Source organism: Typopeltis vanoorti, chromosome 10 (genome assembly GCF_054136105.1).
Source record: "Typopeltis vanoorti isolate ZY-2024b chromosome 10, IOZ_Tvanoo_1.0, whole genome shotgun sequence".
NCBI lineage: Eukaryota > Metazoa > Arthropoda > Arachnida > Uropygi > Thelyphonidae > Typopeltis > Typopeltis vanoorti.
The window spans coordinates 48,737,091-49,202,107 of record NC_143558.1 but is presented as its reverse complement, the minus strand read 5'-3'; the positions used below and the strand labels follow the sequence as shown (position 1 = coordinate 49,202,107).

At 36.2% G+C, this 465,017-nt stretch overlaps 2 protein-coding genes across 3 annotated transcripts; one reads left to right on the top strand and one right to left on the bottom strand.

Annotated features, from left to right (window-relative positions):
* Positions 1-64,515: 64,515 nt before the first annotated feature.
* Positions 64,516-82,461, top strand: LOC150102407 (uncharacterized). Of its 2 annotated transcripts, XM_090399341.1 has the most exons (3): positions 64,516-64,709; positions 77,264-77,317; positions 81,072-82,461. In XM_090399341.1, the coding sequence occupies exon 3, from the start codon at positions 81,080-81,082 to the stop codon at positions 81,851-81,853; it is 774 nt and encodes a 257-aa protein (XP_090255467.1). In that variant the 5' UTR covers positions 64,516-64,709; positions 77,264-77,317; positions 81,072-81,079; the 3' UTR covers positions 81,854-82,461. The 2 variants fall into 2 exon arrangements, with proteins under 2 accessions (XP_090255467.1, XP_090255465.1); XM_090399339.1 differs by lacking the exon at positions 77,264-77,317.
* Positions 82,462-106,932: 24,471 nt separating this feature from the next.
* On the bottom strand, positions 106,933-464,334 carry LOC150102406 (uncharacterized). Its single transcript, XM_090399570.1, has 21 exons — positions 463,016-464,334; positions 423,483-423,658; positions 407,370-407,493; positions 395,757-395,818; positions 381,101-381,437; positions 361,194-361,697; positions 352,101-352,194; positions 334,640-334,778; positions 327,895-327,982; positions 317,635-317,696; positions 291,644-291,723; positions 275,282-275,411; positions 248,163-248,235; positions 221,054-221,127; positions 202,560-202,619; positions 190,509-190,629; positions 169,504-169,596; positions 163,888-163,939; positions 132,681-132,830; positions 121,452-121,533; positions 106,933-109,873 (listed from the first exon to the last, which is right to left on the bottom strand). The coding sequence occupies exons 1-21, from the start codon at positions 464,238-464,240 to the stop codon at positions 109,817-109,819; spliced, it is 3,783 nt and encodes a 1,260-aa protein (XP_090255696.1). The 5' UTR covers positions 464,241-464,334; the 3' UTR covers positions 106,933-109,816.
* Positions 464,335-465,017: the final 683 nt, after the last annotated feature.

The following is a 465,017-nucleotide window of genomic DNA, read 5'->3' as shown; positions in this document are numbered from 1 at the left end:
TCGGACTTCCCTGACCAAGGACTAAAGTGGAATGAAAGAACCTACCGAGGTAAGGTTTAGTCACTTTAGTTTGAGCGATATAGAAATTTGCTTCAATACCAAAGCGAAAAAACCATACACGTGCCATAATGGAATGGCCAAAAATTCGACACGGAATGGCCAGGTTTTCTAAACTTGTACACACACACAGATGAACCAGAAGACATCGAAGATGAAGAGATCACAGAAACAAACAACATGACCCCCCCCCACCCGAGAACTTAAAGCAGACAAACGCCACAGAAGAACACACAGGCAACAGACGCAGAACCACGACGACCACATGGAAGACACCGCACCCTTACAAACAGTCCCGAAAAAGAAGGAAAAGATCCTCCCCCGGTTATCCTCAGAGGTTTAACAAAAATGATGGACAACAACAAACTACAATATCACACCTTCGCACTAAGCAGCGAAAAAAATCTTAAAGTTGTACTCAGAGAAGTCACAGAAGGCATCACCTCTGAGGAGATTGGAGCAGACCTCACCCAACACAGCCTGACGCCTATCAAGGTCAGCAGGATGACCAGATCAGACAAGTGAACAATGCCACTAATCTTAGTGGAAGTCCCCAACACGCAGAAACAAATCCATGAAATAACCGCCGGCTGCGGTCTCAGAATAACCCCAGAACCACTAAGAAAGAGAGCATCAGCAGGGCAGTGCCATCGCTGCCAAAAGTTTGGCCATGCCCAAAAACTCTACAAAGCTGACTACAGATGCCTCAAATGTGGCGAAAAACACCCAACTATTACCTGTTCGAAACCAAGAACCACACCAGCCAGATGTGACAACTGCGGTGGACCCCATCCTGCCAACTACAAAGGATGCATTGATCATCCGAAAAACCGTGGGGCAGGACGACCCCCCCCCCAATCACCTGCTCCGATTATCACCCAAAGATCACAGATTAAGACTAATAAAAGTATGAATCAAAGAAACATAAACCAAAAAAGTCAGGAAAGACCGCATTTCCCCACCAAAACCTACGCAGAAGCAGCTCGACCCAAGAATGCAGTACATACCACTCAGAAAAGCCCCAACATAACAGCAATTCTGACCTCCTCATTAGCCACTATGCTGCAAGAATTTAGCCAAACAAACCCATCGTCATCCTCAACGAAGAGATTCCTTCAAGGAACCCACTCCATACTAGCAGCCCTCAATGAGCAAAACTAAAATACAACCAAACTCACTCCTGATAACTGCCTGGAATGCCAATGGCATCACCAAGAAGACACTAGAGCTACAAGAGTTCGCACTCAGAAGAAACCCCGACATTATGCTGATTAGCGAGACCCACCTGAGACCTGCTAACAACCCAAAAATAAGGGAGTACACCATGTACCGAACAGACAGACTAGGTACCAGAGGGGAGAGGCCCAGCCATCTACACCAAGCCCTACCTCAACCACAATACTATACCCAACACACCAACCACCTACCTGGAGATTACAGGAGTAGAAGTACACACCAAAAATGCAGGAAGTATCAATATATATGCAGCTTACAACCCACCAAGCAAACACCTATTAATATCAGATCTGGATTCCATCCTAGGCTCCACAGACACCATCCTTTTGGCAGGAGATCTGAATGCGAAGCACACTGCCTGGTACAGCTCCACAGTTAATACAAGTGGCCACACTCTACACAACTACACAGCAGCCAACTCAGCTACAGTTGTGGAACCTGTCAGGGCTACCCATCACAGCTCAATCGGCAAATCAGACGTGCTAGACATCATTGCTTTAAAAAATATCAAATATCAGTACCAGCTGGAAACAGTAAATGAGTTTTCATCAGATCATAATCCCCTAGTACCCAAACTAGGTACACTACATCAATTCTCCCCCCTACACTCATTCTTAGCATGGGACAAACTATCCCAAATCCTACCAGAGCATGTCGGCCCAGTGCTTATCATACTTAAAAAAGAAGAGATAGACACTGCAGTAAAAAGCTTAACAGACCAAATCAAGAAAGCAATTGCTGCAGTCACCAGAACTACACTCATCCATTCAACCAGCAGAATCCCAGAGGAGATTACAAACTTAATCAAGTCCAAAAATAAAGCCAGGAAGAGGTACCATGACACTAGGGCCCCACAAGACAAAACTATTCTAAACAACTTAAACAGAAAAGTAAGAGATGCACTGCAAAATCATAGAAACCAGGAATGGGAAAAGAAGTTAACATTCCTAAACCCAGCTGATCATACTCTATGGAAATTTTTGAAGCTCCTCCATAGAAAAAATCAACCCTTATCCCCCATGCAGACCAAGCACGGAATAACACACTTGGATAGAGATAAAGCTGAGGCACTGGCTGACAGTTTGGAGGAGCAATGCAGACCTGCGTATAAAAACCTGAATATTAGTCATATATATAATATTCATATGCGGGTCAGGCATACTTTAAAGCAAACAGAAAACTGCCCAGGCCACATCACTCCTACCACCCCCAACAGAAATATATAACATCATCAAGCACTCGAATTCAAAAAAAGCCCCTGGACCAGATGGAATCACCAATAAAATCATAAAAATTCTTCATAGAAAGGCTATAATCCATATAGTCAACATAACAAATACAACAATCAGACTACAACATTTTCCCATAGTCTGGAAAATTGCTGATATAACACCTATATAAAAGCCTGGAAATAACTCACAACTTCCCCAAAGTTACAGGCCCATCAGTCTACTATCCAGCCTTGGCAAAATCGCAGATAGCGTTATCCTCTTCCAGACTACAAGACGCCACAGGGAAACTTAAAATCATCCCTAATGAGCAATTTGATTTCCGAAAGGAGCACAGTACCACTCAACAAATACACTGCCTGGTAGAACACATCACAGGCGGCTTTAATTGGAACCAAGCACACTGCAGCCGTATTTTTGGATCTAGCAAAGGCATTCGACAAAGTATAGCGCACCAGGGCCTACTCTACAAGCTTATAAAAGCGAACATACCCATAAACATCATAAGACTGATCAAATCCTATCTCTCAGACAGATACATGCAAATAAAAATCAATGGAATTATATCATCCAGAAGAAAAATTCTGGCAGGTGTACCCCAAGGCTCTCTTCTGGGCCACCCCTACTCTTCTCAATCTATGTAGCTGATATACCACAAAACCCAAGACCAACCATCACTGCCTTATATGCCGATGATACGGCAATATTGTCCAGATCTCTCAGCCCCAAGCTGGTAACCAAAACACTACAGGATAGCATCTCCAATCTTGCAAAGTGGTTCTCACGTTGGAGAATTCAGGTCAATCCACAGAAAAGCTCAGCTATGATTTTCTCCAGAAGAAAAGTACTCATCAGTGAGAACATCCAACTTTATGGGAAAAAGATTCCATGGCAAGCAGTAACCACGTATCTGGGAGTTAGATTGCACAAAAGACTTAGATTCAACAATCACATTAAACTCATCTGCAGCTAGACAGCCAGAGCCATAGCACAGCTATACCCCATGATCAACCGCAGAAGTAAACTTCACACACGAAATAAACTAGTAATATACAAGATGGTATTACGCCCTGTAATCACGTATGCCTCCCCAGCGTGAAGCCACACCTCACAGTCTGATATCCTAAAACTCCAGAGAATACAAAATAAATGCCTTCGGATGATGTTGGATGCACCGTTGTTCGTCAGAAACGCACAGATCCATCGGGAGACTAAAATTCCATACATAGACACCCGCCTCTACTAACACATGACCTAGCAGAGAAGTATTTCACCAGAGCAATCGTTCATCCTAACCCACTGATCAGTCAAGCTTCAGAATACGATGAGACAGTCTACAATAAGCACAAAAGACCGAAAACACTTCTGCTCCCAGCTGATAGCAACTAACTACACTGCCCACAAAGGTAGAGCATAAAGCTCAAAACTACCCCATTCACTTGTACACCAACCCAGACAAAGTGGAATATAAAAGAATATTTGCTTCGCCCATGCAGTCAGTAGCGTTGAGCTTGACTTGTGACTTAAACTGGTGTGATGGAGAACCAAGCCCTTGGCTTTTACTCCCTTTGTCTTGTGTGTCTGTCTCTTAAAGGAGGCGGCAGGGTAGTTATTGAGCAAGTGCTCGCCCTATTCGGGCTGTGTGGTTTATAGTTAGCTTTGGAATAGCAGGATTGTTTTGGGGCGTTTGTGTTTCAGTGTATCATGTTCATTATAATCTGCTGCTGTCCTTATTAATTGGTTCGGGTGGGTGGCTGCTTGTGTGAAGTAACTTGTGGCCGTTTGTTGGAGGAATTTGAGGATTGTCGGTATATTTGCTTCTCGATGCAGTTGTGTGTTTCGTATGAACCATGGGGCGTCAAATGATATTCGTAGACATTTGTTTTGTATTATTTGGAGTTTTTTGATGTTGTAAGGTGCTGTGTGACTCCACGCGGGTGATCCGCATGTTATTATGGGTCTTATTATTGACTTGTAGATGAGTAGTTTGTTGTCTATGCTTAAGCAGATGCGTCTGTTGATTAGTGCGTATGTTTGGGCTATGAGTGTGTTTGCTTTGGCGCATATGTGTGCAATGTGGGTATTGAAGTGTAGTTTTTTCAAGTTGAATTCCTAGGTATTTCGTTGTTGTTACCCATGCAATTGTTTTGTTGAATATGTTTACTGAGTTGTGGGGGGGATTTTTTTCTTCTTGTGAACAGTATTGCTGCGCTTTTGTCTCCGTTTACGTCAATCCTCCATTTTTTGAACCAGAGTTCGAGTTCTTTTGCTGCGGTTTGTAGTCGTTTTATATTAGTTTTGGGCATAGTGATCTGGTTAAAATGGCTGTGTCGTCTGCGTAGTAGGCAGAAAAAGTTGTCTTGTTCTGTGGGATATCAACCATGTAGATGGCAAATAGTAGGGGGGTTAAGTAGTGAGCCTTGTGGGACTCCTGCTGTGACTTTGCGTTCAGTGGATATTATTCCTTGTATTTTTACTCGGAATTTTCTGTTTTTTAAGTATGAGCTGGTCAGGAGGACTAGATGTATTGGTACTTTTACTGTTAGTAGTTTATGTAGGAGACCGATGTGCCATACTTTGTCGAAAGCTTTGGCTATGCCGAGAAAAATGGCACCGGTTTGTTGTTTCCAATTGAAACCGTGTGTGATGTATTCTGCGATTCTTTGTACTTGTTGTACCGTGTTGTGGTGTGGTCTGAACCCGAATTGTTCGTCTGGGATGATGTTGTTCTTGGCGGTTATTTCTTGTAGTCTGGTCAGGATTACTTTTTCGGATATTTTTCCGAGGCAGGAGAGGAGACTGATGGGTGGGTAATTTTGTGGGAATTTCGGGTTTTTTCCTGGTTTGGGGATAAGGATTACGTCTGCAGTCTTCCAACGGTTTGGGAAATAGCTGAGCCTGAGCATCGCGTTTGTGATGGCAACTATGTGCATGAGTGCTTTGTGTGGTAGATGTTTAATTATTTTGTTCGTGATTTTGTCTGGACCTGGCGCTTTTTTATTTTTAAGGTGTTTAATTATTTCGCGTATTTCTTTTGGAGATGTTGGGCGGATATTCGGTTGCTGGTTGTGGTGCCTTAGTGTATGCCTCATCTGTCGGTGTATTTTTGTAATAATTAATATTAACATTTCTGGCTAGATGGGTGAAGCAAAATTGCTTTTCATATTCCCCTTTGTCTTATAATGGAAGAACTTTGAATGGAGTGTTTGTGAGCTATATGCTCGCCCATTGAGGGCAGTGAAGTTAGTTGTGTTCAGCTGAACTTAAAACAGATTTTGGTCTTTATATTTGTTGATTTCTTCTTCATTATATTCCGAGGCTTCCTTGATTAACGGGTTTGGATGGTTACTTGTCTTGGTAAAGAACTTCTCAGCTAGATTTATGAGAAAGGAAGAGATATAAGGGATATTAACTTCTCTATGGATCTGGGTGTTTCTTATGAACCAAGGGGCATCCAGAATCATCCTCAGGCACTTATTCTGTAATCTCTGAAGTTTTAGAATGCTTGAATTTGCGGTGTGGCTCCATGCTGGCGATGCGTAAGTGATAACCGGTAGAATTACCATCTTGTAAATTGTTAATTTTGTTTGCGTGTCCAGTTTACTTTGTCTGTTGATCATAGGGTAGAGCTGAGCTAAGACGTTGGATGTCTTTGAGGTAACTAATATATTTGCTGAATAGGAGTTTATTATCAAGAATCACTCCAAGATATTTAACTTCAGTCTGCCATGGAATCTTACTCCCAATAAATAAATATCCTCCATGGTATGGATTTTCTTTCTAGTAAACAATATAGCTGAGCTTTTCTGGGGGTTAACTTGGATCCTCCAGTCTGCCATCCACTTTTCTAAAGTGTCATGCTAGTTTGTAGTCTTTTAGTTGCCAGTTTTGGGCTCAGTGATCTTGCCATCAGTGCAGTATCATCTGCATATAATGCAGTGAATGTCGTTCTTGGGTTCAGAGGGATGGCTGCTACATAGATTGAAAACAGGAGAGGTGCCAGAAGAGATCCTTGAGGTACGCCTGCCGAGATCCTGCGTCTGGTCGAAACCGTTTCGCCTACCCTGACATGCATATATCTGTCTTTTAGGTAAGAATGTATTACCTTTATTAACCTGACTGGAAAATTAAATTTTATCAGTTTGTAGAGAAGACCTTAATGCCATACTTTATCAAACGCCTTCTCTGCATCGATGAAGATGGCAGCTGTATTGAGTTTCCAGTTGAAACCTTTAGTAATGATTTCTACCAGCCGGTGCACTTGTTGAGCTGTACTATGGGCCCTACGGAATGCGAACTGTTCATTAGGCAAAATTCCTAACTTATCTGTTTCTGCTTGGAATCTTGAGAGGATCACTTTCTCTATCACCTTTCCGAGGCTGGATAATAGGCTTATGGGTCTGTAGCTTTCGAGAAGGTGAGCATTTTTTCCCGACTTCTTCAGTGGTATGATTGTGGATGTTTTCCATGTAGTAGGGAAATGCCGGAATCTAAAGATGGCATTTGTAATGCTGACGAGATGGACTATGGCCTTTCTTGGAAGTAGTTTTACTATTCTGTTAGTTATGCCATCCGGTCCTGGAGCTTTTTTAATGTTTAGATGGGAGATGATATTTATCATTTCTGTTGGATTTGTAGGAGTGATATGTTCGGAGTTACCTGTGTTCTGTCTTAAGGTTGTCCTAACATGACGATGTATCTTGTACATAAGGTTGATATTTAAATTTGTATACGATGGGTTCCACTGAGATTGTAGGTTATCTACTAGTGCTTTGGGTTTCTCTTCATCTTTGTGAACTGTCCCTTTCTTGGTTTGTATAGTGGGTATGAGTTGCTTTTTGGTGCGGATTGCTCTTAAGAATTTCCATACAGAATGATCTTCAGTGTTGATGTTACCCAATTTGGTTTCCCATTGATGGTTTCTGTGCTTTTGAAGAGCTTCTCGGACCAGCCTGTTTAGATTGTTCAATACTTTTTTTTATCTTGTGGAGCTCTTGTATTGTGGTATCTCTTCCTGGCTCTATTTTTGCTCTGATTTGATCCATGATTTCTTCAGGGATATGGTCGGTTGGGTTGAAGACAGTGGATTGAGTGACTGATTCAATTGCTTTCTGAATTTGTATGGTTTTTTGTTTATTGCTGTGTCAATCTCTTCCTTTTTACTGATATTGGGCACCGGACCAATATGATCGGGAAGAACCTTGACTAACTTGTCCCATGGTATGAATGTGTGCAGAGGAGAGAATTGATCTGATGAACCTAGATTAAGCACTCTGGGACTGTGGTCAGAAGATAATTCGTTGACTGATTCCAATTTGAATTGGTATCTTAAATTTTTAAAGATGACAATGACCAGCACATCCGAGCCACCTGAAGGGCTGAAATGGGTGGGCTCAGTGGGGCCGGCTAATACAACAGAGTTGAGCATTGCATAGTTGTAAAATGTGTGGCCTTTGGTGTTAGTTGATGAGCTGTTCCAAGATGTGTGTTTTGAGTTGAAATCTCCTGCTATTATTATGGAGTCATTTGGACCAAGTATGGAGTCCAGATCTGTTGTCAGCAGAGGAATGCTTGAAGGGTTATAAGCAGCATAGATCTTGAGACTCCCAGCATTGAAGGTATGTACCTCCACACCAGTCACCTCCAGGTTTACTGTTTTGGGCTTGTCTATTGTATTATGATTCGAATAACTCTTTATATGGCTGTGCCTCCACCTCTTGTGCCAATTCTGTCATTTCGGTACATAGTGTATCCACTGATTTTTGTGTTATTAGCTGGTCTTAGGTGTATTTCACTAATCAAGATGATATCAGCACTGAAACGAGTTGAAAATTCTTGAAGTTCCAAAATCTTGTTCATCAATCCATTTGCATTCCATGCTATTATCTTAAGAGCTTTTGGTTTGAATTTATTATTCATGATAGGTGGCTGTTATAACGTTTTGAGTGCTTTGCAGGAATCTCTTTCTGGAAGATGTTGAGGGGCATGTCTTGCTGAATTCTTGCAGCATAGTGGCAAGTGAGTATGTTAAAACGGATGTTATGTTGGAGCTTTCTAGCTTGAGAGATGCAGGAAGCTTAATTCTTGCAGCCTCAGCATATGTTTTGGTCATGGTTGTTCCTTCTTGTGAGGTAGAAGACAAGGAGTTTCGGACTGGAAGATGATTTGTTTGGTTGCTTAAAACATTGTTAAGTGGCGGAGCAAGATTGACTTTTGTTGGTCGTCGATTTTTTGGATTGGAAAGGCATCCCTTGTAGTTGGCGGGGTGAGGTCCTCTGCAGTTTGCACAGGATGCTGGAGTTGTGCGATGTTTGGTGCAAGAGATGGTCTGGTGTCCCTCGCCGCACTTCAAGCACCTGAAGGCTGCCTTACATAATTTTTGGGCATGACCAAACCTTTGGCAACTATGACACTGACCTGCAGATGCTCTTTTCCTGAGAGGCTCAGTTGAAATTTTGAGACCACATACCACAGTCAGTTCATAGATCTGCTTTTGTGTGTTGTTTATTTCCACCAGCAGCAAAGGCATTGGTCTTTTATCTGATCTGAGCATTCTGCTCACTTTAACTAGGGACAGGCCCTGTCTGGAGAAATCAGTGGACACATCTTCAGGAGTGATACCTTCAGCAATCCCACGTAGAACAACCTTCAGGTTCTTTTCGCTGGGTAAAGTGAAGGTGTGATATGGGACGTTAGCATTGTCCATAAATCTGGTCATCTGTCTGTAATCCGAGACAGTAGTGGGTTGTATTTCAACTCCCTCATCTGAGTTTTTAGCCCATAAGAATGAGATGTTTTGTTCTCTTAGGGCTGATGAGACAGGGATCCATTTTTTCTTATCCCTTAATATTACTGGTGGTATCTTTTCTTTATGACTATTCCCTGTTGTTTTGGGTTCTTCCACATTGGTGGAGATTTTCCTCTTCTTTTTAACCAATTGGAACTCTGTATTTGTTTCCAAGGTATGATAATTGCTGTCTTGTGATGTAGCATCTTGCATACTTGGGGAGTGTGCTAAATCTGATTGCGTCAGAGTTATGGGCTCTTCACTCATGTCAGCCATATTATCCTCTGAGACTGCTGTGGGGGGAATGTTTTAAAGAGTTTGACTTTTCCTAGCCAATTATCACTCAGCAGCTTTCCTAGTCTGAGGAATTTGAAGTATACTTCCTCGAATTTGGCCTCATTCAGCAGTTTTGCCATGACTATAATTTGGAAATGTGTTAAGACACGGATGGAAAAAGAATAGAGATTGCTCAGGTGTTCCGAGCAGGTAAAGATAATCCTGTGGACTTTTGAGGGTCCACTAGCAAATCCTGTAGACACACTAAGGTGTCTACCAGCAATAAGATGTCACGATATGAAATACAACAATGGCGATATTAGGGGCAGTAGGCTTAGCGTATCGCCCTTGTAAATTCAATTGACTTACCTGGATGAACCAGTAAGGAAAATAAAGTGCCTGTTTATAGTAGCAAGCAATTAACTGATATTACTAATGAATATGCATAAATCTCTAAAACATATCAGTCAAATTCATTCACAGTTCACCATCAATAATACACGACACAAAGCACTAACACGCGAGCCGCCATCTTGCAATCATCTCAGATCATTTTTGTGATAAATGTTAGGTCTATGTTCTTGTAGTTGGGGCTAAATTGTAGCTCTAGGCTGTCCGCGAAAGCTTCCGCTTTTTAGTCATCGCGGTACACCGTACTGCGTTCCCCATGAATTGGTGGTACGTAGCTTGACGTGCTGCGAAGGCCTTTGAGGAGTTTCCATAGTGCTTGGTCATTTGGTTGTATAGATCGGAGTGTGTTTTCCCATTGTTGGTTGCGGAAATCTTTGATTGCATAGCGGACTAGTTGAGTGGCTTTGTTGAGTTCTTGTGGCGGTAGTGTTTTGTGATATTGTCTGCGTATTTTGTTTTTTTGCCGAATGAGTTTTCGGATGTCTTCTGGGAGTTGGTTTGGTTTCGTGCTGGATGTAATCGCGGTTACTGCTGCTAGGCTTAGCGTTATTTGTTTTTCTAGGTTGGAGACTGCAGTTTCGATATTTTGTTTCGTGGAGATGATAGGTATGGGTCCTATAGTGTCCTTGATTTTTGTGGGTAGTTGTGTCCAGTTTGTGGTGGTAGGGTTTGTTGTTGTTTCGTCTGGTGTAGCACCCAGCTGGAGTAGGACTGGGTTATGGTCTGAGCTTAGATCGTTTATTGTTTAGCTGGTATTGATGGTTCACGTTTTTCAGGATAACGATGTCTAATACGTCTGGTCGCCCGATCGTGCGGGAGTGTGTTGGTTCGATCGGTCCTGCCACTACAATGTTCCTGTTAGCGATGAAATTGTGTAGGATTTTGCCGCTTTTGTTTGCAATCCTGCTATTTCATGCCAGGTGTTTAGCGTTTAAGTCTCCAGCCATTATTATGGTTTCATTATTGTCTAATAGCTGTGACAGGTCTGTGGTAGATATGTGTTTGTTTGGTGAGTTGTATGTGGCGTAAATTTTGAGACTGTTTGTGTTGGCTAGGTGAACTTGCAGTCCTGTGACTTCTAGGGTTGTGAGCTTGGGGGATTTTATTTCGTTAAATCTGAGTTGTTTTCTGATGAAGATAGCTGTTCCTCCACCTCTAGCTGTTGTTCTGTCGGTTCTGAATAGTTGGTAGTTTCTTAGTTTTGGGTTGTCTGATGGGCGTAGGTGAGTTTCGTTTATTAGTATAATGTCTGTGTCATGCGTTGTATGAATTCTCTTAGTTCGTGCATTTTGTTGAGTATGCCGTTTGCGTTCCAATATATTATCTGTAGTGAATTGTTGGTGTTGATTGTGTTCTTCATGAGTGAGGGTAGAGAAGATTACTTGTGCGTTTTTCATGAAGTGTTTTGTTGAGTCTTGGGTGGGGTTTGTCTTACTGAATGCGAGTAGCATTTCGCCTAGGGCGGCAGTTATTTTGGCTGAGTTGGGTGGTTGGTTGGTTGTGGGTGGGGAGTTCTTGGTTTGTCCTTACTATATCGGCATATGTTGTGTTTACGCGGGTAGTCGTGGGAGTTACTGGTTTCGATGTGGGTGGCGTGTGTTTGTTTGTATCTGTTGTGGAGCTTGGATCTCTTGCTTTCCGTGTTGTCACTTCGTTCGTTGGTTAGGTGTTTAGGACATCCCTTATAATTTGCAGGGTGTGGACCGTCACAGTTTGCACATTTTGCTGGAGTTGTACGGAGTTTAGTACAGGAAGCTGTGGGGTGTTTGTCTCCACACTTCAGGCATCTGAACTCTGCCTTGCATCGGCTCTGGGCGTGTCCGTACTTTTGGCATCGGTGGCACTGTCCGGTTGATGCCCTCCTTCGAAGTAGTTCCATTCTGATGATGAGGTCGCACACTGTTCTTATATGTTCTTATAGATTGTATATGTCATGTTTGTCTTTTTCGAACTCTATTAGGATTAGCGGCATCGGGATTTTGTCTCCCCTGCGCATTCTCAAGACTTTTATGGGTGCAAAGCCCTGTCTTGTTAGGTCTGCTTTAACTTCATCTGTTGTGATTGATTCTACTACTCCTCTTATTACAACTTTTAAGTTTTTCTCGCTTTTTAATGCGAACGTATGGTAAGGGATCAATGAGTCGTCTAGTTTTTTAGTGAGGTTTCTGAAGTCTGTTACTGTTTCGGGTTGTATTCGTATTCCCTCTGCTGTATTTCTTGCTGTAGAGAACTTGATCTGGCTGTGTTTCATGATATTTGCTGTCTCCGACCATTTTTCCTTCGATCGGAATATAACTGGAGGGATGCATTCTTTTTTTGTGTTGCTTGATGCGTCCATTGGTGTTTCCTGTTCTACTGTGTCTGTGACCCTTCGTCGTGCCCTAACTGTATGTTATTTCTATTATTGTTTTAGACTACTGTAATGATGATGTCCTAAGATACTTAGGATGAAATATTTACAATTAAATAATTTTCACTGTGGTATACGTGTGTTTCTTTTAATTATGATCGCACCACAGGTTTCGTTAGTATTCCGTCCTCGCATTTCATATCTCGCTCACAGATATTGAAATAACTGTTTGCTATGACGATATTTGTAACTCTGGTATCATCTGAAGCTATGGGCACCAAAGGAATACCGCAATAGTATGGTAATGAGATTGACTCGATGTGTGGTTCATTTCTCCTATCGCTGTGTTAAGGCGAAGCCTTTATCAGGCTAACTACAGAACCGGCAGCATCCCATAAAGATAGGAAGTTCCAGAAAGCCAAGTGATTTTGAGGCGGTAATTATTGCTGGGAGCCGCATCTGTGGCAGGTCAATCAGGGAGATAGCCGCTATCTCGGGCTACCGGAAGTCAACCGTGGGGACGTGATTGTGATATACCAGAGAGAACAGGCGCCGTAGTCCATTCCCTCAATTTAGATTCCCTAGACAACTGACCCTTGGAACTTGAAAGCAGGGAAGTGAAAACGAACGAGCCCTTATCCTAGCAGGTCGGGAGAAACCGAGTGTGGCCGATTGCTCGTGGAGTTACGTTTCTATCAAGAAATAGGCGCGTAAGAGACCTTTGATGTTGGGTGGAAATAGAAAACATTAAGGCCGAGAGGGAAATTTAATGGATGGAAAGATGAAACTCATCTTCGCTGCTACTTGGAGCGAGCATTTATCTTAAAATGTGGTGCGAAGAGGTTAAAGACGTTACCAAAGTAATGGAGTCGAGATTTTGAACTCATATACTGGATTCCGTGAATAATACGCGCGTGGATCTAACTCTTACAAATGAACGAGCGCTTTCACCGTTTCAAAATTAGTAAATGCGTGCTTCATCCCCCCCCCTCAAATCCTAAATGAAATCGTAATGCTCGTATCCCCAAGCTTTGGATTTGGCCGCTTTAAAAATGCGAGAATTCACTCCTCATGTAAATATACGCTTGATTAAATAAAGAATGAGTTTAGAGGAATTGCACCTTCCCCAAATCTAACTTAAAGTGAGTTAACACCGCTCAGTAAGCATACACCATCTACACCGCCTTCTGTGCGAACTGGCAAGAAGTAATCAACAGCTTTGGGAGGTTTTTCTTGTACTTCTGTTGTTCGTGAGAAGCAGCTTATATGTCTCAAGCCAAGGTAACAGCCGGAAATGGAATAACATCTCGTTTCGTTTGTGTCCCAGATGCCTGATTAATGCCAAATGACAACTCTCGCTGATGCACGCGACATGCGACCGTCAGGGGCGTAGCTTTCCGACAGCCGCTCTCAATGTTTGATGCAGTATTATGAGCAACACACCTGCTCTCCTATAGGTTGTTATGTATTTATTTATCCTGGTGTTTCTGTTACCATGGAAATAAGAGTACGCATCACAGTTTTCGCGACTACATGACAATAGCCCACTACGATGAAGACAAGGTGGTTGCTCGAATTGTCTATTTTCTCTTCTAAATAATGCTGGACCTCTGGTTTTACCCTAAGGCCAACTGTTTATCATCTGGAGCCGTATATTTTTCTTGCTCGAGGGTTGTCCAGGTAAAAACAAATTCCAGTTCTAAAAGAGAAAAAAAAAACGCTCTTTGTCACTTTATATCTGACGTCTAGAAGAAAACAAAGAACCCAGCAAATGTTTTTTATTTCTTTTATTTTTCTTTTCTTTTTTTTTTGTTTCACCATAGTTCTCTTATAAGTTTATTCAACCTTAGAAAACACTATTTTGATATAAATAAACCAAGGATGAGGGGGGAGAAATGTCGTGTTCGTTGAGAGCAGTTTTTACTACAGGTTATTAATGAAGATTAGTTTAGCATGAAGAAGTTTGATATTATATGGATCAAGCCTTTTGTAAAGAAAAGAGACTTGTCAGATCACCATGTCTGATTTTCTGTTATATAACAGAAAATCAGACAGACATGGTGATATATACACTGCTTGGAAAGAAGTTAGTGGACACTCCCGTGAACAAGCTGCTTTGCCATGTAATGAGTCGCGTGTTTGTAGACGGTATAAGTTGGAGAAATATAGTATGATGCTCCCAAGTCAGTGCTGTGTCCAGGTGCAATGGCTGCGAGAAGGACTGATTTGAAAGAAGCACTGTTATAAGATGCTATTTTGAAGGCCTATCTGCTACAAATTGTTCACAAATTGGGCCATCCCAGGCAACAATCACTGATACCATACTGAGATGGAAGTGCGGGAGTCAACTGCAAGTGCTACCCGCAGTTACGACCTACCACACTCACTGAACGCGACCGTAGGGTGTTACGAAGGATAATATGTAAAAACCGCCATTCGCTGGCCGAAACGTTGAATGCGGAATTCCGGGTATCGATTGGAACACGAATCTGCACAAAAATATTCAGAAGCGAGGCTCACAAGATAGGTTTCCATGGTAGGACTACAGTATGCAAGCTCTGCCTTACCCTCTACTAAGCAGAGAGACAGGTGTGGCTGATGCCTGGTGAACGTCTGTTATCAGAGTTCATAACCTCAATATGAAATTCGGAGGTTAATGGGTGTGATAGTATGATCCTGTTTTTCTTGGGTTGGTCTCGGATTTCTGTTAGCGATGCCACGAATATTGAACTCCGAGCAGTATCTGAATCTTCTGAACAGTGCAATGCTCCCTCCTTTTTGGCGTTTTTACGGAACTGACCACTCTTTCAGCAAAGTAGTGTCACAAGGCTGCTGCTGTAACTGCGTGGTTTGTGGACATAAATGTCATCACAATTGACTGCTTCCAAAGCGCCCTGATCTCAACTGTATTGAACATCTGTGGGTTGGACTGGAGCGTCGGGTGAGATCAAGGGCCATCCACCCCACAACAGTCCAGGATCTCATTATATGCCTGCAGGATGAATGGTCCAAAATTCCTATTGAGCGCTGTTGTAAGCTTGTGGAAAGTATACCTCGTAGGATTGCTGCGAAAGAAGGTCCTACATCTTATTAAGGTGGGCACCTAGGCTGTTTGTTCCTCATACTATGGTGTCCGTTGACTTTTTTCCAAGCATACGAAGGGGGGGGTGAAAGTTCTGATAAACACCTTGAACAAAAAGTATATTAAAGCAACTAATATAACTACAAATAAGAACATACTAGTAGCAGACTCATGAAGGCAACTTTTGTTCTTTCTTGTGGTTATATCAGCTGCTTTAATGTCATTTTTGTTCTAGGTGTTTATTAGAACTTTCCAGACCCACTCGTGTGTGTGTGGGGGGCTCCCACTCATGAAAGATTGCAAACCTGTAATACATTAATTCCATGGGTAGATTATGGATATTTTTCTATTAACTTGTTAATTAATTTATTTATTTTGTATATTCTTTAATTCATTTCTATCTGGTCCAGAAACTGTTCTAGAGACCAAACATGGAAGCATGGACGATGAAAATCATCCTCCACCTGAAGTCATTCACAAACAAACCTTCATGCCGGGATTCGAATCAACAAGCTGTTGGAGAGTTAATAGAATGCTAGTTCGCCATGTTTGTTTCCTTTAAGAATCCGGTTAGAATCTTCTCTTCCTTTTTCATGAGCACTATATATATTTCTGTTTGTCAGTACATGCCGTCTCAGACGACGACGATTTCGTTCCTGAGAGGCTCTCTTAGGATCACAGTTACGACCCTTAAACAAACAATGTGGGCTATTTTCACACAGATCTAAACATCCAGGATTTTCCCAAAATGTGAGATATCTCCAGGGTGTTAGCTCTGCTGTTTTCAAAATCATGGCTCAAGCCACACGGGCACCCACAATAAGCACTTTATCGAACTCCGAAAAATCTTTTGTTTTTCCCATTGTGCTCAACGTCATTGACGATTACTGACCAGCAGCGTTCTTAAATATTGCTTAGAACACATCGTGACGCACGCATTTTGCATACAAGCTGCGTAAGTGACGTTTACGTATATCTGCTTAAAAGTTTCTAATTCAGTGGTGTGTGTGTGTGTGTGTGTGTGTGTGTGTGTGTGTGTGTGTGTGTGTGTGTGTGTGTGTGTGTGTGTGTGTGTGTGTGTGTGTGTGTGTGCGTGTGTGTTTATATTGGAGTGAAAAATATTCCTTACCAAGAACGCACCTTCAGTTCTTCTCTGTCCTTACTAATACTAAAACTGTTGCTAAGAAGGAAGACGTCTCTGAATGTATTTTACATAAAAGTGTTCATGCCAAATTTCTTAGATATCACTATTTTGGAGGAATCCATAGTTCTGTTACATGCATTTTTGCATTACTGAATTTAGGTAAAATGAATCCTCTAGTTTCTTTTCTTCTCCAAAAGAAGCAGGCAGAACTCTTTAGCCTTAATTTATGTTAAGGCTAATCAGTTGACAGCTGATTCCATCCACAGTGCACACTGTTCATGCAGTCAGAAGATTATAGATTCAAATTCTGGTCCCCTGGGTATGACAAAGGTATACGGCTAGTTTTTTTCTCTCGTAAACTCCTGCATTCAGGTAATCAAAATTGACCTTATAACAGTCCATAACTCTAGCGTCGTTGACGCAAAAAACGCTTATATTCGCTTTATCAAATGAGGTGTTGTTCAGTTTTTCTCAAGCAAATTGTACAATAACTACAATAATAATATTCTTTCATACAGTGTATAATGCTAGCTACCTACTCTTAAAAAAAGGCTGGGGAGTGAATTAATAATAGGCACTACTAATTTACTGCCACCTTTTGGGGATTTTGGGGACACTAATTTACTCCCACTAGTTGGGGATTGAAAAACGGTACGATTATTTGCTATCGATGTGATTTCCACACCCTTTCATTAGAAATAAAATCCAAGGGAGTATTATCAATGTCGTAACAAGTAGAAAATTCTCCCCGGGCACCAAATAAAAATTGCGAAATCCTTGATTCCCAAATTGTGTATAAAAACATTCTTAGAATTATTTTTTCCAATGCACCAGAACACAAAATCTAACTCCAGCTCTAGCTGCATCATAAATTCTACTTATATTGCCTTTCTGATTAACAACAAGACAAATTTCAGTCTCCATTTGTCTAATTCACTCTTCCATTTATCCAGGTTCATAGCGGAAATTAAGCCTCTTAAGAAATAGCAAATTGTTTGATAAAATTAATGCTTGAATTGTATTATCATATAACAATGACCATTAAGTGTGTTATAAAGAAACAATGCTTACTCTGATCCAATATCGTTGTTTTTACTTTAGTAGTCATTGTTACGCGTGCATTCATGTTAAATATTGTCAAAGACTAGAGAATATTATTAAAATAAATGTTAAGCATAAGTTAAATGAGTCGCATTACGCTACAGGTTAAAAGTTCATAATATGTCTTTAAATTTACTGAACCTCATCCTAATGCTATTCGCATTAATCTGTATTTTGTGTTACGTTGTGAGCGAGTCCACCACTGATTTACGTAGAAATTATGATTTTAGAAATGACTTAAATAACACTAATCGGTTTGAAATCTTCAACCCAGGACGTAAAAATGAAAGTTGGGACAATCACTTTCCAGATCCTGGTATCGCAATAAATAACGTGAAACGTTTTGCTCTGATTCAGAACCTAAGAGCAAAAACCAGGAAATATGTAAACATGCCTAAACGCCCATCACTAGCCAAACGAAAGCGGGGTAATTATTGGCCACGTCTTTTCAGACATCGTAAAAATACTGTGAAAAGCAATCACTTACTAGATCCCTATATCACAGTGAATCGTTTTGCTCGGATACAGAACTTAATTGCAAACATCAAGAAATATTTGAAAATGTATAATCTTCTATCAAGAGCCAAAAGAAAACGGACTAATTATCGGCCAAATCTTTTTCAACGACATCTTCAAAATATTTTAAAAAAGGAGCTCAAAAAATATCTCCGAGTGCAAAACACAATCTCCAAACGTGATATTGATGACAATGGAAGTAAATCGACGAGGAGAAATTATATCAGTGCCACGCATCGGGCGCATCGGGATGTACCACAGATGTGGGTTCCTTATACTCTCACTTACTGGATGAAAGTTCTAAATGCTCCACAGGATATAGGAAATCCTTTTATAAGACCGCCGACAAATACAGTATTACTGAAGAACGCTGTTCTGCATGTACCTGACCAGAATCCAAGGCCAGTGAACAACCCTTCATTTGAGTCAGGTTTTGGTACTCCATTTTCACCACCCATTCCTTCTCCCGATAAACTTTGGCATACTTCTGAGATGGAACCTGATTTACAGGTAGCTGATTTTAGTTACGGGAACAAATTGGGAGAATCCAGTTCAACTGTTGTTTCAGACGTTCCAGAGAAATTTCAAGTTGTGGACCAAGACAGATTTAGTGAGACCAAAGATGTTAAAGTTAACGACAAGTTAGAAAAAGCCCCCGAAATAAGATATTCAAGAACACGGCCGAAAACGATCATGCTTTCGCCTATTAAAGAAAACGATAATTATAAAGAATTGAAGAATGAAGACAATGATAAAGAGGAGAGTATCTCAAATCTTATTAGCCCTCTCCTCGTCGTATTCGCAGTATTATTCATAGCGATTTGCGCAGCAATCTTTTGGATATACAGACACTTTGATGAACCACCTACGCATTATTTTAGCCGAGGAAGAAGATTGGGAAACATAATTCTAGATAAAATAAAATCTTTTAAAGAGAAATTGAATGAGTTCCCAACGTTACCCAGTATATACCCATATTCTTTGCTAAGTAGAAAAAAAGCTACAACCAGTGTTAATAGTTACAATCATCAGGTCTCCGAACGTTGTCGTGATATTCATGAAGACTTCAGCTCAGCTGTTAGTCTGTGCCAGAAGGATGTGTATCCTTCGCATTTATCGTCAGAGTCTATCTTAAGACAACCAACGTCTTCTTCCGTGACCTTAGAAAAACAAATCTCCGAAGAATTTCAGATTTTCTCCGTGCATAAAAATCCTCAAGGAAATTCGCATAAAAAACAGTTTAAAAAAATGGCCTTTAATGAAGTTGTTCCGCATACTCCAGAGTCGTCGGAATTGGTCCGCTCATGCAATCCGATTTCGTACATTTTCAATAACGATCTGGATAAAGCTGCCACAGTAATTATGATGAATAACGAAGATACTCACGATGATCATCCGAGAGTTAGAAAAAAATCATTCACGGAAGCGAAAAGACGACGAAGTCTACCACCTGAAGTTTGGAGGCCTTGGGAACGTCTTCCTGACAGACGTGTTGTGGATGAAGAGAATGAAAAACAATTCACACCATCTATAGTAAATGGGTTAGAGGATGCTTCTAAAAGGACAGACATTAATTCACAGAAGGGTACGAAAAAATCACGCACGCAAGCTAAAGGTCCACAACATCAAGAGCCTGAAGTTTGGAGGAATCGGGAACTCCAATTTGATGGACTTGTTTATAATGACGAGGCCAACAGACAATTCAAACAATTTATGGAAAATATGTTAGAGGACGCTTGTAAAAGGATAGACAGTACTTCACAGGAGGTTACGAAAGAATTACCCACGGAAGTTGATTGTGCAGAACGTTTACCGAATGCAGTTTGGACACCTTGGGAACTTCTATCAGAGAGACTTGTTGTGGATGAAGAGGCAGAAACAAAATTCCCACCATTTATTGAAAATATGTTAGAGGATGCTTGTAAAAGGAAAGACATTACTTCACATAAGGTTAAGAAAAAATTACCGACGGAAACTAAAGATCCACAACATCCACCACCTGTAGTTTGGAGGCCTTGGGAATTTCTACCAGAGAGACGTGTTACGGATGAAGAGGTAGAAATAAAATTAACACCATTTATAGAAAATATGTTAGAGGATGCTTGTAAAAGAAAAGACATTACTTTACAGAAGGTTACGAAAAAATTACCGATGGAAACTAAAGATCCACCACCTGCAGTTTCGACTGATTCGGAACGTCTACCTGATAGGCGTGTTCCAGATGAAGAGACAGAAACGCAATCCATACCATTCGTAGTGAATATGTTAGAGGATGCTTGTAAAAGAACAGATATTACTTCAGAGAAAGTTACGAAAAAGTCATCCACGGAAGCTCAAGGTCCACAACCTGAAGTTTTGACGCCTTGGTACCTTCTACCAGATAATGTTTCTGATGAAGAGACCGAAATACAATTCACACCATTATTAAAAACTCTGTTAGCGGATGCTTGTAAAACAACAGATATTACTTCAGAGAACGTTACGAAAAAATCACTTATAGAAGCTAAAGATCCACAGCATCCGCCGCCTGCAGTTTGGACGCCTTCGAAACTTCTACCTGATAGATGTGTTTCTGATGAAGACACTGAAATACAATTAACACCATTTACAAAAGAGGTGTTAGGAAATGGCTGTAAAAGAACAAACATTACTTCAAAGAAGAATACGAAAAAATCACCCACGGAAGCTAAATCTCCACGAAAACCACCTCCTACAGTTTGGACGCCTAGGGATCTTCTACCTCATAGATATGTTTTGGATAAAGAGTCAGAAGTATAATTCACAACAATTATACAAAACCTGTTAGAAACTTCTTGCAGATGGAGAACATTACTTCGCAGAAGGTAACAAAAAAATCACCCACGGAAGCTAAATGTCCACGACAACCACTGCTTGCAGTTTGGACTCCTTGTAAACTTCCTCGGGGATGTGCTTCGGATAAAGAAAGAGAAAAATAATTCGCAACAATTATATAAAATGTGTTAGAGGATGTTTACAGATAGACGGACAACACTTCCCAGAAGGTTAAGAAATACTCACCCACGGAAGCTAAATGTCCACGACGTCCACCGCTTGCACTTTGGACTCCTTGTGAACTTTCTCGAAGATGTGCTTCGGATAAAGAAAGAGAAAAATAATTCGCAACAATTATAGAAAATGTGTTAGAGGATGTTTACAAATGGAAGGACATTATTTCCCTGAAGGTAAGAAAAAATGACCCAATGGAGCTAAATGTCCACGACGTCCACCGCCTGAAGTTTGGTCTCCTTGTGAACTTTACTTCCAAGATGTGTTTCGGATAAATGAAGAGAAAAATAATTCGCAACAATTATAGAAAATGTGTTAGAGGATGTTTACAAATGGACGGACATTATTTCCCTGAAGGTAAGAAAAAATGACCCAATGGAGCTAAATGTCCACGACGTCCACCGCTTGCACTTTGGACTCCTTGTGAACTTTCTCGAAGATGTGCTTCGGATAAAGAAAGAAAAATAATTCGCAACAATTATAGAAAATGTGTTAGAGGATGTTTACAAATGGACGGACATTATTTCCCTGAAGGTAAGAAAAAATGACCCAATGGAGCTAAATGTCCACGACGTCCACCGCCTGAAGTTTGGTCTCCTTGTGAACTTTACTTCCAAGATGTGTTTCGGATAAATGAAGAGAAAAATAATTCGCAACAATTATAGAAAATGTGTTAGAGGATGATTACAAATGGACGGACATTATTTCCCTGAAGGTAAGAAAAAATGACCCAATGGAGCTAAATGTCCACGACGTCCACCGCCTGAAGTTTGGTCTCCTTGTGAACTTTACTTCCAAGATGTGTTTCGAATAAATGAAGAGAAAAATAATTCGCAACAATTATAGAAAATGTGTTAGAGGATGTTTACAAATGGACGGACATTATTTCCCTGAAGGTAAGAAAAAATGACCCAATGGAGCTAAATGTCCACGACGTCCACCGCCTGAAGTTTGGTCTCCTTGTGAACTTTACTTCCAAGATGTGTTTCGGATAAATGAAGAGAAAAATAATTCGCAACAATTATAGAAAATATGTTAGAGGATGTTTACAAATGGACGGACATTATTTCCCTGAAGGTAAGAAAAAATGACCCAATGGAGCTAAATGTCCACGACGTCCACCGCTTGCACTTTGGACTCCTTGTGAACTTTCTCGAAGATGTGCTTCGGATAAAGAAAGAAAAATAATTCGCAACAATTATAGAAAATGTGTTAGAGGATGTTTACAAATGGACGGACATTATTTCCCTGAAGGTAAGAAAAAATGACCCAATGGAGCTAAATGTCCATGACGTCCACCGCCTGAAGTTTGGTCTCCTTGTGAACTTTACTTCCAAGATGTGTTTCGGATAAATGAAGAGAAAAATAATTCGCAACAATTATAGAAAATGTGTTAGAGGATGTTTACAAATGGACGGACATTATTTCCCTGAAGGTAAGAAAAAATGACCCAATGGAGCTAAATGTCCACGACGTCCACCGCCTGAAGTTTGGTCTCCTTGTGAACTTTACTTCCAAGATGTGTTTCGGATAAATGAAGAGAAAAATAATTCGCAACAATTATAGAAAATGTGTTAGAGGATGATTACAAATGGACGGACATTATTTCCCTGAAGGTAAGAAAAAATGACCCAATGGAGCTAAATGTCCACGACGTCCACCGCCTGAAGTTTGGTCTCCTTGTGAACTTTACTTCCAAGATGTGTTTCGAATAAATGAAGAGAAAAATAATTCGCAACAATTATAGAAAATGTGTTAGAGGATGTTTACAAATGGACGGACATTATTTCCCTGAAGGTAAGAAAAAATGACCCAATGGAGCTAAATGTCCACGACGTCCACCGCCTGAAGTTTGGTCTCCTTGTGAACTTTACTTCCAAGATGTGTTTCGGATAAATGAAGAGAAAATAATTCGCAACAATTATAGAAAATGTGTTAGAGGATGATTACAAATGGACGGACATTATTTCCCTGAAGGTAAGAAAAAATGACCCAATGGAGCTAAATGTCCACGACGTCCACCGCTTGCACTTTGGACTCCTTGTGAACTTTCTCGAAGATGTGCTTCGGATAAAGAAAGAAAAATAATTCGCAACAATTATAGAAAATGTGTTAGAGGATGTTTACAAATGGACGGACATTATTTCCCTGAAGGTAAGAAAAAATGACCCAATGGAGCTAAATGTCCACGACGTCCACCGCCTGAAGTTTGGTCTCCTTGTGAACTTTACTTCCAAGATGTGTTTCGGATAAATGAAGAGAAAAATAATTCGCAACAATTATAGAAAATGTGTTAGAGGATGATTACAAATGGACGGACATTATTTCCCTGAAGGTAAGAAAAAATGACCCAATGGAGCTAAATGTCCACGACGTCCACCGCCTGAAGTTTGGTCTCCTTGCGAACTTTACTTCCAAGATGTGTTTCGAATAAATGAAGAGAAAAATAATTCGCAACAATTATAGAAAATGTGTTAGAGGATGTTTACAAATGGACGGACATTATTTCCCTGAAGGTAAGAAAAAATGACCCAATGGAGCTAAATGTCCACGACGTCCACCGCCTGAAGTTTGGTCTCCTTGTGAACTTTACTTCCAAGATGTGTTTCGGATAAATGAAGAGAAAAATAATTCGCAACAATTATAGAAAATATGTTAGAGGATGTTTACAAATGGACGGACATTATTTCCCTGAAGGTAAGAAAAAATGACCCAATGGAGCTAAATGTCCACGACGTCCACCGCTTGCACTTTGGACTCCTTGTGAACTTTCTCGAAGATGTGCTTCGGATAAAGAAAGAAAAATAATTCGCAACAATTATAGAAAATGTGTTAGAGGATGTTTACAAATGGACGGACATTATTTCCCTGAAGGTAAGAAAAAATGACCCAATGGAGCTAAATGTCCATGACGTCCACCGCCTGAAGTTTGGTCTCCTTGTGAACTTTACTTCCAAGATGTGTTTCGGATAAATGAAGAGAAAAATAATTCGCAACAATTATAGAAAATGTGTTAGAGGATGTTTACAAATGGACGGACATTATTTCCCTGAAGGTAAGAAAAAATGACCCAATGGAGCTAAATGTCCACGACGTCCACCGCCTGAAGTTTGGTCTCCTTGTGAACTTTACTTCCAAGATGTGTTTCGGATAAATGAAGAGAAAAATAATTCGCAACAATTATAGAAAATGTGTTAGAGGATGATTACAAATGGACGGACATTATTTCCCTGAAGGTAAGAAAAAATGACCCAATGGAGCTAAATGTCCACGACGTCCACCGCCTGAAGTTTGGTCTCCTTGTGAACTTTACTTCCAAGATGTGTTTCGAATAAATGAAGAGAAAAATAATTCGCAACAATTATAGAAAATGTGTTAGAGGATGTTTACAAATGGACGGACATTATTTCCCTGAAGGTAAGAAAAAATGACCCAATGGAGCTAAATGTCCACGACGTCCACCGCCTGAAGTTTGGTCTCCTTGTGAACTTTACTTCCAAGATGTGTTTCGGATAAATGAAGAGAAAAATAATTCGCAACAATTATAGAAAATGTGTTAGAGGATGATTACAAATGGACGGACATTATTTCCCTGAAGGTAAGAAAAAATGACCCAATGGAGCTAAATGTCCACGACGTCCACCGCTTGCACTTTGGACTCCTTGTGAACTTTCTCGAAGATGTGCTTCGGATAAAGAAAGAAAAATAATTCGCAACAATTATAGAAAATGTGTTAGAGGATGTTTACAAATGGACGGACATTATTTCCCTGAAGGTAAGAAAAAATGACCCAATGGAGCTAAATGACCACGACGTCCACCGCCTGAAGTTTGGTCTCCTTGTGAACTTTACTTCCAAGATGTGTTTCGAATAAATGAAGAGAAAAATAATTCGCAACAATTATAGAAAATGTGTTAGAGGATGTTTACAAATGGACGGACATTATTTCCCTGAAGGTAAGAAAAAATGACCCAATGGAGCTAAATGTCCACGACGTCCACCGCCTGAAGTTTGGTCTCCTTGTGAACTTTACTTCCAAGATGTGTTTCGAATAAATGAAGAGAAAAATAATTCGCAACAATTATAGAAAATGTGTTAGAGGATGTTTACAAATGGACGGACATTATTTCCCTGAAGGGAAGAAAAAATGACCCAATGGAGCTAAATGTCCACGACGTCCACCGCCTGAAGTTTGGTCTCCTTGTGAACTTTACTTCCAAGATGTGTTTCGGATAAATGAAGAGAAAAATAATTCGCAACAATTATAGAAAATGTGTTAGAGGATGATTACAAATGGACGGACATTATTTCCCTGAAGGTAAGAAAAAATGACCCAATGGAGCTAAATGTCCACGACGTCCACCGCCTGAAGTTTGGTCTCCTTGTGAACTTTACTTCCAAGATGTGTTTCGAATAAATGAAGAGAAAAATAATTCGCAACAATTATAGAAAATGTGTTACAGGATGTTTACAAATGGACGGACATTATTTCCCTGAAGGTAAGAAAAAATGACCCAATGGAGCTAAATGTCCACGACGTCCACCGCCTGAAGTTTGGTCTCCTTGTGAACTTTACTTCCAAGATGTGTTTCGGATAAAGGAAGAGAAAAATAATTCGCAACAATTATAGAAAATGTGTTAGAGGATGTTTATAAATGGACGGACATTATTTCCCTGAAGGTAAGAAAAAATGACCCAATGGAGCTAAATGTCCACGACGTTCACCGCTTGCACTTTGGACTCCTTGTGAACTTTCTCGAAGATGTGCTTCGGATAAAGAAAGAGAAAAATAATTCGCAACAATTATAGAAAAGGTGTTAGAGGATGTTTACAAATGGACGGACATTACTTCCCTGAAGGTAAGAAAAAATGACCCAATGGAGCTAAATGTCCACGACGTCCACCGCCTGAAGTTTGTGAACTTTACCTCCAAGATGTGTTTCGGATAAAGAAATCGAAATATAATTCGCAGCAATTATAGAAAATGTGTTACAGGATACTTATAGAAGAACGGACATTACTTCACTGAAGATTAAGAAAAAATTATCCGTGGACGCTAAATGTATACGACATCCACCGCTTGCAGTTTCGACGCCTTCGGAACTTCTACTTAACTGATAAGTTTCACATGAGAACAGACATTCGATTAAAACAATTTTATAGAAAATGTGTTAGAGGATGCTTGTCGGAGGATGGACAGTTCTTCATAGAAGGTTGCTACAGTGTATAACTTAATATCTAAATTCTCCAATTTTAAATAAAGTTCCATGAAAATCACTATAGACTTATTCTTTTTTATTATAATGAGCATTACATTAATAACTTGCTTTATTATATTTTTTACATCTTTCTGTAAGTTGGGCTTTGTAATTTGACAATCGCAAAGTTGACTCCAAGGCCGAATATGACGTCGTTGTGACCATAAGCTATAAGTTAAGAGGTCTCTCTACTAAGTAAATTTTAACTTATCTATACCAAGCAAAGACTGTCTCTTTATAATGTGATGCCCTAACAGTGTTTCCCAACCTTTTTGATGTCGCGGACCCCCTCCCCCCCCGTAGCGAATGTTAATTCACCGCGGCTCCCATAAAATCCAAAGTGATTTTATGGGAGCCGCGGTGAAATTTTTTATATGTGTCATTTATGACAATGCAATAGTGTTATAAATGGAGATATTCGGAAGAACATGAACATATCAATTAGGCCAGGTGTTAACAACTGGTGTGAGCAACATGATAAGATAAAGTTTGATGAAAGTAAATTACCCGCGGATCCCTTTGAATTGCTCTCGGCCCCCCGTGGGTCCGCGGACCACAGTTTGGGAAACATTCCCCTAAACTATAAGTTTAGGGGAATAATTCCCAAAACCCTAAACTTTAAATAGCGTAATTCACAAAACGAAACCTTTTATAACAGATGACCAAATGGTAATGGATGTGAAGCTACTGTAATATCATGGACAGGGAAGTGGCTGACAGACTGACACCAGAAAGTAATATATGGTTGAGTGGAATCTGGGAGAATGATGGCGACTAGTGAAGTAACTCAGGGTTCAATACTAAGGCCAGTACTCTTTAATTTGTATATCAATGATATAGGGAAAGATTTAAGAGGAGGTGTTTAGTTGTTTGCTGAGGCTGCAAAACTGGGGAGGGAGAGCAGTAGTTGATAAAGGTGATGTAGATATCCTGCAGGATGATTTAAATAAATTGACATTGTGGGCAAAGGATAATGACTATCAGTTTAAGGTTATGCACTTCGTGTTGAAAACGTCCCATGTGGTGTATCGTATTGATGGTATTAGATTGCAGAAAATTGATGAGGCTAGAGACTTGGGGATAATGGTGAACAAAGAGTTGATGTTCAGAGAACATATTGGTGGATCGGAATAGTGATTTCATCTTGATAAAGGGATGAAATCCCTACTCCGATCCACAAAATACCACTTTGATTTTATATTCCTTAAGTATTTTTGCTAGTGTTATGGAAATAGAGCTAATATATGGAAGAGTAATGAATCCTCTGTTTTCTTCTGCATTAGAAATTTCTCGGGTCTCATGTCGGTTGAGTAGTGTGGAGATGATGTGCTCATTATAACCATTTTGAAGCAAAGTGTTTCTTAAATGTTGAAGTTCTTTGACTGAGTCATCCTTGTCAGTGATGAGTCAGCGGGCTCTTGCTCCTAGTGTAGAAATAACACCCAATTCTTGCGGTCCATAATGATGGGAAGAGGCATGGAGATATCTGTCAGTATGTGTAGGCTTTCAAAATATAGAGACTTTTAATTTACCGATTCCATAGTTAGTAGAAGGTCCAGAAATGGGAGTGAACGATTAGATTCTAATTCATAGGAAATTTTATGTTAGGATATTGATGTATATATATATATATATATATATATAACATTTAAATATTTTCTAAATATTAAGATTTTATTTTATTTAGAAAATTTTAAATTTCTAAATAAAACATTTCTAAATTTCCTATTACCTAATTTTTTTTTTAAATTGGAGGATCGAACGATGGAGGATTAAAAATAAAGGCGCTGCCTTTATTTTTAATTAAAATAGTTCTTACTCCATGCTTTGTCCTCAAGATAAATCAATATGCTGAAAAACTGCACTCACCTCAGAACTTTCATACCTAAATATAGTATTGCAAAAGACAGTGGAACATCGCCGAAAATTGTGTATTTTTTTTAAAAATTAAATCAGATCAAAAACTACTGATTTTTTCTGTAAGGTCGAAAAGCAAACGAGAGAAGGTGGAAGACTTCGCTACAATCAGGTCACTCTTGCTCATAACTACTACTATGGTATGGTGTTATCTTGGAATGATGCCAAACTTTTTTTTTTTTAGCTTTGATTTTTACATACCTCCTCATAAAGTGCTACTGGTCCCAGCCTTTCATGTTCCACCATGAATTAATAAACTAAAAAGAAAAACACGTCATGCATACATTTTGAGTTTAAAATTTCTGAATAAATTTATTTCTATTTTTATAAGTTCAGCAATTAATTAGCGTAATTAATTACAATGATGGAGTTAATTATTATAAGGTAGGCAGACTACTGTCTGAGATGTGCTAGAATCGTTTATATGACTTTAAGTAAAATGTGAGTTGCATACAGAAAACTGACTAGAAGTACAAATATAATACAGTACTTAAATTAAAAAATTAACAAATATAATACAGTACACTGATTCATTGCCTTAGTTGCTTGGGTCGTAATTATAATCAACACACACCAGGCAGCTTGACTTTACCTCTCACCATCGCAGAAGTTCAATGCTTTCCCAATGTAAGTTGAAATGATATGTCTTTTGTAGAGACTTAAAAGTCCATAAAATTTATGAAAATGATATGAAAAAGGGTATGAGGTAGTGGAAACAGAACAAGAGTGGTGATATCGTAAGTATACGAATATGATCTGAAATGAAAAAGTGTAGTTATTGCTAATAATTTGATGGATAGATTGCACACATAATGTTCAGTATTACGATATGTGAAATAATTCCGATGCGAGACGGGACTTCTATCAATAGGACAGTTTGCACTTGGATATGGTACTGATATGAAGGGATGGATATGGAGAGTAAGGAAAATAAAGAGTTGCTAAGAACGGAAGCTTGAAGAGATTTTGTTTAAATTATATAAAAATGAGTGAATGCAAAAATAAGAATGATTGCCGAGCAGGAGTGATTGGATTTAGAGAATGATCCTCAGCATAATTGCATCATGCACTTTTTACACTGCTATATACTACTGACAGTTGTTTTCTTGGAGGGGGGGGAGATATCTTGTTTTTGACGAATATTGTTCATGTTCATGTTCCTAATGCCAGAAGTATTAGAAACAAAAGAGAGGATTTTTGAGAATGGTCAATTCAAATTACTCAGAGATAACTTGCGTACGAACACCTGGTGTCGTTACACTGGTAGAACAGTAAATAATTTTTATTTTTCGAGAAGACGATTGTTTCGCAAAAAACGAGATGAGTTAAGAGTAACATTTAGGACAGCAGAAAAATTAAGTCCACAAAAGTAGAATTGTAATAAAATGCTGTCATCTTGCCACTACTGGTGCGAGAGGAAGATTAACAGAACAGAATATATAATGTTTTCGATACTTGGAAGAAGGAGAGGAATAACATACGGACGAAAATAAATCATCTCACAAGATATGATCAGAGCTTCCGTAGCTCAGTCAGTATAGACGAAGTTCCTTTGTTCGGAAAGACCTCGGTTCGATTCATGATAGTGATGTGATGAACTAGTCTTTTTCGATGAAGGGTGAGTTAGCCGGTCTCATACAGAGGTAGTGGCTTTTCGTCCCCAAGAACAGACAAACCGTCTCGTGAAACACACGGATTACAGCCAGAAATACCGCCCTTAGGGGATGCAGCAAGGTGTACGACCTGGCTGCAATAACTAGTCGTTAGGACAGGAAAATAAATTAACTCGATTTTATTAGTATTAATATTTGAAATCATGGCCGAAGCGAGTACGGTTATGACGTCATGTTGATAAGGTTATTGCACATCTGTAGGAAACCGGCTAATTCATCGCCAGTTACTCTTTCACTGTAATCGATATGGGAGAATTTAACTATGGCTATACAGACTGGAAGAAGAAAATGCATATACATATTTCTCTCTCTCTCTCTCTCTCTATATATATATATATATATATATATATATATATATAGGAAGCGTTCAAGCATGTGGAGATTCCCTTGGGAAAGCACACACCACCCACGTGGAAATAAACAGCTGGAAATTATATCAAATTATATGGATGCTTGAAGCATGAAGGACCGCAAACGAAAGATATCTGAATGGCACATGGAAAAAAAATCAAAGGATATTTGAAAAGAATAACGGTAAATGGATATGAATACTACTACATCTTTGAGTGAATGACTCTTTCTGTTCTTCATTATAGCAATTGGTTTCATCTTAAGAATACAATAATTTGATTTTCTCTCTATGCCAATCCAACCAATCAACTCTAAACTGCTATTGAGGAACTGTCTGATCATACTTCAAAACAAATGAATTCTACTCTCTGAACTGATTCTAAGATTTTTAGATAGGGCGGACGAAGCTTCGATGGAAACCAGTGAGTTCTGCATTGTTCTACGAGAGAAAACCCGGGGTGGAAACGATTGCACACGCTACGGCTCTTCGCTGTCGATGTGTGTTTACTCCCGTCGAATGGAAGTAAAATGAATATCAAATAGTTCGAGGCCATTCACTCACATGCTGTCAATGTGTTGTCCGTGATGAATGCCACAGAATCGAACAGCGAAGGCTGACTGAGAAATTTTGAAACAGACGTGACAGAACGCAAAAAACAATAAATATTGATGTATCTGGACATGGTAGATCAACCATTTTTTAACTGGTTAAGCTAATGACAGTTTACGCTGTTTCATGTTTCTTCTCGCATGTTTTGTTGGTGCGTCTGAGGTTTTTTTTCCCCCCCAAATTCGTGAAATGCCAAATAAAGTCCATGTATAAAGAATGTACACTACTTTACATTCAACATTATATTCGTGCTAAGCCCACGAACGAGAAAGTATGATATGGACAGATGATAGATTATTAGAAATAATACGTCGTGCATGTTTCCTAGGTCCGAATATATATTATGAAAGAATAGACGTTTTACATTCTCATACTGCGAATTTTATTAGAGCTTTCATGCCATTTAAATATGTACTGGAGCAAAAGTTAACGAAATTGCACATACCGCCCATTGAAGTTAAAGGACTGTCTGATGATCAGATAGTCCTTTAACTGGCCCAGATTTGACGGAAAAGGACTCGGCTCCCGGATCTGTGTTTCTAGCATGTCCCACACATTCTCAACGGTTTCAGATCCCGGATTTGTGGTGGCCTAATCAGTAACCAATTTATTAATAAATAAATTTACATATTAAAAATTGCTTTATTAAAAATATTTCACCCTCACCACGAACACACACCAATGATAAAAGTTTCGTATCTTAGAAATAAAGCGCTCAAGCATACAATTTATCTGTACCAACACTGCTTAAACGAGCAGTATCGGATTTACGTGTTACGTGCAGTGACAAGTGCAAACGAATATCGGCGAGTCCAGCTGCAATGGACGGGCGTGATAATTCTAACACTGCGTTAGATCGTAGTGCATTTGTTTCGTAATCTAAAGCGTTAATCGAACAATTCCAATTATTAACTATTCAATCAATGTCGAAACATAAGCTTCAACCTTTAACATGTTGCGTTGCATTTATATAATGTGTAAGCATTGTTATTGTTATAAAGACAAACAAAATTTATTTATTTTTTTTAAATTTTTTCCTTGGGGCGCTGCAGTGTCGCAGTGCGAATGTACAAGCAGCCATTGGATGTAGTATTTTAACTACCGCTGATTATTTGGCATATTAATTATATTGTAGGAGATTCGGGCAGGAATTCGGACCGAGTCGTTTGCTGTTGAGGGTGTAAATGAAATTGGAGATATTCTACAAGGGAATTTGAATCGGCAGACATTGTAGGCAGAGAATAATGGTTCCTAGTTCAATATTGCAAAGTGAAAAGTTTAGAACATTTTCGAACTGAGGAGAATACAAACTGCATTACATTAATACACGTATTAATACCAGTTTAATCCGTAACTGGAACTGTAGTGCAAAAATTCTGATGAGGCTAGGGATGTGACAATAGATTGGGAAAGAAACTTCAGAGAGAACATTGCAAAATTAGGAAAAATACCACAAAGGATCACCGAAAACAACAAAAAAGTCGTTCAATGTCATATTATTTCCCAAAGGACAGGCAGAATTCTTTTAGTCCTGATCCACTTTTGGAAATGATATTAATAGCTGAACCCATGGCCACTGATGATTTTAGAGCCATCAGGACGAGAGTATGACAACCGTTGCCATCTCCTAATCCTAAACATTGACCCTGTATTGCTGACAATAGCAAGAAATAGTCTGAAACAGTGTGGGCCCCACTACGGTGATCGATTTTTAAGATGGTTTAAAAACCCGAATTTCCATGTAGCTCTTTGGAAATGGCGTTTGCGTCTAAAGCGTTAGGTCATCGAAGAAGTTCTAAGTTCGATTCTAAGCATTATTTTCTTCAGCTGGTTCCTACGTTAGCCGATCTCTCGCATGGGCAAGCTGGTTTTTTCCGTCTCGTTAACTCAAGAAAACGGCCATATAATCTGCACTACGGTGTATTTCAGACATTAATATAATGTATTAGGGTTAATACCTACGAAATGGCGGCAGTTGTCCACCTCTCTTTGCCGGAGGCCATTTATAATTAATGAGCCTTGGGTCAACTATCTCTGATTGGGTACCAGCGAAAACGGAACGTCTTCCCCTTTCTCCAAAAATTAAGTAGGACTAAGGCCTCGTCCATTCCTCTATAGGGAATAACAGGTGTTAGCAGATTAATGTTTTAATTTTTTTTATTTCCGAGAGGGGAAAAACGTTATTGGTTTGTTTCAGAGATCGCCTAACACAGGAACCCGCTGGAAAGAAGTCTTGAAAAAGTTGATATAGTTGGCGATTAGAATCTAACACATAATAGTCTTTCTTCTGGTAATGTATTATGATGATATTAAAAATGTAACAATGACATAGGCATCTACTGAAAAAAATCATTAAATATAAATGGAATAAATAATTCAAAACATATAATAATTTACAGCTAGACGACAAATTATCATCACCTAAGAAAGGTGATGAGAATAAGCTATTTGAAAGGGGGGGGGGGTAAAGAGCTAAAAATCGGAATTGTTGTTTAAATCAATCAATCCTGGTAAGACATTGAATCGTCGGTGGATTGAGAATCCAGGGCTTGGATTTATGCATAAGCCAGATAAGCTACAGCTTAGGGCCTCACATTATACGTGGCCTCCACCTTGGTATGGATAACTTAAAATTGCCCCAGTAGAGGACCTCTTAAAAGTTACAGGTTAGGACCCACAAAAATCTTAAATCCAGTCCTGTGTAAAATAATTTTTGGTTGGAGTATCTTATTCATGGTTGACATAAATAAGATATTAAAATGGAGGACATTATGAATCCAGACAGATATTATGAATCAAAATACGAACCACCGAGGAGAACAACAATTTTCCATGACGTTGAAGACGGAGGACTTGGCCTTCTTAACGTACACCTAAAAACTCTAAGTGCAAGAGCAAAGCTCATAGAGAGAGCCTACTCTGAAAAAAAAACATGGAGCACATACATTATATACTATACACAAAGAATAATGCCAGACAAAATAATCTGTTCTCTTCCGCGCTCGCAGGGCCAAACACCAAAGATGTTCTATGAGATTGCGGAAGGCTACAGATTCATTAACAAGTACATAATAATAAATGAATTCGTAAACATGAAACCCGGAAGAGCGCAAATCAATCTCACGCGAGCTGTAATTCCACCACCTCAGCACCGTGAGATTGAAAGAGGACAAATAAAACTATCCCATGTACTAAAAAAAGTATTCACATTACCCATTAACCCTAAACTTAAAACATTCTTTTACAAAATACACCACGCCTGTCTACCCACAAAACTATGGTGCATAGGGAAAGGCATTCCACTACACCATCCAGCCAAATGCCATTTTTGTCCCCAACCAGAAACACTACACCACATAATGCTCTACTGTCCTCATACGTCCAAAATATGGAACACCGTACAGCCTCATATACAACACAAATTACCTATCACAGAACACACAATCTTCTGGTAACAAGAAGGACACATCAACAACACTACAGCAATAATCATAATATCAGCGATGTATGCTATCTGGACCTACAGATGCGATAAAATTTATGGAAGAGAAGACGGTCCAGATATAATTACAAAGCTGAACGTATATTTAAAAGAAACCATCACAGACACAATACACAGAAAAAAGATTACAAGAAACCAGTGGCGCAAAATACGACTCATATCGGAAGATGTGGATGAACAGATACGTATAAAAGAAATAAAAGACCCACCATGAGAAACAAAATCAAGCCCATCCACCACTATCAAAAAAAAAAAAAAAAAATTAAAAAAAAAAAAAAAAAAATATATATATATATATATATATATATATATATATATATATATATATATAATATATATATATATATATATATGTGTGTGTGTGTGTGTGTGTGTGTGTGTGTAGAAAGTACTTTTAACTTGGGTATAATTATGTTAGATACCAAGCAAATATAAGGGTATAAACGTACACCTAAATGTATATATGTAATAAAAATATTGTGAATATGTAAATAGCAACTTAATTGTATGTAAATACATATAAGTACATGAATAAGTAAATAGCAACATAAGAATGATTAGATGACTATATTTATAAGATATTGCATTAAACAGATATGTGTAGTTTAAGACATATATTGCCAAGATACATGTGTGTTTTCTTGTACAGAGAAACAACCAAAGTATATATGTCAATTGCAAATTATTACAATGTAATATGTTCTATAAAATCTACAGCATATGTTAGACCAATCGGTGTGTAGCGAGAGAGATGATAACAAAATATATGTAATTCTAAATGTATCTCCAAAAACAAGCACTGTTTGTGTCCAGAATAAGCTGTGTATTTGAATTAAGTTGAACTAATAGTATATTAAGCAAATTGCAAAATATGATATAGGATGAAAATATATCTATAACTGATTGTATATATGTATATTTATATATATATGTAGACAAAATCCATGTACATATGTTAACATATACCGTTAAGTTCTGTTAACATATCTGTCTTTTGTAAAATCAGCATGACAGAAATTATGTAATAACAAAAATAATGGCTCAGAAAGTTAAAGGACAGTAGAAAGAAATATAAACAGACAGATGCAGAAATCTAGTGATGGCAGCATTAGACCTAAATGGCCATTAAGCTGTGGGGAGAAGAAAAAGAAGAATGATTAATGCTACTATAATCTGAGAACTATCAACTTCACGTTTCAAGAAAGATACAAGTTATTAGTATCATTTCGAACCGTATGTGCATTTTGAAAACCTTAAAATCTCCATAAACTGACATATAGCTGGTTGAATGGTAGAGCCTCTGCTACTAATCGCTCAGTTAAGTAAGTGTGAGCGCGGTTAGTAGTTGGAAGGGATCCAATCGTTCGATGCTGTTGGCACACTCTCCCTCGATGAGTCTTTGGACTCCGTGGAGGTGTGAAATAATAATAATAATAACAAACAGAGAGAAAATTTTCACTGCGTGGTGGCGCCATCTGTTACCTGGTTGGAAAACTATGAATTATATTTTTTTTGTTGAATAATTTCCTATTTACTTCGACTGACGACTCGGTAGATCCATTGTTCTTGATGCATAGCCGTTCGTAATGTCTTAAGTTCGTGAAATTTAATGTTTAACTCGGAGGCATGAACCTTCTTAAATAAATAAATAGATAAAAAAATTTAATAATAGATTATGTATACTTACCATTGTTTACAAACTAAAGGAAGCAATTAAAAATCAACGTCCACATTTAGATATATTGTATATTTGGAATACTGTTATTGTTTACATTAATATAAGGAAAATAGCGATGACTACTTTGTTGTTAAATATGTTTCTTTTACATTATTGTCACCTTTTTTTAAAAAAAATATTCTGTATCTTTAAACATTTTGTAATAGAAAATTAAAAGTTTCTTTATTGTTAATTTACGTTGATTTCTATTGCATGTAGTGAAATACTGTAGCTCACAAACATAAGCCTATAAGGCGAGCGCAGTGTGTATGCCAGTTGTATTTTCAAAGAAAATTTGTTTGTTTCTTATTATATTTTTAATTGAATAAAAGGGAGAAATATCTGTAATACAAAACCTTATCACTAAGAAGGCACAGTATTGTTCGCATTTTTAACTACAGTACGTAGTTTTGCTTTTTTTAAAAAAACTACGTTATTTTTTTAACACGTAGTATCTTAAATTGGAATTTTTCGAAAACACAAAAATATTCTATAATGTTCAGTCTTCACCCTGTCAATGAACGTTTGAGAATGGCCTAATGCTCACAGATGTAATACCCAAATCATAAAAATAACTGCAATAATCCAAAACCACTGTTTAATAATGAACACGTTTAGTTTTTTTTTTCCTTTATTGATATTCACAGATCACAGTACGACACACATACTCACACTCGTCTTCTCTTTACATATCTCATGATAAACCATATCTTATCTGAAGGTGCTGGAGACGCTACCACGTAAAAGTGAGTCACTTTATTGTTTTTATAAGGTAATTGCGATAAAGTTGAAGAAGAATACATTAATGAATTTAAAATGTCTCGAATTTAGTTCCATCACAAATGCTAAACGCTAAATAAATAAACGAATTACTTTACCAAAAAGTAATTTACTTGTAAAATGGATGTAAAAAAAAAAAAAATAGAAAAAAGGTCAGCCAAAATGAGACCAATGAATGAAGTTTTCCGTTTAGGATATTTCGAAAAAAAAAAAAAAATAGCAAAGTCGCGATCTCCGTGTTTTTTCCTATCGCCCTGCACTTGGCGGATTAATAGGAAAAAAAAAAAACTTAGCACCTCTGCCAGCTTACATCCTGGCTCACGTATTTACATATGAGATTTTTTTTGTTTTGTTTTTATTTTTCAAATCGTCAACCGCCGACAATTTATTCCAGATTTGTTTCAGTGTTTGCAGCATTTTCTTTCCTCCCCACCCCCGTCTTCTTTTTAAATACCGTATACGGTATTCTATTTTGGTTCAGCAGTGTGAAAATTGTCAAGGGCTTTAAACAATGTCAGAAAGAAAAGAAAAGAAAAGAACCATTATTCCAAACTACGTGTCAATCGAAAACAGCTGAATAGTGTGATGTGTATTGTGCTTGAAAAACCTTCAACAGGTCCCCTCCGTTCTAGTACATCTGGACTGAATTTCCCAGATGACCTTCAGTATTGAATGAAGTAAGTCGATTCCAAATTTGGTCTTAAAACGGTTGAATGATGCAAGCTGTGAAGATGTCTATACGTGAGAAGGGTTTTTAGTTCTTTTTTCTTCGTTTTTAAATTGAATCTGCTTTAAATTTAGCTCATTGAATCTTGTTGAAGAACTTCGTCAAATAAAGTTAAATAATATTCAACTTAGAACCGGAGTCACAGCCGATCGGATTTATGGCGCCAATAATTTTGTAACATGAATTCGCTATTGTACTTGGGCTATGCGAATCAACGTCATAACTATTCATATGGGGAATATACAAGGAATAATACATTCTGCATGTATCGGGAGTATGGAATAGTAAAATCGAAACGATTATTTTCTCTATTTCATAATATATTTATTTGTAAGCAAAGACTAAGATTCGGTAACAAGGAAAGTTATCTTTTTAATCAATTCAATTTTGGCGTTCTTTGAAGCATATCCGAGACAATCACGTGACCCATTCTCTCATTCTTAACCATTCAGCGTTCAACGTTACCGACTGGATGGGCGAAGCAAATATGCTTTTATATTCCCCTTTGTCTGGGTTGGTGTACAGATGAATGGGGTAGTTTTGAGCTTTATGCTCTACCTTTGTGGGCAGTGTAGTTAGTTGATATCAGATGGGAGCAGGATTGCTTTTGGTCTTTTGTGCTTGTTGTAGACCGCTTCAACGTATTCTGAAGCTTGACTGATCAGTGGGTTAGAATGAGTGATTGCTCTGGTAAATACTTCTCTGCTAGGTCATGTAGTAGGGGGAGGGGGGTTGGTCTCCCGATGGATTGTGTGTTTCTGACATACCACGGTGCATCCAAGATCACCGGTAGGCATTTATTTTGTATCCTCTGGAGTTTTAGGATATTAGACTGTGAGGTGTGGCTACACGCTGGGGAGGCATACGTGATTACAGGGCGTAAGACCATCTTGCATATTAGTAGTTTATTTTGTGCGGTTGATCATGGGGTATAGCTGTCCTATGGCTCTGGATGTCTTGATGCAGATGAGTTTAATGTGACTGTTGAATCTAAGTCTTTTGTCCAGTCTAACTCCCAGATATGTGGTTTCTGTTTGCCGTGGAATCTTTTTCCCATAAAGTTGGATGTTCTCACTGATGAGTACTTTTCTTCTGGTGAAAAGCATAGCTGAGCTTTTCTGTGGATTGACCTGAATCCTCCAACGTGAGAACCACTTTGCAAGAGTGGAGATGATATCCTGTAGTGTTTTGGTTGACAGCTTGGGGCTGAGAGATCTGGACAATATTGCCGTATCATCGGCATATAAGGCAGTGATGGTTGTTCTTGGGTTTTGTGGGATATCAGCTACATAGATTGAGAAGAGTAGAGGGGGGGGCAGAAGAGTGTCTTGGGGTACACCTGCCAGAATTTTTCTTCTGGATGAAATAATTCCATTGATTTTTATTTGCATGTATCTGTCTGAGAGATAGGATTTGATCAGTCTTATGATGTTTATGGGTTTGTTCGCTTTTATAAGCTTGTAGAGTAGGCCCTGGTGCCAAATGTCTTTGCTAGATCCAAGAATACGGCTGCAGTGTGCTGGCTCCAATTAAAGCCGACTGTGATGTGTTCTACCAGGCGGTGTATTTGTTGAGTGGTACTGTGCTCCTTTCGGAAACCAAATTGCTCATTAGGGATGATTTTAAGTTTCTCTGTCGCATCTTGTAGTCTGAAAAGCATAACTTTCTCTGCTATTTTGCCAAGGCTGGATAGTAGACTGATGGGCCTGTAACTTTGGGGAAGTTGTGAGTTATTTCCAGGCTTTTTTATAGGTGTTATATCGGCAATTTTCCAGGCTATGAGAAAATGTTGTAGTCTGATTGTTGTATTTGTTATGTTGACTATATGGATTATAGCCTTTCTATGAAGAATTTTTATGATTTTATTGGTGATTCCATCTGGTCGTCCTGGGACTTTTTTTGAATTCAATTGCTTGATGATGTTATATATTTCTGTTGGGGTGGTAGGAGTGATGTGGTCTGGGCAGATTTCTGTTTGCTTTAAAGTATGCCTGACCCGCATATGAATATTATATATATGACTAATATTCAGGTTTTCATACGCAGGTCTGCACTGCTCCTCCAGACTGTCAGCCAGTGCCTCAGCTTTATCTCTATCCAAGTGTGTTATTCCGTGCTTGGTCTGCATGGGGGGTAAGGGTTGATTTTTTCTATGGAGGATCTTCAAAAATTTCCATAGAGTATGATCAGCTGGGTTTAGGGATGTTAACTTCTTTTCCCATTCCTGGTTTCTATGATTTTGTAGTGCATCTCTTACTTTTCTGTTTAGGTTGTTTAGGATAGTTTTGTCTTGTGGGGCCCTAGTGTCATGGTACCTCTTCCTGGCTTTATTTTTGGACTTGATTAAGTTTGTAATCTCCTCTGGGATTCTGCTGGTTGAATGAATGAGTGTAGTTCTGGTGACTGAAGCAATTGCTTTCTTGATTTGGTCTGTTAAGCTTTTTACTGCAGTGTCTATCTCTTCTTTTTTAAGTATGATAGGCACTGGGCCGACATGCTCTGGTAGGACTTGGGATAGTTTGTCCCATGCTAAGAATGAGTGTAGGGGGGAGAATTGATGTAGTGTACCTAGTTTGAGTACTAGGGGATTATGATCTGATGAAAATTCATTTACTGTTTCCAGCTGGTACTGATATTTGATATTTTTTAAAGCAATGATGTCTAGCACGTCTGATTTGCCAATTGGGCTGTGATGGGTAGCCCTGACAAGTTCCACAACTGTAGCTGAGTTGGCTGCTGTGTAGTTGTGTAGAGTGTGGCCACTTGTATTAACTGTGGAGCTGTACCAGGCCATGTGCTTCGCATTCAGATCTCCTGCCAAAAGGATGGTGTCTGTGGAGCCTAGGATGGAATCTGATCTGATATTAATAGGTGTTTGCTTGGTGGGTTGTAAGCTGCATATATCTTGATACTTCCTGCATTTTTGGTGTGTACTTCTACTCCTGTAATCTCCAGGTAGGTGGTTGGTGGGTTGGGTATAGTATTGTGGTTGAGGTAGGGCTTGGTGTAGATGGCTGGGCCTCCCCCCTCTGGTACCTAGTCTGTCTGTGCGGTACATGGTGTACCCCCTTATTTTTGGGTTGTTAGCAGGTCTCAGGCGGGTCTCGCTAATCAGCATAATGTCGGTGTTTCTTCTGAGTGGGTGCGAACTCTTGTAGCTCTAATGTCTTGTTGGTGAGGCCATTGGCATTCCAGGCAGTTATCAGGAGTGAGTTTGGTTGTATTTTAGTTTTGCTCATTGAGGGCTGCTAGTATGGGGGTTCCTTGAAGGAATCTCTTCGTTGAGGATGGCGATGGGTTTGTTTGGCTAAATCTAAATTCTTGGCTAACGAGGAGTTCAGAATTGCAGTTATGTTGGAGCTTTTCTGAGTGGTATGTACTGCATTCTTGGGTCGAGCTGCTTCTGCGTAGGTTTTGGTGGGGAAATGCGGTCTTTCCTGACTTTTTTGGTTTATGTTTCTTTGATTCATACTTTTATTAGTCTTAATCTGTGATCTTTGGGTGATAATCGGAGCAGGTGATTGGGGGGGGGGGTCGTCCTGCCCCACGGTTTTTCGGATGATCAATGCATCCTTTGTAGTTGGCAGGATGGGGTCCACTGCAGTTGTCACATCTGGCTGGTGTGGTTCTTGGTTTGGAACAGGTAATAGTTGGATGTTTTTGCCACATTTGAGGCATCTGTACTCAGCTTTGCAGAGTTTTTGGGAATGGCCAAACGTTTGGCAGTGATGGTACTGCCGTTCTGATGCTCTCTTTCTTAGTGGTTCTGGGGTTATTCTGAGACCGCAGACGGCGGTGATTTCATAGATTTGTTTCTGTGTGTTGGGGACTTCCACTAAGACTAGTGGCATTGGTCGCTTGTCTGATCTGGTCCTGCTGGCCTTGATAGGTGTAAGGTCCTGTTGGATGAGGTCTGCCGCGATCTCCTCAGAGGTGATGCCTTCTGTGGCTCCTCTGAGTCCAACTTTAAGATTTTTTTCGCTGCTTAGTGCGAAGGTGTGATATTGTTGTTTGTTGTTGTCCATCATTTTTGTTAAACCTCTGTAGTCTGTTACTGTTGTCGGTTGTATTTTTACCCCTTCGTCTGTGTTTCTGGCCCAGGAGTAGTCAATATTGTGGTCTCTTAGGTTTCGTGCTACTGTGGTCCATTTTTCTTTCTCCCGGAGGATTACCGGGGGGGATCTTTTCCGGGACTTTTTGTGAGACTGCGGCGTCTTCCATATGGTCATTCGTGGTTCTGCGTCTTTTGCTCGTGTGTTCATCTGTGACGTTTGCCTGTTTTAAGTTCTCGGGGGGGGGGGGGAAGTTCGTGTTGTTTCTTTCTGTGATCTCTTCTTCGATGTCTTCTGGTTCACATGTGTGTGTGTACAAGTTTAGGAAGCCTGGCCATTCCGTGTCGAATTTTTTAAGGATTAATTTAAATAGGTCTAGAGCTTGATCTCTGTTTAGGTGCTGTAGTAAGTCTTTAAAGATTTCCATTATGGCGCGTGTACGGTTTTTCCGCTGTGGTTTTGATGCAAATTTCTATATCGCTCAAATTAAAATGACTAAACCTTATCTTGGTAGGTTCTTTCATTACACTTTAGTCCTTGATCAGGGAGGTCCATTGTTGTTCCGATCAGGTTACCAGTATGATTCTTTGCGTTCTCTGCCTGCACTTGTTCACTAGATCACTAATCAACTCTAATTTACCACTAATCAATCAGATCGTCAATCGCCTCACTAAAAAAAAAAATGATGACATTTTTTTCATTCTTAACCAGGACACAGGGACGCGCCAGTAGTGTCCGGCACCTGTGTGCAAAACTTTAGTTACCGCCCCTACCCCCCCTCCAATAAAAAATCACTTAAAAAACGGTTTTTTTTTTTTTTTAAGTATTTCCTCCTCTATGGCGCCTTTACTATCCTGGCGCCTGTGTGCATCGCACACATTGCACATTTGGTCGGCGCGCCCCTGCCAGGACATGTACCGTACAATATTTTTTAAACCTTTTCACTCTTATTTTCAAGAAAGATTGATCATTTGAACTTCACAAAATAGGACTCAAAAACACAACAATAGCAAAAGGATGAGAGATAGACGAACGAAATGAATCTATTCGAAATTGGTAATGAAACATTTTACAATCCGCATCTATTAAAAGGTACTCGTTGATCCTTTCATTAAATGGAATCAGTCACTTTAAAGAAAAATCTACTGGTTTCAGCTTATTTTAGTTGTTACGCGATAGCCATAAAATAATGATATTAAATTATTTTGAGGGCTTTTCAAAGGTTCTGTACATTGTACTCATGTCTTTAAACGAAACTCATTTAACAATAATAATAATAATAATAATAAAACATTTAGAAGCCTTCAAAATAATCCCCATTCTTCCTCATTACTGCCGAACGTTTAGGTGTCTTGTATATTCATGCCATAAATGTTTTTGTTTATGTTTTTGATGTTACAAAAATAGGAACAGATCGAAGTATCAGAGAGAGAGAGAGAGAGAGAGAGAGAGAGAGAGAGAGAGAGAGAGAAGAATGAACCAAAAGAGAGAAAAAAAAGAAATAACAAGTAGTTTTCTATATAGTATTGAATTATTCTTAACTAAGAACTTCGAAGTTCACTATAAAAACCACAATATATCCAGTGGTTAAATTCTAAACGAATAAGCTCCGGGGCCCTTAAAGTAAGGATCATAAATGTGAGGCTATTGCTAGATTGTCGCAACATTTTTTTTAAATTTAGTTAATTTATTTATTCTGGTGGGGTTAAAGCCATCAGGCCTTCTCTTCCGCACCACCAGAAACATTAAATACAAATACAAATACAAAATGACAAATTAATATAACACTTCTAACATATTGAAACATAATTCAATTTAATATTACATTAGGTTATATAAAAGATGAAAAAACAGTACGCCTATTCAACTTGTTACGTAAATGCAGAAAAGGAAAAAAAAATTAAATATAATACTGATGAAATAAATAACTCAAATTACTATTATTATTGCTATTATTACTACGTAACACCTCCAGGGAGTCCAAGGACTCATCGGGGGAGGGTACACTACTCTACTTCGCTAAATACATCTCATTCTCTTCACTGCTACTACTTAATTCTCCAACTACGACAATACCATCAACGCCATCTATCGCCCATCATCACCAACAATAGTATTTTTTGTCTGTAAATTGCGTGTGTTCTGAAGGCTGATTTGTCTGTACGCGGGATGAAAAACAAGAGCTTCCGTGAGAAAAAAACCCGTTACCACCGTATGAGATCAGCTAACTCACCTTCAACTGAAAAAGCCCATGTAAGGATTTCCCCCTCGTCATGACAAAAATCAAACGCAGGTCTTTTCCAATCGAAGAGCGCATTTCCGCTATTCTTCCAATTGCGCTACAGCGGCTTTTTTTTTTTTTATTTAGACTGTAGAAACATTGAACAAGTATTGTCTTATTGATATTTGAATCTACAATGTGTCGCAATGAATTCTCGCCTTTACTTCTAATAACTGTTTCTGCACTTTTGTGAGATTTGGTATCTCTCTGTTCTCAAATTTTCTTTCTGAGCTGATTTGTTGCCATTTTTAGACTCTTCCCCTTTAATACGTATTCATTCATTTCTCCACTCTGATGCTAAGTGAATACCCTGATGAGAAGAGAAGAATTTGCGCCTAGGGTATGTACCTCTGCGCAAGTTATACACCCCAAACTTCCTTGATTACAAACTAACCGATTGTATTTACCTTTGAATGCTATCCACTGGTCGAGTGTCCAGCAAGTCGGCAAATCTTTCCTTTCATTCAACGTGTTAATATTATCGCATTGCAACTGATGGGACTCCTGTGTTTCTGTAGATTCGTCAGAGACTTCTTTCTTTTCAGAAACTGTCATTACAAACTCGTTTTGTATTATCACTGTCATCCGAGCTGTTTTTCCTTTTAAAGAAGGTACCAATTTACTTATCCATAGTCGAAATAGCCTGCATAAACACAAAAATATTACACGACTTTCTTTGTGCTTCTCACAATCACAAGCTTGATAAATACCAGAAAAAGACAAAATATCACTACGAGTCTGTCAAAATTCCGCTACACTACGCTGCAATAATGTTTGCTTGTCAATCTCTGCAAGATAATGCATTACAGGAAGTCCCAAACCTCCTCGTCCCTTTCATCGCGCATTCGTAATCAGGCGACCGTTGATATTGACTTTATATACACATTCAAATCTGTAAACAGTTGTTGAATAATAACACAGTAATGCAGGCATAATGACCGTAAAAGGAGAAAAGTCACAAGACAGAAAAATGTTCTGGATCCGGTGCATAGAAAAGTTCCGGGCCCGGGTTCCGGCTGAATTTAACCACTGAATATATCACAATACAATGGATTATCTTTAACCTGTATTTTAATCCAAGAATGTTAATATGCAATGTTACAACCAGGGGCAGCTCGTGCATAGGCACTGCGGAACTGCAGTACCCCCAATTTTTCTCGATACATAAATATATTTATTAATTTATTTATATTTGCTTGTAATATTTAATTTTATCATCCACAATGCTATACAATTATGCGCAAGCATATGCACGTCATAGTGAGATGCGAGCTATTAGCGCAATGCGGCACTGTCCGTCACCCAGTTCCACTGTTGTTTATATGCAGTTTGCGCCAGTGTTCGTAGTGCTTATCGGGTTTACTCCGTCTCTTTAAATATTTGGACATTATAATTAAAGACAACATTTGTTATAGTGAATCATACTAAACTGTATAATTTTATCGATAATAAATAATAATCGTTTAATTTTTAATTACGGTCATAATTTTTTAATTTAATTTAAAAAATTATTTTTTTAAATTTTTTTAATTTAATTTAAATTTTTTATTATTTTTTTTAAATTTTTACCATAATTTTGATATTTTATCCAAACACGTATACGCTGTACTTAAGTGTGTATGTATATTTCGAAAGTTGCATCAACCCCACGATTTCAAGCTACGAGCCGCTACTGGTTACAACTTTGGGAATAGCACAAGTAAAAACAACGCTGAAAATGAAGAACGCTGATCCTTACTTTTCATATTACAACTTCATAAAGATTATTCTTTAGCTATATTTCTTATCATTCGATAGGAAGTCTATCATTTTATAAAAAACAATCTGAGCTCCCACTGCGATATATATATATATATATATATATATATATATATATATATATATATATATATATATATATTCAGGAATATATATATATATATATATATATATATTCCTGAATATATATATATATATATATATATATATATATATATATATATTCCTGAATATATATATATATATATATATATATATATATATATAATATATATATATATATATATATATATATATATATATATATATATATATATATACAGGGTGTTCGGGATAAATTTGACAGTTTCGTAAGGAAAAAGAAAATCTTCTTTGTATCTATTAAATTTAATGAATTGACAAAAAAAACATTACAGGCAGAGTTAATTACAATACTATCAACAAGATTTACTCAAAATAACCACCATTAGCATCGATCACAGCTTCAATTCTGCTTCGGAACCTCGAACAAGCTGATGCTACAGTCTCCCTGGGAAGGGCCGCAAAAACTGTTTTAATTTTATCCATTAACTGGGCTTTTGTATTACTGGAAGTGCGATTGGTGTCTTTTTCAACTGCGCCCCATACAAAATAATCCATGGGGTTAAGGTCTGGGGAGTTTGGAGGCCAAACATTTGGACTGGTGAAGTCGTAGAAATTTTCAGACAACCATTTTTGACTTTTCCCAGAGGTGTGGCAAGGGGCCGAATCCTGCTGCCATACATACGGCCTACCATTGGCTACCCTTGTTATTCAGGGCTTGACTACAGTTAGCAACTCCACGAACAAAGCCCGAATTCCAATGCCAGGGTTCTTCAACACCTGTTCCTGCAGATTTGCGAGGAATTCTGCTGTACGAACGCAATCAGATCGTCTGCTAGGGATCTTTCTTCTTGCTACATCCTCGTAGTCACCATTGCAAGTCTCTAGTTCATGCCTGATTGTTTTTACTGTATTCAGGGAGCATTGGGCAGCAGTCGTAATATCCTTATTTTGATGGCGGGCACGAATCATCATGATACAAGTTATTCTCTTCCATGATTCAGGTGGGTTCCAGCTATCCATCCTTTCTGACATCTTGTATATGAATGAAGAAGGGTCCAAACTTTTAAATGAAGAGAAGTGTGTGTTAATACATGTAACTTACGGAAAAATATAATTAATTATAAATATGTCAAATTTATCCCGAACACCCTGTATATATATATACAATTACAACTTTAGTTCTCAAAATAAATTATTTATATGTAAAAGTAAAAGGTGTGACAATATTTTTTTTAAAAGAAAAAATTAGAAAATGAACTTTTTATATAAAAAATTAAATAATTGGAAATATAATTTTTTTTACTTTTTTTCTTATTTAAATTACTTTAATGTTGATGAAAGAGGAAGCTGAATTCAAATTTTTAAATTACCTCACATCTTCACTCTTTCATAAACATTGTTATATCACCCTGGTATGTTAGATATTCTATAAAAGTTTGTTGTGTAAATACTCACATGCAAAAATATAAAAGAAAGTCGCAACAGGATTAAACAGATCTTTGTTACACGCGCTAAACTCCGTTCGAAATATTCATCAGTAATTAAAATTAAAAAGTAAAAGTTTATTTAGTTATTTATTTAAGAAAGTTCTGTAAACATATCGCATATTCAGGAATGGAAAGATGGATAATGAACTAGAAGATCATCGAAAAGACCAGCCAGCTCCTTACTATAATAACCTTAACTTAATATACGCATCTACCTCTCTGGCGATATTCGCTTTAACGACAAAATGTCTCTCTTGCCTTGGACTTACATTTCATTAGACCAAGCTATCAGCGAAAAAAACGTACTTTAGAAATTCACGCTGTAATCCGATGTTTTCTTTCTATAACTGTCATGTGTTACTTTTCTGTTATTAGCTTTATGTTTTGTTTCTGCATTTAAGCCACATATGGGCAACCTCGGGCCCGTAGGCCGGATCCGGTCTCTACTTCTTTTGATCCGGCCCTAATCTATTTCAGCGAAGTTTGTCTGATTCATGGTGGGAAAAAACATGGTGTATTCTACTAACTCACATTAAGATGACGTCATATGACTTGAGCAAAACACACTGTTTTCTCCAAACCAAGGTCTCTTTCTCACTTTGACTAGCGGTGTGTGTGTGTGAACGTGTCGGTTCGGTACTTGCATTGGTGTTGTGCTTTGTTCAGTGTCTGCATTGATGTTGTGTTCTGTTCGGTGCTTGCGGTGTAGAAGACAGTTTTGTTTGACAGTTCTGAATGTCGCTTATAAATTTGGGACAATGTCAGGGGTTATTGCGAAAAAAAAAGAAACGTAGATGCAGAGAATCGTCAATTTCAAGACAACTCGACGGAGGATTTTTTTATTCTGAATAAAGGTTTGCCTGTATGTTTGCTGTGCAACGAATCCGTATCAGTCAACAAAGAACACAACTTGAAGAGACACTTTACTTCGAGACATGCGGATCACCTAAAAATTGATGGACAACTACGAAAAGATGAAATACAGAAGTTGATGAAGAACTTGGATACCCAACAGCAAATGTTCAACAAGCAAAGAACGCATCACCACAGCATTGTCAAAGCCAGCTTTGTGGTAAGCGAAAAAATTGCTAAGCATTCTAATTCATTTGGTGAAGGAGAATTTATCAAAGAATGTCTGCTGGATGTTGCAAGTATAATATGTCGTAAATGTCCAAAGACTCATCAAGGAAGGGCAGTGACTTCACAACTCTCCGTTTCCACCACTCAATCTAGCTACAGCGAATCGCTCTACTTTCATCATCTACACCAACTCTCTACTGCTGACCCCTCCACACTAGTATATTTACACAGACATCCATGTTTGTGACATGTTTGACAACCACAAACATCCGTGCCCACGGCGAGATTCGAACTCGCAGCCTTTTGGCCGGAGAGCAGATACGTTAACCACTCGGCCGACCAAGCCATTATTACTTGTAAAAAAATAATCGCGAATATTAACCGAATAAATAAATAAATGATCTAGAAAAATACGATGCACAGTAAAACAGCAAAGCGACAATTACTCCTACTCGAAATATAAAATGAGTCATTAAGAAACAGATTGTATTGTCATTTTAAATTCGGCCTAAAGCAAAGTTACCGACCTAAATGGTCGAGTGGGCAGTATACCCGCTCTCCATCCAACAGGTTGTGGACGTTTTGTGAAAGTCTTACGGAACACTTAATTGCAACAGACGAACATTTTTAATCAATCGTTCATTAAAATCGTGCCTATTGTGATGAAAATATCAATTATCTTCGGGTAAATGATTATTCTTGTTTTCCATTATGATGTAAATACTAAGGAGAGCATAGATTACGTTACAGTTAAATGAATAGCAGATTAACAAGTCAAAAAGAAATAAACTTACCATATGCCTACGTAGCAGTCATTCTTTCCTAGTCACATCCCAAATGTTATGCAATGCAAATTCTGTCCTTGCTTCTGTCTTTCCACAAGGTGACTCATGAAATGATGACACGTGTGTTTATTCTTTCAAATCTGCAAACTTATCAAACATGCTTGAGTAGTGGTATTTTCTGACACCTTATGCTGTCAAACATAATAATATTAAGAAATCAAATAAAAAGAATAAAATAAAACTAAATAAATAAGCGGAATGAAAGACATGTTCAGTGCGTATGCTTTGGATCAACGTGGTGGCAGCACTTGCATTCGACATCGCAGTGGTACCCACTCTGCATCAAACGACGACAATTCTTTCTGTGAGTTTCAATGCCAAGTGGGTGAAGACTTGGTTCTTGTGCTCTTTTCAATCACAGGCCAATTAGTTCCGTGTTCTTTCAGAAAGCAATAACGGTACTAGCTATTGATCTCCAAAAGAATACGAGGGGAGGCTGAAAAGTTCTGATAAACACCTAGAACAAAAATGATATAAAAGCAGCTGATATAACCACAAGAAAGAACATATCGTAAAACCCTTTAACCCCCATGTTTCATCAAATTATAATAATTTGTTCTTTTCTTTTAGGATATATAACAAGAGATGTCAATTCCTTCATGGTGATTTAGATGTTAATATTTCCAAACATGTGTAAAGAAAATTGATTTTCTTATTTCTGTTAATACTGTGCAATCCTCGATTCTCAAATAAAGCACGATTTAAAACTTTCTTTTTCCCTTGACCAGAAAACAGGAGTCTATGTAGCTTGTGGTACTGTTTGCAGTCTCAGCGCTAGAATGCCCGAAGAGAGACTGTTATAATTACACACCACAGGAGCCTTTCTTAAGAGGTTTTTTTTTTTTTTTTTTAATTTAAAAAATTTTTATTTTAGTTCTCGAGTTCCCAAGTTAGTCTTTAATGAAAGCAAACAGGTGTTTGCTTCTCCCGGAAACTGGGATATTTTTAATCCCGAAACTCCGAAAATCATCCGCATAACTCACACTATTTCAGACAACAGCATATCATTTAGGTTTAGGATAATGAGATATTAATTACCATTCATACTCACCGTCTCGAGATCTTAAAAATTATCGGCAACTATGAACTGACAATCGTTAATGACTAAGAGGATGTAGTCTAGCTACCTACCGATTTCCAAAAGTTCCTTACGTCAGAAAGAGTTCTACCTACTTTGCTTGGGGAATAAAAGGCGTTAAAAGATTAATTTATTATAAGCCATGTGATTTTTAAATTAAACCATGATTTATGCTTTATTTCGGAAATGTAAACCCACATAATAAATATCTAATGAAATGAAATATCTAATTCTGAATGAAATGTGTTCGGTTTAGTTACATTTACGACCGAAGTAACTAATGCTTTTAGAGCAGTACATTATGTCAATTAATTGTGTTCTCCAGCTGGTTTACTTATAGGAGATTGTTGATCTGAAAGTGAGTTAGCCCGTGTCATACGAAGGTGGTAGGATTTCCCCTATCGGCAACTTGGGCCAAAAAACAAAACAGATAAACCAGCCAGAAGAACAAATTCTGTCACTTTAGGTGCATTTCGCAAATTGCTAAAGTAGCTTTTAAATTCGTTTTGCTTCGTAATGTCCTCATGCATAATTATCCCTTCGTTCAGGCTGGACAAGTTTTTACAGAAATTCATATTTAGTATGGGTACAAGACGTTGTGGCATCTTAATTTCGTTTCATTCCGGCTATTTTCAAGAGCAGAAATGTATCGAAATTCTATAAAGTAATAAGTCCGCTTTGGTGAAATGGAATTCAATGATAAAAAAATAAATAAAAATAAACTGAGAATTAGAATGTCCTGTTACAATAGGTCCATCCATTCATTCATTCGGTTTTTGTTTCAATAGGACCTCTTTCGTTAGTAAAATTTAGCAGAATATTTTCAATTAATTCTGCTTTGGCTTGATTGAATTTAACCAACTTTGGCTAGCAAGGAAGGATCATCACAGCAAATCACAAAATGGTGTATTTTGAAATGTGAATTATTGCCGAAGCGCCTCAGGCTATGTGGCCAGTGTATTATGCTATAAACTGCGTGTATTCTTCTGGTCAGTTTGTCTGTTTTGAGGACTGAAAACGGGAGTTTCCGGGAGGAAAACCGCTCCACTTTCATAAAAAAGTGGATGCTTTGCCTTCAGTTGAAAAAAAAAAACTTAATAAGGTTCGCCTAAGAGACTAAATTCGAACCCAGGTCTTTCTATCCAACGGACATTTTCGATACCGACTGATCCAAAAGTTCATAGATATTTCTATGGTGGCTATTCATATCAAAACATTACTTTGTTTTGTTTAAGTTTTCCATTAAAATGGACCTGCTAAAACGGTGCTAATAATTTAATTGCATTAAGTTCCATCAAGCCAGAGAGAAAATATTATCATTTCGAATTTATATGATATATAAAATATGTTCTCTTTATATATTACACTATATTATTTTTTTCTTTAAGATGGATGTGACGTCACCTATGTGTTTCATATACTTCCAAGTTTCTTCTAATAGTAATACTGACGGAGCCACATCCTGTTAGAATATGTAAGGTGGCAGTTTTCTAATTTCGGTGCTGCAAACAGTTGAGACACGTTAAAGTATGCATGACGTATCGTGTTTTTTTTTTTTTTTTTTTTTCAGCAAAAAGGCATGCACGAAGCTTTAACTACTGTCTTTTTCAACCTCATGGGTGAGAGGAAATCAAACAAAAGAGAAGAATGGAAGGAAATACTGCTGAGCTACCAGTCATAAGACTGACGCAATAATAGAGGAGAGAGGGTGAGATGATCGGTACCCCTAGTTGAGACAATTCTGTTTATTAACTCTACATGAAATATTGTATAATCGGAAAACCTAACCTAGCTCAGATATCTGAGTTATGGTTTCAGACTGTGCATCATAATTTTTCCGTGTGATATGATCATAAAATGTGCCAAACCACTTTAAGATTATATGGTTAGAGATGGACCCGTATGCAGATCTTTATGGACAGTTTCATGTGCAGTTATAGTTCGTTATTGGCCCGAAGAACAGACTTTCTTGGACTTTGGAAGAAAACATGTATGGGTTGAATATTTTCGTCCGACTTTCCACAGCTTCTTGTGCTTTGAATTTTCAGAATAATCCCAGTTTCCTGAAATTTCTTCATCCTTGCAAACATGTCTCTTCTGGATAGTGGTGCAATCATGATGATACTAGGACTGATGACTTCAATTCAGTCATCCATAGCACGCAATTTCGCATTCTCTTGAGGAAGTATTACATAAACACACATAAACTAAATCAAGTATGTAAACATATATTTGGAAAATTGATTTATAAAATTTTATAAGGACTCAAATTGCTTGCATTTTTATTCCGGCTTGTGTATTAATAAATATATGGAATACTAAATAACCTAATGAGAATATTATAGATTTAGTCCTAAAGCTGATCTTATTCTACCACTGGGCATATATAAAAATACCAATTATGTTTACGCCGTAGAAGTTGATCCAGGGTATTTTAGAAATCAATTTCCTATGAAATTATCAAATAAAAGTTGGAAATACCAGACAAATATGAAATTAAATACATTTTAATATCTTGGCTTTTGAATATAACGATCTGTCACTTTATTTTTTTCTTTCTTTTGGCAAAAGATCAAACACTCCAGACTTGAATGACTTCTTTATTCATTTATTAGCAATGAGTCAGACATCTGTCTTAGTTTCTAATCCACTCATATCGCAAACGATCATATGTTCGAACTTTTTTCACCATGTGTTTACGTCATAACTTCTCTTTGTGTGTGTGTGTGTGTGTGTGAGGAAGTAAAGCTCTCCAAAAGTTGAAAACAAAACAAAACCATGAAGCCTAATAAACAACATATGGAAAGTTATTAGGGTAAGTACAGAGAAAACAAAGGACCCTCAACAGGTGGTATTCAGACACAAAAGTAAAAAGAGTATATCACTGAAATACATCACAAAGCCAGCTACAGCTGGCTTTGTTCAATAACAACTGCAATACTTTCCTTGGTAGCAATAAAGAAATGACTTAAATTGCAACAAAAATAATTTTTCTACAATTACTTCAAAGATACCGCCTTTCATCTTGGCCGCTATTAAGCCGGAAGATGCACCCCCCCCCCCCCACTAAAGCAGTTAAGGACCAATTGGTTTTGGAGAGATACGTTTGATTTCTCTCATTGCAATAGTCAAATGCGAAAATCTCTGACGCTATCCCAGTGATTATAAAAAATGACTTAATCTACACACCATTATCATTATTATTATTATTATTATTATTATATATTCACATAATTGATTCACAGTGAAAACAAGACATCATTTAAACAACAGTTTGACTAGTGATACAGAACAATTCACATTCTACCCAAGAATCTAAGAATGGTCCGTCAGGTTAGCGTTGTAAAATATGGACTGTTCCAAGTAATGCTGTTTTTTGTAGGTCATATGGGGGGGGGTCACTTCGTTAATGTTTAATTGCTGTAAATAGTTGGATAACTTCTTTGAAGTTGCACTAAGTGCGCCGATAACTATTGGGATAACTTTGGTGTGTTTAAGCCACAGCCGGCCAACTTCGATTGCCAGATCTCGATATTTAGTAATTTTTTTCCAGTTCGTTGTTGTTAATGTGTTATCACTGGGTACTGCCATATCGATAATCCAAACTTGTCGATGTTCGAAAATTGTGATGTCAGGTCTATCGTGTTCCAAATGGCGATCAGTTTGTATTCTAAAGTCCCAGAGAATTTTTGCTGTTTCGTTTTCCAATACTGTCTCTATTTTCTGTTGCCACCGGTTATCACAAGTAGGAAAGATATAATTTTTCCACACATGCCAATGAATTATTTTGGCCACTTGATCACGGCGGTATTTGTAATCAGTTTGAGCTATCTTGTTCCATGCACTGATTGGATCTTCTACAGTCTCCTCTTTCTGATCGCATAATCTGCATTTGCTGTTATTATTGATGTTCAAAATTTTTGCTTTGATTGCATTAGCAGCTCAAGAAAGCCTGTTCTTGAGCTGCTAGCATAAATCCTTCTGTTTCTTTTTTAATGTATCCTTATTTATTATCTCTTATATCCGATTTATAATATATGTATCCTTATTATTATTATTATTATTATTATTATTATTATATTAATTTTATTAAAATTCATATCATACGCGGACTTGATAATATAGATTTGCCAGTGCTAATTCGCCTTTTACGGAATTTTTCAGTGTCTATTTAGCACGCTAAAAGCTCTCGTTTGTAAATAGCAAAATATTTCTCATCAAAATAAATTTAAGGAATATTTTATCATAATAACAAACAATAGCTATGCCTATTTTGTGAATTATAATACATATTACACATTTAAAACATAGTGTCTGTGAAAAATGGAAGTAAATTACATTAGTTGACGGATTAACGTGTAGAACATAAATCCGTCAACGGCATCTTGCTGAGTAATCGACACACAACCTTTGAACGTTCACCTTCGATTCTCTCTCTGACATGCATTAAAGCTGCGAGCGAAAATTCATTCGATATTGAGCTGATCAGATATTTATAAGAACATCATAACTTTTCCTAAAAGCGAAGTGTCTTTTAATTAAATTTACAAGTTCTAGCTTTTTCTTACCCATATGATTCCTGAACTTAAATTTTCTATCAACAAAAATACCTAATTCGAATATTTTTCGTGAAATATAACAAGTAAATATATAATAATTTCTTATAATAAATAAATAAATAAATAATAAAATAAAATAAATAATAAAGAAACGTGCCTAAAAACTATTTAATAATTATGATGTTCAAGCAGGTAACTTTAATTACGTTTGGAACTCTATCAGAAAAGTACAAATTTCGATGAAGTTCTGTTAATTGTAAATATAGCAAACACAGGGTCTAGGGGGTATTTGTTTGTTTTTGCTGTTTTTTTTTTTTTTAATGTCATTTCATAAGTTGTGCTACCAGGATCCCTTTTCTTTGCGCTGTTTCTGAACATTCTAATCCATTTGGGACTATTTTATGGTCAGCAGTGTGTGAGTAATCTAATCAGATGCTTGACCTCGTCGGCATAATTTTCTTATTCAGAGAGACCCTCCACGTTCTTCAATGCGAACAAATACCTCGGCCGTTAGAGAACTTTAAGTATCTGCTAAGAACCGTATTTCCTGTCCCCTAAGTTGTCGCAAGTCTTCTTGGCGACTGTAAATAGAGTCATCACTTAGTGGATAGTTAAGAAATCATCAGTAAAGTCACTTGTCAGGAGGAAAAGTCTCAAGCACGCACCACTTCAGTGTCTGTAGTGTTTACCCCACGAGAATCGATATGCTGGTGAAGGTCTTCATCCGGTAATGCGTTTCTTCTTACGCCGAGTCCGAACTGGGACTAAATCAGGAAGCTTTGTGTGTGTTAGCCCACCTCCCTCACCCCCAATAATATAGAAAACTGCATATATCAATGATCTTTTGCGACTTCGTAACAAATAGAAAAATTGTTCAATTTTTAAAATATATGAAAATAAACAATATATGTAAGGTAATTAAATAGAAAAATCAGAAATAATTAAAATTTTATTTTTAAATTAAAATAATAAAATAATGGATTTCAATAAAATATGAGGCAGTTATAAAAAACAACAACAATAGGGAGTGAAAATGGCTTGTGTTTGAAAGGGTGTGTGTGTGATACAATAAACGCGCGAGGACTAAACGTGCGAGCTTGATGCTACGGGTTTCAGATCGCAAAGCAGCCACTTTTGTTTAATGGCTGCTTTGTGATATGAATAAATGTCTGAATAAAAGACGATAAATGTCAAGAATCTGTAGTGATCAGAGGGTACTCTGATTTCTTATTCAAAAATGATTTTACAACCTTAAGAAATTAAATTTTTGTAAATTTAATGTCAGCGTGAGTAAATAAATACTATCTGATTATTCACAAGGCCTTGCAGATAAAGTTGTAGCGGAAATTCAAAATATTTCTTATTATGGAGGTGTTATAATATATATATATATATATAATTATTATTATTATATAACACCCTCCTGTACATATAATGGATGAAGTTGAAGCCTCCGTTTGAACACCATCAACCCTGAGACCTTTGAGTACCATCCTGAACATATCCTGGTTGATACTTTTTTGCAACAGGTACGCAAACAAATCAATGGTGACCATTGTCAACTCACAGGATTGACAATGGTTGCCATAGATACCACCGGCTTCCTTTAATGTTAGACTAATACATCCCTATGCAGAGAAGAGGGATCAGTGAGTTGTATGTATTATACATTATGTTTGTAATTTTTTTAACAAAGAAGAAGGAGCTTTTAGAAGAAGAAATCACCGCTGTCATTTAAGACGCCTCCAGAAAAAAAATTGCCTGGAGAAAAAAGCAAAAGTTTCATGAGGGGATGTGACTTAAATGACACCCACCACACACACACACACACATTCACGTTCTCACGTTTATGCGTGTGTGTGTGTGTGTGTTAAAGTAGGCTCTTAAAGTAGGGTTTCCGGATTATTTAACTCTTAGCCAGCTCGCGGTATTAATGTATATGTATTTAGCAATGATTTCAATATTATTACGCTTCTAAAATAATATAATATAATATACGCTTCCTGTGGAATAAATTTTAGCGAATACTTGGACAGCACCCAATAAGTCAACAATACAAAATAAATAAATAAAAATAAAAGCGATCAACAGTACACGAAAACAATGAACACTATGCACATGTCGAATATGTAATTAATGTGCAAATCTTTTGCACACGAAAAATGTTTTTTTTTTTATTTTCAAATAAAAATTCGGTATAGTGCGAAAGATAAGAAGCAAAAGTAATAAATTACTCGAACAAGGAAAAGATTATCCATAAGAATAGGAAAAGAGCCTTAGATTCCTGGAATTGATAGTATGTATTACGATGTCTTATTCTTCGAATTTTGACTTCTAAGATTTCTCAGGTTGACGAAGTTTAAAAACTTCATGCATTCGAGAAATTTAAAAAAAATATATCCTGGAAAATTATTTAAAAAAATGTACCAGAACAACAGCTGAGCAACCTTCTTGGAAAGTTTATATATAAATACTGAGTATAAAAATGTTCTGCTTGATTTCTAATCAACGAAATTCAGAATGTCCTTGTTCGATTCTTCTCAACCAGCACTTTTATGTTTTCCCATTACCATCGAACTCCAGAGAGAATTAAGAGCAGATAGATTATGCTTGCTTACTTGCAAGGAATATTTCTTTCTTTATTATTTTTAGATATATATTAATAACCTTTTCTCCCTATTTTTATCTACCATTAACATTAAACCACAATACGGGACAATCATATGTATTCTATAGTAGGTAAAGGAAGATCTCCTAAGAGGTGCTTGATGAAATTAATGGATAAATTCGAAGAATTCCATCGATTTATGACAGACCATAGTAACAGCCTATTGCATCCCAATTGCTACTAAAGCTTTCTTCCACATGAGTTTAAATTTTAAAAAAATAAATAAATTTGTAAAATTTTTTAAAAATTTTGTTAGACCGCAATCACACAGAATTGTTTCCCTATACTCAGGCTCTACGTTGCGATCCCGGTGCATATCAAAATATTGAGATTCTCCACCACTGTGTATGTTCTTAGGACTGTTTGTCATGTTTTAGAGAATGAAAATTCCAACTTGAAATATCCGACTTTTCTGAAGAAATGTGAAGTGGTTGGAATTACGACAAAAACAAACTATGAGGATAATGTATTGTCAGCAACTTCATGTCAGATTGAAAAAAAAAAAAAACTTTTCTGAAGGTAAAACGTCATCCATTTCTTGATACTAGCTAAACCACCTTCAACTAGAAATCTCTTATAAAAATTCTTCACATAGACAATTTCTCTAGTATTAAGACTTTTTTTTTTCATTGTTATGTAATAAACATTGCAAGGCCATCCGAATCAGTGAATCAACTTTCAGAGTGGACTTTTAGAAAGTTTTAAATGGGTCGATTGTTCATTTAGTTTTCGCAGTTACCCTTTTTAGCATTACCACTGAGCCTACTAAGCTCTCGTGTGTCCCCGCACTGCAGGGTTTTGCGATAGGGTAGTTAAACAATTGAACTTAATTCAACTTACACAGACCATATTATCACATATCAAGCTAACAACATTAATTATAGAGAAACAGCATTCATTTATAAATGTCAGGACGACGCTGCTGTGGCAACCAATGTATATACTGCAAATTATGTGACTGAAATATTTATTTGGAGATTACTTCGCGTCCCGCCTTCTCGACATAGATCATCGTAACCTAGAGACGCCTCCTCTAAATATGCAATGATTGCATTTAAATGTAAAGCAAAGGGGGGGGGGGGAAATAAGCACAAACTGAATATTGATGTGTGATATGTTTGTTATTTTGTACATATTTTAAATATTTTTTTATTTATGAAGAGAAAACAATACATTTCCAATTATATGCAAATAATTTTATTATAATTTCCTATTAAAAGGATTCTCACTTTTTTTTTTCTGATCCTTGGATCATTTTCGTACTTGTTTTTGTTCTCAAGATGGCGTAATCAGAACTGATGTTGTAAGATCCGATTGCTTTCGTGTCCTAATAGAAAACGGGATGAAAATATTGTACCTTATTATTATTATTATTTTGCAAAATATTCAACTGTAAGATTTAGAAGTGACTCTCCTGGTGTTGCCCCTAAATTCGACATTCTCCAGTCTCTCTCTTATAAGGCATATTTTGATCACGTAGCTCTTTGTTTAGCATAACTAAATTGCTATACTCGACCATTCAATCGCACTGGCTTGGAATCCGCCATTCCCTTTTTAAAAGTGCTCTTTACTAGAGTCCTACCTCACGGAAATCAAAATAATATTTCCTATAGAAAATTATTATTATTATTTATTATTACTATTATTAACAGAGACCTCCAGGCAGTCAGGAGCTGATCGAGGGAGATCATACTATTCGCACCAGCTGTCACACTGTTCTTGAATTCATTTACGCTACTTGCACACATAACATCCAATGGTAATCCATTCCAACTACTCTATGAGAGAAAAACCTAGCCCTACCCCCCCCTTCTTGACATTCATTCTCAACTTCCATGGATGTCCTCACGTCCTTTCCCCACCCTCCATAAAATGAAAAATTCCATCTACTGAAATTTTGTACAACCCCCCCTTTCAGAAGTTTGTAAGTCTCGATCATATCACCCCGTTTTCTCCTATTTGCTTGTATCTGCAGCCTACAAATTCTCAATCTGCATTCATAATCAGTATTCCACAATCCTGATGTTATTTTTTGATACTCTCTCTCTCTCTCTCGCTCTTTTGCACTCACTCCACTGTATCAGAATCACAACAGAAACCAGAAGACTACACCTGTGCAGAGGATTCGAACGAAGGTCTTTCCGAACAAAAGGCATCGTTCGACACCCACTGAGCCCATGTCTTCCACTGGGAAGATCATCCAGTTTACCGAACTTCAATGCAGTTGGAAAAAAAGACAGTTCCATATTCTTTATCGCGCAAACAAAAGAAAAAAATAAAATCATTCTCCACACTTCCACACCTGTGATAATATCCAACATTTCAGGCAAGATAGATTTCGCTTTTCAGATTAATACTTAATATTTATATATATATATACAATATAGCAGCTCAAACCTTGATAGTATTCCCTTACGTTTCAAGCAACGGAAGAGAATACTGTTGTGGAGATCCTGGCCAACCACGGACAGCATCTCTACAATCAAACCTGTAAGATGAGTAAGAATTTTTACTGTTCAAAACAGCATCGAAAAACGTGTTTTTAGTGGACGTATAAGGGGGAATCCAAACGACAATTAAACACCGTTCTTTACTACACGCAGTACTTTAGTTAATCATTGCATTTACTGATTAAATAACAGAATAGAGATATTACAAACCAGTAGGCCGTGGGCTCGAATACCGCTATGGCATAGATATTTGTGAATGCCCTAGGGCAGTGGATGATTGCCTTTGGATGTCCCGGTTTAACATCACAATCCTGTTTAGGACAGAAGTTGCTTGAAAAAAAAAGTTCAACTTTTTTGATGGGAATCACATAAATTTTTTTTTATGTGATTCCCATCCACGGAAAGGTTATTACTAAACCTATAATACATATGTACCGTGGGTGGACTAAGGAATTTTTTGTAAATTTTCGTCAATTTTTTATACATTGTTTTGTATTTTTTTAAATTTATTTTTACACAGTTGGGAGACCAAACATGGAACTTTTTCAGACCACTTCAAGCTTTCAATAAGAGAGATGGTGGTCTCACACCGGGAGATGAAACTCATCTCCTATGGCATCTAATCTCATCTCTCGTTATAGCATTATTCCAGGATCATTTAACTATCAATTACCTCATCCTATGTGCATAATGTGCTACGGGTTTACTACCTTTCGTTGGTGAGACTGATATACAAATATTAGATATATTAAAAGGCTTTGTTATTATTGAAAAAATAAATAAATATCGCATTCAATAGAGAATCGTAGTTATATTTACTTTTAGGTGCGTTTGATAAGTTCTGAGCTATATGATACTGGTCTCTTGATACTGCTAATCTGTATTGTCACAGATGCACAAGGTGAGTGCGTGCGTGTGTATGAGAGAGAGAGAGAGAGATTTCAGTTAATCAATGAACAAGGATTTCGAGCGAGAGACTAAGACAACTACTGCCTTATCGTGGTCCTAAATCCTGATGCATGGTTAAAACCCGGGTGATTTTAACCATGAAAAAAAAAAAAAAAACGTACTTGCTAGTGCAAAAGATCGACACTGGGAAACTTCTAATAAAAAAACCTAAGAAATGTTTCTCTAGGCCACTAGAATTGGATAGCCTAGAGCTATTAAGTAAAATATGCATCCTGAGTGGAACTTTTTTAGCTCTAACTTTCATACATCGATAGGCAGTCGCGCTCTTAACCTTCTTCATTTTCGACAATTGAGACTTTATTTCTACCGAGTATTTATTGGCATAGAGATGACGAGAATAAGGCATACGTCTCCATCTTGTGCTCCTAATCCTACACTTGTATATTATTGTGTGAAATAGTGTGCGGTCATTTTTTTTTTTTTTTAGTTTCGCAGTTAAAAACTCGAGTTTACGGAATAATAAGTGGAATAGATTTTTTTTTATTTGCATTTACGCATAATAATCAGAGGTTAATCATCGTCAACATTCGCTCTTCAGCTCTGTACGGGCCCTAACCTTCTTCAGAAACTTTTGGCAGCCTTCCTTCCTTGTTCATTATCCAGTTTTGCACTCTCAGATCTATAATATTCTGGACCACTCCATCTTCCCGTCTCATCTCAATTACGTCTTCTAATTTTCCTTTTCACTTCTGGTCGGTCACTGAGCACCTTCTCAAATATTCTGTTATTATCCATACGTATAACATGCTCATCATTTTTTCCCCAATCTATTGATAATACATAATAAAATATCAAAATATCTTTCTTCGATATTTTTAACATTATTTTAAAAGTCATTAACAGTGTAAGACAAATTATGGTAAAGTGTGAATGAAAGAGATTGTACAAGTACAGAGATATTATGAAAGGAGATATGCCTCGCTACACATCTGATCGAATGAGAATTCTTTTACCTTTCCTCTTATTTACACCTGTCAATTTTGGGTTATTCTAAGCTTACGAGTTTTCACAACATCCTGAGTCACTGGTGATATTTTGCGTCCTAAGCCCAGTTATGGATCCTTCTAATGATCCTAAATGTCTCCATCTTCAACATGGATGGTAGTTTCCTACTTACACAGATTCTCTATTAAAGGAGTGGATCTTACTTCAGGAGATTGTCACCATGTTTTACCATGTTTGCCATTTTCCTCCTAAACTATCGCAAGCATAACTACAGTATGATTTTAGTAATAATAATAATAATAATAATAATAATACATCAGCCTGAAAGAACATGCAAATGAGCTTTAAAGACATTTGAAACAGAATTTATTCCACCTTAGGAGAAAAAACAAACGTTATTCCCCCTAACTGCATTACGCTTCCAAAACTCCTTTCATAAACGGAATTTGAACCCAATTAAGTGCCTGAGATTAACAAGTTTATAGATCATTTTTAAAAGCGTAATTAAGAATGAACTATTTTACCTATTTTAAAACCAAGATGATAACATTTGCAAGCAAAGAAACTATTTTGTTCCAGGCAGAGCTGGAATACATGCATTCTTATGATGTATTCATAAGTTGACGTTCTTAATTGGCAACTGAAGTATTTTGGAAACGTAGTATTTGATTGATACTGCAAAGTTCCCACTGTAACTGATAAAAGAAAGAGCAAAGCTCTTCAATTCCATAAAAGCCTAAAAAGTAACTGGAAATTCCATCAACCCAAACACCAAAATTCGTCTGTATGAAACCATCAGTCAAACTATATGGTTCGCTCACACATGGAGCATTACTATTCAACGCCCAATTAATATCATCAACAGCTTTGGTAATGATATGCCTTTGATCAAGATTAAGCTATACATGACAAGATCGCATTCCTAACACTGTCATTTTTTTGGGGGAAAAAAGTTAACAAAGACCTCTAAAAAGAAACAAATCTGAAAGTCCACCGAGTTAGTTAGAATACCAACTTATACATTTACCTTCATCATATTCAGCGCCCTTGCATTCCACGAATCAATTAATGGACACAAGAGGAAGAGGAAAGCCAAGAAAACAGTAAGAAAAATTCTTTTTGAACAGAGGCTCGTGCGTTGTGTGACATTTACCAGTTGGTCGATTCCCACGAGTTGCTGTTGTTATATGCATATTTTTGTATATATTTCCTTATTCATAGCCGAATAAACTATGATGAAGATGACTCTAAAGTACTCGATATCTGCTTAAGTACTCTGGTAATGCCTGAACTAAACAGGCTGTGGTTGAGAAATTTGAAGTACATACATACATACATCATTTAAATCACGCCCACACACAACGAAATTTTAAATTTGTTATTGTCTAATTCAGATACGTTACTTGTGGTGGACTTCAGAATAACTCGGATGTTAGAGGGTAGTGATCCGTATTTACTTACATTAGCAAGTATTTTTCAAATACTTTGTACTTGATACGTGAAGTACATTTTTAAGGTACTTAGAGCACCTTTGTTTTATGAGATTAATGTAAAAATATGATGTGTGCAACCACTAAGATGGTGTGTGTATTATTTTAAGTTATTTTATTTTTAAGCACAAGTGTTGACACCAGTTAAAGTTATCACAGTCGCTCTGTTTCTCGAAGCTTTTATCTTCTTGATTTGCCGACAGTAAGTTGTCTTACTACTCTTTGTCATAATCTAAATATTTATTTCCTCTCTCAAGTGCTTCCTACTGGGGTTACAAGAAGCTTCCTCTTTGTTTGGCATTCTGTTCTGGAAAAAGAGAGAGAGATCAGAAGTCAACATTTTTCCTATTCAAGGCCAAACAGATTGTTGACGAACACATTTTCTAACAAACTCCACCTTGATTTTCAAGTCTGGAACTTGCTCTTTATTGTAGGCATGAATACCCGAAAAACAGACCTGTATAACGAATGCCTCCTTTTCAAAGGTGGGCAGTAGATTTGGCGTGAGAGACTTGTGGCGACGGGGGGGTTATGGTCTAGTGGTAGGCACATGGGCGGTCTTCACACCTGGCCACTACCGACGAAGCGGCGACTGAATGGTCTGTCATGAGAGCATAATACATTTTCTCGTCCGTGGTTCCAAGAGGACGGTGGGTGATGCTGACTCCGAGGGGTCAAGAAGCGTCAGACAACAGCATTCCATGAGCGACTCTGTGGCTACCGCACTAACTGTGACACGAGTCAGACATAACACGTGCCAGGCGACGCCACGGGGAGGGAAAATAAAAAAAAAAAAATGCCTTTTACACGATATCAAATCCCCGTTTCTTCAACCACTATATAGACTCTCTGGCGACCGGCTGCACGGTGATTTCGTCACATCAACAACCCAATCCGACCATTCTGTAGCCGTATTGTGTTTAATACGGCGAATCTTAGCGCAATAGTCATCCCCCTATCCTCTCCCCCACTCTTTTCCGGAAGTTGCGGAGCGAACGATACATATAGTATTTACATTGTTGAAAACCGGCTACACATCAACGGACAGATTTCTCCGGCTATTACTTACAACGGTATATCTCTGGGCATACGCTAGCCCACGTGCATTTTCCTGCTCGTCGCAACTTACTTTGGTTGTGTCACAATTCTCAGGACGTAGAAGTTGCAGGTTACCTAAGAGATCATCTTCTTAGTGCACTTGAACAGTAAAAGGTAATTTTGTTTTTACTTTGACTAAGATTCGATAAATGCTCATATTTGAAGAAGTTATAAGTTATAACCAAGTATATCACTCACGTATGCAACAGCTAGTTGTTTCTTGTAGAAAGGCGTAAATTAATTTTTTGCATGCATTTTTACATATAACATGTATGTTTTTGTCATATATGTGTTATCAACCATTGGCTTTCTGTTATATGGAATCTAAAATTGATTAATTTTTGAAGAAAACAAAGAACTGTTTATTGGAATTTTAAATTCCTTGTATCTTATTTACCGACTAAGGAAAATAGCATTTAGAGGATCGCATAATAAATGCAACCATCAACAAAATTGTTCATGTGTAATACGACAAGCTTCTTCAGTTTCCACATGGCATCATTTCATTACAGAAAAAATTAGTGATATTGTATTAATATCTATTATATGAAAAAAAGGCTAGGCCGCTATTTGATTATAATATAAAACTAGGCATACTGATTTTGGTTCCCACATGAGCAACGAACACGATTTATAACTCAGAATCACCCCATTATTTAACATCGTTTCTTAGGATGCCATTCAGGAATAAGCACTTCATGATTTTCTGCTTTTAGTTAGTGTTATCAAATATTTCTTCTTTATTTTTTTGCCGAGCTTATTCAGAGAAGTGTATACATAAACACATATTTATGGGATGAGAATATGATCTTATTAACTTAGCATGTAATTTGTTTGTTAAACATAATATGCCAATACTTCAACGGAGAAGGCCTCAACACTAGAGACATGCATCTTGAATAAAATCTACAAATAAAATCTACAAACGCTACGAACGAGATCGTTTTAAGTTACAAACATTTTTTTTTTACATTTATATTAACATACAAAATATATCAGTGATCGAGTTTAGTGTACCAGAATATTGTCTTATATAGATAAATGTTTTAAAGAGAAAAAAATAAAATATAAAGGGAAAGGAACTTTTGTCTTAACCTACTTATATATTCAACGAAATTTTATTAAGAGCATTATAAAATCCATCTGCGAGATACCAATTATCATTACGTGTATTACATTGTTCTGCAATACCGCAGAGACGACTATTTATACAACCGTGTTAACTTGACCCGTGAGCTCCACAAATTTTCTTACGTTTCGATTATGAAGGCTATAGTAACTTGTTAAACTTTTTACGGGATTCCAAAATTATCTCGAAATATATATAATAATAAAAATAATAATAATAATAATCAGGACATTAGGCTCTAAAGACCAAACACGAAACTTTTTCAAACTATTTCAAATTTTCATTAAGCCAGGTCCTGCTGTACGCGCTCAACAAGTTACATCTTAGCGCGCTTCACATTACAAAAGGCCTCTGCTTTGTATATAAAACTTAAAATTTACTCAACAGAGGAGGCCTCTTAAAAGTTATAGTTTGGGAGCCACAACATCTTAAATCCGCCTGCATTCAATGGGATCATGATCTCACAGCGGACGATGAAACTTATCCAGAATCTAAAGACCTTCACTAACGTCCATATTCAGAGTGGAATTCGAGCGCACACCCTCTTATCTGAAGTGCGGGCACGCTATCCACTAGGCCAGTTTACTAAAGCTTGATAAAATGGATTCAGTTTTAATCAGTAATTCATTTTAAATTAAAAAAAAAAATAAATCCTCTACTTTATTGTATTCCTCAAAGGGTATAAGTCGGATTCCTTAACTTTCTGAGGACTGATGAGCAGCCAATCTCCATCCTTCACGCCTTCACTGATAGTGAGCTCAAGTTTCACCAAATCAAGGCTTTCAAGGAGACAGAAAGAGAGACAGAGAGCACGGAAAACAACTTCCATACTCTCGTGGCATTAAACCCTAGCACTCGTATCATTATCTGTAACAGGGTGAATTCTGTCAATTTTTTTTGAAATGCAGGGTAAAAACTCCGGGGGAAAAACTCTACTTTCCTGTGTCAAAGATCGGTTTACTCAGGAACAGGCCGAAGAAAGGCTTAGAAAAGTTCCTGTAGTCTATTTATTATACTGCAATTTACCAGAGCATCGGACAGGAGGAGCCATTAGTTATATTAGAAGATACAAACGACCAGGTCAGAGGATGGATTCCAGAGAATCCCTCTATTATCAATGCGTGCAAAAAAAAACAACGAAAAAACTTTATATCTTTGGCAAAGTGTTAGTGTCCAGTTTTCAAGATACAGTTCAGATCTTTATGGCATTTGTACCTGTATCTTTCTATCTATCTATCTATATGTATATACAGAAAGGTTCATCATTCTTTTCAAATTCAAATTCAAACTTGTTACACCTTGGGTGTAACAAGTTTTTTACCTTGGGTGTAATATATACGTTAAAGATACCAAGAAATTTTATACTTGGTTTTAATCCTTTTCCCAAGTAAGCAAAACAAAGTTTTGCGCGTGAAATATATTCACGTCTGAGCTGCTTATATATAGAAGCTAATGACTTCATATCACTTGCCTTAGTTAGTATGTATCCCATAATGCAAAGCATACCCTCCCTCCATTCAGGCGGTATAATGCAATTCATAATGAGAAGGGCCACTACCCAGACTGGTTTCGACCTTTACTGAGGTCTCTTCAGTAGGAGTCAGACCCGGGAGAGATATCAAGGTTGCAGTAATGCAGAAGTCATATAATTACATCCAAGGTAAAAAACTTTCTACATCTTTCTCTCATCCAGAGATTTTCATTAAGAAGGTCCAGCACCTTTTGTCAACTTGTATATGAGATATATATGACTTCTGCATTACATCAACTTTGGTATCTCTCCAGGGTCTGGCTCCCACTGAAGAGACTGCAATAAAGGTCGAAACCGGTCTGGGGGTATGGCCCTTCCCTTTATGCATTGCATTATACACGCCTGAAAGGGGGGGGGGTATGCTTTGCATTATGGGATACATACTAACTAAGGCAAGTGATATGAAGTCATTAGCCTCTATATATAAGTAGCTCACACACACACACACACACACACACACACACACACACACACACACACACACACACACACACACACACACACACACACACACACACACACACACACACACACAAACTTTTTAAGTTATGTATATATATGTATGTATTTTTCTTCATCCTTGTGGCTGGTTGAGCAGCATACGCTACAAACCAGGAAGATGATTATGAGCAAGGTGGTTTCCCGTAGCCTTCCTTGCCGTAAGTATATTTATGATTGTCGCTGTCATAAATATATATATATATATATATATATATATATATATTATATATATATATATATATTTGTTATTTCTTTTTCTTATTTTTTTTTGTTTAATTTATTTACGGTATTTCAAGAAAGCATCTTCATCTGAAAGTGTGTTCAATTAGCATATATGTCCTGTCCAACACACACTCTGTCGATCATCGTCCTGCAAGAATTATTTCTTTTAAAAAACGAGGTAGTTTATTAATTTATTTAACTAAATTTGCTTTCAATATAATTTTTAATTAGGACGGCAAAATCAATTAAGTTATAAAAAAAAATAAAAAAAAGAGAGAAAGAACTATTCATGTACTAAAGATTTATTTACGTTCTCGTTCAGAGTCTGATCCTTCATATGTATGTATGTGATCCTTCATGCAGACTCTGAAACATACTTAACATACTTGATTATTCTATACAAAATACAAGAGCTGTGGCTCACACTGTATGTATATATATATATATATATATATATATATATATATATATATATCTAGACACGTGATATCAACGAGAACAGGAATTGTTCTTATGGATATCACTAGGTCCTCTCATTCCCACTGAACACAACTTGACCGCTAAATCTATAGGTGCGTTGAAAAATCCATAGTTTCGAGAGGAAAAATCCTTCCATCCTCCTCATATGAGACCTGCTAACTCATCTTCAGTTGAAAGTCCTTATAAAGTGTTTCGTATCCTGGACAGGATTCAAACGGAGGTCTTTCAGACCAACAAGCACTATCGTTACGAATTCATATAACAGCATTCTCAGGGTGAATAATAATCACCTTCACCTCATAGCATTCTTAGAGCGAATACTAATTCACCCTGAGAATGCTATCCGATTTGGATTGCTTCGTTCACTTTTATTTTTATCGCACAGCATCCTCAGGGTGAATATATATAAGAAAATTTAGAAAGAATACGCAATAAAAACGATGACCAAAAGATGAAAAAAAATATTATAGCCTCACCGAAAAGAATAACATTGTTTTCTGACTATCTGTGCTGCAAGAAAAAAGCATTTAACATCAAGCAAAATGGGGCCTTGATTTCTTCTATTCAGTCTATCATGTGAGCGAATTATTTCGCTTGAGTCTTGGAAAGAACGAGAATAGAAACTTACCCTCATAACGAGGCATCGAATATGTGATCCACTCTATTTTGTGGTGGTCTGCTGACAATCAGTAGACACGCAGTTGTTTTTGGAAAGGAAAACTGTTTGGGGGAAAATTTTTAAACTTTTCGAAGCTTCTGAACTGGTTTATAAGACATCTTGTAGCATAGATGCAATATTACGTGTCAAGGAGATCGCACTCTTATGGCACAGAAACATAATTCTTATATTTTAATTGGTATGTCATAGTTCCTATGTGTGTGTAGAATGTTTACAGGCATCTCTTTTGGATAAACGTTAAGAATGAACTGGTTGCAGAGAAGGCCAAGTTCTTTTTTTTTTTTTTTTTTTTTTCGTTTTGTTTTCTAAAACACGAAGTTCTCTGTTTTTGGCAGCTGAAAAAAATTAACATGGGAATATCGACTTGCATGGATAAGCTTTCTACAAACAAAGTGACAATTCACCTCTTTCTTTCTTTTTTTTTTTTTTTAAATTTTTATTGATTATAGTACCAGAAAAGGGCGTTTGTTCTTTCATGCTTCACAGCGCATTTACACTGGTCGGTTTTTGGTCAAACAAATTCCGTTAAATCATGCTGCACGACCCAAACTGCAAATGACAATTGCATTTCGACGAGCCTTTCTGTTCGACAAAAGTAGAGACATCGTCTAATTTGGAATCATTTCAGTCGATGACGGACATTTGAGAAAAGAAAGAATATCATTGGACATTTGCTCTTCCAATGAACTGTATCATTACCATAACAATGCATTCTAGAACGAACGAAACAAATGTTATGGAAGAAGAACGTAAGATAAATGAAGAATATTCGACAACATTGTAAATAATTTTCAAATAAATAAATTCCCTAATGCCTTTCTATTCCTGAAATTCCTCAATGTTCGGAATTAAAAATTCGTGGTTCTTCCTAGAGGGAGGGGAGACCATGCCTGCGTCAGTCTCAGATTGAATTGTTCGGAAACTAGTCGGGAACAAAAAAGCCAAGAGGAAGTTTCGATGATTGGAATCTAGTGTAAAATGATCTTTCTGCAAATTCACGAAGTCACTTGGACGCTCTGCAGCCATCTGTATCGCGCCCTATAATATCAAAAATGAAAGTAAATTAAAACAAAATAAAAACATAACAGAGTTTGTGAAAATTTTGAACCAAAAAAAATGCGGTACCAGAATTGACGACAACCTTATAGACCAAACTATATTCATTTTAACTTTGTGGAATTATTTCTCTCAAAAATGTTATCTTTAAAAAGCCTGAATGATGTAAAATCTCTCACAAAAGTGATGCTATCTTATTTTAAGCCAAAAAAAAACAAAAAAAAACAATTTAATTCTGGCTTCAAGTATCATGAATTATAGGAATCATCGGCAGTAGTTTTACAGCCCCTAGTGGATAGTGAAACACAATTTTATGATTCTTGTGTTTGATTAGAACACGATTTTAAATTGTAGAATGAGAAAACAAGGCAACAGTTACATAAATTTCAAATAAATAAATAAATTTATGAATATCCGCCCAACACAGAATTAAGATACAAGGATTCTGTTTTTTAATTATCAAATATTTCATCGACAACCTTCAATGGTTACACAAGTATGAGAATTCTGATGTTAAAAACTGTATAATACTAACACTTTTTTTATCCTCCACCTTGAATGTAACCATTTGAAAATAAAATCAAACTCTAAAAAGATTATATAGGGGAAAAAAAACACAAATCCGTTATTATTTTATTAAAATTATCAGACATTTTGTTTCATCCAAATTTCATCCAAATACAATTGAATCGAATGAAAATAATGCGGTATATTTTTTCGCATCTAAATAAACTTTCTGACAAGACAATAGCTTTCGAAATGCAGATCTTGCAATAAGGTGTAAATGTTTATTCTTCAACAAAACACGCAGTTGTTCGATGTACTGCAACATTCGTTCTCCCGCTCAAATATACAATTGAATCGAATGAAATCCCAAGCGAATACAATATAAACGTTTTAAGTCTTTTCGACCTGATCAAACAGTTGCACAAGAATTGAACCAGATGTTCAATTCTTGTGCAACTTAAATCGATGAGTTTAAACCAGACTTCGCTACAAGCACTCTTAGGAATCTTCTTATTGGCCTTGAAATTTCGGAAAAACATCTTCATCGCGCAATGTGCCTTTTGAAGAAGTCATTAAATTTTAGCCTTCGGCATTTAAACTTTCAATATTTGACTGCTGGGGTGGCCGTCGGTCGTATATGACGTCTAGTTCTTACAATCCACATGCCCCTAGGGATTTTCTGTAGCTTAGAACGAACGTGAAAGTTGTAATATTATCCCTTCTCCATCGTGTTCTGAAGTGCGTGGTTTTTTTATTTTTAATATTCAGATACGCAGTTGAAGTCACTTCCTGTTCTTATAGTGCGTAGAAGACTTGAATTTGATTTCTTCTTATTAAGAAAACTTTAACTTGGGGAGAAAAAAAAAAAAAAGACACTTGGAGCAGTTACGCGGCACTTTTTTTAACATGATAATTCATTTGCTATTAGCACTTTTATAAATTGATAAATTTTAGATATAAATCATATCTAGAAAAAGAAGCTACAGAGAACATTATTATAAAAATTCGTATATGGTTAAAAAACAGACATCATGGGAAAAATTGCATACAAAGAAGGCCAATGTAAAAACACCTAAATGTTACTAATATGGATCTAAATCTACCTGGTTGGCCAAGTGGTTAGTATATCCGCTTTTCAACCAGCAGGACTGGTTGGCAAAGTGGTTAGCGTACTACCTCTCCAGCCAAGAGGTCGTGGGTTCGAATCCCACTGCGGGCATGGATGTTTGAAATTGTCTTTAGGTAGGGGATGAATTTCATCACTCTGCTTATTGGGGGCCAGTGGCTAGAGCAAGGTTTCTGGACTATATAAATAAAAATACGAAAAATGAAGAAAAGTTTCATGGGTGGGAGTCACTTCGAAACTTTAAAAACTTAAGGTTTCGAAAAATTTTAGTAGGGAACTAAAATTCTTTCAATTACATCACTTGGTAGCAGTACCTTCCCTCCCTAAAGTTCCCTTATTTAAGTCAATTCAGATCACGTCATCCCCAACATATTGGCATGGCCAATCCAAAATTTATAAAGAAGGCTCATTGATTCATTCTACGAGAACTGATTTTCTTGTCGAAATTATATATCATAGCTAAGCTTTTATAGAATTATATTGCTTTACCTTCCAGTACAAACAGTTTCTGAATTAGAAAGCTTATCAGACGCTCTACGAAGGCTTGGCGAGTTATCTTTACCAATATCCCTGTGAAAGAAGCTTTCAATCTCATCAAAAAGTTCTCTTTGATGCAGCTAAACTTTTCTAAAAGTCTTTATTTATTGATTGATTTTTTATTATGGAAATGCCAAATACAACCTGCTGTCTTCTTTGGAAATGGAATTTGTTTCTACAGCGTTAGACTACCCTAAAAACTATTATATGATATGATGGGTTCCGGTTTAGTTGCCGACTGGAGAAACTTTTTCTAGGTCTTTTTTTTTTTTTTGCGGGGTTGGGGGGTCGGTTCTCGGGTTGGTCGATCTATGGCACAGGCAAGCTGAGTTTTCCCTCAGCTTGCCTGTGCATAAATTTTAATTCATTTTATTTTTGTTTACCAATATGTTTAGAAAAAAATTCGCCTATAAGTTATTACATACATGTAGAGCAGCCAGTTTGTTCCAATGCAAGGCTTTTATTTCTCTAGTAAATCTTAGGGCATCTTTATTACAAAAATTAAACACCAGTGTAGCTTACAGAACAGTCTAAATATTACGATATCCCCAGCCACCGCCCTTCTTTTCAAAAAAAAAAAAAAACCCAAGTAGGTGCAAAATTCATCATACTTGTTACAAGTCTTACATAGGTGAGACCACCAACTTCTATGAATTTATACAAAAAGAACATCATAAATATGTGACTCATAAAAAAAGAGAAGACATCAGATCTGCCCACGTCTTTTCAAGTTAGTATAGCAAGAATAGTTGACAGCTTATATACAACAACAACATAACTTCACTCTTTCAACTTTCCATGTTTTGATGAATTTTTTAACTGGTTTCTTTTTGTGTGAATACTTTTACAACTAGCTAGAATGCTAGTCAATAAAGTAAGATTTTTCTTTTTATAACAGAAATTAATTCAGGTATATTCTATATGTCAGCGCAGTTAGCCTAGTGGCTGTGCTCTTTGCAACCATATGCCTAGGGGAGGATTGTCCTTCCCTACGCATATCTAACCTAATCGAACCTTCCGTCACTGACGGGAAGGTTCGATTCCAGTCAGTGACGTGAGGAGCTGAAGGATCTTCCTCAGCCATAGTCAAGCTAGCGGTCTTGGGCTAGCTTGACTATGGCTGAGGTAATCCTGGGGTTTTTCATTCTGAAAAGCAGGCAAACTGGCCTTGAGAACTCAACACTACAGGACATAGGATACACCGGGGAGTAGGGCTTGACCACCTTATCCTGTGAACGGTTTGAGGTCCGATGATTAATAAACCCTCGACACCGCAAGGTAAAAGGAAGATGAGATAAAAAAAAAATATATATATATATATATATATCAAAGTGAATCAAAATCTGCAATCCGTAAATTTCCATCAAGAAGGTTTTTAAATGAATACGTTTCCTTTTTATAAGTGTCTGGAATATTTTATACAGAATAAAATATAGTCAATAATATTATAATTTTGAAGTATTGTCACTAGTTGTTCTTTTGAAGCTATTGTAGCAATAGTTTAAAATGATTGAAAACATAGCTCGAACCATGTTTCTTTTCATTTCGTTTCAAACTCTAATAATCTTGATGCAAGAGTTTGACATCTTTATCAAGGAATATATTAATATAAAGTGTCAGTCTAGGGCTCACGGTAGCTGTTCAGCATATTTGAATCTAACGTTTCTCTATTAATATATGATATTTAAAAAAACTCATAGTTGTGAAACAAGAAAATCGACAGCAGAACCCACACATTCTTTCAGACAATGATATATTGAGTTAGGGTAAGGATCACGAGATGGTGGCAGTTGTCCGTCATTACTCTCTTGACCAGATGCCGTTTGAAAATCATTGAGAGTTTAGACCAGCTATTTCTGATGGGATAAGGATGGAGGCTTACTTCCCCTCAGTCTCCAAAAGTTAGAGAGGACTAAAAAGCCTCTCTTACTCCCTTATCGGAAATAAAAGGCGTTGGAGAGTTTTTTTTTTTTAATTTTTTTATTTAGGTTGTGAACCAAACTCGGACTGCTTTTTTATACGAGATTCGTGTTCAAGTGCTAAGCGGTAACAACATCATTGAGCTGTAAGATTTTTATCCATTCATTACTTGAGATTTAAAATAGGAAACTAAAATATATCAAACTACAGATGCAATTTTTAATTATATCTTTCTTAGTTTCTAAATAAAGAAAAAGTCGCAATATATTTGAAATATTCAAAATTGAATATTTCAATTATGAGAAGAAAGTGATAAATAGTAGGACAGGAAATCGAAATTCTGCAGGAAGCTAATGAGAAATAATTATCAAGATTTTTATCAGTTCCTGTTTTACTTGACAGATTAGCTTCATATTTTTACCAATAAAATTTATTTCAAAAATTTTCATATGTATTATAAGGCGCATTTAGAAAATATATAAAGTTATTTAGATTAATTTCATCAGTCAGTATGCACATAACATTTTGCTCTGGCTGAATGGAAATGATAGAAATTTAGCAATGTTTGCTACAGTTTAGTTACATCCTTCGTTTTTTTTTTTTTTAAATAAATAAATATTTATTTTGAAAGCTTTAAAAAATGGATCAAATTAGAAAGCTCGAAACCGGTCTGCATAGTGACCTTCTCTTCTAATGTAGAACAGTAATACATCTCCTAAGAGCTGTGTTTTACATTATGGGAAAATATTAAGGACAGTGATCGGATCTTGCTCCACCTTTACTACGAGTTGCCCTGGCATTGCACTACCAGGTGTTGGCTTACGCTTGGACTCGCTGAACTTTATATAGTTTTCTATATTCGGCATGAAACTCTTAGATTAGATTCCCTATCTTTGAGTTTCTTATTCGGCTAAGATATAATGTGGTATTTAATATCCACTTAATTTTGAATAAACCTATTGACATTCTTCTTAAAGAACTGTAGGTTGAAATTGTTGGGAAACATATCATGGGAAAGACTGTTCCAGAGGACAGAATTAAGAGGGAGTAAATGAAGAAGAGGAGAATCAGGTTCAATGAGTTTATAGTTGTATTATAAAGGGATGTTGGACAGCTGCTCTTGTTTTAACAGGCCTAACAGCAAGTGGAGGAATGGTGTCTGCCAATTTACTGGAGAAGCGACCATAAAAGTCTGTAGAAGACAAGCAGAGCTGAAGCATTATAAGACAGGTTGAAATGAGTCTGTGAGGGGAAGGGGTCATCCATGAGCCAAAATGCTCTACTCTGGACAGCATCAAGAATTTTTAAGGAGATTTTAGGTGCGCCACCCCAATTTGTGTACAATATTCTAACAATGGGCGGATTTGGGATTTATATAGGGTCAGCAGCTGGATGGGTGTAAAACAGCTTCTTGAGCGGAAAGGAATGCCTAGTTTTTTTGAGAAGCTGAAGAAGTTATTGATGCGATGTGTTTGTGTCAAGAGAGAGAGAGGTAAATTTCAGTTCAAGGATGCAGAGTTCATCCTGTCTGGTGATGTGTGTATTATTGAGGATGAGGAAAGGTGAGCTGAGATCTCTTATGATTGAGAAAAGGCAGGACTGCGTTTTGGTGGCATTGAAGGTGACAATGTTATCCTTTCCCCACTGAAGGAAATCAGTGTTTAAGACACTGGTTGCAGATGATCGTGATGTAAGGGATGTTTGGGAACTACAAGGGTGATTTTGGGTGGGTGATTTCAACTTAAATCAGGCCTGCTTAGTGGTTATATTAGGATTTTAGATTTGAAACGATATAAAATTTTATGTTACAAATGACCACCGTGTCTTATTCAACGGTATATCATTGTGTTAATACACGTGATTTCTGCATTTAATGACGCTGGCTGCACCGTCGTGTTAAAATATGCCTGAAATCCACAGTGTAATTCAGCAAAGAGGCTGAATTTAGTGTAATAAAATAACAAATCTCAAAGCTCTGAAATTTGTCAGAAGTTTAGAAAAAGTGTATTGAAACGTGCACTTGGTTTGGAAAATGTCTTAAGCTTTTCCAAATCCACAACTCGGAATACTTGTCAAATATATACCCGTCTGAACCAGACGATGGAAACTTCTGATCGTAGCTTCAGTTGGTGGTAAAAACAGCACGCTGGAGCTTATTTCCGGTCGCAGATCTTAAAATATTTGTAGCGGCATTTATTCCAAGAAGTTTCTGAATCTCTTTCCCTTCCCCCTTCTGCCCCTAGTAAATAATTCATAGGATGCTTCGGGTTACCAAAGATTCTCAATAATTTCCTGTTATGTTTTTGTTAAATTTCTGTGCTACATTAGAGTAAGTTACCTTGAAAACTCTATATGTATCGCTTTTCTTGAGTTAACTATTTGTGAATTCAGAGACACAGAGAAAGAGAGGGAGGGAGAGAGAGAGATTTTTTGACTTTTCCATGTTTAAAATACATTATATGTTTGGGTTAAATTGTGCTGCAATGTGGATTAAAAAATCGTCATATCCAACGATGGGATTTCTTAGAATAGCTGACTAAAGATAAACTCAGCGATGACAATACATAATTCAGCAATGTGAGGCCTCTTTTCAAAATAAATAAATTAGGCCTAATACTTTATTTTTCCCAAAAAATTATGTAACATTTAGGTGACTTATTTTTTCTTGTTTGACAAATTTGTCTTCAGCAGAAACGAAAGTTTCTGCAAAGATAACGTAGGTTGCTCCGAAGAAAGCTGATGATGCTTTCTTTCTTTCTTGTTTTCTTTTTTCTTTTTTTATTATTATTTTTAATACCATCAACATCATCATCATTACTATCCAAAAGTATGTTTCCATAAGTCTTGGAATTGGATCGATGAATGTTTAATGGAGAAGCAACTCATTATAATCTGCAACGTATTTTTTTTATTTTTTTATTTTTAGCTCACTTTCTTCATTTGCTGTTACGTTAAAAACATTAATATTTTCACAATATAGATTTTCGTATACCGGGTGCAGTGATAAAGAAACCAGGAGAAGCTCCAGTTTTAGGTACGTCACTAATTCCTCTTCACTCTTTCTTGATGTTAGCGATTCACAAAAATATCACTGGACCTACCGATATACTGCTATTTGTTTACTTTGGTGCCACAATTTAATTAAAACATATTCAAAAACGTTTTACTGGTGGCATTCATGGTGATTGTTATAAACTTCATATTAGGATATTAAATTATTTCCACCCATTCTGCTTGCAATAGACATTTCTTTCAATTTTAGATTAAGAATATTAATGCAAGATTGTTTATTTTGCTGTTTTTTTTCTTTTCTTTCTAACAGGCATATTCTAATTAGCGATTTATACATTAAATCATTTCTACTCTTCGTTGAATGATTTCAGTATTTTAATTTATTAAAAAAATAATTATTTTTTTCTTGTGGTTGTCACTTCCACCTCAAAAATGAATTGATATGTAGCAAATGAATTTTCGTCCTGGGTGAAATAATTGTCCTACTTACCGGAAGTCGGAAGTGGCTTGAAAATGTTCCACAATTCCTAGTCTGTCTACGCTACTAAATATGCCACAGGTTACAAAATTTCTGGGTGGATCAGAATCAACACAAAGATGACAAGAGAGAGAGAGAGAGAGAGAGAGAGAGAGAGAGAGAGAGAGAGAGAGAGAGAGAGAGAGAGAGTTCTATATGAAGATATGGAGTTAACACATTTCTGTATGGTTCAGATCGTGTGCTTGTCTCTGAGATGAGTACATTTAGTATAATTTCTGTTTTTTTTTTTTCATTTAAAATTTATTCTTGTTAGCAAGTTTGAATTAAGTATTTATTATAGAAAGAAAAAGTATGCAACAGCTTTCCTTATGAAAAGAAAATTGCGTAGTAAAACGCTTTAAAACTTTTAGGTTCCCCGCCTTCTTAATCTTAATGTTTTACCTATTTTGTACTCCTTATATTTGTCTATCCCCTCCCCTGACTATTTGAAAGAAAAAGTACCCTTGATGCATAAGTTGGGCTCAATGATACAGAACATGCACACACTTAAGAAAGAATCCACCTCGGATTGTGGTGCGATGGCAGTTGCTTTTGGAAAGCAGGGCACGACTTGTCAACACAGTTTTGACCTAGTTCAAGGTTAAAAGTTGCCAATCGTCAATGAAAGTAAATATCTTTATTATAAACAAGATAACATTCCAACGTTTTTTGTTTTTATTTCTTAAATCTTAAACTTATGATAAAACTAATAGGTCACTTTCCCAGCTTAATTAGACTAAAGATAACTCATAAATTATAAAATCCCCCCCCCCCATTTAAAAAAAAAAAAAAATCCCTGGTCAGTATAATTCAGTGGATATGTACGACACTAAAAGACCCGAGATCAAATGTAGGCGTGATTTATTAGGTTTTCACTATTTGGTTAGGTATTACAAGCTTCATCTGAAGAAAACCGTGCTTGCGTTTTCTTATGATATCCCCGACCCCTTACTACCGCACCCAGATAATGGATCACTATGGGAGACTCGTATGAAATTTCACTCGGACCTATTTGGCGTCTAAATTATATTTGTTTGTTTACACAGTTCTGTTTGTGGTTTCGGATTGACATTTTAACTGCTAAGATAACCTCGTTGAGGTTATTCGTTCAATATACTCCCTCTGTTATGTTCCTATTACTACTGTGTCATGACAACATCCTCAGAGGTATGAGAATAACATAGTTGATTCCTGCAGTAACTGCGTTCCTATTTTACTAACAACAACGTCATAGGAAGGCTGTCATAATAATTGCTATGGAGAGAATCTCCATATTATTAATAGTAATTCATAGTAGTTCTAGTACCTAATAGTAATTATTATTATTACTGAGGTTGATACGACCTAGAATTTTTGCAATGGCAGAACTACAGTATTTTTGCCATTACAGTGGTTACCTTTAAGAGCTAAAAAGTTAATTAAAACAATGGTAATAATATTACTGAAAGCGAATGATTTCAGTAATCTTTTTACTCTTTAAATTTTACCAACAAAAATTTTGAATTTCTGGAATTTACATACTGTAAAATTTATCTTACTTGCATAAATTGGTCCAGTTAAAGATAGTATACATCTATATACTTAAAACATTTATAAATCATTTAATCTTTTGATTTTAGTTATCTTACCCTTTAAATCTCTCGCTCAAAAGTTCAAAATCCAAGCGAAATTTATTTTATTTTCATAATTTGGTTCAGAAAAGACACTATAAACTTCCCTATCTTGTTATCTATAATTCTTAAGAAATGACTTTCGCGTATCACCAATTAAATTTACTTTTGTTTTTCTTAGAATCAAAACAACAACGCATATTCTGAATACCAAACTAAATCTTTCCGGGAATTTCAAATTTTTTCCGCAGCAACAAATAGGCTCTGCAATAAAATGCATTCTTAAGTCAAATACAGAACTGAAATAAAATTACAGTATTTATTTTTTATTGTTTTCGGAGCAGTATATAAATTATATACTGCTCCGAATATATTTTATATTTATATAAATACATAAAATCTTATTTTATATACTTTTATAAAAAATTATATATAAAATTATAATTTAGCGTTAAAAGTTAAAAAGAAGTATCTGAAATTATTTATTTATTATTTTGATACTCCCTCGATTTAAAGGACATATTCGCAGTTGCTTTCAACTGGAATCAAAGATGGATTAAAAAAATAGCAATACTAAAAATATTATTTCTTTTTGAACAAAATAAATGTTCTCTCTGTATATATACGCATATATTGAATACCCAATAGAAACCACTGTTTAATTCAGCATTTAGTTTCACTTGTATTGCTACCTTTTTTTCTCTTCCAACATTCTTATCATTTGTTTCCTTATTTAGGCCATTTACTTCCTGTTCAGAAGAGTAAAAGTTAAAAACAATAAAAACAAGTTTCTGAAATTATTTATTTATTACTTTGATACTTTCAAGAAGTCTCAGAACTCTTCAACCCCATCTATCAACATTAACTAATTATGTAATTCCAAAGGGTGGAATCTCATTTTGAGATTTTGCCATGATACATGCGACTCTATGTAACATTTTATGTAGTAAGAAATAGGCCAAGTATTCAGAGAAAATGTCTTCAGAGAAAACTTTCTTGCTTACGAAACAGACCAATAAATTTGAATTGTTTGAAAAGATTTCAAAAGATCCAGAACCACGCTACATTTACGAAGCTATAGATATCGAAAAGTAGTTCCCCTTTTTGGAGCTAAGCTCTACAGTGAAGTTAGGCAACGCTGGTAATAGTAATAGTGGAATTGTGGATGCATCAGTTATCCAATATATTTAGGACAACTCTGGTGAATCATTATTATATCCAAGTTTCTCGTTATAGACAAAAATACAAAAGTATCTTAGTGAGATTCACTATTATTTTATGTTATTATATTATATTATATTATATTATATTATATTATATTATATTATATTATATTATATTATATTATATTATATTATATTTTTTAAGGAAAGAGTTCCTCAAAGTTAAAGTAATCCGATTCGCATTTTGACTAAATTATATCATTAATCTAAATATCTGAATCTAAACTTCTACTAAATTTTGTTGTAAGCCGATGATTTTTTTTATGATTACCATCATAATTAAGATTCCAAATGAAAGTTATTTGTTTATTTAATACACAGACTCGTGTTAAACATAATATCCTTTATATTTTAACAGTCTTGGTCACTGTTTACTTCACATTTATCTGTCTGTTTAATCGTTCTCTGTTTGTTTTTCTTTTGCAGCCTGAAGAATGGTTAATCGGTTAGGAATGGTCGGAATTATATTTCTGTTATCAGTTGTTATCAAGGCTGAAGAGATAAATACAGTTCCAAGTGATGTCCCTGAAGGAACTATGGATTCTTGGAATTCTAGCATGCACTCCCCCGAAAAACCTGGAGACTTACTTCCCATTATCATACAACACATGATCCCAAAACGAGCGCAAAAGAAACTTCAAAAAGAATCTAGCAAGAAAACCTGGTCGTCTCGGCTAATCACTAGAAAACAACTGCATTTCAATGGATTAGGACGATGGCATAAAGTGAGACGTATACACAAGTGGAAGCAAGAGTTACCAAATTCCGAACATATTCCACGAATGGATACATTACCTCGCAAAGCATCAAAAAAAGTATCCTTACTTTCAAATTCAGATCCCTGGAGATTCAGGCCTGCTATTTTGAAGTCTAACAAACCACCTGTTGTGGTAACGCGAGCAAATCATTTAAAGAAGGATTGGTGTCGAACGGAACCCCTTCGTCAAGAGATATCAGAAAAGGGTTGTCTCCCGCGGACTATACTGAATAGATTTTGCTACGGACAATGCAACTCTTTCTACATTCCCCGCGAAAGTGACAACAAAATGAAAAATTCAGCTGCTTTTGAGTCGTGTGCATTCTGTAAACCTCATATATCTAGATGGATTAGTGTAACACTTCAGTGTCCAGGAGCCATACAACAAATAAAAAAAATTCGAGTACTTCGTGTAATAAACTGTCGATGCATTTCCGAAGTACTCCGTTGAATGTATTAATACATTCATCTGTACAGTGCAGGTTTCCATATCTATATATGACTTTCTACTATGAATAATATTCGCTCTGTCCAAGAAAAGCAAGAACCGGTGTGGCTTCAGAAATGCTGCTGAACAGGAGTTCCAGATAAGGCTAATAATAGCCCCGGTTTTATGAGATGTTTACAGGTATTGAAACCGAAGTTAAGTTTTCTTCCAATCTTAAGAACTAAGATTAGTACTGTATCTAGTTGCTCTCGAGTAATCAAGAAAAGATTATTCTTACGGAAGATATGGTGCCCATAGCTCCTCTAGATTGAATTCAGCATGCTCGGATATAAGGTTTCTCATGTTGGGGGAGATGTGAAGATACCATTAAGTAACAAACTTCTGTTCTTTCAGACGTGGGTGCGAAGTAAACCACTTTCTGGTTTACAATAAAAACACTGCTAAATGATTAATAATTCTGATACCGTCTCTCTCAATGAGTCGGATTAATTTTTAAGCGTAAAAGAAAATCCCTTTACTACTTTTTTAAGATATACACCACTTTAAATATTTATTCTCAGTGATGAGAATAGATCTTGTAATCTAAGTATAATAAAATATTTGTATATAGAGTGTGTGTGATGCATTTATTTTTTTTTTTTAAATAGAAACTTGAAAACCATAAATCACTGGAATTTTGACGTCTCCATTATTTCCACCTTAGTATCACCACCTCTGGGCGGTTCCCACCGATGAGACCTCAATAAAGGTCGAAACCCGTCTGGGTAGTGACCCTTCCCTTAATGCATAGCATCATACATGTCCGCAAGGAGATGTGCTTTGCATTATAGATACTAAAGCAAAGTGATGAGAACTTATGCCACCTTTATTACGAGTTTCTCCAGTCCTGAAAATACTTCAGGAGCAAACTTTGTTTGCTTACATTTGGATAAAGGATAAAACCAAATATATAATTAGCATGGATTTACTAAAGGAAGATCGTGCTTTAGCAACCTGCTTACTTTTTATAATAAAGTGATAAATGCGTTGGATAAGGGTATTGCATATACAGTGGTATATTTAGATTTTGCAAAGGCGTTTGATAAATTGCCACATGACAAGCTGGTAATTAAATTGGAACGGATGGGACTGAACAGTAGATTGGTTCACTGGATTGGAGATTGGTTGTCTGATAGGTATCAGCGAGTTGTCTATGGAGGAGGAGCGATATCCCAGAAAAGGAAAGTTACTAGTGGTATACCTCAAGAGCCTGTTTTGGGTCCATTGCTGTTTAATTTGTATGTAAATGATATCTGGAGATGTCTGAATGGTGATGTGCAGTTGTTTGCAGATGATGCAAAGTTGGGCAGAGCTATCAGGAGTAGTGTGGATGCTGTAGCTTTGCAGGACTTGAATACACTGTCTGAATCGGTAAATAAGTGGGGATGTCAATTTAATGTTTCAAAGTGTAAGGTTTTGAAATTTGGGAATCAGAGATGGGATGTAAAGTACACAATCGGTGCAAATATCTCGGAAGAGGTAGAGGAAATGAGAGATCCGGGAGTGATAGTAGACAAGGACCTAAAATTTCGGGGACAAGTTACTAAAACAGTGAAGACGACGCAGCGGATAATAGGAATGACGGAGGACATTGACTTGTAGAAGTAAGGATGTTATGGTTCCTTTGTATAAGGCTTTGATCAGGCCACATATGGATTACTGTGCACAGATCTGGTCACCTGGTTTTCAAAAAGATGAAATTGCGTTGGAAAAAGTTCAGAGGCGATTGACTAAGGTGGTTTATAGTCTCTGGAATGTAGAGTATGAAGTCAGATTGACAAAATGCAATTTGCAGAAATTGGTTGATAGAAGGAGGAGGGGGGGGGATATGATTGAGACATATAAGCTGTTAAGTGGTTATTACCAGATTAACGTCGGGGAGGTTTTGCACAGAATAGGTGAGGATAGCAGGAGAATAAGAGGTCATGTCTGGAAGCTGTATAAGGGGGTGTGAGCAAGGGAGTGAGGAGCAGGTTTTTTGCATGGAGAGTGGTGAGCGATTGGATTGCTTTGCCCGAGAGTGTGGTGTGTGCAGAGACAGTGAACATATTTAAGGCACAGTATGATAAACTGTGTATATAACAGTGGACCCCCCCCACGATGAGTCTTTGACTCCATTGAGGTTTTTATAATAATAATAATAATAATAATAATAATAATAATAATAATAATAATATTGTGTTCCATTCCAATAGTGCCTTTCGTGTCTTCACAGTCATCATCAGAGCGACACCTCTGCAATGTTCTTCATCCTCAGAGTTTACAGAATATATGACGTATTTGTTTGATGTTAGTCTGATCTCACCGGTTACTTTCCACCTGGTTTCGCTTAATCCAAGTATTTGTATTTTGTATTTATCCATCTTCTTTGCTATTTGATGTGCTTTCATAGATTCATAGATTGTCCTGATATTCTGACATCCTGTTCTCGTGGCAGATTTGGGTGTGAAGATATCTTTTCCATCCCCCTGTTCACTTCTCTAAGAAAGCTTTCACCAGTTCCATCATTTCTTCTGACAATTCTTTAGCAGAACTAATCTGATTTCTTAAAATACTTCAGGTTTCTGTAGCAAGACAATTACTGATGCATTTTGGTTGCTAGTCACAAGTAAAACCCTCTTCCTTTCTCATCCGGGCTTGGGACCTGCAACGGTATGGAGTTAACTTTATTTACAGATACATTCAAATACATTAAAATACAATAATTCGAATACATTCAAATAAAAAAAAATACATATAAAGAATATATTATTTATCTTAAGGGATTATACAACCAACACATCTTAAAAACAATTTATATTATCTTCTTTTTCTGTATCGTTAGTGCCCTTATATGAGTTTCACAAAAGGAAAAGAGATTACATATTAAAAGAGCATGTAACAAAACTATTTACTTAAAAAATTTATTTTCACTTGTTTGTATTCATTCAGTTATTTCACATATATTTGCATTCCACGAAAGATAGAAAATTTATTAGGCATTTTTCTGTTAAAATCATAGACGTGTTTCTTTAAAGTTAAGGGATATTACATCCCATATTGTTTCTTATAAGAAACTCAAAGAGTTTCATGCCAAATATAGAAATTATATAAAGTTCGGCGATTCCAAGCGTAAGCAAATACCTGGATAGGTGCAGCACCTGACCCATTTGGTAGTGCAAGCTGAGGCAACTCATAGTAAGGGTGGAGCAAGCACCGATCACTATTCTTGGTATTTACCCATAATGTAAATTTTATGGGTAAATACCAAGCTCTTAGCTCCTAGGAGCTGTATTACTGTTCTGCATTATGAGAGGTCACTACGCAGACCGGTTTCAATCTTTATTGAGGTCTCATCAGTGAGTACGTAGACCTAGTTAATACCAAGTTTGTAGCGAACAGACCTTGCATCCCCTCTATGAGAATTGCCAAGAAGGTGTCCTAATAAATTACTAATTATATGAAGAGTCAAAGGCTTCAATTCGGCGACATGAACTTATCCCTTAACTTAAATAAGTTCATGTCGCCAAATTGAAGCCTTTGGCTCTTCTTCATATAATTAGTAATTAGTATTTCTTTAAGTTTTTCTAAAATTTTAAGACTGATATTTGAACACTTTTTGTTATTCGCCCATAAACAGAAACGTGTTTGGAAGTATAATGAATTGAAAATGTACTCATTGTGGGAAATTCACACGAACATTTCTACACAATACCCAAGTCACAATATTTTTTTGCACACGGTTGTTAACTTTCGGTCATATAAAGAGAAATAGCCTTAGAAAGAGGGACAATTATTATTATTATTATTATTATTATTATTCCTGATACCTCCAAGGAGTCCGAAGACTCATCATGGGAGGACATCTACAATTCTCTCTACACCTAACCTCTACTACGAATCATCTCCATCAACGCCATCTACCGCCCACTTCCAACACCACCACAACTAGTAATTTTTGTCTGTAAATTGCGTGTGTTCTGATGGGCCGATTTGTATGTATGCGGGATGAAAAACCCGAGTTTCCGGGAGAAAAAACCCTGCTACCTCCATATGAGATCGGCTAACTCACCTTCGATTGAAATCGACCAGATAAAGATTCCTCCCAATAACCTCCTTATCTTTACTTATCAATATCGAAGCAGTCTTTCAACTATTTTATCAACTAATGAATTCTCTATTCACCTTCATCCCCAGATATATAGCATTGTCTATTTCCTAAAATCCACGACTATCGAAGTCACACAGTACGGAAAAATTTTCATGCTGAAATGCATAACCTTACATTTTGCAATATTAAATTGATAACGAATATCCTTTGCCCACACTGTTAAATTAAACAAATTGCTCTTCGATCCTGAAGGATGCCAACATCAAGATTCGTCTATTGCATCGGTTGCTAACCGGATACGCGTGTCCCCGGTCCCCCGGGGGGGGGGTACGTGTTGGGCCGTTCAGGAGTACACGAAAAATAATCAGTAATGGTGGAAAAAAACAAGTAAAGTAAACAAAAGTGTCAATGTTTAAAAACAGCTATCTTAAAAACAAGTACAATTTATAGAAATGGATTTAAAAGGGATACACAAGTGGAAAAAGGTTGGGAACCACTGGCTTATTGCCTTCCTCACTTTTCCATCATAATCAAACAACCGAATATAAAATGTTTTCTGTTGAATTAACTAACAACACTAGAAATCCAAATGTCTCTATCTGGACTGTCTATGTGTGGGGAGGGGGGTTTCTGTGAGTCTAGGATTGTAGATTTGTCTTCTGTCTTGTAAGAAGTTAAACAGAATATAAAATTTAAAATTCTGTATTCATAAAACCCTGATAATCTGTTCTAATTTTCTAATTTCTCGTCGCGACGGGAGGAATCTTTATCTGGTCGATTTCATTCGATGGTGAGTTAGCCGATCTCATACGGAGGTAGCAGGGTTTTTTCTCCCGGAAACTCGGGTTTTTCATCCCGCATACATACAAATCGGCCCTTCAGAACACACGCAATTTACAGACAAAAATTACTAGTTGTGGTGGTGTTGGAGGTGGGCGGTAGATGGCGTTGATTCGTAGTAGAGGTAAGGTGTAGAGACAGTTGAAGATGTCCTCCCACGATGAGTCTTCGGACTCCTTGGAGGTATCAGGAATCATAATAATAATAATAATAATAATAATTTTATCCACCCCCAATGGATAAATGCAGGAGATACAAAGACAAAAGGAAGTGTCTGTAATCCACTCAAGAATGTTGAAAACGGAGTGAGCCAAAAAAAAAAAAATAAATAAAAATAATAAATAAATATTCACGAAGGAAAAACAGACAGTTATTTCCATTGATAATGAAAATTTTAACTTGTCTTGATTCTAAAACATCCTTTATTATTTTACACCAAGAAGATGAATAAAGTTTTGTCAATGATTCTATAAATGCTTTGAAAGGTAACAACAGCTTAAAAGAAGAGATTCATCTTTGATAAGCGTTGTCTAGGTATTGCACTACTTAAAGCGATACGGTTTGTTAAAGATCTCTCTCTCTCTCTCTCTCTCTCTCTCTCTCTCTCTCTCTTACACATGACGAAAATTAAAATAACACAGAAGCTTGCCGGATAAACGTTTCCATATGTTGTAGTAGCAGAAGAACTGTTTGCTTTTGATAAACTCCCGATTATACTGTATCCAGAGCCATCGCTAGGGTCTTTGCAATTTCTATCTAAGCGCCCCTGTAACGATCCAGGCGTGTGTGGTTCTTTTACGATAATAGAAATTTAAATTATTTGAAATTTCTTAAATAAATTTTGACATAACAGCCACACGTTGGTTCACTAAATGTAACGAACTGGGGGTGTTGACTAGGCAGGATAATCGTTAAAAATCCGAATATTCAAAAAATTCTCAAAAGTTAAAGCAAATTTTGATAAAGCCACTTCACTTTAATCGTTGAATATAATGAAACAGGGATTATAGCCTTCTCACCGACCCGAATCGCTAACAAACTTTTAACTTTAATTAAAATGAATTTTAATTAAAGTTAAAATTTATTTGAACTAAAGTTTAAAAAATTCTTGCATTTTACAAGTTACTAAATTCTTAGTAACTTGTAAAATTTTTTTAATAATTTTTATAAGTGGAACTATCTTTTAGGAAAATAAATGAAACTCAAGATAGATGAGAAAATAAGAAAAGAATTCAGAAATAATTAGAACATTTAATATAAGTATTCAAAAAATAACATCTTTACAGAATAACAGAAAATAAAATTAAATTACATAAATATACTTGAAAAAAATTTTTTTATTTAAATTTTAGCGTTTTTGATTTCATATTTACAAAATTAGAAATAATGGTCTTAACGTCTAATTCCGCACATATATCATTTTCAATACAAACTAACAAGCTTTTTTTGGCATACTTGTTCTTAAGTAGGTTTTAATCATTTCAACTTGGAAAAGGAACGTTCATCGCTCGCTACACTAACAGATAAGGTTAATAGTATTCTTAAAGCAATTGAAAAGTTAGGGAAAGATAAATTATTGGACACAGTAAAATTAAGAATATCGAAAGGGTTTTGAATATTTAAATTATCCTTCCGAAATATATCCCGGAAAGCACATAACTCGTCATATAGTTCTATTGCATTTACCTCTTTATTGTCACCGTCCTTCAAGAGAATCTTTAAATCGTCACAATTTTTTCGTAAATCTTCGTTATTAATTTGTAGTAATCGATACAAGAAATTGAAATTATCATAATATGTTTTTAGTTGTTCAAAACATTCTATTAACGAACACATTGCAACGTCTAGAAGTGTATAAAACACATTCACTCTAAATTTATCTTCTGGCGATTGTGGCGTTTCGTCATGATGCTCTTAGTCAAATTGTCGTGTCTTCTTTCGTCGTCGAACTTTCGTACCAGTTTTAAATTCTTGTTCTCCATCCACCTCTTCACTCAGTTCTTTATCCGTTTTTAGAACTTCTTTAAAATTTGTATCTGATCGATATTCTTGTAAGAATATTTTTAAATTTTCGATAGATTGTAAAGCAAGTGTAATGTTCATATTTTGTCTTGAAGCATTTTCTTCACAGGGTTTATTCTGTTAAGTAAATCATGCCAAGTTATATAAGAGAGCAAATAAATGTGTAGCAAATAAATTTTGTCCTTTATTTTAGCACATAATGTTTGCGTTTCATGCTGAGTTTCTTTATTAAAATTTTCATTATTTAAAATTTCAAAAAGTGCATCGTAAATTTCTCCTAATTGATATCATAGAGGGCGGATTGCATTAATTTTACTTTCCCATTGCGTTTCTGATGGCTGTTTCAATGTTAAATGTTTTACGAACTTTAAAAGGATTGCCCAAAGTTTGTAAGAGAATGAAAAGAAATTGCATATTTCTTGAATAATTGCAAAGAAACTAATTGCATCTGCATTCACTTTGGCTGCGTCGTTAATGATTAAATTTAGAGTATGAGCAGCACATGGCACGTAAAAAGCTCTAGGAGTTTTGTTCAAAAGCAAATTTTGGAGCCAATATTTTTTCCCTTTCATATTTGCCCCATTGTCATACCCTTGACCTCGCATGTCTTCAATGAGAATGTTCCATTTTTTCAGTTGTTCCATTATTGTTGCACATAAACCACGTCCTGTGAAATCTGATATATCTGCAAAACCTAAAACGTTTTCCCTGATCTTGACAATTCCATTGTCACAGGAAACAAAGCGAATAATAATGGCCATGTGTTCTGTTTTACTTGCATACGGTGTGCAGTCTAAAATTATGGAATAATATTTAGGTTTTCGAATTGATAATAAAATTGTACCCCTGATTGTGTTACTTAAAGTTTCCAATATTTCATTTTGACCGTCTTTACTCAAATAGTGTACTCTATTGTTTTTGTAGGGCTCTTTCAACATGATTTTCCATAACGGGATCAAACTTCGCGAACAATTCGACTAATTTTAAAAAATTGTCGTTATTCCTTTCATATAATTTATCAGATAATTCGTGAAAAGCTAAATTTTGGCTATCAAGGAATTTTATAATTTCAATCAAGCGTTCTAAAACACTCATCCAATGTTTCTTTTCCATTTCATACACGCTTTGAGTTGGCAATCAATAGTAGTTTTGTTTTTTAAATTTTTATCAAGTTCCTTCCATTTTAAGAAATTTTTCATGTGAGCTAAACTAGTCTCATGTCTATGCAAAGTTGTACTTACATTTCTCCAATCGTTATAACCTTCTACAAGACTACTTGATTCAGTAGGTGTGAAAAGTTTGCAACAAAAGCAGAAAACAGCAAAAGGGATATATTATATTTTTCTTTTGAACAGGCCCCATTTCAATTAAAACAACTCATAGTTTTTCATCAATATTTCCCCATTCACCTGGTTCTTCTAAATTTACAGAGACTAACAATGTGTTAGTTTTGTGGTCAACTACAACTAAATCTTCTCCTAACTGTTTTTCACTTAAATCATGCGTCTTGTTATCTTGTTCAATAGTTGCAATAGTACTTTTATGCGAACTGGACGATGTGCACGGTTCTTCAACTCTGATTTCTGATGTATCGAGTTAGTTACAATCTGCATCAGAATATTTTAATATTTTAACAAATTTTTAAGAGCTCCAGTTTGTTTCTTAATAGCTGCTTCTTTCGCAGCATGACGCTTACGATTTTGTGCACCGGATAACTTTTTTTAAATTTTTGATTCCATTTCTATTTTATACTCACAAGAAATTATTACACAACACGACGCAGAGACGAAATAATAGTCCGCACTGCGCTACTGTCAGTAGCCTACTGAGATGAGTACTATAACACGACACAGAGACGAAATAATGGTCCGCACTGCGCTACTGTCAGTAGCCTACTGAGATGTGTACCCTATGACTGGTTAACTAGCAACAAATGTTTTGTACGAAAATTCGTTTCTGCGCATAAAAACTGTTCACCGTTGCACTTTAGATAGACTGCAGTAGACACAACATTCTGCAAGCAAGCATTTAGCCTGCTCTCGCTGCAAAATTATAAACAGCCAGCTGATCAAAGAGGCAGCAATATACAATTTTTTTTTATTCGATGTATCCGGCCTTATTTATTTTAATATTGATCATTCTAAGAATTTTTTGTTTTTATGATAAAAATTTTGTTTCTTATAAATGAACTTACGAACCGTGTCCCGGCGGCGGCGCTCCCTTCGTAGCTGTGCCCGCATGCTCTGCATGCCCGCTTTCGCCGGCCCTAACTGTACCTTTATTTGCAAATAATCCATAGCACAAGAAATAATAATCAGAATGACATTATTAAACAAGAGATTCGTACCGAAATGATGACTTCGTAGGGATACTGCGTGCATAAGTTATGACCCGTTATAAGCAGCAGGCTAAAATAGTCAGAACTGCTGTACGGAAAGTTAAGTGTGAGCATGAAAAGAATCTGACTCTGAAAGCAAAAGACAACCCACAAGAATTCTATCTTTGTGCTGCAAATAAAAAAAAAATGAATATGAAACAATAACTCTACTGAATGTAGATGGTGTGAAGGTGACAGATGCACAAAAGGTTGTTCAACTAATGAGTGCTCAAATTTCTAAAAGCTATCGACTTGGTATATGCAACATTGCACTCCCTGCTATCTCTTCACCGGATGAAGAAACTCAGGGTCTGAAGCGATATTGACATGGATGTTAAACGAGTGTTTAGCAGAAATGGCTATTCCTTTGACTCAACTATAATTTAAAGCTCAGAACAGGGAGGATTCCATTGCAGAGGAACGAGTATATGGTAGTCCCACTGAACAAAGATGGTGCAAAAATCGATGTATCCAACTATCGACCTATTAGTATATCTGGAGTGGTGGTGAAGATTTTGGAAAAGTTGGTTAGGGTTACCATTCAGCAATTAGTTAACAGAGACTCTCTTTACTTTGCAATAAGCTACATAGGTTTACTAAGGAAAGGTTATGCTTTAGCAACTTCCTCATATTCTATAATAATCTTACCATTGAATTAGACAAGGGAGATGGATACACCATGATACTTTTGTATTCTGCTAAGGCTTTTGACATAATACAGCATGGCAGACTGCTCATAAAATGGAAAATGTGGGATTCGATTATAAACTTGGCTTGGATATCGAAAAGTGGTATATGGGGGGGGGTGATACGAGTGCAAGATTTAAGGTAACCAGTGGTGTATCACAAGGATCATTCTTTGATCCACTATTATTCAATGTGTACATTAATGATATTGGGAAGAATTTGACAAGTGGCGTACAGCTATTTGCCGATTATGCAAAGATAGGCAGTGTAATCAGGAAGGCAACTGATATGCAGTATTTGTGGAATGAGTTCAATAGGCTGGAACCCTGGGGATGGGAAAATGGCTGTCAGTTTAATGTTAGTAAATGGAAAATCACTCACTTCAGTCAGATAAAATATCCAATTCGTTTTATATTGGTGAGATGCAGAAGAGGATGTTAGAAGAAACTGACTAAGCTTGGGATCTTGGTATTTTAGTAGACAGAAAGTTGAAATTGAAGGGATCATATAGCAAAGATCGGAAATATAACTCGGAAGATAATTGCAATGCTGAAACGAACATTCACATGTAAAGATAAGGATGTCATTTTAAACTCTTTACAAGACATTGATAAGATTTCACTTGGACTATTGTTCGCAGGTCTGATGTAGCGGTTTCCGTTTTGATTCTGATACAGTGGAAAGTGCAAAGGAGAGTGTTAAAAACGATATCAGGATTGTGGAATACTAATTATGAAGACAGATTGAGAATTTGTACACTGCAGACATTAGCAAACAGGAGAAGAGGTATGATTGAGATTTACAAACTTCTGAAAGGGTCATACAGGATTTCAACGGATGGAATTTTCCAATTTATGGAGTGTGGAGAAAGGACAGAAGGGCATTCTTAGAAGTTGAGAATGAATGTCACTAAGAAGTGGGGGAGGTAGATTTTTTTCTCATAGGGTGGTGCATGATGGGAATGGATTGCCGCAGTGTGAATGAATTCAAGAACAAGTATCGCCTCCGTAACGCAATTGGAAGAACAACGGTACATTGCACCCTTCGATTGGAATAGGCCTAAGTTCGATTCTCGTCGCGACGGGAGGAATCTTTATCTAGACGATTTCAATCGAAGGTGAGTTAGCCGATCTCATACGGAGGTAGCAGAGTTTTTTCTCACGGAAACTCGGGTTTTTTCATCCCACATACAGACAAATCGGCCCTTCAGAACACACGCAATTTACAGATTAAAAAAAATACTAGTTCTGGTAGTGGTGGAGGCGGGCGATAGACGGCGTTGATGGAGATGATTCGTAGTAGAGGTTCGGTGTAGTGGTTGAGACAGTTGTAGGTGTCCTCCCTACAACTGTCTCAACGTCTCATCGGACACCTCCAAGGAGTCCGATGAGTCTTTGGACTCCTTGGAGGTGTCACGAATAAGTATGATAGCAGGTGCATACAGTATGTAGTCTCTCTCAATTAATTCCTGACTTGGAGGTCTCTTTAATAAAAACAAGTTTTTTGACAATGACAAGGTTTATTATCTTAAAGAATGTGTGTGTGTGTGTGTGTGTACATGGTGAGACATTTTCTGTATAGCACAAAGATTCAGTTAAAAATGCAGAGTTCTTAATTCTATGTAAATATATACATTTTTTTTTTCAGAAGGAAAAAATCAGACAACCCCTTTTTATTCCGTATAGGGAGTAGGCGAGGCCGTTTTAGCCCTAACTTTTGGAGATTGAAAGGGCAGTTCGATCTCGACTGGTAGCCAATCATAGATAGCTGGCCCAAGGCTATCACTATTTAAGCAGCACGCAGTGAAGGTACAGCTCAACAAGTGCCGCCATCTTGTGGTCCCTAACAAAATATTTTTAATGTTTGAAAATAGTGCGAGTTCTGCAGTCGATTTTCTTGAGTTTCCAGGAAAAAAAATCCGCTTGTTTGTGCCAGAGATCGACAAACTCGGGACTGGTCGAAAAAAAAACTTAGTAAAATTTCCTCTACATTTGAACTCGAAGTCTATCTTTGGGCGGTTTAACGAGGAAGAATGCAAACGTCACTTCCACTAAGATACTCAGTAACTTGTGTAGCTCAGTGGTTTCGTAATTTGTTTCAGTACTCGTTAATATTTTTTGACAATGTTTATTATCACACAGAGTATTTACATATATAAAATGAGACATACTTCCAGACAATTTAAGTAGTTTAAAAATGTATAACTATATTTACAAATAATTAAGTAGTACTTTGCATTCAGTATAAAATGCAAAGTACTTAATTTAGTGCAAAATAAGGGCTGCATTGAATACAGCCCTTATGGACGGCCTGGTTGGCCGAGTGGTTAGCATATCTGCTCTCCCACCAAAAGGCCGCGGGTTTGAATCCCGCTGTGGGCATGGATGTCTGTGATTGTCTGCGAAGATACTAGTGCTGGTGGTTGATGACATTGATGTAGACTGTAGATGATGAAGGTAGTTGCGGTTGGTGGAAACGAAGAGTTATAGAGCAGTTAGGTACCCTCCCTCGACGAGTCCTTGGACTCTCTGAAGGTGTTATGTAATAACAATATTCTATTTTGTAATATTCACATTTATGAAAGGATCTTTTATTTTAGTCATTCAAATACTATTGGTTAATGGATATTCTGCTCATGAAATCTTTGACAAACTAGCAATTTTTTTTTTTTGTTGTTGTTCTTGCTGGAACACAGATTTTTAAAGAAATTGGTAACACTTATTTTCGAAAACTCCAATTCCTAGATGCCATGCCGTTATTATTATTACATGACACCTCCAAGGAGTCCAAAGACTACTGTCTACCACTAGTATTTTCAGAGACAATCACAAATATCTATACTCGCAGGATTCAAACTCGCAGCCTATTGGCTGGAGAGAGGATACACTAACCACTCGGAAGTATCCACTATCAAAATAACGCTTTAACGTATCTGAATGTAAAGATGGTAAAACTATCGCGATATTGAAAATATCAACTATGCCTGTTTGCAAGACAATAAAAAAATTCATGTATCCATTTTGAGATCTAGATTATTGTTTGAGTACATTTTGGCCTTGTAAGAGTTCAGAGGTAAGTAAACATTTTGTCCCAGTGGCTCAGTATGGGAAAGTAGTTACATATATTCACCATATTTCAGCAGAGCAACCTTCTTGCAACAAGCTGTTCAAGCACGTAGTGTACATCACAGTGTATTCAGTGGTTCAACTGCTTGTCCACTTGCAGATAAGCTTCTCATCTAGTTGGCCATTGTTGAAGTGCTGTCAATACTAATGCCATCCAGAATGAAATCTACAGAAAAAAAAGTTATATATTCCATCCTTACAATATTCATACTTGATACTCCCAGTAGAATTGTCCACTCAAGTGGCAAATTTCAGTTATGGGTATAGGGGAACACAGTATGAGAAAGACTGATGCTCAAAGAAGTGAATGTGTGTAGACAAAAAGAAATGGGAGGGATGGCTTGGGATGAAAGGAGAACATTTCAATTTGAAGAAGGTTCTGGGATGGGTAAGGAGAACAAAAATGGCTCAAGAAAGATATGGAGAAGTCACAATCTAATAAGTGGTATCAGTGAAACTCGTTATAGATCAAGGAATGAGCTACTACGTTTGTATATGAATGCTAGAAGTATCAGAAACAAGGGAAATGGTTGCATTGATTGAGTTTATTCACCCAAAAGTTGTTGCAATAAGCGAGATATGGCTGGATGAGGATGACATCCTGACAGGAATAGAGGTGGAAGGGTATGATGTTTTTCATGAAGATAGAAAAGGTAAAAAACAACAGAGAAATGCAAGGGGTGATGATGATTTAAGGTCTTAATGGCACAAGGAGTGAAGGTCATACTACACCATAATCAAAGGTTAGAGCAGTACACAAGGTAGGTAAGACAATCAAAAACATTCATGCAATGGAATTCGAACCTGTAATCTATTGATGCAATGGAGAAATAGTGGCAGCAGTAGTTTAGAGGCAGTATGGTGTGAGATGGCAGTGAATAGAGGGAAATACTGAGATGTTGCTACAGACCTGGTAATGTGGAGGGTAGTGACCAGAAATGTATAAGCAAATTAGCCAAGCAAATAGAAAACTGACTTTAATCATAGCAATATAGGCTGGGATGACAAGATAGCAATCAGAAGAAGAGAAAATGAATTTCCCCGAGTTTTTGAGGGACAACTACTTCAGAGAGTATGTAACAGAGGGCACATGAGGATCATGGAGGACCATTATCTCATCAGAGAATGTCATGAATGAGGTGTGAGAGTGACCATGAAGTGATTGCCAACCATGTTAGAAAAGGGTATATGTGGAACTACAAGGCTGGTGATTATGAAAAGTTCAGGAGACAATGCAATTAGAGCATGGAATGAGGAGTTGGGTGGAAAGGAGATCAATGCTGCTTGGGTGCTGTTCAAGAACTATGTAATAGAAGCGATGTCAATGTATTCCAAGGATCAGAAGTTTAAATAAGACAGATATGAAATGGATGAAGAGATTAAGCATGCAATACAGAGAAAGAAGACATTATAGAGACAATATAATGCCTCCAAAAAATAAACAAGGCCTTATCCTTGCTCTGAAGGAGGAGTGGGCCAGTTTGCCTCAAGAACTCCTGAATCACTTGGTGCTAAGCATGATACATTGTGAGAGCTGCATCGCTGCTGTTCGAGATAGGCATATTCCATACTGAAATGTCTCTCTGCATAGTTTTCCCTAAGCACTGTACATTAATTCCTTAACTACTTTTTTTTTTTTGTCAAAATGTATTGCAATTTAATTTGTGTTATAAATTTCACACATTTTCTATGTAATATAATTTAATATGCCGTCAATAAATTTATGTTCACATTTGGCTATAGTCATGAAAATTTTTTCATATAAAGGTAAAAAACAAAGTAGTTTGTCCTTAGGCTTTGGATACCAGTGTGTATATTTATCTATTATGAAAATATAAGCAAATTTGTGAATGTAAGCATTCCAGACTGAATGAGAAGTAAAAGTGATATGTTACATAAGTACATATATTGCCAGAACATTAATTGGACCTTCTATTTGAGTATATAATCCTTTTCTTTTTTTGTGTGTTTTGATTTTTTTTAGTTATGTTTTATGTCATTGAAAGCTTTTACTTTTTTTTTTTCAATGATTGTTTTCTAACCAAAAAAAAAGCAAAACATTACAAAATTTGTGATTTGTGTATTTTGAATGGAGTTTATAAAAAATTCTTATGTAGCCAAAAAAAAAAAAAAAAAACTGGAGAGCTCTTCATAATCAATAAACAATATTGTTTGCCTTTTGCAACTTTAAATATTTTCAAAATGATGAGGAGCTTAAGGAAACATGACTTTCATATAAGTTACCATAGTATCTTTTAAAAATCTTTCAAAATTTAAAATTTCAAAAGGCAAACATTGTCTACTGAGCAATAAACAAATCTTTTAATATCTTTCAATACCAATTTGAAGAGTTTTTTTTTAGCTCTTTACTTATATTCTTAGAATTATGGTAGCTAATTTTTCAAGTGTAAATCCTGTTCAACAAGTTTTGATTTGTGCCATGTTATTAAAAATTGTTTAATATTTCTTCACATGACATTAAAGAAATTAAATCTTACTATGAACATAGATGTTCAGAAATTTTTTTCAAATAAGCAGTTAGCCTTGATGCTTATGGATTAATTTTTAAAAAATATACATCCGTCTAAGGTATGTATGTAATATTTCTGTGTGTGTTTTCCCTCAATCAAGTGGTTGGCCGGGAAGATGATTTCCTATTACTTCCTTGTCAAATAGTATGCCTGTAGATATGTATGTTAATGGAGCCAGTTTTCCTGTTTTAAGAAATAAAAAAAAAAAGAACTGAGTTTCCATGAGAGAAAAACCCCTCTGCATCTGTATAAGCAGCTTTGAGAAAGGTTCTTTGCATCAGACAGGATACGAACTCAGGTCATTCTAACCAAAGGGCTGCTCTGACGAAACCAACTGAGCTATGGAGGCTCATCAGGTAAGATATATTAGCAATAGTCGTTTTGAAGCAGTATAGCATGAGATGGAGGATGATAGAATAAGATATCTGGTTAGCTGTTGCTACAGGATGGAAAATGTGGAGAAGACAATGAAATGAATAAGGCAACTTGGCTTAGTGAGCAAGCAAGGTGGGGGTACAGGATAAATTCCTGACATGTACCCTCAAGGGGGGGGGGGTACAGGATGTGATAGTATTACATGAAAAATTTACATCATTACTAACTTCTTATCTACAATTTTCCTCCAAATCAGTCTGTTACTTGTTAAGACTCCAACATTATCAGATCTTATATTTCTATCTCTTAAGACACTTTGTATCTTATCAATCCACCTATATCTAGGTCTTCCTCTGGGTCGTTTTCATGCCAACCTGGCAGAGAACACTTGTTTTGCTAATCTTTCCTCGCCCATTCTGTTTAAGTGACCGTACCACTTGAGAATTAGCTCTGCTAACACGTTCCTGGATGCTGACAATGTCAAGTTCTTTCCTAATATCCTCGTTTTTAATATGATATTGCCATTGATGCCATCTGTCCACGCCTCTAATCTTTCTCAGGACTCTCATATATGTGGTCTCTAGTCTTTGGTCAAGTGTTTTACTTCTGACCCAGCTCTCAGATCCATAAGTTAAAACTGGTTTGAACCCTGTCTTGTATACAGCTAATTTAGTGTTCCAACTAATTTTTCTCTTATTCCATATGAATTTATTCAACTGACTTCTTACCATACCAGCTTTGTTGATTCTGTTGTCTACTTCCATATTTAATTTACGATCTTCACTAAAAATCCATGCCTAAGTAGTTGAAATGTTTTACTTGTTCCACAGTAAATTAAGGTCCCCCCATTCAAAACACAGTTGACATTTTCAACAATTCTACCTATTGTCTTTGTCTTTTTAATGCTGACCTTCATATCTAATACAACAGTTATTCAATTTAGTGAGGGAATCTTGCAAACTTGTAGCGGATTTATTTAGAAGTATAACATCATCCGCATAAAGCAAAGAGCTGACATTAACATCTCCAATTCTGATATCATGTTTAATACCACTTTCCTTCATAATGTGATCCATATAGATAATGAATAACAGAGGGGATAATATACATCCTTGTCTCACACCAGATTTAACATTAAACCATCTTCCTGTACTTCCTTCAATTCTAACTGCTGACTTACAACTCAAACAAAGACTAATTTCTTCTTCTCGTTTTGAATAGTTCTTCAGCAAGCTTTTCTTCCACAATTCTTCTCAACTGTTTCTCAAGTATACTTGCATAGATCTTACCAGGAACACTCAGTAGGGAAATAACCTCTGTAATTTTTACATTGTTTTATTTCCCTTTTTATATATGGGTACTATATTAGAGCTCTACTCCAATCATTGGGAATTCGTCCCTCTGTCCAGGCTTTCTGAACTATGCAGCACAGCCACTGTAAGACTTTTATACCACCATACTTCAGCATTTCTGGTCAAATATCATCTACTCCTGCTGCCTTTCCACATTTCAAACCTTTAATGGCTTTTTCTACTTCAAGTATGGATATATATTCCTGACTGTATGCCTGTTGAGTGTTTTTTACCACTGTGCTATCACTGCTTGTTGCATTTAGCAATTTTTTGAAGTAATTACTCCATACTTCAAGGATATCTTTTTCTCCAGTTTTCATATCACCCTTATCATCTCTAACTCCTTTTATAGCACTCTTTCCTCCATTTCTAAGCTTCTTCAAGAACCTCCAGAATATCTTACCACCTTCTTGATATTTATTTTCTATGTTCTTGCCAAAGTCCTCCCATGACTTTTGTTTAGATAGTTTTACAGTGTTTAGCTTTCTTGCATTTGTCTCTGTATTCTCTAAGAGCAAAAGCCGACTTATTTGCCAGGAACTTTTGATATGCTTTCTTCTTTTCCTTCACTGCCTCTTTAACTTCCTATGTCCACCATGGAGTTCTGATTTTTCTATCCTTGCAGACTACCTCACCACATGCCTCTCTGGCTGAATCAATCAATATTTTCTTCAAGGCTTTCCACTGAATCTCCAAGATTTGGTTCCTGTTCTCATACTCTTTCATTTTTTCTTCAAATAATCTTTGTGTATTTTAGTCTACAGTTCACATCTGAGAGCTGCTCAACTTTTATTCACTTTAAAACTTTCTTACATGTTATTCTTTTCAATATGAAGTTCAATTTTATCCTGCTCAAGACTAAATAGTGATCACTTCCAATTTCAAATCCTCTGTACACTCTGGTGTCCTGCACCAGGGAGAAAACATCACTATCAACAATAACATTGTCAATGAGACTTTTCTTATTCCTTGCCTCTTCTCTCCATGTGAATTTGTGCACATTTTTATGTTGGAACATGGTGTTAGTAATAACGAGTCCATGTCATGAGCAGAAATCCAACACGTATTTGCCATTATTATTAGCTTTGCTCTTTTCTCCAAATTTTCCCAAAATGTTTTTGTATGTCTCACAATCATTTCCTACTCTGCTATTTAGATCCCCAACAATGACCAACTTTTCCTTTTTGATTTTGTCAGTTGCTTTTTCTAAAGCATCAAAAAATTCCTCCACTTCTACTTTAGTAGAACCTTCTGTGGGACAATAGGCAGAAATAAGTCTCATTGTCCAATTCCTCACTCTGATATTAGCCCACATCACTCTACATGAGACTGCATGCCATTCAAGAAGATTAGCTTCATATTTAGTGTTGAATACAATGGCAGCTACTTCTTTTCCTTGGTTGTCATTGCCTGAATATAACATTTTGTATTTATTGCTCAGAAAGATCTCACCAGTTTTTGTCTTTTTTGTTTCAGTCACCCCTATTATGTCAATCTGGTACTTATCTAATTCCTCAGCTAGCTCCATTTCTTTGTCATTCAGGCTTCTTATATTGATAGTATAGATCTTTAACTCCAGTGATGTTGAGTTGGGGTGTGCTTTCAGATTTGTTCCGGTAACTGACTTTTCGCTGTTCGCCCTGGTTCCCTGGCAAAAACAACGGGGGCCTTGTTTAACCGGGTGATGCCCCAGCCAGAATGAAATTTTGTCATGTTGTACCATCATTTTGTATATTGGTTTAAGCCAACAAGAATACAATTTGGTCGGCTAAATCCCAAATTGCCAGCCCTTTCTCATTCGTTCAGTATCCAGGTAGATACCCAACAAGGTGCACCACGAGAAGGTGATACAGTTATACAGCTTTGACCCTTAAGCACCCCTGGGAGGGGAATCATTATGGTTGATTTTAGTTATGGTAGTATTGATTGAAATGAAGAGATATGTAACAGAAGGTATATGAGGGTTAAGAGTCTTAGATCTAGTTATATCAACACAGGATATGATTGTGAATAGAAGGTCTAATTTTCTGGTTTGTGAGCGTGACCATGAAGTTGTAGCCAGTCATATGAGAACTTCTATGAAGAAGGGATATATATGGAACTACAAGGCAGGAGATTATGAAAGGCTTAGGAGACAACTAGGAGCAATAGTAGGGAAAAATGAGGTGAGTGGAAAGGGAACAGATGCTGCTTGGCCACTGATCAAGAGCTATTTCACAGCAATATCCGAGTATATTCCAAAGTGAAAAGGCTAAATAAGGTAGGAGTAAAACAGGTGAATGAAGAGATTATGCATGAAATCTGGAAGAAGAAACTGTGGAGGCAACACAAAATGAATGTTGGTAATAATCAGTTGCATGAAGAGCATGCCAGGAAGTTAACTGGGTTGATAAAGACAGCAAGTGCAGTATGAAAAGAAATTAGCCAGTCAAGCTCAGAAACATCCTAGTGAGTTCTATTGATATGTGGCAAGTACAAGAAAAAAAAATCACTATGGGAGGACAATGCTAGTTGACAACTGGTAGATTGGTAACCACTGCAGAGAATATAGTTCAAGCATTCAATGAGCATTTTATTAGTGTATTTCATCCTCGTGAAGGTGACATCATGTGAAGCTGGAGTTTAGAGGGTATGGTGGAAGAGGGACTGAGGGTGAATAAATAGGAGGTATATGAGGAATTAAGTAAACTTTATGTTAATAAGTCAGTAGGGCTTGACAATATATTGCCACGTGTCTTGAAAGAATACTCGGGAATTAATGTCACCTTTGCCACACCTGTCTGACATGAGTCGTGAAACAGGACAAGTCAAAAAGGAATGGAAAGTGTGAAAAATTATTTCACTTCACAAGGGGGAGAGAAGGGAATAAGAATGAGGCTACAAATTATAGGGTAATCTTGGTGTCCTGAGTTGTTAGGTGTTAGAGAAATTGTTAAGGGCTAGGATTCAGAAATAGCTAGATAATAGCATTATTCTTTATGATGATAAACATGGGTTTATTAGGGAGGAGGTCATGCTTTAGCAATCTACTTATGTATGATCTACTTAATCTACTTATTCAGTGAATTTTGTAATACAAAATTCACTGAATAAAGGAGATGCATAGTGGTATACTTGAATTTCTAGTAGATAAACTGAAGCAGATGAGATTAGATAACAGACTAGTGAGTTGGATAGCTGATTGGCTCTCAAATAGTTATAAGCAGGTTGTGTATGGAGGAGTCGTATCCCAAAAGAGGAAGGGTGTTAGTGAAATATCAAAGGGATCTGTTTTAGGACTATTATTGTTTAATTTGTAATGTAAAAAGTCTTGTGACAATGACATTGGGACTGGCTTAACTGGAGATATGCAGCTGTTTGCCAATGAAGCAAAGTTGTGAAGAAAGAACTATGAGAAGTAGAGCAGATGTTGTGTCTTTGCAGGAGGGATCTTAATAGATTATGTGAATGGGCAAGTGGGTGGAGCTATCAATTTAATGCTGCAAAGTGCAAGGTTAGAATGTAAAGTATATAATTAATAGGGAAATTTTGAAGGAGGTGGAAGAGATGAGAGATTTGGGGGGGGGGGGTGGATAGAGGCTTGAAGTTTAGGGATCACATTGCTAAAATTATAAGAACATGACAATAATGAGGAGCACATTGACATGCCAGAAGCAAAGAAGTTATGGTTTTATGGTTCCATTGTATAAGGCTTTACTAAGTCGGTATCAGGCCTATTGAACATAACTTGCAGAGCCTTGTGAATAGAGGAAGAAGAGATGATATGATTGAGACATAAGTTACTGATGGGTTGTTACCAGATTAATGTGGTGGAGATTTTTCATGGAGTAGAGGGAGACAAGGGTGGGGTTAGCTGTGTTCTCCTACCAGGATCTTTTCTGACTAGCCATCAGTCATGCTTGTAGCATGTTGAGCACAGTTAAGCCTGGGATGGATTTCCATGGTGGGCTCGCAACCTACAACATGGTCAAAAACCCTGATGGAACTGATATAGATGGCAGTGCCAATGTTTTGGTGAAGTACGGAGGGCCATACCCAGTAAGTCTTAGTATCATGCCTCCACGTGGACCCCCGGAAACATGGTGTCGTAATGAGCCATGGCAAAGTTGATACTAAGCAAAAAGCTGGCAGAAAGCTATAAAGAGCATCTCCCAAGACGTCATGTGGCCAGCTTGGGAGATGTTAGGACTACGACATCTGCTGTTTCATCATTGGTGGACGATTCTGTCAGCCATTGATCTGAATACAGATCAATGGCTGACAGAATCTCTTCCACTTCTGCATTAGCCATCTTAGCTGGCTAATGCAGAAGTGGAAGAGATTGGGGCCTCACCACGTTACTATCCTCAATCCTATAGTCGACCATGGAGAAACAAAAATATTTTACAAGCTATGCTTTGGAAATTGGAACCTCTGCAATGTCCAAAGCTGTAATTAGTTACAGAGAAGAAGACACTGAAACCGTGAGTAAAACAAGCGCTGCAAGTGCACTCCATGATGATGTCAACTTAAATCCGAAAGGAAGGTCGGCATCTGATATTCCTCGTTTGAAAACAAGAAACAGTCTTGAAAATTGGAACACGACAACATTATATAAACTAGGGAATTTTGGCAACCTTATACAGGAAATAAAAAGGTTGATGTGATGGGAATTAGTGAAACAAGATGGCCTAACACAGGAAAACTAGAAAAAGATGGCTTTACATTTGTATATTCTGGTGGAGAGAAGCATGAATATGGAGTGGGTTTCATGATTAAGAAAGACATCTTTAAATGTGTAATGGGGCTGTGGCCCATAAACGAAAGAATAATACTTATTAAATTAGCCGCAAAGCCTTTTAACATCATAATTATCCAGGTTTATGCCCCTATGATGACTCACAATGATGAAGAAATAGATTTTTATAATAACTTAAAAAAATCTATAGCACATGTAAAATCAAATGAGGTACTCATAGTGATGGGTGACTTGAATGCAAAGGTTGGAGAAGGGGAAGAAAATCCAGTTATTGGAAAATTTAGACTAGGCAACAGAAATGAAAGAGGTGAGAGATTGATACAATTCTGCATTCAAAACAATTTGCACATAATGAATACTTTCTTTCAACATCCAAAGCACAGATTATATACTTGGACAAACCAAGATAAATCTATAAGAAACCAAATAGATTTCATAATGATAAATAATAGGTACAAAAATAATATAACCAACATAAAAACATATCCAGGTGCTGATATAGGTCCAGACCATAACTCTGTTGTGTCTACTTTAAAAATTAAACTTAAAAACATTTCTAAAAATTACCATACTGAAAGACTTGACTTCACAGCTCTGAATATACTGACAACATAATGGTGTTTAACTCAGAAATTAGATCATGTAGGATATAAAACAGAAGACAATATACTTTGTAACACAGAGGAAATTAAAAACAGGTGGTCAAATTTTAGAAGTGCAATATATAAGATAGCTAACGAGGTTATTCCAAAAATTAAATACAATTTATGAATGAAAGACGAAAAAAGAAAAGTACACAACAGTATAGAATACTCAGTAAAATCATAAAAAATGAATGCAGGAAGGCTAAAGACAAGTGGCTAAATGAAAAATGTAAAGAAATAGGACAAGAAACACAATAGTAAAGAAATGCATAAGTCAATCCAAGCCCTGACAAATAAAAAGAAAAATTTCAAGCATAATCCTTGTATAAAGGTTCAAAATGGAAAAATCTACTAGAGATACAAGATATCATAAAAAGATGGAAAAGAACTGTTTGACTGATCGCACAGATGCACCAGATATATAAAATATGGATGGTGAACCAATTACATATGAAGAAACAGAATATGCTCTAAGTCAAATGAAAACAGGTAAAACACCAGGCCCTAATCAGATCCCTACTGAATTGTTAAAGAAAGTAAATGAAAACACACTTAATGACTTAAAGATTATTTTTAATAACATCTATGATACAGGATACATCCCTGATGAACTAAGGAAATCCATCTTTGTCACTATTCCCAAAATTCCAAGAATTTTTGAATGTTCAGAATATAGACTAATAAGTTTAACCATGTTACAAAATTACTACTGAGAATAATCCTTGAAAGAATAAAAGGCACTTTGTCAGTAGAAATAGAAGATACTCAATCAGGTTTTCAAAAAGACCAAAGGTACAAGAGAAGGAATCTTCAATTTGAAAACATTATGTGAAAGACGCCTTGACAACCAGAAAAGCATATATCTTTGTTTTATTGATTACACCAAAACATTTGATTCAATATATCATGAGAAATTAATACATATCCTACAGAATAATGGGTTAAAAGGAAAAGATCTATGTATAATTACAAATATATACTGGAATCAAATGGCCTCAATAAGATATAAAAATACATATTCTTGCAACTTTGAAATCAAAAAAGGAGTAAGGCAAGGATGTATCTTATCACCCTTACTGTACAACATATATAGTGAGCAAGTTTTTAAAAATATTTCAGAACCGAATGGTGTAAAAGTCGGAGGTAGGAACTTCAACAACTTCAGGTTTGCAGATGATAAAGTGCATGATTATATCAAAAGAACCAATAAATAAGAAACTAAACATAACTGTTAACAAAAAGAAAATTGAACAGGTTCAGTCTTTTATATATTTGAGACAAATGTTTACAGATAGAGGAAATTCCCTTAAAGAAATAAAAAGAAGAATAGAGATAACAAGAAAAGCCTTTACTGATATGAAAACTGTTCTAACATCCAGAGACATTAATATAGACACAAGAAAAAGATTAATAAAATGCTATATCTGGTCAAGCTTTCTCTACAACAGTGAAACTTGGACTCTAAATAAAGAAGCAGAGAAAAAATTAGAAGCTTTTGAAATGTGGACCATCAGAAGAATGTTGAAAATACCATGGACAGAGAAAATGAAAAACGAAGATGTTTTAAAGAAAGCAAAAATGAAAAGAACATTAATGAAAATAATTAAAGAGTGAAAACTTAAATATTTTGGACATCTAACTAGACAAGAAGGCATTCAGAAATTAATATTAGAAGGAAAATTGGATGGAAAAAGAGGGAGAGGTAGACCCAGGAGAATGTGGTTTGAAGACATTAAGGACTGAACTGGCTTGAATTACCATAAAGGTTCCAGAGAAGCAAAAGAAAGAAAAAGGTTCCGTGACATGGTTGCCAACCTCCTTCTAGGGGATGACACTTGAAGAAGAGGGAGACAAGGGTAGAACAAAAGACCATTCATGGAAATGGTATATGGAGGGTGTGAGCAGGAGAGTGAGAAGCAATGGGGGGGGGGGGTCTGAAAAGTTCTAATAACACCCAGAACAAAAGGTTATTAACTTATGTTCTTATATCCTCATATGTTCTTTCTTGTAGTAATATCAGTTGCTTTAATATCATTTTTGTTCTAGGTGTTTATCTGAACTTTCCAGACCCCCACCCCTTATAATTAGCATCACTGAGAGTGTTGTAACAAGACTATATAAACTGTTGACAGATGCAGATAATTTTTTTCCTTCTTGCATAATTTTGAGAACAAACTTAAAATTTTTTAAAAACAATTCATATACTGATATTTAAGACAGAAGCAAATGGTATATGCAAAACAATAAGACAATGCAATATAGTAAACAAGAATGGTTTTATTTTAACTAAAGCAATTATAGTATAAAGTAATTGCAACTTCCCAAAAAACAAATTTTAAATGCATTCTAAAATTAGAAAGATTTGATTTAAATAACTGTATATCAACAATTTTATCATTCACTGGAAAAGGAATATTTATTCATTCAAAATGTATTAAATTCTATAGCTAAATAATGGAGATGATAAAAATAATACACCTCACTTGATTTGTACTGCAGTTTTCCTTGTAGATAATTTCAATGATTTTTAATGATGGCATGAATTTAAATACATTTTTTTCTATGACATTTATTAAAACTGATTTTTCCTTCATATAGAATAATGAAAGTACCATCTTCTTACACTCTGTATTTTTAAATCAACAAGTGAAATACTGTTCTGAACATATAATAAATGAGGTAGTAGTAGAGTAACCCTTGTTCTTGATTTGAATTTCTTTCCATCAATGAACATTATTCATTGTCTGAAAGATATTTAAGTGGAATGACTCAGATTTGTATAATGATATGAAATATTGTTTGTTCTATGTATAGTGATGGAAGACCATCATATGATAATAATAATATTTAAATAAAACTAAAAAATATCACAATTTAATCTGAGCATATACTAATTAAGATAGAATTTATATAGAAAACAAAACAGAATGCCAATTATGATTCAGATTAATACATTAATATAATGACAAGACCAACTAATCACAAAGTACTTAGTAATGAGAGAAGATAGGCATGTTTCTTTATACAGTATCTGGTTACTGTACTTTATCACAAGTTATAAAGAATGCTATTGCAGAAATTTAGCATCAAATAATAAAATAAGAGAAAGGGTATAAATGTTTTAATAAAATAACTATTATTAGTACTAGTCCTCTTTTCTTTTTTGTGTGAACCTTTACTTATTCACATTATCTGTTATCATAGGCATAGGATTGTTAAAAACAAAATACATATGCTTTATTATATAACAGTTTTTGATGTTTGACATCATTGACATAACCCTAAAATGCAACTAAAAGACTTCAAAGAAATTTTACACATTTCAACTTTATTCTAGATGGAAGAGGCATATTGGCATGCCAGAAGTTCAAAAAATTATTTAACTGCTTAATATTAAGCATTCTTGGAATGCATATAAAAATACTTAATGGCAAGCATTTTTCATTATAATTATATTAAGGTGTTTAAAATAAATAGCTTGTTCATAAGATCAAAAAGTTAGAAATGGATTCTATTCACAATACGGTATGAAAATATACAATACATATATAGAAATAAGTACAAGTGGTGATGGCATTTTCTGAACACACAGTGTGACTAGAAATTTGACATGATGTTCGCAGAACTTTTCTGCACAACCTCTAAGCTCACTAAAAATTTATACAAATAAAATATTAAGTTTACAGAAATTCTACTGCAAGCATCTACTATAATACTAATTACATGAGTTAATAAGAAAAAAAATGTTAGTAAAAAAATTCTTTACACTAACAACAGATGAACATAACAAAAACATTCAATAAATTATATATCAAATCTAAGTTTAGTCTGCTCCCAGTCATTATGCTTCCAGTAAGCAAAAACAGTAACAATCGTAAAAAGCTCACTACTTCTCAATGACTGTGTTCACATGTTTGAGACTTACAACAAGATGAAACTATCTTACTTCTCATGACATAATTATGCCTTGATTTGTTTTGATTGAAATTTTAAGCAGAAAGCAAGCTCTACTCTAAGAAATTTGGCAGACATAAATAAAATGAAGACATTAAGATAAATATCACTTCATTTAAATTTATATATGCTACATATAACTATATATCAAAGTTATTATTCAATGCAAAAAAACATTAAAATATTAAGAAAGAAGAAAATTTCCAGATAAGTAAAAATGTTTGAACATAGTTTTACTTGAAGAATATAATAGTATACAATACCATGAAATCTATGATAGTTTTTCAATGCTAATTGGCATGCAAAGCACAAGCAATTTTATTTTTTGTCATTTAAATAAGATTTAGTTTCACATTATTCATAATTCTCTACTAACATCTGTATTAATACACAAACTATCCAAACAGGAATGGATAAGTACTGGTCTCTATAGTCTTTCTGTCTATAAGAATGGTTTGTTACTGTACTAGCCATAGGACCATTACAGAATTAATTCACCATCTATGAGTTATAAAAAACGATTATGTGATCCACATTTAAAAGTGCAGCATATTGTATATTCATGTATAAAGATAACTAATTTGATTCTAAAATATGAACTATGTTTTAATGGCTGTTTCTTATTTATTCTTTTTTGAAAACCTGCCCCTTTTCTTGAATTTCACTATAATATATTGAAACTACAAAAATTTGTTCTGTGGTTTCAATTTTGTCAAAACCATTACTGCATCATTCAAACTTGTACAGAAGTTATCTATACAAAAAGATGATTACTTACTGATGAAGGTTATTTTGGCTTTTTTCATTTCCTATTTACATAAAAGTCCTCCACACTTTCAAGTAATAGAAAGTTTCTCCTAGCATACAATGCAATGCAGGAAATTGGCTTTTTTTTTAAACCACAAAATATATAAAAATGTACAGGCAAAACAGTTTACCTCTGGTGTTACAAAATGGATTTTTTTTTCTTTTTTTTGTTACAAGTCATTTCTTTTCAGTTACCAATTAAATCATAATAATAATACAGTAAACTGTTATTGCCTATTAAAATTGAAATGTTATGATAATTTCAGTATGCAGTCCATGATGTATCTTATGAGCACACATTACAAAATGCTTATTGGAGATTGCCACTTTCAAGATAATAGCACCTGTTTGGATTAAGGCATACTGATACATTTAGGGCAGGAGGTTATGATTCTGTACTTGCTTCTTTTGAAAGTCTACTTTTCCTTGTCAATTTAGCTTTCTGAAAATAAAAAGAATGAAAATTTAGTAGTAAGCATATCAAATACTTGAAGAAATAAAGTTCCATAATGTTGATATATTGGCAAACCCCTGTAGTGAAGTTCTTTGAATAGCAAATCACTCTTTTTTACTAGGTGTATGTAATGGTTTAATAATATTTTTAAGCCCAACAATGTAAAGAAAGTATTAATTTATGTCAGTTATGCAAATGAAAAATTTAGAATAAGTTACTCTGAATAGTTTTGGCTTAAGGGAACACAACTACCAGTTTGGTCATTTACACAATTAAAAGTTTTTCTATTTCAGCCTTAGGATTGTTACATTCATGGATAATTGCAGTATTACCAGTGTTTCACTTTTTCATTTTATCTTTTCTTTAAACAACTATAACAGCAATGTAAGTTTAGCTTGCAGCCTTATCTCAGTGTTCAATAAGCCATTACCACTATATTTAATTATTTTAGTTGTGGTATCTAATGTGATAAGTTTAGATGTCCCCCCCCACTGGAAGCAACAACATCCTTACTTTATTTTATCAGTCATTATTAACTACAATAAAGTAAAATAATAGTTATAAAGAGTTTATAATTCACAGCAAAACACCAAGACATAAAGAGATGTAACAAGCAAATACGTCATAAACAAACAGTTCGTGAAAACTATGCATTAGTTGATTCAGGGAAGCATCATGTCTCTAAAACCATAATATGAGCAAATGCAATGTTGTATAAATGAGCATTAGTCATAATTGAAAAGCGTTGTATGAGTAGATCATCATAAAGCAAAGCATTGTAAGGTGGGATATTACTATACTAAATTTTCAACAGAATTTGCTCAATAATTTTACAGCAAAAAGCTAGAGTTTAAAAAAAAAAAACAAGTATTCCAGATAAAAGACAAAAGTTTTTCTATTTCAGCCTTAGGATTGTTACATTCATGGATAATTTTAGTATTAGCAGTGTTTCACTTTTTCATTTTATCTTTGCTTTAAACAACTATTTAAATTTAAATAACTTTAAACAACTGCATTATTAACATCAGACTCCAAGGACTCAAAAGATTCACTGTTGGAGGTTAGCACTCACGCCATGAGATCATCAAACCATGTCTTGAACCCATTCATAGTTTCCGCACTAATTACACTCTCTTTATACAGCTTCAAGGGATGACTTCTTGTTCTACCCTTGTCAATCTCTCTCTCTCTGCTCTATGAAAAATCTCCTCCACGTCAATCTGATAACAAAGCAAACAATGTAAGCAAACAAAGTTTATGCATGAAATATCTTCATGATGGCTGATAACCATATTAGTTACATTATTATCCTACAATGCAGAGCAGACTTCCTTTCAGAAGTGTATACTGCTACGCATTATGGGAAGGGTCACTACCAAGACCAGTTTATATCTTCATTGATGTAAAGTGTAGGGTTACTTTTCCAAAAACTCTAAGTGATCTACAAGATCACTAAACCTCACTGATTAACCCAAAAGGATCACTATAAAACTGATCAAACTCTCATCAGTGGCTCTACAACAAAAACCTACCGCCAAGTAGGACTGCTTTACTCCCCAGATTCAAGCCCAAAGACAAACATTATTAAATGTCATCAGTTGGAGTCAGACCTAGAAGAGATACCAAGGTTTCAGCCGGGGCCTGGCCCCGGAACTTTTTTATGACGATGCCCGGAACATTTTTCTGTTTTGTGACTTTTCTCCCTTTACAGTAATTAAGCCTAATTTGAAACAGACAGCAATGGCAGGTTATTAAGACAAGCATATGATTGGTGTGGTATTAGCAAAAGATTGCATGATGGAAAGATAAAAGCAAGCCGACAGTTGAGTTGAAATGCTAACTCTCTTCAACCGAATTCCAATAATATGTGAAACTGCCATAACAATATTCACTATATATATATATATAGTGAATGTTGTGGCAGTTTCACATATATTTCTTAGTTTTAATATGGTTACAAATTTTAACACGTTCGGTTGAATTTTGTTGCCGCTTTATGACGAGCGAACTCACAGACATCTAATTAATAACAATAGTTTTTAGTTACATACTGTGTTTGCCAGTGCAGCATATGGTTTTACTTGAGTCTATACAGCATAGTTTCTGTATGGGGGGGACATGTGATTCATTCATTAGTGTCGTTTTTATCCCAGTTGTCTCTAATTGCACTATTTGTTGAGAAATATATTACATAGAGTGCTTGTACTTTATTCACTGACATAATAAAAGTACTTGTTTTTCTTGCCTCTGCAGTATAGTGGCTATTGGGGAGGGCGTGTTGTTTACCAATGGGAGCAGGTTACTATCGCCCCGATGTCGACATGTTTAAGGCTTTTTTTTCATGTACGAAAATTTTTAATTTCTTTTTTCAAAAAGTAAAATCAGGGGTGCGAGTTATATTTGAGTAAATACAGTATTTCAACTATGGATAAGTACATTGGTACCTTCTTTAAACTGAAAAACAGCTCAGATGACAGCGATAATACAAAACGAGTTTGAAATGACAGTTTGTAATGTGTAGTTTTTGAAGAGAAAGAGGTCTGTAATGAATCCACAGAAACACAGAATTCCCATCAGTTGCAATGCAATAATATTAATATGCTGAACGAAAGGAAAGATTTAGGAACTTGCTGGACACTCGACCAGTGGATCGCATTCAAAGGTAAATATAATTGGTTATTTTGTAGGAACATTTTTCTATTTTGTGACTTTTCTCCCTTTACGGTAATTATGCCTACATCATTGTGTTATTATTCAACAATTGTTTACAGTTTTGAATGTGTATATAAAGTCGATATCAAACAGTTGTCTGATTACGAATGCATGATGAAAGGGATGGGGAGGTTTGAAGCTTCCCTGGATAGCATCCAAAGGTAAATACAATTACAATTGGTAATTTTGTATAGGGCCCTGGAACTTATTCACTTAGAATTTAATCACTGTTCAGAAATCATATATTACTCATATATAAATAGTAAAAAACGTGCATCACCTTATCATTAAAATACTCTAGATCACAGGCAGTTGTAAAAAGTTTTAATGCTTGGTTAGAAATTAAATTAAACTTGCCAAAAAAGTATATTCTTGTTTAATCCTTTATCCAAGTGTAAGTAAACAAAGTCTGCAAGTGAAGTATCTTTATGACTAGTGAAGATACCTCTAATCTAGAGTATTTTAATACTAAGATGATACACTTTTCACTAATTGTATATGAGAAATATACGACCCCTGCATTCATTCAACCTTGATATCTCTTTTCGGTCTGGCTCCCAATGATGAGAATTCAGTACAGGTCAAAACTGGTCACAGTAGTGAACCGTTCCATAATGCATAGCAATATATATTTCTGTAAGGAAGTGTGCTTTGGATTATGGGATAGTAAGACAATTAATGTAAAGTCATCAGCCTATATATACAAATAGCCTAGTTGCAAAGATACTTCTTGCTCAAACTTTGTTTGCTTATACTTACATAAAGGATTAAACAAGAATATAGTTTCTTGGCAAGTTTAAGTTTATATCTAACCAAGTGCAAAAACTTTCTATACAATAATCTAGTTTTAATGATTTTTTCTTAGGAAGTGTAGATTGCTAAGAAAACATTTTGTAATGGAAGAGATGAAGATGGCACAATGAAGTTACTAATCTTCTTAAGGAGCATTAGTTATTGTCAGGTATTTTCGTCTAACCTGATGATATCTTAGGCTCAGTGTTCACCTATGGATTTTTATTTCTTTAACATGTTGCCAGAATGTACTTTCCATGCATATACCTTTTAACATACAACATCAAAATGACTTCTTACATAAATGCTGATCCTTTCATAGGCCAGAAGAGTTTAGAGCAACTGAAGAAATATCATAAGTGTACTGTAAGTTACTGTTTGTTTTCAAGTTTTTCAAAACCAAAAATTATTAACATTTAGCAACTGGTTCTCAAGAAGTGGTAGAAATCAGTCCCATCTTACACTGGTACTGCTATTAATAATGTAAGTATATTCAACTGCAATGAAGATATTTAGAAATATCTTTCTGGATATGCATTTATTTACATTATTATTCACTTCTACTACTCAGAAACTAAGATATCAGCAGATATTGTATTTATGAAGCAATATTGTATCCATCTTTCTACAAAGCCAATTGTATTCTTTCACATCACCTCTTGTTCATATCACTTATTATATTTTTTCCCAGCAACAGTCTCACTGCTTAAGCTTCACATTAGTTTTACTTAGCTACTCATTTTGAAGTACTGTGATTATTACCACAGTACTTCAAAATGAGTGGGCATGGGTATTTGTAAAAGCCTGTTCTGAATGAGCTTGATTAGTTCCTTGAATTTATAAGGCTTGTCTTTTTTTTTTTTTTTTTTAAATTTCTGGAATGCACTGAAAATAATAATAGCTATATATTAATGTTAATAAAGAAATTTTCTGAAACTAAGCTTCATGTTGCTCCTGCATCAAATGCAGGATCTTCATGTTTGCATTAAATAATGCTTTGCTATTTCCATCATCACAGTTATATCTGATTTCTAAACAAAGTAATAATTTAGAGCTAAAGATTATACATACTTAACTGGTTTGGATAGCTCATAAGTGGTTATTGACAGTACAGGTGTGATGTTTTACAAGATTAGATAAGGGATTTCCTTAACACTGTGCCAAATGACACCCTGGTTTCTTTTAAGGATGCTGTGCAAACAAACTGATTAGTTGAACTCCTTTAAGTGAGTTGCACTGTTCCACTGCATTGTTTTTTTTTTCTTGAATTCAAATATCCTAGTGTGTATAAATTACTGTTTTCTGTGGAAAGTTATACATAGGTTGGACTGGCAGAAGTTATGAAATATGACAATATGTACAATGTGGTGGTGTCAGTCACTCACAATGAAAGAGAATTCAGGACTTATTGCATGCCTCTGCAGAAAACTCCAAAATGGAATGATCTGTGGTTTCAATGCCTTATCTTAAAAATGATTTTTTGTCTCAATGCTTTGAGGAATTCTGGTGAAGTAATTCATTTGTATGTCAGCCTGAACAAACACCAGGATTTTATTTGGCAAGATGTTTAACTATTGTTTATCTAGTCTTACACCACATCAGCAACCAACCACCTAATAATTAAAATTATAACAACGGAATTAGCTCACGTAAAATATTATTTATTAGTACAATTTACGTCTGAGTATCACAGGCATCTTCAGTGCATGTATAAAGCTATTAAAAAAAAATAACCAACAATTCCAAAAGGCACCACCTAAGTAGCTAATGTAAGATAACTAAAAAAGGTCAATAAATTTCCTAATTGATTAAAAAAAACAGATAAATAAATAAATTACACACACACACACACACACACAATTAAAAAAAGTTAGGAAAGATTAGCTGATTTATAAAGTACTATCTCCCATAAAGGGGATAGATGTAGACCATCGGATCTGTTTAAGTTAGGAGAGTGAAGTAAAGTTTCACATGTTTCTTTATAAAGCTGTTCCATGAGGAACCGACTTTTGTGAAGGACTCTTATCTTGTTCCAATGAACTCTATGTCTAGTGTTGATGGCATGTTCTGCAAGTCCAGACTGTTCGGGATCAAGGTATTGAATATAAGACTGGTATTCTTCTAGCCGAATAAAAGCAGATCTTCTTGTTTATCCGAAATAAGATAACCCACAAGAGCAAGGAATCTGGTAGACACCTGGATAACTGAGATGTAAAAACTTGTCCTTAAAAATATTTAGTGGTTTTAAAACTTTTGCTACGCGTTTACTAATGCCTTGCAGAACATGCCATCAACACTGGACATTGAGTTCATTGGAACAAGAAAAGAGTCCTTTACAAAAGTCAGTTCCTCATGGAACGGCTTTATAAAGAAACATGTGAAACTTTACTTCACTCTCCTAACTTAAACAGATCCAGCTAATCTTTCCTAACTTTTCTTAATTGTATACATACATATATAATTTATTTATTTAAAATAAGTTAGGAAATTTACCTTTTTTAGTTATCTCACATTAGCTACTTAGGTGGCACCTTTCAGAATTGTCAGTTATTGTTTAATTAGCTTTATACATGTACTGAAGATGCCTGTGATACTCGGGGGAAATTTCTACTAATAAATAATATTTTATGTGAGTTAATTCTGTTTTTATAATTTTAAATAATATGTCTACCAGTGGCATCGTGTGCCCATTTCGGTTGGGTGTGCTCTCATGTGGGGTTATGCAACCCACGCTACAAATTTCACGTCAATTTGACCGTATGCACAGGCTTGCATCTGCAGAAAATTTTGGGGGGAGGAGGAGCAAAACTTGGAGACAAATAATTACATCAACAAATGTCTTTAGCTTTTTTTTTTGATGTAATTATTTGTCGATGTAAACTATAAATACATTATTTTCATTTTGCATCGATTTTAATGATCTTTAATTCTTGGGGAAAAAAAAGGTATTCAGAATTAATAGTTTTTAGCACAGAAAGAAATTATTCATTCAAGATCTAACAAGTCTAAAATGTAAACAAGGAGAAAACTTGTGCTTGGGCAAGAGAGAAAATACACATATATTAACCTTAAGTAAGGCTGTAAAAATGTTGATTTAGAGATGTGAAATTAATCTTGTTTACCCAAGGTCATGAAAGGAATTTTGTATATAAATGTAGTTAAAAAGAGAATACCCTATGTAATGTATGTGAATTAATTGAATGTAAGCAAAAGTAAAGGTCACGTATTAGCCGTCCAGTGTAATTTATGGCCCAAGGCAAAGAGAATCATATGGAAAGCAAAGCTCGATCGCGTTTCTCGGAAGACTCTAAGCACGGAAGATGAGTGCCATGCAGAAAACATAGCAAAAGAGGGCACCAAAAGAGGTGATATAAAAAGGGTTTGCCCTACCCCTCTCTAGAGGCTTTTTTTTGTTCCTGGTTCCTGTTTCTTGGACATTGGCTCTCTCACCTGTCTCCTGAGTGATTCTGGACCGCCCGTAGAAGTTATGAGTCAGTGCCCGTAGTTCCAGAGTCCCGGCTAGCTATCTCTTCATAACAGAGTAGCAGAGCATGACCAAGGACCGGTGATGCTGATGACTGCAAGTGGCAACGGAACAAAACCAGGGCAGCATATCGCCAAATCATTCAGAAAGGCCATATCGTGCGACCATCATAATTGACCAAGTGGACGAAAGCCAGCGGAAGGATCGAGATGTCTAGACAAAGCTGTGGACAGACCAGATAATCATACCAGGGAATGGTAAAGTACAGAATTTATTTTATGTTTACAGTTAAAGAAATGAACGGACACTGTATGAAATTTAGAGTGAGGACATTTGATAGTGAACTTTTAAGTGAATACCATATTTGGCAGTGACCTGTCCCAACTGGAAAGAAATGTCTGAGAAGGAAATTGTATGTGATGACTATGATTAATGTGAGAAATTATTACTTAGAAATAATTGAATGGATTAATTCTAAACTAGCATTTTCTGTATATTAATGAGTGTTTTGTAGAGCAAGTTAGTGTTCACGTTCAAGGGTGTTTAGCTGTGTTACCTAATTTTACTTAGAATGAAATTGAATTAACTATGTGTTTGATGCTTTTATTGTATATGAATTTTAGACCTCACAATAAACATGCTTTGTATTTTATACCTGATATTGGCTTGAAATATGAATTCAAATTACCACTCATAAAACTGAACCTAAGCAGGAGGGATATAGATGTATAGTAGGTATTTATAAGATAAGCCACGACTGCAAACAAAGTTAGATATAGACGAATTGAAGTGGATTGTAGACGTGTATAAGTGCTAGAACTTTCACCTCTGTATATTATTCTGAGAAGGTCTCCTTGGATAAGAGTCTCATCTATCCTAGGATATTGGCTGGCGCAGCGTATCAAATAAATTCATCAATATTTGATCAGGAGAGTCTCAGATAGTAGGAATTAAGGGCTTTGTTCCTAAGATAAAGCCTCTAATAAATAAAGAATACACGTGACTAGTCTAAGAAACGGCCCAAATTATAGATTGAGTAGAATATAGAGAGTGATAGATGCAAATTGAATTGAGTGTTAAGGATAATAGAGAATTAGAAAAGAGTTAATTATAGTATAATAAGGCAAACATAATAGAACTAAAATATAGAGAAGTACGAAGAACAACGATATAACAAAAGTTTTTGTTGGCATATGCTTCCAAAAGAGACAAGCTTCATCGACATTGAACATTTGATGATCATCATAATCACCCTCCTGAATTATGCTTTGAAATTCTTCAGAAAACTTGGCACAGAATGTTTATCAGCACTAGCAGATTCCCCAGTTATTCTTAGGTTATGCAGTCCAGCTCGATTTTTTAAATGGTCAAACCATCCTAAACTTGCAGTAAAGCGTTCACATTCTTCTAGAAATTTGGTTTCTTTCAATTAGGTAAAAATATAGAGAGCTTTTGCTGAATATTCCCTGTATTTAGAGGTTTCTTTTGTTTATAATCCTCAATACAGAGTGATAGAAGATGCTCCATCTTGATAATCAAATGGCTTCTATTTCGGGTGATCTACATGCTTAAAGAAGCAGCAGCAAGCTAATCCGTGTTCTTTATATTCTTTTGCTCTTATTTAATATAGTCCAAACTGTAGACTCACTGCATCCCAGGTCTCGCACAATCATTGTATTACTAGCACCACTTTCGTGTCTCTTAATTATTTCCAGCTTTTACACTTGCTGCAGACTGGTGACAAATTTCGCATAACGTAAAAAAAACGTGTTAACTGATTACTGCACATATCGAATTCGCATTAAGCGAGGTTTTCTTTAGTCTTTGTTTCTGCATGGCAAGGTCTTCAATATCATTATCATAATCCACTGGGGTGCTTTCACAATTTTAGCAACATGATCCTTGAATTTTATTTCTCTGATGATCACAACTTCCACATCTCTCATTTCTTCTGCCTCCTTCAAAATTTCCCATTAATTGTATCCTCTGAATGTACTCACTCTTGCCTACTAAATTAAAAAGCCTCTGAGTATACCAACTCTTGCCTACTAAATTTCAAGACCTTATACTTTGCAACCCTAAACTATCAGCTTCACTCACAGAGACTATCGCAAGCCACTCTATACTCCCATAGTTCTTCCTGACTTTCCATCATCAAACAGCTGTCTCTCTATTAAGTCTATCCCAATGTTATTAACATACAAGTTAAACAACAAATGGCTCCAAAACAGATCCCTGCAGCACAACTCTTGTGACCTTCTTCTTGTAGGATAACATTCCTCAATGGACAATTCAGATACCTATCTGACAGCCAATCACCTATCCAACTGACTAGACTCTTATCCAATTCTAGTTTTTTAAATTTAGTTATTAATTTGTATGGCAACCTGTCAAAGACTTTCAAAATGAAGAGTGGAAACTGATTAGATGTTTCAGAAACTATAATTGTGACACTTTCTGTAATATGCTATTACATGATTCACTCCATCATTGGCATACCAGTTGACCTCACAGAATTGAATTCTGATAAGGAAGAGAAGGTGAGCCAGTCAGCTTGCTCAATTTCCCATTGTGACATCTGTAACCTAATGCATGGCTGCCCATGCAATAAAGTGGATTTCAACGGGAAAATGATTGCTCTCAAATAAGTTGTCATCAGCTAATGGCAGTGAATGTTTGGGTAGGCATATGGAAGAATACGTTGCTTCCTGTAGTTAAGAGGGATAGATTATTGTTGTTGTTGTTGTTGAGCATATGCTCAACAACTCTTCCTCTGTTAGTTCACATGCTACCCCCAGAGTATTGTGCCTGTTCAAATCCATCATTAAAAGTAAAAGAGATGGTAACTGCAACATGACACCATCAAGGTCATCCTGAGAGATATCTGCAACAGGGGTAGGTAGTGCAGCATATTGTTATAAGAGATCCAACTGAGAGTCAGATGGCAACTGCCTCTATGTTTGAATTAAGTGGAACTTGCTGAAAGGGGATATGGTTGTCCACAAAGATGATGAATTCTCCACTGGCAGGTCCATCCCCTGTCCAGTCCTTACAAATGATGGCTACATTTCATAATGCAAGACTATCATGTTTCCTGCAGGCAGAAGCATATTGATTTACTTTTTCAAGACAAAAGAGTCTTGATATCGTCAATGTTTTAATGGAAATCATGACAAATCCATTGTAGAAATGTTTTCGTTCTTTAGTTTTGGTGGTCTTGTTTTCATTGACCTTTGATTTTTCTTTTTAAAGAATTGTGGACAGCCACTGTCCATCATTTTGTGTCAACAGGAAAAATATTCAAGACATCGGAAAACTGGTATACCACTAGGTATATTAACTGTTTTATTTGTGCGCGTGTGTGTGTGTGTGTGTGTGTGAGGGGGGTATTAATGGGTCTGGAGGCACTTCTCTGTGGTAAACATTTCATTTTTTTTTCACTAGTGGATTCTCATGTAGTAGGACATTTTTTGCATGTAATCAGGAGTGAGTCCATATTCTCTTTGATACCCTCTAAATAGATAGCAAGTATATCATACTGTTTAGGGATGTAGTTGGGAGAAGATAGGACTGACATACGTGTTAAGTTACAGTTGCCTTCAGTGTAAGAGGGTTTACCACTAGATGTTGCAGCTTTTGTAGAATATTGCCTCTTCACATCCTGGTAAGTGATGCACTGTCCAGTTTTTATTTTTTGGATCTCCTTTTCATCATTCTACTTCTGGCATGCTCAGGAGTATGCTGGCGGTTTCCTCATAGAAGATTTTGGTGTTTTGCTCTTACAGTAATTGTTTCATTATCTTTACTGCCACAACAAGCAGCTTGAGAATGACTATACTTTTGATATTCCAAGCAGTGCAAAGGGTTCAGGATATAGAGCTTAACTGGACAGATAAGATATTCTGCTTTCTCAGACAATGGTGATTTAGGTAAGTTGAATGTAAGGATGATATTCCTGGTGGGAAACAGGTGATTATCTCTACTTATGAGTATTCTCTTCATGGATCTCACTCCTTGGTCTTTTAATTCAGAGCTGATCTCTTCCTCTGCCACTCACCACGGAGTCACACAGATGCCCACTCTCTGGCAAGCAATGACTGCATTTGGGAGTGGAACAACAGGGTTAATTATATGCTGTACCAGCATCATGGCAAGCTTTAGGACCCTATCTTTGAACAATGGGGAAGAAGACTTACTGTAACACCATTTACATTTGCAGGCAAACCTGCTAGCTAAATGATTCTGACCAGGCTATCTAGGACCACCCTTTTTTGTTGAAACAGAGGGCAAAAGAGTGTAACCAGGATTCCCCCTCCCCCCAGATGTTCACCAGCTGCACCAGACAGCAAATGCGGTGGGTAATGTGCTGGAATCCACTGATGGTGATCCAGGAGACGGGGAAAAAAAAAAAGGGCCAGTACATCACTGGGGTGGCTTTCTCCACCACAAAAATATGCCTCACACAGAGAGGACCATAGAAGCATGTCAAATTCATTAACTTTCATAAAAAGTCACAATTTATTTTTAGGAGATGATGGGGACAACTGTTATCTTAAAATTCTTAAAATATGTACTTACCAAACCCTTCTCCTTAACTGATGTAATGCTACCTTTACTTTCTTTTGCAATATCACTCACTTTTTTTCGTATTTTTTCAAAACTGAAAAAACAAAAACAGCCAAAAAAAAAACTTAACTGTATGATACATGTTAACAAAGAAAATTTCTGAAATATAAATTTCATAGTTAGTCAATATAACCAACCTCAAAGTTAATAACTAAAATTACCAATTAAAATATATTTTAGAAAGAATACATGCATGCCAAAATGCAAGCCTGAATATTCTTGAAAGGTCACCATTTATAACCTTCTGAACAAAATATTTTTAACTATAAAAATGCAGATACAGAACTAATGGTCAGTTCATGAAGCTCAGTGACTTACTGAGGCTCATTAAAAAATGAGGGTCTTGGGCAAGCAGATTTTGCATAATTTGTTGTGCCATTTGAAAGAAGAAAGAATTTATTATTATTATTATTAAAGAGAGACCTCCAGGGAGTAAGGGACTCATCGAGGGAGGCCACATACTACATGCACCAGCTATCATACTTTTTCTTCAATTCATTCACACTGCTTGCACACACAACATCTAATGGCGTTCCATTCCAATCAAGCACCATGAGAGAAAAATGAAGCCCTCAACCCCCCCCCCCCCTTCTTAGCAGCATTCATTCTCAAGGATGCTCTCTTGTCCCTTCCCCACCCTCTATAAAATGAAAAATTCCATGAACTGAAATTCTGTATGACCCTTTCAAAAGTTTTAAGTCTCAATCATATCACCCCTCTTTCTCCTGTTTGCTTAGTGTCTGCAGTCTACAAATTCTCAATTTGTCTTCATAATCAGTATTCCACAATCATGATATCATTTTTAACACTCTCCTTTGCACTCTCTTCACTGTTTCAGAATCACAACAGAAACCAGGAGACCAGACCAGTGCACAAGTGAGGTCTTATCAAGGCCTTGTAAAGAAGCAAAATGACATCCTTATCTATACTTGTGAAAGCTCATTTCAGCACTGCAATTATCTTTTGGGTTGCATTTGCAATCTTTGCTACATGGCCCTGAACTTCAACTTGCTATCTACTAACACTCTAAGATCCCTAGCCTGATTATTTTCTTCTAGCACCAATATAATACTGCAATGGATAACTAATTGTGCCAAAGTGCATGACTTTTCATTTACTGACATCCATTTTCCCATGCCCACAATTCCAGCCCATTCAAATCATTCTGCAAGTACAGAATATCAGCAGCATTCCTAATTACCCTACCTATCTTTGAATCATCAGCAAATAGCTGTATGTCACCTGTCAAATCCTTCCCAATATCATTAATGTACAGATTGAACAAACGTGGACCAAGCACTGATCCTTGTGTGCTTGGTCCACTGTTAAATTAATAACAACATTACACCACTGGTTACCTTAAGACTTGCAAACTCACATTCCCCCATATACCACTTTTTGATATCTGTCAGTCAGCCATCCTCTTAACCACTGCTGTATTATGTCAAAAGCCGTAGCAAAATCAAAAAGTATCATGGTGTACCCATTCCCCTTGTCTGGTTCAATGGTAACATTATTATAAAATGTGAGAAAGTTGCTAAAACAAGACTTTCCCTTAGTAAACCCATGCTGTACATTGCAAAGTAGATTCACTGTCAACCCATTTCTGAACACGAGCCCTAACCAATTTTTGCAAAATTGGTTAGGGGTATCCAATGTATCCAACTATCAACCCATCAGTATCCGGAGATACTGATGGGTTGATAGTTGGATACACCAGTCTTTGCACCACCCTTGTGCAATGGGATTACTATACATTCTTTCCATTCCTGCAGAATCTTCCCTGTTCTGAGACTCAAATTATATAGCCTGGTCAAAGGAATAGCCAGTTCAGCTGACACTCATTTAGCACCTGTGCTGATATCCCATCAGTCCCTATTGCTGAATTCTTATTCAGTTTGTGCAATAGCTCTAATAACTCCTCTTTATACACCTGAGTTTCTTCAGAAGAGGTAGCAGTTAACTCAATGTTGCATACACCAAGTTGATAGTTTTTAGCAAAATGGGCACTTTCTTTCATATTCATTCTTTCTTTTATTTGCAGCATATCGATAGAATTCTTGTGAGTAGTCTTTAGCTTGCAGTCAGTTTATTTTCATATTCAGACTTAGCTTTCCGTACAACAGTTGCGTTCCGTACAACTGTTCTGGCGGCAAAGGTTGGTCGATTAGTAGAGCCTCTGTTACTAATGGCTCAGTTAAGTAAGTTTGAGTGTGGTTAGTAGTTGGAAGGGGTCCAATCGTTCGAAGCTGTTGGTACACTCTCCCTCGACGAGTCTTTGGACTTCCTGGAGGTGTCAAATAATAATAATAATAATTTTCATAATGGGCATCATCCTTATGCACACAGTATTCCTTCCACATCATCCATTTTTTTTACAAATCTCTTGCTTTATAAAATTATACATCCATTTGACTCCTATTCTATTTATTCTTCGAACTTTGGGACACATTCTGATATTGCATCATTTAAGTATTTTTTAGATGCTTCTCATGCGCTGTCATTATTCTCTCTATCCAGCAACCAATACCATTCCGCTGAACTCAGTATACTCCTCAGTTGGTCATAATTTCCTGCTTTGTAGTTCAGCATGTAACCTCTTCTGAATGGAACATTCATAAACTTACTCCTTTCCCAAGTGAGCACCGCATGGTCACTGTCAACAACCGGAGGCAGAATAGTTATGTCTTTGAAACACCTTCTGACACTACAATTAAATCTAACACTCTTTGACCTCAAGTTCCTTGTGTCATATGCTGCTTGAGGAAGTTATCTCCCAACATCTCAATAAATTCAGTTTCATTCTTCTCGTGAGATTTTACTGATACCTAATCAATATTTGGATAATTAAAGTCTCCCATGATGATTACTCTTTTCGCACTGATCTTTTCTATTTGCAATGCATTTCTTCATCACTAGCAACTGATCCAACAGGTCTGTAACAACACCCCACTATGTAATTGATCTTGCTAGATTCCACCTCACACCAGATGGCTTAAAATTCACTGAAATACTGTTACTAGTACTACAATCATCGTTCTGAACACTAACTGAATTCAAGTCATCTTATTTCATTAGCAGCAGCACTTCCTCCTCTCCTATACTTCCTAAAAATACTGTACCCTTTACTCTCAATACCAGTTAGTATGTCTGATTCTGATAGCAAGGTCTCACTAATGCCTCCAATTTGAGGTCCTAACATATTGACCAAGGCAACAAACTCTACCCCTTTGTTTCTGATACTCCTAATATTTTTATATAGACATAATAAGCTACCTGCATGTTCTTTTATATACTCTTATCTGCAGTCTGAATGACACATTTGGACAACTTGCAGATCTCTATTATTCTCTAATGCCTTATACATGTAGACATCTTTGTACGTATTTGATGGGTCTGAACCGGATAAACACAAAGCTGAAATCGTTCTTTCCTCATAATCATTTCCATGACAATGACCATTCTCTTCATTAGCACAATTATATAACACTGTTACTCTTACACTCATATCGTCACCATTCCTCCCATTATAATTTAGTTTCCCTGACTCTGTGTTAGGTCTCACACCAGTTATTAGTTTTTCAAGTCTCCTGATGCCAAACGCATTCAGGTGCAGGCCATCCCTCTTATACAAATCTAGTCTTCCCTCAAACTCACCCCACACATCCAAAAACTTGTATCCATTCCTTCTACACAGCTTATGCATTGAATCGTTTTCCATCATAGCTCTTCTTCTTAATTAATTTTTATCATATCGAGGTAATATATTTACTATTTTCACTTTCTCACTCTTACCTCTTCCAACAACCCTTTCATGTCCTCTCTCATACCGAACTTATCACTAGTTAAGTCATTAACACCTACTACAATTACAATCTTGTTTACTTTTCTTTTCTGAATTGCATATGTTATATTTTTAATTTTTGCTCCTGGAAAACTTGATAGAATTGCAGTACCCAAATAACATCCTTCTTTTTACAAACAACGTTATTTACTGCGTTACTTACTTACTGACTTACCTGATTCCATGCTTTGTTGTTTCTTATTTTGCTGCTTAATTTTCTTTTCCTCTCTATTTTCATCCAAACTCCTCTCTACTTTCAGTAATTCCCATATCGTCTCTCTCTCTCTGATAATCTGATTTAATTTCGCTATTTTTGAAGCTTAATTCATTTTCAATAACTCCTCAATATCTTCAATAACCTTCTTAACAGGGGCATGTCTTCTTGTTCTCAACTTCACTATTCTTCTTAGCATTACGATTGTGTGCTTTTGGCACCATTTTGAACTATATTTATTATAGCAATATCTTAACAAAAAAAGATATTATGAAACACTAATTTTCTAATACATTATGCAAATTATGGAAACAACACTGGACGTTTCGACCTTCACATTAAGGTCATCACTTGGAGTATATACAAAGAAACAAGCTGCTCTATAATCTACATGGCATGCTAAAGTTACTGACCAACTGTTACAACTATTGGCCTGACCTCTGGTAGAAAAAAAAAACCTTACATCAAAGCTAGAGTCCTATTATTATTATCCATTAGGTTACATAATAATAAATAATAATAAAATTGTTACTTATATAAGTATACATATAAATTATAGCCAATTGGTATGGATAGTGGCCAACAAAAGCTGAAAAATAGCTTAAAGTCCTAAAGTCAGGGTTTGCTGGAAACTAAGTAGGCTGAATGTGTGCCATCCAAATTCTTGGGATTTTTATGCCACCATTATTGTTAAGACTGGGACAGTTAATCAAAATTTCACAGGCTTCTTTCAATTTCCGTTCATACCAGGTTTTTGTATGATGTAATGAGCAAGTATCCAATCAATTTGGTGTAGGGTATTAAGAGCGTGATCTGAGAGGCCTGCTTCACCAAAAGTGTTAAATTGAATGTGTTGTTTGTGCTCTTTTTTTTTACACGGATAGGATGCAATAAACTTCATGGTGTGCCAATGGCAAGAGAGGATCCACAGAGGAATTATATTTAACTTTTCTATCTATATTTAATTTTAAAGCTGGTTTCAAAGTGCTATTAAGATTGTAATAGTGTAGGATTATCTTAATTTTTTTGGATAACCCTTAAATATAAGTAATAGTTTTATTTTTATTTATTAATTTTTTTCCTTTTTGTAAACATGTTGTTCTCCAGCTTAATTTACTTTAGTAACCTAATGGATAATAATAATAAGAGGACTCTAGCTTTGATGTAGTAAGGGTTTTGTTTTTTCCACCAGAGGTCAGGCCAATAGCTGTAACGGTTGGTCAATAACTTTAGCATGCCACGTAGATTGTAGTACAGCTTGTTTTTTTGTATATATGTGTATTACAGCTTGTTTCTTTGTATATGTGTGTGTATACTCCAGATGATGACCTTACTGTGAAAGTCTAAATGTAGAGTGTTTATTTTGGTTTGTTTATTAACTATTTTGTTAATTTACAAATTTACTAATTTGTTAGTTAAACTAAAGTTTTACTCCAACACGGTAGTTGGTTCCATAATTTGCATAATGTATTCTGATCACCATGTAAGCATGAAGAAAAGGAAACTAATTTTCTATGGGAAAAACAGAATAAAACCACTACTTTTATGCAAGCTCTAAATTCTGACCAATCACAATGTAGCCTTCAACCCAGATTTATATAGATTAAAAGCATGAAATATTAAGAATATAATGCAATAAAACATTCAATTTTGAATTATGAGTATAAAAATATACAAAAAAGTCCTAAGAACAAAAGAAACTTGCAGTACACATGATATGCAGTGGCATTAATGCAAGTGTACTGGCCATTTGGAAAAATTCATCATCAGATTATTATATTAGAGAAGGAGAAAATTACAAAGTTGCCACAAAACTTTATAAGGTGACCAATAATGTTTAATGCATTTATATATATATATATATATATATATATATATATATATATATATATATATATATATATATTTCTGCATCAACATTTAATCCAAAATGTAATGTTTCATTGTACCATATTCTTGTTATTCATGTTCCTAATCTATATAACTTCATCCTGTCATACATATCTTTGGTCTCCATTTTTTGCATTAATTTCATATACTATTTTTGGTCCCATCTATGTTTGATACTAAAAAATCCTTGAACTAAATTTTGAAGTTTTTGCAAATTGCAATTAAGAAAATTCAAGTAAATTCTTTTTTGGTCTGCATTCTTTATAAAAATAAATTTTAACCAGTAATTTTAACTTATTAGCTTTTGCATGATGGTTATACTGGAGTTGTTCCATGTACACTAAAGTTTGCTAATGCATACTAACATTTCTGAAAATTAATGGTAAAGTAACTATAGATACAATGAATGAAAGCATATTATGCACACACATATATTAATATAAAAGTTTTCAGATAGAATGAACATATCCTTCCTGTCATGTGCACATACATAATTTACATTTATATCTTGAATTTTTCCTGATAGCCTTTTCAAACTTCAGAACATCTTTAAAAATATATGTGTTAATTTGCTAAAATTTAAGTGGATGTCTCAGCATTGTGACATAATAAACCTGCTAAGCAGAATTTTGCAAGGAAAGTTATACTTTTAATTTATTATTAAAGATTATTATTCAGGAACACAATGGAGTAATAATGCTAATGTGTGAGGGCCATCTCAGACAACACAAAGTCTATCATACCATTCCTTCAGCCCATTCACTGGCTGCATGTTCATCACCTTATCAAGCAATGCTTTCTTTGATTCAACCACTCCATGAAAAAATGCCGCTTTTCACTCTCTTACTCACCACTTCCTTTCGCAACTTCCAGGAATAGTCTCATACTTGTTCTTTGAATGAAAAAACCTCCCATAAACAGTTTAAATGTCTCAATCATATCACTTCATCTTCCATCCACCAAATTCTGCTGTTTATGTGCTCTCAATCAATTATCATATCCAACATTATATAGCCCTGATATTTTTGTTACATTTCTCTGTACCCTTTCCAATATTACTTCATCCCCTTCAATTCCTGGTGATGACCATATATGAACACAATAACCCAGATGTGGTAAGACCAGCTTTACACAATGGAATTACCAAATCACCACTCTTTTTTCTCTGCTGGTTACCATACTTAGTATTGCAGCAATCTTCTATTACCTTCACAACACATTCCCTAAACTTCAAATTTCTAGACTATCAATCCAGGATACTCTTTTGCCTCCTCCACTTCCTATAGTACAGTTCTGCCCACTGAGTATGCACTCTTCCACTGGCATTCCAAATTTCAAGACCTTACATTCAATTGTATTAAACTGACACTCATTTATTAGCCCATTTGTCCAGCTTATTCAAATCCTCCTGAAGGGCTACCACATCGGCACTATTACTAATAACCCTTCCAAGTTTCACATCATCTGCAAACAACTCAATATCTCCCTGACCTCCCATAAACAGTTTAAATGTCTCAATCATATCACTTCATCTTCCCTCCACCAAACTCTGCATGTTTATGTGCTCTCAATCAATTATCATATCCAATATTATACAGCCCTGATATTTTTGTTACATTTCTCTGTACCCTTTCCAATATTACTTCATCCCCTTCAATTCCTGGTGATGACCATATATGAACACAATAACCCAGATGTGGTAAGACCAGCTTTACACAATGGAATTACCAAATCACCACTCTTTTTTCTCTGCTGGTTCCATCCTTAGTATTGCAGCAATCTTCTAAGTTACCTTCACAACACATTCCCTAAACTTCAAATTTCTAGACTATCAATCCAGGATACTTTTGTCTCCTCCACTTCCTATAGTACAGTTCTGCCCACTGAGTATGCACTCTTCCACTGGTATTCCAAATTTCAAGACCTTACATTCAATTGTATTAAACTGACACTCATTTATTAGCCCATTTGTCCAACTTATTCAAATCCTCCTGAAGTGCTACCATATCGGCACTATTACTAATAACCCTTCCAAGAATCACATCATCTGCAAACAACTCAATATCTCCCTGAAGTACAGTGACAACATCATTGACAAACAGCAAAACTACTAGTGCTGAGCCCTGTGAAATCTCACTTGTGATCTTCCTTTATTCCTGTATGGAGTAAAGGAAGATCACATGCATGGATTTGGAAATTGAATTGGAAATTGGCTTTCTGAGAGATATCAGAGTGGTGTATGGAGAACAGTGATCATCCTTTATTCTTGGCTTTCTGATATCTCTCAGAAAGCCAATTTCCAATTCAATTCACTAACCTGATATCTAAACTGAATTTGCTAAAACTTAAATATCAATTTTATCATGTGGCACCATGTCAAACTCATATGCTTTTCCTCATCAAATGCTCACATTACTTATTATAAAGGGGAGTAAGCAATTACTGAACAAGAGATTCTCTTAAGAAATCCATGCTGACCCTCACAGATATTACCTTGATCTGTCCCAGTTTGTATACTGTCTTTCATTAATTTTTCCAAAATCTTAACTACAAATGAAATTAGCTACTTATTTTATCTACATTCATACTCCTTAGGCACTTTTCAGTAGCTAGACTCAGTGAACAGCCAGGATAAATGGAGCTGTTAGTTGATTAGAGATATAAATTATATATTTAGTTTAATCCTTTATCCAAGTGCAAGCAAACAAAGTTTGAGCCTAAGGTATCTTCAGGACTGGGGCAATTCGTGGCAAAAGTGGACTAAGTTCTCATCACTTTCCTTAGTGTCCCATAATGAAAAGCACATCTCCTAGCGGACATGTATAATGCTATGCATTGTAGGAAGGGGTCACTATACCCAGATCAGTTTCGACCTTTATTGAGGTCTCTTCAGTGGAAGCCAGACCCAGAGGTGATACCAAGGTTGAAGCAATGCAGAACTCATATTTCCAAATGCCAGTTGCCAAAAGGTGTCACACCTTATTATTAAATTACTCTGGATTAGAGAAAGATGTTTGAAGTTTTTTCCCACTTGGTTAGACTATAAATTATATATTTAGTTTAATCCTTTATCCAAGTGTAAGCAACAACTAACCCTTCCATAATGCATAGCATTATACATGTCCGCAAGGAGATGTGCTTTGCATTATGGGATACTAAGGAAAGCGATGAGAACCTAGTCCACCTTTGCCACGAGTTGTCCCAGACCTGAAGATACTTCAGGCACAAACTTTGTTTGCTTACACTTGGATAAAGGATTAGATATTACCTTGATGGACCCGTGTTTCGCTCAGGATTTCTTCATGAGTGCAGGTCACAAAGATGCCTCCAACGATCTCGATCTTGAGCCTCTCTCTTCCATGTTATACCCATAGATTTCACTAGTGGATCTTCCCATCTTGTAGGTGGTCTTCCTGGTTTTCTCTTTATTCTTGGTTGCCAGTTGAGTATTCTATATGTCCATCTGTTATCCCTGAGGCTGGCTATGTGACCTGCCCATCTCATCTTGCTTTCATATACTGCAGTTACCACATCTTTTATGCCTGATCTCTTTCTTAGTTCCGTGTTTCTAACATGTTCCATTCTGCTGATTTTACAAATCCTGCGTTCTATTGCATGCTGAGTTATTCTGAGAGTCTCTTCTTCTTTTCTTGTCATGTTCCATGTTTCTGATCCATATGTGAGTGATGGTAGAATATTACTATTGAATAGTTTTGCCTTAGGAGAGATGTCAAGATTTGGATCAGTAAGTGTTTCTTTTAGTCTGTTGAATAGCGATGCAGCTTTCTTTCTTTTTGCTAGTTCTTCAGATAAATCATTATTCATTTTTATTGCTTGTCCTAAGTACTTGTATGAGTCAACTTGTTCTATAGGGATGTTATCAATACATAGGTGACTGTCACTTGTGTAGATGTTTTTGATCCATTTTGTTTTTTCTAGATTCATTTCTAAGCCTATCTTACTGCTGTTTGTGTATACTTTTTCACCCATTTCTTCTAGGTCTTTTGGGTTGTGGGATATCAGTACTAGATCATCAGCAAACATAAGAATTTGTAGCTTTTCACCATCTATGCTTATTCCTCTGTTTAGGTCTATTTTTTTCAGAATGTATTCTAAAGTGGTAAATAGATTTGGGGAGATCACATCGCCTTGGCAGACCCCTCTCTTTATATCTATATTTATAGGTTGATCAAATAGCATTATTTGTGTGGTCTGATTCTTGTTAATTTCTTTTATCATGTGGATATAAGTAGGATCCACATTTATTTCCAGTAAGGCACTGATGACTAGAGATAGTTGTTGGAAAAATATAATCAAGTGAAAAAACTTCCAACTATCTCTAATTCAGAATATTTTAATAATAAGGTGTGGCACCTTATGGCTACTTCTATATGAAAATATGACTTCAGCATTACTTCAACCTCTGGGTCTGACTCCCACTCACAAGACCTCAATAAAGGTCTAAACTGGTCTGGGTAGTGAGCCTTCCTATAATGCTTAGCATTATACATACCTGTAAGGATATGTGCTTTGCAAGTGATGTGAAGTTATTAGCTTCTGTATACGAGTTGTCCCAGTCCTGAAAATAGTTCAAGAGCAAACTTGTTTGCTTACACTTGGATAAAGGATTAAACCAAGTATATAATTTCTTGGTATCTTTAATTTATAGTATAACCAAGTGAAATAACTTCCAACAACTATCTAATACAGAATATTTTAATAATAAGGTGTGACACCTTTTGGCTACTCTTATATGAAAATATGACACTGGCATTACTTCAACCTTAGTATCACCTCTGGGTCTGGCTTCCACTGATGAGACCTCAATAAAGGTCGAAACCAGTTTGGGTAGTGACCCTTCTTATAATGCATAGCATTATACATACCCATAAGGATATGTTCTTTGCATCATTGGATACTAAGCCAAGTGATGTGAAGTCATTAGCTTGTATATATGAGTTGCCCAGTCCTGAAAATACTTCAGGCAAAACTTTGTTTGCTTACACTTGGATAAACCAAGTATATAATTTCTTGGTATCTGTAACTACAAATTGTAATTAATATTTTTAGCATCTAGGGATCATTAAATAAAAGTCTTCTGCAGATCTAGCATCATGGAACTACACTGCCACTCATAAAACAGAAAACACTACACATTTAAAAAAATATATATCTTCTGTAGAAAATGTGTTCAAAGATAATCAAATATTAAATTCAAAAAAGAAATACTTACTTCTGCTTATTTCTCTTCTGCATTTCCTTCTTCCAAATATCTTTAAAGTCACTACAAAATGTGATCCATGGAGTAAAAAGCTCCTTTGGCCATTCAGATATATTTCTTGACTTGCTGTTCCAGCTAAAGAATGCTTTGGTATCTAAAAACCTAATTAATTGGGTAAAGATCTGGAGTTAAATTTAGAAAATATGATTCAGTTTTAAAGTCTTGCAGTTTTAAAGAAACCAAAAGTGACTTCTTTAAAATTACTTACAGCAATTGCTTGAATATTTAATTTCCTTTATATACTGAGTATTTACTTTATTTTTTGATTGTGTCTTCTGCTAAAGGCAATTTTTTTAAAGCATATCCCCTTTTACCAAAAGAAAGTTTAATTTTTACATTAGAATACTACTTTTAAATCTAAGTAAACTACTGCACCGCAGCTCAAAGAACAAGGAAAAAAGATAAAATTCATAATTTAAAATACATCTGAATGATCCTGCAACCTGTTATTATTATCCCTACGATTATTACTACTACCCCTCTTCATAACCATATCTATCATACTGAATCAATCAGTATAATTGTATCAATATAATCATATCGAATCAATAGGCAGGTTGTATAAAAAGAATGATTTAGAGCGTTTATGGATCTATGGCCTGAGTTTGGAGGACATAAAGTGAAGTACAAAGTCATGAAAAATAGAGAAATTAGGGCAGATGTAAGTGTGTGTGAAGGCACCCATGAAGTGAATGAGTGTGTCAATGAACAAAAAATCTAGAAGCATCTGGAACAACAGGGAGGAGTTTTTGGCATTGGTTAGTGCAACCTTGCCAAAAGTTAAAGTTATAGGAGTTATCTCATTAATGTTATATAGAGTTATATAACATTAATGAGACTTGGCTAACAGAATATGATGTAATTACAGGGATAAAATGTAATGAATTTAGTATTTCAGGGAAGATTGAAAGGATGCGGGGGGGGTACTGCTGATGACAGCAGATGAATTGCAGCCAACAAGAATAGGAGTCAGTTGGACAGATGGCAGTTCTTTTGAGTCAATATGGTGTGAGATTGAAGCCAATAGCAGAAAATATATAACTGTTTGCAGCAATAGGTCAAAGTGCATGTGGAATAGTCAAGGGGTATCTTGAGGAAGAAATATCATGCTGTATACTCAAGGAGGAGAGTAAATCAGGTAGGAGTTAGATGGATGAGAAATATCATTAAGCAAGAGCTGCAAAAAAAAAAAAAAAAAATGTTGCAGAGGGTGTAAATGAAGAAAGGTGATCAGCTAACTCATGAACAGTACAAAGATCAGGCAAGAATAAATATAAATTAGATAAGAAGAAATTAGCCAAACAGGCAAAAGGAAATCCCAAAAAGTTTTTCGATTATGTGTCAAGAAGGAAGAAGAATGACTATGGAGGGATAACTATAATGAGTGCAGATAGTAGAGAGGTAACAAAGGTAGATGAAATTGTTGAGATACTGAGTGATAATTTTGCAAAGTATATCATACAAGTGCAGATATTATTATGACAACAGGGATTGATGTGAGAACAGAGATTGAAGAATTGGCAGTGCTTAGAATATTGCAGAATCTGAATGCAGATATAGCTGTGGGAATGGATGTAACATGAGCTCACATTTTCAGAGAATGTGCAAGGGAACTGTCAATACCTCTGACTAGGCTGTTTAAGTGTTATCTCTGAATGCAGAGCTAACACTTAAAATTCCCAAGAGAGTGGAAGAAAGGGCAAAATAATTCCCTTGCATAAAAGAAGGACCTAAATTCTGTGGTAGCAGGTTATAGACCAATCGGTATCCAGGCATGATCGTAAAAATACTGTAAATTCAGGAATGGGTAAATAAGAATACAATACTTTATGAGGGGTAGCATGGCTTTGTGAAGGGTCAGTCATGCCTCAGTAATCTACTAATTGTTATAATAGAGTAACAACTGAGTTGGATAAAAGGAATGGCTACAAAATGATACTAATGGGTTTTGCAATGCTGTTCGACAAGATACCACGTGGAACTCTGTTACACAAACTGAAGTAAATGGGGGATTACTTCGTTATTGAAGAGCACACTAACAAGCAGAGATAAGGGAGTTGTCACTCTTCTTTATAAAGCCTTGATATGACCACATCTGAATTACTGTGGTCAGGTCTGGTCACCTTGGTTTCTTAGGAATGAGGAAGTGGTGGTGAGGATCCAGAGATGAGTGACCAAGATTCAGGGTGATCTATTGAATGCTCCCTATGAGGATAGACTGAGGGTTTGTAGATTGAAAAGTTGATTGATAGGCAGAAGAAAAAAAAAAGGAGAGGATATGATAAAAACATTTAAGTTGTTAAAAGGCTTTTAGAGGATTGATGCAAGGAAAATGTGTCATCACTTGGCTAGAAGGGGCAGAACAAGAGGTCATCCCTGGAAGTTGGGTAAGAGTGTGGCTAGCAAGGGCATGAGGACTATTTTTTTTTGCTTGCAGAGTGGTGAATAAGTGAAATGAGTTTTCTGAGTCAGTGTTGAAAGTTTTCTCACTTCGTTATACTACAAATTAAAGATGCCAAGAAATTATATTTTTGGTTTCATCCTTTATCCAAGTGTAAGCAAACAAAGTTTGTGCATGAAGTAACTTCACAACTGGGCTACTTGTATATAGAGGCTAATGACTTCACATCAATTGTCTTTGTATTGTAAAAAAAATCATAATTTAAAATTCTGAATATTTTTACGTACTGGTTATGTTAGAATGTTTATTAGTTTTAGTTTCATAACACGCATTGTCGGCACTTGCGATGTGCCCGTTATTGAAATTGTTTTGTCAAAAAATGATATGTAAAGCAGTTAAAAATTTATGTACTTACTGGATTTAAATAGTTGTTACTTTAAACAAATTTATTGTAATTTAAAATATTAAGTTTTGTGTTTTATGAAGATATTCTCTTGTCGTTAATGGAGACATCGTGTCAGCCATTATATTTAGTTTCTCGCTTGCCATTTTCATGAAGTGCACATGCTTGTTGAGAAGGTTGATGTGTGATTGACAGCTGACAGAAACGTTTGTTATCGTAGTAATGGAGAAATAAACAGGAGAGCGTTCGGAGAGAAAATTAGATTCGGAGGAAAATTAATAATATATTCCAAAAAAGGAATTGTGGAACTATGAAGTTTCAAAATGGAATAAGTATTGATAAATAAAAGAAAATATTGCTATAGATGTTTTAAAAGGAATATTCGAGGAAACACTGATTGGAAGATTAGTAGTAGATTCTGAAAAGGGAATTGTAGAACTGTGAATTTTTTAAAGTGGAAGAGTTAAGACTGTCGATAAGCATTAGCGAATAAAAGAAGAAATTGCTATTTATGTTCTAAAGGAATGTTTGAGAAAACTCTGATTAGGAAGTTTCATCTGTTTTAAGGACACCAGATCTAACTATTATTTCTACTAAAAAAGAGAGAAGAATTGAGTCAGGAAGAATTAATGTGTGCTACATGAGTGATGAAAAATGTTCTTTGAATGAAAGGTCAGGATCCTATGAAAATGAAGAATAAAGCCACATATCTTTGGAAAAGGGCCTTGACAGAGAAAGAAACTGGCTATGAACATTTTGTCATTGTGAAAACAAAGTGTTTAGTCTAGTCTTAAGTGTAAGTTTATTTTTAAAAGGCCTTGGATCCAATTAAATTTGTAGTTATGTAATATTTGTTTCAAGTGTATATATATTGTTTTTGTTATATTAAATGTGTTTATTTTGTATTTTGGTCTTGAGTCAGTGATTTATTTGGATTCTGAAAGAAATAGCAAAAAAAGAGGTCACTGCAGCCTTGTGCATATATAGCCTGATAGTATTAGGAGAAAGAAAAGACAGACAGATAGTATGAGAAAGAGAGAGAAAAGGCCTCAGCTCTTTTATATCAACATAGAACGAAAGGTTATCAGTTTTCCTTTTTCACCAGTCTTATGCAGATAAACAACCAAAAGACTAATTGAAACTAAAGTGCAAAGATAACTGATACCCAGGTGGTTATCCTTATCTGAGTTAGCCGCCTTGGGATTGTTGTCCAATCATCCCTGAAAATGACCATAAGACCACACTGAACAAAGAGGATGGAACCATTTAAAAATCCTCTCGTAGTAAAAACAGACAAAATTTTATCTCTTCCTGGTGAATATTGCATAATGTGGATGGTCTACGCCACCTAGCCCAAAATTTGATATCTCCTGAAATGTTTGTTTCTAAATACAAAAATCGCCTAACTGAACAATAAAATTTCCACAATACATATTTATAAAGCATTTGTATGTCATATTACTGGGTTTCAAATCCATGTTTCTTTCTAACTTTCCATAAATGGTATTTTAATTCATTAATTATAAAAATTCTCTTCTTCCCATAACTTACAGGCAGTGGGTACTGCAAAAGAAAAAGAACCTGTTTTGTTGTAAATAATCAATGCATTACATAATCTGTTCCAAATATGCAGAACAAGAGCAGGCAGCTGTAGAATGCATGTTCTGCTGTTTCCAATAAGTAACAGATGTCACAGGTTGGATCTCCAATGTTAAAGTACCTCAATTTGATGGTATTGACTGGAAGGCAGCCATGATTCCTTCTGTTTGGATAATATCTTTGGAATTTCAATAAGTTATGAAACAAAGTATTGTTGTCAGTACCCAACTGCAGAAGTTCACAGCAAAAGAGGTTCAAGATTTCTTTATACCAAATTTTACTTTTTTTTTAATGGAAAGAATATCACTGCCAGAGTGTTGTAGCAGTCTTAGAGTTAAACACAGACTGCTGTAGTATTCACAAACAATCTTAGCTTTTGAACCATTATAATAATTTACTCCAAAAAGGGGAAGATGAAAATTCAGGTAGTATAGGAGGTCTGCACATGCGTGATTGGTCTGTGACATTTTATGGCTTTTTGAAGCTGTATTGAATTGGCTTAAATACGAGGGTGTTCTGAAAAGTTCTCGGCCTTGACCATAGATGGCAACACTTTCGGGAAGATTTTTTTTTTTTCCTATGTTGGTACATTTGTCATAAGCATACATGTGAAATTGTAAGTCATTCTATCAAGTAGTTTGTTTTATACAGCTGTCTGAAGCAAAAGTGTTGTCTGTATCCCTTGAAATGGATAAAATTGAGTATCATGCAATTCTTTTACAAAGAATTTTATAAAATTCTTTGTAAAAGAAGGTTTAACGCCAAAAGAAATTCGTTTAAAGTTCATAAAAGTTTATGGGCACTCTTCTTCTTCGTTTTCAAGAATTAAGAAATGAGCTGCCAAGTTTAAAAGTAGCTGTACCAGCTTGAAGATGATCCACATGAAGGACGTCCAAAAAAGTGTAACAACACCAGAAATTATTGATCAAGTGCATGATATGGTATTGGATGACTGGCGAGTCAAAGGGTGTGAAATTGCTGAGACTATAGGCATTTCAAAAGAACGTGTAGGATATGTTTTGCATGAAGAATTGCAAATGAAAACGTTTTGTGGAAGATGGGTGCTGCACTTGCTCACAGCAGATCAAAAACGCACTCGCATGAAAATCTCTGAGCAGTTCTTGGAGCGTTTTAACAAGAATAAAACACTGATTTTGTGCATCGATTTATTACTATGGATGAGACTTGAATTCACCATTACACACCAGAATCCAAACGATCCAGTCAAAACAGTAGACAGAAGTTAGTTGTTCAGCGCCAAAGCCAGTTCTATCAGCAGGAAAGGTCATGGCATTGGTGTTTTGGGATGCTAAAGGCATTTTGTTTATTAATTATCTTGAAAAGGGTAAAACAATAACCGGAGAATATTATTCTGATCTTTTAACCAGACTAGACGAAAAAACTCGTGAGAAAAGACCAGTTTGCAGAAGAAAAACTTATCTTTCATCACGACAATGCACCTGCCCACGAAGGTGTTTTGGCAATGGGAAAATTAAGGGATCTGCACTATGAATTGTTAGAATATCCACCCTATTCCCCAGATTTGGCTCCCTCTGACTTCTATCTCTTCCCAAAACTAAGCTCTTCTTCACTGGTCAGCGTTTTTCTTTGAATCAAGAGGTGATTGCAGCTGTAGATGGGTATTTTGCAGATCTTACTGAGAACCACTACAGGGATGGGATAATGGTGCTAGAATAAATGTATTAGTCTTAAGGGAGATTATGTTGAAAAATAAAAATAATTTTCAAATTATAAATTCATTTTTTCATTATTAGACTGAGAATTTTTCAGACCACCCTTGTAGCAGAATTTTAAGAGTGGGAGCTCAAATCCTCCATTCTTCTTTGATAGTTTAGAAGAAATTCCTTCTAAATTTCTTCGTATCGGCTGGATCAAAAAAATTGCACTGAAAGATAATTCCTTTTTTTCAGCTTCTGTGATGCCTGTAATATTTATTATGTACAACTGAGAAGGGAAAATTATGGTTTGGAGTACTATGGCTTTAGAAGAATAGGAAAGTGGCCCAATTTTCCAGTCTTCTAAGGTTTCAATGTTCTTGTATATAAGTTCTTTAACTGGTAATATTGGATAAGTGAAGAAGGGAATTCCAAGTATAATGAGGGGGTTCTCTCTAAAGGGTTAGAGAGAATCCCTCATTATAAGTCCAAAAGGAATGCCTCTAGGAACCACTTTCCAAAATTTTTAATTTGTCTTGTCTGCATTAGCTGTTAATCCACTGAGCTTGATGATTTTTTTCAAAATATCAAAAAAAGATGTATATGGAATCATTATCCTTCAAAGTGCTCACTATCATCGGCATATGCTAATATCTTATTTTTCTTTATAGTTGAAGGAACTGATTCCTCGCACAGCACGTGTACTGTTAACTTCCTGTAAGAAAGGTTCAAAAACCAATGCAAAGAGCAATGGACTAACCTTGCTTGACTCCTTTCTGAATTTTGACAGGATCTGATAGGAACCCATTAACTAGGAGACAGGTAGTTGAATTGGCATAGGCTCCTTTAATAATGGATAGCAGCTTTTCATCATAGCAGCATTTCATCCACACCAATTTGCTGGAGGATGTGGAACAGAAAGGGATGCCAGACATCATCAAATACTTGACTGAGGTCTATTGATAGCACTGCCATTGACTTCTTTTTTGTATTAACTAAGTGGAGTAGATACAGAAACGTAGAAGAAACAGATTAAATTTTACTGCTTGGCATGGAACTCCATACTAGGTGTGCTTTTAATTATGTATCTCATTCCTACTTTGAGCATGTTATTGATAATGCAAAAAAATATCTTGTAGTCAGTATTAGATAGAGAATGAGTTTTCCAACTGCTGATTAAGGTGTGATATCTATTAGGTTTTGGATGAGAACGGTATGGCTTGCTATAAATTCACTTTGTATGTATTTTGACGATAGAAGTGAATTAAACAGTATAACTAGAATGGGAAGAATAAAATCTCAGGCCTTGCAGTAAAGTTCTATCCCTAGACCATCAAGTCCTGGGGATTTTCTTGTCTGGCATTCTTTATAGGCTGGGGTAACTTCAGATGCTGTAATGGGGTCTGTCAAGCCCATCTTGAATATGAAAAGGAAAGCCATTAATGTTTCAAGTTATAATTTCCCACAGTACTATTGTCTTCAAACAAAGTTTTGTAGTGTTTTTGAAAGGAGTCAAGGATGAGTGATGGACACGTCTTCATCATGAATGCAGATTTGAGTGATAGTCCTTTCTTTTCAGAATTTAGTGAATGTTCTATTGAAGAATGCAGCCGAAGGGCTATCTGCTAAGTGCTGCTGTATTCTTATTTTAAAATTTCTTTCTTCTACTTGTTTCTGCCTTTCCACTTCTATCTCTATGTTGTTTCTAATGATATTGCTACAATCTATACCATCATCATCATCATCAAATTCCTGCCATGTACCCTCAAGGGGTGTACAGGATATGACAGTACTACATGAAAAAATTACATCATTAGTAACTTCCTATCTACAATTTTCTTCCAAATCAGTCTGTTACTTGTCAAGACTCCAACATTATCAGATCTTATATTTCTATCATCTAAGGCACTTTGTACCGTATCAATCCACCTATATCTTGGTCTTCCTCTGGGTCGTTTTCCTGCCAACCTGGCAGAGAACACTTGTTTTGCTAATCTTTCCTCTCCCATTCTATTTAAGTGACCATACCATCTGAGATTAGCTCTGCTAATGCATTCCTGGATGCTGACAATGTCAAGTTCTTTCCTAATATCCTCATTTTTAATATGATATTGCCATTGATGCCATCTGTTCACGCCTCTAATCTTTCTCAGGACTCTCATATCTGCGGTCTCTAGTCTTTGGTCAAGTGTTTTACTTCTGACCCAGCTCTCAGATCCATAAGTTAAAATTGGTTTGAACACAGTCTTGTATACAGCTAATTTAGTGTTCCGACTAATTTCTCTCTTATTCAATATGAATTTATTCAATTGACTTCCCACGGTACCAGCTTTGCTGATTCTGTTGTCTATTTCTATATTTAGTTTACCATCTTCAGTAAAAATTGTGCCTAAGTAGCTGAAATGTTTTACTTGTTCCACAGGTTCTCCATTCACAACACAGTTGACATTTTCAATGATTCTGCCTATTTTCATTGTCTTTGTCTTTTTATTGCTGACCTTCATACCATATCTATTACAACAGCTATTCAATTTAGTCAGAGAATCTTGCAGACTTGTAGCGGATTTATTTAGAAGTATAACATCATCCGCATAAAGCAAAGAGCTGACATTAACATCTCCAATTTTGATATCAGGTTTAATACCACTTTCCTTCATAATGTGATCCATATAGATAATGAATAACAGAGGGGATAATGTACATCCTTGTCTCACACCAGATTTAACATTAAACCATCTTCCTGAACTTCCTTCAATTCTAACTGCTGACTCACAACTCAAATAAAGACTAAGTATTGCTTGATATAATGCCCCATTGACACCATATAACTGCAGCGTATTGAATAGCTTCTCTCTTGGCACCTTGTCATATGCCTTTTCCAAATCGACAAAACTTAAATACAGATCTTTGTTATATTCCCATGCTTTCTCGACTATTTGTCGTAAAGTGAAGATCTGATCTTGACAGCCTCTATTTGGCCTGAATCCAGCTTGTTCTTCACCAAGCTTTTCTTCCACAATTCTTCTCAACCGTTTCTCAAGTATACTTGCATAGATCTTGCAAGGAACACTCAGTAGGGAAATACCTCTGTAATTCTCACATTCAGTCTTATTTCCCTTTTTGTATATGGGTACTATGAGAGCTTTACTCCAATCATCGGGAATTCGTCCCTCTGTCCAGGCTTTCTGAACTATGCAGTGCAGCCACTGTAAGACTCTTATACCACCATACTTCAGCATTTCTGGTCGAATATCATCTACTCCAGCTGCCTTTCCACATTTCAAGCCTTTGATGGCTTTTTCTACTTCAAGTATGGATATGTATTCCTGACTGCATGCCTGGTCAGTGTTTTTTACCACTGTGCTGTCATCACTGCTTGTTTCATTTAGCAGTTTTTCAAAGTAATTACTCCATACTTCAAGGATATCTTTTTCTCCTGTTTTCATTTCACCTTTATCATCTCTAATTCCTTTTACAGCACACTTTCCTCCATTCCTAAGCTTCTTCAACAACCTCCAGAATATTTTGCCACCTTCTTGATATTTATTTTCTATGTTCTTGCCAAAGTCCTCCCATGACTTTTGTTTAGCCAGTTTTACACACTGTTTAGCTTTCTTACATTTGTCTCTGTATTCTGTAAGAGTAAAAGCTGACTTATTTGCCAGGAACTTTTGATATGCTTTCTTCTTTTCCTTCACTGCCTCTTTAACTTCCTGTGTCCACCAGGGAGTTCTGATTTTTTTATCCTTGCACACAACCTCACCACATGCCTCTCTGGCAGAATCAATCAATGTTTCCTTCAGAGTTTGCCACTGAATCTCCAAGGTTTGATTCCTGTTCTCAAACTCTTTCATTTTCTTTTCAATAATATTTCTGTATTTTAGTCTACAGTTCACATCTGAGAGCTGCTCAACTTTTATTCGCTTTAAAACTTTCTTACATGTTATTCTTTTCAATATGAAATTCAATTTTATCCTGCTCAAGACTAAATAGTGATCACTTCCAATTTCAAATCCTCTGTACACTCTGGTGTCCTGCACCAGGGAGAAAACATCACTATCAACAATAACATAGTCAATGAGACTTTTCTTATTCCTAGCCTCTTCTCTCCATGTGAATTTGTGCACATTTTTATTTTGGAACATGGTGTTAGTAATAACCAGTCCATGTCCTGAGCAGAAATCCAACAGATATTTGCCATTATTATTAGCTTTGCTCTTTTCTCCAAATTTTCCCAAAATATTTTTGTATGTCTCACAATCATTTCCTACTCTACTATTTAGATCCCCAACAAGGACCAACTTTTCCTTTTTCATTGTGTCAGTTGCTTTTTCTAAAGCCTCAAAAAATTCCTCTACTTCTACCTTAGTAGAACCTTCTGTGGGACCATAGGCACAAATAAGTCTCATTGTCCAGTTCCCCATTCTCATATTTGCCCACATTACTCTACTTGAGACTGACTGCCATTCAAGAAGATTCTATACCATTGTGTTTGTTTGCTACGAACCAGCTTCTCTCTTTATACAGGTCTTTCAACTTTCTTTTGAGGAAAGTCTGCTCCTTTCCCCATTCAATCATATTATTTTATTGCTTGTTTGAATTTTAACCAGTTCCAGGTAACATTATTCCAATTTGAACAGAGGATCTGGAATTTGGTTGAAAAGATTAACGGAAAAGTGCGGAAGTCTCCAGGATCCAGAACTGATCTCTACTTGTTCCCTGCAGTGGAATTTAAGTAGAACTATATTATGATTTGATATGTTGATGTCAAGATGTTTTATCTGAATTATTCTATTTATAAGGGGAAAGGAAAAATATAAATTTGATCAACACTGGTATCAATACTTTGATTCAAGTATGTATAAGCTTGGAAGCTTCTGTAGTTCAGTCGGTATAGACAAAGCCCTTTGGTTGGAAAGACCTGGATTTGATTCCTGTCAGTGATGTGAGGAACCTTTATCTGGTCTCTTTCAAGGAAAGGTGAGTTAGCTGGTTTCATACAGAGGTAGAGGGGTTTTTCTTCCCCCAGAACAGGCAAACCAGCCCCGTGAAACACATGCATTTACAGACCTAGGATGCCCCCGGAGGCATAGGACTAACCGCCTTATCCTCTAGTATGGTTGTGGTTACAAGAATACATACCTTGACACAATAAAAATGTAGAATAGGAGAGGATTAAGAAAGAAAGAAAGTAAGCAAGCAAGCAAGCTTAGAGATTAGGATTGCAAATCTTCCATATGCCTACTAGCACTGTCATGTTTTTAACTGTGCATATCCCACTTTTTCGCTCCTTGGGTATCCTATTTTGTCTAATGTGGGTTTTTCGATACAATTCCCATCTCCAGCTGTTATGATGTAGTGGGCACTATATAAATATGGCTGCATTCTTGGAATTTTCATTTAACTGTTCTAATGGATGGAGCATAAACATTTATAAACCTTATTACACATCCACACTATTTCGAGTCTATTGTCAAGATTCTCCCTTCTGCATTCCTTTGGATATTACAGAACAACCCAAGAACCGGGACAAGAATAAGAACTCTTACTCCAGCCCTGTTAAATCTTCCAAAGCTCCAATAAGAAAGAAGTGGATATCTATCTGTTCAAGTTTTTATATCTTTATATCTGCAGAAGTGTTTCTTGGAGAAACAAAAACCTGATATTATGGCATAGCACAAGTTTCCATATAGCTTCTTGTTTAACTTACCTATAGAATCCTCATACATTTAATGAGGCAATGTAAAAAGGAGATGCTGTGATTAGTATAGTGTCACTGATAAGTCTTTAACTTCTAAATTTTGGATGAAGTTGATGAGGTCTTCAATCTGAAGGGGCAATTGTGTAGCCTGCTTCTAGTAAACTGGTTTCCTGTTTTTTTTACAGTTGCTTTCCATTATTTTAATTTCATCCCTATCCTTCTTGATTTGGAAGCTAGTTATTTTCTTTTCATGTAGATGATAATTGTACTAAGAAAACTTTGAATCAGCAAACTTTATTATTTTTTTCTTTGATTGTATCTCTTGCTTTCCCTTTATTAGCATGAAATGGTTCTTCATGGTCCATAAACTCTTCTGAGTCTGAAGAGTCTTTATTTGACAATCCACAACCTTCTCCATCTTTACATTTTTTATTATTTCTTTTTCTTTTAGATTTAGTTCCTTTTTTTTAACACATCTTTTAATTTTTTTTGCTTATCCTCAATTTTTTTTATTAATTCTTTTTGATGATCTTGTCTGCATATTCTTTCAGTTGTCTTACTAGCTTTTTCTGTTTCTTCTCCAGTTTCTCTTTGAAGAACAGTTTCATGTGTTTGCATTTCGCCTTGTATTGGTTAAGTTGTTATACAAGGTTCATTATTGATAATTTCAACTGATGTTGTTCCATCCATATTTGACTGGGAAAGTGGTTCTTGGGGCTAATTTTTGGCTGATTTGGTTGCGATCTTTTTTGTGATTTTACCAAGTACAGCTTGTTTAAAAGCATCCATCTTTACTAGACTGAATTGGAAGATCTGGGAAATCTTCTTTATGTCTCTCTGATATATATATGATGTTCTAATTAGCTCTACCGGTGCTCCCACTCTTTCAGCAAAAGTTCTGAAAGGACAGGTGTTAACATGTGTTGAAACATTTAGATTTGGGGCAGTTGCTACCCAAGTAATTGTATGAGCCACAATGCAGGCACTCCTCTGTACTCCGGGATAGTACCGATGTTGAAAAATTTGGTATGGGCATCTTCATATCCATTGTGAAGGTGACCTGACCAGAAAATCAGTTTGGCTCTTCACCTGATAAACCCTTCGTATGTTACTGATTTTTACCCCATTTTGAGAATGTCTATATAAGTATTTCATTACTGTTCATTATATATTCCATTGGAACTCTTTTGATTTTTAGAGTTTTAATCTGGCTTCCCACCATTACATCTTTGCTACCTTTGAAAATAAAACCCTGTAATAGATTATACATTGTTTTCACATCTTTAACTACAATTAAATATTTCCGTCTGCCATATGGCACGAAAGAATAAATCTTACTAGTACCAACTATCTCTTTTAAAATCTTAGTCACTCATCTCGTTTCTTCACATTCTGGAATTTCAATTCCTAGAGTTTACACCCCTTGGAGGAATTGGTACCATTATCTCATGGGAGGGACTAAAACCTCTGCGTTTGATTGTAAGAGAGGGGGGGGGACTTTTCAGTCATAAGACTGAGAATTAAATAATCCTATGATATAGAAACCATTCTACACCACTAGCAATGCTCTATTTGAGCTATAAAATGGCAGCAATGATACCACCTAAAGTAATCCCATAATGCAGATATTAACTGCACTACCAGCAATCTTAATATTAATAAATAACTAAAGAGTAGTAGCCCTAGTACAGAGTCCTGAAGCACTCCACCAGTCATCCTCATTCTCTTAGAATCCACTCCACCATATACTACTTTCTGATGTCTGTCAATCAGCCCCCCCACACACACCAATCCATCCATGCTTTCAGGTTCATATCTGTTCCTATTTGTTCCAACTTATGTAATAGTTTTACATGCATTATTCTGTCAAATGCCTTTGAAAAGTCCAACAGCATCATGGTATAGTCATTTCCCTTATCTAATTCTGCTCTCCCTCTATTATAAAATCTAAATTAGTAAAGCAAGACCTACCTTTCACAAAGCTATGTAGCCCATCTCAGAGTATCATATTCCTATCTATCCATTCCTGGATTTTACCCATAACCAACTTTTCTAATTCTTTACCCACCACTTCTTAGATACTAATTAGTCTATAATTTGCTACTTCTGTCTTGGAGCCACCTTTATACAATGGAACTATCTTACCCCTCTTTCCATTCCAAACCTTGCTAGTGCTGAACAAAGTCTCATCTTTATCAGAGGCACTGCCAATTCTCTTGCATATGATTTATCCTGCTTTATATCTGTACTCATCCATTTGACTCCTACTTGATTTATCCTCTTAATCCTGGGAATGTAGTCTGATACGTCCTCTCTCAAACAATCCCAGACTACTTTTTTTTTCTACCATTCTACTACCATTCTTCCCTTGTAGTTATTTATGCCATGGAACTGCTATAAGCTGCCTCCTAAGTTTGTTGTAATCACCAGCTTTATAGTTCCACATAAATCCTTTGACTGAGAATTGCACATTTAGCAACTTCTCATAAGAATATTACATGGTCATTTTCTTCAATTAAAGAAGGATGAGTTCCTACCATGGTTATGGATAGATATTTTGATGCTTTTACCTGATCCAACACTTTCAAATCCCTTTCCCACCCCCCACTCTCCATCACATGCTTTCCATCGTTATCTGCCCTTTTCACCTTCCAGTATATATCCCCTATACAAAGCTGCTCATAATAATTGTGCAGCTGTATGCACCCTGTGCTAATTTGCTGATGCTTGCCATTCACATTTTTCTCTGGACTCCTTGGTCTACTACATCAACTAAAAATATATTTTGTGCTATTGGCTTCTATCTCACACCAGAAAGCCTCAAATGAACCATCTTCCTCAAACCTAAAACTCCTTCTTAACTTCTATTTTTTGTCGGCTGAAGTTCATCAATCATCATTAGTAATGCCTTCCTCCTGTTCTATTTCTTCTTTCTTCTCTAAAAATACAATATCCCTTACATTTTATTCTTGCAACTATATCATTTTCTGTCAACGAGGTCTTAACCGATGCTGATAATTTTTGGCCATGTTTATATGAATTTCAACATCCCTTGGACAGTTACCCTTGAACAATGTCATTGCCAAACCATTCAGATTCAAAACCTGAGAAACTGTACCACACATTCAATGGTCATTTCTGCATTAATTCTCATTTGCTCCAGGTATGGCTAAACATGTGCTTGACTACATTCGTCTAATTTCCCTGATTTGCACTTCCAATCTTTTGCTGTTCAGCAAAAGATTGGAAGTGCAAATTCAGGAAAATTAGAGGAATCCAAAATCATTCAAATGTAGTTAATCATCATCAAATTCCTGTTTTGTATTATTGTGGGATATACAGAATATTATGATAGTACTACATGAAAACATCATATCATTACTAACTTCCTATCAACAATTTTCCCTCTAAATTATCTGTCAAGACTCCAATATCATCAGATCTTATATTTCACTTTTTTAAATAATATCACAAAATAATATTCATGAACAAACAAACACACTCCAGTACACAGTCTAAAGGAAAATACTTCCAATGCCATATACCTGGTTGGCTGGATGGTGAGCCTCTCCAACCAACTAGTTGTGGGTTCCAATCCTCACTTGGGAATGGATATTTTATGATTTTCTTTAGGGGAAAGATGAATTTCACTGCCCAGTGTGAGACCGCCACCCTGCTTATTAGAGGCCCATATTTTAATACTAGACTTACACTTTACTCGATATCTCATGTAAAAAGTTCAAGAGAACTATTAATTAAATGCTGATACTCATTTACATCTGTATATAGGTCAGTAGTAATCTCTCTGGCTCTAAGAAAAATATCAATATTTTATTTAAATTAAATTCACAAATTTACAGACAAAAAATACTAGCTGTGGTGGTGGTTGTGGGCAGTAGATGGTATTGATGTAGGTGATTGGTAGTAGAGGTTCGGAGAGTTGTACAGTAGGTGTCCTCCCACAATGAGTCTTCAGACTCCTCGTGGGAGGACACCTACCACAAATAATAATAATAAAATTCAGTACCAATTCAGCTAAATAATTTTAAATTGGTAATTTTTAAAATTTCATCATGAATATGGATATTTGCAAATCTCTTTAAGTGGATATTGAATTAAATTTCATTGAATCCTGATGAATTCACTGAGACCACCACCTCTCTTATTGGAGGTCCAAAGTGGTTTGAAAATAATTTAATATTTGATCTCTAGAGTAGGCTTTCTTGATAAAAAAATAAATAAATAAAAATCCTCCCAAAAAATAAAAAATAAATGAAAAAAAAAAATCCTTAGACCACCCATAGTACAAATGTACTATATGTTTACAAATAAAACCTATCATAGATGCGAGCCACAAATAAAAATTATCAGCAATATTGCAAATATTTATAAAATAAAAGACTCATCTGAATAACATGTGCAATGCTGCTTTAAAGGATGATGCTATAGCAACATCATATATATTTATTTATTTATTTAATATATAATTAAATATCAGTGACCTCAAGACTTGCGACATTTAACATGTCACAATTATCCTCTTTCATTCTGTTCCTCTATAAATTATCATTTGATATCTGGAGCTTATTATCCATTCTCAATCACTTGAAGCTTATGCTACAACCTATGGTGTGGTATTCTGTCAGATTTTTGTGAAATTCAGTAAATCACGATATGTTCCTAATTCAATTCTTAATTCTAGTAGTAAGACTTATACGCTGGTTAGACATAACTGGTAATTAGTTTACGGAATTAACAACGCATATAAAGTATATTAATTAAAGGTAACTTTAATGAATAACTTCTATATTTCGGCAATGTCACATTGCCATCTTCGGGAACATAAAGATATGGTATGTGCACTCAGGAACTAACACAAAGCAAATGAGGAAGAAAGCAAGAAACTAATATTGTTCCTAAAGTCCTAATGGTGCCCTCTTGCGGGCTAATTTGGTAGTCTTGGCAGTTGGGCTGAAGTTCTCATAATGAAAGTCTCCCAAATTTGGGGCAGTTTCATGCACCCAAATTTGTTGAGGTTAGGAACGTTTTTTAGAGCTGCTGAAGATTCTTTGAATAATCTTTCGTATTTAAACTTGCTGCGATGGATTATTTTTGTTTTCTTCCAACGAATTTTATGGTGGGTATCTAAGGCATGGTCTGCCAGCCCAGAGCGGCTGTACTGGTGAAACCGGATGTAATCTTGGTGTTCTGAAATCCTGATATTTGTTGTTCTGCCTGTTTGGCCAAAGCAGGACAATTTGCAGCTGCAAGGGACCTGGTATACACCAGGTAGGTCTAGGGGAAGTGGTTGGTCTTTGGTAGAGCGGATAAGGGATGCCAACTTTTTATATGGTCTGTAACAGGAAGTAAGGTCATATTTTTTGAGGATATTGGTTATTTTTTCAGAGGTGCCCTGGATGTAGGGGATGGTGATAGACTTGGTGTAATCTTTATTGTGGAGGGGGGGTTGTGGTTTACAGGTTTTAGTATTTTTTGGGGGTTATAGCCATTGGCTAAGAAAGTGTTGAGGATGTGGTTTAGTTCAATAGTCAGGGCCTTGTCATCTGAGCAGATTAATTTTGCCCCTGACTATTGAACTAAACCACATCCTCAACACTTTCTTAGCCAATGGCTATAACCCCCAAATAATCAAAAAAAAATACTAAAACCCGTAAACCACCCCCCCTCCCCCCTCCACAATAAAGATTACACCAAGTCTATCACCATCCCCTACATCCAGGGCACCTCTGAAAAAATAACCAATATCCTCAAAAAATATGACCTTACTTCCTGTTACAGACCATATAAAAAGTTGGCATCCCTTATCCGCTCTACCAAAGACCAACCACTTCCCCTAGACCTACCTGGTGTATACCAGGTCCCTTGCAGCTGCAAATTGTCCTACTTTGGCCAAACAGGCAGAACAACAAATATCAGGATTTCAGAACACCAAGATTACATCCGGTTTCACCAGTACAGCCGCTCTGGGCTGGCAGACCATGCCTTAGATACCCACCATAAAATTCGTTGGAAGAAAACAAAAATAATCCATCGCAGCAAGTTTAAATACGAAAGATTATTCAAAGAATCTTCAGCAGCTCTAAAAAACGTTCCTAACCTCAACAAATTTGGGTGCATGAAACTGCCCCAAATTTGGGAGACTTTCATTATGAGAACTTCAGCCCAACTGCCAAGACTACCAAATTAGCCCGCAAGAGGGCACCATTAGGACTTTAGGAACAATATTAGTTTCTTGCTTTCTTCCTCATTTGCTTTGTGTTAGTTCCTGAGTGCACATACCATATCTTTATGTTCCCGAAGATGGCAATGTGACATTGCCGAAATATAGAAGTTATTCATTAAAGTTACCTTTAATTAATATACTTTATATGCGTTGTTAATTCCGTAAACTAATTACCAGTTAATTCAATTCTTAATGCATTATAAAACAGAAATACATTACTAAAACAAGATCTCCTCTTAACAAAGCTACTTCCCATAGTTTAATATCACTATCCATCAACTCCTGAATGCTGAATCTAGTCAATCTTTTGAAGACTAGATTAAGCATTGTATTAACTGGAATACTAACTGGACTATAACTTATTGTCTGCATTTTGGCATTACCTTTGTATAATGGAATTTTCATACCTTTTCCTTGATTTCATGGTACTGTGCTAGAGAAAACAAAGTAAACAACTATGCCAAAAGAATAATATGTGCGTAATCCCATTAATGCATTTACATCAACAATATGCAATATCTTTAAGACCATCAGAAAGAAAGATAACATGTAGAAAACAAGCAAATCTTCCAAGTTCACTTTACATACACGAGGTAAAAGTACTGGGACATACTGTATTTTTCCATGTATAAAACGATACTTTTTTCTAAAATTTTTAGACCAAAGATTGGGGGTCATCTTATACATGAAGGATAACCAGTTTAGAGACCCACGGTTGCCGTGGCAAAACTGTCGGTATCTTGTCTCCGCGAACAGGCTTCCGCCAACACTAGCCTTTGTTAACTCTGTCGATTGATGTCATTAATGGCTGGTTCTGAATAAACCAATCGGAACTCTGAAAGCATTCATATGTCTGCAACTCATTGGTAAGGTAAGTTAATGCATTAACAATATTTTGAGCACTAGCCCATAAAAATGTCCGAAAATAAAAAACGATTGTCATATTCTTCAAAATTCAAGTTAAAAGTTATCAATTATGCAAAAGAACATGGAAATAAAGATTTAGAGAGACAGTTTGGATCTCCTCCCACCTGAGTGTATGATTAGACAGTGGAGATGTTTAAAATATTGATTTCTTAATTTTCGGTTTGAAAAAGTAGGGTTCATCTTATACATGGTGGTGTCTTATACACGGAAAAATACAGTAATTTATTTAAATGTACATAAACGCTTATGAGCTACCTTTTAAATATTCTCCTACTGCCCCATACCTGCATTTTTCCCACATTTGAAATCATCTTGGGAACTGTTCTAAAGGAACAGCTTTGATTGCTCTGTTGTATTCTGTTTAATTTCCTTCATTTCTTGAAACTTTCATCCTTCAAATTAAAGATACCAAGAAATTATATACTTGGTTTAATCCTTTATCCAAGTGTAAGCATATAAAGTTTGCACCTGAAGTATTTTCAAGACTAAAGCAACTCGTATATAGAAGCTAATGACTTCACATCACTTGCCTTAGTATTCCATGATGCAAAATACATATCCTTACGGGTATGTATAATGCTATGCATTATGGGAACGTTTTGGCAACTTGTATAATAATAAGGTGTGACACCTTTTGGCAACTCGTATATAAAAATATGACTTCTGCATTACTTCAACCTTAGTATCCCCTCTGGGTCTGGATCCCACTGAAGAGACCTCAATAAAGGTCGAGACCTTTATTTGGGTAGTGACCCTTGATTATTTATCTGGGTAGTGACTCTTCCCATAATGCATAGCATTATACATACCCATAAGGATATGTGCTTTGCATCATGGGATACTAAGGCAAGTGATGCGAAGTCATTCGTTTCTTCATTGGCTTCTATATGAGTTGCCCCAGTCCTGAACTTTGTTTGCTTACACTTGGATAAAGGATTAAACCAAGTATGTAATTTCTTGGTATCTTTAATTTATAGTATAACCAAGTGAAAAAACTTCCAGCAACTTTCATCCTTCAATTATAGATTTTAGCTTAGGGAATAAAAAGAGGTGGGTGAAATAAAACAAGGCGGGTGAGATGCAACTATGATATTCTTTTGAACCAGTAACTCTTGAGTTGAAAGAGCCGAATGAGTTGGTGGAATGAGATGCCAGCATTTGTTTCTGGGTTATAGCTGTAAACCTACATCTCCTGAGTGAGAGATCTCAGACAAACTTTGTGGCAATCTCCTAATTTCCTAATCTTCCTTCAGAATTTGATAGCAGAATCCAAGATTCCTGTTTCACAGGCTAGCTCTTTAACAGTAATTTGCTGACTACTTATAACTTTTTTTTTGCAAACAGGAGCCATCAAATCATGGGTACATAATGTCAATGGCTGTCCAGAGTGAGGGTCATCTTCAGTTAAGAAATCTTACTGCCTTTTGAACCACTCAAATGTCTTTGAGTGGCTTAAGGCATTTTCCCCAAAAGCTGGTTTATGCATTTGATAAGTCTCTATGCTTTTTTGCCAAGTTGAATACAAAACTTGATGCACACATGCTGTTCATTAATTCTTGCCATTTGGACACTCAAAAAGTAAAAAAAAGAAACTCTTTTTCATTCATCAAGGCAATGTGAGTGACTGAGTTGATTTAATGACATTGAACTTGTTTCATCATGTTACAATTGCATATATAAATTTACATCCACATCTGCTTATAAAACAATGTGCTAGCCTGCCCAATTTCTTTATAATATTAATTGTCCTAGAACTTTTTGAACAGACTCAATACAGAGTCTTAGTCTCATCTCATCTTCCTTTTTCCCTCTTTCGCCTTGCAGTGTCTAGGGTTTATTAAACATCGGACCTCAATCCATTCACAAGATAAGGTGGTCAAGCCCTATGCCCCGGTGTATCCTATGTTTGTAGGATACACCGGGGTATCCTACAAAGGGGTATCTCAAGGCTGGTTTGCAGAATAAATTGGGAGAAAAACCCTACTGTCCACACCCAAGACCGGCTAACTTGGCTATGGCTGAGGAAGATCCTTTAGCTCCTCACGTCACCGACAGGAATTGAACCTAGGACACTCCTTCCCCAGGCATATGGTTGTGAAGCGCCCAGCCACTAGGCTAACCGTGCAGAGGACACAGAGTCTTAGTTCTAACCTTAATTATGTTATCTCCAATCTGCAAAATCATCCTCAGCCATAGCCAAGTTAGCCGGTCTTGGGTGTGGACAGTAGGGTTTTTCTCCCAATTTATCTTCTTCTTTTCAGCCATTTTTCTGTCCACTGCTAAACTAAGGCTTCCTCCAGTTCTTTCCACCTTTCTCTGTTCTTGGCAATGGCTGACCAATTTTTCCCAACATATTTTGACAGTTCATCAGTCCACCTTCTTTTAGGACGTCCTCAGCCTTGTTTCCCTTCTTTTGGAATCCAGTTCGTTACTATAGTGGTCCATCGCACATCTTCTCTCCTGGATAGATATCCGGCCCATTTCCATTTTAGTCGCTTATGGTGAAGAATGATGTCAGTGATGCGAGTCTGGCTTCTTATCTAGTTGTTTCGCTTATCTTTTAATGTGATGCCTAGCATCAACTTCTCCATTTTCCCTGGAGTTGTTGTTAGTTTATTTGCCAGTGCTTTTGTTAGCGACCAAGTTTCACAACCATATGTGATGACTGGAAGTATACACTGGTTAAATGTCATCCTTTTTAAACAGAGTGGGACATCATTGTTTTGAAAAATGCTTTTCAATTTTCTGAATGCACCCCAGGCAAGTTGAACTCTCCTATTTATTTCCTTTTGGAGTCCACAGTTTAGATCAATGAGATGACCTAAGTATGTATATGAAGAGACTCTTTCCAAGAAATTGTTTTCTATTATTATGTTTTTTGGTATTACAAAATGATTAAACATGATTTTAGTTTTTTCTCTGTTTATTTTTAGACTGACTTTTCTGCTTTCACGATATAGGTCTTCTATCATCCTATTAAGGTCTTCTGGAGTGTTTGCAAAAATTATGATATCATCTGCATATCTTAGGTGGGTTAAGTTTCTGTTATTAATTTTTATACCAAGGTTTGTCCAGTTTATATTATTAAATATTTCTTGAAGGATTGCTGTAAAGATTTTGGGTGATAGAGATTCTTCTTGTCGGACACCTTTTTCAATTGATATTTTATTGTTACTTGTGTGAAGTTGGATCGTTGCTGTTGCAGCGTGGTATATTTCCTGGAGGAGGTTCATATATTTTCCAGGAACTCTCTGATTCTGGAATGCTTTGATTATTGCATTAATTTTGATGGAATCGAATGCTTTTTCATAATCAATAAAGGTTAAACAGAGAGGCAATTGGTTTTCTTCTGCTTTTTCTATTATTTGTTTTACTGCATGAATATGATCAATTGTATTAAAGCCTTTATGGAATCCTGCTTGTTCTATTGGTTGATTTGAATCTAGAAGAGCGGTTAACCTGTTTGTTATTACTTTTGTGAGAATTTTGTACAGGTTGGAGAGAATACTAATTGGTCTATAGTTCTTTACTTCTAAAAACTACTTCTTTGTCCCTTTTTTAAATAACAGTATTAGAGTAGCATTTTTCCAGTTTCCTGGTATCTTCCCCTCTTCTAGGCATAGATTTAGTAAGTTTTGACATGGTGAATGATATTATTTCCTCCCCATTTAATTAATTTTGTGCGAATTAGATCTTCACCAGGACATTTTCCATTTTTTTTTAATGTTTGTTTTGTTTCATCTGAAGTGAATGAGGGGATGAATTCTATGTGTGATGGAGAAGAGTTATTTATATTTGATTTATCTATTGAAGGATCACTATAGAGTTCTTTATAAAATTCTTCTAGCCTGCTTAGGATTTGTTCTTGGTTCCTTATTATAGTTCCATTCTTGTCTTTTATTGCAGTTATTTGACTTTTACGAACTGATATATCTACCAAAATCATATCTACCTAACAAAAATTCAAATTTCAGCTTTTTAGACCATCTTTCAGCTCAGTTTTCCCAAATATGTGAATCCTGCACACGAAGGATTCACATATTTGGGAAAGATATGTGAAAGAAGGATTGCAAATCTAGTGCCTATTAGTACTATAAGAGCCCTAAAGACAGAAATAATCTAGAAAGCCTGCTGTAGAAACCAAACATGGAACTTTTTTTTTCTAGTCACTTCAAGTCTCCGAGTAAAGAAATTCATCTACAACCTGAAAATAATCCCAAAAAGCAATAACTGCAATAAAAACTGAACCTGTGGCCTATTGGCTGAGAGCAAAAACAATATAAGTTTCTGCTAGTAAAAGGCTGTATCTGTGCACACATTCACTCTGACATACCATGGCAGAGATGTCCAAATTATAATTTCCTCTTTTTTTTTTTTTTTATCTTATTTGGATAAAAACCTCTTTCTGCCCCAGTCTATAAACATTTCCATGAGAAATGTTAATTTGAAACAGCATCAAAATTCCCCCATTTAGTACTAACACGTGCAGATGTTGCTCAACATTCCTTCACAGTGCACCTTGAAACCCACAGAACAAGTTTCTTTTCCTTCTCCTTCATCCCTGCTACTGTTGCATTGTGGAACAGTCTTCCCCCTGATGTGTTTCCCAAGGAATACAATATACAGTCTTTTGAATCAAATGTAAACAAGTTCCTTTCCCAACCCAATACCCATATGGGCTCAACATAAAAAAAAGTCTACCAGATATGTGCCTCATTCCATCAAATATGTTTCTACTACTTTATTCATGCTACCAACTGTTTTGAACATTAAATGTTGAAGATTTTAACATTCACAACTTTCAGCTGAATTTGTTTTACATCAATATTTTTTATTAAAATAGCTTACAACAAAAAGCTTCTTCACATGTTTATTTCACTCGCTATTTACAAGCTTCTATGAACTTTATTAGATGATTACAAAGATGATTATATTATGTTGGAGGTTTAATGGATTTTTTACAACACTCAAAAAGAATTAAAATAGAATTTAATTCTTCCTATATTTCGTCCTAGTCACTAGGACATCTACGGGGATTACAAAAACAATTAATGTAACATGCACACAAAAACTTACAATACTAAGCCCAACCACGTGGGTGACACTAAAGTCCTATCTAGATGGAGCAACCTCTAAGGGCGGTAGTAGGTGGCCTGGAATGTAAGGTAGGACCTCTGGTGATGAGTGTTTCCCAAATCTTCGGAAGCTTAATGCAACTGTATTTGTTAAGATTTGGTTGGTTTCTGAGAGCTGCTGCTTCTAAGAAAAGTCTCTCTTTCTTGAATTTGCTGTGGTGGAGCATGGTGGTTTTCTTCCATGATACTCTGTGGGTGGTGTCCAAAACATGGTCAGCCAAGCCTGAATGGCCATAGTTGTGTTTAACGATGTACGACTTGTGTTCCTCCAGGCGGATGGATGCTGATCTGCCTGTCTGTCCAAAGTACGCAAGATTACAGGAACAGGGTACTTTGTAAACTCCAGGCAGAGAGAGAGGAGGGAGCTGATCTTTCGTAGAATGGATAAGGGTAGCAAGTTTGCAGTAGGGCTTATATGCTGTGTGTAGGTTATACTTTTTTAGTATCTTGGCTATTTTTTCCGAAGTGCCTCGGATGTAGGGTATGGTGATGGCATTTTTAAAATCGTGTTGACGAGAGGGACGGGGAATGGGGGAAGAATTGATTATTTTTTTGATACTGTGTTCGCTGTAGCCATTGGAGAGGAAAGTTCTGTGTATGTGGTTAAGCTCAGTAGTGAGGGCAGTTCCACTGGAACAAAGATTGTGGGCTCTCTTGGTAAGGGTTTTAATGATGCCATATTGTTGTGAGGGGTGGTAGTGGGAGAGTTTGTGAATGTATCTGCCTGTGTGTGTGGGTTTTCTGTATACAGTGAACCTTAGACACCTTAGTCACGCACCTGCCTAATGAGTCTAAGGAAGGGTAAACAATTGTTCTTTTCCTTTTCCATAGTGAACTGGATTCTTGGATGTGGACTACTGAGATGACCGAGGAAGGAGTCTAACGTGTCTGGGCCATGAGGCCAAATAGAGAACACATCATCTACATATCTTAGCCAGATAGAAGGTTTGAGTGGGGCTGAGTCTATGGCTCGTTTTTCGAAATCTTCCATATAGAAATTGGCAAGGGGGGGGGGTGAGAGGGGGGAACCCATGGCGGTTCCCTCTATCTGCTTGTAGATTTTGTTATTCCAAGAGAAATACCCAGAGTTGATGGCAAAAGAAAAGAGATCTAAGATGTCAGAGGGGAAAACGTTTTCTAAGAGAGATAAAGTGTCAGTTAAGGGAATATTGGTAAACAAAGAGGAGATATCAAAGCTTACTAATATGTCTGTATTATTCAAGGTTAAATTTTCTGTGAGGGCTTTAAAGTGGGTCGAGTTTTTTATATAGGAAGCTGAATTTCCGGTAAGGGGGGAAAGAGAGTTGGCCAGCTGTTTAGACAGTCTGTAACAAGGTGCATTGGTGGCATCTACTATAGGTCTGAGTGGGGAATTGGATTTTTGGTAAATCGTATATTCGGGGGGGGGGGGGGGGGGGAGCGGAAAGGTTTAAGTTTTTTCGTGACATCAGGGGGCCAGGAGGTTACTTTTTTAAGTAAGATTTTTAATTTCTTAACTTGTGTTTTTGTGGGGTCGTGTTCTAGCGGGATGTAGGTAGCGCGATCGCGGAGGATAATGTTCATTTTTCGATTGTATTCGCTGGTATTAAGTGATCCTCCGCGATCTCGCTACCTACATCCCACTAGAACACGACCCCACAAAAACACAAGTTAAGAAATTAAAAATCTTACTTAAAAAAGTAACCTCCTGGCCCCCTGACGTCACGTCAGGGGGCCAGGAGGTTACTTTTCTTATATAATCTTTATGTTCTTAGCTTCTTATAATAGTAGAATGCTAGTCTGAACCAAAGTAGCAAAGATTACAAGAAAATTTGGTATTTGATAAACACCAACAAGGACAAAGGTGATAATGTATCTTTGATAGGTGGTAAGAAAGATGACAACTCCTAGGATAGTTTGAAGGTGGTATACAAATTATATCTAAAAAGGGTCCTTGCTATTTGTTCAATCTGATGTTAAAAGGATCAGTGTACCCCACATTAAAAGGTACACTGATCCTTTTAACATCAGATTGCAATCAGGAAGAGGGATGATAATTATCAAATACTTTCTGTATCAAGGTCTTGCTGTATCCATAAGTAACAGAGTAAGATTTATTTTATTTAATTCTTTTAAAAGAAGAGAACTCAAAAGAACAAATTGTGAATGTTTGGTACACAAAGCTTTTGATAATATCTATTTTTTTTTTGTAAAGGATGATGATGTGAAGATGTGTGGATATATCTTCCCATAAACAGAAAATTCAATATTACCAGCAGAGCATTAAAGTATCCAGAAAGGGGAGACTTGTTATTAATATTAACATTTGACCTCCATGGAGTCAGAGACTCATTGTGGGAGGTACACACACTATTGCATACAATGCTCATCCAACTGTGCTTTTAACTGATTCAATGTGTCTACACCTACAACACACACTCAGGCAATGTATTTCACTCATCAACCACTCTCCATGCAAAGAATCTACTCCTCACACCCTCCTTATACAGTTTCCAGTGATGGCATCTGGTTCTACCCCACCCCCTCCCATTCTATGAAAAAATCTCTTCCATGTTGACCCGATAACAACCCGACTAGCTTATATGTCTCAATCATATCCCTCCCTCTTCCTCCTATTCGTGAGACTCTGCAACTTACATTCTCTCAATCTGTCTCAGACTCCACATTCCAAAGACCACTGATCACCTTTGTGAATCTTCTCTGGATCATGAAAACTTGGTGACCAAATCTGTGCACAATAATCCATGAGGCCTAATCAAGTCCTTATACAATGGAACCACAACCTCTCTATTTCTTCATGTCAGGGTCCTCCACATCACTGCCATTATCGGATGTGATGTCTTCACAGCTTGTGCAATGTAGCCCCTGAATTTCAGGTCCTTGTCCACCATCACTCCTTGTGATGGTGGACAAGGACCTCTCATCTCCTCTACTTTCCCACCAAGTGTATACTTTGCATCCCATTGTTGCTTACCAAATCTCAAACCTTACACTTTGCAACATTGAACTGACAGTTCCACTTACTTGCCCATTCATGTAATCTATTCACGTCCTCTTGTAAGGACGTAACATCTGCTTCACTCTGCATTGCTCTCCCCAGTTTTGGCATTATCTGCAAACAGCTGCATATCACTTGTCAAACCAATCCCAATATCATTAACACACAAACTGAACAACAATGGCTCCAAAACTAACCCATGTGGCATGCCACTAGTGATTTCTCTCTTTTGGGATATTGCACCTCAATATACAATGTTCTGATACCTATCCAACAACCAGACACTGATGCGAGTAATATATATGGAGTTAATTTTATCCAGAAATAGAAGTAGTTCTGTTTCAGAGGGAGAGAAGACCAGTTGAATAATCTGATGATGTCATAGAGAAATCTACTTGTAAAAACTGTAGTTTCTTGAAATAGTATAGTATTTGTAAACAGTGAAACTAAATCAAAGGAAACCATTATTTCAGATTCCTGAATATGAAAAGCTTTAATTTTTTCTTTGAAGTAAAATGGGAGATGATTTTTTTCTAGTCAAGTTTTGTAGGAGTTTTAAAAGATATTTTGCCAAATAGTAAGTAGATCTTATGCAATCAGTTATTGGACGTAATGGATAACCAGATTTGTGCACTTTAGGAAGGCCACAAATATGTAGAAGAGTATGATGAATCTGCAACTTTTCAATGTTAATACTAATACCTTGAAATAGAATATAATTATCATCCCTCTTCCAGATTGAAATCTGATGTTAAAAGGATCAGCATACCCTACCTCAATGGAACATCTGAACAAATAGCAAGGACTCTTTAGCAGATATGATTTGTATACCACCTTCAAACCAGCCTGGAAGTTGTCATCTTTCTTACAGTCTATCAAAAATACATTACAACCTCTATCCTTGCCTGGTGTTTATCAAATACCCTGTTCTTGTCATGTTCTCTATTTTTAATGGACTGCCTGTTCTGCTACTATTAGAATCCAAGAACATCAAGATCATATAAGATTTTTGAAATTCAAAGGTTCAGACCTTGCTTTTCATGTCATTGTCACTAAACAGAGTTCACTGGAACCATACTAAAATGCTACACTACAGTAAATTCAAATCTGATCATCTATTTTTTGGAATTGTGTGAAGCCTTATGCAACTAACCTAATCTTAATTGGACAGACTGTAGGATTATCTTTAAGTTTTGGGAAGTGACTGTTGTTAATTGTTTATAATTTTTTAAATTAATTAATTATACATCTATACCTACATCTCTGGACTCAAATAGCTTTCCTCCTACTGTACAGCTGCAACTGAGATATGCAATATTATACAGATGCTGTTTGACTCGTTCTTGCATTCATAATTTAGATGTTGCTACCACTCCTTTTGCCTTCCCTCTGACTGAAGCTCATAACATATTGAGCAAAATATAAGGAGTAAATAAATTCTGTTCAGTTTCTCTTAAATGTATGAAGCTGTTATTTACAACAATATACTATGGCTAGCACATATCTGTATTAAATGTCTAGTAATTGATATGAATGAGACATTTAAGTTGGTTAAGGTTGTTACTGGGTTAATGTGGAAGAAGGGATAGAACAAGGGGCATAAGGAGCAGGTTCTTTGTATGGAGAGTGGCTGTTAAGTGGAAATCACACTTAAATGGTCATTGTGTGTAACAGTGTGTTCTTCTCATGAGGGTCTTTTAACTCCATGGAGTTTGATTTTAATAAAAATAATAAATATAGAGACGTAAGCAGACAACATAATGATAAAAATAGTTTACAGAATAATAATGCTTACTTAAGGAAAATACTGTATTTTCCTTAAGAATATTTGTGAATGTGGGCTTCATAACTTCCTTTATATAATATTTCAAGTAAAAAATAACTCTTGAGTATGACTTTAGTTTTATTCCAATGAATTCTAATGCCTAATATATAAGGCATGGCTGGCCAAGGCATATTTATCACACTCATGAAGTGAATGTAATCTTGAAGTTCTTTAAAACAAATCTTGTCTGTACATAATAATGAAGGCAACAATGAGAATGGGATTTTGTAAATTTCAAAATCAGAGTGGAAAAAGAGTTTATAAAAGATTTTATAAAAAAGAGAAAATAAAAAAAAAAGAGTTTAATAAAGGAATTTAATTTTCAAACTGAATGGAAAGAATTTTGTAGGTCGATTTGGCAAAGAAGTCTTGCAATTATTTTGTTGATTATTTTGATATTGTATCCACTAGAGATAAAATAAAAGTATCTCTGATAAAGGACAGTTCTTTATTTAAAAGAGGATTTGGATGAAGGCCATTAATGGCTGGCCAAACGAGATGTGTGACACCTTATCTACTAGGTGCAGAATTCACTGGAATCAAACTGAAGTCTTACACAAAAGTTATTTTTTTACTTGAAAGACTATATAAAGAAAATTGTGAAGCCCACATTTAAAGAAAACCCCAATAACAATGACTGTCTTAAATTTTTCCAAGTTCAGGATGTCATCCTAAGTAACACTCATCGTTTCTGTGTTTAATTAAAATTTATTTCTTAGAATTCTAATAGTTATAGATGGAGTTATCTTCTTGGAGTTAATAGCATCAATTTTCCAATGTGCTTACATTTTAAGTGTTTAAATATAATTTTGTGTATGTCTTTTCATCCGTATGCAATGACTATGGCTTTGAAACTCAGCCATAAATTCTGCATGCAATAAATAAAAAAAGAATAATAACAAATAATAAATATTAAATAAATAATAAATAATAACACAAGGAAAAAATATTTCCTTGTGTTATTATTCTGTAACTATTTTTTATTATTAGCAGTAAAAATTTTTTTCATTTTTTCAAAGGAAAAAAAAAAAAAAAAAAACACTTGCTTTAAAAAATAAATAAATTTAAAAATTAAGAAGCATGAAAAAACAGAAACCTAACACTCCCAATTATATAGAAGCCTGACATGACCTTTTTTAGAGTTTCCAGGAATGACCTCTCATTACATCACCAACTATTCCCTGTGCAATAATTATCATCTAATAGGTTTCTGTCACAAACTGATATGTCTCAATGATCTCACCTTTTCTCCACCTTTATACCAAGCTCTGAAGACCACATTCTCTCAATCTATCCTCATACTCAACATTCCAGTCTAGAGATGGTCTAAATCAGGGGTTCCCAGCCTCTGATTTAGACCATCTCTAGACTGGAACTGGACAGCCCTATGCCCGCGGGCACCATGGTGCCTGTCAACCAATTTGTGTGTGCCTGCCGCTGTTTGACCGTGTGTCGTATAGTTTGAAATAATCACACAACAATTCATGGCATGTTATATGACGCATGCCTTAATGACACATGACGAGTATTAAACACATACAATGTAAAGTAGACGCGCATTCGAAGTTGTTCATTCCAGTTTAAGAACTGGAAAATCATCATATTCTCCTAATTATGAAGCACTGGCCAATGAAATGCAATGCCAAAGATCACACTAACTTACATATATATATTTAAATTTTTATATAATGTAAACTTTTAAGTAATAAAATATTTGATTATAATGTAAATTTTATATGTAAATATAAAAATAGATGGTGCCTGTCGGTATTTTAGAATGTGCTCTAGGAAACAAAAAGGTTGGGAACCCCTGGTCTAAATTATTCACCTCTGCACTTTATCCAGTGTTTCTTTATTGCTAATATAGAACTGTATAACCAGTATAGCTAATATAGTTATATATACTAGCAATACTGCTCCAAATGAGGACCAATTAGTGCCTCACTAATCGGGTAATATAGCATAAGAACAGAAGTATCAATGATACTTCTGTTCTTATATCATTGATACTTCTGAACAGAAGTATTAATGATACTTCTGTTCCTCTACTGCCCATCAAAACTCAGAAAAACCATCACTCATATTGCATAGCAGAACCATCACAGGGAGATAGTGGTGTTGAGGTTGAACCTTCATACATAAAATCCCAATTCTGTAAAGATAAAAATAGTTAACTAGATAGTAAATAGATAAAAATGCCTTCTAATTGGTTTAATTAGAAGCTATTTTTGAGCTCAAATTACAGCTTACTTTGTTTTGCATTCTTCTAGATTTTCTTCTTGTTCATGATGTTCTTGAAATGCTAAAAAAAAGGAAATGTAAAAAACAGTCATAATAAAGTCCATAGTTTTTTTTTTTATGATAGTCTTATAAATGAAAGGGATTTTTTAGGTTAATTCCACCCACAAAAGACTGTAAATCTGCTGCACATTAGTATTGTGAATGGGCTAATAGAGAGTTAATCTTTGCTTTTGAGACCAAGCATGGACATTTTTTCAAGTTATTTTTAGACCTCTAATAAGCAAGGTGGTGACTTCAAATTGAGCAATGAAATTCATCTACTATCTAAAGATATTCACAAGCATCCATGTTTGCAGTGGGATTTGAACCAACAGCATGCTGATTGAAAAGCAGATATGCTATCCATCCAAGCCAATGAGACATGAAAATTTCAGTGAGTTCTGGTCTGAATTTCTGTGGATTTGAGTAGAAATTCATATTATGCAGTGCTATTCATACACTCTAGGTATGATACAAAAATAGTGAGAGCAATTATAAAACACCCAGCATACTGCCATTCATAAAATAGAATTTGAAATGAAATAGAATGTGAAAATTTGGAAGAAATTAGATTTATATGATACTTAAACATTTATTACTACTGTCAGTAATATAATTACATATAATCACACCACAGAACTATTTAATGTAGAAACAGTTCATGATTAAAATGCACATATACATATATATATATATGTATATATATATATGTTTGAAAGAAACTAGAAGAATGAAAGAGTTTGAAAGAAAAATCGTAGAATCACGGGAAATCCTACTGAACCCGGTCCACTTAAATAATAATTTAAGTTATAACATCCCAGATAGCCATGCTGCAGTTATTCAATATTGGCGTTCACGTGAACTTGCACGCACAATTGCAACAAACAATGGCACGCCAGTTGGAACAACTTGAAAAATACAACGTTTTTATGTATCGATTATGTGAGGCAATTTGTACCTGTAATTTCCAGTTTGTTTATTTAAATAATTCAATGTTTATTAGTATTCCTTTCCTTTATAAATACCTGAAGAAGGCTGCTATATGCCGAAACTAGTAGTATTTATCATTAAAATCTTTATATGTTATCTCGGTCTTGGAGTCATTAAATCTATTTTTTGAAATATATATATATATATATATATATATAACTTCAGTGGTGATTTCCTTCAATACTTTATTTTCATAAAAGCCACTTATTTATCAGACGATATTTTAATTTCTGTGAGAATGTCAAATATAAGGACCTAACTCCAAAAAATCCTAAGCTCCATATAATTTTTAACATAGTATTATATCATTATGGTGTCTCTATAGTGTAACTAAAAGAACAGCACATGTCTGGTTGAAGACATGTTGCTTCAAATCTCATTCTGGATGCAGTAAACATTTATAATAGCTTTAAAACTGAAGGTGTTGGATGATCTACTGACTTGCGAGAGAGAGAAACTAGAAGAATGAACAGACAGACATAGCATGCTAAAAAGATAGCTTATCCACTTTATTATCACACTTAGGTCCATAGCCATACCAGTCCTATTGTATGGAAGTGAAATCCTGACAATAAAACAAAAAGACAAAGATTAATAACAGCTGAAATGAAGTTTATGAGAAAAACTGCAAAGTATACTCTATTTGATCACAAAAGAAATGAAGAAATTATGAAAGAATTAAACCAGGAATCAGTACTAGAAAAAATTAAAAAATATAAAAACAAATGAATGGAACACATTGAAAGAATGAAAACAGAAAGATTACCAAAACAAGCCTTAAATTACAAACCATTAGGAAAAAGAAAACCAGGTTGTCCTCTTAAGAGATTCAACGATGACTTCTAAGGCCAGAAAAGTCACTCTAGGCCTAAATCCTTGATAGGCATTATGATGAGGACCATAAAAAGCAGTTACTTGGCAGAAAGAGCTCAGGTCTAATATGTAAAGGAAGATGTAATGAAAAACACAAAAAAACACAAGAGATAAAAGTAATACTATTTATTTAAGGCCATATATTTCAGCCTGAATATTACAGGCCTTCATCAGTGGACAATAGTTAATTACAAAGTAGAACATGAACAATGGATTGATTTGAAAAAGTAAGAACCATGCGATATTATACATAAAACAACGAATGGTATAATTGAGGAATTATTGCAATATTGATAATTCATTAGCTATTTAAAAAGAAAAAATATATATATTGATGTGTGATTAAAATAAGACTTTCCCATATCTTAGATGCAATAATTTTAAGTCCTCAAACAAACAAGCATTAAGTTTCTTATCCATATACTCCTTAGTATCCTTTTCAACATCCAAGTGATAAATGGAGGCAGTTGTTCTGATTTAAGTTCATAAGTCTTTTAAAGTATATTATATTACACAAGTCTTTTAAAGAAAGATATGTATAATATAATATACGGTGAAATAAGTATGTTTCAGACCATAGGAGGTTGTGGTCTCTATCTATTTCATGCTATGCCAAGTCAGATTTACTGTTGCTAATGTAAGACTCGTATATGTATTATCGAATTTTCTACAGAGTGTTCAGTTTGTCACAAGGAACTTGGTAGAGACACCAGAAAGAGAAGACTATCTTTTGAAGATGGAAACCATGCTGATAATTTATTGATAGGAAGAAAAGTAGCTAGTAAATTGTATTTGTTAAGAATTCTGGAAGAAGATAAGTTAGGTTCAGAATTATATAAATATGCAGGAATAAGGTTCAAAGAAAGAATGAATAGATTTGAATAGATTTTATTTTTAAATAAAATCTATTCAACAAGTAACCCAGCAATAGAATGGAAAAAAGCAATAGTGATCCCATCTTTAAAAAAGGTAGTAGAGATGATCCTAAAAGTTATAGAAGTATAAGTATTATAAATTCCTGTTATAAAATATATAGCAAAAAATTTTAAATAACAAAATAATAAATTATTCTGAAAGCTTTATTTTAGAAGTACAAAATGGATTTAGAATAGGAAGATCATGTACAGACCAGGTCTTTTGCCTAAAATTGATAATAGAGAAAAGAAGAGAATACAATTTAGAAACACATATTACATTTATGGACTTTGAAAAAGCATTTGATAAAGTTAAAAGAAGTATTTTATTTTATATATTAAAAGAAAGAGAAATACCAAATAATATTCTAAAAGCTATCATAAGTATATATGAAAATAATCAAATACAAATAAGATTAAATTATGAACTATCATATCCTAGAGAGAGAGAGAGATAAACCAAAGAGTCTTAGAGGGATGACAGGTTGCTGAAAGAGATGTCTTCCCTTACAGCAACTCTTTTTAATATTCATCTAAATGAAATAATAATAAAATGGAAAAATGTTATTGTGAACTTAAACACTCTCCTTTTTGCTGATGATCAATAATAATCACAAATTCCGAAGATAACTTACAGAAAGAAATTTTAAATTTAAATGAAATAGCCAAAGATTATGGAATAATAATATCAACAGAAAAGCAAAAACAATAGCCTTAAAGGACAAGATCCAATAAGAACTAAAATAGTAATAGATAACAAGATTTTAGAACAGGTGAATTCATTTAACTACTTAAGTTGTATGATTACATATGAAAATGAAAAAGATATAAACCTGAAAATTGCAGAATATTTAAAAAAAATAACATGTAATTAACTCCGTATTAAACCTAACCAGACTAAAAGTATACAATACATTAGTCCTACCAGCCCTATTTTATGGAAGTGAAATCTGGATAAAACAAAAAGACAAAGATTAATAACAGTTGAAATGAAGTTTGACAGAAAAACTGCAAAATATACTCTTTTCGACCTCAAAAGAAATGAAGAAAGAATTAAACCAGGAATCAATAATAGAAAAATAAAAAATATAAACACAAATGGATGGAACACGTTGAAAGAATGAAAACAGAAAGATTACCAAAACAAGCCTTAAATTATAAGCCATTAAAAAAGAACACCAGGATGTCTGCTAAAGAGATTCAATTATGACTTCTAAGTCCAGAATAGGCCACTCTAGGTCTGAATCCTTGAAATGCATGATGATGATGAAGACGAATTCTGGAAATGGGTTTTAAGATGCCAGAAATATAAGGAATTAGAACTTGACATACTGATTCCAGGGATACTTAAGGGTCAAAGCTATATAACTGAGAGGAGTCCTCCACATAGCCTTTAAAGGAATGCGGAGAACTGACCAGGGCTTCTGACCTAATGTCCAATCCTCACCTCTCGTGGTGCACCCTGTTGGGTATCTACCTGGATACTGAACAAACAAGGATGGGCTGGCAATTTGGGATTTAGCCGACCAAATTGTATTCTTATTGGCTTAAACCAAAATACAAAATGATGGTACAACATGACAAAATTTCATGCCGGCTGGGGCATCACCCAGCCGGCATGAAATAGTTAAACAAGGCCTCCCACCTCTATATTGCTATAGAGACCAAATATGATACATTGTTTTTTCAAACTTCACACAACAATAAATTCATTCCCTAAATGTATGTATCACTATAGATATATTGGCTTAAACTTTTTTTTTTTTTGTGAGTGGAATTGAAAAATAAAATAAAAAGAGGTGGGATGGGGGGGGGGAATAACTACTGAAAATTAAATACCGTGTTTACAATTGTTTATTTATTATCCACTCAATTTTTTTATCACAATTATTTATTATCCTCTCACTGGTTGGTGAGAGTGACTATGAAGTGATCACCTGGGCTGTAACCAGTCATATGAAAACTACTCTGAAGAAGGGATGTGTGTGGAACTAAAGACTGGTGATTATGAGAAACTTAGAAGATAATTGGAAGGTATAGCATGGAAAGAGTTGAGTGACAAGGAGACAGATATTGCTTTGGCATTAATCCAGACCCATTTAACAGCAACACTGTCTGAGTGTATTCCAAAGGTGAAAAGGCTAAATAAGGTAGGAGAAAATGAATGAATGAAGAGATTAAGCATGAAACCTGGAAGAAGATGTTGTGGAGGCAAAACAAGATTAATGTTGGTAATAATCAGTTGCATGAAGAGTACAAAGAGCAGGCCAGGAAGGTGATTCAGTTGGTAAAGCCAACAAAAGTGCAATATGAGAAGAAATTAGGCAATCAAACTAATAAAAGATTAAAAAAAAATTAAAATTTTTTATTATTTTTTTAAAAAAGCTAGTAATAATGTAAACTTAATTGTCTAGCACTATCAAAGTATCCTATGTGCTGCTTGATGGAATACAACAGAAATGATAATTTCCATACAAGCGTGAATGAAAACTTATCAGAAGATGTGCATTTTTCCAGACAGATAAATTATATTATATCACAGCATCCTCACACTTAATGACCCTTTCAAAAGTAAGAATTATATCTGAAAGCAGCAGATTATGCACAGATATAGCCTATCCATTTCTTTTCCTTTCTCTTTCTCTCTATGGATGTTACTATCAATTCATGAATTAGGAACATCAGTGTTGTTCCTAATTCATGCATATTTGTTTTAATTTATCCTCAAACTATACTGAATCCTTATTGTGAAGCTCCATACACAATAATATATTTTAAAAGTTTATGCAAAGTAAAAACAAAATCTTACCCTTTTCAAGGAACTGGCTCATTCTTTCCTTAAAAGGCTGTTCATGCTCAACATCTGAGCTATCTAATACCCTCTGTACCTTCCTTTCACAACCTATTGAGATATATCTGATAATTTAAAATCAATAAAGACAGCTATTTTAGAAATATTTCATTTAATTGCTTTAGTTTTTTTTTTACTTTTCTTATCTTTAATCTATTCTATATACATAAAAAGATAAGCCGAAATTTGAAATGTTTTTATGTCACGTTTTTGTCTCTTCATTGTTTTGAAATGTCCAACAATGTGTTTGCCTTCATGAGACAAACACATTGTTGTCTCATGTCTTGAGTCATCAGAATTGAAGGAGAACCAGCTTACTAGCCTGAAACTCGGGAGGGTTGGGCACCGTAGGTGCCGGGGGGGGGGGGGAATTCCCCCTAGTAGAATATAATTAACATATTTTTATATTCAGAGGAATGTTTTAAATTTATATAAATTCCAAGTCTTTAGAAAGAGCACTCAGTCTTTTTCTGGATCAAATTAATTATTATTTGTCACTTTCTTATGAAGAAAATGTTTGTTTGTTTTTTTTTTAAAATAGGACTGTTCACATAAAATATACTTACCATAAAATAAGCTTATAAGCTGAACTGGCAGAACCTTAGAAACAGACTGCATAAGAAGAGATGTTCATTATCCTGGGGGGGGGGGTATCAAATGTCTTAGTTGCCAGTTGTAATTACAGTAATTTATACTGTATGTAAATTGCTGTAACTAGGATGCATATTCATGAGTTTATTCCACATGCATAAGCATCATAATTTCACTTGAGGCAAGTCATTTGAGCAACATGAAATTAACTGATATGCAGAAAGGTGAAATGAGGATTTTATTACACCCAAGTATACACCACTAAAGTCTGAAGAAACATCTGCACACATGAAAAACCTTTTGTGGCAAGTAACTGCTGATTAATACCAGTTATTTACATTTCTTTTGGTAAGTGGAAAAGTGATTAGAGAGAAGAGAGGGAATCTGTTAATGTTTCTTGAACAGTTATTTGTGTTCTTGTAGAGAGGCTTATATGCTGGTTAAACATGATAACTAATAATTAAGGAATTGACAGCGTATACTAGAAATATAAATTAAATAAACTTTAATATATACTTTCCGATATTTCGGCAAACGTCACGTTGCCATCTTCTTGGGAACTTAATACAAAGACACGTGCACACAAGTACTACATAACAGCAAATGAGAACCGAAGCTAGGAAGCTACCGTTTTCCTAAAGTCCTGATGGTGACCCCTGGCGGGCTATATTGGTAGTTCTTGGACTTTGGGCTGAAGTTCTGATAAATGTTTCCCAAATTTGGGGCAGTCTCATGCATCCAAATTTGTTGAGGTTTGGCATGTTCCTAAGGGCTGAGGCTGATTCCATGAATAGTCTTTAATATTTGAACTTGCTGCGGTGTATTACTGTGGCTTTCTTCCATCTTATTCTGTGGCGAGTATCCAGAGTGTGGTCTGCAAGCCCAGAGGCTGTACTGGTGAAATCGGATGTAATCCTTGTGTTCTGAGATTCTGATATTTGCTGTCCTGCCTGTTTGGCCAAAGTAGGACAATTTACAGCTGCAAGGGACCTGGTATACACCAGGTATGCCAATTTTCTGTGTGGTCTGTAACAAGTGGTCAAGTCATGTTTTTTTAAGATTTTGTTGATTTGATTTTTTTGAGGTGCCTCGGACGTAGGGAATGGTGATGGATTTAGAGTAATCTTTTTTGTGAAGGGGGAGGGGGGAAGGTGGGTTGTGGATAACTGGTTTAAGTATTTTTTGGATTCTTTTTTTTTTTGGGGGGGGGGGGGGGTAGCCATTGGCTGAGAAAGTGTCACGGATGTGATTTAGTTCAGTGGTTAGGGCTTGATCATTTGAACAGATTATTTTTGCCCTGTTCAATAGTGTCTTAATAACTCCATATTGTTGTGAGGGGGGGGTGATGGGATTGTTGGTGAATGTATCTGCCTGTATGGGTGGGTTTTCTATAAACTGAGAAAACAGTTTATAGAAAATTAGCCCGTGGGGGGGGGGAAAAACATTAGCTTCCTAGCTTCGGTTCTCATTTGCTGTTATGTAGTACTTGTGTGCACGTGTCTTTGTATTAAGTTCCCAAGAAAATGGCAACGTGATGTTTGCTGAAATATCAGAACGTATATATTAAAGTTTATTTAATTTATATTTCTAGTATACGCTGTCAATTCCTTAAAGATGAGAAATTGATCAGGTGAGTGTGGAGCTAAACATTATACGTGGGTAGTCTGAAAGAGTTCTCGGCCTAACAATGAAAAAACAAATTATAATTTCAAAATTATTTTAATTTTTCAACATAATCTTCCTTAAGACTAATGCATTTATTCCAGCTATGCTCCAGCGCCATTATCCCATACCTGTAGTGGTTCTCAGTAAGATCTGCAATCCCCTCTTGATTCAAAGAAAAATGCTGACAGCGAGGAAGAGATAGAAGTTAGAGGGAACCAAATCTGGGGAATAGGGTGGATTTTCCAACAATTCATAGTGCAGATCCCTTAATTTTCCGAGTGCCAAACACCTTTGTGGGCAGGTGCATTGTCCTGATAAAAGATGATTTCTTTCTTTCTGCAAACTGGGTCTTTTCTCAAGAATTTTTTTCATCTAGCCTGGTTAAAAGATAAAAATAATCTTCCCTGGTTATTGTTTTACAAGCCATTGTAATAGCTTGTTCCACTGCTGATGGAACTGATTTTCTTCTTTGGCACTGAACAACAGGCTTCTGTTCACTGTTTTGACTGCTGTTTAGATTCTGGTGCGTAACGATGAATCCAAGTCTCATCCATAGTAATAAATCGATGCACAAAATCAGTGTTATATTCTTGTTAAAATGCTCCAAGAACTGCTCGGAGATTTTCATGTAAGTGAGTTTTTGATCTGCTGTGAGCAAGCGCGGCATCCATCTCGCGCAAAGCTTTTTCATTTGCAATTCTTCACAAAAAATATATCCTACACGTTCTTTTGAAATGCCTATAGTCCCAGCAATTTCACACTTTGACTCACTGGTCATCCAATACCATATCGTGCACTTGATCAATGATTTCTGGTGTTATATTTTTTGGACGTCCTTCATGTGGATCATCTTCAAGGCTGGTACGCCACGTTTAAACTCGGCAGCCCATTTCTTAATCATTGAAAACAAAGGAGAAAAGTGCCCATAAACTTTTATGAACTTTAAATGAATTTCTTTTGGCGTTAAACCTTCTTTTACAAAGAATTTTATAACCGCATGATACTCAATTTTATCCATTTCAAGGGATACAGACAACACTTTTGCTTCAGAAAGCTGTATAAAACAAAGTACTTGATAGAATGACTTGAAATTTATCATGGACGCTTATGACAGATCTTACTGATAGTGTTGGCATCTATGGTCGAGAACTTTTCTGAGCACCCTCGTTTGACCAGCAGTTGCTTGTGTTTGTACGTGATTAGAAGGGAGTGGGAGAGTGTTGATGGCCAGTTTAGTGGAGCAGTCCATGAAACTGTCTATAGAAAAAACAACGTAGAAACAGAACATCTATGGAAAGTGATTGGAGGGAGATAGAGAGTGTGTAAGTGAAAGAGGGGGGGGGGTCATGGATTAAGTGAACATCTCACTTCTGGATATAATTAAACATGCTGGAGGAGGTTTTTAAAAGGTGGACAAATGGATGGGTGCTAGAAAGGATCAGTAGAACTTTAAAGCTCATTAAGGATATTGACAGAAGAAAGTTTAAATACTTTGGGCAAGGATGGAAGGAGGACTACTCAAAATAGTAACAGAAGGTAAAGTCCCTGGAAAAAGAGGAAGGGGTAGACCATCAATGAGATGGATGGATGGCATGTCTGGATTGACTGATCTTCAAAGAGTTGAAGTCTCCAGAAAAGCATGCAACAAGACCACCTGGCGAGGACTGGTGTGGCATGTCACTAAGCATCTGAGTGATCATTCAGCATCGGTTGATGTCCAATAATTCGGTCATGGTAAAATAATCTTTAATGCCTGAGAGACTATAACAACTTCAAAGCTCTCTGAAAAAGAATAATGATGGAGAGCAACATTTTTCTTATTGACTGGGACATAGTTAATATATTCTTGTGTTGTCAATTTTCTCTCTTTTTTTTTCAAATTTGTAGATGATTCACAGACGCTCATGTTCAAACTTGTGAAGTTCTTATAGGTCTGGAGATTAGAATTTTAGTGTTTTATATAATTCATGTTTGTATCTTACTCCTTCCTTGATTAAATTATTACCATATCTAATTTTAACACCAGAAAAGAGCCAGATAATCCTTAATAAGCCTATCATTTTTTATTGCACAGCAAAGTTACTGGTATAAACGCGAAAAATTATCCTTTTTAATATACTTTTACTTTTATTAATTAATGCTAGTGAAATGAAAAGAATGAAATGAAACTCTCTGCTCTCAAATTATTTGATATCTCTTTCAAAAGGCTTCATTCATAACCACCACTTCAATCTCTCCTGCTCTTTCACATCGCTTCTTACTTTATCAGATTCCTTCTTTGCTAATTTCTTTACCTTCCAGCAGCAGTCTCTCCAAATGACTCACACCTAAACCATTCAAATGCAGTCCGTCACTCTTATAAAATTCAATTCGTCTTCAAACTCATTCCACATATTAACAAACTCCACTCCTTTCTCCTCACACATATTATTCACAATCTTCATGCTATGCTTCATTTCATCACTGTCATAGCTGAGCAATAAACTGACTACCTTTCCTATCACACTATTATCTTTTATCCTTCTCAACAATCACCTGATATCCAACCTTACATGTTCCTTGTTCCCAGTCAAGTCATTTGTTCTTATTACCACTACTAACGCTTTTGCTCACTTACTCCTCATATCCAATGCCTCAATCACTCTATTCGTTTTACCTCCAGAAAAACAAACCCTGTGCATCTTTTCATTAACCACACCTCTAATAATTGAATCCCCATACAACACCACTCATGGGTATTTCGTTAGAATATAGATATTAATATAAATATTAAAATATTGAATTTTGTTAAAAAAAATAGCATAATTAATTTAAGCCTAGCAGTAAATCCTATATATTTGTGTGTGTGAGCATGCGTGTATGTGTACATACTCGCACTAAAATCAGCCTATATAACGTTCTGCCTAAACCAACTTTTAAATAAGGAAGCAAAACATGGACCATGGAAAATGAAAAATTCAAATACAGAAATGAATTTATTCACATAAAATGCTGGATAAATCATGTGGGATCACAAAACAAATGAAAAAAATTTACATTCTCTGAATATAAAACAATGGATAGAACATCTAAATCAAATCTTGTATAAAGATTTAAATTATTTAAATGGTTATAACCAAAGAATTAAAAATAAAATCACTGACAGTTTTGCTCAACATTCTCCAAGGGATGGAGAATGTCCACAGAACTATTACTGCATTTAAAGACAAGCTGCCATGAATACTGTTACACATGACTTATCTTATTTTGATCAAACAGAAAAATCAGTTAAAAAAACTTCTTTCGGAACACCAAAAGAACCATATTCAGCTTATCAAACCTCGTTAATCTGGTCTGGCTCAACATGAAATTGACAACACTAATCACAGAATCCAATAGAATAATACCCAAATTTTTGCATAAATGTACTTGTAAGACTGAGTGTTTATTCAAAGTAAGTGCCGAAGTCTTAAATCATAATAACTGCCTTTCTATTCCAAAGCTTGGAAAGTTGCTATCCTCAACTGAGTTAATTTTTTTATATACTTCTTCTTCTTGTAGATAAGCCTATACGTTGGTAATACATAACTGTTAATTTTAAGGAAAGAACAACGTATATTATTATATTAACTAAATAACTTTAATTAATAATTCCAATATTTCAGTGATGTTACATTACCATATTCAGGGAACATAAAAATTAATGAAATGTGCACGCAGCCACTAATACTGAGCAAAAATGGCTGAAGAAAACAACTGAAATCAGTCCTAGAGTCCTAAAGGGTTCCACATAGTGAGCCAAATTGGATATTAATCTTGGCTGTTTGGGCTGATGTTCTAAGAATGCAAGCCTCCCATATTTGGGGTAGTCTCATGCATCCAAATTTATTGAAATTAGGGGAGTTTTTTTTAAGGCTGAGACTGATTCTAAGAATAATCTCTCATATTTAAACTTGCTGCAGTGTAGTAAGGAAGCTTTCTTCCAACGTATTTTATGGCAGGTGTCAAAGGCATGGTCAGCAAGTCCTGAGTAGCTATAACGATGGAAACGGATATAATTCTTATGTTCAGATATCCTGATATTAGCAGTCCTGCCTGTTCAGCCATAGTAAGACAATTTACAACTACAAGGAACCTGGTCAACTCCAGGTAGGTCTAGAGGAAGTTGCTGGTCTTTGGGAGAGCAGATAAGAGATGCCAATTTTTGATATGGTTTGTAACAAGTTGTCAAGTCATATTTTTTTAAGATTTTTGTTAACTTTTCAGAAGTTCTACGAATATAAGGAATAGTGACAGATTTAGAGTAGTCTTTGTTGTGGAGGGGGTTGTGGTTAACTGGTTTTAATATTTTTTGGATTTTATGGGGGTTGTATCCATTGGCTACAAAGGTGTTAAGAATATGAATAAGTTCAGTAGTAAGGGCATTGTTATCTGAACTGATTCATTTTGCCCTATTATATAGGGTTTTTATAATCCCATATTGTTGGGGGGGGGGGGGAATGGTGTGAACGCTGGTGAATGTATCTACCTGTATGTGTAGGTTTTCTATAAACTAATGGATACCTGGTTTTCTAGAGAAAGCCAGGTATCCATTAGGCTGGAGTGTAATCAGAGTACCTAGGAAAGGGAGATTGTTATTGTTTTCTTTTTCTAAGGTAAACTGGATCCTGGAGTGTCAATTGTTTAGGTGCGAAAGGAAGTTTTCGAGTGTGCCTAGGCCATGCGGCAAATAGTGAACACATCATCTACATAGCATAGCCAAACAATAGGTTTAAGTGGAGCCGAGTTTAAGGCTTTTTCCACAAAGGTCTATGGCCATAAAGAAGTTGGCCAAAGGTGGGGAGAGTGGAGAACCCATGGCAGTCCTCTCTGTTTGTTTGTAGAATTTTCCTTCTCAAACGAAATAGCCTGAGTTCATGGTGAACTGAAATAGCCTGAAGTTCATTGGTGAACTGAAATAGGGGCTGAGATATCAGGAGAAAATTTGCCTTGGATAAGGTCCAAAGTATCTTTGAGTGGAACATTGGTGAATAAGGAGGAGACATCAAAACTGACCATTATGCCAGTGTGTTGGAGTGAGTGGTTTTCTATACTGGCTTTTAAAGTGGGCTGAATTTTTAATGTGTGAAGGTGTGTTGGCAGTATATTGTGCGAGCACTTTGGCTAAATGTTTGGCTAGTTTGTATGCGAGGGGGAAATGATGCTGTCTACAATGGGACGTAATGGCACATTTTGTTTATGGATTTTTGGAAGTTCATATATTCTGGGGGGGGGGGGGTGTCTAGAGTTAAAAGGTTTTACTTTATTAGTAATTTCCACAGGCCAAGAAGTAACCTTCTTAAGGAGCCTATGGAGTGTTCTGATTTGGGAGCTGGTAGGATCATATTCTATAGGGAGGTAAGTAGACTTATTTAATAGCAAGGAGGAAAGCTTACCTGTGTAGTCGGTTTTAGAACTACAGTGGCATTTACCTTATCCGCTTTAGTATTTATTATTTTACTATTATTTTTTAATTCCTGTAGAGCTTTGAATTCTTCTTTAGAAAGGTTGCATTTTGGAGATTTAGCTTTAGTGAGAACACTTGCTGCATCTAGTCTGATATTGTTGGCAATATGGTAGGGAAGGTTGCAGATATTACGTTCTAGGCTTCAAGGTTAGGGATGACAGATTTATTACTGTGTTGAGAGGCAGTTGAGGTTTGCTAGCTGAGTTCTTTTCAAACTTTCAAATTTTTTGATGTGCCGACAACATACATTTTTGGAATTCCTTATTTGCTGAATAATTAGAGACGTCGGAGAGGATCGTCCAAAGATCATCATTTAGCATAGCGGTAAGCACATAACTTGACAACTTGTTACAAACCATATCAAAATTGGCATCTCTTATCCACTCTCCCAAGGACCAGCAACTTCCTCTAGACCTACCTGGAGTTTACCAGATCCCTTGTAGTCGTAAAATGTCTTACTATGGCCAAACAGGCAGGAATGCTAATATCAGGATATCTGAACATAAGAATTATATCCATTTCCACTGTTATAGCCACTCAGGACTTGCTGACCATGCCTTGGACACTTGCCAAAAAATACGTTGGAAGAAAGCTTCCTTGCTACACCACAGCAAGTTTAAAATGAGAGTTTATTCTTAGAATCAGTCTGAGCATTAAAAAACTCCCCAAACCTCAATAAATTTGGATGCATGAGACTACCCCAAATATGGGAGGCTTAGAACATCAGCCAAGATTAATACCCAATTTGGCCCACTAGGTTGAACCCTTTAAGACTCTAGAACTGACTTCAGTTGTTTTCGTCAGCCATTTTTTGCTCAGTGTTAGTGTCTGCATGCACATTACATTAATTTTTATGTTCCCTGAAGATGGTAATGTAACACTAACGAAATATTGGAAGTATTTATTAAAGTTATATAGTTAATATAATAATATACGTTGTTCTTTCCTTAAAATTAACAGTTATATATCACCAACGTATATGCTTATCTAAAAGAATAAGTATAATCCACGGAGATTCCTTTGCACGCAAGGCTCGTCAATACAGCAAGTTAAAACTAAAGATAGCTAGACAACTGAATCAATTAGCCTTTCTAAAACGCTGCCGGGATAATAATGTGATCCCTAACTGTGTAAAACTGAAGCGCTGATTCACTTCTCCTAAAGCTCTCAGCATATATAGAGGTACGAGCTTCGCTTTATTACGTGAGCAAATTACTGCTACTCGCTTTCTCTTGGCCAACACTAACGAGGCTATTCTTACACCAGAAGAAGAGCTTACTGCTACGCTAAATGATGATCTGTGGATGATCCTCTCCAACGTCTCTAATTATTCAGCAAATAAGGAATTCCAAAAAGTATGCTGTCGGCACATCAAAAAATTCGAAAGTTTGAAAAAGAACTCAGCTAGCAAACCTCGACTGCCTCTCAACACAGTAATAAACTTAATAAACCTGTCATCCCTAACCTTGAAGCCATCACCGTGCTCTCTCTAGGCCACAACTTCGCTATAACACCAAAAAAAATCCCTTCTGAAGAAATAATGATTCAATTAGAACGTAATATCTGAAACCTTCCCTACCATATTGCCAACAATATCAGACTAGAAGCAGCAAGTGTTCTCACTAAAGCTAAACCTCCAAAGTGCAACCTTTCTAAAGAAGAATTCAAAGCTCTACAGGAATTAAAAAATAACAGTAAAATAATAAATACTAAAGTGGATAATTTAAATGCCACTGTAATTCTAAACAAAACCGACTACACAGGTAAGCTTTCCTCCTTGCTATTAGATAGGTCTACTTACCTCCCTATAGAATATGATCCTACCAGCTCCCAAATCAGAACACTCCATAGGCTCCTTAAGAAGGTTACTTCTTGGCCTGTGGAAATTACTAATAAACTAAAACCTTTTAACTCTAGACCCCCCCCCCCCCCCAGAATATATGAACTTCCAAAAATCCATAAACAAAATGTGCCATTACGTCCCATTGTGGACAGCATCATTTCCCCTCACATACAAACTAGCCAAAGTGCTCACACAATATACTGGCAACACACCTTCACACATTAAAAATTCAGCCCACTTTAAAGCCAGTATAGAAAACCTCTCACTCCAACAACTGGCATAATGGTCAGTTTTGATGTCTCCTCCTTATTCACCAATGTTCCACTCAAAGATACTTTGGACCTTATCCAAGGCAAATTTCCTCCCGATATCTCAGCCCTATTTCAGTTCACCATGAACTCAGGCTATTTCGTTTGGCAAGGAAAGTTCTACAAACAAACAGAGGGGACTTCCATGGGTTCTCCACCCTCCCCACCTTTGGCCAACTTCTTTATGGCCATAGACCTTCGTAGAAAAAGCCTTAAACTCGGCCCCACTTAAACCTATTGTTTGGCTACGCTTTGTAGATAATGTGTTCACTATTTGGCCACATGGCCTAGGCACACTCGAAAACTTCCTTTCACACCTAAACAATCAACACCCCAGGATCCAGTTTACCTTAGAAAAAGAAAACAATAACAATCTCCCTTTCCTAAGTCCTCTGATTACACGCCAGCCTAATGGATGCCTGGCTTTCTCAGTTTACAGAAAACCTACACATACAGGTAGATACATTCACCGGCGTTCACACCATCTCCCCTACCAACAATATAGGATTATAAAAACCCTATATAACAGGGCAAAATTAATCAGTTCAGATAACAATGCCCTTACTACTGAACTTATTCATATTCTTAACACTTTTTGTAGGAGTTAAGATTTTATGGGGGTTGTAGCCAATGGATACAACCCCCATAAAATCCAAAAATATTAAAACCAGTTAACCCCAACCCCCCTCCACAACAAGGACTACTCTAAATCTGTCACTATTCCTTATATTCGTGGAACTTCTGAAAAGTTAACAAAAATCTTAAAAAAATATGACTTGACAACTTGTTACAAACCATATCAAAAATTGGCATCTCTTATCTGCTCTCCCAAGGACCAGCAACTTCCTCTAGACCTACCTGGAGTTTACCAGGTCACTTGTAGTTATAAACTGTTTTACTATGGCCAAACAGGCAGGACTGCTAATATCAGGATATCTGAACATAAGAATTATATCCGTTTCCATCGTTATAGCCATTCAGGACTTGCTGATCATGCCTTGGATACATCATCATCATCATCATCATCAAATTCCTGCCATGTACCCTCAAGGGGTGTACAGGATATGACAGTACTACATGAAAAAATTACACCATTACTAACTTCCTATCTACAATTTTCCTCCAAATCAGTCTGTTACTTGTCAAGACTCCAACATTATCAGATCTTATATTTCTATCGTCTAAGGCACTTTGTACCGTATCAATCCACCTATATCTTGGTCTTCCTCTGGGTCGTTTTCCTGCCAACCTGGCAGAGAACACTTGTTTTGCTAATCTTTCCTCTCCCATTCTATTTAAGTGACCATACCATCTGAGATTAGCTCTGCTAACGCATTCCTGGATGCTGACAATGTCAAGTTCTTTCCTAATATCGTCATTTTTAATATGATATTGCCATTGATGCCATCTGTTCACGCCTCTAATCTTTCTCAGGACTCTCATATCTGCGGTCTCTAGTCTTTTACTTCTGACCCAGCTCTCAGATCCATAAGTTAAAATTGGTTTGAACACAGTCTTGTATACAGCTAATTTAGTGTTCCGACTAATTTCTTTCTTATTCCATATGAATTTATTCAATTGACTTCCCACGATACCAGCTTTGCTGATTCTGTTGTCTATTTCTATATTTAGTTTACCATCTTCAGTAAAAATTGTGCCTAAGTAGCTGAAATGTTTTACTTGTTCCACAGGTTCTCCATTCACAACACAGTTGACATTTTCAATGATTCTGCCTATTTTCATTGTCTTTGTCTTTTTATTGCTGACCTTCATACCATATCTATTACAACAGCTATTCAATTTAGTCAGAGAATCTTGCAGACTTGTAGCGGATTTATTTAGAAGTATAACATCATCCGCATAAAGCAAAGAGCTGACATTAACATCTCCAATTTTGATATCAGGTTTAATACCACATTCCTTCATAATGTGATCCATATAGATAATGAATAACAGAGGGGATAATGTACATCCTTGTCTCACACCAGATTTAACATTAAACCATCTTCCTGTACTTCCTTCAATTCTAACTGCTGACTCACAACTCAAATAAAGACTAAGTATTGCTTGATATAATGCCCCATTGACACCATATAACTGCAGCGTATTGAATAGCTTCTCTCTTGGCACCTTGTCATATGCCTTTTCCAAATCGACAAAACTTAAATACAGATCTTTGTTATATTCCCATGCTTTCTCGACTATTTGTCGTAAAGTGAAGATCTGATCCTGACAGCCTCTATTTGGCCTGAATCCAGCTTGTTCTTCACCAAGCTTTTCTTCCACAATTCTTCTCAACCGTTTCTCAAGTATACTTGCATAGATCTTGCCAGGAACACTCAGTAGGGAAATACCTCTGTAATTCTCACATTCAGTTTTATTTCCCTTTTTATATATGGGTACTATGAGAGCTCTACTCCAATCATCGGGAATTCGTCCCTCTGTCCAGGCTTTCTGAACTATGCAGTGCAGCCACTGTAAGACTCTTATACCACCATACTTGAGCATTTCTGGTCGAATATCATCTACTCCTGCTGCCTTTCCACATTTCAAGCCTTTGATGGCTTTTTCTACTTCAAGTATGGATATGTATTCCTGACTGCATGCCTGGTCAGTGTTTTTTATCACTGTGCTGTCATCACTGCTTGTTTCATTTAGCAGTTTTTCAAAGTAATTACTCCATACTTCAAGGATATCTTTTTCTCCTGTTTTCATTTCACCTTTATCATCTCTAATTCCTTTTACAGCACTCTTTCCTCCATTCCTAAGCTTCTTCAACAACCTCCAGAATATTTTGCCACCTTCTTGATATTTATTTTCTATATTCTTGCCAAAGTCCTCCCATGACTTTTGTTTAGCTAGTTTTACACACTGTTTAGCTTTCTTACATTTGTCTCTGTATTCTGTAAGAGTAAAAGCTGACTTATTTGCCAGGAACTTTTGATATGCTTTCTTCTTTTCCTTCACTGCCTCTTTAACTTCCTGTGTCCACCAGGGAGTTCTGATTTTTTTATATTTGCACACAACCTCACCACATGCCTCTCTGGCAGAATCAATTAATGTTTCCTTCAGAGTTTGCCACTGAATTTCCAAGGTTTGATTCCTGTTCTCAAACTCTTTCATTTTCTTTTCAATAATATTTCTGTATTTTAGTCTACAGTTTACATCTGAGAGCTGCTCAACTTTTATTCGCTTTAAAACTTTCTTACATGTTATTCTTTTCAATATGAAATTCAATTTTATCCTGCTCAAGACTAAATAGTGATCACTTCCAATTTCAAATCCTCTGTACACTCTGGTGTCCTGCACCAGGGAGAAAACATCACTATCAACATATAATAGATTTAGTTTAATCCTTTATCCCAGTGTGAGCAAACAAAGTTTGCACCTGAAAATATCTTCAGGACTAAATATAGTGTTGTACTATCTTATCCAGTAAGTAGTGCAACACCAAGGCAACTCGTGGTAAAGGTGGAGCAAGCTACCAGGCACTTCTAACCCAGTATCTCCCATAATGCAAAACACATTTCCTATGTGGATATGTATACTGTTATGCATTAAAGGGATTGGCCATCTACCCAGACTAGTTTCGACCTTTATTGAGGTCTCTTCAGTGGGAGCCAGGCCCAGAGCTGGAGATACCAGGCAGAAGCAGTAGCAAGTCATCTGTGCCTATGGGAGTTGCCAAAAGGTTTATCACCTTTTTTAAAAATTACTCTGGATTTAGAGAAAGATGTTGAAAATTTATTTATCACTAGGTTAGACTATAATAGATTTAGTTTAATCCTTTATCCCAGTGTGAGCAAACAAAGTTTGCGCCTGGTGTTGCACTACTTACTGGATAAGATAGTACAACACTATATTTAGTCCTGAAGATATTTTCAGGCGCAAACTTTGTTTGCTCACACTGGGATAAAGGATTAAACTAAATCTATTATAGTCTAACCTAGTGATAAATAAATTTTCATCACTATCAACAATAACATAGTCAATGAGACTTTTCTTATTCCTAGCCTCTTCTCTCCATGTGAATTTGTGCACATTTTTATGTTGGAACATGGTGTTAGTAATAACCAGTCCATGTCCTGAGCAGAAATCCAACAGATATTTGCCATTATTATTAGCTTTGCTCTTTTCTCCAAATTTTCCCAAAATATTTTTGTATGTCTCACAATCATTTCCTACTCTACTATTTAGATCCCCAACAAGGACCAACTTTTCCTTTTTCATTGTGTCAGTTGCTTTTTCTAAAGCCTCAAAAAATTCCTCCACTTCTACCTTAGTAGAACCTTCTGTGGGACCATAGGCACAAATAAGTCTCATTGTCCAGTTCCCCATTCTCATATTTGCCCACATTACTCTACTTGAGACTGACTGCCATTCAAGAAGATTAGCCTCGTATTTTGTGTTGAATACTATGGCTACTCCTTCTTTTCCTTGATTGTTATTGCCTGAATATAACATTTTGTATTTATTGCTCAGAAAGATCTCACCAGTTTTGGTCTTTTTTGTTTCAGTCACCCCTATTATGTCGATCTGGTACTTATCTAATTCCTCAGCTAGCTCCATTTCTTTGCCATTCAGGCTTCTTACATTGATAGTACCGATCTTTAACTCTGGTGATGTTGAGTTGGGGTTTGTTTTCAGATTTGTTCCAGTAGCTGACTTTTCGCTGTTCGCCCTGGTTCCCTGGCGAAAACAACGGGGGCCTTGTTTAACCGGGCGACGCCCCAGCCGGCATGAAATTTTGTCATGTTGTACCATCATTTTTTATTTTGGTTTAACCAATAAGAATACAATTTGGTCGGCTAAATCCCAAATTGCCAGCCCATCCTCGTTCGTTCAGTATCAAAGTAGATACCCAACAGGGTGCACCACGAGAAGGTGAGGATTGGACATTAGGTCAGAAGCCCTGGTCGGTTCTCCGCATTCCTTTAAAGGCTATGTGGAGGTCTCCTCTCAGTTATACAGCTTTGACCCTTAAGCACCCCTGCCTTGGATACCTGCCATAAAATACATTGGAAGAAAGCTTCCTTATTACACTGCAGTAAGTTTAAATATGACAGATTATTCTTAGAATCAGTCTCAGCCTTAAAAAAACTCCCCAAACCTCGATAAATTTGGATGCATGAGACTACCCAAAATACGGGAGGCTTGCATTCTTAGAACATCAGCCCAAACAGCCAAGATTAATACCCAATTTGGCCCACTAGGTGGCACCCTTTGGAACTCTAGGACTGACTTCAGTTGTTTTCTTCAGCCATTTTTGCTCAGTGTTAGTGCCTGCGTGCACATTTCATTTTTTATGTTCCCTGAAGATGGTAATGTAACATCACTGAAATATTGGAAGTATTAATTAAAGTTATTTAGTTAATATAATAATATACGTTGTTCTTTTTTTATATATAATATATATATATATGCATATCCTGATATTGCTTTATCCTAGCCACTACATCACTGCATGTTTATAAGAATTCTATTGTAATGCATGTATTTCTCTGTTCTTTTTGTATTCAGATTGCTATTATTGTTCTTCAGGTCATACTGATGTTTTATAATATGTAAAATAAAATATTTGAGATTAATTAAAAATAATTACAGAATACCCAAATTACTGTATACATATATGACCATGTTGCCACCAATTGTTGAGAGTGATCATAGGGTCTTGACTTGGGAGGTGGCTAAAGGTGTGGAATTTACAATTAAGACAGGGTAAACGTGGAATTATCAGGCTGGTAAGTATGACAAGCTTAGGAGTTTGATTGGTTCAGTGCCATGGCATGTACAACTGCAAGTTGATAGTGCATGGGAGGCAGTCAAGAAGTGTTTGCATGAAGCAATGGCTGACTGTATACCCAGAGTCCGAACAATAAATCAAGTAATGGTTAACTGGATGAATAACACCATTAAGTTTGTGCTGCAAAAAAAGAAACAACTATGGAGGGAATTTAAGGAGAAAGGTGACCGGCAGGCACATGAATGGTATAAAGTGCAGGCCAGAAGGGTAACGAGTGTGGTAAGAAAAGCAAAAAAGGATTATGAAAGAACATTGGCCATGCAAGCTAAAGAGAATCCTAAACAGTTTTTTAGATATGTAGCAAGTAAAAAGAAAAATGTACATGGCAGAATGATTTTAAAGAATGCCGATGGTAGGGAGGTAACTGAATCAGTTGATATAGTTGAATTACTGAGCAAGCACTTTGCAAGAATATATCATCCAGGTGATGACATTGCAGAAATTAATGAACCAATAGATTATATGGGAATTGTTGTGAATGAAGTGGAGGTGAGTAGTCTATTGCAAAACCTCAATGCCAATACATCTGTGGGATTGGATGGTATACCAGCTTGTGTCGTACGTGAAGCAGCTAAAGAATTTTCAGTACCCTTGACTATTTTGTTTAATTTGAGTCTCTGTCTGGTTAGTCCCGAGGGGGTGGAAAGAGGGGAAAATAATTCCACTGCATAAAGGAGGTTCCAAGACCTGTTGTAAATTACTGACCGATTAGCATATCAGGAATTATTGTCAAGGTCTTGGAGAAATTAGTCAAGAAAAGAATACATGATTGGATAGATGAAAATGGGATACTGTATGGGGGACAACATGGTTTTGTGAAGGGTAGATCATGCCCTCAGTAACTTACTCAAGTTTTATAACACAGTGACGGCTGAACTGGGTAAGGGTAATGGTTTACAGTGATTCTACTAGACCTTGCCAAGGCCTTTGACAGGATACCATATGGAACTCTAATCAGTAAACTGGAGCAGATGGGGATGGATATAGGGTTGGTGAGATGGATAGGAGGGTGGTTGATGGAGAGATACCAGAGAGTGGTTTATTTAAGAGTTGCGTCCAAAAGATGGTTTGTGACTAGTGGTGTGCCGCAGGGTTCTGTTCTTGGACCACTACTTTTCAATTTGTTCATTAACGATATAGGAAAGGATCTGAGAGGAAGTGTTCACCTGTTTGCTGATGATGCAAAGTTGGGTAGAGCAATTGTGAGTGCACAGGATGTCAAAATTTTACAGGATGATTTGGATAGTTTGGAGGACTGGGCTAAGGAAAATGGATGTCAATTTAATGTGGCAAAGTGTAAGGTTATGCATTTTGGGATGAAAAGATTAGTAGCAGTATATCACATTGGTGAAACCGTACTCCAGGAGATTGATGAGGCCAGGGATTTCAGTGTTGGTGGATAGGGAGTTAAAGTTTAGGGGGGGCACATCGCAAAAGTGGCTAAATTAGCTCATCAAATCACTTGGCTTCTGAAAAATACTTTAACAAGCAGAGACAAACAAGTTATTGTTCCTATGCATCGAGCCTTGATAAGACCCCCCCATCTAGGCTACTGCGCCCAGATATGGGAGCCAGGGTTTCTTCTTGATGGGGAGGAGGTGGAGAGGATCACGAGTGACCAAGATGATAGCAGGTCTGTGGAATGAACCTTATGAGAATAGGTTGAAGATTTTTGGGGGTTGCAAAAATTGGTTGACAGTTGGAAAAGGGGTTATATGATTGAGACATTCAAATTACTGAAGGGTTTCTATAGGATTAATCCAGAAGATATTTTTGAGAATAGGATTGGTGGTGGGAGGACTAGGGGCCATGCATGGAAGTTGTGCAAGAGTGTGGTTAGTAGGGGTGTTAGAACTAGGTTTTTTACTTGGAGAGTGGTGAATGAGTGGAATAAGCTGCCAGAGTCTGTTGTGGGTGCTATGACCGTGAACGAGTTCAAGGCAAGGTATGACAGATACTGTGTGAATGTCAAATAGTTGTTCTTGACATGATGTTAGGGCTTCCCTCGATATGTCTGTAGACTCCTTGGAGTTGCCCGAAATAACAATAATAATAATAATATAAAAAAAGGAGAAAAAGAAGAGCTAGAAGAAAACAAGGAAGTGATGGCATCAGACAAATATAGACCACTTGGTCTCATGATAGAAAGAGAAAGAAGAATTATCATCCATGTATTTTTTTATACTCCTCTTTTCAAATGATCTCAGTGAACTGTTTTTATTTGATCTCATATTTTACTCAGTATTCTGTATTAGAATTTACATTCTTCTTCTCTCTTCCATCATCTATGTGGATGATGATGAGGCCGAATGAACTCTTTCCACTTCTGTCTGTCCGGAGAGAGTCCGAACAATTCTGTCCAGTTTGGTGTCACTTGTTGTGATTTGGTTTTCAGGTCCTCTTTTATTTTATCTATCCATCTAATTTTGGACCATCCTTTGGATCGTTTACCTTCCATCGTTGTATTCAGGGCTTTAGATGGTAGTCTTTCTGTTCCCATTCTGGTCACATGGCCGAATCATCACAGTCTTCTTTCTTGGATTTTGTCTATTATTGTTATTTCTTGTTTTTGTCGTTTCCTTATGTCTTCGTTTCTTAGTCAATCCAGCAGAGATACTCCAAGTAATCTTCTTAGCCAACCCATTTCAGTAACTAATAATTTTTCTCTTCAGCCTTTTTGAGATTCCAGCATTCGCTTCCATAGAGGAGTATTGGGACGACCATTGTTTTATAGATTCTTACTTTTGTTACTTGTTTGATGTCTCTTGACTTGCATATTTTATTAAGTTGTCAAAAAGTTTGGGATGCTTGACTGATTCGTCTGTTTAATATCTTTTATAATTTCACCATTGTACTCAATAACTCCTCCAAGGAGTTATTGAGTACAACGTAGGTGACGTTTTCTACCTACTCTTGATTCTTACTATCAATTTCAATTTTCAGATTGGTGCTTCTTTTTCCTATTTGCATAATTTTTGTTTTGTCTATATTTATGTTTAATCCAGATGTTGTACGCTCCTCCTTTATTTTATCAGAAATTCGCTGTAGATTTTCTTCTGTGCTTGCAAGTAATGCAATGTCATCTGCAAATTTTAAATTTGTCACATTTTTCCCATATATTTTGATTCCAGAGTCTTCATTATTTAAATTTAAAGATTGAACAGGTCTGGGTGACAGATTGCATTCCTGTCTTACTCTGCTCTCTGTGTGGAACCAGTTGGTTAAGGTGTCCTCCATTTGCACTGCACTTTCAGGTTTCTCATACAGATTCTTTATTCTTATGGTTTTGTTGGGAATTCCAAATTCTTCCATAGTTCTCTTCTATGGATTGAATCAAATGCCTGACGAAAGTCTATGAAATTTATGTAGCAACTTTGGTTGTACTCTAGTGTCTTTTCTATTAGTCTTAAGGTGAATAGTTGATCAATTGTGCTTCTCTCTGGTCTGAAACTGGCTTGTTCTCCTAGTGCCAGTTCTCCATATGGCTTAATTTGTTTTTGGAGTAAAAACTTTACTTGGAATACTGAGGAGGCTAATGCCTCTGTAATTACTGCATTCTATTTTATCTCCTTAGGAGTTATGACTAATTTGGTTCCAATCAGTAGGCACTGCTTCATTTTTGTAGATCCTTTCAAATAATGTTTTTAGTGGTTCCAAAAGTTGTTCCTTTCCTGCTTTTAAGAATTCTGCATGTATTTGATCAATGCCAGGTGCTTTCCTAGTTTTGAGTTTTTCTATGCTGTATGCTATTATTTCTTTGGTAAAGATATTTGTTTCCTCTTCCATTTCAGTGGCTGGAATCGTAATATCCTGGGAGCTGTTTTTATTATATAAATCTTTGAAGTATTCTTCTCATCTGGCCATTCTTTTTGTTTTACTTTCAATTAGTTGTCCCTCTTTGTTTTTGATCATTAAAATTTTTGTTGACCGTGTCTTATTAATTTGGTCTATTTGTTTATATAATCCATGAAGGTTATTTTCTTTTGATAGCTTTTCTGCCATTTTGCATTTTTCTTCTAACCAGTTATTCTCTTCTCTTTTAACTAGTTTTCTAATTTCTCTAGTTAATCTATTATATTCATTTCTGTTATAGTTCTGTTTTAGTTTCATGCTTTTCCTTTGATCACTTAATCTTTTTATTTCATTCGAGATCCAATCCTTTTTACACAGAAACCTATTGTTTTTTCTGCCGAATTTAATATTATTTTCTTTAATTTGCGCCAATGTTCTTCGATGTTTATATTCTGTTTTGGTAGTTCCTTCAGGTTTTTATCCAGTTCCAGTTGATATTTTCTTAGAATATTGTTGTCTTGTAGTTTTTTTACATTCAGTCTCCTTTTGACTCTAAAAGTGCTTTTTTCAGATTTTAACTTTATTCTTAAGTTTGCTAATACTAGCTTATGGTCTGATCCACAATCTGCAGAGAAAGATCTGCAGTTTAGGATACTTTATTTCCATCTTTGGTTTACAATAATATAGTCTATCATATTCTTGGTTTATCTGTCTGGTGATATCCATGTCCATTTTCTTTGGGGTTTTGGATGTTTAAAGAGTGTTGGTTATTGTTAGTATATTTTTTGAGCAGAAGTTTAGCAGTCTTGCCACTTTCATTGCTTTTTCCATACCAGAACTTTTGATTACTCTTGGCCAGGTATCCCAGTCTTTGCTTACTTTTGCGTTTAAGTCCCCCATTACAATTAGGAGATCTTGACTTGATGTACTGCTTTTTGCAAATCTATATAGAACTCTTCAATGTTTTCTTCTGATGATGTCGAAGTTGGTGAGTATACCTGAATAATAGTTAGTGATCCGATTGATGTTTTGAATCTTGCTTTAATTATCCTAGGTGAGATAGGATTGTAGGACAATAGAGAGTTTTGAGCCTTTGGTTTTAATATAAGTGCTAGTCCTTCTTGGTGTTTGTTGTCCTCCCTGCCTAAAGTTAAGATTTTGTACTGTCCATGGTGGAATTCTCCTTTTTTCAGCCCATCTGGTTTCGCAGAGTCCAATCACTGCCCATCGGTAGTTGTCTAATTCATGCAGTAGTATTTCCAATGCTCCTTCCTGGTAAAGAGTTCTTACATTCCATGTTCCTATGCTTATGTTTTTCCTGTCTATTAGGTGATATTTTGTTCCAATAGCATATTTTTTGCCTTCACTAAGAATTTACATATTTTTTTTATTCTGTTTAAAAATGGTTTTGCACTTCATTAATATGTGTCCACAGTTTAAAAATTAATTATGCACTAGAAAATTCAAAAGCATTACCTGTTATCTGAGAATAAAGTTTTTTTAGATCATTGCTTACATCATCAAAGTTAACTTCACTTGCTCTAGCTATATCACTTGGTTCAGGAAGAGGCAGCTTAGCAGAATCTAAGAAAATATCCTAAGATAAACAAAATTATATTAATATATTAAAAAATATATATAATGTTATATTATATTATGTTATATAATATAACATTAAATATGTTATATAATATAGCATAACATAATATTATATAACATAATATATATCATTAAAATGTTATATAATATAACATTTTTAATGATAATATAAATAAAATTATCTTGAGGTGAAGATGTTTGTCAAGAGAGCTGGAGAAAGGTGTGTCGTGATATCGATAATTTGTTACATTTTTGTATGATTTGTATATTTGGGTGTCTAAGAAGTGAAACAGGTATATGTGATTGGTAAGCAGTGTTCGGTTTAATTAAAATTGTGAATTAATTAAATTCTTTGCACTTCTTGTTTCTAGTTTTGAGAGTGAACAAAGTGGCAGTGAGATGTAGACTGGTGCAAAAGACAAATGCAAGTGGTGTAAATTTTCAAAATGGTGAGGTGCCATGAATGCAATATGGAGAGGATTATGAGGAGGCACAAGAGTTTGGGCGCTTAAGAAGTGAAACAGGTATATGGATTATGAGACATCCTTGAATGTAAGTGGTAGGCAAAAGAAGATCATGAATGTAGCTACAGAAGTATGCAGAGTTGACGGTATAATTGAATGCATGAAAAATGGTGTGGCTAATATAATAAGACAGTGAGTATTTGATGGTGAGATAGTTGCAGTAAGTGATAAAACAGTAAATGTGCAAGGTAGCCAAATGCAACTGGCTTATAAATGGCAGTGAAAAAGTAATTGAAGAAATGAAAGTTGAGTACATAAAGATGAGGCAAGAGATTAAGCATATTAGGAAAGAATTGCAGATCTGCATAGAAATATGAGGAAGAATGGTATGAGAGATAACCTTTTGAAAGAGATATCAAATAATTTGAGAGAAGCCCTGTATAGGGATTCAATGATTAGAGGTCTGGTGAGTGAAAAGGTGCAAACGAATAAGCAGGGTGATTGAAGCACTGAATAAGAGGAGTAAGTGAGCAAGAGTTGGTAGTGGTAGTTGGCACAAATGATTTGGTTGGTAACAAGAATGGATGTCAGGAGGCTGTTGGTAAGAGTGAAAGATAATGGTGTGGTAGATAAGGTAGTCAGCATATTGTTGTCAAGGTATAATGATGATGAGTTAAGAAGAAGAAGAGTGAAAATTATAAATGGTATGCTATCAGAGTTGTGTGAGGACAAAGCAGTTCATTTTGTGAGCATGTGGAATGAATTTGAGAGATAGTGGAGGTCAATAAAAGAGATGGGCTACATTTAAATGGATTTGAAGTGAATCAGTTAAAGAAACTGTTGCTGCAAGAGAAAGTAATGAATGAAGTGAATGGAAGAACTGAGGAAGCAAAAGATGCTGTGGAAGAACAGGAGAGTAGGGTAGGAGAATTTGTGAATGGAGAGGTGAGTGAAGAGAATGGGAGAGAAGAGACATAAGACAGAGAGGAAAATGGGGGAGGGAATCAGGATGAGGAGGGAGATTATGTGAGAAGTGTAGATAGTTTCAGGAATGGATGTGTGAATGTACAAGAAAGGATTAATATAATGAGAGATGTGAAGATAAAATTTATGTCTAGGGACAGGTCGAATATCAGTATTAACAGAGAGGAATGGCAGGAGGAGGGAGTAATGATGAATCATATCTGAGAAGTGGTGGTCAGTGGGTCTTGTTGGAAAACCAGAAAAGAGCTAATGTATATGCCTATGAATTCCAGATGTATTCAAAATAAAGAAAATGAAATTGTAGCACTGATAGAATTCATTCAGCCAAAAACTGTTGGAATAAGTAACACGCGGTTGGACAAGGATGACATTCTCATATGAATAGAGATGGAGGGATACGTAGTCTTTCATAAAGAGAAACAGGACAGAGGGAGAGCACTGTTGATGATGTCAGAAGAGTTGTTCCCATTGAAGGTGGAGTGGTTTAAGCAATATGGTGTGAAGTGGAGGTGACCTGGTAGTGTGGTAAATGAGGAGGTACAAGACAGTTGGTGGTAATTGGATCCATGAAGAGTATAAAGTGCATGCAAGAAAGGTGACGAGCATGGTAAAGAAAGAAAAGGTGCAGTATGAGAGGAGATTTGCTGGTCAGGCCAAGGTTAATTCAAGGGAATTTTTCCACTGCATGGCAAGCAAGAGGAAGAATAATTATGGCAGATTAACATTGGTGGATAGACATGGCAGCAGACTAACAGCTGCAAAGCATATAGTTGAATTATTGAACGAGTACTTTATCAGCATATATCATACTGGTGTAAATGATCCAGGGCAAAATATATAGAAGAGAGGCAAGTATTAGGAGAATTGGAAGTGAAAGAAACAGAGGTGTATCAGATGTTGGTTGGGTTAGATGTGAATAAGGCTGTGGGAATGGATGACCACGTATTCTTAAGGAATATTGTGGTGATATTCCCACATATACTATGGGAATATCACCACATATTCTTAAGGAATGTGCACCGCAGTTGGCTATGCCCTTGACCTGGTTATTTTATTTATTTATTTATTTTTTTTTTTTTAATGTTCGGCCCATATCTGAGAGGTTGGCTAGTCAACCTATAGTACGTTAGTACTGTATATGGGTAGTGGGTTGGGAAAGGAGAAACTTGTTTACATTTGATTTAAATGCCTGTATGTTGTATTCCTTGGAAAATACATCAGGGGGGGAAGACTGTTCCGCAGTAGCAGGGATGAATGAAGAGGAAAAGAAACTTGTTCTGTTTTTTTTTTTTTTTTTTTAAATAACGAAACCTGTGGTGCGTTCATAATTAGAAGAAACACACGTATAAAGCACAGTGAAAATTATATTTAATTGTTAATATTTCATCCTAAGTATCTTAGGACATCATCAGTACAGTATTTAAACAAAAATTAGAAATAACATACAGTTAGGGCGCATGATTACAATAGAATCTCATGAAAACGTGCATAACGTGCTAAAGTAGTACAAAAAAAAAAAAAAAAACATTAATTATTTAACACAGTTTTGTATGATAATTTCCCATACTTTAGGAATAGTAAGAACGTCGTTGCGGTTTAGGTTTGGTCTGTGTAGTAGGGCTTCAGAACTTTCTTTGTATAAACGTTCATGTTTAAATAAAGATCTATGTAAAAGTTTAGCCTTTTCCCAATGGATCCTATGGTTTGGATTTTCGATTCCGTGTTGAGAGAGGCCAGATTTCTGCGGTTTAAGAAGACGAATGTGGTCTTGATGTTCCGAGATGCGTTTCTGAACAGACCTACCTGTCTGTCCAAAGTAAGATAATTTGCATGAGCATGGAATCTCATAAACACCAGGTAACATCAAGGGTGAGAATTTGTCCTTAGGAGAAGGTAATAAGTTGTAAATTTGGTTGATAGGTTTGTAAGTAGTGGCAAAATTGTATTTCTTCATAATTTTAGAAAGACGTTCTGAGATGCCTTTAACGTAAGGTATGGGAATCCTATGCACTTCTTCCTGTCTGGTTTGATGTATGCAGAAGTGATTGATGATTTTTTGAGTTGTTTTGGGATTATATCCATTTAGGATGGCTGTATTTTTGATAACTTCTAATTCATGGTTTAAAGATTCTTCAGAGGAGCAGAATTTGTGTGCTCTGGAAACTAGTGATTTAATAATGCCAGATTTCTGAGATGGATGATGAGCAGAAGAATTGTGAATGTAGCGACCTGAGAATGTAGGCTTGCGAAAGACGGAAGAGGCGATGGAACCATCTTCTTTTCTTTTGATGTGTAAATCCAAAAAAGAGATACCCTGTGGAGATTCTTTTTCTAACGTAAAGTTGATGCGATGATGAAGAAGGTTAATTTTATCTAGAAACAGTTGTAATTCAGGTTCGGGATGATTCCATACTGCAAATACGTCATCGACATATCTTAGCCAAATTTTTGGTTTGGGTTCAAAAGTGAATATTTTTTTTCCTCAAGGTGTTCTAGAAACAAATTTGCTAGGTTTGGTGATAATTGCTCTCCTTACGAGCATTTTGATGAGCTTTTAGGAGACCCACTCCAGATGTGAGAGCAGTATTCGAGAGCTGGGTGGATTTGTGATTTGTATAATGTTAACAGCTGTTTAGAGGTGAAGTAGCATCTTGAGTGAAAGAGAAAACCCAGTTTTTTGGAAGCTGAGGATGCAATGGTTGTGATGTGTTTATGTCAGGAGAGGCTTGATGTCAGGGTAATTCCGAGAAGAGAAATTTCATCTTGTCTGGGAATTTGAGTGTTATCGAAAGGTCAAATTTACAAGCAAGAGGAAGGAACAGCAATGGGATCTCCTTTATCACCAAACCTAGCAAAACCTTTAAACCATGAATTAGAAGTTATCAAAAATACAGCCATCCTAAATGGATATAATTCCAAAACAACTCAAAAAATCATCAGTCACTTCTGCATACATCAAACCAGACAGGAAGAAGTGCATAGGATTCCCATACCTTACGTTAAAGGCATCTCAGAACGTCTTTCTAAAATTATGAAGAAATACAATTTTGCCACTACTTACAAACCTATTAACCAAATTTACAACTTATTACCTTCTCCTAAGGACAAATTGATGACCCTTGATGTTACCTGGTGTTTATGAGATTCCATGCTCATGCAAATTATCTTACTTTGGACAGACAGGTAGGTCTGTTCAGAAACGCATCTCGGAACATCAAGACCACATTCGTCTTCTTAAACCGCAGAAATCTGGCCTCTCTCAACACGGAATCGAAAATCCAAACCATAGGATCCATTGGGAAAAGGCTAAACTTTTACATAGATCTTTATTTAAACATGAACGTTTATACAAAGAAAGTTCTGAAGCCCTACTACACAGACCAAACCTAAACCGCAACGACGTTCTTACTATTCCTAAAGTATGGGAAATTATCATACAAAACTGTGTTAAATAATTAATGTTTTTTTTTTTTTTTTGTACTACTTTAGCACGTTATGCACGTTTTCATGAGATTCTATTGTAATCATGTGCCCTAACTGTATGTTATTCCTAATTTTTGTTTAAATACTGTACTGATGATGTCCTAAGATACTTAGGATGAAATATTTACAATTAAATAATTTTCACTGTGGTTTATACGTGTGTTTCTTCTAATTAATTAAAACTTGTTCTGTGGGTTTCAAGGTGTACTGTGAAAGGATGTTGGGTGGCAGTTGTACATGTTCCAATGGGCTTGGTACAGAGAGGGGAATTATTGATGCTGTTTCAGATGAACATTTCCCATGGAAATATTTATAGAATATACAGGTTGCAGAGACCAAGCATCTAAGTGAAAGTGAGAGGAGCGAGTTGGTGAGAGATGGGTTATTTATTAGACTAATTGCTCTCCTTACGAGCATTTTGATGAGCTTTTAGGAGACCCACTCCAGATGTGAGAGCAGTATTCGATAGCTGGGTGGATTTGCGATTTGTATAATGTTAACAGCTGTTTAGAGGTGAAGTAGCATCTTGAGTGAAAGAGAAAACCCAGTTTTTTGGAAGCTGAGGATGCAATGGTTGTGATGTGTTTATGTCAGGAGAGGCTTGATGTCAGAGAAGAGAAATTTCATCTTGTCTGAGAATTTGAGTGTTATCGAAAACAATGCTGGGGGAAAATGTTTCTTTTTTGTGAGAAATAAGACAGAACTGGGTTTTACTAGCGTTGAAGTTGACAAGGTTATCTGAGCCCCAATGGGGCTCAGACTTGGAGGTCAAAATTAAGGGCAGTGGTGGTGGCTGATGTTCTGTGGGTTGAAGTGAGTTGTATAGAGTAGGGTTTGTCAAATGAAAGGGAGGAATGTAATGTGCTGTCATCTACACAACTGTGTATTGGGTTAGAGGTTAACTGAAGTAGGTCATTGATATATAGAAGGAAGAGGGTCGGTGAGAGAACTGAACCTTGCGGGACCCCCAGCATTAGTTGGGTGGTGAGGATAGGGAGGCATCTACCATCACATATAGTGTGCATCCAGACAGGAAGCTGGCAATCCATCCAGAAGTCCTGAGGCAGTCTAAATGATGGGAGTTCGCTTAGTAAGCCTTTGTGCCAGACTTGGTCAAAGGCTTTAGAGATATCAAGTGCAACTACTTGGGATTCACCGAATTTCTCCATGGCATTTGTCCAATGATGGATGATGCATGAGAGTAGATCTCCTATTGAACGGCTCTTTGATGGAATCCGTACTGGTGGTCGCTTAATAGCAAGGTACCTTCAAGGTAGATTAGGAGTTGAGAGTTGATGGTTTTCTCCATTACTTTAGATAGGACTGAAGTGAGTGACATAGGGCGGTAGTTATATGGTAGTGATTTGTCACCCTTTTTAGGAATGGGTTGAATATAGGCCAGTTTCCAGATTTTGGGATATATAAACCAGTGGAGTAAGAGAGTGTGTACAGATGGCATAGGATAGGAGTCAGTTCTGGGGCACAGACCTTCAGGATAATTGGAGGAATGTCATCAGGGCCAGGAGACTTTTTTTGTGTCTAATTTAGACAACAGGTTTGTGATATCTTTTTGACAAAAGGATACAGGGGCATTGTATGTTGGACAGTTGGAATGACTGGAGGGGCATTTGCCATTGTCAGTTATGTGTGCATTGGAGGCAAAGTGTGAAGGCAGGAGGTTAGCTTTTTCTATGGGTGATGTTGCAATTGAGCCATCTGGGTATGATAGAGGTGGGAATACTGTAGGGCAAAAGTTATGGCCAATTGCCTTGGCAAGAGACCAAAAGGCATACCTGCCGTTTGGACAGGATGCAAGCTTCCTGCCCATTCAAATTTTATTTTTGAAGTATTGATAATTTTCTTGCATCTGTTTTGGGCTTCAGTATAGGCATTGAATGATGATGGGGTTCTGATTTGAGACAGTTGTGGTATGCCTGATTTTTCATTTGTACAGCCTTGGCACATTTTTTTTTTAGAGAACCAAGGTTTAGTTAGGGAACGACAGTTCTGAGTAGTGTGGAGGAATGTATGTTTTCATGCCCGTGAGGATTACTTTGGTGATACGTTCAGTGCATATGTTTGGACTGGAAGACCGGAAACAATAGTCCAACCATGGGAATACAGCATAGTAGTCTCAGAGACTGTCCCATTTGGCACTTATAATGCCAAACTACTCTTGTGTGGGAGTGACTGTGTAAGCATTGTTGCATGGGGGAGGAAATGAGCACTAAGTTGTGGTCAGAATTTAATGAAAGTCTTGCAGTGAGTAGGATTCCTAAGGAGAGGAAAGAAGGCAAAATAGTACCACTCCACAAGCATGGTTCTAACTCCAACTATAGGCCAGTCTGTATAACTGCGGTTGTAGTCAAGGTGTCAGAGAGATTGGTAAAGAATAAAATACAGAATTGGGTTGATGCATATAGCATCCTTTATAATGGTCAACATGATTTGTAAAGGTAGGTCCTGTTTTAGTAATTTACTTGCATTTTATGATAAGGTGACAAGTGTGTTAGATAAGAGAGAATCATATATAGTGATATTCTTAGTCTTTGCAAAAGCGTTTGATAGATTACTATGTGATAATTTGGTGTACAATCTGCAGAGAATGGGAATAGATAATATATTGGTTAGATGGATAAGAGATTGGGTCTCTGAACAATAACAGCAGGTTGTGTATGATGGAGCAGTGTCTCAAAAAAGCAGAATAACCAGTTAAACAGTAGGGACACAAGAACAGAACCCCAGGGTTCTGTTCTTGTGCCCCTGCTGTTTAACTTGTTTGTAAACGATATATCGTGTGGATTGACTGGGGATCTTCAGTTATTTGCTGATGATGCAAAGTTGGAAGAATTATAAGTAGCACTGCTAATGCTGAATCCCTTCAGGATGATATGAATAGACTTTTTACTTGGACAAAAGAGTGGGGTTGTAGTTTTAATATCAATAAGTGCAAGGTTAGTGCATTTTGGAGTGCAGAAATATACGGTTGTGTACTATATTGATGGTGCTGTACTGCAGGAAGTGGATGAGATTAGAGATTTGGGAGTGATGGATGACAGTAAACTAAAATTTAGAGGACATATTGCTAGTATTGCACATCGTAGTGCTGCTATGACACGAAGTATTCTAAGATGCAAGGATAAGGAAGTGGTTGTGCCACTGTTGGTCAGACTACACTTAGACTATTGTGCTCAGATCTGGTCACCTGGTTTTCAATGTGATGTGGAGACATTGGAGACGGTCCAGAGATGAGTGACTAAGACAATATCAGGAGTTTGGAATGCTGGCTATGGAGAGAGGTTGAAGAAATGTGGATTGCAGAGTTTGGTGGATAGGAGGAAGAGAGGTGATATGATAGAGATGTTTAAGTTAGTGAGAGAATTTTATCAGATTAATCCAGAGAGGATTATAAAAAGAGTAGAAGGTGAGAGGGAAAGAACCAGCGGTCATTCCTGGAAGTTATGTAAAAAAGTGTGGTGAAGAAGGGTGTGAGAAGTATATTTTTTACATGGAGAATTATCAGTGAATGGAATGCATTACCACAATGTGTTGTTAATTCAAGGAGTGTTAAGAATTTTAAGATTCTATATGATAAATATGTTGTCAATTGAATGAACACCTCCCACGATGAGTCTGTCAACTCCATGGGGGGGGGGTAATAATAATTTTACTTATGTTTTTTATATGGTTGTTAATTCAAGGAGTGTTAAGAATTTTAATATTCTATATGATAAATATGTTGTCAATTGAATGAACACCTCCCACAAAGTCTGTCAACTCCATGGGGGGGGGGGGTAATAATAATAATAATTTTACTTATATTTTTATATGGCTGTGCAATAAATTTATGCTTAATAAACTGTGTTGTATACTTAATTTTCTGTTTAGCAGATTAAGTATATAACAAAAACATCATCACACTATGATGTATTTAGTATCACTAAATAATTTTTAAATTTTCAATTTTTTCTGCTAGCAAAGAAGTAGTACCAGAACCTATTGTTTTACAAATAAAAAAAAAATAAGAAGCACTGGTTAAACCTATTCTGGTATGTTGTCCCTTCTCTTTCCAGAACCCGAAAACCTTGTAGACAATCATTATGGCATGTGATAAGCATTTCTCACTAACTTATGTCTCTATCAAGATCACCTCTTTTTTTTTTTTTAACCAAACTATGGAAATTATGTTCCTCCTTTAATTTAGCATTATAGCTAATATTCAGTAAACCTAATATTAAATTCCTTAATATCAGGTTTCATTAAGTATTTATGAATATGTAGCTGGTGAGTGGAATAATGTACTTAATGAAAATGCAATGAATGAGTTTAAGACACGATTTGATAAGCTTTGTGTCTTAAAGTAGGGATTTCCAGAAATGAGTTTTGACTCCATAGAGGTCTCTGATAAATAATAGAATAACGGAGTTTCTGACAGCAATTGGTAACCATGTCATGGAAATGATATGAAAACTGGATGCTGCTTTCTGTATGTGTAACATGTTTAAGAACACCCCCCCCCCACCAAGAACATTTCTCCTACTCTTCTTTCCTTTACCTGTGAAACAATTTAACAAGATGCCACTGGAGTTAATAATAATAAAAAACCTCCATCAAGAAATTTCCCCACACACACCCTAAATTTAAAAAAGATAATAAAAAAAAACTTGAAATAACTTTACAAAAACTAACAGAACCATTTCATCAACATTTGGATCATAAATACCAACTTGAATGATGTGCATCACCATCTACAGATAACCAAATGTGACCACCTGTTTTTGTACAAAACCCTACTGATACAATAATTACAGTCAACCTCAGCTGTCCAAATTACATTCTGTGTGATACCTTTCACCAAAAGTATGGTACATGTGCTTTTTTGTATGGTCTGATATGCCTTGTGGTTTAAAATTTCTTGCCCATGTATCACTCATCTGCTGTCTCTACCACTCTCTCGATTCTGAAAATCACTCTTTGACCCTCTATCCTTCAAACAATTTCCTGCAATTCAAATGTTATATCAGCAAAGGCATCTTCCTTAGTGACTGCAATGTCCAAAACTCCAACTGGCTGCTTTTTTTCCAGTTCTACTGATTGAGCTGGAAGAGAAACTGAAGTAGACAAGATTGGGATGAACAATGCTTTAGGTCATATGGGAGTTGTGCCTTCAGGTATCTTGCAAAAGCTGTTGGGAACAATTTCTGTCCATCTGTGCTCTGCCTCATCAAGATGCACTAAATATTGCAGCAGCATCATTTAAGGATAAAGCTGAACTCATAGCACCATTCTTCTCATCTAACTTCTGCAAATACAACCAAGGTAAATCACTTTTAATTATATTTGTAACAGCACTATGTACCCCCCCCCCCCCCCTGTAGTCCTCTGCCAGAAAACAGTAGAAGAATCTCAAACACCTGGACAGTAGGACCAAAAATGGCTTCTGGTCCTAATGGGATTTCCTAATTATACTTAAGAAGTGTGCTATGAATAAATGTCTGTCCTTTATCATCTCTACACATATTATGCTCAGCTAGCATCCAACCCAAAGACTAAAGCAAATCTGCATTCCAACTTTTATAATTGTATCAAAATTTTTCATTTTCTGTGTGTTACTAATGGTGGAGAGTGTTCTCGTTTCAGATTTTGCTACTAATGTAGGTGTTCCTCAGGCCTCATATTTCATCTATCCTTTTCCCCATGCACATACATAATATTCTATCATTGACCTCAAATCCTATCCATAGATTAGATGATAACACTCTTCATTCTTCCTATGTGTATGAAAAATCTTGCGGCATACAAACATCTCAAGCTTCAAGAGCTACAACCAGCATCCCGAACTTTGATCTCCATATCTGCTTTCAATGAATTGATGACAACCTAGTCACTTCAATGCTTCCAAAACACAATTTTGTCTTTTTTTCTTGCAAAAAACAAACATACAAAAAAACTTAGTTCTTTTCCACTTATCTTTGATAATGCTCATCTCAACAATCAAGATCATCTCTATCTCTCTTCTCAAAATGACATTGCTCAAGAGCTACTTTTCATCCGTCAGCTTCTGACCCTGTACAAATCTCAAATCTACCCAAAACTGATATATATCTCAACATTTGGAGTAGTGCACCAAAAACCTCTCTTAATAAAAATTCTTGATGCTGTCCTCTAGAAAAGGGCAGTTTGGCTAGTTGCTAACCCTCTCACACATAAATTATCAGTTTCTGCATTCATTGTCCTTTCTCCAGATATTTTAATGGACAATTTCAGAACTGTCATCCATTATTCTCCAATTTTCTATTAAAACTACAAAAACATAAGCAATAGCTGCCCGACATCCATTTATCGTTGAGTTGCTAGTGCACCAAATTTGCTACTTTCGTCTTTCATTCCATCCACTTCTGCTTTTCCCCAAAAAGAATTTCCTAATGATTACAACCTTCAGCTCTTCAAAAAAAAACCTTCAGCTCTTCAAAAAAGAATACAACAGATTACCCTTTTCTTGATCCCTTTTCAACACAAGCGATTGGTAAATTATATATTCAGTTTAATCCTTTATCCAAGTGTAAGCAAACAAAGTTTTCACTGAAGTATCTTCAGGACTGGAGCAACTCCTGGCAAAGGTGGACTGAGTTCTCATCACTTTCCTTAGTATCCCATAATGTAAAGCACATCTCCTTGCAGACATGTATAATGCTTTGCATTGTGGGGTCACTATACCCAGACCAGTTTCAACTTTTATTGAGGTCTCTTCAGTGGGAGCCAGACCTAGAGGTGATACCAAGATTGAAGCAATGCAGAACTCATATTTCCATATGCCAGTTGCCAAAAGGTGTCACACCTTAATAAATTACTCTCCAACAAGCGATTAGTATGCGACAGATTTGAATGCCTTTTGCATGATATATATATATATATATAAATTCAAATTTTTTGATTTACAGATTTATACAACTTCCTTATTATGTTAAACAAAAATGAATCAAATTTATATTCTTACCTCTTCATCAATATTAATATAAGTACTCACTACATAATGCAATAATGTTATAGAGTTATCCTGAAAGGAACAAGGAAATGCAAAATAAATTATCGGTTTAAAATTTACTGATTTATGAGCATGAAAAATTATATACTCAAATAGTTACATTATGGAATTCTTATTTTTATATGCTATAATTTTGTTTCTGCAAAAGATAAAACTTAAAACAGATTTCTCCTGGAATATGTAAAACATCCAATTTATCATATTCGGTTATTACTTTAACTCTTAATAAAATTAAAATAATTTAGGATGCAGAGTTATATTTTGCTATATCTTGTCATACTCAAATATCAAGTTAAAAACTGTCAAGAATTAAAATTTCTAAACATTTTAATCTCTTGTGCAAACCATAAAAAAGATAAGAAATATCTAATGCAGCCAGATGTTACATCCCATAAATGCAAATAGATGACAGAATAGCTGATATATGTTTGCATTAAGAGATGTTTACTACATTTTTGCTAGTTTTTATATGTTCAATATCAATAAGGAAAGTATAAATTTTGACACTATTAAATTTATAATTTGAAGAATGTCCTTAGAAGGTTTCATCGTTGGAACTATTAAAGAAACAGAATAAAAGTCCATTATATATTCCAGAAGTAAAGAAAACCAATCCATATATTAAGAAAAGCAAGAATTCTTGAAGGGATAGCCTTCTTCTTGTCTAAAAGTTATTGACATCAGTAAGATATAGCTGACATGTCTCACTGATAAGTAGAAGACTGCATACACTTGAGTAAGGAGGATAAATTAAGTGGGAGTTAAATGGATGAGTAGTATCTTTAACCAGATGATATAGTTAGTGAGATAAAATGAGGGGTAAAGTATATTCAAAGAGGACAGAAAGAAAAAGATTGGGAGAGGGCACTGCTGATGAAATGCAGCCCAAAAATAATGAGTTCCTATTTTGTATTTTTGTCCTCTTGACCTCTATCTCAGTCTGGTGAGATACTAACTGGTATTGACCAGGATAAGCAAACAATGATGTGGATGGAAAGCATTAGCAAATAAGTTCAATGAGTCAAGGGCAAGTAATTATTATGGGGGGGGGGATTTCAATAACAGAACACAGATTGGAGAGAGAGGAAAGGATACATATGCAGAAGGAAATGAAATTTATGCAGTTACTAAGTAATAAGTACCTTAAGGCAAGAATTTGATGAAAGTGCTAGATCCAATAATTACATCAGGAGATTTTCTGTAACCAAGATGACCATACTGCCTGAATGGTGAGTGTTCGTGTAGTCTTGACCTGGGAGGCGACTAAATGTGTGAAATTCAGTTATGAAGGAGTACGTGTGGAATTAGAATTGGTATGCAAACTCAGGAGACTGTTTGGAGCAGTGCCATGTCATAAAAAACTGTAAGGGTTGGATGTTAATAGTGCATGGGAAATGGTAAAGAGGCGTTTGAATGAAGTAATAAAAGACTGCATACTTAGAGTAAGGAGGATAAATTAAGTAGTTAAATGGATAAGTGGCATTATTAACCAGAAGCTGCAGAAATACTGCAGAGGGAATTTAAAGAGAAAGGTGATCAGCAAGCACACAGGAAGTACAAAGCACAGTACCAATAGTAAGGAAGGCACAATAGTACAAGAGGAAATCAGTTGTGCAAGCCAAAGATAATTCCCCAAAAGGTTCCTTTAGTATGCGGTAAGTAAAAAGAAGAGTGATTACCATAGAACAATTCTGACAAATTCCAATGGTAGGAAGGTAACTGAAGTAGATGAAATTACTGAGTGATCGCTTTGCAAGGATATATCATTCAGGTAGGGAGAGCAGTAGGGGCTGATGTGGATATAGAGGTAAATGAACTGGAGATGTATAACACATTATATAACAATGATCTGAACACAATTATGGGATTAGATGGCATATCAGCTCACATATTCCAAGAAATGTTTTTGGGACTTTTTCAGTGCCTTTGACCAGCTTTTTTAATTTAAGTCTCGGCTCTGAGGGATTGTAAAGCAGCAAAAAGAGAGGAAAATAATTCCTGAAAGTGCTAGATCAGACAAACAGCATGAGGGACTAGTAGTGTGTCCCAGTACTCGAACTACTGCTGTTCAGTTTGTAAATTAACGATATAGGAAATAATCAGTTCTTTTCTGATGGCAATGATGACTGGGTAGAGCAATAAATGAATAAAGATGATATAGGCTTGCAACACGAATTAAAGAGACTGGCAGTTGGACAAAGGAGAATATCTATATCTTTCATGATGATGTTCCAATATATATGGTGATATATTGGAAGATAATGATATCCTCCTCAGTCAGAGGAGAATATCATTACAATAATAAAATGTGATAGGTTCGGTGTATACAGGGAGGACTGACAAGATAGGAAGGGTGGCCATGGAGACTTACTAATGATAGCAAAAGACTCTAATATATAAGCTGAGTAGAAACTTCAAATGGCAGTAGTAGCATGAATAATAGTCTCAGGCTGTTTGATGTGAGATAGAAATTAATAAGACAAAATACACAACTGTATGATGCAACAGACTAGGATCTTTCTGAAGAAATCTGAACTGCATAGACAGAAAAATCTTACAGATATAAAAAGAATTATCATTATGGATCATTTCTATTACTGAGATACAGATTGAAGAAAAGAGAAAGCGTTTAAGTTGAGAGAAAAGAATTTACAGAATTACTCAGGGATAACTATCTCATGTAGCATGTGATGGCAAAACTTGCGATATGAAAGTATTGGATCTGGTAACAGCAAGTACTTCTGTTTACCAAATATCTACCATCATATCTGCCAGTCAAGAATAGTGTTCATTCCAAAGAAGGAAGATGCATCTATACCCTCTGACTACTTACAGTTGCTCCTGTTCTCTTAACATAAAGTGTTAGTTAAACATCTGCAGTCATACATCCAACATGATTTTAGGCAGCAAGCTTACATCTCTTCAGATGGCTGTGCTGAGAATATCTTCATTCTTTCCTCTCTTCTCTCTGAATCCCGATGCAAACTTTGGTTTCTCTTTATAGCATCCCTGGACCTCCAAAAAGGCCTTTGAGAGTGTGTCACTTCAAGCTATACTTCAAACTCTGTCTACTGCAGTGTGTCCAGAAGCTTTTTTCACCAACACATCAGATTATGTAGGTGAGAAATTACAGCACTTAAGCCAAGGAGATCCCTGCCCCCGCCATTTTCTTGAATTGTGTCAATGAGTTTCTTCACTCTTTTCAAAGTCACTGTGGCTACTCTCTTTACACAACCACTATTAATTTTATGGTATTTACTGATGACCACAGCATCTACTAAAGAAGGTTTGAAGGAACTCCTCAAGTTTATCAGATTACTTGGTTACTGAAGAACACTCTGAGATGCAGAAATAAGGGTTATTATACCTCTTTATAAGGCACTAATAAGATCCCATCTTAACTATTGTGTGCAGATCTAATCACCTGGGTTTCTTGGAGATAAGGAGGCAAATGACCAAGATGGTGTCAAGGTCTATGGAGTACACCTTATGAGGACAGGTTTAATATTTCTAGGTTTTTGGATGATTGGTCGAAAAGGGGCGATATGATTAAGACATACTGAAAGGTTTTTAAAGGATCAATAGAGATGAAATTTTAGAACAGCAACGGTGTGAGGACTAGAGATTATTTGCACTGAGAGTTCCGAATGAGATGTCAGAGTCTGTTGTGGGTGGGTGCCATGACTGTGAATGAGTTCAAAGCAAAGTATGATAATAGATATTGGGTGAATATTGGATAGTGCTTGACATTATGTTCATAGACTAATCAAAGACTCATCTTTGATGAGTCTATGAATTCTATGGAGTTGCCCATGTAAAATAATAAATCTCGAAAGTGACAAATGTGGTGTCCAAAAAGATACAAAAGAGTTATGGTATGTTGAGAAGAAGGGCCATGATAACAAATTAGTCAGTGCATAAGTTACACAGGAGGAAGAACAGCGTGCAGTTTGTGGAGTGTAAAGCAAGTTCAATACACTAAGGGACTTTTACATGGGAATAGATTTGGAGTTAGGTGTTTGGAGAAAGTATTATGAACTGAGCATTTTGAAGTGCAGATATTGAAATTAAGCGAGATATACAAAATGTGAGAGGAAGCTTGGGAAGGGAAGATATTGCAGTTCATGTATACTAATGCCAGAACTGTCTGGAATAGGGGGGGGGCAGAGTTTTTGGCATTGGTTCAATTTGTTCAACCTGACTGAAGGTTATAGGCATTAGTGTGACTTGGTTGACAGAGGATGATATAGAGATGCCATGGTTATGTGCTATTATTGTTAGTATTACTATACAGGTTAAATCCATGGAAAATCCATTACATAATGGATCTCCCATGATGAGTCTTCTGACTCTTCATTATTCACACACCAGTCTAATATTATTCACACAATACTGATCATATCTCTCCTTAAACTAATTCACTGATGAAGCACTCACAGCAACCTCTGGTGACTCATTCCAACCTTTCACTACCCTCCAAGCAAAATATCTAGTCCTAACACCCTTGTTAACCACATTCTTACAAAATTTCAACGGGTGATACCTTCTTCTCCTCCTTCCTTCTTACCATTTACTTGAAAAAAAAAAGATTTCAGTGTGAATCATAAAACCCTTTTAATAACTTATATGCTTTTATCATGCCTCACCTTTTTTGCCTATTTGCTAGTTTTTGAAACTCAATGACTGTCAATCTATTTTCATAGGAAGCATTCCATAAATCTGCCACAATCTTTGTCACTTGTCTCTAGATCCTCTCCACCACTTCATCCCCACAGTAATCCAGATGGGACTTATTAAACCTTATACAGGGAACAATAGGCATCACACTTTGCCTCCAATGCACATATAACAGACAATGGCAAAAGTCCCCCCAGTAATTCCAACTGCCCAACATACAATGCCCCCTGTATCCTTTTGCCAAAAAGATATCACAAACCTGTTGTCTAAATTAGACACAAAAAAAGTCTCCTGGCCCTGATGGCTTTCCCCCAATTATCCTGAAGGTCTGTGCATCGGAACTGACTCCTATCCTATGTCACCTGTACACACTCTCTTACTCCACCGGTATATATATATATATATATATATATATATATATCTCAAAACCTGGAAACTGGCCTATATTCAACCCATTCCTAAAAAGGGTGACAAATCACTACCATCTAACTACTGCCCTATCTCACTCCCTTCAGTCCTATCTAAAGTAATGAAGAAAACCATCAACTCTCAACTCCTAATCTACCTTGAAGGTATCTTGCTATTAAGCGACCACCAGTACGGATTCCGTCAAAGCTGTTCAATAGGAGATCTACTCTCATACATCATCCATCACTGGACAAATGCCATGGAGAAATTCGGTGAATCCCAAGTAGTTGCACTTGATATCTCTAAAGCCTTTGACAAAGTCTGGCACAAAGGCTTACTAAGCAAACTCCCATCATTTAGAAAACCTCAGGACTTCTGGATGGATTGCCAGCTTCCTGTCTGGATGCACACTATGTGTGATGGTAGACGGCTCCCTATCCTCTCACCATCCAACAAATTCTGGGGTCCCACAGGGCTCAGCTCTCTCACCGATCCTCTTCCTTCTATATATCAATGACCTACTTCAGTTGACCTCAAATCCAATACACAGTTTTGTAGATAAGAGCACATTACATTCCTCCCTTTCATTTGACAAACCCTACTCTACACAACTCACCTCAATCCACAGAACATCAACCACCACTACCCTTAATTCTGACCTCCAAGCCATCTGCCAATGGGGCTCAGATAACCTCGTCAACTTCAATGCTAGTAAAACCAAGTTCTGTCTTATTTCTCACAAAAAAAAGAACCATTTTCCCTAGCACTGTTTTCGATAACACTCAAATTCTCAGACAAGATGAAATTTCTCTTCTCGGAATTACCTTGACATCAAGCTTCTCCTGGCATAAACTCATCACAACCATTGCATCCTCAGCTTCCAAAAAACTAGGCTTCCTCTTTTGCTCAAGATGCTACTTCACCTCTAAACAGCTGTTAACACTATACAAGTCACAAATCTGCCCAACTCTCGAATACTGCTCTCACATCTGGAGTGGGGCTCCAAAAAGCTCTCTCAAAATGCTCGACTCGATACAGAGGAGAGCAATTAGACTAATAAATGACCCATCCCTCACCAAACTCACTCCTCCTGCTTTCACATAAATGCCTGGTCTCTGCAATTTGTATATTCTATAAATATTTTCATGGGAAACGTTCATCTGAAACAGCATCAATAATTCCCCCACCCTGTACTAAGCCCATTGGAACATGTACAGCTGCTGCCCCACATCCTTTCACAGTACACCTCGAAACCCACAGAACAAATTTCTTTTCCCTCTCATTCATCCCTGCTACTGCAGTATCGTGGAACAGTCTTCCCCCAGACGTATTTCCCAAGAAATACAACATACAGGCATTCAAATCTAATGTAAACAAGTTTCTCCTTTCACAACCCACCACCCATATACGGTACTAATGTACTACAGGTTGACCAGCCAACCTCCTGTACATGGGTCCAACATAAAAAAAAATAATAATAATAACGTCTCTATTCCTGCTTGTTAGGGTGTTCAACCACCACATAATTTGATGTACTGTTTTGGTTAACATAGGCTTTAGTGAGACTTGGCTAAGAGCAGATGATGTAGTTACAGGAATAGAACATGAAGGGTTTAGTATTTTCAGAGAAGATAAGATGGGGAGAAGGCTATTGCTGATGATAGAATATTAATTGTAACCAAAAAGAATAGGAGATAGGAGGGGAGGGGGATGGCTGTTCATTTGAATTAGTCTGGTGAGATTGAGGCCAGTAAGACAAAATATACAATTGGTTGTTGCTATAGGCTAGCGAGATAATCTGGAAGACATGCATCGGCAAATTAGTACAGGCTGAGTGATTGTTATGGGGTGCTTCAACTATGGAGATATAGATTCAAGAAAGAAAGAGCACATGGCAGGAAGGAAATGGAATTTATACACCTATTAAGAGATAATTACTTGAGATAGCATGTGATATAGGGGCAGTGGTGGATCAAGCACTTGGAGGGCCCCAAGCGCAACCTAGTTTTGAGGCCCCCTTGTTCTAAATACTAAGTAATGCTATCAAATCAATTTATTACTTAATAATAAAATAATGATCAATCAATTGTTTCCTTCAAAATAAATCTCTATTTTTAGTCTTTTGCAGTCACAGATATGATCATCATAACTCATTACTGTTTATTGTAGCATTTAAAATAAAATGCAAAATATGATATTAATTATTTATTAATAAAAAAATAGGAAAAATTACATTGCATATATTATTTATTGCAGAAAATTTATGTAAAATTTACATAAAAAATTATTAAAATTTATCTTTAATAATTATTAAAATTTACATTAAAATTATTAAATGCAGTTGAAACATTAGAACAAGTATGTACATACATTAGAATTGTAAATATAAAAAACTAAATTGGAACTTTTCTCGCTTTATGTTTAGCGAATTTATCAATAATATATTCATAATCTAGTAACTGAACTACATCGTTTTCTATGAAAATCATTGACAAATTAGTTAAATGCAACTGAGTTAACGAATTTCGTAAATAATTTTTAACATATTTCAAAACCGAAAATGAATGCTCACCACTAGCGTTACAAATAGGTATTGTCAAAAAAATTTTTTAGGATTGTTACTACATTTGGAAATGTTGACTGCAAACCTCCAATTAATAACTTGTACATGTCAACGGGATCGGTGATTTTTTCTCCTTTTATGAATGCAATAAAATGAAGTATTTCATCTTTAAAATATTTAATGTCCATAACTTTATATTTTGCAGTTATTCTGTCCGCTCATTAAATTTAACATCAGTCATTTTAAAATAGAAAAATAATTAAAAATCCTTTAGTACACCAGTGTAACTGGCAGTTATCCTAGATATTTCAGAAATGAGTACGTCACAAATAACATTATGCACATTTATTACGAAATTTTGTTTTTCAGTAAAATGTCTCTTATTATGAGTAGTTTCTTCAAATTGCAATTTTCTTCTTTTAAACCTGCCCACCTTGTAGTTTCAGTTTTATGTTAAAAACTGGCATTGTTCTCAATTTCATCGAATTTATTCCTGACATCTATGATAAATTCAGAAAGTGATTTCAAGAGATTTGTCCTCCCTAACAATAAATTGTACTGCATGTCTTGTAATGATTTGCTGCTACTATTTTTTTGTTGTAACAACTTATCCCATAAAACTATTAGTAAAGCGGTTTCGTATTCAATAAAATATACTGATAGTTTCTTTGCCTCTAATTTACTCATTGGTTTTTCATTGTCGGACATATTAATTTGAATTAGCAGGTCCGACATTTTGATAATTAGATTTTAATGATGAAACTGCATCTGCTCTTGATGCCCATCTAGTGTCAGTTATTCTTTTCATATGTCGAGAGATTGAATACGTGTCATACTGTTTATGAGTATATTCCATCACCGAGTAGATGACGAGAAATATACATATAAATTTTGAATAAAGTCAAAATAATGCAATATGCCAGAACAGGATTTCACAGCACAATTTCCTATTAAATTTAGGTTATGGCTAGCGCATGGTAGATAGGTTGCTGTATCAATATGATATTTTATTCTAGCTTGTAATCCGCTGTATTTTCCAGCCATATTTGCTGCATTATCGTACGTTTGACCCCTACAATTTTTTATATCTATAGATAACTCTCCTAAAAATTTTAATATACGATCTGATCTGTTCTAAGTATTTAGAATCGTGATTTTCAATTTTAAGGAATCCAAAAAACCTTTCTTTTATATTTCCATTTTTATCAACAAATCTCAGAATAAAAGTTAATTGGTGCACATGAGTTATATTGGGAGTAGAGTCTACAATAATGAAGTAATAAATTGTCCCTTGAACTTCAGAAATTAAATATTTCTGCACTTCGCTGCCTATTAAATTTATAAATTCATCACATATAATGTGCGATAAATAATTCACTTTGCCTCTACCTGGATTACAGAATCTTTGCAAATGACTTTTCGAAAAACTATCGAATTCCGCAAGATACTCGATACAACTTGTGAAATTTCACCTTCGATTGGGATCTACATCTTCTCTTTGGCCATGAAATGCTAATCCCAAACTGGCCAATAATTTCACAGTGGCACTCACTCGTTTTAAAATGGCTTGCCGATACTTTTGCTCTGAATCTATTTGCTTTTCCAAGTGCACATCGATGTGCTCAGTAATCGATAATCGTTTCTGGAGAGTTAACATTGATTTGAAATGACATGGGGAAGATTCGTGTTCTTTCAAGCTTTGGGCTAAATTTCTCCAGTCATTGATTCCTGTTGAAAATTTTGTTTGTAATCGGAAAACAGTCTGCACACATAACAATAGACACATTTACTTGTTCCTGAAAATAATAACCATTGATGAAATTCTTTGGTGTCATTTGCTTTCACACAATAAAAATTAGGTTTGGAAATATTTCTATAGTAAGATCGGTTCCTATATGTATATTGTAGTTTAAGAGTTGTAATATCTCCAGTGTTACATGGTTTATTGATTAAATAGTATTCTATCATTTTATCAGATAAATTCATTGGCCATAATGCAATATCATTGGGAAAATCACAATGGTTTTCATTTTTACTACAGTCTGCTGAAACTTTGCAAAATTTGTAATGTTGTTTCGATTGCTCTTCACTGTTTTGTTCTTCATTAGGAAGATCTATAGCACAAGGTTTTAATCCTTCAGATTGTTTTCTGATCTTCTCTTCCTTTCCAGTTCCTCTTCAGTTATTTTGTTCTTCATCGGTAATATGTATAGCGTCAGTTGTCGATCTTTTTGTATGTATTTCGATTTTCTTTTCAGTTCGCTCAGTTAAAATTTAGTCAGTGAATTTCTTTGCTGCAGTGCAAATTTTTCCTTTTCTTTTAACCTTTTTGCATTTCACAGGAACTTTTTTATTCATTCGCACAGTTTGCAAGAGAACATCAACTGCGCTTATTTGACTGGATAGTAGGTATGTAAACACACAAAGAATTTTAAATATTATTTATTACTTAAGATATTTTCTCACAGTCAAAAAGGAAATTTTATTGGTCAGTTATTAAGTAGTAAAAACTTTTACTACTCCATTTGTCGTTCGACGAATGGCAACTTGTCTAGATGAAGATGGTATCTGTGCCAGAGGTTTGCAGAATGTATCGCTTTAGAGGCCCCTAACAATCAAAGACCATAAGCGCACACTTCTTGCACCTGTGCGATGGTCCACCACCATGTAGGGGACTAGTGTGAGAGTATTGGTCACCGAATCAGAGGTGCTATCTATAACCAAGGTGAACACATTGCCTCTGAATAGTGAAAATGACTATGTGGTATTGAATTGGGAGATTGTACAACATGAGAAATGTTCTGCCAAGAAGGGGTATATGTGGAACTACAAAGCAGGTGATTATGAGAGGATTAGGAAGAAGCTTAAATCTGTGCCATAGTAGTGCATGGGCGATAGTTAAGGTTCATCTAGAGGAAGCATTATTAAATTGTAAACTAAGGTGAAGAGGATTAATCAGATAGGAGTTAGATGGATGAGTAATATCATTAAGCATAAGCTGCAGAAAAAGAAAATGCTTTGGAGGGTATATAAAAAGAAAGGTGACCAGCAAGCTCATAAATAATACAAGGCTCAGACAAGAAAGACAAAATCAGATTATGAGAAGAATTTAGCCGAGCAAATCAAAGGAAATCCCAGGAGAGTTCTTTTGTTATGTGACAAGTAAGAGGAAGAATGCTTATGAAAGATTAACCTTAATGAGTGATGATGGTAACAAGGTAACAGAAGCAGATAAAATAGTCAAGTTACTGACTATTAAATTATTTAAGGAATTTACAATGTATACTGGAATATTAATTAAAAGAAACTTTAATAAATACCCCCTGTATTTTGGAGCTCATCCAAGCCAAATTTCCTCCTGATATCTCAGCCCTATTTCATTTCACAATGAACTCAGGCTATTTTGTTTGGCAAGGAAAATTCTACAAACAGATAGAGGGAACAACCATCGGTTCACCACTCTCCCCACCTCTGGCCAACTTCTTTTTGGAGTCTTTTGAAGAGAAAGCCTTCAACTCAGCCCCACAAAAACCCACAGTTTGGCTTTGCTACATTGATGATGTGTTTGCTGTTTGGCCACATGACTCAGATACACTCCACTCCTTAACACACTTAAACAACCAACACCCCAAAATCCAGTTCACCTTGGAAAAAGAGGAAAACAACAGTTTCCCTTTCCTAGACACTCTAAGCACTCGCCAGCCTGATGGATCTTTGGTTTTCTCTGTTTACAGAAAACCCACCCATACAGGAAGATAATACATTCACCAGCAATTTCTCCCCTCCTCACAACAATATGGAGTTATAAAAACACTATATAACAGGGCAAAATTAATCTGTTCAGATGACAATGCCCTAACCACATCCTTAACACTTTCTTAGCCAATGGCTACAACCTCCAAAAAAGAAAAAAAAATTTAAAACCAGTTAACCACAACACCCCCCCCCCCTCCATAAAGATTACACTAAATCCATCACCATTCCCTATATCCGGGGCACCTCTGAAAAGTTAACCAAAATCTTAAAAAAATATGACCTGACTTCTTGTTACAAATCATATAAAAAAATTGGCATCCTTTATCCGCTCCACCAAAGACCAACCACTTCCCCTAGACCTACCTGGGGTATACCAGGTCCCTTTCAGCTGTAAACTGTCCTATTTGGCCAAACAGACAGGACAGCAAATGTCAGGATTTTGGAACACAAAGACTACATCAGGTTTCACCAGTACAGCCACTGTTGGCTTGCAGACCATACTCTGGATACCTGCCACAGATTATGTTGGAAGAAAGCCATGTTAATACACTGCAGCAAATTTAAATATGAAAGATTGTTCATGGAATCAGCTTCAGCTCTAAAAAACTTTCCAAACCTCAACAAATTTGGTTGCATGAGACTGCCCCAAATTTGGGAAGCTTGCATCTTGAGAACTTCAGCCCAACAGCCAAGACAACCCAATATAGCCCACTAAGGGGCATCTTTAGGACTCTAGGAATAACAGTAGTTTTCTCTCTCTCTTCTGCTTCATTTGCTTTTTGTAGTGCCTGCATGCACATGTCATACTTGTAAGTTCCCATGAAGATGGCAATGTGACATTGCCGAAATATAGAAGGTATTTATTAAAGTTTCTTTTAATTAATGTTCCAGTATACATTGTAAATTCCTTAAATAATTTAATAGTCATGTGTTACCAATGTATAAGCCTATCTACAAGAAGTTGAGTTACTGAGTGACCACTTTGCAAGGGTATATCATCCTAGTGAGGTTATTGCTTTAACATATGTGATAGCATATAATGCAGAACAGAAGTGGATGAATTTGAGGTTCTTAGGATATTGCAGAATCTCAATATAAATACAGCTGTGGGATTAGATAGGATATCAGCTCGGGTTTTGCTAGAATGTGCAAGGAAACTGGCAATGCCTCTAACTAGGCTCTTTAATTTATTAAGTCTTAGCTCTGGTAGAGTTCTACGGGAGTGGAAAGAGGGCAAAATTATTCCCTTGCATAAAGGAGGTTCTAAGACTGCAGTAGCAAATTATAGACCAATCAGTATCTCAGGCATGGTGGTAAAAGTACTGGAAAAATTGGTCAAAAAGAGAATTCGAGAATGGGTGGATAAAAATATGATACTGTACGAGAGGCAACATGGCTTTGTGAAAGGTCAGTCATGCCTTAGTAATTTACTCCTTTTATAGTAGAGTAAGAGCAGAATTGGATCAAGGAAATGGCTACACAATGATTCTGCTGAATTTTGCAAAGGCGGTTGACAGAATACCACATGGAACACTGTTATGCAAATTAGAACAAATGGGGATGGATATGACACTGGTTAAGCGGATAAGAGTGTGGCTGCCGGACAGATATCAAACATTGGCACTGCCGAAAATATGGAGGGGAAGAATTGAGGTGAAAGCAGGTGACTAGTGATGTGCCACAAGGTTCAGTGCTGGGACCACTTCTGTTTATTTTGTACATACATGATATAGGAAATAATCTGAAAGGAATATTCAGTTGTTTGCTGATGATGCAAAATTAGGTAGAGTAATAGTTAATCAAGGCGATGGAGAGCTTGCAGGACAATTTAAATAGGCTGTCAGTATGAGCAAAAGTTAATGGGTGTCAGTTTAATGTCGAGAAATGTAAAGTTATGCATTTTGGGATAAATAGATTACAAGCTGTGCACCATATTGATGGCACTGTACTCCATAACATAGATGAAGCTAGAGATTTAGAGGTGATGGTGGACAGAGAGCTCGAGGACATATTGCTAAGGTTGTCCATATGATTACTTGGCTATTGAAAAACGCATTAACAAGTAGATAAGTTAGTTGTTATTCCTCTTTATAACTCCTTGATACATCCACATCTTGATTACTGTGCTCAAGTCTGGTTTCCTGGGTTTCTTGGGAACCCTTTAAATTGCTTAAAGGGTTTTATAGGATTGATGAAGGAGTAATGTTTCAGCACTTAGCTGGAGGAGTCAGAACAAGGGGGTCATCCCTGGAAGTTGAATAAAAGGTGTGGTTAGTAGGAGTGTGAGGACTAGATTTTTTGCTTGGAGAGTTGAGAGTGCTTTATTTTTTAATGGATTCAAGGAGAGGTATGATGAATTGTGTGAATAGTTTGGGTCTTCTGCAACGAGTCTTTGGGCTCTATGGAGGTGCCTATACAATAATAATAATAATAGCAATATGCTCTCTAAACTTCAGCTCCCTGTCCACAGTCATCCTCAAGTCCATGGTCTCAAGTATTTCCTGCTGTCCAGTTCCATCAATATAGTACACAGTTTGTGATCTCTTCCCAGAATGCATCACCTTATACTTGGTCATATTAAACTGGCAGCTATTTACCTTTACCCATACTGCTAGTTTATCTAAGTCTCGTTGCAGAATTTCCTGCATCATCTTGATTTACACTGCTGTTGTGAGTTTATCATCATCAGCAAACAACTGAATATCATTTCCTATATCACTGATATCCAACCTAAACAACTGAGGACCAAATACTGAGCACTGTGGCACACCACTGATCACTTGCCTTCTCTTGGACAACTCCTCCATAAACCATTCTGATATCTCTCTAATCCAAATTACTAGATTCACATCCATCCCTATTTGCTCAAGTTTTTGCAGAATTCTATATGGAATCTTGTCAATTGCCTTTGCAAAGTCTAGCAATATCACTGAGTAGCCATTTACCTTATCCAGCCCATATAATCAAGTTGTAACTTGATTATAAAAAATTAAGCAAATCACTAATGAAAGAGATACCCTTCACAAAATCATATTTTCTGCTTATAAAGAATCACATTAATGTCCATCCAATCCTGAATCCTGTCTTTCACCAATTCTCCAATGCCTAATCAGCACTCCTGAGATGTCAATTGGCCTACATTATTTGTGTTTTGGAGTCACCTTTATGCAGCGGGACTATTTTGTACTTTTTCCAATCTATTGGCACCTTCCCAGTACTGAGGTTTAAATTAAACAGCTTGGTAAGAGGAGATAATTCCCTTGCACATTCTTGTAATACAAGGGCCAATATGTCAACTAATCCAATGGCTATGTTTGCATTGAAGTTCAGCAATATTTTAATCATCTTCATTTCTTCAACCTCTATCCTCCCATCAGTCAATGTAACATCTGGCATTGCAACATCACCATCCAGATGGTACATTCCTGCAAAACTCTCACTCAGTAATTCAACTATTTGGTTAGCTTCTATTCACAAACATCATTTTAAAGTTATCCTTCCCTAGTCATTCCTCCTTTTACTTGCCACATATCACACTCGGCCAACCAGGTCTTAGCCGGCCTGGTTAGCCGAGTGGTTAGCATATCCACTCTCCGGCCAAAAGGCTGTGGGTTCGAATCCCGCCGTGGGCATGGATGTTTGTGATCTGTCTGTGAAAATATTAGTGGTGGTGGTCGGCGGTAAATGGCATTGGTATAGATGGAGGTAGTTGCATTTGGCGGAGAGACAGAGTTGTAGAGTAGGTGCCCTCCCTCGATGAGTGTTTGGACTCCCTGGAGGTGTTACGTAATAATAATAATAACAAAAGAACTCTTTTAGAATTTCTTTTGGCCTTGCTTACCACACAAGGTCATCCATCTTGTCTGTGTCTTGTACTACTCATGGGCATGCTGACCACTTTTTCTTTATATTCCCTTCACAATTTTTTCTTTGACTGTAACTCTTACTAAATGATGCTATTCCTCCATCTACTTATAGCTCCTACTTGATTTATCCTTCTTACTCTGGGTATACATTCTGATACTTATATAGGGGAACGATAACCTCTCTCTTCCTACTTATTAGGATGTTCTTCAACCACCACTTTATTCAAACACTTCTTGACAACCTCTCATGCAACATCATCCCTTCCTTCCAAATTCTTATGCCATGATACTGCTGACAGCTGATTCTTCAACTTGTCATAATCACCTGCTTTGTAATTTCATGTACACACATTATATATATATGTAATAAATTTTTTAACTTGGTTATTTTAACTCCTAATCCCAAGTATGCAAACAATTAAGTTTGCGCCTGAAACGAAGTTCAAGTCTAAAGATGTTACAACACCGGGACAACGCATTGTAAAGGTGGGTAAAGCACATCTCACTTGAAGATGTATACTGCAATGCATTATGGGTGGGGTCACTACCAAGACCGGTTTCAACCTTTTTTGAGGTCTCCTCAGTGAGTAGCTAGACCCTAAATATACCAAGGTTTTAGGGTCTAGCTACTCACTGAGGAGACCTCAAAAAAGGTTGAAACCGGTCTGGGTAGTGACCCCACCCATAATGCATTGCAGTATACATCTTCTAGTGAGATGTGCTTTACATTATGGGAAAATACTAAGAATGGTGATCAGAGATTTACCCACCTTTACAATGAGTTGCCCTGGTGTTGTAACATCTTTAGACTTGAACTTTGTTTCAGGCGCAAACTTAATTGTTTGCATACTTGGGATTAGGAGTTAAAATAACAAAGTTTATAAAATTACTGGTTATCCTAATTGCCAAAATCTAACCCTTATAAATAATTTAACTGCTGCAGTCGTTTATCAAATAAACGAGTGCAGCAGTTAAATTATTCTTTGAGTGTGAAATTGTAAGAATCTTAAATGAAGACAAAGTAGGTATTATTCCATATAACTCTGACCATTATAAGTTGTGACTTAATCTTATTACTTAACATATAAATACCTTGCTCCTCATACATTCACCGTTTTGAGATTAGTGCATTGACAAATCAGCCTCAATGTGTTGCTCAGAAACTAATTTTATTAAGCAAAGAAATCTATTTACAATTTTCAACATAATATGAGCAAGGATACAAAGAAATTACAAGATATAACTTCACATGATTCTATCTTATGCTTAGTTCTCCTACAATTCTAACATTTCGATTTTATAACCTATATATAACTTAGCACTATTTACTAGTCATTCTTATTCATTTAACATTTTTACTTGCCAAGCATAAATTTGTTTAACAATAACTTAAGTTCACTACATACAACAGTTCACTTATTCTTACAATAGATCCTTATTCAAATACATCATGAATATTTACATTAGCACAATCCAATATGGCACAAAGACACATAATATGAATTAGTTTGGAAGTATGTACATATCCTTCTAAGTACTTACAACAAGTTGAATTCTAAGGACTGTACTGAAGGAATGAAGTATATGGAATTCAACTTGTAAGTACTTAGAAGGATATGTACACACTTCCAAACAAATTCATATCATGTGTCTTTGAACGACCTCGGCCATTCAGTGAATGCTTTCTCCATCGGCCTCCCAGTTACGAACTGTGCTGCCTTCTTCACATGAGATGCTTTGGCGACTGATAGCAGGCTCCTACATGGTGGTGTTGGTGGAACCAGAGAAGAAAAGGCTAAAATCCCCAAGATGCTCTCCTTCCTGACACAAGAGCTTTTATAGCCCCAGACTTCATGCAGTGTGCATGCATGTCTCTGAAGATTCCATTTTCAGAGTCACGTTATGTCAGGACATGGTGATGTCACAACTCATGTGATGCCAGCATGTCCAGACTCCAGACCCCAAATCCATTCAAATGCAAGTCATTCAACTTACAGAAATCCTTCGTTCCCTGAAACTCATTCCACACAAAATCCACACCACTCATTATGCACAATCTGTGCACTAACTCATTCACAATCGTAGCTGTTCATCTCAGCTTGTCTCTATCGTACCATTGCAAAAGACTCAAATTTTACTATTTCAATCCTTTTCACATGAACAAGCAACTCTTTCATGTCTTTTAGCATACCACATCTATCACCTGCTAAATCAGTTGTACCATCCAAAATAAACATCTTTCATGTTCACTCTGCAATCTTACAGCATCATTATCAACCTTAATCTTAGCACCAGGAAAACACTATTGTCACACTTTCCTCAAGCACTATCGTATCAATAAATCATCACTCAAAATCTAACCCTTATTCTCATGCTTTTGCTCTTTCACACTCTGCTTTCTCTCCCCTTCTTTTGCTTCTGTGCCATACCATTCACCAGGTGTTTCTCCAACCACTCAATCTCTTCTGTGGAAAACTTCATATAAGTGCACTATCTTTTCTATTACCACCTGGTCATTCTCTTTATTTTCCAACAGATCATTCATATAGCCATTCATACTGCTTGTATGAATGGCCATATAATCTTCAGCAGTTGCATTATCATGCATTTTGTCTTTTAACTCACTGATATCATTCTTCTTACTCTCTTCACACTTGGTGCACAAACAACTCACAAAACACCTACGACAAACACATTCTCCAGTCACTCTTCATAAATTTCTTGTTCTACATAGTGCATACATTTTGCACGTGCTGCATTGAACAAACATTTGAACAAAAATACTGTTATGCAAAGTGACAATTATAAAATTACCACTTTGCATAACTTGTTTCAAATTTTTATTTATTTATTTTTGAGAAAAATAAACAGATTGTTAAAACAATTTAAAATAAATATTATAACTACACTGTTTTCAACACTTTTCCCCCCAATTTCGTCTCATGAATTACCAAATATGAATAAAAGGAAAAACGTCAGTTACAGATTTGCTAAATGATAATATACTATCTTGCTATATAAGCAACTATAATGTTGTTTAGTATGATTAAAATATTCTTATCACACATATACATCCAAAGTTTGCAAAGAACAGTTTCTAAATAAAAGAGAAAAAAATTATTTAATGACTATATAAAATAAGTGTTTTCCATAAGTACAAACACATTATCTCATACCTTACTCTTAACATCTTTCAATTTGGACAGTATTTCTAATCCAAATCCATCAGCTTGTCCCCGACTTCTGTTACCTAAGTACAATTTAGAAGTTCTGAAATTTAGCATTTTATAAAATTTAACTTTAAGACAAAGTAAATCCTAAATTTATTTATTGAAACTCTTATCTTATACTAATAGCAATTTATTTCTCAGTGTGTGTGGGTGTATATATATAGGAGAGATGCCTGTGGGAGTTTTGCTCTCATTGCATGTTCCTACTCTAACCCCTTCTCAATTCAAATCAACTATGTAAGTGAACACAAAAAATTCTCATAATAGCAAATCAAAAAACAACTCCTTCGATCCAATAAAAAAAATAATAATAAACAACAACACTAAATTCAAAAACATAAAACAAAAATCTAACCAAAAATCTTAAAGAAAAGCAAGAAAATCCATTTCAACATTTGTGGTTTTAATACTAATATAAAACATGTGCACCACCCAATTATAGTCAGGTAAACATCTGTTATTTTTTAAAAGAACCTCAACTAGCATCTTTATACTGCTATAATATGTCCACTTCAACTTTCCAAGTTAAGCTCTGCATGATTCCTTCAACCACAATGATGAAATGTGTTTTTGATAAATAAATTTTTGATAGAAGGAAAAATCTCTAATCTCTTCTTCATGATCAGTTTCTGGCTCAAAATTTCCTTGTCCCACTCAGCTGTATTTACCTTCTGTCTCTATCACTTTCCTAATTCTGATAACTACTCTGACTGTGAAGCTTAATCATCTACATTTCAAATACACTAACAGACTACTCATCTTCTTTGGGGTTTCACAACTTAGACTAACTCCCCTTCTCCACCACTGGAAGAGATAGAGATATTTACCATTAGCAACTATCTTTCACAATATGTCCACCAGCAAATCAGAATAGTTGATAATTGTCTCCACTCCCACAATCCTTGAACCTTAATAATTTCTTCTGATATATATATATATATATATATATATATATATATACTGCATGTGTGGCTCTCTTTTTTTGGTAACTCAGACCTTAACCTCATTCAGGTCTCTTTTCTTCCTAATGCCCTTCAACAACTTTCAGTCTGCACTGCCACTGCAGTGAAGATTGAAAACCGAAGACTTTCCTGCAGTATGCAGTTGTTTCAGTCTTCAATGTCCTGTACTCTGGCACTATAATAGTGCTAAATGGATGACCTGTGATTTCCATTCTTCCTTTCCTTGGGATGATTGATCTTTTTACTCTTCTAGTCAAAATACTTGTTTCTAACAAAACTAAAATAGCTTACTATAAAGAATGCTATCATCCTTCATTCCATGCAGAAGCCCAAGTAACTACAGAAATCTTAGTTTTCTAACAAGGTAATCCAAGGAAAGAATTCAATATTATATGTCTTAAAACCAAAATTATAGCATCACTCAGCTAACAAGGCAGAATGCAAAAATACCATGACTAGCAAATCTAAATTATCTGAAAAGTGAAGAAAACTTGATTTTTGTTTAGATCACAGCTTCTGCCTATCTATGAGTTCATCACTCTTGTAAAATCACCAAAGACACTGACCTGCTAACATTATTCTTTTCCTTCAATCTACTTGGTCAAGTGGAGCACCTTGTCTTGTTCATCAATGGATGATCAGGGAAAAGTGTCCCCCCCCCATGTACACACACTTAAACAATTGCTTAAGAATTAGTCTTCTGTCAGACAACAGAAGAATCCTAATAACCTTGGATACCAAATATATATTCTGACATTAATGGTATCCTATATCCCTCTCAATTGTAATTAAAACTTTTGAAAATAATAGAAAGTCATCAGTAATCAACTCCTTCACCACCTAGAAGCCCATCCTTTATCACTATTATGGATTCCACCACTCTCAATCCACAGTAGATTCCATTGCTAACAATCATCCATCTATGGACATAAGCCATGAAAAGGTGTAGCAAAAAAATATCTTCAGGTCTTCACTTTCCCCTACCATTGATAATACTCAGATTTTCACACAAGATCAGATATAGATATCACATCTGAGTATGACTTTTAAATCTAGTCTCTCCTGACATAAGCACACTACTTCCATAACCTCCTTTTGCCTCTACCCTATCTAGCTTATCTTATCTGACATATGGGGTGGTGCACTGAAAAACATCTAAAAATTCTAAATTCCATTTAGAATAGTTTAACTAGTGATTCCTTTCTCATATCCACACTCAAGTCACTTATAGTTATACCCCACCTCACACCAGACGGCTTCAAACTTACGGATACATGAAAAACTTATTAGTATTTCAGTCACAGGTCTCTAATATTAGCAGCCCACTAATAAATATAGCCACTCCTCCTCTCCTATCCTGTCTATCCTTTCTAAAAATATTGTACCCTTAACACTCTTAGTATATCTGCTTCTGATAGCCAGTTCTCATTAATGCTTACAAGCTGAGGTCTCAACCAATGCAACAAATTCTACCCCCTCTGTTTCTGATACTCCTAGCATTTGTGTACAGACAAAGTTACCTGTATGCTTCTTGTATACTCTTGTCTGTATGATATATGATACAGTCGGACAACTTGTGTATCTCTGCTCTTATCCAGTGCCTTACTTATACAGACATCTTTGCTCATGTTTCATAGAACCGAACATGATAAACAAAATATCGTTTTCCACTCAAAATAATTTCCATGATAATACCCATTCCTATCATTAACATAGTTACAAAACATTGTTGCTCTTACACAGTTTCTCACCATTACTCCCATTATAATTTAGTTTTACTGATTCTCTGTGTTATGTCTCATACCAATTAATAAAATTTCAAGACTCCTGATACCAAACACATTCAAGCAAACTTTACACAACTCAATTGTCACTTTATTATAAAAAGTGAACAAATAACTAATGCAAAACATATCCTACACACACACACACACCTGCTGCCCACCCTCCAATACTGTATCACATTCATAGTTAACCATTTATGAATTATGCTCTTAATCAAATTTTAAAATACCTTTATCATCACTCCTAAGATACTGATCCATCTATAATATGCTACTTCTATCTGAAAGCCTCCTTTATGCAAAAGAACTATCTTGCCCTTTTTCCAGTCCCATGCAACTGTACCAGAATATCCTGTACAGAGGTACTTCCAGTTCCCTCACAAATTCTTGTAATACAGAGTCTAACATCCCATCTAATCATATGGCCTTATTCACATTAAGATTCTGAAACATCCTAAGCATCTCTAATACATTTATCTCTGTTCTCATATCTGTCAATGTCATATCTAGCACTATAATATCGCCACCAGGATGCACATCCTTGAAAAATGATCACTCAGTAGCTCAACTATTTCATCTGCTCTCTTTATGATTCTACTTGGTGATGATGCCTCCCTATGATGGTAGAATCAGCACTTATTAAAGTTCCACAGTTACTCTTCCTTTTATTCACTATGTAGCAAAAGAACTTTCTGGATTTCATTTGTCCTACTCAATTAATTTCCTCTCATAATCTGATTTTGTCTTCCTTATTATGCTAGTCACCATTCTTGCCTGGACTTTCTACTGCTTCTAAGCTCTGATTGCCTTTTTTATATATCCATTTACTTTTTTTTTTTTTTTTTGAAGCTTCTACTTAAGGGCATGGATGATGATCAAGAAATGTTTGACAGAAGCACTAATAGAGTGTATACCGGGGGTCAGGAAGTTAAATCAGATAGAAGTTAGATGAGTGAGTAGCATCATTAAGCAGGAGCTGTAAAAAAAGGAAGCACTGGGGAAGGTGTATATAAGTAGAACAGTGATTGGCAAGTGGATAGTACACAGACAGAAAGGAAGGGAAAATCAGATTATGAGAGAAAATTAGCCAAGCAGGCCAAACTATTAAGGTAAGTCCCATCTTACCATAGTAATTTATTCACTTTTATATCGAATGACAGCTCAGCTGGTAAAGGAAATGGTTGCACAATGATACCACTAGACGTTGCAAAATCATCCAAGAGGATAACACATAGAAATGCACAACAGAATTCTATGTAGTATTCTGTCAGATGAAGCAAATAGGGATGGATATGAAGCTGGTGATGCAACTAAGAAGGTAGCTGATGGACAGACCAAAGAGTAGTGGAGAAGAGTTGAACACAAAAGAGGTTTGGTATCTAGTAGTGGGCTGCAGGGCTCTGCTCAGACTGCTACTATTTAATTTGTATATGAATGATATGACATGAATTTAAGGAGAAACATCCAGTTGTCTGCTAATGATGAAAAACTGGATGTTTTTCGTCATTAGCAGACAACTGGATGTTTGTAATACACAGTCTAAAGTCTGTAATACACAGTCGAGATAGAAGAGCGCAGCTAATTTCTACATCACAAAGGTAATGTAGAAATCCAGGATAATTTAGACTGGCAGTATTGGCAAAAGATAACGGCCACTAGTTTAACGTGCCAAAACACAAGTTTATGTAACTTGGGACATAAAAATTACAAGCTATAAACTACTATCCTGGACTGCAGGAAATTGGATAGGATAGGGATTTGGGGAGAATTTTGTGGACAGAGAGATGGTTTAAAGGGAATGTTGTAAAACTGCTCACTGGATTACCTGGATGTTACAAAAAAAAAAAAAAAAAATAGCACGCAGAGATAACAAGTTATTATCCCTTTTTATAAGCATTCAATAAAGCCATATCCAGACTACTAAGCACAGACCTGGTTGTGCTTAGTAGTCTGGATATGGCTATGAGTTGCCTTGAATTCTTGGTGATGATGAAGTGGTGGAGATAATCCAGGGACAAGTGACTAAGGTGAGAAGTATTCAATAAACCTGCACTAAAAGGAGACAATGAAGATTTGTGAGTTACAAAGTTCAGTCGAAAGGTGGAAAAGAGGGGAAATAACAGAAACATATGAGTTACTAAAGGGGCTTTATAGGACTGACACAGAAGAAATATTTGAATACATGATAAGAAGAAGACACACACACTGAATATTGAGTGAGTGCAGTTAGCAAGGGCAGAAGTATTAAATTTTTTTTCTTTCTGCAGAAAATATGATGAATGGATGAAATGGATTGCTAGAGTCAGTCACCAGTATACTGTTATATGTCCAAAGACAAGTGATAGGTACTGCATGGATAATGGATATAGTGGTCCTCTCACAATGAGTTGATGTCCAAGAAAATAATAATGATGCTACTCATCCGTCTAACTACCTGATTTATTCTGCTGATCCCAATCATCATTTGTCCCGCTGATCCTAAATTATTTTAAAAATCACATTTTTAAAGTGGAAGTTTTTGTACAATAAATAGTCAATGTTTGTTTTTCATAATACAGAAATTCCTTCCCCTCACAGTTGCTCGTATAACAATATGTCAGTCAGATGATGTTAATGAAACAATTTCTCATGTTGGCAGCTAAAGATTTACTATTGCAAAACCAAAATTTTAGCAGCCTGAAAAAAAAATAATAAAATAAAACCTTGGGCAATGCAATTTATAAAAACAGTGTATCTCAGAAACTATCATATAAACACGAAACTAGGGAAGTGAATATCTTCTTAAAATAGTTATTTTCTTAAAGATTTGTAGTGAGCCTAAATTTTCTGAAGATAACATTAATGCTGTATTCGAACCTGCAGCCTTTCGACTGGAGAGCGGATATGCTAACCACTTGGCCAACCAGGCTGGCTTATTAGTGACACTGTTAATCAAAGAGAAAAGTGAAGTGGCTGATAGTTTTGACAGATATAAATGATGTGACATGCAGAGAATGATAGAGGATATAAAAAGTTGCACTAGAAGAAGCAGAAATGAAAAATGCCATGATTGTAATCAGTCAATGCTTAGATTGTGTAGGAGAAATGCTGTGTAGTTTGTTGATGTTTTTGTGAATTCGATTTTGAGTGAATTTTGTGAATTTCATAGACACAAGGACTTATGACTGATGGTACTTGAATAAATTTCAAGTTGGGTGGAGGGAGGGGAAGAGAGAAAGAAAGATGGTTTGGTTTTTTTAAAATTTACGGCTGAAGCAACTCAGGCTATGAGACCAGTATATTATGTATGTTAATTGAGTGTGTTCTAATGGCCGGTTTGCCAGTTCTGAGGGATGAAAAACCCGAGTTACCGGGAGGGGGAACCCTCTACCTCAATATGAGACCAACTAACTCACCTTCAGTTGAAAAGCCCTGATAAAGGTTCTTCACATCCTAGATAGGATTTGAACCCAAGTCTTTCCAACCAAAGGGCATTGTTGAAACAAACTGAGCTACAGAGACTCAAACAATATCCATACATTCTGCCTCTGATGCTATCAGAGGCAGAATGTCCAATATGTCAAACAATATCCATATATTTCTGATGCTATCAGTTTTAATACCTGTAATTTTTGGCCAAATCAATTGAACCATTGCCAAAAACTGCTTATTCCTGATGTTTCTAGCATTAATATACATGAATTGCGACATCCTCTTGTGTCCACATACCCTTGCATCTTTTCACATGATGCACAGGCACCTGTGGAGAAAACACAAAAGGAACGATTTATGAGAATGATCAGTAAATATCTAATGCAGCCTCTCAAATCTGAATATCCTTTTGTGTTCTCCACAGGTGCCTGTGCATCATTAAAAGATGCAAGGGTATGTGGACACATAGGGGGATGTTGCAATTCATGTATATATTGATGCTAGAAACATCAAGAATAAGCAGTTTTTGGCAATGGTTCGATTGATTTGCCCAGAAATTACAGGTATTAAAACTGGTAGACATCAGAATGTATGGTTATTGTATTAGGAGGATAAAGAAAAAAAAGAGACTAAAAACTCATTAGGAAGGCAAGATCAAATGAGACAAGTCATTTTAGGCTATCTGGTGTGAGATAGAGTTCAAGAGAATACAATATACAGTTTAGTTGTAGTAATAGATCTGTAAGTGTAAAACAAGATACAGACATCATCCATAAGAAATTACCTTCATGAGCGGAGAGTAATTTCTATGGATGACTTCAACTATAAGGACAGATGCCTGGAAGAAGCGAAGACATTTCAGAAAAAAAAACCAAAATCTATGTCCCTACCGAGAGAAATAATTACATAAAACAACAATGGAGGGAACCTGACATTTGAGGGTGCTAAACCTGATGATACAAGGGTGGTCTGAAAAGTTCTCTGCCTAACGGTGACAAAAAAAAAACAAATTTATAATTTCAAAATTATTTTTATTTTTCAACATAATCTCCCTTAAGACTAATACATTTATTCCAGAGATGCTCCAGCACCATTATCCCGTCCCTATAGTGGTTCTCAGTACGATCTGCAAAATACCTCTCTACAGCTGCAATCACCTCTTGATTTGAAGAAAAACACTGACGCGAGGAGGATTTTTAGTTTTAGGAAGAAATAGAAGTCAGAGGGAGCCAAATCTGGGAAACAGGATGGATGTTTCAACAATTCATAGTGCAGATCCCTTAATTTTCCCAATGCCAAAACACTTTTGTGGGCAGGTGCATTGTCCTGATAAAAGATTATTTCTTTCTTCTGCAAACTGGGTCTTTTCTCATGAATTTTTTCATCTAGTCTGGTTAAAAGATTGGAATAATAATCCCAGGTTATTGTTTTACCCTTTTCAAGATAATTAATAAACAAAATGCCTTTAGCATCCCGAAACACTAATGCCATGACCTTTCCTGCTGAAGGAACTGACTGTCTTCTTTGGCGTTGAGCAACCAGCTTCTGTCCACTGATTTGACTGCTATTTGGATTCTGGTGTGAAATGGTGAATCCAAGTCTCAGCCATAGTAATAAATCGATGCACAAAATCAGTTTTATTCTTGTTAAAAAGCTCAAAGCACTGTTCAAAGATTTTCATGCGAGTGTGTTTTTGATCCGTGCTGCACCCATCTTGCACAAAGCTTTTTCATTTGCAATTCTTCATGCAAAATATATCCTACATGTTCTTTTGAAATGCCTATAGTCCCAGCTATTTCACGCACTTTGAATTGCAGTCATCCAATACCATATTGTCCACTTCCTCAATGATTTCTGGTGTTGTTATACTTTTTGAATGTCCTTCGTGTGGATCATCTTCATGGCTGGTACAGCCACATTTAAACTCAGCGGCCCATTTCTTAATTGTCGAAAACAAAGGAGAAGAGTGCCCATAAACTTTTATGAAATTTGAATGAATTTCTTTTGGCGTTAAACCTTCTTTTACAAAGAATTTTATAACCAATAATACTTTTGCTTCAGACAGCTGTATAAAGCAAACTACTTAGGAAAAAAAAAAGATCTTGCCAATAGTGTTGCCAGCTATGATTGAGGCCATGAACTTTTCAGACCACCCTCGGAATCTTATTCATCCAATTCCTCATTCCCTGATATAGTACTAAGATGTTTCTAGAGCTTTTCATAATCACTAGCCTTACATTCCCATGCATATTTCTTTCTCTTAGAAAGTTTGTTAGTAAATGAATGGCTTAACCACCCAAGAGATTCACATCACATCATGGTCACTCACCAATTGGAAGAATTTTTGACACCCCCATTTATCATTATTAACATCTGAGCTCCATGTAGTAAAAGGACTCATTATGGGAGTCTATACACTCTCATGTCAAAAGATTATTAACCGTGCCTTAAACCCATTTAGTGTTGACACTCACCACACTTTCAGGCAATGCATTCCATTCACCTATCACTCTCCATGCAAAAACTTTCTTCTCACACCCTCCTTATACAGTGTCTATGGATGGCCTCTACTTCTGCCCTTGCTTCTCTTTCTACTCCATGACATATCTTCTCCCCATTAATCAGGTAACAACCCCTCTGCAACTCATATGTCTCAATCATATCCCTATTCCTCTTCTATTCACATGGCTCTCTATATTGCATTCTCTCAATCTCTCTCTCTCTCTCTCCTTGTAACTGATATTCCATAAACCTGACATTAACTTAATCAACCTTCTCTGGACCTTCTCCAATACATCCTCACCCCCCCCCCCATTAAAACTGGTGACCAAATCTGTGCACAGGTCCATATATGGCCTGATCAAATCCTTATACAAGGGAACCATAACCTCTTTGCTTCTAAATGTCAATGTTCTCGTCAATATTGCCATAATCTGTTGGGATATTCTTACAATTTTAGCAATGTGGCCCTAAACTTCAAGTCTCTGTCTGCCATCACTCCCCAAATCTCTCATCTCCTCCCCTCCCCCCAAATTTCTCCATCAATTGTATACTCTGCATTCCAACCTTGCCTACCAAATTTCAAGACCCTCCACTTTGCAACATTAAAATGACAGCTCCCCTCATTTGCCCAATCACATAGTCTATTGAGATCCTCCTGCAAGGCCACAATATCTGCTCTTCTTCTCATAGTCCTTCCCGACTTTGTATCATCGGCAAACAGCTGCACATCTCCAGTTAAGCCAGTCTCAATGTCATTAACGTACAAATTAAACAATAATGGTCCCAAAACAGATGGCACTTCACTAGCAACTATCCACTTTGGGATACCACTCCTCCATATACAATCTGCTGATACATGCCTGACAGCCAATCAGCTATCCAACTTACTAGTGTTATCTAATCCCATCAGTTTCATTTTAGCTACTAGCTGGTCATGTGTAAGTCTATCAAAGACCTTTGAAAAATCCAAGTGAATCTGTCACGTTGTAATATGTAAGCAGATTGCTGAAACATAACCTCTCCCTAACAAACCCATGCTGACCATCATAAAGAATACTGCTATTATCAACCCACTTCTGAATCTGAGTTCTCCAACTTCTCTAATACCTTAACACCAGACATACAAATTGGCTTATAATTTGCAGCCTTAATCTTACTTCCCCCTCTTTTGTGAAGTGAAACAATTTTTCCTACCTTCCATTCCTTCGGGACTTGCTCTGTTGGGAGACTCGTTAAATAGTTGTGCCAAAGGTGTTATTAAGGAGCATTACCTCAAGATGTGGCAATATACTGTCAAATCCTGTTGCCTTATTAATATCAAATTTACTTAATTCCTCATATTTCCTGCTCATTCACCATCAGTCCTTTCTTCACCATACTTTCTACACTCTAGCTTCACCTCATGTTGCCATCACTTGGATGAAATCGACCAACCTTTTGCTAGCAAAGGTTGGTCGATTGGTAGAGCCTCTGCTACTAATGGCTCACAAAAAATGTTAAGCAAGTTTGAGTGTGGTTAGTAGTTGGAAGGGATTCAATCGTTCGATGCTGTTGGCACACTCTCTCTCAATGAGTTTTTGGACACCCTGGAGGTGTCTAATAATAATAATAAAATACACTGATAAATTGATCATTGAATAATTCAACTATATCTCCATATTGGTTACCAATTTGCCAGTGTCATCAACCAGCATCATCCTTCCATAGTCATTTTTTCTTCTACTTGCCACATATCAAAGAACTTTCTTAGCTTGATTGGCTAACTTCTTATACTACACTTTTGCCACCTGAGTTACCTTCCTGACCTGCTCTTTGCACACTTCATGCAACTGTTCATTACCAACATTCATCTTGTGTTTCCCCCACAGCACCTTCTTCCAGATTTCATGCTTAATCTCTTCATTCATTCATTTTACTCCTACTTTGTAATAAGGGAGATGAAATTGTTACATTTAGTTTGTCCCTGAAAATAGTTGGAATAAGTGAAACGTGGTTGGATGAAAATGACATCTTGATGGGAATAGAAATGCAGAGGATATATTTTTCATGAAGACAGGAAAGGCAAAAAGGGGTAGGGGTGGTGTTGATGATAGCAGGGAAGTTATGCCTGTGCAAGGTTGAGATATCATGCATGGAGAAAAAAGTGATGGTTTTGAAGCAGTATAGTGTGAAGTGGAGGTTGATAAAATGAAATATTTGATGGTGTTGCTACAGGCCAGGGAATGTGGAAGGCAAAGAAATGTATAGGCAACTTGACTTAATGAGCAAGCATAGGGTGATCATTATGGGTGATTTCAACTACAGCAATATTGATTGGAATGAAGAGATAGCATCAGGGAATAAGGAGAATGAATTTGAGTTTTTAAGAGACAACAATCTTAGGCAATATTAGTTTCCATAGACCCTCACTTTCTCATTTCTCTTCTTTAATCTCTCAACAAACACATCTGCCACATTTGCCCATGCATGCATATTACATTACCTGCAACAAACCATCTGGGTAAAATCCACACCACTCAACACACACTATTTTTGTGCTGTGCATATGGATGACATTGTTCTTACCATCAAATTTGTTTACACCTATTACCTGTTATTCTGAAAAATTGCTAGAAATTGATTAACTATGAAATACACACACACACACGCCATACTCAATCACAACCAAACTGATGAGGTGATCAAATTCAAGATCCACATGCTCTCCATTATGCATACCGCCTAAGACAGTTGTCTAGTGAAATATGTACAATCATGCACCACTTTATGATCGGAATCGACACCCTTTGGAGGTTGTGAGCATGGATAGTATAAATGAATTTAAGAAAAGATACAACAGCTGATGTGGATGATACTTGGACTACACTGATGAGTCCATGACTCCCAGGAAGTCTCTCTCTCAATAATAATTACCTACAACAACATGTCATGCATGTTAGAGTGAACCAGAGATTTGAAATGCTGGATCTCTTAATAGTATCAGATGTATCTTGAAGGTTACTAAATGTGGAATTCTCAGTCAAGAAAGGATTTATATTGAACTTCAAAGCTGTTAATTATGACAGATTTGAGAGACAGCTTGACGTCTCAGCTCATTGTCATGGCTTAAGAAGCTACAAGGAAAGAATATCAGTACTGCTTGGAAAGTGATCAGGGAATGTTTAAGAGACTGCATACCCACAGTCAGGAGGATAAACTATGTGCAGATTAAGTGTATGATTAGCAATATAATGGAGGAGGTGCAATAAAAGAAAACATTATGGGGGGGGGAGTATAAACAAAAAAGAGATCAGCTCACTTTGTGAGCAGCACAAACCACAGGCAAAAAGAGAGACTAGTGTGGCAAGAAAGGCTAATCAGATTACGAAAGAAAATTAGCTAATCAGGATATAAAGTAATTCCAAAAGAGTTATTTTACTATACAGTAAGTAAGAGGATGAATTATTATGGTAGGATAAATTTTATCACACTGATAGCAGGAAGGTAATAGAAGCAGAAGAAATAGTTAAGTTACTTAGTGATCACTTTACAAGAGTATATCATTCCAGTGGAGATTGTGCAGTTGCTCATGTGACAGACTGATGTGATAATTGAGGTAGACAAACTGGAAGTGTTCAGCATATTAAAAAATATCAATATCAATACAGCAGTAGGAAATGGATAGTATGTCAGCCTGTGTACTAAGAGAATGTGCAAGAGAATTGGCAGTGCATTTAACAAGTATGTTTAATCTAACTCTCAGCTCTGGCAAGGTTCAGAGTGGAAAAAGGTTAAGAGAGTTCCTTCACATAAAGATGGCTGCAAGACAGAAGCAGCAAATTACAGACCAATCAGTATTTCAGGCGTGGCCTGTAATTTGCTGTAATGATACTCTGTGGTGGGTAGCACAGCTTCTTAAAAAGGTAGGTCTGTCTTAGCAACTTACATTTTTTTTTTTTTTATAAGAGTGATAGCAGAATTATATAAGGAAAATGGCTATGCCATAATACTGTTAGATTTTGCAAAGGAATTTGACAGAATGACAGAATACCATATGGAAAAATATTATATAATTGGGAGTAAATGAGATGGATATGAATCTGGTGGCATGGTAAGGAGATGGCTGGCAGACACCAGAGAGTAGTATATGGTGACGTGGAATCTTAGAAGAAACATGGTGACAAGTGGAGCACCTCAAGGCTTTGCAGTAGGGCCACTACAGCTTAATTTGTATATTAATGATACAGGGAATGATTTAAAGGGAGGATATCCATTTTTTTTTCAGATGATGCAAAACTGGGGAAAGCACAGTTGATGAAGGTGCCTTAGATATTCTGAAAGATGATTCAAATATACAGCTGGTTGCTGCTATAGGCCAGGGGGTACAGGCGGTGATATTGAATTCACATCAGCAAATTAGTGCAATGAGTGCAGGGTTAGTGATTATTATGGGGGATTTTAATTATGGTGATATCAATTGGAAGGAGGAAATATCACGTGGCAAAAAGGAAATGGAATTCATACATCTGCTATGTGATAATTACTTGAAACAGTACATAACTGAAGGGACACGTGGTGTGAGTGTTGGACTTGGTCATTGGTTCAGAGGATATATGCATAAGTAAGGTGTCCTCGTTACCTCCAATTGGTGAGAGTGATCATGTATTGACTTGGGAGGTTGCAAAATTTGTGGATTTTTCTCTTAAGAAGGGATATATATATATATATGGAACTACAGGTTAGGCAATTATAACAAGCTTCGGAGTGAGCTTGCAGCAGTCCCATGGCAGAACATATTGCAAGGGAAAGATGTTAGTAGTACATGGGATAAAATCAGCGGGTATCTGAGGAAGGCAATATCAGATTGTGTCCCCATGGTCAGGAGGAAGACAAACAAGGTAGGCATTAGATGGATGAGTAGTAAAATCAAGCTTGATCTGCAAAAAAATAAAATGTTATGGAGAATTTACAAGGAGAAAGGCGATCAGTACACCCATGAGCAGTACAAGGCTCAAGCTAGGAAGGTTACCAGCATAGTAAGAAAAGCTAAATCAGATTATGAGAAGACCTTAGCCAAGAAGATCAAGGGTAATCACAAAGAGTTCTTCTGCTATGTGGCAAGTAAAAGGAAGAATGATTTCGGAAGGATAACTAGTGAGTGCTGATGGTATTGAGGTGACAAATTCAGATATAACAGTAGAGTTTCTGAGTGATCACTTTTCAAGTCTATCACCCAAGTGAGGATATCTCTGTACCTGTAGCAATAACTAATGTGAGAATTGAAGTTAGGAAATCAAAGGTACTAAGTATATTGCAAAATTTAAATGCAAACACTTCTGCTGTAGGTTTAGATGGAATATCAGCTCCGGTGTTGCGTGAATGTGCAAAGGAATTGTCAACACCTCTTACTTGGTTATTTAACTTAAGTTTGAACTTTGGTATGGTCCCTAGGGAGTGGAAGGAAGGCAAAATAGTTCCTTTTGCATAAAGGAGTTAATAAATTCTGCAGTTGTTAATTACAGACCAATCGCCATCTCGGGAGTGGTGGTAAAAGTATTGGGAAAGTTGGTTAAAGACAAAATTCAAGAATGGATGGATCAAGATATGATACTCTATAGGGGCCAATATGGGTTTGTTAAAGGTTGATCCTGCCTTAGCAATTTATTAGCTTTTTATAATAGAATGACATCTGAGTTGGACAAAGGAAATGGCTACACAGTGGTACTTCTGGATTTTGTTAAGGCTTTTGACAGGATACCACATGGAATACTGTTGCGCAAATTGGAGCAGATGGGGATGGATACTAAACTGGTGATATGGATAATAGAATGGCTCAGGGAGAGATACCAGAAGGTGGTGTATGGAGGAACAGAGTCCAGGATGAGGCAGGTGACCAGTGGTGTGCCTCAGGGCCCTGTGCCTGGGCCTTTGTTGTTTAATTTGTATATAAATGATATAGGAAATGGCTTAAAGGGAGATATTCAGTTGTTTGCTGATGACGCAAAGTTGGGTGGCGCAATAAAAAATCAAGCTGATGTTGAGAGTTTGCAGGATGATTTAAATAAGCTGGTAAGATGGGCAAAAGGTAATGGATGTCAGTTCAATGTGGAAAAGTGTAAAGTTATGCATTTTGGGATTAAAAGATTACTAGCTGTGTACTACACTGATGGAACGGTACTCCAAGTGATTGATGAGGCTAGGGACTTAGGGGTGTTGGTGGATGGGGAGATGAAGTTCAGGGGATACATTGCTAAGGTGTCCAAGATTGCACATAGGATTACTTGGTTATCGAGGAACACACTAACATCCAGAGATAAAGACGTTATTATTCCCCTTTATAAAGCACTGATACTTCCACATTAAGATTACTGTGCTCAGGTCTGGTCACCTGGATTCCTTGGAGAGGTTGTGGAGAGGGTTCAGAGGAGAGTGACTAAGTTGGTGAGTGATTTAAAAAATGCTCCCTACATTGATAGATTGAGAGCTTGTGGATTGCAGAGATTGGTTGATAGGCAGAGGACAGGGGATATGATAGAAACATTTAAATTACTAAAAGGTTTTTATAAGATTGATGCAGGGGAAATGTTTCAGCTATGTGATAGTGATGGAAGAACAAGAGGTCATCTCTGGAAATTAAGGAAATGTGCAGTTAACAAGGGTGTGAGAACAAGGTTTTTTGCCTGGATGGTGGTGAATGAGTGGAATGCATTGCCTGACTCAGTTGTGAGATCATCTGTAAATGAATTCAAGAAAAGATATGATAAATATTGTTTTGATAGTTTGGGTCTCCCACAATGAGTCTACTGACTCCATGGAGATACCCATAATAATAATAATCAATAAACAGCATTATGGGTGAAGGATGATACCTGTCGATTCATAGCACAAAAATGTAAGGCTATGCAATTCAGGATGAAAAGATTACATACTATGTACTAACACTGACGGTACTGTATTACAGGATATTAATAAGGCTAGGGATATGGAGTAATGGTGGACAGAGAGTTGAAATTCAAAGGGCTTATTGCAAAAATTGACAAAATAGCTCAAAGGATTACTTGGATGTTGAAAAGTACACAAACAAATAAAGATAGGGAAGTTATTATCCCTCTTTATAAGGGCTAATACACTTCTGAATCAAAAAATTAGAATAATCAAAGAAAATGTGTTGAATGATTTGGAATTCTAATTTATTGCACAGAAAATAATTATTACCAAATATGAATTAGAATCATCTAAATCTATGTACTTTGTAGATTATATAACTATGTGAACGGGTAATTATTATGGGTGATTTCAATTATGGTAACATTGACTGGAAAGAGGAGAGGGCACATGGGAGGAAGGAATTGGATTTTATGCAGTTATTAAGGGACAACTATCTACGGCAACATGTATTGGAAAATACCAGGGGGCAGAGAGTGCTGGACCTAGTAATTGCAACTGAGAATGTAGCTGTAACGAACATGACCATGTTGCCACCAATTGGTGAGAGTGACCATAAGGTCATGACTTGGGAGGTGGCTAAAGGAGTCGAATTTACAATTAAGACAGGGTATATGTGGAATTACCGGGCTGGTAAGTATGACAAGCTTAGGTGTGTGCTTGGCTCAATGCCATGGCATGTAAAACTGCAAGGGCTGGATGTTGATGGTGCATGGGAGGTGGTTAAGAACTGTTTGCAGGAGGCAATGGTTGACTGTATACCAAGAGTCCGAATAATAAATCAGGTAGGGGTTAAATGGATGAATAACACTATTAAGCTTGAGCTGCAAAAAAAGAAACAATTGTGGAGGGAATTTAAGGAGAAGGGTGACCATCAGGTGCATGAACAGTATAAAGCTCAGGCCAGGATGGTAACAAGGGTGGTAAGAAAAGCAAAAGCAGATTACGAAAGGAAATTGGCCATGCAGGCTAAAGAGAATCCCAAACAGTTTTTTCAATATGTTGCAAGTAAAAGGAAAAATGCTCATGGTAGAATGATCTTAAAAAATGCTGAGGGTAGGGAGGTAACTGAATCAGTTGATGTTGTGGAATTACTGAGCGAGCACTTTGCAAGAGTATATCATCCAGGTGGTGGCTTTGCGGAAATGGAGGAACCAACAGCTTATACTGGAATTGTGATGAATGAGGTAGAGGTAACTAGTCTATTACAGAACCTCAATGTCAATACATCTGTGGGATTGGATGGTATACCAGCTCGTGTCGTACGTGAAGCGGCCAAAGAATTGTCAGTGCCCTTGACCATTATGTTTAATTTGAGCCTCAGGACTGGGTCAGTCCCAAGGGGGTGGAAAGAGGGGAAAATAGTTCCACTGCACAAAGGTGGTTCCAAGGCTGCTGTTGAAAATTACCGGCCAATCAGCATAACAGGAATCATTATCAAGGTCTTAGAGAAAATAGTCAAGAGGAAAATACAAGATTGGATAGAAGAAAATGGGATACTGTATCGGGGACAGCATGGTTTTGTGAAGGGTAGGTCATGCCTCAGTAACTTGCTCACGTATTATAACACAGTGACGGCTGAACTGGATAAGGGTAATGGGTTTACAGTGATTCTGCTGGACCTTGCTAAGGCCTTTGACAGGATACCACATGGAATTCTAATCAGTAAATTGCAGCATATGGGAATGGACATAGGGTTGGTGAGATGGATAGGAGGGTGGTTGACGGAGAGATATCAGAGAGTGGTTTACTCAGGAGTAGAGTCCACTAGACGGCCTGTGACTAGTGGTGTACCACAAGGATCTGTTCTTGGACCACTGCTGTTTAATTTGTTCATAAATGATATAGGAAAGGATCTGAGAGGAACAGTTCATTTGTTTGCGGATGATGCGAAGTTGGGTAGGGCAATAGTGAATGCAGATGATGTCAAAATTTTGCAGGATGATTTGGATAGATTGGAGGTCTGGGCTAGGGAGAATGGATGTCAATTTAATGTGGCAAAATGTAAGGTTATACATTTTGGGGTGAAAAGATGGGAGGCAGTTTACTGCATTGGTGGAACCGTGCTCCAGGAAATTGATGAGGCACGAGATTTAGGAGTGTTGGTGGATAAGGAATTGAAATTTAGGGGACACATTGCAAAAGTGGCCAAATCAGCTCATCAAATCACTTGGTTGCTGAAGAATACGTTGACAAGCAGAGACAAGCAGGTTATTGTTCCTCTGTATCGAGCCTTGATAAGACCTCATCTCGACTACTGTGCTCAGATTTGGTCACCTAGGTTTCTTCTTGATGGGGAGGAGGTAGAGAGGATCCAGAGGCGAGTGACCAAGATGATAGCAGGTCTGTGGAATGAACCGTATGAGAACAGGTTGAGGATTTGTGGGTTGCAAAAATTGGTTGATAGGCGGAGGAGGGGAGATATGATTGAGACATTCAAATTACTGAAGGGTTTCTATAAAATTAATTCAGAAGATATTTTTGAGAACAGGGCTGGTTGTGGGAGGACTAGGGGACATCCATGGAAACTGGGCAAAAGTGTTGTTAGTAAAGGTGTTAGAGCTGGGTTCTTTACTTTTAGAGTAGTGAATGAGTGGAATGCGCTCCCTGAGTCTGTGGTGGATGCTGTGACAGTGAATGAGTTTAAGGCGAGGTATGATAGATACTGTATGAATGTCGAATAGTTGTGATGAAAATGATTTGGGGCCTCCCTCGATGAGTCTAATGACTCCCTGGAGTTGCCCGTAATAATAATAATAATAATAAAAAAAATTATAAGCAAACCATTATTTGAAAACATTCACAAAATTAGAATAATTTTTAAACGTGGTTCAAAAATACTAGAATATTCCAAAATTTTCCCGATTGGTTTTGAGGAGAGCATAGAAATAGCATATATTTCAGTAGCTGTGGGACTGACTTGTGTGTGTGAGGAATCATTTGCACATGGATTTCAGTTAATCATTTGCTAAACATGGGTCGAATGAGTGACATATTGCAAGCTAAGAAGTTTTGTATAGTGTCTCTACACAAAGAAGGCCAAGCTCAACAGTTTATAGCTAAGGAATTGAAATGTTTTCAAGCAAGCATGAATAGAGTATTGAGACAGTATACTAATAACTAGAGTTTTCCAAATAATCGCTGCAACAGTGGTCAAAAGGTAATACAACTTCACATCAAGAGATGAAAGGAGACTGAAGAATATTGCGAAGAAATACACCTTACACTTCTTCCAAAGTGCAAGGTATTTTCACAGGAGATGGAAAGAACTAAGTGTGAATATGTCTAAATCTACGATGTTGAGACAACTTCACAAATTGGGTTTTAAATCACGTGATAAGATGAAGCTGCTTATAACTTCCAAGCAAAAGGCATCTAGAGTGCAATGGTGTAAGCAAAGACTGGAGTCAAGTGGGCTGGAAAAAAGGTACTTTTTAGCGATGAAAGTATTTTTTTGTGTGTCTCATAGTCATCGGGGGGGGGGGGGTACATGTTGGACATCTTAAGCAAGAAGCATTTGATAAAGAAGGCATGAAATGTTCATTGAAATTTGCAACCTCTGTCATGGTACGGGCTTATATGACAGCACAGGGTACAAGTAGGCTGCGTATCATGTACAAAAGAGTCGATTCCAAAATGTACCAAGAAATTCTTGAGCACTTTATATTACCAGCATCGGAAGATTTATGTGATGGCGATTTCCTTTTTCAGCAAGATTCAGCTTCTTGTCACACTTCCAAGACCACTACTGGATGGCTCAAAGAAAGGCAAACTCACCAGATTTAAATCCCATTGAGAATTTGTAGGGAATTATGCAGAAACATCTTCAAGAAGTTGTCCCAAGAGACAAAAATTAATCTGTTTCTAGTCTGCAGACCATATGGACATGTTTTGATAAAAAAAGACTGAACTGCTAGTAAATAATATGCCCAATCATTTATGAATGGTCATAAAAGCTAAGGGAGATACAACAAAGTACTAATTTTCATAATAAATTTAGTTTAATTCCTTTATCCAAGTGTGAGCAAACAAAGTTTGCGCCTGTAAGTATCTTCAGGACTGGGATAAAGTAATAACAACACCGGGCAACTCGTTGCAAAGGTGGAGCAAGCTAACATCACTCCTATCTCAGTATCTCCCATAATGCAAAACACATCTCCTTGCGGATATGTATAATGTTATGCATTAAGGGAAGGGCCACTACCCAGACTAGTTTCGACCTTTATTGAGGTCTCTTCAGTGGGAGCCAGGCCCAGATGTGGATATACAAGGCAGAAGCAATAGCAAGGTCATCTCTACCTATAGGAGTTGCCAAAAGGTGTGCCACCTTTTTATTAAATTACTCTGGATTTAGAGAAAGATGTTGAAAGTTTATTTTTCACTTGGTTATACTATAATAAATTTAGTCTAAATCCTTTATCCAAGTGTGAGCAAACAAAGTTTGCGCCTGAAAGTATCTTCAGGACTGGGATAAGGTAGTACAACATCGGGCAACTTGTTGCAAAGGTGGAGCAAGACAACATCACTCCTAACTAAATTTATTATAGTCTAACCAAGTGAAAAATAAATTTTCATCATCTTTCTCTAAATCCAGAGTAATTTAATAAAAAGATGGCACACCTCCTATAGGTAGAGATGACCTTGCTATTGCTTCTGCCTGGTATCTCCACGTCTGGGCCTGGCTCCCACTGAAGAGACCTCAACAAAGGTCGAAACTAGTCTGGGTATTGGCCCTCCCCTTAATGCATAACATTATACATATCCACAAGGAGATGTGTTTTGCATTATGGGAGATACTGAGATAGGAGTTATGTTAGCTTGCTCCACCTTTGCAACGAGTTGCCCGGTGTTGTACTACCTTACCCCGGTCCTGAAGATACTTTCAGGTGCAAACTTTGTTTGCTCACACTTGGATAAAGGATTAAACTAAATTTATTATAGTCTAACCAAGTGAAAAATAAACTTTCAACTAATTATCATGTTTCCCGTGACTAATTTTTATGCATTTATTTTTGCATTATTCTAATATTTCGAACATGTTAAAAATTATTATAATTTTGTGAATGTTTTCAAATAACAGTTTTCTTATAATTTATTTATATTACATTTTTTTATGTGTTTACATGACACCTCCAGGGAGTCCAAAGACTCATTGAGGGAGAGCACCTACTCTACGACTCTGTCCCCACCCAATTCTCCAACTACACCAACACCATCTATTGCCCATCACTACCACTAGTATTTTCACAGATAATCACAAACATCCATGCCCATGGTGGGATTCAAACCGCAGCCTTTTGGCTGGAGAGTAGATACGCCAACGACTCGGCCAACCAGGCCAGCAGATACATAATCTACAAAGTACATAGATTTCCATTATGCTAATTCATATTTGGTAATAATTATTTTCTATGCAATAAATTAGAATTGCAAATCATTCAACACATTTTCTTTGATTATTCTAATTTTTTGATTTGGAGGTGTAGCCTCCCTTGGTCACATTAGTATTGTGCACAGATTTGTTCACTTGGGTTTCTTGGGAATCAGGAGAATATGACGTGAGCTCATCTGGACTACAGCATTCAGATCACTACCACAGTCTTATTTTCTAAGATATTTCTTAAGAATAAGGATGTGGTGGGGAGGATCCAGAAGTGGGCAACTAAGGTGGTCAAAAGTCTCTGGAATACTCCTACTAGAGTAAATCAAAGGTCATTGATTATAAAATTTGGTTGATAGAAGAAAATTAGGGAACGTAACAGAAATCTCTACGTTACTAAGAGATTTTAATAGGACAGCTGCAGAAGAAATTTGTCTAAAGGTTACAGATGAAGGAGTAATTTCTGGAATCTGAGTAAGAGTGTAATAAGCATGAACGTAGAGAGTAGATTTCCTGCTTGGAGAGTAGCAAATGAGTGGAATGAATCATGAGAGAGAAATGAGAGTACAGCGTTAGTGTATAAGATTAAGGAGAAATACGATATGCATTGAATATTCACACAATGGTTATTATGTAAATACATAATGCATAACTGGAATACACAATTGGAAGAATAGTTATTCTTGGCACACCCATGATGAGTCTTCACATTCCATTGCAATATTATGATAATAATGTTGCCCAGCTTCTGGAACACACAATAATTTGGTCAAAAGATAGATACTTGGGGATTTCTGGCAGGAATTTTATTTTAGTTAAGTATAGTAGAGACATTCGTTGGTGTCAAAGCAACAAAGCTGGTTCATTTACCTTAACGTACAGACTAGGAACAGATGACACTTGAAATGCTTCAGTTACAGGAAGGCCTGATGGCGAATAGAGTCTAGCCATTGCAGTATAAATGGATTACACTGCAATGGCTGAAGTATAGACTAAGGACCCATAGTGAAGTTGTGATCTTATCAGTGCTCTGTACAATCGAAGCATAGAACATCTATCAGTATCCCAGAGGTTGGAAGATAGGTGCACAGAATGGTCCTTGCTTTACACTACTGGTCCCATGACTGATGTATGTGAGAGAAGAAAGTGAGTTTACTATTAAATATCAGTCTCAAGAAGTTGGCTTGTGGTTCAATTCGGATTACTGACTGTCCTAGTCAGAGATCTAGGTCTGGATGAAGACACGCCTGTAGCAGAAATGCACACGAACTGTCTTCTGCTGTGAACATCTAAACACATTTGAAAGCGCCCATTTTGAGAGAGATGGTCAATGGCTTGCTGCAACTGTTTTTCTACGACTCTCATATTACATGAATGACAGATGATGGTAAGTCATCCACATATAGGACATAACTTACTGTTAGAGAAAGTTGTTCTGTTATAGAGTTGACCTCGATTGCAAAAAAAAGTGCGACACTTAGAGCAGAGCCTTGTGGGTCTTCCTCTTCTTGGTTATAAGGACAGGAGAGGAAAGTACTCACCATAACTTTGAAGATTTGGTTGGAAAAGAAGTTTCTGATAAAAAGAGGGAAATTTCCTCTAAATCTCAAATTATGTAAATCTTTCAGTATTCCAAATCTCCAAGCAGCTTCATATGCTTTTTCTATAATGAAAACAACCGATACTAGATGCTTGCATTTTAGGAAGGCATATGACAAAATGATCAGTAGTAGAATGATATTTTCAAAAGCCAGATTGTGTTCTAGAGCAGTGGTCTCCAAACTTCTTTGATCGCGTACCCTCAAGACAGAAAAAATAAATAGCGCGTACCCCTAATTGATTGAGCAAAAATCTATTGTAATAAGTATTATAAAGAAGAAATATGCCTTGTATCATCATATAATAATTAAAAACGCTAAATATTTTTACACATTATTTTTATTATTAAAAGCTTATAAACATATTTATTACAATATTTAATGTGAACAATGGCCTTGCATTTCTTTCATAATTTCTTGAAATTCTGGTTTGATGGCTTCTGATACTGCGATACGAAGATCTGGTTCCAAGTTTAATTTATTTCGATATTTGGTTTTAATACCTGTCATTGCAGAAAATGATACCTCACATAAATAAGTAGAACCAAACGGTAGGAGTGCATCATTTGCTGTGTTTACTAAATTGCTATACTCAGACTTCAGTCCCATCCACCAATTGTGAAGAGATTTCTGTTGAAATTCGTTTTTCAAAGTTGTGTTGTATCTAATGTCAATTAATTGCTCTTGAAAAATAATCGGAAGGTGGTCAATTTTTACATTTTCTGCAAATGGGTATAAAATCCATTGAAATTCTTCGCCAGGAAGATCTGTGAATAAGTTACAAAAATATGTCTCTAAACTTTTTAAATGTGCAGATATTAGACTTTTTTTGTTTTACATTTACATTATTTTCTGTAATGAAATCAGATAAAGATGGAAACATTTCTAAACATCCCTTTCCAAATTTTTCTCTCCACAGCACCAAAATGCAGTTATTTTCTCATTCATTGTTAAAATGTTACCTTTTCCTTGAAGAGACAAATTAAGCATGTTTACTTTTTCAAAAATATCAGCTAGGTAGCATAGTATTAATAACCACTTATCGTCATTGAAAAGATCTGCAAATTTCTTATCTTTATCCAGTAGGAAAATGCATAACTCATCTTTTAGTTCTACAACTCTCTTAAGCACTTTTCCTCGAGATAACCAACGAACTTCCATGTGGTGTATAGAAGATTTTCATGGATACCGCCCATCTCTTGACATAGTACTGTAAATATTTTAATATTCAAAGGCCTCATTTTTATAAAATTAACTATATTGATAACATCCTGCAGTATTTTGTGTATATCAGGCTGCATTTTTTATGCCGCAATAGCGTGCCTGTGGATAATACACTGAATGAATTTGACATGTGGTGCTATTTTGGTTACTTTTCCTTTGAATCCTTTCTTTGTACCAATTAAAGCAGCTGCTCCATCACTAGTTATGCTTAAACAGTTTTTCCACAAAATATTGTTTTTAACAAAGAAGTTATTTACTGTTGAGAAGATATCTTCTCCTGTACATCTTTCCTGAAGTGCCTCGCAAAAAAGTAGTTCTTCGTGTAATTCTTTATTAAAATAATATCTAGTAAATATCAATAACTGAGACATGTTGGCAACATCTGTGCTTTCGTCAAGCTGTATAGCAAATTTCCCACATTGGGTCATTTGTTTTAAGTTGCTTCTTTAAATTATTTGCAATGATTTCTTTATGTCTACCAATAGTATTTGCTAGTTTATCTGCATATTCTTTTCCATGGATTATTTCTACCATTTTTATGGCAGTTGGGAGTACAAGTGTTTCCCCAATGGTGTGTGGCTTTTGGTCTTTTGCAATTAAGAATGCAACCTCAAGAGATGCCTCCAAATATTTATCGTTAATTTTAATAAATTTTTTTTAAGTTGTTGGATTGAGAATTACATGTCTTCAAACATCGTTCAAAGAATTGTAAAGATTTGTGTTCATGTTCAGGATGTTTAGTTTTTAAGTGTCTTACTAATAATGATGGTTTCATGCTTCCATTACATAGCATCTCATGACACAATACACATGTAGGACGAGGCTCATCGTTGACTATCGTCGATATAAATCCCCATTTCAAGTAGTCTTCTTGATAATTTCGAACTTTCTTGGGCAAGGTGTTGTTAAGTTTCAGATTAATGTTTTTATCACTTAATTTGACTGATAACGAACTTGTTTGAATAGAAGAATCAGTCCTATCTTTTCTTTGTTGTTTGTCTGATGTAGAAGTACTATCATAATTATCTTCAATTCAAGGTTTCTTTGGAGGAAATTTTTTTAATTTATCCATTTTGTGAGGGTTAATTTGTAAAATTTAAATATAATTCATTTACTATTGATAATCAATCTTGATAATCTTAATATTGATAATCAATCTTGATAATCTTAATATTGATAATCAAACACTTTTAAAAAATGTAAGCAATTTTGATAATATTAATTCACTATTTCTAGCGTAAACGTAAAAGTAAGCACAAAAAGGTGTTCGAATTGCACAGAAACAATATATACTAAAAAATCATTAAACTTACTACTAATACACAAATAATTAATACAACTGTGGTGTCATCTATAGCTGGATAAGTAAGCAATTTTCCTTCTCTAGTTGGGCTTGTCAACACTAGGATGCTCTACAAACAATGGCAATGATAAGAAGTAAGAGATTTACTCCCTAATTTAAAAAACATGACAGCTTTGCCACAGACAATTATGTGTGCAAAGTTGCCCAATGTGTGCTACTCGCAAATATAAGTTTACAGGATCTTTATAACGTCTTTGTCTATATTAGATATATGTTTAATTGATGAAAGAAAGTAATATTCTTTATCTTTAATTAATTAATTTTTTTCCTATCAATATAAAACTTTTTTGACGTATCCCCACATATCGACTCATGTACCCCAGGGGGTACGCATACCACACTTTGGAGACCACCATTTTAGAGAAAAGATTGTTTCTCTTCAGAAACCATAAAATATGAGAGTTAACCATCTGTTCTATAATCTTGCACAAGCAACTGGATGGTAGTTATTTGGGAATTTTGGATTTTTCCTCGGCTTAGAAAATAATTATAATCTCCTTTTGCCAGGTATCCAGAAATATGGTCTCACAGAAACTTTTGTTGTAGAGATACAAGAGTTGATCCATGGCTGATGTTGAACGAATGTTTTATCATCATCTCATAATGGATATTATCTGGTCCAACATTTGGTAAATGTTGGACCAGAATTCTTTGGTAAATGGTCGGTTGTATTCTTCTGTGCTGTTCAAAGAAAAATGGATTTTTTTTTGAACAGCACAGAAGTGTTTTTTCTGCTTTGCTCAAGGAAAGAGCTGGTGGGTGGGTGGTACATGTGCCTTTCATTTTCCAGATTATTTCCCATACTTCTTTGCTGTTGATGGCTGTTCTATATCTTGATATAGAAGAAGTTAAATTGGATCCAGGATTCTTTCTCTCTATGGCAGATGATATATCTAGCTTGAGCCCATGCACTTTGAAAGCAATTAGGTTTGTTGTTGTGGAGTACCTGCAGGAAATACCTCAAGCTTTTTTCTGGGCTCCTTTGGCTGCTATGCAATCATTATTCCACCATGGCTTAGGAAAACATGGAAACCAGCTAGATGTTTTAGGAATTACAGTTATGGCTGCTGCTGTAATACATTCTGTATGCTTCACTACATCACTGAAAGGAGATGAACCTTACTGTTGTAGAATCAAAATCTTCTAATGAAGAAAAGGTGGACCAGCCAGCTAGCTCAATTTTCCACTTTGATATCTATGATGTAGTAAATGGATGCTTGTGTAGAAAAGTAGATATCATGGGAAAGTGATTGCTCTCAAATAAGTTGTCATCAGTTTCCTACTTAAACAGTAGGAAAAGGGAGGATGAGCAGATAGTTAAGTTGATGGCAGTGAATGTTCGGATGGGCATATGGAAGGTGTTGCTTCCTGTGTTTAAGAGGGAGAGATTGTTGTCGTCAAGCATATGCTCAACAATTTTTTGTGTAATGTTTATCGGGCCTGTACTCCACAGTGTTATGTCCATTTAAATCCCCCATTAAAAATAAAGGGGATAGTAATTGCAATATCGCATCATCAATGTCATCTTGAAAAATATCTGCTGCAGGAGGGAGGCAGATGCAGCATACTGTTATTATATTTCCCTTTCCAACCGAGAGTCTTATAGCAACTGCTTCTATATCGGTGTTTGGTGTTAATATGGATTTGTTGGAAGGGGATATGGTTGCCCACTGCAATTTTAAAAATTAAAATAAAATAAATGTTTTTATTTTATTTTACAATAAAATATAAAAGCATTTATTGTATGCACATTCTTACCTTTATGCCCAAAGATCACATGATAAAGGAAAAATGGCTTAAGCACTTGTTTCTTTCATTTAAAACAAAAACGTAAGTGATTATAGTATCTAAGCATCCACACTCAAGTTAGATATCAAACTATAAATTGAGAACACGTACATACTTACCTCCATTCATATAGTTACCTAACGCTAAGATAATTCCAAACACTTGATGAACTTCTCTATGCGTCATTAAGAACTATAAAAAAAAATTAAGTATGCACACACAGATATATATACAAAACAGTTCAATTTATGAGGATTGAGGAAAAATAATTGAAACAGTTTTTTATTTTTTATTTTTTTCTAACAATTTATTTTTCTTTGATATAATCACTAGCCATCTACAGAGTTGTATATTCCCAAATCTGCAAGGAATTAGGAAATGCACTATCTTGTCTGTAGAGAAAATGTCAGCTCCAGAGTGGCTCTTTCACTCTAGTGAAAATCACAGATACTCGAGTCAGGAAGGAAAAGGACAGTCACTAAGTATGTCCCAAATCCACCAGATGGTTAAGTTGGTTGATGTATGGTTTATTGGTGCAAGAAAAGCAGAGATCATACTGCACTAAATCCACCAGATGAGAAGCCACTTGAAAAATTGTGCATTACAATACACAAGGCTAAAATGTATTGTTATGCAGCCCAGCAGGTGGTGTGTAAAGTTGCAACACAAAACTGATTAAAAAAAAAAAAAGTAGCAACAATATCATGTGACTTGGCTATTGCACCATGTGGAACAGTTATGCCGAGGAATAATACCATCACAGCAATGGATAAAAGACCTGCATTACCATATGCTGTATAAAGTGAATAGCTGCTGAATATTTTCACATAATTGTTTAGCTGTCGTGGTCATAAATATTGTCTTGCAGCATGAATGACAAGACATGATGCACACTAGCTCACTACTACCATCTATATAACTATATACATTTCAGATGGAAGAGCAAGAGATGAATTTCATCGCCTGGTGTGAGACCACTGCTCTACTTCTTGGAGACCTAAAGTGGATTGAAAAAAGTTCCACATTTGGTCGAGAGCAGAGTTTTAGACTATGTAAATATTACTTAAAAATACAAAATAAATAAAATGAATAAAAGTAGAAAAAAAATCCTTAACTTGCCCACCGTACAGAATTTCCTATAGGCTAGTAAATGACCATTCATGGGTATGGTGCAACATATAAAAAAGTCAGATTGTTAGTATTGATAATTTAAGGCAGCATTTATTATTATTATCATGCTTGCTACCACTTTTCCATCAACCACAGAAATAGCGATTTTTCTATTAAGGAATATATAGAAAGGAAAAATAAAGAGAAAGGAAAAATTCCTAGAGTCAAGAGAGATATTTATAAATTTATTAATTACATTTATGATGTAAAATAACTAAAAATGGGCTTTATTAGGCTGTAATAGTACAGATTACAGACTAGCGGCTTGTTCTGGATTAAGAAAACAATAAATAAATAATACAATAAGGTGTTAAACACAAAAGTAAAAAATAAACATGTGGAAGCTGGCACAGGTCAAGTATTGTTCAGTAAGTATGCACAATAGTTAGCAAAAAAGTTAAAGACTGACGGTGAAAAGATCAGTTTTCATGGAAAACTGAAAAATATTTCCTCACATCTACAAATCAAAAGCCTTCATGTGTAGAGGCTTAAGTGCTGTGAGGACATTATGTTGGAGGTTTAATGGATTTTTTTTTTTTTTTACAACACTCAAAAAGAATTAAAATAGAATTTAATACTTCCTATATTTCGTCCTAGTCACTAGGACATCTACGGGGATTACAAAGACAATTAATGTAACATGCACACAAAAACTTACAATACTAAGCCCAACCACGTGGGTGACAATAAAGTCCTATCTAGGTGGAGCGCCTTCTAAGGGCAGTAGTAGGTGGCCTGGAATGTAAGGTGGGACCTCTGGTGATGACTGTTTCCCAAATCTTCGGAAGCTTAATGCAACCATATTTGTTAAGATTTGGTTGGTTTCTGAGAGCTGCTGCTGCTGCTTCTAAGAAAAGTCTCTCTTTCTTGAATTTGCTGTGGTGGAGCATGGTGGTTTTTTTCCATGATACTCTGTGGGTGGTGTCCAAAACATGGTCAGCCAAGCCTGAATGGCCATAGTTGTGTTTAACGATGTACGACTTGTGTTCCTCCAGGCGGATGGATGCTGATGATGTGTTCTCTATTTGGCCTCATGGCCCAGACACGTTAGACTCCTTCCTCGGTCATCTCAATAGCCTACATCCAAGAATCCAGTTTACTATGGAAAAGGAAAAGAACAATTGTTTACCCTTCTTAGACACCTTAGTCACGCGCCTGCCTAATGATACACTTGCCTTCACTGTATACAGAAAACCCACACACACAGGCAGATACATTCACAAACTCTCCCACCACCACCCCTCACAACAATATGGCATCATTAAAACCCTTACCAAGAGAGCCCACAATCTTTGTTCCAGTGGAACTTCCCTCACTACTGAGCTTAACCACATACACAGAACTTTCCTCTCCAATGGCTACAGCGAACACAGCATCAAAAAAATAATCAATTCCTCCCCCATTCCCCGTCCCTCTCGTCAACAAGAATTTAAAAATGCCATCACCATACCCTACATCTGTGGCACTTCGGAAAAAATAGCCAAGATACTAAAAAAGTATAACCTACACACAGCATATAAGCCGTACTGCAAACTGGCTACCCTTATCCGTTCTACGAAAGATCAGCTCCCTCCTCTCTCTCTGCCTGGAGTTTACAAAGTACCCTGTTCCTGTAAGCTTGCGTACTTTGGACAGACAGGCAGATCAGCATCCATCCGCCTGGAGGAACACAAGTCGTACATAGAGGGCGCTCCACCTAGATAGGACTTTATTGTCACCCACGTGGTTGGGCTTAGTATTGTAAGTTTTTGTGTGCATGTTACATTAATTGTCTTTGTAATCCCCATAGATGTCCTAGTGACTAGGACGAAATATAGGAAGTATTAAATTCTATTTTAATTCTTTTTGAGTGTTGTAAAAAAAAAAAAAAAAATCCATTAAACCTCCAACAAAAGCCTTCACTTTGGTAGATACATGTAGATGATGCATTTATTATCTTGAAATACACAGTTTTCTGAGTTGCATAATTTTCTTTCATCCAGCAACCCTTTCCATCAAAATTAAATTCACTTTGGAACTTGAAAATAAAAAAAAATTACCCCTTTCCTAGATGTTTAATTGAAAAAAAAAGGAGGCCCCTCTCTCTCAGTGTATACTGTAAGCCCAATCAACAGGTCATTACCTACATTCCTCCTCATTCCACCATATATCAGAAAAATTAGGTATTATATTTACTCAAGAAAAGGGCAATCTCTATTACAAGAGATGAAGAAAAAATGAAAGAAGTATTACAGCCTCTACTTCAACTACTGATGAGCAATGGATATTCTAAGAAAATGGTACAAAGTATTTGGAACAGAATCTGTTTCCATTCCTTGCATTGGTAGACTTTCTCTCTCAAAATTGCCAATCTCCTAAAATCTCAAATCATGACATACGAGGGTGATCTGAAAAGTTCTTGGCCTAACAATGAAAAAACAAATTTATAATTTCAAAATTATTTTTATTTTTCAACATAATCTCCCTTAAGACTAATACATTTATTCCAGAGATGCTACAGTGACATTATCCCATCCCTGTAGTGGTTCTCAGTAAGATCTACAAAATATCCCTCTACAGCTGCATAATTTGAAGAAAAACACTGACCAGCAAGGAAGAGTTTTAGTTTTGGGAAGACAGAGAAGTCAGAGGGAGCCAAATCTGGGGAACAGGGTGGATGTTCCACAAAATTCATAGTGCAGATCCTTTAATTTTCCCATTGCCAAAACACCTTTGTGGGTAGGTGCATTGTCCTGATGAAAGATGATTTTTCTTCTGCAAATCGAGTCTTTTCTCACGAATTTTTTCGTCCAGTCTGGTTAAAAGATCGGAATAATATTCCCAGGTTATTGTTTTACCCTTTTCAAGATAATTAATAAACAAAATGCCTTTAGCATCCCAAAACACCAATGCCATGACCTTTCCTGCTGAAAGAACCGACTTTGTCTTCTTTGGCGCTGAACAACTGGCTTCTATCTACTGTTTTGACTGCTGTTTGGTTTCTGGTGTGTAATGGTAAATCCAAGTCTCAGCCATAGTAATAAATCAATGCACAAAATCAGTTTTATTCTTGTTAAAACGCTCAAAGCTGTTCAGAGATTTTCATGTGAGTGCATTTTTGATCTGCTGTGAGCAAGCACAGCACCCATCTTGTGAAAAGCTTTTTCATTTGCAGTTCTTCGTGCAAAATATATCCTGCACATTCTTTGAAATGCACTTTGCCTCACTGGTCATCCAATACCATATCATGCACTTGATCAATGATTTACTGGTGTTGTTACAATTTTTAGATGTCCATGTGGATCATCATCAAGGCTAGTACGGCCACGTTTAAACTCAGCAGCCCATTTCTTAAGTGTCAAAAACAAAGGAGAAAAGTGCCCATAAACTTTTATGAACTTCGAATGAAGTTCGTTTGGTGTTAAAACTTCTTTTACAAAGAATTTTATAACCACGATAGTCAATTATATCCATTTCAAGGGATACAGATAATACTTTTGCTTCAGACAGCTGTATAAAACAAACTACTTGATAGAATGACTTACAATTTCACATGGATGCTTACGACAGATGTACCAACTTAGAAAAAAAAATCTTTCAGATAGTGTTGCCATCTATGGTCAGGGCCGAGAGCTTTTCAGACCACCTTCGTAAAAGAGGGGTTTTCAAATCCATTTTGACTATGTGAGTTTTATTATGTTCACTTTAAGGCCCACAACTTTTTCAACAAAAATCCTGGAGTTTATAATATTCCATGTTTTTTGGGCTTTCTTACATAGGGAACATCTAGAAGTTTGAAAATAAGATTAAAAAGAACATATTGGAGACAACATGAATAACAGAGCAGACAACTCAGGCCTAGCTTTCTACTTCTCCCACACTCACCATAATATTGAATGAGACAAGAGTGCCATGCCTTACACAGAGGACAACTTCAATGCCCACAACATCAAAGAATCTATATGGTTATCCACTCACAAGATACACTCAACAGAAACCAAGGAGTGATTCCATGTGATATTTGAAAGTCATTTATTATATTTTTCTGTATTACTTAATCCTCTTCACTCCACCTGGGAGCATAGGTCTTCCACCACCATTTTCCACCAGACTGTTTTTTGCTTCTGCTTTTATTTGGTTCCAGTTTTTATTAATATTTGTTATTTCTTTCAGTATTGTTCTTTTCCATGTTTCTCTTGGCCTTCCTCATCTTCTTTTACCCTGTGGGTTCCCATCCAGAGCCTGTTTTATAATTATTTTATCTTCTTTCCTCAACACATGCCTCAACCATCTCCATTTCCTTTCATGTATCTGTTGCAACATGGGTTTCTGGTTTGTTCTCTGCATAGTTCTTCATTTGATATTTGTTTTGACCAATATATTCCCAGTATCATTCTTAAACACTTGTGTAGGAAGACCTGGACATCTTTTTTTGTTTAACATCCAGTTTCTGATCCATACATTAGAGTATTGCCTTTACATTTGAGGTAAATATTCTCATTTTAGTTTTTATAGATACATTCTTGTTTTTCCAAATAATTCTAAGTTGGTTGAAAGTTGAATAAGCCAGCTGTTTCCTTGTATTTATATCATCAGTAGTTCCTCCTTTTATTGATACTATTGAACCAAGATATATAAATTGTTCTACTTCTTTAAGCGGTATTTCTTCTATTGTTATTTGTTTATTTTGCTTTGCATTTATTTTCATCAACATTGTTTTATTTTTATTTATCCTAAGATCAACTTTTTTGGCTGTTTCTACAAGAATTGTTGTTTTTTATTCTATATGTTGGTGCTTCTGTGAAAGTAAGCAGATATCATCTGCAAAATCTAGATCGTGGAGTTGGTTTTGAAGTAACCATTGTAATCCTGTATTTCTATGAGATACTTTTCTCATCACCCAGTCTATGACAATTAAAAACATAGTAGGGGAGAGTATACAACCTTGCCTTATTCCTTTTTTTTTTTTAATGGTTCTGAGAGGGTATTTCCATGTATTACTTTAATTTCAAAATCTTCATACATTTTTTTAATTATTCTTATTATTTTTTCTGGGAGTCCATAATTTCTAAGGAAATTCCATAGGGAAGATCTGTTTATATTGTCAAAAGCTTGTTCAAATTTGATAAAATTTAAATATAAGCTTGCCTGCCATTCCAATGATTGTTCAATGATAATTCGTAAAGTAGCAATGTGGGCGGTGCATGTTCTATTGACTCTAAATCCTGCCTGTTCTGGTCTTAGTTGTTTTTCTATTTTGATTTTTTCTAATATTATCCTTGCTAGTATTTTACCTATAACACTCAGCAGTGTTATACCTCTCCAATTTTTGCATTCAGACAGGTTCCCTTTTTATGGGTAATTTAACCAGTAATCCAGTATTCCATTCCTTAGGCCACTCTTCTTTCTGACATATCTCATTTAGTAAGTGATATAATATCTCTGCTATAAGTTTTGGATTCTTAGTATATCACCTGGTAGGCTGTCTGCTCCCAGTGCTTTACCTGTTTTGATCTGAGTTATTGCTTTGGTAATTTCTATTTTTGTTATTTCATTCAAATTTATATCTAATGATGCATTTTGTTCATTCTAGGCTCTGGTCACCATCAGTCATTTCTTGAAATTTCTCTGAGAAGAATTCCACCCATCTATTTATCTGTCCTTTTTCATTTAATAATAGTTTTCCTACTTTTTTGTATATAGGAACTACCAATTTGTTCTTTTTCCACTTAATTTCCTTGTAATATCATACAACTTTCTAGTATCATTTATATATGCAGCATCCTCTGCCTCTTGTGCTAGATTCTCTATGTATTTTCTTTTATCATTTTTTGCACTTCTTTTTATTTCTTTGTTAATTGCTCTATATCTTTCTGCTTGTTCTTGTTCAACATTTTCACCAATCTGTAACAGTTTCTCTTTTATTCTATCTCTCTCTCCTCTATTTTTAATTTGGTGTTTTCTGATATCCATTCCTTGTCTGTAGTAGTTCGAAATCCCAATATCTTTTCTGATGTGCTTATTAGTATGCCTTTAATCTTAGTCCATTTTCCCTCCATGTTGTCTCCTCTTTTTTCTGAGTTTATCACATTTATCCTGTAGAGTTGTTATAAATTTATTTCTAATCTCTTTGTTTTTGAGTTTTTTCAATTCTAAACCTCTTCCTATTGTGCACTGTTTGTTTATTTTTAAATATTTTTACTTTCATGGCAGCTGTTAAGAGAAAATGATCTGAATATGCTTCAACTCCTCTTTTAACTCTGACATCCAGGAGTGATTTCCTCTAATACTTTGATATAAGTACATGGTCTATTTGATTCTTTGTCTTTCTATCTGGTGCTATCCATGTCTACTTGTGTATTTTTTTTTATGTTGGAAGAGACTCCCTCCTATTACAAGCTGATTGAACATACAAAAGTCTACAAGTAACTCTCCATTTTCATTTATTTCTCCTTCTGCATACTTTCCCATAACAGTTTCTTTATTAGTATTATCATTTCAAACCTTAGCATTAAAGTCTCCAATTATAAGTTGCATATCTTTTTTATTTGTTGTTTCTATACTTCTCTGCAGCATGTTATAAAAATTATCCTTTTCTTCCTGGATCGCATCATTTGTTGGTGCATAATAACAGTTATTGTGATGTTCTGCTTGCCGGCTTTAAATCTAGCATTTAGTATTCTTTCGGATATTCGGTTCCACTCCATTAGTGCACCATGAGCTTTCTTTGTCATCATTAGTGCAACTCCCTTTGTGTGGTCATTCGTATTTTGGTTCCCAGAGTAGATTAAATAGTGGCCAGAGTTTAATTTGATTTTTCCAGTTCCTATCCATCTTGTTTCGCTTAATCCCATTATTTCTAGTCTGTATTTTTCTAGAACTCTCGAGACTTGGTATATCTTCCCAGTTTTGAACATGGTTCTAATATTCCAACATCCCAGTCTAAGCTTGTCTTTTGGTAAGGTGTCTGTCACTTTCTTCAGGACCTCTGCTTCCCCAGAAGGGCTTTCACAGAGGTGCCTCATGTTCGTGGCCTTCTATTTTCTTCATATGGTATCATTTTGGAAGGTTTCAGTTTGCATAGCAAAGATTTTTTTCTGAGACTGGATTGCTAGCCCTGCACTCAACCCTCCCCAATTTATCTGGGCTTGGGACCAGCATGTCAAGTTTTCACTAAGCATGGCTGGGTTATATTTTTCTTTATATCGAATTTTAACTTTTCAGCCAACTATCCTGCATGCATACTGAACAATGATGGCCCATGCCAATTTCCACGTTACAAAAAAAAAAAAAAAAAAAAGTAAAAAACAGAAAACACGTAGAACAGATTCCTACGAGGGATTTCCAAAAAGTAAGGTAACACATTTTTTTTTCTCAAGGATGTTTAATAATAGGAAGTTGAAATTATACACCAAAAAATAAGGAACATGGACTACTTTTCCACATTTATTGATGCATTTGTCCCAATAACAGATCAGTTTATTAATACCAGTACTGCTGAAAAAGTCTGTGTCCACACCCAGTAACCAGCATCACACCACCTGATGAACTTCCTCATCCAAAGTGAAATGCTTTCTGGAAAGGTGTTTCTTGATAGGGCCAAACAGATGACAGCCTGAAGGTGCTGTCTGGGCTGTTAGGGGGGGGGGGATGTGGCAGAGTTCCTAATGATTATAGCACAACTACTCATGAGTGGTGTGCACAGTTTGTGTGTGTGTGTGTGTGTGTGTGTGTGTGTGTGTGTGTGTGTGTGTGTGTGTGTGTGTGTGTGTGTGTGTGTGTGTGTGAAGTAGCACTGTCATGCATCAAAATCACACCTCTAGTCAGGAGTCATTTGTGTCCATTGTTGGCTTTCAGTTTGTTCAATGTTAAACAATAAAACTCTGCATTGATTGTTCCTCCCTTCGGCAAGAAGCCCAAAAACAGAATGCCTTGGTGATGCCAGAATGCTGTGGTCACGACTTTTCAGACAGTGAGAACAGTTTTAATTTTTTTGCACAAAGGAGATTATGCATGTTTCCAGGTTAAGGTTTGCTCTCTGAGGTAAAGTGATGAAGGCATGTTTCATCTCCTGTGACTAGGCAAGCAAGAAAATCCTCATCTTTGTCACTATATTGCAACAGATTCTCCAGACACATCCCCATACTGCATGTTGCCTTGTGCTCCTCTAACAGTTGTTGGGGACATTGAGTGGAAGCACACCTTTCAAAAGCCATGGACATTGTGAACAATTATGTAAACAATGAACCCACTCAAGTTCACCACTTGTACAATTTCAAGCAGTTTCACTCACCTGTCTTCAAAAACGATGCCCTTAATGCATGAAATGTTGTCTTCTGTCTTGCTGGATGAAAGCTTTCCCACTGATGTCAATCTTCAATGTCACCACCACCAAGGTCCGAATTAAGTTCATTGCACCAAAAACACACCTGCTTCTTTGACATCACTTTTTCGCCATGCACAGCAACCAGTTCATGGTGAATGTCACTCGATGAAGCCTCTTTTGTTTCACCGAGTGACATTCACCACATTCATAGCTGCCATCTTGTAGATGGAATTAGATGACAATTAAAATATCCATAAATGATATTTTAATTCATTAATTATAAAAATTTTCTTCCCATTGCTGACAGGTGGCGGGTACTGCAAAAAAATAACCTGTTCAGTTGTAAGTAATGGAATGCCCAACACATTACATAATCTGTTCCAAATACGCAAGGCAACTGTAGAATGCATGTTCTACTGTTTCCATTTGGTAACAGATGTCCTCACATATTGGATTTCCAATGTTAAAGTACCTCCATTTGATGGTACTGACTTGAGGGTAGATATATGCAATTCTCCAAGCAAGATCTCTCTCTCCTGTTAAGGTACCCTTGAAACTTCATCAATTTATGAAACAAAATATTGTTGTCCGCACCCAACTGTGGAACTTCGCAGCAAAAGAGATTAAAGATTTCTTTATACCAAATTTTACTTTTTTTTTAATGGAGAGAATGTCAATTCCAGAGTGTTTTAGCAGTCTTAGAGTTAAGCACAGAGTGTTGTAGTATTCGGGAACAATCTCGGCTTTTGGGCCTGTATAATCATCAACTCCAAACAGGGGAAGATGAAAACCTGAGTAGTAACGGAGAAGCTATACACATGTGTGATCAGTCTGCAATATTTCATGGATTTTAGAATCTGTATTGCTTAGATAACAGAATTTTAAGACTGGAAGTCCAAATCCTCCATGCTTTATTGAGGTCTCATTAGTGGAAGCCAGACCCAGAGGTGATACCAAGGTTGAAGTAATGCAGAAGTCATATTTCCATATACAAGCAGCCAAAATGTGTCGACCTTATTACTAAAATACTCTGAATTAGAGATGTATGTTGAAAGTTTTTCCACTTGGTTATACTATAAATTAAAGATGCCAAGAAATCATATTGTTGGGTTAATCCTTTATCCAAGCGTAAGCAAAAATATAATTTCTTGACATCTTTAATTTATAGTATAACCAAGTGGAAAAACTTTCAATATCTATCTCTAATTCAGAGTATTTTAGTAATAAGTTGTGACACCTTTTGGCTAATTGTATACGGAAATATGACTTCTGCATTACTTCAACCTTGGTATCTCTCTTCTGGATCTGGTTTGTAATGAATAGGTTGAAACTGGTTTGGGTAGTGACCCTTCCCATAATGCATAGCATTATACATGTCCATAAAGATATATGCCTTGTATTATGAGATACTAAGGCAAGTGATGCGAGTCATTAGCCTTTAGATGATAGCTGATGAGCTACAGCCAAGGAGAATAGAAGTGGAACTGTAGGATAGAGAAAAGAGCACATTTGAGGCTATTTGGTGTGAGATTGAAACTAGCAGAACAAAATATACAGTTCGGTGCTGCTATAGACCAGGTGATTGGATGGTGGAGATAGTATGCATAAGCAAATAGAAGAAATGAGTGGAAGGAGGGTAATTATTATGGGAGACTTCAACTATGGTAACATTGATTGGAAGGAGGAGAGGACACATAGGAGGAGGGAATTGGATTTTATGCGCTTATTAAGGGATAACTATCTGCAACAGCATGTAATGGAAAATACTAGGGGGTCAGAGAGTGCTTGACCTAGTAATTGCATCTGAGAATTTCGCTGGCTGTAATGAATATGACCACGTTGCCACCAATTGGTGGGAGTGATCATAGGGTCTTGACTTGGGAGGTGGCTAAAGGTGTGGAATTTGCAATTAAGACAGGGTACATGTGGAATTATCAGGCTGGCAAGTATGACAAGCTTAGTAGTTTGATTGGTTCAGTGCCATGTAAACCATGAAACACTTCTTAACTGCATGGAAGGCAGTTAAGAAGTGTTTGCATGAGGCAATGGCTGACTGTATACCTAGAGTCCGAATAATAAATCAAGTTGGGGTTAAAAGGATGAATAACACCATTAAGCTTGAGCTGCAAAAAAAGAAACAACTATGAAGGGAATTTAAGGAGAAAGGTGACCTGCAGGCACATGAACAGTATAAAGCGCAGGCTAGAAGGGTAACGAGTGTCGTAAGAAAAGCAAAAATGGATTATGAAAGAACATTAGCCATGCAGGCTAAAGAGAATCCCAAACAGTTTTTTCGATATGTTGCAAGTAAAAGAAAAAATGTACATAGCAGAATGATTTTAAAGCATACCGATGGTAGGGAGGTAACCAAATCAATTGATATAGTTGAATTACTGAGTGAGCACTTTGCAAGAGTATATCATCCAGGTGGTGGCATTGCAGGAATGAATCAATAGACTATATGGGAATTGTGGTGAATGAAGTGGAGGTGAGTAGTCTATTACAAAACCTCAATATCAATACTTCTGTGGGAATATCAATATCAATACAAGCTCGTGTCGTACATGACACAGCTAAAGTATTGTCAGTGCCCTTGACCATTTTGTTTAATTTGAGTCTTGGGTCTGGTTAGTCCCGAGGGGGTGGAAAGAGGGGAAAATAGTTCCAATGCATAAAGGTGGTTCCAAGGCTGCTGTTGAAAATTACCGGCCAATCAGCATAACAGGAATTGTTATCAACGTCATGGAGAAAATAGTCAAGAGGAAAATACAAGATTGGATAGATGAAAATGGGATACTGTATCGGTGACAGCATGGTTTTGTGAAGGGTAGGTCATGCCTCAGTAACTTGCTCACGTTTTATAGCACAGTGATGGCTGAACTGGATAAGGGTAATGGGTTTACAGTGATTCTACTGGACTTGGCTAAGGCCTTTGACAGGATACCACATGGAATTCTAATCAGTAAACTGCACATATGGGAATGGATATAGGGTTGGTGAGATTGATAGGAGGGTGGCTGATGGAGAGATATCAGAGAGTGGCTTATTCAGGAGTAGAGTCCAAAAGACGGCCTGTGACTAGTGGTGTGCCGCAGGGTTCTGTTCTTAGACCACTACTTTTCAATTTGTTCATTAATGATATACAAAAGGATCTGAGAGGAAGTGTTCACTTGTAAGGTTATGCATTTTGGGGTGAAAAGATTAGCCGCAGTATATCACATTGGTGGAACCATACTCCAAGAGATTGATAAGGCCAGGGTTTTGGGAGTGTTGGTGGATAGGGAGTTGAAGTTTAGGGGGCACATTGCAAAAGTGGCTAAATGAGCTTATCAAATCACTTGGTTGCTGAATATACTTTAACAAGCAGAGACAAACAAGTTATTGTTCCTCTGTATCGAGCCGTGATAAGACCGCATCTAGATTACTGTGCCCAGATATGGGTGCCAGGGTTTCTTCTGATGGGGAGGAGGTGGATAGGATCCAGAGACGAGCGACCAAGATGATAGCAGGTTTATGGAATGAACCTTATGAGAACAGGTTGAAGATTTGTGGGTTGCAGAAATTGGTTGATAGGCAGAAAAGGGGTGATATGATTGAGACATTCAAATTACTGAAGGGTTTCTATAAGATTAATTCAGAAGATATTTTTGAGAATAGGACTGGTAGTGGGAGGACTAGGGGCCATACATGGAAGCTGGCAAGAATGTGGTTAGCAAGGGTGTTAGAGCTAGGTTTTTTACTTGGAGAGTGGTGAATGAGTGGAATAAGCTGCCAGAGTCTGTTGTGTGTGCCATGACTGTGAATGAGTTCAAGGCGAGGTATGGTAGATACTGTGTGAATGTCGAATAGTTGTTCTTGACATGATGTTAGGGCCTCCCTCGATGAGTCTGTCGACTTCCTGGAGTTGCCCATAATAATAATAATAATAATAAATAATAATAATATACGAGCTGCCTAGTTGTGAAGTTAATTCACGCACAAACTTTGTTTGCTTACACTTGGATCAAGGATTAAACCAACAATATAATTTCTTGGATGATCAAATCCAAGACTCTCAATCCTCTGTTACAAACTGACTGAAGCAGTTACTCTACAAAAACTCGAGAAATTAATTTTCTTCACTTCTGGTTGCTATTTCATCATCCCAATCTACATTTTCATAATTAAAATTGCCATAATGATGAACCTTTTCATATTTGCTTATCGATTTCATGATCACTGTCCTCCACATTATAGGGTCTATAGCAACATCTCCAACTAAGTATTTCATTCTATTTACTTCTATTTCATACCACACTGCTTCACAAATACTGTCACTCTTTCTCTATCTTGCAGACACATTACTCCTTTTCTATCATCAACAGCACTTTACCTCCTAATTATTCTCAATTCCAGTAGCAGCCAATCCTAATTTTATCACTGTCATATCTGGCAAAAAGTTTGACTGCCTTTCTTATCACACTCAATCAATGCAACAACTGCATTCTGATACTTCTTGCATTTGTATATATACATAACAGCTCATTTCTGGATCTATAACAGGTTTCACTGATAGCACTAATTAGATGTGATATCTCCATGCATTCATCAAGCCATTCCTCTTTCTCTAAGGGGCCCATACCAGTAACATATTCAAACCCAACTGTTCCCCCCTACATCTCAGGCCATCAAATTTCTTTTTTGTTTACTCAACAATTTTGCTTCCTCTTTTAGCATGACATTTCTCACATGGTGTTTCATAAGCATCACTTCAATTCCCTCCTTCTTTACTTTTCTGCACTTCTACATCACTTCTTACTTGCTCAGATCCATTCCATACAGTCATTACTCTCCTTCCATTAGCAGCCTATCCAAATGACTTGCACCAAAACCATTCAAATGTAGTTCATCACACTTATACAATTCCATTCTTCCTTCAAACTATACCATTCATAATCTTTGTTCTCTGCATCATGCTATCACTGTCATATCTGTGGAAAAACACTGACTGCCTTGCCTATCACACTATTTTCTTTTATTCTTCTTAACAATCTCTATTAATAACAATATTACATATAAAACAACCTAAAAGTCTTCCATGATACTGTAAGAGAAATTACAAAGGAATTCTCAGCAAAAGCAGTAACAATGATAAACAATAAGATGACTGAAACCAGGAATATTGAATATGTAAGAAAAATCTGGTCAAACCATTTTAAGACTATCTTCCACCAAGGAAACAAAACTACAATGCCAACAATAGAAGAAAATAATGATCACCCAAAAATTTTATAAGAAGAAGTTAGATATGCAATAAAACAGATGAAAAACAATAAAGCACCAGGCATTGATACTATCCCTACTGAACTGTGGTCATATGGAGGCAGCATATCAATAGAATATTTAGCAACCCTATTCAATAAAATACTATAAACAGGAGAGATCCCAGATGAATGGAGAACTGGAAAGATCATCCCAATATACAAGAAAGGAGACAAAAGAGACTGCAGAAATTACAGAACAATCAATTTACTCCCTCACACCTATAAAATATTCATAAGAATTATACAAAATAGATTAAAAAAACACCTACGAAGAAATGATAGGCATAGAACAAGCTGGTTTCCGAGGAAACTATTCAAAATAGACCAAATTTTCACATTGTACCAACTAGCAGAGCTCAGCTGGGAAGACCATAAAGAACTATATTATTGTTTTGTGGACTTTAATCAAGCTTTCGATAACATCAGCAGAGAAATCCTTCTTAAAATTCTACTAGAAAAAGCAATAGACAAATATATAATACAGTTTCTGATAAAATATTACTTTAAGACAAATGCAATAATTAAAAAGGACACACTCACAATAGAACCCATAGAGATCCAAAAAAGGAGTAATGCAAGGATGCCCATTATCCCCATGCCTATTCAACATATATCTAGAAGTTGTAAAGAAGGCAATAGACAATGAGCCTGGAATCAATGTCAACGGTTTAAACATAAATAATTTCAAATATGCAGATGATCTCGTCCTTCTTGCAAGAACCCCAAATGAACTACAAAAGTTGATCAACAAGCTAAACGAAACCTGTAAAACATATGACATGACAATAAATATACAAAAGACAAAAGTGATGAAAATAGGGAGGAAGAGAACTACCATCTCAGCCACCCTAAACGGAGAACAAGTAGACAACTTCATATACCTTGGATCAAAATTAACAGAAACAATAGATGAACTCAAAACAATCAAACACAGAATAGTGATAGGATGGACCACCATGGGAAAATTACAGAAAATCTGGAAAACAAACAAGATATCTAAGCAAGCCAAAATCAAATTATATGAAGCAATAATTATACCAACAGTCATCTATGGAGCAGAAGCGTGGACAGTTAAAAAAAGAGAGGAGAAAAAACTGCTGGCATTTGAAATGAAATGCTTAAGAAAAATAAATAGAACAAGTTGGATAGAAAAGAAAACAAACATCACAGTCAGACAAGAACTATTGTATAAAAAAACAATAATAGAAAAAATTAGAAACAACAACTAAGAAGGTTTGGACACACTGTATGCATGGACGCAGACAGACTTCCTAACGTCCTAATCAATACTTTTCCAACTGAAAAAAGAAGACCTGGAAGACCAAGAATTACCTGGCTGAAATTAATAAAGAACATCTCGGGATGCAGAACATATAAGGAACTTTTTCGAACAGCAAGGAATAGAGAAGACTGGAAGATCCTGCACAAGAGAAGACTCAACCCGTCTTAGACAGGAGAGGAGAAGAAGAAGAACAATCTCTGGATATCCAGCATTACATTCTCTTTGTTCCCAATCAAGTCGGTTGTTCCTACTACATCTACCAACTCTTCTGCTCATTTATTCCTCAATCATTCTATATCTCCCAGAAAACAAACTTTGTGCATCTTCTCATTCACAATAACTCTAATAATCGAATCCACTTACAACACTTGTGAGTCTTTTGTTACTTCTTTCATCCAGCCATCAGTATTTCAGTTTTCTTTGTTCTTTCTGTTTGCAATTCCATATGTATACACAATTCTCATCATTTCAGTCTGCATCCACTTCATCTTTTGCCTTTACCAGCTTGGCTTTACTGTCAGTCCAACATGTTCTTATTCTGTAGACGCACTTGTTATCTTACCTTGCACTCTGTTTTTCACTGTCATTCTTATACAGTATTTAGTATTTTCAGGGAGGATAGAGTAGACAGTATAAGGTGTGGGTTACTGCTAATGAATTGCAGCCAACAAGATTAGGAGTCATTCAGGCAGATGGCAGTTCTTTTTGAGTCAATATGGTGTAAGATTGAAGCCAATAGGAGAAAATATACAACTGTATGCAGCTACAGAAGAGTGGGGTGCCAGGCATGATGTGGAAGAAATGCATCAGCAGATTAATACAATAAGTGCAAGTCGAGTAATTATTATGGAGGACTTCAACTTCAGAGACATAGTTTAGGAGGAGGAGGAAAGATCACATGGCAGGAAGAAAATTGAAATTATATACTTACTGGGAGATAAATTCTTGAAGCAAAATGTGACGGAGAGGATTAAAGGCGCAGGAGTGTTGGATCTTGTTCTAGGATCAGAATATCTGTCCATATTGTCTCCAATTGGAAAGTGATTATGTAGTCTTGACTTGGAAGGTAGCAAGAGATATGGAAATTCCAGTTAAGAAGATGCATATGTGAAACTACAAGGCAGGTGATTATGATACACTCAGTAGGCAGCTTGAAGCAGTACCATTGCAAGGGAAGGATTTCAGAGTGCATAGAGGATAGTCAAGGGGTATCTGGAGAAAACAATATCACATAGTATATCCAAGTTAGGAGAGTAAATCTTGTAGGAGTTAGAGATGAGAAATATCATTAAGCAAGAGCTAAAAAAAAAAAAAAAAAGGTTATATATATATGGAGAAAGGTGACCAGCTAACTAATGAAGAGTACAGGGATAAGGCAAGAAAGGTGAGTAGCATAGTAAGAAAAGCAAAAATCAGATTATGAAAAGAAATCAGCCGAAGAGGCAAAGAAAATGCCAGAGTTTTTTCCTTATGTTTCACTTTGTCACCTTTCTACTATTTGCACTCATTAAAATTGTCCTTTCATAGTCATTCTTCCTTCTACTTGCCACATAAGGAAAAAACTAATATATCCCTGCCAAATGATCACTTGGCAGGGGTATATCATATCCAAGTGAAATATTGTTATGACAGAGGTGACAGGGACTGATGTGAGAACAGAGGTTAATAACTGGAGATGCTTAATATATTGCAGAATCTGAATGCAAATACAGCTGTGGGTTTGGATGGGATATCGGTTCGCATTTTAAGAGAATGTGCAGGGGAACTGAAGATGCCTTTGACTAAACTGTTTAGTGTCAACTCTGGCAAAGTCCCAAGAGAGTAGAAGGAGTGCAAAATAATTCCTTTGCATAAAAGAGGATATAAGTCTGTGGTAGGAAATTATAGACCAATCAGTATTTCAGGAGTGGTGGTAAAAGTATTGGAAAAATTGGTCAAAAAAAAAGAGAATTCAGGAATGCGTAGATATGATACCCTATGAGGAGCAGTATGGCTCTGTGAAAGGTAGGTTATGCCTTAGTAATCTATTAACTTTTATAACAGGGTGTCAGCTGAGTTGGATAAAGGGAATAGCTACACAATGATACTATTGGATTGTACAATGGCATCTGAAAGGATACAAATGGAACTCTATTACACAAACTGCAACAAATTGGGATGGATATGAAACAGGTAATATGAATAAAAGAGTGGTTGATGGATAGATGCCAAAACGTAGCATATGGAGTGATGGAGGAGCAGAATCCAGGAGAAGGCAGGTGACTAGTGGTGTGTCACAAAGCTCTGTGCATATACCACTGCTGTTTAATTTGTACATAAATGATATAAGAAATAATTTGAAGGGAGATAGTCAGTTGTTTCCTGATGACACAAAGTTGGATCAAGTAACAGTTAATCAAGATGATGAAGAGAGATTACAGGATGATTTGAACAGGCTGATGGTATGGGCAAAACATAATGGATATTGATTTAATGTGGAAAAATGTAAAGTTATGCATTTTGGAATACAAAGATTACAAGCTGTGTAACACATTGAGGGAACTGTACTCCAGTTCCAGGAAACTGATGAAGCCATGGATTTGGGGGTAGTAGTAGGCATAGATTTGAAGTTTAGAGGGCACACACACTGCTAAAGTAGCCAGGGTAGCTCACAGGATTACTTGGCTATTCAAGAATGCACCAACAAACAGAGATCAATGAGTTATCATTCCTCTTTATAAAGTCTTGATATGACCCACATCTGGATTACTGTGCTCACGTCTGGTCACATGGATTTCTTAGGGATGAGGGATCCTCTTCACTGCTTCCTTAAGCAGTGAAGAGGATCCAGAGGTGAGTGACCAAGATGATGGGTGGTCTGTGGAATGCTCCCTATGTAGGTAGACTGAGGGACTGTGGATTGCAAAGTTGGTTGATAGGCAAAAAAAAAAAAAAAAAGGGAGGGAGGGATATGACAGAAACCTTTAAGTTACTTAAAGGATTTTATAGGATAGATGCAGGGTATTTTGCCACTTGGCTAGAGGATGCAGAACAAGAAGTAATTCCTGGAAGTTAGATAAGAGTGTGGTTAGCAAGGGCATGAGGACTAGACTAGATTTTTCATTTGGATGGTGAATGAATGGAATGGGCTGCCTGAGTCAGTTGTGAATGCTTTGTCTGTTAATGGTTTCAAGGAGAGGTATAATAGATATTGTGGGATCTGTTTCCCATGATGAATCTTAAGACTCCATAGAGGTGCCCAAGAAATAATAATTTTCACACACTTCCTTATGGCGAGTTGTTTCACACACTTCCTTAACATTTGCAGGATCTTCATCAAAAACAACCACCATTACCCCCAAGTCTGTATCTCAATTTCCTGCAATCCAGTACCATTAATGTGATATATGGAATGCATAACCTTACATGTCTCCCTCCATGGTATGGTATTTCAGGTAATTATCCCTTAGTAACTGCATAAATTCTATTTGCTTCTTGCACCTGTTTCACCTATTTCATATCCCGTCTACTCTCTCTCTCCACCAACACAATACCTCTACTTTTGCTAATTATGCATTTCTGATGTCTCATTGAAAAACAAAGCTTTTTTCAAACTTCTAACTCCAAAACCATTCAAACACAAGTCATCAGAAATATACAAGTGCTTTTGTTCTACGAATCCACTCCATGCATCTATAACTGCACACCATTCCACCTGTACAATCTTCAGTAAAAGTTTGAGAGCAACATCCTTCCTGATAACTGATATGTAAGCAAAATAAAGTAACCTGCACAATTCCAGATGATTGATGTCACCGGATGTGAAGTGCAACCACTAGAAACCATTATGCAAATAAATAGCAACTATATTCAACTGTCAGGTTAACTGAGAGTTAACTAGATAATTGAAATGAAAATATCACCACATCAAAAAAACAAACAAACAAAAAAAAAAAAACACTCAAAAATATGAAAACCCAATACTGGAAACACAGACACCAAGAAACAAAAGTTACTACAAAAAAAAACAATGTTAGCCTATCTCCCCCCCCCCTAAAATATAAAAAAATAAATAAACCAATATACATACACCTGCCTCTTCCCAAAACACATATACACATACTAATGTACATAAATACTTGTCCCATATAATAATAAAAACAAGTATTTATGTACATTAATACTAATGTACATAAATACTTGTTTTTATTATTATATGGGACAAGTATTAATACTAATGTACATAAATACTTGTTTTTATTATTATATGGGACAAGTATTTATGTGTATATGTGTTTTGGGAAGAGGCAGGTGTATGTATATTGGTTTATTTATTTTTTTATATTTTAGGGGGGGGGGATAGGCTAACATTGTTTTTTTTTGTAGTAACTTTTGTTTCTTGGTGTCTGTGTTTCCAGTATTGGGTTTTCATATTTTTGAGTGTTTTTTTTTTTTGTTTGTTTGTTTTTTTGATGTGGTGATATTTTCATTTCAATTATCTAGTTAACTCTCAGTTAACCTGACAGTTGAATATAGTTGCTATTTATTTGCATAATGGTTTCTAGTGGTTGCACTTCACATCCGGTGACATCAATCATCTGGAATTGTGCAGGTTACTTTATTTTGCTTACATATCAGTTATCAGGAAGGATGTTGCTCTCAAACTTTTACTGAAGATTGTACAGGTGGAATGGTGTGCAGTTATAGATGCATGGAGTGGATTCGTAGAACAAAAGCACTTGTATATTTCTGATGACTTGTGTTTGAATGGTTTTGGAGTTAGAAGTTTGAAAAAAGCTTTGTTTTTCAATGAGACATCAGAAATGCATAATTAGCAAAAGTAGAGGTATTGTGTTGGTGGAGAGAGAGAGTAGACGGGATATGAAATAGGTGAAACAGGTGCAAGAAGCAAATAGAATTCTACAACACTGGATATTTGCAAGAAGCAAATACAACACTGGATTCTTCATAAAAAATCTGAACATGCATGCACATGTGCACGCACACACACACACACACACACACACACACACACACACACACACACACACACAGAGAGGAAAAAAAAACTGTAGGGAAAAAAGAAAGAAAAATCCATGAAAATAAACATCCTACAGCAACAGACAACACTCTTCAAGAAACATTACTAAGAAAAATCATTAAAAATAGCAAAGCACCTTAGTAAACATAACGTAAACAAACTGAAAACATTACATTCAGCAATGTCTGTTACATCTCAGTTATTAGAAAGAGGCTTGCTTCAAACTTTTACCAAACCTTCTTGTTGACTCCTTAGCTATCATAGCCCTTCTCAATTCAGTCCAATCATGTCAAGGCAGCAGCGCCACACAATCTCTACTTTCGTTATTTCAATGATAAAACTTTCTATAAATATCTCTGATCCAGAGTATTTAATAACATGGCAATACATTTTCAATAATAGTGTATAGAAAATATTTGAATTTTGAATTGATCTTGTTAACTTCCTGAGTCTGGTTCCCACTCATAAGACCTCAATAAAGATCCACCTCTGTTCAAATTGGAATAATGTCACATGGGACTGTGATACATGATTGAAATTAAAAGAAACAATAAAACATAACATGATTGAATCGGGAAATGAACATGCTTTCCTCAAAAGGAAATATTATTAACTCCAGACTTCCATGGAGTCAAAGATTCATTGTGGGAGGTAAACACTGTTACACACAATATCAGGCAATGCATTCCCCTCATCCACCACTATCCATTCAAAGAACCAACTCTTTATACCTCTGCTCATATATACAGCTTCCAGGGATGTCGTCCCTCATTCTACCCCTTCCTCATCTATGAAATATTTCCACATTAACATAGTAACAACTATGTACCAACATAAATGTCCCAATCATATCCCCGCCAATTCAGGACCTCTCTTCCTCCTATTCACAAGCCTTTGCAAACTACATTCCCTCAATCTGTCTTCATATCCCACATCCCAAAGACCAGTTATGACCTTCATCAGTCTTCTCTAAAACCCTTTCCAATATATCCTCATCACTATGAGGAGACCAAATCTGCACACAATAATCCATATAAGGCCTGATCAATACTTTATAAAATAGAACCTGAAGCTCTTTATTTCTGCACGTTAAGGTACTATGCATCACTGTCATAATCAGATGTGGTGACTTCACAACTTGTGCAATGTGACCTCTGAACTTCAAATCCTTGTCCACCACCACTAAAAGGTTTCTCGTCTCCTCACTATACGCCAAAATTTTCCCACCAGTGCCTCCGTAGTGCAATTGGAAGAACGACGGTGCATTGTGCCCTTCGATTAGAAAAGGCCTAAGTTCAATTCTCATCATGACGGGAGGAATCTTTATATGGACTTTTTCAATCGAAGGTGAGTTAGCCGATCTCAAACAGAGGTAGCAGGGCTTTTTCTCCAGGAAACTCAGGTTTTTCATCCCAAATAGACAAATCGGCCCTTCAGAACACATGCAATTTACAGAAAAAAAAAAAACTGGCTGTGGTGGTAGCGGTAGTGATTGTGGGCAGTAGATGGCGTTGATGTAGGTGATTGGTAGTAGAGGTTTTGTGTAGTAGTGGAGAGAGTTGTACAGTAGGTGTCCTCCTGCGATGAGTCTTCGGACTCCTTGGAGGTGTCACGAATAATAATAAGTGTATACTTTGCATCCTATTGTTGCCTACCAAATATCAAGCCCTTACAATTTGCAATATTGTTCCATACTGTTGCAACTCATACAATCTGTTCAAGTCCTCCTGTAAGGCCATAATATCTGCTTGATTCTTCATTGCTCTCCCTAGTTTTGCACCACCTGCAAGTAGTTGCTGATATACAACTAAACTCATCTTATTATCATTAATATATAAATTAAATAACAATGGTTCTAAATCTCTCACCAACCTCTCCAATACCTCAACTACAACTTCAAATAAACAGATCAGCCTATAATTTGTAGCCCTAGCCTTCTCACCACCTTTGTGAAGTGGAACAATTTTACCTTCCTTCCACTCCTTGCTTGTGCTGTTGCAAGACTCTTGTTAAACAGGTAGACCAAGGCTGATCATCAAGTCCTATTGTCTTCTTCTTCTTCTTTAGTATTCTGTAATTGAGCAGGTTCTTTTAGTAGCAGAAACTTTCTTTCCACTCACTTCTGTTCTGAGTCTTCTCTTTCAAGGTTGTGTACCTGTCTCCATTCAGCATGTCATCTAGCATTGTTTTCCTTACTCTTCCTCTGGGTCTTTTTCCATTTATTTTTCCTTCGATGGCATTTCTGATGATTCCATTCCCTCTCAGAATATGTCCAATCCAGTTTCCCTTGCTTCTTTTTATCCTCCTTAACAGACTTCTTTCTTCTTCTACTCTTTTTTAAGACTTCTTCATTAGTTATTTTATCTGTCTCCATTTGATTTTTTCCATCCTTCTCCAAATCCACATCTCAAAGCTTTCCAAAATCTTAATTTCTTCTTTCTTCAATGTCCAAGTTTCAGATGCATAGAGGGCAACACTCCACACATAACATTTTATTAGTCTTTTCTTTAGGTTTCTATCTATTTTACTTCTGAATAAATTCCATTTTCTATTAAAGGCATCTCTTCCCATCGGTATTCTTGCTTTTATGTCACTTTTACATCTTCCATCACTGCTAATAACACTTCCTAGATATTTAAATGTCTTTACTTGATTCAATTTTTCCCCATTTATTCTGATATCCATTTTTGCCTCTTTCCTTGTTATTTTCATTACTTTTGTTTTTCTGATGTTCTGATGATTATTCATATTCAAGACTGGCTTGACAGATAAATTACAGTAGCTGAATTTACTATAGAATATGAAAGAAAGCAAGACTGAAATTTCCAGGACCAGACAGTCTAGGGACAGACTTTCACTATAAGAAATTAGATTTTATTTTTTCCATTCTAGTTATACTCTTTAATTGCTTTCTCTTTACAGATCACATACTAAGTAAATTTGTAGCTAGACATTCCATTTTTATTCCAAAACCAAATAGAGACTGGAGGTCTATTTCTCTATCTAATACTAATTACAAGATTTTATTTGCATTATACCATGCATGATACCAGTAGATTGAGTATGACGGAGCAGTGTCTCAAAAAAGGAGGGTAACCAGCGGTGTGTCCCTGTTCTATTCTTGGGTCTCTGCTGTTTAACTTGTTTGTAAAGGACGTATGATGTGGACTGACTGGGAATCTTCAGTTATTTGCTGATGATGCAGAGTTCGGAAGAATTACAAGCAGCACTAATGATGCTGAATCCCTTCAGGGAGACTTGAAGACTTTTTACTTGGACAAAAGGGTCGTAGTTTTAATATCAATAAATGCAAGGTGTTGCATTTTGGAGGGCAAAACTATAAGGCTGTGTACTATATCGATGGTGCTGTATTTTAATAAGTGGATGAGATTAGAGATTTGGGAGTGATGGTTGACTGTAGACTGAAGTTCAGAGGGTGTATTGTTGCACATCGTAATGCTGCTATAATAAGAAGTACTCTAACATGCAAGGATAAGGAAGTGGTTGTGCAACTGTATAAGGTACTGGTCGGACCACACTTGGACTATTGTACTGAGATCTGGTCACCTAATTTTCAATGTAATACAGAGAGGATCCAGAGATGAGTGACAGACAATATCAGGAGTTCTGAATGCTGCCTATGGAGAGAAGTTGGAGGATAGGAGGAAGAAAGGTGATATGATAAGAGACGTTTAAGTCAGTGAGAGGATTTTATCAGATTAATCCAGAGGAGATTATAAAAAGAGTAGAAGATGAGAGGGAAAGAACTAGAGATCATTCCTGGAAGTTATGCAAAAACGTGTGGTGAAGATAGATTTTTTACATGGAGAATTGTCAGTGAATGGAATGCATTACCAGAATGTGTTGTTAATGCAAGGGGTGTTAAGGATTTTAAGATTCTATATGATAAGTACGTTGTCAGTTGAATGAACCTCCCACGATGAGTCTGTCAACTCCACGGAGGGTGTAATAATAATAAATCATCAGCAGGAGGCTTAAAACAGAAATGATATACATAATCAAAACACAGGTGTATTTAGTCCCAAGGCTGAGTAATAAAACTTAACCTGTTCCTGCTAAATGATCTGCTCAGCCTAGTTAATATGAAAAAGTATCTGTTGGCAGAACTCTTGGTGAATCAAACTCCATTATTTGATGATGTACAGCATTCTTTTCAGTTCACACTGCCCAGCAGTACTCCAGGGTGGGCAAAAGGCTGCTGTCCATCATTAAGGAGTCCATGCTAATACTAGTCAATGGGTTCCTATCTGACCTAGTAAAAATTCAAAAAGGAAATCTCAGTCCCTTGCTCTTTGCATTGGTTCTGGTAACTTTTTTTTTGCAAGAAGTCAACAACTGATATGCAGTGCAAGGGATAATAATTCACACAAGTATGAAAGAAAATAATGTGTTAGCATAGGAAGATGATGTAATAGGCACTTGGAAGGAAAATTATTCACTATACATCTTTCTTGGTATTTTGGAAAATTAAGCAACATCAGCCTGTTAACTGCCAAGGTTGACAAGATTAAATATTAAATTTTTTTTGGAAGATGGGATCTCTGAGGCATTCCATTTGGATTAATCCCTAAGAGAAAACACCTCTTCATACTAGGAATTCCCTTCTCTGCCTATTCCATACTACTTAAAGAACACAGGTAAAATTTGAAACGTTAGAAAACTTGACAACTTTCCTTTAACCATAATTTTTTTTTTACCTTTGGAGTCAACAGTCTTGTTCGAGGGCACATTAAAAGTCAGAAGCACTCCATCCATATTAGCTATCTGTGAAAGTTCAAAATCGTCTTGTTTTCTAGAATTTATGATGAATCTGTGAAACTCAATAAATTTTATTTTCGAATTCATCTGACATTGTGATATTTTCATTTTGGCACACATGAATAAATCATTTTTCTTCATAAATCTAAAGCGCCATGATGGCAACTCTGTAAAATCAATGATAATTCTTTTTATTGCCAATAATTTTGCTCATTGAATAATCATTTTTGTAGATACACAGCAACCCAATCTTCTTTGATCTATTATCCAAGTTTTTAATTCATTTTAATTTCTGGCCATTTTGCCAGTTTTCTGCAGAGATTGTGTTTTTTAGAATTTGCTTCTATTAATTGCTACTCTTGTTTCCTCCAAGTTCATACCATTTTTTCTGTAGGCGGAGGCCCAAAGTGTTGCTCCACTGCCCTATTGCCATTCTATTTTGCATACTCAAGCACACTATGCTTCAATGCTATGTCTGTAGCATTGAAGCATAGTGTAACGTATAGCTATATCTGTGCTTCATAGAATCTATAGGCTATGAAAAAAATTAAATATAAGAATGTATTGATTACTTGTTTAAATGCACGGTGACTGTTAGCAACTGTGCAACCATTCAAACTGATAAAGCATCACCGACAAGCGATGCCACACCGTAACTGTGCATACATAAAAAAAACACATTGGTGTATAAGATACACCATAAGATGCATTGGTTTATACGGTACATTTGGCTTAGAGGATACATTCTAATTTTCATATAAACATTTTACAAAAAAAAGTACATTTTATAAGGCAAAAAATATGGTGTGTGTGTGTGCATATTATTATTATTATTATTATTATTATTATTAGGTGACACCTCCAAGGAATCCAAAGACTCATTGAAGGAAGGCATCTACTCTACATATCTCTGTCTCCACCACTCACAGTCCACGAACTACACCAATGCCATCTGTCGCCCACTACCACCATTTTTACAGACAATCACAATCTCCGTGCCCATGGCTGGATTTGAACCAGCAGCCTTTTGGCTGGAGAGTGGATATGCTAACTACTCGGCCAACCAGGCCAGGACTTATATATAAATCCTGTCATCTCTACTTATCCATTTAAAATCTCTGAACTTAAATATTTTACCCAAGTGATGTGTTGTCACCATTTGACAAATGAAAAAAAAATTTTTTTTCACTGAACAAAAAAATATTTTTGAAAACATCACACGTTTCTATATACTTAAATTTCTATACTGAATAATAGACAGAGCACCAACATTAGATGTTTTAGCAGAACAACCCATTCTCATTAAATAAACATATCTAGAATTCTTCTGTACCTTAATACTTTAAATAATCAGTAATTACCAGAGTGCATATACTCACATCACATGTCATCTTGAAATTATTTAGTTTATTTTCAATAAAGCTGATAGTCTCGGCAAATGAAGATTGAAACATAATACAAGATACTCTATCTGCATATTCTGAAATCTGAGATAAGTCAAAAAGAAATCTGCAAAAGAAATTGTGATATTAATAAACAAATATATGTAAAACAGGAATAGTGTTTTGAAAGAAGGTCATTAATGTTACTATGAGCTAAATCATAAAGTAAAAAATTAATTAGAATTAAGTTGAGCTCGTGGAGAGACTTCTCACTAGCATATTTAGAAGAAATCAAATAGATTTGTTTTTTTTTTGGTTATTTTAGTATTAAATACAAATCCTCAGTTTCTTATAAATGTGTCAAAAATTACACTTAGTCTAAAATTAATTTTCTGGATTTGCAATTATGAAATCATTAAAATTTTAGCTTTTTAATTAAACACAACTATATATATAATGGGATGAAATTATATAATCTAATTCAAATAGTAATAATTATCACTTTTTTATTTCCATTATTGTTAAATAAAAAACTCATGGGTCTAACTAACCTCCATATCAAACTTTTACAAACATCTATTTCCTACACAGGATTTGAACCTGCAAACTTGTATGTAAATGGTTTGTTTACATATTTACTTTTGACTTGATTGACTTATGCTTATTCAAACCAAACACCTGCTCCAAACAAGTCACAGAAATTATCCTCTCTCACATGAAGGCCTTGATCCTATCCAAAATCCTCTGTGCACTTTCCAAGCCCTGGTTCAGCAGAAATTATATCAAAGCAGTCAAAGAAAAACATTTAGCTTACTGCAGTTGGATCACTTCAAGAACCCCCCCCCCCAGCTTCATACTCAGTCTATATGAAAGCATGCAACAAATGCAGGAGTGAATAGCAGATCTAAACTTGATTTTACAAAGGAAAACAGTAGAAAACTTGATCCTGTCCAAATGAAAGCCATGTTTTCCAGTCCCTTACTAAAGTCATTGGATGCAATTTCTGCTCACCTGCACTTCTACCTCTTTCTCATTCTGATGATACCACTGTTACTTCACCCAAGGATAAAGCTGACTCCCTAGCATCACTCTTTTCCTAGAACTCCTGCATAGATGACAAGACAAATTGCCTCACACAATAATACATTTCCAAGGTGGAAACGCAGAGGAGAAATAGTGGCAGTGGTTTTGAGACAGTATGGTATGAAGTAGAGGTGGAAAGAAAAATACTTAGTTGGGTGCTGCTGTAGACCTGTAGAAGGCAATGAGAAGAAAATGTGTGAGCAAATTTTTGAGCCATTATGGGCTGGTGATCATGTAATATAAAGCCTTTCCCAGCCAAGTCATCCCCACCTACCCATTGTATGGCATGTTTCCACAACTGGGGCTCTGGAAGATGAGTATTGCTGCCTTAAATGCATCTTTTCCCTAGTTGTGCCAACTAAACCTTTATGTGGTAGATGTCTTTCATTATCCAGTAGAACACCACCACTCTGTTTTTTGAAGGTGTGAAGTGGCTACTGCTATGTTTCATCCCTAGAGTAGGGACTAAGATTTCTGTCGCCCCCCCCCCGTCCTTTTTTTTCCACATGCAGTGCGAGTGATCGCCTTACTGGGCATTCTCAACACACTGTTATCATTATTCAACTAAGCGGCCAGTTTCTGCTTCATTTGAGGGCAGAGCAGTAAAGCAGTTTTTCGCAGGCTGGCTGCCAAATAATGCATGGGACCAAACCCAATGGTAATGCATCTGTTGGAGGCTTCCTGATCAGCTGATGAATAATCCTGAGTCTGTTTACCCTGTCACGTCATGGCTGGAGGGAGGTCGGGTCAGTGGTATGCAGGGGGGGCACTGTCCAAGGCCACACTTGGACTGGAGTCTGGGCACTTTCTGTGTGTAAGTTATGTGCACAAGTCCCTCACCTCAGCTGAATGCCTTTATCACCCACTCTACACGTGATGGTCAATCATATAAACACTAACATTTTAACTGCAGATGCAAAAAAATCTCCCATGAAAAAATAACAAAAAGTATCTAAAAATGTGAAAAAATACAACAAAAAAAATTGGAATAAATAATAAAAATATGCCCCAATCGCAAAAACTTTTTCCAACACACTTTTCAATTTAACCAACACTCAACGTATTAATATAAACAAACATCAATGATATACAACACCACTTATAGACATCAAAACCTGATCTCTTTTTCATGGTAGAACCTCAACTAGCATCCTCCATGGCCACTGTCCCAACTAAATCCTGCATGATGCATTCTGCAAAAAGGGAGGAACATGCGCTTTTGTAAAATCTGATATCCTTTGTCAAAGGCTATCCAACTTGGAATCCACTTTTTTATTTGCTTTGACTCAAGATTTCCTTACTTCACTTTACAGCCTTCATTATCTGCCTTAACCATTTCCCTAACTCTGACTACCTATCACTAAAAACTGATTTCTTATAAACTATTAACTCAATTGTGAGATTATCCTCCTAGGGATGTTAACATCCATAACACAAACTGGCTGCCCTACTCCAACTTTACAAATCAAGCTGGAAGGGAAGCTGAATTGTTTGCCATTAAATCATAACCTAACACAATAGTTAATCTACCAACCAGAAAATCAGACACCCCTCATCATTCTTCTAACATTCTGGATCTTTTCTTAATTATCACTCCATCCAAACACACTGTGGATCCTTCTCTACAGATTGTCCTCTCAGCCAATCTCAGCCCTGTATGGCACTAAGTAGAAAGACAAGAGTCATCCCTGTAAGTTGCAAATGAAAGATGAGCAAGGAGCTTCTTTGCATGAAAGGTGGTTGGACTATGGAATATATTGCCTGATAGGGTGGTGAGAGAGCACAAACAGTGAACAAGTTTCAGGAATGTATGATAGATGAATGTTGTCTAAGATGGGGTCCCGACAATGATCCTTCTCAACAGTTTGTCCTCCCAGCCAATCTCAGCCCTGTATGGCACTAAGTAGAAAGACAAGAGTCATCCCTGTAAATTGCAAATGAAAGATGAGCAAGAAGCTTTTTTGCATGAAGGGTGGTTGGACTGTGGAATATATTGCCTGATAGGATGGTGAGAGAGCACAAACAGTGAACAAGTTTCAGGAATGTATGATAGATGAATGTTGTCTAAGATGGGGCCCCCACAATGAGTCTTGTGACTCCATGAAGGTCCTGAATAATAATCCCAGCATCAAATATGAAAACAAACAGACAAACTTAAATATAGAAACAAACAGATAAAATAAATTAAATATGCTAAATTACCAAGGACTATAAATCTGAAAATAAACCCCAACTCAACATCACCAGAGTTAAAGATCAGTACTATCAACGTAAGAAGCCTGAGTGGCAAAGAAATGGAGCTAGCTGAGGAATTAGATAAGTACCAGATCGACATAATAGGGGTGACTGAAACAAAAAAGACCAAAACTGGTGAGCTCTTTCCGAGCAATAAATACAAAATGTTATATTCAGGCAATGACAATCAAGGAAAAGAAGGAGTAGCCATAGCATTCAACACAAAATACGAGGCTAATCTTCTTGAATGGCAGGCAGTCTCAAGTAGAGTAATGTGGGCAAATATGAGAATGGGGAACTGGACAATGAGACATATTTGTGCCTATGGTCCCACAGAAGGTTCTACTAAGGTAGAAGTGGAGGAATTTTTTGAGACTTTAGAAAAAGCAACTGACATAATGAAAAATGAAAAGTTGGTCCTGTTGGGGATCTAAATAGCAGAGTAGGAAATGATTGTGAGACATACAAAAATATTTTGGGAAAATTTGGAGAAAAGAGCAAAGCTAATAATAATGGCAAATATCTGTTGGATTTCTGCTCAGGACATGGACTGGTCATTACTAACACCATGTTCCAACATAAAAATGTGCACAAATTCACATGGAGAGAAGAGGCTAGGAATAAGAAAAGTCTCATTGACTATGTTATTGTTGATAGTGATGTTTTCTCCCTGGTGCAGGACACCAGAGTGTACAGAGGATTTGAAATTGGAAGTGATCACTATTTAGTCTTGAGCAGGATAAAATTGAATTTCATATTGAAAAGAATAACATGTAAGAAAGTTTTAAAGCGAATAAAAGTTGAGCAGCTCTCAGATGTGAACTGTAGACTAAAATACACAAAGATTATTAAAGAAAAAATGAAAGCGTTTGAGAACAGGAATCAAACCTTGGAGATTCAGTGGAAAACTCTAAAGAAAACATTGATTGATTCTACCAGAGAGGCATGTGGTGAGGTTGTTTGTAAGGATAAAAAAATTAGAACTCCCTGGTGGACACAGGAAGTTAAAGAAGCAGTGAAGGAAAAGAATAAAGCATACCAAAAGTTCCTGGCAAATAAGTCAGCTTGTGCTCTTAGAGAATATAGAGACAAATGCAAGAATGCTAAACACTGTGTAAAACTAGCTAAACAAAAGTCATGGGAGGACTTTGGCAAGAATATAGAAAATAAATATCAAGAAGGCGGCAAAATATTCTGGAGGTTGCTGAAGAAACTTAAGAATGGAGGAAAGAGTACTGTAAAAGGAATTAGAGATGATAAAGGTGACATGAAAACGGGAGAAAAAGATATCCTTGAAGTATGGAGTAATTACTTTGAAAAACTGCTAAATGAAACAAGCAGCGATGACAGCACAGTGGTAAAAAACACTGACCAGGCATGCAGTCAGGAATACATATCCATACTTGAAGTAGAAAAAGCCATCAAAGACTTGAAATGTGGAAAGGCAGCAGGAGTAGATGATATTCGACCAGAAATGCTGAAGTATGGTGGTATAAGAGTATTACAGTGGCTGCACTGCATAGTTCAGAAAGCCTGGACAGAAGGACGAATTCCCGATGATTGGAGTAGAGCTCTCATAGTACCCATATATAAAAAGGGAAATAAAACTGCATGTGAGAATTACAGAGGTATTTCCCTACTGAGTGTTCCTGGCAAGATCTATGCAAGTATACTTGAGAAACGGTTGAGAAGAATTGTGGAAGAAAAGCTTGGTGAAGAACAAGCTGGATTCAGGCCAAATAGAGGCTGTCAGGATCAGATCTTCACTTTACGACAAATAGTCGAGAAAGCATGGGAATATAACAAAGATCTGTATTTAAGTTTTGTCGATCTGGAAAAGGCATATGACAAGGTGCCAAGAGAGAAGCTATTCAATACGCTGCAGTTATATGGTGTGAATGGGGCATTATACCAAGCAATACTTAGTCTTTATTTGAGTTGTAAGTCAGCAGTCAGAATTGAAGGAAGTACAGGAAGATGGTTTAATGTTAAATCTGGTGTGAGACAAGGATGTACATTATCCCCTCTGTTATTCATTATCTATATGGATCACATTATGAAGGAAAGTGGTATTAAACATGATATCAAAATTGGAGATGTTAATGTCAGCTCTTTGCTTTATGCAGATGATGTTATACTTCTAAATAAATCTGCTACAAGTCTGCAAGATTCTCTGACTAAATTGAATAGCTGTTGTAATAGATATGGTATGAAGGTCAGCAATAAAAAGACAAAGACAATGAAAATAGGCAGAATCATTGAAAATGTCAACTGTGTTGTGAATGGAGAACCTGTGGAACAAGTTAAACATTTCAGCTATTTAGGCACGATTTTTACTGAAGATGGTAAATTAAATATAGAAATAGACAACAGAATCAGCAAAGCTAGTATGGTAGGAAGTCAATTGAATAAATTCATATGGAATAAGAGAGAAATTAGTCTGAACACTAAATTAGCTGTATACAAGACAGTGTTCAAACCAGTTTTAACTTATGGATCTGAGAGCTGGGTCAGAAGTAAAACACTTGACCAAAGCCTGGAGACCACGGATATGAGAGTCCTGAGAAAGATTAGAGGCGTGAACAGATTGCATCAATGGCAATATCACATTAAAAATGAGGATATTATGAAAGAACTTGACATTGTCAGCATCCAGGAATGTGTTAGCAGAGCTAATCTCAGGTGGTATGGTCACTTAAATAGAATGGGATTGGAAAGATTAGCAAAACAAGTGTTTTCTGCCAGGTTGCCAGGAAAACGACCCAGAGGAAGACCAAGATATACTTGGATTGGTACGGTACAGTGTGCCTTAGACGATAGAAATATAAGATCGGATAATGTTGGAGTCTTGACAAGTAACAGACTGATTTGGAGGAAAATTGTAGATAAGTAATAATTAATAATGATGTAATTTTTTTCATGTAGTACTATCATATCCTATACACCCCTTGAGGGTACATGGCAGGAATTTGATGATGATGATGACCAAGGACTATTATTACAGAAAACAGTACCCCAGTGTTGGAAGCAGATGAGGTAGTTCAAATAATGAGTGCTCATTTCACTAAGATCTATCAACCTGGTGTATGCAACATACTGCACAGTGCTTTCACCACGTTGGATGAAAAGATAGAGGTGTGTGTGACAAGGAGGTTCAAGGCCTGCTGCATAACCTGGATAAGAATTTGGCAATTGGAACAGATGGATAATCATCAGATATACTCATACTAAAAGAATGTTCAGTCAAGCTGGCTAAGCCTTTGATATGTTTGCACATGAGTCATAGCTCAGGAAGTTCCCACAGGAATGGAAAGAATGTACGATAATCCCATTGCACAAAGGTGGTGCAAAGACTGATATGTGTCTACTATCGACCCATCAGTATCTCTGGAGTAACTGTAAAGATTTTAGAGAAGCTGGTAAGACCTTGCCTACAGAATTGGGTGGACAAACAAGATATACTTTGCAAGGAACAGCAAGGGTTTACTAAACGAAAGTCATGTCTGAGTAATTTCCTCATATTTTGTAATAATGTTACAGCTGAGTTGGATAAAGGGAATGAATATATTAAAATATGTTGGCATCTGATAGGATACCACAAGAAAGGCTGTTGCATAAACTAGAGAATATGGGATTGGAATACAAACTATTGGCTTTGATAAGTGGGTGGCTGATGGTCAAGAATGGGATCAGTTGTTGGACCATTCTTGTTTAATCCATATACATTAATGATATTGGAAAGGAGCTGATGATGAAAAGATAGGCAGGGTAATTAGAGATGCTGCTGATATACAGCATTTACAGGATGATGTCACTATCCTGAAAGTGAGAGCAGACAACACTAGCTATCAATTCAATGTTAGTGAGTGTAAAGTTATGCACCTTGGCACGAACAGATATCTGACAGCATATTATGCTGACAGGATTGTACTTAGTGTGACAGATGAGGTTAGAGATCATTGAGTTAATGTGGATAGAAAGTTGAAGTTCAAAAGTCATATAACAAAAATTGCAAATACAACTCAGAAGATAATCGTGATGTTGAAACGAACATTCAGATATGAGGATATAGAAATTATTTTACCTCTTTACAAAGAACTGATACAACTGCATCTGAACTACAGTGTGCAGATTAGATCTCCTGGGTTCTAAAGGGATAAAGAAGTTGTGGAAAAGCTGCAAAGAAGAATTACAAAAATGATATCTGAATTACGGAATGTAGATTATGCGAATAGATAGGGATCATGCAGACTGCAGACATTAGCACACAAAAGAAAGAGTTGATATGAAAGCTCTAAACTTTTGAAAGGGCATTATAGGAATATAGATTTTTCTCTCATAGAACCATGAGTGAGTGAGTAGAACACTTTGCCTGTTGAAGTAGTGGATATCTAGATGAGTTTAAGAGAAGGTATGATAACTGGTGTGAAAGATGTATGGCCTCCCTCAACGAGTCCTCGATTCCCTAGAGGTTTAATAATACTACTAATAAGAAAAACCTCAACTGAGTCCCAAGACTCATCACTAGAGTCCACTCTGCACTATATGATCCACCATCTACACACTGTACAATCCCTATAAAATGCTCAGTATTTGACTCTTAACCGCATTGCTTACTGAAGAGCTTGCCTGTTTTGCAAGTATTTAAAAAAAAAAAAAAAACTACCTCCATGTGAGACCAGTTAACTCATCGGTAACAGAAAAAGCCCATATAAAATTCTCTCAGAACAAGAATCAAGCCCAATCAAAAGGCACATGATTCACCATTCTCCAAATGGAACTATGAAGAAGATTCAAATTAAACTGAGGATTAGAATGGTATTCTAACACAGTTATGTGAGGAGAAAGAAGTTCACTTTATAAATGTGTGGGATGAATTTGAAGGATGAATGGAGCTGATTAAAAGAGATAAACTACATATAAATGGATTGAGTGCAAATCAGCTGAAGAAACTGTTACTGCAAGATAAAACTGAAGTGAATGAAAGAACTGAGAAAGCAAGCAATAATACAGAAGATTAGGAGAGTTTGTTTCTGAATGGAGAAGTAAGTAGCATGAGTAGAGAATTTGAGAGAGAGAGAAGGACCACAAGACAGACCGTGAAATGAGAGAGGGGGTTAGGGTAGAGAGACACTGTGTGAGAAGTGTAGATGATGGTTACAGGAGTGGATGTGTGAGTCTGCAAGAAAAGATTAAGACAGTCAAGGATGTCGGAGTAATATTTAGGCCAGGAGAGGTATAATATCAGTATTAATACAGAGGAATGGTGAGGAGAATATGGAAGAATGATAGCAGAGAAATGAGGGATCAATGGGACTTGTTATAGAACCAGAAATGAGCTAGTGTGTGTGTGTGTGTGTGTGTGTGTGTGTGTGTGTGTGTGTGTGTGTGTGTGTGTGTGTGTCAGGTTTACGAATACACAAAGTATCTGAAATAAAGGGATTGAAATTGTAGCACTAACAGAGTTCATTCGCTTCAAAATTGTCAGAATAATTGAGACATGGTTGGATGAGGATGATATTCTACATGAATACAGATGGAGGGATATATAGTTTAGAGAAGACAGACAGGTCAGGAAAGGAAGTTCTGATATGTCTATATCAGAATTTCTGCAAGAAAGGGATATATGTGGAGGCAGGTAATTATGACAAATTCAGGAGATGGCTTGATTTCAGCTATATCATAGAATGAGAAATTGGATGGGAAGGAAATCAGTGCTGCTTAATCACTACTCAGGAACTATCTGGCAATGTCTGAGTGTATTCCAAGGTCAGGAAATTAAATAAGGATAGGTTACAATGGATGAATGAAGAGATGATGCATGCAATCTTGAATAAAAAGGCATTGTAGAGGCATTGATTATTGTCACACAAGATGTGTGACAATAATCAGTCACATGAGAAATAAAAAAGAAGAAAGGAAGGCGACTCTTTGGTAAGGGTAACAAAAGGGCAATAAACAGCAGCTAGCAAATAAGACAGATAAAAAGAAATCTGGAGTTTTTTCAATATGTGGCTAGTAGAAGAAAGAATGATTATGGAAGAATGGCGTCAAGAAGGAAGGGAAAAGTGAGTTTACCATGGCTTGGAAAAAAAAAAAAAAAAAAACACTTTAGCTTTGCACTCTGCCTGTATTAAACCTTGCAACCCCTGATCTTGTTCCCTTGCCATTATATACTTGCTTTAATCCTAAGTTTTAAAAGAGGTAAACCGTGAGTAGACATAACTATACATAATAAATAACGGAAAAACTCACGTAGAAATATTATTTAATAGTATAATTTTCGCCTGTGTGTCACAGGCATCTTCGGTACAATTAGGCACAAAAATTAAACACTAACTGACAATTCCAAAAAGCACCACCTAAGTAGCTGGTGTAAGATAACTAAAAAGGTCAATAACTTTCCTAAAAAAAAAAAAAATTTAATACAATAAAAAGTTAGGAAAGATTAGCTGATTTGTAAAGTACTATCTCCCATAAAGGGGATAGACGTAAGCCGTCGGATCTGTTTAAGTTAGGAGAATGAAGTAGAGTTTCACATGCTTCTTTATAAAGGCGTTCCATGAGAAACTGACTTTTGTGAAGAACTCTTGTCTTTCTCCAATGAACTCTGTGTCTAGTGAAGATGGCATGTTCTGCAAGTCCAGACTTTTCAGGTTTAAAGTATTCAATATAAGATTGGTGTTCTTCTAGCCGAATGGAGGCAGATCTTCCCGTTTGTCCGAAATAACATAATCCACAAGAGCACGGAATCTGGTAGACACCTGGATGATTAAGATGTGGAAGCTTGTCCTTTGGAGAAGCGAGAAAGGTGGAGATTTTTCTAAACGGTCGAAAGGCAACAAAAATATTCAGTGGTTTTAAAATTTTTGCTATACGTTCACTGATGCCTTGTATATAAGGGATGGTAATGCGCGTTATTTCCTCTGTGTTTGAAGAGGGAGACATATTAAATCTACTCAAAGTTCTTTTAATGAAGCAATTCTTATAGCCATTAGATAGAGAGGAAGAAGTTATATATTGTAGTTCTTTCTGTAAAAGATTGTCTGAAGAACAAAAGGAGTGGGCCCGATGAACCAGTGTTTTAATAGTTCCTGCCTTTTGACTGGGATGGTGATGAGATTCCGCATGGATATAATGGCCTGTATGAGTCTTCTTTCTATAAACTGAGAAATGTAGGTTACCATCTGGTTGGCGAAGAATTAGAAGATCTAAAAAGGCTAACTGCTTATTTGATTCTACTTCTAGGGTAAACTTGATCCTAGGATGAAATGCGTTTAACTTATTGAGAAATTGTTGAAGTTCATCAGAAGAGCCATTCCATACAGCAAAAATGTCATCGACATATCTGAACCAATGAGTAGGTCTGGGAGAAATATTGTCAAAGATACGTTGTTCAAAATGTTCCATAAAGAAATTGGAGATAGCAGGAGAGAGAGGATTACCCATTGCTGTTCCTTCAATTTGTTGATACAACTTATTTTTAAAAGAAAAATAACCAGAATTTATTACAAAATCAAATAAGTTTACAATGTCTGAAGGAAATTCCTGTTGTAGTAATTCAATACTTTCCGAAAGAGGCACATTTGTAAATAAAGAAACAACATCTAAACTGATCATGATATCAGAAACGTCCAAATGAAGATCTGAAATTTTATTTTTAAAATCCAAAGTATTTTTTATATAAGTATCAGTTCTTCTAGTTGAAGAGGAGAGTAAATTAGATAAAAATTTTGAGATTTTGTAAGTTGGGCAACCTATACAATCTACGACTGGTCTTAACGGAATGCCTGGTTTATGAACTTTTGGAAGACCATACAATCTAGGTGGACGACCGAAGAAGGTTTTAAGTTCATAAACCAGGTATTCCGTTAAGACCAGTCGTAGATTGTATAGGTTACGTCTATCCCCTTTATGGGAGATAGTACTTTACAAATCAGCTAATCTTCCTAACTTTTTATTGTATTAATTTTTTTTTTTTTTTTTTTTTTTTTTTTTTTTTAGGAAAGTTATTGACCTTTTTAGTTATCTTACACCAGCTACTTAGGTGGCGCTTTTTGGAATTGTCAGTTAGTGTTTAATTTTTGTGCCTAATTGTACTGAAGATGCCTGTGACACACAGGCGAAAATTATACTATTAAATAATATTTCTACGTGAGTTTTTCCATTATTTATTATGTATTGCTTTAATCCTTTATCCAAGTATAAGCAAACAAGTTTGCGCCTGAACTATTTTCAGGACTGGGGCAACTCGTGGTAAATATGGTATGACTTCACATCACTTGCCTTAGTATCCAATAATGCAAAGCACGCATCTTTTCAGACATGTATAATGCTATGCTTATGGGAAGGATCACTTCACTACCCAGACCAGTTTCGACCTTTATTGAGGTATCATGTGGGAGCCAGATCCAGAGGTGAGGTGATACCAAGGTTGAAGTAATGCAGAAGTCATATTTTTATATACGAGTTGCTAAAAGGTGTCTCACCTTATTATTATAATACTCTGGATTAGTGATAATGGCAGAAGAATTAAATTTAGACAGAAAAGATTGACAATAATTTGGAAATGAGTGACATTTCTGCAAAGATAGTTCCAAGAATTTTGCATGAAGATTAAAAGTAGTAACATCTTGATGTTTGTTCTAATATTCCTTCACAGTTGGCTGCTTTTAAAAGAGATTACTGGTGATGAAACTTTGTGCTTTCAGTATGATCCTGAAACAAAACATCAAAGCATGCAAAGAAAACATCATCTTTATCTAGACCGAAGAAGGTGCAAATGTAAATTTTAAATCGATAAAACTTGTTTGTTTTTTTAATCATAAGGGCAGAGTTCACTTTGAATTTGCCCACACATGGCACTGATGTGCTATAGGTATTGTGGCCTTTTGTGTGTGGATCGGATCAGATCATATATATATATATATATATATATATCATTAAACAAGGACAAATAGGGAATAACACTGTTGTTTAGAAGTGCTAGAATGTTACATGAAGCTGTTTGTAAGAAGAGACCAGAATTTTGACCACAACTAGATCATTCATCATGACAATGCCTGCACATGATGAAATAGCTGTCCTCCTTATTCACCAGACTTTAGATTTTTGCCTTTTCCAAAAATTGAAGAATGTCTTGAAAGGATGTAGATTTTCTGATATTCATCATGTGGAGACAGTAATACAAACCATTCCAGAAGACATGCTCCAGGAATGTTTTAGCAGCTCCATAAATGTTTAATCAGATGATGGCAGCATTGCCCAACCAAGCATTGTATCACAAGGGGATTACTTCAAAGCTGATAGTAGTTACTCTATGGGTAAGAAAATACAGCTTTCATGTGTGCATTCTGGAAATTCACACCTCATTATCAAGTATTTCCATATATGGCAACCCAAACAAAAACAATTGCATATTATTTGGGAAATTCAATCTAATTGAAAACTGATTGCAAGAATACAGTCTTGGCGTCATGTAAGAAAATTTTTCTGAAGTTTTACTTATATCTAAAGCAATAAAATAAATAAATAATAAAAAAAAAAAGCTTTTATTTAAAACTTTTCAAAATTCTATACAAACAACATTTATAATTTAACACATATTCAGATAATATTAAGCTATAGTTTTTAAAATAATAAAAAAGCATGCATATTTCTTTCATGTGAGATTCTGCTAGAGCAGAAATAATCAATATTGTTATGATTAGTTCTAAAAATAAATAAACACTCGATCATCTAGACACAGGTGATTTAATAACACTTAACTCAAACATTTTGATATGATCATAACAGATCATCAGTAATTTCAACAAAGTAGAATACAACAATGAATTTCAAAAGATATAAGCTCTGCACTAGCATAATACAATATAATAGATAACAAAGTGTGATCTAAAACAAAATATATGCAGTCTTCTTTTCCTACATTAGCCAATTTCTATCTTGAGCATCCAGAATATTCCTTACTCTCTTTCACATAACCTCAGCCTTCATTTTGGGTATACTACGTGGTTAATGGTTTTGCCACATGTTCTATCCTCATTCCTAACCTACCATACATCCCTACAAATTCACCATGGAAACAAAAAAGGACAAAAAATTAGCTTTTGTGGACTCCACTCCTGCTCTCTTTCTAGTATGATGACTACTTGTTTATCATAACCCCTTTCACTGTATTATATACAGCAAGATTTGGCACATCATCCTTCTCAAAAAGGTGTCATCAAAACTCTGCTGAATAAAGTTCAAGTCATTTGCTCAGCCCTTATGATCTTAAACAAAAACATTATAACATCCAGCTTACCATGCAGAACAGCTTCTACATAATATGCTGTCAACGATATCTCTTATCTTTGACAAGATCCCATATCTCTTTCCCTCTTCACAGTGCATCTTTGACTCTTCTAAGCCTATTTTTATAGGCTTGTGCCTATAATCGACACAAGAGTGTATAGAGTTCCAATTCCTTATGTTGCTGGCATGTCAGAACCTATTTTGATGATCAAGAAATATAATTTAGTTCTGGTGTTTTATCCTGTCAACAACCTCTCCACCAAGCATAAATGGTTTCAACTGTTTCTCCTTTTCTGTTGAGAAAAGACTACAAGACCATCAATCTTATGTCATCTATAAGGATGCTGGAAAAGTTTGGTCTAGCAGAGCATGGAGATAACACTGATCATAGAATCTTCTGGTCTAAAAGTTGTTTACTACACCAGTCTCATTTTAAATTTGAGTGTTTGATAAAATAATGAGGAAATGCTACTGTTCATCATCATCATTGCACATTGATCCAATGCCCATTGGTAGGTGATGCTTGTTTCACCATTCTTTGCCATTTCTCTCTGTCCATTGCCAAATGAATCAAAGCCTTTCCATGCCACTCTTTCACATCATCTATCCACTCTCGCCTTGGCCATCCTCTTCTATTTATACTGTCCATTGTACCAAGAAACAAGGATTTGATCTTTCTACTGTTATACATTCTGCAGATATATCCAAAACACTTAAGTTTCCTTTGAATTATTTTCTGTATTAGATTTTCTTTGCAATACAATTCTTTATTTGCTACTTTTTGCACCCATCCAATTCGTAGAATCTTTCTATAACATGTTCTTTCACAAACCAATATTCATTTCCCAGAGTCTTTGACCACAGAGAGCACTTAGGAATATGCGTGTTTTTTGAAATCTGAATTTTGAAAAGTAAATCAGTGATTTACTTTTCCATATATAGGAGAGGGATACACAGTAGTATATTTGGATTTTGCAAAGGCTTTTGATAGTCAAATTAGAGTGGATGGGTTTGGATATTAGATTAGTGCATTGGATCAGAGACTGGCTATCTCATAGGTACCAGCAAGTTGTATATGGGGAAGCAATATCCTGGAAGAGGAAAGTCACTAGTGATGTGCCTCAGGGTCTGTTTTAGGGCCACTGCTGTTTAACTGTATGTTAGTGATATTGGCAAAGATTTGGATGGAGATATTCAGTTGTTTGAGATGATGCAAAGTTGGGACGAACTATGAAGAGTAGAGTAGAGAAGATGGATGTGGCCTTACAAGAAGACTAGAATAAATTGAGTGAATGGCCACAGGAATGGGGATGCGAGTTCAATGTTGCAAAATGTAAGGTTTTAAAATGTGGAAAATAAAGATGGAATGTAGAATTTATTCTTGGTGGAGATATATTGTTGGAGGTGGAGGAAATAAGAGATCTTGAGGTGATAGTGGATAATGATCTAAAATTTATGGGACCCATTGCCAAAATTGTGAGGCCAACACAAAGAATTCTGGGAATGATGCAGAGGACATCAACTTGTGTAAGGAGATTCTTGTTCCATTGTATAAGGCTTTGATTAAGCCACATAAGGACTACCGTGCCCAAATTTGGTCACCTGGTTTTCAAAAGGATGAAGAGATGTCGGAAAGGGTCCAGAGGAGATAGACTGATGTAGTTTCTGACCTCTGGAATGTCAAATATGAGGAAAGGTTGAGAAGATGTAATTTACAGAGAGTCTAATGATAGGAGGAAGAGGGGAGATATGATAGAGACCTACAAATTAGTAAGGGGTTGTTACACGTTCAATGTTGGAGAGGTTCTACAGAAAACAGTGGGAGATCAGGGAAGAACCAGAGGTTATCGCAGAAGTGTATAAGGAGAGTGTGAGCAGGGGAGTGAAAAGCAGGTTTTTTGCATGCAGTTGTGAATGATTGGAATGTTTTGCCTGAGAGTTTGGTGTCTGCAGAGAATTTTAGTGTGTTTAAGACCCAGTATGATGAGTTGTGTGTATGACAAAAGGACCTCCTAGATGAGTCTTTGACTCCATGGGGCCTTGGGAAAATAATAATATCTTGTCCACTGCCTGTAGGCTTACTTTAGCTTTTCTTTTTTACAGACAAAAGATAAAAAGGTATGTGAAGTTCTTAACCTCTTCCAGCTCTTGTCTGTTGACCTTTATTTGCTTTGTCATCCTCTTCTTTCCGAATATCATTATTTTGTTTTATTGACATTCATTATCAGCCAATATCTCTTTCCTTTTTCACTTAGCTTCAGCACTGTTCTTTCTTTCTAATTCCTCTTCATCTTCTTCGATAATGACTATGTCATCTGCAAGTCACAAATTGTTTATTTTCATACCTTGAATTGAAATTCTCCTTATATTATCTTTTATGATATCCATTGTTGTTTCCAAAAGCATGATAAAGATGCTTGGGGGATATCATGTCTCCTTGTGTTGTGCCTCCTGTTCTCACAGCAGCCTCTGCATTGTCATTAATATTCTGCAAGAGACATATCATGTCTCAAAATCTGCTGCACTGTTATTATGCTAGCATGTGGCTTGTATGAAATCCATTGTTGTTCTAGTGTGTTGAATTGTCTATTTACTGATGATCTGTTATATACAGATGGAAATATTTGTTTAATAAAGTGTTATTGAATTTCTTGTGTCTATATATTTCAGTGTTTGTTATTTGTCACAAATGCCATTAAAAACTCAAAGCTAATTCTAAAGATAGCTAAACACTAAATGACTTACTGTTCTGGTTTATCAAGAGGAATTTCTGGATGCATTACCAAGTGATTCCTTATAAGTTGAAGCTCTTCTGTCATTGGACGCTTAAAAGAAATAAATTTCAGTCAAGATAATTTAAATTCTCATCTTTATTTGTGAAATTGATGATTTCCATTTTCATTTAAACAACAGAACAGCCTATTTAAACTCAGAATAGATGATTTATTATTTGGGCACCCTAGCACCCATTGCAAGAAGCACATGCAATGACTATCATACTTTTCTTTACACTCATTCACCAATCATTTTGAATGCTACTTGAACATTCAAACAAGATGCATGGGTAACTGAAGAACAATATGGCTTCAGCTGCCCAAGTGCCAATAAATCCCAAAACCACCTAAGCAATCGCTACTGTCTTAGGCAACTGTTCCACTCATTCACCACAAAAAAAAACAAAAAAACTTAATCCTCACAGCTTTACTAACTGCATTGTTATCACAATTTCCAGGAATGATCACTTTGTCTTTTCTCTCATTACTGCAATAAAGCAATTTTTCTGACATCTTTCTTATAAAGATATTTAGCAATCTATATATTTCTATTATATCAGCTTTTTTTTTTTTGCTTACCTTCCCAACTTTCTGGTCCATAAACCTTCAATTTCTCCTCATAGTAAACATTCCACAGATATATATCTAACTATCCTATTATCTGCCACTAAATTCTTGCTACTGCTTCTTTATTCACCCAAAAAAGAGACCATATTGGAGCACAGTAATTTAGATGCAGCCAAAAAATGACAACTGCTATATCCCCCAAACTTACAAGAACATTTCTCAATATCCCTGTAACCATTTACATTGTTTTTTAATCCCTTTTGCAATATCTCTCCTAAACTTCAATTTGCAGCCTATTACTCCCAACTTTAGCATTACCATACAAGCCCAGTATGCTAATTACTTACAACTTTACAACACAAACCCCTTCTCAGAGGAGACCATCCATGCAGGAGAAAAATTATGCTCCAAGATGGCAGAAGAAAGGCATTCCTCATGGAAAAAAGAAATAAAAGCCCTTAATATGACCAACAGTAGCAGAAAGGCATGAAACTTTATCAACAGAATTAGGAAGGATTTCACTAAACCATATGAGCATCCACAGGTAACAGCTAATCAAATTTCTCACCAGCTGCTGCTGAATGGAAAATTCACTAAAAAGCACCCAAAAAATAAGATACTTAGAACCCCAAGTGAGGAACAAAACATGATTAACTCAGACTTGACCATCACTGTTGAAAGTTTATTTTTCACTTGGTTAGAATATAATAACTTTAGTTTAATCCTTTATCCAAGTGTGAGCAAACAAAGTTTGCACCTGAAAGTATCTTCAGGACTGGGGTAAGGTGGTACAACACCAGGGCAACTCCTTGCAAAGGTGGAGCAAGCTACCAACACTCCTATCTCAGTATCTCCCATAATGCAAAACACATCTCCTTGCAGATATGTATAACGTTATGCATTAAGGGAAGGGCCACTACCCAGACTAGTTTCGACCTTTATTGAGGTCTCTTCAGTGGGAGCCAGACCCAAGTGGAGATACCAGGCAGAAGCATTAGCAGGTCATCTCTACCTATAGGAGTTGCCAAATGGTGTGCCACCCTTTTTTAATAAATTACTCTGGATTTAGAGACAGATGTTGAAAGTTTATTTTTCTCTTGGTTAGAGTATAATAAATTTAGTTTACTCCTTTATCCAAGTGTGAGCAAACAAAGTTTGCGCCTGAAAGTATCTTCAGGACTGGGGTAAGGTGGTGTTGTACCACCTTACCCCAGTCCTGAAGATACTTTCAGACGCAAACTTTGTTTGCTCACACTTGGATAAAGGAGTAAACTAAATTTATTATATTGACCATCACTGAATTCAATGCTGCCATAAACTTATTAAAACCTAGAAAATCTGCAGGCCTTTGATGATATCTATAACGAATAAATTAAGCATTTTGGAATCAGGACTAAAGAATGGTTATTAAACCTATACAACACTTGCCTCAGAACCCTAAAGATACCAACTATCTGGAGGCATGCTAAGGTGGTGGCTTGTAATTTTTCTATGATATAACTATATCACTACTCAGCAACCTCTTTAAACTCTATGAATGATTAATTTTGAATAGGCTACAACCCCTAATCAAACCCCATCTTATTGCTGAGCAGGCTGGTTTTAGACGAGGCAAATCTTGTATATCACAAATTCTCAACCTCACTCAATATATAGAAAATGGTTATGAGCAAAAACTAGCCACAGGAGCAGTCTTTGTAGACCTAACTGCAGCATACGATACCATAAACCATCTCACACTCAGAAATAAAATATACATAATAACTAGACTATCGCCTTGTCCTCCTGATCCAATCACTCTTGGAAAATAGATGCTTTTTTGTGGACCTGGGGGGGGGGGTAGAAAGAGCCACTGGGAACTAGAAATTTTATCTATGCTTATGACCTTTACCATACCTACTCAATCAAAAACTTTCAAGTCCATTGAAATTACCCCTATCACTTGCCTTAAATAGCCTAATCACATATTACAGCAGTAATCAATTAAAACAAAACCCCTTGAAAACTCAGACTGGCCTTTTCCACCTTAACAATAAGGAAGCCAATAGGAAGATACAAATTTCTTGGGAAGGCAGTAATATAGAACATTCCTGGAACCCAGTCTACCTCGGTGTGACTCTCAATTGCACTCTTTCATATAAAACACACATAAAAAAACAAAGGCAAAAGTGAATGCAAGAAACAATATACTAAGAAAGCTTACCTCCTCCAAATGGGGTGCAGACCCAAGCCCACTGAGATCTTCTGCTGAATATGCCTGCCCGGTATGGCCCAGATCCTGCCATGCTGAAAAACTTGACCCAGCACTGAATGAAAGCTGCTGCTTAATTACAGGATGCCTGAAACCAATACTACTAAGAGACCTATATACTTTGGCTGGTAATGCACCCCCTTCAATTTGAAAGTCTGCATTCTCAGCTGATGAAAGAAGCAGACAAATGAATGATGAATGCCATCCACTATTCAGCCAGACCACAGTGCTCCAAAGACTAAGATCCAAACATAGTTTCCTAACTGTTGAACCACCTAAAACCTAAAAACCCTTCAGAGACAAGACTTCAACAATGGCTTGCACTATACCCAGAGAATAATACCGGTATTCCAACAGCCGAACACTTGGACTGAAATACTTGGAAAAGTCTCAACAGACTTCAAACAACAGGATGCTGCAAACAGAACCTCATCAAATGGGGCTACCTCACTGGACCAGATAATTGCGAGTGCGTGACGACCCAGTCCATGGAACGCCTTTCTTGTCCCCTTCTTCAATCACCTTGTACCAAAGAGGACTTTATATCCTGCACAGAAAGAGCAGTTGATTACACAAGATACTGGAGGAACATCTGACCATATTTATTGTATATAACTTATGTATAGTTTATTTTTTCCTCATATTTTACTTATTAGTCCCAGTGTAATTCACCTACCAAATTTAAGTTGTTCTCATTTGTAATGTATCCTAATTTGTTGTAAATAATGTTGTACCACTTGTGTTTGGATATGAAATAAATAAACTCCCAACTTGCTAGCTTCATCAATTTCTTACCAAACCCATCAGTGTACTATACAGTTTATAATTTCTTAAATTCCGAGCTGCATAACAATACACTTTGCAACACTGGAAGGAATCCATTGTCCTTTGTCCAAAATATCATTCTTTTCAAATTCTCATGCAGGATCTCAACGTATATTGAAATCCTGAATATCCATCCTAAAAACTATCCACAAAATCGTTAACATACAAATTAGACAACAATGGTCTCCAAGTATGGAGTTCTGTGGCACACTGCTGGTCATTATATTCTCCTAGATCCTGCTCCATGATATATTACTTTTGACACCTGCTGAGCAGCCATCTTCTTTATACATCACCTTCATGTTCTAGAGCTAATACATGCTTCAGAGCTCAGACCTCTGGGGACAAGTGCTTTTATTAGACCTAGACCAACAGGACTTTGTTCTGATATGGTTAGTCAGTCCACAAATCACTGCTGTCAGTGAGAAGTAAACAGAGGATGATATATTCACAAGAATAGAATATGATGATTTTAGATTTCTTTAAAAAAAAGAAAGATGATGAAAGAGGAGATGAAGCATTACTGATGATTTCAGATTTATGTCCTCTTAATGGCTTTGAGGTCATTTGGCTCAAGAATTATGTAAGCACAAACATTAGATATTTAGTGGGCTGTCACCACAGGCCAGAAAATGTAGAAGATGATTCTGAAATGTTTAGAGATGAGCCTGTGACAGGAGAGTGATAATTTCATCTGGAAGGATGAAATTACAATGTGTAAAGAGATTAGATTTCTTGAGCTACTTAGGGATAACTACCTTATGTGCAGCATGTTGCTGAAGCAATGCACAAGATGCAAGTGTTGGATTTAGCAATATTGTCTCATACAGTAATAACAGAAAATGTCACCATAATGCTACCAAATTAGGAATAGTGATCATGTGGCTTTGACATGAGGAATAGCTAGGTAAGTACAAGTGTCACAGAATAAGAAATGTATGGAATTACAGAGCAGGAAACTATGATAAATTGTGAAAACAAATTGGTGATGTGCAATGGCTTGATTAACTAAAGGCAGAAAAAATCAGCAGTGCATGAGTCTTGGTCTGAAATCAGCTACAGCAATGTGAGATTGTATTCCTAAGGTTAGAACTATCACTAAAGTAAAGGAGAAATGGATGAATTATGCAGGAGTGTCTGAGGAAGAGAATGTTGTGAAGGAGATATAAAGAACAGGGTGTCCCTCAGCAGGATGAGGATATAAGGCACAAGGATAGTAAGGAAGGAAAAATTGGAAAATGAAAGGAGATTGGTTGAAGCAGTCAACCAAAATCCTAGAGAATGGTACAATTATATCACTAACAGAAAAAATGGTGACTATGGAAGATTCACTTTAGTTGCTTAAAATGGAATATGAGGCACACATCTGCTAATGATGCGTGGAAATGTTCAATGAGTATTTTGTTAGCATAGTTCATGTAAGGGGGTTGGGTAGAAGTAGTGCTTAATAACAATGGGAGGGAGGGAAGAAGAAAAATGTTTTAAGAATGGGAAGTGTTTAGAATATTAAACAACTTATGTTAATACAGCTGTGTGACTGGATGGGATATCATCACATATATTAAGGGAATGTACAAGAGTTGGCGGTGCTCTTGACTTGGTTTGTTCAAAGGAGTCTGGAAACAGGAACGGTCCAAGAAGGGCGGGAAGGATAAAAAATAGCACCACTGCATAAGGAAGAATCCAAGTCTGTGATGTCTAATTAAGGCCATTCTGTGTATCAGTTGCAGTGGTGAAGGTGTTAGAAATAGAAGATAAACTTGGATTGACGAGAATGGAAATCTTGTCAAAAGAGCAACATGGGTTTGTTAAGAGAAAGTTCTGCATTAACTTGGTTACATTTTATAATAAGCTTACTATTCATTTATATGATATTTATATAATATTATAAATATAAATATAAAATTATAATATTATTATAATTTTATACTAAGCTTACTGGACAGAGGAGATGTGATTTATCTGGATTTTGCCAAAGTATTTGGTATGATACACATGATAAACTACTGCTGAAAATCAGCAGGATGAGGATGGATATTTGGGACACTGCAATCCTATGCCCAGCATGCTGTGCATAGGGTTGCAGTGTCCCAAAAAAGAGAGGCAAAAGCAGGATACTACAGGGCTCTGTTCTAGGACCACTGTTGTTTAATTTGTATGTCAATAATATAGTTCCAAGTTTGAGAAGAGATATTCAGTTGTTTACTGATGATGCTAAATTAGGAAGAGATGTTTACTGATGATGCTAAATTAGACAAGTAGTTCTGATATGATGTTGTAAGAGGATATAAATAGATTGGTGCTTTGGGCTGAGGAATGCAGATATAACTTCACTGTTGCTAAGTGTAAAGCCATGCACTTTGGGCAGATATGATGGAATGAGATTTATCATGTTTAGGGAAACTTTGCTTCACAAGGTTTTGGAGATCTTGCTGGATAGAGAACTGAAGTTCAGGGGATGCATCACAAAATTATAAGATTATCCAGAAAATTGCTGTTATAATGCAAAGAATCCTAGTAAGTATGGATAAAGAAGTGGTGGTGATAGTTCCACTATATAAGGTACTAATCAAGCCTCATTTGGATTTCTCTTCAGAGATTTGATCACCTGGCTATATAAAGAAACCTTGGAATGCTTATATCTTCTTATACTCAGCATTGAGTATAAGAAGAGATTGAAGGAATGTGACCTATAGAACTTGGCAGACAGCAGAAGAGGTGATATAAATGCCAGATCAGTTGGTAAGAGGAACTTATTAGATAGATATGGAAGAATTATTGCATAGGGTAATGATAGAATGAGAGGTCATCTCCCTGGAAACTGTAGAAAGGTCATGTGAGTAAGGAAGTGAAAAGGAGCATTTTACATTGCAAATGGTGAATGAGATTAATATAAAATACTTCGTGACCACAGCACCAGTCCAGAGATACTGAATGATAGTTTTTTTTTTTTTTTTTTCCCTGTTTTATTAATGGCAATTCCCAAAATGGAGGTTTCTGTTCAACTTACGTTATATGAATACTGTGGATGGGCAGAAAGGGAAATCAGACACAGATCCACGTTGGATTTGTAAATACACCACTGTAGATTATACTCTTTAGGAAATACTTAAGATAGGAGACTGTTCCAAAAAGCATAGCAAAAGGAATGAATAAAAAATGAAGAAAATTTGTTCTCTGAGTTTGGAGTTGAACTATGAAGGATTATCAAAAAAGTTACTGCATGTGTTTTATCAGGTTTTGAGAAGTGCAGAGGAATTAATCAGACCAATACCGATTCTTATGAACAGTGACCATGGAAATAATTAAAGAAAATACAAGCAGTATAAATAGAACATCACGAGAGTTGAATGAATTGGTGAAAAACTGGTTACTAATAAACCTAACTGCTTACTTTTGTATGGAATTAAGTGTTTTCAGGAAGCACTTAGGGACAATATCCGAAAGGTAAGAATAGTCGTTGATGTTTGGTTTGCGATATGTGTCATGTTTTAGTTGTTCAGAGGTCAAGTAATGCTTTAAGAGAAAGAGCAAACTTAATTTCATGGAACCTGTTTGGTAAATATGTCACATTAGAGAAGAAATTACACTCTGTCCAAAAAGAAACTGAACTTTTCGCAAAATAGAAGAAACTAGTGCCGCCACCTGTTGTATCGTTTTATTGTCAAAAGCGGCAACCTTCATTAGTGTTGTGTCAACTGTTTATAAAATTTGTTTCATTAGAAGCCGAGTTATAATGCCAAGAGTGACAGTGTATTTTGATGAATAGTCGGAAAATGAGTTTCAAACAGAGAGCTGCGATTGACTTTTGTGTTAAACATGGTAAAAGTTTTACCGAAATGCTTCAAATGCTTTAAAAAGCATATGGTGATGAATGCTTATCCCATACTTAAGTTTATGAGAGTTTAAGCAATTTCAAAGTGGTCATGAGACACTTGAGGACGATGAAAAGCCGGGCTGTCCAAAAACTTGACAGAGTGAAGTTAACATCCAAAAAGTGTGTGATTTCATCAAAGAAAATCTGAAATCATCCATGAGATTGATTGAAGATGAATTTGGGATTCCAAAATCAACTGTGCACAACATTCTGACCGAGAGTTTGAGGTCTAAGTTGACTGACGAACAAAAAATGTATCAAATTGAACACTGCAAAGACATCATTAAAACCAAAGTCAAAAGTAAAGACAATGCTGATTTGTTTCTACGATTCGAAGGGCATTATCCATAAAGAATTCGTTCCGCCTGACCAAATGGTCAATAGTGAGTTTCATTCGAAGTTTTGAAGCAACTGATAGCGAGAATCCATCGCGTACGGCATAAATAACATAATGACCAACCGTTTGTCAAAACACACTGTCACTCAGCTTCTAACGAAACAAATGTCATAAACAGTAGACAACACTAATGAAGATTGCTGCTTTCGACAACAAAAAGATACAACAGGTGGTGCGCCACTAGTTTCTTATATTTTCAAAACGTTTCATTTCTTTTTGGACAGAAGGTGTATATTCTTGTTTAAGAACAAATGGCTTAACAGGGAATGTAAGACAAGATATCAGAAAGTTGTTGAGATGGATAAAAGAAAATTGTGTAGTAGGAAAGTTAGTATGTTGCCCAAATTTGATGGAGGAGGAGGAGGTGGACAGAAAGGATTATGAATATGTTTGCAGAAATGTGTGAAGAGAGAGGAGCACAGTTTTTTTAATGTGTAGGAAGAGTTTCAAGAATGAAATGAACTGCATAACAGTGATGAACTGCATTTGAATGGTTTTGATGAGAGTTATTTGGGGAAGAAGAGAGAGAGCGAGAGAGAGCTGCCAGAAGGGAGAGAAATGAGTGCAGAGAATGAACTGAGGAAGTAAGAAGCAAGGTAAAACACTGGAAGAGTAAGGAAGTATCACTTGAAGCAGTGCTCTTGACTGGAGAAATGGATAGCATGACTGTAGGTAATGAGAGAACAGGTTTGCAAGACAAACAGGTAAACAAGGAGACAGGTTATCATCATCATCATCAAATTCCTGCCATGCACCTTCAAGGGGTGTACAGGATATGATAGCATAACATGAAAAAGATTACATCATTACTAACTTCCTATCTACAATTTTCCTCCAAATCAGTCTGTTACTTGTCAAGACTCCAACATTATCCGATCTTATATTTCTATCGTCTAAGGCACACTGTACCGTACCAATCCACCTATATCTTGGTCTTCCTCTGGGTCGTTTTCCTGGCAACCTGGCAGAAAACACTTGTTTTGCTAATCTTTCCAATCCCATTCTATTTAAGTGACCATACCACCTGAGATTAGCTCTGCTAACACATTCCTGGATGCTGACAATGTCAAGTTCTTTCATAATATCCTCATTTTTAATGTGATATTGCCATTGATGCAATCTGTTCACGCCTCTAATCTTTCTCAGGACTCTCATATCCGTGGTCTCCAGGCTTTGGTCAAGTGTTTTACTTCTGACCCAGCTCTCAGATCCATAAGTTAAAACTGGTTTGAACACTGTCTTGTATACAGCTAATTTAGTGTTCAGACTAATTTCTCTCTTATTCCATATGAATTTATTCAATTGACTTCCTACCATACTAGCTTTGCTGATTCTGTTGTCTATTTCTATATTTAATTTAAGATCTTCACTAAAAATCTTGCCTAAGTAGCTGAAATGTTTTTCACTTGTTTCACGGGTTCTCCATTCACAGTTGACATTTTCAATGATTCTGCCTATTTTCATTGTCTTTGTCTTTTTATTGCTGACCTTCATACCATATCTATTACAACAGCTATTCAATTTAGTCAGAGAATCTTGCAGACTTGTAGCGGATTTATTTAGAAGTATAACATCATCCGCATAAAGCAAAGAGCTGACATTAACATCTCCAATTTTGATATCATGTTTAATACCACTTTCCTTCATAATGTGATCCATATAGATAATGAATAACAGAAGAGATAATGTACATCCTTGACTCACACCAGATTTGACATTAAACCATCTTCCAGTACTTCCTTCAATTCTAACTGCTGACTTACAACCCAAATAAAGACTAAGTATTGCTTGGTATAATGCCCCATTGACACCATATAACTGTAGCGTATTGAATAGCTTCTCTCTGTCTTGGCACCTTGTCATATGCCTTTTCCAAATCGACAAAACTTAAATACAGATCTCTGTTATATTCCCATGCTTTCTCGACTATTTGTCGTAAAGCGAAGATCTAATCCTGACAGCCTCTTTTTGGCCTGAATCCAGCTTGTTCTTCACCAAGCTTTTCTTCCACAATTCTTCTCAACTGTTTCTCAAGTATACTTGCATAGATCTTGCCAGGAACACTCAGTAGGGAAATACCTCTGTAATACTCACATTCAGTTTTATTTCCCTTTTTATATATGGGTACTATGAGAACTCTACTCCAATCATCGGGAATTCGTCCCTCTGTCCAGGCTTTCTGAACTATGCAGTGCAGCCACTGTAAGATTCTTCTTAATCCACGATACTTCAGCATTTCTGGTCGAATATCATCTACTCCTGCTGCCTTTCCACATTTCAAGCCTTTGATGGATTTTTCTACTTCAAGTATGGATATGTATTCCTGACTGCATGCCTGGTCAGTGTTTTTTACCACTGTGCTGTCATCACTGCTTGTTTCATTTAGCAGTTATTCAAAGTAATTACTCCATACTTCAAGGATTTCCTTTTCTCCCGTTTTCATGTCACCTTTATCATCTCTAATTCCTTTTACAGCACTCTTTCCTCCATTCCTAAGCTTCTTCAACAACCTCCAGAATATTTTGAATGATATAATCACGTAATCACAAGAAAGATATTTATTTAACCAAATATTTCGGTCTGGAAATAGCAGACCATCGTCGGTGGTATTACAAGAACAGTTTAAAAAATATACAAGCTAGAATACTAACAATAGATCGTTGAAATTAGAACATGCCGCGTGATGTTATATCACTAAGTATGAAACGAAATATTTTGAAGTAGAAACATGATTGAATTTGCTATTTAAAAAAAAAAAAAAAAAAAAAAAAAAAAAAAAAAAAAAAAAAAATTAATGAGTAATCTTGATTAGGCTTTCCCAGATTTTTGATATAGATATGCAGTCATTACGATTCAGGTTGGGATGATGGAGCAAGGCCTCCACGCTTTCCTTGAACAAACGTTCGAACCTATAACGGGATCTATGTAAGAGGCGCGTTTTGGACCAAAGGATGCTGTGGTCAGTTTCAATCCCGTGTTGAGCCAAACCAGACTTTTCAGGTTTATTGTGAAGAATGGATGATTGATGTTCTTGGATTCTTTTTTCAAGAGAACGTCCAGTCTGTCCAAAGTAAGAGAGATCACAGTTGCAAGGAATTTGATAAACTCCAGGAAGAGATAAAGTTGAGCGTTTGTCTTTAGGAGAAGGAAATTGAGAAGACAATTTGTTAATAGGAGAATACGTAGCTGTTAAATCATATTTCTTCAAAATTCTTGCGATAGGTTCTGAAATACCGGAGATATAAGGAATAGGTACTCGACGTATTGAATCTTTGTTGTTTTGTGGAGGATTATAAGATGTAAGAAGACGTTGAATACTTTTTTCAGAAAAGCCATTGAGTTTCATGTGTTGCTGGATAGTAGAAAGTTCTTTCTGTAGATAATCAAAAGTAGAACAATTAGTTTTGGCTCTTTTGATGAGACATTTTATAATTCCTGTTTTATGACATGGATGATGGGCTGATTCTTTCAGAATATAACGACCTGTGAATGTTGGTTTCCTGTATACTGTAGTTGTAAGAATATTTGAAGATGATCGGATGAGGAGAACGTCTAAAAAAGATAACTGGTTGTTTTCTTCTAATTCCATAGTAAACTTTATGCGATGATGTAAGGAATTAATACTGTTTAAAAAGGAAGATAAAGTGTTTTTACTGTGAGGCCAAATAGCAAATATGTCATCTATATATCTTACCCAAAAAGATGGTAGAGGGAAACTAGATGTGAAGAGGACTTTTTCTAAATGTTCCAAATAAAAGTTGGCTAAAGCTGGAGAAAGAGGACTTCCCATGGCTGTTCCTTCTACTTGGCTATAAAATTTGTTTTGACATATGAAATAACCAGAATGTATAACGAAATCGAATAGTTTTATAATATCTTGAGGAAAGATGTCAGCAAGTAGTTTTAAAGTTTCCTTAAGAGGTACATTGGTGTATAAAGATTCTATATCAAAACTAACCATAAGATCTGTAGGTTGTAATGAGACATCTTTTAATTTTTCTAAGAAATCTGAGGAGTTTTTTAAAAAAGAACTCGAGTTGCCAATGTAAGATTTCAGTAATTTAGCTAGATATTTGGCTATACGGTAAGTAGGAGAATCAATGCAATCTACTATTGGACGAAGAGGATAGTCAATCTTATGGATTTTTGGAAGGCCATAAAATCTAGGAGGTCTTGCAAAATGAGTTTTAAGTCTTTCAATTGTGTCTTTATCCAAACTGATGACTTCATCAAGGAGAGAATTTAATTTCTTTAGTTGTCTGTTGGTTGGATTATAATCAATTTCTTGATATGTGGAGCGATCTCGAAGCAAAAGAGAAAGTTTTCTTCTGTAATTTACTGAGTCCATAACTACTGTTGCTTTTCCCTTGTCAGCTTTAGTGATAATGAGGTGATTATTTTTTCTCAAGGACTGTAAAGATTTCATTTCAGAAGGAGATATGTTAGAAGGAGGAAGTTTAGCCTTAAGTAGAGAAGAAGCGACTTCTAGGCGAAGAGCATTAGCTTTATCGCTGGTTAGATGATTAAGATTCCTTTCAATGTTAACTAGGAAATCTAGATATGGTATTTTATTTGGAACAATAGAAAAATCATGTCCTTTTGAAAGGATGAGGGTTTCGCTTTTAGTCAAAGGACGTCCGGATATATTTACAATCCAATTATCTGGAGTTATGAATGGCTTGGATTGTTTAGACGAAAGAGCCTCATATTTACGGTTAAGATGTTGACTTAGTTTATTATAAGCACGTTGAGTAGAACGTTTAGCTACATTTAGAACTATGTGAGAAAGATGTGGATCCAAATTTGTGGATATATAGGTGCGTAAATCAGAAGTCTGATGACTGTGAATAGCAAGATCACGTTTAGCAGCTTTAAGTTGATTACGGATTAGAGATAAACTTGTGTTCCGGTAAATATTATGAGCTCCAGGAGATTTTATTGTTTCTTTAATCTTAGCGAAATTGGGAATAATCTTGTTGTCGCGGCACTTTTTTAAGAAATTAATCTTTGCTCGTAACCTACCTTGTATAACTGAAAGTTTTCCTAATTTACCAGTTATTTTGGTAGCATTTTCCCCGTGAAGGATAAGAATTTGTTGTTTTAAGGATACTTGCGACATAAGACTGAATGATATAATCACGTAATCACAAGAAAATTTCTTGTGATTACGTGATTATATCATTCAGTCTTATGTCGCAAGTATCCTTAAAACACCAGAATATTTTGCCGCCTTCTTGATATTTATTTTCTATATTCTTGCCAAAGTCCTCCCATGACTTTTGTTTAGCTAGTTTTACACACTGTTTAGCATTCTTGCATTTGTCTCTGTATTCTCTAAGAGCACAAGCTGACTTATTTGACAGGAACTTTTGATATGCTTTCTTCTTTTCCTTCACTGCCTCTTTAACTTCCTGTGTTCACCAGGGAGTTCTGATTTTTTTTATCCATGCAGACAACTTCACCACATGCCTCTCTGGCAGAATCAATCAATGTTTTCTTCAGAGTTTGCCACTGAATCTCCAAGATTTGATTCCTGTTCTCAAACTCTTTCATTTTTTCTTCAATAATCTTTGTTTATTTTAGTCTACAGTTCACATCTGAGAGCTGCTCAACTTTTATTAGCACTTTAAAACTTTCTTACATGTTATTCTTTTCAATATGAAATTCAATTTTATCCTGCTCAAGACTAAATAGTGATCACTTCCAATTTCAAATCCTCTGTACACTCTGGTGTCCTGCACCAGGGAGAAAAACATCACTATCAACAATAACAGAGTCAATGAGACTTTTCTTATTCCTTGCCTCTTCTCTATATGTGAATTTGTGCACATTTTTATGTTGGAACATGGTGTTAGTAATAACCAGTCCATGTCCTGAGCAGAAATCCAACAGATATTTGCCATTATTATTAGCTTTGCTCTTTTCTCCAAATTTTCCCAAAATATTTTTGTATGTCTCACAATCATTTCCTACTCTGCTATTTAGATCCCCAACAAGGACCAACTTTTCCTTTTTCATTGTGTCAGTTGCTTTTTCCTAAAGGCTAAAAAATTCCTCCTCTTCTACCTTAGTAGAACCTTCTGTTCGACCATAGGTACAAATAAGTCTCATTGTCCAGTTTCCCATTCTGATATTTGCCAACATTACTCTACTTGAGACTGACTGCCATTCAAGAAGATTAGCCTCGTATTTTGTGTTGAATACTATGGCTCTCCTTCTTTTCCTTGATTGTCATTGCCTGAATATAACATTTTGTATTTATTGCTCAGAAAGATCTCACCAGTTTTTGTCTTTTTTTTTGTTTCAGTCACCCCTATTATGTCGATCTGGTACGTATCTAATTCCTCAGCTAGCTCCATTTCTTTGCCATTCAGGCTTCTTATGTTGATAGTACCGATCTTTAACTCTGGTGATGTTGAGTTGGGGTTTGTTTTCAGATTCGTTCCAGTAGCTGACTTTTCACTGTTCGCCCGGGTTCCTTGGCAAAAACAACGGGGGCTTTGTTTAACCGGGCGATGCTCCAGCCAGCATAAAATTTTGTCATGTCGTACGATCATTTTATATTTTGGTTTAACCAATAAGAATACAATTTGGTCGGCTAAATCCCAAATTGCCAGCCCATCCTCGTTAATTCAGTATCCAAGTAGATACCCAACAGGGTGCACCACGAGAAGGTGAGGATTGGATATTAGGTCAGAAGCCCTGGTCGGTTATCTGCATTTCTTTAAAGGTTATATGGAGGTCTCCTCTCAGTATACAGCTTTGACCCCTAAGCACCCCGACTTAGGTTACTAAATAACTTAAGGAATTCAGAACGTAAACTGGAATATAAATTAAAATAAACTTTAATATATATTTCGGCAAGGTCACGTTGCCATCTTCATGGGAACATAAGATTAAAACACGTGCATGCAGGTACTAAAACAGCAAAAGAGGTCGAAGCGAGGAAACTACTGTTTTTCCTAAAGCCCTGATGGTGCCCCCTAGCGGGCTGTATTAGGTATTCTTGGCCATTGGGCTGAAGTTCTCATGATGTACGTCTCCCAAATTTGGGGCAGTCTCATGCACCCAAATTTGTTGATATAAATGAGATTTGGCATGTTTCTTAAGGCTGAGGCTGATTCTATGAATAGTCTTTCAAATTTATACTTGCTGCAGTGTATTACTGCGACTTTCTTCCAACGTATTCTGTGGTGTGTATCCAGAGCCTGGTCTGCAAGCGCAGAGTGGCTGTACTGGTGAAACCGGATGTAGTCTTTGTGTTCAGAAATTCTGATATTCGCTGTCCTGCCTGTTTGGCCAAAGTAGAGCAGCTTGCAGCTGCAAGGGACCTGGTATACACCAGGTTGGTCTATGGGAAGTGGTTGGTCATTAGTGGAGCAGATAAGGGATGCCAATTTTCTATATGGTCTGTAACAAGAGGTCAGGTCATGTTTTTTTTCAGGATTTTGGCAATTTTTTCCGAGGTGTGTGAACAATCAACACCCCAGAATCAAGTTCACACTGGAAAAAAGAGGAAAACAACAGCCTCCCTTTCCCAGACACACTAGTCACCTGCCAGCCTGATGGAACCTTGGTTTTCTCAGTTTATAGAAAACCCACCCATACAGGCAGGTACATTCACCAACAATCCCCCTTCCCACAACAATTGGAGTTATTAAGATGCTATACAACAGGGCTAAACTAATCTGTTCAAATGACAATGCCCTAACCAATGAACTAAATCACATCCTTAACACTTTCTCAGCCAATGACTACAACCCCCAAAAAAATACCAAAACCAGTAAACCACAACCTCCCTCTCTCCCTTCACAAAAAAGATTACTCTAAATCCATCACCATTCCCTATATCCAGAGCACCTTGGAAAAAATTACCAAAATCCTGAAAAAACATGACCTGACCGCTTGTTACAGACCATATAGAAAATTGGCATCCCTTATCTGCTCCACTAAAGACCAACTACTTCCCCTAGACCAACCTGGTGTATACTAGGTTGGTCTAGGGGAAGTGGGCTTGAAGACCAGGCTCTGGATACACGCCACAGAATACATTGGAAGAAAGCCACAGTAATACACCGCAGCAAGTATAAATTTGAAAGACTATTCATAGAATCAGCCTCAGCCCTAAGAAACATGCCAAACCTCAACAAATTTGGATGCATGAGAATGCCCCAAATTTGGGAGACATACATCATGAGCACATCAGCCCAATGGCCAAGAATACCTAATATAGCCCGCTAGGGGGGCACCATCAGGACTTTAGGAAAAACAGTAGTTTCCACGCTTCAACCTCTTTTGCTGTTTTAGTGCCTGTATGCACGTGTCTTAATCTTATATTTCCATGAAGATGGCAACGTGACGTTGCAGAAATATAGGAAATATATATTAAAGTTTATTTTAATTTATATTCCAGTTTACGTTGTGAATTCCTTAAGTTATTTAGTAATCATGTGCAACCAACGTATAAGCCATTCTACAAGAAGGAGACTTAGGGTGGACAAGGGAATACACAACATGAGAAAAGAATGGGATGGCGTGGAATGTAGGAAGAACAGTTGGATTTCAAGAAGGTTCTGGGAAGGGGTGGGAGAAAAAGAAATAGCTCAAAGAAGGTATGGAGAAGTCACATCTAATAAGTGGCATCAGCAAAACTTACTATAGATCCTGGACTGGCCTGTTTTCTTTGTATATGAATAATAGAAATATCAGAAACAAGGTAAATGAAATGGTTGCATTGAATGAGTTCGTTTACCCAAAAATTGGAATAAGTGAGATATTGGATGAGGATTACATCCTGATAGGAATAAAGATGGAAGGATATGATATTTTTCATGAAGAGAAAAAGGGTAAAAAAAGGGAGGTGGAGTGCTATTGATAGAAAAAGAGTTATGTGAATACCAAGTAGAGATGCAAGGCAGAAATAGTGGCAATGGTTTGAAGTGGTATGGTGTAAGATAATGATGAATATGATGAAATACTTAGATGTTGCAACAGACCTGGTAGTGACCATGAAATGTATAAGCAATTAGCCAAGCAAATAGGGAAAGGGTAATCATTATGGGTGATTTTAATTATTGCAATATAGATTGGGATTACAAGATACCAACCAGAAATAAAACAAATGAATTTCTCAGTTTTCGAGAGATAATTACCTTAGACAGTATGCAACAGAGGGCACACAAGGATTTAGGGTATTGAATTAATCATCTCATTAGAGAATATTATAAAAGAGGTATCAAATCTCCTTCCAGTTGGTGAGAGTGACCATGAAGTCATTACCTAGGTGGTTGTCAGCCACATGAGGATTTCTGTGAGGAGAGAGTATATGTGGAATTACAATGCTGGTAATCATGAAGAGCTCAGGAGGAGTTTGCAAGCTGTAACATGGAATGAGGAGTTGAGTGGAAAGACGATCAATGCTGATGGAGTGCTATTCAAGAACTATATAGTAGAAATAAGTCTAAATATATCTAAAAGGGTCAGAAGGATAAATAAGCTAGGTGTGCAATGGATGAATAAAGAGATTAAGCATGCAAGACAGAAAAAAAAAAGCATTATGGAAACAACATGAGTGGTAATAATTAATTCCATGAGGAGTATAAAGAACAGGCAACAAGGATGACTAGTTGGTAAGGGTAGCAAAAGTGCAGTAAGAGCAGAAGTATCTAAAGAAGTGAAAAAAAAACTTAGGATTCTATCAATATGTAGCCAGTCAAAATAAAAAGAATGATTGTGGTAGATGACATTGACTGGAGAAAATGGTATAAGAATAACTACTGCTTAGGATATAGCTGAAATATTTAATACGTTCTTTCCTCCTTCTGAATGTGACATTATGGAGAGTTTGAGAGTAGTGGATGATGAGGACTAGAGACTGACTGTAAGTGAGCAACGGGTATATGGGGAACTGAGCAAACTTGATGTTAATAAGGTAGTGTAACTTGATGATTTATCACCACTTATTTTGAAAGAATGCCAGGGAGATGATATCTGATTTGTCATATTTATTTATTAAGAATCTTATATCTGGTCAAGTTCCAAAGGAGTGGATGGAATGGAAGATTGCACCACTTCATAATGGAGGTGACAGAACTCAAGCATCATCCTTTCTTTTAGTGTTGCATGGTGATCAGCATTCATCTTAGAAATCATGGACTCTACAACTGTGTTATAAATAACTCTTTTAATTTCTCGACGTCTCGATCTTCATATTAAGATCATCATCTGGAGCATATACAAACATACAGGACAAGCTGAGTTTCATTACACACAGTAAGCTAAAGAAACAATGATTTGATGACTGGTTATTCTACTGGCATGATCTCTAGTGAAAAAAGAAAAAAAAATACAAATTAATTATTTAGAAACTACATCAAGCTAAATTCTATTTAAGATAACATGAGCAAACATTCTTTCTTATAGATATTTTTTTTTCAGTAACAATGATGTCCTATTTTTAGCATTACAATTGTTATTTTTGATTTAGGATCCTGGATTATCTACAGTCCTGTTTATAGTTAACTCGTAGAGAGGAAGGTTCCGTGGGTCGAATATGTGCGTTCCATATGCCTGGGATTTTTAGACCATCATTATTGTTCATATTGGGGTGGTTGATAATAAACTCACATGCTTCCTTAAATTTGCATTCATACCATGTTTTGGTGCGATGTAAACAACTGGTGCTTTTCCAGTCAATTCTATGTAAGGTGTTAAAGAGCATGATCAGAAAGGCCAGCTTCACCACAGTTATTATATTTAATATGTCGTTTATGTTCTTTTTGTCTCATAGGAACTGTGAGTTCTGTTTCTCCTATATATGGTATATTACAGGTGCAATAAATATGCTACACTCCAGGGTCGACCAGCAGAGGGAGTGTGTCTTTGGATGAGTTGAGTAAGCTCTTTAATTTTGCAGGAGGTTTAAAGGTGGCTTTGAGGTTGCATTTTTGTAGTATTTTGTTTATTTTATCTGATGTCCCTTTAATGTAAGGAATGGTTATAGTTTTATTGTAGTCTGGTTTATCTTTGTTTTTTATTCAGGTCTTGTAGAGAATTTTGTTAATAGTGTTTTGGCTGTAACCATTTTTTTAGAAAAGTATTGCTGATAACTTAAAATAACTTTAAATGCACTGAAAGACGAATTTCAAGTTATCAGTAATACTTTTCTAAAAAATGGTTACAGCCAAAACACTATTAACAAAACTATCTACAAGAGCTCAAAACTATCTATAAGAAAAAAAAAATCTATAAGAAAGAATGTTTGCTCATGTTATCTTAAATAGAATTTAGCTTGATGTAGTTTCTAAATAATTAATTTGTATTTTTTTTTTTTTTCACAAGAGATCATGCCAGTAGAATAACCGGTCATCGAATCATTGTTTCTTTAGTTTACTGTGTGTAATGTAACTCAGCTTGTCCTGTATATTTGTATATGCTCCAGATGATGATCTTAATATGAAGATCAAAATGTCGGGAAATTAAAAGAGTTATTTATAACACAGTTGTAGAGTCCATAATTTCTAAAATGAACTCAAACATCACATTATAGGCCAATCTGTGTGTCAGGTGTTGTGGTTAAGGAGAGGCTTGTGAGAATCAGGATCCAGATTTGGTTTGACAGCGATGGTATTATCTATTATCTTTGATGGACAGCGTAGATTTGCTAAAGGGAGATCATGTTTTAATCTACTTACTTATTAGAATAAGGTAACAAATGCATTGGACAAGAGAGAGATGGATACGCAGTAGTATACTTAGATTTTGCCTTTGCAAAATCTAGGTATACTACTAATACCAAGTTGATAGTCAAACTAAAGTAGATGGGTTGGATATTAGACTAGTGCATTGGATTAGAGATTGGCAAGAGCGATAATAATCACTCTATCTTTACTTGTCAATGTATTCAACACCCAAGTAATCCTCTGAGCTATTTTGCCAGCTCTTGCAATATGCCCTCGGGATTTCAAATCTCTATCCACCATCACCCCCAGGTCCCTAGCCTTATCAGTTTCCTGTAAACTAGTACCATCAGTATGAAATGAAGTATGTAATCTTTAACCAATCAATTAAGATTGGTGGCCAAAAAATAAATAATTTAAGATATGTAGATGATACAACCCTCATAGCAGACACTAAGGAAGATCTGGAGAAGTTGATTCTATTGGTTAAGAGGGAAAGTAACAAAGCCAGACTTACTTTAAACATCAGTAAAACAAAAGTGATGGCTTGTAGCAATTTAAATGAATTTATAATAGAGAGAAATAAAATATAAATCATTGAAAGTTATGATTTACTTTCAATTCACAATCAGAAATCATGGTAAATGTGAAGATATTAAAAGAAGGATAGTCATGGGGAAAAAAAAGCTATGTCAAACCTGACAAAAATTATGAAAGACAAAGGTGTGAGTAAGGTCAAAAAAAGTTAGAATTGTCAAAGCAATGGTATTTCCAGTAGTGATGTATAGATGTGAAAGAAGAAATACAAAAAGCAAACCGATTCATTTGAATTATGGGTGTGAAGGAGACTATTAAGAATCCCGTGGACTGCAAAAATGACCAATAAGAAAGTTTTAGAAGTATAAAGACAGAATGCTCCTTGAAGGTGATGATCACTAAACAAAAGTTTATGTACTTTAGACATATTATGTGAGCTGATGAATAATTGGAAAAGACAGTTATGTTGGGGAAGATTGAGGACATGAGAAGAAGAGGAAGATCACAAAAGAATTAGATGGACAACATAAAAGAACTTACTAATTCCAATTTGAATTTATGAAAGAAAGGACAAGAGGCTGATTGGGATGGAGAGTCTTTGTTCACAAGATCACTATGAGTCGAAAATGACTGGATGACACATAATAACATCATCATCATCATCAAATTCCAGCCATGTACCCTCAAGGGGTGTACAGGATATGACAGTATTACATAAAAAAATTACATCATTATTAACTTCCTATCTACAATTTTCCTCCAAATCAGTCTGTTACTTGTCAAGACTCCAACATTATCAGATCTTATATTTCTATCATCTAAGGCACTTTGTACCGTATCAATCCACCTATATCTTGGTCTTCCTCTGGGTCGTTTTCCTGCCAACCTGGCAGAGAACACTTGTTTTGCTAATCTTTCCTCGCCCATTCTGTATAGGTGACCATACCACCTGAGATTAGTTCTGCTAACACATTCCTGGATGCTGACAATGTCAAGTTCTTTCCTAATATCCTCGTTTTTAATATGATATTGCCATTGATGCCATCTGTTCACGCCTCAAATCTTTCTCAGGACTCTCATATCTGCGGTCTCTAGTCTTTGGTCAAGTGTTTTACTTCTGACCCAGCTCTCAGATCCATAAGTTAAAATTGGTTTGAACACTGTCTGGTAAACAGCTAATTTAGTGTTCCGACTAATTTCTCTCTTATTCCATATGAATTTATTCAATTGACTTCCCACCATACCAGCTTTGCTGATTCTGTTGTCTATTTCTATATTTAATTTACCATCTTCAGTAAAAATCGTGCCTAAGTGCTGAAATGTTTTACTTGTTCCACAGGTTCTCCATTCACAACACAGTTGACATTTTCAATGATTCTGCCTATTTTCATTGTCTTTGTCTTTTTATTGCTGACATTCATACCATATCTATTACAACAGCTATTCAATTTAGTCAGAGAATCTTGCAGACTTGTAGCGGATTTATTTAGAAGTATAACATCATCCGCATAAAGCAAAGAGCTGACATTAACATCTCCAATTTTGATATCAGGTTTAATACCACTTTCCTTCATAATGTGATCCATATAGATAATGAATAACAGAGGGGATAATGTACATCCTTGTCTCACACCAGATTTAACATTAAACCATCTTCCTGTACTTCCTTCAATTCTAACTGCTGACTTACAACTCAAATAAAGACTAAGTACTGCTTGATATAATGCCCCATTGACACCATATAACTGCAGCGTATTGAATAGCTTCTCTCTTGGCACCTTGTCATATGCCTTTTCCAAATCGACAAAACTTAAATACAGATCTTTGTTATATTCCCAGGTTTTCTCGACTATTTGTCGTAAAGTGAAGATCTGATCCTGACGGCCTCTATTTGGCCTGAATCCAGCTTGTTCTTCACCAAGCTTTTCTTCCACAATTCTTCTCAACCGTTTCTCAAGTATACTTGCATAGATCTTGCCAGGAACACTCAGTAGGGAAATACCTCTGTAATTCTCACATTCAGTTTTATTTCCCTTTTTATATATGGGTACTATGAGAGCTCTACTTCGTCCCTCTGTCCAGGCTTTCTGAACTATGCAGTGCAGCCACTGTAAGACTTTTATACCACCATACTTCAGCATTTCTGGTCGAATATCATCTACTCCTGCTGCCTTTCCACATTTCAAGCCTTTGATGGCTTTTTCTACTTCAAGTATGGATATATATTCCTGACTGCATGCCTGGTCAGTGTTTTTTACCACTGTGCTGTCATCACTGCTTGTTTCATTTAGCAGTTTTTCAAAGTAATTACTTCATACTTCAAGGATATCTTTTTCTCCTGTTTTCATGTCACCTTTATCATCTCTAACTCCTTTTACAGCATTCTTTCCTCCATTCCTAAGCTTCTTCAACAACCTCCAGAATATTTTGCCACCTTCTTGATATTTATTTTCTATATTCTTGCCAAAATCCTCTCATGACTTTTGTTTAGCTAGTTTTACACACTGTTTAGCTTTCTTACATTTGTCTCTGTATTCTGTAAGAGTAAAAGCTGACTTATTTTCCAGGAACTTTTGATATGCTTTCTTCTTTTCCTTCACTGCCTCTTTAACTTCCTGTGTCCACCAGGGAGTTCTGATTTTTTATCCTTGCACACAACCTCACCACATGCCTCTCTGGTAGAATCAATCAATGTTTTCTTCAGAGTTTGCCACTGAATCTCCAAGGCTTGATTCCTGTTCTCAAACTCTTTCATTTTCTTTTCAATAATCTTTGTGTATTTTAGTCTACATTTCACATCTGAGAGCTGCTCAACTTTTATTCGCTTTAAAACTTTCTTACATGTTATTCTTTTCAATATTAAATTCAATTTTATCCTGCTCAAGACTAAATAGTGATCACTTCCAATTTCAAATCCTCTGTACACTCTGGTGTCCTGCACCAGGGAGAAAACATCACTATCAACAATAACATAGTCAATGAGACTTTTCTTATTCCTAACCTAGATTACATAATAACATGTAATCTTTAAATCCCAAAATGCCCTCATTACCTTACATTTGATAACAGTGAATTAACAACCATCGTCCTTTGCCCAGAGTGCCAATTTATTTAAATCAACCTGTAAGATATCTACATCACCTTTATCAACTACTGCCCAATCCAATTTTGCATCATCAGTGAACTGAATATTCTCCTCTCAAATCTTCTGCTATATCATTAATGTACAAATTAAAGAGCTGTGGTCCTAGTACAGAGTCCTGGGGCACTCCACTAGTCACCCTCATTCACCTTGATTCAATTTTCCACTATACCATACACCACCCTCTGATATTCTATCTAGTAGATAATTATGCTTTGTTTCTTCGATGCTGATTCCTGCTCACCAGGTCTCTGCTTACTGTGATTAACTGGAACTGCATAAAACTTAGAGGGAAGCAAATTTCATGATCGGCAAGCAATGCCGATTTTCTATACTATTATCTAAATGTTGCGTGACATGGCTGTTACAATATACAGCATAGAAATGAACCATTCCTTTTTTTTTTTTTTTAGAAAAAAAAGTTGTTTTAAAAGAAACAACTAAATTATATTTTGATTTTTAAAAAAAAGTAACAAAAATTTAGATGGTTTACACCTTTCTTTGTAAACTTTCTTAAATAGTATAACTATCCCTTAATTAACAAGTATAACTATTTATTTATTAATAAATAAATTAATAAGTATAACTATTTATTCATAAATAAATAATAAATTAATAAAGTATAACTTTATTTATTAATCATTAACAAGTATAATTATCCTTACATTTTAATAAAAAAAAACTTGAACATTATAATAAAAATTTTAGAACTGTTCTAAAACACAACACCATCCATGGAACCAAAGTTAACTTTATCAGTGTTGCACCTTCAGTGAGACATCATTCCTTCAGGTGAGGATCATTCCCCATAAGAGAGTTGGTTTCATAAGTGCTTCAATTATTTTGGTAGTCACTTGGGGGGGGGGGGGGGTCAGAGAAAGTCAGGAAAACTTTCTTGCAACAAACACTGTCTTTTTCAGTTGGTCATGACATATTAAATTAGCATGTTACATTAGCCTTTGACAAGGTGGCATGCACACCTCTTTCAGCTCAGCCAATGAAGCTTTATATTCAAATCCATAAACTTTTTAGATACCCTAGTTTTGGTTTTGTTTGAAACAGATTCATTCACCTTTTTTTTGTGAGGTTATCATAATTTGGGAAACAGTTCACCGATTCAAAAAATTATATTGAATTACTAAAACTCACTTTAAAGAATAAAAGTGAGTTTTAGTAATTCAAATATTCTGACATCCCAAACACACACCTATTTGCACTCTGAATATAATCTCTCTCTCTGCTGAAAGGTATCATGCATGACACATGACCACAAAATGTTTTATTTTCTCACAATCATTTCTGCTAACAGATTTGTAACTTTTTTTTTTTTAATACCTGTCAGCAAACCTTTTCAGCAATTTCTTTCCAAGCAGCAGTCATTATTCATGGTATTGTTATGCACAGATGACCAAATGATGGGATTTATGTATTCTACAAGTGCAAGCTCTTGACAAAACGTCATGTATAACACATGACCTTAAAATGTTTAATTGCACCTCTTTTTTTTATTTTTTAACAGAAATGAAATCAAATCTCCAAGTACATAAATGCATAAAACTATCAAAATTTGGTGAGCATGAAAAAATAGTGCACATTTGTTTAATACTTATTTTATATGTATTAAACAAATAGCACTGAATCCAGTAGATGTATGACATCTACTGGATTCAGTGCTATACCTCCCAAGAAGTATGAAGTGCATGCATTTCAATGGTGGGGGGGGCATGCTTGGAAAAATCAGTCAAGTGGATTTGATCACGATTTGGTTTTAATTCCAAAAGAAAATAATCATGGTAATGTGGATCTTGGTTAGTGGTATAGCATTAAGCAGATAGCCACTGTACTAATATTCAGTGCTTGCTATATAGCTACTTTCGTAATGAAGTCACAAGTTCACTGTATATCTTCATATATCTTTAAATGCCCAACTTGTCATGTAGTATTTATCAAATTACTCTGCAAAATCCATAAATGTCAGAGTGTCTACATGGATCCATTTCCTTTACATCCAGAACAACTATTAGCTTAATGAAAATACTTCTCTCGATCACCAAAGCTTGTAAACCAATAGTACGTTAAGTACTATCGGTAAGCTAATGGTTCATTTATTTATTTTTATTATTTATTTAATATTTTTACATAATAGGCCAAGCATGGAACTTTTTCAAGCCACTTCAGGCCTCCAATAAGTAAGGTGCTGGTCTCACACAGGCAATGAAATACATTTCCCACCTAAAGACAATCACAAACATCCATGTCCACAACAAGACCTGAACCTGCACCCTGTTGATAGGATAGTGAGTATGTAAACAACTCAAGTCATCGAGGCTGGTGAAAATATACCAAAATTAAAATTCATGATACAATCACGAAAGACATCTATAAATAAATCAAATGTTTGATTAGTGTCATTAAGTTATAGTATGCTGGTTGAGGAAATTTGGCCTATTATGTAAAAATATTAAATAAATAATAAAAATAAATTAAGTCATATTGAAAATTTGTTTTTAGCCACCTTTCCATAATAGCATACTGAAATCTTATTTTCCAGAAGCTTAATTAAGCTAAAGTTATGGATCAACAGCATATTAAGACAGTGATCAGTTATACCCACAGAATGTAAGTTAAAGAAATTATGCTATATTCTTAAAGAATACATATAGCTGATATGATGAAACTACAACTTACCACTTCATATATAGCTTGAAGAGTATCCACACTGACTACTGATATATCAAAATGATATACAGCTAAAAAAAAAAACAAAAAAGATAAAATAATTTATAAATGATAAATTAATCTAATAAGAAGCAGTGATAAATGCTTTTCTTGATTCAATTTTAAAAATGGAATTAGATACAAGAAAACAATTGTTTTATAATTATTAATACTAATGGTTTCTTCTATAGAATCTGAAGACTCATTGTGGAAGACTCAAACTATCCACACATATCTATCATAAATTTCCTTGAACTCATTCACAGACAAAATCTATAGCCTCAAAGTTCATGGTGTACAGTTCAATCAATGTGGTGCACAGCTTGAGATCTATTTATCCTAAAATGCATAATCTGACATTTTTTTTACATTAAACTAGTACTCATTATTTTTGCCCATACTTTCAAACTATTTAAATCATTCTGCAAGTGCGTTGGATCACTCTATTATGCTACTGAATTTTGCATCATCAGCAAACAACTAAATAATTCTCTTCAAATCATTCCTTACATCATTTGTGTATACAAATAAGCAGTAGTGGTCCATGTGATGCAGCTAGTCACATTCATTAGGTGTTATTCATAATAATGTTTAACAATATAACCAACAACAGAAAAAAAATACATTTATTAAAATCAAATATTCTGCTGGTTTTCTACCCAGCATCATCAGAGCACAATGATAACTACAACAGGCACACAGCATTAAACTAAGTGTAGAAACAATTTAAATTCTAAATGTTACCTAATGTCCTAACAGGATACCTTCTATAGGTTGGATAACTACAAAGTTAATTTAGAGAAATCTGACTATTAGGTCTTAAAATAATAGTCTTACAGAACTTTGGTAAATTAATGTAATCATATTTGTTGAGGTTGGGAGAGTGCTTCTTAACTGATGCTGATTCCAAGAATAATCTCTCAGACCTGTAATGACTTCTATGCAATATCCTATGTGAAGGAGTATCCAGAGCATGATCTGCCAATCCCAACTTGCCATACATACTTGTTAACTAATCTACCAGACTGTCCAAAGCAGTCTAAACTGCAGGTACAAGAAACTTTATACATGCCAGGATGTTCAAGAGGATGTAGTCGATCTTTAGGAGAATGTATGAAAGTAGCTAACTGAATAAATGGTTTGAAAGTAGTCTTCTTCTTGAGTATTCTGCAATTGAGCAGGTTCTTCTTTTAGTAGCAGAAACTTTCCTTCCACTCTCTTCTGTTCCGAGCCTTCTCTTTCAAGGTTGTGTACCTGTCTCCATTCAGCATGTCATCTAGCATGGTTTTCCTTACTCTTCCTCTGGGTCTTTTTCCATCTATTTTTCCTTCGATGGCATCTCTGATGATTCCATTCTCTCTCTCTCTCTCAGAATATGTCTGATCCAGTTTCACTTGCTTCTTTTTATCCTCCTTAACAGACTTCTTTCTTCTTCTACTCTTTTTTAAGACCTCTTCATTAGTTATTTTATCTGTCCATTTGATTTTTTCCATCCTTCTCCAAATCCACATCTCAAAGCTTTCCAAAATCTTAATTTCTTCTTTCTTCAATGTCCAAGTTTCAGATGCATAGAGGGCAACACTCCACACATAACATTTTATTAGTCTTTTCTTTAGGTTTCTCTCTATTTTACTTCTGAATAAATTCCATTTTCTATTGAAGGCATCTCTTCCCATTGCTATTCTTGCTTTTATGTCACTTTTCCATCTTCCATCACTGCTAATAGCACTTCCTAGATATTTAAATGTCTTTACTTGATTCAATTTTTCCCATTTATTTTGATATCCATATTTGCCTCTTTCCTTGTTATTTTCATTACCTTTGTTTTTCTGATGTTAATTTTCATTCCATAATTGATACAGGATTCCAGTAATCTGTTCAACAGATGTTGTAGTCCTGTTTCAGTATTTGATAGTAATGCCTTGTCATCTGCGTATCTTATTGCAAATATCTGTCTACCTCCAATCTTAGTGATTGAAAGTAGTATGGAGATCATATTTGCAGATAACTTTGTCTATTTTTTTTTCTTAACATATTGGATGGGAATGGTTTTGCTGTGATCCTGTTTATTGGGTGTAGGAGTGATGGGATGTGCATGTAATATTTTATCCATTTTTATATGGGCTGTAGTCATTGGCTTAAAAAGGTGTATTGCAAAGGTCCCTGAACTTAGTTTCAAGGGCTGTGTGATTTGAACATATAGCCCTGGCTCGGTGAGCAAGAGTTTTGAGATGCCATACTGTTGGGAAGGGTAGTGATTTGATTGTTTATGTAAATGCTTACAGTATGAGTGGGATTTCTGCAGATGAATAATGAGCTATTAGGAGGTGCCATGTCAATAGTGTATCTAAAAAAGGGGAGACTATTATTACTTTCTTTTTTCTATAATGAAGTTTATTTTAGGATGTTGGCCATTAAGATATGCTAATAATATATCTAATATGTTTGGACCATGAGGCCAAACAGCAAACACACCATCAACATAACACAGCCAAATTATTGATTTTCAAAATGTTCCATACAGAAGTTTGTTTAGAGAGGAACCCATAGCAGTCCCATCTAGCTGTTTGTATATTTTTTCCTTTCCATAGGAAATAACCTGAATATATGGTAAATCTGAATAATTCAATTATGTCAGGGGGTATGTGGCTTAATAAGGTCAAGAGTCTCTGTCAAAGACACGTTAGTTGAAAGTGAGGCAATATCAAAATGGACCATAATGTCAGAATTTGTCGGAGTTAAATTTTCTATTAATGTTTTAAAGTGCAGAGAATTTTTAATAGATGAGGGAGAGTTGCCTGTAAGGGAGGAAAGTGATTTGAATAAATGTTTAGCCAATTTGTAGGTGAAACTGTCTATGCTATTTACTACTGGACAAAGGGAGGTAGTGGGTTTGTGAATTTTAGGAACCCCATATATCTGGGAAGGTTTGACATGATAAGGTTTAAGTTTCGTGGTAATTTTATTAGGCAAGATATAACTTTATTTTTACTCTTTTTTTTTTTTTTTTTTTTAATAATTTACACATTTTTTGCTTTTTGGGATTTTATAAGATCCCAAAAGGATCTACGATCTGATAAGTGGAGGAGTCTTTAAGAAATTGATGCCCTGAACACTTTACATAGAATTGACTGGAAAAGCACCTGTTGTTTACATCACATCAAAACTTGATATGAACATAAATTTAAGGAGGCCTGTGAGATTCTTATCAACCACTCTAATCTTAACAATAATGATGGTCTAAAAATCCCAAGAATATGGAAGGCACATATTCTACCCATTTAACCTTTCTCCCTAAGAGTTAATTATAAATAGGACCATAAGTAATCCAGGATCTTAATTCTCATATAACAATTGTCATGTTAAATTAGGACATCATGATGGACTGGTTGGCCGAGTGGTTAGCATATCTAGCTCTCCAGCCAAAAGGCTGTGGGTTCGAATCCTGCCATGAGCATGGATGTTTGTGATTGTCTGTGAAAATACTAGTGTGGTGGTGGTGGTAGATGATGGTAGTTGCGAGTGGGGGAGACGGAGAGTTGTAGAGTAGATGCCTTCCCTCGATGAGTCTTTGGACTCTCTAGAGGTGTTACATAATAATAATAATCATTTTTACTGTAATAAAACTATCTATATGAAGGAATGTTTCTCTGGTGTGGTCTTAAACAGAATATAGCTTTGATTTATTTATTTTATTTCATTTATTTATTTAAAATTTATTTTATTTTCACTAGAGATCAGGCCAATAGAATAACTGTTGATCAAATCATTGTCTCTTTAGCATTCCGTGTGAAATGTAATTTAGCTCATCTCTGTATGTGTGTGCATATGCCAGATGAAGACTTTAATATGAAGGTCAAAATGTCGGTAAATTAAAATAATTATTTATACATGGTTGCAGAGTCCATAATTTGTCTAAAATGAATGTTGATCACCGTATAACACTAAAGGAAAGGATTAGAGTCTGTTGACCACTCCCAGATCACTTCAACCTCCTTCAAAATTTCTCCATTAATCATATACTCTAAATCCCATATTCACTTACCAATTTCACTGTATGAGTGAGTGAGTGAGTTATTCTCTCCTCGGAGTTATGCACTCACACTGTCTAATCATATCCTCCTGTAAGGCCAAAACATTTGCTCTACTCTTCAGTTCTTGGCAACTTTGTATCTGTATATCACTTTTAATTACTGCCATCTCCCGTTTGCATTTAATTGTTTGCATCATCAGCAAACAATTAAATACTCTCCCTTAAAAATCATTACCTCTATCAATAATATTCAATTTTAAATAATAGTGACTCTAGTACAGATCCCTGAGCCACTCCGCTAGTAATCTCCATTATGCTGTTCTTCACCATATATACTTCTCTCAGCCACCAGCCTCACATCCATTCCCATACCTGTCAGTCATCCATGATGTTCACCATACAGTATCATATTCCTATTCATGCTTTCTGAATTCTGCTCTTTAACCAACTTTTCCAATACCTAACCACTACTACTGAGATGCCAGCTGGTTTGTAATTTGCTACTTCTGTCATGGAGCCTTTTTATGTACTGACTAAAAACTATTTGTAAAAACACTAATTACACCAAGAGACAATTCTTCAATATTATACTTATAACATCCAATAAAGCACAAGGAATACAAATGAAAGGAATTGCCTAACAGAAATTTGAATTGTCACTGCAGTCCACTTGCTGCTGATTGAAGTTCACTATATAAAAATAGATAAATAAAATTATTACTGTCTTTGATATTTTCAGGAAAATACCACATCCTATTAAATACCTTATCTTATTTAATAACCCTCACACTGCCAAATATCTAAAATCCTATTCACATCACTACTATTCTTGGAGTTCCCCAGTTTGAGCAAACTTAATTCTTCTGTTATTAAAAGCATCTCCTACCACACACAATACCTTGTTTATCTTTCCTATTTTTCTAGAATACCATTCACATTCTATTCCTAGATTCTGTTGTCAGTCCATTATGTTGCACAAATGTCAGTCTTTATGGATGACTCAAAGCCACAAAATCTTTAACCTTGGTTTTTAATATATCTAGCATTTCTATAAAATGCTAAATTATTTACAGACTTAAGTATATCATTCGTTCTCATCCCAACATGTATGTGTAATATACCATGTGACATTCCATTTAAATGATCTGTTTGAGACCATTCCTTTCTTTTTCTGAAAACTTTGCAATGGCAAACAACTTCTCCAGACACATTTACAAATCTATGCAATTGAAGCCTACATTTTGCAAATAATATACAGTAAAACCCCGTTTTTACATTTCCTGCAATTTACGTTTTCCTGCCATTTATGTCATTTTCTGTTGGTCCCATCTTAAGGCCTATTCTCATGATGTATTGTTTTCCCGCCATTAACAACTTGATGTGGACATTATTTCCCGTGATTTGCGTTTTTTTTCTCGGTGGCAATACCGATTTTCGAATCGATTTCAGCGGAAATCTGCGCATTTCTGTTCTCGGGTGGCGTTGCTTTCAGCTGTAGTTTCGTTTCCGCCATCACAGTGACTTGCGCGCATAGCAGCAGTACTGTAGTGATGAGCGATACCGTGATTTTTCAATCACAGTACGAATTGATATTGCAGAATTTCTGCAACGTAATTTGGCGTGCGAAAGTTGCTTTCAAGTTGCGGTGGTGGATTATCCATGTTAGTAACATGGAGAAAAAAGACAGAAAATGTATTTCGGTAGAAGAAAAGATGGCAATTCTGCGACGTGTAAATTGGCATGCCGGAACACATGTGCATTTAGCATAAGATCTTGGACTCTTCGCGTCCACTTTGAACATGATAGTAAAAAAACAGGTCAAGCATTGAACTCAATGCAAAGCAATCTGGCGAAAGTAAAAAAGCAATCAACAATTAAAGATTTTGTTAAATAGATAAATGTAAGTACATTGTAAATTCATTTATTTTCAGTTATTAAATTTTGTAATCTAGTATGTAGACTCACATACTAGCAGTAAGTCATCTTTTAGCCTTTTTTTAATGTTTTTTTACATTTCCTGCTATTTGCACTTTTTTTCCATCAGTTCCCTGAAAAGTGTAAAAAAGGGGTTTTGCTGTAATTTGTTTTGCAAAACACTGATCAATAGCAGACCTTGAATCTTCCTATTCAACGGAATGATTACTACATTTGTGATATCTCTGTACTCGGGATAACGCTAGTTGTATAAAATATTTTTGGGAATAATTCCTTCCTCTTTTCTAAATTAATTCCACACATAGTAATGTAGAATGTACATTCTGATAAACATATCAATTAATGCTCTTCTCCTTGGCTTGCCAGTGACACTTTACTTTGTCAAATGTTTTCTCTCTCTCTACTTTGCTCTCATATTCTATGCTCTGTGGTTAATATACTGCATTTCAACTAATTTGTTCCCTGCTGCCTATGGAACTGAGGCAATCACTCCTACGATACATTTTTATTTTGTACAGTTTGTGACACAGAATCTCTATGAATTAATTTCTTCATCCATTAATCTTTCAACTTTCTGCTAGACTCATTCATTCTTTGCACATTCATATCTGCAATTTCCTTCCACCATGCTCTCTTGCTTGCTTTTTACTCTGCTTTCACTTGCAAATCTCTTCTCCAATCACTCTTTATACTCAAATTCATTCCTTGACCTCTCATCTCCTTCCTAATTATTTTATTCCATTCTCTTTTTGCTATCTCTTCAATATATATCAATAATACATATATACATAGACAAGTATTATGAAAGTTTGTACACCATTGTCTTTTAGAAAATATGAAGTTGTATATGTGATCATGCAAGAAACATTTTGAACATAGATGAAGACATAGAAAATGTCACTCACACTTTACAACCTGAAAAATAAATAATAAAAATTAAACTACGACTTATCCAAAAAAATAAAAAAAAAAGAAAGAAAGAAAAGTCTAAAAAGCAATAAAAGTGCTTATTTATTGGCCCAATTTACAAAAATAAACATTATGTTCTATAGCATTTATCAATTATGATAATGGAATATTAGCCAACTCTGGAGAACTAAGCACAGGTATAAAATTTATAAGAAATAGACAACAGAGGATGTTCATTTTGTAAATCAAGAAAGGAAAAAACTAAAAAAAAGATTATATAAAATTAACTTAATAATTATTAAAATTATACAATGCTCTGTTTTGTTAATTTTATGCAGCTAGCATAATCAAGAATAAAACACAGTTTGAACTATGATGGTCGGTAACAAACACTGTGATACTACTTAATCTTGTGCATCTTTTAATAAGTAAACAGTTTTGTGATGTGACTATTGTTAAAGTTTGTGATTAATAAAGTTCCTAAAAGGAATTTAATTTTTGTCACAATTTAACAAGTAGGAACCTTTAATAAAAAGGAAAAACATATTTGCATTTAAGTGTGAAATACAACTGAGAGTATTTGTTAACTCGCATAAAAAAATTTGTTGTAATATGATGAAAATAAGATAATTAAATTATAAAATATTGGTCATAAGAATTTTGCATGTAAATTTCGCTGTTAAACAATTGAAATAAGGGATTATAAGTTTATGTTAATTCTTAGAAAATTTTGGTAAGCTGATAAAGTTTAATAAATGTGACTCACAGAGTTAGCAAGAAACAAGGTAAGGTCAAAGTTCCCGATTTTGGACATCACCACGAGTCAGTCGCGTGCACACAGCCCACAGGAAATTTTGGCAGAAAAACGTCACCCCTAACTGGTCACAGAAAGCATATCCAGACATCGGGTGGGGGGAATTAATTGCAGAAGGTGCCGGTAGGGTCATGGTATAAAAGGGTTAGGACCCCCCACACACAGGGCTCTCTCTTGGTTCTCCAGTCTTCGTATGGGTTGTCTTATGTGGTTTTCCTGAGTGACGGTCAGGAGTTCTCTCCTTCTGCCATGACAAGGAACAAAGTAAGCGGGATTTCAGTCCTATTTCCCTATTATAGAAAGGAGGGACGTCATACAGCTGAGAAGAAAGGTAACTACTACATGTTATATCAACCATGTTCTTGACAAAAAATGAAAATCTGTGGAGAAGTAGGTGCCCGCATAGTGAATCTCATGACTACCGAATCACAGATCCATTGTGTTTCCTTGGAAGAAGCTTGATGTGCTGAAGACGTGAAGGCCCACCTTGATCCGAGAAATTTCAGATATGGTCCACTATGGAAGAATTAGTTCTCGGAAATTACAGACAAGTAAGAGAAGAGACTAGCATAGAATATCCTTATCAAACGGTATCATGAAATCTTATATTATTTCAAATCTTATGTAGCTGTGATTGTAGTTCAGTTACCGGTCTACTGAAAGACTTGAACTAGGACTTTAGCGCATTTAAGAATAGAAGGAGAATAAGCTTGTCAGTGTTAATAGATAAATAATCGTGTGTCTAGTAACTTATGCATGTCATCTATATTTTGTCTGAGAGCTGTCTGAAGAACTGAATGTGGGCACTATTGTAGCGATAGGACTGTTTAACCCATATTATTCTGGTGAGCTAACGTGTGTGTAAACTAATTCTGATTAATTAAGGAATTGTATCATAATATTGTGCTCAGACAGATGAGAAGTTTTAGTCAATTGTTAACATTTGCGAGGATATCCTTTTATTATACGTGTGGAGTCTTTTGTGGCAGCATAATCGCCCTTCCCACATAGAATTTTATAACCTATCATTTGTGTTTTGCTAGTATTTCTTTATATTGCCTCAGCTTAGTATTGAATTAAGTTTTACCGATTTTTAATGTATTGTACTTATGTGTATAATAAACTTTTGCTCATTGAAATTGTCTGAAATTGCCATTCAATGCACCGCTTGTAATAACGCACGAATCTAGTCACTGGGGGGGGGGGGGGGAATTAAGTTGCGAGTTCAAGGTCACAACTGCATAATTGTTTCACACCTAAACATATTTAAGAAATTGCTTCTTGTTTTGATTTTCTTTCATAAACTAAATGTCTTAAATGGTGCAGCTAAAAAATATAAATGTTTTAGAATACTAAGGGGAACAAGAGCTTAGATACCTTGTATTTGGGTGATATCACGTATAGTAAGAAATTTGTTACAAACAAGATAAAAATTAAACTTGTAAGAGGAATTAACAATTATAGGACGGTAAAAAAGGGGTGCAACACTATCTTCTTTTGTTTGTGGCTCTGGAGAAGTGGTTCTCAAAATTTTTTGAAATATTACTATTATTGCACAGGGGTCTCCATGGAGTCCTAACTCATCATGGTAGTCCCAAACTATCAACACAACACAATACCTATTGAACCTCTCCTTAAAACTATTAAATAACAAAGCACACACAAATGACTCAGGCAATCCATTCCATTCATTCACCATCTCTAAGTGAAATCTAATTCTCACACCCTTGCTAACCATACTCATAACCAACTTCCAGGGATGACCTCTTGTTCTGCTCTCTCTAGCCAAGTGCTGAAACATTCCCCCTGCATCAGTCTTATAAATTCCTTTAAGTAACTTAAATGTTTCTATCAAATGTTTCTCTGCCCTTTCTGCCTATTAACCAACTTTTGCAATCCACAAATCCTCAACTCAATCTATCCTCAGAGGGAGCATCCCACAGACTACTTGCCTCTGGATCCTCTACACCAGTGCTTCTCAAACTGTGGGCCGCAGCCCCCCTTGGGGACCGTAGGTTTTGTTGAGGGGGGGCATGAAACTTATTAGTAGCAAAGAGCAAATGAATTTGTTCAAGTATGCAAGAAATGACATATAGAAACTAATAATCATTTTCCACTTAAGTATTTATTAAGCTTGCAAACAAAAACAATATATATATATTAAAAAACAAAATCTGTGGTATCTTCAAAATAGCACACAAAATCCTTGGGTAAAGTATAATTTGTTTTGCAAAACACTGATCAAGACAAGACCTTGAATCTTTCTGTGTGAAGGAATGATTATTAAATTTATGATATCTTTGTACTCTGAATAATGCAAAAAATCTGAGGAAATAGCATGCTACATAACATAAAAGTTATTAAAATGATTTATAATCTCTTTCATTTTTTTTAAATAATTTCAAATTTTAAAATATCAGTGGTTCTACAAACCGAGTCTTTACATCAAGGTATTTAAATAAACTTGTCTGAGGTTTTGTTTCTCTTATGCAGGGACAATAAATATGAAAATAAATTTATATTCAATCAAAATTCTTACCATTTTCTACTTCAGAAATTTCTAGATGCAAACTAGATATCAAAATGCCAATATTTTGAGACCGTTTCTGATCCAACAACTTCGCAACCTGTAAAATAAAAGCAAAGAAACATTTATGCATGTATTACATTAATGTATTATATTAACTGTATTAATGATAATGAAAGTCTTATTAATGATTCAATTCAAATGATATTCATAAGAGATAATATCACATACACAATTCATTTTTGCAAGGACATACAACAGTAGGTCAAGAGAACATTTAATGAAACTGCACAGAATCAGTCTTGAAAGATTATGAAATTGTTCATTCAATAAATGGTGGGTGAAATCAGTTGAAGTATGAAATCAGTTGCCTAAGTAGGTGGTATGGATAAAAGCTTGTAAGACTCACCCTTGGCCAATTTCTTTATGGAGACATTTGAAGAGAAAGCCTTAAACTCCGCCCCACAAAAACCCACTATTTGGCTTCGTTATGTGGATGATGTGTTTGCTATTTGGCCACATGGCTCAGACACACTCCACTCCTTCCTAGCACACTTAAACAACCAACACCCCAGAGTCCAGTTCACCTTAGAAAAAGAGGAAAACAACACCCTCCCCTTCCTAGACACCTTAATCACCCGTCAGCTTGATGGATCTTTGGTTTCCTCGGTTTACAGAAAACCCACCCACACTGGCAGATACATTCACCAGCAATCCCCCCCCCCCCTCACAACAATATGGGGTGATAAAAACACTATATAACAGGGCAAAATTAATCTGCTCAGATGACAAGGCCCTGACTATTGAACTAAACCACATCCTCAACACTTTCTTAGCCAATGGCTATAACCCCAAAAAAATCCAAAAAATACTAAAACCTGTAAACCACAACCTCCCTCCTCCCCTCCACAATAAAGATTACACCAAGTCTATCACCATCCCCTACATCCAGGGCACCTCTGAGAAAATAACCAATATCCTCAAAAAATATGACCTTACTTCCTGTTACAGACCATATAAAAAGTTGGCATCCCTTATCCGCTCTACCAAAGACCAACCACTTCCCCTAGACCTACCTGGTGTATACCAGGTCCCTTGCAGCTGCAAATTGTCCTACTTTGGCCAAACAGGCAGAACAACAAATATCAGGATTTCAGAACACCAAGACTACATCTGGTTTCACCAGTACAGCCGCTCTGGGCTGGCAGACCATGCCTTAGATACCCACCATAAAATTCGTTGGAAGAAAACAAAAATAATTCATCGCAGCAAGTTTAAATACGAAAAATTATTCAAAGAATCTTCAGCAGCTCTAAAAAACGTTCCTAACCTCAACAAATTTGGGTGCATGAAACTGCCCCAAATTTGGGAGACTTTCATTATGAGAACTTCAGCCCAACTGCCAAGACTACCAAATTAGCCCGCAAGAGGGCACCATTAGGACTTGCGGAACAATATTAGTTTCTTGATTTCTTCCTCATTTGCTTTGTATTAGTTCTTGAGTGCACATACCATATCTTTATGTTCCTGAAGATGGCAATGTGACGTTGCCGAAATATAGAAGTTATTCATTAAAGTTACCTTTAATTAATATACTTTATATGCGTTGTTAATTCCGTAAACTAATTACCAGTTACTATCTTCCTTAGTAGACTTCATAGAGAGTATTACAATATTAATATAATAAATAATAATTTATGTATATAGAAATGTCAGAGGTAAACATTATTTTTAATAGAAAATGAGTCTGCTATACAAGTTTAACCATCACAAAACAGGATGACAGCAAATGACAACATAAGGTAAGTCATCTTTGATATTGCACTACTCAGAAGACATGAGTGAGGACCTCACTTCTGGTGAGGAACTATTTTGTCTTTGTACAGTATAATGTCAACATAACCTGAAAAAAAGAAAACCAGTGCCTACTTTCATATAAGTTGTACAACATAGTAAATTTTTATTTGCTATTATTTGGCAGTTTCATGCAGGAGATGAAACTCATCTTTGATATTGCACTACTCAGAAGACATGAGTGAGGACCTCACTTCCAGTGAGGAACTATTTTGTCTTTGTATAATGTCAACATAACCTGAAAAAAAGAAAACCAGTGCCTACTTTCATATAAGTTGTACAACATAGTAAATTTTTATTTGCTATTATTTGGCAGTTTCATGCAGGAGATGAAACTCATCTTTGATATTGCACTACTCAGAAGACATGAGTGAGGACCTCACTTCCAGTGAGGAACTATTTTGTCTTTGTATAATGTCAACATAACCTGAAAAAAAGAAAACCAGTGCCTACTTTCATATAAGTTGTACAACATAGTAAATTTTTATTTGCTATTATTTGGCAGTTTCATGCAAGAGATGAAACTCATCTTTGATATTGCACTACTCAGAAGACATGAGTGAGGACCTCACTTCTGGTGAGGAGCTATTTTGCCTTTGTATAGTATAATGTCTCATAACCTGTAAAAAAAAAAGAAAAAAAGAAAACCAGTGCCTACTTTCATATAAGTTGTACAACATGGTAAATTGTTATTTGCTATTATTTGGCAAAGAAATAAGAATTTTTCCTTCTTTACTAAACGTAATCAGGAGTAAGATGAAGCCTTTTTCAACCTCTTTTTACAAATTTCACATGTGGTTAGTAATATTATTTTGAAAAATAATGAATTTTTAGAACTTAAAAATCAGACTAAGTGCAGTAGAAACAAATGTGCACATACAATGCCCCAAGTTTATGCATGTGATATAGAAATTAGGACTGTTGGGTGGGATGAAGTTATATTTTAAAGGAGAATATGCTTTGAGGATGCTGGAGTGATCTTTTCATTCTAAAGTAGGAATATTTCAAAAACACTTTCGAGTAAAATAAAAATTAAATACTTGAAACTTAAAGATGGGATAGAATTCTTGCAATTCCTGTTCATTTTTGTTCAACATTATATTATGAAAATAGCATATCACAATTCATCCAAGAAAATACTGAACTACTTGATTTGAGATAGACCAAAAATTTCTCTTCGCTTTTGCTGTTAGAAGAGATTTTGAGTTATTTTGAGTATAACCAGAAGTCTTTTTTTATTATCATATGTACATCTCCATGGATGTCTGAAGACTCATCACAGGAGGCTCACATTAACCTTTATTCATACAATACCAATCATATTTCTCTTTGAATTTACTGACAGAGTACTCATGACTAAGTGTGGCATTCCACACATTTACCACTGTCCAAGCAATAAAAAAAAATCTAATCTCCACACTATTGTTAAGTACAAATATCCAAGAGTGACTTCTCCTCTGTCATGCATTGAAAAATCTCTTCTGCAATCAAAATTGCTTTAGTAAATAATCTTTTTTCTTCTTCTGCATAGCACCTAAACTTTGTAATGTATAAATTTTCGATCAATATCCAAAGGGAGTCTCCACAGAGTTTCCACCATCTTGGTCACTTGCCACTGGATCTTCTCCACCACTTCCTCAATCACACAAAACCTAACAACCCAAATTAGTGCAAAGTACTCCGTATATGACTATATCAAAGCCATATTAAGCAAGGTGGCAGTTTCATGCAGGAGATGAAACTCATCTTCCATGCACATTCACAAATGTCCATAGTAGATTTCAAATCTCAGTCTGTTCATTTGAGAGTAGGTATACTAAATTGACTCAGACACCCAGGCTGGTTGTCTGTGCAACTAAAATACAAAATACAAAACTAATGCAACAAAATCATGGTATGCTTAATCCCCCCCCTCCATCAATTCCTTCTGTTTGACAGAGACAAGGTAATTTACAATGTCCTTGAATTTTGTGAAATGTACAAAATCAATTCAAAACCAATAATAGATTTAGTTTAATCCTTTATCCCAGTGAGAGCAAACAAAGTTTGCGCCTGAAATTATCTTCAGGACTAAATATATAGTGTTGTACTATCTTATCCAGTAAGTAGTGCAACACCAAGGCAACTCGTGGCAAAGGTGGAGCAAGCTACCAGGCACTTCTAACCCAGTATCTCCCATAATGCAAAACACATTTCCTATGTGGATATGTATACTGTTATGCATTAAAGGGATTGGCCATCTACCCAGACTAGTTTCGACCTTTATTGAGGTCTCTTCAGTGGGAGCCAGGCCCAGAGCTGGAGATACCAGGCAGAAGCAGTAGCAAGTCATCTGTGCCTATGGGAGTTGCCAAAAGGTTTATCACCTTTTTTAAAAATTACTCTGGATTTAGAGAAAGATGTTGAAAATTTATTTATCACTAGGTTAGACTATAATAGATTTAGTTTAATCCTTTATCCCAGTGAGAGCAAACAAAGTTTGCGCCTGAAATTATCTTCAGGACTAAATATATAGTGTTGTACTATCTTATCCAGTAAGTAGTGCAACACCAAGGCAACTCGTGGCAAAGGTGGAGCAAGCTACCAGGCACTTCTAACCCAGTATCTCCCATAATGCAAAACACATTTCCTATGTGGATATGTATACTGTTATGCATTAAAGGGATTGGCCATCTACCCAGACTAGTTTCGACCTTTATTGAGGTCTCTTCAGTGGGAGCCAGGCCCAGAGCTGGAGATACCAGGCAGAAGCAGTAGCAAGTCATCTGTGCCTATGGGAGTTGCCAAAAGGTTTATCACCTTTTTTAAAAATTACTCTGGATTTAGAGAAAGATGTTGAAAATTTATTTATCACTAGGTTAGACTATAATAGATTTAGTTTAATCCTTTATCCCAGTGAGAGCAAACAAAGTTTGCGCCTGAAATTATCTTCAGGACTAAATATATAGTGTTGTACTATCTTATCCAGTAAGTAGTGCAACACCAAGGCAACTCGTGGCAAAGGTGGAGCAAGCTACCAGGCACTTCTAACCCAGTATCTCCCATAATGCAAAACACATTTCCTATGTGGATATGTATACTGTTATGCATTAAAGGGATTGGCCATCTACCCAGACTAGTTTCGACCTTTATTGAGGTCTCTTCAGTGGGAGCCAGGCCCAGAGCTGGAGATACCAGGCAGAAGCAGTAGCAAGTCATCTGTGCCTATGGGAGTTGCCAAAAGGTTTATCACCTTTTTTAAAAATTACTCTGGATTTAGAGAAAGATGTTGAAAATTTATTTATCACTAGGTTAGACTATAATAGATTTAGTTTAATCCTTTATCCCAGTGAGAGCAAACAAAGTTTGCGCCTGAAATTATCTTCAGGACTAAATATATAGTGTTGTACTATCTTATCCAGTAAGTAGTGCAACACCAAGGCAACTCGTGGCAAAGGTGGAGCAAGCTACCAGGCACTTCTAACCCAGTATCTCCCATAATGCAAAACACATTTCCTATGTGGATATGTATACTGTTATGCATTAAAGGGATTGGCCATCTACCCAGACTAGTTTCGACCTTTATATCCACATAGGAAATGTGTTTTGCATTATGGGAGATACTGGGTTAGAAGTGCCTGGTAGCTTGCTCCACCTTTGCCACGAGTTGCCTTGGTGTTGCACTACTTACTGGATAAGATAGTACAACACTATATATTTAGTCCTGAAGATAATTTCAGGCGCAAACTTTGTTTGCTCTCACTGGGATAAAGGATTAAACTAAATCTATTATAGTCTAACCTAGTGATAAATAAATTTTCAACATCTTTCTCTAAATCCAGAGTAATTTTTAAAAAAGGTGATAAACCTTTTGGCAACTCCCATAGGCACAGATGACTTGCTACTGCTTCTGCCTGGTATCTCCAGCTCTGGGCCTGGCTCCCACTGAAGAGACCTCAATAAAGGTCGAAACTAGTCTGGGTAGATGGCCAATCCCTTTAATGCATAACAGTATACATATCCACATAGGAAATGTGTTTTGCATTATGGGAGATACTGGGTTAGAAGTGCCTGGTAGCTTGCTCCACCTTTGCCACGAGTTGCCTTGGTGTTGCACTACTTACTGGATAAGATAGTACAACACTATATATATTTAGTCCTGAAGATAATTTCAGGCGCAAACTTTGTTTGCTCTCACTGGGATAAAGGATTAAACTAAATCTATTATAGTCTAACCTAGTGATAAATAAATTTTCAACATCTTTCTCTAAATCCAGAGTAATTTTTAAAAAAGGTGATAAACCTTTTGGCAACTCCCATAGGCACAGATGACTTGCTACTGCTTCTGCCTGGTATCTCCAGCTCTGGGCCTGGCTCCCACTGAAGAGACCTCAATAAAGGTCGAAACTAGTCTGGGTAGATGGCCAATCCCTTTAATGCATAACAGTATACATATCCACATAGGAAATGTGTTTTGCATTATGGGAGATACTGGGTTAGAAGTGCCTGGTAGCTTGCTCCACCTTTGCCACGAGTTGCCTTGGTGTTGCACTACTTACTGGATAAGATAGTACAACACTATATATTTAGTCCTGAAGATAATTTCAGGCGCAAACTTTGTTTGCTCTCACTGGGATAAAGGATTAAACTAAATCTATTATAGTCTAACCTAGTGATAAATAAATTTTCAACAATTCAAAACCAAATTAATCATAAACTATCCAAAAATGCTAGAAGGGCATATGAATTGTGTTGACAGAATGAGGAAATCCAAAAAATATTTCTTGGATTTGAATAATTTAAAAAAAATTAAAATCTAAGAGTAAGCCTTCTTGTATTGAATGAAATACCAAAACAAAACCTTAAACCATTCTGAATATTATACTCCTTTCAACTTTCTTCTATATAATATCAATAAGAATACCTCTTTTGTTTTTGGGCGAGGTAAATTTTTCTGCGCAAAGGTTTTTCTTTGAATTGTTTGCTTTGAGAACAATTCCGGAAAATCATTCCAGTCATCATGCTTTGGCTCTTCTAATGTATCCCAGAGGCAAAGTTTTCCCCTTTAAAGTAAAGAAATACACAAATGTTAATTCAGACTACAGCTCTACAATTAAATATTAGTTTTTAAGTGAATTAATTTATTCTTCAGAAAAAAATCTAACTTTCTGTAATGAAGTCTTAATACAGAAATATAGCATTTATTACATACTTCAATAAATAGAATAGTCTCTGGTAGAAACTCAAACTTAACTTACCTGCTCTCTGAAAATTACTAACAAATGCTGTACGTATAACATAATAGAATCCCTTTATGATAAAGAAAAAAAAAGTTTACTAAGGTAATTCACAAAGCAGGTTAAGCCAAAGTTGGCATAAGAAATTTTACTTCAAGTGCAAACCTTAGTTTGCATTCTGAAAATAAGGCATAAGAGTTTTTAGATTAGTTCTGACCAGTGTGATCAAATCATAAATGTGATGTTTCCTTAAGAGCTATAACAGAATAGTTTAAGAGTTATTACAAATTTGATAATCAAACTGATACGAAATTGAATTAATTGAACTGCAATTATGATGCAAATTTCTGTATTTTCAAATTTCTTGTGTTTACGTGCTTATATTATTCAAATTTCTGTAATGAATGTCGCTGGGCCAGGGATGCAGTCAAAATCAAAACAACCAGTGAATTTCGTTTATTACCTCCATTGAAAATTGGCTACTCATTTGAGCTTTATAATTTCAACTTGCACACAAAGTGAATTAAGTTCTAACCATCAATAGTGGTAACTTTGTAAGGAGTGTTAATTATTAGTGAATTTGTGATTACAAGGCTAGTAATATTGTAACTATATGAAAACAGCTATAGTTAGGCAAGGTCTCAAAACAAACAGTATGAGGACAAATTTTAAAATCTATGCAACTCACATTTTCTCACTGCAGAAGTAAAAAATATTTTTTTAAAATTCTATATATAAACTGAAGTAATATTTTCTCTAATTATTTATGAAATATGTAAAAACTATTTACAATAGAAACACATGCTTCACAGGCCTACCTTCAAGTGATCAGAAATAATCACAAAATCAGAGAAATAAAAATAGTTAACTGAATAATCTGCTAACAAATATATACATTGAAATGTAAACCAGATTGCTTTCTCATGGTGAATCAAGTTTGGCAGCCTTGTATAGGAGAGTGGTGCAAGCCCCCCTGGTAAACAGGGGGACTTGCACCACTGTCTGTCTTTATAATGATATCTGTCCTTATAATGAACATTTCATAATCCCAACATCATCTTTGAAACTTTTCTTTGCATCCTTTCCACAACTTCTTTAACCACTCCAAATCTGCACACAGAAGTCTAGGTTTGGTCTTATCAAGGCCTTCTTTATCCTTGCATGTCAGTTTCAACATTACAATTATCCTCCGAGTTGTATTTGCAGATTTTGCCATGCGACCTTTCAACATCAAATTCCTAACCACTATAACTCCAAGATTCCTAAGCCTCCTTGGTTTCTTGTAGCATAACCCCATTAACATAACATACCACTGGAAATCTCATCATGCCAAACTGCATAACTTTACACTTACTAACATTGAACTAACAACCATTATCATTTGCTCACATTTTCAGCCTATTCAAATCATTCTATAAATGCTGAATATCAGTAGCATCCCTGATTATCTTGCCTCTCTTTGCATCCTCAGCAAAGAATTGAACATCTCCTGATCAACAATGGTCCAAGGGCAGTTCTGGACACACCACTGGTCACCTTAAACATGACAGATTCATATGCACTGCATACTACTTTCTGATACCTGTCCATCAACCCCATATTTTCCAGTTTACGCACCAGCCTTTCATGTGGTATTCTATCAAATGCGTTAGCAAAGGCCAACAGTGTATCCATTTCCTTTATCCCACTCAGCCCTAACGCTGTTATAAAATAAAAGCGGCTAAAACACAACCTCCCTTTAGTAAACCTATGCTGTTCCTTGCAGGAAATAGTTTGCTGACAACCCATTTCTGTATGTGAGTTCTTACTAACTTCTCTAAAATCTTCACTGCCACTCCACAGGTAATGATCAGTTGGTACCTTTGTTTAATGGAACTATCATACATTTTCCAGTCCATGGTATCTCTGAGCTGAGACTCATATACAAACATGTCAAGAACCTAGCCAAAGAGGCTAAACATTCCTTTAGTATACATTCTGTTTTCCCATTTGTCTCTACTGCTGAATTCTTATCCAGGTTATGTACAACAGCTTTTCAACCTCATTTTCATGCACTTTCTTTCTCTCTTTCTCTATTCATCCAGTGTAGTAGTGCTGTGCACTATGTTACATACACCATATCATCATCTTCTTATGGATCTCTTGCTTAATAAGGTTGTCCATCTATTTCACTCCCATCCTATTTGTTCTTCAAACTCTGGGAACACATTCAGATACTGCCTCATTTAAGCCCCTTTTCAATGATTCCCATGCACTGCTGATGTCTTTCCTATTCAGTAACTAATGCACTTGCATGAGAACTACAGAGTGTAAATAAGTATTTTCCTGAGCATTCAAAAACAAGTATCCAAGGATAGTGTTATCCTGAGTCAAGTCTTAATTTCCAGCTTTGTGGTATAGCATGTAACCTGTCCTAATCAGATCATCCATATAATCAGCTACTTCCCAGGAAATACATCAGTGATTATGCCAACTGGTAGTCAAACAATCACATTCTTAAATGAGACACCCTTCTGATGCTATGATCAAATCTAACACTCTACGATTGCTTGAGGAGGTTGTTTTGCAACAACTCGATTCTCCTTCATTTTTATCATGAGATTTCTCTTCTACTCAATCAACGTTAGAATAATTTAAGTCACCTATAATGATTACTCATTTAGTACCGATTGAGGTAATGTGGTAATGATGCATTTCATCATCACAGCAGCTGAATTGCCAGATCTGTATCAACACTACTATATACAGGTATAGGACAACATAATGGAAACACTAAGATGTTTAGGAACAAAATCTGTTTGTATTAGTTACATTGAAAAAAACTGTGGAAAATAGGAGACTTGTTCAACTTAAAAAGAGGACATATCATTGGTGGCATTTAGCTGGAGTATCAGTGACAAAAACTGCCACATTATTAGGTGTATTGAGAATTTCTAAGGTTATGTCAACATACACAAATCATGACAAGAAACATCACTGAAGAGACACAGTGGACAAAAAATCAAAAATTACAGAAAGAGATCTGACATTCAGAAGCATTGTTTCAAAAAATTACAGAACTACTGTAGCACAAGTAACAGCAGAACTGAATATTTCATATTCATCTTGCAGAACCTCTTTCCACAAAAACTGTCCAACACGAGCTTCATAAATCCAATATTCATCAGAGTGGTAGAGCTGCAATTGCTAAACCTGCAATTACTGAAAATAATGCTCAGATGCATAAACGATGGTGTCATAATTATCACCCCTGGACATCAGAAAACTGGAAACGTGATATGGTCAGATGAGTTGACCTTCCTGCTGTTTCCTACATCAGGAAGAGTTTGCATTTGTTGAACAACCAAGGAAACCTATAATCCGGAATGCATGGCTCCAACAGTAAAGCATGGGAGGTAATTACTGTTAGATCTGGGCAGCAATGGGTTGTTACTGTGATGGTATGGGCAGCAATATTGTGATATTTTGTTGGTTCCATTATTACTATACATGGCAGAATTACTGCAAGTGATTATTTGGACATTTTGGATAATTAAGTGTATCCTGTGATCCAAACATTATTCCCAAACAACAATTCAGTATTCCAAGACAACAATACCACCATTCACACAGCTTATACCAAAGAGTTGTGGTTTGAAGAACATGAAGGTGAACTTCAACATCTTCCCTGGCAAGAACAATTACCAAATTTGAACGTTATTGAACCACTCTGGTCAGTTTTGGAGACTAGAATAAGAAATAGATTCCCACCTCCAATGTCTTTAAAACAACTTGAAGATGTTCTTCAAGAAGAATGTATGATTGCCATGGTGGAAGTGAGCTTGGTTGCATATGAGTTATGCTATCTACCACCATTTCTAGAGCTTGAAGGAGATCTTTTATCCACAAACCTACGAGTTCAATGGCAGTCTGTCGAGTGTTGTAAACATTCTCCCATTGTGGCTGAAAGATAGTTGGATACATGGAGTACGTGACAAGGATTTTATTTTAGTAACATAGAGCAGAGACATCTGTTGGTGTCTAAGAAACAAGATGGTTCATTTTTCTCGACAAACAGACTAAGAACAGGTGACCTGTGAAATGCTCCAGTTGCAATTCTGAAGGCTTGATGGTGAATATTGTCTAGCTATTGAAGCATACTCTCCTTGGCAGAAGCATAGACTTGGGACCAATAGTGCAGTTTTGACCTTATCAATGCCCTGTATAAATGAAGCAGTGAACATCTGTCAGTACCCCAGAGGGTGGAAGACAGGGTGCGTAGAACATTCGTTATTTTACGGCAATTGTCTCATAGCTGATGTATGTGAGAAAGGAAACTGAATTTCCTGTCGAAGATAATTCCCAAGAACTTGGCTTCCAAAGCAATTGGAATTAGTGATTATCCTACTTGAAGTTCTGGGTCAGGATGAAGACTATGTCTGTGTCAGATGGGAAACAAAATGTCTTCTGTGAAAATCTGAAACTATTTGCAAGCACCCATTTTCAGAGATGGTCATGGGCTTGCTGCAGCTGTCTTTCTATGACCCTCATATTACATGAGTGACAGAAGATAGTAAAGTCATCCACAAATAGGATATTAGTCACTGAGGAAATTGGTCTGTTATCAAGTTGACCTTGATTGCAAAAAGCATGACACTTAAAACAGAACCTTGTGGAACTCACTCTTCTTGGTTATAGGGGATGAAGAGGACAATTATCACTCGGACTTAGAAGATTCAGTTAGATAAAAAGTTTTCCCTATAAGACCAAAATTATGCAAGTCTTTCAGTATTCCAAACCTCCAAGCAGTGTCATATGCTTTATCCATATTGAAGAAAACCAATACTAGGTGACTGCATTTTAGGAAGGCATCTCTAAATGTATGTTTCCAGCCAGACCAGATGATCAGCAGTAGAATGATATTTTCTGAAGCCAGAATGTGTTCTGGTAAAGAGGTTGTTTCCTCCCCAGAAACAATGAAAGATGAATCATTTTTTCTAGAATCTTGCACAAGTAACTGGTAAGAGCAAATGGATGATAGTTATTTGGGAATTTTGTCAATTATAATTGCCTTTTGCCAAATATCCAGAAAAATGCCCTCACAGAAAATTCTGTTGTAAAGGTACGACAGTTGATCAATGGCTGATGTTAACGTTTTATCATCTTGTAATGGATGATATGAGGTTTAAGCACAGCAGCTTTCATTTCTTCTTTGATAAATGGTCTGTTGATTCTACTGTGCTGTTTGAAGCAAAACGGATTTATTGTTTTTTTGCTTTATAACTCTTAGGGATAAGAATACAAGCATGTTGCTGATTTTTTCCAAAAATCTCCCTGAGTGTGTCAGCAATTGCTGTTGGATCAGCTACTGTGTAACCATTGTGCTGGAGGATAGAAGTCAGGAGATGGTGTATCTGCCTTTCATTTTCTGAATGTTTTCCCAAACTTCTTTACTGTTAGTGGATCATGATAGAGAAGTAAATTGGATTCAGGATTCCTTTCAGCTCTGACACCTGATATGTCTTGCTTGGGCTTGAGCTCATTTGAAAGTAATTAGGTTTGTTGTTATAGGCTATCTGCAGAGAGCACCAAGCTTTCTTCTGGTCTTCTTTGACTGCTGTTCAATCATCACTCCACTATGGTTTAGGAAAATGTGGGAAATGACTAGACATTTTAGGAATGCAGTTGTGGCTGCTGCTATAATACACTCTGTTACATGCTTCATTGCATCACTGATAGGACATATTTGATTGTGCAACTGACTGTTGCACAATCAAAAACTGCTAATGGTGAAAAGTTGGACTTGTCAGTGTGATCAATTTTCTACTGTGATATCTGAGATGTAGTATATGGTTCCCCATGTAGAAGAGAGGTTATCATGTGTTTGTGATCGCTTCTAATAGGTTGTCATCAGTTTCCAACTTAAACAGTGGGGAAAGGGAAGGCAAGCAGATAGTTAAGTCGATGGCAGTGAATGTATGTTCAGGTAGGCATATGGAAGGTGTTGCTTTCTGTGTTTAAGAGGGAGAGATTTTTTCAGGGTAATCTTGAGAAAAATCTGCAGCAGGAGGAAGGTAGATGTAGCATATTATTATATGCTGGTATTAATTTTGGTTTGTTGGAACAGAGTATGGTTGCCCACAAGGATGGTGAATCCTCTTTGGGCAGGTTTATCTCCTATCCTGCCCTTACAAATAATAGTAGCATTACAGACAGCTGGATTAATCACCCAGTTTCAGGTATGTTTCCTGCAAACAGAAGCATATTGGCTTATACTTCTACGAGAGAGCTTTGATGTCATATACGTTTTATTAGAATTCAAGACAATTCCATTGTAGAAATGTTTCAATTATTTTTCTTTTTTTTTTTTGTGGTATCATCTAGTTTCTATGATATGAGTGGTTTTGTTTTCATTAGTCTTAGATTTTTTTTTTTTTTTTTGAGAATTGTGGATGGCCAGTATCAATTATTTCTTCCTGTGCAAAATATCCAAGACTTCAAATTTCACTTCCTCTAGGGCACTCAGTATATTGATTGTTTTTATCTTCCTGAGGGAGAGCAAAAATATCCATGCTACCTGTTGATGGGTCATCTAATAAAGGGTCCAGAGGCATTTCTTTGATCTTGTGTGGCCCATGTTCCAATATTTTTTAATTAGAGGATTTTTGTACAATGGGACCCTTTTGACATATCTTCAGGAGTGAGTCCATAATGAGTCTCTCTTTCATTCACTCAAAGGAGATAGCAAGCAAATCCTATCTTTCAGAGATGTTGTAGTTGTGAGAATGCGGGATTGACATACACGTTAACATCCCAACTGACACTTTCTTTACAGTTGCCTTTCAGCCTAAGAGGGTTTAGCAGATGTTGTTGCTACTGTTGTGGTATACTGCCTCTTTGCTTCTTGGTATGTGATGCACTGCTCTGTTTTTAACTTTTGTATTATCTCCTTTTCATCCTTCCACCTTTGGCAAGCTTAGGAGCATGCTGGGTATAAAGACTGTAAGAGCAAAACATTAAAATGCTCTAATTGTGAGGTTTCCCCCCACAGTTAAGGCATTTTAGTGTTCTGCACTGACAATTTTTATTTTCATGTTCTTTACTGCTACATCACACATAGATGGTAGATCAAATTGCCTGTAGACCACAACAGGCAATTTTGGGATATAGAGCCATACTGCATAGCTGAGATATCCTGCTTTGACAGATGTTTGTTGTTTTGAATTTTTAAAAAGGTAAGGATGATGTTTCTTGAGAATAATAAAAAGATAATAGGAAAAGTAGTCTGTGTTGCTCAGGGATGACAGTCAGTGATGATTTGAGGTGGAGAGCAAAGATCATGAATGGTGTGTTAGTGAAAATGTATGAAGAGAAAGGAGTGCAATTGGTAAATGTGTAACATGAGTTTGAAGGATGAATGGAACTGTATAAGAGTGATGGGACAATCAGCATGCTTTTAGTGCGAGTCATCCGGAAATGCTTCTGTTGATAGGTACAGTAATGAGTGCAGAGAACAAATCCGAACAAGTAAAAAGCAATGTGGAAGAGCAGAAGAATAAGGAAGAATGAATTAATAGGATGCTTGTGAATGGAGAAGTCAGTAGCATGAGTGTGAAGAGGGGGACAAGGGTACACAGCATGAGAAAGGTTAGTGTTCAAAGAAAAAGTAAATAAACAAATTTCTTATAGATCCAGAAATGAATTGATATGTTCGTATACAAAACCTAAAGATATCAGCAATAAGAGAAACAAAATTGTTGAGTTGATTGACTTTGTTCACCCAAAAATTGTTGGAGTATGACATGGAGGATCATCATCATCAAATTCCTGCCATGTACCCTCAAGGGGATGTACAGGATATGATAGTACTACATGAAAAATTTACATCATTACTAATTACGTATCTACAATTTTCCTCCAAATCAGTCTGTTACTTGTCAAGACTAACATTATCAGATCTTATATTTCTATTGTCTAAGGCACATTGTACCGTATCGGTCTACCTATATCTTGGTCTTCCTCTGGGTCATTTTCCTGCCAACCTGGCAGGAACACTTGTTTTGCTAATCTTTCCTCGCCAATTCTGTTTAAGTGACCGTACCACCTGAGATTAGCTCTGCTAACACATTCCTGGATGCTGACAATGTCAAGTTCTTTCCTAATATTATTATTATTATTATTATTAAACAAGACCTCATGGAGTCAGACTAATCTAGGAGGTCCTTTTATCTCACACACATATCATCATACCGTGTCTTAAACACATTCAAACTCCTTGCAGACACTACACTCTCAGGCAAGGCATTCCAATCACTCACAACTCTGCACGAAAAAAACCTGCCTCTCAATCTCCTACTCACACCCTCTTTATATAGTTTCCAGGGATGACCTCTGGTTCTCCCCTGATCTCCCACTATTCTCTGTAGAACTTCTCCACCATTGATCCTATAACAACCCCTTACCAACTTGTAGGTCTCTATCATATCTCCCCTCTTCCTTCTCTCCACTAGACTCTGCAAATTACATCTTTTCAATCTTTCCTCATACTTGACATTCCAGAGGTCAGAAACTACCTTAGTCATTTGACTTTGGACCCTTTCCAACATCTCTTCATCCTTCTGAAAACCAGGTGACCAAATCTGGGCACAACAGTCCATGTGTGGCCTAATCAAAGCCTTATACAATGGAACAAGAATCTCCCTACTTCTACATGTCAGTGTCCTCCGCATCATTCCCAGAAGTCTTTGTGTTGTCTTCACAATTTTGGCGATGTGTCCCCTAAATTTTAGATCCTTATCCACTATCACCCCCAGATCTCTTATTTCCTCTACTTCCAACAATATATTCTCACCAAGCATAAATTCTGCATCCCATCTGTTATTAATAGCCTCGTTTTTAATATGATATTGCCATTGATTCCATCTGTTCACACCTCTAATCTTTCTCAGGACCCTCATATCTGCAGTCTCTAGTCTTTGGTCAAGTGTTTTACTTCTGACCCAGCTCTCAGATCCATAAGTTAAAATTGGTTTAAACACTGTCTTGTATACAACTAATTTAGTGTTCTGACTAATTTCTCTCTTATTCCATACGAATTTATTCAATTGACTTCCTACCATAGCAGATTTGTTGATTCTGTTGTCTATTTTGATATTTAATTTACCATCTTCACTAAAAATCATGCATAAGTAGTTGAAATGTTCTACTTGTTCCACAGATTCTCCGTTCACAACACAGTTGACATTTTCAATGATTCTGCCTATTTTCATTGTCTTTGTCTTTTTATTGCTGACCTTCATACCATATCTATTACAACAGTTATTCAATTTAGTCAGGGAATCTTGAAGACTTGTAGCAGATTTATTTAGAAGTATAACATTGTCTGCATAAAGCAAAGAGCTGACATTAACATCTCCAATTTTGATATCAGGTTTAATACCACTTTCCTTCATAATGTGATCCATATAGATAATGAATAACAGAGGGGATAATGTACATCCTTGTCTCACACCAGATTTAACATTAAACCATCTTCCTGTACTTCCTTCAATTCTAACTGCTGACTTACAACTCAAATAAAGACTAAGTACTGCTTGATATAATGCCCCATTGACACCATATAACTGTAGCATATTGAATAGCTTCTCTCTTGGCACCTTGTCATATGCCTTTTCCAGATCGACACAACATAAAAACAGATCTTTGTTATATTCCCATGATTTCTCTACTATTTGTTGTAAAGTGAAGATCTGATCCTGACAGCCTCTTTTTGGCCTGAATCCAGCTTGTTCTTCACCAAGCTTTTCTTCCACAATTCTTCTCAACCGTTTCTCAAGTATACTTGCATAGATCTTGCCAGGAACACTTAGTAGGGAAATACCTCTGTAATTCTCACATTCAGTTTTATTTCCCTTTTTATATACGGGTACTATGAGAGCTCTACTCCAATCATCGGGAATTCGTCCCTCTGTCCAGGCTTTCTGAACTATGCAGTGCAACCACTGTAAGACTCTTATACCACCATACTTCAGCATTTCTGGTCGAATATCATCTACTCCTGCTGCCTTTCCACATTTCAAGCCTTTGATGGCTTTTTCTACTTCAAGTATAGATATGTATTCCTGTCTGTATGCCTGTTGAGTGTTTTTTACCACTGTACAAGCAGTAATAGTACAGTGGTAAAAAACACTCAACAGGCATACATTCTGGAATACATATTCATACTTGAAGTAGAAAAAGCCATCAAAGGCTTGAAATGTGGAAAGGTAGCCGGAGTAGATGATATTTGACCAGAAATGCTGAAGTATGGTGGTATAAAAGTCTTACAGTGGCTGCACTGCATAGTTCAGAAGGCCTGGACATGGAGGATGAGGATGTAAATTAAAGAGGCCAAGAAATTATATTCTTGGGTTCATCCCTTATCCAAGGGTAAGCAAACAAAGTGTGTACATGAAGTCACTTCAAGACTGGGCTACTTGCATATAGATGCTAATGACTTCATATCAATTGCTTTAGTATTCCATATTGCAACGCACATATCCTTACAGACACACATGATGCTATGCATTATAGGAAGAGCCACTACCCAGACCAGCTGACCATTACTGAGGTGTCATCAAACTTGTCTGGGTTGTGGCCTGTCCCATGATGCATAACATCATACACATCCATAATACTAAGGCAATTTATGTGAAGTCATTAGCCTCCATATACAAGTAGCCCAGTCGTGAATTGACTTCATGCAAAAACTTTGTTTGCTTACACTTGAATAAAGGATGAACCTAGAATATAATTTCTTGGCATCTTTAATTTATAGTATAACCAAGTGAAAAAATTTCAAGAGGATGACATTCTGAGAGGAATAGAGATGGAAGGGTATAATCTTTGTGAAGAAGGGAAAGGTAAAAGAGGAAGTGCAGTGCTGTTGATAACAGAAAAGGAATTAGGCCTGTGCAAGGTAGAGATGAAGGGAGTTTTGAGGCAGTATGGTATGAGACACAGGTGAACAGAATAAAACACATAGCGAGATACTACTATACACCTGGTAAAAGAAGGTAATAACCATGAAAAGTATAAGCAGATTAGTCATGCAACGGTTGATCATTATGAGTGACTTTAATTATGATAATACAGATTGCTTCTGAATGACATATCATCCCACAAAAAAAAATTAATTTCTCAAGGGATGACTTCTTCAGGAAGTATGTAATAAATGGCATGTGAGGATAAAGGGCCTTGGATTGATCATCTCATCAGTGGATATCATTACAAATGAAGTGTTGAACCTCCTTTCAGTTGGTGAGAGCAACCACGAAGTGATTACCTGGGTGGATGCCAGCTATGAGGGCTGCTGTGAGAAGTGGATACACGTGGAACTACAAAGCTAGCAATTATGAAAATTTCAAGAAACAGTTGTCAGCTGTAGTATTGGGTGGAAAGGGCATCAATTCTGCTTGGATGATATTCAAGAATTATCTAGCAGAAGCAATATCACTTACCTTATTTAACATCCTGACCAAGTGTTAAAAAGTTAAATAAGGAAAGTGTGAAATAGATGAATGAAGAGATTAAGCATGCAATACAGAGGAAGAAAGCATTATGGAAGCAGCATAAGATGAGTGGTAATAATCAGTTCCATGAGGAATACAAAGAACAGGCAAGGGTGGTGACTCACTGAGGGTAGCAAAAGTGCGATATGAAGCAAATGAAGCCAAAAAATCCTAGTCAGTTCTTTCAATATGCAACTTGCAGTAGAAAGAATGATTATGGATGGATAACATTCATTGGTGAAAATGGTATAAAATGATAAATGCTGCAGAGGATATAGTTGAGATATTAAATGAGCAGTTCATAAAAGTATTTCATCCTTGTTAATGTAACATCATGTGGAGTTTGAGTGCAGTGGAAAGATAGGAGGATGGACTGACTGAGTGAACAGGATATGGGGAATTGAGTAAACTTGATATGAATAAGGTTATGAGACTTGATATATCACTGTGTGTTTTGACAAAATGTTTTCAGATATTGACATCTGCCTTGACATACTTGTTTAATATGAGTCTTGCATTATACCTAAGCACCAAAGGAGTGAAAGAAAGGCAAGACTGTACTGTTTAATAAGGAGGCTGACAGAACTCAAGCCTCAAGTTATAGGCCAATCTGTGTGTTAGGCGTTGTGGTTAAAATGTTGGAGAGATTAGTAAGATCCAGAATTAGACTGACAACAATGACATTCTCTTTGATGGATAGCACAGATTTGCTAAAGAAGATTATGTTTCGGTAATCTGCTACTTATTACAAGGTGCACATTACAAATTGCAGATTTTGCAAAGGCTTTTGATAGACTGCCACATCATAAGATGATAGTTAAACTAGAATGGGTAGTTTGATTATCTGATTTGTGCAATAATGGAAGTGTGTAGTAATGGTAATATCTGATAAGTATCAACTAGTTGTGTACAAGCAAGCAAATCCCAGAAGCGGAAAGTTGCTAGTTGTGTACAGGTCTGTTTTAGGGCCATTGCTATTTAACCTGTATGTAAATGGTATTCGGAAGTGTGTGAATGGAAATATTCAGTTTTTTGCTAACAATGCAAAAGTTGGGAAGAACTATAAAGAATAGAACAATGTCGTGACTTTACAAGAGGACCTAAATAGACTGAGAGATCAGACACAGGAGTGAGGATGCCAGTTCAATGTTTCAAAGTGTAAGGTTTTAAAATTCAGAAAACAAAGATAGGATGTAGAGTAAACAGTTGATAGGAATATATTGGAGCAGGTGAATGAAATAAGAGATCTACAAGTGATGGTCGATAGGGATCTAATATTTAGAGGACATGTTGCAAAAATTGTGAGTACAGCATAACATCTCTGCAAGGATACAGAGAACACTGACTTATAGAAGTAAGGACATTATGATTCCATTGTATAAGTCCTTGATTAAACCACATATTGACTACTTGCACAGATTTGATCATCTGGTTTTCAAAAGGATAAAGAGATATTGAAAGTTTCCAGAGACTAATGTCTACAGTGGTCTCTGGTGTTAAAGATGAACAAAGATTGAGAATGAGCAGTAGAGAGGATAGGAGGAGGAAAGATATTATAGAAATATATAAGTTGGTAAGGGGTTCTTATCAGATTAAGACTGAATAGATTTTTCACACCTCCTATGATGAGGGTAACACCATGAATATTTGAAGATAATATAGGTAATTTGCTTCATATACAATAAAAAAAATTGTACAATTGTGCATTTTTTTCTATTAACCACTTATCTCACACCAATCAGCCTCTATTCCACTTCCTGTATTTCTCATACCATCACTGGAAATTTCTACTGTACTCTGCTATTTCTACTGTTGGAATTAATTCTGCTACAACCATCAGCAGTAATTCCTTGCCCTTTTTTGCCTTATAGTTGAATAAGATGAAGCTAATATTATCATTAGGCAGATTCCAATGTCCATAATTTTTGCTTTCACTATACCTACTAATGTTAACGAGCCTCTTGCTTTATTCCTGATGCTTTTGGCATTAGTGTATAACAATCAACTACAAGCTGAGTATTCATCAAAGTTTTACACATGGCAAGTTCAAATAGGAAGCAAGAACTGGACTAAAACCTCCACCTATTTCCAGTTTTTCACTTTTTCTTCTTGACAAAACAATTTCGGCATTTACTGGATCCTCCTTACCACACTATTATTTTCTCTTCCATTCTCTATATCATTACACTTACGGTTTTGACTCAATTTAATGCGCATGTTTCTATGCTTTCTTACATCCACCCAGACACATCTGGTTTTCCTGACTGCTTAAATTACATCATCAAATTCCTGCCATATACCCACAAGGGGTGTACAGGATATGATAGTACTACATGAAAAAATTATATCATTACTAACTTCCTATCTACAATTTTCCTCCAAATCAGTCTGTTACTTGTCAAGACTCCAACATTATCAGATCTTATATTTCTATCGTCTAAGGCACTTTGTACCGTATCAATCCACCTATATCTTGGTCATCCTCTGGGTCGTTTTGCTGCCAACCTGGCAGAGAACACTTGTTTTGCTAATCTTTCCTCGCCCATTCTGTTTAGGCGACCATACCACCTGAGATTAGCTCTGCTAACACGCATTCCTGGATGCTGACAATATCAAGTTCTTTCCTAATATCCTTGTTTTTAATATGATATTGCCATTGATGCCATCTGTTCACGCCTCGAATCTTTCTCAGGACTCTCAGATCTGCGGTCTCTAGTCTTTGGTCAAGTGTTTTACTTCTGACCCAGCTCTCAGATCCATAAGTTAAAACTGGTTTGAACACTGTCTTGTATACAGCTAATTTAGTGTTCCAACTAATTTCTCTCTTATTCCATATGAATTTATTCAATTGACTTCCCACCATACCAGCTTTGTTGATTATGTTGTCTATTTCTATATTTAATTTACCATCAACAGTAAAAATCGTGCCTAAGTAGCTGAAATGTTTTATTTGTTCCACAGGTTCTCCATTCACAACACAGTTGACATTTTCAATGATTCTGCCTATTTTCATTGTCTTTGTCTTTTTATTGCTGACCTTCATACCATATCTATTACAACAACTATTCAATTTAGTCAGAGAATCTTGCAGACTTGTAGCGGATTTATTTAGAAGTATAACATCGTCCGCATAAAGCAAAGAACTGACATTAACATCTCCAATTTTGATATCATGTTTAATACCACTTTCCTTCATAATGTGATCCATATAGATAATGAATAACAGAGGGGATAATGTACATCCTTGTCTCACACCAGATTTAACATTAAACCATCTTCCTGTACTTCCTTCAATTCTAACTGCTGACTTACAACTCAAATAAAGACTAAGTATTGCTTGATATAATGCCGCATTGACACCATATAACTGCAGCGTATTGAATAGCTTCTCTCTTGGCACCTTGTCACATGCCTTTTCTAGATCAACAAAACTTGAATACAGATCTTTGTTATATTCCCAGGTTTTCTCGACTATTTGTCGTAAAGTGAAGATCTGATCCTGACGGCCTCTATTTGGCCTGAATCCAGCTTGTTCTTCACCAAGCTTTTCTTCCACAATTCTTCTCAACCGTTTCTCAAGTATACTTGCATAGATCTTGCCAGGAACACTCAGTAGGGAAATACCTCTGTAATTCTCACATTCAATTTTATTTCCCTTTTTATATATGGGTACTATGAGAGCTCTACTCCAATCATCGGGAATTCGTCCCTCTGTCCCGGCTTTCTGAACTATGCAGTGCAGCCACTGTAAGACTTTTATACCACTATACTTCAGCATTTCTGGTCGAATATCATCTACTCCTGCTGCCTTTCCACATTTCAAGCCTTTGATGGCTTTTTCTACTTCAAGTATAGATATGTATTCCTGACTGCATGCCTGGTCAGTGTTTTTTTTTTATCACTGTGCTGTCGTCACTGCTTGTTTCATTTAGCAGTTTTTCAAAGTAATTACTCCATACTTCAAGGATATCTTTTTCTCCTGTTTTCATGTCACCTTTATCATCTCTAACTCCTTTTACAGCACTCTTTCCTCCATTCCTAAGCTTCTTCAACAACCTCCAGAATATTTTGCCACCTTCTTGATATTTATTTTCTATATTCTTGCCAAAATCCTCTCATGACTTTTCTTTAGCTAGTTTTTCACACTGTTTAGCTTTCTTACATTTGTCTCTGTATTCTGTAAGAGTAAAAGCTGACTTATTTGCCAGGAACTTTTTATATGCTTTCTTCTTTTCCTTCACTGCCTCTTTAACTTCCTGTGTCCACCAGGGAGTTCTGATTTTTTTATCCTTGCAGACAACCTCACCACATGCCTCTCTGGCAGAATCAATCAATGTTTTCTTCAGAGTTTACCAGTGAATTTCCAAGGCTTGATTCCTGTTCTCAAACTCTTTCATTTTCTTTTCAATAATCTTTGTGTATTTTAGTCTACAGTTCACATCTGAGAGCTGCTCAACTTTTATTCACTTTAAAACTTTCTTACATGTTATTCTTTTCAATATGAAATTCAATTTTATCCTGCTCAAGACTAAATAGTGATCACTTCCAATTTCAAATCCTCTGTACACTCTGGTGTCCTGCACCAGGGAGAAAACATCACGATCAACAATAACATAGTCAATGAGACTTTTCTTATTCCTAGCCTCTTCTCTCCATGTGAATTTGTGCACATTTTTATGTTGGAACATGGTGTTAGTAATAACCAGTCCATGTCCTGAGCAGAAATCCAACAGATATTTGCCAGTATTATTAGCTTAAATTACTCTTTCACCAAACAAGAATTGCTTCAAGTGACTAACTCCAAATCCATTTATGTGCAATCCATCCTACGAATACAAATCTTTTCAACCATCAAAAATCACTTCATACGTCATCTCCTACGCAGTCTACGCGTTGAATCACCCACAATCACAACTTTCCACCTCAGCTCATTCCTGACTCACTGTGGCAAAACAATCTTGTCTCGTCTGCTCTTCTATTTCATCACAATCCCTATCATATCTTCTTTCGTACCACACTTATTTCCTTTCCAACCAACATCATATCAATTTGTTCTATTTGTTTATATATTGCCTCAGTCATGTCAAGAATCTTCCCTCCTAAAAAATGCACTTCTATTACTTAGTCATCCAGCATGCCTCCTGATCTTTGAATTGCCATATCCTTTTCATCTGTTTCTGCTTTCTTTAGCCTTCATTTACTTTGTGTGTTATGTTTCTTTTTACATTTACCTCTTTTTATGTTATTTGCCAATTTTTTTCTTCTTCACAACAACTGAAATTTCATACTCACTTTAATAAAAAGTGAAAATTGCAAAAAATTTCATTTGTATTTCATTTAAAGAATACAGAAGTGACAGGAAAATAAATGAGGCCAAATTAAATCATAAATAGTGAAAAATGTAAATTAAATGAGATTTATATAAAGCGGGTATATGTATAATCCAACTTTTTTTGCTGAAAAAATGTCTGCAAACAGCAAAACAGCTGATAGATAAAAATACTATGTTAAGATTTTATGCAAGTTAATTTCTATTTCACATAATCTTTTATTCAGAAAAGTTTATAATGACAAGTGTCTGGCATTAAAATTTTTAAAGCTGAAACAACTATTAACTTACTCGGGAACAGAACTACTTGGCTGAACAGGAAACTGTATGCGAGTCCAGTAAAGTGGCTTCATAGGAACTTTTGGAGTAATAGGAGGCTTACGAGCTATAAAAATTTTGCCAATTTATAAAAAAAAATCAATAAATAATAATTATTAAAAAACATTTCTAATTAAAGGAATTATAAGATCACTTTAAATTAATGAACGAGTTAGTGGTGTTTTACATTTTAAAATGTAAAACACCACTCTTATTTACTCATTTCTCATTTTCATAAGTGAAACAATTACTACTGGATACATGACAAAGTCTCAAAGAAAGAAGGATACCAAAGAATATTTTCATAAATGCTTAGGGTGCATAATCATTAGATTTAATTTAACATGATGAGAGAAAGTTTTATATGGACTTTTTTAACAGTGGTAGCAGATGGTGAATATGATGTATAATGGGCAATAGAAAATAGCATAGATGATAATTGTGTAGAGTGGCCTCTCATAATGAGTCCTTGGAAGCCATGGAGATCTCACAAAATAAAGTGCAGCCTCGTTTCAAAAATTCAATGAGTGAAATCCCTTTTGTATATTTTAAATAAAAAAACACATTAATTATATATTTAATCGTATAATATACTACACACACACACACACACACACACACACACACACACACACACACACACACACACACACACACACAGACAAACTATGTTGACAAAAGTGTTCAGGCACCTAGTTGTAGTCAAAGCAATGTATTTTAATTGCATTTCTAGTACTCAGTGGGACCACCTTGGGCCTGAATGACAGAAAACCCTTCGGGGCATGCTTTCAACCAATTCCTGATGCATTGCAACAGGAATATTCCTCCCTTCCTCATGCAAAACTACCATTGCTGATGCTAATGATGGCCACTGTGGCCTGGAATAAATTCAGCATTCTAATTCGTCCAAAAGCTGTTTGATGAGGTTGAGGCTTGGACTCTGAACCAGCCAGTCCAACACTGTGTTGTTGTTTTGTGGAAACCAGTCTCAGACATGCAATGGAGCACTGTCTTGCTGAACATGAAAAGGTCACTGCCGAAGTACTTCAACACCATCAGAAATATGAAGTTTCCCAGAACGTCCAGGTAGCCATCAGACATCATGGTTTTGGGCACATCAAACAATGGACCAAGCCCCATCCAACTGAAACAACTCCATACCATTACCAAGCCTCCACCAAACTTGACAATTGGAATGATGAAGTCCTGCCAGAACTGTTCCCCAGGCAATCTCCAGATTCAAATTTTTCCACTTGGTTATACTATAAATTAAAGATACCAAGAAGTTATATACTTGGTTTAATCCTTTATTTAAGTGTAAGCAAACAAAGTTTGCACCTGAAGTATTTTCAGGACTCTGGCAACTCTTATATAGAAGCTATGACTTCACATCACTTGCCTTAGTATCCCACAATACAAAGCACATATCCTTACAGACATGTATAATGCTATGCATTATGGGAAGGGCTACCCAGACCAGTTTCAACCTTTATTGAGGTCTTCAGTAGGAGCCAAACCCAGAGGTAATACTAAGGTTGAAGTATGAGTAGCCAAAGGCTGTCACACCTTATTATTAAAAGACTCTGGATTAAAGATAGTTGTTGGAAGTTTTCCCTCTTGGTTATACTATAAATTAACGATACCAAGAAATTATGCTTTGTTTAATCCTAGTGTAAGCAAACAAAGTTTGCATCCGAAGTATTTTCACGACTGGGGCAACTTGAATAAAGAAGCTAATGACTTCATATCACTTGCCTTAGTATCCCACAATGCAAAGCACATATGCAAATGAAATCTGGGTAGTGATCTTCCCATAATTCATAGCATTATACATGTCTGTAAGGATATGTGCTTTGTATTTTGGGATACTAAGGCAAGTGATGTGAAATCATTAGCTTTTATATATGAGTTGCCCTAGTCCTGAAAATACTTCAGGTGCAAATTTTGTTTGTTTACACTTGGATAAAGGATTAAACCAAGTATATCATTTCTTGGTATCTTTAATTTATACTCCAGATTCAAACACGACCATCAGAGTAAGACATTTGGAAGAGTGAATCGCAGTTCCACAGAACCCTTTTCCAATCATCTACAGTTCTGGAAAGGTGTGAAAGACACCATCCAAACATCATTTGCCATTGATGGGAAGAAGGGTATGTGTAGCCTTGTTCACAGCAGCTCTGCAACAGTAATCTGTGTGCACCTCTCTAGAGCCAGTTCTAGTGCTAAAAGATGTCCCTGCAGCATTTTCCAGGTTGACTGCAAGGCCTGCCACTAATTATGTGTGGGATGCTCAAACATTCCACAACAGAGCTCATCAATTTCTGTCAGTGAGTATCGGTGGCCTTCCAGGGCATTTTCCTGCTGTGTTAGCACCATCAACTGTCCATCTACGAATGACATAAGTGACAACGGATTTGAGTATACTGAGATGGTTAGCAGTGCCATAGAAAAAAAGACCACTGATGTGACGCCCAACTACTATCCCATATTGGATGCCTGTCAGTTTATGAATATGGTACAAAACATGCAGCACAACCCACCTTTTTATTACCAGGCTTATGCAGACATGATCCAAATTTGCATGGCAAATAAGGTGTCCAAATATTTGTCAACGTACATATGTAGTATACATATAATAGATTAATTATATAATTAAACAAATCAGACTAATAACTTCATCTGAATGAATAAAATCAATTATGCTTTCCTAGATTATTATTTATTATTGTTATCTCTGTTCTCCAAAGAGCTTAAGGACTTATGGAGAAGACTCATGGTATATCTGACTATACCTGCCATAACTCTCCTTAAATTTACAGAATATCATGTACCTGTTCTATCCAGCAATGCATTCTATTTGCTTAAAAACTCATGAGAAAAAACCTGATTCCTGTTCTTTTCTGACCATTTTTTTTTTTAACTTTCAGAGATGGCATTTTTTTCTTCTTTCCAATGCAGAAAAAATTTCCCCCGTCTCATCTGTATGACCCATTCACCAAGTTATACATTGCTATCCAGATCTGTGATCAAAACCTTTATGTATTTTTCCTCAACATTTTGATCCTTATTTCAGTAATCCATTACATTCTCTTTACCACTTCTGTGCTTCTGAAATTAAACTACTTGTCTACATCATTAATAGATTTCACATTTCTTCACTTTCTTCCATACAGTCACATTAATACAAAACAGGGCATACCATTTCTTCAATTCAAGGTGCTGGGAACATGAAAGTAGTGAACTGGCCTAGTTGTTCTATTCTCAGATACACAATAATCAATCTTCCTAAATAGATGCTTCTATCTCATCACTTTCATTAAAATTTGCATCATCAACCCTTGTCATGTTTGTATATAAATGATATTCATAATATTATTCAACATATAAGCAGTAATGTAGAAGAGAAGATCCACTTGTGACACTCATCCTGTCACTTTCGTCTCATAGATACCATTTCAATTTTTCAGCAAAAATATGTATACATTTAGAGTATTAAACTATTAACATTTTTTGCATTAGGTAACATTTCCTATGTTACAATTATTAAATATAAAATGATGTACATAAAACTATTATAAAAAATAGAAAAGTATATACAAAAAATATAATGATATATTAAATTAAAAAAAATTGATCAACCTGGCATGTATAGCATTTCTGAGCAATTTTTAGGGCCTATAACAGACCAATGAAGCACATATACAAGGGTGGTCTTAAAAGTTCTCGGCCTCGACCATAGATGGCAACACTATCGGCAAGATTTTTTTTTTCTCCTAAGTTGGTACATCTGTCATAAGCATCCATGTGAAATTGCAAGTCATTCATTCTATCAAATAGTTTGTTTCATACAGCTATCTGAAGCAAAGTGTTGTCTGTATACCTTGAAATGAATAAAATTCTTTGTAAGAGAAGGTTTAATGCCAAAAGAAATTCATTTGAAGTTCATAAAAGTTTATGGACACTCTTCTCCTTTGTTTTTGACAATTAAGAAATGAGCTGCCAAGTTTAAACATTGCCATACCAGCCTTGAAGATGATACACGTGAAGGATGTCCAAAAAGCATAACAACACCAGAAATCATTGATCAAGCACGTGATATATGACCAGCGAGTTAAAGTGCGTGAAATTGCTAAGACTACAGGCATTTCAAAAGAACGTGTAGGATATATTTTGCATGAAGAATTGCAAATGAAAAAGCTTTGCATAAGATGGGTGCCATGCTTGCTCACAGCAGATCAAAAACGCACTCGCATGAAAATCTCTGAACAGTGCTTGGAGTGTTTTAATAAGAATAAAACTGATTTTGGGGTCAATTTATTACTATGGATGAGACTAGGATTCACCATTACACACCAGAATCTAAACAGCAGTTCAAAACAGTGGACAGAAGCCAGTTGTTCAGTGCCAAAAAAGACAAAGTCAGTTCCATCAGCAGGAAAGGTCATGACATCAGTGTTTTGGGATGCTAAAGGCATTTTGTTTATTAATCATCTTGAAAAGGCCAAAACAATAACCAAGGAATATATTATTCCAATCTTTTGACCAGACTAAACGAAAATATTCGAGAAAAGACCCGGTTTGCAGAAGAAAAAATCATCTTTCATCAGGACAATGCACCTACCCACAAAGGTGTTTGGCAATGGGAAAATTAAGGGATCTTCACTATGAATTGTTGGAACATCCACCCTATTCTCCAGATTTGGCTCCCTCTGACTTCTATCTCTTCCCAAAACTAAAACTCTTCCTCACTGGTTAGCGTTTTTCTTCAAATCAAGAGGTGATTGCAGTTAAAGTGGTATTTTGCAGAACTTACTGAGAACCACTACAGGGATGGGATAATGGCACTGGAGCATCGCTGGAATAAATGTATTAGTCTTAAGGGAGAATATGTTGAAAAATAAAAATAATTTTTAAATTATAAATTCGTTTTTTCATTGTTAGGCCAAGAACCTTTCAGACTACCCTCATACATCTCCCAGTCAACTGTCAATTCAATGCTGCCTTCTAATGGTGTAGCCTTGCAAAGTGGCCCTGACTTATTCAATAAGCATACTGTGAAGGGATACCCCGTACTTTTTTTTTTTTTTTTATTTAGAGAAAATGCCGAATAGATCCACTAGGTGGTATATGATCATCATGTAACGAAACCCAACTGACTGCTTACTGGAAACTTGAAGTGGCTGATGCATGTTTGGCCTTTGAAGCAGGAATTCTGGCTTGTGTTTTCCCACCCATATTCTGAAACATGTAGTGGAATGATACCTTTTAAGAGTATGGCACACATGCTCTAGAGCATAGGTTGCCAAACTTTTTCGGGCCACCGCCCACCATCCAAGTTATCTTGTATGATTATTTCTACTACAAACAGGTGCATTTGTATAGTCAGATACTCCTTACTAGAGAGAACGAACCAAATCTTGAAGTTCCTTTTGATATTCTCTGACTTAAGGTTTCTATGTACCACTATGTATCATTCGTCCACTTTGTTTTAAACTTACCTAACTCTGAAAAGGCACTTTGACCTCAAACTTGTGTCCTCTGGCATTACAAAATAAAGTATGATGACTTACAAGCTTTCTACAGTAAGGTTACTTTTCCACTTTCTAGATTCAAGTATGCTCTGGTTAACTTTTCCAATTCCATGTCAGGATGAAAGTTTTCATTATACACTTCACGCCATTTAAAATTTTCACCCAATATCCAAGCCATGGTATTCCAATAAATTAGTAAGCCACAGCAGTACAAGAAAAACAACCATCTCAAAAATGGCCTGAGATAAAAACCCCAGCTTCATTTGCCTACACTGAGCCCAGCAATAATTGCAAAACAATTAATAAACCTTAGTCTGACTCCAAAACAGATAAATGCAGAAAATTTTCTTCTTGCATAAATGCCACTTGTACCTTCTACTCTTTTGCAAAAGCCACTGGACACAACCTTTCATCCATCTGTACTACCATCACTCATTCAAATGGTGCTGCTATCACATTAAAAACAAAACTGACCTTCTGCAATAAATCTTCTCTTCTAACTCCAGCACCAATGACCAAGGCAATCACCTCCAACCATACCAGGAACAACCTCAGAAGAATCTTCAACAATATAAATACTAAACAGGCTTCTATTGGTATTCTTCTATTGTACTAGAGATTTGCTGCAGAATAACACCTGTCCTTTATTATTTCTAATCCTTATTATACTCAGCTGGCTGTACTACAGCTTGAAAACAAGCCCATCTTCATCTCAATCAACAAAATATATCTGCCATCAAATTATGACATATTGCTCTCATCTCAGTACCCTGAAGCAGTGCTTCTCATACTTTTTCCAGCCATGCCCACTTGGACCATGCATATAATGCTATAGCCACTAACCCCCCCCACCACCACCACCCAAACAGACACATTACTGATAGGTCATTTTTACCACCCCCAGATGAACCTCCATATGCCACTCTTAATTGCAAAATTGTGAAATAGTTGGCATGACATATACAACCTTAACATTTTTCAGTAGAAAATTAAGTCAGAAAAAAATTAGGATAGGATTTCTCAGTGTTATGGTTGATTTTATGTACCACTATACTCTTGGTGTTGAGGTATACACAATCTGCAAAATATAATGCATATTTTAACATTGAAATTAAACAATTATGTAGAACTTTTTACTTAAACTGATTTTTAATATATCATATTCTAAACCAACAGTTCTTAAATTGTGGGTTACAACCCCCTCTGGTGGGGGGTGCAAAATATTCTGGGAGGGTCATGTGAATAAATTTAATATTATAGAGCCATTGAAATTATTATAATCTGGCATGTAACTGGAATTGCCAGTTCTTAGGCAGTGGTCTAAATGAGAATCACTGAGCCATGATCGATACTTGGATTTCAAATACTTCATATTTGAAAAAAGAGTTTCACATGAATATGTCGAAGCACAGTAAGAATATATTTTAAGAGCACATTTTCTTAATAAGAGATAGGTATTTTTATTAACTAAATTCCAGAATGTTTCATCATTCTAATGTGATCTTAACACAGTATTTTATAATTGTCATTTTGTCACTGTAGAAAAGAATTCAGGCTATTAGTCTAGTGCAACAGAAGTATATAACCCATAACGGTGATGTGCAGTTCACATGCGCACTAAAAATTTGAAGGTTGTTCAACGCTTCAATATCTGCCACAGTTGTGGGCGCTTTAAAAATGCTTCGTTGGCACTTGGGTGCCCGGAAGCCCCACGTTGCCAACCTTTAGTCTATAGTCTTACTACTACCTTTGTGAAATAGTACTACCTCAGCCTCTTTAGATTTTGACAGTTGCAATACCTTCTTTAAACAGCCATGTCAGTTGCAACATCAATTATTCAGCACATTCCCTTAAAACATACAGTGAAACTTCACTAGGCCTGATTGCTTTGTTGAATCCCCAGAGTACTACTTAGTATTCAAAATATGTTATTTCATTCACTTTCAGTCTCTCAATCCTCATAGTTGAAATAAAATCTGTTTCACCATATAAAAACTTATCTGCAGAGATCACCTAACTACATTTTCCATCCAACAAGGTTAGCCATTTTCCCTTCTACCAGCTATTATAACCAACTAACAACCTTGTAATTTCACAAATAATGCCTTTCTCTTTGAGATCTTTGCCTATCTGCTCATCCTTTCCTCAAAGACCACAAGATTTCACCAAACAGATGCATGGATGATGTCTCAGTTGCAATCAGATCCAAAACTCTCAATCCTCGTGTTGCCCAAAAACTGTAAGAAAACTGTTCTTTAAGAATTATATTTTTTTTTATTACTGTATACATTTCAACTGACTGATCTACGCTACCATAGTTAAAAATCTTCCACAACTATCATGTAATTTGCACTTCATAAGCAAATCTGCTTAAACATTTGCTGCTCATCACCCACTAGATTTCTGACATGTAACAACGTTCCAGAAATCTACTACTGTACTGCCTACTTCTTGCACCATACAACTCGATGTGCTTTTGATGCATTCCTTCTCTGGTTTTCTACTGAGAAGATGCAACAAGATCGCTATCACAAGTAACCCTCTCCTTTATAATTCATATATTTTATTTAATTTGGTATCACTTGAAATGCTAGGGAAAAAAAAACATTTCTGAATTTACCATTTTAACTTTGATGCTCCTCCTCCTAATCATCCTAGGAATTCAGCAGAAATACATTGTGGTGGAGATGAACAGATAAATGGGGATGAAGAGAACTTTTATACAAATTAGGCACAGCGAAATATGTGAGAATAAATGCTTTATTGGTGTGTGTGTATATTATATATATATATATATAAAAAATAACATGAGTGACCACTGATATTTGTTTTTCAAATAACATACAAGTCCCCGAATCTGTTTTAAAGACATTTCCCGTAAATAAACTTATTTTGATGCAATCAACAGAAATTTTTCAAAGAAAATAGTTCCCATCAAGAAAAAACAAATTTATATATCATCATCAATGCAGTGTTTGTTTTAATCCTGTTTGCATAGAGCATACAGAAAAAATAATAATAATTTGTTTGCTTTTTTTTGTTCAGTGAATTTTGTCTGTTTTGTTTTTTTGAATGCATCCAACCACAAACAATGATTCTGACAAATAAAATTTTAAGTTCTTTTTTTTTTGTTTTAAATTTTACTTTTTCAATGTCATCAGTTTCTTTTATTAATCTATTTTTTAAGGTGAAGACTAATAATTTTTCATTTATGGAGTTTTATTTTTAAGACATACCATGTAATAAATCTATACATGAGTGATGGGAAAAAACAGTAGGTCAAATTAGTTTACAAATTATTTTTAAAAAAATCTTTCCAATACAAAGCAATATTATTGTTATTGATTTCTGTATGCTAAAATAGGATAAGGCTACATTGTTAATCAAGAAAAAAATTTAGTTTTTCTTAAAAATAATGATGCCAAAATAATCAGTGAAGAAAAAAAAAATCAAGAAGTCAAAATTACTTAAATTTTTTTAGAGTTATTTATATATTTAAAGTTACAAAAAATAGTTTAAATGAAAACCTCACCAGAAGGTGGCTCTGCTAAAGAAGTAATACTTCCTCCAGGCAATCTAGCTGGTGGGAGTGGTGCTAAAGCTGTCCCAGGTGGAGGTGGAGGAGGAATGGCACCTGGAAAAGGTGGAGGTGGAGGAGGAAGAATACCTCCTGGAGGTGGTGGAATATTTCCTGCAAGTGGTGGTGGTGGTGGTGGTGGAGGAGGAGGAGGACCACTGCTTCCTGGAAGAGGTGGGGGTGGGGGAATGTTTTCATAGAGAACTGGTGGGGGTGGTGGAGGAGGAGGAGGAGGTGGTGGTGGTGGTGGAATATTTTCATAGAGAACTGATGGTGGTGGTGGAGGGGGTGGAGGAGGAGGAATGGAAATAACTGGTGAAGATGGGGGTGGAAATTGGACTTCATCGCATGAAAGAGGTGGTGGTGTAGGAATACTACCACCTGGAAGTCTTTGTGGAGGTGATGGAGGAATACTACCACCTGGAAGTCTTTGTGGAGGTGATGGAGCATAGTTATCACCTGGCAAATAAAGATTAAGCTTCACAGTATACAGAATATTTAAATTTGTTTTCAAATAAATTTACTTTTCTCCAAAATTTAGACTTCAATCTTTATTTTTTTATTTTGCATTTATCTGAATATATTACTGAATATGGCATTTATCATATGATAAATGCCATATTCAGTAATGATATATTTGAATGAAAACAGATTTTTTTTTTTTACATTAGCACAACTATTTGACTTCTATCAATGAAAACTTATTTTAAACTAACAAATACAAACTAAACTTTTAATATTGGCAAATGGTAACCCATAAAGATTTTTTTTTTGTACCAGTGGCAGAGAATTTTCTAAAGAAAAAGCAAGGGTTAACCACAATCTGTTTTAACCTTTCAACTTCACCTTGCACTTATTGAAGAATATGGTTTCCTCCAACCAATAATAGCACTAGATACCACATATGAATGACAAGTGTAGCACATGACAATAGTCTTGAACAATAACTGGTTGACTGAAACTTAGAACTTTGATTTTATCTCAACTAGTTTTTTTTTTTTTTTCTTGTTGTATGATACACCACTGAGCAGGATAATTTACAGGATTTAATGTGTGAATTTAATGTTAAAAATAATGTTTTACATTGTAGAGGTGCTTTAAATATTGTATTTATATTATGGCCTTTAACTTCATATGTATTCCTTTTCATTGTTAACATTACATGCAAAGTAATACAGTCAAATTTTTGGAATGATAGTGCTCAGAATGAGAGCATGAAAGAAGTGGCCAATGAGGTGATGGCAAGGAGTGAAATAATGCATTTACATTGCATCCTTCATAGTATAAAATGGGAAGTAGAGCGAATGGAGAAAAAATTGTGTAAATATCAAAGGTGGGAGAATGAAAAAAAAAAAGAAAAAAGTGAATTTGGAAAGCATAAAAGTGCAAAAAACTGCAAATAAGAATAGAGTATTGTATGGAGATCTAATAAGAGGTATACTTAATGAGCAAGTGATGAAAGCACATTTCCCAGGTGTGAAAATCAAGGATGTTGGCAATGCAGTTAGTTTACAGAAAGGAGAAGTGAAAGAGATGATTGTTATGGCAACAACAAATGATTTGAAAAGAGAAAAATATGCAATGAGAGAATAAATAAAATAATTGTTGCAAGAAACAAAAAATGAAGAGTGAGGAAATAAAAATTGTTAATCTGCTGCCTTGGTATGATAGGAAAGAAATGACAAGAAGGGCCATAATTGCTAATAAGTCTATGAGAAGATTGTGTAGTAGGAATGATATGAAGTTTATTGATGTATAGAGTGAATCTGATGGCCAAAAGGACTTAGATATGTCTCACAGATTACATTTAAATGGTGGAGTTAGATGTTTGGTGAAAGTGTTGTTTAAGTGGGAGTTTGGAAGTGCAAAACCAGGGAAACTATAGATATTAGGAAGGATGCAATCAAACAAGTGTCTGGTCACCAATGTGATAAATGAGCATGTGTAGAGAAATTATTATGCAATGATGAATGCAATTTCACAGGTTTCCAATTTGAATGGCTTGGCAACAACATTACACACCGGTAATTGTGGGTACAAGGGCGTGTTGAAAGGAATTTTTGGCATTGGTCAGCGCTACTTGGCTAAAAATTATAGGCATCACTGAAACCTGGTTGACTGAAAATGATATAATTACAGGAATAGAATGTAAAGGTACTGTACATTCAGTACCTTTACATTCTATTTTCAGTGAGGACAGGAGCTGAGGTATTGCTGATGATAGTTGAAGAAATACAACCAACAAAATTAGAAGTTAGAGGGTTTTAGGTCTGGGGAAGATGGTTCATTTGAGGTTGATTAATGTGAGATAGGGGCCAACAGGACAAAATATGTTGCTGGTTACTGCTACAGACCAGGGGTCCACAGGAAGATGTAAATACTATGTATCAGCAGATTCACAGAATGAGTGCAGGCTGAGCAATCATTATGGGAGACTAACTATGAGGACATAGATTGGAGGGAGGAAAGGAGACATGGCCATGTCTCCTTTCCTCCCTCTATGTCCTCCCTCCAATCCCTCCAAGAAAGGAGTGTGACCATGCAGTTTTGTTCTGGGAAGTTGCCAAACATGAAATTCTCTATCAAGAAATAGCTTATGTTGAACTAATAAATCTGTTAATTATGACAGACTTAGTAGTCATCTTGGAGTAGTGCCATGGCTTGAGAAATTACAAAGAAAGAATGTCAGTAGTGCATGGGAAGTGGTCATAGAATGTTTGAGAGAAGCAGTATCAGTCTGCACACTCAAGGTCTGGAGGATAAACCAAGTGGGAATTAAGAGATATAAAGCAAAAAAAAAAAAACACTGTGGAGAGAATATAAAGAAAAAGGTGATCAGAATGCTCATGCACAGTGCAAGCAAGAAGGTGACTAGTTTGGTAAGAAAGGCCAAGGTAAACAAGAGTTTTTTTCATTATGTGGCAAGTAAGAAGAAAAATGACTATGGTAGGATGACTTTAAACAATGCTAGTGGGAAGGTGATGGAGGCAAAAGAAGTAGTTGAGTTGCTGAGTGATCTTTGCAAAGGTGTATCATACAAGTGGTGACTCAACAGTTACTGAAGTGACAGATTGATGTGAGCATTGAGATAGATGAACTGGAGGTACTCAGTATACTGAAAAATATCAATGTGAATACAGCAGTGGACCTGAACGGTATGCTATGAGAATGCGCAAGTGAACTGGCAGTGCCTCTGATGAAATTGTTTAATCAAAGTCTCAGCTCTCGCAAGGTTTCAAGGGAGTGTGGAAAGAGGGTAAGATAGTTCCACTGTATAAAGGTGGCTTCAAGGCAGAAGTATTACAGACCAATTAGTATCACTGGAGTGGTGGCTGAAGTATTGGAAAGTTGGTTAAAAGTAAAATTCAAAAATTTAAAAAAGTTGCAGCAGATGGGAATGGATGTGAAGCTATTAGCATGGACAGGAGTGGCTGACAGACAGATACCAGAGAGTAGTATATGGTGGAGTAGAATCTAAGAGAATGAGGATAACTAGTGACCTCTAGTACAGAACCCTGAGGTACCTCAGGGTTCTGTACTAGGACCACTAGTAGTAGATAATGGTGATGTAGAATTCCTGCAGGATGATTTAAATAAATTGGCATTGTAGGCAAAGGATAACGACTGTCAATTTAATGTTGCAAAATGTAAGGTTATGCACTTCAAGTTGAAAAGATTGCATATAGTGTATCATATGGATTGCAGAAAACTAAGGACACTCGGGACCTGAGGATAAAGGTGGACAGAAAATTGAAGTTCAAGGGCATTCTGCAAAAGTTGGTAAAATTGCTCAAAGGATTACTTGAATGTTGAAAAACATGCTCATGCTAACAAGTAAAGATAGGGAAATTATTATCCCACTTTGTAAGGCTATGATTTGGCTGCATCTTTCTACTGTGCACAGATTTGGTCACCTGGGTTTCTTAGGGATCAGGAGGTGGTAGAGAAGATTAAGAAACAAGTGACTAAGCTGGTGACAGGTCTGTAGAATGCTCCCCTACAAGGATAGGCTGAAGGTTTGTTGGTTACAAAGTTTAGTTGATAGGTGAAAAAGAGGAGATATGATGGAAAATTTTAAGATATTCAAGAGGATTTATAAAATTGATGCAAAGGAAATTTTTCAATATATGATAAGAAGTCAGAGAACTAAGAGCCATCTGTGGAAGTCTTGTTATGTTAAAGTGTAGTTAGTAGGGAGGTGTGCAGATCAGATTTTTTGCATGGTGAAGAAGTGGAATGGATGGCCTGAATTAGCTGCAATTTCCCTGACAGTGAATAAGTTTAAGGAGAGGTATGATAGGTTTTGTGCATATAAGTTAGTTTGGGCCTCCCAAGATGAGTCTCCAAACTCTATGGAGATACTGTATAATAATAACAATAAAATTCTTTTGTTTTTTTTTGTTTTTTTTAACTAGACTATTTTACTTGAATCAGATAAGGCTAGGTTTTGTTAGGTATAGAAAAGATGGTAATGCCAAAACAGCAATAAATCTGATCAACATTTTGGTACCAATGTTTAATAGTATACAAGTATATGCCCTTTCTCTACATATGCCAATAAATTTGCTTACTTTGCTTTCAGTGCAAGGCACACCAATGTTGTGGGGATATAACAAAATATATAAATAGCTGCTGAAAACATCACTCAAGAAACAAGATGAGTTACAGAAAAAGAGAACCTGGTCCCATATTCAAAAAACAGTATAGCAAGTATTGACACTGCAGGTATGCACAATAAATTAAATTGGCTAAGACAATAATAGCATCTGTTTCTATTAATGTCCAAATACATGCTGAAGCACCAGTTTGTGTGTGTATAAAAATACAATTTGAAACAGGATGAGATATTGAAAATATCAATATTTTTATTTTATGACTCCCACCCATGAAAGGCTATAAACCTATAGTACATTACTACTGTTGGATTGGTTAAGGTTTTATGTTTTTAACAAAATCTATAAACTCTACTCTAGAGACCAAACATGTAACTTTTTTCAAGGTATACTAGAGGCCTCCAACATGCAGGAACTAGACTGCATAGTATGCTAGGTGACAAAATTCATCATCACTCTAAAGAGTGGTGCTATAGGTATTGAAGAAAGACAGAATTCAGGACTATGGATAGGAATATGTACTTGAAGAAGCAACACGGGTTTGTGAAGTGCAAGTCTTGCTTAGCAATTTGCTTACTTTTTATAATAAAGTGACAGTGGAGTTGGATAAGGGAAATGGCTACTCACTAATACTGCTAGATTTTGCAAAGCCATTTGTCAACATCCCACAGAGAACTCTGTTGCATAAATCGGAGAAAATGGAGATGGATATGAATTTGGCGATTTGGATTAGAGGGTGACTGATGGACAGATATCAAAGAGTCATTTATGAAGGAGTTGAGTCCAAGTTTCCTTTATTATACAACACCCTTCACCCAGCCATTCTAAATCTCATGTCCTGGCATTACAATGGTGCCAAATGGGCTAACCTCTATGGCTCCTCCTTTCCATTTTTTTGCTACCTTGACCCAAATCCCTGCTACAATTAAATAACAGAAACAATTCTAATTAGAATGCATGTCTTCATCCCCCATGGTAGACCTCTCGGATTCAGTCAGATAGGCATGTGGTGAGGTGGAAAAAAAAAACACTCCATAGGACTCAGGAAGTTAAATGGGCAGTGAAGGAAAAGAAAGTGTATTAAAAGTTCCTGGATTTTTCAGTTTCAATCCTATAAAGCTCCTTTAATAACTTATATTTCTATCATACCTCCTCTTTTTCACCTATTAGCTAGTTTTTGAAGCCCACCCACAGACAATTAGTCCATTCTCAAAGGGAGCATTATCACAAACCTCAGTACATGACCCTCTGTTGTTTAATGCCAGCCTGGTTGGCCGAGTGGTTAGTGTATCCGCTCTCCAACCAAAAGGCTGTGGGTTCAAATCTCACTGCTGGCATGGATGTTTGTGACTGTCTGTGGAAGTACTAGTGGTGGCGAGTGGTAGATGGTGTTGGTATAGTCGTGGTTAGTTTAGTTGGTGGATTGAGTAGTGGAGACAGAGAGTTGTAGAGTAGATACCCTCCCTGGAGATGTCGCATAATAATAATAATTTGTAAAATGTTGGTAACTATTCTTCATAGCTACTGTTTGAATTATTGATTTTGGGTGTTTTTCATTCATATTGCAATCTGCTGAGCATACCCACTATATTGAATATTATGATTTTCACAAATGCTGTCCTGGTTGGACAAGTGGATATCATGCCTACTCCCCAACCAATAGGCTATGGTTTGAATCCTGCTGTGGGCAAAGATCATGATTATTATTATAATACAAGCATTTCCATGGAATCAAAAGACTCATTGTGGGAGATCCATCATTACTTATCATACCTCTTTTAAACTTGTCCACTGATTAAGCACTCTCCAAGCAAAAAATGTAGTCCTGACACCCTTGCTAAAACACTCTTACACAGTTTTCATAGGTGATCCCTTGTTCTCTTCCTTCTGCCACGTACTGAAAAAAAATCTTCAGTTACAATCCTATAAACTTCCTTTAATAATTTATGTTTCTATCATATCTCCTCTTTTTGACCTATTAGCCAGTTTTTGAAGCCCACCCACAGACAAGGGAACTGGCAATGGCTCTGACCAGGCTGTTTATTATCAGTTTCAGCTCTGACAAAGTCCCAAGGGAGTGGGGGGAAAGAACAAAATAATTCCTTTGCATAAAGAAAGCTAAGAATGCAATAGCAAATTCTAGACTATATCTCAGGAGTGGTGGTAAAAGTTGTTCAAAGAGAGAATTCAAGAAGGGATGGATAAGAATATGATACTCTATGAGGAGCAGGATGATTATGTAAAAGGGAGTCATGCCTTAGTAATTTGCTAAATTTTTATATAGAGTGACAATCAAGTTGGATAAAGGGAATAGCTACACAATGATACTGATGGATTTTGCAAAGGCATTTGATAGAATGATAGATGGAACAATTATGCAGATTAGATCAAATGTTGGTGGATATGGATATGAGGGGTAGCTAATGAACAGATACCAAAAAAGTAGTATACAGAGGAGAGTATGGTAATGTGGTGCAAAAGGTCCTGTGCTTGGACTATTGCTGCTTAACTTGCACAAAAGTGATATATGAAATAATTTGAAGGGATATTCAGTTGTTTGCTGATGATGCAAACTGGTTAATCAAGAAGACATGGAGTTAGCAGGATGAATTAAATAGCCTGTCAACCTCAGGCAAAAGATAATATTGTCAGTTTACATTTGTCCACATGCAAATGCCTAACACTGATGAAGTTAGGCATTTGGGAATGGTAGTTGAATTGAAATTTAGAGGGCATATTGCTTATGTTGCCAAGATAGGTCATAAAATTACTTGGCTATTCAAGAACATTCAAGCAAAGATAAGGAAGTTATTCCTCTTTATAAGGCCCTTATATATCCTCATCTGAATTACTATGCTTAGGTCTGGTCACCAAGGTTTCCTGAGGATGAAGAAGTAGTGAAGAACATTCAGATGCAAGTGACCAAATGGTAGTGGTGAGTAGCTAGTGAAATGTTCGCTATGAGAAATAGATTGAGGGTTTGTGGGTTGCAAATGTTGGTTGATAGGTAAAAAAGAGGGGATATGATAAAAACATTAAAGTACTCATAGGGGAAATACTGCACTTGGGGAACAGTTGGTTTGAAGAGGGTGTAAAATCTCCCATGATTAATGTTGTATCATGTTCACTTTAACAAGTTGTTAACCAGAATGAAAAACATAAATGGTATTGTCATTGTTTATAAATAAAGTTTTTGTATTAGTAATAATATTTTTTGGTTTACAGATCAAGTGTTGATCAATTTTATTAACTTAACCAACTAGTTTTGCCAAACTTTAACTGTGGCGTCTTCAGGGCACTTACACACAGGCTGAAACAATCTCGCAATTATGTGTAACTATAAAACTAACAAGAATAACTGTAAAAAACTGACTAGAATAATTACAAATAAAATAGTATCGAACGTACGTGAAACACGTATTGCGTGTACAAGATTAGCTAGCTGTTGCTAAGGAACTTTCTGTAGTGTTTGTATTAAACTTCATTTCTTTTGTTTTTAAAGATTTGATTAGGGTTTTCCATATCAATGGGATTATTAGGCCTTGATTTCTGTTAAGGTTAACAGTAGAACGGGCTACTGTGGCTACTTCTTTGAAAATTCTTCAATGGTAATCTTCCTCTAAGTAAGGGGAACAACTTTTGTCCCACTCAATGACATGGTTAGTTGTGGAGAAATGAGACGATAGGCCAGAAATGTCATGTCTGTTGTTTTTGATATAGCCAATGTGCTCTTTTTGTCTGATTTCAAGGCCTCTCGAAGTCTGTCCGATGTAACTAGAGCCACACGAGCATGGAATATTATAAACTACAGCATATTTATAGAAAGGGTGGTTGTCTTTTGGAGATCTTAGTAGTTTACGAATAGATTCTATTGGTTTAAATGTTACTCTTATTTGTGTTGTTTGATGAGGCTGCCGAGCTTGTAGGAGATGCCACTTACAAACGGAATTGCAATAGCTTTTATATATTGAATATCTTTTTGTTCTTTTTGTGGTGGTTCAGAGAAAAGGACTTTACTGACTAGTCTTCTTGGATAGCCGTTCAAGTACAGATTGTTGGAAATTAATGTTAACTCATCTTGAAGGGTCTCGTTGTCTATTGTGATGCGAATCGCTCTCTTTAACATGTGTACAATGCTGAGTTTATGTGAGATATGGTGAGAGGAGCTGAAATGTATCGGATTTCTGTACACCGGTAAATTTATACTGCCATCAATTTGTTTTTTGATTAAGATGTCTAAAAATGGTACTTGTTTTTCTCTTTCAAGTTCCAGAGTAAATTTAATAGAATGATGGAAGGAGTTGATCTTTTTGAGAAAATTATATAGTTCATCTTTGTTGTTGTTCCACACGATGAAGATATCGTCCATATATCTGAACCAAATTTTAGGTTTGGGAATAATTTGGGATAGGATTTCATTTTCTAAGTCTTCCATAAAGAGGTAAGCACATGAAGGTGAGAGTGGACTCCCCATCGCCAAACTTGTTAATTGTTGGTAGATCTTATTTTTCCATGAAAAATAGTTAGAATTTAGACAGTGAGCAAACAATGAGGTTATATCTTGTGGGAACAAGGTACTTAAGGTGTCAATGACCTCCACTACAGGAATGTTTGCAAAAGGCAGAGGTGACATCTAGGCTGGCTAGAAGATCATTATCCGATATGTTGATGTTTTATAGCTTTTGCACAAAATGTTCGGAGTTTTTAATGCAACTCTCTGAGTTGTGGATGTGTTGTTGTAAGAGTTTCGAGAGATGTTTTGACAGTAAGTAGGTAGGAGTTTATTGCATCAATGATTGGGTGTAAAGGAATACCATCTTTGTGCTCTTTTGAAATGCCATAGAGTCTCGGAGTTAAAGGATGCATGGATTTTAGTTTTTTAATCAAGTCTGTTCGCCAGTTGGATAAATTGCGTAGTAATTAATTGGTATCATGGTGGTTTTGTAATGTTGGATCTTTCGTTAAAAGACGGTAAACGGACAAGTCAGATAGTAGATGGTTTACTTTGTCCTCATAGCCGTTGAGTTCAGTATTACAGTACTGTTTTCTTTATCTGCTTTAAGTATTATTATGTTCTTGTTGGTTTTTAAATTATGAATAGTTCTTATATCGAAGAACTATTCGTAATTTAAAATTCTATCGAAAAACTACTTTTCGTGGAAAAATAAGATCTACCAACAATTAACAGGCTTGGCGATGGGGAGCCTGTTCTCCCTTCATGTACTGACCTCTTTATGGAAGACTTAGAAAATGAAATCCTATCTCAAATTATTCTCAACCCTAAAATTTGGTTTAGATATATGGACGATATCTTCATCGTGTGGAACAACAACAAAGATGACCTATATGATTTTCTCAAAAAGATCAACTCCTTCCATCATTTATTAAATTTACTCTGGAACTTGAAAGAGAAAAACAACTACCGTTTTTAGACATCTTAATCAAAAAACAAATTGATGGCAGTATATAAATCTATCGGTGTACAGAAAACTGACCAATACAGGTCGCTACCTACATTTCAGCTCCTCTCACCATATCTCACATAAACTTAGCATTGTACACATGTTAAAGAAGAGAGCGATTCGCATCACAACAGACGAGACCCTTCAAGATGAGTTAACATTAATTTCCAACAACCTGTACTTGAACGGCTATCCAAGAAGACTAGTCAATAAAGTCCTTTTCTCTAAACCACCACAAAAAGAACAAGAAGATATTCAATATATAAAAGCTATTGCAATTCCGTTTGTAAGTGGCATCTCCTACAAGCTCGCCAGCCTCCTCAAACAACACAAAATAAGAGTAACATTTAAACCAATAGAATCTATTCATAAACTACTAAGATCTCCAAAAGACAACCACCCTTTCTATAAATACGCTGGAGTTTATAATATTCCATGCTCGTGTGGCTCTAGTTACATCGGACAGACTTCGAGAAGCCTTGAAATCAGACAAAAAGAGCACATTGGCTATGTCAAAAACAACAGACAGGACATTTCTGGCTTATCGTCTCATTTCTCCACAACTAACCATGTCATCGAGTGGGACAAAAGTTGTTCCCCTTACTTAGAGGAAGATTACCATTCAAGAATTTTCAAAGAAGTAGCCACAGTCGCCTATTCTACTGTCAACCTTAACAGAAATCAAGGCTTAATAGTCCCAGAGATATGGAAAACCCTAATCAAATCTTTAAAAACAAAAGAAATGAAGTTTAATACAAACACTACAGAAAGTTCCTTAGCAACAGCTAGCTAATCTTGTACACGCAATACGTGTTTCACGCACGTTCGATACTATTTTATTTGTAATTATTCTAGTCAGTTTTATAGTTACACATAATTGTGAGATTGTTTCAGCCTATATGTAAGTGCCCTGAAGATGCCAACAGTTAAAGCTTGGCAAAACTAGTTGGTTAAGTTAATAAAATTGATCAACACTTGATCTGTAAACCAAAAATATTATTACTAATTATCAAGATCAAGAAAATAAACCTTCATTATAAAGTTTTTATATGTAATAACTTTATGAAAAATATGTTGTATTATTCGAACTGGTGTCACGAGAGACGCGCATGTATTATGTGCAAAACTTGATATGAAAGCTCTTGCGTCAGGAAGGAGAGTGTCTTGGAGCTTTTAGTCCTTTTCGTTTTCTTTTCCCCTGGGATCAACACCATGTAAGGTTTACTGTTAGTTGTCAGAGCATCCCGTATGAGGAGGTCAGTAAGAGTTGTCACCAAGAGATTGGCAGAGAAATCAATTGTCGAATGGCTGAAGTCGCCACGTTGCTTATGAATGGAATTCGGAGGATAAAGAATATCAATGATGAAGATAAAGGCTGGAAAGATAGAACAGACATACAGCCAGAAAAAAAAAAATATTCCTGCACAGACAGAGGAATCGAGTAAGGACTGTCCTAAAAAATGAAGTTTATGGGATTCAACTTGTATTAAGTACTTAGGATATGTGAATATATCCAAACAATTCATGTAATGTGTTCTTGTTCCATATTCAATTGTGCTAATGTAAAAAATTCATTATGTACTTGAATAGGTATCTATTATATGAGCAAGCAAACCACTGTGTGTGTGTGTGTAGCAAACTTAAGTTAATGTATAAATGAGTTCACTCTTGGAATGTTTGATGGTTTAAGTAAGAATAACTAGCAAGTTGTACTAAGTTATATATATATATATATATATATATATATATATATATATATATATATATATATATATATATATTTTATGAGATAGAAATGTCAGGACTGTAGGAAAGCTAAGCCTAAGATAGAATCACATGAAATTGTCTATGACTTGTAATTCATTTGTGCCCAGGCTCATATGTAGATTCAACATTGTAAATAGATTTCTTGGTTTAATTAAATTAGTTTGTGAAACAACACGTTGAAGCTGATTTCTAGTGCACTGATCCCCAAAACTACAACCCTGCATATATCTGACAAGTGAGGGACAAAGTATTTATAATATGCTAATTAATAAGTTTAAGCTACAACTGATACAAGGCAATGATCAGAGTTAATGAAGAATAATATCTACTTTGTCTTCGTTTAAGATTCTTACAATTTCACACTCAAAGAATAATTTAACTGGCATCATTAATCAAATAAATTTGTTAAATTATAGACTGCGAGCAATAGTAAGAAAGCAAAGTCAAAGTATAAAGATAAAGCACATAACACAAAGAGGGTATAACAAGGGTACTTTGACTGGTAATGAGAGAGAGAGAGAGAGAGAGAGAGAGAGAGAGAGGAATGGCTCAAGGAAGGCATGGAGAACTCACTTCTAATAACTGGTACCAGTGAAACATGTCGTAATAAAATGAACTGTTACAAAATCTGTACAAATGTAAAATATCAGAAAGAAGGGAAATGAAGTGGTTTCATTGATTAAGATCATTCATCCAAAAATTGTTTGAATAATTGGAGAGAGGAATAAGTGGATGAGGACGACATCCCGAAAGAATAGAGATGGAAGGATATTATGCTTTTTTTATGAAGATAAAAATGGTAAAAAGGGAGGTGGAGTACTATTGATGAGAGAAAAGGAGTTATGACCATACAAGGTAGAAATACAAGAGGAAATAGTGACAGTGATTTTGAGACAAAGCAGCACTCACAATTCCAATCTGGAAAAAAGAACAATAATTATGAAAAATCAGACCTTTCTGAAGGTTTATATGGACTAAATGGGTTATAACCATTTAACAGAGCTGTTTGACAGTTTTCAAATTCCTTTGTAGAGATAGTTTGGAGAAGCAATTTATATGCTCTAGATACGACATAAGCAAATCCACAAAGCAAATATTCCATTATGTCTTGTGGGGGGGGACTACACACCTTACTACAAAATTTCTAAACACTTTGCTAAATTTACTGAAATAAAGAGCCAAAAGACTTCATTTCGGCAATGCAAAATTATACAAATCAAGTGGATATTAAATCCAGCATTATTTCAAAGCCAAATACAGAAACTATAAAAGTTTTGTACGAAATTTGACCAGAGAGCTTATGGGAATACACTCGCCGGCATTTACGAGTTGCTATAACCGGACCTTATAGGAGAACATGATCGCTGCCCAAGCGTCCATATATTTGCCTCCTATTGGTTTGATTTGATAAGACTTCGCTGGCCTGACAGCTGTTTCAAACTGATTGGTTCTCCTCAGAGACCAGGCAGAAACCTTAAGAGAGCAAAATCTCTCATTCAGTATTAAGGAATTCGAAGTGTCGGACTAATACTTTACTAAATTATTTTGGACATTCATGGGAAAGTGCTGTTCATTTATCAAGAATAGTTCTAATTTCAAAGCAAAGATATCAGAGCTTTGTCTTTGCCAGGTGATCTCCTTTTTGTCTTAGATATTATATCTCTGTTCACAAATGTTCCTTTAGATGAAACACTTGACTTCCTCGAGCAAGACTTTCCAGACAGATATTGTCTGCCTATTTGATTGTCATTCATCTGGCTACTTTACATGCCAGAATAAGTTTTACAACATATTGAGGGAACATCTTTAGGTGCTAGTCTTTCTCCTATACTTACTCACTACTTCATGGAAAGATTCAAACAGATACTTAACATAATTTTTCCCAAACCATCCTTATGGTGCAGCTATGTAGATGATATCCTTGTGGTTTAGCATGGTTCCCTTACAGATCTACAAGAGTTTGTCACAATAAGATCAACAGTTTTTACCATCGTGTTCAGTTCACCCTAGAAGTAGAAGAGGACAGACTGGCACCATTAAGACTCTGGTACATCAAACTCGCTCTTTCTATTCTACTGTAATACTGCTCTCTCAAGAAATAAATCACATCAAGCCCATCTTCCTTGCTAATGGCTTTACCAAATATTATTATTATTATTACCCAAAACTCCCATGGAGTCAAAAGACTAATCCAGGGAGGTCCTTTTATCATACACACAGCTCAACATACCATGCTTTAAACACACTCTCAGGCAAGGCATTCCAATCATTCACAACTCTGCATGCAAAAAACCTGCTTCTCACTCCCCTGCTCACACCCTCTTTATACAGTTTCCAGGGATGACCTCTGGTTCTCCCCTGATCTCCCACTGTTTTCTGTAGAACCTCTCCAACATTGACTCCATAACAACCCCTTACTAACTTGTAGGTCTCTATCATATCTCCTCTCTTCCTCATATCCACTAGACTCTGTACATTGCATCTTCTCAATCTTTCCTCATATTTGACATTCCACAGGTCAGAAACTAACTTAGTTAGTCGCTTCTGGATCCTTTCCAACATATCTTCACCCTTTTGAAAACCAGGTGACCAAATCTGGGCACAGTAGTCATGTATGGCCTAATCAAAGACTTATACAATGAAACAAGAATCTTCCTACTTCTACAAGTCAGTGTCTTCCGCATCAATCCCAGAAGTCTGTGTTGTCTTCACAATTTTGGCAATGTGTCCCCTAAATTTCATATCCTTATCCACTATCACCCCAAGATCTCTTATTTCATAATAAATTTAGTTTAATCCTTTATCCAAGTGTGAGCAAACAAAGTTTGCACCTGAAAGTATCTTCAGGACTGGGGTAAGGTGGTACAACACCAGAAAATTCCTTGCAAAGGTGGAGTAAGCTACCAACACTCCTATCTCAGTATCTCCCATAATGCAAAACACATCTCCTTGCAGATATGTATAATGTTATGCATTAAGGGAGGGGCCACTACCCAGACTAGTTTCGACCTTTATTGAGGTCTCTTCAGTGGGAGCCAGGCCCAAGTGGAGATACCAGGCAGAAGCATTAGCAAGGTCATCTCTACCTATAGGAGTTGCCAAACAGTGTGCCACCTTTTTATTAAATTACTCTGGATTTAGAGAAATATGTTGAAAGTTTATTTTTGCATAAGATTATACATATCTGCAAGGAGATGTGTTTTTCATTATGGAAGATACTGGGATAGGACTGATGTTAGCTTGCTCCACCTTTGCAACAAGTTTCCCAGTGTTGTACCAACTTATCCCAGTCCTGAAGATACTTTCAGATGCAAACTTTGTTTGCTCATACTTGGATAAAGGATTAAACTAAATTTATTATAGTCTAACCAAGTGAAAAATAAACTTTCAACATCTCCTATTTCCTCCACTTCTGACAATATATCCCCACCAAGCATAAATTCTGCATCCCATCTTTGTTTCCCAAAATTAAAACCTTACATTTTGCAACATTGAATTCGCATCCCCATCCTGTGCCCAATCACTCAATTTATTGAAGTCTTCTTGTAAGGCCACAACATCTTCTCTACTCTTCATAGTTCGTCGCAACTTTGCATCATTTGCAAACAACTAAATATCTCCATCCAAATCTTCACCAATATCATTAATATACAAGTTAAACAGTAATGGCCCTAAAACAGATCCCTGAGGCACACCACTAGTGACCTTCCTTTTCCAGGATATTACTTCCTAATACACAACTTGCTGAAATCTTATGCCAACAAAATCACTGATAGTTATCTAGTTTCCTTGTCATCTGCTTGGTATCATGGTGAAGACACAGAGGTGGTCGATATTACCATTCCTTATGTTAAAGATGTCCGAAGGTATAGCTAAACTACTTAGATCTGTTGGCTACAAGTGTCCTTTCATCATATTAACAAGGTTTCTACTTTTCTAGGTTATGCAAAAAAGATAAACTTCCCGTGGCTCACCCTGGAGTCTATCAAATTCCTTACCAGGACTGGTATTGTGAACAAACAAGTAGATCAGTAGCCATGCATCATGATGAACATACCACCTCCAACCAAACATAGAATCCTTTGGAAGAAGATTAAGGTTCTCCATAAAAGTAATTATCTCATAGAATGCTTATATAAAGAAATTTGTGAAACCTTGCTATATCATCTGAATCTAAATAAGTCAAACTGAAATTCTCTTGTTTATGGTAAATAGTACTTCACAAGTTCTGAAAATAATTAATTTTTTAAGTAATGATCACAGGGTGCTTAAGGGTCAAACCTGTATAACTGAGAAGAGACCTCCAGATAGCCTTTAAAGGAATGCGGAGAACCGGCCAGGGCTTCTGACCTAATGTCCAATCCTCACCTTCTCGTGGTGCACCCTGTTGGGTATCTACCTGGATACTAAACGAACGAGGATGGGCTGCCAATTTGGGATTTAGCTGACCAAATTGTATTCTTATTGGTTAAACCAAAACACAAAATAATGGTACAACATGACAAAATTTCATGTCGGATGGGGCGTCACCCAGTTAAACAAGGGCCCCTGTTGTTTTTGCCAGGGAACCAGGGAGAACAGCGAAAAGTCAGCTACTGGAACAAATCTGAAAACACACCCCAACTCAACATCGCCAGAGCTAAAGATCGGTACTATCAACATAAGAAGCCTGAATGGCAAAGAAATGGAGCTAGTGGAGGAATTCGATAAGTACCAAATCGACATAATAGGGGTGACTGAAACAAAAAAAGACAAAAACTGGTGAGATCTTTCTGAGCAATAAATACAAAATGTTATATATTCAGGCAATGACGATCAAGGAAAAGAAGGAGTAGCCATAGTATTCAACACAAAATATGAGGCTCATCTTCTTGAATGGCAGGCAGTGTCAAGTAGAGTGATGTGGGCAAATATGAGAATGGGGAACTGGACAATGAGACTTATTTGTGTCGATGGTCCCACAGAGGGCACTACTAAGGTAGAAGTGGAGGAATTTTTTGAGTCTCTAGAGAAAGCTACTGACACAATGAAAAAGGAAAAGTTGGTCCTTGTTGGGGATCTAAATAGCAGAGCAGGAAGTGATTGTCAGACATACAAAAATGTTTTGGGAAAATTTGGAGAAAAGAGCAAAGCTAATAATAATGGCAAATACCTGTTGGATTTCTGCTCAGGTCATAGACTTATTATTACTAACACCATTTTCCAACATAAAAATGTGCACAAATTCACATGGAGAGAAGAGGCAAGAAATAAGAAAAGACTCAATGTTGATAGTGATGTTTTCTCCCTGGTGCAGGCCACCAGAGTGTACAGAGGATTTGAAATTGGAAGTAATCACTATTTAGACTTGAGCAGGATAAAATTGAATTTGATATTGAAAAGAATGACATGTAAGAAAGTTTTAAAGTGAATAAAAGTTGAGCAGGTCTCAGATGTGAACTGTAAACTAAAATACACAAAGATTATTGAAGAAAAAATGAGAGTTTGAGAACATGAACCAAACCTTGGAGATTCAGTGGCAAGCCTTGAAGAAAACCCTGATTGATTCAGCCAGAGAGGTATGTGGTGAAGTTGTCTGCAAGGATAGAAAAATTAGAACTCCATGGTGGACACAGGAAGTTAAAGAAGCAGTGAAGGAAAAGAAGAAAGCATATCAAAAGTACCTGGCAAATAAGTCAGTTTGTGCTCTTAGAGAATACAGAGACAAATGTAAGAAAGCTAAACAGTGTGTAAAACTAGCTAAACAAAAGTCATGGGAGGACTTTGGCAAGAATATAGAAAATAAATATGAAGAAGGTGGCAAAATATTCTGAGATGTTGTTGAAGAAGTTTAGGAATGGAGGAAAGAGTGCTGTAAAAGGAATTAGAGATGATAAAGGTGACATGAAAACAGGAGAAAAAGATATCCTTGAAGTATGGAGTAATTACTTTGAAAAACTGCTAAATGAAACAAGCAGTGATGACAGCACAGTGGTAAAAAACACTGACCAGGCATGCAGTCAGGAATACATATCCATACTTGAAGTAGAAAAATCCATCAAAGGCTTCAAATGTGGAAAGGCAGCAGGAGTAGATGATATTCGACCAGAAATGCTGAAGTATGGTGGATTAAGAAGAATCTTACAGTGGCTGCACTGCATAGTTCAGAAAGCCTGGACAGAGGGACGAATTCCCGATGATTGGAGTAGAGCTCTCATAGTACCCATATATAAAAAGGGAAATAAAACTGAATGTGAGAATTACAGAGGTATTTCCCTACTGAGTGTTCCTGGCAAGATCTATGCAAGTATACTTGAGAAACGGTTAAGAAGAATTGTGGAAGAAAAGCTTGGTGAAGAACAAGCTGGCCAAATAGAGGTTGTCAGGATCAGATATTCACTTTACGACAAATAGTGGAGAAATCACGGGAATATAACAAAGATCTGTATTTAAGTTTTGTCGATTTGGAAAAGGCATATGACAAGGTGCCAAGAGAGAAGCTATTCAATACGCTGCAGTTATATGGTGTCAATGGGGCATTATATCAAGCAATACTTAGTCTTTATTTGAGTTGCAAGTCAGCAGTTAGAATTGAAGGAAGTACAGGAAGATGGTTTAATGTTAAATCTGGTGTCAGACAAGGATGTACATTATCCCCTCTGTTATTCGTTATTGATATGGATCACATTATGAAGGAAAGTGGTATTAAACATGATATCAAAATTGGAGATGTTAATGTCAGCTCTATGCTTTATGCGGACGATGTTATACTTCTAAATAAATCCGCTACAAGTCTGCAAGATTCTCTGACTAAATTGAATAACTGTTGTGATAGATATGGTATGAAGGTCAGTAATAAAAAGACAAAGACAATGAAAATAGGCAGAATCATTGAAAATGTCAACTGTGTTGTGAATGGAAAACATGTGGAACAAGCAAAACATTTCAACTACTTAAGCATGATTTTCAGTGAAGATGGTAAATTAAGTATGGAAATAGAGAACAGAATCAAAAAAGCTGGTATGGTAGGAAGTCGGTTGAATTAATTCATATGGAATAAGAGAGAAATTAGTCGGAACACTAAATTAGCTGTTTACCAGACAGTGTTCAAACCAATTTTAATTTATGGATCTGAGAGCTGGGTCAGAAGTAAAACACTTAACCAAAGAATAGAGACTACAGATATGAGGGTCCTGAGAAAGATTAGAGGCATGAACAGATGGCATCAATGGCAATATCATATTAAAAACGAGGATATTAGGAAAGAACTTGACATTGTCAGCATCCAGGAATGCGTTAGCAGAGCTAATCTAAGGTGGTATGGTCACTTAAACAGAATGGGCGAGGAAAGATTAGCAAAACAAGTGTTCTCTGCCAAGTTGGCAGGAAAACGACCCAGAGGAAGACCAAGGTATAGGTGGATTGATACGGTACAAAGTGTCTTAGACGATAGAAATATAAGATCTGGTAATGTTGGAATCTTGACAAGTAACAGACTGATTTGGAGGAAAATTTTAGATAGGAAGTTAATAATGATGTAAATTTTTCATGTAGTACTATCATATCCTGTACACCTCTTGAGGGTACATGGCAGGAATTTGATGATGAGTAACGATCGCTTGTTAATTGAAGTTATTTTATTAGGACCTCTATGTATTAAGACCATGTCACTCTATATCATGTGCATGTAGTTCACACATTTTCGTCATTGAATCTTCCAGTTTATGTTCTAGTTGTTTAATGTGAACATCATACTGGAGATGCCTTTAACATGAGTGAAAATTCTAAAAAAAATTTATGTAAGTAAAATCAGTGTTATGTTTAATGAAATTACCATGGCTTACATTCCAATTCTTGAATTTATTTATTAGAAATACTGGGAGGAAAGGGGATGAAGGTGACAAAGCAAAGTATGAGCATCTTTACAGATGTTTATATAACTAAAATTTGATTCTAAAGTGATAATTTTGATCCTTTAAGCTTCAAATTAATTGGGACTTACTGTGTGATAACACAAATTTAATAGAAATAAAATAAATACCTTCAGTTTGTGTATAAACAGTGTGTAACCCAAATTTCACTGTTTGTGTGCATGCTGATACTGCTTCTCCTTTAAATTCTTCAGTTTGGACAGCAACTGACTCAGAAACTGGAGTAAGATATAATAATGGCTCTGATGCATCATCATCTGTTTGTAAGGCAATATTTCTGTTAATTGTTGAAACACAACTTCCCATGGAAGAATCTGGAGAACTTAAGTCACTCTTTGCTTGTCTTGCTAATTCTTCAATCCCAGCAAGTGTTTGGTATTTTTCTACTTGAAATTCAAGATGTGCAACTTTATTTTCATATTCATCTATTGTAGCTGCCTGTTTATCCTAAAATATCAAGCAATTTTATATGTACATAATTAAGTAACAATTCCTGAAAATCAGTAATCACAAATTTTAATTAACATATTACTGGAGTTTAAAAAAACTGCCAGGAATCTGATTACTATTAAAGCTGATCATTTATTATCCCATAAATGTTCACAATATTCTAATGTTATCCTATACATTTAAAAATGTAACAATGTTGCTTTAATAAATGAGAATAACTGCTGAAATTTTATTTAAAGGAAAAAATGTTGAATTGTATGGGAAACCAGAAAATGGTTTATGAATTAAGACTTGAACATTGAAATTATCGATTAATTTCAATGTTCTTGTAAGGTATAATGAGCACATTATACTTTACAAGAAATTAGATTCTAGATGAAATCAATTCTACTCTTTTTATTATCTCATCTGGATTAATCCGATAAAATCCTCTCACGTCTTTATCATATCAACTCTCTTCCTCCTATCCAATAAACTCTGCAATCCACATTTCTTCAACTTCTCTCCATAGCCAGCATTCCAAAGTCCTGATATAGTCATAGTTACTCACCTCTGAACCCTCTCGAATGTCCCCATATCACATTAAAAACCAGGTGACCAGATCTGAGCACAACAGTCCAACTGTGTGGTCTGACCAGTGATTTATACAGTGGCACAACCACTTTCTTATCCTTACATGTTAGAGTACTTCTTATCATAGCAGCACTACGATGTGTAATCTTTGCAACACTAGCAATATGCCCTCTAAACTTCAGTCTACTGTCAACCATCACTTCCAAATCTCGAATTTCATCCACTTCCTGAAGTACAGCACTGTCAATACAGTACACAACCTTATATTTCTGCCCTCTAAATTGCAACATCTTGCACTTGTTAATATTAAAATTACGACCCACTCCTTGGATGCAATGGATTTACCTCAGCTATATGACATAATTACATAGATTTAATGACTAGAAACCAAGAAATATCAAATCAGAAAAAGTACTATTTATTATTTGAGCAAAAACTAGTTTCATCTTCTTAGAAAACTTCATTGGGTGCATAACATGAAAACAGAAATATCAGAGAAACAACAACTACTATAAATTAGCTTGGGACCATATTGGTGACATTTGAAGGTGTTCTGGATGTCACTCTTGTTGGGTACATGTATGTGCCCAACAAGATTGGGCACATACATGTAGGCATGATCTACACACACACACACACACACACAAATTTATATATTTTTAGTTCAAAGCTGTCACGTGATTTGCCACCTTGCAAATTAGAACTGCATGATTACTTTATCAACTGAAGGCAAAATACTGGAGAAAGAATTTCAGCCACTAGTGAATTTCTGTACTTATGAAGCAAGAATACTAAATCTGATAATATTCTTGCTCCATGAATACCATCACATGCTGCTTAAGGGTGTTTTCCCTCAGAAATTTTATAAATTCTTTTTTTTTTCTCAACTTACATGCTTTCTCTTCACTGCAGTCTACATTCCCATAGTTGAAATCATTATAATAATAAATAAATAAATAAATAAATAAATAAATAAATACGGATGTCACTTATGTAAATATATTTATTTTTTAGAATTTTTGGCTATGTTTCATAACCATTTTCAATACAATAGGAAGAGATGAACATAAAAACAAACAATTAAATAAAATATGTGATAAAATGGTGATATTACATGCACTATAAACAAAGGATAATAACTTCATGTCTCAAAAAAAAAAACATTAAAATCAACTAAAATTCTCAATTTTAAATAATTAACTAATTACAATTTATTTTTATGAAACATGAATGATGAGTATTAATTATGATAACTTCCCACAACTGAGAAAGTTTATTGCAATCGTTTTTGTTGAGGTTAGGTTAGTGAATGTGTGCTTTGTGGCTTTCTTTACACAGCCTCCCAGAAGCAAATACATTTGTGTAGAACCTTAGAATTACTGCACTGAATTCTATACTTTGTAGACAAGGCATGACGAACTAAACCAGATTTATTGGGCAACTGAAGTGAGATATACTTTTGATGTTCTTCAAAATGAATTTAAGCAGAAAGACCAGTCTAACCAACAAGGGATCATGTAAACTCCAGGATATTTGTCTTTTGGAGAGACAAGGAACATATTTAAGTTTATGAACTGGATGGAAAGAGACTTGTAGGTTAATTTGGCAAAGAAGTCTTGCTATTTTTTCTGATAGCCCTTTATCAGAAACTAGAACTAGTTTTCATTGTCATGTGGAAACAAAACACTAGATAGGAACAAAAGACAAATGACCAAAGTGATATTGGAACTCTGGAGTATTGGTTATGCAGAGAAATTGAGAAAATGTCAAGTTTGTTAAGGGATTCCATCACATTGATACAGAAGGAATTATATAACTTCCAGGGGTAGTCTCTTGTTCTTCCCGTCCACTCTTTTTCATAATTTCATGGGGCAAAAGAGGATGTGAGAAGTAGACTTTTTACATGGAGAGTTGTTGGCAAGTGGAATGCATTTCCAGTGTGCATTGTAAAAGCAGGGAGTGTAAATGATTTTAAAGTTCGATATGACAGACATGTTGCCAAGTCTACTGACTCCAAATGAAGGTTACTGTAATAATATCCTCTGCAATGATTACCAATCAACAACCATTTTTATTTACTAATATCATCCTTCCATAATCAATCTTACCTCTGCTATAGTGAAAGGATTCTAAGATATTTCTTTGCCTGAAATTGCTGCTAATATAGCACTTTTTTTTTTTTTAACCGGCTGAGTCATCTTAGCCTACTGTTTATATTTCACTTGTAGTGCTTTTGCATTCCAGAGTGCATGCTTAATCTCGGCATTCATCCATTATGCACTTAGTATATAACCTCTTGTCCTTTGAAGTACATATGGCATTGCTGATGCTAAATATTTCTCGACAAAATTCAGTACAACTGTGATAGTAAACTGATTGGCCTGTAGTTATTAATATCATTGCTATCCTTTGTACATAATAAGATAATAATGAATTAATAAGATAATAGTTCCACTGCAATGGCATGAATAAAATATTTATGCCAATGCAGTGGAATTTATTTTCTGTAGTTAAAATATCATTAAACATTCTTTCTTTTAGGGTTGCACGGTGATCAGCACTCATATTTGTAGATTTAGGGACACAAAAACACAAGTGTTGAACAGATTATTTTATTAATTACTAATAAAATAAAACTTGACGTTTAGACCTCTATATCGAGGTCATCATCGGAAGAATACAACTGTATACGGAACCAAGCTACATGGTCATGCCTTGCATACCGGTAAAACAAATCTTAATAAATCCTTTTTCCTAGCCTGACCTCTAGTGATAAAAAAAAAAAAAAAAAAAAATTAAAAAAAAAAATTAAAAAAAATAAAAAATAAATAAATAAATAAAATAAAATAAAATAAAGAATATATATATATTATAAATAAATAAATACAACTACAATAAACTGCTAAAGTCCTCATGTATTAATATTCTTCTGGATAGTTCTGATTGTTATAAACTGATTTCTTTCAGTTGCTGTTGAATGTTCCAAACACTTCACCACCACCCAACACAAAAACTAGGTGTCATAAGCACCCTTAAACACAGAGCCCTAACTATTTGTTCTAATGAACAGGCTCTAAACCAGGAATACAAGATCATCAACCAAACATTTATCAAAAATGGATACAGTAAAAAAAACTATTCACAAGATCCTCCATAAAGATACCAGTAATAACAAAAGATTTCAAGAATGCTATTGCCATTACTTATGTTAGAGGCATTTCTGAAAAAATAGACAGAACACTTCGCAAATACAACATTAAAACCACCTTTAAACCCCCAAATAAGCTAAGACACCTACTCAGTTCTTCTAAAGATCCTCTTCCACACCTAGCACACCCAGGGGTATACAAAATACAATGCACATGTAACATGCCATACATAGGGGAAACAGGGCGAACTATCCCAATCAGACAAGACGAACACAAACGACACATTAAATACCTCCATTTCGGTAAAACCGGCCTTTCTGACCATGCACTCCAAACATACCACAGAATTGACTGGAAAAATACCAAGTCCCTACACCGCACCAAAACCTGGTTTGAGAGAAAATTTAAAGAGTCATGTGAAATGCTTAAACACAACCCAAATCTCAACAAAAATGATGGCCTCACCATTTCAAGAATGTGGAGGACACATCTACAACCTGTATAACATCCTAAACTATCCCTAGAAAAATCCCACTACAAGAAGACAACCTGGTGAAGTGTTTGGAACATTCAACAGCAACTGAAAGAAATCAGTTTATAACAATCAGAACTATCCAGAAGAATATTAATACATGAGGACTTTAGCAGTTTATTGTAGTTGTATTTATTTATTTATTATATATATATATATATATATTCTTTATTTTATTTTATTTTTTTTTTATCACTAGAGGTCAGGCTAGGAAAAAGGATTTATTAACTACTTAGATTTATTTTACCGGTATGCAAGGCATGAGCATGTAGCTTGGTTCCGTATATAGTTGTATTCTTCCGATGATGACCTCGATATAGAGGTCGAAACGTCAAGTTTTATTTTATTAGTAATTAATAAAATAATCTGTTCAACATTTGTGTCCCTAAATATGAATATCATTAAACATTTCCAAGTATTGCCATATGAAACTGTGAACCTAATTTGATGGTCTGCTAAAAGAATTGACAGCGTATACTAGAAATATAAATTAAATAAACTTTAATATATACTTTCCGATATTTCGGCAAACGTCACGTTGCCATCTTCTCGGGAACTTAATACAAAGACACGTGCACACAAGTACTACATAACAACAAATGAGAACTGAAGCTAGGAAGCTAACGTTTTCCTAAAGTCCTGATGGTGCCCCCTGCCGGACTATATTGGTGGTTCTTGGCCTTTGGGCTGAAGTTCTGATAATTGTTTCCCAAATTTGGGGTAGTCTCATGCATCCAAATTTGTTGAGGTTTGGCATGTTCCTAAGGGCGGAGGCTGATTCCATGAATAGTCTTTCATACTTGAACTTGCTGCGGTGTATGACTGTGGCTTTCTTCCATCTTATTCTGTGGCGAGTATCCAGAGCGTGGTCTGCAAGCCCAGAGTGGCTGTACTGGTGAAATCGGATGTAATCCTTGTGTTCTGAGATTCTGATATTTGCTGTCCTGCCTGTTTGGCCAAAGTAAGACAATTTACAGCTGCAAGGGACCTGGTATACACCAGGTAGGTCTAGGGGAAGTGGTTGGTCTTTAGTGGAGCGGATAAGGGATGCCAATTTTCTATGTGGTCTATAACAAGTGGTTAAGTCGTGTTTTCTTAAGATTTTGTTGATTTTTTCCCGAGGTGCCTCGGATGTAGGGAATGGTGATGGATTTAGAGTAATCTTTTTTGTGAAGGGGAGGGGGTGGTGGGTTGTGGATAACTGGGTTAAGTATTTTCTGGATTTTGGGGGGGGGGGGGGGGGGCATTGGCTGAGAAAGTGTCATGGATGTGATTTAGTTCAGTGGTTAGGGCTTGATCATTTGAACAGATTATTTTTGCCCTGTTGAATAGTGTCTTAATAACTCCATATTGTTGTGAGGGGGGGGTGATGGGATTGTTGGTGAATGTATCTGCCTGTATAGGTGGGTTTTCTATAAACTGAGAAAACCAAGGTTCCATCAGGTTGACAGGTGACTAGTGTGTCTAGGAAGGGGAGGTTATTGTTTTCCTCTTTTTCCAGAGTGAACTTGATTCTAGGGTGTTGGTTGTTTAAGTGTGTTAGGAAGGAGAGGAGTGAATCCGGGCCATGTGGCCAAATAGCAAACACATCATCAACGTAGCGAAACCATATGGTAGGTTTTTGTGGGGCTGAGTTTAAGGCTTTCTCTTCAAAAGTCTCCATAAAGAAGTTGGCCAAGGGTGGGGAAAGAGGTGAACCCATGGCTGTCCCCTCTATCTGTTTGTAGAATTTTTCCTGCCAAACGAAATAGCCTGAGTTTATTGTAAACTGAAATAGGGCTGAGATATCGGGAGGAAATTTAGCTTGGATTAGCTCTAGGGTTTCTTTGAGGGGTACATTCTTGAATAGGGAGGAGACATCAAAACTGACCATTATGTCATTATGTTGCAGTGTAAGGTTTTCTATACTGGCTTTGAAGTGGGCTGAGTTTTTTATGTGTGATGGTGTGTTGCCAGTATAGTGTGAGAGCGCTTTGGCTAAATGCTTGGCTAGTTTGTAAGTGGGGGAATCAATGCCATCCACTATGGGACGTAATGGCACATTTTCTTTATGTATTTTAGGGAGCCCATATATGCGGGGGGGGTCTAGAGTTATAGGGTTTTAGTCTGTTGGTAACCTCCACAGCCCAAGAAGTAACCTTCTTAAGGAGCCTATGGAGTTTTCTAATTTGTGAGTTGGTGGGATTGTAATTAATGGGGAGGTAAGTGGATCGATCTAATAGCAAAGCCTTGAGCTTACCTGTGTAGTCATTAAGGTTGAGTACCACAGTGGCGTTCCCCTTATCCGCTTTGGTGATCACTATTTCTTTGTTTCTCTTCAATTCTTGTAGTGACTTGTATTCACTAATAGATATGTTGGATTTTGGAGGTTTTGCTTTTTTGAGAACACAGGCTACATCCAATCGAATATCGTTGGTGATGTGGCTTGGAAGTTGGCGAATTCTGCGTTCAATTTGGATCATTAATTCCTCGGCCGGTAATTTCTTAGGAGCAATGGCGAAGTTGTGACCAGGTGACATAGCGTTGAGTGCTTCAGGCTTCAAGATGACTGAAGAAAGGTTAACTACAGTGTTGGTTTGTAGTTTAGGTTTGGACGCCGAGTTCTTTATTAATTTATCAAACTTGTTGATATGTCGGCTCCGTATTCGATCGAATTATTTATTAGCTGCTGTACACGAGACGTCATGTAGGACTGACCTAAGCTCATGATTAAGCGTATGTGAAAGCTTATCCGCTCCACTAAAGACCAACCACTTCCCCTAGATCTACCTGGTGTATACCAGGTCCCTTGCAGCTGTAAATTGTCTTACTTTGGCCAAACAGGCAGGACAGCAAATATCAGAATCTCAGAACACAAGGATTACATCTGATTTCACCAGTACAGCCACTCTGGGCTTGCAGACCACGCTCTGGATACTCGCCACAGAATAAGATGGAAGAAAGCCACAGTCATATACCGCAGCAAGTTCAAGTATGAAAGACTATTCATGGAATCAGCCTCAGCCCTTAGGAACATGCCAAACCTCAACAAATTTGGATGCATGAGACTGCCCCAAATTTGGGAAACAATTATCAGAACTTCAGCCCAAAGGCCAAGAACCACCAATATAGTCTGGCAGGGGGCACCATCAGGACTTTAGGAAAACGTTAGCTTCCTAGCTTCAGTTCTCATTTGCTGTCATAACAGTACTTGGGTGCTGTCATATGTAGTACTTGGGTGCACGTGTCTTTGTATTAAGTTCCCAAGAAGATGGCAACGTGACGTTTGCCGAAATATCGGAAAGTATATATTAAAGTTTATTTAATTTATATTTCTAGTATACGCTGTCAATTCCTTAAATATTAGTTATCATGTTTAACCAGCGTATAAGCCTCTCAACAAGAATAATAGAATGGAAGATTTCATTTCATAGAATGTGAGAGGGAATAGAACAAGAGGCCACCTGGAAACTGTATTATTATTATTAATATCATCATCAGACCTTCATGGAATCAAGACTCGTTGCAGGAGGTCCCACTCACACACACAGTTCATCATACCTTGACTTAAACACATTCACTGTCTCTGCACTCACTACACTTTCAGGTAATACAAAAAATCTACTCCTCATTCCCCTTCTCACACCCACTTCATAGCTTCCAGGAAAGGCCTCTTGTTCTCTCCCCGTCTCGAAACATTCTATGAAAAATCTCATCCACATTAATCTGGAAATTACTCCTTACTGTCTTGATTACAGTGGCGCACTCAGAATTAGTGATCACTGCAGTGATCACTAATTCATAAGTAGCACACAACATAAATTAAAAAAATTTATTTTAATTAGGAAAAGATTTTTGGAAATTTTTCTAGTGTTTTTTCCTTTTCTTTGGGGGGGTTCCAGGACCCCTTGCCCCCCCCCCCCTCTGGGTGCGCCACTGCTTGATTATGTTCCCTCTTCCTTCTATCTACTAGGTTCTGCAATTTGCATTCTCTCAAATTGTCCTCATAATTCACATTTCAGAAAGAGACTTAGGTCAATTGTCTCATTACTGTCTGTGTACAGAACAACATGCAACCTAGTCAAAGCCCTGTACAATGGAATCTTAACATCTTTACTTCTAGATGTCAGTGTTCTCTGCATCATTCCCATAATCTGCAGTAAAACACTGCAGATTATAATTTTAACAAAATTATAATCCTCACAATTTTAACAAAATTCCCACAAAATTTCAAGTCCCTATCCACCATCATCCTCAGATCTTTCATCCCCTCTAAGAAATCCCCACCAATCCTATACTCTGGACATTCCCCACACACTTTGCCCAGTAGTCAGCCAGTCTAATCAAGTCCCATTGCAAGACTACAACATCTACTCTACTTCTCAAAGCTCACTCTAACTTCACATCATCTGCAAACAACTCCATATCATTATTTAAACCACTTCCAATATCATTTACATATAAATTAAACAACAATGGTCCTAAAACAGATCCATGGGACACACCACTAGTGACTTTCCTCTTATGGGATATTACTCCCCAATACACAACCTGCTGACACCTATCAGACAGCCAATCTCCAATTCACTCAAAACACTGTTCCAATTTAACTACCAGCTTATCATGTGGCAATCTATTGAAAGCCTTTGCAAAATCTAAATATACTACTGTATATGCATCCCATTTGTCCAATGTATTCATCAACTTTGTTATAATAAGTAAGTAGACTGCTAAAACACAATCTTCCTTTAGCAAACTCATGGTGCCCATTAAAGAGATTTCTGCTGTTGTCAACTCAGTTCTGAATCATTTTCCTCACTAGCTTCTCCAACATCTTGACCACAACTCCAGACAGGCAGACTGGCCTATAATTTGAAATGCTAGTCTTATTACATCCCTTTATAAAGTAGAACAATTTTGCCTTCTTTTCACTCTTTAGGAACTTGGGCCAATCTAAAACTCATGTTAGAAATGTAAGTTAAAGCTGCTGACAACTCCCTGGAACATTCCCTCAAGACACGCAGTGATATACTATCAAGTCCATTTTTAAATCAGGTCAACATGGACTTGATGTCAACATATCAAAGTCAAGCCTTGTTGATATCAAGTTTACTCAATTCTCATATACCTCCTGCTCACTCACTATCATTGGTTCCTCCCCGTTCCCACTGCGCACAAGTTTTGCATTATGTTACAATCACAAGGATGGAATACTTTAATGAACTGCTCATTAAACTGCCTCTACTATATCCTCCTCGGTGTTTATCATTCTCCTATCATCAATGACGAACATCATCCTCCCATAATTATTCTTCTTTCTACTTTCCACATATCTAAAAATTCCCTAGGATTTCTTCTGGCCTCATTTGCTAACTGCTGCTCATATTGCACTTTCACTACTCTCATCAAGCAAGTCCTTCCTCACTGCTCTTTGTACTCCTCATGTATCTGATTATTGCCACTCATCTTGTGCTGCCTCTATAATGCCTTTATTTCCTTCAAGACTGCATGTTTCATCTCTTCAGTAATCCATTTTATGCCTAACTTATTTAATCACCTGACCATTGGAATACACTCAGTCATTGCCTCTGTCAGACAGTTCCTCAGTAGGGACCAAGCAGCACTGATATCCTTCTCATCCAATTCTTCATTCCATGATATTGCTGCAAGCCATTGCCTGAGGTTGTCATAATCACCAGCCTTATAATTCCACATAACCCTTCCTCAAAAGTCCTGATAATGCTGGCTGCCACCCAAGCGATCATTTCATGGTCACTTTCACCAACTAGAGGAAAACACTTTATGTGCAAATATATCTTCTGATGAGAAGAAATTCATTCTCTTTGGTGCCAAATGCTGTCTCTTCATTCCAGTCTATATACCTTAATTGAAATCACCCATGATGATCACCCCTTTCTTATTAGTCAGACCAATTTTCTTAAACATTTCCTTCTCACTACCTTTACACATCACCAAGTCTATAGCAATACCCTACTAATTTCCACCCTAGATGGTTACAACTCCTCTACATCAACAGCACTCCTCCCCCTCCCTTTTTGCCTTGTCCGTCTTCACAAGACTACTTATCCCTCAATCTCTTATTCATGTCAGAATATCCTACCCATTCAACCATGTCTCACTTATTCTAACAATTTTTGAGCAAATGAACTCTATCAATGCTACAATTTCATTCCCCTTGTTTTAAGTACCTCTAGCATTTGTAAACATACATAGTAGTTCATTTCTGTTTCTATAACAAGTCCCACTGATCCAACTTCTCGGATATGACTCCTCCACACGCCCCTTGTCCATTCCTCTCTATCATCACTGGTATTACACTCCTCCCTAGACCTCAATGTCATCCTCACATCCTTGACATCTTAATCCTTTCTTGCACATTCGTACATCTACTCCTGAAACCATCATCTACACCTATCACAGAGCGTCTCTCTGTCCACTGACTTCTCCCTATCCCCATTTCCATGTCCATCCTGTGTTCCTTCTTTCACATTGTCTTCACTCATCTCTCCATTCACAAACTTTCCTACCTTACTCTCCTACTCTTCCACAAGAGCTCTTTCTTCCTCAGATCTTCTATTCACTTCAGCCATAACTTTCTCTTGTCTGAGCAGTTAGCCTAGTGGCTATGCACTTTGCAACATATGCCTGGGGAAAGAGTGTCCTAGGTTCGATTCCCGTCGATGACGTGAGGAGCTTAAGGATCTTTCTCAGTCATAGCCAAGTTAGCCAGTCTTGGGAGTGGACAGCAGGGTTTTTTCCCCAGTTTATCTGGGGTTTTTCATCACGCAAGCAGGAAAATCGGCCCAGTGAATGCACAGGCTACAGCCATAATGTATAGTACTTAATCCCTCATTAGGAGGGCTCAACCAGTCCTAAGGGGTGGTCAAGGAACAGGGGGAACCCCACACGAATAAATAAATTAAATAACTTTTGCTTGCAGCAACAGTTCCTCCAACTGACTCGCACCAAATCCATTTAAATATAGTCCATTTCTTTTATACAGCTCTATCCATCCCTCAAATTCATCCTACATAGTCACAAAATAAACTTTCTCTTCACACAACTCTGTTAGCATACCATTCATAATCTTCACTTGCCTTCTCAACTCATCATTATCATACCTTTGCAACACACTGGCTAATTTTTATCTTTTACTCTCCTGACATCCATCCTTGCATTTTCCTTGTTACGTGTCAAATCATTAGTGCCAACTGCCACTACTCTTTTGCTCACGTACTCCTCTCATTCGATGCTTAAATCATCCTGCTCATTCTACCTCCAAGAAAACAAACCTTGTGCACCTTTTCACTCACCACAGCTCTGATCATTAAATCCCCAAACATTACTCTCAAATCTTTTATGCCATTCTTCTTCATATTTCCATGCAAATCTGTATCTCTCCTCAATTCATTCCTCGTGCATTTCATATCTTGCCATTTCCAGTTTTGTATAAGGAGAGTATAAGCAAAGGAATGAGGAGTAGGTTCTTTGCATAGAGAGTAGTTGGCAAGTGGAATGCATTGTAGAATGGCATAAATCTGAATATAATGAGTGATTTAAGGTACAGTTTGATGAGCTTAGTGTGCGACAGTGTGTATCTCCCATTATGAGTTTCTGACTCCATGGGATTCTGATGTTAATAAAAATATACCACCTTCTCCAGGACTTATTATTCTTTGCTGACTTGAGGACTTTTCATAATTCTTCTTCTAGTGGTTCTGTATCTACCTCATCTGAATTTAGTAGAGAATGTGAATCTGTTTCTCTGTCTGTGTATAGGTCCCTATAAAAAAAAAAAAAAAACACTGCATATTTCCATTATTTCTCTTTATTTTCTATTGCTTGCTCATTTTCAGTTTTGTAATCCATTTTTTTCATTTGATGTAACCTCCTTATCATCCCTAGTTCGATCAGAAATTTTTTATTTTCTATTATGTCTTGAATTGTTTCAAATTATATTTTCTGATATATATTTTTTAATTTCTTTCCTACAAATTCTATGCTGTGCAGCTTCTTTGTCCCAATTTTCTTAATCCCCCCCCACTTTTTTTTTTTTTTTTTTTTTTAGACGAAGTGTCCAGAGAGATCATATTTTTCTCAGGATTTCTATTTGCTAGTAATGATTTTCTTAAATTTTTAGTAACTCCCATTACTATTGAAGTTATTGCCTCCATTCTATCAGATAAGTCTGATTCATTTATACTTCTTTCTTTCAACTTTCCTTTCATTATTTTCTCTAAGGTGTATGTGGGTTTTTTTCATTATCAATTTCAATCTCTCTCAATGTTTTTTTATCATTGATCTCACTAACCTATGACCATTATCACAGTTTAATTCTAATATCTCATTAATGATGTTCACTATAATATAAACAATTTTGCTAAAACTTCTCCATTTGGTAATCTCCAAGTGCAGTTTTGTTTATCCCTTTTTTAACAAAAGTATTACCTATATATGATTCCTGGCTCTCTGCAAATTCAACAAGTCTTTATTCTCTATCATTTGTTTGGCCAACACTTTGCACACCTAATGCACTTTCTCTCTCTGTTTTAGCTCTGAGAGTGCTGGAGAGATCCTCATAGAAATTGTCAGTTTCTTTGTCTGAATAATTAAAGGTAGGTGCATATATTTGTGTTACACTCAGCTAAGGGATACTAACTAAATTATCTGCACAATTCATAGTGCAGATCCCTTAATTTTTCCATTCCCAAAACACCTTTGTGGGCAGGCATTGTCCTGATGAAAGATGATTTTTTCCTTCTGTAAACCAGGTCTTTTCTCACGAATTTTTTCGTCCAGTCTGGTTAAAAGATTGGAATACCTCAGTTATTGTTTTACCCTTTTCAAGATGATTAATAAACAAAATGCCTTTAGCATCCCAAAACATTGATGTCATGACCTTTCCTGCTGAATGGAACTGACTTTGTCTTCTTTGGCACTGAACAACCGGCTTCTGTCCACTGTTTTGAACTGCTGTTTAGATTCTAGTGTGCAATGGTGAATCCGAGTCTCATCCATAGTAATAAATCGATGCCCAAAACCAGTTTTATTCTTATTAAAACACTCCAAACACTGTTCAGAGATTTTCATGCCAGTGCGTTTTTGATCTGCTGTGAGCAAGCGTGGCACCCATCTTGCGCAAAGCTTTTTCATTTGTAATTCTTCATGCAAAATATATCCTACACGTTCTTTTGAAATGTCTATAGTCTTAGCAATTTCACGCACTTTGACTCACTGGTCATCCAATACCATATCACATGCTTGATCAATGATTTCTGGTGTTGTTATGCTTTTTGGACATCCTTCACGTTGATCATCTTCAAGGCTGGTACGGCCACGTTTAAACTCAGCAACCCATTCTTAATTGTCAAAAACAAAGGAGAAGAGTGCCCATAAACTTTTATGAACTTCGAATGAATTTTTTTGCTGTTAAACTTTCTTTTACAAAGAATTTTATAACCGCACGATACTCGATTTTATCCATTTCAAGGGATACAGACAACACTTTTGCTTTGGATAGCTGTATAAAACAAACTTCTTGATAGAATGACTTGCAATTTCAAATGGATGCTTATGACAGATGTACCAACTTAGAATCTTGCCGACAGTGTTGCCATCTATGGTCGAGGCCAAGAACTTCTCAGACCACCCTTGTAAATTCAAGAATTATTTTTCAATCTTTTATGGACCATAATTCCAACTCCTTGACCATGATCCTCCCCCCCTCGCCACCAGTAAAATATAGTTGTTTCAGCAATTTTTTTCTTCTGTTATAGTTTCAGAAAGTTCAAATATATCCCAATTTATTTTATTTTTTCCAGTGCCTTACACAGATCCTGTTTTGTTTCTTCGCCTTTCAAAGTTCTGACATTATAAATATAAATTTTTAATATAATTGCTATTTAATTATTATTTAATATATAGGTACATGTCACAGAAGTCTGCTGATATAAGCAAACATTTAAAAGGATCAAGTTAGATGGATTCAAAGGGTATATAATAGAAAAGTGGCAATGTGAATTTACATGCAGCCCTAGGTAAGATACTGAATACAGAACTCACCTGCAATTTCTCAACTACTGCTTGATGGTCCTTTTTAATGGTCATAATTAGATTTTGAAGTTCTGAAAAGATTTAAATTGGATCCTTACTACTGCTATTTTTGCTTTGTTATTGATCATTATATTTAATATTGTTAACTATTTTACATAAAACATTAATTTTTCTAATGTCTTCTGAATCTGGTATCCTTTAATGTCATAAGAATACTTATTTTATTAAGTGATCTAATGAACTGAAATGAAAACATCAAAATTAAGGGCCTTCATTTTACACAATTATTGTAGAACATCATAAACCACTGGATGTGGATTATACACAGGAGATGAGATGGCTTCTAAACATCTCAGTGAATCTATATAAATCATACATTTTTGGTAGAAATTTCTTTAATGTGTACAAGCATAAGGTGAACTGAATGCAGCTCAGCAGTATAATCACTGCATTCAAATGGAATAATTAAATATAATGTAGCATAACCAACAGAGATCTTAGATCTCAAACCACTGGAATATATGGGTAAGAAACCAGAGTGCTCTGCTCTATATCCATTAAACAGCTGCAGGTATTGATGGAATATGAGACTTCCTTAGCCGGCACAGTGAGATGCATGATAGAGTGCAAACCTATCATGGAGGAATACCATTCAGTTCATGTGATGTCAACATTCATACCAACAGCTTGCATAATCTTCCACATGCATATCAAATGGCAATCCAATGTATGTAATACTGAACTTCCCAACATAAGGAAAATACAAATCCTTGTGGGATTAGGAAGAGACTATTTTAAGGGCATAGTTAAGAGACTACCATTTCCATCGAAGTAGCAGAGCAGGTTCATTTGTTTCAACATGAAGAATTGTGTGAACTGTGTGAAATGGTCCAGTAGCTATTCATATATCCTGATAATGGATAGGATCCAATCATCACAGGGTACCTTCTCAAGCAGAACTGTCGGCTTGGGATCCATAATCAAGCTTTGAACAAATATTCACAATAAAGGCTAAGCAGAGAATATTAATCCATATACAATTCTGTAGAGGATATTACTATTATTATTACATAGAGGATATTACATATTACTAATGTTCTTTTGCACTTTTCTCAAAGTTGAAGAATGTATGCAAGAATTATAAGTTTTCTGTCAAAATGAATCCAAAGAACTTAGCCTCTGCTTCCATGGGATGACAGTCTGTCCCATCACACTTTTTCTGCTGAAAACCTGAACCCATCACTAGGAGCCCATGAATATATACAATCTATTTATGGAGTGTATATTTTGATGTACATGACTGCTCATGCAGAAAAGTGAAAATATCATTGGAAACTGATTGCTCTAAATATGTTATCAGTTTCTCACTTAAACAATCAGAAAAAGGAGTGCGAGCAGACAACTAAATCAATAGCAGTGAATGTTCAGGTTGGCATAAGGAAGGTCTTGCTTCCTGTGTTTAACAAGTTACTGTTGTTGAGCATATTATTATTACGTGGCACCTCCAAGGAGCATAATTTTATTAAGGAATTGTTCATGATCTAAACAGATCCAAAGACTAATCAAGGGAGGGCACCTGCTCTACCACTCTCTCTCCACCACTCAATTCACCAACTACTGCAAACTACAACTACCATCAACTACACCAATGCCATCTACTGTCCACCATCACCACTAGTATTTTCACAAACAATCACAAACATCCATGCCCATGACAGGATTCAAACCTACAGCCTTTTAACTGGAGAGCAGATACTCTAACCACTCAGCCAACCAGGCTGCACATATGCTCCACAACTCTTCCTCTGATGTTAGTTCAGGCATAGTATGTTGTGTCTGTTTAAATCCTCCATTAAAAGTAAAGGGGATGGTAAGTGCAATGTGATGATGTCATCAGCATCATCCTGAAAAATATCTACAGCAGGAGGTAAGCAAATGCAGCATGCTGTTATAAGAGATCCAACCAAGAGTCATATGGCAACTGCCTCTATGCTTGTATTCAGTGGACTTGTTGGAAGGGGTGTGGTTGCCCACAAGGATGGCAACTTCTCAGTAGGTAGGTCCATCCCCTGTGGTCCTTACAAATGATGGCAACATTTCATAATGCCAAATTGTCACTGGGTTTCAAGTATGCTTCCTGCTGGCAAAAGCATGTTGATTTACACTTCTGCAAGGGAGCTTCGATGTCATCGATGTTTGACAGAATTCATGATAAGTCCAATGGAGAAATCTTTTTATTCTTTTTCTTTTTTTTTGGTGGTATCATCTAGTTCCTATGCTAAGATGTTTTGTTTTTGTTAGTCTTGGATTTTTTCTTTTTGGAAAACAGCAGATCACTAGCGTCCACAGCTAAAATATCTAAGTTGTAGACAATTTTGTAACTCTATAAAATAAAAGACTAGTTTCATACAGCCCTATTACGTATTTCTTCAGACTGAGATAAAACACAAATAAAGAGATATTTACAAAGAGATTTCTGAATTATCAACTATCTGGACTAGCTTTCCACACCACCACCAATGAAAACCATGAAGTTAACTCACAACTTACTAAGATGCTGTACACAGAATTTAATAATTATGTATGTAAATTTAAGGTTGCAAGCGAGATGATATGATATCTGAGCCAGCGTAAAAAAAAAACCAAGGCCTAATCTTAAATCAACTCTGGTCAGCATACATACAAATGTATCTACATACTGAAAAACTAGCTATGTGCCATATAGTATGCCATACCTTGTAACAATAAACAGTGAATATATCTCGTTCTCATATTCAGCATGTCATCTGTTGAATGAATTAAAAAGTGACAGTTTGTAATTCAAAAATCTATAGGTAAATATCTCTGTATATTTGTGCCTTATATCAATCTGTAGAAGTACACAACAGGGCTGTATGAAACTAAGCATTTATTTTATTCATGTGGTTTTTGCCAGTAATTATTTTAAAAAAATATGGATACAACAAGCTATGGAAATTCCAACTCTTTATCCCAGTCACTGTCAAATTAGACTCTCTATAAGGCATTAGGTATATTAAGTGTTTTATCTTCTTGTGGAAGAATGGAGGTATCCATGCTGTTATAACCAAAAATCCGTCTCCACGGATGAGTGAGGGCAACCTCTTAGCAAATATCTGGAACACATTCCACTGGTTTGAAACTCTGCCCAGGGATTGGATACAATGCTATGTGAGATTCTAAATTCTCTGGCATTATCAGTAATTCTGTGGCCTTCAAGCTTTCCAATAATTCTTCCCCACGTGAAATCATCTAGATGATGTTTATGAGACAGAAGATATCCAAGTTTTTGCAACTTTACCTTCACAAAAAGCTTCCTTCAAACACGATTCGCTTAGCACAGCCTTTTATCCTATTGAGTGCTACCATATATGATATCAGCTAGCTCACCATTTGCGATTTGAAAATTTGAATGTATATCCACTTTCTACTCTAAATCGTCAGTTATACAAATTGCCGGAAGCTAATTCGTCTGAATTTGCAGCTGTAATCTTCAAAAAATGTTCACCCTTAGGTTTTAGACACCAGTGCAGATGATTTCACATTAAGTTGTCTTAGTATTCCATAACAGTATAAATTAAAGATACCAAGAAATAATATTCTTGGTTTAATCCTTTATCCAAGTGTAAGCAAACAAAGATGCTCCCACTGATGAGACCTCAATAAAGGTCAAAACCGGTCTGGGTAGTGATCCTTCCCATAATGCATGGCATTATATATGTCAGAAAGGATATGTGCTTTGCAGTATGAGATACTATGGTAAGTGATATGAAGTTATTAGCTTCTATATATAAGTTGCCCAGTCACGAAGTTACTTCATGAGCAAACTTTGTTTGCTTATACTTGGATTAAGGATTAACCCAAAAATATAATTTTTTTGCATCTTTAATTTATAGTATAACCAAGTGGAAAAACTTTCAATATCCCATAGTCTAGCTACCAATGGAAACTAGACCTATACAGAGAGCTGAAGCAATGCAGAAGTCATATTTTCCATGCAAGATATGAAGTCATCTGCATCTTTATACAAGTAACCTGATCCTGAAGACACAACATGTTTGCACATGCTTGGTAAAGATTTAATACAATAATATAAATTCTTGTCTAGCATAATTTTATTAAGGAATTGTTCACGATCTAAACAGAATATGTCATTTATTATTTTGTTGAAATATTATGCAAGGTATTTGTACTTGGAGTATTATATGGATATTTGTGGGGAATCAATACCATGCATTCACTAATAGATGAGGTGACATACACACACACACACACAAAAAAGCTTTCTGGATTTTTCACTGAAAATGCTAAATCCCACAACATTAAACCACACACACATTAAACTGGAAAAAAGAATTATAAAACAATGAATGATTTCGTATTAGAACTAGAAATGGATATATATTAAAGCAACAACTGAAAAATCATAAAATAATGAAATACATTAATAATAAAAATAAGCAATACAATACAAACAATAGCCTTAAAAAATGGATCAACTATTTTCAGAATCATTGGATTGATGACTGTTACAAAAAGAAATAAAAAATACATATAAAGTCAAGAATAACCTAGTAGAAAATATGTCAGAACTAAAAAAAAATATATTGAATAAAATGAAAAATAGGAAACACTAGGATAGAATAATATAAATATAGAACCATACAAAAACATATGTGAAAAATTTAAAGAAAGACTTCTGAAATTCTTGAATAATAACCAGGTTACTGAAAAAAAAAAAACTCTTAAATCATAGAAAAGCACTGGTTATAGCAAATTATAAAAATAAGATCAATTTTGTACAAGTTACAAGATACACATTGGAATATTTGGAATACACATTGGAACATTGGAATAAGGAGAAGTTAAATAAACTATAAAGAACAAACTAGAAGAACAAAATTAATTCCAAGAAGGCCAATCGTACATATATCAATTTTTACATTAAAATTCATAACTGAAAAGAAAACGAGAATTTCAAAAAATAAAGATACATGGCCTTTATTAAGAAAAAGTGTTTGATAAAGTTAACAGACAAAAATTGTTTAAAATATTAACTGATTTAAACATATTAAACCAACTGTTATAGCCAATTTAAGAAATATGTACTGGAAATAAAACAGCAGACAAATTAGAACAAATATCAAAATGGAAAGACTTATCTTTCTTCTTCAACCTATCAGTCCCTTAGGATGAGTCGAGTCCACTAATTAGGGATCACAGCAACTTAATTTAGCAAGTATGGCATTGCTCTGCTGAATCTCCTAAAAGCAACTATTTATGCCTGTAGATCCATGATCGTTGGGCTGGTCTACTTGATTTTAGGGACAAAAAACCTGGAGAAAACCCTCCGCCTCTATATGAGTCCAACTAGCTCACCATTTGACTGAAAACACTTGATAAAGATTACCCAATGTAGATGGGATTTGAAACTGTTGTTCCAACCAAAGGGATTGGTCTATATCAAGTAAGCTACTGAGCCCCTCCCCCTCTATTGCTCTCTATCATCTTTTATTGTTTTTTTTTAAGGTATAACTAAAATAATTTGGAATAGCTGAACCCAGTGTAAAAAGAAATAAATTCAGAAAGAAAATGATGAAACTGTATTAGCAATATCAGAAAATAATTTACAAAATTCAGCAAAAAGATTAAATGAAACCTCAGAAGAGTATAATATGAAAATATCCAAAATTAAAAAAAGTAACAGCATTCAAAAGCAAAACAAGTAATAAAAATAGGAATCAATAATAAAATAGTATGACAAACATTTTCAGATATTTGGGTAGTGCTCGATCATAAAATGATGAAAAAAGATATGTTAAAGCAAATATCATAATAAATAATATATTTTAGCCATTAATAGCACTAAAACTCATACAAATCAAGCTATATGATATCTCATCTAAATCAACTTTACTAAATGAAAACAATAACTGGACTATAAAAAAAAAAAAATAATAATAATAATAAAAAATTTAAAAAAAATTCTAATGGCAGAAATGAAATTTCTCAGAAAACAGCTACTACATAATGTGACCACAAAAACACATGAATCTATTAACAGGCAAGGCACTCACAACTGATTCTGTCAACCAATTCCATTTGTTCACCACTCTCCAAGCAAAAAGTCTAGTCATAACAATCCTACTAACCACACTCTTTATTAGACACACATATTCACAAGAATAAATAAATTTATATTATTGCAAATATTTCAACCAGAATCTAACTGACCTTCATCAGCATAATGACAAGGTGAAACTAGAAAAAAAGAACATTAAATCCTATTTACAGAGCTCAACTATAGGCCAGAATGCCACCTTAAGGTGGTTTCAAAAGAAAATGAGATTACAATTGACACAATTAAAGTGATTTGAAACAAAAATTAACAAAATTTAGATAAACAATGAAAATGACACAGCATCATCGTGAAAGACACTAATGTGGGAACAGAAGTGGATGAACTGGAGGTTCTTGGGATACTGCAGAATCTCAATATAAATACAGCTGTGGGAGAATGTGCAAGGACAATGCTTTTGACTAGACTGTTTAATTTAAGTCTCAGCTCTGATAGAGTTCCAAGGGTGCAGAAAAAGGACAAAATAATTCTTTTGCATAAGGGAGGTTCCAAGACTGCAATAGCAAATTACAGACCAATCAGTATCTCAGGCATGGTGGTGAAAGTACTAGAAAAATTGTCAGAAAGAGAATTCAAGAATGGATAGATAAAAAAATGATATTGTATGAGGGTCAACATGGCTTTGTGAAGGGTAAATCATGCCTTAGTAATTTACTAATTTTTATAATAGAATAGCAGCTGAGTTGGATAAGGGAAATTTCTACACAATAATTCTGAACGATTTTGCGAAGGCATTTGACAGAATGACACATGGAACTCTGTTAAGCAAATTAGAAAAAATGGGGATGTATATGACACTGGTTAAGTGGATGGCGGCTGGACAGATATCAAAATGTGGTATATAGAGAGGCAGAATTGAGGTGAAAACGGGTAACCAGTGGCATGCTGCAAGGTTCAGTGATGGGACCATTGCTGTTTAATTTGTACATAAATTATATAGGAAATAACCTGAAAGGAAATATTCATTTGTTTACTGATGATGCAAAATTAAGCAGAGTAATAGTTAGGCATTTTGGGAAAAATAGATTACAAGCCTGGAGTACAGTGCCATCACATTGGTGGCACTGTACTCCAGGAAACAAATAAAGCTAGAGTCCTTACTTTACGAACATATTTGAATTCCTCCACAGTAAAGAAAACAGCCAACCACAAGACAGTGATAACAACAACCAACCAGAAACAAGGGTCAACAGGAGCCACCAACTACATTCAGCTAACAGTCATATAGTCATCCAATCTAACCACACCTGAACAATGATGAACTCACCGTACTCAGCAAAAGTTTAAACTTTGTTGTGGCACCCAGAATGATTAACAAACTTGATTTTATTTACCATATGGAAAGAAGCTTAAGGTTTATCCCAACCACCATAGCAGATAAAGTACATTTAGAAACCTCTAACATTTTAATTTTAAATGACACTAAAACAATAACCAGCAACCTAACAAAATCTGAACTGACAGTGTTGAAATCACTAAAATTAAATCCGAACATAGTAATTATTAGAGCCGATAAAGGTAGTGACAGAGTTATTCTAAATCTAACTACTTATTTGGAAAAAATGAATCTAATAGTCTCGGACAACAGCACCTATCAACTTGTTATATGACCCTACCAATCGAATAAAAAAGAAAACGGAGAAGCTACTTAAATCAGTAACCACATGGCCCAAAGATACCATTAAAAAAATTAATTCTGCACTACGCTCATTCCCCGAGAATTTAAGGTATACCAAAGATTCACAAACAAAACACATGTCCGGCCGATTGTCAAATGTAAAAATATTTATGTAGCTCCAAAAAGTCTAAATATTTTTACATAAATTTTACCAAGATCAAGCCCAGGAAGAATTGTAACTTGTACATAGATGTTTGTTTAAATGTAAATAATCCCAATGGGAATTGTATATGCTCTCTGCCAAATAAGGGAATATTCTAGAAGGTGTAGTATTAAGGCAATACCTGCCACTAGTAAACAGTATATTTTTAGCTCTTTGTAAAGATGTCAAATTTTGTGTGTGTTCTACATGGAAATGCTCAAGGTCAGTGCTAGGTGGACAGACAAAAGCTTCGAACGAATAGGATTTAGGGAGTGTTGGAGAAAAACAAAGGAAGGGTCAGTCTGAGAAAAGGATCGAGGGATTTCACCGAAATGTTAGGGGGTCACATATCTCCATGCAAGGATTCGCAAGTGACTGAATAAAAGGAGTTGGCGAACAGATCGCATCATCGGTTCAAGGAGTTCCTCATCAGTGATCCAGAGGTCGTCGGTCAGTCGTTGGCAGTTATCCATCATATGTACGTCATCGGGATCACTACTTCAGGAGAAATCATGCCAGTGATCTAAAAGAAAGATGACGAGGAGCAGATTTGCCAGGCAAGGCAGATATTTGATGACGAATTGACGAGTTTTCGCCAGGAGCTATTAACCAGAGGGAAGAAATTGCTCTGTTAGTTCAACGCGCATACAAGCATTCCACAAGCCGATAATCTTCGTCCAAAGTGCGGCGAGTACAGCGTCTCAGAAGCGTCAATAAATCTATCGCCTGCGTAAAGAGGGAGAGAAAAACCTGACATGGAAGAAAAGGGAACAGAAGTCCAGTTCGAAGCCAAGTGCACAGTGGGTAGCAGCTATAAAGTGAGTTGACCCGTTTGTTCAATTTTCTTGAGCTTTTAAGAGAACTTTTATTAGTGGACTGTAAAGCAGAGGTTGATCTAAATAACAGCTGAAGATTATAAAGTAATTAATTGTCAGGAATTTGTAGTTGAAATAAGTCATAGTGTAACTGTTTGCTGAAACTTACCTATAGAATATTCCCAGCATAGAAAGGAAGGAGCAATTGTGTGTAAAAGATATTGTCTATGTGTTCGATGAATAAGAGTTAACAATTAAGTAATAAGTACCATTGCTCAGTATAAATGATTTATGTTATATTAAGAAAATTAATTAAATATGTGATATGATTTGTGTGAGTAAAATGCAGGAACTTAACTAATTTATTTATGCAGATTTGAATTGAGATGTTTTTTTTCTATTACTGAAAATGCAGTGTAAATTTGTCTTATGTGAATTAAATTTTGTTGTTTAAATATTAAATAAGTGTCGCCTCATTCTTAATTATTTGATGCACTGTTCTGAAAAAATATTAGAGCCTATTAGCAGGAACTCAAGAGAAAGGATAATAAAGAATAGATAGCAGACCACAACTGTAGATACTAATTAAATTACAGATATTCTGATGGTAAATGGAAAATTACTGGACACATTTTTACACTTCTTGTTAATAAAAAATGAACATCAGTGCCACAGCTTTTAATCAAATAAATTTTCTGGTGTTCAAAGAATAAGAAGGCAAGTGCGGAAGGCAGTTTAGCATAAGGAGATATTACAGATATACCAAAGAGTGATAAAGAAGAATAGTTAGAAGTACATAACAAAAGTCAAAAATTGCATTAAACATATAAATATATACGAGATTAAAGAGAGATAAGGAAAGCAAATTAATGTATAAGAAAAAAGAGATATATATAAAAGATATATACTGTAATAAGAACCATATATAGCGTAAAGAGATCCATAAAGAGAAAGTAAAGAAAAATAAAATATAATAAAAGAAATAAAATAGACCCCCTGTTTAGAATGGCACAGTTCCGACAGGATTAAACCCCTCTTTTATTACACAAAAGTACAGACAGCCCCAAGTATCACCTAGCTAAGAAACTAGGGTCAACACTCAAGGAGTTGGTAGGTCATTCCTCCTCCTATATTAAAAACACACAGCACTTTGTAAACAAAATCTAAGACAACACACTGGAAAAAGATGATTTATTAGTCGGCTTTGAAGTCTCTGCACTCTTCACAAATGTCCCTATCAATGACACAATCCTTCTATTACATGATCACAGCGCTCTTTGCGCATGTACTGCATTCTGGCTATTTTGTGTGGCAAAACACTTTCTACCTACAAAAAGAAGGCACAGCCATGGACTCACCATTATCCCACCCCCCACTGCTAACTTTTACATGGAACATTTTGAGCAACATGCTCTAGATTCCTCTTCTTTAAAACCCAAAGTCTGGCTTAGATACGTTGATGATGTTTTCGCTATCTGGCCCAATGGCTGCTAGACATTAGACACTTTCCTCAGCCACCTAAACAAACAACACAAATGCATAGAGTTCACAATTGAGATTGTAAAAACAGAACACACTTCTGTTTCTAGATACACTTGTCACATATCTTCCTTCTGGAAGGTCTTTCCTTCACTGTTTACTGGAAACAGACACATATGGGCCAATATATACACAAAAACTCCTATAACTACCCAACACAAAAACTAGGGGTCATTAATACACTAAAAAACAGTGCTTCGAAGATTTGTTCCAATGAACAAGCACTGAAAGATGAATTAAAAGTTATCAGTAATACCTACCTAAAAAATGGTTACAGCAAAATACTATCAACAAAATTCTGTACAAGACTTCACTTAAAAACAAAAATAAACAAGGCTACAATAAAACTGTTGCCATTCCATACATTAAAGGGATATCAGACAAAAACAGAATAGTACAAAAATACAACCTTAAAGCCACCTTTAACCCTCCTGCAAAATTAAAGAACTTACTCAACTCATCCAACTTTTCATATCCTGTACACTTCTTAAGGGTACATGGCAGGAATTTGATGATGAGTTTTCAATTACAAATTTTCAAGAGTTTGTTCAATTGCATTTGAAATTTTCAATGTTATTAAGACAGATCACAAATGCTAACTTCAAATAAAATCTATTGTAAGAGTTGCAACTAATACGCTGTATAAACTTTGTGTCAGAGAGCCTGCCTGGCCAAAATGAAAGCAGCATACAACGGTAATGAAAAGTCCCATAGGTACAATAAACATCCGAACCACTTCCTGATGTGAACATGTTAAATACTAACATGTACATATTGGCCTACTGATATCTTGAGTTTAAATTACAATACAGTGACATATTTCTGCATTAAGAGCATACAAATAGCACCTCTATACCTTCATAGGCAAGTCACTTTTCCTTTATTTGATTACACACACACACACACACACACACACACTAGTGGGGGCTCTTCCCCCCCAGTACCTATGCCCCCCCCTGAGTTCTGGTCTGGTCAGAACTCAGGGGGGGGCGGCATAGGTACTGGGGGGAAGGTACTGGGGGGGTTTTTATGTCACACTTTTTGTCATAAGACAAAAAGTGTGACATAAAAACATTTCAAATTTTGGCTTATCTTTTTATATATATATATAGAGAGAGAGAGAGAGAGAGAGAGAGAGAGTAGACATATCTGCACAGTAGACCGTCTTCTGGCCTTACTAACAAGAAATATCTGCCAATCTAATAACTTAATATACATGTCAAGCTGAATCTAAATTGCATCTTCAATAAAAACATAGCCATCTTTAAATTCATATTTCCAAATGCCTTACCAGACTTCTGAGTTGAAGAGGAAGGAGTTGGTGGAAACCAGGTCATAGGTGACAATTTTCCAGGTGTTGCATAAGTTGAAGGAGGATCTCGTTCCAATCTTGCCCACAAATACATTAAATCTGGCTAAAAAGGTACAGAAATCAATTAGTCTCAATATGACTTTCATAAAAATAAAGCATTATTAAATAGCTTTTAGAAGTAGCATGAGTCAAAATAGTATCACTTAAATTATATTTTGATGTATAAATGTACAAAAAAAAAATAATACAGCCAAAAAAAGTCATACTTTGCCAATGTTACTAAATATATTTTAGGTAACTTGGTTAAATATATAAAGTCAAAAAGCATTATAATAGTCTTTGTAACTTTTTTTTTTTTTTTATCAATCAATGACATGTATATATTGCAGATTTACACATTTAAAAATGACTAAACAATGTCTAATGATGAATAATGAGATGATACTGAAAAATTAGATGCACATAAACAGAAGAGTAGATTGATGAAGTGACAAACTACAAGTTAGTCACAGAGGCACCCATGAAGCCAGTCAAAACACATGTTCTTCCCTTAAAATGGAAAGAATATCTTGCTTAGGAGTTATTTAAGAATTCAACTTTCACATGATTTCCTAACCAACTCGTGGATTAACATAGACAAAATCATTTTCAGATATCTGTAATTCTCTTCGGAACTGCCACTAGCTATGAAGGTGATGTTTTCATGATGTGAATTATTACTGAATTTACCACCACAAGGTATATTTTGGAATAGAAAACACAACCTTCCAAATATGAAAAAAAAATGTCAAGTCATAACATCCAGTAGTACAAATGATGCTCACATGGATCTATACCAATCCTTTAACATTATTAGGAGATAAGGCAGTAAATAGTACACATTACAGTAAAAAAAAAAACTACATGCTAATATTACTTATTCACAATAAATAGTGAGGACTTCTGTTGCAAGATGATGTGCTGTTGCTTGAAAATGCTCATTCTCATTTTACTGGCTAAAGTTTGACATTACAGTCAAAGATAGATACAATTCTCCCCAGTTAGATCTTATTTTGTTGTCACACCTGTTTAGGTGTCATAACTGAAAACTACTCTTAAATTTTGCTAGGTTAACAATTAAGAGAGTGAAAGATACAATGCATAAATAGCTTGCCAGCCAGCTAAATCTGCAGATAAAAAAAAGGTGAATCACTGGACCAAGTGTATTCAAAGCACTGTTGAGAAATGTTAGGACAAATCTAGAAAGTAAAAAAAATAATCCAAGTAATATTTTAAACCTCTGCTGAGTCACAAGATTCATTATGAAAAGATTGAGCTGAAGCCCTCTGTTCTTATTGATCTCATCAACTTTGTCAAGAAATTGTCCTAGTTCTTCTTTGTCATTACAGAGGCGTACTGTATCATCAGCACACATCAGATTACCGATCAATCTACTACTACCACCTATCCTAATTCCAGTCTTGAACTTATCCAATGGCACACACACACACGATGTCCTCAGCATTGATAATAAACAAGTGAGGAGAAAGTAAGCATCCTTGCCTAACTCCTTTTCCAATCTGAAGCCAATCAGTTAATCCAACACATGTTTCTACCATTGCTTCTTGCTCCTTGTACAACTTAGCTATCAGTCTGATATGTTGAGGAAAGCCTATTCTTTTCATTAGTTCCCACAATTTCACAAGCTGAACACAGTCAAAACTTCAGAGTAGTCTATGAAACACATTACCACAGGGAATCTAAATTCTTTATACTTTTCTATGATCTGTCTAAGACAAAGGATCTGATCTCTGGCACTCTTACCTTTCCTAAAACCTGCTTGTTCCCCAGGCATCTCTGCCTCAACTTTGTCCTCAATCCTATTTAGAATGATCTTTAATAAAATATTGCTTGCATGAGATATTAAACTAATAGTTCTACAGTTTTTGCAATCCTTCATATCTCCCTTCTTATGTAGTGGTATGAAAACTGACGTCTTCCAGTCTCTAGGCCATGATCCTGTCTCCCCCATATCCTTGTAATCAATCTATGAAACACTCTTATCCCTCCATTCCCTGTAGCCTTAACTATTAAGGCTATGGAGAATTATCTATTAAGCTAATAATGAAGGGGATACAAATCCTTTGATGTTTATCTGCCAGTAAGCGAAACTCTAAGAACTAGGACTAAATCTATGAGTTTCATACCAAAAAACTATCGGCAAATCCAAGTGTAAGTAACCACTTGGTAGCACAACACCAAGGCAACTCGTATCAAAGGTGGAGCAAGCTCTCTCACTATTCTTGATATTTTCTAATAATGTAAAAACACAGCCCCTAGGGGATGTAATACTGTAATTACATTATGAGGAAAGGTCACTACCCAGACCGGTTTCAACCTTTTTTGAGGTCTCATCAGTGAGTAGGTAGACCTGGAAGATAACAAGGTTTAAGTGAAAAGAACTTACATACCTTCACTATACGAATGCCATAAAGGTGTGCCTGTGTATTATAACATAGAATAAAAGCCTTTTGGCTTTTATTCTATATCTATTAAGCTGTTTAACTGCTCTTTCAACCTCATGTCTAAATTGAGGAGGTTAAAAATTGAAATTATCCTGCTGAGAGAGTGCTCCTTCAAATCTTCTTTATCCTTTCTGTTGTACAGTTCCTCACAATATTCTTTCCATCTGTTTTTGATTTCCAGTTAAAGTAATGAAAGAATAATGATGAATACTGAGTGATCACTTTACTTACCATTTGGGTGGAGATGTGAGAACAGAGGTAGAAGAACTGGAGGCCACCATTATGATACTTAGAATCTTAACGTGAATAGAACCACGGAATCCGATGGGATATTGACATGTACTGACAGTATTCCTTATAAAAAAGGTTCTAAGAAAGGCAAACGTTTTCTTTTCTTTTTTTTGCTCATACTTGGGTAAAGAATAAAAGCAGGAATATAATTTTTGCAAAGTATAATTTACTTTATAACCAAGTAAAAAAATTTGCCACAGAAATCAGAGTATTTTAGTAATGTGGGAATATACCATTTTGGAAGTTGAGTTTTCCACACACAACTAAGTCCAGCTCACACTACATGGAATTCAGCAGATGAAAATTACAACAAAAACAACTTTATTTTGCTAGCGCTGATCCTCTCTGTCATCATCGGATTATTCAAGCACACATTCCTTTTATTGCCGAATTTATCTACTAGTAATCTCATCTGAAATTATAAGATTGCTTTTAGCAACACAATTCATATCTGCACTGCGAGATTTCTTTCAGCCACACCATGGCCATAATTTCATAATAGCTCAGCTACAAAATTTGATAATGGCAAAGACCTGTTTCATATAACAGGTTTTCTTCTTTCTTTTACAACTGAAAGATTTGTCTTTCCTTTCACTAAATGCAGTATTAGTTTAAGATAATGGTACTTATTTTCCCCCAAGAGTGCAAAATCTTAGAAATTGCAATTCTGTAAAGATAAGAGAATAACTTAGGTTAAAAAAAAAAAAAAAGTAGGGGCTAATAAGATATATTCCTTTAGATTATGGCAAGGAAATATTTAAATATGTAGGATCCAGAGATCAACTATCAGAGGGTTTTACATTGCAAAGTAGCATGATGATACCCATAATGGTAGTAAGCCAAGTAAGAACAGCAAAAACTGAGATTTCCAATGGAATGATAGAGAGAGCAACAATGAAACTGTTACCAGACATTCTCAAAATGGGATAAAATTAGTCACACAAAAAAATAATATCCCAAGTGAAGATCCCAACTGATTCTAGTGATGTACTTTCACATTGGTATGAAGATGCCCAGACCAAATTTTGTCAATATTAATACAAGTTGAGTTACAACAAACCATCCAGGGTATGCAGAGATAGTGCCTGTATTGTGGCTCACACTTGGTCAACTGTTCCAAAGTTAAATGTTTCAGCTATGTAGCAACTACACATATCACCAATCAAGTGATATGTGTAGTTGCTACACATATCACTTGACTGGTGATGTGTGTAATGTCCCAAATATTGCCAGAAATGCAAATTCTGAACATGAGATTACTACCCTTGTCCCTTCAGAACTTTTGCCAAAAGAGTGGCAAGTGGCAAGTGGCAATAGATGCTGTCAGGACAACAAATACATCAGAGAAGGATAACAAAGAGGAATCCCAGATTATTCAATTCAATCTAGTAAAGAAGGCACTTTCAAACCAGCTATACTCAGCAAAATCACAAGAGCATGAAAATATTGACAGAAATTAGCCCAAAAGTTTCAGAACAGTAGGAGCCACTTTCCTTTCCAACCACAGAAATACCATTGCCAGTTACAACTAACAGTAACAAAATCAGTGTAACAACTGAACAAATAAGAGACCAATACAAACAAAAGAAACTCTTCTAGAAGGAGAAATTAGAGAAGACAGAATAGAAAAATAAGTAAGGCATCCAAGAGAACTTGGAATTCTGACAAATTAAAAAGGAAAGATAAATTGAAGACTGACAGAAGAAATTAAAGACAAGGTTAAAAAAAATGAATGAAATCTGAAAGTGATAAAAGTGTAGACTGAAGTTCTGATCAAGTCTGTGGAGTCCTCAGACTCAGATGAGTTTATGACTATGAGGAACACTTTCATACTGATAAAGGGAAAGAGATATGAATTCAAATTAAAAAATAAAGCAAGTACTGCAGAGTTCTCTCAGTATGAATACCATTGACATGAAAAAATAATAATTAATAATAACCAACTTCCAAGAACGACAGCCATTAAATTGAACAGCAAGCAACTGCAAAAAAAAGCTGGAAAGAAATTTACAAGAAGGGATACAATTGAATTGATCATATTATCCACCATTCACATTGCCCCAATAATGTACAATTCCACAGCCCATTTAAATTAGAAGCTATACAGAAACTTATGCCATGCTAAGCCACACTTCTGCAAGGTATAAATAGAGCAGGAGTGAAGTTAGGTTAGGTTAGGTTAGCTTATTTTTGTAATATTCAAAGGGATGAAAAAGAGTAAAACTTGGCAATAAACTGAAAAAACACTACAAGTGTGTAATCATGTTTATAAATGTATATGTTCCATCCAACAAAACATTTAGATGATGATGAGATTAGAAAGAAAACAAAATTTAAATGAGAAAGAAATTTTTCACTTAGTACAAAATAAAGTATACTTTCCAAAAAATTATATTCTTGTTTATTTGCTTATGCTTAGGTAAAGGATTAAAGTTTGTGCATGAAGTATTTTCATGACCAAGAGGCTGTTGACATTACCATTAATGCAATAAATTAATGCCAGTGATGATTTTGAGCTGTCATCAGCTCCCACTGATGACAGCTCAAAAGCTGAAACCTGTCTGGGCAATAACTCTTCCCATAATGCATAGCAATATACACATCTGAAAGGATATACGCTTTGCATTATTGGGATGCTAAGGCATTGATGTAATGTGAATGTAAGCTACCATTATCCTAACCTCAAAGCGACTTTTGAATTAACAGACTTCTATATGTTAATTGATTAACTTATCTGAAAACCAGGAGCAATCTCTTGAAAATAGTAACATGGAACGTCAGAACACTCTACGAGGCAGACAAATTAAATAACCTACTCCAGGAATTAGAAGTGATGAAGGCTGATATTGCAGGTATCAGTGAAGTGAGGTGGACAGATACAGGTATAATAAGAAGAAAAAGTCACACTATAATCTACTCTGGCAGTGACTTACACCTTAATGGAGTAGCACTTGTCCTAAATAATAGAATTGCAGAATCTCTACAGGGATATTAGCCCATAAGATCTTTCAATCATGTGAATGTGACTTCATGGAGAGATTAAGAGCAGTTGATGATGGGGAGGAGAGACTGACTGTAAGTGAGCAAGAGGTGTTTGGAGAGTTGAGTAAACTAGATGTAAATAAGGCTGTGGGACTTGATAATATATCACCGCGTATTCTGAAGGAATGTGCCAGAGAGTTGACACCTGCCTTGACATATTTTTTTAATATGAGTCTTGCACTGGGTCAAGTTCCTAAAGAGTGGAAGGAGGGCAAGACTGTGCCACTTCATAAAGGAGGTGATCGAACTCAAGCATCAAACTATAGGCCTATCTGTGTGTCAGGTGTTGTGGTTAAGTTGTTGGAGAAGCTTGTGAGAACTAGGATCCAGAGTTGGGTTGACAACAATGGTATAATCTTTGATGGACAGCATGGATTTGCTAAAGGGAGGTCATGTTTTAGTAATCTAATTACTTATTACAATAAAGTGACTGTTTCCTTGGACAGAGGAGAAGGATACACAGTAATATACTTGGATTTCGCAAAAGCTTTTGATAGAGTACCTCATGATAAGTTGACAGTCAAACTAGAGCAGATGGGGTTGGATATTAGATTAGTGCATTGGATTGGAGACTGGCTATCTGATAGGTATCAACAAGTTGTGTATGGGGGTGCAATATCCAGGAAAAGGAAAGTCACTAGTAGAGTGCCTCAGGGGTCTGTTTTAGGGCCATTACTATTTAACTCGTATATTAATGATATTGGCAAAGATTTGGATGGAGATATTCAGTTGTTTGCAGATGATGCAAAGTTGGGATGAACCATAAAGAGTAGTAAAGATGTTGTGGCCTTGCAAGAAGACTTGAATAAATTCAGTGATTGGGCAAGCAAATGGGGATGTGAGTTCAATGTTGCAAAATGTAAGGTTTTAAAATTTGGAAAACAAAGATGGGATGCAGAATTTATGCTTAGTGAGAATATATTGTTGGAAGTAGAGGAAATAAGAGATCTGTGGGTGATAGTGGATAAGGATCTAAAATTTAGGGAACACATCGCCAAAATTGTGAAGAAAACACAAAGACTTCTGGGAATGATGTGGAGGACACTGACGTGAAGAAGTAGGAAGATTCTTGTTCCATTGTATAAGGCTTTGATTAGGCCACACATGAACTATTGTGCCCAGATTTGGTCACCTGGTTTTCAGAAGGATGAAGAGATGTTGGAAAGGGTCCAAAGGCGACTGACTAAGGTAGTTTCTGACCTCTGGAATGTCGAGTATGAGGAAAGATTGAAAAGATGTAATTTGCAGAGTCTAGTGGAGAGAAGGAAGAGGGGAGATATGATAGAGACCTACAAGTTGGTAAGGGGTTGTTACAGGATCAATGGTGGAGAAGTTCTACAGAGAATAGTGGGAGATCAGGGGAGAACCAGAGGTCATCCCTGGAAACTATAAAGAGGGTGTGAGTAGGGGAGTGAGAGGCAGGTTTTTTTCGTGCAGAGTTGTGAGTGATTGGAATGCCTTGCCTGAGAGTGCAGTGTCTGCAAGGAGTTTGAATGTGTTTAAGACACGGTATGATGATATGTGTGTGAGATAAAAGGACCTCCTAGATGAGTCCTTGACTCCACGAGGTCTTGTTTAATAATAATAATAATAAATGACAGAATCATAACAGCCAAAATAACTGCACAACCATTCAACCTGTATATTATCCAAGCATATGCACCAACCCAAGATCACCCAGATGAAGAGTTGGAACAATTTTATGAAAACATCCAAACAGCAATCTCCAGTGCTAAGTCAGACGATGTTATTATACTGATGGGCGACCTAAATGCAAAAGCAGGCTCAGAAAAAATCTCATTTTGCATGGGAAACCAAGGGCTTGGAATCAGAAATGAAAAAGGTGAAAGATCAATTCAATTCTGTGAAACCAATGACCTAATAATTGCCTGGGAACAGACTGCATCTTTGAGAATAAATAGAGAGACCTCAGAAGAATTCCCAGTTCAGAAAGGTGCGAGACAAGGCTGTGTCTTTTCTCCGATTCTCTTTAACCTATACACAGAAGAAATATTTAATAAAATTAGTAACCTCAAAGGAATCACTGCAGGGGGCAGAAATATTAATAACCTAAGATATGCAGATGACACGGTTCTTCTAGCTGAAAACAAATATGACCTCAAAACGCTTATAGATGAAACCCTCAAGTATAGCGAACAGTATGACCTCAGTTTCAACTTTAAAAAGACAAAAATCATGATAATTTCAAGAGAAAAGAAAATACCAAAAATATGCATCGATATAAAAGGAAATAAATTAGAACAGGTGCAAAAATACATATACCTTGGACACTTGATCACAGAGAATGGAGAGAATGGCAGGACAGAAAATGAAATTAGAAAAAGGATTGAAATAGCAAGGTCAACTTTCAACAGTATGAAAAATCTACTAACATCTAGAGAATTAAATCTGAAAACAAGACTAAGAATCTCCAAATGCTACATATGGTCTACATTATTATATGGAGTAGAGACATGAACACTCTCCAATCTGAATGTGTGAAAAAACTGGAGGCCCTTGAAATCTGGATGCTGCGAAGAATTATGAGAATATCATGGAAAGAAAAAAAAGACAAATGAAGAGGTACTAGGTATAGCAGGCATCAACAGGAGCGTGATGAAAGAAATTAAAAAGAGAAAAGTCAGATATTTTGGACATATTCTGAGACATAACTGCCTACAAAGGACACTTCTCGAAGGAACTGTTGAGGGAAGGAGAAAGACAAAGACTGGAGTGGATGAAAACTATAGAAGACTGGACCTATCTCTCATATGAGGAATGCAGTAGAGAGGCGCAGAATAGGATATGGTGGAGACACATGGTAGTCAATCTCCTGGAGGGAGAAGACACCTGACAGGACAGGATATGTTAACTGACTTCTAGTAGACCATGTAATTATATTTCAATTATCTGACCATTTAATTATCATAACTCACTAATATGATAATTGAAAGATCAGATAAATAGTAGATTGCTGTATTAGCATATGCAGATATGTTACAGGCTCCGAGTTTGTTTTTTTCCAGAAAAAAACAGGAATGTCAGTGGACTAACTGCCAATACTGACAAAACAAAATTAAAACATTTTGGAAGACAGAATCTTGATGCAATTCCTTTTAGACTAACTCCTAAAAGAGAACTTATCATACCTGGAATTCTCTCTTCCACCTGTCCAATATTAGCACAGTTCATAAACAGAAAAGCATCAAAACAATAAGTCTGGAAAATCAGGCTACTTTACTTCTTCTTCTAAAGCCACTATATTTTCAACCATAATCTTTCTGCTCAGCTATACAGAATTAATATTATAGATCATAGGTAGCCAACAGGAGGCCTGCGGGTTGCATGCGGCCTGTAACATGATTTTGTGCAGCCCACGGCAGGATAAAAATTATATTAAATTATATGTATTATCAATTTAACTATTAGTTTCGACCACAGATTTTCTGATTGATATACTAGTTATATTCATTATTTCTGATGATGGAAACAATTCATATTCTCAACACAGAATCAAAATTGCTTTAAAAAGATTACTCAATTTATAAAATCTACTGCTTCTCTCTGCGAGTTGTAGTAGTTGTGAATTTCTATGCACTCCAGGGTAATGCACCATTGAAAGTCAGTTTCAGAGACTCAGTTTCACAGTTAACAGTGTTATTGTTGCAGTTTGTGTCCCCTGGTCAGTTACTTCAGCCTTTGTGTACTATGAGTAAGATATGTTAAGAAAACAGATCATTTCAGGAGAAATGGGGAAGTGAATTTTTGTTTATAAACAATAACAACAACAAACCATAGTGCCTTGTGTGTTCGCAAGTATTGTCTGTGCACAAGGAATATAACCTCAAACGTCACTACATACAGCACCATGCCACTAAATACCAAGAATACGTTGGACAAGTACGTATTAAAATTGTACGTAATTTGAAGAGAAAGATTAATGCTCAGAAATCTATTTTTACTAAACCAACATCAATACAAAAAACTCACTCTTAGCGTCATTTGTTGTAGTGCAGAGATAGCAAAAGCAAAGAAATTATTATCTGATGGTGAATTTGTAAAACACTGTTCTGTGAAAATGGCACGTGCATTTGGGGAAGATAAAATTGCCAGCGAGTTTGAAAGCGTCCCACTATCAAAACAAACTGTAACAAAAAGAGTGGAGGAAATAGGTTCTCACATATTAAATAAATTAAAAAGTGTTATTACAGATTCAGCTTACTTCTCATTGGCTCTGGATGAATCAACTGACATAACAGATACAGCTCAATTTCTAATTTTCATTCGAACTGTTTCCAAGGACTGTTATTAATGAAGAGCTACTAGCATTAGAGTCATTGCATAACACAGCCAAAGGTCAAGACATTTATGATGCAGTTATGAAGGTTGTAAATGGTACTGGTGACATCAACAATCTCACAGTTATTGTGACAGATGGAGTCAAAACAATGCGTAGTACTCAAACAGGCTTAGTTGGCTTACTAAGGAAAGCTGGAATCAATTGCCCTGCATTATACATCAGGAGGCTCTGTGTGGTAAAATTCTGGAGATAGAGGATGTTATGAAAACTGTAATGAAGTGTGTGAATCTAATTAAGGGTGGAAATTGGGCCTTGACACACCGCAAGTTTCTTTTTTTTTTTTAAAAAGAAATGGAGGCAGGTTATGACGATTCTCAATAAAATCAAAACCAGTCTATGTGCTTCCCATAAACATAAAATACATGTCCAAAAGGTATGCATGCCATGCTTCTGGATTTCGCTTTCAGCATCTCCAGTTCTAGCTTCTATTGCTTTGAAGGGATTATTTGGAGGAAACTTATGCAAGATGCCATTTCTGCCAGCCAGTTGCTGACTCCTGTATATTGCTAGCTTTGGTATATGGATTTGTCATAGTATTTGATCTTGCTTGTAGCTATGCAATGCTGGTGTTCAGCACAGCATACAAGCCGGGCAGTGACTTCCTAGAGAGCCAGATCTATATAGTATCAGAGAATATTCATTTTAGATCACTTAGTTTTTGGAATCCTTGGACACTATAAATAAATTTTTTTAAAGAATAAAAACCAACCAGTCTAGGTAGTAACTTTTTCCACGATGTTAGAATGCCACTGAAATGCTCCCTGATGGAGTTGTAAACATAGGACTGAGAGAGAGAACAAGTGATGATCAAAAGAATAGTAGCATGAAAGATTTGATGATGATGATTTATGGTTTTAATGGTGCAAGGATAGCAAAAGTCATACTGTGCCATATCAAAAGGTTATCAAATCTCTAGACATTAACTATTCATGTTTCAAAACTTTTGAAACATGTTTATCATTCTCTTGCATGTAGAGAATGATAAACTGCAAAGCAAAATATTGCCATTTCTACACAAAACATTTTTTATAATTCTTTTAGATGAGGTAATAAATGGCATCCACTAATTTGGTTCATATACTTCTACATTTCAATGAGCTGCATGTCCAGAAATATTACTTCAATATGCAAGTGAAATAAATATGATATAAATTCATTTTGATAAGTTCTGTACAAAAAAACTGAAGTCCCTTGAAGAAGAAGATTTCTAGCTTTAGTCTCAATTCCAAGATCTGTGCAGAGTTCTTATACCCATATTTCACACTCAGTGATCAGATTGTTTGCAACATGGACAAAAGTGAAAATGGGATTATCAACAGCAGAATAATGTCATATTTTAAATTTGAGTGAAGTAGAGTTAACAATGGCCTGCTCAAAGTGCTTCAAGAAGTTGACTAGTGTAGGGTAGAGGAAAACAGAAGTGCCTTTGTTTGTAGGCTGTTTTGCCACATGAGTAAACTGAGTGAATCACAAGACAAGACTAAATAATTCCAACAATTAGGATAAACAGCTACACGTTCAGTTGAGAAACAATTAGTTTGCTAGAAAACAGACACTATCACAGTGATGTTATTTTATCTTCAAGAATGTTAATAACATTTGACATCCATGGAGTCAAAAGACATCACAGGAGGAGGGCAATTCTAATGTAAAAATATCATCAAACCATGCCTTAATTCTATTCGCTCACCACACTTTCAGGGAACCTCATTCCTCTCACCAACCACTCTTCATGTGAAGAACTTTCTCCTCACCCTTGCTCCTATCCTCCTTAAACTAAAAATACCTCTTGGTCTGCCCATGACACCCTCTACTCCATGAAAAATCTCTTCCACATTAATCTGGTAACAATTCCTCACCAACTTATATGTCTCAATCATATCCCCCCCCCCACCCTCTTCTTCTATTCACAAGGCTCTGCAAATTTCATTCCTTCAATCTATCTTCATATCTCACACTTCACAGACCTGACACCAACTTAGTGAACATTCTCTGTAACCTAAGTTGGTGTCAGGTCTGTGAAGTGTGAGATATGAAGATAGATTGAAGGAATGCAACTTGCAGAGCCTTGTGAATAGAAGAAGAGGTGGGGAATATGATTGAGACATATAAATGTAATCGCATTCCCTTGAAAACCACGTAACCAAATCTATGCACAGTAGTTCACATGCAGCCTGATCAAGTCTTTATTCAAAGGAACCAAAACCTCTTTGCTTTTGCATGTCTAGGTCCTCCTTTTCATTGACAAAATTCATTTTTATGTTCTTACAATTTTAGCAATGTGACCTCTAAATTTCAAGTCCATCCATCATTATTCCCAGATCTCTTATCTCTTCTACCTCCTTCAGAACTTCTTTATTCACTATGTTCTCTGCATCCCAACCTTGTTTACCAATTTAAGATCTTACATTCTGCAACACTAAACTGATATTTCACTGGCCCACTCACAGGTCTATTGAGATCCTACTGCAAGGTTGCAATATATGCTCTGCTCCTCACAGTTCTTCCCAAATTTGCATAATTGACAAACAGATTATCTTTGATAATTTCTAATTTAATAGAAATACTAGAAAAAAATTTATGTAGGAGGAAATTTTAACTGTGCTCTCTCACACTCACTGAAGGATTCGGTAACTGAATATTAGGCCTAACAGGAATCAGAGTGGCAATTCTGGTTTATGGAGTTTTCACAATCAATATGCAACAACAAAGATAGTAGTCATTTGAAGAAGTTTTATTTCTGGTATATATTTCTTATACATATTATTTGAATATACAGTATCTCTCTTATTAGAAAGATTCAAATATTATTATATTACTACTACTAAGAGACCTCCAGAGAGTCAGGGACTCATTGAGGAAGGCCACATTCTACATGCACCAGCTGTCTTACTTGTTCTTGAATTTATTCACACTGCATGCATACACAACATCCAACGGCAATCCGTTCCAATCACTCACTACTCTATGCAGGGCCGGTTTTATCATTAGGTGAACCTAGGCAATCGCCTAGGGGCGCTAAGACTTATTTAAGATGTAATAATTTTCTTGCTATACAGATATTAGGAGTAATCATATATGTATACAAATGTATTGGTTTTGATTAACAAATTTTTTTTAATGTTCATAATGATATTATTTTTATAAATATCCACATGTATAGGTGTACTTGTGTGTGAGTATGACAAAATATATATAGAGAGACAATGTATAGGGGGTGCCTAAATTTTCTTTGCCTAGGGGCATGAGATACTCTCGGACCGGCCCCGACTCTAAGAGAGAAAAACTAGCCCTAATCCCCCCTTCTTGACAGCATTCATTCTGAACTTCCATGGATGGCTCCAAGTCCTTCCCCCACCACCCCAATAAAAATGAAAAATTCCAAGTACTGAAATTCTATACAACCCTTTCAGAAGTTTGTAATTCTCAATCATATCACCCCGTTTTCTTGTGCTGCAGTATACAAATTCTCAAACTGTCTTCATAATCAGTATTCCACAATCCTGATATCACACTCTTTAACACAAATTTTTAACACACTCTTTGCACTCTCACCACTGTATCAGAATCACAACTGAAACCAGGAGAACAGACCTGTGTGCAATAGTCCAAGTGAGGTCTTATCAAGCCCTTGTAAAGAGGCAAAATGACTTCCACCAATATAATATGACATTGGATATATAATCATGCCAAAGAGAATGACTTTACATTTATTAACACTGAAATGACATCCATTTTCCCATGCCCACAATTCAAATCATTCTGCAAGTATTGCAGAATGATTTGAATAGGCTGCCCTATTCAAATTCCTGATTACCTTACCTACCTTTCCATCATCAGCAAATAGCTGTATGTCACCTGTCAAATCCTTTCCAGCATCATTAATGTACAATTTCAATAACTAGAACAAAAACTGATCCATGTGTTACACCACTGGTTACCGTAAATTTTGCAGACTCACATTCTCTGCATACCACTTTTTGATATCTGTCAGTCAGCCATCCTCTTATCCATTCCAATTGTTTATAATCCAATCCCATATTCTCCAATTTATGCAATAGTCTTACATGCTGTATTCTGTCAAAAGCCTTAGCAAAACCCAAAAGTATCATGGTGTATCCATTGCCCCCCCCCCTTGTTCAACTCAATGGTAACATTATTACAGAACATGAGCAAGTTGCTAAAACATGATCTTCCCTTTATAAACCCATGCTGTTCATTGCAAAGTAGAGATTCTCTGTCAACCCATTTCTGAATGCCAGACCTAACCAACTTTTCCAAAATCTTCACCACCACTTCTGGGATACTGATGGGGTAAACAGTTGAATACATCGATCTTTGCACCACCCTTGTGCAATGGGATTACCATACATTCTTTCCACTCCTGCAGTCTCTTCCCTGTTCTGATACTCAAATTATATAGCCTATTAAAGGAATAGCTAGTTCAGCTGAACGCTCCTAGCATCTGTGCTGATATCCCATCAGTCCCTATTGCAGAAATCTTATTCAGTTTGTGCAACAGCTCTAATACTTCTTCTTCATCCAGTGAAGAGGTAACAATCAGCTCAATGTTGCATACACCAGGTTGATAGCTTTTAGCAAAATGGGCACACATTAGATGAACAACCTCTTGTGCATCTGTTGCCTTCACACCATCTGCATTCAGTAGAGTTATTCTTTCATATTCATTCTTTTTTTTACTTGTAACATAATGATAGAATTCTTTGGGGGTTGTCTTTAGCTTACAGAGCCAGTTTCTTTTCATACTCGGATTTACCTTTCCATAGAACAGTTGCGATTCTTCTGGCCTGCTGCTTATAATTTTCATAACTGACATCATCCTTATGCACACAGTATTCCTTCCACATCATCCTTTTCTTATGAATCTCTTGCCTGATAAGATTACACATCCATTTGATCCTACCCTATTTTATTCTTCAAACTCTCAGGACACATTCTGATATTGCATCATTTAAGTTTTTTTTTTAAATGCTTCCCATGCACTGTCAATATTCTTCCCATTCAGCAACCAATACCATTGCATTAAACCCAGTATACTCCTCAGTTGGTCATAATTTCCTGCTTTGTAATTCAGCATGCAACCTTTTCTGAATGGAACATTCATAAACTTAGTCTCTTCCCAAGTGAGTATTGCATGATCACTGTCACCAACCAGACTTTTTAAGGAATGTCTTGCAGCTCAATAAAATCTCCTCATGAGATTTTACTGCTATCCATTCAATCTTTTGGATAATTAAAATCCCCCACTATGATTACTCTTTTCGTGCCCATCCTCTTTATTTGGTGATGAATTTCTTTGTCACTAGCAACTGATCCACCAGGTCTGTAACAACACACACTATGTATTTGATCTTGTTAGATTCCACCTCATACTAGATTTCAAACTCACTGCCATATGAAAAACAGTTACTAGTATTACAATCAGATGACAAGAGGGACTGGATTCAAGTCATCCAATATCATTAGCAGCAAGTCCCCTCCTCTCCTGCCTATGCTTCCTAAAAATACTGTCCCCCTTTACACCCGATACCAATTAGTATGTCTCATTCTGATAGGCAGATCTCACTAATGCCTACAATCTGAGGTCCCAACTTATTAAACTAGGTAACAAACTCTACCCCTTTTTTTTCTTATACTCCTAGCATTTGTGTAATATAAAATGCAAATCATAAAACATTTCTATTGCAATTTTGGCTATAGTTTAGATGCAGTTTTATGTTATACATTATATTAGCAGTATGTGCTAGTAAAAACTTATAGGATAAAAATAAAATATCCTATAGATTCTATAAAATATATTTTCAAGACTGATGGATGGTATTATTCTTATAATATTACAATAGCCAATTTTATTTTAAAAAGTTTGAAACTTACCCTAAACAAGTTCTCTAAGGGGGCATTTTCATCTTCAATTTGCTTTAACACACCAGCTGATATAAGATTTGTGCAGAACTGAGAAGCTATAATTTTAAAATCTTGCTTACTTAACAATGTATGAAGATAATTGTCTTCAGAGAATGAAGTGCATAGCCAGTTGATCAGCATTTGACCTAAAAAAATTAATTTATTAAAAAGCTAGTTTTAAAAAAAAAAACAGTAACCAATTTGCTGTTTTTTTTCTTCTTCTTTTTTTTTTTTTTTAACAAATACTGTACAACAAAACAAATACATACAGCATCTGTGTAGTAATGCATAAAAATAAGAAGTATCATTTGAATGGAAAAATTCTGATTTAACAAAAAAAAAAAATCTTTGCTTTGGTTTTTTTTCAATCAAAAGCAAATTAACAGGTAGCAAAGGGTTTTTCTCAAAGAAACTTAAATTTTTTCTTCCCACAAAACAGAAATCAATCAGAGAATACATTCAAAAGACAAAATTGTTCATAGCAATTTTCCCCAACTAAAGAAATAAGACAAACTGAATTCAAATTAAATACAAAAGATGTCTCCTGGCCTTGAAGGCATTTCTCCAATAGTGCCGAAGGTGTGTGTGTGTGTGCTCCAGAGTTAACCCCCCCCCATTCTGTGCTCTCCCCCCCCTTTTTCTGACACCTTCATATTACACATCATGGAAATTAGCTCACATAAAACTATCCTCATGAAGGATGACAAATCCTTGCCATCAAACTACTGCCCACAACATTCAACTCCTACACTACCTTGAAAGCGCTAAACTAATAAATGATTGCCAGCATGGATTCTACCACTGTTGATTAAAAAGAGATCTGATTACCTCAGTCACTCATCTCTGGACAAATATCATTTGAAAAATTTGGCGAGTGTCAGTTGAATGGTTATTCTTAATATTTCCCATGATTTCAACAGTTTGACACAAAGGTTTATTAAGCAAGCTGCCATCATTTGGACTATCCCATGCAACTTCATTCTGCAACTGGATTGTCAACTTTCTGACTGGCCATATACTATGCCTGATGGTAGAGGGATGCTTATCCTCTCAACTAATAGTGAGATTCCACAGCACTATTCTCTCACCATTCTATTCCTTCTGTATATCAGTGACCTACTCCAACTGACTAAAAACCCAATACAGGTTTGCTAATGACAGTACACTACACTCCTCCTCCTCATTTGACAAATTTCCAGAACAGCAATCTCTACCCAATACACATGACAATATAGTCCAACCACATAAGTGAGAGCTGTCATTGGCAGACTGCCAAGAAGGGTCGATTCATGTTGAAGGGGAGAAAGAAATAAGGTGATGTACAAATTGGTCACCAACACGCGAAATCACGTGTTTTATAAGTAAAATTTTCCAACTTTTATACAAGCAAAATAGTTACCACTTTAAAATCTACAATGATCATAAAAGAGAAGTTAATTTTCCAACGTGTAATAATAAACACTCATCCCGCAATACGGATTGATTACCCTATTATTGGAATGAATTCTCCTTCTTTTGACATGCGCAGAAGTTTCGAAGGGTCTTGTATCTGTGGGTGTACTATACCCTACACTCTTTGACAAACCTCCAATCTCTACTAGCCTATTTGCTAATATCAAAACCATTCTTCAATGGGGTTATCCAGACTATCTCGCCAGCTTCAATGCTAACAAAACACTGCCTTATCTCCCATAAAAAAAAAAAAAAACTATTTTCTTGCAGATTTACTCTTCATAACACTCAAATCGCTAAATAAAATAAGATCTTTCTCTCTCTTGCTCTCTTTTTGGGATTACTATCATCAAATCTCTCTCTTGACATAAGAATATTGCTTCCTTGCCATTGAAAAAATTAGGATTTTTCTTTCAAGTTTCAACTGCTTGCATCTTCTATAAATATTAGCAAGGCTGATGTTCATCTGAAGCAGCATCAATAATACCTATTCTCTGTTCAAATGATTGAGACCCTTTAATAACTACTCAACACCATTTCACAGCTCAGCTCCAAACCCACAGAACAAACTTCTCCTTGTTTATTCCCCTCTACTGCCACCCTTGGGAACAGTCTCCCATTTTATCGTTTTTCCACAGAATACAATCCACAGCTCTTCAAACTAAAATCTGAAGAAGTTGCTTCTCATCCACCCATGGTACTGATGTGCAACAAGTTACCAGCTCATGAATGGAATAATCATTTAAAAAAAAATTCTTATATCATTGATGTATAAAATAAACAGCAGAGAACCAAGTACTTAGCCTGCAGTAACCTATTTTCTCAAGAACTCTGATGCCCTGCACATGCCACTCTGATATCTGTCAGTCAACTCTATGTTCTTATCCAAGTAACTAGCTTCATATCCATTCCTATTTGCTCCAATTTATGCAGAGTCCAATGTGGAATCTTGTCAAATACCTATTCAAAATCCAGCAGTATCACTGAGTAGCCATTCCCTTCATCCAACTCAATTGTCATTCTATTATAAAAAGAAAGCAAATTATCACAAAAACAATGTTACTCCTTTAAAGTAGCATTTCTATCCACCCACTCCTGAATTCTGTCTTTTACCGACTCCCTCCAATAATCTTAACTACCACTCTCGAGATAAGGATTTGACTATAATCTGCAATTTGTGTCTTGGAGCATCCTTTATGCAGCAAAACTATTTTTGTTCTTTAAAAACTATTTTAAAGAACAAAATAGTTCTTTAAAACTTGAATTTTTAATGAAGTCCCAGCCCCTTTAGTGAAGATTCAATGTTAAACTCTCTCGATTACTCAAACCGAACTTCAGATAACTCTAACTTTTCCGAACAAATTTTTAAAATTACATTCGTGTACAAATTATCACGTAGCTTTTAAACTAATTTCTCCCCTTTTGTATGTCTTCAGGGTTCTCTTTCCATCGTGAAAGTATTAACTGGAACTGGTAATCCTTTCAGAATGGAAAGAATACATACTCGACCACGAGAGCGATAGTCACATGGTTAGTGACGAACATGGGGGGGAAGGGGGAGACAGTGGACAGCGTGCATTTGTTGTTTTCGATGCCTCGTTATCGGCGGTGCATCGCGTGAACAAGATGAGCGTCGCAGACAGTGCAATATCTACATATTATTTTTGCATCTTGATTGATTAATCCTGTGTATACAATGGCAAAAAATGTTCCGTCAACAAGAGGCAAAAGAAAATTGGTAGATGATGATAACCACATTTACATGTTTTCAAAGAGAACTGTAGATGAACATGGAATCTGGGTTTGTGAAAAACGTTCCACCTGCAAAGGGCGTTTGGACAGAGGGTTTGGAAGGCCCAGTTGTGAAAGTCGTAACTAAACATAACCATGCAGCTCAAGCTGTAAGGTCAGAAGCATTGCAATTAATTGGTCAAATACGGCAACATGCAACAACCACGAACGAACGGCCACAACAAATTGTTGCATCAGTAATTGCAGAGGCTCATGCCAATGTTGCAGCATTACTTCCTAGAAAGGATTCACCTAAACGAACCATTCGTCATGTTCAATGCAACAATGGTACTCCTGCTTTACCGAGCAATCTCCATGACCTAGTAATTCCACCAAATTATCAAGAAATTATTATCGATGGCAATGTACAACAGTTTTTGATGTACGATTCTCAGGACGAACTGCTCCCGGGTCGCATGTGTATTTTTTCCACTAGTAACAATCTTCAGTTATTAGCACGTAGCCAGGAGTGGTTTTCTGATGCAACCTTTATCACAGTACCCACACATTTCAGCAGCTTTATACAATTCATGTGGTTCAATTCAATGCAGTTATTCCAGTGGTCTACACGCTTCTGCCAAACAAAACTCGTGCCACATACGTCGAGTTGCTTCAAGTAGTTAAAAATCTACAACCGGGTCTCAACCCCAGCGACTTATGATAGATTTCGAACAAAGTGCCATGCAAGCCTTCCAACAAGAATTTTCTAGTATTGTAAATAACGGTTGTTTTTTTCATCTTTCCCAAAGCGTTTGGCGAAAGGTACAGAATGAAGGTTTAAAAGCCCGATACGAACAAGACCATGAATTTGCTCGTTGGATTCGAATGATTCAGGCATTGGCATTTATTCCTCCTGCTAACGTTATTCAAGCATTTGAAGATTTAGTTGAAGCTGATGACTTCCCTATTGAAGCTATGGTGATTGCAAACTACTTTGAAGATACATATATTGGAGGAAGACAACAGAGAGGCTGGCAATTACCCATTTTTGCCATTGACTTGTGGAATGTTTACACACGAACACTGAATGATCAGCAATGTACCATCAACGGTGTGGAGGGGTGGCACAGGGGATTTCAGGAAACTTGTGCTACTTTATTCCCAAATATTTACCGATTCATTGATTCTTTAAAGAAACAATAAGGGCTGCACAATTTCGAAATTACACAACTAATTGCCAGTAATTCAGGCAATCAAAGAAACAAGAAGTATGCTGCAATTTCTGCTAGAATCAAACCAATAGTCCAAGATTTTCAAAATCGTAATGTAATTGATTACCTTGGAGGCATTGCATAGAACTTCGAGTTTTAAACAATAATAATGTGCATTTATTCTATTAAAACAAAATAAATTAGAATTATTAAAAAATTAGGTGTATTATTTACATTTTTGTAGCTTACTCATTATCTACAGGGGGGGGGGATGCTGGGGGCGACTTTTCTGGATCCTGTTCTTTCCCTGTATCATCCCTTCTAATATGTTTATAATTTATTTTGTTATTTCTCCACATGTGTCACAGGAATTTCATCTTTCATTCTATGATTATCTTCTTCAATTCACAGTAATTATTCCTAGTAATACTCTCTAATAGTACATTTCAAATGCTTCAATTCTCTTCCAGTCTTCTGTGGTTATAGTTCAAGTCTCATAACCACCTAAGAATATGCTCCAAACAATTGTTTTTATAAATATTTTCCATATATCTTTACTTATAATAAATGATTTCTTTTTTTTTTTTAATACTACTTCTGCCATAGTCAGATCTTCTTGAATAGTTCCTCCAAGATATATGAACAATTTTACTTGTTCGATATTCTTACTTTTAATCATTATTTTGTCTATCTCATTTTGTTTCTTTACCTCTTTCACCATTACTTTGGTTTTTGTTGCATTTATTTTAAGTCCATAATTAGATAAAACATCTTATACAATATCTGTTTTAAATCCTGTGTATTCTCAGCAAATACAGCTATATCATCAGCAAAGCATATCATATGTATCTTCATGAATTTGAAATTTCATGAAGTTAATAAAAGAAAGAATGAATGAGTTCACTCCACCTAATACACAGTTAACCCATTCATTCCTTCTTTTATTAATTTCATTGCATTCTCTATATACAGACTGAAAACTACGGGTTACAATGTGCAATCTTATTATTATTAATACCCTCAGATCCCATGGAGTCAAAGACTCATCTAGGAGATCCCTTTATCATACACACAGCTCATCATACCTGTATGCAAAAAACCTGCTTCTCACTCCCTTGTTTTATTCGAAGACATACACCCACCCACCTTATACAGCATCCAGGGAAGACCTCTTGTTCTCTCCTGCTACCCATCTTTTTTATGAAAAACCTCTTCAACATTGATCCTGTAACAATTCCTTACCAACTTGTATGACTCTATCAACCCCCCCCCTTTTCCTCCTGTCCACTAGACTCTGTAAATTGTATCGTCTGAAATCTTCCTCATATTCAAAATTCCATACATATATATTGTGTGGCCACACAATATATATCTTATACAATGGAACAAGAATCATCTCACTTCTACAAATCAATGTCCTCACATCATTCCTAGAATTCGTTGTGTTGTCCTCACAATTTTGTCAGTGTCCTCTAAACTTTAAATCCTTATCGACCATCGCCCCAAGATCTCTTATTTCCTCCACCCCCAAAAATATATCACCACCAAGCGTAAATTCTACATCCCATCTTTGTTTCCCAAATTTTAAAACCTTACATTTTGCAACATTGAACTGGCATCACCACTCACATGTCCATTCACTCAATCTATTAAAGTATTCTTGTAAGGTCACAACATCTGCAAACAACTGAATATCTCCATCTAAATCTTCCCCAATATCATTAACATACAGGTTAAAGAGCAATGGCTCTAAAACAAACCCCTGAATGCACACCACTAGGGACTCTCCTTTTTCAGGATATTGCTCCCCCATACACAACTTGCTGATACCTATCGGATAGCCAATCTCCAATCCATTGCACTAGTCTAATATCCAACCCCATCTGCTCTAGTTTGACCATCAACTTATCATGTGGTAATCTATCAAAAGTCTTTGCAAAATCTAATTATACTACTGTGTATCCATCTTCTTTGTCCAAATGAAGCCATCACCTTATTGTAATAATTAAGTAGATCACTAAAACAGGACCTTCCTTTAGCAAATCCATGCTATCCACCAAATAAAATACCATTAATACCTGCTCTCTCTCTCGTTTTTTTTTTTCCCTTAACATAAATATAAAACATAAAGTATATCATCCAGGTGGTGACGTTAAAAAAATGAAGGAACCATTAGTTTATATGGGAATTGTGATGAATGAAGTGGAGGTGAAAGAAATAACAATTGTGGCTGGTACGAATGAATTGAAAGGTGATAAATTTTTTATGAGAGAGGACTTGAAAGTATTGTTAAAGGTAGCGAAAGAAAAGAGTGACAGAGTTAGAATGGTGAGTCTGTTACCGCGGTATGACAGAGAGGAGTTTAGAAGGAGGGCCATAATCGCAAATGATATTATGCGCAGGTTATGCGGACGGTGTGGTGTGGAATTTGTGGACGTGTGGAATGAGTTTGATGGGCGAAAGGACTTATACAAGATGGATGGCTTGCATTTGAATGGACTTGGTGTGCAGAGACTGGAAAAAGTGTTGCTGAATGAAGTGAAAATGGATGTACAGAACCAGGGAAACTAGAACTACCAAGGAGGGGGAGAAGTGGATATCCAGGCATCAGTGAGACAGTTGAGTGTAAAAATGTATATAATGTACCTGAGCCAGCAAAAAGGACAAAAAATGGGAATGGGATATTTAGAATAACGCATCAAGATAAGGGTGGGACAAAGGGAACACTGCAATTCATGTATACTAATGCCAGGAGTATTAGGAACAAGAAGGAAGAATTTTTGGCCTTGATTGGCTCTTCCTGGCCACAGGTTATTGGCATTAGTGAAACATGGCTGACGGAAGATGATATAGTTAGTGGGATAGAATGTGTAGGTTATAGTATGTTTAGGAGGGACAGAGAATAAAATTGGGGGAGGGGTGTTATTGATGATAGCTGATGAACTGCAGCCAAGGAGAATTGAAGTATTGCAGGATAGTGAAAGGAGCTCATTTGAGGCTATTTGGTGTGAGATTGATACTGGCAGAATAAAATATACAGTTGGGTGCTGCTATAGACCAGGTGATGGAATAGATGATGGAGATGGTATGCATAAACAAATTGATGAAATGAGTGGAAGGAGGGTAATTATTATGGGGGATTTCAACTATGGTAACATTGATTGGAAGGAGGAGAGGACACATGTGAGGAAGGAAATGGATTTTATTCAATTATTAAGGGATAACTATCTGAAACAGCATGTAATTGAAAATACTAGGGGTGTGAGAGTGCTTGACCTGGTAATAGTATCTGAGAATTTGACTGTAATGAATATGACCATGTTGCCACCTATTGGTGAGAGTGATCATAAGGGAGGTGGCTAAAGGTGTGAAATTTGTGATTAAGACAGGGTATATGTGGAATTACCGTGCTGGCAAGTATGACAAGCTTAAGAGATTGCTTGGATCAGTGCCATGGCATGTACAACTGCAAGGGCTGGACGTCGATAGAGCATGGGAAGTGATCAAAGAGCATTTACAGGAGGTTATGGCTGATTGTATACCCAAGGTCCGAATAGTGAAACAAGGAGGGGTTAAATGGATGAATAACACCATTAAGCTTGAGCTGCAAAAAAAGAAACAACTATGGAGGGAATTTAAAGAAAGGGGTGACCTGCAGGCACACGAACGGTATAAAGTACAGGCCAGAAGGGTAACGAGTGTGGTAAAAACAGCAAAAGCCGATTATGAAAGGAAACTAGCTATGCAAGCAAAAGAGAATCCCAAACAGTTCTTTCAATATGCTGCAAGCAAGAAAAAAACTGTACATGGCAAAATGATTTTAAGGAATGACGAATGGTAAAGAGTTCACTGAACCAGTCGATTTAGTGGAGTTACTGAGCGCACACTTTGCAAAAGTATATCATCCAGGTGGTGACGTTAAAAAAATGAAGGAACCATTAGTTTATATGGGAATTGTGATGAATGAAGTGGAGGTGAATAGTCTATTACAGAACCTTAATGTGAATACATCTGTGGGATTGGATGGTATACCGGCACGGGTCTTGCATGAAGCGGCTAATGAATTATCAGTGCCCTTGACCATGTTGTTTAATCTGAGTCTCAGGTCTGGCTTAGTCCCGAAGGCGTGGAAAGAGGGGAAAATAGTTTCACTGCATAAAGGAGGATCCAAGACTATGGTTGCAAATTACCGACCGATCAGCATATCAGGAGTCGTTGTCAGGGTCTTGGAGAAAGTAGTCAAGGGAAAAATACAGGAATGGATTGATGAAAATGAGATACTGTACAGAGGACAGCATGGCTTTGTGAAGGGTAGATCATGCCTCAGTAACTTGCTCAAGTTTTATAACAAGGTGACGGCTGAACTGGATAAGGGAAATGGGTTTACAACGATACTGCTGGACCTGGCAAAGGCATTTGACAGGATACCACATGGAATTCTAATCCGTAAACTACAACATATGGGAATGGATATAGGGTTGGTGAGATGGATAGCTGGGTGGTTGATGGAGAGATATCAAAGAGTAGTTTATTCAGGAGTAGAGTCCAAAAAACGGCCTGTGACTAGAGGTGTGCCACAGGGTTCTGTTCTTGGACCACTGCTGTTTAATCTGTTCATTAACGATATAGGGAAGGGTCTAAGTGGGACAGTTCATTTGTTCGCTGATGATGCAAAGTTGGGTAGGGCGATAGTGAATGCAGAAGATGTCAAAGTCTTGCAAGATGACTTAGATAGATTGGAGTTCTGGACTAAGGAGAATGGATGTCAATTTAATGTGACAAAATGTAAGGTTATGCATTTCGGAGTGAAAAGATTAGCAGCAGTATACCACATTGGTGGAACTGTACTCCAAGAGATTGATGAGGCCAGGGACTTGGGAGTGTTGGTGGATAGGGAGATGAAGTTTAGGGGGCACATTGCGAAAGTAGCTAAATCAGCTCATCAACTCACTTGGTTGTTGAAAAATACCTTGACGAGCAGAGAAAAACAAGTTATTGTACCTCTGTACCAAGCCCTGATAAGATCTCATCTCGACTACTGTGCCCAGATTTGGTCACCTCGGTTCCTTCTTGATGGGGAGGAGGTTGAGAGGATCCAGAGGCGAGTGACTAAGATGATAGCAGGTCTATGGAATGCACCATATGAGAACAGGTTGAAGATTCGTGGGTTGCAGAAACTAGTTGATAGGTGGAAAAGGGGAGATATGATTGAGACATTCAAATTGCTAAAAGGATTCTATAGGATTAATTCAGATGATATTTTTGAGATCAGGACTGGTGGTGGGAGAACTAGGGGACACCCATGGAAGCTGGGCAAGAGCGTGGTTAGCAGGGGTGTTAGAGCTGGGTTCTTTACTTTTAGAGTGGTAAATGAGTGGAATAAGCTGCCAGAGTCTGTTGTGGGTGCTATGACAGTGAGCGAGTTCAAGGCAAGGTATGATAGATACTGTGAGAATGTTGAACAGCTGCGTGAACATGATGTTTAGGGCCTCCCTCGATGAGTCTAAGGACTCCTGGAGTAGCCCGTGGTAATAATAGTAATAATAGTAATAGTAATAACAAAAGGTAGGATATAGCGCCTCCGTAGCGCAATTGGAAGAACGACGGTATGTTGCGCCCTTCGATTAGAAAAGGGCTAAGTTCGATTCTCGTCATGATAGGAGGAATCTTTATATGGACATTTTCAATGGAAGGCGAGTTAGCCGATCTCATACGGAGGTAGCAGGGGTTTTCTTCTCCCGGAAACCCGGGTTTTTCATACCACATACTGACAAATCGGCCCTTTAGAACACACGCAATTTACAGACAAAAATACTAGCTGTGGTGGTGGTTGTGGGCAGTAGATGGCATTGATGTAGGTGATTGGCAGTAGAGGTGGAGTGTTGTATAGTAGGTGTCCTCCTGTGATGAGTCTTCAGACTCCTTGTAAGTGTCACGAATAACAATAATAATAAATGGTGCCTAATTAGGACTGTAGTCTTTGTGTTGTACGTTGCAATTGTTCAAACTAGTCCCATTGTTATACCAGATTGTTGTTGTCTCACGTACTGAAGATGCTGGAAATAATACTAGTAAAATATCAGCAATAAGCTAATAAATTGTTATTTTCTTATCAGTCTATGTTCTCATCTATACTGTTAAAATTAATCAACATGTACGACGAACACATAAGCCTTTCCACATGTTTTCTTTCCTAAGTCTCTTCTATAGATACTTTCATTGACAATGTTCAACATCCATTTAATATCCATCTCCAAACTTACCAAACCAACTTGTTTTCCTTCTCTTCTTTCATTCCTCCTACCTCTATTTTCTGGAACAGCCTCCTTCACTCTATCTTCCGCAAAGGCCACAATCTTCAACTTTAGCATGTTTTAGGCTAAATAGATTATTATTATTATTACCACGGGCTACTCCAGGAGTCCTTAGACTCATCGAGGGAGGCCCTAAACATCATGTTCACACAGCTGTTCAACATTCTCACAGTATCTATCATACCTTGCCTTAAACTCGCTCACTGTCATAGCACCCACAACAGACTCTGGCAGCTTATTCCACTCATTTACCACTCTAAAAGTAAAGAACCCAGCTCTAACACCCCTGCTAACCACGCTCTTGCCCAGCTTCCATGGGTGTCCCCTAGTTCTCCCACCACCAGTCCTGATCTCAAAAATATCATCTGAATTAATCCTATAGAATCCTTTTAGCAATTTGAATGTCTCAATCATATCTCCCCTTTTTCGCCTATCAACTAGTTTCTGCAACCCACAAATCTTCAACCTGTTCTCATATGGTGCATTCCATAGACCTGCTATCATCTTAGTCACTCGCCTCTGGATCCTCTCAACCTCCTCCCCATCAAGAAGGAACCGAGGTGACCAAATCTGGGCACAGATCATGTATAGACCACATGAACACTTTTAGAATAATAGTTGAAGAGTCAGATGAATTTAATTCTCCTTTATATTTGCCATTTGTAGATTATGAAAAAGCCTTAGATTCCATTGCTAGAGATTGTGTGAGGAATGCACTTCAAAACAAAGGAGTGCCACAGAAGATAATAAACCTCATAAAAAGGAAGGATATAACAAATTCCAATGCCAGGTGCTGCACGAGGAATTTTTGCCACAGCCCTTTCAAACAAACTAAATCTAAAGTACAACAAAGATAGCTGTTATAACTCTTATTATTTATACTGGTGTTAGATCATGTTCTAGAACATGACAGCAATGAAACATGCCAAAGGAATATCATTAAAAATAAAGCTTTGGGTGATCTAGACCATTATTATTATGGACCTTAGGAGTCCTTAGACTCCTTGAGAGAGGCACTAAACATCATATCAAGAATTATTCAGCATTCACACAGTATCTATCATACTTTGCTTTGAACTCATTCAGTCATGGTATCCACAACAGACTCTGGCAGCTTATTCCACTCGTTCACCACTCTCCAAGTGGTGAATGAGTGGAATCCCTCACTAATTACACTCTTACTCAGTTTCCATGGATGGCCCCTAGTTCTCTCACCACCACACCTGTTCTGAAAAATTTCCTTTGAATTAATCTTCTAAAAACTCCTCAGTAATTTGAATGTCTCAATCATATCACCCCTTTTCTGCCTATCAACTAATTTCTGTAACCCACAAATCTTCAACCTGTTCTCGTAAGGTTAATTCCATAGTCCAGCTACCATCTTGGTCACTCACCTCTGGATCTTCTCAACCTCCTTCCTATCACCAAGAAATCCTGGCACCCAGATCTGTGCACAGTAGCCAAGATTGGGTCATATCAAGGCTCGGTAAAGAATAACAATAACCTGCTTGTCTCTGCTCATCAAAGTATTCTTCAGCAACCAAGTGATCTGATGAGTTAGCTACTTCTGACATGTGCCTCCTAAACTTCAACTCCCTATCCACCAACACTAGCAAGTCTCTGGCTTTGTCAATTTCCTGGAGTACAGTTAAACCATTGTGGTATACTGCTGATAATCTTTTCACCCCAAAATGATCCAAGAACAGAACCCTGCAGCATACCACTTGTCACAGGCTTGAACTCTGCTCCTGGATAAACTACTCTCTAATAACTCTCCATCAACCACCCTCCTATCGATCTCACCAACCCTATATCCATCTCCATGTGCTGCAGTTTACTGATTAGAATTCCATGTGGTATCCTGTCAAAGGCCTTAGCAAAGTCCAGCATTATCACTGTAAACCAATTACCCTTATCCAATTCAGCCATCACTGTATTATAAAACATGAGCAAGTTACTGAGGGCACAATCTACCCTTCACAAAACCATGCTCCCCCCCATAGTATACCATTTCTATCTATCCATTCCTGTATTTTGCTCTTGACCAACTTCTCCAATACCTTGACAACAACTCCTGATATGCTGATTGGTCTGTAATTTGCAACAGCAGTCTTGGAGCCTCCTTTACAAAAGAACTATTTTCTCTCCCGCCTCTTCCCCCCCCCTCAGGACTAACCCAGAGCTGAGACTTAAACAATATGGTCAAGGATATTGACAATTCCTTTACCGCTTCACATAAGACTTGAGTTGGTATACTATCCAATCTCACAGATGTATTCACATTAAGGTTCTGTAATATACTATTCACCTCCATTTCATTTACCTCAATTCCCATATAAGTCATCAGTTTCCTCATTCCTGCAATATCACCGCCTGAATGATATACTCTTGCAAACTGTTCACTTTCTACTGCTTCAACTGATTCAGTTACCTCCCTACCATCGGCATGCCTTAAAATCATTCTGCCGTATATTTTTTCTTTTACTTACAGCATATCGAAAGAACTCTTTGGGATTCTCTTTAGCCTGTGTTGCTAACTTCCTTTCATAATCTGCTTTTGCTTTTCTCATCACACTAGATACCCTTCTGGCCTGTACCTTGTACTGTTCGTGTGCCTGCAGATCACCTTTCTCCTTAAACTCCCTCCACAATTGTTTACTTTTTTGCAGCTCAATCTTAATGGTGTTATTCATCCATTTAACTGTCACTTGATTTACTCTCCTGACTCTAGGTATGCAGTCAGCCCCTCAAACCCTCCTTTACCACTTCTCATGCACTATCAACATCCAGCCTTTGCAGTTTTACACGGCGTTGCACTGATGCAAGTAATCTCCTAAGGTCTCATTAGTGGGACCTCAATAAATGTCGAAACTGGTCTGGGTAGTGACCCTTCCCATAATGCATAGCATTATACATGTCTGCAAGGAGATGTGCTTTGCATTATGGGATACCACGGCAAGTGATGCGAAGTCATACAACGTTTACCACGAGTTGCTCCAGTCCTGAAAATACTTCAGGCACAAACTTTGTTTGCTTACACTTGGATAAAGGATTAAACCAAGTATATAATTTCTTAGTATCTTTAATTTATAGTATAACCAAGTAAAAAAAACTTTCAACACACTATCAACATCCAGCCCTTGCAGTTTTACATGCCATCATCTATGCAGATTGTGTATGTCTAATTGCTCACAGACATGCAGATATCCAAAATCTCATCTCCCTTTTATCCTCTTTTACCTTGTGGTGTCGAGGGTTTATTAATCATCAGACCTCAAACCGTTCACAGGATAAGGTGGTCAGCCATATGCCCCAGTGTATCCTATGCCCTGTAGTGTCGAGTTCTCAAGGCTGGTTTGCCTGTTTTGCAGGATGAAAAAACCCCAGTATAAACTGGGGGGAAAAACCCTACTGTCTAAGTAGGGTTTTTTTCCCCCTGGCTAACTTGGCTATGGCTGAGGAAGATCCTTCAGTTCCTCACGTCACCAACGGGAATCAAACCTAGGATATTCCTTCCCCAGGCATATGGTTGCAAAGCGCACAGCCACTAGGCTAACTGCGCAGATGATATCCAAAATAAACTAACCAAAATTACAAGAAGAATCACTGAAAGTTGGTTTGAAAATAAATACAAAACGAAAGAAATGAGATCAATATGAACAAGGAATGTGAGAAGAGTTTTGCTGAACTATGAACAAGGCACTAAGTACAATTGAAAATGGAAACTGTTTCAAATTTTACATATCTCAGCAGTGTTTTATCTGCAGATGGAGGAGCAACCAGAGATGTTGATATAAGAATTCAAAAGGCAAGAAGTGCATATACTAAACTTAGTAGAGTATGGAAAATGAAAAATATCCATACAGATGCAAAAATAAAAATATTTAATGCATGTATTAAATCAATGATTTTATATTGATGAGGAAACGTGGCTGATTTCAAAGAAAATACAAAGAAAGGCTACAAACATTCATAAACCGATGTCTGTGGAGTATACTTCGAATTTGGTGGTCACAAATTATTACTAATGAAGACCTACAAAAAAGAGCAAATCAGTATAAAGTTAACCTTGAAATTAGAAAACAAAAATTTAGTTGGATTGGAAATACACTTAAGAAAAATAATCAAGAAATCTGTTATGCAGCCGTGGAATGGAATCCACAAGGAAAGAGAAAGCCTGGCCGTACTAAAAATACATAGAAGAGATAGACTTTAATGGAATGTGAGAAGAAGAGTTTTGCTGAACTAAGACCAATAGCAAGGATAAGGAACCAATGGAAAGCATTTACAGACTTCCAACTTTCCTGATGGAATCTGGGAAAGAAGAAGAAGAATGCATAAGATAAAAAAAGCAGCCAAAGCTTCCTGATTCACTGAGTTTAACATGAGTGAATTCATGCAATGCAATGTTTGCTCAAAGTACACATCGCCAAGGGGAGAATGGTTGATGTATACTTTGAGCAAATATCAGAGTGGAGAATGGTCTCTCCACTCTGATATAAGTCAGAGTGGAGAGAAAGTATGACAGAAATGTTTCACATGAGAGTGTAAACAATGCGAGTTATGTTGAAACAGGGTTATGTTCATAAAATCATCCCAGGATACAAAACATCTAATATTAATGATATAATATAGGATAGTGAAAATATAGGATAGTGTAGAGAATGCAATGGAAGGAGTGAGCAATAGTGGAAGAAATATGAATGAGAGTATGCAAGAAGTGAGTGAAGGTAATGTAAATGATGATGTGAAGTGAAGAGGAAATAATGAGCTAATGTGAAGTTCTTCACAGGACAAAATGCAAGCTCAAACAACTGGAGAAATGACTGATGTGTAGCACAGAAGGGAGAATGAATGAAACAGTGAATGGGTAAAGTATGAAAGAGCAAGAAACTGAAAGTAAAGAGAAGATATTGTATGGAGATTCGATGATAAGATGTGTAGTTAATGAGAAAGTGACAAAAGCGTATTTTCACGTGTGAAGATAAAAAGGTGTTAGTTTGCAGAAGAGAGAAGTTAAGAACTTTGTTTTGTCAACCATAAATGATTTGAAAGGAAAGAAATTGCAATGAGAAAAGATATCATATGGTTACTGATAGAAACAAAAAAGAAGTGTGAGAAAGTAAAGGCTGAGTCTGCTACCTCAGTATGATAGGACTGAATTGAGAATAAGAGCCATGATTGCCAATGAGATGGTGCTGGTTGGTTGGTGTTTTATGCACGGACAGCTGTGATCATTCTATGCCAGTAGTATCAGAGCAGTATATAAGTTGAAAAATAGTAAAATATGGAAAATGAATATAGATAAGAATGTATATATAAATGGATGTCTAACAAGAAATGCATACAGAATCAAGTAAATAAAAAAATATATAAAAAAACGGGTGTAAAAAGTTCATAAAACATATAATAAAATAAGGTATAAAAATGGTATATACAAGAAACTGTTATAAATAAGAATAGCATTACCGATCTCTACATGTTAAAAGATATTAATTTTCCAAAAACAAAAAACATCTGTTGAGTCTGATAAAATCTACTTGAGTACATAATGCTAAGACAGATTATGAGTATGCTTAAAATAACGAGTACACTCATTCATAAAATGAGGACAGTCAATTAAAATATGATGAATTGTGAGTCCGGCAATGCAAAATGTGCACATAGGCATGCTATCACTCTTCGATAGGGAAGAGTGTGTGAGATGACTGATCTGTGTGGAACCAAACAAGTACAACTTCTCTTTTTGAATAATGCAGAAACTAGACCTATAATTTAATTTCAGGCTTAATTTGGCACAGGCAGAGAGTGGATGTTTGAGAAACAAGCTGACCTGTTGCAGCAAATAAAGCCTTGTTTCCTTTGATTCCAACATGGCTTAAAATACAACAGAGGCACACTATGTTGGAGGTTTAATGGATTTTTTTACAACACTCAGAAAGAATTAAATTAGAATTTAATACTCCTATATTTCGTCCTAGTCACTAGGATATCTATGGGGATTACAAAAACAATTAATGTAACATGCACACAAAAACTTACAATACTAAGCCCAACCACGTGGGTGACACTAAAGTCCTATCTAGGTGGAGCGCCCTCTATGGGCGGTAGTAGGTGGCCTGGAATGTAAGGTGGGACCTCTGGTGATGAGTGTTTCCCAAATCTTCGGAAGCTTAATGCAACCGTATTTGTTAAGATTTGGTTGGTTTCTGAGAGCTGCTGCTGCTTCTAAGAAAAGTCTCTCTTTCTTGAATTTGCTGTGGTGGAGCATGGTGGTTTTCTTCCATGATACTCTGTGGGTGGTGTCCAAAACATGGTCAGCCAAGCCTGAATGGCCATAAAAATGCCATCACCATACCCTACATCCGAGGCACTTCGGAAAAAATAGCCAAGATACTAAAAAAGTATAACCTACACACAGCATATAAGCCCTACCGCAAACTTGCTACCCTTATCCATTCTACGAAAGATCAGCTCCCCCCTCTCTCTCTGCCTGGAGTTTACAAAGTAACCTGTTCCTGTAAGCTTGCATACTTTGGACAGACAGGCAGATCAGCATCCATCCGCCTGGAGGAACACAAGTCGTACATCGTTAAAAACAACTATGGCCATTCAGGCTTGGCTGACCATGTTTTGGACACCACCCACAGAGTATCATGGAAGAAAACCACCATGCTCCACCACAGCAAATTCAAGAAAGAGAGACTTTTCTTAGAAGCAGCAGCAGCTCTCAGAAACCAACCAAATCTTAACAAATACGGTTGCATTAAGCTTCCGAAGATTTGGGAAACACTCATCACCAGAGGTCCCACCTTACATTCCAGGCCACCTACTACCGCCCATAGAGGGCGCTCCACCTAGATAGGACTTTAGTGTCACCTACGTGGTTGGGCTTAGTATTGTAAGTTTTTGTGTGCATGTCACATTAATTGTTTTTGTAATCCCCGTAGATGTCCTAGTGACTAGGACGAAATATAGGAGTATTAAATTCTAATTTAATTCTTTCTGAGTGTTGTAAAAAATCCATTAAACCTCCAACATAATGTCCTCACAGCACTTAAGCCTCTACATAAGAACAGAGGCACACATCTAAGTATATAGCTTCCATAACTGATGGAGAAGGCATTGAATTTGAGAGAGAGAGAGAGAGAGCACTGGATGTTTTTTTGTAGCTCTAGACTTTTTATTGCCTGAAGAGAACAAATCTATTAAGCACCTTTGTTACAATCTGATGTATGTTAGTGCAACCTCTATTGCATACACTTCAGCTGTAAATTTGTTACACTTTAGTGGGATTTGTGCAGATATAATGCTATCTGGAAAGATGGCAGAAGATCCAATAGGAGGGTTGGAAAATTTCTGTAGCCTATTGAAAGAAAAGAAGCTACATGCTGGTATGTATGGCTGCCATGGTAGAAGTGTTTTAATGGAATCATAGTTTTGTTGTCTACCACAATCTTAGAGCTAATCTCGTAAATCAAAGGGTTTTATGGCAGACTCTTGGATGCTGTACAAATTCTCCCAACATGGATGAAAAATAGCTGGCTACATGAGGTAGTGTGGCGTAATGTCAAGGTTGAGAGGAAGACACATTTAGTTGGATGTTGCTATAGGCCTGGGAATGTGAAGGGTGGTGATAAAGAAATGTATAAACAACTTGAATTAGTGAACAAAGGAAGGATAATTATTATGGGTGATTTTAATTATGGTGGTATAAATTAAAATGAAGAGATAGCATTTGGGAATAAGGAAAATGAATTTCTCAAGTTCTTCCCCTCCTCTACATGCTGCCTGAGATTTATTTCTATAAATCTCAGGCAGGATGCAGAGGAGGGCAAGCGAGAATCGAGAGTTCTAGATCTGATCATTTCATAGGGTGTAATTGTGAGGGAGTAATCACCTGTGTTGTGGCTAGTCATATACAGACTTTTGTGAGGAAAAGATATATGTGAAATTATAAGGATGGTGATTATGACAAGCTTAGGAGACAGCTTAGAGCTATAACATGGAATGAGGAGTTGAGTGGTAAGGAAATAATGCTGAATGGGAACTGACAAAGAAATACATAACAGCATCAATGTGTGTGAATGTATTCCAAAGGCCAAAAGGCTGAATAAGGTAGGTGCAAAATGGATGAATGTGGAGCTTAAGCATGAAATCTGGAAAAAGAAAGTACTTTGGAGGAAGTACAAGATGAATAATGGTAATAATCAGTTACATGAAGAGTATAAAGAACAAGCCAGGAGAGTGAATCAGTAAGCGAGGAAACCAAAAGTACGGTATGAGCAGAAATGAGCAAATCAGACAAAGAAAAACTTTAGAGAATTATTTTAGATATGTAGCAAGTAGAAGGAAGAATGATCATGGTAAGATGAAGTTAATGGATGAAAGTGGTAGAATGGTAACTGCTACAAAACACATTGTTGAGATGTTCAGTGATCAATTTATAAGGGTGTTTCATCCTGTTCAGGATGCAATTATGAGGAACTTGAGTGTAGAGGGAATAGGAGAGGATGGTTTAATTGAGAGTGAGTAGGAGGTATTTGAAGAATAAATAAACTTGATGTTAATAAGCAACAAGATTAAATGCCATATCACCATGCATCTTAAGGGAATGTTCCAAGGAATTGACAGTAGCATTGGCATGCCTGTTTAATAAGTCTTGCAACAGCATGGGCTCCAAGGGAGTGAAAGGGATAAAATTATTTTCCACTGCATAAAGGTAGTGATAAGGCTGTAGCTTCAAATTATAGGCCAGTCTATATATCTGGAGTTGTGGTGAAGGTACTGGAGAGATTGGTGAGAGATGGAATACAGAAATGGGTTGATAACATCAGTATTCTCTGTGGTCATCAGCATGGGTTTGTTAAGAGGAGATCATGTTTCACTAACTTACTTATGTACTATATAACAAGGTGACAAATATCTTGGACAGGGGAGATGCATACACAGTGGTGTACTACTTAGATTTTGCAAAGGCTTTTGATAGACTGCCACACAACAAGCTGTTAAATAAATTGAAACAGATGGAATTGGATAACAGACGTCTGAATTGTATCAGTGGGTGGCTGTTGGAAAGGTATCAGAAAGTTGTATATAGGGGTGCAGTATCCCGAAAGACAAAAGGTCACTAGCAGTGTGCTGCAGGGGTCAGTTTTGGGGCCATTGTTGTTCAATTTGCATGTTAATAATATTGGGATGGATTTAACTAGTGATATGCAGCTGTTTGCAGATGACGCAAAACTGGGGAAAGAGCAATGCAAAGTCAAGCAGATGTTGTAGCCTTACAAGAGGACTTGAATAGATTACATGAATGGGCAGGTAAGTGAAAATATCAGTTCAATGTTACAAAGTGTAAGGTTTTGAGATTTGGTAAGCAACGATAGGATGCAAAGTATACACTTGGTGGGAAAACTTCAAAGGAAGTAGAGGAGATGAGAGATCTAGGAGTGATGGTGGACAAGGACCTCAAATTCAGATGCCACATTGCACAAGTTGTGAAGACGTCAGATTGGATAATGGCAATGAGACCCTGACATGCAGAAAAAAAGAGGTTATGATGTCATTGTATAAGGCCTTGATCAGACCTCATATGGATTATTGAGCATCGATTTGGTTGCCAGGTTTTCATAGTGATGAGGAAATGTTGGAAAGGGTCCAGAGAAGATTTACAAAAGGTGATCAGTGGTCTTTGTAATGTGGAGTATGAGGTCAGATTGAGAGAATGTAAGATGCAGAGCCTCGTGAATAGGAGAAAGGGGGGGGGTACATGTTGATACTTATAGGCTAGTAAGAGGTTGTTATCAGTCTGACACAGAGGAGATTTTTTTATAGAATGGGAGAAGGGGGTAGAACAAGAGACCATTGCCAGAAACTGTATAAGGAGGATGTGAGCAGAAGGTTCTTTGCATGGAGAGTGGTTGATGAGTGGAATGCATTTCCTGAATGTGGATGTAGACACATTGAATCAGTGTAAAGCATGGCTGGATGAGCTACGTGCACCTCCCACGATGAATCTCCAACTCCACAGAGGTCAGATATTAATAATAATAATAATAATAATAATAATAAGTGTATCCTTTTTTTTTTTTTTTTAATCAACTAGCCTGTCAATTTCCCAATATGATGAAAGAATTCAGAGAAAAAATAAAGAATAAATTACAACTTTCTTTCATCATGTAAGAAAAATATACATATTTTGTTGGGCAAATTAAATGATAAACTTCAACTTAAATCCACAAATCCTACACTGACATTGTAGTTCTGGTTCACAACTAAGGTTATTAGGCACGACTTGTGTCCTTTCTTCCTTCCATGTTTCCATCTACATTGCATCTAGGTCAGTAGTTCTTAACCTGGGCAGTATCCCCCCCCCCGGGGCAATGTGAAATCTGAAGGGGGCAGTAAGCATTATAACACTACTAATATAATAAAAGCAAAAAATTCCGTATTTAATCTAGCATCCCTATTTATATTGTATGTTTGGCAACACTGTTCAGAATATTGTATCTGGCAATACTGTTCAAATTTATTCGCTACTTATTTTTTAAACTTTTACATCGAAAGTTAAGTAATTTGGCTACTTTTTGGTCTGAATTTTCTACACACTGAAAATAGTTAATTTGAGCTATTTTTAGCAGAATCCATACTTTTATAAGCTTTATCTGCTACTTTTCCTAATGCCTAATCTGGCAACTTTGGTTTACAGTTTACATCTAGCCTGTGGCACACTTCATTTGATATTGTGTAGCACTGTAGCCCATTGAAATGTGTGAAAGAAGAAAGTGTCATCAATATTCAAGTGAATATTTAAAATATGGAGTTATTCAGTCTATAAATAACGTGCAGTTACCAAAGTGCTCAATATGTAAAAAAACTTTCTCAAAACGAAGCCGTCAAGAATGATTGAACATTTAAGAACAAAGCATTCAAATAAACCAAAAAAGAATGTGAAGTACTTTCGCGAATTAAAGACTAAATTTAAAATAAATTTAGTTTAATCCTTTATCCAAGTGTGTGCAAACAAAGCTTGCACCTGAAAGTATCTTCAGGACTGGGGTAAAGTGGTACAACACTGGGCAACTCCTATCTCAGTATCTCCCATAATGCAAAACACATCTCCTTGTGGATATGTATAACATTATACATATCCACAAGGAGATGTGTTTTGCATTATATATTATATTATACATTATACATTATTGCATTATACATTATATTGTATAACATTATACATATCCACAAGGAGATGTGTTTTGCATTATGGGAGATACTGAGATAGGAGTGTTGGTAGCTTGCTCCACCTTTGCAAGGAGTTGCCCGGTGTTGTACCACTTTACCCCAGTCCTGAAGATACTTTCAGGTGCAAACTTTGTTTGCACACACTTGGATAAAGGATTAAACTAAATTTATTATATTCTAACCAAGTGGAAAATAAACTTTCAACTAAATTTAAAAATTGTTCTGGATTTAATTGCAAGATAAGATTTTCTGCAGTTCAAATCTTTCCATCTTCTGACACTGAAAGAAGACTTGACGATCAGATTCAAAGATAGATTCTGAATGAGTATACCCGATACCCAATTGATGGTCAAATCCATTTCTTTCTGAAGCCACTTCTGTTCATCCAAATTTGTGTAGAGAATTTATCAACTTAAAAAATTATTTTGAAGTTCAATTTCAGCAGCGTAGGTATGGAAGATTCTGCCCAAACATGCAATGCAAGTATCATCAGCTTTAGCAAGGAATAAAATTACTGCTCATTGCTTTTCCTTCTTCATACTTGGTCAAGAAAGGATTCAGCATCATGTTGCAATTGTTAGCTAAGAAGTGAAATAGATTGCAAATAAGTAAAAAAGGAGATTTGAAACTTTGTTTGTTGAACATTGAAAAATTAGTCAGATCTCATCAGGCTCAGAGCAGCTAGTAACGATTGGCTTATTAAATACAGTAAGTTAATATCTTTTTTTGAATAAAAATTAATTTGTATCAAAGTCATTAATTTTTAATTAACTATCAGTTCAAATATGTTGATTGTAATTTTGGTTTGCCTAACAATATATTATAATTATCTTATTGAGTCATTAACCTAGTGTAAAATTGAGTAGGGGGTGCCAGGCAATACAAATAGTTGAAAGGGGGCATCAGGCAAAAAAGGTTAAGAACCACTGATCTAGGTGATGCCATGAAAGGTTTAACAATAAAAAGGCAAACCTCTTGGAATCATTCTTCCTTGACAACTCTTGTATCAAGAATCATTTCTTCCCATCATACTACAATCAGTTCACAGCATTCCAAACTTCTATCAGAAGGATATCAGAAAAATTCTCAAATAGTTCTGATTTCTTTTTTTTTAATGTTGACTCCATACATGAAAGATCACAAGACCTATAACACCACACATGGCATAGTGTTATAGATCACAAGACCTATAACACTACTCTGCCATGTGTGGGCAAGCGATTAAAGAGAGATGTAGCCTATTGATATGTTTCTTAAAGAGTAGAAGGTTGTACTCAGTGGGGAAAAACAGTAATGGGGGAGATTGTTCCAAAGAATAGGGGTGAATGGAATGAAAGAAGCTGGTGTTAAGTTAGTTCAGCATGTTTGAAGCTGGACAATGTATGAGTGCTGGTCAGTGGCTGCTCTAATTCTTCCATGGTTATAAGAAAGTGGAGGAATGGTAGCAACCAATTCAGAGAAGCAATGCCCATGGAAGTACCCATAGAAAAGGCACATGCACTGAAACAGAGCACCTATGATAAAGTGACTGAAGGGAGTCTGTGAGGTAAAGTGTTAGGAATCGAGAGGAAGAGAAGTAATGTTTACAACAGAAAAGAACATCAAGTTTTTAGGGGTTAAGGAAACTATGTAAGCAATGCTAGTGCCAAGATAAACTGGATGTGACAGTCAACCCAAGAAAAGAAAGTTGATCTTGAAAGGAAACTGGAACATTATCAAAAATGAGAGGGAATGAGGTAGGATTTTTCTGAGTTTTTGTGGCATTGAAATTTACTAAGTAGTCTTCACCCCATTTCAGGATGTTGAGAAGGTTATTCAAGTCAGTGGTTATGGATGATTTTGAGCCATCTAACATTAGCGTACTGCAGAGTTTATTGAATGAAGAAGCAGAATGAACAGTACTGTCATTGGGCGAAGCTGCAAATAGAATTTGAAGTCAGAGAAAGGAGGTCACTGATGTAAAGGAGGAAGAGTGAGAGAAAGCACAGAACCCTCAGGTATTCCAGCATTAATAGGGAAATCTGATGAGAGGATGCTATCCAACATGACAAACAACCAGTGAGAAAGTCGGCAATCCAATCACAGTATAGAACAGAAGCCATTAGATGGCAGCTTGTTCAGAAGGCCTCTGTGCCAGACATCATCAAATGCCTTAGAAATATGGAGAACAATAACATGAGTTTCTCTGAATCTTTCCTTGGCCTAAGTCCAAAGGTGAGTGAGATTAGCTAAGAGGTTGGCTGTAGAACAAGAATGGCTGAACCCATATTGGTGATTGCTAATTAATTGATGAGTCTCCAAGTAATGAAGCTAGTTGTTGATAACCTTCTCCATTACTTTTGAAAGCACTAAGGTGAGAGCAATGGGATGAAAGTCAGATAGCTGGCTTGTCTCCCCTTTTTGAGTACAGGCTGGATGTGGGCTTGCTTCCATGCTGTTGGTAGATGCCAGAAGAATATGAAAGTTTATATAGATGATACAAATGGGTGTCAATTCTGGAGCTCAAGTCTTGAGCACAACCAGAGGAATACCATCTGGACCAGGAGTCTTATTAGCATCAAGATTAATGAGGATTTTTTCAATGTACTTTTGGTGAAAGTTCAGAGGAGGCATGCAGTGGGCAGTTTGTGCAAGTATGCGAGGCAATTTGCTTTGGTCATCCAGGAAGGAGGAAAAAAAACTGATACTATGAGTTCTGCATTTTTCCTTGGGTGAGGTTACCATATTACACCCAACAGCCTCAGCAACGAACCAGAAGGCTTGACTAACAGTTGAACAAGAGGCAAGTTTATCGCATTTCATTCTTAAGAAGTCTGCTTTGGAATCATTTTAACCTTTTTTTTAAACACGTTTCTGACTGTTATGTAAGCCGAATGAGAAACCAGAATATTTAATTTAAGCCATTAAACATAACTTGCATTCTTATCATGGACAGCAGAGGACTTTCTTTTATTTGTTTTGTGTTTTTGAGAACCAGGGCTTGGATACAGGTTGGGGGTTTGCAGTGGAGTTAGGAATGAAGGCGCATTCCAGTGAGGATTATTTTGCTTACTAGTTCAATACAGGTGACTGGATCATGAGAATGAAAGCAGTAATCTGACCATGGAAAAGCAGCATAAAAATAAATAAGATTGTGGTCACAGTCGCCAAGCAGAGAGCAGGCATTCACAGCATATTTGGAGAGAGAGTTGGTTAAGAAAAGGTGTCAAGAATGTTGGTAAAATGGTGAGGATTGTCTGTTATTCTGGTTGGTAGATTGACTATTTGTGTTAGGTCATGACTGATGGCAAATGATTCAGCTTCCCGTCCAGCTTGATTTGTAAAGTTGGAGTATGGAAACCCGTTTGTGTAAGCATAAACATCTCCCCTAGGAGAACAATCTCACAATTTGGATAATTAGTTTGTAAGAAATCAATCTTGGTGAGAGGTAGTCAAAAAAAGGTAGCAGGGTTAGAAGAGTGGTAAAGGCAGCAAATGAAGGCTGTTAAGTGAGGTAAGGAAATTTTGAGCCATAGCAGATCAAAAAGTGGGGATTCCAAGTTGGAAAGCTTTTGACAAGGGATATCAGATTTCACAAAGGCACATATTCTGCCCTTTTTTTTGCAGAATGCATCATGTAGGAGTTAGCTGGGACAGTTGAGATGGTCTGTGGTCATGGAGGATGTCAACTGAAGTTCTGTTAGGAAAAAGAGATCAGGTTTTGATGTCTGTGAGTGGTGATGTATATCATTAATGTTTGTATCAAGGATTTAAATGATGGCAAAATTAATATGGAAGTGTTTTATTGGAAAAAGTTTTGGTATTATTTTGGATGGGTTGGGGCATAGTTTTATATTTGTTCAAAATTTTTTTTGTTATATTTTTCACATTTTAAAAAAATGTTTTATTTTTTATTGGGAGTTTTTTTGTATCCTAGTATTTTTATGATTGACTTTCATGTGCAGGATGGTTTATTCAGAAAACAAAAAAAGGGCATACAACTGGAGTGAGGGACTTGTATACATAACTCACACACAGGGAGTGCCCAGACTCCAGTCCAAGTATAGCCTCGGACAGTGCCCCCCCTGCATACCACTGACTTGTCACCCTGCCAAGTAGTGCCTGGAGGGAAAGTGACAGCAAGATTATGTGGAAGCTGATCAGGAAGCCTCCAACAGATGCATTACCACTGGGTTTGGTCCTGTGCACTAACTAGCAACTAGCTTGTGGGAAAACTGTTTCAATGCTGTACCCTCAAATGACGCAGAAACCTGAATAGACAAGATACTAAATAAGTTCTGTGTTCCAGATGACATCCTTCCAGTGGTAGTAAAAATTTGTGTTCCAGAATAAACATCCAACTGGTACAGCCTATACAAGTTGTCACTTTTTTTTTACGTGAATCTCATTTTTTTTTAAAAAAAAGAAGGAAAAAAAAGCCTTCAGCACATTAGCAGTAGTAGCATAGTGAGTGAGCTAATGGATAATCTGGAAATCCTGATCTGGAGATCAAATATGTGACTCTTTACATGCCACTTGAGGCTTCTATTAAGCAGAGTGGCAGACTCGTACCAGGCAATATATTCATCTCCTACTTAAAGATGTTCACAAAACATCCATCCCCCTAGGTGAAATTAGAATTCACAACCAGTTAGTTGAAGAGTGGATATACTAACCAATCAGGCAACCAGGCCAATGGAAAAAAATAACATGGAAAAAAAAAAAAAAAAAACTTTATTCAGCCCATTTCTAAACAGGAAGATAAAAGTCAATTATTACATTACACTTTTTATTTTTTATTAAATAATTTAAGGAAATTTCAACGTAAACTAGGTTATACATTAAAATAAATTTTAATATACTTCAATATTTCAGTAACGTCACATTGCCATTTTCAAGGAACTTAAGAACAAGACATGTGCATGCAGGCACAACAAACAGTAAGTGAGAAAGAAGCAGGAAGCTATTGTTTCTCCTCAAGTCCTGATGGTGCCCCCTAGCGGGCAATGTTGGTATTCTTGGGCGATTGGGCTGAAGGTCTTCTGATGTAGGTTTCCCAAATTTGAGGCAGTCTCATGCAGCCAAATTTGTTGAGGTTTGGATTGTTTCTAAGAGCTGAAGCTGATTCCATGAAAAGTCTTTCGTATTTGTATTTACTACGGTGTATTATCATGGCTTTCTTCCACCGTATTCTATGGCAGGTATCCAGCACATGGTCAGCAAGACCAGAGTGGCTGCATTGGTGAAACTGGATGTAGTCCTTGTGTTCTGAAATTCTGATATTTGCTGTCTGTCCTGTCTGTTTGGCCAAAGTAGGATAGCTTACAGCTGTCCTACTTTCACGAGCATTACATTACACCTACTCCTCTCGCCTCAATACTGTTTAAAATAATGGAAAAGATCATTAATGGCCAACTTCTTCAGTACCTAGAGGGCTGCCTAGGATTCACAAAAGTAGTTCGACCATTCTTGTTGCACAGTAGATCTTCTATTCATTCTCACCCACCTTTGAACACAAGCCATGGAAGAGTTGATGAGAAACTGATGTGGTCATTCTTTTTTTATTATTATTATTATTATTCAGGCCTCCATGGAGTCAAAAGACTCATCGTGGGTGGTCCTTCCTAAGAACATAAAGTCTGTCAAGATTCATCGAGGGGAGGTCCCCCTTAAGAAACACAAAGTCTATTATACCACTCCTTAAACTCATTGACCGTTCTCGCTCTCACCACTCCATCAGGCAATGCATTCCACGGTTCAACCACCCTCCACGCAAAGAAACCACTCCTCACTCTCTTGCTCACAGTTTCCTTTCGTGACTTCCAGGGATGGCCTCTTGTCATCACTCCTTCCCGCTGTTCAACCAAGCGAAAGAACTCCCCAGTGTCAACCCTGTAACCACCTCTCCACAGTTTAAAGGTCTCAATCATATCACCTCTCCTTCTTCTATCCACCAAACTCTGCAGTCCACATTCCCTCAGACGATCCTCATAACTATCCTTGTACAGTCCTGAAACCATCTTTGTCATCCGTCTTTTGCATCCTTCCCACAGTTAATTTATCCCCTTCAAATCCTGGGGACCAAATCTGAGAACAATAGTCTAAGTGTGGTCTGATCAGATACTTATACAACGGAATGATAACCCTTTTATCTCTGCAGGTCAGTGTCCTTTTCATAATTGCAGCAATCCTCTGTGTTACCTTCACCACCTTTGCAATATGTCCCCTAAATTTCAGGTTTCTATCAATCATCAATACAAGATCTCTTGTCTCCCCTACTTCCTCCAGTATAACTCCTCCAACAGAGTATGCAGCATCCCATCGATGTTTCCCAAACCTCAAGACCTTACATTTTGCTGCATTAAACTGACACCCCCATTCATTTGCCCATCTATCTAGCATATTCAAATCCTCTTGCAGGGCTACCACATCTGCACTATTACTAATAATCCTTCCCAGCTTCACATCATCCGCAAACAACTGAATATCCCCTTGCACTGGCAATGTCATTGATATAAAGGTTAAACAATATAGGTCCTAGTACTGAGCCCTATGGGACCCCACTTGTAATCCTCTGCCTCATTGAAACTGCTCCACCATACACAACTCTCTGATACCTATCAGACAGCCAATCCTGAATCCAGTTGACCAATCTGACATCCAGACTCATGTGCCGCAACTTAAATATCAGCTTATCATGTGTCACCCTGTCAAATGCCTTTGCTAAGTCTAAGAAAATTGCAGTATATGACTTTCCCTCATCTAATGTTCTTGTAACTTTATTATAAAAGGCTAGCATATTGCTAAAATAAGAGCACCCTTTCACAAATCCATGTTGACTCTCACAGATAACATTACCCTCATCTGCCCAATGCTGTATACGGTCCCTCACTACCTTCTCCAAGATCTTAACAACTACTGATGACACACAGACTAGCCTATAATTAGACACTTCCAATCTGTTACCACCCTTATGCAATGGCACTATCTTACCTTCCTTCCATTCCATGGGCACCTTTCCAGCAGCCAGACTTTCATTGAAAAGAGAGGTTAAAGGCACTGTCAGTTCCCTAGCACATTCTCTCAAAACTCGTGGTGAAATACCATCCAGTCCCAAAGCTTTACTGACATCCAGAGTACTCAGTATCTGAAACACACCCTCCTCCTGTACCTCTAAACCTCAAACCAGCTCCTATCCCTCTAGCATTGAAACTGACTCCTCTAGGATGAAATACTCCAATAAAGTGTTCATTGAACAAAAAATTCCACTATGTCCTCTGCATCAGTCACTCTATTCCCATTTTTATCCCACAATATCATTCTTCCACAGTCATTTCTCATTCTTGATGTTTTCAATTGTGAGAGAAGGCTTCTTATCAAGATATTTCATGGTCTCCTCCTGCCAAATGTAAATAGATTGTCAGTTTCCTTTTTGGTTGTTCAATATGTGTCATAATACATGATTTCCTCTCAGATTTATATGCAAATGTAGCAGCATCCCAAGGTTCTGCATTTTCACTCGCACTCTTCCTCTTATACATTGGTAACTCTCTCTCACTAACCTCAAATCCAATCTATAGTTTTTCTCCATGCTTCTTCGTTCAAGAAAGCTTGTACTGCTCAAGTGAATAAACTTCTATAGCCAATGCATTAAACACTAAACAATTTTAAAATGGGGTAACAATAGCACATTAAGGTTATCAAAACAATCTTGACATTTCTTAGAAAAAAGATCTTGTGTCACTCATCTTTACTTTTGATGATTATTTTTTTATTACCAGAGACTTCCAAGGAGTCGTAGACTCGTCAAGGGAGGAAACATATCATCAACAGCAGCTGTCATGATTTTTCTTTAATTCACTCACACTACCTAAGAATCCACCAAAAGAATCCCTTCCAATCAAGCATCACTCTTTCAGAAAAAATTAGCTCTCATCTCGTTCTTCGCATTCATTCTCAACTTCCATGGATACACTCTCATACTCTCCCCAACCTCCAAAAACTTCATCTAGTGGTACATTATGTGACCTTTCAGAAAAGTCTTTATTATATCACTCTTCCTTCTCCTGTTTGCTAATGTCTACAATCCACAAATCTCAATCTGTCCTCATATTCTACATTTCATGGTTCTAATATCATCTTTAACGCTCCCCATTTCATCCTCTCCACTTATCTGCATCACCACAGAAACCAGATCAGATGCACAATAGTCCAAGTGATATAGCATCAAGGCCAGCTTATAAACAGACAAAAGGACTTCTTTTATCTTTATGTGTCAATGTTAGTTTCAGCATTGCAATTATCCTTTTGAATTGTATTTACAATCTTTGCTATGTGGCAATTTCCTATCTATTAAAACTTCAAGATCCTTAGTCTGTAAGTTTTTTCTGGCATAATCCAAGCAATGAAATACACAATTTGATATCTCATTACACCAAAGTGCTTAACTTGACATTTACTAATACTGAACCGATTGTCATTTTCACATGTCCACAACTGCAGTATATTCAAATCATTCTGCAAATGCTGCATCTCAGTCACATTTCTAATTACCCTGCCATCTTTGTATTATCAGCAAACAGCAATATATTGCCAGGAAAATCCTTCCAAGGTCTTTAATGTAAAGGGCACATAACAATGAATTAAGGATTGATCCCTGTAGTACACCACTAATTACCTTAAATCTTGCAGGCTGACCTCTACCTCTAAACACACTCCATTTTTTTATATCTCAATCAGCTATTCTCTTATCCACGCTAATATGATTTATAATTCAATCCCATAAGCTGTCTTTCAAATCCAGCAAAGCTAAAAGCATCATTATAACCTATCCATTCCCCTTGTCTAGCTCAACCATTGGGTCACGTTCCAAAGGGGTGGAAGGAAGGCAAGAATCAAATTATAGGTTAATCTATGTGTCAGGTGTTGTGGAAAGTGTTGGAAAGACCAGTGAGAATCAGGATCCAGAACTGGGTTGAAACAATGGTATTATCTTTGATGGACAGGATGGGTGATAAATCTTAGCAAAGTAACACTCATTATTTGAATAATCTACTTCAGACACAAGGAATCTTTACTGAATCTGCATTCAGTAAAGTTATTCGTCCACATCCAATCTTTTATTTTTTTACTTGCAACATAACAAAAAAATTCTTTAGCCTCCACAGCCAATTCCTCTTCATACTCCAACTTAGCATTCCATACAAAACTTTTCTGGCCTGTGCTTTATATAACTCCTTCCATCCTTATTCTCACATTCCTTCCACATCATCTTATGGCTCTCTTACTTAATAATGTTGCATATTCATTTCATTTCCACCATATTTGTTCTTCAGACTATAGGAATATATTCAGATACTGCATCATTTATGCAATTTTCAAAGCTTCCCATACATTGCTGATTTAGTTACTGATACTATAGGAATGAACACAGTATTATTTTCCTGAGTTTGTCATAATTTCCTACCATAGTTCAATATGAAATCTGTCCTAATTGAGACATCCATATCCACTGGCAGCAAAATAGGCCACATCCTTAAATGAGATGCCTTTTGATGCTGTCTGGCTTCAAGCTGCTTTAGAATATTGTCTTGCATCAGTTCAATAAATTCTCCTTCATTCTTGAGTTTTCTCTGCTATCCAATCAATGTTTGGATAATTTAGTTGCACACAACGATTACTCATTTAGTATCCATCAAGATAATTTGGTGCTATATGCTTTTCTTTGCCCCCAGTAATGGAACAACTAGGTTGATAGCAACACCCCATCACATATTTCATCCTGTAAGCCTTTACACAAGATAGTCTCAAACTATCATTATTATAACTCAGGAAAATAAATTTTAACTTTGTGTACTATTATATATACATTATATCATTATTATATTCTATAAATTAATAAGTAAAATTCAATACAACAATAAAATCCCCCAAAAAAAGATATTATTATAAGGGCACCTCCATGGAGTCTGAAGACTCATCGCAGTAGACAGAATCTATCATACCTCCCCTTGAACCCATTAACAGACAGAGCGCACACACACACACACAACTGACTCTGGCAACCCATTCCACTCAGTCACAACTCTCCAAGCAAAAAATCTAGTCCACACACTTACTAACCACATCTTTATTCAACTTCCAGGAATAATCCCTTTTTCTCGTTTCTCTAACCAAAGGCTGAAACATTTCTCGCATTTCTCCTGCATCTATCCTATAAGACCCTTTAAGCAACTTAAATGTTTCTATCATATATCTTCTTTTTCCCCTATCAATCAACTTCAGTAATCCACACACTCTCAACTTTCTTCCTAGGGAACACTCCACAGGCCACTCACTATCTTGGTCATAGGCATCTAGATCCTCTTCACCACTTCCTCATCCCCAAGAAACCCAGGGGACCAGACTTATTATTATTATTATTATTCGTGACACCTCCAAGGAGTCCATAGACTCATCACGAGAGGACAGATATTGTACAATTCTCCGTCTTCACCGCTACACCGAACCTCTACTACCAATAATCTACATCACCGCCATCTACTTCCCACCAACACCACAACTAGTATTTTTTGTCTGTAAATTGCACGTTTTGAAGGACCGATATGTCTGTATGCGGGATGAAAACCCAAGTTTCCAGGAGAAAAAACCCTGCTACCTTTGTATGATATCAGCTAACCTTCGATTAAAAGGGTCCATATAAAGATTCCTCCCATCACGACAAGAATCGAACTAAGGCCTTTTCTAATCTAAGGGCACAACATACCGTTATTCTTCCGATTGCGCTATGGAGGGGCTTAGGGCGGGTGTCAGTTAAATGTCGAACACAACACTTGACTTGAGCACAATAATCCACATGTGGGCATATCGAGGCCTTATAAAGAGGAATAACAACTTCTTCATCTCTACTTGTTAATGTGTTCTTCAATACCCAAGTAATATTATGGGCTATGTTAGCAATATGTCCTCTAAACTAACTCTGTCTACCACCACCCCTAAATCTCTAGCTTCATCTATTTGTTGGAGTACAGTGCCATCAATGTGATACACAGCTTGAAATCTTTTTATCCCAAAATGCATAACTTTACATTTCTTGACATTAAACTGACACCCATCATCTTTTGCCCATACTAACAGCCTATTTAAATCATCCTGCAGGATCTCCACATTGCCTTGATTAACTATTATTCTACCCAATTTGGCATCATCAGCAAACAACTGAATATTTCCTTTCAGGTTATTTTCTATATCATTTATGTACAAATTAAACAGCAATGGTCCCAGCACTCAACCTTGCAGCACACCATTAGTCACATGTTTTTGCTTCGATTCTGTTCCCTCCATATACTACTTTTTGATATCTGTCCAGCAGCCACTCTCTTATCCAGTGAGATATCTATCCCCCATTTCGTCTAATTTGCATAACAGAGTTTCATATGATATTCTGTCATCATCATGCGTATCAAGGATTTAGGCCTAGTATGACCTGTTCCGGCTTTAGAAGTCATCATTGAATCGTTTAAGAGGACGTCCTGGTTTTCTTTTTCCTAATGGTGTGTACTAAGGCTTGTTTTGGTAATCTTTCTGTTTTCATTCTTTGAACGTGTTCCATCCATTTATGTTTATATTTTTTTTAATTTTTCTATTACTGGTTATTAGTTTAATTCTTTCATAATTTCTTCATTTCTTTTGTGATCAAATTGGGTATACTTTGCAGTTTTTCTCATGAACTTCATTTCTGCTGTTGTTAATCTTTGTTTGTCTTTTTGTTTTATTGTCCAGATTTCGCTTCCATACATTAAGACCGGTAAGGCTAATGTATTGTATATTTTTAGTCTGGTTTGTTTTTGAGCTAGGTTTGGTTTAAATATAGAGTTAATTACACCTGTTATTTTGAAATATTTTGCAATTTTTACGTTTATATCTCTTTCATATGTGACCGTACATCCTAGGTAATTAAATGAATTCACCTGTACTAAGATCTTGTTATCTATTACTATTTATACTTTGGATATCTCCTTTAGATCTAAAATAGCTTTCTGTAGTTTATCTTCAGAATTTGTAATTATTATTTGGTCGTTGGCAAAGATGGGAGTGTTTAAGTTTACTGTAGGAGAAAGTTTAATTCCTTAATGTAAATTTTTATTCCATTTTATTATTATTTCATTTAAGTAGATATTAAAAAGAGTTGCTGAGGTGGGGGGACATCCCTATCAGACCCCTTGGTTTATCTCTCTCGTATATGATAACTCGTGATTTAATCTTATTTGTATTTGATTATTTTCATATATACTTGTGATAGCTTTTAGGATATTATTTGCTATTTGTCTTTCTTTTAATATGATAAGTAATATCTTTCTGTTAACTTTGTCAAATGCTTTTTCAAAGTCAATAAATGCAATATGTGTTTCTAAATTATATTCTCTTCTTTTCTCTATTATTAATTTTAGGCAAAAGGCCGGGTCTGTACATGATCGTCCTTTACTAAATCCATTCTGTACTTCTAAAATAAAGTTTTCGGAATATTTCATTAATTTGCTATATAAGATTTGCTATATATTTTGTAACAGGAATTTAGTATACTGATACCTCTATAGTTTTTAGGGTCATCTCTATTACCTATTTTAAAAGATAGGAATCAATTGTTTTTTTTTTTTGTTTTTTTTTCCATTCTATTAGGGGGATACCAGTTGAATAAATTTTATTTAAACAATAATAAGTCTTTCTTTGAATCTAGTTCCTGCATATTTATATAGTTCTGAACCTAGCTTATCTTCTCCAGGTGATTTTCCATTTCTCGTTTCTTTCAGGCTGATTTCTAATTCTTCTTTAGTTATTTTTAATAGCGCCTCCGTAGCGCAATTGGAAGAACGACGGTACATTGCGCCCTTCGATTGGAATAGGCCAAGTTCGATTCTCGTCGCGACGGGAGGAATCTTTATCTGGTCGATTTCAATTCGAAGGTGAGTTAGCCGATCTCATACGGAGGTAGCAGGGTTTTTTCTCCCGGAAACTCGGGTTTTTCATCCCGCATACATACAAATCGGCCCTTCAGAACACACGCAATTTACAGACAAAAATTACTAGTTGTGGTGGTGTTGGAGGTGGGCGGTAGATGGCGTTGATGGAGATGATTCGCAGTAGCGGTTAGGTGTAGAGACAGTTGTAGATGTCCTCCCGCGATGAGTCTTCGGACTCCTTGGAGGTATCAGGAATAATAATAATAATAATTTCCTTTTCATTAATTGTTTGCCAGTTGTCTTTTTTAAAATATTTGTCTGTCCACAATTCTGTGTAGTAATTTAGAAATTCTTCTAATTTCAATTCAGTGTTTAATTTTATGCTTTCTTTGGTATCTGCATTTAAGTGTTTCAAAATTTTATATACATTGGGTCTTATTTTATATAAATCATGTTCTAAATTAGAAACAAATCTGTTCCATGATTCTCTATGTCTTTTTCTGACTTCTCTTTTAGCTATGGCTCTTATTCTTTTATATTCGACTTCATCTTCTAATCTTTTACTGCTTATCCATTTGTGATAGGCTTCTTTTTTCTTTTGGTTATTTCTTTGATTGTATCAACACAGATCTTCAGTTTTTTTCCTTTTATTGAATTTTTTGGCCTTTCCTAAGCTTTCATTTGCTGCTGCATTTAGTATCGTTTTTATATTAAGTCATTATTATTATTATTATTATTATTATTATTCAGGCCTCCATGGAGTCAAAAGACTCATCGTGGGAGGTCCTTCCTAAGAACATAAAGTCTGTCAAGACTCATCAAGGAGAGGTTCCCCCTAAGAAACACAAAGTCTATCATACCACTCCTTAAACTCATTGACCGTTCTCGCCCTCACCACTCTATTAGGTAATGCATTCCACGGCTCAACCACCCTCCATGCAAAGAAACCACTCCTCACCCTCTTGCTCACAGTTTCCTTTCGTAACTTCCAGGGATGGCCTCTTGTCATCACTCCTTCCCGCTGTTCAACCAAGTGAAAGAACTCCCCAGTGTCAACCCTGTAACCACCTCTCAACAGTTTAAAAGTCTCAATCATATCACCTCTCCTTCTTCTATCCGCATTCCTTCAAATTCTGTCAAATGGCTATACAAAATCGTCGTGTATCCATTTCCCTTATCCAACTCAGCTGCTGCTCTATTATAAAATGTTAGTAAATGGGAATTGGGATGCGAGTTCACAGGAATGGGGATGAGAGTTCAATGTTGCAAAATGTAAGGTTTTAAAATTTGGAAAAGAAAAATGGGATGCAGAATTTATGCTTGGTGAGGATATATTGTCGGAGGTGGAGGAAATAAGAGATCTTGGGGTGATAGCGGATAAGGATCTGAAATTTAGGGGACACATAGCCAAAATTGTGAAGACAACACAAAGGCTTCTGGGAATGATGTGAAGGACTCTGACCTGTAGAATAGGGAGATTCTTGTTTCATTGCACAAGTCTTTGATTAGGCTATACATGGACTACTATTCCCAGATTTGGTCACCTGGTTTTCAAAAGGACGAAGAGATGTTGGAAAGGGTCCAGAGGCGACTAAGTTAGTTTCTGACCTCTGGAATGTCGAATATGAGGAAAGATTGAGAAGATGCAATGTACAGCGTCTAGTGGATATGAGGAAGAGGGGGAAATATGATAGAGATCTATAAGTTAGTAAGGGGTTGTTATAGGATCAATGCTGGAGAGGTTCTACAGAAAATAATGAGAGATCAAGGGAGAACCAGAGGTCATCCCTGGAAACTGTATAAAGAGGATGTGAGTAAGAGAGTGAGAAGTAGGTTTTTTTCATGCAGAGTTGTGAATGATTGGAATGCCTTGCCTGAGAGTGTGGTATCTGCAGAGAATTTGAATGTGTGTATGATAAAAGGACCTCCTAGATGAGTCTTTGACTCCATGGGGTCTTGGATAATAATAAATTACTAAAGAATGACTGACCCTTCACAAAGCCATGCTGACCCTCATACAATATCATGTTTTATCTACCCATTCCTGAATTCTCTGTTTTATCAATCTTTCTAGTACTTTTGCCACTATGCCTGAGATACTGATTAAATTAAAGAGCCTAGTCAAAGGCACTGCTGGTTCCCTTGCACGTTCTCACGAAATCCTAGCTGATATCCCATCTAATCCCACAGCTGTATTTACATTGAAATTCTTCAATATCCTTAGAACCTCCAATTCATCCACCTCTGTTCCCACATTATTGTCTACCACACACATTAAGGTAGTAACCTCACTAGGATGATATACCCTTGCAAAGTAATCACTCAGTAACTAAACTGTTTTATCTGCTTATGTCTCCTTGTGCCCATCATCACTCGAGGTTAATCTTCCATAGTCATTCTTCCTCTTACTTTCCACATAACAAAGAACTCTTTGGGAGTTCCTTTGACCTGCTTGGTTAGATTCTTCTCATAGTCTGATTTTGCCTGGTCACCATTTCAAATCACATCACTTGCCTTAGTATCCGACAATACAAAGCACACATATCATGCATTATGGAAAGGATCACTACCCAGACATCAGTACATAACACAGTAGTACTGCTGTGTTATGTTTTGTAGCCTCGTTTTTGGGTTTGATATAAAATGCATAATTAGCGATAAAAATAAAAAACACTCAACTCTGCAGACGTTATTAAAAATATACTCAAAATCGATTCACCTAACATACTAGCTAAATATAAGGAAAGTCTCAAACTCAGGCAATCCCCCAGATCACATATGGTAGCTGGTGATCGACTTATACTAAATTAATATTATTATTATTATGTCACACCTCCAAAGACTCATCGAGGAAGGGGCTCCAACTCTCATCTCCACCAACCGCAACTACTGTCATCATCTACACCAGCGCCATCTACTGCCCATCATCACCAGTAGTATTTTCACTGACAATTACAAATATCCATGCCCACGGTGGGATTTGAACCCACAGCCTTTTGGCTGGGGAATGGATAAACTAACCACTTGGCCAACCAGGCCGGCAAGAAAATTCATAGAATAGGGAACCTACAAACCTCAGGTCATCTCTGGAAGTTGTAAAAATGGAATTCATTACTAAAACAAAGAATGAGTTTAAGGGCATATACTATAATATGCATTGGGATAGGACTTATCAAGATGAGTCTCATTACTATGTGGAGGTATAAATTTTGAAAGCAGATTTCAGGAAGGTTTAAATTATTCTAGAGTCATATCTGTAGTTAAGCTATCCGGGGTATTGTATGTGATATTAGTTATAGATCATTTATAACTAAATGCCTACAGTAAAGTTATCCTGTCTTATCATACTGATTATAATAACTGTCTGCAGTGGATACTGCAGATAAATTATTACAATATTTAAAATAAGAGTCCATCAATGAAACCAAGTGATGTAATTTTGCAATTTTAAGATTAAAAAAAAGACAATGGTATATTGCCTTCATGTTATATATCATAAAGAATTTCATGATATATAACAAAACAACTAGATAAACTCTCTGTAAGCTTGAGCTGGATAATCTTATTTGAGGAAAAAACTGGCTGAGTAGATGGCAGTTGCTCTCCAACAGGATGTGGATTTGAATTCTACCATGGATGTTTGTGAATGTCTTCAGTGGTAAGTGAATTTCAATGCCTGGTGTTAAACCACTATCCTGCTTCTTCCAGGTTTCAGATGGTGTTAAAAAATAAATTCATTAAAAAAAACATTTGCTCTATAGAGTAGTCTCCAGGATTATGTAAAAACATAAAAAATAAAGCAAATAGATAAATAACTTCAGCCCACCCATGGTACTCATGTACTGTATGTTTTCAACCTTTCATAAGTTGGACTCATAAAAAAAATTAACAAAAAATAAAATAAAAACTTGGTGTTTTCATATGAGCAAAACTGATCCCACAGCATATGGGATCAGTTTTGCTCAATGTGGATCAGAAGAATATACACAATGTTAATTTTCATGCTCAACTGTGTCTAATGTAAATGCCTAAAAACAGCAAAATGGTATCAAAGCAGTAAAATGCTATATAGTTACAGTATCAGAAAATATATAATTTTTATGTACAACTTGTTTCCTAAAGAAAGTATGCTATGCATCATGAAATTAAAATCAAAAGAACTGGATTAACTGGAATTTTTTTCCCTAAGGCTAAGAAGCTAGTATATTATGCCTGGTAACTGCATATTCTTCTCTGGCTGGCTTGTCTGTTTTGTGGGATGAAAAACATGAGTTTCCAGGAGGAAAAACTGTGACATTTCTGTATGAGATTGGCTAATCATTTTCAGCTAGAAAAACCTTTCAGAAAAGTTCCTCAAGCTTCAAACTCAGGGCTTCCCAAATGAAGGACAAATATCATGATGTCAAAGAGTAATGATTTACTTTATTAATTGTCCATATCATATTTACTATTCAAAAATTGTTACACACAAAAAATAAAAATAAAAAATAATAAAAAATAAAATAAATAAATAAAAATAAAGCTTTCTGTTTAAAGAGTTATCATTCCATTCCTTATTCTCATTACATAGTACTGGGTAACTGTCAATAAAAAAAAAAAAGCAATGATATACTTACCTTCAAATTTTTCATAAAGACTAAAATCTAGTTTTTCTGGCACAAATTTGGGCTTGTTAACATTTTTTTGAATTGTAGATTTATCGAAAGTGAGTGAAGCAACTTTTCGTAACACATTTCCTTCACCTGGAGGCATATGACTATGAGAACAGTAGCGTCGAAGAGGAGGGCAATGTGGCTCGTTGTTAACAAATATTGAAGCAGGACGAAGAGATAATTCTGAGCTTGATAAGTCTTTGCATGCACCACGACGCAGTGGAAGTGAACGAAATTTATGTGGTGGAAGAGTAACCTTGCGATGCTGTACGATTGCAAATTTTGGCACCAAACATGATACTCCATCCTTATCTGCACAATTATGTTCAACTGCACAATCAGCTTCATCATTACTTACATCACAATAACAATCACAATTATTTTCATTAGTATGTTCTATCCTACATAAACTACACTTTAAACATTTTTCCTGAATATTACCAATAGAACTGAAATGATTATCGTGTCTTAAAGGATAGCTACCACCAAAAATATGATAAGAGTCAAGCTGTGTATCTGGAGTTCCTGGATATGATCTGGTTCCTCCACAGAAGGTTCTTTTTTCCTTGAATGGACTAGTTTCAATATAAGAATTATACATAAAAATATCCTCCTTTTCATCATCACATGGACTGATATCATCTTGTGTAACCTCATGCACGCTGGAATCTTCTCTAGTGTCACTTGATTCAACCTCAGAGTAATGCTGAGGACTTTTGTCTTCACTGTCACAGAAGACTGAAATATCACTAATACTTCCAGGTAATTCATCTTTTGTAACAGTTGTTTCATCAATCACTTCAGCATCGAGTAGCGACTCACCTTCACAAACTGTACCATCTTCGGGAGTGGGTAAATGACTGACAGTATCAACAAATAATGAGCTTGAAAGAGAACTGTCAGGACTTGATGTGGATTCAATTCGAACTTCAGAAGGAACACTATTTGTAGTAATAAATGACGCATTATCTTCCAGAAGTTCATCAGCTTGCACGATGGACTGAGTAGATTTAAAGTGTTCTTTATCAGGTGGATCTCCAAGTAAATCTGCATCAGTAATAAAAACACATGTACTTGGTGTATATACACTCCCTTTGTTAAAGGGCTCAAACGGCTTTGGAATTTCTTCTACTTGTGGTGTTTTGCCCTTGCACTTCTTATCGGTGGGTTGACTGCCGCGATTACCCATTCCTACATAACTGCTAAAACGATGGTCACCGTAAGTTAAAAGTCCATATAAAATAAGCAGTACCTAATGACATGTTTTTTTACATTGCATTCATATTACATCAGTGATATAGAAAATATCATTTTAACGAATGACAATAATATAACTTTACTTCGGAGTTATATGTAATAACAAACCTCGTGGACTAGATGACATGACTGGGTAACAGCAGTCATTACTGAAGAAGACGCAAGCGCAGGAATGAATGAGTTCGAGCTCCGTCGATTCGGATGTGCATCCGAGACACTGATCAATACATGCTAACACATTACTTCGCTATGGGGTTAGTCCACTACGAATAAAGGTTGTCCAGTATTTTACTGGGGAAGGCTTGATATAAATATTCTATATATTAGTGACAAGAGAGAGCTAATTTCAACATCAGATACAAAAAAATATGCCTCCGTGGTACTCCGCTAGTGTCACTTATAGAGTCGTGTTGCCCATGGCAACCGGCGAGCATAGCAATACGTCTGAAAAATAAGCTACATTTAAACAGTTCGGGGAATGCACGATAAATATTACCTAACATTAAAACACTAGCCAAGTTTTGGATTTTGTTTATCCGTTTCATGAAAACATTATAAATAAATACGAAAAATATTAAACCAGACATGTTGTACACAATTACAAGAGAGCTCCCCCCCCTCGTTTTCGCTTCTAGCAAGAAATGCGATTGGTCAATGCAACTGAACAAACTATCATAAGTAAACATAATTTTGCCCTGTAGTTAGTGGC

Excerpts from the sequence above, each read along its gene's own strand:
- LOC150102407 (XM_090399339.1), top strand. The coding sequence starts at position 81,080 with ATGGTTAATCGGTTAGGAATGGTCGGAATTATATTTCTGTTATCAGTT.
- LOC150102406 (XM_090399570.1), bottom strand. The coding sequence starts at position 464,240 with ATGGGTAATCGCGGCAGTCAACCCACCGATAAGAAGTGCAAGGGCAAA. Across the intron at positions 334,779-352,100 it reads CCAAGTAGTTCTGTTCCCGA|GGGAAAACTTTGCCTCTGGG; the intron begins GTAAGTTAATAG and ends TTTACTTTAAAG. Across the intron at positions 169,597-190,508 it reads ACTTTATTCTCAGATAACAG|GTTGTGAAAGGAAGGTACAG; the intron begins GTAATGCTTTTG and ends ATATCTCAATAG.